General features: G+C 31.2%; 1 protein-coding gene across 4 annotated transcripts; it reads right to left on the bottom strand.

Annotated features, from left to right (window-relative positions):
* Positions 1-8,920: 8,920 nt before the first annotated feature.
* Positions 8,921-385,621, bottom strand: LOC129984594 (cardioacceleratory peptide receptor-like). Of its 4 annotated transcripts, none has more exons than XM_056094516.1 (8): positions 384,872-385,621; positions 128,011-128,146; positions 92,210-92,313; positions 71,504-71,597; positions 59,480-59,773; positions 32,853-32,981; positions 16,262-16,442; positions 8,921-10,059 (listed from the first exon to the last, which is right to left on the bottom strand). In XM_056094516.1, the coding sequence occupies exons 1-8, from the start codon at positions 384,992-384,994 to the stop codon at positions 9,768-9,770; spliced, it is 1,353 nt and encodes a 450-aa protein (XP_055950491.1). In that variant the 5' UTR covers positions 384,995-385,621; the 3' UTR covers positions 8,921-9,767. The 4 variants fall into 4 exon arrangements, with proteins under 4 accessions (XP_055950491.1, XP_055950492.1, XP_055950493.1 ...); XM_056094517.1 differs by lacking the exon at positions 384,872-385,621 and adding an exon at positions 366,482-366,651; XM_056094518.1 differs by lacking the exon at positions 384,872-385,621 and adding an exon at positions 302,296-302,352.
* Positions 385,622-478,928: the final 93,307 nt, after the last annotated feature.

Below are 478,928 nucleotides of genomic sequence, written 5' to 3'. Positions count from 1 at the left end.
AAAAAAAGCAAACTGGATTGTCTTTTCTGAAGGAAGAAGCTTCATTGGGCAGGAACGGAAAAGAATTATGGAATTTAGATTCGTGCTTTAATGCAAAATTCTTATTGGAATATGTGATACTTTTATACTTCCCGGAGTTCGAAAAAGACAATTTTAGAAAATGTCCATCTGTCTGCCTGTGACAATGATAACTCAAAAACATCGTGAGCTAGACGGTTGAAATTTGGTATGCAAAAAATTGATACATGGTCCTTACACCAAATTTGTAGATTTCTATCAAATTTTGAGTAAAATCTGTTTAAAGGAAGTCCGTTGTCCGGTTGTTCGAATAAAAGTTAACTCGATAAATCAAAATGAAGAGAGCCAGATAGAAAAATTTCGGTACGCAGATTTATCATCTGTAGTGTAGGCAGGAATCAAATCCAAGAAGGAGTTGATTATCTTTTGATCTGTACCTTCAGAAACGTGTAAACGCGACAACTCCAAAACGCAATTTGCAGTTGTACAGTTTGAATTGTCACTGAAGATAGTAATTTGTAAACAATCAGTCAACATATTTATTTTTATTCACTGACAAACATGCACGTGATACATATGATAAATACATCCATTTGAAAATGGGTTTACATACAATGTACAAGGGGAATAAATAGCAGATCGCGACTGTTACAGGAGCCGTAGAAGATCTGCATCTGGAAATGGAAAGCAATTCATTTGAGCAAAGAAAACAAATGAAACCAATGACACCTTCTAGTTTTTTTGCTTCATTTCATACTTGCACATGAAGTATTTTTTTTTTTTTTTTAATTATCCAAAGGTTTTTCAAAAGACATTTTTACTTTTCACAAAGTGATATCATTCATTGAAAGTATATAAAAGTGTACCCATAACTTTGTATTATAATAAAAATGACTTGACAAATTTACTTGAAGATGTTATTTATTATTAAAACAATGCATGAACATGTTTTTGAATGCTTACATGCATGCGTTTACTTCTAGTACCTGAAGGATGATCTAATTATTAATGATGCATGTGCTTTATGCATATTAAAGTAGCTATTTTCGGAATATTCGTAGAGAAAATTTATGGAAGCTCTTTCAATACATATTCTTTTGATATAATTATAATTGCAACTATTTTTAAATTAACAAATGTGTCATACTATGTAAAAATAAATGTATATATAATATTAAAAATAAAAATATTGTTCAATAAAATAAAAGTTTAAATTTAAGAACAAAAATTCCTAATAATATTTCCTGAAAATTAGTGAAATACTTTAACATTTTTGCTGGTTCTAAATACCTTATTTTCAGGACAACAATAAGTCGATTCCAAAAATCACGAGTTAAAAAAACACACGTAGAAATCTAATTAATACTCATATGCTGTTCTCAATTATTTTATGAAATATATTTTTTTATTTCATTTTTCATATAGATTAATTATCATTTGGAATATATAATTCTGTCTAGTATATTATTTACGGATGAAAATGAGTGATTTATATGCAATAATATTTAAAATAACTTATTTTATGATTATAATTGCGATTTTTGTAACATGAATAATACAAAAAGAAATAAAAAAAATCTACTTAATTCCTCAAAAGTTTTTATTTCATAAGTTTCTGATATGCAGCCCCTTAAATATTATTTTGATAACTAAAATTGTAAAAATTATTTTTGCGGGAAAAATGTTGCTGCATCTTGGATTAGATGTAACAGTATGGTGCTGTCCCATCGCCAAGTTAACGCTCCAATCATTACTATTTTATATTAGCCGAGTAAAAAGTTAAACTTTGATGGTTGTACCGTATGTTTTTAAGTCTAACCAATTTTTTATTTATTTCTCAAAATGTTGATCGCTTCAATATCCGAGGGAATTTTAAAGCAATTATTTATAAATAGTAATATTTTTTTTTTTTTAATTATTCGAGATCAAGACAATAGTCAGAAATAAAATGAATGTAAAAAACTAATATTGGTTTGAAAAGTAAACATGATAGATGAACATTTTATAAACTACAGAATTAATTTGAAAATAATATTAAATAAAGGAAAACTACAATAAAAGACTAAACTAGCTTTATAATGATCAAAGTGTAGTCAAATAAAGTTAAAATTGGCAGTAAATTAATGCAAAAAGCAAAATACAATATTTTAATTCGATTGTTTAATGCAATTAAAAAATGCTCGAAATTCTTGAAAACAATTAATTGTTCTCTTTTTTTTTTTTTTTTTTTTTTTGCATTCTTCAGTTTTATAAGATTGAAAATTTAATTAATGTCTCTAAAATCGCGCACTTTTTAGAGCTATTTTCAAATCAAAATGTTTTTTAATCAGTTAAAATATAGCAAAAAAAAAAAAAAAAGCTAATGTCATTTTAATGAATAGCTATGACATCTTGTATTTTATTTCTTAACAGGATTTGAAGAAGGAATTAAAAAAGTATATAAATTTTCAGTGCATCCGGCGCCGTGCATAGAAGCCATCTATGCAGGCAGAGCACGAAATAAAATTTTTAGTCCTCTTCAACAATTTCTCCAAAAAAACCACTGGCTCATTTGGGGTGATAATATTTAATTCATTTTTTTTTCTTACTCCCATTTTTCGCACATTGGACACACATCTGTATAAACTTAGAAAAGATAACTCAAAAGCGGTCAAAGCGCGGCTATTTCTGATAAATTCTATACTTAAAGGACAAATGGATTCTGGAGTTTGCTTGCCTGCAGAATTTCTAAAATGCTCGTCCTATCACTATGAATTTTGTTCAGTTACATTTATACGAAGAGAATCAAAAGCATTATGAAATATACTTCCTTACTTATAACTTTTAAGGAAATATTTTAAAATTATATTTTAACAACTTAAAAGGCAAATCAAACACATCAGCATAAGATATTGCATGATTTTCAGGTTATATTCATTGAACTAATACTTCTTTACAAAAGTTGGTTAGTTTTAAAAAACTCTGAGACCAAGGGAAACCCATGTTTGACAATTTTTTTTATTTATATATTCACAATGCTTTAAATTATTATACTGTTTTTGAGATTGATATTTAGGAAGGAACAAGCATTATGCAATTGTGGTTAAAACTAATATTGCAAGCATTAGTTACTTCATAAACAGCCGCACGTTGACTGCATTCGAATTGCTTTTCCTTTTCTCCCGAGCTCGTGTCTTATTCATTATGACAAAATCTTATCATCAGTTATTCACCCACTTTCTATAAGGTAGATTTTGTCGCTTGTGCATTCTTAATACATTGTTGAAACCTTCAAAACTGAAATATCAATTAATAGAATTATTTGACTAAATTTTGATTTAATGCGAGAGGCGCCATCTAATGATGAATTTTGAGGAAAAATTATTTAAAATTTAAAAAATATTTACAACAAGCAATTTTCCTCAAATTTTAGGGCACCATGTATAGTGAATGACTAAAAAGTAGGAAAGAGCTTTTTTAAAACTTTTTAACACAGTAATAAAAGCATGTTTACAAAAACTGTTTAGATCCATATAATTTATGTATACATTTTTAAGTTACCATTCTAAAAAAAGGAGTTGTAGATTAATTATATCACTCTTTGGTTTATCTGAAAGGTGCTGAATCTTCATTTTTAAGAAATTAATTTAAAAATCACTTCAAAGTATTTTTAAATCCATATAACACATCTGAAATCTTTTGCTACAAAATAGCGATTTCACAGAAGTTCTAAAATATTGTAAACCTCAATAGGATAGGAGAAAGCGAACGGAAACTTGAATACCACATGATATTTTGATACAAATAATAAGACATATAAAATGCGTTATGTTAATCACGCAATGTTAATACAATGGAAGTGCGCAACGTTAATTACAAAGACAATTGAAACATGGGCATGAAGACTAGTTGAAAGATATTTTGAGGAAACACACTTATTATAGCTGACTTCAATTCAGAATGAATAAGAAAAACATCAAATATCAAGAAATATGTAATAAAAGTAAATGTTCATAAAGTGTCCAAGTAGGAAATCTCGAAGTGAATACTTTTGCATTTGGCTTCGTGGTTCTAATTCGGGTGTGAAAGCTATGACTCAAAAAAGCAAGTTTTCCGGGAAATCGAATAGAAAATGACTGGGGCATCTGAGTACATTGCCACTTAAAAATTTCCTTAATTTTGTGTAAATTTATGATAAAAAAAAGGTTAAATTATATCTTAATTAATCACAAAATATTGCTTTTTATTAAGATTTTTTTTATGAAAGTTTTTTTTTCTAAGCTTCCGTCAGTTGCAGAATCTATTTTGTACAGTGCATCTTTTCTAGCAATTTCGTAGATTAGTAAATGAATCCACAAAATTTCCATTGCTACGAAAAAATTCTTTTGGGGCAAAAATTTCTGTTTCGACCGGTTTCCAGGATGCAGCCATTCGACCAGTGTTGAACGAGTTAGACGCCAATACCACAAACGTGATTTCAATTTTGATTAACTGTTGTGACAAAAGGTGGGTTAAATATTTTCTTTAGATGGATTAAAAATATATGTGTATATTTACATACACATAAATGCATGTGTTGATAATAAAAATAGAGTTAAAATAGAGTTATATATATAATTTGAAATTTAAAAACAATTTAAATTCAAGCTTAAAACCTATTTTTAATTCTGAATATTGTTTTCAAGCCTTTCAGCATCTAATTTATTTAACTTTAATTTTTCAACTTGGAGCTCTGCATCACATGAAAACCAGATGCTTAAAAGAAATATGGGATCAATTCATTTTCAGAAAAAGTTCCATCTCGAACTATATAAATTATAAATACTTTTTTCATATGCAAATATTTTTTTTTCTGTCTTTTGAATCATTATAGATGGAATATCGCTCGATTTCCTAGTTTAACAAAGGAGCTGTACAATCTACTAAAAAATGAATGTCTGTTGTCTATTTATTAAATCAAAAGATAAAAATGTGCATTAGAAGACTAATTCTTTCTGTTATTATAAGGCAACATTATTTATATGCAGGATGATGATAATAAAAGAAAATGATACGCCCATAGTGAGCATATTGTTTGAAAGAACGTAATAAAATTTTGAATGTAGATGTTTTAGGGTATGCACTCAGGAACGATGAGTATACCCTTTTATTTCATGAAGATATGATCCTAATAATAATAAAAAAATCGACTCGAAATGGAATTCGTACGGTATTTTGACGCGAAAAATGGTGGTCCTAAATAGAGACAAAAAAAAAAAAAAAAGTTGTTATAAGTCCATTTTCTCAATCCAATTCTTTGGGGATCTTTCATCAGCTGCATTCTTTTATGTCCTCTTTCACCCTCTTATTCTGTTTATAAAAACCATATGCGAATTGGGTGTTCAGCTCCCTTAAAGATAGTATTTGCACAAATTAAATAGTCGTGAGTGCAACGGTTTCCACGGTGCCAGAGCATCTGCATTCAACAGGTGAAAAGAAAAGTGAATAATTTCGCAAGTCATCCGAGATAACTCTACTCGGCACTTTTTCAACATTTAACGGTCATCTATACACTTATAATTCATACCGACACAAAAATTCTTTACAATCATTTCGTACATGAGAGGTGCTGTATTATGTTACAACCATTAAAGAACAGTAACAACCAACAATGACGATGGGATATGCGAACATCACATGGCACTGGACAGCACAAGGATACTACAAGATCTGCAAGCACTGGACAGAGAAAAATATCTTGAAACGCTTCGGTCTGTGCGTTCATTGCATCCACTGGTAATGTATTTCAACAGTTAGAGAACTGAATAAAGAAAGGGGGGGGGGAGATTAGATTTTCGACGTAGTTTGAGTTTACCTTTATCAAAAGGTAAGTCAGTTTGAGTAACTTGTCTCAAACCCAGCAAATTAGCAGCAAAGCTTATTTAAATTAATAAGTATTCGCAACATCTATAAATATTAGTGCAGTAAACTCCCGATAATCCGTGGAATTGCGTGGCATGGCAATCATGGTAATCCCCAAAATGGCACAAATCAACATAGTGTTTTTGTAAAATTTTTATTTACAGTAAGGACCTACACATGCAATCAAAATTTATGATCCATAGGATTTTTTCTGCTAACAAGTAGTTGGTTTCTTAAAAAACAAAAATAAATCCTTTTTTTTTGTCATAATATTTCATTTCTTGCGATAGAGGTTTTTAACAGCATTTTGGGATTAACAGTCTTGCATAAACGACCTGTAGATAATCGAGAGTTTATTGAGTTATATATACTAACTAAATGACAGAATTTTTTTCTTCCAGACCTGAGGTCACTTTCTTCCAGACCTGAGGTCACTACACACTTTGTAGTACGTCACCAAAGTCCAAAAGAGTGACGTGCGGCGCGCAAGAGTCTCTCTTATCCAAATCTGCCGCAACAGCTGCTTTACTATTTATGCGGAATACGTTTGCTATTAATCGAATAACCAGACAAAAGCTGTTTTTAAACATTTTTATATAACTTCATATATGTAAAGATGGAATTTTATAACTGAATTTCCAATCACCTCTTTTATACATTGAGGTATTTTGAATAACAGTTCGATATTTAAAAATTTTTAGAAATTAATTGATAATCATTAAATAAATTAAATTTTGATTTCATGCCAGTGATGTCATTAATAGGGAAATTATAAAATTATTAAATTTCTCTTGTCTAATGAAATTTAAAAAAATTAGATTGCTATTTTTGTTTTTTTTAACGAGTTAAATAATTTACCGTTTCACTTTTCTTTAGAAAAATTTCAGAATTGGGTTGTTTTAAACTTCGAAATTTTATTCACAAGCAGAAGTGCAAACAATATTTTTCGCATTCGTGTATATTTGAATCAAGCTATTATTTTCGGATACTTGATCCTGATTTTTCATTTGGAATCGTATGACGGATCTTGAAACAAAGAAGCAAGTTTAGGAGCTTAGCTCTCTCCAGCACAATGCTTAGTTTAGAACCGTAAGTACTGCATTATTCCGTTGCTGAATGCTCATAGGATGTTGCAGTAACAGTTGTCCAATGTTTTTCATATTAATGTATTATTTTACATGATTTTTAGCATCCGATATTGATAAAAGATTTTTAGAATGTTTGCTCAATATCATTTTTGAAAATTCGAAAGCATCATTTTGGATATAATAGACCACTTATTTGAATTCTATGACCTTTTGTCTTAATTAATACCAAATTATTAATAGTTATAAGGTTTTTATAGCCTTCTGTTCCAATTAAAAATATGCTAATTAAAAAAGGAATTGTCTTGATTGTACCTTTGATGCGTTCTAATGTTAGTCCATCCGCTTTACTATTAACCACGCCGCCCAGGCATGAGAAAAGACATTAAAAAAAAAAGAGAGTATTTTATATCATACTTATCCATGAACTTATATTATTATTATCTTGAGCCTACCTGCAATTCTGAAGTCAAGCAAAAAAAAAAAGTTTGTTTTACTGTAATATAATTATTATATAAAAAGTGAATTATTATATATAATTATTATAATAAAAAACTGCATGTTTAGATTTATAATATAATTTCATTAGGAAATCTTCAAACACCTTCCGCTCAATGTCGATATGTCTCCAAGACTTTCATATTTTAAAAATCAATGAAAAGTCAAAGTCTGTCAAAGTTCTGGCATTCGAAGCTGCAGAATATAAAGGAAAACTGAATCCATCAACAACCCAGGAGTTTATATATGAAGTCATCTGCTCTCCTGCAAATGCGGGAAAGGGAGTGTCCAGGATTAGAGCGTTAATATCAATTATTTGTAGTTTTCATGCTGCACATGAATTACAATGCGAATATTTCTTAATTAAGGCATTCTTTAGATATGAATGTAATCGGTTGCAGACATTTTTTTTTTTTTTTTTTTTTTTTTTTTTTTGCATACGCTCCATCTAAGTATGGAAGATGAATTTGACATGTGCCATATGGAGCTAAATTGACAGTTTTAAGTGCCTTTGCCAAAACGAGTATATTTTGAGGATTTCAAGAATGGATCAACTTCGCATGTTGATATAAAAAATTCAGAATTTAAAAATTGTGTTAAAACTGCTAAACACTCCCAAATGATGAACAAATACATTTCGCGCCCTGTGTTGCTACTTAGAGATACTTAAGCAGAAACTCACACTGCTTAAGGATATAGGATAATTTTTTTAATTCAACTTTTTTGGATTTCGTTCAAAACCCGCCACTCTCTGTGCTCCTCTGGGAGAAGAAAAGTCAAATCAAATATATTTCATAAGATATTTTACAAATACTACCGACTTCGCGCTTTCAGCTGCACTGTGGGCCTTCTCGTGTAAAATAGAATTCGATTGTATCATGTACTGGCTACATTTTCCTCATTTCAATATCTTGAAAAGTCTTTATAGAACAATTCCTGGATAGCATATGAATGAGAAACAGAAGTGAATAGATGTTTTATTTCTAGAAATATATCATTTGCATATAATTCAGTTTGTTATTAATTTGACGAATAATTCAATTTCATTCATTGAATGTTCATTTTAAATGAATCTAAAGAATTTATTTTATATGAACATTCACAATTTTAATTTCACATTCTTGTTTTTTTTTTCATTCTATTAGTTATTTTTCATATTTTATAAGCAATTTTTATTTTAATTTCAATTAAAAAATTTTTTTTCCAGCGATACAAAAATAGGCAAAATTTTTTTTGAGAGCACAACTTTTAAAAAAAAAATTCTTAAGGACTTTAGAAACAGAAATTTCTCAATCTCCATGAAAATAAGGAAGTAAAATCATCGAATGAAAAAATAAAATTATTCTCGAATGTCTTAACAGTATTTATTGAAAAAATTATTATTATTATTCAAAATTTTTTGTAGAAAAAGAAAATTATTATTTGCTTCCATTGTAAAATAAAAAAAATGGCAATGATTGAATTTTAAGGCTGAATGCCTTGCAAATTGATAATTACAAAAGACATCCATTAGGATTTTTTAAATAACATTTTTTTTCAAACATAAATCAGTTTCTTCTTCCCATTCTGCATCCAAGACAGGATAAACCCTGTTGTAATGTCATAGTTTCACAATCACCAGCTAGATATCACAAATAGAAAATATAAAAGACATGCTCTGGAAGCAACCGGTTTAAACTGCAGGGATTTCGTAATGTTGGCGATCGTAATTCCACGCATCTAATCGAAAATTTGCAGAACTGTAAAACAAAAATCATTCCAGGGTATATATTTGTGCATCCAAAGCAGAGCCTACAGATTTAGCAAAAGAGAAAATTCAAAAAGCTTATTATGATTAAGATGTAGGTTAATATATTTCACTATAATAAACACACTTAAGATTGCACTAATGGAATATTTCGGGAATATCTATTAAAACTTCATAAAAAGCATGGCCAAGCTGTAGAGAGATTTTTTTTAAAAAGGAAACAATTTTATATCTTAAATATTTCTATTAGAGCTAGCAACTTAAATAATTCATAGAGTTGCGACCGCCACAGTTCTAAAAGGTCGAACTATTTATTATTTATTGCATCGCAATTTGATTCCAGTGATGCTGAGAAGAAAATAACAAGAAAAAAAATGTATATCAGCATCGTCCATTTACACTTCCATTTCTGATAAAGATGGCGATTCTGGAGTTAAAACCGCCAAATATTTCACGCATTTTAAATTATACTGCAAAGCTGGTGTAAAACAAAATTATTTTCATATCATTGATAGTGCATTGTGCCATTCTCCTGCAGATTACAGCTTGGAATTCCTGGCGCAGCTGGCGACGGTGACATCGCCAAAAACAACTCCTTTGCGATGGTCTTCAGAATTCGCCGAAGATTGCTTCAGAAGCGGCTTGCAAGACTTTCCGGCCATGGTCATCTGGTGGTGCTGCTGGTGGAAAGTGGAATTCCTGTGGGTAGTCGACATGGTCTCGGTCATGGTGTTGTACTCGGAAGCTCGGGAAGTTCCATCGGATAGTGGTCGTTGCAGGGAGGGGAAGCAAAAGCACAGTTTTTGGGCAATCCAATTGCAGAAGGGAAGCCTTCTGGGAAGAAATACGAAAATGCATTGTCATCACCCTCAATGAACCACTCTATAAGGAGAAGATCTGAACATATTAAAGCTTTGAAATAACTTAGAAAGTTCATTTTACAAAACGAATATGGTTTAAAACTAAAAAATAAAATAATAGAAAATAAAATAAAAAAAAAGAATGCATGAATATAAAAGACCATTAGTGTTCCTTGAGGTCAATGAAAATTGTTTGTTCTTATAGAAAACTCTTTATTCTTTAAAAAAGACAGTTGCAGTCTTTAACAAATTCGGTTATAAATAAATTTAAAAAGATATTAAATTTGAATATTAAGTGTTAAGTCGAACACGGTTAGGTTTAACACTGAATATGTATGTTTAATGTTTCAAACTCATCCTTATTTTCCATCAGGAACATCATCTTATCCGGATCATAAAATGGTGTGTTCGGATGACATTCGTGGCCTCGCCCGTGTTGATGATATCTTGTTGGAATTAGGCATTAATACCTATTACGCGTATTGAAAAGGAAATTTGTTACGATATTGAGGCACTTATATTTTTTTGTCCAAAAACATTTTATTTATTATATAATTACTAACAGACATAATTTCGACGGACATAGAAAAAACATTCTTTAATAATACATCATATAATCAGGTAGATTTTATTTTTTAAAAAAAGAATAAGAACAGAATGATTATCTTTTTCCATTAGAGAACACAACACAGGTATATAAACAGTTTTATGAAACCTTTAGAAGCCGAAAGGCGGATAAGAATTACAAATAACAAGCTTAAGCCATGAAATTAGCCCAGAATTTCTTCCTTAATGGAATTCAGTAATTCTCATGTCCAGATTAGTTAAATTTTTCATTCGAGTATTTTGCAATAATTTTGAGGAAAATTAGCACGACTTTATATCTCCGCGTAAGGCTAATACGTTTGCCGTAGTTAGATGATTATAAAAGCTATTTCGTTTGTCATGTGACTGTGATATCATCCAATTTGCAACACATCCTTTTTTTATATACCGTTACTATTTTCATTCAAACTCTATTTCATGGTAATACTCATGTTTCATGGCAAGTGTTAAGGGAAAATTAGCATTTCTTTACGGCTCTAGGTAAGAACAACATAGATTCCTACAATGAAGTGCAGATTATAATGGAAATGTTATAATTTAAATTTCATAAAATTAATTTTAATCAAGATAGTTTTCTTAATAGTCTGCTGATGAAAATTATCGATCCACTGATCAATTTAAAAATGCCCTATATACAACAAAATATAACTAAAAGACTGTAAAATTGATATTTCTTTAAAAAAGAAATAATTGACTATTATTCTTAAATTTTGAAAATAACTTTAAGTTGAATTCACAAATGACGAATGAAAGTAATAAACGCTATAAGAGGCTAAAATAAGAATGTTTAGAAGATTATTCGATCCACCGGAAGGCATCTCTTTGCTTGCCCACTTTGTTCCCTTTGCTTGCACCACTTGATTTGACCCACTTAGAGAACTACCAGACAATTTTCACGTTTACCATAATATAAAGCATTGCGATTTGACACTTCAACATGAAAAGGATTTTCGAAATTCTTTGAGACTTACTTCGTTTAATGTTTTTGGTAATTAAATTAGCCCAATAATAAAAACCAAAAAATGAAATGAGATTTGGTGATAAAATATACATAAAAAATTACTCTATTACAGAAAACGATGCGAAATGTGTCTGTGTTTCGTTGAGCGCAATTTCTTGCATTGTATTGAAATGAAGTGAAATATTCCTGATTCTGAAAGTCTGTAATGTCTTTTTCATTTGCATCTAATTTTAGAACAACTGATACATTCTTAGAATATAACAGGTGTTATTAAATTAGGGATGGGTTACATCGTTTACTAACATTATTGAGAAATGAGAATGACACCGACCAAAATTCTATAAAATAATGCATACAATCAGCAGAGAAGCCAAAGAAAAATTGAAACCACAAAATCGTCACACTTGGGAAATTCACCCTCCACTTACACAAAATTTTACACCACAAATCTAAATTGATTTGATTTATGTTTGTAAAGAAGGAATCTTGTAATCGATTTTTCTTTTATTTCTGGTGTATTAAAGTTTTGTACACTAGTTTATTCTCAACCGCAATGAGGTTCTTTTAATATTCTTGTAACTTACTTAACTGATAAATTAAATTTAATCTTAAAATAGCAGCTTAGTTGCGAATTTGTGAAAAACTGATTTATTCCATAGTATTATTATAATAGGAAATTAAAGATCCACAATTAGATAACGAATTAAAACGCATAGAAAAATTACATTTGCAAGAGAATGAGTTTACGAAATCAAGTATTTAAGAGATCATATAGGATTAGAAAGGCTTTTAAATGATGGTATAAAGTGAAAAAACAAGAGATTAAATGAGAAAAAGCATATGGAATTTTGCTTTTCAAGCTCATGTGAAATAGGAAAGTCCCAATGCCCACGGAAGATGAGTGCGAAAGACTTAGCATTCGAGTGATGCTCCACAGAATGATCAATAACAAACAAACATTGCAGTTAAATGCAAGAGATTTCATCTTTTTCGATAATTAATTAAATCTCAATTCCTCGAAACAAGATCATTCATGACAGCGCCCTCTGTCTGAATAACTGTTTATCACTATGAGTAATTATTAGTTTTAAGAGAACTGGAAATATTTCTATCCCGAAAAAAAAAATTAAATTTTCCATTTTAGTCTAATAAAATTATCACTGATTTTAGAAATGCGTCATTGGCATAGATTTTAAAAGCCGCAGTTTTATAAATTATCCTTGAGCGATGAATCTAACAGGACTCCTAGGAATTTTACTTTTTTTCTTCAAACCTTTTCTTCAAATTTCAGTACGCATACAATGCAATCTATTCATTAAAATCGTATAAATTTTTTTGCAACAATATTTACAAATACTATGCATCTTTAAACTTATTTTTTTTTCTGTGCAATAGTATGCATCCTTATTTATCATGCAAGCAAAATATAATACACTTTTTTTATTTGCATATTTAAAAGAAAATATGCTAATAATAATATTGTAGATAAATGTTATGTAGATAAATTCACTGTAATTACTAAACCTATTCTCACATATTATGCCCATTTTGGAGTGATTTTTTTCAGATTTTTTTTCTGAATGTGACGATTTGTGGTTATGAACTAGAAAGCTATTACATCACAGTGCATATTCGATTTGTCTATAAAAAGTAAATAATTTAAGAAACATATATTTTTTTACTGCTTCATAACTAAAATAAATCATTCTTTCTATATGTCAAAAATGTGCTATCACATATCAGATTTTACTTGCCGAAAAATCCCCTTTATTTACAAATGAAATTTCGGCGGTTTTCACTGTCAAGAACGTCCCAGTTCCCTTAATGATAAATTAATGCAAAATTATTAAATTCCTGTTTCCGTTTGTTAGAAGTTTAAATTTTATTTTATTTATTTAAAATCAATAATAAATTCCACAAATGCAATTGAATTAATTTGGATCATTGGACATTTAGTATTACTCCTTGACTTTGGTAGTAGTAATGGTGCACGTTAAATCTGTCCTCCCGCTGGTGTAGTGTGGAAATTTGGAGAGGGGGGGATGCCAATTCAGATGTCGCCCTTGTCATCTGACCAAGATTAAAAATTAAGGGATTCCTTCCAAATTAGCCCTAATGTTGCTTTGAAACGAGGCGTTAATATAACTAAGCTAAACTAAATTTTATAACAGTAACTTCTTTTAGAGAAGGGATGGTTGGAGGTGAAGAGTGTATGACAGTTCTGTATACTCCCCTAGTAGCACACAAATATTGTATGACGTTGACCAGTATTTGCAATATTTTATAATATTGATTAATCCTTTAAAGGGCCATTTTTTTCTAGCCATATTATGTTAAAATATTTTTAGGCTTGAAGTTAGAATAAGAAAAGGGATTCATTTAACTTATTAGATAAATTTAATTTGATTAATTAATTAATAGGTTCATTAATAATTAAGTAACAAATCAAGACACATCATTTTGTGTAAGATAAAGAACTGAAGCCTCTAAGTTTCTGTCTTTCTAAAAAAATTTGTCAGAACTGATGCCAACCTACATAAATTCATACAAAGATTGATACATTTGGTGGGCCTAGAAAGCCATGCTTCCCACGGCCCTAGAAAGGGTTAATATCATATAATATCGAACAATATTGTATTATATTGCTTAACAGGCTTTGCTATTTGGGTCAGAAACAAAAAAGGACTAATAATCGTAAGGAGGAAATAAAGTTTGCGGATAGATAACATAAATATATTAAAATCCACTTATTCGGTAATAAAGAAAGATTCTCCTCTCTAAGAAAAACGGACCTCGGCCAGCTGTCGCATTTCAGCCAGGCCAGAAAAAGATCACTCCTCTGGCGGATCAGGATATTAGATCTGATCCCAGATGTTGCCGGTTCTTTTCGTGATAACGAGAAAAGGAGCATAAATGTCCGGGGAGCGACAAACCAGAGCATTCTTGTAGATAATTTATTGCTTCAGCTGTCAATGCTTTTGTTTGTATCGACGCAGTAAGAAGAGAGGAAACCCGATTCGCATTTCATCAGCTTTTTGATACATTATGAGTATTAGGGGAGGCAAGCTGCTAATTGCAACAATTTTTGGAAAAATGTGCATATTTTAAATGTTGTAGTGATTCCTTAATCAAAGCTCTTTTTATTATAGCTTAACTATGCATTGATAACGTGCACAAAAATGCACATTTTTGTTGATTTTAGTACCAGAAATATTTTTTTACAAAACTTACCAATTCTTACAAGTTGATATGGAGTAGGTCGTAACAATAAAAATAGGGATATTTAAAATTATTTTCTCTTTACCGTTCTTTTATTAATTGATGTACAAAAGGCAAAGTAAGAAAATGTAAAAGTACTAAGAGGAATGCAAAATTGCTTTATCACAAGGTAGAGTCGATAAAAAATTCTTTTATATTTGTAGTAAAATAGCATATGGGACGAAAGTCCCTTTTTCTTTGTATTAAAATAACAAATGGAGTCCAAAATAAAAAAGGTTAGTCCAGAATAAGTGACAAACTAGGATAAATGACTATTCCATTTGGAAAATCCTGCTTCCTCTGTGATGCAGAAAATATAAGATGGCTTGAACTTCTAAAGTCAATTTTTTATTTGACAGAATTTGGGAAATATTTTGTTGAGGTTTAATAAATTTTCTCAAATGATGAACAATAGGGCAATGGAAAATGTCACGCGGAATGTCATCATAATCATTATCAATCTATGACCACAGTTCCTCAAAGTCCATATTTGTAGTTGATTGGACTAAATATTTACTATCAATACATTTATTTCTTTTTACCTGAAAAAAAGATACTGAAAGATATTCCCGTAAGATAACCGTCTAACAAGTTTATGACATCTATGCAAAAAAACTAAAATCATCGCCGACGCTATCAAGGTAATCTTCTAAATGATTGTTAAGCTTATTCGTATTTAGTCTAAAATAAATTATTTTGTTATTATATAGAAAGTTGATAACACATAAAATCAATTACTACACACACACACACAGCACGAATGATAGCATCCAAAGTATCGAGGCACATACTACGCATACTCCTAGGGTTTGACGGTTTTTAAAAGTTAATTTGTTACGTTTGAAAACCGGTTTTTAAATTAAGAAAACTGGTTTTCCGGAACGCCTGGATATTCCTCTTTTTCAATAAAAACAAACAAATATTTTGAATTTTATCGTTTGGGACCGTTTCGTCTAGCAGCGGAAGGCTTAGGGCGACGAAATGCCAATTTATTAATAAGTGAAGGTATATTTAAATTTCTGTTAAATGAACTAAAAATTTTAAACACTGAAATAAGTTTGAAATTATTATACGTTTTAGAAGAACGAATTTAAAAAAGAAGACAAGTAGAATGAGCAACTCTGTTGCTGCATTTGCAAAATCCACAAAACATTCCTAGTTCAGCGAAGAAATCTAGTGCACTTCAAAAACCGAAACTTGAGTAATGCATCACGAATGTAGATCATTATTCTATCCTAATGGGGTAGAAAAGAATAAAGGTTATATCGTCGACTTTACAATGGAAGCAAAAAGAAATCGCTACGATTTAGTATGACGTATGAAGGAGAATATATTAAAAATTTCTTGCCTAAAGTTGCGGCAGATGTGCGTGGAGAAGAGACAGTAAATCATAGGGTTGGCCGCACTGTTAAGGGGAGCTAGGCTCTGAATGAAAGTGGAGACAGCATAAGAAGTCTGGCTTTCCGGAATCTGGCCGTACACCTGGAGGAGATCGTACACGAAGTAAGGGCTCCAGCACAGGATGAACACTGCAAAATAAAACAGTTTCAACATTCTTGCATGCAATCAAATATTTATAATAAAAAAAAATCACTCATTCACTTCGTTCTTAGTCACGTACCGCGATGCAAAGCCATTTCGGTAGAAAACAGATCGAAAATAGGATCGTTTCCCTGTAGTCAAAAATGACATTTTATTTAAAAACGCACAACATAAGCACCAATGCATTAACGTGTTCTCTGTCAATAATCACACCTGGTATTCGAACTGTCTAATGAATGAGACGATCTCTTCTTTGCTATCTCTTAACTTAGTGGAAAAGAAGTCATCTGATTAGATAAATGATTCGATGCCATTAGATAGTAAGTGCGAATCTGAGGCAGTCGGCGTGTGAAGAGTTGTGAGTATGCGAGGATAGACTTTACTTTTTACTCACGCAGTCAGTATGGTTAACATGTCATATGTGAAATATGAATTGTATGTGGCCACACTCTGATCAGCTGTCACTCAAAATGACGTTGAAGTTTTTCATGAAGTGTTAATATACAAGGGAATCGGTAAAATCTTTTCATTTAAAATGGTGCCTCATATAGCCAATTATTATTGTAAACCTACGCCTACAGTAAAACAATTATATTCACTCTATTGGGACAGCTTACAGCACCCCTAGCGGAGAAATAAAGTAGTTACAGAAATAACTAAAAAAAATGAAAGAAACGAGCTCGACTGAAAAATTCCGAAAGAAAAATGCACACTGTATTACAATAAAACCGCAGAAAAAATTGCATGGATTTATCTGTGAAATTGGTAGAGATATTTGTGATTAAATTTAAGAAATTTTTGTGACATGGGAGGAAAAAAGTTTCTTCCGGAAAACGAGAAATGTATTCTCCAGTATTCACCTCTCCAATGCATTTTTCAGACTTTTTTTAATATTATTTTTGTTGCTTTCTGTACTGCTTAAATTTTTCTTCGCCAGTGTTTAACTAGGAAAATCTGTATGATAATACCGGAGAATACATTTGAGTAATTTGGGTACATAATGAGACTAATACTAGCTGCCAGCTTGTTCGCCCAATGAACGCTTTGGATTGTTAATTACAGAAGTGATAATTTATTTTTTAAATATTCACTTTTTATTTGATAAGATCGAAAAACATAAATTTAACTGAAAAATTTAAAACAAATTGTAGAGCATGCAAATTAATATATATATATATATATATATACTACAAAATAAAAAAAGTGATGGGAAAATTTCTTTTCGCAGTTAATGGTCAAAGCAGGCATTTTTTTAAGTCTCAATTTTAGCATTGACAAAAGCAAGATATCAGAGTATGATAAAGTTTTAGGCTTGATTCGTCCATCTTTATTTGATTTTTCACGAAATATAAGCTCACACACACATAATTTAAATAACAAGAATTAAAAATTCCCAATCAAACATTTTCAGGACACTATTTATAGGGTTTAACTTGTATGAGGCTAAGAGAAATTATTTCATACATTTTAGTAAATATTAATTTAGTACAATTAGTATATTAATTATTTTATTTAAATAATTATTTTCTGCTTTTTATTCTCGATTGTGTGCGAAATTTAGAAATCTATTTTAAATGAACGCCCTGATGAAACTAATGAACATCTGTTGGTAATGAAACTTTTTAATAGACTGAACAATCTGTACCGATTGGATAAAGAAACAGACAGACAAAACAGTGAGATAATATTGCATTATCATCCAGTTCAGAGCTAATTTTAAAGTTTCAAGTCTCTTGTTGATCGCGAAGTAAGTTTAAAATCAATTGCAAAATCTGTACAAAACAGTGAAATAGTCAGACAGGTAAACGAGTTAACAAAAATGTGTTAAAAATGTATTTAATATCATTGCAACGCAAATAATTATTTTCTGCTTTTTATTCTCGATTGTGTGCGAAATTTAGAAATCTATTTTAAATGAACGCCCTGATGAAACTAATGAACATCTGTTGGTAATGAAACTTTTTAATAGACTGAACAATCTGTACCGATTGGATAAAGAAACAGACAGACAAAACAGTGAGATAATATTGCATTATCATCCAGTTCAGAGCTAATTTTAAAGTTTCAAGTCTCTTGTTGATCGCGAAGTAAGTTTAAAATCAATTGCAAAATCTGTACAAAACAGTGAAATAGTCAGACAGGTAAACGAGTTAACAAAAATGTGTTAAAAATGTATTTAATATCATTGCAACGCAAATAATTATTTTCTGCTTTTTATTCTCGAGTGTGTGCGAAATTTAGAAATCTATTTTAAACGAACGCCCTGATGAAACTAATGAACATCTGTTGGTAATGAAACTTTTTAATAGACTGAACAATCTGTATCGATTGGATAAAGAAACAGACAGACAAAACAGTGAGATAATATTGCATTATCATCCAGTTCAGAGCTAATTTTAAAGTTTCAAGTCTCTTGTTGATCGCGAAGTAAGTTTAAAATCAATTGCAAAATCTGTACAAAACAGTGAAATAGTCAGACAGGTAAACGAGTTAACAAAAATGTGTTAAAAATGTATTTAATATCATTGCAACGCAAATAATTATTTTCTGCTTTTTATTCTCGAGTGTGTGCGAAATTTAGAAATCTATTTTAAATGAACGCCCTGATGAAACTAATGAACATCTGTTGGTAATGAAACTTTTTAATAGACTGAACAATCTGTATCGATTGGATAAAGAAACAGACAGACAAAACAGTGAGATAATATTGCATTATCATCCAGTTCAGAGCTAATTTTAAAGTTTCAAGTCTCTTGTTGATCGCGAAGTAAGTTTAAAATCAATTGCAAAATCTGTACAAAACAGTGAAATAGTCAGACAGGTAAACGAGTTAACAAAAATGTGTTAAAAATGTATTTAATATCATTGCAACGCATATTGATATAATACCGTAAAGAAACATTATTGAGCAATGTGGAAAACTCATTCAAATTAGAAAAAAGTTAATATAAAATTGATATCATTGAAATACTTATTTTTGTAATTTAAATTGCAAAAATGGATTCCAAGTCAATGAGGATATAAAATAAAATTTTAATTCTTAGTTAAAAATCTCATTAAATTTTGAAAAACTCTTTCTTTATGAGTGTCAATTGTAGTAGATGCCACTCCAACGGTCTTCCATTACCATAGCGTTTTGAAAGCTTTTTCCATCATGCCTACCATGTTTCAACTGTCATGATTTTCAGACACCATACTCACCCACAAACAACAAATCTCTCTTCAACCAGTCATTATTTTAGTTGGGAAAATGTGGTACCCACTACAGAAATAATGTGCAGGATCAATAAAATGGCTTTGGATAGACGATTTCTGAGGGAAACTCGGTGCCGTACACTGCAATTTGTGTCTATTTTCCGTAATAATTACCGCCATATTGTGGATGAGACGAGATTGTTCATAATAACCGCGCTTGTGCATGGCCAATACTGACACATTGAAGGAAAGCGCTCATCCATTCTGGGAGGGGCCGACCGGAGTAAGTGAATGAGACATTTCTTAATTTTCCTTTCACAGAATGATAGCTGGTGTCAATGGAGTAAACGTGGCAGTGAATTGGATAGTTTGAACCCTTTTCATCGTCTCAAACACTGAGCCATTTTCATTGGCTCAGTATTTGGTGGTGGTGATGCTGGGAAGACGCCGACTTTCCCCATTGGTTTTAATACTTTAAGCGTCAAGGTTTTAACAAATGAAATGTGTCAGTGATTCTAAACTTTCCGTTTGGGCCGTGGCAATCACTGGCTGATATTGAATTTTCCGTAAAGACCACGACAGTCAGTATAAAATAGATATAAAACAAAAAAAACATTAATTATGTAATACATACATAAATTAAATACATAATAAAATTAAATTTAATAAATGAGCCTAAATTTTCTTATCAAAATATTTTAATGGGTTTTATTAAAGCACGGTAAACATTTTCTGTGTGAGATGAATCGAGAACTTCTGCGGGAACGGGAAGGATGGCAAAACCGGCGCGGCGCTTTTTGAGTTAATCGCTTTCTAATCGAGGTCTATTCAATTTTAGTTCTTATTCAATTGTAATCGCTCATTCAAGTCTTTCCATATAAATGTTGGAATTGAAGCTTTATAAGGGATAATGTTATAATAAACAAAAAAATATATTACATCAAATATTGTTTGTGGAATTGTGATTAATATAATTACATTTGGCGATTTAGTTTTTCTGAAGATGAATTATTTCAATTGTTACTTTCACTTTTTCTAGACAGAGTGAGTTATATGTTTCATAAGATAGCATTATTTAATTTTTGAGTAAAAGCTGATACAGCAATTAATTTGTTATTCGATTGCACGTTATGTTTTGTTGAAATATAATTTTCGTTGTTTATTGAAAAATAATATGATTTTGCTATATATTGTGCAATTATTTCAATTTAAAATTTTTTAATTATGCTTCATTAATATGACAAATAATCTTAATTAATCTCATCATTGTAAAGAAGTCATTGCATAACGCTTTTTTAACAGTTAAATTTAAAGGTCAAAATCATGAACCTCATTAGTTGCAATACCTGTAAAACATTTTCATTCTGTTTAAATACCAAAATTAAATTTAAATATTATTGTATTTTTGAGGTATTGGAGGTATTGTTTTTCATTTTTTTTAAATGTTTGTTTTAGAATTTCTTTCTTGCCTACTCATAACAATTAATGTTTTCAGCATATCATTAAATCAGAGATTGTTGATATTACAAAGGCAAACAAAACCATATTAATGCAGAAATATTTTACTTATATTATTATCTAACGATCATTTGAATTTTATATAACTGCCATTTTGCTCGCTTTCGTAAAGTTTCCGCAGCAATTTGTTGGCTGTAGTTAAAAAAAATGTGGGTGAAAATTGTTTCATATTTGTCCTGAGTGTCATTTTACGAAAAAAAAAAAAAATTCTGCGTAAATTAACGTTTTGGCTAAATGAAATCGATGGGAATGCCCCTTCCCCCCACACACAGTGGCGAATTTCTGTCTTACGATTCTACTACAGCGGAGAAAACTGAGCGTGAATTTCGATACATTTTTTTCACCTTTGACACTAAAATTTGATACAGGTTTACAATATTTGTGACAAGACTACATATTTAATTTTCTTTTTTTGTTTTGTCTGACCAAATAACTCTTCAGATTTGGAGAAGAGAAGTTTCTATTACGGTGATTGGTTCTTGCCATCCTGTGGAGTACATGAATGGCATGGGTTTAGCTACACCCTACCGAAAGCGGGACGTACCTCCTAAGGGAATGGTTGCACCGTAGCCGTGATGCCCCTTAGGGTTCGGCCATCGTTCCGATCATTCAGATTCCTCAGTGTGCCTTTGGAGGGGTTGGAATAGCCATTTATGGTTTCTTTGTTTGTTGCATTTACGGGTTAACATCGCATTCAAATACATCCAAAAATGCTGAAACGGCACTCAATAAACTCTTTGAAGGACCGGTTTCGTAATTCGATACTATTCCATTGATACATTTGTATGCTTAGTTTCATATCTCTTCATTATGTGCGTGTTTGAAGATATTACTTTCATATGGAAAAGAGCGATCGAAAAGTTACTTCTTATTCGTGAGTTTCATCCAAAATTTCAAAGAGAACTGCACATTTCGTGGAAAGACTACACTTTAAATTTCATAACTGAAACTGGTTTCTTCCTTTTTAGGTGCTGTTATCACACACATACATGAATCCAGAAAGGCTTCGTTCAGATTCAAGAACGTCGAAATTCATGCGAATTTACACATCAAATTTTATATTAGTTATAATACATTCTCTTCGTATGCCAAAAGATAAAAATTTAGAATATAATTTAATGATTCGTATTGGTGTCGAGAGTCGCTATATCTTCGCTTAAGTCATGAAATTCATAAATACGTTTCATAAATTGGCGGCTTTGAACTAATCATCCATAGCGACGGATTTTAATTAGTTTGCTAATGCCCTCTCCCTGAACAGCACGATAATGCATCCCTAATGAAGGCTTTTGGTGTTCATAAATCAATTACAAATGCCGCGATGGCGATTTAATTGGCCCTATTTATTTTAGCTACGAAGAGAAAGTTAGTCGCTTCATGGCATACAGCGCGTTTTCGTTCTCTCCATTGATTGGTTAATTTCGATACTATGGGGAAATATTTTAGCTGAATTTTTATAAAATCTCTTTTATCTACCCTATGTTTTGTTACTATTTCCCTTTTTTGGCACTTTTGCAGGGATTGAAGACTGCGAATCATTCCTGAAAGGTCCGCCGTGTATGTGGATCCAGAATGATGCCGAGCGACTTTTAAATGTCTTTGATGCAGAGATTTGGAGACCTCTTCAAGCAGCATTCTCATCAATGGACTCAAGTTCTGAAAATACCGAGGAAATTCTGGAGTTGTCAACTCGTTTTATTTTCTCATGTAGAGAAAATATTGTAGTCGTCAAAAAATTCGAACGCGAGCTTTTGATGAATTGACACATTTTAGACCTCTCTGATTTCGAAAGGCACATTTTTAGAAAATGTCTATCTGTCTGAAATAAAGATAATTCAAAAACGTTTTTGAGAGCTAGACGGATAAAATTCGATAAACGATCTTTATATCCGATTTGTGGGATTTACACCAAATTTTAAGCGAAATCCATTCAGAGGAAGTCTATGTGTCTGGCTGATGGAATATAAAGTTAACGCGATAGTTATAAATCGAAGATCTGATTTTCTCATTGGTGCACTTGAGTTCCTTTTCACCGAATAGCTTCTCAGCAATGCTTTCTCAGTGGTCTCCAGATGATCGTGAGAATGCTTGTTAATAATTCATCTTTGTAATTGACCCTTCCCGAACAAATGTAAATTATATTCAGTTCACCGCTAACACCGGCTAAAGTCCATCTCATTTTGAAACTTAATGGTAACGGTTGCTAGTGATGGATCGTTTCTTGAAGATTCGTTAAGTACCTTCATAATGGAAAAAAAGTTTAAGATCTGGATCTTTTGACGATCTTCTCCCTTGAAGACGTGATAGATCTATTGAAAACATCGAAACTAACATCTGTGGCCCTTTATCTCGATGCAACAAATGACCAGTCACACGGACTCTACTAGTAAAGAGGATCCCCCACTGATGGTCCGTAATATGTGTGGGGAGAAAGGGTGACGTTATATCTGGCCGCAATGCCAATTGCCAAGTGAGGAAAAAGGGAAAACGATACAATATCTAGACTCCTCATTACACAACTTATTCTTGCAGTTCCAAGAATTCATCAAGAGATAAATTATAAATTTTTCTTTTTTAAAAATCGGAACTCATGTTCCACTGTTCATGTATATCGAATGCTGTTACATGCTTTTATTCCAAACGATTTTTCTGAAAATCTAGGGAAACGTCTGTAATAGGAATACTAAGAATACGTAAAGAAAAAGGCAAATTATTCATTAAAAAAATTGAAATCAATGAGTACGCTACAGAGACTTGTCGATTTTATTCAAGTTTCCCTCACAAATATTATGAAGGAAAGAGAACATTTTACTGGAAAATTCCAGACAGTTAATAAAATGGCACATTTTTTTTTATTGATCAAAAACTTTTATTCATAAAAAAAAAGATTATTTGTTTTTCAATATGATTATCTTTAATGGATAAACCTATTACAGATATTTTAAACCATGTCATCTCTTCTCTTCTTAATTGTCACTCAACATATTTAATCAAACTTTGTATCATTTTTAGAAACTATTAATAATTAAATTAAGGAGGGAAATTGAACTTTTGTAAGATTTCAAAAGGAGAAATGTGATGAGCGTTTTGTATTGATATTTTTATTTTAAAAAGAAATAATTATTTTCATTAAAAAGTAATATTTTATATGAATTTTAAATTTATATAAATATTTATTTTGCATGAAATTAATTGAAACATTCTTTTATATAAAAGTATTTTTTATATTAAAAATATCATAAATTTAAAAAAAAATGCCATGAAAATATTTTCATTCTAAAGAAAGTCAAATATTACCTAGTGTGTAAATATTTGATAATGTGTTCTTCATTACAATTGATTCTTTCTGCCGTTTGAAACAGTTTTCTTAAATAATAGTTCATAGATGGCGCCACAGTCCATTGAAAGTAACCAAAATATATAATTGACTGCACGCTATCTCCGTTTCTACATAATATTTAAGAAAACTCTCGGTGTTTATAAATATTGCAGTAAAGAAGTGAACTTCTGGAAAAAGATATGGTTTATTATTAACTAATATTACTAACAAGATGTTAAAGTTTTTATAACGTTTTATAGTACACAAAATGCATATTTTTATAAATATATTTATTTGGCAATTAGTTCAAAAACGTGCAATCGACCTGATTACGACGGCCAGCGGCAACATTAAGAAATCCACCACTTTCACAGCTAGAACAATTTGACACTCCATCAGTATCGTTATTAGGAATAAGAGGCCTTTGATCCAACGAAAATAGTTATCTAATAACATAAATGAGTAGGGAAAAAAACTCATTGTGTTAAAAAAAAAAAAAAAAAAAAAAAAAAACCTCGCTGTGAATAAATAACGATCACAAAAACCAAGCATCGTGAAACACGGTGAAAAATTATGACACCGAAAATAAATCGTTTCCTTTCCTTTTTACGTATACGACATTTTTAACGAGAAAGAATATACTTGCATATTTAAAATGCAGAAATATATTTTACGACGAAATGACTCCTTTCTTACCCCTTAATATCACCCAGTATACAGCATTAGTTTACAAACACACCAAAGGATTGCATTAAATTTCGGGAAGACGCTCCATTGTCGACACCGCACTGCGAGATGCAGAAATCCTCATATTGAAAGTGAGCATTGGAAAAAGTCGAAGTCCCGTAGGTTTCGAATTTGCCCCCTTTCTCTTCGTCTGGGGAATGCCATGAGAAAGACGCAACTAATTGCAACTCTGAAACTTGATAAATAGGTAAATCAAAGTTTTTTTTTGTTACAAATCACGTTATGTACGAAATACATCAAATAATAGAAGACTGTCAGTTCCGGAGTGAATGCTGTAGCTAAGATTAGATGGATGAATTCTCGCATATGGTAGAATTATAGAAGAGTATCACATTTTCAGCATCGCCTATCAAAGGGTGGAGTATCTGCCCATCTGTGTGTCTTAATATGAGAATCTGCTAATTCAAAATTGCCACAAATTCGACAAATGAGATTTTATTTAATTTGGTGATATACTAAATTTCATAAGCATTCGCGTTTTTGTATTATCGTTACACACATGCCAATATACAAATCGATACTTTTGACTTATACCATAAATGTCTTCCATTTTGATTCTGAAACCGCCTATCACATTTCATTCCATGTTTCAACAGAAGTTTCTTCTGTGTTCATTTGCAGGCTTTTTTAAACAAACACAAGAACGTAGGCGAAATTTTTAATTCATTTTTAGCAAACTGAAAGAAGGAAGTACCCTCTCTTTCTACTCCCGAAACATATTTAAATCTCGCCTATGTCCCAATTTAGGATACAGGCAGGGTTTGCCATATCGGCTAAAGTTTATTCATATGTTTTATATTAATAAAAGCATGAAGGTTCTTTCCGACATATTTGTAAAAGAAGTATAAAGGATTCAAAGATGACATAGAATTTGGGGCAGGGAAATGAGTTAAATAAAATCAATAACATCAAAATGAAGAACGAGACATTTTTTGCTTCTTTCATTTTTTCTTAATGATGTTCGGCTATTTCTTATGAGTCTGGAACTCTTTTGTGCACATTTTAAATGAATTTAAAAATAATATAATATATGCACACATTATTTTTGATTTCTGAACTTGTCTTCCATTCATTTAGACATTCCTTATTCGTTGGCTTATAAAAGAATACGCTGTAAGAAGCTACTTATTAATTTTTGGAAAAATCAACTTACAGAATAATAATTTTTACTTTATCCAAGCAATAAAATTAATTTTGTATTCAGTGAATAATTATGCATCTGATTTTTTCCCCTGGAGCAGAGAGTTGATGAATGCTCCTAATTTAAATTTCTCGAATCCTTAAAAAGGTCTTACATTTATGTGGAAACTATTTCCGCTTTTAGTTTCAAGTTGGCTTTTAATGACTTCATTCAACGAAGGTTCTAAAAAGTAAATTTTCGTTCCAGAGTCAATTTCTCTGAAGAATTTCTTGGAGAGAAAAATCGAGAACCTGCTTTAAAAGAAGACATTTTAGAAGGCCGGTTTGTCTTGTTCACTATCAAAACGTCCGGCGGGTTCATCTTAAAAGCAGACATAATCACTCCAGCTCAGGAGTTAAAACTAAAAGTTTCGTGTAGAACTTTCCAGAAAGGAAAACGATTCGAAGACTTAGAAAGCGTAGGCCATGGAAAAAAAGAAAGAAAACAACATATATATCTGGATTAAAAGGGAAACTCACGGGTAATTCTTTCGTAACTGAGCGAGCCATTAGGTAGAGCAAGCTGCCTAAGAAAATACATTGATAGAAATAATTTTTTTCAGGACGCATTATTTCGGCTACCAAAGATTAGAAGCGCTGTAAATACTAGTGTTTGCTTTTCACTTTCTTATATGCCAAGTATACAAAGCGAATCGACAGCGAAATTTGAGTGAATCTTTCGTTTTAACCTTTTTTAATCCGAAATTAATTCCCAATTTTTATTTTAATTTAACCCATATAAACTTCATTCTAAAATGTTCTCTTCTTTCAGTAATGCAATCCCGATTTTTTTTATTTAAATAATTCTACACGCGCTCTATAAAATGACGGTCTCAGCATTTCTCATTCTCAGAGTGAAGGGATAAAAATCCTTAAGGCTTACCACATTATTTTAAAGATACCTAAAATACCTCGTTTAAATCGACACGTGCCACAGAAACCCCTATCAAAATCTCATTGTAAAATAATTGAAGGGAAAAGTTTCTGTCTTTCTATCGTACTTCTTACCATTTTCTCTTTGTACGTACATTATGCCTATCGCAGGGAAATAAATCGAAGTTTTAAAATTTCAAAAGTTTTTTCCATTCAGCCACGCAACTGCTAAAATTCTTTGCACACACACACACATTTTAAGTTTTCACTTCCAGCCACGATAACTTACATGAAAGCGAATGAGTGAACCGCGCTTTTCTGTATTGGAAAGAAAAAAAAAGCAATCTGGCCCGTGAACATGATAGAAGTTAAACGAAGAAAACAAATACAAATCTTTATCACCCTGTCTTTGGAATTGAGTTGTAATATGCAAGTAAAACGCAACCTATTTTTGTGTCATTTCCTAGAATATCTAAAAGATGAAATGAGACAAAAAAGTTTCAAATGACTGATTTTTATTTGATGTAAATGATTTTTCTTTTTAAACAGTGATATTTAGATAAATTACATATTTTTATTAGTGACCATTACTATTGACATTATGTGTATTCAGTTGAATTATTTATTTTAGTTCCCAAATTCCCTTCTAATATTTACTCAAATATCTTTCTGTTATTACAAAATTTTAATTTTAAAAATGGACGTTTTAATTTTTAGTAACTGGTGAAAAATTAGCCATATTTTATGCAATTTCAGATAATTTATTTTATTAGTAGTAATTAATGTACTTATGATTCCGTTTGCTAGTGGTAGCCGCATGGCGAAAGAGCGGAGCAACTCGGGATCACGTGGGGATCTTAAAAGAGTTTCACGATACTTGGGATTAGCGAGCATACCACCTTGGTTATTTTTATAAAATATGAATCCTAATGGCATCGTTTGCAATAAACTTTCTATGTCTCGCGTTTTTTTTTCCAGAGAATATTTATTTTCAAGCATTTATTCCAATTTTTTTCGCCAAAAGTTCACCAAACAATATTATTATCATGAAAAAAAAAAACCACATAAAGTCATTAATATTTTTTTTTACTTCGTGCTTATAGCTTTATTTTATGTTAGGCTGCTTTTATTTTCACTGAAATCCATTATGTCAAAGTAACGCCATACTGGTTCTGTTAGTTTACCAAGAATTACAAAATTTACTCGAATGTATTTAACGTCATATGCACCATGTTTGATTGAAGAATTTTGTGAAGATTTTCTTCTCACTTTCTTATGTATTAAGAATATTCAAATGATGCAAACTAATGCAATTTCGATGATCGTATATTATCTACATACAAGTATTTTAACAATTTTATAATCAATTATTCAAATTTTGAATCAATTATTTAACTAACAATTAATTAAATTTTGATTCCCTACGAATGACGCCACTTTATAGTTAATTTAAAAAAAAACTGAAAACAAGATTTTATAATATTTATAATATTGAATTATAAATGAACCCTTTGACGTTAAAAAAATGGAATTCGATGTGTTCGAAATGTGCTATTTAATTGGGTCCATTTGAACTGTTATGTGCCAACTTAGACACAGAATATCTTATAATGAAATTCGCATTGCATTTAATCATTATATATAATGTTTATGGAAAACAATTAAGTAGTATCATAAAATAATGAATAAGTCATTCTGCAAAGTAAGAAACATTTTGGAATATATCAAGGAACTAAACATTTTATACACTGCCAAATTGTTTTGCTCCTTGCTAGTTTTTACGCATACATAGCATCTTTATGAATAACGTTTCCTTTTATTAATCAAAGGTATATGTTGAGAAAGGGGCGGAGCATGGAGCATTAAAAACAAAACAGGATCGACGCATGATTCACGGCATCCGCAGGTCACAGTTTTTGGCGGTTCGGGGGCTTCAAAGTCTGCAATGGCACACAAAATGAATGACATCTTCCACACGTCATTGTATGTCAAGCAGTTAAGATATATAAACTAAATAAAGAATCTAAATAAAATAAAAAAAATTTAATAATAAGAAAATGAAATAATTCAAATTTTTATTACTTTAATAAAAAGCCTGCTTTTAACATTTACTTATTTTAAAAAGAAACTTTTCTAGATGAAAATAGAAAGTGATGTTGACCCATTTAAATTCATAGACTTTGATGCATCGATCCGTTTAAAGGAATTTATCACGAAGCCGAAAGCAAATTTTATGGAAATTCTAAGACATTCTTCTGCTAAAAAGCATTTAATAAATCTTTACAGCAAACAACCATTTTTTTTTCTGAAATATTTCACGAAATATTTTTTTAACAAAAGATATTCGGGTAAAAATTTTTTTATTAGTGTTAGATCATTTTTTTTTAAAAAAAAAAGGCATGGATCGTTTTCCATATTCAATACCAAAATCACGAATATTTAAAGATTTTCTGCATTAGCTCAAACATGAAAGGGATTTTCTTACTCGCAGCCGAGTTCGTTTCTGCCTGCAGCTCATAGAAAATGTGCCCATGGAAAACACATCAAATAGACCAGACCTCCAAAGTCAACACATTCTCATCCAAACCCGCTCTTCGGATTCTGTCCCTTCTCGGTGCATTCCGACTGTGTGGCATTTGTTCTCTTCCGCTCGAGATACTTCTCGGTTTTTAACCATGTGAGCAAACTCATTTTTATTTATTTATGCAAAATTCGAGGTATAAATACCATTTCTTGGAACGAAACGAGGAGAAGGCGGATGTGAAGAAGGATTTCTATAGTACTCTCTGTTTCTTGTTGTTAAATGAATTTTTGATTCCCCTTCTTGATCTTAAATAAAATACACGTCATTGAATAATGCTATTAAACTACCAAGTTTTTTAAATAAGCATTCATAAGGAATAAAATCCGTGGGAGGGTAATATTTTTTTCTCGCTTGTAACACAACAGGGCATGCTCACAATGCAGCAATATTCCGAATGAGTTGAATTCACTTAAATGACAACTTAGCACTGCATATAAATACATGCAAATTTGAATATTTTTATCACTTCATTTAATTTGTATCAAGTACAAGCGAATTTTTTTATTATTTATATGATAAAAATAATATTTAGCATAAAATGTAAGCTAAGAATAGATAGTAATAATTTAATATATACATGTAATGATATCCTTTAATCTTATTTAAGTCCTAATGAATTTCGTATTGCTTATTTTAAATGAGAACATAATATTACTTTATTCTAAAATTTTCTTTTATTTCCTGATAGAAATCTCACTTTTTATTTAGTTATTTCTAACAAGCGCTCTGAAAAAGGGATGACTATTCTTATGCTCCGAAAGAAGGAATAAAAATTTCTAATGCCTACATATACCTTTCAAAGATATTTAAGGTTCAGTTACCTAAATATACAAGTGTCAAAGAAATTCCTATAAGAATGACTTAGTAACAGCCGATGCGAACAGACACGTCCCATCGCTTCTCCCGCATACAAATCATGCTCCCCCGTGGAAAAAAAAATTAAAAATTTCGAATTTTACTTCTATTTGGCAATGCATCTTGAAAACTATGTTATATATATGCTACGATTTATGTGCAGAAAATCACCCTACAGTCCCGATCTTGCTGTCAGTGAGTTCCACACGTTCTCACACCTGAAGAAATATCTGTCCGGGTATCACTTTCCCGCGTGAAGAATGGCAGACAACTATAAAACGCTGGCTTCATTCCCAGGCGGAGAGGTTTATGAAGCTTGAATAAAAACTTATGCCGAGGTATTAGAAATATTACAATTCTGGGGGTTCTTATGTTGAGAAATAACTAATGTATTGCTCTATCTTTTACAATACATTTTTCTATGCTATTGCGTTTTGTTTCTTTTTAAGGGCAGTGAAAAACTTCTTTTCAGGATGATTCTCGCATTTTTATTATTCGTATTTATTGTCTACATTTCAGACAAAAAAAAATTTTTTTTTTTAAACAAAGATTATTTTTGTTTTTTACTTTTCCGCTCAGTAGGCTTTTTATTTTAAAATGTCCTTTATAAATTTTCTGAAAACAATATATTAAAATTATCGGAATGAATTATAATGTTATGTTAAGGATTTTGAAGATTGGTTCAATTTCATTGTCTCAAACCGAAAATATGAGTGGACTGTGTATGATCTTAAGGAAAATTGTCATAAATTGCTCTCTTTAAAAATTATTTTTAATCAATCATATAAGATGCAGATTTTTTATTTTTAAATATGAAAAAAAAAAAGAACGATTTTATTTTTTAGGAAATTTTCAGTTTATAGTTATGTCTAATTTCGAAGAAGATTTCATCATTCATACAGCTCGAAAGATTATTCATATAATGAAAGCATGCGCTACCATCGTAATTAAGAGAATATTGATTGGGGAGATTAACATAGTTAAAAGTAATTTTAAAGGCAGAAAGGGTAATAAAGCTGAAGATTATTATTGAAGATTATTTTAAATTTCTTCAACCTTCCTGTTTTAATTTTTTTTTTTTTTTGTATTTTATAACCTAATTTTAGTACTGTAAAATGTTCTCAAATAAAACTCTGCTTCTACTTCTACCGAAATTTTATCTTTTATTGCACATACAGCCTTTTTTAAATAAGTGGAATGTTAAAAATATTCCAGTGACTCCCATGAATATATTATATGAATACTTATGGCAAGCGTATCGTTTATTGTAATTCGTATTTTAAAAGGACTTACAGCTGATTTAATTTGAGGACGTAAAAAAGTACAAACTTGCTGTTAAAAATATTTATATATAGAAATTTATTAGAAAATATTCTCCCAAAATACATTATAATCAAGCAATTTGGTTATTGATAGCTTAGTTTTTATTTAGGAAACGTAATTTTATTTTAAATAGGCATTTATTTATTTTTCCAAAAATAACAATAAACAACTATAATTGATATTTGTGAACAATCCAAATTTCACTTGAAAAAGTTCTTAATATTGAAGTTGATTCATTTCATTTCACATAGTATCCAACAAAACTATTTTACATAAAACAAGTTTAATTCTGATAGTATAGAAACGCGATAATTTAATAATCATCTTTGTTTGCTTCAGCCATTATCTAATTTTGTTATAAAATTGAAATATGGCGAAAATTTATTTCAATATCTATGCGGTTCATTTAATTAAATATTATATTACTGATTCTTCAGATTTTTTTTTTTTTTACTATTCTTCGCCGTTTGGACATAAAATTCTTATTTCTCGACACCATTTAAAGGATTAATTACAACAAATAATTATTCAATATAATCAAATTAAATATTAAATACTTAACTACTTTAATATTAACATTACATAAGTTATTGAATATTATTTTGCAGTGAAATTAGAGAAATTTTGCTTACCAACTGTGTTATATCTTGCCCCCCCCCCCCATCGACTCATGTCAACCGCTTTTGTAAAAAGTTTGATATGTTGTTTATATATATATATATATATATATATATATATATATATATATATATATATATATATATATATATATATATATATATATATATAACCCAACGAACTTACCGAAGACAATGACGAGAGTCATCTTGACAGTCTTGATTTTCGCTCTGGGAATGATTCCTCGGGAGCTGGCCCTTTTCCGGTCAACTTCGTTATCGGAGCTGCTGCCACTGCGGTTCTTGTTAACGCAGCCTAAAAGAAGAAATAAAAAAGATAAATGTTGAATGACTTAAATATAAAATCTTCGGAGTTTAGTTTGATTTGGTTCAGTTATATTAATGACCTGTTTTTTAAAACAATACTGGGGATAGTTTGGAACGGACTTCCGTAATTTTGAACATCGTTCAGATAATGAGGACAGCACCTCAGCTGGCACCCCCCTGTCCAAACTTCCGCAACAAACCAGCGGGAGGACGTTTCACCCCGACGGATTTAGCGTGCGCCTGACCCGCTTACACGGTGGTTCTTCGGTGGAATCGGTTTTCGAGTCTGAAACCTTCCCATTCCGAGACTTCCCACCAGGCCACCACGGCCCATTCGGAAAAGAGAGAGACAACCATTTAAAATATCTCATTGACTACTCTTTTTACCCGTAGTAATTTGTTTTCTCTCTCCAATACGAAGTATGGAATAAGTATTGTAGTAGTCAGAAGATTCGAACTCCAGATATTGACGAATCTGTACCCTCTAACTTCGAAAAACACATTTTTAGCATTATGTCTGCTGTTCGGTTTGGCAACAGATGCGCGTCTGTGACATACATAGCTCAAGAAAATGCCTTGAGTTAGAAATGAAATTTGGTATAAAGTCGTTACACCAAACTTATAGATTTCTATTAAATTTTGTCCTTAACTAGAAGCCTGTCTGTGTGGTTTTCGAATGTAATGTAACACAATAATTAAAAGCAAGGACTTGCTGGAAGGATAAAATTCGGTAAGCAGATCTAAGATCTATAATGTAGATATCTATCAAATTCTGAGCTAAAATTAACTGGGAGTTGTCCATCTATCTGCTTCCACTTTTAGAAACAAAAGAATGCGGTAACTCAAAAAATGCGATGACATAAATATAACAAATTTAGTTTGTGATTTTGTAACTACAAATGTAGCTTTGTTTCTAAAACACAAATCCGATTTTCGGATTCTATTAACTGATTGCAAGGATTAATCCCCAAAAAATATGTCATAGATGACACGATAGATTCATTAAAAATACTGATTCGCGCCAAAGTTTAATAGTTCGTAATTATTGTACACCAATGCCACGCAAGGTGTTTTTTGGGACATCTTGCTTCTTATGGATCCTAGACCTTTATTAGAGAATGCGCGAGAAAGTTTTGATGAGAGCACTCCTGCTGGTTTGAAACTGTTAAAGTCAAATTATGAGTTTCTATCTCCATTTAAGACAATGAAAATAAATATACAGCTCTAAAAAATCGATTTATTTTATTTCGACCATCAGTGAATGAAAAACATTTTGCAAACACATTTTGATTTAGTTTATCAGAAGCAAACTTTTTAAATAGGCAATCTACTAGGAAGTTAATTCACTTCGATGAGTGAAATGAAACCAACTCTTCCTAACTACAACCCCGACTCTTGGCGGTGTTGGGGGGAGCAATTCATCCTCGTCTTCATCCAGAGACGGGTGTTATTGAATGACATTTTGTATTAATTACGCCACCTTTAAAGTTCCGACAACCGCCCCTTTGAGCCAGCGAACGCAGTGATTACGGGGAGGGACGATCCTCTGCATGCATCGAAGAACGTCTTGCGCGAGAAGTCATTTGATCCCTCGTCACCTTTGATCTGACCGTTAAAGCAAAGACGTCCTGTCACTGGGCTAGGTGCATTGAAGTTGGTTTTTGAAGGGAAACATTCTAGGACGAAGAGATATAGCGGCAGAGTTCGCTTTTCCCCTATACATGTCTTCCGTTAACGGAGTTGAAAATATTGGCATTCTGAAAAGCTCTATTATTCCGTTTTGGCGCCAACGTTACCAAATCTTAGCGATAATTCGCCGATCCAATACATATTTTAAGCATAAGTATACACAAATAAAGTCAATGTTAATTGCGTTCCTCACTATTACTTACTATTTTATATTTGCTAACTTCATGCATTAGAGCAGATTAACTGCAGTATTACTATTGTTTCTTTTCTTTAAAAATTCCTATTCTCTTGACACTGAAATCTGTTCATTCTTTTATACATATAACTCGCTACATTTCGTGTCTCTAAAGAATTGTCATTTGATATCGTTTCATTTTTACTCATTTTCTCATACGCTAGAACTTCATACACTTGTATAAAAATAGTAATTTGATTCAGAATAAACATTTCAAAATAACCAATTACTGGATAAATTAAATTAAATTAGAAATAGAAAAATCATAAATATTAATTTTAGAATTTTATAATAGCTATGATAATCAATTACAGATTTAAATCTAAAAAAAAAAAATCCTTTTCAGTACCAAAAAAGTATGTTTTCAAAATGAGTTTTTATTCATTTAATTAATTTTAGTTTTGTTTGATAAACATTTCATTTTGAAACAATATTAGATTTATTTTGTAAGGAAATATGTAGTTCTGAGCCATGGTTAAATGACGAAGATGACATATGAGCTGGTACCCCTTCAGAGCTGATGCTCCATATTTAAAATTTATTTTAATGAATGAACGTGATTATAGATAGAAAATGACTCGCTACTCGACAGCCATCTCCATTACCCCTTCTAAAAGCACTTTTCAAATTGCTAAATCATTTTTGAATCAATTACAATTTTCATAATGATTATGTAATTATAATTTCAATCTTATTAAAAATCAATTGCATATAACTATTTAACCCATTTTAAACACGGTTACAATTCATTAATACTTTTATAAACTATGAAAATAGACAAAAGATTTATTGAGCCGATTGGATACGGAAGTGTCACACTTAAAATTAATACAATGTGCATATCTAAAAGCAGATTTTTGATCCAGAAAGATAAAACAAAATGAAAATAGTTAAGGATTCATTTAAAGTGCACCATCATTTCAAAGCATTAACATTGTAGACCAGGCAATACGGTTTATAAATTTGAATACCGCAGAGTTCATGTCATTTTACATCACAGCGAAGGTGACATTCTCGAATGTGTTAACAACTTCAAGTATAGATAAAGAAGAAGCATACATTGAAAGACAGAGTGTAACAGCAGTAATATCTTCATTGATATCAGGCGTTTTTTAAATTGGAATGGATACAGAATACCGTCTCATATCCATAAACCTGTAATTATTATGGTTACTAAACAGTTGCATGAGTAGAAAAATACCCCCCCCCCTCCCTTATTAAGAATCGCACCTTCCCTCTTCCCCAGCTGGAGTGGTTTCTCCAAAACTTTCTCGCATACCCTCTAATAAATGTGCTATCCAAGACAACGTCCTCCATGGCACTGGCGTAGAATAGTTACGAAACATTAACCTTTGGCATGAATCCAACCTTTTTGCTGAATTTATCGTATGATCCTTGGCGAGTTTTTTGGCGATTCATCTCTTGCATACGGTTTATAGTCCCCGAAAATCGTATTTCTGTTTTTGACGCGTTTTACTCGACTGATTGGAATATGAATTTTGACACAGAACTGCACTTGTAGTCACAAAATTACATAACAATTTTGACGTATTTAAGCCATTACGCCTTTTAAGTTATCGCGCTTACGTGTTTCTGAAAGTACAGATTGACAGACAGTAAACCCCATGTTGGATTTATCTCAAAATTTGATAAGTGTCTACACTACAGATGTTAATCTGTGGACTGAATTTTATCTATCTAGTTTTCTTCGTTTCGTAATCATTTTGTTAACTTATATCCGAACAGTCGACCAGATAGACTTTCTCTGAATAGATTTTGCCCAAAATTTCATTAAATAGACTTCAAATTTGGTGATAAGATTGTATACCAAAGTTTATTGATCTAACTCAAAGCATTTTTGAATTATCTTTGCCCCGTACAGACAGGCAGACATAATGGTAAAAATGTGTTTTTCGAATTGAAGAAAATTTAAAACGAGGAGATTCGTCAAAATCTCGAGATTAAATTTTTGACGATTACAATTTTTTTTTGTATACTACACATACGAGAAAGTAAAAATGAATGACAGAAAAAATTATTAAAAACAACTTCACTGACAAGAAATAATTACTATTAATATTAATAAAACCATTATTGAATTAAAACTGTCACCAAAGTTTGCTCGAAACTGGTTGGGTTGAAGCGTCATTGGAGATATATCGTTAAAACAAAGAGCCGTTTAATGAAAAAATGGCATTCGGACTCTTCTCAGCAGGTCATTTACTAATATGAGATAAAATTAAGTGCATATGAAAGCTTCAGATCATTATGTGACTTTGTAAAATAAGACAGGCAAAAATCTAGATTTTCCGTCATGAATTTCTGGCCTCTCTCCCAAATGCCCCCCGAGACCGAATTTTCATGCTTCAGTGTGAATTCAAACGAAGAGAATTTGTTGCGCCCTTTGACAAATTCGGTAAAATGCTTGTATCTGAAAGTATTCGGATGCTTTTGTTCTGCTTTTAAGTTCAGCAGATGACGAATTGCCACTTTCAAAGAGAGACACTTGATTTTCTTTAGTTCTGAATATTCAGCTATGGGAAAATTACAATTTATGTACTTTTTGAAGATTTTGATTTTGCAAGTAGATACTTTGGAAGTAGATAGCATGTTTTTAATGGAGCAGTAAATATTAGAATATTTTTTATCTGCATTATTTTCTACTTTGGTTTTTAAATTCTAATTCTTCATTATTCATTCATTCTTCATTTCATTCAACATTAAAAACCTTGAAATCAAGCTGTTCTCAAATTCAAGTAGTACCAATCGAATAAAATGAAAATTTAATTAAATAAATCGTTTAACTGATCATAATTCAGAATGATTGAAATTCTGTTTTCCATTGAGACCTATAAGGGCTTAAAGTTTCAGAATGTAAGCACAACAGAAAGTGAGTGAACAATTCGGTTTTAAAGTTCAGCTTTATAAGCCTTAAGCATGTCAAGTTAAATAAATCAGAGTAAAAGTTTTCACTTTTTAAAATATAATTCTAAGATAAAATTTGTTTCCATTTCGCCAGTCTGTTTGGTTACATGTCCATCTATTTCTTTTGAGCAATACATACATTTATTGAGCAGAGGATAAACAAATAAGGCAACTATCTATAGAATGATTATACAAACTGTAGATACGAATGGAATAAAAAATAACTGTCAGTCACAACTATTTTGTCCCTGGATTAGCTGAAATTTTCAGAACAGAACAATTTAGAAATGTTTCAGTGTAACGGGAGCTATAAGGTTGGTCATTTACGTTCACGGACATAATGTGTTAGCATTCCATCTTTTTATCTCATTCATTTAATAGGAACACTGCCGTCCAGGCCACGCCTATTTCATTCCAAAATCTTCTAGGAATGCCTTTTTAGTGTATGTCAAGATCTACTCTAACAAATCTCTACAAATAACTACTCCCGTATACAGTATTTCCCCATTCCCGCTTTCCCGTTACAAATGGCAATAAAACATGGAAAAAGTATATTTAATCTTATATTAACATTTTGGCCTGAGTGACCACATATAAATAGATAAGAAATACATTGCTACCACTAATTATCGATCCAATGTTAATTTATTGGTCCTGAACTTCAAATTAATCTTAATAATTATAACTCTGTTACTTTAATCCACATTTTATTTCAAAAAAATCTTTAGTGCAGTTCTTAATAACCATATGGTATTGATACTTTTTTTTAACAACAAAACTTACTATCTTTCCGTTGCCATTTCAAAAACAACAAATAATAAATAAAATGATATGAACTGTTATTTTAAAGTTCCAGATACAACCAATTGAATGTGAGCATTATATACATCTCCGATAGTCACATGGGTGTCGCTACTAAATCTCTTAACAGTAGACCTATCTTAAAATATTCACCGGTGATGGTAAGATTCGTCTGTTGCTTTGTAAGAGCTGGACATCCATTCAATTGTTATGCACATGACTTTCATACGACTGGCTTTATGATCTTTAATTGCTATAAATATCGTCAGAAATGTTATGAACATTCTGAATATCATTACGGCTGAGTTATATCCGTTCACTTGATTGTCGATCAACTGTTTCTATAAATCATTGGCTCTTTCTCCAAGGTCAAAATTGTGTTGACATAGCTTTAGCAGTAAAAGTCTTGTTGACGTTTCCCTGTTTTACTGACCTCCACATTCTCTGAATGTCGTAACGTTTGCAGGATATCATGGAACATTCTAGAAACTTCAGGAACTACCAGTGTCCATCCATAATCTAAGTCGGCCAACTGACTTGAAAGCTTTTGAGCTGAAAAACGAACCACTATCATTTAATTTACATGAATTGGCGAATTTGTATTTGAGGCGAATTTTGTAGAATCGCAGAAATTTATGAAGTGTATAATCGCACGTACCGAAGCTATGGTGCGAGATAAAGAAGGATTCACAAACTTTAAATAAGCGGTCGTAACATTTTAGCTCTTCAATGCACGTTAGTCAAACAGGATATCATTAAAAATGACAAAAGGTCAAAGGACCCAGATTCATGATACACACTTATTTTTCAGACAACTCTTCTAGCTCAAACGAGTGGCATAAAAACTGTAATATCAGACGAATCTATTTCGTTAGGAGAAGGAAGTGAGTTGCCCATATCCATTAACTCGTTTATAACGCCAAATTTGCCGACAACTGTCAGTAGGCAAGCGGAAAAATAATTTATTCAGCAAAAATATAAATTGCAGTGGCAAATATACATTATAAAGCACTATAAAACAAGTTAAATTATTAAGGAAAAAAACGTAACCATGAGCAGCTACACCGATCCGGCCTAACGCACACAGAAAAATCTGAATGACTGGGTGCCGCAACGACGCTGGGAGAAATTAAAGTTGAGTTCGAAGGCTCACCACCTACCATGGTACAGCCCCACTCACAAGGAGCATGCTCCGTCATTGGTAGAGTTAGTTGATCTCACAATTATCCACCAGGGCGGTGAGGATGAAAATCATACCGGAAACTTCTCATCCTCGTATATGAGGTGCTCCCAGCAAGGAAAAAGTAAAAATAACGAATATATCTTATAAAGTGTTCGGTTCAATTGTATTTATTAGAATACTATTCATCCGATCTTTAAATTTTTTTTCAGCAAATGCATTAGCCTGTTTAATACAGAATGTTAATCCGCAGTTCATCAGAGTTAATGCTTATCATAAATAGGTTTACTTCAAAAAATATTTTCGTAAATATGTATCATGTCGGCATCAATAAGATAATATGTATTACAGAGATGTTATTTTATGCTAAGGAATCTGAAAGTAGGAGAAGTTATTTAACCATTTCACATAAATTTATTGATTAGTTTGCTGACCATAAAATGAAATTAAGGATCATAAAGATTTACTTCTTCCTTTTTAAAAGAAATCGTTCACTTCTCAAATACAAGGGCTCAAAAACTGACAAAGGAGCTTAGAAAACATTTAAGAGATTATATACAATTTTTTACATATTTTTTTTATGTTTATCGTAAAATCATATCTCGCAGTTAAAAAATGTTTAACTTTTTATCTTGTGGAGATATTTCTAACCATAATAAAAAAAATCCCTAATGGTCGTTAAAAGAATCATAAATCGTGTTTGGAGGAATTTTATGGGTTTTTGATGAGCCTTTTGTATGACCTTGGTTTTTTTAAGGGCCATTCCATTACTTTATAACTTGTCGTCCCTTTCTTTAATTTAAATGCTCAAATTCTCCAATTTTTCGCTATTAGAATATTTTTAATTTAGATTTCAGTTTTTCTTGAAAATTTAAAGAGGGACTAAAAAAAAATGTGGTAACGAAATTAGAATATAATTTTTTTTTTTGCACTTAAAAAGAAATTTTAAGACGAAAGGATACTGACTTTCATGCAATGAAAGGTAAATGATAAGAAATGAATCTAAGAAAAAAAAAATTCGTTGAAACAAAATCAGTAATAAGGTATAAAATAAATTTGAGCATGATTAAGATCAAGCTGTCAATCTCTCTCTTGCAACCACGTTTATTCTCAGTGCCATGCACTTTTACAACAACTACAGATAACCTAAATAAAATTACTTCAACTATAGATAACCTAAATTATACCTAACAGATTACATAAATTATCTCCATCTCGATGCCAAATGCATCAAGATGGAGAGGAAATAGCATGGATGTCGGATCACCTACAGCTTTCATCAGCCTCGATGTTTGGAGATATGCTCTGGCCATTCATTCATTTCCGACTCCTTGTATTCTTTATGTCTTCTTTTCTGCTTTCTTTTGCTGTAGAGGCAGTGGGTGATTGAAAAAGCCCCGCACTTTCTCCTACTGAGGATGGTTCACGCGAATATGGCTTACGCTACCCAGCCCCTGTCTACTTAGGAGCAATGGAATCTCCTCGTTAGTCCGAGGGGATGGGAGGAAGGTCTCCGCCAAGGATGTGGCGTTGAAGAGTTTCTGGATTCAATTCCAACTCTGATTCATCCGTTGCTCTTCCCGCATCTCTGGGTGGCCAGATCTCGGGGGCAAGTGTGGGTTCCGGTTCAGTATAGCGCTGGCCGGAAACTGAAACCGGTACTCTTAAAGGTTTGCGGAGGTGGCCAGCGTGGTTTGAACCCTCTTTCCTTCTTTGGACTGACTACTTATTTAGTGCACAGTAGAGCACAAAGTATGTGTTGGCCTTCTCAAGCGTTCGCAGTATTCGGTAGGATTTACTCTTAGGGAGCACTTGGTCACCCTGGAATTGGGACTATCATCGATTTTCCGATTTGTAAGAGTCTGATCCCTAGGGATCTGTCTTCTAGAGAATGATGACTTTGGGTCTAAAAAGCTCAGGCTTGCTGGATATATGTTGTTCTTCACGAGTGTACATTGCCAGCTGATTTAGTCGGGCCCATAAGAACGGTTGTGATGCTGCTGATTGCCTACATTGAAGCGGGCCTCCCTCCGTATTGTGTAAACCCTAATGTTTGGGCCGATGGGAATGTTCCAGGTACATCTGATTCCTTTCTCTTGCCTTGCATTGGAGCGTGGATATCTCAGCGCTCTCTAAAACTGGCGGAGGCGGAATTACATTTCATTTGGTTCCATCAATTTTTCCTACTACCAACTAATTAAATGCCTTCCTTAATATTCGTGGCCAATTCAAGATTGATAATTTGGACAGGAGCTAACACAATGATCTGGTGGCTGGCCACGTCTTCGAATATGAAAGATCGTTTATTTGAGACCCAATTCCAATAGATAGAAGCACATGAGGTAAGTGCACATCAAATCTACCATTATGGGCCACATTTCCTCATATTGTTGTGTTTGGAGAAAGAGTACCGATAAGGTTCTCATAGATTAATGAGTATCCAGATACTATAATTCGAATTAAATTACTTTGTGTCATTAAATCAAATTGCGGATTCAATCATTAAAATTCTGCCAATTTCGAATTTTTCTACTCTATAATGAATTTTTCCTGTTATACTCATAAACCTCTGCGATTTTAGAAAAAGCTTCATGAAATTACGAGATGAATCATTACTTTTGTGTATTTCAACAATTTTAGATCACTTTTTGTCGATCCCGCCTACTTAAACTTATTAAAATATAAGCAAGTCATTAAAAAGATAGACAGGGTGCATAGGAAAGTCCTTTTAACCTGAAAATACTTGCGAATGTAGAGAGCTACATATATTCAAGTGAGGTAAGGGGTATATTAAAGAGACTGCGCTCAACCTAATGCGGCGAAGAACAACAGCGCACTTAGTGGCACATTTTGAAAGATAGCCATTTCAAATCGAAAACGAAAAGAGACTGAGCAAAATTAACAGTTACAAAATTTTAGATCATCTTAGAGAGAAATGACATTTGGTTCATACGGATAAGATAAATTGTCGCCTGTATACTCCAAATTGTCCGAAATCGATGTACTTCATTTTGTGTAAACGTTTGAAAGAAATATGCACAATTTATTGCAGAAATATGCATATATACATTTTGATGTATACGAAATGCATTTTGATAACATCTCCTCACTCCAAAAGACAAACTGTCTTACAGAGATAAAAAGTTAATGTTGAGTATGTCCGAAAAGTTCGCCATTGCTCACGATACATATTTGCATTCATGAGAGTAACTCTACATGCGCATCTCTCAGCATGGAAGGTGTCACACTATTGCAAGCATCTATAATAAGATGACGCAGATTCTGTAGATTTGTAAGTGGAGTTGTATAAATCTTTTATGTAACCTCACAAGAAGAAATTCAATAAAGTGAAGGCCCTTCAACATTTCCATCATACCCGATAATTGTTGCCCAAACAATCTTTGAGAAAGATAACTTGTGTGCAGTGGCACCATCATGTTGGAACCACAAGTCCCGTAATGCAAACAAGGGAAAAATAATCTAACAAGTCAGGTCTGATATCCTGTTATAGTTGGAGGTACCTCCGTCCATTTAATGTGCCTTTGTAGAACACGGGTCCTAGTAAGAGATCCTACCAGAGACCGCACCACACATAAATGGACCAATGCACTTGGTTTACAGTGGATTGTATCGGTTTAATACTCCGGTACGTTGAAACAGTGCCTCGTGCGATCAAACAACGTAGTATAAAAATTCTGAGATAACTTCAACATTAATCACCGCCTAGTTGTACCAATCAAATCGACGCTCATTATTCTGTGGCAATAGTGCTTGCTGCAATGTGACACGATAGGGATGTGCACGTTGCCCATGCAGTATTTGCCATATTCGGACCCGTGTAAAGCCACAAGTCATGCTGATCTCTCTTGTACTGTTATGCATATGCCAAAATACTCTCTGGCATTATATGCATACTTGAACCAACTGGTCAACAAGAACGCGGACGACTTCTAATACTTCCTGTCTCTCTGAAACACACACTACACTTGATATGGTAATTGCACTTGGATGTAGCCCAGCTGGAAAATGAAGGGCACATTCCTATGCAGCATTCGTATTAAATAAGCACCATCTCGCAACATTGGAAGTCAGTGAAGCTCGCCATTCTCGCACAACTCCACAATTCTAACTTCAAACTCCAAGGGAAGATTATTTTTAGCACACTTCTTTAAGAAATGTACCTTTTGTAAGATCTCATTCATTTAGAGTCATTCAAACTTCTATTAGTTTGTCACTCTTAAAAGAGAACACGTAGTTTCAACTCGTCGCTAGGCAACAATTGAAATTGACACAACACGGAAATTAAAAGTTTTAAAATAAAAGCACTGGCACATTTGGAATAAAATTATCGTCTGCCATCGATAATTTTATACTATGAGATTATGTTGCTTGTATCAAGAAAACGCCAACAGCTTTCAAACTAAAAAATTTAAATACATTGGAAATTAAAACTGTACAGATGTTATACAAAACGTCACATTCTGCAATAGCACCCTGTTACATTTCCGAAAAGTGGATATGTAGAATAGAATCACCGCGCAACGATTTCGGACATTTTTCGATAAGCAGGCGAAAATTTATCCTATCCCTGGAAACCGAACACGTCGTTTCATACTAATTAATTGATGCTTTAAAACTTTCCGATTGGAAATTTTGCTCTATCGATTTCCGTTTGCAATGGCTATCTTTCAAACTTCGCCACTAGGGGCGCGCTTGCCATTTGCATTAAGTCGGCGTTACCTCAATTGCATAGCTGTCGCTCTTACAGTTCGCAAGTATTTTCAGTTTAAAGGGACTTTCTTATGCACCGCATTATTGCAATAAATGATATGCTACAAGGTGGACATTATTTAATTTCATCATAGATTTATTTTTCGAAATTTGAAACAAAATTTTAACTTTTTAGAGGTTTCAAAACTAAAAAGAATAGAAATTATTTTGCGGTAAATTTTTTATTAAATAGGCTTTAAAAAAGCAGCTTCTTAAAACATAAAAACAATTTATTTATTAAGCCAGATATAATCTTAAATTACCTAATGTTCATTTCGGTTTTAATCTTATTGCCGAATAAAGATTTCATTTTCATGTTAATATTACATTTTCTTAATAAATGTGCTACACACATTATTTTTCATTGATTCTGTAAAAAATTAGCGATATACTGCATCAAAAATAATTTCAGATTCTTTATTTTGATGCCAATGAAAGTAATTTCCATTTCTGAAAGTAACTGAATAACATTCATTTCTGAATCGAACAGATATTACCTCAAAATTCTTTCCAAAAAATATTTCTTGCCAATGTACTTATGTTTTTGTATATCCTTCGAGCGAAAACGGAAATTAGAATTGAATTTTCAATAAAGATAATGTAAAACCATTTCTTAATTGAAAAGATTCTGAGATGCAAAATATTGAAAAAAATTACGAAAACGACATGAAATAAAGCTTTTTTTAATCAACTGATTGTTGCATAAAAATTCTATTTCCGATTCCCCCACCATTTTTTTCCTGTGAAAAATGATTAAAAATAAGAATTTCACTTTCTATTGCAAGCAATTCATGTGAAACTTAAAAGACTTTGATAAAAATATTGTCTAGAGTTTTTGAATTTTGATATTCTAATTCCGATTAAAGAAAAAGGACTTTGATATTGCCTAAAAAAGACTTTATCAACCAAAAAAATGGTAATTTTTTAATGATGCATGCTAAAATGTATATAACAAATAAATAAATTAGCTGTAGAATTTGATGTACTTTCTGAGAGCAGCTTTCTTCGCTTAGCAACTGGAATGCTCGCAAATTTAACTTCTCTAGCTGTTTAATTTATTAATAAAGAATACATAACTAGATAGTGTTAAGCATTTCTCACTTCATAAGACTGAAAATATAATTTAATAAAAATTGAGGTTTATGCGAAATAGGTTTACCTATTTCTAAGAAGACTTTTAAATAAAGCATTTTAATACTAACTGCAATGAGCTGCAAATCATTTATTTAAGTAAGAAATAATAAAATACGCAACATCAAAAACATAACATTTCAAATTTTAAGAAAGTGAAAAAAAAAAGGAAATAACATTTCAAGAAGTTATCGCGGGAAATTTTGCTTAATTTTAAATAATTTAAAATCTAAGAAACAAAAATCACCTCCTACATGTTCAGTCCTATGCTTCAAAGTATGCTTAAGCCGAATCGATGGACAATGTGCTCTGTAAGCGAACGATAACAGACAGACAAACACAAACGTATTAGATTTTATTATGAGCACAGAGATGAAAGATTTATAAATATTACCCAAATAAAATTGATATCATAGATAGTTGTATTGCGAAAACAGACCCCTCCCCCCTTCTCTGTACACTCAAAAACTCATATACAATCGTCTACTGCTGTCTGTAAAGCTGGGGGAGTTAAAAATACTACACTCTTTTGGTTTGCATCACTATCGGGAGTGAAACCCCAACTTCCGCCTTCCTCGTATAAAAAGAAATAACAGAATATGTCATGCGTGTTGTTCATTTCTTTTAGTGTGTGTAGTAGATGAGAAAGTTGACAGGATAACACAAATTATAGTTGCCATTATCCTAGCATTATTCGCATTGATCAAGAATCAGGGTTTAATGAAAACCATAGAATAACCGATAATTATCAAAATTTTGAAATACTGCATTCTTATCTAGAACACACAACTGTACAAAATTTCAAAACTCAAGCGCATTAGAAAGTTAGTAAAAAATTTATTATAAAATGACGTCTTTGCAAACAGTACAAGATAAATGGAAGTGAGAAACTACGGTTTATTTTGTCATTTTATTAAAAGTTCGAAAACTGAATCAACTTGGGAAAATAAAAACTGAAAGCTGACAAAATCAATTCATGCTCAAATCCCGAAACCAGATTAATCTGGAATTACTTCAGGAAGAAAAGAGACAAATACAGAAAGTAAAATGCGCAGTTGTTTATGTCTTGCAAATGGATTCCATTTTCCAAGTTGCTTTTGAGCGATAATAATATACATTGCAATTTACAGCACAATTAGGTGTAAAACTCGATGTATTTAAAACTATTTTCCATTTTATTTGGATTACGAAAGCGATAAACAAAAAAGCGGTGGCTTGTATAAATGGCGAAATAATTGTACTTTTGTTTTGCTGATTTGGAAGGTGAGTGGAGTTCTTGAATTTGAAGTTCTTAACTTCCGGAAATCGTCCTTTTAAAAGGAGAAATACTAAATTGCAGCAGTTATGTGTTAAATAAGGAATACAAAAAAAATGGATAAAAATTATATAACAGTAAAAGTAGAACTTTGAATAAGGAGAGACAAAGAAAAGGAGAGGAAGGAAAGAGAGAGAGAGAGAGAGAGCATGAAGTTACAATATAAAAATTGTCAGCAAAATCAGGCAGACGGCAATGTCATGTGTAGCTGTAGAAGAGAAATGAAGTCCGAAACGGACATGAAGGACACACACTTAGTGGTGGGAGCCAATCAGAAAACAAATAAGAGTGAACTGGCGTGACTTACTGATTGAGGATATTTTCAGCATTCGCTGTGTTTTCAGCAAGATTTGATGATTTTGAGTCCGGAAAATTCTTGGAAAATTCCTTGATTTCATTAAGAGTGTCTGTAATTTTTTAAAGTTCATTCAGGTCTTGAGAGGTTAGAACTTCAATCTAGGTGGGAGTTTTGATTGATTGATTTTTTTTCTGTAGAGTTCTTGAGAAGGGAATTCTTTCACGTTTGTGCAAAGGTCTTTTGTGGTTGCTGAGGGAGGTGGAGGCTAAATGTGAGATAACCTTAAAGCTACGGCAGGTTGCTAGGTACTCAGTTTCTTTGCAGTGTATTTTACTCAAAAAAGATTTTAGCCGTTGCATTCGATTCATTGCTGATTGCATTGACAGCTCCTCGCACCGTGGAAGAATATGGCCCATTGTAACAGATCATTCTTTGTTTTCCATATGGTGGTTTGAAATTCTGACTTTGAAATGGCAGAGAGATTTGATGTAAAAAAGGCTTTTTTAGCAATGATCCGTATAAATTTCAATTAGGGAAATGTGGTATAGATTGTTCTGTCAAAAATTTCTGAATTGAAATATCCGGGAGACATTGAAGTCAAAGGACTGGATCTTCAGAGCGTGTTCCTCTTTGTTTTGGTTAAGTGGAAGTCATTTAATAATTAATAGTTTACTTGGTATAGAATCAAGAATTTCCGAAAGAAAAAATTCTTTGCTAGTCTTCTGGAGAAGTTCTATGCTATTTTTTAAGAAAGAAAAACCTTTTTCAATATTGATGGGGATAATCTTGATATATTCTTTGGTGAGAAGTGTTGCAAGTTTTGGAAAAACTTATTTCTGGGAGAGTGAGAGTGTTATCGATAGTCATTTTTTAAGTTGATAGAGGTTTTGGTTAGTTTTTTTCCTCTCACAGATAGGATGGTTAGAGATTGAAGGATTTGAGGTTTATTATAGATCGATCATTTCAAAGTTTAAATAAAGTTTTCTTCTTTTAACAGCATTATAATGTTTTATAAATTAAAACCTTAAATTTCCATGTAATCCTTAGGTTATTTACATGCGGCTTGACAATAATCCGAGGCCGAGAAGGTGGGACCACTGATATTTCTAGTAGGCTTAGAAATTCATACAAGATCTCGGGGAGTGACTGTCTGCTTTCAAGACTTGTCCGGGTTGCTCGCTTTTTGCATACATTTTATACAACTAGAATCATTTCGTGGCTAATTTCATGACACCAAAATGGAAAGATGAAAATTTTATCAATTAAATCAAAAGCAGTTAATATTTTAAATAGTTAATAATTTCGAATACATATAAAGTGTCTATTTATGTCACGAACACTATTTCTAACTCCAGAAAGGTGACAACTATGGTCATAAAAGGATTTAGGTAGAATCAATCTGGAATCAAGGTAAGTGATCGCGTAATGTATAACTACTTTTTTCTATCTAGACGTCATCTACATTATCATAACTATTACCATTCTGGAGTTAAACAGGCCACAATTCTTCAATGGGCACTCTATATATGTATCTACTTTCAAAAATGGTGTTTTATTTTTGTAATAATAAAACGTTTCCTGTTTATTTTCACTTTTTCGGATTCTCTAAAGGAGATAGTTATTTATGCTAAGAATCCTTGTCCAAATATGATATTATGCAGATCACGAAAATTTATTACATTCGCTATTATGCAAAATTATTTTTTTATATCCCTGTCATAAAAACTTTCATTTAAAAGTATCCGATTCCCTGTATTAAAATTCAGTCAGAGAGAAATAGCTGACAAGTGAAAAAATAATTATAAAAAAATTAATTCCAAAATTCAATTTTATATCTGAATGAAATAAATGAATGTCACCTCTTATAGACGTCATTATCAGTTTCAAATGGAAAACGTTTATTGGCAGATATTTAAAAGCAGTCGGAATCTAATTTCCTTTCTGCAAGATCTAATTTAAGTTGTGCAAAATTGAATGAAAAGAAAACGTAAATGAATTTCAGGTGTGCTATGTTTGCTATGTTTTGAAGGGAATTTATCATATTTTACTAAACGAATCAACTGAGACAATGAATTCTACATATAAATGAAGAATGGAAAGATTTTGGGCTCATCTTTTTTTTCTTGCACATGGTATGTGAGAATGGGAGTTTCAATTTAAATTCCCTCGCATTCAAATTTTTTTAAAAAAGAAAATAATAATTGATTATTTTTTACATAGAAATAAATAATTCTGAGAAATGATTTATAATCATTCTTTTCTCTAGTAATTTTAAATTCCTTTTCGTTCCTATTTATCAGTGTTTTGTTGACATCAGTTTCCCACTTCATTAGTAAAGGTATTAGTAATTCATTAAGTTTTAAAATAAAAGGTCACTAAGAAGAAAACAACAAATATAACATTTCTTCAAAAATGGCCAATAAAAAAGAAATTAGCATCTTCAAACAGATTGAAAGCTTTTGGCAAATAATGATGAAAACTTATGAGAAATCAAATCAGTAAATAACAATCATTAACACCTTAAAACTATTCGTTTATCTGAAACCCCAAACTTAAATCACATCTCCAGTAAGGATAAAGAAGATATGAAAGTGGAATCCAAAATTTTATTTTCTAAGCATTGAAAAGTATCTAATGCTGAAAATTTTAAATTAAGAGTTCACAAACCAAAATAAAAAATTTCTTATTTACCTTTGCTAATTTCTCGAGTAAATATGGGGAAGGGTAATTATTTAAAGCTTTATTTTAGTGAATTGTAAGATGAACAGAAAAGTAAATGCCGCCACAAAAGTTTGTTCATTAAAAGTATCCATAAAAGATAATGTAAAGTGATTGAAAGAGTTCGAGATGCATTTCAAACACATATTATGAAAGCAACAGTTCTTCAAGCTGCGCACATATGAATTAAACAAGTATGCTGGTACAGATGCATTTGAAAGAAATTTATTATTAAATGAGACGCTAAACAATTAAGAAGTTGTGTGGGTTTTGATAAAAGAAAATCAAGAGCATTAGGACTTCATCAAGAGGCGATTTGTCTGATACTTTTAAAAGTAAGTATTTTAGAAAGAACAATTTATTTTGTATTCCAGGTCTTTTTCAAAGTACTTTGCATCATACGCATTGCGTTTATTATTTTCATTATCTTGCATTTATCTTTTTTCTTTCAGTTTTCGTACATATGCTGAAAACTATTTTTTGACATGTCCTTCAAAATCGTCGCTACCATTTTCGCCATTGTTTCTGACGATGAGAAACATTTATCCCCGAAATATTTTTTTTCACATTTGGGAAAAGAAAAAAAAAATCACATGGCACCAAATCAGAGCTATACGGAGGACGATCACATATGACTTTGATTTTTGAAAGATAATGATGAGCAATTTGCACATAAAGACATGCATTGTGCAGTTTTTCTGCAAGAACGTGATAATGGTGCCAAATGAAATGTTCAGTCTTTCTGATAGGTCTCTCAATGCTATTCTTCAATATCCCTTTACAATCACAATAACGATGTTGATGCCTACTTCCGTTTGAGCTGTCACCGGAGAGCCGAATCCACCTTCTTCGAAATCAATTTCCTTCCTTTTTTTTAAAAACATTTTCAAAAACTATTAGTTTTGTTTTAGGTTAAGAAAGACTAGCCAAATGTTTTCTTCGGTCTCCCGGCTTTTTATAATTTTCGAAGGAAGGCACAGAAACCTGAAGGATCACAATAATTTGTATCTTAATGGAACTTAATGGTCACAAAAAATTACTCACTTCCTGTTAATTCAGGAATTTTCCATTTTTTTTTGTACACACCGGAGATTTTTAATTCGGCATCCATTCAGCATCCATAATAGCTCTCCGTAAAACTGTCTTTCTTGCGGTGGAACTCATTCCACCAGGAAGCAACAATACAAATCCGTAACAATATTTTAGCCTGCAACGCTTCGTTAATGTTATGCAAGGGTGGACAGACTTCTTCAGGGTACGAGTTTTCAGGGTACCTGTATTAATTTTTTCAAAGTATTGCAGTCCACACAGTGGTGTAGGTCTACAATACTTATTATAACCTAATAACAAATACAGAATATGTACTTACCTACATAACTACAAACATACTAATAATAATCACAAATATAATGATATCAAATGAAGCAGTTAATATCAAACAATTGATTCAAAATACATTAAAAAATAAAGCATTTTCATCTTAAGTTAGTTCTTGTAGTTAGTAGAAATCTTCGGCTACATACTGTCCACCAATATCTCGGCATAAAATTACTAACTGCTAATCTAACATTGAATTCTATGTTGTAGCCTGTAAGACGGGAACGATATGTTGTCTTAATTATATCCATTGTTAAAATGCAGATTCACACATGTAGGTAGAACCAAACAAAGATGTTAAATGATATAAAACTTTTTAAAAAAATTAGAGTACGTCCATTAGATTCCAAAAGCTACTTTTAAGTTCTGAACAACGTGAATTTAAAATCATGTCATTTTGAATGAGAAAAACTTCGTTTTCCTCAAGAAATAAAGAGAAAAGAATGTTCCATTAATATATTTCTTTCATAATCTTAGGTTTTAGTAAAGGCGATCACCCTACAATGTCTTTGTGGTCCACCGGTCGATCGCGATCGACTTAATGCCCAACCCTGATGTTATGAACATTAAAATTTGAGATCTATCCTTGACAATTAACTGCCCAACAATGTGTATCAAAACTAAGCTATTTAAGAGGGGATTTTCCTTTCAAAAAAATAAAACACAAATTTGCTGTGGACGAAGCCATATATTTGAACAAGAATCTGTTCTGTTTTTCGATGCGATCATATCAGCTCCAAATCGCTCCCAGGTGAGGAAAATACAAAATGCCACTTTCGGATAATGCCATGAATTCTACCGAGACAAAAAACGAAATCAATAATTTTTTAAAAAAAATACTTGGAGAAACAAAACTTTTTATATCGAAACTTTCTATCTAAAGAAGAAATAATTTTGAACCGTCTCTTGTCACTCATACAAAGTGCGTCTTCGGAACGATCTTTTACGAGTTCTATAATTTTGGCGCAAAGAATACATAACAAATCTCATTCTTCTATCTCTGATGCATTTTATTACATATTATCGTGCATGAACATACATAAAACTAAAAACTGTTCATCCAGTCTTGGTAAAGTCTTAAAATATAATGATTCATCAATGTTCGTGGGTCGGTGGCAATGCTTCCTCTTTTTATAAGAGAAAAGAAATAAAAAAGCTATGTACTTCCAAAGCAAAACGAAAAAAGCATTTATGCTTTATCAATAATTTATAACAGTTTGTAGCCAGTGAGTTTGAGTTATTTGCCCAATTTTTGCTTCATAGTCTTCTTTTCCTCGATTACTGAAACAAAACAGAAAAAACGTTTCATCCATAAAAAAAAAAAAAAAGGTTTCTTTGATTTTTGTAACTCCAGAAGAAATCCGAATTTCAATTTTCTTTTGAGTTCTTCCCTAAAACTTTAATCCTTAATTGCAGAAGAAAAAAGAGGAGCCAGATGGTAGCTCTCCAGAGACTTAAATGGCTAAAGCTTAGTTCACAGAACACAGGAGATCAAACGGCTCAAAGAATTTATTTTCAGAGTGGAGAAAGTGATGTTCCGAAGATTTCTTTGAAAAATTGTGAGTTGATTTCATTTCTAGAGGATATCGTAGGATTTAGTGGTGTCGTTGTCATCCAAAATTGCACATCCATTAAATGTATCACTGCCTGACAAAGCTATTCGATCAAAAGACCCCATAAATTTTAAAATAATTGAGAACACAGTGAAATCTAGTTTAATGAGTGATTCGCAAAGAGCAAAACAAAATGAGAAAAAAATGACCGCTTAATGAACGATGTTTAGCAGAACGAGTAGCGAGGAGACACCGTGACGCCACATGCTGGATGGGCCGGTGTTTGGCCGGATAGTGTTGCTCAATATGACTCCGATGGGTTTGAGCAAGTATCTGTTAAACCTTAATTGAGGAGATTGTGTGTCTGGCCAAGATTATAGGACTAGCGATGGATAGCAATGACGCAGAGAACTTGTGGTAGAACATAGCAGTTATTATTTAAGAATTTAGGACGCTCATCCTGTGTCACCGCAGAAAGCTGAGGAGGAAATTTGGTCAAGTGAGGAAGAAATAACAGTTTTAACTTAAAATAACCTTCCAGTAAAATAAGGGAGATTCTGAAAACGGGGAAAAATAATTTCATCTTATATTGAGAAAGATCACTCTAATAAAGCAGTAGTTCTATGCGCACTATAAATTCAAAGATGATGTTTGGTGTCTCCACATTTAGAAACATAACCAAAGACAAATGTCTTTAGATAATTTTCTTATAAAAATATACATTATAAATAATAAATTACATTATTATATATTTTTCTGAGTATTTTTTTCAGAATGGTACGCTACATACTATGGTCTTATTTATATGAAAATAAGACCATAAGAAATAAGAGTGAAAAAATAAGCTTGTCTCTGTGTTTTTAATAAATCCAAGTCTGTGCTAATGTACGGCCTTCACGAAAAATAATCATCGTTGTAAAATTATAGAAAACTGTTTTTCTCATTTCTTTTCACATAAATGAGAAAATATCGAACAGTTCACGAAATCATTTCCTTTCGAAATACAAAGTAATAGAAAGCACATATATTAATTTATTGAAAAGCTCCCAAATTTATTCATCGTCATTTCTTCGACCGGCGTTCATTCGAATACTTTCAGCTGAAGGTCTTTTGGTTTCATTCGAATGAAACCTCGAGAACGAGGCCCTTCAGAATTTTTCATTCCTTTCATTACGGCCACCAGTCGGGAGCAGCGTTCAAAGAATTGTAATTGCATTTATAATGTCCATATTAAACGCCAAACGAAATGGAACACTTGACGCGAATCGATTCTTTTGCGAATAGTAATTGCAATTATACGATGGAGTGGAAGCTCAGTCGTGCGTGGGACTCCCACTCCTTCTGTTAGTGCGACGCTCTATCGTGCCATAATCAATCACGCTTTGCCGGCGATAATTATCACGGCGCAGGAGATGGGAAAGTTGTCATCCCTCGCTTTAAGTGAATTTAAAAACTGAACGCCGCGTAGAAAGTTATATGGAGTCCCAGATTGCCTAATCATTTCAAATAGGATTACGGAATACTCAAACACAGGCGGTCTATTTTGTGAAACATTTCGAGACACTCAACATTAATAAATTCTATCTTTCTCTGACGAATATTTTACGAAAAAGTGTCATTAGCCACTAAATGTTATAGTCTGTTATCAAAAAATAGACATTGTATCTCTATGCAAATCTCAGTTCGGCACAGCCCTTCAAGTATATATTGAATTCCAGGCCATGTGAATAGAGCACGGAAACTGGGAATATAAATTCTAAGAGTTATCAAATGTTACGGTAGTATAACTTCTGGAGGTATGTGCCGTCATCTGAATGGCGGTCACCAGATTCCAAATCCCAACAAAATATCCATGAGAAGCTAAAATCCTCTTACTTATACGAAGACCTGCCATCTATGTATTCGAGATGTCCTGCCCCCCCCCCCCTCGAGAGACAGTATGAAGTATGGGCAGAAATGTCACATATATTAATTTCGATTGCATAAAAAGACATCAGATAATCATATCCTTTAAGTAGAACGAGGATAGTAAGAACTGATACGAAGTTCATCACTACCTCCTATTTCCTTTCGTGGATGCGTGATAGGCGCACTCAACGAATTTTATTCTGTCTTCCAAACATTTCAATCAGAGTCTATAATTGAAGATCTTCTTCTCGTCCAATTTAAGTCCTTTTTAAAGTGTGTGGACGATTCTTGCTGGTTCTATTAACAGCGAGCTCAACAATTTTTTAGAGCGCATATTAGAAATAATTAAAGAAATGTTGGGATCAGGAAATAAGAGAAAGCGTTAAAATAAATTAATAAAGGCTAATTTAAGATAAAAAATACAAAAATAATTAGGATTTAAATTAGATTAAGGGATACCATTAAATATATTTGCGTGTATGTGATAGCTATTACACAAATACATTTGGAAAATAGAATTTGATATGAGACCATGACTGCATGTTTAAAAAAATTGGATCCAATCTATGGGAAAAAACGTATTCAAAGTACATTGCAGCATTTTCCCTCTAAATTACAAATCGTACATAATCCCTTATAAATATTTAATACTTCCAGTTAAGAGAAATTTATAATTAGTTTCTTCGCTCTTCTGATAGAAAAAAAAATTTCAAAAAAAAAAAAAAAAAAAACGTAAGGCGGATAATTTTGAAAATAAAAAAAAAATACCTGAGACATAGAAGCGAACTTTAAAATGAATAAAAACTAATATTCCAATGAAGTAGTTAAAAATAGAGCTCCCACTACAAGCAGAATGCTAAATCTCATATTCATTTCATTTTTCTTCGAGATTTATGTTGCCTGCAAGAAACCCACTTAAGATAGTACCTGGAATCCTCTGACTACTAATATAATTAACCACCAAAATAAACTTTTACTTAATCAAATCTTTCCGAACTTTTCACCCAACGTCAACTCGATCAATCCTTTAGACATAAAACATAATGGGTATTCATTCTGGTACTTGCAACATAATGAATAAAAAATTATACATCTGTTGAAATCATCCATGGATGAATCGAGTGAAGTTACTTCTTTTATCTCCACAACCAACCACTATCTCTGGCAACTTTCTTATTAAAAGAAGCCAGAGTCACCATTTTCAGATTTCTCCGTCAGCATCGATATTTTTTCTTCTTAAACATCAGTTTTTTGTCTTTTCTCTCTATATCAAGTCAAAAACTTTCATATGTAATATGTATGTAGATTCCTTGTTACATATTTTTTAAATAACAATTCTTAATTAAATATGAAATAATAAACATTATTGGCAAGCATGTTCCTAGATTTATTATTACTTCCTGTCGTATAATAAATTATTCCAAATGCATGAAAAATTGTTTTTTATTACATTAAAATATCTGTCCCCAGTTACCTCAAAATAAAAATTATCCCAATTAATTGAGAACAAGATGAGTTTTTCTGGATTAAATCCCAGAAAGGAAAATGAATTTTTCTCGTAGCTTTTACAGCTTAGATTAAAAAAATATAAAAATTAGCAATTTACCTAGAAAGTGACTGACCTAAAGAACAACAATACTATTAAGAAAAGTTTAATTTCATTTTTTTAAACACGATGACAACTAAAGTAAACAAGGTAATGGAACATATTCCCAATTACTTTTGTTGTTTTCAATTTCAAAAATGTATTTTAAGAACAGAGAAAGGTAATTGAAAATATGGTTTACAATTATATTTCTAAAACATCAACGATTATTTTGTAGTTTTTGAAACTGAGAATTCTTTTATATCTATTTTATTAAATGAAAGGTAATTATGCAATCCCTACATTTCTATCCAATTACATTTCTACATAACAACTATTAATAAAATGGATTTGGTTTAAAGGGTATTCATTTTTAAAGTACTGCATTTCACTTGAAACAAAGAAGCGAGAGAACCAAGTAACGGATTTTGTTCACAATTAGAGTGGCTGATCTCGAGGGAAATTTTAGCGAGGAGGAAAGTAACCAAACTAACGAAGCGGTTTGCTTTTGACAAACAAATGCTGAAATTTCGAGAAAAGACCCATTTGTTCCTTTCTTAAATAAATAACTAAATCAGGAACAATAGTTGGAAAATAGAATCCATTTGTCTAGCATATAAGAAATATTTTTCAATTTAGAGTCAAAAGAATAAATTAAGCCAAAACAACTTTTAAAATTATGTAATAGTAGACATTTGCTTTAATTATTTTTTGTGTATAAAATTCATTCAGGTTATTAAACTTGAAATAAATTATTTCTTAAATACTGCCCTTCGAATCCGAAAATTCGAAATAAAAGAATTTCAAACATATAGACATATATATATTCATACTTCCTCAGAATGGAATCTACTAAGAATGTGATAGGAATCTACAAATTTGTTGTAAAAAAATTGCAACTGTCTGGCTCAAAACGGTTTTGTGTTCTTTTTTGTCAGAGACTTTTTCCCTTTAAAATTTAAGAAAAGAACATAATGAATTGTTGGAAAACTCGAGTTAGATGGTCATGTTCTTGCATATTCCGAATAGGTGTAACTATGTAGGCAAAAAATGGCGGAGAGAAAATATCGATAGCTCGAATATAAAATACTTATATTTCTCAAACGTTGCATACTAATCTGTGGAAATGTATTAAAAGACTTATAAAATTTCATTTATACAAATATGAGACAAACCATATAACCAATATTCTGTGAACACATCATAAAAATAGGCGAAGAAAGATTAAAAAAAAAAAAAAAACTCTATGAATCTTAAACTAGCGTAAACAGCTTAAATCTTGAAAAAAAATAATCTACCCCTCCCTCCATAATTTATCTTTAAGATTCAATTTTACTGTCTATTTGATAGGGTGTACATTCCTTTAATCTGATATGTGAGAATAAACAAATAATTTACAAACTCCAATGCTTAGCTATGCTTTCGCTCATTAGGCTAAAAACTTTTGAATTTCTTAAACTCAGAGTGAGGCATGGACTGACCACAGTATCAAAGGACGAAGAAAAGTTTATAGCATCTTTCTAGTAAAATAAGAGTTGAAATATAATGTAGAATAAAGGAAGAAGAGCACATCAATGTAAATCACGAGCTTGATGAGCAATATGTCGGCCATATCATACCAGTGAATGGTATTGGTAATGAAATATTAATATTCAAATAATGTAGCTTAAAGATAATGATATTGACATTAATAACTAAAAAGGGTTAATTGTAATGATACAACCAAAACACGTAATGGGAAATAGTATCATCAGCATTGTCTGACACCAATTATCAATAGTATCAGCAATATCACAGGCGAGCATTTAATTTTCATTACAGAGATGCCTTTTCATATTTCCCTTCAATGAGCGTAAGATCTCGCTGAAAATACACTGGTGTCTAAAATGAAGGTCACAAACACGTTTTTCACAGTAATTCAAAATTGTTATCAGAAATTGATAAAATTTGAATTATTCATATTTTGAAGAACTGCTTACACAATTTTAGCATCTAATTTTAAATAAACGATGTTTATAGTTAGTGTTCTAGTAGAAGGTGAAAACTGACTGTCGGTGCATTTGAGTATTTGGACAGCAATGTTATGAATATTGTGTTAAAACACAAAAGTTTGACTGACTAATGAAGAATGACTGACTTTGTGAGAATGAATTCCCATAATCGTTTAGATGATTCAATGAAATGAAGGCAAGTTGGAATCTGGGCAGACATTGCTGGAAGTAGTTTGATGGTTACAAGAGGCAACAAAAATGGTATTCGGGTTATCGAATCCATTACAAAAAAAAAATGACAATATAAACAGAAGACACAGCTAAGCTTGTCCAAGAAAGCAGAAACAGCATGGAAAGGATATTTGGCATAAAGTGCAAGATGACATTGGCAGGCAACTGCAACAAAAATTTTCGTGACCTTGTTGCTCCGTCTGAAAAAAAATTCTATGTAAACTGTACACAGACGCTTAGTAAAGAATGCCTTTTAATGTCCAACTCCCAATACAGTGTCTGCTTCTGAATTAATTCCTTTATCGTGGAGCCGAACTTACCATTCTTGGACTATCAAGAATGGGAACATATTGTTTACACTGATGAGTGGTGATTTTACACACAAAATGATTCTTGATAATTTTTCCATTGGAAAAACTGAGAACTCGCTATCATCTCCCCACTGCAAGGGAAATCCATTATTTGGATGGGACAGGAATCACTAATATTTGATTGACTGTGAATGAAACGTTAGGACATCTTTATGGAAAAACGACGAAAATAAAAAAAAGTTATTAGTGTTATTTAGTGCATATTTATGTGTAATTTTATAATAAGTAAAACAACTGCTTGAAACTACTCCATATTTCTCACTTTGCAGCATTTCAACATATTAACTCTTTTTCATTTTATAGATAATATTTTGAAAATCTAAAAAAAAAAAAATGTCTTGTCACTTGCGGAAAATTTATTAAAACAACATACATTTTTAAAAAGTTGAGGTCATCAAATATAGCTTACTCTTCTTGCTGTCGGCAATGGAGGACTTGGAGAGCTTCGGGTAGCTCATGAGCCTGCTCTTGGTCCAGATGGTGTAGACGATGACCGTATAACAGGCTGCGATGATAAGCGCAGGCAAGAAGAACAGGGAGGCAGCCACCAGTGTGATATACAGCTGCCACTGCCAAGGGTCCAGATCAATCCAGCACTGCGACATGCCCCTTACTTCCTCCTTCGAGCTGAGGAAGATGGAGGGGATGGAGAAGACGGCTGACACACCCCACGCAGACGCCACCAACCACCGAGCCTTGCGCCCTGTCAAAACAAGTACATATTCAATAAGCAGAAGTACAGTAATACATACGTATCTGCGCTTTCGGAAGGCTGACAGACAGAAAAGGGAACGTCCCGGCACGCTCTCATGAAGCAAATAGAATGATAGTTTTTGATAATTTGTGACCTTTTTGTCTCTAATTTACAATTCACTATAGTGGGTATTTTGCAATCTGGAAATCATTGTTTCTTCAAACTCTTTATCAGATCGTGCTCTGTGTGTGGTATCAAAACTAAATAAAATGGGCCTAGAGTTAAATCTTGGAGAAATCAGCTTTTAAAATGAATACTGACAATTAAATTTAACATGGTTACAAATATTTGAAATCAATTATTCCATCTGTGAAATTTTACAAGAAAGTTGCAATAAATCTATAAATGTATCCAAATTCTATGTTGCAACTTCCATTTACTCTGGAGTGAGTTAAACATATGAATGACTTAATGATATGAAATTTATTTACATGTGCATTGACTTAAATATATATAATTTAGTAAGTAACTTTGTGCCTAAAATTATGATTCTGTGTCAAATTTTGATTTCAGTGGATTGGGAAAAAACGCGTCTAAAGCGCAAATCCTCCTTTATTAAATTGTATGCGTAAAAATTTTAGATAGACCCCTCCCATTAATATTCCAATTAAAAATTTACAGATATTTGAAGTTGTGTTTCGTAATAGGACAGAGGAGGTGAATTTACACCGGTGAGCTAATTTCTTTTCGACAAAGTATTCGGTTTTTAAAACAGGCAACTTGTGTCACAACGATATAAATGTGGTTTCTAGTTATTTTTTATACAAAGCACTACAAGTTTGTACTAGAAAATAATTGTTTGCTAATAATTAACATACATTCAAAGACAATAGTTATTTTGCTGTTTTAAAGTAAATAACAACGTCTTCCTTTATACCTTTAGAGAAGAAATGGTTCTGATCATTTAATTAAAATAGTTAAAAAGTTAAGGGGAGAGTCCTTTTTCTTATTTTCGTACAATTATTCATTAGATTAGACCAAAGACTTTTACCGTCAATTTATTAATCAAAACAATGGGACCATTCTCTCGAACTATAGCCAAAGTCCTGAAAGCAGCTATAAATACGAACCCCTACTAGCACAAAATGTCCAACAACATTCTAATGATATCTTCACGATGTTAACCGGCATTCAAAATATCAAATAACATCGTAGAGATATCAAAAAATATCTTTAACTCATAAAGACAGCCTTTTTTCAAAAAATTGGAATGGAAACAAGTCAAAGTAAAATAAATGAATAGAAGACAAGAGATGACGAAAACTTGTAACTTAGTTCTGGAGATCATACGAGAAAATAAAGGAAGTGAAAAAAGTTTATTTTTGAATTCGTACTTAGTGCAATACAATGAATTTAAAAATAAAGGGAAAACATCTTTAATTATGTTGAATGAAACTGGTGGTCCAATTTGGAAAATCATTTTTACATTTTGTAAAAAAATTAATTAAAAATTAATTAATTATTTTGAAAGTAAATATTTTTTTTAATTAAAATTACTTTTTTACTGTAGTATATTAAAAAAAATAGTGGGACACATTTCTTTGATTCCTAAAGGAAAATATGATTCGAATAAATTATATATAACTGCGCATGCGTCTTCTTTCTCCAATAAACTGTTTAGAAGTGCCGAATGTCATATAGAGATATAAAAATGGCCTATGCATCATTTTTCTCCAAAAAATCTCACAGATAGAAGTTTCTTAATAGATTTATGTTGGTTCAAGACATTTCAATGAAACCTAATTTACTGGCTCTTTTCAGCGCAAAATATGAATCATTCGTATTCTAATTCGGCTTTTCGAACGCACAGCTCAGGCACTTTATTTCCCAAGAGTTCAGCATCACAAATGCATCATTCATTTTGCATTATATTCTGTTTACACAACTGCTAACAGGAAAGGAACTCTAATCTGTATTATCAGAATAGAAAATGTGCAATCCTTTTCTCAATTTTAAGTAGCAAAGAATAAAAAGAATTTTGTCAAATCAGATGAAGTCAGTCTCGTGACAAAAAGGATGAAATAATTTCAACATAAATAGTGTTTTTTAAACTCATTTTTATCAATGCATAAAAATAAAGGGTCATTTTTATTTCAGTTCATTTATTTTATCTGAGCTTTATTTTATTATTTATTGTAATAAACCTTATGAAATTTTGAAACAAAATTTTTGTGATAGTCACTATCAAGTTGCGCCAATGGAAGTTGGAATCCACATTTTAATTAAATTAATAAAGCAAGACAATCTGATAGTTAAGTTACTAAAATATTTAATAATACTATTCTGAACCAGTAATTTCAGAATGCAACCTAGGGAGAAAGTGAAAAATCGATTATAAATTCCATCTTTATATGCATGAAACAAATCGAGTTGTATACAATGCTTGGTATAGGACGTTTCTGAATTTGCTTGTCTGTCTCTACGAAAAAACGACATTGGATACATTCTGGAAATAATATCACACGAAAATATTTTAAAAAAAATTATTTGTAAGATATTAATTAATTTGTAGTACAGTTTTTTTTTACATTCTGGTATGCGGAGTAAAGAGAAATAAATGTAATTATCAAAAAAAATAAAAAAATCGAAATTGAGATTTTGAAAAATATCCATCTTTTACACCACCCTGAGTTCGAAAAATATATTTTTGGAAAATGTCTATTTGTCCGTGACAAAGATAACTATAAAATGGTTTGAAATAGATCATTCGATCATTAGTAGATTTCTATCAAATTTTCAAGAAAATACATTCAGGGGAAGTCTGCACGGCTTTTCCAATATAAGTAAATACTATAACTACAAATCAAAGAGACCTAGATGGATAAAATTCGGTATACAAATTCAACATGTATATTGTAGACACGTTTTAAATTTAAAAACCAAATATAATCCGTCGGCATAAGCAGATGAATGTGACAATTAAAAAAACTCGGCGATTTAAATATATCAAATTTAGTACTATTTTGTAAAATTTTCAAATGTTCTATTTCGTTAAAAAATTGTCCAGAGAATTTTAATTTTACACAGATAGTCCTGAAAAGTTAACGAATGTTTAAATTACTGCTTCTGGCGACGAATTTATTCGCTGCGAATATTGATGGAGTTTAAATTTTTGCGCATAATTTAATATTCATGGCATTGCAAATTGTTTGAGACTTTGAAACCGAGCCACTGACTGCCCTAAAGGAGTCAAATCATATAGCAGACATCGAACTGAAAGGTATCTTCAGTTTCTTATTCCTTAATCCAAATATGCAATTAATTATAATAATTAATTATGAAACTCTTTTATAAAATTATAAAACTTTTTAACTTAATCAAAATATGCAATTTTATAATAATTAATTATAAAATAATGCGCCGCATTTTACGCTCAAAAGCACGCTAGCTGGATTAAAACCCGCCAACAAAAATAATAAAAAAATAGCGATTCATTTAGATTAAATGATAATGTTTCATAATATACTTACTTACTTTAGAAGATTTTAATGACAAATTCTCCAAAAAATTTGACGAAAAAAAAAGTAAAATTTATTGCATGATTTTTAAAATAATATGAAAAATTAAGCAAAATCTTCACTTCATATTTTTAAAAAATGGATAAAAACTACGAAATTAAATATTTGATGAAAAAATAAAAGTGACTTGAAATGGAAAAAAACTGCCGCAAATTATATATAAAAATATTTTTATTAAATTGTTAAAAATTGGGGGAAATTCATGCATAGCTAAATTAATATTATTGAAAAAGTAATTTTTGAATTTTAACAAGCCGTGAAATCTGTTTTTATAAAATAATAGTTTCGGAAATTACTGATCAAAATTACCTAATTCTAAATTAATTAAATAACTAATGTCATTTTGAGGTTCATATTTGAAATTTCAATATTTGGACCGTATTTGATAGTTCTGTATTAAACAAAGTGTTCTGTTGATTGTACCGGTATTCGCTTTTATTTTTAAAATCATTGAATGTTAAATCCCCCTTTGTCACTTTCCAACAGAACAGAAATACAAAACATGTCAATTTATTTACTTTCTTCTTAGAAGAGTTTTATTTTTTATTTACTTTGGAAATAAATCATTCTTTATTTCAAAAAAATTTCTAATATATCAACGTCCAGAAATATTTTCTTTTTTCTTTGAAAATGCCGCAAGGTTCATGCAAAAGAACTTGAAGAAGATTTTTTTTTTCTGCTTTCTTACTGTCAAAAATTACGGCTCCGTGTTTTAACTCTTTGAATCATGATAAATAATAATTTTTACCCTCAGATGGCTGCCATTGCATGGCGAAATCTCTTTGCTAACGAATTCTCTTTATCTTATTTTCATTTTTTAAAAAAAATGTAATTCTAGTAAAACGCAGAAAAAAATCGAGATGCAATGGTTTTTTTTTTCTCTTTGAAGCCTAAAGAAGATAATTTTACCCGAAAGAGCAAGCAAATATCAGCTTTTGGTTGAAACTGACACCTTGCTTCACAATTTTATTCAGCGTTTTATTGCTAAAAATGTAAAAGACAAAAACATTGAATGGATAGTAGTTTAAAAAAATGCTTTATAATGAAAAAATAATATATTGAAGAAAAAATTTGCTTGTAATTTCATATTTTAATTTCTGTATTGTGTTTTGAGGGGATAAATATCGGACAGGAAAGCACAACATTCTTGACATTTTAGTTGATGATATACTACCTGCATCGTGATTTCGGTAATACACTAACAACACAAGACAGTAAAATGAGGAGAAAGAAAAGTGATTTAAAATGTGAGGAACGTACGTAAAATGCAGTGTGAAAATGTAATAGTTACGATGAAAGAATCGGTTTAAGAATTAAAAAGCAGCAGCAGGAAAAAATATTCCTCCAAAGAAAGGAGCAATAATGTTTGAATTCCTGTTTTCTTTTTGTTCTAATAATCGAAAACGAATTGTAGAATTAAAACTATGAATGAAAATACTAAAGCATCTTTCTTTTACTTTCTCACGCACCGTGTTATAAAAAGGATAATAATTATCAAAAAGAAATTTGACGTCGAGAAGTGAAAGAATTTCTTTTTATATTTTTTCGAGTCTAAAAAATGGAATTTTGTATACACGAAGTGTATGATCATTAAAAAACGCAACAAACTAAATAAATGATACTTTAGATCTAATTTTGTCATCATGTTGCATTGTGTGGGCTGAGTTCTCCGAAGGAATGGCTGAATGAAAAGGGTGATCTAAAAACACACCAACTAGATATATGACACTCTCGCCTTCCATATTGCAGATGAGAATTAAACAACCAAATTTAAACCTTAATTTTTTTTCTTTCCTGCATTTAGAAGCATAAAACGCACTATAGTGTGTATATGGGTTAAAAGGCGAAAGATGAATGTTATTTTTACATGCTTTCTAGAAAATTACCCGTTTTCTTAAGCTTCAAACTATAGCTTGCAGAGCATCTTAAATTCTTAAAAACTAAAATAATACTCCAAACATTTTAGAATTCCATCGGCTTGTTTATTCTTTCAACTTAACAGCATATATGTTAAAAAAACCATTGCCAGATTCCAAAAGGTTTACTATTATACAATAAATAAACGAAAAAATATTAATAAAATATGCGTATGAAAGAAAAATCATTTGCTTTTACATTTTAACTGAAAGAAAAATAGAGTCAGTTATAAAATGTCTGAAAAGGAATCGTCTGCTAAATGTCTATTAACAGATTTAAATTATGATATTTACCGAACAGTTATCCGTCTTATTAAATACATCGAACGAGAGTATTTAACCGGAGGGATTGAATCAGAATAGTAACGTTTCCCCCTTTTCCTCACATGGTAATTGGCATTCCGGCCAGATGTAACGTCACCTGAGGGGACACAGATGTGTGTTTCGTCGTTTCAAATAGATCCATCACATCTTCAAGCAACGAACATCAAGACATCCAGATGAAAACCTTTTTTCTCTTATGAAGAGACTCCTTAAATCATCAAAAAACGATCCATCACCATCAGCCGTTGTCATTAAGTGTCGAATCCGTGTGGCTTCAGCCGGTGTTAGCCGTTAATTGATTATAATTAACATGTGTTCGAGAGGGGTCGGCCACAAAGAGGGATCCTTAACAGAAACTCTCACGATCGAGTGGAGACCATTGAGGAAGCATTGCTGAGCAACTATTGAGTGATAGGAACTCAAGTTCACTGATGAGAAAATCGGAGGCGGATATTTGACGGAAATAAAGTGCGGTATTTTTTGGATAGAGAGAGAAAGGCTTCGAATTGGAATTCGGAGAAACGTCGGTTTCCAGACAAGCTGTTCCTGAATTTTTGAGAAAGCTGCGCGTGATTCGGACTTCTGTGTTAGGATCCACCTGATAAAGATCGGTGGATTTCTGAAACGGCCCAGATGTAGCCGTTTAGAGCTAACAGCCTATTTGCGGCCTTTTTTGATGACTTATTCTCCGATTTGGTCGAGGAACTATTCCGTGATTGAACTGTTATTTGGTATTTGTAAATAATATTAACCTAGATGACAATGAGCTGATTTTAGTATATTTATAATGCTGTAAATAAAAGAATTGTTTTGTTACGCTACTCTTTTATTTCATCAGTCTGAATCAAGATATTACAAAATTATCGTAATGAGAAGAAGTTTAAGATTTTTATCAAACTAATGATAATTATTTTTATCTAATGCTCATTTGCAACTAACTCTAAATATGAAAATAATTACAAACCTAAACAGTTATTTCTAATTAGGCTTCTTAAAATTTTCCGAATATAGTACAGCTATAATTAACATCGAAGCATTGAAATATGATGACTTTTCTTTGACCATTCGGGGTTTGTCATGAACCCGATGTAGAAACATTCCGCCATTATATGTCAAAAAGGCAAAGTAAGAGATTTTTTTGGAGCCATGTCGACAGCTCTCGGGGAAACCTAACGGCGTAGAAAAGATTGAAATCAAATAACCGGTATTTCTGAAGTTCAAACAAATGCGCCGCTCTGCAAAGTATCCGTTGGCTATTTCCTGCATCAAATATCACTTGAAAAGACAGAAACTTACCAATCTCATTTTATTTGGTGGGGGGAAAGATAGCTCACGTAGTCGGACAAAAATGTTCCTTTTTGTTTCCGAAGAAAAAAGTTGTAAGCATCAAAAAATCCGCACTCGAAATTTTGATGCATCTCCTCTTTCTAGATGCCTTTGAAAAAAAAAAAACTGCTTTTGAATTATTTCTATTTGTCTGTCTTGTAAAGGATAATTAGAAGAAGGCATGAATAAGAGGGATGGAATATGGTACAGGATTTTAAAGCAAAATTAAAAAAAAATTTGAATTTTTGTTGAAGTTTGTCACTAGGGAGTTCGAACTATCCGTGTGCTTGATAACACGATGATTATAAAATGGAACCAGAGGGAGTAGTGTACCCAATTTTTTTCAAGCTTTCTTTAATAAACTTATTATCCCTCGAAAAAAATTATGAATCTTGGGTAATGCTTGAGAACGTTTGGCATTGGGGTTCATCATTACGAAATATTAACCTTCGGCATTTTTACTGAATCTACCGTGAGATACTTGTTGAATGTATTGGCGATGAATGCCTGACATACAGTTAATAGTATTTAAAAACCGAATTTATGTTTTAAACCCATTTTTCGCAATTCATTAAAATCAAACTTTGGCACAGAAATACAACTGAAGTCACAAAATCAGATAACAAATTTGATATAAATCATTGAGTTTTTAAGTTATGGCGCTTACATGCTTCTGAAAGTAGAGATCGAAAGACGGCGGTCAACCGTTTGTTGGATTTGGCTGAAAATTTGGTAGATTTCTACACTATAGATGGTGAATCCATGCACTAAATTTTATCTACATAGTTTACTTCGTTTTGTAGTAACTTATATTCTTATGATAAACTTATAACTTAACTAACATGGTAACTTGTATTCGAACAATTGGGTAGATAATCTTACTCCGAACAGATTTTGGTCAAAATTTGATAGAAACCAATAAATTTGGTGTAAAGACCCTATACAAAATTTCATCCGTTTAGATCAAAGTGTTTTTGAGTCTTTTTTGTTACGGACATAATACCAAAATTGAGTTTTTCGAGGTCAAGGATGGATAGGACGTGCAGATTCGTCAGAATCTCGAGTTCGAATTTTTTGACGATTGCAATACTTTCCCTACACTTTATATTGAAGAAAGTAAAAAGCTAAATGAATCGAAGTTTGCCTTCAGATTCATCCTCATGTTTGTAAATCTATTACTAAGTTTGAAGAAATTCGACGTCAGTCAGTTTGTGTGTTCAATTGTGGTCCTTGCCACTTCTTAATGATAAAGAGAAGCGCGGTCTATTTTGAAAATCGAGGGGTAATTCTTCCGCTAATTACTCTCCCAGGTTTGAAGTAAACTTTAAATGTTTACACATTTCACTTGGAGACGATGCTAAGATTCAGAACTCCTGAAGTCTGAAAGATATAATATATATATACAAGCTGGTGGTCAGCTTAAGACAAATTTGAGTTGCTACAATAAATGTTTTTCATTGGTATTTGGTGTGTTGCTATTTACTGTTTGCAGTTGTTTATTAGTTGTTTATTCTTTAGCAGTTGTTATAGCAGTTGTTTATTCTTTTTCCACTTATTATGCGCTTGCAGCGCCAGAATTTCCCCTATCGGTGATTTTTGGTACTAATTTTTTTCTTGATAAATCAAACCGCATACTTTAATGTGTATGGTGGCTAAATTTTGTTATATTTCGTCCACTACATAACACGCTACAGGGCTCCAAACACCTCCTGTTATTTCTCGATCACCCTGTATATATCGACAATTCGATATTTAACTTGTTCATCACTCAAACAATTAAATGCACATTTTTTCTCGTATAAAGCCTTTAGATCTTAACCTTCAACAAGTGATATGGCTTCTATGACACTAAAAGTATCTAGAAGACTTCAATTTTGCTCACAAAGACTGAAACACAATATTGATTTTAGTGAAGGTTTAAAAACAATTTATTATACAGCTAATTTTCTTACAGAATAAAGATGCGAAATAATTTCAGTTCGAATTATTAAGTAGTATAAAAAATTATTTTAACGTGTTTTTTTTATTTGAAACTGAAATTATCACGTTTCAGATTTAAAATTATAATAGTTATTCGATAGATTTTATGCAAGTTCTTAATTCTTGTTATTGGTGAATCCTTAAAAATGCGAAAAAACTCCCATTTCATGAACAGCCAAGGGATTAGAGTTTTGTGTGGAAATCAGTCCCTTGAAGCGATGGGCTAAAGGTTATCTTTAAAGTCAAATTATATTCCAAGAATTAAAGGTAAAGAGTTTTTTTACTTAGAAGGAACAAAACTGATTCCGTTTCACTGAAAACGAAAATTGATGAGATTTTTCTTTTTTCCTTTTTAAAAACTAATGCTAAAAATACCATTATTTTCTAAACAACCATTAATATTTCGTAAATAACTGTGCAGAAATAAAACTTTGCAAAAAGAAAAAAAAATGCATTATAATAAGTTGTGCACTGTAACTCTTAACATCAGAAGGTGCACATCTTAAATTTTGGTTCGTTGAATTATTTAAAATAGTAAGTGAATAAAAATTTATTAATTAAATAATTGATTAGACGCGTACAATATCGTAAGAATAATTTGATCAGCAATTGTTAGCTTTTTAAATTAATTTTAATTAAAAACTTAACTTCGAAATAAATTTTTCTATCACTATGCTTTTCCGCTTTCGAATGGAGCAGAAGTGTAAATTAGGAAGAACTAAAGACTTCATTTAAATTTAATCTAACGGAGCGATAAAAATAATGTATTTGGCGGGAACATAAAGGAGGGTGACATAATAACTCTCGTTCATAAAGAACAACAATTGAGTAATAAAAAAAAATCACAAAGTGTATGGATAAATTAAACATAGGAATCGGAAGCTCATATTTATTCAAGAAATGTGTTTAATTTTTTTTTAAATTTCTTAACTGTTATTATTTGGATTTCATTTTCAAACTCACGTCAAAGTAAAAAAGAAAGTTTATGGTTTTATTTCTAGCATCTCCGGAAACATTTCATTCATTTAAAGATTTCAACCAGTTCCTTTAAATCGTGTGATGACAAAAACTGCACATGCGTAGCAGAAGAGAAAAGGAAGTAAGGAGAAATGCAGTATTTAGGGAAGATTTTTTATATATTGTTTATCTCGCTTTTGCTATGACTAGTATGTAGTTACTGAAAGTAAAAATGGGTTAAATAGTTGATGTATTTAAATATTGCATGTAAACAAAAAAGGTAATTATGAATTGGTGCGCTAGAAAATGCCAGGGCTGTTGTATTTTCTAGACACGAGCAGCCCCTGTATATTAATATTGATGCAATACATATCCCTAGCAATTTTGAACAAAAAGAATTTATACAAAGGCAAAAACCTACAAATGAATACCAAAAGAGGAAAATAATATTAGATTCTAAGCAAATTCCATGAGCAATGATTTAGAAAAACGTGAAAAATGCATGTCAAGAAGTGCAAAAGATCGCATAAAGAGGTCGTTAATGCAAAACATTTCGCTCATGGCACAGCGCTTAGCAGTTTCATTAATCAAATATTTTTAAAGCGCATTTTAGAACCTGTTGAATTTAACCCTCCTTCGCATGACGATGGAAATTTCCATCATAACACTTAAGTTAACAAAAAATTGTATTCAAAATAAGTGTTTTGAATACAATTTGAATACAGGCAACTTTTTCACGACTATTGCGTAATAAGGAACGTAGCTGTCAATAAATAAATAAAACGTCGCAATCCTTATAACGGGTTTGAACTCGTCATTCTGCTGTTTGTTGCGGTTGGAAGAAACGTGCGATTCCTTGAACATTTTTTAATAACTAATCTGAGATTTGTTTGCTAATAAAAGCTACAATGAGTGGAGAAGACTAGGACACTGAAGATTTTGTACTGAGCTTAACATGTAAATTTGCATGATGATGGATATTTCAATCATACTGTTTTTTTATTATATTATATATTTATACTAATATTTTTTTAACATTTTTCCTTTAATCTAGAGCATAAACTATATAATTATGATTTATTTCACAAAAAAATCATGCAAAGAAGGGTTAAAAAAGTATATTAATTTTTTTATAAACATTTTAACATGTGTGATAAAAGTGAATGCGTCTAAAATTAAAGCAAAAATGATTAATGGTTTGCGATCCATCATGATTTCAAAGTGACGCTAGGTATAAATTCTATTTCCTTAACGAAAACAATATCGTTCACGAAAAAAAAAAGCATACAAGTATTTCTAAAGTGTTGAATATTAATTTTTATCTATCTTAGGCAGAAAGTTTTTGACAAGTTATCCGATGACACTGAAAGAGGTACATTTTGCAAAAAGTACAGCTACTTTGTAAAATGAGTGTTAACCCTTCAGCGGTTACAAGCTAGCCGTTTTATCTTATTAATTTAGTCTCCATCTCTAGTTAGCAAACTAGTAATTGCATTCTATCGTTCGAAAAAAATGAGTGGACAGCAAGTCATTAAGCCAATGACAAACCCGCAGATACTCGAGGGAGCAGATGAGGCCTTTCTTTTTTTCTTTTCCCTTCGATTTTATTGATCGCAGGTTTGTTGAGAAACCGTTTAGAGAAAAAATTCTTCACTTACAGCTGGTGGAGAAATTCATAGGATGTGCGATGGCATCATAACGATCAACGCTCAGCGCCACCAGCACGTAGGTCGATGAGTAGGTTACCAGGGCCTGAAAAAGAAAAGTAAAAATAGAAAAGGAAGGCTTAAAAGAAGAATATTTTGGAAACTCTTAATCTCAGGTAATTTATTTTAAAATTTGTAGAGGTATTTGGAGAGAATAAGAAGTTAAAGAAAGGTGTATCTACCCCCCCCAAATAAGTAATCTTTAGAAGAGATAAAATGAATTTTTTTTAATGGAATGTTTAGTTACTTAAGAATAAGAAAGAAAAACAAATTTCGCATTTTAGCATGATCATACTTTACGATATAGTTTGTCGAAAGCAACTTTTATCTATGAAAAGTAATGATCTAAGTTAGTTTTAATGAAAAGGAAAGCGGTTCAAGATAATAACGATATCTTCTCAAGAACTTTCTTTTGCATTCATTTTAAGAGCAGTTTCATTCATGGCTGATCGAAATGGATGACTAAAAGTTTATAAAATTATATCAGAAATTAATAAAAGGTACTTTTTTTTTCTTGTTAATCAACAACATCGAAAGCAGCAAGAAATGCATTGTTTATTGATATAAAATGCATGATGTGGGGGAAATTAAAAATAAGGCTATTGCATTTCTAAAACAACTGCATCCTTTTTTATACTAACTATTATCTTGGTTTTAGTTAAATTTAATGTATGTTTTTTCTAATACATCAACAGTTTTTTAAAGATGTAGGATCTCACAAAATATTATCTTGTCAATTTTTTTTTTACAGAATTGTATAAAGATATTCTAGAACGAAACAAGTTTGTAGGAATAAAACGAATTTGAAACTATGAAAGACTGTTTTGTCGACTGAACTGCAAGTTAACTTTCAAAACTGCTTTTTTGTAAAAACGTTTAATTTAATACAGAATATGTAAAAAGTAATTTAATTTTATAAATGTTAACTATTTTTGAACTTTATGGAAGTAATATAGTAGAATCTCAAGTGCCAGAACGCGTCCCCGTCGATGCATAATAATTGTCTATAACTCTCCAGTACACACTTTTGTTTCTGTACATAGTTATTTTCGTTTTTTCTTCTGTAAATATTTTCGTATTTAATAAAATCCCCGTAACATGCCCATCAAACCGTTCAGTGACCAGAATGGCTATGGGTGCGAGGGTATGAGACGGTGTTCTATTCTGTACACCAGCGATTCTCAACCTGTGGGGCGCGCCCCCCACGGGGGGCGCGAGCACACTAGAGGTGGGGCGCGAGTATATCCAAGAGAAAATATTATTTTAAAAATTGATTAACTGACTGAATGGGAAGCACACATACACACAGAAAACAAAATACATTTCGACATAATTAATAACTTATTAAAGTAAAACAACTTACAAAATCAAAACTTACTTAATCAAAACATACTAAATCAAAACATACTAAATCAAAACATACTAAATTAAAAACAAATTTAATAATTATTAGTGACTTTCTTGGGCCTGTATTGCAGAGCAAAGTTTTTCGAAGGAAGCCTTAATATTAGAAATAACCACTCTCAGTTCTGTTTCTATATTTTGTCTTCAAAGAAGCCACAGCAGAAAATCTAGTTTCACAAAAGTTGGATGTTGAAAATGGTAATAGAATGTGAAATGCCCTTGTTTTTGGGGCAGAAAAATCTTCCTTACTCCTGCCCAAAATTCAAATAGCGATTTATTACTAAATTGTCTTTTAGTTTCGCCACTTGTCATGAAGTCTAGGAATTTTTCTTCCTCAAGTGAGAGTCCTTCGGGAGTCTTATGAAATGGATCCCTAACTCACTCGTAACTTGCTATCAGTTTGATGTCAGTAAGAAAATACTTTTTTAAAACTCTTTACCAGCATGGCTAAAAGATTTTCAATGGTTACAAAACTTTTACTTGCTCTTCTTCAACCTTGTAAGTTTCAGTACAATCATCCACATTTGCAAACATTGTTAGGTTTTTTGCTTTAAATTTCTGCTTTACAATTCCAATTTTCTACAAAAAGCATTAACTTTATCACTCGTATCCAACATATGTGTATTTGCTCCTTGGAGTTGAAGATTCAAGTTATTTAATTTCACGAATATGTCGACCAGGTACCTCAGTTTCATCAAAAATAAACCATCGAGGAAATTCTCGGCCTCCGGTCGGTTTTCTTCTAGGAAAATGGCGATTTCTTCTCTTTATTCATAAACACGTTGCAAAAATTTCCCACGTGATTACCATCTTGCCTCGCAATAAAATGGTAATGTTGAATGTACTGAACACCATGTCTTTACAAAGTGCGGAAAAGATTCTCGATTTCAGGGTTCTCATTTTTATATAATTTACTACAGTTATAATCATAGTTAACACAATATTCAGACTAGGACTCATTGCTTTCGAAGCCAAAGCTTCTCAGTATCACGCAACTTCGAGAAAAACTGACACTGTACATCTTTGGCTATATCGCCAATTCGACGAGCAACAGTATCATTTGAAAGAGGTATGGACTGCAATTGTTTTGAAAAATTATCTCCAAACATAGTTTCTACAATCTCAATTGCTGCTGGCAAAATAAGCTCTTCACCAATGGTGAGGTTTTTTACATCTGGCTATTTTATATGAACTTTGTAAGATGCAATTAAAGCCTTTTTATTCACAGACAAAGTTTCTTTAAAAATGATATTTGCTTTTTATATGATTTTAATTTTAATTCGAAGAATTCTCTGGGTTTGTTGACATACTCACTATGAAGAGTTTCCAAATGTCATTTAAGTTTATTAGGTTTCATGTTGTCTGCGGCCAACATTTTTGAGCAAATGACACATAAGGGCCTTCTTCATTTACTTCAGCACTGGTAAACCCAAAATTCAAATATTCTTGAGAATATTTTCTTGATTTTATTTTCGGAACCACGCTCGTCTGTGTACTTGTTGATGCTTGACTATCGTCTAATGCTTGCTTACTTCCGCTTAAAAATTTATCCATGAGTCTGCATAAATCTACTGCGATGAATATTTAATATGGTGAATTGCAATTAACACGAAAACATATATAACATACACATTCACTATAGATTCGATAGCATTAAAAAGACCGACTCGAATGAGATCGGCTGGAATTGAAACTTGCGTTATCGAACATTTTCTTTCTTCCTATGAGAAGACATTTTCACCGCGTATGCTCGAGACGCCATAGATCGTGTGGATTTCCTTCCACAAACACTGCTTATTTCTTCACTTTTGTTTAGTTATGCTATGTTTTATTCTTTTGTTTAGTTATGCTATGTTTTATTCTTTTGTTTAGTTATGCTATGTTTTATTTCTTTTATTATTCGAAAAAAGGTATTCCCAGTTTCTAAATTTAGCTCACCCCGTCTAGGTTAACTTTCATTAACGAAATTTTTGACTTTCATATTCTTTTAACGTTATCTCCCTGTTTGGCTTTCATTTCAGATATAATATTTAAATTTTCCCCGCTTTCATTCGCTTCATCTGTTTACCGCCGGCTTGTCCAAGATGCAAGATGTGGTTTCTCGCCGACGTTGGCTCGGTTTTACTCTTGTTTTGGCAGTTAGTTAAAAATAATTTTAAAACAGAATCCAAAATACTCAATATACATTATTTTTGTATACATTTTATTGTAAGTGGGGGGGGGGGGCGATGAAAATTATGATTGAAAACTGGGCCGCAAATACTGAAAGGTTGAGAAACGCTGCTGTACACGCTTTTGTAATATCTGTAGAAATGACAGCATATGAAGACAGCAAGAAATGTTTTCCGTTGTTCACACTCATTATTTAAAATTAAAAATACGCATATAATTTATATTTCAGAAAAAGAGCATAAAACATCATTTTCAAATTACTTTATTTGAAATGAGCAATCTCGTAAAGAACAACGTCACCTCTGGCGGGAATCCACGAACTCCAGACAATTCAATCAGAGATGTGATGTAAATAGGCTGATGTGTCACACAGTAAATTAAAATTTCTTTTTTAATTTAAGTAAATTTATATCTTTCGCGTGCATATTTCGCTTATTGTGGATGTAATAAACTTAAATCATTTTGAGCTAGCGGAAGTAGTCTCCCACCTAAAAAAACTTTCTGGCATACCCTCGCATAAAAATGAATTTGTGTTTTAGATACGTTTTTTCCAACTGAAAAACGAAATCAGCTGTTCGTTTTTTAGTTGGAAAAACAAATGCTGTCGAAAATACATAAATCAAACATGCTGTCATTTCTGATTAATATCTAAATGTAAAAAACAATCTAAAATTATAACCGCAAAATCACATATAAATTTGAAATATTTAGGTCATTGCGTTTTTGAGTTATAGAGTTTATGTGTTTCTGAAAATACAGACGGATAGACGGTCAACTTTTTGTAGAACACGGCTTAAATTTGATAGGTGATTACTATATATATGTGTATTGAATTTTATCCATCTAGCTCTCTTTGTCTCTAAACGGATTTTGCTCAAAATTTAATAGAAATCCACAAATATACAAATGCATAAAGATTGTATACCAAACTTCATCTGCCAAGCTTACAGCAGTTTGGACTTATCTTTGTCACAGAAAAACGGACTTAAAGTCAAAAATGTGTTTTTCGATCTGAGGGAAGTTTAAAAAGTGGTCGAAATCTCGAGTTGCCGACTACAGAACATTCGATTTTGACGATTACACTACGTACTCTATATTTCGAGTTTGAGAAAGTAAAAATTAATCTACGGTCATTACCTAGAATTTATGATGGTCGTCATATGAAATTAAAAAAGATTGCTAATCAGAAAATTCAGGACGAAGATTAAATTTCAACATGAACTTGCTATAAACGCATGATCATTGAGAATCGTATTATTTTGTAGAAAAATAATTAAAAAAATTGACACATTCAATAAAATTGTCCGTCTGTTCGCACACTTGAATTTTAATTTTTCATTCCTAACAAATTTAATCTGCACATACACAGGAATTATATTCAATTCAGCTTATTTTGCCACTCCTTTTAAATCTATACAAGAATGTGATGAGACAACTTCATGGCTTTGAAAAGTTGTAAAACAACAGATACAACATGCAGTAACCCCACGCACAGAGCGGACTTTCAAATGAGTCGGATTCCGAATCAATGTCGTAGGTCCACATGGCCCCACTGATTCAATACAAATAGCGGCTCTTCCTTTGCATTTAAGATCCCACATTCTTTTGCAAAAAAATGACTTGTCTCTATATGCCTAGCCTCTCTTTACAATTTTTCCCATGATCTCGAAAGCTCATTGCAGGTTTATTTTTTATATTTATTATATTTATTGTGCGCTTTAAAGATATGTGTCACTTCCCCATTGAGCGTTTTCATTTTGTTTTGCCTTTTGTCATGAATTAAAAAAAAATTCATTCAATGATCCAGTTATGTAAATTAAAAGCACAACATGAGCAAAGCATTCAATTGTTAAGACTGAAGGAGTATATATTATACTTTTAATATATATTTTTTAAATTTTTCGACGTAATGAACTTTATTTACTGAATTTTTTTTATCTCGTTTTCCATTTTATAGGTACATTTAAACATACTATAAAGATTTTTTTAACGTAATCGGTGATTTTAAGACATTATACAAATTACCTAATAATAAGAAATACATATTGTTATGGATCTGGTGTTCTTTCGATTTGTTAATAGAGGAAGAAACACAATCAACAGGCCTCTGTAGCAAAAGACCACGATTTTAACGAACTCGATGACAAGAATACGAAGACGGCAAATGCACAGCATACAACACACAAGCATACGTACACAAGCAGCGCATAACAGCACACTGCAACAGACAATAGCCCACAAGTAGTAATCGGTAATAATAACAACCATAGCGATCCCCCGGAACAGACAGAATTCAGCAGGAGGAGGGAATCTGCGTATCTGCGCTCCACGGTCTCTCCAAACGCCTGTATCCAACTGCCTACTCACTACTACACGACTGGAGGCTGATTCTACATGAATTCTACAATTCGGCACTCAACTCAATTCACGAAACGCTTGAGTTCCTCACAACGCTTGCGCTTCGCTGGACTAGTATAGCTATTAGCCGTTGACTCGCTATGCGACTCTAAATCTCTCGACGACTCTTTCCAAGACTGTCTTCAACTTAGACTGCCAGCCTTTTATTGTTCCCGTAGCCGGGCAGAGAAGGTTTTAGAACAATCAGACATATATAGTTTGTTGTCAAGCACTGGGATAATTGATTCGGCACCCGATCAGCATCCAGCAGAGCTGATCGTAAAATGGTCTTTCCAGTGACTGAACTAACCGTACTGGAAAACAACATTACAGATTTGTAACAATATGTATCGCCTAACATAAGTAACATTTATCTTTAAATAGTAGTTTAAAAATATATGTGTAATCAATACGTAATGTAAAAAATAAACCTAATATAGAAGGCTATAAAAGATTCAACTTTAACAAATAATTTCTTTTAATAAGCAATCAAGTTTACCCACAACATATGAAACGTTCAACACAGTTTGTCTCTATCAATAAATATTTAAACTTCCTTAGCTTACACATGCAAATGTGACTTAAATAAATTTGAAGTTGCCTGAAAGTTTGCAGAACGCATTGCTTACTTAGGACATGACTGCGCAACAAATGTTTATTGTTCTAGACCCAAATGTTCGTTATTTATTCAACACCTTTTCGGCAGAAGGGAACAACATGCAAATGAGATAGGAAAGAAGAAGAAGAAAAAAATCAATATTTATTTTGGAGTTCGTAAGTTTTATGATCTGTCACCCCAGCATAAAATTTAAATCAAATACATTTATTAAAGTCATTCGTATGAATTTCTCTCGTACCAGTTTCAAAACAGCAAGCGAAAAAGACATGACTAAAAATTTATTCTTTAAATTACAAACGAAACAAGACACGGTGCACCAACAATACCTTATTTAAAATAAAAGCTCATGCAAAAGTTTCGGTGGTTTCTTTTTCTCTTACTAACAGAGCTTCTCTTTCATAAATCTATTGGCTCATTTTTTTCTGAAAGTTGTAGAGGCTAAAATTCAAATTTTCAATTCGTATGGACAGGAAAGAGAAATAACATTCGCCTCGAAAAATGAATAAGATCATACTTCAAAAGAGCGACCTTTTTCAACGGCAATAAACAGATTCAGACAAAAAACGACTTCTTTTAAAGTATATTTTACGAAATGAATAAACTTTTAATGTCTAAAACATTTCGAGCTTCTATAAAATAAGTAGGATGCTTTTCATTTTAAAAAAGTATAATATATTCTGTAATGGGTTCCATTTTAAAATATTCTATAAAATGAGACTTCTGTTTTTGTGTTGATAATCTCCTCACTTTTCAACAAAAAGTTGTTTCTTCGTATTTTTGGTAGCAGTAGGTTGATAATTGGATACAGAAAAAAATTCAATATTACAATAAAATAGAGGATACTGCTTTCAATTTTGCATTTTGAAGTAGTCATTCAGCCATCAAATATGTCTATTATGGCAAGTTATACAGTGTTAAAATAAGAAAAAATATATCAGTGGATAAATATTTTTCTTCATTATTAAAATTAAAAAAAAAAGTTTTTATGTCTGGGAATAATATATGCATTTTTGAATGCTTAGCATTGTTTCGGAATTTTCCTTTCTTTACTTTTATTTAACTTCACTTGCTTCAAGCTTTTGAAGGTGGAATGTTGGAATCAACTTTTCACTCGAAAGTTGATGTCCTAGAAGCTTAATTTTCCTACACTTGCCTATTCAAGATGACAATAAAATATTTTAATATTATAATGTCAGTTAACTTAATTAACACTCTATCAATTAATTTCTAAAAATTTCGATTCCACAGAAGTAAAACTCTCAAATAATGAACTGGGAAACAAATGATTTCTAAATTCCATTATGCTTACGATAACGAAATTGAAATGAATGACCGAAAACTTGAAAATAATTCTTTAAAAAAAATCCACACTTTAGCACATTAAGGAATGTATGCTTTATGAAACTTTTTAAAAATTTATTAAAATTACAAATGAAACTATACAAAAAGAATCTTTTCCTTCACAATCTCTATCGAAAGTGAATGTAAATTAATATGAAAACACCAAAGGATGCTGTAGATACTCTCTCATAAATATCTTTAGACACATCCGACATTAGCATTTTGTTTACTGAATTTAGGGGAATATGAAATTTCTTGAAATACAAGGATCTCGCAAACGAAAAAAAAATAAATAATTTTGAAAAATTTAAAAGATACAGTAAAATTATTTTTAAAAATACACATTTATTATTTGGCTAAAGAGTAGATTTTCCTTATTTCTTCCTTTCTAATCTTTTATTTATACTTCATTATTAAAAAAAAGTGAGTCATGGACTCAACTGTTTCGTAGTTTCTCTAACAGATATCTCCACTCATGTGAAATCAAAATTTAATTTAATATATCGATGAGCTGATCCTAAAATACTGCGAATATTAAAATAATATCTTTTTTCCTAGCGTAGCGTAAAACATTTGAAAATATAAACGTAAAATATTTCAAACTGCAGGATATCAGAAAACGAATGAAAAATCGATCCCAAAAATCCATCATTACGAATATGAAATGAATCAAATGAATTAAAAGTATGTAAGCAATAATAAATTAGTATCTAACAGTTGAATGTGTATTTCATCCGTCGGCCTCGGCTTAGAGGAGTGACTTGATTGTCGACTCAAAATGGACTCGACTATATCACTGGCTACTCAGCGCTCGACTCAATGCTGCCTCAATATTTGACTTCAAGATTCGGTACGCGATTCAATACTTGATGCACTAATCGCTTGAGACCACTCAGCTGACTCAATCCAACTCGATCCCTCGAAGTTTTAATCGTTCCGAAGCAAGGCAAAGGAACTCTTAGAAGGATTGAAATAATTCGAGTTTTAATGATTATCAAACTGCCTGTGAATTTCTAGAGATTTCTATTTTCTAGCCAAAAATGTAAAATTCTCTATCAAATCGCCAAGTTTGTCGCCAAGCCCGGAAGTAATTGATTCAGTATCCATCGGAAGTGTCTTCCTTATGAAGGAATGAACTGCGCTGGAAAGGTATATTACATATTAATATACAGCGTGGTTATAATTAAACTTCCCCTGTAAACAGCATCCTACAACACAAATGGGTGAACGGATTGCAATGAAATTTGGTTTATAAACTATACACAAGATGCGCTCACGGAATTTCGAAAAATTTTTTAGTTCCATAATGTCTACCAGAGGGCACCTTTTCCGGAAAAACATTAAATTTAACACAACAAACGACAAAACGGAATACAGAAACAGTATTAACATTTATTAATTAGTTTCTGATCACCTTGTCTTCGAGTCCCATTAAGTAATAGTATGCTGTTTGAGGAAAAAAAACAAACCCCAACTCAGTTTGCAGAAACAAGAACAGACTAGGATGAAATTGCACAAGAGGAGCAGTTGTTGTAGATGTAGGGAAAGTTGTGCCATGCGCCCACCCTCATTCACCTGTAAAATTTCAAGTCGATGGACAGTGTGTTCAACAGCAGATTGTAACTGATCAGTTGTGATGCTTCGCACATGAAGTATTATGGAGTTCTTTAAGTCATTCAACGTTCCAATACCTCAACGACACACCAGACTTTATAAGTAAACTAAACTTTTTTTTTACTGATATTTTTTCCTTACCTTTACATAATGTGGTTTGATGACAAGGTGATCAGAAACTAGTCAATAAATGTTAATATTGTTTCTGTATTCCCTTTTGGTTGTTTATTGTGTTAAATTTAATGTTTTTCCGGAAAAGGCGCCCTCTGGTAGACATTATGGAACTATTTTTTTCTTCTTTGAAATTCCGTGAGCGCATCTCGTGTATAATCTATATACCAAATACACGTGTATAGTCTAGATATCAAATTTCGTTTTAATCCGTTCACCCATTTCCTTGTAGGATGCTGATTATAGGGGAAGTTCAATTATAACCATCCTGTACATTGTTACAAATCTGTAATGTTGCTTCCCAGCACGATCATTTCAATCAGCTCGATCAGCTCTTTTGAATGCTGATCGGATGCCGAATCAGTGATCCCGGGGCTTCGCATCAAACTTGACAACCATTTGGCATCTTGGCGAAGAATTTGGAAACTTTGACGACAAAATAAATAATACTGGATTTTTTTCTAGAATTTTGGTTAGAGAGCCAATAGGAACCGAGATATACTTGACTGTTCAAGAACCATCTCTGCCGTGTCTCGGGAACTATAAAAGGCCGTGCGACCGAGCTGGAGGCAGTGTTTTGAGTTCAACTCTGGTAAATAGTTGAATGAACTCTCTCCCAGAATGCTTAGAGTTGCTTATCATTTGCTGTTGCTAGAAGTGTTGCTGTGCATTGCTTGTGTGCGTTTCGGTGACTCCATGTTAATAAAGTCGTCGTTTGTTATCGATGCTTGTTGATGGCGCTTCTCCATTCACCCTCTACAAGCGATCCCGTTAACTTTACGGACTTAGTGGAAGAACAATATATTACAATATATATTGGTAAGGAATGCGTGATAAAATAACCGTTTGGTGAAATCGGAACAAGGAAATACGTTTTATCACAAGACTGGAAAATATTTTGTGATTGTTCTGTGACCTGTCATGCTCCTTCCGCAGGTACTGAAGGAAAGTGAGCTTAAGTCAAATGCTACTCCTAAAAAGTCAGATTTCATTATCACAGGAATGGAGGCATTCCGAATATGAATTGAAATGAATATCCCTTTAAAAGTTAACATACAGCGACTTTTCTCAGGCGATGAGCTAGACTGGTGGAATTTGTTGCCCATTCCTCTATTCATACATATCTATTTATCTATATGCATAATTAATAAATACAAAAGGCAAGATGGATGAAATGTAGCAAATGCTTTTATCAACATAGATGCACATGAGTATCAGTTCTTGAGCTTTAACCATTAAATTGACAATAGGCATTACCGATTTGGCTATTTGCAGGCATAGGAGTATGGTGATTCAAAAACGTAACCAGATAGATAAATGAAAGTTAGCATGTAATCTTGCTATTATAATTGGAAACAAGTCAAATTTATTGTAGATCCCAAAGACGCATTCGTATCTCGTTCCCAGGCACAAAACATGCTACAACACAGGGAAGGCAGTGTTTTTATTTCTGCAAGATAATTTTTATGTCGGAATCATGCAACAAGTGTGGTGGAAATCTTTCTATAAAGTAGATTGTTGGACCAAATTTATTTTTTAATTGACTTTTGGAAAGCATGTGCTCATTAAGAAATGTCTTTGAATTTTGATAAGATTTATACTTAAAAATTAATAAACATTTAATATTCGGCTTCTGTATATTCGGAGCATATCATTCCATAAAAATCATTTTTACACCAATTTAAAATTCAAAAATAAGTGCATCAGTATCATCTATCTTATATCAGTGAAATAGTTTTCTCATTTTAATAAATTTTTAATCATATTTTAGTGCAAAAAGTTTCATTGTTTTAGTTAGTGGATTCATACTTGCACACAATAGACATGATATTAAATAAATTTTTTTGTGTTAATGTAATCGCTGTTATAAAAGTAGAATAAAATTTTAAAAAATAAAATAAAGACAGGTTAATCAAGCCTACAATATTATCACACTACGATGCCTCCAACTACAGGTTCGAATCTTTTTTTTAAATTTATTGCAAACAAACTCCTACAAACAACGATATTACAAATAAAATTATGCATTTATTTGGTACAAATAAAGAACAAAATTAAGACCTGGCATAGCATTTATATTTGTCTCTAAACTTTGATTAAAATCAAAAATGCCAAATCGCCCAACTTGAAATGAGCACTTCGAGCTTTCGAATAGTCGAAAGAAGAAGGCAGAAAATAAACGTCCTTGCCAGGTGAAAATAAATTTTATTGCTCATATTTGCAACACATTTTTAATTAGTGTATTAAAAATGCGGATTTTTTATTTTAATTATTTTAGTTTTTACACTTTTATTTACCAATTCATTATTATAAATACTTTGAAGTCAGAAAATCAGTTTTTCTCATATTCTCTAACATGTGACACCATTCTTTTGGAATCAAAATTTATTTAAATCATTATGTGTGTTTAACTTATATATTAGTCATGGATATATTTAAATAGTGTATTGTCATCCAGAACAAAACAATGCATAAAATAAAATATGGACCAATAGATCAGAAGGTGAGTGTGAAATCAATCATGGAACGCCACCTTCGCAAACACGACAGAATAGTCAAATGGTACTGTCTAAAAACTAAAGAAATCCCTTTGTTCCTTTCCTACAAGTGGTATGCAAATGCCATCGCTCCTGACAACTGATCCCACCAAAGAATTTTGATTCCTCTTGAATTTGTTTTAATGTGTCGCGTTTCCATGGCAGCAATCGACAAACTCTGGGTCCGAGTAATTGAATTTTCGGGAGATGGGTTGATTATAATTCGTTGGCACACATTTGATGTTCAAATCCCCAAATGTAATAATTCAATTTCATGCAAATGAATAAAATTTCATGTTGATAGTTAAAAACGACTTTATGTTTTCTCTCTCGAAGTCCAGCCCATTAGAACGATATTTCAATAGCATGTTAGAGCCTCAGAGGTGCTCTTGTCGTACCCAAAACAATAAATGAATTAAGTTTTTTCATCAGCCTGTGGTAGATATGCTATCCTTTATTGAAGTCTTAAAAGCTTCCCGTCTTCTTCTAAGCTATAAAGGTTTCAATTACTTCATTTTATAAAACCAGATTTGTAAAACAAGAGTCTCTGAAAAAGGGATATCGCTTAAATGAATGCAGATTTCACATTTACGTTCTAATATGGTGAGAAATAATACGGAAAAGTTCAATTCATAGTTTTAAATGATATGCAAATCTAGCTAAGGAAATAAATTCAGAAGTAGAATATAGGATAAATTATTTCAATTTCAAATTTTATTCAAATCTGAATTTTAGAATTGAAAAATATCCATTACTTGAAAGAGATGGAAAATCAAACCATAGCATAATATATTAACAAGTGGGAATGGTCTCTCAAAAACTTTCTTGCAATTCTATAATAAAGGTATTATCTCGGGAAACAACTTGGACGACAGTGATGTGCAATTGTTGCGAAATATTAACTTTGACGTGAATTTCGCCCTTTTTCGGAATCTATTGCGTGACTCTTGGAGAGTTATTTAGAGATTCATCTCTGGCGTGCAGTGAAGGATATATTTTGTAGATAGAATATAAGAAGTTATTTTGAGCTTATATTTTTCCATTTTTACTGCATCCGATTCAGTTACATAACTTCATAAGAATAAAGTGAACACCATGCTTCTTTTCAGCTAGAAAATAGGACATAATGAGGTTTGTGTTTCATGGTAATTTATGAATGTGAATGATATTGTCTATGGCAAATGCCATAAGCAACAACAACAGACGTTTGGGTCTTCCAAATGTTAAAAACTGTTCTTTTGTTTAATCGATAGACTTTCGGATCTCACTGTCTCGTTTTATGTTTTCTTAATTCCAAAAGGACAGAGCTTTCACTTTGATGCTCACATTCCCTTGTTGGATATATAAGTGTATAATTAGTGTATCTCATTAGGTTCATGAATCCTCTTCATGGTCCAATAGGCCAAAGAAACATTTCAAATTTTGTTTGAAGCACCGAAGTTAAATGCCGTCCATGGAGAAATACAGTCAAATGTTTGCGCAATAATCGATATGCAAGTAGACTGTTGAAAAAAATTATTAGACTGCCAACTAATATTTTACACATTTTATTATAGAAAATAAATAATTTTTATTTATATTTCAAATGTATTAATTTTATTATAAATTGAACTTTATTCATCAGAAAAGCTTTGAAAAATTTTACCAAAGGATGCGAATATTTCAGATAATTTGAAATAATGCTTTATTTAAAATGATTCAAATGCTCAAAAACTCACAATAAAAATGAAATAAAAGCTTTTTAAAAATTAAATAGCAAGTATTACTAAGATCCCAAACTTGTATTTAACAAAGTTTTCTCAGGAATCTCTGATTTAGCCTTTGATTAGTTTCTGCGTTGTCTCTTAGTAGATGCGGCGCCACTCATTTCTATCCAAAACGCTGATATTTATTTTTTTCGTTTTCCTTTTCACAATTTCTATTACCTTACATATTTGTGTGGGATTACGACATGAAGAGTTTGTGATGGCCCCTCCAGCACCTTAATCTTGTTTTTTACAAGTGTTCTAAATCATTATTTCGCTCAAAGATACTATTGGTTGATAAGTACATCTGTGGTGAATTTCTCTAGATTTTAGAATAAGATAACATCCATACCTCCAGTCACTTACTGTAAATCATCATTGTACTATTCATATTTTTACAGAAAAAATGTCTCCACATAATTCAATTTCTTCCTTCATGTTTTACGATCTGCAGGATATTCATTTGCAGAAGCACTGGACCTGATCATATAAGTGAATTCCATGGAGAGTTAATACAATAAATTTCAAGACTTCCTTATCTCTCCTTGGATATATAGTTCTTGATTCTGAGACCATCCTTCGCGCATAGTCTTCCCTTACACCTGTCTTCGGTTTCTTGCCTCGTGCTCATTTGTTTTTGTTTGATTTTGTCATCGTACGGCTCTTTCACAGACAGTAGATATCCAACTTCGACACGTTTTTCTTTTTTTCTAGATTTTCACGATTACCCATTTCTTTCGATCTTTAATAATGTTGTGTCGAAGATTTCTTTATATTTTTGGACATTACTGTAGGCTGGAATGTTACGCAGATCAATAAAAATCAAACAACTTAATCCAAACTTCTTGAAATTTACCAAAATATTAACAAATAAATAAATATAATTCGAATTCACTCAAACGTAGCTCTTGACTCCAGTTGTTCGAATAAATTTAAAAGTTAAAAAATGCTGTTTAAAATAATATTCTTTTCTAAACAAAAGTCATATTTTCAGAAATAATTCAAGATCATATATATTGTGGAGAATGAAATAAGGTTCGGAGAAATCATAACTAAAAAAATAAAATATTCATTTTTAAAACTTCAGGAACAAGGGATGAGATTTTTTGAGTTCTCTCTAATAATTATAAATGACCATAGATGCATGAATATATTACTTCAAAATAGGAATGTAAAAGGAAATATTCCTAAAGTCTAGTTTGGCCCAATCTAGGATACATCTTAACCATTTCGGGGTAAGTGTCTTATGCCTTTAAATGAACAATTCTTGTATATATTTATCTCGGAAAGGGCTCTAAATGGAATTTTAGGGAATAAGGGTTTGTTTTTTTTCTCTCTACAGGCGTCTTTCTTGAAAGAAATGCGTTTTTACGCACACACACTATTAGAATAAGTTGAATCAACTTCCGATTCGCCGTGTGGTGAGAACAAACTAGCTAGTGCGTGTGCTGCGGGCTCGAGTTGTCCCTTTTGCATTATTTTTTTACTTATGAATTTATATTTAATATTTTTGCTTTTTAAGTTTATCTATATAGATGTCTTTCCTTCAGAAACGCGATTTTACACACACACACATTTTTTATAACTAACTATTAGAGCCTTTTGCTCTCATGCTGGCAATGTCATATAGCGCCATCTCGGATCCGATTTCATCATGGCAAAACTGTGTATAAGTTGAAAAAATATAAATAATGATAGATAAACTGTAAAATGAATACTGTAATATGACAGAATGTTTCGAATAACATGTTAAATTAAGTGCATTCATGATTTTTTTCATTTAAATCACCAGTTCATATGTAGGTAAGATTGAAAAGTACTTATATGTGATCAGTATGTGATTCGTATCTAAACACTTTCTCCGTAAAAACAGGATTTTGAGAAAAAAAAAAAAAGCAAGCAAACAAACCAAAACTGTCGTGCTTAGTTTGGTCTCCCTGGTACTCAGCCCTTCATTTTGATATCCGCTTACATTAAAATTTTTGTTGTGCTTATTTCTTGCCTGTAGCTTGATTATTGATTTGATTGAATTTATGTTTAAATAGTGAATGGTCTGTGAGCTACGAATAGTTAAAATTCTGAGATTACTGCGAAATTTACTTCGAAGATTGAAATGTTTAGGATCAAAGTTTGTGCTTTTAACAGCAGGTGCCTTTAATACTCAGACATAATAATTTTCACTAAATCACACATAAATGCCGTGAGGATAAATTTGATTTCCATTCTTGAACAATAAAAGTTATTACCTGGACATTATGAGTCGTGAATATTTAAATGTTATAAAAGAAATCATCCGCAGAAAGCGACATACAGTGTCTTTGTCAAAAATGCAGATGGCTAACAATTTAGCACAAAATCCGTTAAAGACTGGATCTTATATTTTATTGATATAATAGCAGATTTACTTCCTCTTTTGAAGCTGCACAAGCATACATTTTGAACATTAGTTTTTTTAAAAAAAATTAATATCACAACCTACATATCCCCGACCCCATACGCAGCATCAAATCAAGATATTATCATCATCTTTGCAGGCAGGTGTCTAAACAAGAAAGATTTTGTATTTAATAGGCCCATGTGCTCGATGAATCTTCAATGGAGCCGAGCATCCAACCTACAAACCTGTGATCTCGAAGCTTAGATGCGCCCATTTTTACAACCCTTTAGTTTATTCATTGCAGTTCCTTCAAGATTCGAAACAGGTTGATCCACTGTGATTGCCGAGTCAATGTAAGTTAAAATATTATGCAAGTTAAAGAAATAAGTTATGTCCTATCAATATTATTTGTTGATCCACTATCATGTAAGCGTTAAACTCTTTTAAAAGTGTTTTTTTTTTTAATTTCTATAAAATTTAGTTGTATTTTAGCAATTTTATTAAGCATAAATACAAGCAATTATATTTTCCCAAATATTTCATGTCCATCGATAGTGAACATCGTGTCATCTAATAAAAAATAATACAGTATGAACAATCTTTAAAAATAAGTACATTAAAATTGAGATTATTTAGAAAATGGCTGCCATCTTGAAATTTGGTTCCATTTCTTTTTGGCGCAAGGAGTATTCGGTGTCATTAAAAATGGAAATGTGTTTTGGGCGCTTATGGATAGCTCCTAAAACATTCCATTCCTAAGATATTACATACGGATGACATGAAAAAGCGCATAAAAACAATAAGTGGGCAAGTGTTCGTGAAGAAGTATAACTATGTAATAAAACGAATGCAGTAACCCAAGCCAAGAATAAAACTGCTAGACGACAGCAGCTTTAAATGCGAGAAATTCGCAGGACAACCCGCCTTCCATAAAACATCCATAAAGATCTCGCGTAGGCCGGGAAAATGTTGCCGGAAGGTACATGAAGAAGAAAACGTGCTCCCCGTGCCTGGCTGCTACATAATCCCATCTTCAGGGGACACCATGAATGGACTCATCCAGCGTCGCATTTCTCAAACAGAGTTGTTATTAATGACGCGAAAAGTCAAGCATTCCCCAGACATTGCTTAGCTCTACTCGGGGAGCTATGGTAAAGAAAATGCATTTTAAACTAAAAGCAGAAACTATATTTTAGAGGTGAACTGTTTTGATGCATGAGCAATGACGGTTCATGCACTATAGCCGAATTCTACAGTAGATCTTTGCATTACTGAAACATTACCGCAATAGAACTCCAATTATACTAATCAATTCTGGGAGAAAAACATATGTAAATTATAAATTAAAATAATAATAATTTATTTGCTAATGTAATTAACATTTATCTAAAATTTAATTTGTGAATTTTTCAATATAAATTTCACAGCTATTACTTAATGTAATTTTATATAACTATATTTTAGAAATAAACATTTGCATTGTAGAGAAATTTTATAATTCTAATATATTGCAATAGAACTCCAATTATACAAATCAAATGGGAGAAAATATTTTTAATTAATTTAATAAACATTCAGCGAAATTTAATATTTTTTTGAATAAATTGTACAATTCTACTCTAAGTACATTAATTTCGTTTATTAAAGTTACGATTTTTATACTTCTGATGACACTTTTAATTAACATCTGAGCTTTGATCATCCGAATTTTCGCATCTCACCGATTTGAAGTGATATTTTTCGGCATGACTTAAATTTTATCTTTTTTAACTTATTTCGAATAATTCAATTAGGAGCTATGAATAATGTAATAATCAGATTTATTCACTTGATTTAGGTAGATTTGAACAAGAAACTGTAACTGAACAACAGTTATTTGTTGTTGTTGTTGTTTTGGTTCAATTTCAATTGAAAATTGAATTTAAAAAGAGTTTTTCATTGCACATAGTCCCTTTTTCTATATATGGAAAATGATGCAACTGCCGTTGAACAACGAAAACAATCAAATGCATGCAAGGTTAGAATGCGTAAAATGAATGTTATTTTCAATCTTATTTAAGAGAAAAATTTCATAAAAGAATTTCTTAGTTATATCATTAATTGTCGTTCATTTTCTTATTGATTTTGAAATTTAAGCAAATTGTTGAATTGTTTAGACAGACTTCTATATAAAATAAGTGTTTTAAAAATTCTGGTTCTGCTCTTTCCACCCTCTTTTTAATCCATGTAGTAGTAGAAACAAAAAAAAAAAAAAAAAAAAAAAAAACGTTTTGCTACTGCATGTGTTTACCTGCAAGATTTCAATGCTGAGGAAGTTTTCTCCTTCTACAAACAGAGGTATACGTTTTATTTCTTTCCTACAAAGATTGAAAACTCTATTACGGAAAAGCGGCTTCTACTGGGAATGGACTTCAATATTAATTACACAATTAGATAATTTAGTTTGCATGCTGGGAAAAAGTTAGTAGATGTTGCAGTTACTAACCAATGCTGTTTTTGTAGAGCTAGAGCTAGAGCTCTAAAAGAAGGAGAAATTCCTTAATCGGCGCATGAATTTAGAAAAGAAAATCTGCAATCCTCTCTACAGCACATTTAATATCATTATATTTACAAGTCTACTTAAAACGGTCTTTTTATAAGTCTTGATTCATTTGGGGCACACTCATGAGTGTAAGCCAGTGAAATGAGAACTTTTCAATTTCCTGGTACACACTTCATACCCCATCATTTCGATGCTTAGCTGCCGATCGTTCGAGTTCGAGCAACTCCCTACTCCCTAGTCGAGGTAATTTTTTATGCATGCTTTGTTATAATACTTACAAAATGAACAATCATAATTAAATTCCTTTAATTATGCTTTTAAGAAATTGAACAATAAATATTCCACGCTATCTTAACTATACAGTTATTATCTTCATGCACATGTAAGCTGTTACTCATAATTTCAGGCAAAACAACCCTTCAATATACTAAGAATCTCTATAGGGGAGAGATTATTATGAAAAAGCAACGTATCTTAAAAAACAAGATTGAAATCAATTAATTAAAAATAAAAAAATAATTAATGCATTAAGCAAGAAAAATATTTTTTATTTTAACTAATTTCTAGTATTTTATCTTGAGACTTTTCATTTCACAAAATGAATACTTCTATGGGAAAGGAATTAAAATATAATTTGATTACAGATGATGTGATCATTTTATTTTGAAAACATTTCAGCAAAAATATAAAAGTCTATAAATTTCAAAACTCTAACACTGGAAGAATAAAAAATCGATCGCCAAATTTTTTACTTTTAAAAATTCGAAACATGTCAGATTAAACGAAAGTATTTAAAATGTATGCGTTGCTTTTTTGTTTCAGAAACGGTCTGATAGTTAACAATTGTTTCCACTGCCATTCTTTTAATGCCCCTCCCCCCTTTTTATCCACTCGCTTCTGCATGGTGTTCGTTGTAATCGATTTTTTTTCCATCGAATTTCAGGAATCGTATTGGGCCCCAACAAATCGTCATCATCAGTTCCATATGATCCAAATAATTAAAAGAGATTTCCGATGAAAATTCAATAAATATTTTAGGACACAGAAAATGAGTAGAAAATTCATCTTGAATGAAAGTAATATTATGAAAAATGAAATAAAATGCAAGAAATTTATTTTTTGGTTTTAATTACATTGAAATGTTAGTATTCAATAAAAAAAGTAAATAAATATTAATTTGCTGATAATAAACAAAGAAATACAGTGGACTTCCGCGAAACGCGTTTTGTATGTCCTACTTAAAAAGAAATGCCAGTAAACTGTAGCTGCTTATATAGTTCATGGGATGTTATTTTTTAAAATTATTTATAAGCTTTATTGTACACATATAAGCAACATGTATGTAAATGGACACTCATTTGCTTTTTTAAATAAATCAAAAACTGCAAACACATTAAATTTATTTTGTGCGTATTATGGGAGATATTGAGTTATTATACAAGTTGTAATAAGAATGGCAGTTTTTGTTTTATTACTCGGGTTCTCAATATATTACATCTTTTTTTACATTCACTGCTTCATGCTTGTATTTAGATTCTCGTAAATTCGATAAAAATGGTTCTGATGTAAATAAGTTTCAGGGAAACCTAACAGAGTATAAAAATTTATTATCTACAAAATCAAGTGTTTTGGCATTAATACGTTTCAAGATAAAATTTTATAATGTACAAAATCTGCTGCTTTGATTCGACCATCTATTCATTCATTCCTCGAAATCAAATCGATGCCAGATCGCATACCTGCAAGTATTTGATAAGTTTGCAAGCGATATTATCGGCGTAGAAAGCGACTGTTGTTCTCCATATGATGTCCGTGAGCACGTTGATCACTCCAACAGTCAGATCTGCAATGAGAAAGAAGATATATAAATAAAAGGTAAAATTCATAAAAGTTCTTTCAAACAGAAATCAAAATGACACAGCAGATTTTCTTCCCATTTCGCTCTTAAACGCAATGAAATACAAGAAAAATTTTAGTGGCAGTTTTTTAACGATGAATGAAATAGGTATTTTATTAATTAAATAAAAATACTTCAAAACATTTTAATCATATGCCTGTCAGAAGCAAATCGTAATGTTTAATTACATTTTGTACCTTTCCTTAAACATTTAATAACTTATGGAAAAATTCGGTTTTTTTTTCTTTTTTTGAAAGTCTACTATTTTTCCAAGAGCTTCAAAAATTTTAAATTTATTTGAAGCAGCTGGCATTCTTATTAGGATTAAGGTTCAGGCAATAAAGAGAGTTTTGTAGAATATTAGATTTTATATTTAAATATATTCTCAATAAAGTTACATTCATTTTATCATGTTTGTAAAATTATTTATACTTTAATGAGTTTAATTTAGCTGGACTTCTAAATGGTGCATATTTTGATCTTTCTGATTTCTGTCACTTTAACGGTCCAAAATTCAGTTGCAATATCACGTGAAAAACACACGACACGCTGCTTATTCAACTAGATTGAAGGAAAAATTCCCTTTTGAAACTGTATGAGCTTTGCTTATATTTTTCTACTTACTAACTAGTAGCTATGAGAGCGCCGTTTTCCTAGTCTTCAATTTAAAAAAAGAAATTTCAGTAGCTGTTAAAATAGCTGTTGTATGAAGAAGAAGAATAAAACTATCATTTAAAGAAAATTCTGTAGCGTAATCTTAAATATGTATCATTTTTTCTGCTGGTCCATTACATTTACACCACCTATTTGTCGACTGATTGCTATGTGATACGTGATGGCTATAAACTTCATTGCAATATCTTCTTCAAATCTTGCTCAAAACAGTAAAGCGAAGGGAGGTAAAGTTTTCGTGACAGTTAATTCAATGTTATAAATGCTTTTTTTTTCAAGTGATTGCTCTCAATCGACCACTATTTATACCGATTCATTATAAAAATAAAACACTTTAGAAAACTAAAAGCAAAATCTGTTACGAAGATGGATTTTCCACTTAAAGGCGTCACATAAAATATTAGGTACGTTTTCAAAACCTTCAGCTGAAATATGATGATACATTTTACAACTGTCGGCATAATAAAACATCTGAGATGGATACACAAAAAACGAGAATCGAAAAATGTTTTTCCTCTTTATCTCGTTTGATTCATAGGGGTGGGGAAGTACGATCTCATCTGTGCTTGGTAAAGAAAGCCACCTAGAAATGCTGATGCATCTTATCGTTTTAGACGTCATCGATGTTTTTATTTATAGCAGTATTTTTTAGTATAGCGGATATCTGACTGTTAGTGTATAAGATAACAAAACAGAACAGGTAAAAATTGGCATGTGGATTTTTGAAGATGGTTAATTGGCAACATGTGTGCCGGCTGGACCACGCACATCTGAATGAAATAATTCAAAAGTATATTCTCTGGTAGGGTGAAATCGAGCATTTCATTTTAGTATAAGAATTGCGAAAGCGTATGAAATCTGGAGCTAAATCCTCAAAGTATTAATATTCTGTCGGCATGTCAAGGAATATGTGGAAACGCAACGACTCGGATATTTGGAGTGTGAGTGTTTTTACTGGATGTGTATCAAGTTCTGAACCTAATTGATGTGAATGAAGGTATGTAAGGTAGAGGTGTTGTTCACTGTTCTAGGAAGCGCAAAAATAAGATAAAGTCGAGGGGAGAACACTCCCGCTGGTTTTAGATTTTTGGATCAATTTTCATGTACACAAGCTAAAATTCATAATAAAAGTATATATATTCGAAAAATAGTCTTTCCATCTGAATGCAGCAGTTAAGCTTCATTTAAAATTGTACAGACTACTCCCGAAATAATTCGTCTTTCTAAGAATTAGTATTCATTATAAGAACAATTAATTCTGTATTTACTGCATGACTCTCGGAATAATTCATAACTCTCTATGAACTAGTATTCATTATGAGAGCAATTAAAACAGTACAGACTGCATGACCCTCGGAATAGTTCACAACTTTCTAAGAAACAGCATTCATTATGATAGTAATTAATTCTGTACAGACTGCATGACTTCGGAGTCATTCATAAATTTCTAAGACAAAGTATTCATCATGAGAGCAATTAATTTTGTGTTAAATGTAGTGTTCATTTTGTAAAAGATCATGAAAAGAAAACCTCCGTTTGAGTAAAATGAGCCTTCGGATATTAAACGAAAAGTGCTTAAAAAACAAATATATACAACTCTAAAAACTATTTAATGTTTATTATTTAGCAACGTTTCAATGCTTAACTCATCAAGCATGTTTGAATTAATAACTTATGAAATATCGAATAAATTTTGTAGGGTATGAATTCATGTGCAGTGAATGAATGAATGTATGAATTCATGTGCAGTGAATTATTAAATATTGCTTTCGAATTTTAACCATGTAAACGAGACTACTAAATAATGAAAGAGCTAGAGAGATAAAATTTGGTAGAAAATTTTATTTTTATCAGCATTATAGATTTGTTTCCAATTTAGGATACTACCTATCAATGGACTGACCCTATGCCCTCTCTATATATGAGTGCACGAAAAAGCGATTATACAAAATTTATGGTAAATGAAATTTTGTAAGTTGTCTTCTCTTCAAAACTGCAGATCATATTTAATTCCAATCTGTAAAGAAAATCGAAACGCAAACCCGTTTTCCTTCAGTGTCCCCAAAACATCTTAACACAATGAAAATAGTAACAGCATTTTGTATCCGATAGTCGGATCATATATCCAGATGCAATGATGCTTTCAATATTAAAACATTGATATTTTCAAGAACAGATGAAAAACGACGAAATAGAATACCACTAATTAGGTGGATGGATAGTAAAATGGAAAAGGATCTGAAGCAGATTGGAGTGAGAGGGCTGTTGCGTCTGGAGAGTTGGAGAAACAGCCTTGACTTGTGACAGACTGTAGTGATTCAGAGGAGGAAAGCCCTCTACTGCTTTTTAACCTAAACACGTGATACCACCAGATACATTCTCTTCTACACGATTTACACTCTAAGTCTTGTGAAATTACAGGGGGAAGCGGATATAAGGAATTCAACGATTTTCGTCCGTTAAGAATTTTTAATTTAATTATATTAACATACAGCTTCAAGGGCTTATTCTGGGACTTTGAATACTAAATACGAAGACTTACTCTGGGGCAGATTTCGTATTTTCAGCCTGTAGTCAGATACGGCCGACATTTCATTTGCAAAATTTAAAAATCAAAGCAATGTAAGGATATTTGAGCTACGACAATGGAAGCAACACTCCCCATGCCTTCAGAATTGTTATATGGCCACTCATATCTTCATATTCTATTCTTTACGTACAAATTACTGCAACCTTTAAACGATTTTACCATCGGAGGGTTTCAGTTTCGAAATCCGAATCCAAAAATGGTATGCCGTGGGTTGCGATTTTGAATTCCTGCCCACATATACAAGAATATCCGAACCAACCAATCAAACAATAGCGAAGTCCGTAGTTTCAATTTGATGCAGAAATGCAACTCAAATGCATGGCAAATTGAGTCCCTCTGACTTCTTGCGTTTCCCATTCGTGATCTCCATATCAACTTGGAAACACATTTTAAATATATTTCTTTCAAAATTTTAGATTTTTGGTAGAAATGAACTGTCATTTCAACCAACCAGTTAGCACTGTTTTCAAGTTAAAGACTAACATGTGGCACGACCAATGATCATAGGTTCGAGATGGGATCCCATAAAAAATTGGCTTGTATCTTAAATATAAGAGATTCAAGTCTTTCCTTTCTGGCGCTAGTTTGACGAGAGGATACCTGCTTACGTTCGTTATCGTCTGAACATAAATCAAATTAAGAAGTTTTTAGCCAAGACAGCCGCCCTTGTTTTGCTCCAAAATGGGGCAAAAATATAAATAAACTAACTGCGACCTTTTTGCAGGTGCACACTTATTGCTTGATTATATTTGAATTAATTATATTTGAAAGATATTATATTTGAATATGTTTTCGTAAAATAAAATTTAAAGAATAAAAGAGAGAGGGAGAGAGAATTTTTAACCAAGATTTTCTAATATCTGATTTTAAAACCATTTTTTTCATGGTATTTGATAGCTGACTTAAAAAATCACAGAGCGAAAAAAATGAGTACATCTTTAAATAAGATTTTTTTTGGAGATTGGCATTCGTATGAAAAATATCCCTTTATTAAAAAATCTGACATTTATCTATCTACAAATAAGTCATATACTTAAAATCACGCTAATTTAGTTTGACATTTTCATTTTCTTTTGTCGCTTTGATTCTCATTCACGAGAAAAAAGTGTCCTCCTTTTTGCTAATTAAGAAGCATTTATGATCAAAGAAAATAATTTTTTAAAATCAAAGGAAATAATTTTTTTTAACATGGAGATTAAATATCAAAAGCGAAAAAAAGACCCAGAAATTTAAGTTTTATTGTAAGAGACGCTCTGAAAACTATTTCCAGTAACTATTCTCAGACATCTCATTCAATTTCATGATTCTTTTTTCTTTCTTCCTTAAGGAAGAAAATTAAATGAGGGTTTTAAATAAAATTACATCATCAAAATATAATAAAACGAGGAGTCAAAACTATGAATGAAATTAACTCATTTAAATGTATATATATATATATATATATATATTAAATATTGAACCTAGACATGGTTTTTGTTTGTTTCTTATGGCACTTGCCACTGACAAGCCCGCTGTTACGAAGACTGCTGTTTAAGCCTGAGGGGGAACGTCTCTTATTTTTTATAGCAGCGCCAACTAGGGCCAAGAGTACGACTTTGCCACTCACGCATCATTCATTCGCTTGCACAACCCCTTTTTACAGGAGGGCACATTCACACATAGAACAACAGAAGAACAACCATGCCCAAACCGGGACTCGAACCCGGGACGCCCAGATCACGGGGAAGACGCGCTACCCCTATGCCAGGACGCCGGCAGAGGTGGTTTTTAAAAGTGCTTTCTGTCTTAGGCTATTTAAGACAGAATAAAATGTTGTTAAACAATTTTTTTTTCATTTTATATTTCTGTCTATAAATTAATAAATATTATTGATAAAATTTCAAGAAATTTTTTTTGCTTTATGAACACATCTGTCAGCTTTTCAATAAAAGGATTTAGTTGGCTATTTTCTAAATTTCCTTCTCTTCTCAATGAATTTGTAATAATTATGATTTTTGTTTTCTTGTCTGGAGTGCACAAAGACTGGGCTTATCGAATTTTGATGCTTCAGACATCCCCAAGGTTGAAAAGTATATTGGAATTGTGAAAACGCAACAACGCAATAACTCAAACACTCAGCAGGAGAGATGGGTGAACCATCATATGCAGTTCTTATATGTAGGCAGTAATTGCAGATTTCTAGCAAATTTTACATAAATGACATTTATCTACAGAAAGACCGTCTATCTGACACAGAAATTTCGGACATTTCGTATCATTTTGTTAAAACTCTGCGTGTTATAAAAAACAAACAAACAAAAAACAAAATAAAACACGTGAAAAACTTTGAGAATTTTAAAAATTTAGATTTTTTCGAAATACATTTTAATTTTAGAAAAATACATATAAGTGCTGATTACAAATCACTTAACTTTTATGAATCTTGAAAAGCATTCTGCTTTCTATAACACGGAGTGAGAGGAAAAAAACAGGTGAAAACCTGAAAGAGCAAAATATGCAAATCCAAAAGTAACCGGATCATGCAGATGAAAAATTCAGTTGCACAAAATACGATAATCCACGTTCGATATTACTATACTTCCTTTTCATAGCGAATCGACACAGATGAAATGCCAATCAACAGTATATTTTCGGAGAGAGGAAGAAGAAAAGAAAAATGACGTCATTGTGACTGCATTTTTGGCACTTAGTGAAGTACCTACCTCAACAACTAGGTAAAGAACATTTTAATGCTAAATCTAAGAGACATAGAAAGCTTTTAAAAACAAACAACACATAACAAAAAACTCATGTATTTTGTTTTGATAATAACTAAATAATATAAAAGTTAACAACAATGTATTTTGTATTTTTTTTCCATTTTTGAAAATTCTTAACCTCTTATTAAGAGCCCAAAATAAGTTTGAATTGATTTAAATTTAGTTAATATTAAAGGGATTCATTATTTTTAACAGTCATTTTATTTTGCAATTTTATCTTTTGTTATTTTATTTTTATGAATAGGATAAAATTCAATGACGATAATCAAGTTGAAAAATATTATTCATATTTTATTTAACATATGAACGAACATATCATGTTTGATTTTTGCATTTTACGAAGCATGTACAGTATTTCTTTATTACAAAGCAGTTTATGGCAACGTTTTAATTCTTTTTTACTTCAATTTCATCTTATTAATAGAGTATTAAAAATATGCCATTTTTAGAGATTGATTTTCTCAATAGATAGTCTCTTTCTGATGATAATGTACCGAAAATTAGTCTTCAAACAATACTACAAATTTGATGATATTTTTTTTTTCTTCTTATTTTGGTCTGGTAACTCGGAGTGCACGGAAATAGAAAAAAAAAAGCGACTGAGTGTTCGATGTTTATTGGTGATCTGCAATTCGAAATAAAGTCATATCGTAAGATGATATCTTATATAAATGATCTTATATAATGATCTTATCAACAGAATTTTCTTTCACTAGAGAATTTGACAGATTTCAACATTTCAAAAATATAAGAAACTTTGATAGCCGTATACCTAGATTTTTCCCCCATTCTTTGTGATAAAATAATTTTTTTAAATAGTTAAAAACACTGTCCCAAAAGAAGCAGTATTTTTTAATAGAAAAATAACTAAAGATCAAAAAAGAAGACCGTCAGGCAAAGACGTTTCCAAATTGGTTCAAAAATACTTAATAAATATTCATGCCTGATTTTGATAAATGTCTTTGAAACATTATTGTGCCGTGCGCTAAAGATTAAAAATAGTCTTTCATTCACAATGGATTCAGTAATGCTGGTTTAATATGCCATGAGTCTCAGATCTTATATAGGAGCTTTGAAAGGCTATTGAAGGCTATTTTTCTTCTTCTCTCCTTAAAATTTTGTCAAATTGTCAAATTTCATCAACATTATTGTATTCCTTCATCAACAGCACAGACATTGAATTTGAACCATCGACATATTTCTATTTATAATTGTCCCTGACTTCCACTCACCTTCATCAGCAAATGATGAATAAGAAATTAAAAATTGCCATATGGGCTCTAATGCTACAAGAAATGTTTAAGTAATAGAATTTTGTCAAGAAAAGGTATATTTATGCTCTTGTGCAGAGTAGTGAACAAAATTGTAAAAAAAAGTGCAGTGTAGAGACTTGTAGTGTCACTTACAGCACATACATAAAGTATTTTCATATATAATTTTTACTTTCTCGTGTACGAAGAAAGTATAGTAATTGTCAAGAAATTCGAAATTCTACACAAATGACACCTCTAGACAAAGTAGACGCAGCCATTTCTAGACAACCCTGAGTTCGAAAAATACATATCTAACATTGTATTTGTCTGGCTGTGACAAAGATAACTCAAAAACGCGTTGGCCTAGATAGCGTACCGTCTTTACACTATATATTTCTAAAACTTTTGGGAAAAATCAGTTCAGATGAAGTCTGTGTGCCCTACTGTTCGAAACTCGATAAATAAAAAACTAAGAAAGCTAAAATTCGGTACACAAATTTAACTTCTATAGAGTATAAACATATCAAATTTTGAGCCAAAATCAACAAGTGGTCTGTACTTTTATAAACATGCAATAAGTGTGAGTTTTGTGATAACAAATGTTGTTATGGATCATTTTCATTCAATAGATTGGGAAAACCGCATCTAAACACAAATTCTATTTTCGGATACTATTAGCCGTACGTCAGAGAATAATCGTCAAAAAACTCACCATGGGTGTGCCTTTGAATACTAAGACGTTAGTGCCAGCCAAGACGTTTTCTAGGACATCTAACATCTACATCTATCTGAGACACATAACATCTTTATTAGGGAGAAGGCGAGAAAGTTTTGGGGAACCGCTCTTGCTGATTCATTTTAATTATTATTTGAAAAGCATTTTTTAAAACATTTTTAAATTGCTACTTTTAACTGCTTAATAAATTTTATATTGCCGTCTAAATTTGGCGCTGATATATAGTAGTGATTGATCACAAAGAGAATTTTTACAATAAAGGAAAAACTTTTGGAAACCTTTTCGATTTTATTAAGATTTGGATTGTTGCCAGACCTTTACAACAATGAGATAGGATTGCTTCTTCTTACAATGGCAACATGACATAAAGTTGAATTCTGTCGAAACATAAATTCTTCATTAATTGGAAAAAGATGATCCGAAAAGCAGCAGTTTTGGAAAGAATATTTTATTCATATATTTTTGGGCATTTATATTCCCATCGATTACTTTTTCCTTCGTCTGTAAGTTATTTTTGCTTCCTCAAACAAGTGCCATATTTTACCAAAAAAGGGGAAAAAACCCAGAGATAATCTGGCCACTAGCACTCTCGAAACCGGATGAAAAAACAGAACAGCTCGGCACGAATTTTTCTGATTCTGCTTCAAAAATGCGAAAGGAAATATGTTTGAAAAAATGCTTTCCTATTCAAAACACGGTCAGCTAGGGAAAAAAAAGAAATCATAACTTTTCAGGAGCAAGTCCAATCTTGTACCAATAACAAAAATTCATGAAATGAAGACTCTTTTTCTTTCGCTTTTTTATAAGAAACAAATCTTTCCACAAGAGTTTCCTTATTTTCGAATTCAAGGAGAGTTATTTTATTCCCTGGTGGTTCGACGTTTCAGAGCTGGTGCATATTGTATTCTCGGAGTAAACATGTGACTGACGAGAAGTTATGGCGAAAGAGTCCATGCGAAAATGTATATCCTGCGAAATGTACTTTTCTATTGATGTAGAAAAGTAGAGAATATATCAGCTTACTCTCATTTGACAAGCAGTTTTGCTCATCTTCTTTACGTTCCCCACGAAAAATATTTTTCTCCACTTTTCCCCAAGAAAAATATTTGACGGAAGAAAATCGACGCCGAGACACTGATGGACTTCAGACCACCTCGTTAGAAAAAATGGATCGTGGAAATTATGTCTTTCAGCGAACACAATAACAAAAAATACTTTCAGCTAGATGCCTAAAATTTAGAATATTATCATTACGTCAAAACTGCTGATTTCTAACGAATTTCCATTGAAATTCGGTATAAAAACGCTATCTGCTTATTCCATGTTAATGTAAACGCAGTAATTTGGAAAAAAAATTATTAGGAGTACCAAGTTTTGTATATAGAAAACTGCACTTGTGTAGATAGAATTATTGTATTAACTAGCGGGAGTGGCATTATACAAACTTTCTCGAACGCTCTCTCATAAAGGTGAACTTGTGCTTTAGACTTGTTTTTGTCCAACGGCTTGAAAATGAAATTTGACCAAGAACTACAATTGCAGCCACAACATCACACACCTATTGGATATTTTTAAATATCTGGGTTTATATTATGGTTATATTTCCGTTTTTGAATGACATGCCTCTGAAAGCACAAACCAACTGATGTTGGATTTCAGTGAAAATTTGATAGGTTTCTATACTATCGATGTTATATCTGTGTACTGAATAATATTACTCTATCTCTCCTTGTTATATAGTTATTTGAAACTATTAGTTATTATTGTCTATTTAGAACTCGGGCTGTTCTTAACTGATATTGGAACAGCCAGATACACAAATTTTCTCTAAATAGATTTTGCTTCAAATCTGATCGACATCTAAAAATTTGATATAAAGACAGTGTATATTAAATTTCAACCAACTAGTTCAAAGCCTATTTCAGTTATTTTTGTCACAGACAGACAGGCATCTTCGAAGAATGTGTTATTTAGAACTCGGGGTGTTCTTAAACGGAGAGATTTGTCGAAATCTCGAGTTGATCGAATTTTTTGATCTTTATAATACTTTCTCTCTGCTCCGGTTACAGTTATGTAAAAATTTTCAATATAGTAAAAGAAAGAAAAAAAGAAATGAATAAAATACCTAATTAGCAGTGATATTGCAATTTAGAGAAGTTATACATGAATGAGGGGATCCATTTAGGAAGGCATCGAGAGGGTGGGCAGTTTGAATGAAACCCGATATCTGAAATTCCGCGGAATCTATATTTTAAAAATAAATTATCAAGATCGAAAGCCACATGGTTACGGAGAAATAATAGATTTTTGGTTCACATTCTAAGTGCAACATACATTACTGAAATTTGAATGGCGTGAAATAAATGACGATAGGTATTTTCAAACTGCTGCTTATGGACATCATTCACAATCTATAAAAAAGTAAAAACTATTTCCAAATCTGCATCAGTTGTATTGCTGATGTGACAACCATTCGTGTCACGAGATCAGCCGGTTTCGCTTCAGAAGCGGGAGATTTATTTAGGAGCGCGAGATTTGCCCTCGTAAGCGAACAGGCTGAACGTTACGTCTACAGAAGTGGGAGTTTCATGGAGATCTGAAAGGTCAGGTGTATCAGTTGCTTATGTAAGAGAAGGCGCTGAACGTTCAGTTGGCAGCGGCCTCTTTGTACACCGGCGTATGATCATGCAGATGAGTATGCGCGACAGAGTTCCGTTGTCCGTGGTTATTCTGCTGATTATCAAGAAACGAGGTCATTTTCTAAGGCTTCACGTTTACGATGAACCTAACTCCCAGCACATAGGTTTTGGTTAGCACTATGATAAGACCGAAGATGGAAATGCCAGAGTTGGTAGCTGCTATATATCGGTAAGCAACTTAGTAGTTGGTGATATCGGGTTTGAATCTCTAAGAAATGTTATATGGGGAAATATAGAATTTGTCCCTTAAGTGGACAACAAATCTCACCAAACTCTCCAACCAAATCAATTTTCCTCCTTTATATTTATTATGAAAAAGAAATTCAGGTAAAGATGATACATTACATTACATCCACAAGTTGGAAAAGGTTCTTAATCTCTAACCACTGTTGTTTCTTCAGTGGGAAACAAAATATTTCACACTTTCCTAAAGTTCTATTTTTTTATTATTAAATACATAGGTTCGAACAAGAAGCTTCTCATTATATTACATAATTTTTAATTGAAAAATCTATGTCTATACATTTGATGAAGTAAAATCCATTGCAATTTACATCAAGGAAATTACTTGTCAAAGTCGCATTTCAAAATAAAAGATGCATCTCCTTGTTCGCAACATGTTTTTGATAATAACAGAAATAAATATTTACAATATTTATTTCTGTTGCTCTTCACAAAGTTCTAAATTAGTGTAATTATGTAATCAACTGTAAATAAATGTACTATAGAAAAAAATTCACTGGAAAACTTGCGAGTCAAGGAGTGAGACATGTACGGCATATTAAAATGAGAAGAGAAGAATAATTTTTAAACACGAAACATCTTGCAATAATTTTTAGAACATTTGTTAGAATATATTAAAGCACGCTATATGCATCTCTTTGTTCGACTTTAAATACTCAACCAATTTCGATGCTTTAAGTACAAGTTGCTACGGAATTCTCAAAATGACATACAACACAAACATGCGCCTATTATGCAGAAGTTGTCACGAAAGAACCGGATGTTCCGTTAAGGTTTAGTTTAGCTTTATTACCGTCCCGTTTTAAATTAACACTAGAGTTATATTGGGAAGGAACTTGTAATTTTGAACTGCGGTCAGACGTTGAGGACGACCCTGAGATGGGTTCGTTTGGCCCACTTCGGATTTGACGAGCAACAGACCCACTTACACGACGGTTGTTCAGTGAAATCGGGTCTCGAGCTGAAACCCCTCCAGTTCCGAAGCCAAGACCTTATCACCAGGCCACCATGGCCATCTTCTTTTAAAGAGAAATACATCGATAATAAAGGTGTACGTATTTAATTTCCCCAAAATTGCTTAGTTTGGAAATTTGAAAAGAAAAGTCATAGCAGCAAAAGTTTAAAAAACCCACATACAGGGGCCCGGAAACTAGTTAAATCTAAAATACCTCCCTAGGTGATCTAAGCCACACTTCCATAGCTCAGACCAAATTGAAATAGATGTAATCTCCAGGCAACCTGAAAGGTTCTGTTGCTTTAAGAAAAGCAGTGAATTTTTCAAAAATCACCTAGTTTCTTACCTACTGCCTCTGCAACACAAATTCAAAAATATGATTCCATGAAGACTTGGGGTGTTAAGTCAGTTTCCTAGAATTTGCGCAGTTAAAAAATAGCAAATTTAAAATAAAGTAGGCAAAAAGCCAATCTACATCAAATTATAAGATTAATTTAATACAGAAATCTCCAAGTTTAGGAAAAAACATTTTTGTAGGGAATTTTCAATTTTTGATATTACGCGGGTCGGTAGAGCTTCTCATTCAATAGAAGCAGCAAAAGGCCTCAAAAATATTAAATGGAAACTTATAATAATGTGTAAATGCCGGGTCTGAATGTACGTCAATAAATGGTATTTCCAGTAATAAAACTAAAAATAAACTTGAATCAACTACAATTTGAGAAGTCATAATATACGATTCGAATGAAATCGTTAAGAAAAGGTCTCTTCTTGTTGAAGAGCAATATTCCCCTTCAAGCTACACTTCATCGGACAAATTACCTCAAACAGAAATTATAAAAACAATTTTAAAAAGGAATTCATTTGAAACCAGAATTGTATTTTTTTTATATATTTTATCTCTAATTGGAATTTTTTTTTTTACTTTGATTCTGATTGACTTTTCCCAGAACACTTTTGGAACAATATGTTTTCCGATTTTTTAATTATACTTTATGATAATTTTGTAAATATTTATTATCATTAGTTTTTAATGATTTATTGATTTTATAAGGAGGGTGTATCGTTTTTAATTCTTATCACAAAAGTTTTGGATTTTAACAATTTGATATGCTACAGGGTACTTGTATGTCCATTATATATTTTGAATAGCAATAATAGCACATGTATAGACAAACGTGCTCTTGCGCCAATATCGAATATTTAGTTGCAAAAATATATTTTGTTAAAAACCTCTTGAAATCTCTTTAAGCGCTCTTTAAAAACGGAATAATTAAATGAATGGACATTTTGAGTTCTTTTTTAAAAGAATCATTCGCAAAGCAGATAATTGTTTTTGGAATACTTTATAATTAATGCACTAAAAGAAGGATGTTTCAATATATAATTCAGTACAATTAGATTTTTTGAAAAGTATTATGAAATATTAAAAGTAATTTTTCTTTTTATTAGTTTTCAAGTTCGTTACCAGAAGACACTATTTGTATGGAATCAAAATTTAACTAATGATTGAGAATTAAATTCTGAAGAAATGGAAACATTTAGTGTACTCAAATGCATAAAGCTTAAAAACTTGCTTGAAGAAACAAGGAAAAGGTCGTTTTACAAACATGAAACAAATCGAATGAAATGAAAGAGCGCGATAAACTTCATATACAAACATAAAATGAATAAATATTATAATAGAAGCTTGATTAAAAGAAAGTTTCATAATATACAAAATTTGTCCTTCTGTTCTATTGCAACAAAACTTTTAAAAATTAAAGATTTACAAATTGTTCAATATCTTAAAGAACCATTAACTTTCTTGAAATCACCGAATATTAGACAGATAAGTAAAGCTGCAAGATCTCTAAATATTTATTGTACCAAAATTTGTAACAATTTCAAATTCAGGTGCATGGAACTGTCCATATATTTGAATATCACTTTCAAAATAAAATGTTTTTTCCCTCCAAGAATCACATTTAATTTAAGTTTTCTTACTAAATTCCCATGCATATAATTCCATACTTCGAATAACTTTTTAACATACAAGTAAAAACTAAAATAAGAATCATAAGTTGTCTAAACATGTATTAAGATATTTTTAAGATAAGATAAGATGTAGTGGTGCAAAACCTCTGCATAATGAATTTAATTCTAAATTTAAACATTTAGGGATAAATTAAATTTTTTAAAAATAAGTTGTACGAAATTCAACATTGAGAAAGGGAGCTAAATATTTTATTTCTCCCCTATCTGCATTAAAAATGCCCTTTATTTAAGCGGTCACTCATGGTAAATGATATTAATGCGTAAATCATTAATTATCTTATTTATTTATTTGGTCAAAGCATAACGAATAGAAAGAAATTTGTACTTCATTTTTTTATCTTATCATCTACGAAGTATGGGGGGGAAGGAGGGTATGGGTTATTGTGTTCATTTGCATGTCCATAGTAATTCTAATTCAACTTTGAAGATTTAATAAGTGTTTGCAAGTAATTTATAAAAAAATATAATTTAAAAATTGAAAGCTAACAATAAAAGAGTACGACATGAAACTAATATTTAAAAAGCAAATATATTTTAAATTTAAAAAAATTAAACTTAATATATTATTTTGTAAGCAAATTTGAGTCTTCTTCCTTTGCGTTTGAAATTTGCTTCTGCTCTTGAAAACTTTGGAATTTCGAAATGCTTTACAAAATGGTATTGAAGAAATCCATAATTGTTCAGAAATTTCCAGCCCAGAAGCAAAATATAAAAATATGGAAACGTCAAACTTTAGTCAAAGGACAAAAACGAAACGTTCTTCAAACATTCGAAACAGAAAAGTTTTTCAGAACAGATTGTTTTGTCTGAAAGAAAAATTTGAACAGGCAAAAATAGATTGAATCCAAGCATCTTATTCATGACGTTGAAAGCTAGGTCTGTGTCTTTCCAACTTTCTCAAAATTTGCATTCTCGGTACAATACTCCATTTTCTTTGGATTTTGAAAATGAAACAGCATATTGTTGAGTTTGCTTCGCTATTTGAGGAAAAAAATTCTACACTTCTCAAATGCGCAGAGCAACTGAAATAAGAGTGGACACAGAAAAAAAATTTCTTTGGATAAGAATTAGATTAAAATACCTTCAAAAAGAGTATTTTTTAAAACCGTTTTCATATACTTATGGAGTAAATGTTAAAATTTTTTTACACTTTTTTTATATGTACAGGTCCGTAACTCCGTCTTTTGGCCAGATGCAGATATTCTACATTATCTGAAAGAATAATACGACTGAATTCCAAGAGAAAGCTTCGAACATTAGTACTGCATAAAACAGAAGAAATTCTAATTATTGTAAGCATTAAGACACAATTGCGGCTGTATAAATTCCCACATGTCGCACTTTGTGATTGCCTGGCATAGATTTTTCAGTCACTTTTTTGATATGAAATAATGTGAAATAAACCTTTATAAACCATTATTTGTTTATAAAAATGATATTTAGTTATCGATACCTAACATATTCTTATGGTCTACAGTCCTGACCATTTTTTAAATGATGCATTCGCGATCCCACTACAGTATTTTCATAGTTTCAGGACAAAATAAATCATTTATTTGAGAAATTTGAACCAGTTAGATATTAATTCGTCGAAAGAGGATATCCATGCCTTGAATGTGAGAAGACGTTATTTCAAGAATCTATAATATTTGCAGTGATGAGGAATCATAAATTAATAAAGAAAAGTAAACTAAAAAAAATTGAAACAAAAAAAAACATTTAGCTATTGACTAAAAAGTGTTTTTGCAGCAGTTTTCTTATAGTCTATTTTCTTTACAGTCCGGAGAAACGAGATTTAATATCATCTATTAACACGGAAATTTTAAGGGGATTAAAAATCCTCTCCGTCTTTTTCGGTTCACCATCATGTAAGACCTGCGATCTCTTTTGATCATTTGCAATGTGTTGCCTATTAACAATGTACTTATTCACCCCTTATACCGCGGTACGAAAGAGAAAATCTATTTACAAAATGATCAACCGATTAGCGCAGCAGGAGTAATAAAACTGACGGTTTAGTTTCAAAACACATGAACCATCCCGTAAGCAGTGGGAGTGTTCTTTTCTGGACATTTTCGTATACTTAAGCTTGTATTTCGTGCTTCGCAATTCGATAGAGGCGGGGGAGGGAAGTACAGTTTGCATTTTCTACGTATAGTATAAAGTAGTAAACGTACAATACATATTTTCTATTTTACTACCTTATACTAAAATTTTAGGGATATATAAAATTATAGCATAAAGTCTGCATACAAATTTAAAATTCGGTAAGTAGTAGCCTTTCTGAATTTTGAAATTTTACGCACCGAACTACGGCCAATCAGTCTGGAAGATTTAATACACATCAATACTTCGCTGATGATAAATCTACACAAGTTGAAAAGATATGCTTAGTTTCTGCTATTTAGTTATTTACTTTTTAAAGATATCGTTTTTGAGAACTCGTCAGGCTGGCATATATACTTTATAAAGATGGATTTCATCTGAAAATTCACCGAAATCTACATTTTTAATGCACAAGCCATACACAGAATTTCACCCACCTAGCTCATGTTATTGTTTTCCTATACATGAGAATAGTAAAGATTTCGTGCCAAATTTGATATAGGAAATATCGGGAATTCAGATCATTCAAATAGGTATCGAATTTCATGCATCTGGGTTATCATGTTCACATGCATGCGTATGGACAGTCAGACAGTTTCTTCGAACATGGATTAAAAAAATTAATATTGATTTAAAGATTTTATACCTAATTCCATCTTTCTTTCAGGCATTTTTTACTTTCTTGTACACAAAGTACTGCAATCGTCAAAAAATTTGAACTCTAGACTTTGAGGAATCTCCTCGCTTTATACTTCCCTGAGTTCGTAAAACACATTTTTTTGGAAATGCCGATGTGTCTGCGACAAAGAGCGCTGAAAACGCTTTGATCTAAAAGGATGACATTTTGCATTGGGTCTTTATTTGTAGATTTATATCAAATTTTCAACAAATTCCATTCAGAGGAAGTTTGTCTGTTCGGCTTTTCTAATATAAGTAAACACTATAGCAACGAAACAAATAAAGCTAAATGGATAAAAATAGGTATGAAAATTTAACATCTATACTATAGACACTTGTGAAAATTTCAGTCAAATCTAATGAAGGGTTGACCATCTATCGGTGCAAAGCATGCAAATGCGATAACTCAATAAAGTAGGCAATGATTTAAATATATCGAATTTGTTATCTGATTTTGTGACTGCAGTTGTTATTCTGTTCCAAATTTTGTTTTGTCGGTTGGTAAAAAAATTGCCTAACAAATTCACTTTTATTCTAAAGTGTGCAAAATTGTTTTATGGAGACTACTCTTGCTGGTTAAATGATGAGTTCACGGAACAAATGACAAGAATTTATGTCTAAATATATATATATATATATATATATATTTTCTCTTTCGAAATGAAAAGTGGTGACTCATGAAAATCTTGAAATCAAATTTTTTGACGCCAACGCGACTTTCTCTTTGTAATATGAATGTCACAAGCGACCTTAACGCCAAAAGACACTGTCCGCCCTAATCTCCCGGGGAAATAATTCAACAGTTTAGCAGCTGTCTCGGCGGGATAATGACTCCGTCGAAAGCATGATTATTGAAGCGCAACAGGACCTTTATCAGGACGGAGCAGGGATTTCTGGAGGTCTTAACCCAAATGCTTAATTTCACGTCGGAAGCTAATCATGAAATATCGGAATATTTTGAGAGCCAGTTTTCCGGGATTCTGACCTGATGGTATTTGTTAATCATCCATTGCGGTGTGTTCAAGTGGAAATTTCAGTTTCGGTGTTATATTAGCCCTCTCATTGGAGGATTTTTCAAATAATTATTCAGATGCTTTCAAAGCCTGTAAACAGATCAAAACACTCAAATTCAAACTTGTCGCTCATTTGCTATAGGCAAAATGCCAGTAAGATATTACTTAAAAAAAAAACTGGTTTTCAGTATTTCTTATGAACAAGAGAAAAATGTATACATTTGCTTTGCCATTCAAGATAATATATAAAAAACTAGCCGTCTTTGCGGACTTGCTTGTTCGATGAGATTATTGACTTTTTATATAACTTGTTAAATATCAATGAAGAATGTATATGTATATATAAATATATATTAATTTCACCTCGTGAAATTGAAAATGAATGGAAAAAGGAAAAACATAAATTTGATAGAATAAATGAAACCAAATTATAACACCTGCAATTTAAAAAAGTGCAAATATTATAAAATAGATGCGGAAGATTGAAAATTCTACTTTAGAATTAATATCCAAAGAAAATATATTTTTATCTGAATTTAAACATTGGCCAAAGCAAGAGGCTGAATGTTTTGATGTAGGAGTTTGAATTTCCAAACATTAAAAGCTAATTGTTACAAATTGTGTACTGCAATTAAAAAATTATTAAAAGTTAAAAAAACATACAAATGAAATTGGATAATTAAAAATGTATTCCTTGAATTTTAAAATAAAGTAATTAGCGATTCTGGGGGATAATAGTTTGGGTAGATACGTTCATGAATTTTCATGAGCAAATCACAGCGATTACTCAGCTAACAGTCATTCAGCCTATTTTCGCGCTCTGTCAAGTTATTTGAGACCTATTTATTTTCATTTTTAGTATCTTATTTCTTCTGATTGAATAAAGTTTTTGATGAACTCTGTTCAGAGTATTTGTAATAATATTTTTGGTTTTCATTAATGAACGAATCATTGAACTAAATGCAGTTGTTCAATGTTCTGAAGTGCAGTGGTTTGAAACGTTCGTAGAATAATTTTTTTACATTTGTGTTGCCAATTGGCAATAAATAATAAGAGCGATTTCTGCGCCATGTACATTAGTATTTTATACTTATTATATCTACATTTTTATTACGTTGCATGAAGACTGAACATAGTTTTTTGCTCGTTGTACGAAATCATATTAGAAAGCAGGCGCTTGTGCTTTCGATTTCTTAAGGTGTGAGAAAAGGCACGCGACCTTATTAGAAGCATGCAATGTAAGCATCCGGGCAACTAAAAAAAATCCCTCTTAGAATTTCCTCTCCGGAGCCGAAAATTCCGCAGCCTTGACAGGCAACCTCTCACGAAATCATCAATTTTATCGACTCGAGAAAGTTTGGAGCTGCTCAATATTCATTAAGGTTTTTTTTCTTCCTTCATTTTTGTTGAAAGAGGTCTCGAGAGAATCCATCATCTAAAAATAGAAAATTTCAGACCTCAACCCTTTTTTTTCAGTATGCAAAAATGCCTCTTTTTTAATCATCTTAAATTTCTTTGGACCTTCTCAGGCCTTTTTGTTTTTGCTTCCTTTTCTTTAGAATCGAGACCAAAATCAATTAAGAAATAGAGTGAGTGCTTAACGTGCAAAAAAGAGTAAATACACGAAATAAATAAAGCCACACCTTAAAAAAATAAAATAAACAATGAAATTAGTGCGAACTTTCTTTGTGGAACTGATGAAAAAGCAAATGGAATGGTAACCTTCTTCGGGATAAAAAAAAATTGACTTTTTATTAGAGGTTAATACAATTAGTAACTACAGTATAAAGTTTTTACTGACAATAAAATTTGATGTTTTTTATAGGCTCTTTATTTTAAGGATTTTTTCCCCATAAAGTTATTTTTTTAAGATGTTTTATACCAATATTTACAGTCACTCCGAAAGTTTAAGTGCTAACGCAGCTATTTGTGCAATTCTGATGAGCCTAAAACAGTGCTATAAAGTGGAAATGAAAGAAAATCACTAATAAATGCATTAATGAATTCAAGTTTCACAATCATTTATGGTGTTGTGATTTAGCAAGTCTAAAACTAGCTGGAGTGTTCTCTTTTCTTTTGTTAAATGAGTTCACGAAAACTGGAAGTCTCTTAATATTCATTTCAAATGAAATTTCGGAATTCAGAGAGACAAAACTTAGAAACCTCAGCAATACTCATTTAGATTAATGCTAGAAATAATCCGTTGAAAGTGATCGCTTTAATTTGACTAAATTTCAGGCAATTTTTTCATGACGAGAAGAGGACAGTGTTTGAGAATTGGAAAAAGAATCCATATTCGACCGGAACTCGCCTCATAGCGAAAGTAGAAAAGTATAAAAATTTAAATTCTCCGCAGACAAGTTTTAGAGCAGGTTTATGTCAGGATTCGAAGGAACTGGAGTGAAGTCAAAGAGGATTTTATATTTTATTCTATTATTTCCAGTGGAAAGAAAAGACACACGACATATATGCCAGATGTCAGTGGAATTTTAGATTTGTTCACTGACGTTTTTATTTAAGAGAAAGACACTTAGCTTAAAAGTAATATTAGATTGGATGGATATTTTTATTTCATTTTTTTTTCAGCATCTCAGTCGAAAAGTTGTCGCACTGTAGCTTAAAAGGAAATGTCTGCATATGCATTTACTGAAAGTACTCATCATACAATAGAAAAATATGTTAAGAAAGCTTCACTCATAAGCTTATGAAAGAAGTAAAAACTAAAACTAAGAGCAAACAATTTATATCAGATATGGATTGAAATCTAAACAATCGTCTATCTTCGCAGAAGTAATAGTTATTGGTCGGCTCATAGGAATGATTTCTGTCATAAATGATGGAGGTGTATTCATGGTATGTGGCTACGTTAGGGAAAAGTTTTTTTGAAAAATGTTCGCTTCCAATATTTGCATAAAAAAGATTGAAAAAAAAACATCTATGAAATTAAAATATACCATTTAAGTGGCAATAGTTTTTTGAAAATTGGAAAAAAGGGCCTTTTTGCTTAAAAAGATATATGAAAACAAAAATCATCTAGTTTTGAGGTTTATCAAATTATTTGTTTAAACTTTTGCAGATAGCTTAAAAAATATATTATCTAGTTCTTGAATTAAAAAATAAGCTGTATTTCTATCCATTCTTTAAATATTCGGATTCAATTGATAAATAACACAAAATTTTCAACATTGTGAATCACTAAAAAGCTATAAAATATTTTTAAATGAATAAACTACTTATTCTCTATTTCAGGAACTACAAAATATATGGAGAAATTACTATACCAAGTTTGTGCAAAAAATATACCATATATTTTATTTTATGTTTTTAGTAAAAAAACTTCTATCATAATTTTAAATTTGAGAAAATAACAAATAAAAAATAAGATTTTATCAAAAATTAAGAACAAAAAGTTGTAAAATAGCATTGAAATGTATATAAATACAAATACAAAGGTCAGTGTAACTTCCCAAACAAATGAATTTAGAAACAAAATTCAAACGGGTTTATAAAGAAATCTTCTGAAATATTAAGAATATTGAATAAAAAAAGCATAATTTCAGAAAGAAAAAAAAAGATCGACTTTTCAACACAGTCACCTATTTTAAAGTCAAAAACGGTAATTTAAAAATTTTTATTCAAAATAGAACAACACTTAAAAGCTAGTTTAGATGATGATAGAACTTAAAAATAGAAAACCATTATACACGTAATGCAGTATTTTCTAATACAAATTTTAAAAAGAAAAAATGACTCTAAGTTTTCTGACAACCTTTGAGCGATTTTGGCATCATCGAACCCTTACCATCGCGGTTAAATGAAAAAAATATATATATACTTTTCATATATACTCATTTCATACATAGACTTTTAAGGTAAGTCCAAGTTTCTGGATTTTCAACCAATGTAGGAAAGATCTGCTACAAAGCCATGAGCGCGGTAAAATACATTCAAATTTGCTAAGGGATACTGGTATTGATTCGATACTAATAAAGCAATCATTCTTCAGATTTCAAATGCTTGCCAGTGACTGTGCTATATTTACAAAACATAAACGGTGGACAATGAATAGTTCAAGTCCAAACCTTGAATGGAGCAAATGAATGCGTGGCTCGGTAAATGGTGAGATAAATGAGTTTTTCTCAATAATTCAAAAAAAGTGAACAGCTAGATGGATGAGCTTTTGCATATGAAAAATTGCAGGTTTGTGATCGTGCTAACTTGAATATAGAAGTTTTAAGATAAATAAAATTTGGGTTGATGTGTTGCTACTCATAGTATTGATCTACATGATTTATTGAATGGAACATACTGAAAATACACATACGATTTTCTTCGCTACACTAATAAACACGAAATACACCCTATTGTGTTAGAATATGAGAAAGCCGAGGAGTGAACACTTCCTTTAATTTAATAAGTTGGCAATTTCTTTTTATACGTTAGCATAAATCATTCCAAGAAAGGGTCTGCTGTGATGAGTGTATAAAAGAATAGTTTACTTTCTGCATTACAACAAAACAACAAAGATTTAATCCTTTCTAAAAGCACAAAATAACTCAAATAATACTGCGAAATTCTATTCTCAGATGGCTAAATTTGTAAGCAACTTTTCCCGTAAAAGTTGCGTTTTTTTTTGTTTTTTTTTGTAGTACGAGTCTTGTTTATTCATATTTAAAAGACGCCAAAATACATTTTACCTTAGACCAAAATTCCTTCAGCCTTTCTCTTTCAGTTTGCATTTCAAGGATAAATTGTAACAAGCCACAGAATCCCACACAATCAACATTTCGTTTACAATTTGTCACCTTGAAATGCCGATCTTTTAAGTTTCCAGATGGAAAAATGTAATACAACGGGTAAAGACAAAGACTGAAAGAAATATTTTATGAACTTGAAGGAATAGGAATGTTTGTCCTTCTTCATGACGAATATATTACTCAGGATATGAAACGATAAGAAAGTGGGTACTTATCCGTCGGTATAGTACCCATTTTTTAAGCATTCACACATTTTGACCCCAAATTTTCAAGCGATTGATCCTTATTTTATTGGTTGGTTGTATAAAAATAAAATAGGATCAGTTCATGTGAATATTTTTACATTCAAATATGTTCTATTTCAGACAATAATGCGATTTGTAATAAGAAAAAATAACCAACAATGAAGTTTTCTGATATTTTTTCTATATTCATTTCCTTTTCTCCCATTTATTCGTATAAAAATTACTATTTTCAAAGTAAGTAGTTTTTTTCTCTAAAAAATATTGAAAGAATGAAAAAAAAACCCCATACGAAATATTTTGGAAAAAATATGCTCGAATATACACCTTTGAAATTCATAACAGTTTGTCTTTCATTTTTATATGCATACTTAAACAACAATTTTATCATTTATAATTCAGAATAAAATGAATATTTATCATATATTTCAGAACAGTTTATTCATATTATAAAAAGACTTCATTTTATATAAGAATTTGTTAGTTTTTTTAAGGCTAGAAAATCTGATTGGAAGTATTCAGAATCTGCGTTTTGTTCCGATTCCATACCATGATCATTTTCTAAAGTTTCATTATCATCAGACGAAGCTGAATGATCATCATTCTCCCTATAAGCAGGGATAAGCAGGGAAGATTTCAAAATCTCTCTGCTGCTTACGTCCGTACGCCGTCATAGCCATTGCATTAAAAGAATCTGAAACGCCAGCACAAAATATAATGGTGCTTGATTCGAAGCTACTACTATCAAGTCCGTACTCATCGACTGGCATTTATTACTCTAGTCAAGCTACTATTTATTTACAATATTTCTGAAGGTTAAAGAAACACACTGTTTCATGCAGCACTGGAGGTCATGGACCAGGGATTAAAAAAAATAATGATGTTCCTGACATTCAACGATATGGGTGTAGTGGCCAAAATAGAGGCACTCTCTTTGAAATAAAGCTGAGCTAAGCAATGCTGAAGAAAACTTCGATTTAGGTGATAAACATAGATGGCCAAGAAATTGGATGTTTCTTGAAGAACTTACATCCAGCCATTAAATCTTCTATTAGGGAAATTTTGCAAAAGCTCTTATCTTTAGTTCTCTCCTAATGTAAAAAGTTAACTTATATTTAATGTATTTTATGCCTTTTCAATGTTTCACAATTTAATATTTAATGTAAAATGAAATGTTTTTTCTATTCTTTTTTCTGTACCAATATGAGTTTTCCCTAGAGGGTTCTTTGTTGCTTCCAAGTATCCAATATCATCAAGTGTCGTTTGTTCCTTCTCGCTCGGTGAAGTTGCTCTTCGGCGTCCTCATCATGTTTCCCGTATGGATTCTGGATAGATCGGGGTATCTCTTGCATGTATGCGAGTCCAAAGTACCCTTTAGATTCTCTCACAAAATTTCGTACAAGGTGTAAAAATAAAGTGCCTGCCATTTTGCGTCAGTGTTTCAGATCACGAAATTTAAATATACTCTCGAATAATCAGAATATTTTCAGATTAATAGAATTCAGAACTACTTTCTATGCTTGATGAAAGCAGTTTACATTTAGTGAGTTACCTGTGCGCCAGGAATGACGTCGGAGGCCGCATAACGATTGGAAATGAAACCACGTGATGCAGAGTAAAATTGCATTCTTTGTTCTATTGTTCCGTTTAATAAATAAATGATTTGACTTAGTCAGCCTTTAAAATCTTCTGCTAACTTTCTAAGTAAATATTATTTAAAAACATAAAGATAATGCTTTAGAAAACTCCTTGAAAAGCAATAGGTGGCAATAAGTCAGGGAAATCCCGAGAAATAGTTGTTATTATCTACATTAAAATGATATTTTCTATATCTAGGATATTTCGTATACCTTTTTTTAAACTCTGGCACTAAGTTTATTCATATAAAACAGTCAATGTTTTTATGTCATAATTATACGTAAAGTTTATCACGTATAAATAATACCATACCATTTAATACCGTTTTAGTATACAATTTCCATTTTCATATCCAAGATATCATTACCCTTTTAGTCTCCAAGCACAGATATGAATGCTTTCTACACACAGCTTCTCTTTTCTGAAAGCATCTTTCCTGTTCAGTAGAATATTTTGCTCATTTTCAAAGCTGATCTCAGAAGAAATTCCATAATTCTGGGTAAAAGCAGTTAATTTACACGAATAACAATTAATTTCACCAAAAGAAATTTTTTATCATCTGCAACACATCACTCAATTAACTGCAGAACCCTCTAGTGGAAGAAACGGCAAACTTTCTGATCAATAAATATAGATATTGACAAATAAACTTCATTTTTATCTCTAACTTTTTTTGCGCAAAGGGCATATTAATGTATTCATTTTTATGCAAATTGTTGATTTTTAAAGTTACCTCGTATTTATGAAATTTCTAAACTTCCTTTTTTCCCGAAGACAACTTTTCTTGCCTTTCTGCGTATCTTTACAATTCGTTGAATGTAATACCTCAAAATATGATAACCACTGGTTTAATGAATTTCCAATGCAAATATTTTCAAGAAGTGCACTCTACGTTTAAAATGATCTATTTTAAATTCTTATTTCTTGATGCAGGAGGGTACTTTTATAATCGTATAGGCATGTGAAATTCCTTACCCACCCTGAAAAATTTCATTTTCTGGAAACAATGACGGAAAAATGCTCACATTCACCTGCACTCGTCGACGCAATTTTCATGCTAAACATTTACTTAGACATATATATTAAATGCTTATCCTCCAAGGTTTTTAACTTCGCAAAATTACATACAGAGAAGTAAGTTTAGTTTCTTACTTCAGCGGAGTTTTAAAAGCTACTTTCAAAAGGAGAACCATCAAATATTTATAAGACGTGTTTTGGCTGTTTAGTTTTTAACTTCCTTCTCCTAGGTTGGTAATATCTTTTTTATTTCTGGTTTTTCCGCGTTTTTAATTAGATTCTTTTGTATCTGTCGTAGTATGAAAGAACTTTAATTTACAATGCAGATCAACAAGATTTACCTCATTACTTTTTCATAAAATAACTTATGAGTGGATTTTCTTTAAAAGAGTTCTCAGAAAATTGCGAAGGTTTAATTCTTGAAATAATTGAAACAAGTTCTTTGGAGCATTTTGAATGCGTTTGAAGCTAAAGCCTAAGCTAATATAACTCAGTGATAAATTAAATATTTGAAAACTTCTCTTATATCAATGTATATGAAAAATCTTTTATTTCTTGTTCTTTAAAAAAAATTAAGAAAAAGGAATCTTAAAGTTGAAATGTTTACATAAATTTTGCTGAAATATGATTTTACTCTAAGAGCCGATTTGCAGAATAGTATTAATAATGGATGCGACTTATTTTCCATCCAATTGTTGAATTTAATATATTCTTTTTCTTTACAATTGTTCGATTTAAAAATAAAAATGTTTTAAAGTTAACTACTACTATATTTAATTAAGAATTTCTTTACCATAGGAGAATTTAAAGACATCAATCAGTTATTTTTTGGCATTTATTTAATAGAAATCACCTTATGTTTCAATAGCTTGCAGCATTTTAAATCTAAATCTTCGCTACCCTTTTTAATACTAGAAAGTTTTGGTATGGCGCATTTGAATGCGTGTTGCCAATTTCCTTGTCTCGGTTATTATTTTCTCAGACAAATATGGTTTTACGGCACTGAAGTGTTCTCAGATATGAAGAAGCATCATTTTTGAAGATTGCAGTACTCTCTCTTTGTTCATTTCATTTACTGGTCTCAGCCTTCATTGAACCAAATGCCGCGAAGTAAGACGAATTCATGTTTCGCAGTATTTGATTAAGAGAGCATATTTTAAACTTTAATGAATGAATGAAATTTATTTTCAATCAGTTTAAACTGTAAAAAAAATTCAGATGACTAAAAAAAAGCGAACAACAGAAGTTTTCTAGAATGTGTTGCCGTTTAGATTAGGTTTCTCCCTCGCTTGATGCCCTATCCTTTAGAGTGCATGGGCATTTGGGAGAACAAATAAACGGTTACTTGCAAATGACTGAGGGTCTTACGTTAAGTTTGTTTAGTTTAGTTATATTAACGTCCGGTTTTAAATCAATCAACACTGGCACTATCGCAGGACGGATCCTGTCATTTTGAACCGCGGCTAGATGACGAGGACGACACCTGAGCTGGAACTTCCTCTCCAACCTTCTACACCACAACACAGCAGCGAAAGGACGTTTAACCTTGACAGATTTAATTCATTGTTTTGCTGCTTACACGACAGTTCTTCACTGGAATCGAGGCTCGAACCTGAAACCTTCCGGCTCAGGAGCCGAGACTTTACCACCAGGCCACAGCGGCCTGCGTATGTTACGGAAAACGTGGGATCGAATATTAATTGAATAGTAAATGAACACAATTAAACATCTTAAAAGTAACTTATCAGCTTCGTGTAATAAGCACATTGGGATTTCCCGATGAAATCACAGGGAAAGATTTTATTAAACATTTTACTTTAGTTTACCTTAATAAAATTTTATTACTTTTCTGAATCCAATATTTGAATTATTTAAAAATTCTTCACTGTTTTAATCTTTGAGATAAGAACATTAAAACTATATTCAACTTTGATACACAATTCCATTAAAGGCAAATGTTGAGAAATTGTCTTTATCATTTCAAATTAATTAAACACACGAAAGATTCTTTCTAAAGTGTTGGGAGTTCAACAAGTCTCGTTAAATTCCGAAACAACTTTTCTACAAACAGATAATTGAAATGTTTTCGCTAATATATCGCGTTACGCCTTACTTTCGCGAATGCTCGGTTATTTTTAATTTTTGTAGGAATGAGTGATGAAACCATTCAAAACTTTACATGGATTATTGGCAGATAAATCAATATTTAGTACACAGTTTCATTATTCGAAAACCAGCAGAAAAATAGCATTCGCAATATTCCTTTTAAAGAGAATTTGTAGGAAGAAAAGCATTATTCAGAATTGAAAAAGTCCCCATTTCATTTTGAAAATAATCAAAATGATAGCAATGAAATAGTAAAGTTTTTTTGTTATAAATTCAAATTTCTAGAAAAGTAACCAATGATTGTAGCTAAGAACATAGAATAAATGTTGCTATTAGAACAGAAACTTCATAAAATGCGAAAAACATTACTATGAAATTTTTCAAAGTATAGAAGTAAACTTGAATTGAAACAAATAAGAAGAAAATAAAGAAAATCTTCAAAATTAATTATCGTTTACATAAGTATTTTTAATTCATTGGAATTAAAAAGGGAACTTAACCACTTTTTGTGAAGGCACGTGAAAGAATATCATTTTTACTTGCAACCATAAAAATATAAAGATTGGTTCATTTGTTTCCTTTGAAAGTGAAATTATCTGCAATTCGAATGCACTTCTTGGCATTCTGGCTTTCGTCTGAAAACAATTGGAAAGACATTTTCTATTTTGATGGAGGTAGTTATATTGATCTTTTAAAAGTCAAATTTAGGAAATTTTGTATTTTTAAAAAAGCATTTGGTTTTCGAAATATTCGTCTCGTATTAAATTATTTTTGTTTTATTACATTTTTAGAGCTTTAGACACGCTTTAATCATACTACATTCTGCAATGATCATTTCAAGTACATTGGATGTGGCTTCACCAACCTCGTTTGCCGAAAATGTTAGATTTGCATAAGAACAGAGTAAGAGCTCATTTTTATTGCTATAATCTCTTTTTTTTCCTATTGAATTCTTGCAGAAACAATTGATAACCATGGTAAAATATGCACGCGTATATGTGTATATTTGAATGCCGGATTGGAGATTATAATTTTCTACGTTTAATGGAAAGTGCAGGACACGGATTTAATAAAATGCTAGATTCAACAATTCAGCGGAAAGTGTTAAAACAAGGATATTAATCATAATGATAAAAACGATAATTGATAATGATGCGAAATATTTGATTATCCATGTATAAGACTAAAAAGAAACTTTCAGAAAGAATAAACAAATTCGAAAGCAGCATTCTGAAAGAGAATACTTGAAATTATTACAGTGATTCATTTAATCATGAATTCAGAATCCATTTTATTGGTATTAAATAGTTTGTTATTTTGAAAATTCATTATCATTTATTACAAATGTAAAATTATTTTTATATACTATTTTATATGCTTTTACATCATTAAACATTATTATTTTACTTGATTAAATAATAACTCAATGAATGTGTAAATAATGTACTAAGAATAATTTTTTTAAATGAGAAAAAAAATACTTTATTTTTTTTTTCTCTTTGTGAATGGCCGGCTCTTATTTCATAGCATTCTATGAAATAATTATAAATTTAAGATAGCAAATATTTTTTGGATTAATTGCATTATTTACTTAAACAAATCTAATAAGGTAAAATTGTATGAAATAAAATATGATCCAATAATAATTTAATAAAAGATAAGTGATAAATTAAAATGTAGCCTCCTTTAGCTTATTTTTTAAGTAAGCTTGCAAAGTTAGATCTCTTAAACCTTCTTTGGCACGCGTTTTAAAAATAATTGTATTTATTAAAAAAATGCAGAGATTTTATTTCAGTTCTCTTCAAAAAGAACAACTTTTTAACTTTTCCGGGTCCGAAAAAACGAAATTCAGGGCATCTTCAAAGTAACAACTGCCTGAAAATTGAAAACCAATGTGCTTAATCATTGGCTGCCTTGTGTATCTGACTGCGATATTACTTTAAAAAGCATGATTTTAGATAAATGAAATTTGGTGCAGGGTCTTTCCTTGAATTTTGTAGATTTGCATCAAACTTTGGATCCAGAGATTCAAATGAAAGAATGTTCGAAAGGAATTCTGACTTTCCTTTTAAAGCTTATTGGGAGAGTCCACATGAAGAGGGTGCTTATTATTATGATGTGCAATTGGATTTCAGCGCGATCTTCAAAGAGAAGTACAATAAGTATTGAGGTTAATAAGGAACATTTAGTTGGATACAGATTAAGGTATTAAGATCTCTTTATAAAAAATATTACTTGCACAATTTCACCCAAATTTCGTGATAGAGAGAAAAAGAAAAATTCATTAAGTGCCCTAAATGCAAACTTATAGAGTAAAAAGGAATATGTCATAACTTTATTTCCAACAAATTAAGTCAACATCTAAAACGAGATACTACTACGCTTAATACCCCCCCCCCAAAAAAAAAACGAAAAAAAAAAAAAAAAAAAAACGAAAATTCTGGATCAAGTCGGTAAATAAGATATGCATAACGTAGTGTTTTTATTTTACAAGTCATAAACTAGCACATTCCAGATTGTTTCCATCAAAAAAGGGTAATAAATGAAACAAATTGTGCGATAAATATTTAAAAAACTTACATGCAAACTCCATACAGCGTATTTTTATCCAAAAAGAAAATAAAACGCCGTATTAAAAAATGTTCAAATTAATTTTTAAAATTTTTACATACATAAGCTTTATATTTAAATATAACGCTTATGTAATAAACGTACATACATAATAATAAATAAGTTTTATATTTCGATATTTACCGTCATTTTTCAATTCTATCACGTTAATTTTATTAAAACAATTTTTATTTATAACAGAGCAGGGTTTAAATTTTCGCATACAGGAAATAAAGGTCTGAATTTCTTCTACCTTGCAATTAATATTTCTCAAAAGTATAATTTATTACATAAAGAATTTTTAATAAAGAAAGTAATAAATTTATTATAAAAACTCATTTAGTAACAATATAGCGTTTCCTGCCATTTCGGAGAAATAGATCATTTCTTGGATAGATTTATCACTTTAAATATTGATAAAAGGGAGTAAAAAAATGAATTTTTAATTTTATTTTAGAAAATAGAATGAAAGTAATTCGAAAATTTAAAAATTTCTTTCATCCCATCCGAATCTGGAATCCCATCCTATTCGAATTTGGAAGAAACTCGTGGAGAAGAAGTCGATCCATCCTCCGAGTACATGACTTGGAACGATGACTTGACAAATTTGATCTGTGGGCGGCTTCGCAACACATTCATAAAAGCTTTGATTGTCTCTCGGTTTCTCTTTTCGTGCTTATATGAATGCGGTGATTCAAACCAGAATGACTCAATTTAGTTGTGTTCACAATCTGACCAGACAGATCAACGGATCAGAATGTGGTTTAATACTTAACTATTTTCACTATATTACCGCCTTTGGCGACCCAGATTATTGATTTTCTAAGCTGTTAATTTTAAAAAGTGCATTTCATTAAAAAACATTTCACCTTGTTATTTCAGACGACTCTAAACGTGAGTATTATGAAATAAAAGTGAAAGTGAAAATCCTATTGCAGAATGAATGACTGGAAAAATGCGTGAGTGAACGCGTTGATGAATGAATCTGAATTCCTTCACAACCTTCAAAATCAGTTTTACATATAGGTATCAAATAAAATTAAAAATAATGTAATTAAGGAGGACGCTCTACGGAAGTGAAACTAATAACAATAAAAGGGCAACTTTCTAAATCTTTAATAATACCAAGACTATTTTTGTAAGGTAATTGATTTAAAGATATGAAAATCCATTTTCATAAATAAACAAGCCATAACTATTATGACTATTATCTCTCTGGCGACGATACATTTATTTTTGAACTCGATTATACTTTCAGTTTGTTCCCAAATTTTTTTATTTATTTTATATCTTTCTTCCACTGACTGAATGTCATTTTTGGTGACACAGCCAACCCTATCCAGAGTATATCTAAAAATAATTTGCAGCTCTATTCATGAGCGAAGCTTTGCATTCAATGCAGCTGTAAAAACATTCAATGAAACAGTCCGAAATGCGTATGATTATTTGTTTACATTTCCTTGTTACCATTCGACAATCGGCAATAGGAGCAATTTCTGTGCCACGCATATATATATATATATATATATATATATATATATATATATATAGATAGATAGATAGATAGATAGATAGAAAGAGAGAGATGGCAATGCTAAGTTTACTATCGAAATATACAAGAGAATCGAGAAGAGAAAACTCTTGAGGTTTCTTGAAAGGAATCAAATCTAATGATCACGAAATAAGTAATTTAAATGAATATTTAACTGATGAATGTAAAAGCGCATTCATTGGGAATTCCGAAAAAAATGGAAAAGGATATCAATGAATAAGTTATCTACTCCAAAATCAAACATAAATTAATTTAAAAATTTCAGTGCATAAGTTATTTGCAGTTTAATTGCAAATCAAACAAACTTTTCAAATGAAGCAATTCATTGGAACTGACTAGTCAGAAAAGATAAAAGCGCTTGATTAATGGATGTATGAACTAAGAACTCGTCTTACTGAATCATCAGTCACTGTGATTTATTTAAGAAGTTGTGAAATACATTTAAGTGTTGAAATCTTTCATTTTTTCATTTGATTAAATGATTTCATTAAAGCAATTTCATTTGATGACGAAAAAAAGAATTTTCAACGAGAAAATTCATTCATTAAGTCGATAAAATATGGCTTTGATCTTTTTTTCTCGATCCTTTTGAAGAAGAATTTTTTTATTTTAAAGGATGTCTTTTATCAAAGATGATACCAGAATGATAAGAATCGCAAAAATAGAAATGAAGAAGAATTAAAAATTAAAAATTGTTTTCCATTTAAAAAGGAAAGCCCTTGAATCCAAGATAGAATTTTCCATGATTTAATTAGGAGAAAGCATTTTCCAAGACGTGGAACAAAAATAATTTAATATGGAAAAGTGTAAAGTTCAAAGCAAGACACATCATTTGGTTAAAATATTAAGAATTTCTGTTCAGTAGAATTCAAATAACTTGCCAATAGATCTCAATTCTGCAAGGGAGTCATGTAACCATTCATCTCTGGCATGCGGTTAATAATAAATGGAAACTGAATTTGTGCTTAGACGTATTTTCCCCAACCGATTGAAAAAATAAAAGGCAGAGAATTATACTTAAAATCAAAAAATCACATACCAAATTTGATATATTTAAGTCAGTGCGTTTTTGAGCTACTGCGTTAACATGTTTCTGAATGTATAGGACTCTGTGATCCTCTTTGCATTTGGTTCAATATTTATTAGAAATCACCAAATTTGGTGTAAAGATCATATACCAAATTTTATCCATCAAATTTAAAACGGTTTTGAGTTATCCTTTTTTATAGACAGACCGACATAATTTCAAAAAATGTGCTGTCCGAAGTGGGAAGGAGGGGGGGGGGGGTCCTAAAACGTGGATATTCGTCAAAATCGTGAGTTCGAATTTTTGACGATTACTAATTTTTTTTAAACTTCGTATATGAGAAAGTTAAAGAAGAATGTGAAAGAAGAATATTTTTTCAAACTACTTGAGTTTGACTCGATTTTGAATGATGAGAGATGGTAAGCGAGGATACAATCATTTTGAACTATTACCAGAAGATCAGTGCAATGTGTGATTTTTCGGACAGTATAAAATAACTCGTAAAACATTGGCATCCAAATTGACGTTAATATAGCTGAGACTAAAATTGTAGTAAGTGATCAGTGAGATTGAGAATTCTTAAAAAAGCTACGAGCGATATGAATGGAATGTGACTATCTGCGCGTCTCAGGGAAATAAAGATAGTTCCATGACGTTTATGAATTTTCATTTAAAATAATTTTATTAAACGAAATATTGATAATCCAAGCTAAAATCAGAATCAATTCGAAATCCTTTCAAACTAAGAAATTTCAAAAGAGTAGCTGGCGTGAATCAAAACTTTAATAAAAAGTAATTAATTAAAAAAAGCATGATTTTAGAATATTTGTGATTTGAATCATCTTCGGAAAATGTTTTTGTTTTTATAACAGCTACTGCATTACACGATAAAAAATGAATGCGTTTTAGAGATTTGACGATGAAATACCTCACATTTTAATTCCAAAACTATGTTTTAAATTTCTTGCTGTTTCTATTTTTTTTAATGAATCGTTCTTTTATTTTTTTGATGGATGATTAAGGAGGTTGGCAGCTCCGGGAAGAGAAATTTCAATTGCGAACATTCTGTTTTATCAATATCTATTAACACTATAATATTACATTCTACTTCAAGTTTTTGCCGTACTGCTAATTTGAGATGTCATTAAGTATAGTAATAAAATTGAATGTGAAGAATTGGATCCCTACTAAGGTTTTTTTACTGATTATTTTTTTCTATTTGAAAGCAAAGAAACTACCATTTTACAACAGGACTTTTAAAACGCTGCAATGATATTCAAATTCTAGGTTGGTTCTAGATACTGAAATGTAGAATGATTCTGTTCTGAATTACGGAAAAAGATATTCAATCTTTAACATTTAAATAATAGTAAAGGAAGTAAATAATTACAAGTTTTTGAACATATATTTTCCTTCCTATTCCTTTCTGTTTCTAAGTACACCTTTAATCACTCTGAAAAAAAAAAATGTTTTTGTTGTGCTTTACTTTTTTTTGGATCCCTCCTCTCCGCTTTAACGGTTGAAAATCCTCCGCTATGTGTAGCAGGCACCAAAAGTTAAAAATTAATTTTAAAGGATTTTCTGTTAAGGAATAGCGAGTGTTAAATCACATGGATATTCTTAAAAAAAACCGTGAAAGTAATCATAAGCCTAGTGAAGAGAAAGAGGGGGAAAATTGAAATTCATTTTGGAAAACAGCATCGTATTACTAGGTATAAGAAAATGCAAATGAAACTCCTATCGTTTGATTTATTTTCAAATCTATACGGAGTTAATTCAAAGTGGGAAAGTAAAAATGCTTTTATGCAATAGAGATGGCATTTCTTTTTCCAAGATTTATGAAAATCATTTACTGAATCGGAATCTGTTATTAGGTTTTCAAAATATTTCTAGGATGTTTATATAATTCATTTTGAACGTTATGGAGAAGATTTTAAAGCAAATAAAAATAATGAGATACATTTCCCTTATAATTTTACGTTTTTTTTGAAAAAATACTTTCCTTTCTTTTCAGTCTTCTATTTTCAAAAATTATATTCGTTAAAAAAAAAGCATGACTTTGTAATAACATTGTAATAAAACATGGCATTTTTTGTAATAGATACAAAATTAAATATCAATTGCAATACAGTAAGGATTTTCAATAAACATTTTTTCGTTTACATTAATGCTTTTAAATTTGCAGATTAAATTTCATTATAAAAGATTTTGAAAGCAAATCAGTTTGCAAACAGATATAATTGAAAATGGCAACATACTGATATTCATATTAATTTCAAGAATTTAAATAATATTTCAAATACTTAAGAAACTTTGAGTTTTTATTGACAATTTTGTAAAAATGATTAATGAGAAATTTTATTTTAATCGTTTTTTATTTTCCTAAATTTATAATTTATTCATTATTATAATATAAATAAATTCCTGGTATCAATTTTTATCAAATTCGCCAGAAAAAAGCTCCATTCGAATAGAATCAAAATTTAACTAAATAAAATTAATATTTAAGCATTGAAAAATTGATGTATTTCCGCCACAAGCACATTATTTTACGTCATTTCAAATCTTTAGCATACAAAAAAAAAAAAAAAAAAATGAAGAATTGATTATAAAAGCCCTCTTTAGAGGCTCGAAACAAATTAAATAAAAATCTATTACATGAAAAGTATCTTAAAATTGAAATCTTAATAAAGCTAAAAGAATTCTTTCGGTGTTAAAGCAAATGCACCTTTTGTGCTTTTAGGAATTCTTAAAATGAGAGAACACGGGAAAGGCTGCGAAAGTTTTGTAACTCGATATATGCCAAGGCATTCACCAGAAAGACATAAACAATAACTTATAAAATTTACACAATTTATACATATAAATACAATTTTTCTCTTTTTTTTTAACATTGAATAGAAATTTCCATTTCTACCTCTCGAAGGAGAAAAATAAATGAAGACGAACTCACCTGCAATGGCCAGGTGCATGATGAAGAAGTTCATCCTCGATTTCCTGTTCTTGGACAGCATGAGGGCGACCAGAACGGCGCTGTTGCCCGCCACGATCATGATGAACAGAACCCAGAGGAACGTCAGCTGTTCTGTCTGAAAGAAAGAAACGTGTCACCATTTCAGATACGATCTTCGTCGCAAAGTTAAAACCCATGAAGGTAGTTCATTACATTTCTACATAAGACCCTATAATGGTTAAATAGGTTTCTGACAAACGGTGTTGGAGTGAATGGATAATGCACTCCACCGCTAGGCATTTCAATAAATTGAATGATTGGAATGCCCCAACAGCATAGACGGGAATTAGGGTTGAATTCTAAGGGCCATTTCTACCATTATAGGATTCCTCCCATTGGAGGCACATTCCATCATCAGTAAGGGATAGCCGACTCTATGCCATTTCTGTACTTACCTGGATACTGAGAACTAACCACTATTCAAGAACTTTTCATCCTCATATCTGAGGTACCATTCCGGGCAAGGGGTGTGCGTGTGAGGAGGATTTGACCAACAGAATGATACTTTATTTTCCAAAATAAGTCTTTGAAAGGAAAAGGAATTCAACAAAGAGGAAAAAAATTTCGTTGTGAAAATTGTAACACTATTACATTATTTTATACTTAGAAATTCTTAAATGTATTTATTTCAAGTTGTTATTCTATAAAAATATTAATAATAATTGAATTGCACCAGCAATTGAATAGAGTTTTAATTTAATAGAATTTAATTACACCAGCAATTTTCCTAATACAAATTTTATAAACGTTTTAATAAACCTCGTTTAAGCTCTCGCTTTTGTCATTTGATATTTTTAAGGCTAAATGTTTTTCTCTCCATAAATGATTGTTTTCGCTCATTTATTTGATGCTTATATTGTTCCCTGATTTATAAATATATTCTTTATCTTGTTCATAACTTTTTATTTATAAGCATTTCGTGCATTATCACTTATTTTGTTATATGGCTCTGTGACCGGATATTTCTGTACAGTTACATTAAAAAATAAATAAATCACATTAACAAAATTCAACCATACACCCATACAGGAAACGGAGTAAAGAGTAAAACAATGCATGAAAAGCCACAAATATAGATATAACACAGAATGGAAGGAAATATAATGAGTATTAATCTTTAAGAAAATAAAATATTTAAGAATACTTCACATTTATTCGGTTTTTATTCAAGATAGAAACACGGAAGATTTAAGATATTTTAATATCATCTCCCTCTCCCTCTCCAAAATCTGAGACTAAAATTACAAATATTCAACGAAAATGAAGGACTGATTCTAAATATACACCATTTCGTATATTTTCTGCCTTATAACGACGTGCAATTTTTTTTCGATTCACCGTAGTGTATAGGCAAAGTTAAATTGCAAACGTTCTTAATTATTTACATTGCATCCATTTCTGCAAGGCGATACAAACAATGAAACATTTTTTTTCAACAGTCATGTAGTCTTTAAGGTAAAACTTTCTAATATTTTCGAAAGAGGCAAAACAATACAGATGGAGAATAGGTTTAAACTAAATTTTAATAATGCTAACAAATATCAGCCGAGTAGTTTTATTACAGAATGATTTCTTCATGAATTGATGATTCTCAACATATACACAAACACATATATATGTGTAACACACACACACACACACACACACACACACACACACACACACACACACACACACACACACACACACACACACACACACACACACACACACAATGTGTGTGTGTTCATGTGCGTGCCCGTGTGTATGTATAGAGATTAATCTTGTCATGATTAATTTAACTGCATTAATCATATGTCATGTAAACAGTGGAGTACGGAGCTACAGCATTTCAAAGTAAACAAAACGTTGGCTTTATTTATGCAAAAAAGTATTTTACTGCCTCTTCACAAACGATTTATACTGACGTGTAGAAGCAATCAAGCAGAAAATGTCACCTTTTTAGCTTTGCAAAAATTGCAGCGCTTTGCTACTGCAAAAAGAATTATTCCTCATCATATTATATTACCGAGATTTATATTTTAAAAATATCAGATAATCACTAACCGGATTGCCAAGTCTATTGTTCTTTCCTAAAAATTATACAAAGATAATTTTATGCTGTATGACATTAAAGAAAGATTTATTTTCATGTCATTTTTAATGCCTTATTTTAGAATTTAATCAGACATTTTAATGCATCAAAAATAAGAGGGAAAGTTTAAATTTCTCTTTCTTCCAAAAAGTACAAATTTTGCGTCACTCTCTGCTTCTATTAGTAAAATCTAAATGATTATTTAACGATGAATAAGATGCGACACATCAGATAAAAAGCCGCATCCAGACTCAATCAGGCTAATACTAAATATTTGTTTAATGAATCCCAAAGCATGTGATTTTTTTTCTCCGATGCTCTTTTCAGAAACATCGTCAAATGCTTCTATGGAGCAGCGGCTGGCGATAAAAATGACTGCATTTTTAAATGAAATGAATGTTCAATTCAGCGTTACTTTTTACAGCATTTTAAATGTGCTAATGCCACAGGTTAATGGGGTTACATTTATTCCCAATTTTACGTAAGGACCCTCGAGATTTAAATTGCTTTTAACAGAATGTAGTCACCGAAGGGCTCTGTTTCAAACGAAAAAAAGAATTTAAATAGTCGCATTAAATGGGAATAGAGTTATTGATTCCGAAGTGCATTAAAATATTTAAAAATCAACATATTTTTGAGCTTTTATTAGAGAATTTTTAGTCAATGGTTCTTTTGGAAAATAATCAAACATGTTTCAGCCTTTGAAAATTAGATAATGATAATAATCAGAGTTATTACAAAAAGTTAATCTTAGCTTTATTATTTATTGGTAAATAAATACGTTTAAATAGAAATTTTTATTTGAAACACATTTCTGTTGCGATTTTTATTTTAATAATTCAGAATTCAAAAGTTACAAACATAATTTATTTCCACGCTATTTATGATAAACGTTTTGGAATCTTAAATTGAAAGTTAATTTTTAACAAAAATGTTGAAGAATACAGCCGTCACTAAGTGGGAAAGGTTAGACAGCGTGTGATTTGAAGAAGTTAAGCATCTTTAGATTTCAAGAGATTGAAAATCAAAGGCAAAGTAAGTAATTGTCTTGAAGACCAAGGTCAATGTTTTGAATGTTTGCCATTTAGGTATTTAGCAGCAGGTGAATGTGCTTTTTTAAGTGAATGGTTTAGCTCTCATTAGAGAAATGTTCTGCGCATGTTCCTCTCTCCTGAAAAGCTCTTATAAATTTCTTCATGGAAACTTCCTTACACAGTTTCGGAGGCTCATTAAACCCGAGTATGAGTTGATTACCGGTTGGACAATTTTGATGCTTGCCTCGTATGGCTGTGTTCGTAGATTGAACTCTCGAGGATGAAGCATGGTTGGCCTGAGATATTATAGTTCGGAGTAACATCAAGTGGTAAGCACCGTTAGAGAAAACCAGCATAAGTTTTGTAAACTTCCGTGTCCTCGATGGCGATACTCTATTTTAATATATTTAGAATTTAATTATCAATTATCCGTAAATTTTAAATTATATTTTTTTATTTGTACAAATGATGTTACCTGTAAGTAAATTAAAAAAAAAGACTTCATAAAGTATGCAATAATATATTAAAAAGAAAGAGCAAGGTCTCCTCGATACACCCGCTTATCCACTAATAAAGATTTTATAATTCTTCCCTTCGAGCTGTTCAAATTAAGCAAGTTCGTGAATGCCACATCTCACAGGTCCACGTGCTCAGATTTTTATTTTCGAAGTTCCTCATTTGAAAATTCTGTTCTTCGTTGTAAGGAAGAAAATAATATATATTTTAGATACCTTTTATTTGACCGATAGAAACTTAACTTTGACATAGAACTATAATTTTAATAACAAAATTACATTATTTAATTTAATTTTTTAAAGTCTTTTGCTTTGCTTTTGAATTATTGTTCTTGAACGAGTACGAAAGTACAGAATAATATATTTATTTCAAAAATTGAAATGCAAAATCACTTTAGATGCTAAATGTGTGCATCAAATTTTATTTTTCTAGCCCTTTACATTTAACAACTTTGTTTAAAAAACTAATTCTACCCACTCAACGCCTTTTTGAGTTAAATTCCAAATTCCATAATTCCAAAAAGGAGTTTTTCTTAAACAATGTGATCAGAAACATGAATATGCATAAACAAATGTCGAGTTCAAATTTTTTTGACAGTTACAATACTTTCATTTTATATAATTCTTGTACTAGAAAATAGTTAAGGGCTAAAAAGCATATAATAATAAAAATTGAAATTCTACATTTCCTTTAACTAATTTATATATACTTTTAAGAAATTTTATATACCGGTGTATTTTTTTTTAATTCTTCGTTCTAAAATGTTTCTATATTTTTCGATACTAAACACGACTTATGGAACGGTAAATTACCTAATAAGGTTAAAATAAGAACAATTAAGACAGTCTTGAATATGGCTTATAAGCGACATTTTTCATATTGCTCGAATAACGCAGAAATCTTTGTTTTTATGGACATAACAATGAGAAACTTTATAAATACATATTGGTTGAAACTCTCCTAGTTCAATTTTATAAACTAGATTTAAAATCTATAATAAAGTTGATTTATTTCAAACTATTTAACTCTTATTGTTTTCTTGTAGTAGGAAAAAATGTGTAAGTAGATCAAACATTTTCGCCGTGAGCTGTTGAAGAATCACCTCATTTTAAATGTTCCACAATGTACGAATTTTTTTTTTTCAATTCCGTCTTTTAATCTACAGTTTATGAATATTGTTGATTGTTTATGCTGCTGTAGTTGAAAATAACAAATAAATGATAGCATGTTATTCGATGCAAATTACTCTGGAAGCTATTGTATATGTGGTAAAATCCAATGAATGTAATACAGCTTGATTTTAAAATTCTTTGATATTGTGACATTTGAAGCCTATTTACAGAATTCTTGAAAAATACTTATAATTCGTAAAAGTGCAATTATAAAATATACAAAAAATCGTTAAAAAATGCGTGCATATTACAAGAATGCGATAGAAAAGTTTAAAATCATCAAACGTTATTTTCGTGATCTTTTGTGGCGCAAGATCAATTAATTGAAAATAAGGAACTAAAAGGCAAATTAGTAGCCTATGTGATTAATTAAAAGTAAAAAGATAAAAGATAAGGTAGCAGCCCCATTTGGTGGTGAGATTCCTTCATAGAAACACCGAATATATGCGATGATTTAGAAACACACGAAGCTAGCAGTGTGAAATTTGTATGTGACTTTATCTCCAAAAATCGCATTTCTATCCACTGTTGGATGCAATCAGTCAATGGGTTTGGTTTCGGTTTGGTTTGGTTATATTAACATCCCGTTTGAAGCAACACTAGGGCTATTTAGGGACGGACCTCGTAATTTTGAACCTCGGTCAGATGACGAGGACGACACCTGAGTTGGCACCCCCCTCTCCACACCACACCATACCAGCGGGAGGACGTTTGGTCGTGATGGATTTAACGTGAAACAGACCCCCTTACACGACTGTTCTTCGGTGGAATCGGGTCACGAAACTGAAACCCTCCGGTTCCGAAGCCGAGACCTTACCACCAGGCCACCGAGGCCCATTGGTCAATGGGAAGTGTGTCTATACTTCCATCCGAGATCATATATAGAGCTGTTCTGAATTTCGAATCCAATCTGTTGAAGGAATGATCACCTATTGGTCCACAATAATCCCCTACTGATATCGACGCATCAAGTGAAAAGTATGATGAGATCTTGTTACCAAAAGTGCTGATAGTTTTGCGTTGGAAAGATGCCCAAAATCTATACTCCGTTTTATTCATTATAAATTACGAGCTACAAAATGCGAATACTTCAATTAGTGTACGCATCTTTAGCAAATTAGGAAATATGTTTAAAAATCCATACAAAATGTCTTTTTAAAAAATAAACTTCAATTAAAATAAAGTTACATAATAAAATAAATGCCTATAAAACTCTATCCCGTCTCCCTAAATTCTTATCTCTCCTTTTATGTTAAAATTAACATATAAGGCAAACTATCGTTTTCGGGTCATTTTTATGACATGAGTTCGAATTAAACTGAAGAAAGGTCTCATTTGACACTGCACATCTGTAGGGGGATTTCATTCTTTTTTTGGATCACTCTCGGGAAAATCGTCTCACATCATCTCAAAACGACATCCGGGCTTATTTTATAGCACTCTCTTCATACATATGGATGACTCAAATTTTCATACCACTCAGCGATGTATAAAAAGTACGAGCAGATGTAATGGCTTCTGTATGCTAACGCTGCGCCATTTGGAGCTCCCATTTGCATTGTTTTCGGTAAGAAGCAGCTGCACCGGAGAATATATTCGGCGAAAGCTTTGTGTTTTGACTCAGCATGGACAGAGAGTTTGGATAAGGAAAATTTGTTATTTAATTAGAAGATGTCTACAAAAAAGAAACTATTTCCGATTATCTTGACTAAGACCGTTGCATTTCATTTATTGTCAATTTTCTTCCTACAGTTTTATTTTCTAGTATAGGAAGTATAGAGAAAGTACTGCAATAGTTAAAAAATATAGAACGCGAGATTTTGTCGAATCTTCATGCTTCAGACGTCTTTGAGTTCGAAATACAAATTTTTGGCATTATGCCTGTCTGAAACAAAAATAACTCAAAAACGCTTTGAGCCAGAATGAAATGAGGAATATGGCCTTTGCATCAAATTTGTTTCCTATCACATTTTGAGCAAAGTTTATTCAGAGTAGTTTAATTTAGTTTAGCTATATTAACGTCCCGTTTATAGCAACTCTAGGGCTATTTGGGCCTCGTCATTTTGAACCGCGGTCAGATGACGAGGACGACGCCTGAGCTGGCAACCCCTTCTCCAACGGGAGGGCATTTGGCCCTGGAGGATTTATCGTGCAACAGATCCCCTTACACGGCGGTTCTTCGGTGGAATGGGGTATCGAACCTGAAACCTTACGCCTCAGAAGTCGAGACCTTACCACCAGGCCAACACGGCCCAAAAGTCTTTCAAAGGAAGTCTATATCCGGCTGCACAATAACTACAAAAGGGAGAAAGATAGATAAACAATATTCGGTACACTGATTTAACATCTTTATTGCAGATACCTATAAAAGTTTTGAGTAAAATCCAACAAGATGTCGGGTTTCTATCGGTATGTATTTTCAGAAGCATGTAAACACGGTAACTCGGAAAAGCAGTGATTTAAATATATCACATTTGGTATGTGATTTTGTGACTGTAATTGTTGTTCTATGTGAAATTTTGGCTTCAATCTGTTGGATTATCTTTAGAACTTGACAGAAATATGATAGCTTCCTTAAAAGGCCACTTAGCGAACTTCATGCTAGTAGATTATTACGTTTTTGTTCGTGTTCACAGACAAAAGGATATAATTTCAAAAATATGTTTATCGGACTCAAGAACGTCTGAAACATGGAAATTCACTCAAAAAGTTGGTTCAGGAAATTCACGGAGGTAAAATTTGCAAGAGATCACAATATTTTCTTTTGTATGTTTAAGTGAAAGTGAAATTACAACGAGTTTGAGGGATGGAGTTAAACATGTCATCTTGCTTCTAAATCTTTGTTAAATTTTTGGCTAAACCATCGGTCTCTCGGTCAGTGTATTCGCGTGCATACACATACATGATGTCTCTTAAATTGAAAGAATGAAGTTTGGTATGCAATACTTGCATCAAAATTGTAGATGTGTAGAATTGTAGACGCATGCCATTTTATTTTCTTCACTATGCAGCGAAACACTAAACAAGCATAATCTTGTTATTATTTGGCTAAAGTTGATGAGAGAATACACCCCCGCTGGTTATGAAGGAAATGGCGAAAGACATATTTTATGAAACATCACCAGTGCATTGAGTCCAGACAAATTATTCTCAATGCCACAGGCTTCTCTGTTTGCAAAAAGTTTTGATGATTGAGTTTTTGGAATAACATTTGTGATCGGAATTTTTTTATATGTAAATGGCGCAGTCGTTATCGCAATGAGGCAACAAATAATGCTCTCCAATGGGAGTTTTCCCACCATTTTTCCCCTTCGTCCAAATGAATGCGGCAGAAATCCGCAGAGGAATAATGCGTCAAGGGATTTCTCATTGCAAAGAGACGATGAAGGGAAAAAGAAGTGTTTTGAGTTCCCGTCATCAAATATTGACTGAAAAATTCATGAACGAGAAGAAAAGTATCCTAATTTTAAACGCGTGGGAGAAGAATACTCAATTTTTTGTCTGATCCAGAAGTGTTTTTTTCTTTCTCGTACACAAACGATAAAATAAGTATTGTAATCGTCAAAAATAAAAAATCGAACGCGAGATTTTGGCGAATCTCCCCGTTTTACACCTCCTTTTGTTCGAAAAATAATATTTTCGGCATTGCATCTGTCACTCTATCTATAAAATGTTTTGAGTTATATGGATGCAATTTGGTATGTGGTCTTCAGACAAAATGTGCAGATTTCTGTCAAAATGTGAGCAAAATCTATTCTGAATAAGTCTATCTGTCCGGCTTTTCGAACAGAAGTTAACACGATAATTATAAAATGAAGAGAGCTAGATGAATAAAATTCGGTGCACAGAATTAGGATCTATAGTTGTGACGCCTATCAAAGTTCGAACCCTATCCAACGAAGGGTTGACCCTATATCAGTTTGTCCTTCTAGAAGTATGGAAACACAGTAACTCATAAACGCAATAAGTATATCAAATTTGATACGGGATTTGATTACAATTGAAGTTTTGTCGTACAAACAAATTAGATTTTAGGGCACTTGTAATGGCATGCCAGACTTTAATCGCCATAAAACTCGTCGTCATACGATACATTCAATAAAAATGCTAAATTCATATCAAAGTTTCATATATCGTATCTGTAGTACACCAATGCTATCGAAGGCGTGCCTTATTCAAAGGCCACAATCGCTGGCGTTTTTTTTCCTATGAAAAAGTAGCGATATGAATCCAACTTTGATTATCAGTGCTGTCTATGCTATGCCTCATTCGATTTGCATTCTCGATGAACGTCAACAAATCATATGTTGGATACTCACGAGTCGGGCAGCCAAGAAATTTATTTGCTTTTGATATAGACAGAAAAAAAATACTACCCTAAAGCACTCGAATAATAAAGTCAAAAAATAGATAAGTATTATTTATACTTCTCCTTTATATATCTTTCAATTTCAATGAACGTATTCACTGTCGACAAGAAAATAAATATAATTATTTTTCTCGTTCCTCATTAAACAAGATAGTTATTTCAAATTTCAAATGATACTTCGAAGATTATATGTTCTGCGGCAGCAACGCGCCGGATATCAGCTAGTATAGTATAAAAACCAGTGAGGATAAAAAGGTTTGCTATTTGACTTTGGAAAATGGGGTTTTAAAATCGCAGGAAAGTGGTAATGATAGAAGTGATTCATTTTGTAGATGTATTTTGTTAAACAAGTAAAGATATAAAGCAAATAAAGATATGAAAGCAAAGAAAAAAAAGGAAAATCATTTAGATATCAAGACGTTGCTAATTAAAAATTTTTTGTCTTTGTTTAATGAAATGAATTTGATGATTTTCAATTTTTTTTTTAATTTTTTGAAAGGCGTTGTTGTTTCCAGAATCAATTTATACTTAACAGATTTTATAGAGCTTTTGGATAAAAAACCCCCCAAATATTTCGATAAAAACAAATATTTTGCGTAGAACAGTTACTAATGTAGCAAGCAGTAAATTTAAATTCACACGTTTCCAAGCAGAAATAGTTAACACAGCGTAAAGTACTCCAATTCCTTTGCAACTACTGCACAGAATGAAAACACTTCTTTATCTCCCACCCCATCCATTTGTACTTTACAAATTTCGACTTCTGCCCCCCCTCCCCCGGGTGAAAATGCAGATACAATTGATCTCAGAGAAAGTTGCTTCACTCGTGTAGTGCGCTTTCGCCCGAAATTGCAGGATGGAAATATTCTGAAAGAACATTAAAATTCGCTTTTATGTAGAAATCATTGTTTCTTGAATGTCACATCGATGAGGAGAAGTTTCTTTTGAATCTTCGAACAGCGAGTCGAAAAAATAAAATAAGAAGGTGTGAACTCGGCATTTTTTCCTTTTTTATTTAAGAATAGTAGCGATTCAATAACTGCGTTGTGTAATTCCTTTATCAATGAGAATCATGCAAGGTATGATAGCAACATTATTTACTTCAGCACGTCGAATTAGGTTTTGGGTGTAGACATTAAATGAATACAGATTTTCCTTTAATATTGATAAATATTTTAATTCATCGAAAAAACACAGGCCTATTTCTATACATTTAATATGGCTTAATTAAAAATTAAAAATGAAATGAAATAAAATAAAAGGAAGGACATTTTTTTGTTCATCTCCGGACAGTTCTTTTCATTAACATTCTCTAGCTGAATTTTTTATGCAGTCTTTTACAAAAATTCAATACTAATTTGCCATCATACGGGTATTCCATTGGCTCTGGCATTGGACTAACATTGTACTGATGAAATTGTTTCCTTTGGTTTTCGCTACTATTGTCAAACATTTAAGAAAACTAATTAAATGGTTGTGAAAGTAATAAATAGATAATATCACTTATCTATTTTATCATATCATTGTATGAATCAATAAGCCATTGTATGAAAGGTAAATCATTGCTCACGTCACAACCAATGCCTCTAAGATTTTATCCATGTTGACAATCAAATCAAAATATTTTTCAATGTTGTGGTTGTCCAGAAAGTTCTTGTAAGCATAGCCAAATGAGATCCAAGATTTTCACTCTATTTCATTCATGGACTCAATGAAGTGAAGATTGCTTATATAGCTATCTGAAGGGCATAAAAAATTGCGGCATGCGGTTTTACGGTACTAAGTATTCTACGAACTTTAGAGCCTATGTATTCAAAGCAAGTGCACTATCCGCATCAGGAATTTTTACGGAATCACTTCAAAAATCCTAGCAACGCCAAAAATTCACGAAGGGCGTTTCTTTCTCCAGCAGGCATCTTCTCTCTCGTAGGTCACTTACCATTCTGTCAGTCATTATATGATTTCCAGTGTAAGAATAGATAAGCAATATTTTTTCTTTTTAAATGCTTCATTTATCCAAATAATATCTTGTTCACCAAACTTTTAAAATTTTCATAATTTAACAACAATTTTAAAATGCAGATCTGATAGAGAAATATAATAAATCTAGACAAAATCGGCTAGAAGTATACCAAAAAATATTATAAAAAAATACTATAGAATCCGATGGCTCGTATGTTCCAACCTATACCAAAGAAAGATTAGCATGCGTTTGAAACTGGAGGGCTAAAATGCATTTGTCAGATATTAATAAATTCATAGCAATGCAGATGATTGAATGGGCAGGACACTTCATTAGACTAATTGACAATCGGGCCGCTGCAAAGATATTTTTGGCAAAATCATTTGGCATCCGAAAAGGGGGGGGGGGATCAAAACATGTGGCTTAACCGATTGGAGAGAAACTCAAGGTGACAAACTGGGAAACCTTAGCGAAGAATAGGACGATATGGAATAGAACTCTGACGAAGGCTAGGGCCCATACGGAGCTGTCGCGGTAAAAGGGAGAGAAAAAATATTCTCTTGTCGAATTAAAGATTTATTTCTAGTAGAAGAATAAATTTAAATAAAAAAACAAGATTTTTCCAAATGGAAAGTTTATGAAAAATAACATCTAACAGTTAAAAAATTTCATTCTCTAAGAAATAAAAATCTTCTAAAAGGAGGGAAAAATCAAAAGTACTCTTCTATGGTTCAACAATAACAACTTTCTCCACGATTTTGAATACCATTTAATGAGATATGTCTGGAGTGACCTACGCTCACTTTGATTGCAATGATAATCTCGGTTTAATCGGCGAATAGAGCATTATATTGTCTTCTTTTTCGGCAGAATCATTCGCCGACTATCTCTGTTATGTAACTGCTTTCTGCAGTGTGCCCATTTGTCTTGTCGGCCGCTCTTTATTAAAATGGGGAAGAAAAGGCCTCTGAGGCCGTTGCTATAAGGCCCTCCCTTGCGATGCATAGCCTTCATCTAAATTGGATTTGCACTATCTGATGCTACATTAAACAGACCATCTCCTTTTAAAAATGCTTTTAGCCTATAATCATTATTATCTTATTGTATACAAAGAATAGAGAAAGAATTGTAATCGTCCATTGAGATTGCGATTTCAACTCGAGATTTTAGCGAATCTCCAAGTTTTAGACTTCGCTGAGAGGCAAATCTGCATTGTGTCTTTTTATTATGACTTTTATTATTACATTTATGTCTTTTTGTGATAATGATAACTCAAAAACGCTTTGAGTGAGACGGATGAAACTTGGTTCATGATCTTTACAATAAATGTGTAGATTTCTGTCAAATGTTGAACAAAATCCATTCAGAGGAAGTCTGCCGATCCAGTTGGACGAATATAAGTGAACATGATAACGACAAAACGAAGACAGCTAGACGTAGAAAATTCGGTACACGGATTTAACGTCTATAGTGTAGACACTTATGAAATGGTGAGTCAAATGGAACAAAGGGTTGATTGTCTGTGCTTTCAGAAGCATGTAAACGTTGTAACTCAAAAACGAAAGGGCTTAAATCTATCAAATATGATATGAGATTTTGAGACTGCAAATGCAGTTTTGTGACAAATTTTTGTTTCAATGGATTGAGAAAAACATGTCTAAAACAAAAATTCGGTTTTGGGATACCATTAATGTATAATTATTAATCGCTAAATTAATCGGATTAATCGCTAAATAAATATAGAATCAGTAAAAATGCTAAATTCACGCCAAGGGTCCATATTTCGTAATGATTGCACTCGAATGCCATGCAATAGTATACAAAATGATAAATATTATCTACCAAACTACAGGTATCATTTCCCCGAAGCCTTGTCCATATTCTCTAACAAATGTACTTATATATTATCATCTGCATGCCATTAATGCCATTATAAGAAAACCCTATTAGAACAGATGTTTGCTGATTTTTTTTCGATACATCCCTGAGACGAGAGATTAAAATCAAAATTTGACTAAGAGTCATGAAACAACCATAATCCTCCGAATTTCATAGGCGTAAGTCATTGCATTCACACTTGTCGGAAACATAAATCGATGACTGATGGATTTGGTTCCAAATTTGATGCATATGTTAAATCTGTGTACCAAATTTTATCCACGTGACTCTTTACGGTTTTTAGTTATTCTGTTCGTTTGTGTTCGGACATCTAGACAGATAGATTATCTTTCAATGGATTTGATAGAAATATACAAACTTGGAGTGAATGCCATATACCAAATGACACCCATCAATCTCGATGCATTTTTAAGTTATCGGATTCACAAACGAGCGGACAGACAGACACAATGCCAAAAATGTATTGATATATAAATATTTGGATTCAAGAAAGTCTGAAATCTCGAATTCGATGTTTACACGACTATCTCCTTGTATATTTGGTATGAAAACGTAAAAAAATTATTAATTAATAAAAATTTAAGACCTTTCATGATTGGTTTAAAAAATTCTGATGCATAGAATTTTCAATTTATAATTTTTGAATAAAATCTTTATTTTTCCTTTTTAGGTGTTTTGAATGCCTATTTAACGCTCATCAAAGTTTGGAAAACAAATATCAATAATCTTATAACGTTACTATCAGTAATCTTGCAGTCTTATGATATAATCGATTTCTTAAAAATTTTGATACGTAATTAGAATGGTAATAATATTTGGTAATAAATTCATCCAACTTTTAGAAACCATTCGTAATAATGTATTGAAAACGAAGATTTATTTTAATTTTTTTCATTTTATATTAATGATTATAAATATGACGATATCTGGCATTTAACTTTATTTCAAATTCATAAAAGTTTCCCGCTGGTGCGAAATCAAAATTTGACTAAATGAATCGAATGCTTTATCATTAAGCTCAGAAAAGTACATAAATGGTCTTCGAGATCACATGAATACAAATATTTTGAAAATTCTAACACGAGTGAAAAAAAAAAATGCAAAATACCATTTTTACAAACATGGGAAACGTAAAGTAAAATAAAAAACTGTGTTAAAATATTTTAATACAAAATTAATTCATATATAGAAAATTAGTATAAAATTTATATATATATATATATATATCTTTTATGTATAACTTTAGGTATAATGATAATATCACGCGAGAAATGTTTTGAACAAAGAATATTTTGACAAATGATCGTCTCAAAATTATAGATTTTTGTAGCAAAAATTAAATAGAACAATTAGTATTACAGTAATAATGTTCGAAATAGAAAAGATGCAAGATGAGATCATTGTTTTGATATGTAATCTACAGAAATAATATTTTCTAATTTGTCTGACGATTGCTGAACTTTGTTGAATAGATACCGAATATTATTTGAAATAAAATGATTTATATTTACATATATTTTTTGAAAGTAACAGAAGAAATTCAACGATGATTTTCTTTCAAAATCATTTCTGCTTAAATATAATTACTGGATTTATTGCTTTATATTGCTATTTTCAAATAGCTTTAAAATATTAGAATTAAATAAATATCAAATCCTTTGAGAAGGGGTTATTATTGTTCCTTCTCATCTTCTTCGCGTCCATTTAATCTCTGGGAAAATATACGGCGGCATATATATCAGAGGTCCGAAACAAATGTAAATAATCATTCTTATTAACAAAGGGAAGTGAAGAGAAAAAGCAAACGATAATAGAGTCTTCCCTCAAGAAGTAGTTCGGATTAAGAAATAACTCGGAATTCCCTCAGGGTATGCATTGTTGCTTTGTTGACTCTGCCAATTAGAAGAAGTAATCGTGTTCGACAGGAAAAGGTGTCTACGAAATCCCCGAAGGAGTCACGTCACTTAGGGAGAGATAGGAAAAAAGTTTTTTTTTTTTTATCCAAATGTAATATTAGAATCTAAGCAAGAATTTCCTACATTCATTCCTTAATGCAACATTTGCATAAATGAATCTTATGCATTTTATTCTTCTAACAGTTTATTTGTTGTTAAGTATTCGCATTTTATCTACATCGTAGGGTTTATTCGTAAACAAAATTGCTAAAATAAAAATCATATCTCGAACGAATCAAAATGCAAATAATGAGAAGTCCATACAAGAATAATGATGATCCTAAAGTTTTAACATTTTATCCTTTTTGACAATTTTATTTCCAATAGATTTGTGCTGCACAACCAAGATAATCCTTTTTTTAAAAATATTATGTAATAGATTCGAAGTGATTCAATTATAAAGAAATTTTTCATGCGAATATTAATAATGGCTTGAGGGAGGCTGGGGAAACTTGTAAACATTTTTGGGAAAATGCTTTCTTTAATTATATAAATGATTCTTTGATTATAACAGCTTTCCAAACAGTCTAATTATGCATCCATAATATGCATTAAAAATATTCAAATATTTCGTTCATTACAACTTGCAACTTGATGACAACTTGCTAAAAATTGCAATAGTCGAAATTTGTATATTAATTCACAATCCTTTTTTTCATACTTTTTTTTTCTTATTAATTTCATAATTTTTTTCTTAAACTTTTCATTTTCTCTTATCCTTTTTCTTAGTTTCTATTTCTTATAAATTATGTTAGTTTGGTCTTTTTTTCCCCATTAATGGAGTCTTGATGAAGAATCTAAAAGATTCTTTGTGAAACAATTGACGGCCGTGATGGCCTGGTGGTAAGATCTCGGCCTTAAAACCAGAGGGCTTCAGGTTCGAGACCCGATTCTACCGAAGAATCATCTTGCAAGCGGAGCTGATGAGCGTTAAATCTACTGCGGTAAATCTATGAGTTAAATCTACTGATGAGCGTCCTCCTACTGGTGTAGATTGGGAAAGGGGGTTTAAAATGACGAGGTCCGTCACAAGATAGGCCTAGTGTTGCTTTAAAACGGACGTTATTATAACTAAATCCTCAATCATAACAAATTATGTTATTGAATGCTTCGTAAGTGTCGTGCTTTTAATTCACATAATTGCGTCATTTAAGGAATTTCTTTTAAATGAGATGTTGGTATAACTAAGCTAAACGAAACTATTCCGAGGTAACTGCTTCGGGAGAGATCTTGTCTTTGAGAGTGCGCTTTAAATGTTTAAGTAGAATAAATCAAACATAGCTGAAGATGAATCTCGCAAGTTGTAATATATTACAACTTATTCCTCTGGGACATTTTTGTTGATTTATAAAAAAGTATTGCGAATAGGAAAAAAATGGAAGCCGTTTCTTAAAAACTTGATGCATATCAAAATAAATAGCTAAAACAATTTCTGAAAATATCAACTAGTCTAATCAAAGTATAGGAGAAATTTTCCCCCATTAACTATTTAAGACGGATGACATGTTTGCAACCAACCAGTTTTGATTGACCATTAACTATGCTGATGCAATAGAATTTGCCGTAAGAATTATATTTGGGGAAAATTCTAATTAAAAGAATGGAAAAATCTCTGCATAGAGTTCATATTACAATTTATTTCGGTCTATCCTACTGTTCTTTGACAGAACAGAGAAAATTAAACAATGCTGATATATAGAATTACATACATGAAGAATTAATAGAATTACATACATTAGAAGCATCAGATGGATGATGTAAAAGATATTAAATATTAAAAAAATATAAGCTTCTAACTTTGCTTTAAATATCTTTTTAAAATAATTTAAAATAAAATCTTGATTTCATTCCGATCTTGTATTGTAACTCACGCATCTGAATAATTTCAAGTATTCCTTTTGTACATCAAACACTTTAACATTGTCCCCCGATAGTTTTTTCTTTGAAATTGCGCCAAATATTATCGCAAATCACTATGCTCCAATGAAACCCTTACCAAGGTTTAAATTTAAAAATTAAAATTCAAAGACATTAAAAATTTGAATTGATTAAAATTTTGTGATGAAATCCTTCAATAAACTGGACCTACGCAAATACAAATTTCTAACAAGTCACTAAATTAAATGGATTCCAAATTTTAAATTTAATGTTGGAGGTTTGCAATATCTATTCTTTGTACGAAAATAGTCTTAGTTTTTCAGTTTTTAAAGTTTAAAGATAATATCTGCATTTTAACAGAAAATAAAAACAACATCCTAATTATCAATCCTTTTAAATGACAGGTAGAATACAATAAAAAAAAAACCCTTCCTGATTACGGCTTTCAATACAAAATTATAACGGTAATGACCCATGCCATAACGGTTCAGATATTTCTCCATAAAAATTAATTACTCATAACATTTTTTTTTTCAAGAGCTTCAGTGCTAATGTTTTATTTTACAGTGCGTTTACATTTGAGGAAGATACCTTAATTACAACACGATCATCATGATAAACCCGAACTAATCCATTAACATCACCTTCGCATTCATCAGCTCCTGGCAAGATTAATAGAGCTTTAAATGTCGACACTGAAAAATAAGATACCCTTGACAGGAAGTAAAAGAGAGGGAGGAAAAAAAAATGGAATGCGAAAAAAGTGCACTTCAGGAAGAATCACTTCGAGGTAATTAAACCAACTTTTCTTCCTCTCATTCGATTAACTTTTTTTTTTCTTTCCGCTAATCTGCCGCCTGTGGGGACTTCTTCAATAATTTTAAGCCCGTTGCTCTCATCCCGTCCTTACAGCGTCGGTCACAGTTTTGTCGTTAGCACGTTTAGAAGTTGGGGACCTAGAAGAGGAAAGTTGAAATTTCGTTACGAGTTGAAGCAGATATAATCAAGTCACATCTGAAAGTTACGATCGAAGTTACGGAAGAGAAACTAAATAAACGAAATATTTCTCCAGGTGGGTTTTTTTCCAGTTCTCTAGAAAGTTGTTTATTTACTTGAGTTCTCCACATTCTTTCAGCTTGTAACATTTCTAATTATAAATGCTGACTTATCTGATGCAATGGATGATATTCAAGCTCACACTGTAACCAAGTTGGTTGGATGGAAATCATTTGATTTTGCGCAAACAAAGAAGAATTTTAATTTAAAAATATTATCTATGCGGTGTTTGGCAAACACAAGATTTGTTCCATAAACGCAAGCAATGATTTTCTAGTCTAGTTACCATATAGACACGAATATTAAAATGAAGCACGGATGAGAAAAATCGATGAACTCACAGAATTCTAGGACAACACCCGAGTTTCACGGCAGAAATTTAAAAAAAAATGATTCTTCAAGGAACAAATATTAGACATTGAATTTTTGAAAATATTGGATTGTGTGAAACTTTAACTGAACTCTTTATTTTATAACTTTAAAAAAAGACTTTAATAATAATGGAATTAATACTGTGAGATATTCTCTACAGACTCAAAGAATTTTTATAATGAATACTTTATATTCTAATCTGACGACTTATTTGCAAACATTATTATTCTCATCAGAAATCCAGTGGAGCTGTTATATTCCTGTAGAATGACGTAACAGTCGTTAGATGCCTAAAAATATGCATTAAACATGCCAAATTCATTAACTGGAGTATCTTGAGTTAAATTATTTATCGTCAATTTATAAAAAAATTAATCTTTCAAAGTTATTTCAGAGATCAGAATTATTTTATTGCAATTCATTTAATGAATTGAGTTTTATTTTTTGCAAATTTATTCTCCTCTTCTAAATTTCAGATAAATTACATATTTTCTCCTAAATTCTCGAATGATTTATATTTTGGTGCTTGTGATTTATTTTAACAGATTATATATATGTATATTTCATGTGCTGAAACAAATATGACAAGATCGTTATTTAAATAGGTTAGGTGTATAAACTTCTTCTAAAAGGTATATAAACCTTTTTTAAGATAAATTATAAAGTATTTCAATTTATTAAAAAATACTGCATATCTGCTAAAGAGCAAAAGAAAAAAATGAATTTGTCCCATACTAAAATCAAATGCCGATTTTAATGACTGCACAAATAATGAAATTTATGCTCGTATTGCTATTAAGTTTTCTGAAACTGTTAAGAATTCTACAAACTAAATCAAGATTAACAGAGATTCAGGAATCTCTTGACAACAAGAGCAGATGATTTATGCTTTCTGTCCGTCTCATTTATAGAATCCACGAACTGAGTCTGCTTACAAGCAAACCGATTTCACCAGGAGTATTGAATTCCCAGCTTGAAGCACTGTGCTTAAGTATCGAACATCGCACAGGGAACATCAAAAATTCTAGATTTCGCCTCTTATGCCAAGAATTTTTGTCTACTAAGAGGTTGCGTTAATCAAAGGCTTTCATCAACTGCTTCATTACCTGCAGCTTTATATAGCGGAGGCCAAGATGAGTCTATCTCATACGATTCATGAAATTTTTCTCCAGTTACCATAGTTTTCTCCACCGGCGGTTCTCTCCATGTTCTCAACTTTTTTGTTTAGCTCATTCAGATTTCTTTTTTTCAAGTCGGCATTGTTTCGTTCAAATATTTCATAGCTACGAGAAACGAAGATATTTTTCGCCTTTTCATTCTTGACCGAAGAGGAAGCTAAACCTCTTTACAGACACAAATTCCTAGCATCTGACTTAAGCATGACCAAGCGATGGCATCATTGTTTTTGCTTTCCTTTTCATATATCTCATTCGTTCGAGAAATAACATGTTCCCTAAAATTGTTAGTAATTTAGCTGCAAGAAATCTCAAAAAGCAGAGTTGATAGGAAAAGGATAGGATTGCTTTCATACTTGAAACCAATCAAAACCAATAAAATAAAATTATAAGCACAGAAATAAAACACAGTTTCTTTTATTGTTAAAAAATTCTAAGAATTACTCGATCTGCAGTAGTTACTTCCTATGCGTTCACGGAAGATTTATATGTAGGAAATTAAAATAGGAGAAACAGTTATTTTTGACTCGAGGTCGGAGGGCAGATATATATCATGAATGCCTGATTATATGTTCAGTTGACTATAAAAAACAAGAACTACAGAGCAAATTATAATTATTAATTTGATTAATAATAGGTTTCATATTGATAGAAAGGACAAAAAAAAAAAAAAAAAAAGAGACACATTAAATCTTCCTTCTATTTATTGAAAATCCTTTTTGTATATGAAATTGAACAATTTAACTAATGAGTAACAAAGAAATATTCATGTATTGAGAGCTCTGTATACCAAATAATAACGAAAAAGAGTATTTAATGATGGTATAATGCGCGGTCTAATGTTCCCACAGGTGTTTCAAAAACGAGTGTCGGGTTAAATATGCATAGGAATTTGTTTCTTTCTAATCTAATAAATTTATTCAAAAATATTTTCAAACACACTTTTATTAATGTAATAATGTGAAATGTAAAAGTGAAGTGTATGTAGAGGTGTTTAATGTAGAAAAGTGTTCTTTTTTTCATTTTTTTTTTATTGTTGAAAACAACTGCTCCTCCCACTGCCTATCAGCTGATACTACTAATATAAGATAAAATTCCAATTAAAATTATTTCGATTAATTCGCCAGTAAGTTTTGGAAATATTAAAATAGTGTTCTTTCATCGATTATACACATAAAAATGTACAATATTTCAAAACCATCACATTAGGAACCGACTACAAAATATTTGCAAATTTTCTATTTTTAGAAGCATGAAACAAGTCAAATTAAATAAAGAAACATATAAATTAGTCACACAATTATTAAACAAGTCACCGAATTAAATGAATTAATTTAATTACTTCACACATTGTTTATTTACAAAACAAACGCTTTCATCTTCAATTAGCAATTGCGAAAATCTGTTTTACTTCAAAAGAAAATCCCATCGCTACGAATGTTTTTCATCGTGAATTTCTTGCAGAGGCAAGAAGTCCTTGCTTTTCTTTAAAATAAAACACTAATCCAAAAAACACTCTTCTCCTTTATATATTCGTAACACCTTCTTAAAGTTTTAGAAAAAGTTTAAAGTAGAAATTGCAGCTTTTGTTTGAATATTGTAAGCATGAAAGGTTAAAATTATTTTATTTTTCTACCAAAACAATGGAAAAGAAAAATCTTTAAATATTCAGGCACAAAAGAAATCTAAACTCTAAAAAGTTCTAGTCATAAACATGACGTTTTTCTGACATTGTAAAATCTTTTTTAATTAAATTGAAAAGATTTCTGATAAATTTCATAAGTCGAAATTTCAATGATTTCTTTTGGATTTTTCGAAATTATTTCATAATAAAAGAACGAACTTCATGAATGCTACTATATTTATTTCATGCTTCAAGCAATCATACATCTTCAATTCAATGTGTTTCTAAAACTATAGGATAAACCTTTATGCTACACACGAGTCACATTTCCAATAGAAATGAGGTCGAAAACACAAAGGTTGTGCCTCTACTATAGCTCTTTGCCAGGGGATTAACTTAAGGAAAAGAATACATAAGATTAGAAGTAAAACTCAATTTTACACTAGTGTTCAAACCTGGGAGAACTTTCATCTTTGGTCGACTATCTTCATAAACATTGAACACATTTCAATGAAATTTTATATGTATATATGTTGATAAGTGAGTCGAGCAAATAACAGAGATGGTCCGCACACTTGATTGTACGTGCAAGATGTTATCAGCACCGGGAAGTGTAAAAAATAGATTACAGGATGAGAAAAATAGAGATATACATCTTTTCCTAACACATTTGCCACTGTGAATTCAAGCTGAAGGAAAGCGAGTTACAAACACTCTCCTAAGAGCGTTTCAGGCGTGCGTATGGAATTAAAGCCTGGAAATTTGGCAGGGCAATCAATACACCGAGCACCTTCCATTTCCCGTAAATCGTCGGATAGAATGTGAAAAAGCAGACCCAACTACACAACGAAGTGTAACTCGCTTTGTAACCTCCCCCCCTCATTCCCCTAACTGTCTAAAACTTGAAAACAACATTGCTGAAAAGTGGGCGCAGGGACTAATAAACTGCCCAATTTCCAGCATGAATTCATGTTTGAAAACCTTATTATTGTGAGAGGTAACGCATATCCTCTATCAACTCATCCTTTGACCCCATCTTGTAAAGTGTGTCATACATTCACCTGCACGTATTATCTTTACGCACGATCGTGCATGGAGACCAAAACTGTTGTGTGATATTTCTTTTTTGTATTATATCAAATTATTAAAATATTTTTAAATATAAAATATTGTACTATATTAAATGTATTGAAATATGAAAATGTTATTTTTGAATGAGTCCAAATTTCATTAAGATCCGATCGCTGCTTCTGGAATGAATCAATCGAATATTAGCCTTCAATGAACATTTAACATCAATGCAATTGAATAGATATTTGCAGAAACATAATACAGGTGCGCGAATCGCATCAAATGTCAAATCTTTTGAACATTTACCCTAAGTACTCCGAACGGTTGCAATAAACCTTTGGATTCATTAGTCTGAATACCGTGTACATTATTTATAATATTGTTATTCAGGGAACGACATGTCATGATATTGCAAATATCTATTGCATTAAATCAGATATCTGAAATATACTTTTTATTTACATAAATGACTGAAAAAGAGTTCCCATAGCACTCCCCTTTGCATTGATGACCCTATTTCTGTGCTCTTGGCCTGTTTTTGTCCTACAATTTTAGAAACACCCTGTATTTTTCATATTCAGTCGGTGAAAAATTTTACAGTTTAAGGTTTTCGTTTTAGAAATCGGAATTTCAATTCCAAAGATTTTTCCAACTTAAAAAAAATATATATTTCACTCGAACAAAGTAGAAGATCGTCTTTTCTTTTTCATTTTAACTGAAGCAGAAATATCACGCTTTATTATCAATACAGGGATTGCGATTCCAGCCCAGATCGTCAAATCTGTTGTAAAAAAAAAGAAGCAAACAAAGCAAGAAACTTTATTGCTTTTAAAGCTGCTCCGTATCATTTTGTGACGCCTCGCCTTTCCCATGTTGTTTTTCCAGTTTATTCAGAATAAACTTCTTTGCTTCTTTAGAGAAATTTACCATTTCTATAAAAGGCCTAGAAAAAAGTGCGTTTTCCGTTCCGGAAAATTCAATTTTGATGTGCTCAAATCTTAAATCCTTCCTCTTTTGCATTATCAGTTTTTAAAAGATTTTTATATTTCCACCCTTCTTTTCTCAGGGTTTTATCTGAGATCCTTTTATACATACAGCATTCTAAAAATGCAACAAGCAGAGGAGTGAGTACCAGCGGCATTCAGCAGCAAAGAGAGGAGCTGAGTGACAATCTCTCTTTTTTAGCAATACTGAATTACTTTAATAAACAAAAATAATGACAACTATTTAGTTTCTAAACTGATAATGAGCCCCCACATTTCAGACCGTCTGGAATGCTTGTGAACAAGATAATTTAAAAACGCGCATTAAGAGAACTGGAACGTACTCGACATCGAAAAGTGTCAAAATGTCACTTGTAAATAAAGAGCAAGTAAAATTTATATTCAATAAAATAATTTAAAGCATCCAAAGAGAGCGTTTTGTTTTAATTATAAAATAATGGAAAAAAATTGTTTCTTAAAGATGCTTTTTAATGGTAATTCGAATATGATTTATGATGCAATAAGTTTCAAGTTCATAACCGCAAATCGATAGATCGATAAAAAAAAATCATAATAGTAAAAATTTTGATTAAAACCACTAAAAAAGTCATATAATATGTGAGCATAGGTACATACATAGGTAAATACATTGAACTTATTTTATTTTAAATATGCTAATAACAAAAATTTCGAAAAAATAATGAATGTTATGTAGTTTACAAATCTAAGAAAATGCATGATAAAGCGTGATAAATAATCTCCAAAGATTAATACTATTGCGCAGAAAAAGTAAAAATAAGTTTAACAAAGGCGTAGTGTTTATAAATGTTAAACAAATCGCATGCTTAAACAAAAGGCAAAAACCTGTAACTTTATATCATACGAATGGGCACTCGGCAAGTTATAAGACGGCCAGTAAGACAACGCAACTTTTCGACAATACTTTCTTTATACTTTGTATTGAAGAAACTAAAAATACCGATAGAAAATTAAAATTTCAATTAATTTATCTCTCTGGAATCGATACTCCTGCAAATGGTGAAATATTAAAAAATACACAAGAGTTTATCCATTCTGTTCTGGTTAAGAACGGCACATTTAAAACTGAACTATAGAAGGCTTATCTTTTTCTAACCATATTCGTTCAATTTCTCTCACTTATTCATTTGGCAATTTAAAATAAATAATTTTAAAGTACCTTTAGCTCATTCAAGGATAGAGATCTCATTGGAATTAAGAAGTACTTATAAAATACTGAAAAGTAGAGTTTCTTACAAAAGATCTAAACTTTATTGATGCTCCTCTCATTTCAAGCATTTAATGCTCAATAATTTTTAATCATTGATAATTTGTTTATTGAGAGATATTTAATCACCCAAGTTCAGTCTCAAATTTGATAAATGCCATCATTTTCATGATGGAACTAGATATTTGTATATCTAGGTAAATGCACTTTCGAGTTACAGCGTTTACAAAAACAACAACGTAAGCATTTATCATGCATAAATTTCATTCAAAATTTGACAGTCATTTGCAAATCAGGAATATGACATACCGATGCCGTATCCAATTTCATTTATTATGCGAGTTTCGTTCTTTGGTTAATATATTCACTTAAAGAGAAAATTCTAGAAATGTGCTTCTGGTTACTCAGGGAGGCATGCAAAGGGGAATTTCAACAGAATCTCTAAATCGAATTTTAGTGATCGCAATAAGACCTCTTCGTATATGGTGATCCCTTTGAAATCAGGCATTTCGCCAAAATGGCTCATTCATCTACCCGGCCTTGACACGAAAGACATTGGGAAGTGGAATAAGAATCTGGCAGCTAAAGGGGGCAGAACTGCCCCCTTTAGCTGTCCGATGTTTTCAGTTTAGTTTAGTTATGTGAACGTCCCATTTTAAGCAACACTAGGGCTATTTTGGGACGGACCTCGTAGTTTTGAATCGCTGTCAGAGAACGAGGATGACATTTGAGCTGGTACCCCTCTTTCCAATCTTCCGCACCACATCAGCGGAAGGACGTTTGGCACCGACGGATTTACTTGGAATCCTCCGGTACTGAAGACGAGACCTTACCCCTAGGCCACTGCGGTTTTACCGGTGTTTTCAGAAGGGACATTGGAAGGAAAGCATGTTGCAGCGTACCGATGTCAGTGAGTGACCTTGGCTTGAATTGGCTGAATTACAATATTTTCTACTCGCAATGAGTTCCCGCACAAAGCTGAGAATAGGAAAATGCATTGCATGGGGCGTGCAACATCGGAAGAATTTAAGAAGGTCCAAAAATGCCCCCGAGTTGTAACAATGCACATTGCTTGTTAGATGACACTTAAGGGAAAAAAAACCTTTACAATGCCACAAATCACATATTTGCTTTTCTAATCAAGAAAACAAAAGAATCAAAATGACGACAATACAAACGCCTTCAAACGAAATTGTTTACAAAATACTAAATTTATCTTACGTCTTCATACGAAATTGTTAACAAAATACTAAATTTATAGCCTTCATACGAAACTAAAACGCCGTAAAAGTAGTCACACATTTTTCATCCTATCATACAAATGCACGTTACAAGGAACACCCTTCGCTTGGTACAATTCTGTGTAATGGAATAGGGCCCGCTATTAAAAGGAATTCTTCAGTCTGAGAATCTGCATGCTTCATATTTATTGAAATGATGGCCATCAAAAGCAGCGTGGCTCGTTTCACCGGGATCTACGGCGGCGTTTCGGTGCGCCTCAGCGCCTCTCAGCCAATCTGGGTCGCCGTCTCTCGCTGAGCTACATGTGCACTGGAGGTCGGGGACCTCGGCTAGGTAGGAAGAAAACTCAAGTTCCGAATAAATGCGAAAGCGGAAATTGAGGCGGAAAGTTGATAAAACACAAAAGTGTTTTTTTCTTTCTTATTTTTTTTTTTTTTTCTATTTCTCTAAAAATGAAATTTTTTCTCCCTTCTCGTTTAAAGTGAGAGATGTTATTTAGATAAGAATAAACGTGCACGAGATGTCCAAAACAAAAAAAAAAGGCAATTTTTATTTCATTTTATGCTTTGTTGATCAATAATTAAATGCGGCTTTTATTTTTTTTTTCCACTTTTAAATAAGCTTTCTTTATTTAGCTTTACCGATATTCGCTCGACATAATTTTGAAATTTTATGTTTGAAATTTTTTTTTTGGACATATAACCCAATTATACTACTTGTTTTACACATGGTAATGAGCGGCGTAAAATAAACGCGTTATTGCTTTCTCAAATGCGAAATATGTAAAAAACGCGGTTTGTCAAACAATCCGACCTCGATATCATGAAGACCTCGAAGCTTCACAAATCATGTTTGAAACCACTTTTCCGTTATCCGAGCTATCGTGTTCCGTCCAAATAAACACAGTAGCTCGGAAACATACCGAGGCAGGACTTAAGATCAAAGTGGATGACACTCATCAAATTTCGAATGAAAGTTTTTAATGGAAATCCCTGTGTGTTTGCATATCTGCGTCCTTGTGGAAAAAGCCCCAAAATGTTAAAGGCCGATAAGACATATAAGATAACAGGCATTACTGCTTTCTCTTTATATAAAAGAAAAAAAAATGTTAGGATTTACAAACCGCATAACCAATGATGCATCTAAGCCACCGATTGCAAGTAAAACAGCACTGCATGTGACAAATCGCTCTCCCATTCGTGTTACCCAGCGTAGAAAATAACACTGGAATGCTTCCATGAAGGGAAATAAGCGCTCTCTTGAGTTGTCAATGTTTTGTGATAGATATGATAGATAAACACTATAACCATATCTCTATATTGTTACAGTAAGTAATAGAAAGTATCAACCATTTGTCATTCACGGCAATTTTCCAGATCACAAGCTGTTTTTTTTCTTTTATACAAAGAATATTTTATTTTATTTTTACAGTATCTAAAATCTATTTATTTGCTTTACACTTATTATTTCATTTCCACAATGTTACAGATGCAGTCCTTAGATTACTTCAAATTGTTTTCACCGCAAACTCCCAACATTTTAAGGAGTCATGTGAAACTATGAAAACACACACACACACGCACGCACGCACGCACGCACACACACACACACACACACACACACACACACACACACACACACACACACACACACACACACACACACACACACACACATGAATAGTCTGAGTAGAAGGACAAAAGAACAGAGGACGTTGACAGCTCAAATCATTTTGCACTTCATCAAATTGCAGGTTTTCTGCTGCAATTCGTTCATTAAATATTTTTATTGAAGGGCATTCAGACTTCTTTTTTACTCCACGATGACTTTAAAATGGATATCGCTTGGTAATGCTCGCTAATAAAGGAATAATAAGCATTCAAAACCTTTGGAGAAATTTGTATTGCTTTACTTTTTTGAATTTTTAAATTCCATTGACTTTCTTTTCCACAAAATCGAGATGACCCATGATGTGATAGAAATTTAGACAAAAAAAATAAATAAATATTACATGAAATTATAAGTAAATGTTATCATAAATATGAATTCAATATGTGCCATAAACCCTATTTTGGAAAGTGACATGGCATTCTAATACAATATTTACGGCTTTCGTTCAATTATTTATTTTGTCAGGTTGACTCATTTAATTACATTTTCTGACTCGTTACATTTCTCAGACGCATTTTCATTTTCTGTCGGTATTTTTATTACAATTAGCATACGTGCTTTAACATCTTACGACAACATTTTAGTTCTCTTCATCAATATTTGCGCAACTAATTAAATCAACTAATAATACTGAGTGGGCAAAGCATCAGTTCTTTTTAGGATTTCGCTCTTTCTGTGCAATACAAAGATCGCATGCTTAAAGCAATTAACTATAAGAGCATTTGACGACACAAAAGACCCAGATTGAACTACTGACTACGGAAGAGGCCTTTTCGTATGTTAATACAAATATACGCACATTTGAATACTATCATGTGAGTTTTAAATATTTTCCATCCATCGGACGAAAGTAAACTGATCTTACTACAAGATTAAAGATATTTACTTGATGTCCACCATTCATCAAGAAGGGCGTATCTAATTGCATGACTATTCATTAGTTTTGAAATATACAAGAAACTAAAGAAGAAAATACAAACCATGAATTTAAAATATCCTATGAAATGAACTTATAAAGAAAATATTTTCTAATTGCGTCTATTTGCAATAAACTCAATCCTGATGATATTATCAAAGAATGTGCTATAGGACCTGCTAGAAGATGAAATAAAAATCAATTTATATATCAAGTTATATTTTATATGTTTATGAAGCAATCCTTTCTACTTTTAAATGAAATATTTTTTTTTATATTGAAGTGGTAACTATATAAAAATAACATAGATATTTATTATTTTTGAAGCCCTTCTTCAACTAATTTGTAAATGATAAATTGCGAAGTAAAACAAATTATTGTTTTCTGTGAAATTTATTTCAAGGCTCCCTCAAATCTATTATGCACCAAATCTGTATTTTGTGATGTAGAAACAGAAACAGAAAAAATAATCTCCCCCAACACATAAATAATTATTCGAGAGAACAAAATGCGAGAAAGATTGAAAATAAGAACTTACGTTATTCCGAACTAACATATGTTTTGAAAAATTCATTTTAAATTTTCGTGGACACTTTAAAAAATTAAGTTAATTTTTCATTTTAAGTAAGTTTTTAAAATTTAAAAAATTTAATCTTCAGTGGACACTTTAAAAATTATTTTTAAACTGTTCCCTAGATTCTAAAACTCAATTTATAGCAGGAGATATATTTGGAAAATGCTTTAAAGTAAAATTGAAAGCTATATTTATGTACAATGAGTCAGCAAATGTCTTTAGAAATAATTAAGAGATCTAAATTTGTATATAGTTCCACCACCCCACTCAGGTTCCATTATTCAGTTTTAGCAAAACATTCTTTACGCACAAACATTTTGCTACGAAGCATTTTGCTTTTTCACTACTTCTTGCCACGAAAGAAGTTTTTCTCTCTTTTACGAACAAAGCTGGCCGTGTTACGAAACTTTGAATATCATTATATTTTGGATTACTTTAGTGATCTCATGGATGAAGATCCGCCTGTAAACGGGTAGCCTTTGCTCGAGGCGGTCGTTGATTGGTGCATCTCAATTCAAAGCATCATAGCTGCATGAATTTTAATCCTTGACGAGTGATTTTTTTTATTCAACATATTGGTGGGTGAAGAATAATTTACAAAATATCACTGTAAGGATTTGGGCATTTTATGAACATTCCGTCACATTTATTAATACATGCTATACAAAATATATTTCTTTGTATCATTTAAAATATTTTCTCAGTTTGGACCTATATACCTGCATTCCATCATTCAGAAATTAGTTGTTGGGGTAATGGACCACAGTAAAATCTTGCGTAAGTCAGATCGAGTCAATCAATAAATCTACTGATAAGAACACGAAAAATTCAAAATCCAGATTGACACCCTCATTAAATCTAGTGATAAAAGCTCGAAAAATTCGAATGTTTTTCCAAGATTTAAAAAAAAAAGATTTTTTTTCCTACATCTCGTGACATTTTAATACCCAAATCCTCTCGAATGTTTAAAACAAACACGTCCCACTCCATTTGCGGTCACAACAATTCATTTTCGAAGAGCCAAACTAAATATTTTAGTCAAACATTTTGCCACGGACAGAAGCAAAGTTTCCTCCTTATCTGACTCCGCAGTCCGGTAACGAATTTGTTAAGTTAAACAGTTTATAAATGGATAAGTTAACGCTCGGGTTGGCGACAACCATCCTTTCCTAACTTTTCAATAGCACTGTCATCCTACCCGCCGCTCTCGAGGAATTTAAATAAGGAATTTCACGCTTGGTCCTATGCAAATAAGCACCGCCTTCATTCCCACAGGAGAAGAGCGCAAAAAAGTTAATTTGAATCTACTTCATTACTGGGGGTTTACAGCGAATTCTAGTTAAAATTTTTTTTGTGTTTATTTTCATCACGACTTCATTTACGGCGTACTTTTTGGGAATAGATAATTATTTTGATTAAATGAGCAGTTTAATAGCTCATTCATAGAAATGTCTCAAAAATAAATATGGAGTAAGATAATGAATACATAAGTCAACAATTCAAAATTATCTTTAAAGTGGTAATAATGATCAATTTTTTCTTTTTCCTAATGTCATTGTCAAAAAATTCGAACTCGATATTTTGATGCATCTATACATTTTAGGTCTTCCTGAGTTCGAAAAATACATTTTTTTGAAAATATCCGTCTGTCTGTTACAGAGATGACCCCAAAATACTCTGAGCTAGAAGGATGAAATTTGATGCACGCTTTCAACACCGAAGTTGTGGATTTCTATAAAATGTTGAGCCAAATTCATTCAAAAGAAATATGTTTCTCCAGCTGGCTGAATATAAGTTCCCATAATAATCACAAAACGAAGGGAGATAGATAGATAAAATTCAGTACACAGATTTAATAGCTATTTGGTACCATCTATCAAATTTCGAGCAAATCCGATAATGGTTGAGAAGTGTTCTCAGAAGCATGCAAACGCGATCGCTCAAAAGCACAATGATGTAAATATATCAAATATGGTTTGCGATTGTGTGCCTGAAATCGTAGTTCTGTGCCAAATTTTGGTTCCAGAGAAAACGCATCGTATTAAGTTAAATTTGGCACAGTTTTCAGCATAATCACACTGTGATTGAAATCCTTGTCAAAGATTGGTACCCATGTAACCGTTTTACCAACTCAGATCAGTTTTAATTTGCCTCTAATCAGCCAACTTCCCATCATCACCAACATTCCATTTACCTGTCAAAGTCGTCTTAAATAAGGATTTTGAGCAATTCATTGTTTAACAAAAATCTCTACTTTGAATGAGCTTACAGTTCCTCTATTACCAAACTATTCCACAAGCTCAAATAATTCAATACATTCAATAAACACCACCACGCTGCTTCCGCAGATTGAAATGTTTCCGCCAGAGAAATGTATTCTATTCTTTCACTCAGTTACAGAAGTCTCGCATGTGCTGATGAGCTGCAGTTCGGGAATCTCATGGAAGAAGAACAATTGCCGAGAAAATTGAAACTGGACTTACCTATAGAGAAAAAAGGGGAGATAATAGAATAGGGATGAGTTTCCGCCTTACACACTGGCGAATAATATTGTTTCGTTTTTGGAACCTATGACTATTTTCTTTGATTCTTGCAATCTTTAGAGAACGGCATTTTTTAAATGGGGAAAAAATAACTAAGAAACTTAAAATTTCCTGTTTTCATAAAAAATTTTGAATTTCCCGGTTTTTTTAAGAAGATTTTTAATTTCTCTATATTTTCCTGGTTACAGTGGTTACACACCTGGTTACACAGTTTCGTGGCAACCCTGAATAGTTAAGGAATATTCATCTTTGGCATGAAGTTCGCATTTTGACTGAGTCTAACTATCATCATTGATGAGTATTTTGCTGAACAACCTCTGAGATGCGGTTAATAGTATTCGAAAATAGAATTCTATATTCTATTTTCTATAGAATAGAAAATAGAATTTTAGATGCGTTTTCCTCAAACGATTGAAACAAAAATTTCATACAGAATGGCATAAAGAATTTGATATATTTAAGCCATTGCGTTTTCGAATGATCATGTTTACGTGTTTCTGAAAGTACAGATCCATAGACAGCCATTCTTTCGTGGAATAGGACTCAAAATTTGAAGCGACTTCAGTATAGATGTTTATTAAGTGAACAGAATTTTTTCTATCCACTTCTCTTCGTTTATCAGTAATCGTATTCATTTGTATTCAAACAGCTGGATAGACGGCCTTCCTCTGAACAGATTTTGCTCTAACAATGACAAAAAAATCTACACATTTGGTGCATGGACCGCATTCCAAATTCCATCCGCCTAATTTATAGTGTGTTTGAATAATCTTTGTCACGCATTGAAATCTTTATGTGTTAAATGAATTTCGAATTCTAAAATGAATGCACTTTTCTAAATTTGTAAAAAAACATATCTTTGCAAATTTTGAAGACAGAAGCGTGACACGTTGGGTGCGCATAGGTGACTGTCAGTAGAACATTTCTGTCAGATTAAAACTTCAGTACCCTTGCAAAAATACCAAAAATATTTTGTTTCGCCTTTCCAAATTTGCGTCTTTCTAAAAAGTGCTGTTTTAAGGCCGCAGTTTAAAGAAGGCGAAGGACAGAGTAACGCAGAAAATGCACGCAATCACGAGGCAATAAATCTTGCCACATCTGCATACCAACTGCATTTATTCAAAAGTTTCGAGCCTTAATTACGATGATAACTAATGGTGAGTTGTGATAAATAAGGCACATGAGATGGGCATCGTATAGTTACGAGTGGAAAAAGTCATTATTCGTAAAAGCAAGAATGATTTGGCAGCACGCTCAGCTGTAATTGTTTCCGCAAGAAGCACGGAATCCTTTCGCAGGAGACCATCCTGTCCTCTGCTTTACTCTTTTGTACATGTCAATGCTTTCTTTAATTATTGTTTCACAAAATCTTCGTGCCGCAAATGAGATGTAGTGGCGTCATTAGACAATACGTGATCCCTCGCAATTGTTTAGAGCAGGGTCCAAAAGAAAGTTCCAATTATAAAAGTATACATCTTTCGGGATGTTTAATTACTATTTATTATATTATTAGTTGATTTTAAATATCTTATGGAAAAGAATTCCCGAAGTTCTGAGATAGGGAGACGGAATAGCGCATGAGTTGAGTTCCAATTTTACATACGTATTTCGGTTAATATGCGAAAAATATATCAATTAAAATATGTATTCTGAGTAATTTTTGAATGCGGAATCTATACATGACATCAATACATCGCCTTAGCACAATTTACCATTTGTAATGAAACAACTACAAATCCTTTCCTACGAAATGTACTTTGAACAGACGAATGCTCTTTCAATCGAGTGTGTGTGCGTATGTGTAGTTACATTAACGTCCCGTTTTTAAAGCAACACTATGGCTATTCTGGACAGACCTCGTGATTTTGAACCGCGGTTAGATGATAAGGATGGCACCTGAGCTGGCACCCCATTCCCAGGCTTCCACACCGTACCAGAGGGAAGACGTTTGGCAACGACGGATTTGACGTGCACCAGACCCGCTTGACGTGCACCAGACCCGTTCTTTTGTGGGATCTGTTATCGAATTTGAAACGGCTCTGATTCTGAAGCCTATATCTTACGAACAGGCAACGGCGATCTTTCAATCGAGATATAAAAATTAAAATTTAAAGTGATCACTTTTGGAGCATTAAAAATCCATTCTTCGTACTAAAAATCCATCACCAATGGCAATTTTTTCTAAGCGTGTAACATGCGCAAATACTCCGAAAAAATGTTACCTCTTGTAAGTGTTCAAAACGTTCATTTTGAGCACATTTTTAAGCACTTCAATCCATGTATCATCTGATTGTTTTTTAAAATTTAATGAAAGTTAGTAAATGCCTCATTATTTTCTGATTCTGCTTTTTTTAATATCTTTTTTCGATATTCAATGTATCCCTAAGAATTAGAACAAATTTCTCGCTCAAAACAGATCAGACGTAGAGAAAAATTATTTAACAGACAAATCTTTCTTTTAACATTTCAGCAAATTTGACAGACAGAAGAAAAGAAATATCTTCAAAGATGAGTGTAAGAAAAAAAAATACACACTGACACTTTTTCATTATGGGGGCGGACTAAGCATTCTTAGTAACTGATCTTATTTATGTAGTTATAGTCTAACTGTGTTTACTGAATCTTTTTATACCTTGAAAGTATCTGCAGTTACAAACGCGAATTTATAAAATGTTTATGTTTTAAGAAATTACTCGATTCTAATTATATCAATATTGTAACGAAACTTGTTCTAACTTGGCACGGACTGGATGGCTTAATGGTAGACTGCTATGAACTGAAAGCGATAATTCGCAAGTTTATTTCTCGTTTGTTCTAGAATATTCTTATAATTTCTGTATCTTTCTAAATCTGGTTCTGACGAATGATCTCGGAAGATTCGAATCATTTCGTCTTGTGGATAAAAAGAGATGTAAGGTTTCGTTCCTTGAATAAAGTCTCGAGTTGAGATTAGCGAGTGTTATCTTTGACTTTAATTCACACACAGTTTATCTACGCAACAATATATATATATATATATATATATATATATATCTTAAAAAAGATATTCTTTTTTTGTACCTACATGCTATATTTCTCATTTTTTAGCTTCAGTACTACTAAGCAATTTTTAGTGTTTTATTTCATTGTAAGAAATTCACATATTTCATCAACTTAATAATATGATTTTCTTTCTATCGAAATTTCAATAGATTTCCGGCTTTTTGCAAGCTATTCATGCCCAGCAACTGAAAATTCTGATACTTTATTCGGCTTCGAAAATCCTTCGAATAGTTAGATAAGCCTTTTTGAAGGGTCCTCAAAAGACTTTATTTCAAGAACTTTCGAATTAAATACTTGCAGTGAGTTAAAAAAAAGTACCGCTCGATGTAAAAATATTTTTTCCCAGTTTACTCAAGCAGCAATAAAAGTATTCATGACCTAATAAACACCAGAGTGAACTAACAAACGAACCATTGTTAGAAACTGCAAAGATAATTACATTCGCGTAAGGAAAAAGAATTCCAAAGGCAAAAAACAATTTTCCATTTCAAAAGAAATGATGTCACATATCATCAGAATTTAAGCTGGGATTTTTCGAGTCGGGTTTAGTGAACAGCAAGCAGCTGATGATCATGGAGCGAAAAAATAAATGCCCCGAGAGTATTTTAAAATCGTTCTCACATTCAAAGCATTTTATTTTAGAAGGAATTTCTGCCGAGTATTTTTATAGCGGAAAAACTAAAATAATCTCCAGTGTCCATGTATGTTCACCTATATATATATTTATATATAGAGAGAGGGATTACATGGAAAATTTATAAAAGCCTTGTTTTGTTTTATAAAGGATTCCTTGCTTTTAGTATTCTGAACAGCAGTCGTTCAGGGCATTGCTGCTTAAAAAAATGGGGAGATGAAGGAAATTTGAAAAGCCAATTTTGGTAAAGCAGTTTGTATGTGTTTAAAATAACTTCATTTAGCAAATGGAGAAAATGGCTTCTTCGACACATTTCACCTGTTTTCTTAACAGAAAAAGAAAGTTGAAACTTTACAAATATAATAATTTTTTTAATCATAATGACATGCAATAATGTCATCACTTGCAAAGTATTAAATTGCCTCTTGATTATCGATATATATCCCCCCCCACCTCTCAAACCGTTTCTTCTCAGATAGAAATTTTTATTAATAAAGATAAAGGCTTAGCGAAGAAACTTGAAGGGATTTAAAAGTGCAGAGACTTGCATTAGCTCAAATACATTCGTATGATTTATTTTACATTTTATATTGTATTCCATTTTTATAATAATATCAGTTCCAAGTTATAATAAACAAAAATAAAATTCAAATAATTTATTTTTTGATGAAAGAAAACATTTGCTTGTCGCGATACTGGACTTTTAAGCGGAAGACAATTTCTATGTGACCCCTGATCTTGCTGTATGGAACTGAGTTTTATGAAATGATGTTCGAAGGAAGAAAATATGATCTGATGCAAAAAGATTCACCCAGTTTCTAGCAGGAGATCATATTGTATTTTTTATAATTGATTTGCGCATTTATTAGTAAAAGTATTATACGTAAAATGAGTATGTTGACATGTTCTGTGCATGTGAGAGGTACAGAATATGCTATTGCTTTAACAGCTTTCACTTCTCGATCAAATCTGAAGAAATAAACCGTTTCCAGCGTCTCTCTTCCAACCTCTTCCTCTTCTTTTTTTATTTCATGTTTCCTGCCATTAACGATTTTTCTTTCGGGTTCACCTAAACAAATAAATGAGAGGATTGATAACTTTCACCCAATGTTTGACAGAGATCTGAATATTTAGAAGAAGAACTATATACTAATTTTCATGCTTGTTGACCGTCTCCAATTGTGCTGATACACTAGACAGACAAAAATTTCAAACTGTTCTCGGAATCGGGGAAGTCTGAGGCGTGGATATTCATAAAATGCGGTTGAGGAAAAAGAGAATAGCATAAATTATTTTAAATTCATGTTATCTATCCACTTTTTTTCAATAATTATAAATATTTTTTGGAAATGTGCCAACAAAATGAGATAACAGAGTGAAAAAAAGTAATCATATCTGCCAAAGTTATTTTTAATACTCCAGTATATTTTACATAGTAAAAATCCTGAAAGAAGCAAACATATAGAGGTTCCATGGAGAAAATTTTTCCATATTATTTTGGCTGATTAATTATAATAAATAGTTATTTAAAAATATCTGCATTTATTGAAAAAAATTCTTTACATTTCTAGCATCTTCTCTGAAACATTGAAGAATGACAATGATTCAGACATGATTCATATGTTTTCTCCCATTTCGCATGATTGCATCAACAAATGAATTTCATGACGACTAATTTTTACATTACACAGACCACAGAAAAAATGACATTGCGTACCGCTCACGAATTTTCTCGCGTTTAACGCGCCATCTCCTAAAGACATTTTGGTTTTGTTTACTAATGTGGATTATAATCTTCAGTTAAGATGATTTAAATAATGTGCTGTTTGCACCGAAACGTGCATTCCCTGGTATGTGTCTCAGATATTTCTTTTGTTTGCCAACAGATTCTAAAACCCTCCGCGCTTTTGCGCATGCGTTAGGGTGGATTTAATTCTGCAAAATAGGGGCGAGAGGAATGAGAAAAAGAGTTATTTACATTTAATAATAAAGTAAATTCCGGAAATGCACTCATTTTTCCGCGTGTCACCCCTTAATGAGATAGAATTTTTGAAATGTGGTGGTCTCAGAATACTGAAACGATTAGTATGTGGTACGCAATATGTTAAAACAATTATGTTGATAAAAAGGAAGATAAAAATTCTGCTTTATAATTGATGTTCTAAAAAAGAATATAGTAAAATAATAACTTTAAAAGCATGCAAGTGAAAGATTTCATCAAACAATAAAGTTGGTTTGAGTTTTATTACACTAATAAAGAACAAATATTACAAATTGTGAGTAAAATTAAATTTGAAAAATTATTAAAAGTAATTAAAATCTTTTACGAAAATTTAATTCTGAACACTGAATGTTTTGAGTTTTAAAGTTGTGTAAAACTGTTTTTGTGCGATAATATACTCCAAGCTATTGGGGAAATCGCTAAAGTAATCCTAATTTTTAATCAAAATTTTGGAAAAACTTTTCTCAATGGGCAGTACTCCTCATGTCCAAAAAGTTTCATTTTGAATGACTCTATTGCGAAATGACGTATGGTATGCAGTATTGCCGTCTGCATTTCCCAAATTTGTTTCTTCACGATTTTTGCATCGCTTAATTTATAGAACAGATGCAACCTATTACCATGATGTTTTTAAAAAGCATCCACCCTTTCATTAAACTAATTGCATATCTGTTCTTAAAATGAGTTTGGCTACATCTGAAGAAAGCAATCTGTTGCGTCAATCAAGTCCTGAGTTCCTAGAATTCGGAATGGGTTTGTGCAGAAACGTTGCCTGATTTATTTTGGAGGGACGCAAATGAGCGCACTTGTTTCTTCGTTAGCTTCAAAAGTAGTTTCGTTTCACAGCAGATTTACTGTTTTCAAGGAATCGTCCCATAAAACACGCGCTATCTCTGATCAATGGCTTTTCCGTGATCATTAGAGTGAAATGGCTGCCTTGATCCGCAAGATTCCGTTTTATTTTTCGAAATAGAAATTGGAATGAAGTTTCCAATAGGTTTGAGGTTGCATTTAAGTGGCTTGTTTGACAAGACGATGAATCAGGAATTAAAGCGTGAGATTAAAGAAATGTTTCTTTTTGAGAGAAAAGCTAATTACGTGGCCTTGACGGAATAAACTTTCCTCCGAGATGTTGCTGCTGTGCAAACTTGAAAGCTCCACTTTTTTTCCGTTGCTTGTGAATATCATGACTGATTTGATATTAAAAATCTTTTTAAAATACCATTTCATTAACGTACTATTTAGAAGAAAGACTTGAAATAAAAATATAAATGTCAAAAGAAAGCCCCGAAAGTGTGAAAGGCTGATAAATCTACTCTATATTAGAAAAATACACTGTGAAAGTGCTATAAATTAGAATTTTAAGGTCATTTAAAAGCACTCTTTGTAATTACTGATATTTTTCCAAAAAGTTCAGCTTCTTTCTTTCTTTTTTTTCTTTCTTTCTTACTTTTTTTTGTTGCTTTTTTACATTTTTTTTCTTTTCTTTTTATTTTTCCCTTTCTTTTTTATTTCTTTCATTCTTTCTTTCCTTTTTTTATTTCATTCTTTCTTGTTTCCTTTTTTATTTTTTTCCCTTTCTTTTTTGATTTCTATCTTTCTTTTTTATTTCTTTCATTCTTTCTTTCCTTTTTTTATTTCATTCTTTCTTGTTTCCTTTTTTATTTTTTTCCCTTTCTTTTTTGATTTCTATCTTTCTTTTTTCTTTTCTTTATTTGATTTCTTTCTTTCTATTTTTCTCTTTGGTTGTGTACAAATTAAGCTTGTCCTTCTTGCTCAGGTATGATTTATGTGTGAAGAATCACATCTTGTAAAATCATTTTTGAGTTTATTTATCGTGCGTGCTTGTTTGGTTGTATAATAGATCTATATACAGACAGCGCTAATATAAATTGCACAAAAATCGCTCTTATTTTTCTATTCTCAAATGGTATTGTCGATAGCTAAGAAACTGTCATATGAATTTCAATGTGCTACTTGAACGTTTATGCAGCGCATGGGATTGAACCCCTCGCTTAATTAATGGAAGTGCAACATGTAGTCAGAAGCGTTCTGGGGAGTTTCCACAGTATGACAAAAAAAAAATCTCTTTAAGTAGAAGGAAGAAGATATAAAAGAAATAAAAAATAGAATTGATACATCAAGTTTAATCCAGATGAAAATAGGCTTCAATATTGTCTAATGGTTTATCGTCCTGAGGTGCCTATGGAAATTGCCACTCACATTTTCGAAAGCAATTTTTTTTTGCAAAAATAGTCTTCGTATTACCTTAAAACTCAAAAATTTTTCTTCCTAATGATATTACTTCTACCACTCCACAATTTTTCTTTAATTTTAATATAATATTTTTTAATTCAAAGTGTTATTCAATATAAACAATGCTTTAAATGTATGATAAAATTCAAATTTATTCATTAAAACATTCACTCCGCGCTTGTAACTTCATATTAAGGTTTTCACATGTCCTTTTATTTCGTAATAAATGCGCTTTTTTTTAATTTGGAGTAAACTGGTTTAATTGAATTTGTTTTTCTGTCGTATCGATTAACGAGATGAAATTTTAAAAGGTGTATTCCATATTAATTATTTGACTTTCTAAAAACTTAAGAATTTGTGCGAAAAAGAGGGTCTGAAAATGGGACTAGTTACAAATAAAGAGCAAAAGCCAGACACTAAGGTAGGCAAACAATTCAATTTACTTTTCATGCAACACGGTATATTATCATTATAATGGTTTTCTGTGAATCGCCTGCCGCAGTTTAGTTTAGTTATATTAACGTCCCATTTTCAAGGCAACACTAGGACTATTTTGGGATGTACCTCATTATTTTGAAAAGCAGTCAGATGACGAGGACGAAACCTGAGTTGGCACTCCCTCTTCAAACTTCCACACCACACCAGAGGCCCCGACGGATTGAACGTACACCAGATCCGCTTACACGGCGGTTCTTCGTTGGAATGGGGTCTAGAATCTGAAACCCTCAGCGTGACGTATAAGAAAAAAGTTTAACAAAGAACTTTAAGCCTAACATGGAAATGAACGAATGGCGAACCAGTTATTATTTTCGTCAATCTCATGATTCAGAAATCGAAACACACACAGAATACACCTGCTGGTGCATTGAAGTGAGACGATGGAAATATACATACAATCAATCAAAGATCATTATCATACTTCAGTGTTTCGGACTAAATGTTCACATTCTTTTCTTTCTTTCCTTAAAATTATGCAGTATTTACTTAAAGCGAATTTTTAACAGAAACCTGATTGAAATATGCGTTGAGTTTCGATGAAATTAAAGATGCGAGAAAATTTTTATTTGGGCAGGAAGGTTTAGTTCAATATTTTTCTGAAGCACCGCCGTAAGGAGACTCATTCATTCTAATCCGATACTTCAAAACCACTGAATTTTGAATGCATTTAAATAGCGCTGAATTATGAAGCACCGAAACTGGATTGGGTAAGAAAGACTCACTTAGAGACACTAAGATTGGGACGAAAGATGAATGACGACCCCTTTTTATTTATCTCCAGCAGGGATCTTCTTTCTCAGAATTCTCTCTGGAATTTTGGAAAGAGGCTTTCTTCTCGTCTTCAGGATTATTCTCGAATTAAAAAAAGAAAAAAAAATGAGTGCTGTAACATTTGCAAGAAATTAAGGTACTTTCGATAGGTAAAAAGTTCATTTTATGTTGACAAAGATCATACAAACTTCGATAGAATTTTATTTTTTAGGGTTTCAAATTCAGGGAAGAAATGACGATTCAATGTTTCTAAAAACGACTCAATGAAAACAATTTAACCTTTATAAAAACAATTAAAAATATTGTTTGCAAATGACACAAAGAAATATCTTTTAAAACTTGTCAAAAATTTTTTTAAAAATACGACAGCTAAATTAATTAGTATGACTGAAAACATATAATTTGAAATTTTAAGGTGGCATAAACCTCTTTTGTAATATTTTAATTTCGGAAATAATCGATGGAAAGTACCAGAATTTTATTTCATTAAACTTTCAAATTAAATAACTGCAAGGCGCTCATTCCCACCAACTAAAGTATGGAAGATAAAATAGTCTGCCATATAGAGGTTAAAGAGACAAATGCATTTCGCTTTTTGTTGTTTGTAAAGATAAAATAAATAAATTGCTATTGGATTTGGTGCAGCTGTTTAAAAGTAGGACAATTTAGAGCAAAAATTACTTAAACAATATCCGATAGAGCAATTTAGTGATATTGTTTTCATTCTTTTAAGAAGAAACTTAGGAATGTATTTGATTAAAAGTAAAAATGAAAGGCAGAGAAAATGAAAATCTTGGCTACATTTGAAACTTTTTCTAGTTTTGCTACTTCAGCTTATCTTAATTGTTTCGCACCTCAGCTAGGCTAAAAAACGCGCCCATTTGAAGGGCAACTCAGAAATGCCCGACTTCTTTCTATAATTTAATTTTTGTGCTCGTTTTATTTTGCCAACAATCTGATTTATTTTGTATTCTATCACTCTCCGTCAGTCAGACGTCTCATAGGCATACATGCTAGATCATTTTCCACGGGTTTTACTTACAAATAATGCCTTTTTCTTAAAGAATAAATTCTTATTATTACTGAATATCAGATAATAATTATCCATGTACATAAATGAAGAAGTTAAAAGCAATTTATAAAATGAATTTGTTGCTAAATTTTTTTTTCAGAGGAAAGCCAAAATTTATGAGAAAGATGCATTGCATTTAGTGAGCGCAAATGCTTTTGCAGCTGAAAACACGAATCAAATAATCCAAAGTAGAAAAGAACCAAAATTTTTCAAAACTTAAAATGGAATGAAACGTATGCCAAAAGTCATATGATGAATCCGGACTGAAGACTTTGCCAATGGTCACTTACAGGCAGGAATTCAGGCTACGGTTTTTTTTTCTTTGTGGAATCTGAATTTAGTCAAAAATTGAACACTTATGACCCGAAAAATCCTAAAAAATTGAGGGTTTGGGGAGACAAGAATTAGTAAAGTCATTATAAGAAATAAATTAAGAAAGCACATAAAATTGATAACAAAATAAATTTTTTAAAAGAATTTAACTTAACGAGGATCCAATTTGTGGACGATGAGTCAAGTCCTTCATAAAAAAAAAAAAATCCTGATTTTAATACCTTCTTGAAGGTGACCCTTGATAAAGTCTTTAGGTCGGAATCATCATGTGGCGTTCGGTATAAATTTTATTCCATTTCATTTTTAAAGGAAACTGCATGTAGCTGAGGAAATGAATTTTGGTTCATGCTTTTATAATCAAAATTATTTATCTATATTAAACGTTATACTACATGTTTCATAAGATTGTTTATTGTGCATGCGATTTAAAACGGAACTATTTATATAATAAATTCGGATACTTCAAAACGAATGGCTTGCATTTCACTCGGGATCCGAATGCATTGCCGATAGGAGGGATGGATCACGGAGTATTTGAACTCGAAGCTCTTAAACTTCTGATCAAACAAGGTTACTCGGCTTTCTTCGTTCAATTGCGAAACAAGTACGTATTGAATAAGTGGCTTGAGAAAAATAGTAAAAGTGGAAGATATTTTCTTCTAAGAACCAAGATACTTTCTGAATTTTATGTCCCATTAAGTTGTTCTCCTGAAAAACGCCAGACTTTTATTTTGCATTAAACTTTGTCCATACATTCTTTTTCAATCACTGGAATGATTTAATCCTACTCTTAAAGGGTCGCAAAGTATCTCATGAAAGAATACATTCCACGATATGTTAGTATCCATGAGATGCATAGGATAATAATAAAGGAAATGCGTCATTTTACCCAAAATAGAAATGTTCAAACGATTGTAATGTTCAGATGCAACTTAAACACAAGCATTAGAATACAGCACTGTAGACATACTTCTTCACTGAATAGAAACCCTTTAAACTGTTTTAAATAAAATAATCTCTATTATAAAATTGTTTTCTAGTTCTGAAAATGTGTTTCCCATTTCTTAAAAACTCATTTCCAAATATAAAAATCATTTCCACAATAAAAAGATTTCAAAATAAATATTGTCATTTATTTGGTTATACTCTTACTATTATAATGAATCCCAAAACGAAAGATGACATCCAAGATAAAGCACAGCTTTGAATGAATAAAATGAATTCATTTACTTGTCAGATTTTAAAAGCTGTTTTAATGTATGCACCACATTTGAGAATATGTATTACCTTATTAATTTTAAAGAACATGAAACATTAAAAGCTCATGACACTCGAAGTAAGAATGATATTTTTTAGGTGTTCCACCGATCATTTTCTTAAACTTTAGAAGAATTTTAATTCTTTTCTTACGTTTAAAAAATGAAAAAGTTTAAAACTCGTATTTACAAAGAAAAACGAGTGATACAGATTCCGCATTGCAGAAATGTTTTGCAGAAATTGCTAAACGCAATTCAATGAGAAAAAGAAAATTTACATACATTTATTTTTCGTTACACTCGAAATGCATTCCAGATTTGTGTTATTAAAATACATAAAACCGTTTTCTCCACTGGACGTTTTGTGTTCTCTACTAATTTATAAATATGCATTTATGTAAAAATGACTTGAGTTTTATGTAGGATTTTGCTAGTTTTAAAACTTATGCATATTCAAGTGACGTTATTATAATATCTCTCGCTCTCTCTTTCAATTCTCGTTATTAAACAACCATTTTTGGTGTAATGAAATTCCATTTATCTTATAATGATATTTCTTGTACTATTTCTTTTTTGTTGTTTTAGCTTTTTTAGAAAATAGATTCCTTTACAAAAAGCAGCAGGCGCATTTGCATCTTGAGATTATTGTATTCTTTTACAATAAAGAGCATTTTACATTTAAATTCTTTGTATAAAAAGTAAAATCTTGCCTTCCTTCAAGTCTGCCAATTGGGCCAAATTTGGAAGCAGGTAACAATTTCAATGTCAAGACTAATTTTTTTTTTCTTTTTGTACTTTCTCGTACACAAAGTGTAAAGAAAATACTGTAACATTCACAAAATATGAATTCGAGATTTTGGAAAATGTACACATTTCATATTTCCCTATTTTCGAAAAATACAATTTTGGAAAATGTCTGTCTCTCTGTGACAAATATATCAAACAAATGCTTTGAGCTCGAAGGATGTTGGCTTTGACATTAAGACTGTTTATTTTGGTTTGAAGACTATATACCAAATTTAGTATGCAATCTTTACACCAAATTTGTAGATTTCTATCCAATTGTGAGCCAGATCCGCCCAGATGTTTGAATGTATGTTAACGCAACAAGCAGAAAAAGAAGAGAGCTAGAAGGGTAACTACAGAACGAAGAGAACTGGATGGATGAAATTCGGTATATAGATTTAACACCCATTTTGTAGACGCTTGTCAAATTTTGAGCAACAACAGACTGACCGCCAGTCGGTCTGCACTTTAAGAAGCATGTAGACGCGATCATTTAAAAACGCAGTGACTTAAAGGATTGAAATCTGGTACGTATCAAATCATTATTTCCATTGGTTGGGGAAAACGCGCCTGTATACTATATTTCAGACACTATTAACCGCATGCCAGAATTTATGGCCAACCTTGCCAAGGATCACGCGTTAGATTATAAAATGCTAAATTCAAGCCCAAAGTTAATAATTTGAAACTATTGTACGCCAATCTCATGGAAGGCGTTCTCTAGGATAAATTCTTTAATAGAGAGTTTGCGAGAAAGTTTGTGAAGACCACTTTTACTAGTTAAAAAAAACTGAAGTGAAGTGAAATTTCATCGTGGTTCAATTTATAGTATACCGTACTGAGAGACGAATTGCCCCCTTTCATTCTAAAATGCATTTGAGCAAAGAAGCCGTTTCTTTCTTCCGAGGACCGGGAAATAAAAGAAACGGCGCCGTTCGCGTGCGCCGAGCGTTTAAGAGAGAAGTTCTAGTAGAAGCATTTATGTTCTTGAGTTGCTCTTAAAAAGACGCAAGGAGCAAATTGAAAATCGAGTTTATAATGGTTTCTTTTTGAACATATACGCATTTTGATGTTTTCTGCATTACAAGTGACAGAATGAAATAAACCATGCCGTTGTTTTCTCACAGAGTTTACGCATGAATCCGCGGTAGAATTGGAAAACTAATAGGAGATGAAAAAGAGTGCTTTTACTTTGCTACAATTTTGTATAGGAACATAAATATTAAAACACACTTCAACTGAGGTCTTTTTTTGTGCGAAAAAGATAAAGTATACTATATATTCGAATTGTTGCTTCATCTAAATAAATTTATTAAAATTTGTCTCATCCTTTTAAGGAGTAAAATTTTGGATGTAAATTTAATAAAAACTGTTTTTCAAAATCATACTTTTCGTAGTATGCCAATTATTTTCTTTATACTTATATTTCTCCTTGCATATTTCCACTTTTAAATTTTTATTCATTTTTAAATAATTAAAAAATTAAACATTATACAATCGTGAAATTAATTTTCTCTTTCCAAGTCAATACCAGGTGGCGTCAATCACATGGAATTCAAGAAATCCATTAAATGACACTGAATTTTTGAAAATATTAAGATAATATATTTTAATCCAGAAAACAAAAGTATAAAAAAAATCTCAAAACTTTAGCAAATTAGATGTTTTGCTTTATTGTAAGCGAAGCATCGGACTGAAAATTTCATTTTTATAAGCATGAAACAAATCAAACTAAATAAAACACTTCTTTATCTGTTTGAGTGGATGATACTTCGTTTTTTACATAAACAGAATGAACCTAACAAGAACAGATTTTCGCACCTTTTCAAAACTTGTAGCAAAGTTGAGAAAAATCATTTAAAGATTTTCATCCATCAATACTTGCTTTGAATATTACCAGTAAGATTATTTCATGGGCTTGAAATGTTTGAAAATAATTCCAATTTATAATAAAAATGCTAAGTATTTTGTCATTCTTGCATAGCGTACTGGCAACAAAGGCATTTAAAAACTCTTTTTAACTCATTAGCCGCTTGTTTGACTTGTATAATTATTATTTTATTGATTTTTACATTGTTAACTGTATTATTGTGTTTTCACTAAAATATTAGCTTAACTGTGACTGCAATGTAGAACATTTTTACTTTCTCCTTCTATTTGCTCTACTCAGTGCTTTTCGACAATTGATAAAATAAATATTTTGTTAAAGTTATGACAAGGGAAACGCAATTTTCTAAGACAAGTTAGCTCCATATTATGAACTAGATTTTAAGAATCTAATGTTTTCATTTAATATGGAGATCAGAAACACCCAAATTCCATACCTGGAAGCTTAGCTAGTGCCTCCAGGGCTTTGTGATCTGTCCAGTTTCCGAACTCGGAGTATATATATAATTTATGTTTGGGCTTATTATCTCATTTTCCAATTGCCAAGCTGGTGAAATCCGAGAATAAGACGTACGTGTGTCCTTGCAAGTGACACATTTCGATAAATTAAATTGGTTACATAATTCCTAATAACGAATTTTAAATTAAAGACTAGATGTATGGGGGACAAAACAAAAACTTGGAACTTGCTGCACAATAGGGAAACGATAACAATAGATGATAAGCAAGCACGATAAAGAAATTCAGCTACAAACAAACTAGCAAATAAATAAATAATAAAGAAAATTCTTAAATTTTCGCTAAAAATTTTGCATTGTTAGCATTCCAATTTACTCACAACATCTCTATAATAGCTTCAAGCTTTCTATCTTTAGCTCTCACGAAAAATTCTTAACTTAAAAAATTAATAAAGTGTAAAAATGATTAAAAATATTTTGAATTTTTTTTATTATCATGAGCAATATTTCTGTGTTCACGAAATCTATCTTTTTTATTTTATTGCTAGAGTTTGATTTTTTTAAAAAAAATCATCCCTTATTTCTCAGTTAATTTTGAATATCATTATTAATTGAGTAAAAATAAAACCGAACGAACATTAAACTTTAAAAACTAGATACATTTTTGTTTCGCTAAGAAAAGAAATTGAAAAGCATTTATTTCAAAACATCAATGAAGAACATGGGGAAAATTTCTTTCAATGTTGTTAAAATATATTTTTTTATCTAATTTTTTTCCAAGTATTAAAACTTCAAAGAAATAGAGAAGCATTGTTTTCACAAAGTGGAATGATCAATAACTTAGGACCAGAGTTTGTAGCTAGGTATTGACTTTATAAATTCATACAAAAAAGGAATGGCTCCGAAGACTACTTTTTGTGCAATGCTCTTTGTCTTTGATAGATACACATTTCGTTTCAAAGACAAGTAGGTTATTTCCAAACAAAATCAAATTAAATACGGAATGCTAGTATTAGAGGATTTGAAGCGAAATTGTTTTTTGTACTATCGAAAACTCTTTTTTAGAAGGTCCTCGATTTAGAAGAAATTCCCATCACTTACACACACATCACACACACGTAAAAAAAATCGCAAATTTTTATCATTATCGATTAACAAACAACATCAGCGATTCATTTCGAAACTATTTTTTTACGGAATAGATTCAAAGAAATTTTGTTTTAAATTCATAAAATGTAATAAGAAAATTAAAAATACGAAGGAAGACTCAGAAATAAGTATTATATTTTCTATGAGTAAACAAATAAAAAAAAGAGAAAAATTCAAATATTTTCTAATTTTGTTTTATCTTTTTTAGTAAAATGAATGCAGCTCTTTTTTGGAAATAAAATTAATATCCATTCTCCACTTTTTCCTTTATCACACGCAAAGGGACGTGTGATAATGAGTAATATAGAGAAGTAAATGCTCATCGAAAGATTCTTTTCAACCGAAAAGATTTGGAAGCAAAGGGTTCACAGCAGGCATTTCAGAAAATAGGTCGCCATCCCAACGTGATAAACTAAAAATTGTACCAAGCTAAACGAGGAAATGAGGCAAGTGGGTTTAACACATTTACGACGTACAGAGGGAAGGGTCAGTCAAGCCAAAAATATGAAAAGTGTCATAATTATAACATGAAATATATTAATGACACACGCATTCATTTTCAACCACTTTTACTTTCTTGCATATGAAGTATAGTGAAAGCACTGTCATCGTCAAAAAAATGGGAGGCACAGGTTTTGACGATTTTCCACATTTTAGATCACTTTGAATTCGAAAAACATATTTTTGGAAAATACATGTCTGTGACAAAGATCATTCAAAAACGCTTTGAGCTGAATGAATAAAATTGAATATTCGGTCCTAACATCAAATGTGTTGATTTATATCAAATTTAGAGCAAAATCTCTTGAGAGGAACTGCCTTTTTTATAAATAGATAGTTACAAAATGAAGGGAGCTGAATGGATAAAACTCGGTTAACATATGTTGTGTAGACACCTGTCAAATGCTGAGCCAAATCCAACATGGGGTTTACTGTCCGTCGATCTGTATTTTCAAAAATATGCAGACGCGATAACTCAAAAGCGAAATGACTTCAATATATATCAAATTTGGTATGATTTTGTGAATAAAAGTGTAGTTCTGTGTCACACCAAAAAAGTAACTAACCAAGGATCATACGATGGACTCATTAAAAATGTTAAATTTCCGCCAAAGATGACCCCTCAGGGGCTCACTTACTATAGGTGAGTACGGGTGTCCCAATCCCGAGGTACCCAGGGATCTTTACTCCCTTCATGTTCAAACTCCCCTACGCCTTCTGCTATCTGCTGTTTTTTTTTCCTTCCCTCGACGGCAGGCGAGGGAGCTCTCCATGAGAAGCTGTCGCCGCTCTGTTTGCTTCTTGCTTCTCATGGACAGCCAAAACCCCACGTGTTGGCCGTGCGTGGCGACCCATTAGAAAGACGGGTGGTGCACTGTGGTCCCCGGTGTATCAATCGGCTGGTACCTAGTCACCTGAGTGGCTAGTCTGCTAGGGATCAAGCAAAAGGGTTACTCCTTGGGCTTGGCGTTAAGGGTGGTCACTGTCCCCGGGGGTAACTCCGAGCGTATAGGTTCCGGCTAGCACTAGGGTAAGCGCCGAGGCTGGGAATGGCCAGAGCCAGTGGCTGCCTTCCCTTGTTGGGCTCCGTGGTGGGCGGTGCTGTCGGACCTGAATTTAAATCAATGTCGTATGGGTAAAACCAAACGGGCTCCCTTCGATGGGCAACAAATTACTTCCAACACCTCAACAGCAATAAATTTTCCTACTTTTTTTGTAATTAAAAGATCATCGGACACTAATGAAACATTTCATTCTGTTTCTCCGTTTCTGGTGGAAAAGGCTATTACTAGTACTGTTGGTGAAGTCAAAAGCACTAAAAAGCTCAGATGCGGTGATTTACTGGTAGAAGTATGTTCTCGCAAGCAATCTCAACAAATTGTTAAAATGAAAGCACTTTCAAATATCCCGGTCACTGTTTCTCCCCATGCATCTCTGAATTCCTCTAAAGGAGTCATTTCCTGTGGGGAGCTGTTCAATGTTCCGATTGAAGAAATCACTAAAGAATTGCAAATACAGGGGGTGAGCCATGTACGGCGTATATCTATACGGAGAGATGGCCAGCTTCTGAACACTAAGCATTTAATTCTGACGTTTACTTCCTCTAAATTACCAGATCACATAAAAGCCGGTTGTATGCGCCTTGCTGTCAGACCTTATGTTCCCAATCCATTACGTTGTTTCAAGTGCCAACGCTTCGGGCATTCCAAATCTTCTTGCCGCGGGACTTTGACTTGTGCCCGTTGTGCGGAAGTCGGTCACGACAGTACTGATTGTATTGCTCAAGAGAAGTGTGTGAATTGCATAGGGGAGCATACTTCTTTCTCTCGGAACTGTTTTGCCTGGAAGCAGGAAAAAGAAATCATTTCAACTAAAGTAAAAAACCAAATATCTTATCAAGAAGCCCGAAAATTAATAAAATCTAAAACTTCTACCGCTGGAAATGATTATGCTTCTGTCGTCAAAAAATTGTCTACCATATCGACCCAATGGGATCTAAATGATCTAAATTCTGGCATTAATTTGAAACGGTCAGACTCTGCACAATCCAATCCAGTCCAATCAAATAATCTTCTAATACCTTCTCCACGCTCTGTTCCCCCAGTTTGTGAAGTCGTTTCTGCTTCACCTGATTTAACTGGTTTTAAACTTGTTAAGCACACGAAAAAGGTAAAAAGGGCTTCTCCTGTTGAAACAAAAAATGTTAACAAGGCTGAAAAAATTTCAAAATTTTATGTCGTATCGCCTCGTGAAAATCCTAAAATAGCTTCTTCACAAAATACTCCAAATGCTTCTAAAATTTTTTCTCAGCCAACTGGTCATGAATGTGAAACTTATGTCCCATCCAGTGAAATGCCACAGGACCTTCATGAATTTAAAACCCAAGCAGCAAGAGAAGTCGCTAAACGATTGGCCAAGCATCGCAGCCATCTGATATACGCCGCCCGTATTTTGCCAATGTCACCTTTGCATTGGCGCGACATCGGATTTTGACCATATTTTTTTCTGTCGCCTCTGAAGATCGCTTTTTCATCGGGGCGAACTCCTACGGCGACTTAGTGAAAAAGACCGGCTCAAAGCAATCGGCCCATAGTCGCCTCGATGTCGGGAAAGTTGCTTTTCCTAGGTGGCGCTATGCGAACATATTTTAGAAATTTCCCATGAATCACCTGGCGTGTACTGGATTTTGAAATTCAACCAGCAACGCATACTGTCATTTCAAGAAACTTGGTAAGTGTAAAGTTTTTATTATTATATATTTGTAAATAATATATTATTTATTCTAAATAGTGAATAAAAAAGATTATTTTTGTTGAAGCCGTTCGAACTCGTTGCTTAACATGGAGTTGCACGTGATATTATTAGCGTTAGGCGTAAGCGACGATTATCATTTCTTTTCTTGTTTGTATTCTTTTCAAGTGATTTTATTTCCTATCTTCTTTTTTTTTTTGTGTCTGTTCTTAAATTATTGCAGATATTTTTCCATTTCATTTACAATGCCTTTCCTTTTCTTAACAACAATTTCTAATGAAAAAAGTTTTTAAAAAAATATTAAATTGCGTTCTTATGTTTTGGTTTTGCAATAACATTTGTGTTATTATTTTTATTTCGACATAAGGCTAAAAAAATAGATTAGCAGAATATATTTATTGTAAATTTCAAAAAAAAAAAAAAAAATCTTTAAAACTTGCAATTATGTAGTTATATTTGAATACTCTTATGTGAATAGTTTATAATTATTTCACCTTTCATAAAATAGTAACATAAATTTTACACCCATTAGTTGATATTATTTTTCTCTATTGTCCTAAACATTATTATAATATTTGCCTATATAGTTCATTATCAGATTGAAAACATTATCAAGCTTATGAAGTTCTATATATCTATTTTACTCCTTAATTACATATCTCCAATTGTCAACAAATATTTTATTTGTACTTTTAAAAGAAGTGAAAGCTCAATCATTATTCTAATTAAGGAATATGTTTTTTAGGTTCATCAAATCTGCAAAAAGAAGAGTGAACTTGAAGAAAAGTATATGTATAATTCTTTATATGTATTACCAGCAAAATATGAAATCCAGTATTCTATAGAATGGCCAAGCATTGTATATAATGCCTAAAACAAGCCAGTAATGTATGAAACAATTTGTATTTCATACATTTTCTAAGCATTCTATAGAATGCCAAATGACAACCTGTCAAAGTATGAAATACATCTCTCATTCAATGAAATAAAAATTTTGTGCAACCTTTGTTTCAAAACTGAAAATGCAATTAAAGATAAAATAAATTTTAAAATTGATCTATAAATATAAACAAAAAAAAATTTCTCACTATTTGTTTGGAAACTACTGTGCAAGTTTCTATTCCTGACTTCAAAAAAGAGCAAAATATTGGAAGTTACAATTAATGTGACGGAGTATGGTTTCTACCAACTTGGAACATCAGAAGGAAATTTAAAACAATTATATGCGAGACAATTATATGTCCCAATTCACTTACTATCCTAAGAACTTGTTTAGAATTGAAGATATTCCAAATCACAAAATTTCTCTCTGGTCAGTTGCAATTACTCAGAGCAGTGGAAGCAATCAAGGATTTATCAGATGTATGTGTTTAAGTGCCAAAATATGTAATGTCTTTTCGTGAAAAATGTAGTAAAACTTCAAAATGTTGCAATGTGATAGGCTTGAATGACAAGTAGGTAAATTTTAATTTCTGATTTTTTTATCTGAAAACTTATTTGCCTTAATTAGAAAGGCATAAATTTTGTTTTGTACAAATTTTATTTTTCTATATAATTTGAATACATTTTTTTAATGGCAACCTCATTATTTTTTCAGACTGACAATTCAAGTGATTTTAATTCTATTTAGCTTAGTTAAATTTCCTTTTCATTTACAATTTTTCTATGAAAGAAGTTTAATAAAGTATTAAATAACATTTTTATATTTTGGTATTGAAATAACATTTGTGTAATTATTTTTATTTTGATATGAGGCTAAAAAAAAGTTTAGCAGAATGTATTTATTTTAAACTTAAAAAAAAAATCTTTAAAACTTGAGATTATGCAGGCACTTTTGAGTTCTCTTATATATGAATAGTTTCAAAGTATTTCGCATTTCATAAAACAGTAACATAAATTTTACTCCCATTAGTTTGAGTTTTTTTTTTTCTTTATTATCCTAAACATTATTATAAAGTTTGCTTACACAGTCCAGTATCAGAACAAAAATATTATGTTTATGAAGTTCTATAAGACTTTTGCTTGTTAATTACTCATCTCCAATTGTCAACAAATGTTTTATTTGTACTTTTAAATGAAGCGAAATCTCAATTACTATTATAATTGTTTTCTAGGTTCAGCAAAAAGGAAAAATGAAATGTATAAATAAATGTATAATTTTTTATATGTAGCTGAAGATTCAGTTATACATATATATAATATTTATATAAATGTGTGTGGATTTTTAGAAATTTCAAACTCTTCAAGTATTACATAATAAATAAAGTTTAAATAAATTTTTTATAAATTACTTTGTGTCAATATTATTTATTCTTCTAAATTATAAGTCATAGTTTCAGGATTTTGCTTGGGTGTATAAGTCATTACAGAAAATTCAGTAAAAAATTTCAAGTAAATTATTATTTTACTTTGTATTTCTAAAATATTATTTAATGAAGGTCTTTGTAAATAAATTGTTTTGCATAGTTGTTTTTCTTTTCTCCTAAAAATAAAGAGGGGAAAATAATAATTAAAAAAATATTTGTCTAAAGAAATTTTGTATAATTGAAAGTAGTGTTTACATTTTTAGGTATGGAGTTTTTGCGAAATATTCAGAGTTAATCATAGATCAAATTTGGTTCTTGTGCCATGAAACAAAACCAAACTAATCATAGATTTTAAAAAAAATTAGAAATTTGAAGTAAATTGTTAATTTGTGCTTGTAAAATGTTATCAATTGGACATTAGCTAACACTAACATTTGTAATGAGGTATAAAATTTCTACACCATAAAGTAACTTTGTAAGTTAATAATAAATAAGATTTCGTATAAGTGAAAGAAGTGTTGTATTTTTGTGCATGGAATTTTTGTGAAACATATTTTTCAAATATTCAGAGTTAATCATAGATCAAATTTGGTTATTTTGCTACAAATCTAAACCTCACTAAACATAAATTATGAAAATATTAGAAATTTGAAGTAAGTTATTAAATAAGAATTAAGTTTGTGCTTGTAAATTGTTGTTTATTGAATATTAGCTAACACTAACATTTATAATGAGGTTTAAAATTAATGCAATATGAAGTAACTCTGTAAATTAATAGTAAATAAAATTTCCTATAATGGGAAGAAGTGTTCCACGTTTGGGTATGGAATTTTTGTGAAATATTCAGTGTTAATCATTAATTAAATTTGGTTCTTGTGCTACAAAACCAAACAACTAAATATAGATCAAGAAAATATTAGAAATTTGAAGTAAATTATTAATTTGTGCTTGTAAAATGTTGTATGTTGGACATCAACTAACACTAACATTTATAATGTGTAAAATTTCTACAACTTGAAGAAACTTTGCATGTTAATAGTAAATATAAGGAATTTTGTAGAATTGAAAGAAGTGCTGTATTTTTGTGTATGGAATTTTTGAGAAATATTCAGTGTTAATCAAAGATCAAATTTAATTCTTGTGCCATAAAACCAAACTAATCATAGATAATAAAAAAAATATTAGAAATTTGAAGTAAATTATTATTTTGTGCTTGTAAAATATTTTCTATTGAAGAAACATATAATAGGAATTATATAATTTAGTGTTTGAAACTATTTTTAACCAATGCATTAAATTTTAGGGTGTTAAAATAGGAATTTGTGTTTTATTCATTATTCCTTAGGAATTATTTGTTTATTGCTCACAGTGAGCAATATAAAAGTGTGTATAGTAAAAAAAAAAAAAAAAAAAATTAATAAGAATTATATATTTTTCTGTTTCGAATTTTTATAAAATAGCTTTTAAAAACGAATGATATAGGCAATATATATAATACATCTACTTTTAAATTTCTAATATCAGTTAAAATCATACTGATTAATTATATAATTGAAACTATGATTATGTTAACATTTCTTCCCATGCATTAAACAATGAAAATAAATAGGAAATATCAATGAAGGAAATAAATCTTATATGTAAATAGATGTTCTGGGGATCAAATTTAAAATTATTTCAGATATTTTTAACATTTGTTTATTTTTTTTAAAGAGCAGTAAAAAAATGTCATTTAAACATTTTATAGGGTAAGATTGTGGTAAAATCTCTGCTATAACAATAGTTAAAAAAAGTTGGAAGAATTGTTAGAATGACATTTTCCATGAATTTTTATCGAAAACAAGTATTTTATGGAATTTTAAATTTATCAAAATAAATAACAAACACTATTATTAATAGGTAAAAAAGAAAAGTAAACTATACAAAATTTTGAAAGTATGATAGTTTTAAATATTATGACACTAGTTTCTAGAGTTTGAGAAAATTGAATAACCATTAAACTAATATTTCAATTTGACACCAGCAAGTGTTCAGAAATAAATTGCCTATTGATTGGCATTTGGTTGCCCATTGCTAAAATACATGGGGAAATGATTGGTATTGGGTCGCCGATTGTTAAAACACATGGGGAAAGGATTGGTATTTGTCGCCGATTGTTAAAACACATGGGAAAATGATTGGTATTGGGTCGCCGATTGTTAAAACACATCGGGAAATGATTGGTATTGGGTCGCCCATTGATAAAACAGGTCGCGAAATGCTTGGTATAACGTCGCCCGTGATAATAACAAGTCGCCAAAGGATCGGCAAATTCGTCGAAAACAAGTCGGGGCGGCCATCGCGCGGCGAACCGCCGGGGGACATGACCAATGTCGGGGCGAGATCGCCTCCGATCTCGCCCCAATCTCGCTCGTTCCGTGGGGCGATGCTTGGCCAATGGTTGGCCAACGATCTTTTGCTGCTTGGGAACAGTTACATATAAGAAAAAATATAAAGAACACAAGCAAAATTCTGAAAATGTATCCAGTTCTAAATTCTGGAAGACTTTACCTCGAGAAGTCTCCCAATCTATGCCAGTCGCTAATTTTAGCTCTTCGACCATTAAATCCAAATTATATGATAAAATGGATGAAGCCAACTCTGTGATTGAAACTATGTCCACAGATAAACCCAACCAAAACACTGATAGCGAAATAGAATCTGATAATGCAATAATATATAATCCTCATGAAACAATTGATGAAACACCACCTGCTCCGGAACTTTCTACCGATTCCACCACAGTGGACAAAACTGTTTTTAAACAAAGTCTTCAAAAAAGTATGGTTCAATGGGTTGACCCAAAAAAATTTTACAGTCAACCTTCAAATACACCTATTCACAAGAAATACTTGAAGAAACATCGAATAAAAAGGTTACAATGATTTTTTTCACTTGTTTCCGTAATTTATTGTACATGTCTTTTTATTATGAGAGTTGCACTTTTACCTTTTTAAATTTCATTGATATTTTAATCTTTTGACATTTTGGGAAAAATTTCCTTTCTGGGATGTAATTTCCATTTTTAAGACCACTGTTACTATTCATTATTTGTCTTCCATATAATCATATTTCTAATTTTAAATTGTATGACTTAATTGTATTAGACACATTTTTACCATTTGTTTGGCGCAGTATAGCCATTTTTGGCTCTTGTGCCACTAAACCTCAAAATACCATACCATTCCACCAAAGATGAATATTTCGTGACTAGGGTACGCCAATGCTATGCGAGACGATCTCTGGAATAATATCTTTTTTAGAGAGTATGCGAGAAATGTTTGGGGAAATCACTTTAGCTAGTTTTATATAGTTATTGGCTTTATGACTGCTAACATTCGCATGAATGGAACAGCCTTGATGCAAAATTTTGTGATAATAAGCTTCATATAAGCCAACATTTTTTTCTGTAATGTTAGTAAAAATTTAACCCTTTAAGCGGTCAATTATTTTACCAGAAATGCTTCCAAAAAAGGCATATTTTTTATTGCATATAATTAAGTACTATACTTAATAAAATAAGAATATTAAGAATTTTTTTAATTTTTTTTCACTTTTAATGCTTTTACAACATTTTTTATTTTTCATTTACAATGCAACTTTTACAATAAATTTACAATGAACAATAAACATTTACAATGCAACTTTAAAAAAAAGTATTGGAGTGGAATAGATAAGTTATAAACGTTAAAATAATGTTTTAAATTTTCCCATAGCTAAATATATATATATATATATATATATATATATATATATATATATATATATATATATATATATATATATATGCAATGCAGCAAACTCCAGGTTATTCAAGAACCTGAGTTCCAGAACTACCGCAGGGAACTCGCAAAACGGATGCTGAAAAACAAAAATCACCAAAAAATTTTTTGGAACAATTTTTATTGCTAGCAGGAGACTTCTGCATACAATTATAAATGATCAAAGAGTTAAATTCCATACTTATAAAATTTTTGGCTTATTTTCCCGTAAAAATAAATAAATAAAAACAGATCATCATTTTGCAGTTAAAACACTTTTTTAAATTTGTGATTGAAAGGCTTTTTTTAGCATCTTGGAATTTTTCTCCGCAAACGGGGCATTCGAGAATATGTTGTATATCTCAAATTATTTTAGAAATAGAAAATCAATGAAATACTTTTGAGAACTCTAAAAGTGATATTAGAAATTATTCCTATGAATAAATTGCCAGAAAACAAAAGAAAACTATTTAATTCCAACTAAATCCTAAATTTTTAAATAAATTCACACTATCGTGATATTTTAGATTCATAATTAAAAATGTAGCTTTATAAAATTATAAAAAAAGTTTAGAAATTGTAACATAGTTTAGTGGTTTTTGAATTTCGGTTTAATGTCCTTATTACCATCAATTTGTAATTCCACTATGAGATGTTTATAAAATGCACCGCCCGAAGGCGTGCTCAAAAACTTTTGAAAGAAATATAACTAATTGGCATTTCCAAGAATCTAGGCCTTGATCTTTAATCTTAAAATCCAATCACAATCCGTCTTTTCAGAAACTAAGAAAAATCCACAAGTGCTTATTTTTCGGCGCGAAGGCACTTAAGGATTTTTCAAAATAAATTTTTCTCCCTCTTTTATGATTAATGCTCATTCAATCCGTTCGGATACAATGCTCTTGATATTTTTTGGCAATTAAGAAAATATTAATTAAGTACTCGAGTAAGAAATCAAAAATTACGTGTATTCATCAAAATAAAAGTCTTAAAAAACAGTAAGTTCTCCACATTCAGCTGCCTAATTACTGGCAATTTTTCGCGAGCGTCTCCTGTCTCTAATAAATTTCAGATTTTCTTTGTCTTCATATTTTTTTTAATCGAGTTGTTAAACAGGAAGAGAGAGAAACTTAAATCCTAAAACTAATATTTAATTTCTCTCACAGATGGCGCTGGCTACAATTTTGAAAAAGAGATAACACTTATTTAATCAGTTTGTGTAGCTCATGACTCGTTAATAAGCAAAAAGTGCAAGAGAAACTCTAGCAACTTTTTCCTATGAGCATTTTTTCATCGATTATTTGCTCACTTAGTTTCGGTTCTATATTCTTCGCGCTGTTTTTTGTTTTGACTTCTGCCTGATAACTTATTCTCCAGCTCAGTGAATTAATTTTCTCCTAAAACGCTCAATTAGCCTGCAATGGAGTTAATAAACATGAGAAATTAAGAGAAAAAATTTCATTAATCATTTTTTTAATGTTTTAAAAATTTAGAGACTAGAAATTCATTAAAGACGCCAATGGGAGTATACTCCCCTCGACTTTCTTATATATTTACATAATATGATGCTTCAAAGTATGATGAGGACAACAGGGTAAGAAATTCCTTTCTCTCGTTACGAAAAGCAGTTTTTTTTTTTTATAAAACTATAATTTTGGGGACAAGCATACATATAAAAATTTCATTAATATAAGATGTTATATTTCCCAGTTATAGTTTTCATGCACCCACTACCATAGCTAATTTTCATTTAAAATTTGACCGATATTTGTAGTTTAGGTGATACGAATTGTGTTCAGAGTCTGACAATTTTTGCCACACCTCGGCGTCTTCACTTCATTGCTTTTCACTTCTCTTTTGAATTCAAAGATCGATTGTGCGCATTTTAAACACTTTTCCTTCCAATTCCAAAATATGGGATGACGACGAGAGATTCGGCATCCATCTTGCCACTTCATAAAATAGGCAAGAGAGAAGGGTCATTTAGAGTGATCGAATATCATTGCTACATATATCTATTGCTTTTTTATATATTACAGCCATTAAGCAGGACTTGAAGTAGACAACTCATGGTATCGCTGTTTTCCATTTAATTAAAAGAGAATTGGTAGCAGGGTAAAAGAGTCATGTCGCATAGCATGAATATTGAGAAAAAGATGCCAGTTTCTAAAAAAAAAAGGGGGGGGGGCACAGACACAAAAAATTTAGCATTTTCAGAGCATGCGCAAAAGAAAGAGACTGAAAAAATACCGTTTCGCTGTTTATCCCCAAATTTGGAAAGTAATCTGAACGACCAAAAACTTTCCCGCATAAATTGTGACAATCATTCCATTGTATAATCACGATTTTATGCTTTTCAAAAGTTAATTTATTATTTTTTAATTTCAAAAGTTTCTTACTTAACCAGTGAAGATGGTCAATCGCGTTTCAATAAAAAAAATTACTTGTTTTATGATTGTGAAAGTTTGGAATTGATTTTTTTCACCCGTTTCTTGAAGTGCTAGAAGTTTAAAATATTGCATAATTAATGAAAATATATTGCATATATTTTCATTTGAATCAACAGATTGATGCTTAAAATTAAACTTAAGCCAGTCGCTGAAATGGAGACAAGGAATGCTAAGATCTGGCAAGCACATGTAATAAACGACAGCAGCTACTACAAGCTTACCAATATCTTGCTTTGTTTCCACTCAAAGCTTTCAACTATATTAGTTTCATTCTTTAATGTCTTCTTCTCATTGTTTTCTAAAATAAAAAAGTCTTAAAAAGTGATTTGTATTTTATATTGTTTATAAAAGCATTTTTGTACTAAAAACATCGCACATCGCACAATCCCTAATTACGTCGGCTGCATAAAGTCGAATATAATTTTCCGCATTTAGGTATAACATAGATTTGGAACAATAAAAGCTGAATTTCACGAAATAATGCCACAACTTAAACACCGTGAAATAAAATAAATACGATTAATTCAATAATAAAATTAAGAGATTTATACAATAAGTGATCAAGATATTGTAAATATTTCAAAATTATTACAAAAAAGAAAATGAATCGATGTCAAGAATAATAAAATTTAATTCTGAAATCTACGATTCTGTGCAAATCTGCATCTTAACATTCTATAGTACACACAATCCAGCCCAGGAGTCTTATTTTTTTTAATCAATGCAAAAACTATCTCTAGATTAATATGATAAATCGGTTCAGTTGCCTCAATTATTTTATTATTGTGAAAATTATAATTTGAAACATTCTGCGAAAAAAGTGGCATATTTAATTCCATCCCGTGAAGAGCTAAAAAATATTGTTTCCATTATTCACTGAAAGGTTAAATAATCTTTCTTCTGGAAATTTTGTGGATCATTCTCGAGAGGGAGAGATTGAAAAATAACGTGGGAGAAACGCAGAGATGATGATTATATCGAATGGGCTTTGGAATTTCCATAATTCTCTGTTGACGATGATAAATACGTTAGAAAAATATGTAAATTGCGACGCATAAAAGAGGCTCATCTAAATCTCATCCATCAAAGCGATTTGTTCAGAAAGTTTTCACTTTCTGGAAAGGGCTTTGTCTTGCGAAAAGACTCAATGGACCGTGAACCGTTTCTCACAAAAGCATCTTAAATAGGCAGATTCTTGTCTCCGTTAAACGATACTAATCAATGAAGACATTATTGTGAGTCGTTTAGTCAGAAAAGTAATCATTGACGAAACATTCTAAAAGATTAAATACTTGCTGAATAGAGAGCAACAAAGTGTGCAGAATCGTTTTTAGATAATTGAGAATATTGAGAATAATCCGTTAACTATATGCTCAATTATGACTGTCATTTCTCCTGTCAGTCACCAGCCGCATTGCTTCACTCTCAATTTTTTGGCATTCTTTGTTTGGAGAGTGGATTTCTTGCGAGTTCTCTCAGAGTGTCTTGTGCTGTTTCAGTTGCTTAGTAAATATTTGCTGTCTGCGTGTATGTTGTTCATTTCTGTTTCTGTTGTTTTTGTATAAACTTTGACCACGGTTCATTACTCTTTTTTTTTTTTTTTTTTTTTTGAAATAAAGCATCGTAAAACGCTATCGAGCATGTTGGATCTTTCGCCAGTTGCCGAATTTTATGAACAGAATATGATGTCCTTAGTGAATAGTAATAATAATGACAAGAATCAAGCATCCGTTTTAGACATCTTTTTTTCAATTGATTGTATCTGAAATGTAATGCAGATGTGTAGTTTTGGCGATAAGCAACGTATCAAAAGGAAGACTAACTGAATTAACTCACTCCATCCGGATCTAAATACGAGTAGAATAACAGTTCAGATTATATGCATGGTCTTCAGAAATCGAACACGGTTCCATTCCTCTCAGTAGCATTGAGCATGATCGACAATGCTACTTTAAATTGCTTTTTCTTCGCTTCTTCTTTGGAGGATAAATTAAGCGGGGCGCCAACCAAAACTTTCTCGATTAACTGGAACTTTCTGAAACCCTGTGAAGCAAGTGACGAGTAATTTATTATTGGATGGTCTTTTACAATGGCTTTACAGTTTCTTTGAGTCGAAAAGAGCAGAAAGCGGATTTCGTTTGGTGTAGTTGCTTCTGACCCATCTGTCTATTAACTGATTCAATGCTTCAAAGAAAGTCTAAATGCGTAAGGTGAAAATACAAAAAGTTCAGAATTATTTTATAGATTATACTTCTGGATCAGTAATTTTATTTAAATTTGTTAAAAGTGGAAATAGAATACAACCTAAGAGTACATTTTGGTGTGATGAATGAACCAAAAATTGTGTTTTTTAAACTTTTTGAATGTTCTATTAATAAACAGATTATCAAAAGTAAAAACAAAGTCAAAAGTCATTTATTAATAAATGAATTGTGGATTGTGAAATATTTTAAATCTTGATTTTTTTCAAAATGAAATTATATGATATTATTCATATTTTAAAATATCCCATACAGTTCCTAACTACAGCACTGCAGATTTTATTTTAATTGTATAAATATAAACTGATATCACTTTCATAAATGAATCAAACATGAATATTATTTCTTTGGTTTCTGGAATCATCCTTGCAATGATTCTTGGGAAATTTTTAAAGAAAAATCATTATTTTACATTTGAATGAAACATCATCATTTCATTGATGTAAAATATACGATATATTATGCGAAATGAATATATCCTTTAAAAAATTAAAGATTTAAATTATATTTTAATGCTTAATTTCTTACCTAAAACATGCAAACGTTATTAATGAATTTTTTATAGCATAATAAAATTGTTATTAAAATTTTAGAGCAATGGCTCAGAATTTGTAAGGCAGGAAGTCATTGTATCCCTAAAATACAAAAGGAGAGGGGGGGAAAAAAGACTGCTTTTGGTTAAAGAAAATCCTACTTTAAACAGATAAAAAAAATCATAGGCTCTTTGTTCCCATTCTCTTTATAGTATTGAAAGCTCCCTTGGTGCATTCACGGAGTTTTATGTATGTAAATACAATAATTATAGTTCTCTAGACAAGAGAGCTGCTTTGCTTTCATAAAAGAATGAATATAGTCATTTCCTTTATGAAGTCCGAAGAAATTTGTCTCGTTTCTTTTGAATGCGCCGTTTTAAATATTATTGCTACATTGGTTCACAAAAAAATATTTCAATAGTAAAGCCCAGAAAAATTTTATCATATAAATCTTGTCAATGGATACTAAAACTAAAAAATTCTACTCATCATAAGATCACAGTTAATAATGAATGGTGGTATTTTGATTTTGGTTGATTTTTCACATTGTCCGCCATTTAACCATCTTTTTAGGTTAGGCATCTTTCACTTACATTTAAAATGGAAATTTCCACCATCTTCGGACGAAGTCGATTTTGGTTCTAATGTTTTTGTTAGAAGAAACTAATCATTTTTTCATAAGTATTAAAAAAATTAAAGAATCAATTAAACGAACAATCATTTTCCAAAATGAATATAGTTCTTTTACTGATATGGATCCTCTATGGAAAGATTATAAAAATATTTTTTATTCGTGATTGTTTTGGATACTTTGAACAAGATGTATTAATAATCTTTAATTTTTAATAAAGGTGACTGCATGTGTGTGTTTGCGCTCTACAAGCTGTACCTTATGACCTAGATCTACAAAACTGGACGCACGCATATACATTGGAGAGTGGAAACAAATACCTTGGAAGTGTTTTTAAATTTAAATTTTAATTAATTAAAAATGAAACAAAATTTTGGCATTTTTCAATGATTTTCCTTCAAGGCTATTACAGTACAAAAAGGAATATTTCATCATCTTAAAATTCAAAAAATTTATCTTTTCAATGGCATCATTTTTTTAAATTTATAAATTTAATTTCGATTTTTAATCAATTTTCAAAAAACAATTATTTTCTCCAATTTATTTTGTACAAAATAAAAATAAAATTTAACCAACACGAGTACATTACTTGTGCATAGGAAAAATAAACTTCTATTAACATATTGCCATGACATAGATAAAATCTCAAATCAAAGGATTAAGTCATTTCTTATTTCAACTAAATCTAGAAAAGTTAAATCTTCAGCGCTTAATTATAAAAAAATTGAAAAAAAAAATATGAAATGTAATGCTTTCTGGAAAGATAAGTAAGTGAAAAGATTTATGTGAACTTTTAAAACAACTAGATTATTAATTTTGGAGTATTTAAAGCAAATAGGGTTTATTTCTAAACAGTTGGTATCAGGTAAAAACATCTAACAGAAGAAACGGTCTGAGTGAATTAAAGAAAAGTTTTATGCAGTTTGAGTTAATAAATTTTCTGTCGAATTACTAAGTTTATATTTTTATGATTATAAGGAAAGGTCACTGATCATATTTAGTAAAACTTTCTTGAGACATTAATATTTTAAACAAAAAGAAAAGTCCACTCTATTGCGAATGAAACGGAGGCCTTCGTGAAAATTTGAATATTACTATCTAATAAAAACACATGATTTCAGACTTCTCCATTGACCACCTCAAAGAATATACGCCGATCAGCATTCGGAGTTTTTCCAAGGTTAATTAATCTAAAATTATGAAATTATTGATTATTTTAAAACAGTAATATTCGAAACTTTATAACTCGATCAAATTTGGTCGCGGAATATAGAAATTTTTTTTAATTTAAAAGTTTGATTATCAAGAATATTTTATAATGGACAATAAAGAATGCATAAAATTTATAATTCATAATTTTTTTCAGAAGTATATTTGTTGAATGGCACAAACTAAAACGTTATTACTTACGTCATTGAAATCCTTTTGAAAGTAAATCTAAAAACTCAATTTTGTGATGGATCAGATAAATTTTTATTGAATGATTCTTTATGAGTTCTGTTGCGCAAGTGACTTCAATGCTGAATGGTTCTGTTTTCTGTACTCATATTTTTTTTAAACACATTTCGTTTCAGCGAAAAAGTTTTTGTTTTAATTGAAATTTAATCACATCAGTTTCAATTTAAAGTTCAAATTTAACGGGAGCTGATGGAAAATTATAGAGATACAAAGTACAAGTTACAGAATAGCGTAAGGTTTCTGTAATAGTATGAATTTGAAGCTTAACGATACTTTGCTGAAACTCGATTTAGAGACCTAGTTACATAATTTAACAAGCATTAATCCCAATAAGCAAGCCCGTAGCCAAGTAGGGGCCGGATAGTATTAAATGCATACAAAACTAATATATGTGGTAATTTTATATATCGACACGATTATAAATTATTGCTATAGAATAGGTAAATTTTATTTCGACTTACCCTACTTGTCAAATAAGATAATGCAATGATTTGATGAATGTAACCATTATTTTTCTTTAAAAGTAGATAATCTATTTTCTTCCAGCTTAAATAATTTTAGATAGGCATGAACATTATTATCTCATGAAACATATGTTAACCTTTAGATCACAAATGACAATGCCTGAAATCACATGTTCTATTTTTATCTTCCTCATATAAATCTAAAATTTCTGTAGTTAACTATTTAAAATATTTTTATTTTCGTAGATATCGTTTTAATTTTACAAATTTCATGCAAGTCGCATTTATCACAAACACTGCACTTTATACAGGCCAAATTTCATCTGTCTAGCTCAAAGCGTTTCTGAGTTATTTTTGCCACTAATAGACAGAAATTTTCCAAAATTTAGTTTTTTGTTCATAGGCAAGTCTAAAACCTCAAAATCTCGAGTTAGGATTTTTTTAATGATAGCAATTCTTTTTTTTATATACTTTTAATACGGGAGTTAATACGCCTGTCACCGAGATAAACACATTAATTATAATTCAAAATCGAAAGAAAAATGTTGTATGCAAAATTTGATCAAATGCTTTATTTTGGGGATTGCAATAAACGGAATTAGAACTTCACTTTTTCAGTAACATTGAAAAAAATAAATATATTCTTCACGGACTATTGGAAAACCAAATTCAATTATATGAATAACGCAAGAAAAAAATTAACGAGTATTGTTTTAGAAGAAAAATCTCCTGTTAACAATGTCTGATAAAAGTTATTGTCTTAAAGGATTTCCTTTCGGTCAGTTCAATATATTTAAATTTGTAAAACTGTTTGAGTGGAAGAAATCGAAGCAGGACGAGAAAATCCCTTAAAGTCCCTAAGATCGCCGTCCACAGCCGAATTACAGACTTAAAATGGTGGGAAAAAAAATGGAACATTTTCTTTGATCGCACTAAATCGTGTTAGTTCTTTTGTTCTTCCCTTTTACTTGGATTCGAATGGCAGCAGATGTTCCACCAATTAGGAATCGAGAATTCACTGGAGTGTTTGGAAGATAAAAGCAAATGAATCGAGCGTAAACAGAAGGACTCATCTCCCTCGATTCTGTTTGCTCGGCGATTTTTTTCCCTTTTCCATTTTTGTAAATAAAACAGTTTATCCTATTTAAAGCTTATTCATTCTAATGAGATAACTGCAATAACGGCAGAAGTTTGTCCATTCTTTCTATTTATTTTAGAAAGAAGTTAAACGAATTAAGAAATCGACACGGTAATGAATTGAATGAAAATAATTCAATTTTCCAAATAATATTTGGGTGAATAATACTTGCCTAAAAACTGTTAATAAATGCTGACTTCCTACAATTTTAAACAAGTTAAGAGTTTTAAGGATATTTAATGTATGCATATTTCGTCTAAAGTTTGAAAAATACTTTCATTAATTCCTGATACGTTGCATATGTTAAATATAATTATAAAACTTAATTTTGTTAGAAGAAAATATAAATGAATCAAATAAGAAAATATAATTAACGCTATCGGTTACAGTTGTAAATGTTCTTAAAAATTAAAAAGAAAGCTGAATTTCTAAGCCAGAAAATTTCAAGTTTCTTATCTGAAAAAGGTGGCGAAGTAATTGAATACGCCCACCATTTTAATCAAAAACCTTCTCATGTGACTTCGAACGTGACTGTTAGTGGAAAAAGATGCTTCGCGCAACCGTCTCATACTGAATGCTCGAAGTCTGCTTTGCCGGCGACCTGGCCTAGGCGTAGCGCGTCTTACCCTTGATCTTCGAGTCCTGGTTCGGGCATGGTTGTTCTTCACTCTGTGAGGTTTGTAAAAGAGGGGTTATGCAAGCGAATGTGTCAGTTCCTCTTCGTATGAGCTAGAAGTCTTCTTAACTCGGGCGCTAAGGGGTCTTTACCCGGAGAAACTACTCCATTTCCGTTGTGACGCGGACACGACATCTTCATCAAGGTCTGCTTTTGATAAGATTTATTATTGAATCTGTGATCATGAATCATTTTCATTTCCTGTTTTATTTTATAATAACATAATTTTGTTGGGCTCAGTTTTCTCCAAAACATCACAGCCAAGAAAATTTCCCAAATTCTTAGCTTATCAGAAGCTAAAGCAAACTCATAATCTTTGACTCCCCAAATTAAAGAATTTTTCAAAGAAAATGCAATATTATAATACAATGAAGTAGACAGCGTCAAGTTTTTGCTAATTATAATAACGTTCCATTTGGAAGCAATTTTAATTTACACTTTGTAACTTTAAGACGCGGTCAAATGTTATTCCGACATCTGAATAGTTCTGGTTTAACAAACTCTGTGTCACATCAATCGGAGAATATTTGACCTCAACAGATCTGATGGACAATATGCCTATTTACGCAGCGGGTATTGGGTTTCAAACCTGAAATCTTACAGCCCCGAAGTTCTGTCTCGAAGAGGATGCAAGTTCGGAGAATTTGTCAGAAATATGGACGGATTATGTTAAAAACAGCAGTCGGCCACAACAAATCCTATCGATACTGCCTCGTTCAATGGTGGCGGGGTGGTCGGCTGTACACATGAAGCCCCGAAGTTGTGACCATATTACTACAACCTTGATTTAGCACCATAGGAAACATATAGAAAATCGCTGCAGTCGCAAAGCAATCGTAATAAACGTACACCTCGCAACATGCTATGCATATAGATAGAAAAAGCTTCAGAAAAAGAATGGCCAATTATTTTCAACTTTCAATTAGATTCAACTTTCAGATTAAAATTGATAAATCCCATTGTGAAATGCTTTTGACTAGGTTTATATTTTTTTCCCTTCCATGCATCTAAATTCATGCACAACATATTTATTTCGGTATTAAGAATTTATTTCACCTTGGACGGAAGAAAAATTGCACCGAGTATAAGCATTTCTGAAAATTCTAGTACTCCATTGTCTTTTCTTTAATCAGTTAATCTTTATTTACTTTGTATACGTGTATACAAAGCATATACATTTGCATATGTATAGCATACAATGCATACTTACATATACATATATACGAATACGTATGCATATGTACAGCATACAATACATACATAAAAATACATATATATATGTATATCATATAATACAAACATACGAATACATGTGCATATGTACAGCATACAATATATATACATAAAAATACATATATATATGTATATCATATAATACAAACATACGAATACATGTGCATATGTACAGCATACAATATATATACATACGAATACATACCCATATGTATTCTCCTAGTATATTTTATATGTATAATTATTTTTTCTATCCTTTTCTGGATATTTGTGAATTACTTGGACAGCTTCTTAGCGTCAAATATCTTTCAAGACGATTGATATTAATTTGAATTATTTACTTATCTTCTGACAGAAGCTATTTATGAGTTCCCCAAGCAGGTAGAATCTTTTTTCGAAATTGTGTTTTGTCTCTTCGTAAATATGATAATTCAAGCAAACAACAAACTGGAAAGATACAATTGGGAATGCAGCGATGGAAAGGTGACTGTCAATTCATCAGATGTCTCTTTACTTACGAAGTATAGAGAAAGCAATGCAATCGTCAAAAAATGTGAACTCGAGATTTTGACGAATCTGCACTTTATACCTTCCTGAATTCGAAAAATACATTTTTGGTAAATGTCCCTCCGTCTGCCTGCCTGTGACAAAGATAACTCGAAACCGGTTTAAGCTAGGTGGGTGAAATTTGACATACTGTCTTTACGTCAAATTTGCAGATTTCTATCTGATTTTGAGTAAAATATGTCCAAAGGAAATCCACCTTCGAATGCAAGTTGACACGATAACTATAAAACGAAGAGGGCTAGATAGATAAGATGTGGTACACAGATTTAACATCTATAATGTAGACGCCTCCCAAATTTTGAACCAAATCCAGATATGGGTTGGTTGTCTGTCGGCCTGTATTTTCAGAAACATGTAAATTCGATATTTCAAAAATGCAATGAATTAAATATATCAAATTTGGTCTGGAGTTTTGTGTCAAATTTTTGTTTTAATCAGTTGAGAAAGATGTATTCGAAACACAGATCCGATTTGTGGATATTATTAATGTAGGCCAGGGATTAATTGCAAGATAACTCTCCCAGGATCATAAGACAGATTCAGTAAAAAGGCTAAATTCATGCCAAAAGTAAAAATTTCGTAACTATTGTACGCCAGTGCCATGTAAGGCGTTCTCTGGTAAGTTCAGTAATGTTCATTAGTATGGGAGAAAATATAAAGGAGACCCACCCCGGCTGGTTTTATTAAAAAATAGTACGGAATTACAAAATGAATATACAACAAACTCAAAACAACAAAGTTGTAAATAGTAAATAGCGAAAGAATCCAAAAGTGTATTATGAACTTAATATGTATATACTCAAAAAAAAATAATGAGAAGAATTTAAAATGAAAAAAAAAAATTAAGAATTTAAGTGTCTTACAATATAAATATTAAAAGCCTTGCAAAAACTTATAAGACGTTTAAAAAATAAATATATTCAGTCTTAAATTCCTAAATACGTATAATTCCGAAAAATAAGCATAGTTACAGAATTATAAATGATATTTTAAATTAAACCCCCTTCATTTGGCACTTTCGTTTACTTGATAGTTCTCTAATCTGAAATCTGCAAGATTGCTGTTTTTTTGCCTCAGGCTTACCAGTAAGATTTTTTTTAACCAGAAAAACTGCATCTAATCACAACTTCATCTTTTGGACTGGAAAAAAAAATGCCTTTCCTTCATCACTAAAATTGTGCTTTTTTTTTTTTTTTTTTTTTGAATTTTGTCATTTGATTTTTCCAATAAAAATTTTTTTGTCTTCGAACAATTCCGTGGGCAAAAAAATTGCGACGCAACGGGCTGAGGTGCGAACAACAATGGCGGCGGAATCGGCGAAGTGGAGTAATTGAAGGAAGCGGCATTCTCGAAAGCGGATTCTTTGAGGAAAGCCATTCAAAAGAAACGAAACAGATAGTTGCTCAGTTGGGGAAAAAGGTTAAAAGGAAAAAAAAAAAAAAAAACAGAGCGGATTAGATAATATACAGAATACGATATCTTTCAATGAGTACTCATGTTCGTGTAAAATGAACTTAAGTGAACTGTTTTGCTTTGAAAATATCTTGAAGGTTCAAACTGAGCTATTTCTCTGAGGTTTTTGGAAGTATTATTATTACATTGTCATCCATTGTTAACGGTGTGATTTTATGGTAAAAAGAAAAAAGTAATATATAAAAAGTCTAATATATAAAAATGATTTTTTGTTTATTCGTATTTTATGCACTTCTGTACCATTCACTCGATTGCAATAAAACGTTGCCAACTTATTGTTTGCACTTGCGCGAAGGATGTAGGCATAGTAAAATTATTAGCCTTTATTTTGAACACAATAACATTTATAAATAAATCGTTTCATATGTTTCTATTATTCAAACTTTGTTTTAAAATTGACAAATATCAAACGACAAAAGACAAGCTATAAACGGCACATGTCATTCAGAGTTAATCACTCATGTATCAAACAAAATAAAATTATTATCATCGATGCCAATCAATGTGAGTGAAATGGAATCGGAAAATACTTAATGCAAGAGCAAATTTTTTTTTTCTTCTTTTCGTCAATGAATAGTCGTCTACACAAGATTTTGTCAATCAATGGACACACTATTTTGGTTACGTCGTATTATTATCAATGCCGATTAAGGTAAGTTATATATAAAGGACATTTTCCAATGCAAACAGTAATTTTTCTATTTATTTAGTGAATTGACATACGATACTTAGTACCATATTACTACCAGAGTAGTACGTAGAAATAAGCGAATTCGAGCTTTCCAAGTAAACCAGGAACGAAAAGCGAACAAGGAAGCAGATCGTTTACGAATTGCAAATTCACTTGTTTCAGAATCTCAAGATCAACCAACATACAGCAAGATTCGAAAGGCAACGTTTATGTGCTAACCGTTCACGCGCATCAGAATCGGAAAACGAAACATGCGGCAAAAATTGAGGCAACTATTCTTTATGGAATGTTAAATGGAGAAGATGTGCGCATTCCACGCATTCCCATTATTCCCACCGACATGTCTTTTGATTTCAAACGAATGCAGTTCCCCATTCGACTTGCATTCTCGATGACCATCAATAAAGGCGTAAGGTCAATCATTTCGAGTGCGGATTGAACCTAAAAAATCCATGTTTTTCACAAGACCAGTTGTATGTTAGATGTTTACGAGAAGGATAGCCAAGAATTTAATTTGCTTTTGCTGTAGACGTTGAAACAAGAAATATTGTATACCCTAATGCACTTGAATTATAAAGTAAAAAAAAAAGAATAAATATTATTTATGATTTTCCTTTACATATAATTCGACTTCATTAAATATATTCTTTGTCGACAAGAAAATAAAAATCAGTCTTTCTATAATTCCTAATTAAACAAGATGGCTATTTTAAATTTCAATCGATATTTGCAAAATGATTTCTTTCGCTGTAGCAATGCGTTGGGTACCAGCTACTAATGTTATCTTTTACACTTTCCATGCGTATTAAAATAGGATGAAATATTTATTTTTCCTGATTTTTATTAAATAGATATTGGAATTTTATATAATTTTTTACATCATTGCAGCAACAATCTTAACTTAAATCTGGAATTTCTTGATTTTCCACAAAAAATTTGCAAAATTAATCCTTATAGAAGAAAAATAAAACTCCAAAAAATAACAAAATTGAAAATTTTGCAGATGCAAAGAAAACACATATAAAGAAAAGAAGAAGGAAAGAGGAAATTTTTTTAAAAAAACTACATAATAGAAATTCGGCAAAATCCGCCCATAGAAGGAATCATAACTGGCAAAGAAAAGAGACGGATGTAGATTTATATATTGTCCAAGTAAATAGTCAATTAGAGAGCTAGAAGAAGGAGGCGCGTGACTTAATGGGTTAAATCTGAGCGAATGCAAATTCGATTTATTATATAAGAGGCTACTAATACATTTAAGAAATATGTAGAAGCAATTAATTCCTGCTCATCAAGGAAAAGTAACAAAAACATTCACAAAATCTTTTACAGAAACTGATTTACCTCGAATTTTTTATTTTTGAGACAAGTTCATGAATACAATCAGTTTATTCATAGTTATATCCTTAATTATCAAAAAATAATTTTCATTTTGAAGTTAAGTAAAATTATTATAAGTCCCGAAGAAAATCTGAGCATTTTTTACAGTCCAGTTCATTAGCTTTTGTTTTGATGGAATTATGAAAAGAGAAATTATTTACATCAATAAATTAAGCATTTTCCACATTTCTAAAAAAAAGTGCATTATAACTCAATAAACCTATGAAAGAAATAATTTCTCCACAATTTAGATTAATAATTATTCCATTATTATCTAAGGGGAGAATAATCCGAAAAAACAATATTGTTTAACTTATCGTCTTTGTAACGTTAGTTATCCATTTGCATTTACTGCTTCATTAATTACTGTTAATGACTCTTTTGGCAATTAATGAAGCATTAGTATGTGAAACCATTTGCTATTTATTCCTCGTAAATTTCCCAAATATATTTAACAAATACTAATTTTTTCGCTGCCATACCAGATTTATCGTTCAATCTTCGTCATTTAAAGTCTCAGGGAGATTAATATTTTTCTTTTCAAATTAATCACAGATACATAATCTAAATGGAGATAGGTTAATTGAGAAAGACTTATACTCTGTCAGTTATTATCAATTCTATTCATTCCTAAGTGAATTTATAACTTTATTGGGGGGTTTTCAGAGTAAGGAGAAAAATGCATTTTTAAGAAAGGAAAATTTCATCTTTCACTTAATTAAACTCACTATGTAAGATTTAATTTTTTTTTCGAATTTTATATCACACTAAAAAAAAGTAAAATCCATCTATTTGAAAAAAGAAATCATTGAAAGCATAATAGAAAAAGCATAGAAAGCAAAGTGTAGAGTATTTCACTGATTTGATATGAACTTCATATGATCATTTTTCAATCTGAAATAAAAATTGACGAAATCGGCATAACTCTTCTGGACGGAAGGGGGGGGGGAGCGGTCCTTTGATTTTGCTTTTCCAAAAATATAGATAGCGCGTGGGCAGCTGGTCACCAGAAACGGTTAATAGATATAATTATATAATGAATACTAAATACAGACGGCTTTTTTCATCTAAAAAGAATCCTAATGATTTGTCATAAAAATATTTTTAGCAAGTATTAAAATCAATTCTGAAGTTTTTAATAAAATTTTGTTACTCTTGTTCAGAAAATGTCTAATATATTAATAGTTTAAACTATTAAAAGAGATTCAAATAAAAAATTCGAGCAGTTATTAGAGTGAAAATTTTGATATATTAGAAGAGGGAAAATATACATCGTTTGCATTGGCCCCTAGGGACCCTCAGGTTACTGAGGGTCCCTATTGATAATGTTCTTGGAATGCCTCCTTTGAAATATAATCACATATAATGTACAATTCGATTTCTAATCATTGCATTTTAAAATGTAATTCCAATTCTTTTACATATTTTAATTATGTTCTTGTTGCCGGCGTGTAGGCATAGGGGTAGCGCGTCTCCCCCGTGGTCGGGGCATCTCGGGTTCGAGTCGATGTTCGGACATGGTTATTCTTCTTCTGTGTGTGAAGTGGGCTCTCTAAAAAGGGGTTGTCCACCTGATTGTGACGCATGAAGTAGCTAAGTCGTAATGTTGGCCCTAGTGGGCGGTATTAAAGAAACAAGAGACTCTCACTCAGCTTAAAAGATCTGTCATGGGCTTGTAAAGTGTCCGAAGTAACAACAGCAACATATTTTTGTTAATAAATGTCTTTGTAAATGCTATGTACTAAATTTTCCTAAATAATTTCATAAATCAGTTTGAACAATTAAGATTTGCCAATCAGTTGGTAGGTCCTATTAGTTCCAACTTGCTTTATAATTTTTTTACTATAAACTCCCATCTCTGGCATAATGCTTTCTGGCGGCGACTGTGAGGATTGAAATTAAAAAAAATATTGGAGGAGCGTTGTTTTGATGTTTATCTTGGATGTCATTTTACATAAATAAGTTTCAGAAGAAAGATCTCTTATTCCCGAATATGGGAATAAACTTAGAAGAAGAAAATATATGTGGAAATTGTAATCCCAATTTATTTACGTTTAAATAAAAGGCATTTATTTGAGAAGAAAAGTTTAGATTCAAATTTGAAATTCCTACCATTAGTAACAACAATTTAATAAGAAATAAAAATTGGCGAAAATTGGTGCAGTGTTTCTGGATGGAGGAATGGTTTCTCCTTTTGCCAATTATTTTTTAAATATAGAAAGTTGGCGAACAGTTAGTCATTAAAATACCTTTAATAATGCCTAAAGCTGCCTAAGATTATGATAGCGGGATTAAGTACACTGAAAAAACATGTAAACTAAAAAAATATATATACATTTTCTTTTTACATAGAAGAAAATAAATAACAAATACGCGTAACAAATGCTGCATAGAAGAAAATAACTAACAAATATGCGTTATATTTATTTTTTGAAAAATTCGACTTCGTTTGAAATAAACAGGATAGTCTAAAAATATTATAAGAAATTCTTTATCAATCGGAATTCGTTGTTTGAAAAATGATCCTATTCTAAAAATCATATTCTTCTATTTCTGAAGGTAATATAATGGTTATGTTTCAAGAAAAATATGATAAAAAAATTTATATAAGAAATATTTACGTTTAGATTTTTTTTATAATAATTCGAATAAGCTCTATAGCAAATTTCATTTATTTGCTTCAAGATGTTTGGCGAGCATTTAACGATTGGCGAATGCTCGAGATTGGTAATGAAAAAGTAGTGTAAGTCTAACATATGATTGAGACTAATGATAGCTATATTAATCTCTTGAGCACTTCCTTCGTGCACAAAAACAAAAGAAAAAAAACATTTTGTCATGTTTATCTCTTAACTTAGTGATATTTTCTTTTGTACGAAAGAATCAATGTCAAGCCATTAATAGCGATAAAACGAAGTTAATGATCCAAAAGTGAGACACACTAGTTACTTGATCGCCTCGTAAATTCATTTACAGTAAGATAATAAAAAGAACAGCAAACCCTCCCTTCAGTACAGGATAGGAAGCGAACAAATGTAACTTGGAACGAACATGGGAAAACTGAGCTGTTAAGTCTTAGTACCAAAGGGACCTAACTCTTGGATACCGACTATCTACCGGTAACTACTTGGACACCACAGTACCGGTTTACTTTTCCCATATAATGAAAGTTTACATTTTTCATGCTAATTACCGTATAAATAAAATTATTGTGAAATTAAGAGAAACTGTGCATATAAAAGCGTCTCCAAGTAAAGACATCGAAACCATTGACTCACCGATATGTTTAAGCAGATATTTGTAAATTGACAGAATACAAATGATGAGCAAATTTACATAGTCAACAATCTAAATATTTTTACTGTTAATTATTAATTCATTTCTATCGCACACACCACAAAACATTAATTGAAGAATATTAAATATATTATTCAGTTAACATAACATAACATAAAATTTAGAGGTCATCATTTGAATCCAGTTATTTAAAAAAAATTAAAGTCAATATTCTAAATGCAATTTAATATGTTAACATAAGTAACATTGCCATTATATCTTACCAATAAAGTCATATTTTTTAACACATGAAGTACATACAAGATCAATTTCAAAAAATTTCCGGAACCAAAATGTATGTTGCCATTTGATATTTCCTTGTCTCTTACAACTAGCGGCTTCGATTTTCTCTTACATATCGAAAAATACCGAGTTTGAATTTTGAGTGTTTTCCTTTTCACAGACTGGATCCTACATTTCATACAGAACAATAATGTTTGCTATAAGATAATTTTCATTTGTTTTTTTTCGAATTACGACGTTCATATGTACATAAATATATAGAACCATGGGCGCTCGGTACTTTAACAAATGTTGTACAATATCTAATACGCATCTACAGCGCTAATGATAAATCTGTATACTAAATTTCATCGATCCAGCTTGCATTTTAGAGCTCTCCTGTTCAAACGGATATGAACGGACGAATACAGACTTCTTACTGAAGGAGTTCGTCCAAAGTTGGATAAAAACATGTGAATTTGATGAAAAATATGTATCACACTTGATACTTGTACCTCAGACAGACATCATTCCAAAATTGTTTTTCACGTTCAGGAAAAACGGAAAAAGCAAGGTCTCGAGGCTCAAGGCTTTCTCTTTTTATGCTGTCTACACAGGATAATAAATGCGAATCCATTTCTAAATCTTTAAAGTAATAAAAAAATAATATGTAGATAAACAGATCAAGTTTTAGGGGGGTGGAGTGACTTAAGAAAAGGAAAAAGATATAGCAAACGCATCTTCTAGTTTGTTGCCAATTTATGTTTAAAGAATAAATTATTTCGAAGATACGATAGATCGTACTGTACAAAGCAGACAAGAATGGCAAGTGCTTTACATCTAATTAGTAAAATACCATTATCATGAGCATGACTGCAAAAACTAATATATAACCTCGCACCGATATCCTAGTAACGTTTTATAAAGTATTCTTAAAGAGCCATTAATTTTGCTTACGCTTCAATAATTGCTGTAAAGGAGAATTTAACACTAGTCACTTACATTCTGCACTTCAGAATGCTTTTTAGTAAATCTCTTTTACAACAAACAACAAAGTAAGAGGGCAAACAAACAAAACACGAAATCAATGTGCGGAGGAGGGTATAAGATGACGAAAAGCAGTTGTGTTTTTTTCCTTGGAAACTTTTGACGAATTTTCTGGAATTATTAACTGATGAATATTAAAACATCGTAATAGCCATAGATTTCATGGACTTGAAAAAGAAATTAAGACTCTAAAGTGGCGAATCATTTTGGCATGCAAATATCTTAAATGAATTCGATGAGTTAATAAATCATTCATTCAGGAAAATCGAAATCGAATTCCAGAAAAATGTGATAGAATTACTACAATTTTTCTTCTGTCACTTTTGAAATAATTTATTTTACGAAAATGAAGTTTATATCTCCTTCGAAGCTTTAAATAATATTCGAATTATTAATGATTTGCAATGAAGATTAACACTATTTTTCTGAATTATGAAAGGATGTTTCCATTCCTTTATTATATATATATATATATATATATATATATATATATATATATATATATATATATATATATATATATTAAGGGGAGAGTACTTAAAGAATTAAAATTATTATTTTCAATACGTTTAAATTACATCGCAATGCATTTTTATCATAGCTTGTGGTGGAGTGCTTGATAAAAATCTTATCACAGCTTGTGTGAAAGATCATTATGATCCGTGCAGTGGAAGCCAGAAGACGCATGTTTTCGGTAAAATTTCTTTAATGATCACATTTTACACAAAACAAACACAAAGCACGAAGACAAGACATTCACACGCGCACACCTCAACAGAATAGCAACACATCTCCTTATCATTTCGATCGCAATGCACTGTGCCTGCTTGCCTAATCAGGCATCGCCGTCTATTATCCAAAAGAGAAGATAGAATAATGCAACAGATACAAGCTCATTTTTTGCACTCAAATGAATAAAGTATTTTAAACACGTTTTCTTCGCATTCATTACAAACAAAACAATTCATCCGATTTTCATGCAGGGAAAAAAGTGTCATCCAAAAATGGATCTTTTAAAAATGACCAGAAATCAATGACGACGAAAGCAATGGTTTCGAATGAGCAGGAAATATGAATGGCTATTTTTCAAGCTGCGTGAAGCGATGTTTTCCCAACTCATCTGTTTCGTGAAATTATCCCATTAGGGTAGCAGAGAAGATGGATTCTGTTCCGATTTTCTTATCTGCTGTCCGTGACCTGAATCCTAATGACTTGTTAATGAGCGCGTCTCCGATCTCAGCATGTGAAGATTGTATAATTAGGAAGCTCATTCACTCAAAAGCATAAAAATGTTAAAAGAATTTTTTTTTCTTTCTAAAATGAAACAACACTTGTAAATTGATTATGTATTGCTTTATCAGTTTTTACTTGTTCGATCCAATGACTAAGCAAGTGGATGAATAATTACATAATAGTAGATAGAAAATGAACAAGACGTTGATTGTTAGTTACAATAAAGAGAATGCAGTACTAACGATATGAATCGATCACTAATGAAAATGATTACTTATTCCTTTTTAATCTTTTATTAGCTCTAGACTATTAGATTTACTCGATGAGATTATTAACAAAGCAATTTAATGATATTATTTGATAATAGGTCAAAGAATATAGCCGTTAAGTGCTAGATCGTTGTAACTAGAATGCAGCACTAATGAAAAGTTCTACAGAAAATGAGTCCTGCTAGTAAAACCGCTTTTACTAGCAGACTTAACCCTGCTAGTTAAAACCATTGATTCTTTGCAAATATGAATGATTCTATAATCCATAAATTCACTTCACTTCAATTATGTTTGTTTCCAAGGCACAGAAAATCTCTGCAAATCTTAATATACCAATTTTTCGTACCTCTGTCATTTAGAAACTACTTCAAAACGACTAGTCTGTGAAATAGAAATCGGATGGTGCTAGCTCGAGATGACTTGAGAATTGGGAGACCAATGACTATCACATTTGGCCTATCATACGAGCAGCAATGTGTAGAACGCAATCCTGCTATTGCTTATAAACAAGGTAAGAGACATGACATTTTATCCAAAAGAAAGCAATAACATTCTTTGGCCTGGTTATTCAGCATTGAAGAAAGATGATGAAGATCAGAAAATTACATCCCCGTGGTTCCAAATTAATGTCCTGATGATGTCCGCTTTCACTATTAATGGCTAATGAGTTCTGCCACGACGAGTCATGATTCTTTGGACGCAGCCAAAAGGAAGTCGATCACTGTCAATGAGTACATTAATTTTTCTGGATGGGTTATCAGTTGCAAGAGGAAAGGCCGTTCACAAAATATGCTAAACGACAAACATTATAACGATAGTTTGGTCAATATTATAAGGCTTGAAGGCCATTCTAGACAGTCATTTTCATTCATTTGAAAATAGCACTAAAGCAAAATAAACTAATTCGACATTATAATTCAAAGAAGAAACGAGCAGCATTAAGCATCTTCTTTTGATTTATTTATTTGTCTAGTAATGCAAACGAAAAGAAAAAAGAAAACTGTAAATCAATTTTTAACTTTTCATCATGAAAGAACGTGATGCTCAAATCTAAAGAAACTAGTTTACGTTATCAGTTTTATACAAGAACATGATATTTATAATTTTTATGTTTATAATATAAGTGATGTTTATAATTTAAGTGTTTAGTTTTAACATTTAATATTTGTATTACTTTCTAAGAAATGGTTAAACTAAATCATGATGGATTACGTTCTGTTCCTTCATCATTTCTGATAGATCTGTAATATATAAACGGCTTTCAATCAAGCTTTCAAAAGAAATTCTAAAATTTTAGAAATAAGGTTTATTTTGACGAAAAAGACCTCTATAAAACTGAATTTTATATTGTCAAATCTTTTAAGAAAATTGGAATAGCTGAAACAAGCAAGTTTAGAGCCGAACAAATAAAATCATTCCCTGCCAATTGCGTCTTCTAATTTTAATCCGTCATTTCTTTTCTTCTAGAGTGCGGTTTCAGTTAGCCACCGGAAGAAATGAACAAGAAAAATGCCTTTAATTATTCATACAAGCAGCGCCTCTAATTAATTAACGCCAGGCGCTCAGTGAAAGAAAAATGCCGTAACTCTTGGGAAAGGTATTACAATTCTTCCACTTTCAGACAAGTTTTCGAAAGATTTAAGGAGTCTCCTTATTAAAAAGAAGAGGCGAGAACAATGATACGTCTTCATTTTGACAACAAGTGCCCGAGGTTTCAGATATGTTAAATGTCCATCAGTCGCTAATTGAAACCTGACACGTTAAAGCTAATTGGGCAGCAGAGCACCGCTCAGCCGTGCCATTTAGCTCACCTAAGACCGAGATTTTTTTTTTTTTTTTTTTTTTTTAAATGAAACGAGGATTTAAATAGAAGGCGACAAGCAGATGCGTCCGGCGATAACAACAAGCTCCTTTATCTTTAAAGTTGTAAGCCTGTTTTTATGTTCATTTCTTGCGGGTTTTTTATTTTGTTGTATTTTGGCTCGTCTACTATCAACAGTTTTTTTTATCTGCTCATATCTTTTCGCGTGCTTCTATTTTCTTACAAAACAGTGCCATACTTTGTTATGGAGTTACTTTTTTGCGGTTTGTTTCTTAATATTCGCTGTAGAAGCATGCGATGTAGAATAAACGGAACACAGCCTTCCATTTTTGGTCAAAGCGAACCCTTTTTTTCTATAGCATTTTACTGCAGAAGTTCCAAACTTGCTGGTGTGCCGACTCCTGGGCTTACACCGCGTAACAATTGAGCAAATGCGAAAGTAATATAGGAAATACGAAAAAAAAACCTTTCTCTATATCTAAATATCGTCTATTCTCTCAACACCAAAATTCACTTCATTTAGCAAAATGCACATAAATATAAAAAGTCAACATCGTAAGGTTTCAATCTCACAATGAATTAACTTTTCCTAAATATGAAAGATTTTAATGGGAGGATCTCTACTATTAAAAAAGAGGAAAGTTTGTATATGTGCATTCTAGCTCTCTACAGGCCAGACCGTTTGATTTAGAGCTGCCGAATTTGGCACATATAAACTTTGGAGGATGAAAATGTGCACTTTTTTTGCACAATTTTTTGTAATTTTATTTAGAGGTTTAATGAATTAAAAAAATAAGCAAATCCTTAGCTCTTTTCCGCGGTAACATTCAAAAAGATTATTGCAAGAAAATAAATTTTACATTATTTCATAACTGAAAAAAAAAATGAAAAACTCAATTATCTTTACAGTGATACTAATTTAATGCTCGTGCAAGTTTCTTCTTAATTTCGGCAATTTAAAAAAAAAAAAAATTTCTCGAACTTGCAACAATAGATTGCATTTTTGTCTTAAAGTCCAAACTATTTCTTCAATTGCTGAAAGCTAAACAAGAAGGATTCTGTACGGTACTCTGTAGTTTTTGCAATATCGCAGAATTTAGGAGATTGCTGAAATGGATATTTACATTAGCTCTATGATGCTATGGGACTGCCTCCATTAGAAAGGTTCATGTACACATCAAATAAAACATAAATAAAACCCTTAAAGTGAAAAGACATTACTATCAGGCAATTTGACGAAATCATGGACATGAAGTTATATCCAAGCATTTTTGTCTGAAATCAAACATAACCAATATTCCAGGAGAACCAGCTGGCAACCTAAAGTAAATAATTAAAGAAAGTAAATGAGTGCGTCTTTTGAAAATTTGAAGAATGCAACCCTTCTACCACGGAGCCCTCACCAAGCCAAATTGAAATGATTTAATTTTCATTATTGCGACCTTGATATTGATGATAAAAAGAATTTGTTCACCCTGTCCCTATGATAAGAAAAAGGTGATATCTCCAAAAAATGAGAAAGAAAATTATCCCCATTTCATAAATTTAATAATTGCTTGAAACTTTGCCGAAATCTATGTTATTCATTAACTCAAAAGTATTTCTCTCTTTTCTGAATGAGAAAGTCTAAATCATCTAATCATCTTATCGTCTAATCATCTAAAATTGCATTTGTCTTTCGGCTAAGGAACTGAAGTGTCACCATGAAATAGCCTTTTGGATAGTTCTCTGGGGACCTCCGATTCCTCGATATTTTGATTTTTACGATATTTTCCTAATTCTTCAATTTGTACATTCATTTCATTTCCAAGGACCATGTAATTGATTATATATGAAAGATTTATGAAATGAGTTGCATGTTTTCAAACTGCGGATCACTGTGGTCCATTTCATTGTGGAAATGGATGATCGATTCGCAGATCAGCTTCCCTGGGCAACTCACGTATTAGTTCTGCATTAGAAGTATATGAAAGAAGTGATAATATAATCATCAAAAAAATCGAGCTAAGATTTTGAAGAATGTTTTACCTTTTCGATTACCAGTGTCCGAAAAACACTTTTTCACATTTAATTTAGTTATATTAACGTGCCGTTTTAAAGCAACACTACTGACTATTTTGGGACGGACCTCGTCATTTTGAACCGGTAATGGACTAGGTAAAGAGAATGGCATCTGAGTGGATACCCCCTCTCCAAACTTCCACACCACACCAGCGGGAAGAAATATTTTCAGAATAATGACTTTTGATCTCTAAACTCAAAAGCTCCAAAGATTTAAGAGGAGGGGGGATTTTATTTCTTAATCTAATTCTACACCATACAATAGTTCATAACTGTGTCATCAACATTTAAATTTAAATAATTTAATCACGCATTTATTAAATTACTAACCGCTATTAGTGAACAAGTGGTTCGCAGGGAATTTTCAGTTAAAAATTTTATATAACCTGGTCTCTTAATAGCTTCTTCTACAAAATATTTTTAAGCCCAAATTTTGATAGTCATACATTATACTATTATTCCAGTAGTCTCACGCTATTCTGATCTCTGTACAACTAGGTATCTCTCTTATTTTCCGTCAGCTTTCGTAAAATTCGAACCTTAAATTGAAGCGGAGGTGACACTATAACTTAAAAAAACGTTTCATGCTCTGTGACAAACTCTGACCACTTGATCATCAATATTTTAGAAGAATCAACAGTTCCATAATAACTGCCGCTGGAATATTTTATGAAGTACCTTATTAGAGACGGTCAATGGAGTGGTCTAAAGATAAGATAGCAATGTTTATATTTTCATAACTCCTTCAATTTTAGTCATAGCAGGTTGGAATTTTAAAAAAAATTAAAATGTTAATAACTAAAAAATATTTCATTAAATATGATTTATAGGACGGAGGGTCTGTATAAAGACATAAAATTCATTATTCATTAGCATATTTATTGACTCAAATTTCACAAAATAGTCTTCATTTAAACCATTTTTCTTAGTAGATGAATGTGCCTAATACTAAATGTTTAGAAATTATCTTTTGGATCCGATTCGAGTAGATATATCCTGTGTACATATGTTAATGCCTTAGATGCTTGAGTTATTACATTAATAATATAAATGTTTTAAGAGTTCACAGAAATCGTACAGTCTTTATATTCAACACATAAAAAGTTAAAACTTCTACTCCCTAATTAATTATTACTCAAAAGTATCCAGATAAAAACATTTCGTTCAGTGTTTGACCAATACATGCAAATGTTTCAGTTCTTCTCTAGATTTACCTACATATAATTGACTGTGGCAGAAACATGGATTCTTTCAGATTCATAGTGGGGTTTTTAATATATTAAATTTGAAATTAAAAGATTAACAATGTCAAGACAAGGCAACCTAAAGGGGTGTTTGGTTTGAGATAAGAGTCCTTTTTGTAATGCACCAATTGATTGGCCTCTCTTTAGCAAAAAACGCTGTCATTCCCATATGCCAAAAAATCAAAATTAAAATACATCGAAAATTTGTAGAGATCAAAAAGAATTTGCGAATGGAACTCTCTAAAAATTCAGTTCTAAGTTCTAAAAAAAAGATTTTTGCAAAATTTATGAAAGGTTGTATTGATTGATGAATAAGATAAAACCTGTTCAAATTTCTTATATGAGTTGATTACTTTAGAATTATTACTGAAGTACCAATTACTTCAGAATAGGAATGTCAATGAAAATAAATAAGAAATAATAATGACATTTTTTGTTTGTTTATCGAAGGGCATAAGGGTTGTCATAAATTCTAGATTTATTTAATAGGATCGAAATTAACCATCAGATAATTAGGTTTGTTGTTAATATGCCCCTTCCTTTATTTTTTAGCTATGAAATATGGCAAAAAAGAAAAAAAAATCTCTTAGCGTTTCTTCGCACTTGTTATTTCAGTAAGTTTGGGATATAATATGGAACGAACTTTTCTGATAATATGTGATGCTGTTCTTAACGGTTTAGTTTTCAAAAAACAGGTTCGACTTTGTTGAAGATTGTTGTGAGCGAGGATAGAACCTGGGACCTTGCGGTTCGCAGCCGAGTAACAAGACCACAAGTCAGAAATAATTATTCGCATCTCATAGCTGTTATCTGGTTTATAATAAGCTTCACCACAGTACTCTCCTTCCAGTGAATCGAAGGTGAGACGAACGATATGGCTGTTGAGTGGTGATGTATTAGCTGTTGAGTCTAATGCCCGTGCCCATTTGAGCAGCGCCACGCGTTATGGCGAGCGTATGTGGGTGAGTGGTTGCTGTTGCGTCAAGTGAATCTGACGACTTTCGGTTGCTGTGGGTAGATGACATCACAACAGCTGTATGAAGGTTGAAGGTTCATCGTCGGAGGTCACCAATGTAGAGGATAGAACCTGGGACCTTGTGGTTCGCAGCCGAGTAACAAGACCACAAGACAAAAGTAATTACTCGTACCCCGTAGTTGTTATCTTATAAGCTTATAAGCTTTCACCACAACTCCATGATCGCTTTTGTGCAGCCTTTTCATTCCAATAAATATTTGAATGTCCTGGATTACAAACCAATATGAACTTTTTTGGCTATTCTGTGAATAAGATTGGATAATATGAAAGATAATCTTTTCAAGAGTTGAAGTATACATGAACTGACTGTCAGGAAAATTACGATTTTCCCCCCTAGAACTGAAAGGTCATCAATGGCTTGGGGCGGAAAAGATGGCATTCATTAAATGAATTCCTTAAGCGAAGGGTTATAGTGAAAAGGCGTTTTGAACAGAATACCAGCAATTACAAAATTTAGATATTCCGCAAGTAAATAATTCTCAAAGAATAAATACAATAGAAGCGTTAGGAATGCTATCCTTTATTTAAAAATATTTTTGTCTCGATTTATTGTGAAATTTTTAAAAATGTATTATTGTTTATTGAATATTTTATTATCCGCATTCACATACATTTAGGAACTTTCATAAAGTCATAATTGGGGGCATTAAAATTTTAAAAGTACCTACTAAGATAAAAGAGTCATTAGGTCTAACAACTAAATAAATTGCAATAGTTTTTAAAGACAACATTTCAGGAAGAAATATTGCAAGCGCGTATCAATAGAAACATTGTAACAAATTTAACGCAAATTAACTACATAGCAAAGTGAAACTAAAAACACAGGCAGAATTCATTATTTGCAAAAGCGCGCGAGTTATTAAACAATGAAAAAGGCTTAGTATTTTAATGAAAAGAAGCCTTATTCTTTTTTTAAAAAAACGGCAAAAACTGGAAGAAAGAAAATCTTAAGTCACTGAACAGAAAATTTTTGAAATGTTAAGATAGTTTAAAAATAAATTTTGTGCAGGGATTTGTTTCGACGTTATGATGAGAAAATGTAAAACTTTTCAACTTCATTCCCTCCTTCAGGGAATTTGTAGAAAACTTTTTACTAGCGCAGTGAATTTTTCTGAGTACTAAGGAACATGTGTACCAAATTTCACTTGAAGCACATGGAAACGAAATAAAATTCAAGTACATAAATTTAAAAAAAAAAGAAGCGAATGGAATTTCGATTATGGATGTGTATATACAGGGTGTCTCAAAAACCTTGACCGCGACTTTTATTCCTTACATATTGATCATAGAAATATACTGTAAATTACAAAGTTGTGTAAAAAAAAGTACAAATTATTCTGAAATTGATTAGCATTTTCAGGGGATTAAACTTTTAAAAATACAATATTTAAATTTTTATACGGGCCCCGTACAAAAAAATTCCCAGTGAGTAAAATGTGCCCCATTTTCTAATAAGGTCATGTACAAAGTTTCATTAATTTATCACAAAAAGTCTCAAAGATGTGAAACTGCATAAATATTGACTTAAACCACTTTTCGATGCCTGGATATGAGTTCGCAAAGAGGAAAAATCATGTCGGATGTTCGTGTTTTAAGGGTCATACACAAATTAACAAAGAAAGTAATGATTGAATAAATACATAATAATTTTGCTATTTATTACTGCTCTATTTTTAAGTTATATTATGTAATTCATGATATAAAATTTTAAAATAATTTTCAGGAAGTATAGATTTTAAAATGTGTAAAACAAAACTAAAGATATGAAGCATATTTTATTTCCTTATGATGGATTCCTGCGTCGCGTCATCTGCATTGAAGCTGTAAACATTTACATTTTAATTTGTGATTGACCCGTCACCAACTTTGCTTTAAAATATCTTTGAGAGTTTCCATGATAAAATTCTGAAATTTTGTGCATGACCTTATTAAAGTATGGGACACATTTTACTCATTGGGATTTTTTTTTGTACGGGATACGTATAAAAATTTAAATTTTGTATTTTTTAAAGTTTAATCCCCTGAAAATTTTAATCGATTTCATAACATTTTGCATCTTTTTTTTTTTTACACAACTTTGTAATTTAAAGTATATGTCTATGATCAATATTTAAGGAATTAAAACCGCGGTCAAGGTTTTTGAGACACCCTGTATAGATAGATAGCACTGTGTTTCGTATTCGTATACATATGTTGTTTGGATTGATACATTGAATAGCATTTGTTATTTTCTCAAACAATGTTTAACCTCAATGAAAAAAAATCAAAATCTTATATGAATAATTTTTAATGGTTGAAGAAATACAAAAAAGCTCAATTAGATGGTATATCAATTAAAAGATATTAAATTCTTATTAATTCTTCATTTTCAGTTTAACTAATTTGCATACATTTATTATTTTTAGGAATTTTATTATAGTTTATTTTTATGTTAGAAAAGTGATTACATTTAGCTACTGCCAATTAAAAAATAAAACTGTTTTTTCTTCACACCCAGATTTCGATTTTAAAGAGTCATTCGGCAAAAGTTTTATAGCTAAAATTCGATCTGCTCGGGACTTTCCCCTGAAGCTTTTAAAATTCGAAAATTTCAAATCTCAATTTAGTGTAATTGTTTTGATTCATTCACTGATGTTTAAATAATTATTCCCTTTTATTTTATTTAATTTTTTTATGTTTGCAAAGATGGCATTTTGTAATATATTATTCACTTTCTCTGATGTGTCGAATTTTTTACACTTTTATGTTCTCAATGACAATACACTCTTTAAATATTTTCTGAACATATTTTTCAGTTATTAGATATATTCAATTTAATTATTAGTCCGTACAGATTGAACCACCTGATAATGAATCTGAAAAAGAAAAAAAAATGATTTTCAAGATTTCCAAATAATGCATTTTAAATTTAAAATTATTGTAAATAAAGAATATTCACCATTTTATTATTATAATAAAATGGAAATTTTACAAGGCATTTTATATTAAATAATCTTTGTAACTCATTATGAGCCCAAAATTCATAAAATGTTAATTTTAAACTTTCGACAAATAACTTGTTTAGCGGGGAGGAAAATGGTTGCCGGCAGCGGTTTGACGCGCGAGACTTGCCTTATTACACCTAACGGATTTTGCTGTGAGGTTATTTTTGGCCAGACTCTTTAAAGAGAGGAAGAAAATATCCTCTCCAGATGATAAAAATAAAATTAATTGAGCAGATTGTTTCGGCAGCCAGGAAGGTATTAGGTAGCTTGCTGAGTCGCGCCTTTTGCAACTTATTACTTTTTCCAACTTCTGTTTGTTGGGACTCTTACCACTTGGGTGGCGCAGATTATGAAGAAGTTTTTAAAGAATGGCAGCAACGGCTTGACATCGCGAAACGAACCACCCCTGCCCCTCAGCAGACGTCCTGAATAAACTCTGGCAGCACAACAAAATTATTTGCATTAACATGTCCAATGACTGTCACTCAAGGCGTAGAGTGTAAAAGGATTTTTTTAATCTTGTTGTAATTCCAACTGAAAGATAATAAACAATAGCTTTTACTAAAGATTTTAAATAGTTAATGACATCATATCCGTTTTAGCTACTTTTACATTCATTAGTTCGACTTGTTTCCTAATGTGGTAGGAGAACCTCTAAACATTTGTGTGTTTTAAATTAAATGACTCTATTTTAAAACATTTGAAGCTGTTTCAGTTGAGAATCGATTATTTTAACTAAATTTTGCTTTCATATGGGGCAGACTTAAAATTTCTAAAAAATTTCATTATATTTATAATAATAACTAAAACAGATAACACTAAAGATTAAAATAGATAATAACTAAAATAATAATCTATCCTCTGGAACATTTATAAAAATATACTCTGAATTATTATTTTTATATAAATAATTTCTTTATTAATATCTCAACAGCAAAAAAATATCTTTTGCTATCATCAATATTGTTTCATGACATTTAAATACAGTTTCAATATATTCATGGACACTATGGTTATAACAGCCAAATATTTATCCGTACATAAATACAACTAACGGCGATTTCCGTCAATCAAAAAAATTAAGAAAATGCGTTTTTTTAGTTGTCACATCTACTGGGACATTGTTTTATAAATGTTTCGAAAAAAAGTCATTTTTAACCAGAAGAAAAAAGTATAACATTGCTCGTTATACCCACATTATAAAGCGATCCGTAAATGTATTTATAGCACAATTAGCGTATGCTGACATTTAAAGAAAATTTTAATTAGGCTTAGTTTTTTAAAAAGTTGAAATCTAATGCATTCTTCCAACTTTCACTATTTATCATAGAAGTTTACTCTAATTTGTCTTATGCGAGTAAATAAACCTGAAGACAAACAGTAAATAGTAATCGAAATTTTTTTTAAACTATAAGTTTCCCCATCTCAGCCAACTTTTAAAACTATTTTAAATAATCGGCTATAATATTATTTCTGAAATATTTTATTTACTTATTTTGATTTTTTGTCTCATAGTCTGCGATCCCCTTCCCTTTTCTCAGTAAGCATACCAAGATTGAGAAACTTCCAGGATCGAAGTTCAGCAAATCTTGTCTATTTGATTTATAACATTCTACTGTTTAAACCTTAAAAAATCCAGTCTTTGACCCGGTAGTGGAAATCAAACCAATTTATATGTTTTTCTTTCAATGTTCGTTGAATACCACTTGTGCTTGTCTGTCGAAGCAGTGTCCGTCTTGAGAAAAATCAAGAGTAAACATTTATATCTTAAGAAAACATTTTACAAATATCATTAACTGATCAAAAACATATGAAGTGTTTCGATTATATGCTTGTTTAAAGATTCTAAATGGCATACAAAAGATTCTTTTACAATTTCTGTAACTCTTTAAGTATTTTCTCATTGCTGACAAAGTGTAGATTCTTTAAAATAGATGAAATTAGTAACAGATAAATCATTGTTTAGCTACGGTGCAGTTAATATCCTATTGAGAAAGAAGGCGTCATTGTTCATATGCTTTTCACTTGAAGGGATATTAAATAATTAATCAAATGAAGAACGCTTGCTTTTGAAATAACTTCTTTTTATTTATAGTTCAGAGTCCAGACACAAGAGGGTAGAGTATTTAAAATTAAAGAATTATGTTGTGAAAAATACTAGAGGTCAATTGAACTTAAGTCACGAGAAATGCACCCTCAAATCGGTCACTTAACATATTTATTTCGATTTTCTGTAATATTTGTTTTAATAATTTTCACAATTTAGTAGATTCGAAAATATTTTTTAGTCGAATAGTAGTATTTAAAATTTAAAAGTTTATAGTTTTTACAAATAACATTTGTTTCTTGCAAAGTTTGTATTAATAATTCAGTCAAAGAATTCCAAGCGCATTTTGTTTATTACAATAAGTCATAAAACTTTTTGCTTATGAATGAAATTTTAAAATATCTGAGTAATAATAACTGAGCATCGAGGAGTTTTAAAACACAGGGAAAAAAGTTATGTAATGTAGAAATTGTAACGTACACACTGTAAAGCGCCGCATTCATTTCAAAATATGTTTTTTAAAATTTAATATTCATGTATTTTTTGAAACTGAGGAAACAAAGATACGAATAATCTTTATAAATGAAACTTTAGGCGGTTTCAACTGTGATTCTATAGAAATAGTTTCGAAGGAAATTTATAGTCAGCAATGATGAAATCAAATATTGAAAAAAGAACTTCAAATTAGATATTTTATACATTAGGAATATATATATATATATATATATATATATATATATATATACACAGGGTGTCGCCGAATTCAACCGACAAATTCGGAGAGGTGTTAATAGGCATCAAGAGGATTATAAGAATCATCACACAATATAGGGTCCCAAAAACGACGCTTAGTAGGTGAAAATCGCAAAATATAGGTACTCCGAAAATAGTTAAAAATTGTAAAATATTAAAAAAATAAAATAACAAATGATGTTTGAACTGTGAATTTTCTTTTAAGTGAAAGCACATTCGTAAGAGTTTTTTTTCATGCTGGTAGAATGCGGATTTGATGACTTAGGGGGTCATAAATTACTGAAAACGAAAAAAATTGTTTAGAACCTTTAATAGCAAATGTATTAAAACTTGAAGAAAAATAAAAGCTTGAAAATGTAAGGAATTGCATACTCTTTAATTTGATATAAACATTATAAAAATTGAGGAGGTTTTAAGATATTCAAGAAAAACTAAAATTTGCACAAGAAAACATCACTGCAACATCGGTACCGAAGTTTGCAAAGGTTGTTGTCAAATTCAAAAGATAAATTCAGAGAAGTGATAGTAAGCATTAATGAGATGAGAAATGACACAAAGCATACGGTCACTGGTGACGCTTATTCGTTGAAAATCGCAAAAACAGACGTCGAAAAGACAATGATCTTGGTGTAGAGAATGGCACTAGGAATGCAAGGTTAGTAACAACATAGAGAAGAATAAAGCCTTTTTCTTATATAAATCTTTCATGCTTTCGAGAAAAACAAAAGCGAGGAGCAAGTATTCGTGAATGAGCATTGCAGAATGGATGGCCGTTAAACTTCATTTACAAACAACATATCAGATTTCACTTATGACGAATATGCGGATATGCATTTAACATACGGCCTAGCGGACGGCAATGGAAGCTTAGCACAAAGAATACACAAAGTACAATATCCAAGGAGGCGTTGTCCGCACTATACCACGTTTTCAAACATCGATCGACAGCTGTGGGAGACGGGATCCTTCAAATAACAAAGCCAAATGCAGGACAAGAAAGCAGTGTGTGCACACCTAATACAGAAAACAGAGTTTTGCAGCGCTTTATCGATACCCCATCAACAAGCACACGATCATTTGCAGCTGAACTAGGTATTCAATTCGAAACGTAATGTTATCCGTGCTGAAAACATGCAACACTCTTATTTGAAGGAAGTCCAACTTCTGTGTAATTGATGATTAACCACTGCGAGTGGAGTTCGCTCGTTGGATGCTTGATGCCACATAGTTAGATGCACATTTTTCTAATAGAATGCTAGAGTTTTAATCTCAGATGAAACTAGCTTTACGAGAGAAGTCATCTTCAATACGCACAATGTGCATATTTGGTCATTCGAAAATCCCCACAGCACTATCTCATCGAATGTACAACACAAATTTAATATTAATATGGGCAAGGTCATTTATTGGGACCGTATCTTCTGTCCTAACGCTTCATTGGCTCAAAGTACCTTGTTTTCTTGGATCACGTCCCTCCTGCAATACCGACAATTGTACCCCAGAATATTTTGTTAATGCGTGATGGGGCAGCAGCATATTTTAGTTGCATTCATGATATCTGATTTTTTGTTTGCGGATGAAGTTTAACGACCATCCATTCTGCAATGCTCATTCACGAATACTTGCTCACTGCTTTTATTTTTCTCGAAATCATGGACAATTTGATACAAGAATGCTTCTTCTTGATTACCTTATTCCTAATCCTCTCATTCATTAGGGCCATTACCAACGCCAGGCTCATTGTCTTTTCGACGTCTGTTTTTGCGATTTTCATCTGCGTCCCTATGTTATATGGTATTTTTTTTATTCTCTTAGCTATCTCTTCTACTATTTCGTCTACTATCTCTCCTCTGAATTTATTTTTTCAAATTTGACAACACCCTCTGCAAACATCGGTACCGATGTTGTAGCGATGATTCCTGGTGCCCATTTTAGTTTTTCTTTAATACCTTAGAGCCTCCACAGTTTTCATATACTTCTTGCTTATATCAAATTAAAGACATTTCCTTACATTTCAAAGACAAAATTCCTTGCATTTTCAAGCTTTTATTTTTCATCAAGTTTTAATATTTTTGCAGATAAGGTCTGTAAACTACCTTTTCGTTTTCGTCATTTACGACCTCATGGATCCTCACATCGCTTTGTTACTTACATGAAAAATAACCTTTAAGAATGTGTTTTACCTTAAAAGAAAATTCATATTCCAAACATCATTTGTTATTTCTTTATTCTTTTTTCACAGTTTCCAACAATTCTTGGAGTCCCTGTATTTTTGTGATTTTTCCCTACTAAACGTCGTTTGGGACCCTATGTTGCATGCTGATTCTTAATCCTCTTGATTCCTATTATCATTTATCTGAATTTGTCGGTTGAATTCGGCAACACCCTGTATATAATTACCCCATATTACTTTATTCTAAAATCTCCCTCTTCAAATCCCCTTTATCTTATTAAATTATTTTTTAAACTTGCTGTAAAAAGTTTATGACCACTATAATTGTCATGCTGCAAGTGAAAGGATAAAAATCTCTAAGCGTACGGCATACCTTTTGAAGATACCAAAAATTTCCCTTCATGAATCGAGGCGTTTTATTTTAATGAATAGGTTGAATTTAACAATATATATATATATATATATATATATATGAAAAATATGAACAGATTTTTTTACAGGAACAAAATATAGCTCTAAATATAATTGTTACTACTCATTCATTCGTTGAAAGCAAAATTTTCATCACATAAAGAGTCATGATTTATGTGTCAAAGAAGTTCGCTCCAAAGTAATTTAATTTCCGCTTTAAGTAAATATGTATATGTTGTGATTTGACGAGAAAATATTAAATTTCCCCTCTGGTTTCTCTTTGGAGAAAACGGCAGGGCTTTTAAAATGTCAGAAATTTGTCAAAATCGCGCGATGTCAGAGAGACGGCTTCAAAGATAAACCACTTTCGACAGATCGGCTTCATCAATTGACTCGATAATGCTTCTCGTTTCCGGTTTCTTGGACGCTGGACTCACGTCAGTGGCCAGATATATGATGATATCGGCTTTGTGACATGGGTAAGACATGTCGGGATGAAGTAACACACTTGGCTTCTATCCTGACCTAATTCTGAAGTCTTGCCATTCTCTTAACCTCACCATCATAAAATGACTCCGCAACAGAATATTTTCTTTTTTTTCTCTGTGTTGTTAAGTTAATGGATTTTTTAATTAGCATTGCTTAAATTAACTCATTTACATATTTACTCGATACGATTATAGCACCCTGTATTTACGCACTATATGCGAGACACAGAAATGTGTGTTTATCGGGTTTCAAATTTTACATAAAATTTTTAATTAGAAATAGATAATAAATAAAGTTTTCAATAAAATTTATGTAAAACAGTCTCTATATTAATAAAATAAAATATATGTTTCTTTGAGCTAAACACAATTCCATGCCCCTTGACGGATTCATATGAACACTGAAAGTTAACTCTGCTATTATTATTGTTGCTCTCGTGTTCATGGATTAGCAGCAAAAAAAAAAAAAAAAAAAAGGACAAACAAAACAGTAGGAAATAATTTTAAAAAAACCAATACACTTTAAAATATATAACTCAATGTACTAAAACATTAAAAACATTCAAAGCAACACTGAACACCTAAAACTTTAAATACACCAAAGAAAAATCTAAAACACAATTTCTTCATCAGACTTCCCCGACGGTTCGAACAACTGCAGCTGGTACCTCAGGGCAGTACAGGATTTCCCGGCTCAAGGAGTGGTACCACTCCGAGTTTTAATATATTTGCAGCGAAAGCCGGCCACTCAAAGATATATTTTAGCATGAACTGGAATTCGGGTCAGTTTTTACTTGTCTTCTCTGAATGAATTTTCATTTACTTATAATCATATGTTTTTAATCTCTATTATTCTAATAATATGTGGATGTTACATTTCTAAATAGGCGAGGATACGTGGATTCTTAAAAGTATGGGTTAAAAGTCTACAACTGAATACTACGTTTATATCTACAAGTGGTATTCGAATATTGGACTGGTCAGGTAACTGGCTTCTTTAGCTAAGAAATCAGCACACTCGCTTCTTTTAATACTTACATGTAAATGTATCCACTGTAGCACACATGACTTTCCCTTGTCGCACGGTCGTTCCAGAGGGGAATTTATAAGTGGGGGATTGTGTCAAGCTGATTTAGAATCAGAAAAGATTACCAAACCCTCCGTGTAGTTCACACCTCCATTCATTATTAACTTTGGTTTTAAATCACTGCCGTGACCCCCTCAAAGAGATATAATGGGAGTTTAAAATATTTTATGTTTCTCCGCCTTATTTCGGAATATATCATCGCAAAAAACTATTTTTACACCTGTTTAAAATTTAAAAAGTAGCTTTTCAGTGTCCTTTTTTTCATTTCGGTTAGTTGAATTGTAATTGTATTTTAGAAATTATTTAAACACATATTGTAACAGCTCCTTTCTTTCTTGGAGTATCGAACTAATTTACTTTAAAATAACATCTATCAATCGCGCAAATTTGCCAATGCCATTTTTTTTCATCCGGGTCTTTTCACTTTTGCTTTCATTTTATAATATTCGCCTCTTTTATTATGATAAAGGCATTTTTTTCTCTAAATCTTATATTTTAAAATTGTTACCATTTATTTTATTGTTTGTTTTCCTTTTTTTACATTTTTAATATGGCCTGTTGGCATATCATAATGTCTTTTTTTATTGATTATCATAAGATATTAATAGAATTTTATTTCATTTGAAAAATTTGTATGTTTTTTATTGAATTATTATAAATTTTATCAAAAAGTCTCAAGTCTTTCTTCCTAAAATATATCAAAGAAGAATTTCTTCTAACTTTGCATTTTCTAACTACAGAAGTTTGGCTTTTCTTATTTCTTTTTAAGATTTAGGCATTTTTTCTTAACATTGGATTTTGAATGTTTGTTACAATATTAAAGAAAATTTATATAAGTTTTTGTTCTTAAAATAGTAGGATATATGTGCACGAAACCAAAACAAATTTTGACCAAAATATCTAACAAAAATATTTTGATTTAAAAAAATATAGTTATTTTCAGGCACGCTGATATTCCATTGAGGGCACGTTGCACTTTGATGCATCAAAATTATTTACTTAAACTTGATCTGATTTTATAATTTTTAGAATTCTGTTTTCAGCAGTAATTGAGTCTACAAATACGTATGTTATTACATCAAATATTAAACTAATTAAGTATTATGAGAACAAAGTCCTTTTGAAGTTATTTTTGATTTGATGGCGTTTACTGATGAATTTACCAAATTTATGGCTTACGCATACCTGCGGCACTTGAGAAGACATCTTAAAGAATTCTTTGGTTAAAATTTTATGCATTAAAATGATTTCTTAATTTCTGAATCTTCTGACGGTATCAGTATTAAGTGCCAACTTTAGCGTAGTAATTAACTTATTATTATTAATAAAAAATGAGAGGTTTGAATACAAGAATTCGAAAGTGAAAGTGCATGCGTTTTGCTTTTTTTACACAAATAAAGAACAAACAAATCTACAGTTTCAGCGGTTCGTGCGCATTAAATTACGGTGCGCAAAATGGAGTATTTCGATGTCGGTTGCTTCATTAAAAATAAAATCAGCTATTCTTCTAATGATTGAGCGACTTTCTTTCTCATATAAAATTGCTTCGAAGCAAGCCTTTCCGATATAATGAGAGTCCATTACCCTAAGAAAAGCATTTTTGCATTCTCGTGTACAAAGTATAGAGAAAGTATTGTAATCCACGAAAAATTCGAACTCGAGATTTTGCGAATCTCCACATTTTAGACCGCCTTGAGTTCGAAAAACACGTTTTTGGTAATATGTCTGTCTTTCTGTCTCTGACAAAGATAACTCAACCAGCTGCAAGGGTCTCTTTCTAAATCTTCCTTTCGTTCATCAAACTATTTGCGCTCTTTGAGTAATCGTATTCGCACAGACATGGACGGACGAACAAACAGATTTCCGATCAACGGATTTCCAACAAAATGTGACAGAAATCTGTCAGTTTTCTGAAAAGTCTACATCGCATCGTGTAGCTTGAACTAAACACATACTTCATTCCAAAAATATCTGTCCCCATCGACATCTCGAAGCGCCAGTTTCCTTTGAAATACTTTTAATCTTATGACACTTCGGATAAGAGAAAATAAAGATCAAATAGAGTATGAGCAAACAGGTATAATTAATAAAATATCAATATTTGTAAGAAATGTTTTCCAAAGAAGAGAAATAATTTATTATTTTTCGCCGGCAGCAGGATTAGGAACTACTTGAATATTTATTTTAAAAAATACGTTTCGCAAATTATAAGAGTGAGCAACAATTTCTTGGTGGGAAGATTTTGTCAGGTTGATTATGCAAAGTAAATGATTTCTTTACTGGTGTCTCTCACTTTAACTAGCAGAAAAAGAAATGTTTTTCTTCAACAATTATAAATTAACGAATAGTTAAGAATGAAAATTATTTATCTTTCATTCCTACTAATTTTTTGAGGAAATAAATAAATAATTGTCTATTTTCTTTGTTTCAGACAAACTAAAATTGTGCTTGATTTTCCACGGCTAATTGTTATAATATTTAAATTCAACTCTGAAAAAACAAAAATTTGGTAATGATAAATTCGTTTTTTTTTAAAAATATATCATTCGTTTTAAAAGGTAAACAGGTTAACTAAGAAGTATGATCCAAAAAAAAACTGATCAATTTGTAAGAAATTCGCTCTGAATAATATTCTGTTTAATAACGGAAAGTGTCAGAAGTTGCTTTTAATTACTTGTACGAATCATATCACGCAAATGAAATGAACTGATTATTTTCATAGGCATCATAATGAACTGATCATTCATAAGCATAATTCATTGTGCAATAAACAAAATTCTTCGATGATGATAGCATTTCTTGGAATTCAATGCTCAAATATTTCACAACTTTTGTTACCTGAAGCAATGAAGCTAACAAAATTATCGTAGGCAACACAGAGGACATCTCTAAAATAATAGGAGCAATTTCATTCCTCTAACAGCTCATTCAGCAATTACCACCCATTGGAAGTTGGATTACTTTCTGCCACATCATAACAGCTAAATGCTTATCTTTTACTACTATAGATTTATGTAATTCTATTATCGGGCAACACGCGATCACTTTGTTTTAAAAATATATAAACTTGTTAGTTGCCATTCCATTGTAATAATGATTTAAACAAAATTAGCAGTCAGACGCTTTTAAGTAGATGAGATGCACAGGAAAAGCAATTTTCGCAATAGGACATAGAGTCGGAAACTCAAAGTAAGATTTCTTTGTTATCGAATTAGAAAACAGATCAACCAATTACATCAATAGCATGCAAAACATATATCTTCCCAGTAATCTGAGCCTGTTCTAATTTAAATCATTGTACAGAGTCCGTCCTAAAATAGCCCTAGTGTTGCCCGGAACGGTAATGTAGCTAACAAATTGAACAGAATGTCCTGCCTTTATGTTTGCCAGCAATATTATTGAAGCAAATGTTTAGTTTTATTAATAGTTTAATAACTAAGTAAATAAAATGAAACAAGCAGTCTGACCAACATAACCTGCATATTTATAAGAAAATATTGAAACCTGTATGAAAACAGCTTAATTTTTTATTTAGAAATGAAAATAAAAATATCCCGTGATAAAAGTAATGGGACAAAAATAAGAAAATAAATAGATAGCAGTAATATAGCGTGCATAATATGTAAATCGGAAGTTCTTTCATTTGTATTCAAGTGATTCATCTGAAAAGGTTTTTGACGTGATGACGGCTGCACGACGTGAATGAACAGACTTTTGGTAGTTGGAGTTAGACGCATGGGACATTCCATTTAGGAAATAGAGAATTAAACATTCCGAGATTCACAGTGTCATGATTGTGCAGAGAATATCTCATTTCTGGTATAACTTCTCATATACACAAGGCATTGGCTGACTATACATTTAATGACCGAGACCAACGACGTCTTCATAGAATTATTAGCGTCTACATAGTCAGTATTAACATACAGGCAACAATAGGTGAAATAACGCAGAAATCAATGTAGAATAGGCGAGTCCGTTAAGCCAGTGCGACAAAATTTGGTTTTAATGGTTTCTGGAAGCAGAAGATCGACTCGAATGCCTTCATTAAAAGTAGCTGGTGGTGGCTCTATAATGCTTTGGACTGTTTTTACATGGAATGGACTGGGTCTGCTGATTCAACTGAACAGATAATTGACCACAAATGATTATGTTAATCTACATGGAGACCACTTAGAGATATTCATGAACTTGAACGTGACCAAACAATAATGGAATTTTTATGGATGTCAATGCCTCATGTCACCTGGCCACAGCTATTCGCGATTGATATGAAGAACACTTAGACAATTCCTGCGAATGTTTTGGGCCCTGTACTGGACGTACTGGAGAGGCCAATCCATCAATTCATATATAAAATCATAAACCTGCAGCACCTTTGAAATTATGGACGTTTATAGAAGCAACATGGCTCAATATTTCTGCAAGGGACTTCCAACGATTTGTTGAGACCATATCATGTCGAGTTGATGTTCTTCGCAAGGCAAAAGGAGATCCGGCACATAATTAGGATATATAGTATGATTTTTTTGTCACCTCATTGTATTATGGATGATAAATTATATGTCATTCATAGAATTTTTTTTAATAAATTTATTTATTCCACTATTAAGAAATTTTTTTCTTGCAGCCACTTCCACTGTACTGCGGGCCCAAGTAGCTGCCTATTTAGAAATCTGGTACTGAACTACTCTGAAATGTTCAGTCGTGGGAAAAAAAACAACAGCCGTCCAGTTTTATTCTGGCATTATTCATCGTACAATCAGAAAGACGGTATCATTTGGAAGGCTTAATGCATTCTTAAAACCTTTTGAAATGAAATTTTGTTTAGTCTTAGGAATTTTTTATGTAATAAAATGTAAAAGAAATTGTTCCATGATACAACGAATCATTTTTCATAGGAAACTAATACTTTTTATTCCTTTCTTTGTCATTAAAATATATTTGAGCTTTAGATCTATTGTTTTCAAAATTTTCACTCATTTTCAGTTAATCCAAGACATTCTTCTTTGCTGGATAGAAGTTAGCTTTTACAGCAGCCCACGTATACTACAAGCTCAGCCTCTCTTTGCTATACTAATGCAACAACTCAATACAATTTTATCCTTAAATTCAAAAAGATATTTAATGCATGGATAGCTGTCAGTTTCTTCTATTATATATATATATATATATATATATATAACCAATCTAAAGTAAGAAAAAGTTTGAAAACGAAACTAAAATGAAAACGAAACAAAACAGTTTCGAAATCGCAACTAAAATTTATTACCTATTTAAACTAAAACCAAAAAGGAACTTCATAGTATTTAGAGAGCGCAATTGCAGCTACTTCTAAAACACAGATGAATTGATACTAAAGTATTAGAATCAAGTTAATAGGAAAAACAAAAATCAAATAAAAATTAAACCAAAAAAATTATTAAAAAAATATTAAAAAAGAATCCGGCCTGAAGACTTTATCAAGGGTCACCCTCAGGCAGGGATTCAAATAAAGGGATTTTTTCTGTGAGGACATACAGACATAAGTCTAATAATGATTCCTCGTGACCCGAAAATCCCCTGAAATTATGCTCAAGAGATATACCATTTTAACAGAAAGGAAATACAAAATAACAAATTAGAAAAAAATAACCACAAAGTAAAAATACAATAAAAACAATAACAATAAAAACAAAAACAGCATTAAAATTAAAATTAAAAACGAAAAGGCCAGAACATACCATCCAACAGTGAAGGAAACTTTAAACAATCGTTTGTGATTTCCTGTTTTAAAAAAAGTTAACGGTAAATTATGTAAACAGAGGTAGGCACCTAGCGCCATCTATTGAGTGATCCAATATGCAAGTAAAGTTCTATTTTTATTTAAGCCAAAAGATTAATCCCAAAGATTAATATATTGAAGCATCAAATATCCTCCTTAAAAATTTAATTAAAAATGATTTTCCTAGAAATTACTGTAATGTCAATTTTTTAATTAAACAAGGTATGGTTTGGGATTAATCTTTTGGCTTAAATAAAAATAGAACTTTACTTGCATATTGGATCACTCAATAGATGGCACTGGGTGCCTACCTCTGTTTACATAATTTGCCGTTAACTTTTTTTAAAACAGGAAATCACAAACGATTGTTTAAAGTTTCCTTCACTGTTGGATGGTATGTTCTGGCCTTTCCGTTTTTAATTTTAATTTTAATTTTAATGCTGTTTTTGTTTTTATTGTTATTGTTTTTATTGTATTTTTACTTTGTGGTTATTTTTTTCTAATTTGTTATTTTGTATTTCCTTTCTGTTAAAATGGTATATCTCTTGAGCATAATTTCAGGGGATTTTCGGGTCACGAGGAATCATTATTAGACTTATGTCTGTATGTCCTCACAGAAAAAATCCCTTTATTTGAATCCCTGCCTGAGGGTGACCCTTGAAAAAGTCTTCAGGCCGGATTCTTTTTTAAGTTTATATATTATTCTAAAATAGAAATATTCGAAACAGTGAGCGAAGAAAAGAGAACGCTTTAATTTTCAGTTACTATAAACCGGCTTATACAATTTTTAAAAAATAATTTCCGAAGTGTTTTTCATTTTTAACCTTCTATTAAGTGTGGACTTTGTAAATAACATCGATATATTTTCTTTCCTACAATGAAATCGAGTAGGAACGGTTTCACGCCAATATGGCTTTCTTCATAAATATTTGAGGGACAGAGATGAGCGATCCACTTTCATCAACTGCAGCCAAAGTTTGGAAAACGCAAGTCAGATCTCTCATATCACCAAAATAGCAACATTTTCCCTTTTATATTTTAAATTTCTATTGACATAAATCAAAATGCGCAGCATTTGAATGTTTAGTATTAAAGAAATTAAATGGAGACAGAATTTTCTTTAGAAATTTAGAATCATTGTGTGACATCGGCGCAATGAATGGCAGGCCTTTTAGTTTCAAGATGACCTCTATAAAGGACAATTTTCGTGATGAGGACAAGAATGTTCGGAAATGCATTTTTTGTAAATAACACGGTGGAGAATTAACATATTTTTGGTATTTAATTAAAAATGGAATCACTTTAAATAAAAAAAAAACAGTTTGTCATCTAGGGGTTCGTCCGCATAAAGAAGAATTTAAGAAGCTTATGATGGTACCTTTTTATTTCATTTCTTCAGAATATCGTAATACTCATTGATAATCAGTATCACACTTCATAATATTCATTTCACTTACCTAAAAAATAAAGAAAATACAAATCAGAAAGACTCAATGCCCAAAATATTCATAAATAGTTAGAATTTTTATGGGAAATAAATAAAATATCTATAAAATATTTTATACGTTTATGAACCAGGAAAATTTCTAAATATGTTTACACATGTGATTATTTGCTTAAAAAATGTAATTATTTTCAATAAAATCTTTTCCATTAAGTTGATAAAATAAAGTAGATATCAATGACTAAATTTGTCAGCAAGACTATATTTCGTTTTATTTAATAACTAAATATAGACATATGTTGCAGATATAGCCAATACTAAAAATGAGTCATTTTTAAGTTAGACTGCATGATGCTATTCTTTTATAAAATATTACGAGGAGGTTTCAATAAGTAAGGTATATAATCGGCATACAGTAATAAGAAATGCAAAGCATGAACGTACAATACCACGTACAAATATTACCAGTTTATTATTTTTCGACATTCAAAGTAGAGGCATTTGTTCTATCGCTACATCAGTTTAAAAACCCGTGTCTCATAGCATAACGTTTGCCTGTTTGAAGCCATCGTCAAGATCACATTTTTGACCGATTTCTTCATGACTCTAAACAGATGAACATTTTAGGCTGTCAAGTCCAGATCTGTGTGGTGGGAGCGCCCAAAGCTTCCCGACAGTTCTTCCAGCATTTTTGCAAGCACGCTCATCCATGAGATCCGTACTTTTCAACTGATCCTGGGCTCGAGCAACAAATGCCTCAACACGAAGGACAGTTTTGTTAAAAATTACAAATTGATAATATTTTCATTTCTGTTTTATATTGTCATTACTGCATTTTTAATTATTATGTACAAAATGATGTGCGCTATTCATTGATACCCACTTCGTAATATTTTGTTTTTGTTCAAGACAGTGTCCAATGGATGAGCGTTTTACAGGCTGATGAAAATTTTGCGGTGGAGTTTATGAACTCAAGACATAACTAACTTCCACGCATTGTCATTGCTGGAATGATGAGGCATTGCAAATTCTGTCATTTATGCTATTTTACGTTTAACAGAAATACATCATTACATTTATGGACCCATTCAATTAGCATTCATAATATGGGCAAAATATTTTTGCAAAGAGCAAATGTGATTTTAAATTATTTAAGTAATGTTGTATATCGGGTATTCACTCTTACTTACAACTTAGTTGTAGTCCCTACAACTTAGGATCATGTCGATGTGGTAGGGTACCGAGTCACTAGATAATGAGAATGAATCACTAATAAATCTTCTTGGTGCGTTTGCTTTCATAGAATTACGCAATGAACCATATTCTACATGATAAATCAAATATTAAACAATCACACATATTTGACCCCACCATCCCTACTTTAAAAAAAAGTTTTACTACCTCTTTTGCTATTTTGTAGTACCACACTTGCCCTTGACATGAATGTTTTTCTTTATGAATCGGGTTTTCTTGGCATGCATTCGTTTAGCGCAATTGCTTTCACTGTACCCGAGATCTAAATAACCATTGATTCATTCATGGTATTCAAATTGTGTCGAGCCAAATGAACTAACAACACACAAGTTCCCCTTTTCTTCATATGAATACTTTATTCATCTTGGTGCGTATGTGCGCAACTATCGGTATTATTATCAAACATCAATGAAAACCAGCGGGTGTGATCTCTTCACAACTTTCTCTCATAGCCTCTCATAAAAGGGCTGCTCCAATAATCCCTTTGCATGGCACTGGCGTGCAGTAGTTACGGAATATTAATCTTTGGCTGATTAATATTTCGGGATTTAGCATTTTCGCTGAATCTGTCGTGTGATTCTTGGCAAGTGTTTTTGACATTCAGTCCCTGGCATGCGATGAATAGCATCCGAAAATCGAACTAAAGTGTTTTAAAGCATTTTTCCAAATCGACTGAAGGAAATCTCAAACCAAATTTGTTATATTTAAGTCATTTCATTTTAAGTTATCGCATTTACATATTTCTGAAAGTACTGACCGACAGACGGTCAACTCTTTGCTACAATTGTCTTGAGATTTTTAATACATTTTAAATATGTGCACCGAATTTTATCTATCTAGTTCTTTTCGTCTTGTAGTTATCATATTAACATATTCGAACAGCCTGGCACACAGACTTCCTCTAAATAGATTTTGAGCAAAATTTGATAGCAATAGATAAATGTGATGCAAGAACAGACACATTTCATTCGTCTAGCTTAAGGAGATTTTCAGTTATCTTTATCAGAGACTGACAGACGGAAGCAGGGACCTGATGTCAGAAATGTTCTTTCGAACTCAAGAATATCTAAAACATGGAGATTCGTCCAAATCTCAAGTTCGAATTTTTTGTACATTATAATAATTTCTCCATATTTCGTACACGAGAATGTAAAAGTTTGTTTCTATTAGAAATTTTTTTAATAATCAACCAATAAATATTATGGCATTTCTTTATTTGAATTAAAGTAATTTTCATGGAGAGTTTATCAAACAAAGGGAAACAACTTAATAATTACTCTTTGATAGTTAAGTAATTAGTAGTGATAAAAAAATATCATTTAGGATTCAGTAACGAAATTTAATTAGTTTGGAATTTCTTGGAAATCAAATTCATTTAGTTACTTGTCGTCGAATGATTAAACGCGCTTTAAAAATGACATTACTTAATTACAAATATTGGCATTATAAAATATAAGAAGGTGGTGAAGAATTCAGACTGAACACGTCATAAAAGCAGAGTTATAATTTTCAGTTAATTACACGAAGCGTTGTATTAATTATTAAAGCATTTAAGTAATGAAATCTGAATGATAAAAAGCATAAGTGATTTTAGAAAAAGTACAAAGGGAATGATGAAAAATATTAATAATGTTGCTCCAAACGAAAAAGTTCGATTAAAAATTATCAAATGATACGAATTAAATTCCGTGATGTTTACTTCTTAGTTTCTATTTAGTTGACTGTTGATTTCCATTTAAAGTAAATATATAAATGAGATATAAAATTAATTTAACAATAAATTTTTGAAAACACAATTTTCTGAATGAATTGCAAATAAGAATTCATTTTAATTATTTTCTGCGTTTTGCTATTTAATTTTTAATTCATCGTTATCAATATTAAAAAAAAAATCAGAATTCTTATCCATCAACAAATACATAACAAACTCAGACATAAAACAAATGAAATTAAATAAAAGTGGACAAATGGTTTTGAAAAAAAAAAAAAATTCTTTTACACAAAACCATTTATTACTAGCAATTATATTAAGGTTCCTTTTAAGTTTTGAAATATGGGTATTAGCGTATGTGGTCCAAGAGAATTCTCTATCTAATCAGAAAACGAAATTGAACAACAGCCCAAGCAAATGAATCTTGATATGGGAAGTTCCCATTTTTTCGATACAAACAAAGGTTGATTCTGAGTAAATTTAGATTAGAAACTTAATATATATTATTGCATAATATTTTAATTATTTTTAATTATATTCGAAAATGTGTGACTAAAAGTTGCAAAATAAGTAGGAGCTCCCAAAATTCTGTATTTGAGCCAGATATGATCAAGCCGCTGTAGAAAGGAAGCTTTAGGATATCAATTATTTTTAAAAAAATGCTGATTGCAAAGAAAAACCCGAAACACTTTGTTGTAAAAATATTCAATAAAATAACAATTTTTGGAAGAAAAATTTTCTTTGTTCTGAAGCAAGCAACAATGTCCATTTCAGAAAATGCAGTGTAAATTTGTTAATGAGAATTCCACGCCTTTCGTACATTTAGCAATTCTTCAAGCGATTTATTTTCAAAAACGGGGAAAATAACAGTAGCATATGCGAATAATCTATTTTTACCCATTGGGATAAAGGGTTTGAACATGGAGTATTAAATTTCATGCCTAGAATTTTATGTCAGCATATCCAAGAATAAGTTCATTTTCATTGCGAGGATGTAAAAAATTAGATTATGCAAAACAGCCATATGCATTAATAAGAACCTTTGAAAACAAAAAAATTAGGCAAAAAGAAAAAGAATACTTCATTCGAACTAAGGGAAAATTTCATTCCTAATCGCATTATATTTTCAATTCGAAATTTCTTTCATGAGATCAGTACAGTTCTTGAGCAAAGGACTATATACGTTTTCAAGTATTCAATACATTTGCTTTTTGAATTTTTCCTGACTGAATTATCTGTAAAAGTCACTGATACACTAATATAAAGATGCTCGTAAAATCGGGAATAAAGTTGAATTTTTAAAATCTTAATCTAAAAATTATGAAGATTCGTGAAGTAATTAATTTATAGGAATTTGTAAAACTTTAAATTCTTTAATAAAATTATTGCAATTTGTTGACGTAATTGAATGCGCTTCATGTTTCCAAGCAGGCGGCTCGAATTTTGCTCCCAGCAAATCGATTCTTGTAACGACAAGAAACGTCAACAAAAAATTAGGTAAAGATTAATTGGCTTTCTGGGGCATCTGTTTTAAAATTAAATTACGGGAACCGCCAATCCCACAGACTCACTCGCTAATGGCATCAAGAATATTGAGTAGACTGAGGAAATGTCTTCCCCTCGATAACTCCGCACATACATACAACATGGTCTTTTTTCTATTAAAATTTGCAGCAAACAGAACAAAATGAAGTATTCAATTGGATTTTGTTCATTTGGCCATGCCAAATGAACGAATTTAAAATCATATTCAAATTTGTACTCGTGATGTCAAGATCATATTCCAAATTGCATTTATTTAGCCTATTTATTTTAGAAATGTTGCATTCACAAATTCCAAATAGGCAGAATGACAGACATCGAAATCAAATTTCGGACCAAATTCGCTAAGCATCAGCGTATTGAAGAAGCACAGCAATTTTTAATTACCACGTACACACACACACACACACACAAAGAGAGAGAAATAAACAAACAGACTAACAATCATTTCAAATTAGCTACGATCTAAAAATTATTTTCCAATTTCTCGAACTTCGTTTTCACCATAATTTTTAAATTGCGTGGGATATTTTTTTCCCTGAATCGACACATTCCTTTCTAAAACTATATAATCGTCAAATATTTTCTAACGGCCTCTCTTTCTTGCTTTATATTTTCCTATTGTTCACTACACGGTTTGGTCAAAATCGTCTTGACTAAAACTAATAACTGGATTATTTCGTAGACGTTATAAAAAAAAAAAAAGTCCTAGGTCTGATTCGTAAAATCATGTTTCATATATATATATATATATATATATATATATATATACATACGCATATCGATAAAAGATTTAACTCTCATATAGAAAGGATCCAAAATGTAATAGATATCTACGATTCCGATATTTAAACCATTTCATCTTTTTGGTTCTTCTCTGATTTTAAGATATCATTTTCAAAAGCGCGCGAATTGACAGATACGCTTCTCACAGGCAGATTTCGACCAAAGTCTGATAAAATTATATCATTCTGGAGTAGACTGGGACGAACTTTCTCTCTTCTGTAATAACTTGATGATGCATAATAACACAGATGTCTGTATTCAGATTTCTGGAACGTGATGCTGAATATTTCACGATTGCAACATTTTCTCTTCTTGCTCACGAGAAGTTAAAAGAAATTGTTAGAAAGTTATATTAGAGCAGAATTTCAAACATAAATGGTAAAAAAAAACACTTGAATTGTAAAATTCCATGAGTATAATCTGCGATAGCTCATTTTTACCCACGTTCTCTTTCGTTTAGCATTAAAATAAAATAGCGGCTGCCAAACGAAAAGCAAGTATATGTATTTCATAATGTAAATATTGAACAATTGAAGTGAGGAAATAAATAATGACCCAGGGGCAAATATTGGAATGGTAGGTTCGCATCGGGTTGGTGTTTGCATTGGAGGTTGCTTTAAATCGAAGCAATCGGAAGCCCAGGACTTTCCTTGAATTGTAATGTAAACATACATAATTTAAACTTGGCGACTGAGCTGCACCCATAGAAATTCAAAATACATTGCTGTTTCTTTTACTTCTTGTGGAGTCTTTCTTGGATTTAGCAGAGTTGGGAAAGTTGGATTGTTAAAATTTCTCTGAAAATCTTGTCTCTCACGTCGGCTTATTTTATTTACTGAATTTCAATGCAATGCTAGTTTTTGAATAAGTAATATTAACGCCCTTAACATTATATTCCGTCAAGAGACTCTTCATTCGAATCCGAAAATAATTCATCGGGTCACTTATCTCCAGCCCCAAATAAACTTGGATTCTTCTTTCATGAATTTCAAATTAGTCGAGCAGGTTAAATATTTATGCCATCTATTTAGAATTCAAAGTCGAGGACTTCGAAGAGACGTTCCAAAATTTCGGTAATGCGCATTTTTGAAATAGTCAAAGAACGTTAATTTTTTTTCCAAGGATTTCAATCAACGAATATTTCCTGATGGAGTGAAATCTAATACAATCTTTTCCGACATCTGTCATGGGAGAATTTTTTTGAAACCTCGAATCAATTTATTGTTTTGCGTTATAATAAACGTATCACAGTGTAAAAGCCATGCATTGTATCAGAAATATTACAGTAAGCTGAATGTCATGAATTATACCGCATTAAAAGTGCAAAGCAGCAGCAAAATAAAATGATTCATTATAATCCCCTGCCCTTGCAATCTTGTATCCGCTTTGAATGGGTCAGGTTTTTATATCATGGATATTACCTCGCTTCAAAATAAAATTTCAACATCTGGTTCTAAATCCTGCAACTTGATTATGGCATCGCATCGTCTGCGTTTTTTTGAAAAAACTATTTGATCAATATTTATTTCCTCCTCCTTATGGTTTTGTTGACCATAAGTTTATAAATTCATTTTATGCATGCAATTTTATTGTGTCAAAATAGTACAAAATGCGAGATATCTGTATTAAATTTGAAACAAATGTATGCAAGTAAATCTTGAAATTTGAATGCATTTTTTCTAAATTAAAGGCTTTAACGTCCACAAAAACAGACATCAGATTTCTGAACATTTCAATAGCAAATGAATGCTAAAAATCTTTAATATAAGAAATACGTAAAAAAAATTATTAAAATTTCCAAGAAAATGGATAACTAGGGATTGCAATACCGGTATATCGGGATACCGAATACCGGTATTTTGAGCCATTTTAAAATTTTGTAATACCGGTATTCACAAGTTTAAATACCGGTTTTTCGGTATTTACTAGAATTTTTTTTAATTGTCTGCACTATATGTTCCAGGATCACTAACGTAGCAAAATAGTATACGTTTTTTTTGTCTCCTAACGGGTTAAATTAATTAACTAATTAATGGCTTAATTAATTACTTAAATCTAAATTAGCGAAACATGGATTATCCGTGAAAGAAGATATTGTATCCATAACAACTAATGGAGCAACAGTTATGAAAAAAGTTGGAAAGTTGATTGGTGCAAATCAGCCATTGTACTATACTCATGGAATTCAATTAGGAGTAACAGATGTATTGAACCAAAAAAATAAAGAACAGAAGAATCCAAATGTTGTGGATATAGAAACTTCGGATTCCGACATTGAAGAGAGTAAGAGTGAGAGTAATATTGATAATGAAGATAAATACAATGTAATTGTTGAAGAAGATATTGCTAATGAGGATGAAATATTAACCCATCAAGAATTGCTTCCTATAATTTATAAAGTTCGAAAAATTGTCAAGATATTTAAACTTTCCCCTACAAAAAATGCCATATTACAAAAATATATACTAAGTGAAAATAAAACAGAATATATGTTAATAATAGATTCTAAGACAGGTTGGAACAGTTTACTCCTAATGATGGAACGATTTTTGAAATTTAGAAATCCTATCGAAAAAGCAATAATCGACTTAAACCTGTAAATTAATTTTTCAGATAGTGAATTCGACTTAATATACAGAACTATATCAGCTCTACTTCCAATAAAACTGAGTGTTGAGGCATTATGTCGGAGAGATTTTAATTTATTAACAGCTAATGCAACAATAAATCTCATGTTGCAGTCATGAAAGAACAGCACACATCACTATCTGAAGAATTATATATGGCATTGAAAAATTGCACAGAAGAAAGGCATACCGAAATAGAAAATGTCTTATTGTATTAACATAATTATAGTGATTTTAAAAATAAAAATGAAAAAGAAGAAAAGAAAATAATCAAATCAAATCTGATTCAGTTTATGGTAAATTTTCTTAAAATTTTTTACCCACAAACCTATTCACGTTCAGAAGAATTCGGTTCAGTTATCGAAGATTATGATGACAATAATATCGATAGTGAAAAGGAATTGTCTCTTGAACAAAAATTAGAATTAGCGATAAATAAAAAAAAAATCAACGAACCAAAATACAATACAGAAATGAGCTATATCCAAAACCATCCGACGAGAAATCGATTTATTTGAAGATGAGGGATTTGGAGGTAAATACTTGGAAAAAATATATCGCGCATTGCTAACAGTACCACCAACTAGCGTGGATGCCGAAAGAGCGTTTTCGACAGCTGGTAATTTTTGCACCAAATTATATTCCAGACTTAATGACAGTACATTAATGCATTATATTTTTCAAGATCACATTTCAAAAATTTGTAATAGTACCACAGACTAAATAGTGATATTTACACTTTTTTTGTGATTTAAATAAATAAGATGTTTCTTTACTTTTTTGTGATTATATACTGTTATAATTTATAAGTTACAAATTATTTTTTGTGATATTTACACTCTAACAAAACTGGCAAATAAAACAAAGAAACTCCTGTGTTTTCTTTCTTTTTCTAAAATTTCTAATACCGGTATTAAAACCGGTATCCCGGTATTAAGGTCTAAAAAATACCGAATACCGGTATTGAAATTTTGGTCCGGTATTGCAATCCCTATGGATAACACTGAAAAGCGGATTTATTTTAAATTTTAAATTGGTGTAAAAGTTTAAGTGACGATATGCTACGAAATGAACTGAAAAGACAAATCTTAGCATTAAGATTAATTTTAGCCAATTGAAAAATCCAGAAAAATCCTTTCTTAAAGAACAAAAGTAGTTCTTAAAGTAGCTTCTTTCCAAATGTATTCAGAGCAAGTTCTATGATCTGCCCTGTTAAGTAATTTAAATCAATTTTGCATCATACAATTTACAAATGGCAAAAACATTAGGATGAAAATTTTCTGTTCTTTTGCTTTGCCTCATTTGATCATTTTTTCTAAAAAAATTGAATAACAGAATTAATTGTTCCATGAATGTTTCTATACAGCTTTCTAATTTTTATGACATTTTAATCTTTTTTCAACTAAAAATATTTTGGAACTGAATAATTTTGGTAAAAAAATATTGATATAAACCATAAAAAACATATTAATAATAACGCATCACAGGCGTAACAACTTAAAAAATTGTTATCTTATGGATACAGATATTTCAAATTTTCGTTGCAATCGGTCGAAAAGAAGTGTCCAAAATACATATTGGTGCGATCGATTCAGGTTCGCAGTTAGATCTACGTCAAAGATCGCTATTTACTAACCATATTTTGCGAGGTATTCGAGCTGTTACCTGAGGCTCTATATTTTATGTAGAGAGAGAGAGAGAGAGAAAGAAGACACAACTTTTATAGCACAATATGCAAGAAAGTTTCTAGAAGATCACTCTCGCTGGCTAGAACATTTTTATAACTTAGCAGCAAAGCGGTATATCATATTATTTTTTGTTTTTATTTTTCAAACTGAAATATAATGGCTCAGATTAAAAAAAGCTTAAATTTTGGACGTTACTTTAAATATGAAGTCTTTCCTAATTGAAAGCTTTACGAATTGTTAAGTCAACTTCTTTTGCCTATATCATATAATTTTATAATTAATTGACATTTTGTAATCGATTATCATTCATATATTTGTAAAACAACATCTTTAACATATTATCATATCTTTTAAAAATGCCCATTAAAATTCTAAGGCGAAAATAGGCAGACATAAAAATACTTTTTCATCTTCCTTCCTTAACAATTATTTTTTTAACATTTTCCAAAAAAATTTAAAAGATGAAAGTTTTTTGTTCATTTTTTAAAAATCATTTTGATGAGTTCAATAAAAATGAATACGTTATGCCAAGAAGAAAATCTGTCAAACCGTGCAATGAAGATTTAGTATATTCAATGATTTAATGGAAACTGCACATTTCTGCCCCACCCTCTCCTCTACTGGTCTGAAAAAATAAATCGAAGCTCACAGAAAAATAGCGCCAGAATAATTTGTAAAAATAACAACTTTTCCTAAGCAATATAATAATATAAAGTCAAAAAATGGAATGGAAATTGACATGGAGCCTCCGTATAGGCAGAAATAGAAACTCACATAAATTCGAACATTTTTGTTGTTCTAGTTATAATATATGCAAAGTATATATATATATATATATATATATATATATATATATATATATATATAGAGAGAGAGAGAGAGAGAGAGAGAGAGAGAGAGAATGATTTGAAATGAAAATCTAACTACTGATTACTTAGAATGAAATTCACTTACATAAATGGAAAGCATTTCTTCAAATACTGTTGTTTCAGAAAACTATATATCATACGATTCCAAAACAGTCATCCTTTCTTCCCACTTTTCATACTCTTCCTTTAGTCTCAAGGTTTATAAAAGCAACCAAAGCAACTCAAAATATTTTTACTTCATTTCCCTAATTCTTTTCCAGGATTTTTTTTCAGCTTCCTACATGTAAGAGCTCTAACCAAATAATAAAGATGTGTGGAGAAAGAAAGCGAAATAAATTCAACAATGAAGATCCGAAGAATAAGAAGATTGCAGCCTAATGTAAACAAATGACAAAAAAAAAGGGAAATGGGGGCTGCAGCCGCGAAGAAAGCGAAGCGAGCACTTAGCATCAACGGCGAGGGAGAGGGGAAAAATATATCGAATAAACCCCGCGGAAACAAGAATTGAAACTTCTTCCTTTCTCTTTCCTTCCAAAATACAGCTTCTTCGTTCTCCCTTGTCAGATGTAATCGAACAGAATGGATGCTTTGGAGGCATCACAATCAACAGGAATTGAATTTCTGCTTATTTCTTCCCATGCGAATGAAGTGTGTCATAATCCACTGGGTCTTTTTTATTTTTAGATCAGTTCGCCTCACCGGATAATGTTAAAATGCAAATTTTTCATTCTTGAATTTATTTCTGACATATAAATAACTTTATGAAAGAAGTCTCAACTCAAAAACGACCCCACTCTTCATCTGATTACTTTAAGTCATCATTTCAGAATGGTTTGGGATTTTTTTCTTCGCTTTTTCTCGTTCAACATTTTTTTTCTCTTTTTCTAAACATGTTTCATTGGTTTGTGGGCCGGAAGTCCAATCCACAAAACACGTTTAATCTGCTGTCTTGGTGGAACGTATTCACGTTTGCGATGAAGATTCCACACAAGTCCTGGAACTGTTGTGGAAGAACATCAGAAGTTTGGAACGATATGAAACTTTACAAAGTTAAAATTTATAAACTGATTTAAATAATGTCTTATATCATGATAAGTGTTTGAGTGTAAACCGTTGAATTTTTTATTAATTTTAATCTTATTTGCTTACCTCTTCATTATGAGAGACTGATAATCAAATAATAATAATAATAATGGCAAAAGAAAATAGAAAACGAACAAATAATCAAAATAAACATTATGGATTGCACATTGAATAGGACAGAAAGGCATCAAATTAGTTCCTTGGATGAATGCAAAATTTGATCATAAGTCATATACTACAGTAAAATTACTTCAGTTATATTAACGCCCCATTTTAAAGCAACGCTTGGATAATTTGTGATGGACCTCCTAACTTCAGGACGGCGCCTGGGCTGATGGTCCCTCTCCAGGTTTCCGCGCCACACCAGCGGGCGGGCATTTTGCCCCGACAGATTTGACGTAACACCAGTCCTGTTTACACAGTGGTTCTTCGGTGGAATCGTGTCTTGAACCTAAAACTCTCCAGTTCTGGAGCCGTGTTCTTACCACCAGGCCACCGCAGCTATTTTTTTTTAGTGAAAGCAGAAATGTAATGTTTCCTTTCCTTATGCTGACTGAATATATTTTCACTTAGAAGGTTGATTTAGTTCGATGGGGCACTTAATCTTGCTTTATCATTATTAAAATTAATAGTAATTTATATGCTGATTGTTTGATTTGTCTGAAATGAATATCTGAATTGTTGGGTTGCTTAAGAGATAAAATTGTTTTTTTTTTAAACTGCTAGTTTCTGAATTCTGGCCCGAACTCATGTTTATTGAATACAAAAGGATCCTTCATCGTGCTGAAAAGGGGATACGTTGTTAATGATGGAGCGGAATTTTTTTTCTTATATTTAATTGCAAATTTTATTAGTGTTCTTCCCGATTAAATTTAAATAGTTACCAGTTTGGTCACTTTCTATAGAAATGTTCAAATCCAGGGCAATTGATTATGAGATAAGAAACATTCCACCTTTCAAAAAATGTAGTTTAGTCTCGCGCTGTTAATTAGTATTAATGATTGCATAGGAGCTTCATGAATATTCACTGAAATAATGAAGTGCCCTGAAATATTTAGGGTGATTAATGAATTTTTATAAGCACAAGAATAAACTTCAAACTCCTGATTAAAATAATTAATGTTAATTAGGGATCTTTCGTAGTTCCATCAATTCTCAGAGCACGGCAGACGATATAACTTGTGAAACTTTGCTTCTGAAAACAAAGAAAACGATTTTTTTTAAAGAATGATGTTGGAATTAATTTTAAAATGTGTATGGAAGCGAAATGTGAATTTTTCTCAAACTAATTGCCATCATGTTTGTAAAAATAAAATTTTGCATTCCATACGAGTGGCATTACTTGAAAGTGAGTACGAAAGAAATTTATTTGAAGATTCTGTAAAATTAAGAATGATTTGTAAATTTAAAAGAACAGAAAAAATAGAACAGAAATTTAGAACAGAAAAAATATAAAAAATCATCAAATAATTATTTTCAGTAAATCAATGAGTATTTTAAAAAAAATTATTTATATACAGAATGATATCTTCTTAGATAGTCGTCTTCATATTTAGATTTGCACGCATTTTTTTTTTTGAAAAAAAACACACTTAATTTCGAATGGATTTCCGAATTTTCCTGATTAAAATAACTTTAATAATTTAATTAAAATTAAAAAATAACTAAATAATGTAATAGAATTTTGTGTGAATAGACGATGAGTTACGAATATTTAAATTTTCAATCCTAATGTCATTTAATTGGGAGTTCTGGTTTCGTCTAAATATTTCAAGGTGAGATGAATCTTGTCATTAAATTCATTAAAGCAATCAATAGAAAAAAAAATTGTTGGCGTAGTTTAATTAAGAATGGTTTTTGCGCCAATAAACTCCATCAAAACATCTAAAAAATGTAAATTTGTTTTTAAATTATTAAATAAACAAAAAAAAATTTAATTAACAAATTAAACAATTTTTTAAAATAGAAACCCACAAAAAATTTCATGCTAATCAAAGGAGAACGACCTGAAACATCACTGTTCCAAATTTCATCTATGTTCGTCAAATAGTTTTCAAAATATACAGCCAATACGCAAAAACTTTCAAAATAGCACTATTTAAACTTCTTCAAGGGGTAAGTCAACTTATCAAAATAATTCGATGTTAAAAATTGATTGTCTTCGATTTTTTTTTTGGGGGGGGGGGTCCTCCAGGCTGTTCTTTGGCATTGACATCGAAATCACAACTGTTAAATCGTTGAAACCAAAACCGAAAATTGGGATATGACGGAGCAGCATCATCATACGTTCTAAAAGTGTCTGATGGGCTTCGGCAGCATATTTCTTCAAATCAAGCGAAAAAAGCAATGAATGCCGAAAATTCAATTTGAAGCGTTCCATCATCGGAAATTTTATACACTGAATAATACTAAATGGAAAACTTTCAAAATGATGACAATAAAGTAATAGTAAATTGGTAAAATCCAAAACCATTGACGTCTATATAGATACTTCACACGTTTACCAATAGATGTCGCTGATTAAAATACATGCCAGCACCTAATATATATATACTATATATATAATTCTAGTTAAATAATTTTTGTTCCGCTGAGTCTTAAAAAAAGTTTCCTTTGTTTAAAAACGCCCTTATTGCATTGACTGATAACATGAAAGATTAAAGAAGAAATTGGAATGTGGTTTTCGATATAATTTCAATAACAGATTCTCTGGCTATATATTACAATTTATACGAGGGCGTTCGGATGACATTGGGTTAAGTGTATTTTTAGCTTCTTTTTCAGATAAATCTCGATGTGGATTCTAAGACTCGAAGAATGACTCCATAACGAAAAGTACTTTATTCGGCAACTCGCACCATCTATATTCCGAATCGAACTCCCGAAATCATCGCCTCTCGGGTTTGTTGACATCTCTTAAGAAGTGAGTGTATCCAGATGAAAAATGAAAGCGAGCGGAAAACGTTATTGGCGGGAAAACACACGCGACACGGAATGGGCAGAAGTACATCCGAATTCCCTCTCCAAATGCGATTTTTAAAGCTATTCCCGTGATGGCAGATCCCTGAGATGGAGGCGTTCGTGATTTTCATATTCATGCGTCGTGGAATGCGAGGGGAATGGATAAGAGGCTCCACCTTTCTGCCAGAGTATTTGGAAGTCAATTTCCGACATCCATTGTAACCTTTTCTGAATGTTTTCTTTTTTTTGTCACTCGAAGGAATTGTGGTATTTTTAATAATTAATATCAAGAAAGAAGCTGTTGTCTTTATGCTGAGTATTTCAAATGGAGACTGGATTCAGATGAGTTGTACCAGGAGTGTAATAAAAATGAATCACTTCTGAATGTTGAAAAATGCGGTATTCTTGGTTATTCTCATAAATCCCAAACTTTTATTTATTCCTATCACATCAACGCCCCTGCTTGAGTTCCCACTGCCGTAATTATTGTTTTTGTAAAAACCCTTTCTTTGGCGAGGGGTTTCTTTTGTATGAGCGGTAGAGACAGTGATCACACCTTTTTAGTCCCAAAATTTTTATTCACAGGTTCATAAGGGACACAGCACAGATTACGACACAAAATTATGAAAATATTACAAGAAACAACATCACGATCTAGCAGAGCGACCTTCCTCTGCTGCCTCTCAGCCAGTTCTCCTTCTTTCTCCTCCCCCACTTCCGTTAGGCAAGCGGGGTTACTCTCAGGGGTGAGAAGGGTTGCCAAAATTGGCATGTCTTACACGCCCCACCTAAGTATAAAATTAGCCCACAGTGGCTGATTTTATTACATTCATGAATAATATATAAATATACAAAAACACTATAACCTACTTACAAAATCAAAAACAAATAAATTCAAAATGATAAAAACTAATATAACATGTATACTGATTTCGTACATATGCAAATATCAAAAATACAGACATAACTTTTTTTTTTTTTTTTTTTTTTTGTACAAGTGATGAATTATTTCAGTCGTGATAGAGCGTCCGCACCTCGATGCTGTACACCAGGTCTATGTGTGATGGAATGATTCCACCTTTGTAGAGCTAGAGCCCAACGGGTTAGCTTTGGACTTTTAGGAGTGGTTTGGTTCAGATATTTAAGAGGATTATGATCAGATATGATCTCCACCTTAGCACCATAAATCCACTTATCGAATTTATTCAGACCATATAGCACTGCCCAAGCCTCTTTCTCAATGCTTGCCCAGTTCTTTTGTGCAGCGTTGAATTTTTGGCTGGCAAAAGCTATTGGTTTGTAAGACCTGTCAGCATCTTGCTGAGTTAAACAGCATCCTACACCATGATCAGACGCATCACAGTGTATCTGGAATGGCAAGTTGGCATCAGGGGTAGCAAGACTAGTAACCTCACAGAGTAATTCTTTCAGTTTCTCAAACGCGTTTTGTTCTTCTTCCCCCCAACTTACCTCGTTTGGCTTATTCTTCTTGGTTAATTCCGTGAGTGGAGTGGATATTTCCGCAAATTTTGGTATATATGTGCGGTAAAATCCCATTAATCCTAATACGGACCTGACCTCTTTTTTAGTGGTAGGTCTAGCTAATTTCTGTATTGCTAGAATTTTGTCTTTATCCGGACCATGTCTACCTCCACCTATAATATGGCCTAAATATTTTATTTGTTTGGTGGCGAAAGTACATTTATCCAGCCGTACAGAAAATCCTAATTCATCTAATTCTGTCAGTATAAGTTTTAAATGAAACAGATGCTCTTTAAAAGATCTAGAATAAATGACTACATCATCCATGTACGCCTGCGCATACTCTGAATGAGATTTCAAGGCACGGTTCATTTCACGTTGAAAAGTACCAGATGCTCCCGCCAGACCGAAAGGCATGGTCTTCCACTGGTACACAGCATTATGCGTAGCAAACGCCGTCAACCGTTTACTTTCCTCGTCCATTTTTATTTGCCAATATCCCTTTAAAAGATCTAAGCTACTTAACCAATGGCCTGACCCTGCAGTGAATATCAGTTCTTGCAAATCTTTCATGGGAAAGACTGGAACTTTGGTGACTGCATTTAATGCTCTAAAATCAATGCACATTCTCATTGAAGAATCCTTTTTAGCAACGCAAACAATCGGATGAGCAATTTCGGATACCGAAGGTTCTATCAAGTCTAATTCTAAAAGTTCTTGAACTTGACGTTCAACTTCCTTTCTGTATGCAATAGGAACACTATAACAATGAGGCTTTTTCTGTACCGTATTGGGCAATAGTTCAATTTTATGAGTGCCAACCGCAGCTGGTTGCACGGGTTTAGTAAAGATGCGTTTAAATTTCACGATTAAATTTTTAAGAGTTTCTGATTGAGAATTGTCTAAATGTTTAATTTCAAGATTATCAAGAATTTCGAAAAATTTAGATTCTTTGGTAGCGGCTGGTAAAGTTTCAACATGCCCGAATTCTTTTTCTTCCTCAAAAATGACATTTATAGAGTTAGAACTAGCTATGTAATGTTTTAACTTATTTTGATGAATGTGCTTGGTAGAACCATCCGACATTTTAACTGAAAAAGAATGGGGATTACGTTTCTCAACGATAGTTGCAGGACCTTGCCATCTGGCAAATAATTTATTAGTCGAATCAGGTATTAATACTATCACCTGATCTCCAACTTTGTACACTCGGTTAGACGATCTTAAATTGTGATAATACGCCGCATTTTGCTGTTGTACTGCTGAAACAAGCTTAGCCTGCTCTGCAGCCTTCTCTAGTTTTGATTTTAAATTTTCCAGGTATTTGGAAACGGAAGTACTATTTAATTGTACATTATTAAATTTTCCTGTCCAAGTAGATTTTAGGATAGACAAAGGACCTTGTGGTGGTCTACCATAGAGTAACTGAAATGGCGACACACCTGTAGTTGAATGAGGTATTTCTCTGTACGCCCACAGCACATAAGGAATTTGTAAATGCCATCCCCTACCTTCTTCCCTGACTACATTATGCAACATGTTTTTTAAAGTTCTATTAAACCTCTCCACCAACCCATTTGATTGTGGATATCCAGGGGTAGAGAATCTTGGACTGCTCCCTATTCGTTTTTCAAACTCTTTAGTCAGTTCGGCCGTGAAGTTGGTCCCGTTATCAGACGCGATAACATTAGGAATACCTGTCCTTGAAAATATACTTAACAAAGCTTCACATGTTGCCTTAGCATTCAGACTAGTCAACGGTATGGCTTCGCCCCACCTAGTATGTTGATCAACCAGACATAATATGTATTTATATCCTTTAGCACTAGGAGGATCAATTGGACCTATCAGGTCTACATTCACTACCTGAAATGGTAATTCAGGCCTCACGACAGGCGTAATTGGCGTTCTGTCACTAGTTTTAACAGTCTGAGTGAGTTGACACTCTTTACATGAGTCGCAAAATTTTTTGACATTTGTCCGCATACCTTCCCAGAAGAAAGAGTACTTGATTCGTTCTAGAGTCTTTTTAGAACCCATATGACAACTAAACACTGAGGTATGAGCAAGTCTGAGTACCTCACCACGTCTACACTTTGGAATTACCAGTTGCCCAATACTCTCCCCAAGTATTTTGTCTCTGTGAAACAGATAACCGTCTACCTCATAGTAGTTACTTTTGCCTTCTTTAGCATGCTTCCAAGCCGTTGCTAATTCGACACACTGTTCCTGCTCAGAGCGAAAAGTATCAGCGACCATGCTTCCCTTAACCGTCTCAGTGGTTACTTTCTCATCCTTATTATTAACCTTTCCCACTTCATTCCCACATGAAGTAATTTCACTTTGAGTTTTCTCAAAGATAATGCTATCCTGTGCTTTCTCCTGCAGATCACCCCTCAATTCCTGAGAGTTCTGAGCCAGTGAATTTCCTTCACTCCGGGCCCCTCCCAACATGTTTAGAATATCCGGTGGAAGCAACACATCCTCCACCAAAACATCTGCTAAAGCACATAAAACTTGCTGATGCACCACATTAACTTGGCCACCAGTAGCAAGACTTAACGGAACATACACTAAAGGACATTTAACCGCCGGACCAAAAATACCCTTCAAATATATTGTAGAAGCACCTTCGACTGAAACTTCAGGAACTAAGTCCCTTTTGACAACTGTAATTTCCGTGCCAGAATCCACTAATGCTTCGGCTAGTTTCCCAGCTACACTGACAGATACCTTTGTCAATTTACAAAGTTTGTATTCAATAGCATGCCTAGGAATTACTTTACCGAGTAAATCCACCCTAGCAGCTACTGTTTCCCCTTTTGATTCTGCTTCTGCACCCTCAGCGGAAACCTTGTTTACCTTAATCTTTTTATAGTCTGCTCCCTTAATTTTCGGACAATCTCGTCTAAAATGTTTATCGGAGCCACAAGTGTAACAAGTTAGCTTTCTAACTTCTGTGATTTTTGATTTTTCAAAATTTTTCTTAGGGCAAAAATTACTATTATCGGTCTTCTTCTCATTGAACTGTTGTTTTCCCCAATTACCCTGAAAACCTCTTTCATCATAATCATTTCTTTTGGCTCTCACTGACCCGTCATAGGATTTACCCTTGGATGCATAGAATACATCACAACGTTTACCCATTTCCTTTGGCTTAAACCAACTTTCCCCCTGTAGCACCCCTATATGGGTTGCCGTTTCGGAATCCAATGTTTGGAACATTTTATCTGCTACAATGAGTTGATTTACAGTCTCAAAATCACTAGCACCCCTTGATTTGCAATAATACACCCACATGGATGTTAACCGAGATGCAAATTGAGAAAATGTTTCATCGTTGTTACGTTTAGCTTTGCGAAAATTTTCTAAACACAATTTCGGTGAAGGTTCGTATTCCTGTAATACTATTTTCTTCAAAGATTCATAATTTTTTTAATTCGCTTTCTTCTATATTAACTAACAAATTAGACACTTTGTCTCCTAATAAACAAAGCAACACTTTTGGTTTAAATTCATCACTAACATTTTCATTTACAAATGCCTTTTCTAAGCTTGAAAAGAAATAGTCCCATCCGTCTGACTTACTAGGAACTTTAACTGTTAAGAGCCTAACCATCCTAACTATTTCATCTAATGATTTTGCACGCACGACTTGATCACTATTTTGAACCAAATTTTGATTGATCCTGGATAATTCCACTTCTAGACGAAGTTTTTCGAGTGCGAACTTTTCCTTTTCCCTCTCTTGTTTTAGTTTATTTTCATTTTCAAGTTTTTGTTCCTGTTCTAACCTTCCAGCTACGATAACTTCTAAATATTCTTTTGCCTCTTCCTCGTTATAATGTTTACTAGCTAAAATTAATTCTTTCAGAATTACTTTAGACATGGTTTCGTCTGGCGACTCACCTAAATCTTCTGCTAGACAGATTAGGTCTGCCTTTTTACTTTTATTTAAGAAAGACATTTTTCAAGCTAAACCTAATGCCAAATTGCCTTACAATAATTCAAATCGAAATTAGATACTAACTAAAAAAAATGAACTAAAATAAAAAAAAATCTTACAGTGAAATTTCTGGAAGATATGTTCTATAGATACTGTTATTAAGAGTTTAGATTTTAAATACTTGAAGAAACTATATGTTTGCAAATAGAAATAACAATATACATAATTTACATACATAAATATATATATCAAAACTAAAAAAAATACCCCTAAACTATGTATAAACAGGCTTAACGAAATTTCATTTACTTTATTTTTAACAAAATAAAAAGGTTTGCATCACACAATTTATCTTTAATCCCAACTTAAGTATTTAAAAGAGAGCAATTATTACTTCTAACCGGAAATGATAGATCCTTAAAATAAAATATTACACTCTTAATCTCATAGAGAACAAGTACAAAGATTAAACGTATCACCGGAAACAAAATAGCACTATTCTGATGTTTTCAAAATCACCTCGTACAACCATCTGCAAAGCAATAAACATATCAAGGGAAACAGAGTGCATCCGTTTCTCCCCTACACGAAATGAAATAAAAAAAAAAAAATGCATCCGCGCCAGCTCAGGGCAGACAGAAACCAGATGTTGTTTGGGCGGGGTGGTCTACTGACCCCCACAACAAAATGTCGCACTGGCCGTCAGCTCAAGACAGGAAGAATCCAAATTTGTCTGGCTTTGCTTTAGTTTTCATTAAAATACATGCATATTACAAATACACAAAATATTTCCAAACCATCAGTATACTATGAAAATTTATATTTCAATACAACGTTTAATTATTTTTTTAGCATTAAAAAAACATGCATATTACAAATACACAAAATATTTCCAAACCATCAGTATACTATGAAAATTTATATTTCAATACAACGTTTAATTATTTTTTTAGCATTAAAAAAACATGCATATTACAAATACACAAAATATTTCCAAACTATCAGTATATTATGAAAATTTATATTTCAATACAACGTTTAATTATTTTTTAGCATTAAAAAATCGAAGCAATAGGGTCTTCTTCAGCACTTGAGATATAATTGCACAAAGGTTTACAGTACTCACGGTTTGTTGTCATTAGAGGTAATAAAATTACTTCCCACACGGATGAACCCAAATAGAACCATTCAGTAGGCCTGATCTTTTTCTGGAGCCAGGTTCTGAACTCTTGAGCACTGAATTCCTGGGCACCAAAACTTGAAAACTCAACAACTCCGCACTGGTGCCGATGACCAAGATGAGAAAGAACTCCATTGCAGACCAAGAATTCCACTGGTTACGACGACCAGGAATTCCATTGATTATGATGGGTATTGAGGGTCACTGTACCGGTCACCTATTCTGTGATTTGTCTCTGCTCACATCCCATGTAGCTGCCACCAATGTAAAAACCCTTTCTTTGGCGAGGGGTTTCTTTTGTATGAGCGGTAGAGACAGTGATCACACCTTTTTAGTCCCAAAATTTTTATTCACAGGTTCATAAGGGACACAGCACAGATTACGACACAAAATTATGAAAATATTACAAGAAACAACATCACGATCTAGCAGAGCGACCTTCCTCTGCTGCCTCTCAGCCAGTTCTCCTTCTTTCTCCTCCCCCACTTCCGTTAGGCAAGCGGGGTTACTCTCAGGGGTGAGAAGGGTTGCCAAAATTGGCATGTCTTATAGTTTTAGGTACAATTTTCGACACAAAACTCAAAGGATATGAACAATGTCATAGGAAAAGCTTGTCAGGAAACCAGAATATTGCTGATTTTCTAATGAGTCACTTTTAAAAATCATCATTTTCCTTTCAAATCCAGAATAGTGCAAAATGAAGGATCTTTGATGTAGTAAGGATCTTGTTTGAGATACAATAACAATGGTGAAAGAATTCTTGAACAAATGTCATTTCGTTGCATGCATACAATCATAATTTTCACATCCCCCACTTCACCACGATACGCACGGACTGAAATTTCGTAAGGATATTTATTTTAAGCCATTTTTCGATAAAGCAATTAATAACACAGTAAATGGATATGAAATACTCGATTAGTTTTGTATTCTCATCTAGAGCTTTAAAATTTTGAGATATTTTATTTCAGAGGGCTTTCATTGAATTTAATTATTTAAAAAATTGTTATTATAGGAATTTTATCATTAAATATTCTGAAGATCTTGATGTCTTTAGCATATTTTTTTAGTATTTCTACTGTTAAAAATCAAAAACTCACAAATGTTGACTTTGTTTTTGGGTTCGATGCCTATTTTGTGATGCATAAATACTTTGTTTTACATAATTTTATGATTCATTGTTCTTGATTTCACATATTTTCAGTATTCGTATGCACTTCGCACAATACCTTGAATTTATGTTGCCATGCTCATTTGTTCGATTATCAATAAAAGTGTGATTTTAAAAGTTGCTTTTTATGCGAATCAATAATAGGAACGAAATGATTTACTTGGGAAAAAAGAAAATAAAAATTTTATGATTGAAAATTTTATTTTGCCAATCAACTATTGCAATGTTTTTTTCGATATCAAACAAGAGTAACATTCCCCTAACGCAATTTGGAATTGAATTTTTTCGAAAACAAGAGCTAGAATCATTCTTCAAGTATGCAGCAAAGCACCTTCCGCTGCATAAAAAGTTTCATCCGCCTGATGGATCAATCAGGAGAGAGATTTGTTATGAAAAAAGAAATTAGTGTGCTTTGGAGTGAGAGAGAAATCGCGATCCCCAGCGAAATAAGAATGTATTTAATTTCCAACTGTTCCTGTGCTTTTTTATAAAAGATATTCGAATAGGCGAAGAATTTTACCTCTCGATGCGGATGAATCCATTCCTTTTCGAACTCCTTTAGTTCAGAAAAACCATTTTTCGAATCATGTTTGTCATCTGCAGACAGGATAACTCAAAAGTTCAATAAGCTAATTAAATAAAATGCAGTTTGTGTTTTTTTATATCAAAATTATGAATTTGTATCATCTTGGAAGCTATCTGTCCATGTCTGCCCGCCCTCTAGCGAACAGCATAAAGCGTAAGGGCCTGAAATGCAAAGAAAGTGTAGTAGAGCTTTGTTTCTTCCAATTGTTGTCAAAAGTGAAAGTTAGCTGAATTCGAACGGCTATTGGGTAGCTTGGAAGAAAAAAAACTAGAAGTCGGTGTAAGGATAAAATTATATTTGATAAGATTCACAAATACAGAACTTGTGTTAGAAATTGCATTTTTTTTTTTTTTTTTTTTTTTGCTCCCGTATTAATATCAAACATGAAAGCTCCAGACATGATATTTTATCTGTCTTCAATTGAAAATACTCAATTTTACAAATCCATGATAGATAGGCATCCCCACGCAATAAGTCGAAGAAGTTTTTCTTTCAACTAAACAGCTGATTATCAAGACGAATAATTGTAAGCTTCCAATCTAAGTTACGGGAACAATGAATTTAGAAATAATTAAAAATGGACGAAAATATGACATTCATGTTTTATTGTTTCATCACCAAAATATATGTTAATATTTCATTAAATTAACATTATAAATTGTATGGCTCAATAAAAAGAATGTTTTAAGGGAATAGAGAAAAGTGCATTTTAATTATTTTTCTCAAGATAATTTTGTAATTATATTTAAATATCTTTGAAATGATCCAGATGTCTTCATTTTTGAAGAAAATAAATAAAACTCATGATTGGGATTTCAGTTAAATATTTAAAGAAAACAGGGTACTCCATTTATACTTCGATTACTTTTAGATAGTTTAAAATCAATTTTAATTCAGAAAATATAAAATTCTCATTTAAATTCTGCACTGTGCATAAAAATACTTCAATAATTAACTTTTAATTGGAATTTTAAATTCGTAATAAATATAATTTTGCAAATGAATTAATATATTAATATATTAAGAAAAAAATAATAGAAAAAATTTAAATTTAAGCCACATGAAATATTTCGAAATCTTTAAAAATTATATATTTCGTTTTAAAGATATTTGATGCATTTATAATTTCATATGTTTGCACAGAAAATTTCATAATCTTCGTAAATAATTCGCAAAAGTGTCCAATGGCGTCCCCCATCCTTCTAATTCGAAATTATTTTAATTACACTTTCACTTGTTTTGGCGTTGAACTAATGCGATTGTCAAAATGGAATAATAAACGTATAGAAAAAAAATTCCTGTACGAATCACATTTTATTAAGTCTAGTAGTTTCGCACCTAGCCCTATAATACTATATATAAAGACTTCTTTAGTCGAAGATATGGTTCCGACCGGAAGGTGAGAATATGACAAAGTGGGGTGTGAAAAAGATTGATCAAGGGTTAAAGAAGGAAATAAAATTTATTTCCGTTTTCAGCGTCTCAGACTGATTAAGATTAAAAGGTCACCTAATGGCAAAGCGAGCAATGAGGAATGAAAAAACTTGTCTAAAATTATTTTGATGCTTTTATTCAGATTAAAATATGTCATCCTGCCAGTCAGAAATACTTAAAACACGACACAAAATAGACACTATTCGCGATGATATATATATAACAGCTACCTGCATCTAAAAGAAACAACTTGTCTCACAGCATCATTAGTTAAACCTTTCCCCCATCTTGTAACATGCTGTGCTAAATCCGATGTTGATGCGATACCGTGCCATTCGTTTCCGAGTTGACACACAACAGAGACAAGCGTTCAAAGAACTGTTCCAAATTTCAATTTGGCTCGCTTGGCGTCTAAATGCATCATCCGCGCACCGACGACTCGCGAACGGGACATTTTCTGGATTCCTGCAAGGGCGACGCATTTGGCATTGCTGGCGAGAAAGTTTCGATTATCAGTGTAAACATCCGAGAGTTCTGTGAACTGGTGGGTGGGTTGGCAAACAATAGCTGGCGGTGTTTTTAGGCTGACACGAACAAAGGAGGCTGTTGATTGCGAAGTTGGTAAATAAGCATCTTCTCTCTTTAAAAGTAATTAATTAAGTGAAGTTACATCTGCGCTGACGTCTAACGGGGAGATTTCCGAGAAGGCGTCGTTGGAGGATTGGAAGTTGGAAATGTCTCTGAGTACACTTAAGAAAGAAAATCGAAGTGTTGAAGAAAGTACAAACGGAATAAGACCATTTTTCATGGATTTTTCATGGAACCTTTTAGATATCCATAAAGAAAATTTTAACAATTGTTTATTCATTTTAAGAATAAGCATAGTGGAAACTAATTACAGTGTAGCTTGACACAGCATACTCTAGAGCAGGGGTGGGCATTAAGTTGGCCGCGATCGATCAGTAGACCACCAATCCATTTTGAGTTGACTACCTTTACTAATACCTGAGATGCCCACACTAAAAGAAGCATATTTATGGTACACGAATGAAAAATGTTTTTAATATTTCTGACGAATTGTTGAAAAAGAAGATACATTAAATAAAGAGAAGTATTAGGATGAAATAATAAAACTTCACTCAGAATTCCGACGGACGTTTTCAAGAATTTTCCAGGCTAAAATCAATTGTTACACTCATGTGTTACGAATTTGGAATGTTGAGTGGAAGAAATAACAGAGAAGATAAATTATATATTATCTTTATTTCTTGAGGAAAATAAAGTTTCCACCCCACCCCCCTTCAAAATGGCATAATTTTAAAAGCGCGTAGTTCAGAAGTTAAGAATAAATTTTGGAATGTAACGGACAAAGTAGAGTGCCTTAATTTAAAAAAAGTTGCATATCATTTAACATCATTTTTTGGCTCTACATACTGTGTGAATCTGCATTTTCAACGATGAATATAATGAAGGCAACATATCGTTCCTGTCTCACAGACGACCCCTTAGAATCCACTGCAAAATGAGTAGTTAGCAATTATATCACGAGATATTCAAGATTGGCTGACAATATGCAAACTAAGTCTTAGTTACAAGAACTAACTTTAGATAAAATAGATTTATTTTCTAATGTATTATGAATTGCTTGATATTAAATGCATCCTTTGATATTATTATATTTGTGGCTATTATTATGGTGTTGGTAAGTACATATTTAGTATTAAGTTAAAATCAATATTGTAGACCCCCTTTTTTTAGCTCAATTTAAAATTAATTTAAAAAAAGTTGCATATCATTTAACATCATTTTTTGGCTCTACATACTGTGTGAATCTGCATTTTCAACGATGAATATAATGAAGGCAACATATCGTTCCTGTCTCACAGACGACCCCTTAGAATCCACTGCAAAATGAGTAGTTAGCAATTATATCACGAGATATTCAAGATTGGCTGACAATATGCAAACTAAGTCTTAGTTACAAGAACTAACTTTAGATAAAATAGATTTATTTTCTAATGTATTATGAATTGCTTGATATTAAATGCATCCTTTGATATTATTATATTTGTGGCTATTATTATTGTGTTGGTAAGTACATATTTAGTATTAAGTTAAAATCAATATTGTAGACCCCCTTTTTTTAGCTCAATATACCTACGCCACAGAGTAGACCGCAACAGATTAAAAAAATGAGAAGTAACCCGCACTCTGGAAACTTCTGTCCACCCTTGCTCTAGAGGTATGTTGCCGATACCTCGCCCGACATTCCATGGTAACTTCAATGCAATTAGTGAAGCAACTGACGAATTTGTTATTTTTTAACACACATATTGCCTTCCTTTGCGTTTGAACCGCGGTTTTGACTAATGTTCTGGATGCTTCGATTTATCTCACACTCAAGATGCATGCTGTGTTTGAATGAAACACATTCAAATATTTTTATAAAAAAATTGGGAAAATTTATTAATTTATTAAGAGAATGTCTTATTTGTTTTATATATTTATTTTATACTGTCACGGTCTGTGCGGAAAATTTAACATTAGTCATTGAAAGTAACTTCGGTCATTTAAGGCAGTCATTTCGGCCCGAAAGAAAAGTTCAATGTTGACTGACATGGTTCTTAACATGTTTACTCTGTATTTCATACATTATCTGGAACATCTCTTTTTTTCACTCGTTTGATGACATAATTGATGTAACGTCCGAATTCGGATTTTTTTTGTCTCGCTTTTTGAGCATCTTTTTAAATGATTAATACATATGTAGAAAAGTTTTGATATAAGTATGTCGGTTAGAAAGATACGCTAGATAAAATAAATACCCCAGTTTTAATAGGATGCAAATACTTGAGTGTTCAACAATACAGTTGTATGAACACTAACATGTTAAGCACATATCACCAGGGGTTTCTTAAGTTCGTGGTACTGAGTAGTAACTTTTCGACTTCGGGGTCGGAGGGTTCCAGAGACGATTCTATCGGAAAAACATCGCGTGAGCGTCTGTGGGAGTTAAATCCACCGAGGCCAGATGTTTTCCTGTTGATGTAGTGAAGAAATTTGGAGACGGGATGTCATCTGAGGTATCGTGCTCGACATCTGATCGCGGTTAAAAATTACAAGGTCCATCCTTAAATTGCTCCAGTGTTACTTTAAAACGAGATGCTACTATAATTTAACTCAGAGATTTGTTGTTTATACTTGCCCTTTGGACATTCAGATTATTCAGCAAGACAGTCCAAATAAATCCTTTCCTTTGATATTGTGAATTTCCAAAATTTGCAATATTAAGGAAATAAATATTTCAGATGATAAATTTATCATTTTTTCTATATTAAATTAACTCGGGAAAAATTCAGCAAATATATCACGTCATTTAAGATGAGAATGTAAAATTTGGATTTAAAAAAGCATAAAAAAGAAATATAAAAATACGATAAATACAAAGAAATCATAAAAAAAAGATAAAAATAAAAGCCTTAAAATATTAAAATATTGTGGAAGAGAAAATAAACATTCTGCCGCAAATCCTCTAAATTTATCTTTCCTTCCAAAATCAACTTCCGAGATTCATTAAATACCAATCTGAAATGGTACAGAAATATGTCAATAAAACAGGCAACCGAAAATTACTTTCTAGCTACGTCTAGAGTTTTTCTTAGCTCCATTAGGTCACGTGCCATAAGATATGAGCTTGACCCCCTCGTTTCTACAGGATTTGAGTCGAATACGAGGGAGTTGAATAATGTACTGCGAATTTGCATTTTTTTCTTTCAAACGCAATGAAGAAAATACGTAAAAATCGACGCTACTTTCGATTTTTAAGAACATGAGAGATGTTCTAATATTCTTCTAACCGATTACATTGAGTGGTATGGGGGAAGAAATAAAATTCTTCGTTACCCATTTCAGATTTTAGGATAGAGATCTCGATGAATATCCAGGCTTTGATTCTCCTCGAGTCTCAATCTATCATAATATATATAAAAAAGTATAATAAGCATGGAATTAGTATTTATACATATCAAAAATATCGGTTTTTCTCACAAAATTTAAACAAAATCAATATAATAGAAATATATCTGCCTTTCCTAAGTCTGCCTTTCCTGCCTAACTAAACAAAGCAACAATCTGAATGAATTAAACTCAGCGAGCGGTTTGAACAAGACAATTACAGATTCGTTTCAAATTTGAACGCAACGGCAATAAAATTTGATAATAGCAAAATTGTAATAAATTTTATTACAATTTTCGCCTTGATTCTGTTAATTGAAGGGATAATTCCCCCTGCAGCCTTCCTTTTTACTTTCCCGAATAAGAAACACAGAGAAGATATTGTAACCGCCAAATCGTTCAATCGTGTAATCACTATTTGAACACAAAATTTTGACAGATCTCCACGTTTTAGACCTCTCTGAGTTCGAAAAAGAAGAAGAAAAAAAAAACAATTTTGGCATTATGTCTGTCTGTTTCCGACAAAATGAAATGATAATCGCTTTCAGCCAGATGGATGATAATTGGTATACTGTCTTTAAACAGCATTTATAGATTTCTATCAAATTGTGTGCAAAATTGCTCAGAGGAAGTCTGTCCGACAGTTCGAATATAAGTTAACGCAATAATTAAGGGGGCTAAATGAATAAAATTGGACATGTAAATAGAAGGATAAAATTTAATAAAAAAGATGGAGGGATAAAATTGAACGTCTCTAGTGTAGACAGTTATCAAATATTGAACCAAATCCAACAACGGTTTGACCGACTGTCGCGGAAACACTAATGAGATTTTCGGATCCCATGAATCGCATATCATGGATGAGTCGCCAAGGGACATAGGAAAGATTCAGTAAAAATGCTGAATTCAAGCCAAAGTTTAATATTTCTAAACTATTGTATGCCAAAGCCAAGTAAGAGTTCTCTCAGATAATACTATTGTTATTAGAGTTTATGCAAGAACATTTTAGAACAGATGACTCCCACTTGTTTTGCAGTTGGTTTAAAATCCATAGGCATTAATATGATGTGGTGCTAAAGAAAATTTACTGCCCTTGGTTTTGCTTATAATCGGCATTACATACAAAAAAAATTGCATAAATGGATTTGGCGAGTTTACGGATTTTGTTGCTTTCATATAAATAAAGGAATGAAGATTTATGTGTTTTACCATGTCCTCATTCGCAGAAGGCCCATTGAATTAGATTTTGCAATACATGCTTCCATTGAAAAAAAGAAAGGAAAGAAGAAAAGAAACTCGAAATTTGAAAAAAAAATTCATTTGTGAAATATTAAATGCTTTTTTTATATATATCTTATTGCTCATGATAATTAAATTATCTTTATAATTTTGCATGCTAGGAAATGTAAATATTTACAAGTAAAAATTTCAAGAAAAACATATTATATGATAAATAAAATGAAAATTCCTTTTTTTAAATATTAAAGTAGTAGGCTTTATTTAGTTAAAACAGCTGTGGCTTGCATTTTAAGTGAAAAAATATAGATGTAATTTAAATTGAACAGTCACAATTAAATTTACAGAAGTAATTTAAACTAACAATTACAATGAATGTAATGTAATTACAATGAATTTTTGTTCAAAATATACAATAGTAGTCAATGAAAGCACGTCACACTTTTTACGAATATAGCATTGAAAATTATATTGCACAAAGAACACTACTGAAAAGATAATAATTTCGATTGATCGAAATAAGAAAGTATAATTGAATGAGTCCTCTTATCCATAACAGCGTCTAAATTAAGATGGCACTATGTCATATAAAATAGAGGCGTGCCTTGTCCTATAGTATGTAATGCATTATTCGGGGTGCCCACTTATATCCGTTACTCTCTTCCCCCCCCTCCCTTAACTACTCAGCGGTGATAGCTTAGGCCATAAAGTTGGTGTTTAGGTATAGTAAAAAGGCTATGTGCCACTCAATTTCTTACAACGTCATTTATTGGCAAATTTTGCAATGAATGGTCTCATTGTAAAAGATAAAATATTGAAGAAAAATATCAATTAGAAAGTTGTAGAGTACTCTCGGTTTAGTACCAAATGAAACGTTGTGCACATTAACACTCAGAACAGTTTGGCCACATTTGGAAAGAGTTGATGAAAGAAACTGAGATACTTCTATATCTCCAGGTATTATTTATTTATGTTGCACGAACCGTTATGTCCGTTAACCGCAACACAGATTTGAACTTTGGATTGGATATCTTGTTGCACATTGTGCAACGTAGCAGAGGTTTCGGAGGCACAAACATCAGTAATGCGTTGTCGAAGTTTCTGAAATGTTGGCGAAGGACGTCGCATATACCTGCTGTTTTATGTACCTCCATAAGAAGAAGCTTTCCCAAATATTGCTTTTAAGAATATACTTCCAATGACAAAGCTTCATTAAATAAAGTGGATGCATTTTTGCTTCTGCGCAGATTGAGGATAAAATTATTTTAAAATGCAATTTTCACATTATTGAAAGTGGCAATTAATAAAATATCCTTTTCTATATTCATATAAATAAACAGACCGTTTCAAGCTTCTAAATAGAAAATTTGCAGAGTTATGCTTGTTTATAAATTTGAGGGACTCACTAAAAATTTAGATGAAAACATTTATTTTAAAAATGTAAATTTATTCAAGAAAGAAAGAAAAATTTATATGCAAATATTTATGTAGTAGTACATCGTCAGTCATCATAAATCACATATGGTGATTAGTCAACAATTGTAATTTCGACTAAATAAAATGGGGAAGAGAAATTTGAGAGTTTAAGGTATCTCAAAAAAGTACTAAAAAGCCGATCAAGAAAATAAATTACTCAACTCGCAGTAATGTGAGTTTTAAAAGGATGACATATTCAATAAGAAGCAATGTAGGAATATGTTAACGATTTATGCTGTAGGTAATCGCATATGTGGCCTACTTGTAAATGAACACAAAAGCCTTTTTCAGAATTCCCGGCATTCATATAAGAAGTGTACTTAAAAAACAATTTAGAAATTACATATGATAGATCCATTCTTCGGAAAGTGACTAGGAAAATGAGGCATTACATTTGAGATAGATGAATTAAGAACTATGCTCATTTCACGAGTTACTCTGATGCTAGTAAACAGTCAGTCAGTCCGAAACTCAACATTCCAAAATTGGCAGTGAAGAAATTATTTCAATACAATAACTGGCAGCCATACAGTGTTTGCAGAGTCTAGGGGCTTTTACAATGGTAGCATGGATAACTAACTACAGAATTGTCGCCTAGAATTTTAGATTTGGACCCTACCTTAGATAAAAGAAAATTCCTCTTTTCTGTAAAATGCAATTTTGGAAGACGAATCTAGCAAAACAGCAAAATTAATCTTCCAGACTAGCACTTTTGCAACGGTAAAAATAAATCCTTCGTATGAGAGGTTCATAATCAGTGGCAATTTTCTATAAGAATGTGGCATGACATTTTCATTTTTAAAACTTTTTGGTTGGTTTCATTTTGTTCGGCCATATATTGAATAGTAACCGATATATTAAGTTAATTCTGATAGGTATTATTTCTCAACTGAAGGACGAATTGGATTGAACAGTACACACTCTCGGTCTCTGCCGATGAATTAAAAAGGCCTGTTTTTAGGTCATAAGAGATGAAATCGATAGCATGTTCGCAAGCATAGTTAGAAGAATGAGACTTTGTTTAAATGTTATAGGTGTTCGTTTTGAACAAGTTTTTAAACGCTACAATTTTGGCAATATCTGGCCTTTTTTTTAAAAAAAAAACTTTAATAATTTCGTTATTATTTTCTGATTCTGCCCTTTTAATAATCGATATGGATAATATTCCAGAACATTACAGCAAAACTGAGGCTCCAAAATCAGTCAAAATGTGGAAATATGATTTAAGCCAGTCATTTGTCTTTTAATATCTCAACAAGTTGTAAAGATACAAGCATAAAGCTTTGTACCCTAATAGACGAGTGTAAGAAAAATATTTTATTCGTCGACACTTTTTCGCTATGGGATCAGTCAAAAATGTTAATTTCTGTCATTTTATTATTATATTTTATACAGAATCGGAAATATTTTCAAGCATTTGGGTACCTAATTTGATGAAACTTCATGGCTGAAAGAATATGTTCAGTTTCAATAATTAAGAAAATAAATGACTGTTCCACGTTTTTTAGGAATTTTGTATATATGGGGAGATGTGAAAATTTAAAAATTAGACATCGCAAGTTTAAATGTTTTAAGATTACAATACGAAATATAAGATGTGAGAACTTTAAAATTACAGCAAGAAATAAATCTTCTAAGATTTTTCATTAAAAATGAACATAAAAGTAAAACAGAGAAAAACATTGCAGTATGAAAGAGAAAAATTCCTAATTATGTGGTTATGGAAAAACCTTTCATTCTTAAAATTGTAAAAGAACTAGTGTTTGTTTTCAGCAATAAACCATTCTGATTAGCATTTTTTTAACCGAACAGAGTAGCTCCACTAAAAAGGATGATCCATTTAGTAATTATTCAGAAATGGTAATCACATTATCCGTGCATTAAACAAGCATTATTCTCAGAAATGTTTGAATAGATGGCCGCGCAGTGACAAAACACATGATTAAAGACAAATCAATATCTGAAACTTTGCTTATCCATGTAGACAAAATGCAATGAAACCCAATACTCTTCAAGTTTTCTAAGAGATGAAACGATGCAACCAGCGTAATCTGATCATTCTTAGGTTGAGATACGATGAATTTCTTCTTTTTTTCTTTGGAAGCAATGAAAATGGCGGCAGAGGCTTTGTTTACCTGTATGCATGGATTTATTGTCAATAATTAGCATCGGCTGTAGCCCGAATCGCCAGTACGATAAGAATGTTTTGTTTCGGGGGGGGAGAGTTGTTTAAGGTACAACGTGTACGGTGTACGTGATTGCGCTCGGGATGAATTTTTTGAAAAACGCTTTAAATTAATTATAATTTTGCATATAAATGTATGAAATCGGTAGGTTGGAAATAATTGGTAAGCTACACTGATTTTTATATTTGTATTGCATATCTTTGAACGCTATTTTATATCTATAAAAGCTATTTCCTCAAATTCTAATCTTCGGTAGAATTTTCTTCTAAATACCTCATAAATTAAAATCTAATGTATATTTTTTGTTTAAATTTGGTATAATAATTTCTCACTATGTCTTGTCGTTTCTGAACAAGAGAATAAGTAATCCATCCATTTAGAAATATTCTACAGTTGCTTTAATGCTTTACAATTCCAATGTTTAACGAGTGGATAGTCATACACCTAAACAGTTATTTCAGGATCTAGGAAATATATTTTTAAAGCTATCTACAAAGATAGATTAAGAAGGAAATCATTTGATAAACCTCTAAATTAAATGATTTTTGCTTTATACTTCTTTTTTAGGTAAAAAAGTCCCTTTTAAAACCTTTTGTCATTTAATTGATATATTTTGATTTCATACAAGTTTTTACAATCTTTTTCATGCGAAAACGAAAAGATACAATTATTCTTGTGCTTTCAGAGAAAAAAAAATCATCCCGAACGTAGTCACATACCTTAAGAAATATAAATGATGGATTAAAGTGGGAGGAAGGGTTCTGTGGCTACATGAAAGGATGGAAAGCAAAACAGGAGGAAACATCGTTGTAAGCAGAAAGGGGAGGGATTCTTGCCTTTTGGCCACAAAATTGAAGGTTAAATTTTTAGAGGTATGACTGGTAACTTTCATTTTATGTTTTTGATAGCTACTCTTTGTTGTTCCTTTAGAGAAATTTAAATACAGCTGTCCTTGTAATGTTGAAAGAAAATATTACACCAAAAACACTATTGCTACAAACGGTACAATATTAAAACATCGCCTTTAATGAGCACCAATTAAATTTTAATTCATTACTCCCTACGTGCAGATCCAAACAAAAATTTATATTCAAACGTAAACCTCTTTTACATTATTTTTCCATGTTCCCAACATCGCAACAGTATCATATAATAAAATATACGAATTCAACGATGGTTAAATCAGAGAAGACACCAAAAAATGAGTTCGATATCTCATTTTGAGGAATGCTAATTCGATTTTTTTCATTATACGACAAGACGAAATTTTTAACCCACCATCATTTGGCAGCACATAAGAAAATCGACGGAAAAACTTCAAAAAAAATTTTTTTTTCTTAAAAATAAATACATTAAAATTTTATTTTTTATTTGCCTTTAATGTTAGCTTCCTCTACTTTCCATGTCACGTATTTCATGTTGAAGCACGATTTTTTTGAAAGATGCAGTTTATTTAAACGTCACACACTGCGCATTATGATTCTGATAACTATCCCAAAGTTCAGCACAGGGTTCTTTCCAAGATTTAAAACGGCAATTAGTATTCCTAAATCAGCTTCTCCTGCTGAAATCAAGTCCCAAGCGCCCAGTGAACATTTTTAAGAGAGGGGCGAAGTGTCTTCACTTCACTTCTCGCATCCATTTAAGAGAAAACTGCTTTTATTTCTCTTTTTGCTCAAGAACTTCGTGAAAGCGACGCAATTAGAGTCTGTTCTGCCTTTATGCTATCCACAAGATATCGGATTGGACTTCTGAACCGTTCACACAACCCACTTCGTGTAGAGGATATCTCCCAAAGCAGAAGGAATGGGTTCATTAGAGATGCGTCCCCACACGAATTCTGTGAGAGAGTCTCGTTTAAAAATTTTAAAACCACAGCTCATCAGAAGACCGAAAAATGCATTTGTATAAATGCTTTTCTGAAATTCGACTATGGGAATTTTGTAACATAAGAAAGAAGAAATAGCTAATATACGATTTTATACAACAGAGTAATAAAAAATGTTATAAATTTTTATAAATTAAAAAAGTATAGCTAATAAAATACTTTTAGAGCAATAAAAATTAGATTTCTTTCTTCCAAATATTGGGAAGTTTGAAAAAAGCCTAAAAAAATGCCCAAAGAAATGTTTTTAAAGGGATAGTGATGCTTTTGACTAAGAAAATCGTTGAAGTTTCAATTAGAAATAAAAGGGAATTTTTCGAAATAAAATTAATATCTAATCGATAATTTAGGACATATAAAGAGAATGATGGATTATATTTATGTAGAAATATATATTATATTTATGTATTTGTTTCGTCATGTAATTGCGTTTTAATGTGAAATCGAATACGCATTGTAATGCAATAATTTCCAAGTTCATAACCGCAAATCGGTATGCCCGGAAAAAAAATCTGAGTAAAAGCATTCCAAAATTAGCATAATATATTAAACATAGGTTTATGATTAAAATGAAAGTTTCATTTAAATACATTAATAATAAAAATTTCAAAAATAAAATGAAAGTCTTGCAATTTGAAAATCGAAAGAAATACATAGTAAATAGGCTCTAAACATTAAAATTATTGCGCCGAAGAAAAATAAAAAATTCTTAACAGAGGGATTATGTTCATAAATATTGCGAATAAAATTTCATACGATTTTAATAAATTAAATGAATTTCTATGTGTACAAATATTTGAATAAAACACACAAAAAAATGACTCTTTCTTTGTACCTATTCATTTTATTGTTAAAGGATAATTTATTGACTTTTAACTTTCTAAACCTATATAAATTATATATTTATGTAATCAGTGAAATTTCTCCAACTTCATAGAGTAAAATTGAAAAATTGCTCTTTTGAAGGTAGAAATGTTCTCTTAAAACTGGGATTTCAACCCTACTCTTCATATATTTTATGTTCGAATGTATATTTACGAATAATTTTTCTTAATATGTTTTGTTTATACCATGGTATCATTTACTAATTGTATTGCTTTCATAGCCTGATTCTTTTATGCTTTATTTTCATATTTAAAAAAATTTACTTTTTCCTTTTTAATACATTATCAGTGATAGTAACCCGATACTAATTACTTGATTGTGGTTGCATCATTTTTACTGAAATGAATTAGCCTTCCACTTGGAAACTTAGAACCACTTACTCAGCTGCCGGACATCATTGTTCCCTTAGTTATCGTACTCATTTGCCTGGAAAACAACTCGTTTTAGCGCAGTGCATTTATCCATCCACCAAGACAGCAAATGCCTACGAACGGAATATACTAAAGCAAAAACGTTTTTGAAAGTTGCTTTATTATTTTCTAGTTGTTTGAGAGCTTAGTATCTATCTTTATATATTACTCTAAATATTACTGGTTCTTGTTTTATTTCTTTCCTTAAATTTATTTAACAAATGGCAATACTTTCTTAGAATAACAATTTGATTCAAATGAATGATTTCAGCACCGATTATGTTTTGGAAATTTTAAAATAATGCAATGCCATCGAGAATATGCTAATTGCGGAACTTCAAAACTTAAGAAAACTTAAGTTCATCAAAAAATTATAGGAAAATTATTTTTAAAATTCTGTCATCACAAAAATAAAGAAAGCAAATAAAAATTATAGCAAAGCAAAAGAAATTATATCAAAAGCGTTGATTTTTGAAACAGCTGTTTTAAATAATTAGCTAATTATTAATTGCAAAAAGGACACTATGGTTACTGTACAAGTAAAATTTATTCTCTGCGAAGGGGTTGATATAATTATATACCGTCAACTCATTATATTTACTACCCTTATACCCTCGCAATAAGGATGAAATGCTTCCGGCATAGTGGTTGGATATCGCCACTCTGGAGGGTACATAAATAGGCGGGGATCTGGCTCCTCCCATCGATGACAGGATGTACTTCCTTCGGGAAGAGTTGCACCGTGGCCGGTGATGTCCCTTAGGACTCAACCACTGTTCCGCCAATATTGCTGTTGCGGCAGTCCGGTCATTCAGTTTTTTTTTTTTTTTTTTTTTTTTTATCCGTGGGTCTTTGAGGTGGGTCGGAGAGTCAGTGATATGACTTACCATGTATAATTACCCACTGTGACTTGTAATCGCTTTGTAAACAATTTCATTCGCTTTCGCTTTCGGATTTTAATAACTATTTCCAAGCACTTCCATTAAATATAACTCGTTTCATGTTTTTTAAGATGTAATTTCAAATATATAATTTGATTTTTCACTCCTTTCTTGAATGGTTAGCATTAAAAATTGGGTACAGTTATTTATTTAAAGAAAATAAGTGGAAGAGCAAAAATTTCGATTTCAAATTGCATGGTACAAGGAATAAAAATTGTATAAAATGAATCTAAAAATTAAAAAAAAATATTTGAACACGTTAGGATCTTAATTAAATTTTAATTCTTTACTTGCCGGCGTCTAGAAATCAGATAGTCAGTTTTATTTAAGATGAAACTGGTTTCAAATTCTAGGAATATTAATGAACTAGAAATCAAAGAATAAAAAGTAAAAAAGTTCAACAAATATATACTTTTTGGGAGATCCATTAAAATGTCCCTTTGGAAACCTCCATCCTAATTTAATATTATTTTTAATGTCAAAAGAAAGCAAGATGCAGGAGCAAAAAATTCATTTGGCCATGGCACACTTTCAGAATTGCTATTCCCTTTTATATAATGAATGAAAGGAATGCTCGGGGCATTCGTGATGAGAAGGAAAGGATAAGATTGATGCAGGAATCGTCATCACGCTCACCTTTCTCAGTCAAAGACACTGATTGAAATTTGCAGGAAGCTATACGCTTAGAACACATTCTGCTAAGTTATTAGCAGTGTAAATTACTCGTTCAGAGACTGATCACCATTCTACAAAACATGATTTTTTAAAACGTTTCATGTCTCTTGGCAATACTCCATTTGCACAAAACTGTAGATTTTTATCAGTTTTACAGCCCAATTCATCCAAAAGAAGTTTGTCCTTCAATGGACTGTTATAATTCAAGAAATGCAAAGGACCTGAAGGATGAGGGTTAATGCATAATCAGGATTGGAGAATATGCAAAATTATGGAACAAATTTTGGCAAGGTGTGTCTATCCACTTATTTGTCCAACTTTTAAAACTATCTTCGCAAATGAAATTTGGTTTATAGTCTTCGCAATTGTAGGTCTGATTCAAATTCTCAGATGAATAGATGACAGAAGATGTCCCACTAAAAAAAGACTCGCACTTAGTTAAGCTTTGAAGTCTGAACTTTTAAAATTTCTTTTACATTTTCTGTACTTTGAGTGAATAGAGTTTTTGGTGATTCTTAACTACATCACTTCTAGTAATATTTCTCATCTTCATTAATTAACAAAAAAGTAAATGAAATGTGGCTATAACAATCTTTAATGAAGTGTCTGAAATGTTCATGCAGTGATTTGCTTACATTTGATTGCTGTCATTCAACATTCTGCATTAGGTACTTGCGTGTATTTTAATCAGCGACATCTATTGGTAAACATGCGAAGTATCTATATAAACGACAATGGTTTTGAGTTTTACCAATTTACTGATATTTTATTGTTATCATTTTGGAAGTATTATTGAATTATTCAGTGTATAAAGACCTCAATAATGAACCGATCCAAATTGCAATTTCGACATTCATTGCTTTTTCTTAGTTGATGTGAAGAAATATGCTGCCGAAGCCTATCATACACTTTTAGAACGTATGATGATGCTGCTCCTTCATATCCCAATTTTCAGTTTTGGTTTCAACGATTTAACAGTTGTGATTTCGATGTCAATGACAAAGAATAGCCTGGAAGACCAAAAAATGGGACTTATTGGACGAAAATTTGAAAAAGTTGTAGAAAATGATGAAAAATATTTTGATTGATATATATTGTTCCAATTTTTCTCAATAAATGCCTTTTTAAAGTGAAAAAATAATCAAAATATATGCAAACACCTAATAATAAGAACCTCATACGTTAGCGTTTTATATATAGAGAGAGAGATAGTTAAATATTTCTAGACTAAATCGATAAAAACAGGCAAACATATTACAGTTTTAAAGGTCGAAATTCCCTTCTGCTGAGAGAGAGTATATATTTCCCCTGTCCTGTTTATTGCCACCTTTCTCAGGATCTGGATGCAGTTTTCGCGATCGTTAAACGGGCTGCAGGTAACCCAATCGTGTGTCTTTAAAAAGTTTCATTTTACAGCATTCGAATCTCGTCTTAATCTGGCCCTGTCAGCAATAAACCGTTGACGATGGATGCAAAAGGTTTTACGTTTTCAACCAGGTGGACAGCTGTAAAGAGACAGCAGGAATGAATGCTTGCAAAGAGTGTGCAATGTGCCACTTTTATGAGTTTGATGGGCTTTTTATAATGCTCTTTCATTCGTCTTTGCCGAAGACATAAATAAACTCATATTTATTTTCTATATCGAAATTTTATAGCAGATACCTTAGAAAGCTGTGAAAAAACTGGTTCTAATTTAATTGAATCGAATGTCCACCAAAATATTCTAGAATAGCTATTTATAAGTAAACATTGCTTTTAAATATTTCTTATCATTCACTTTTGTACTGACATATAAGGGAAAGAAATTCTTCTCCTCTAAGAATCATAATAGTTTCCCATAAGGATTGGAGCTATGAGATCGAAGAGAACCTTACTGGCAGGAGCTTTCAAAAATCACTTCATAACTCATCTAACTTCTAAGCAACTGCTGCGATTGAATTATTCAGCTGAAAAGTCATTATGAAGCGATCATTTGCACATTCTGTCATCAATAACAGGTGAGTAATTGGAAAATACTTCCCACCAACCATCCATGACGGGGCGCGAAAGATTGGTGCTAAGGTTTCGGATTCGGAACCGGAGGGGTTCGAGACCCGATTCCACCAAAGAACAGTCGTGTAAGCGAGTCTGGTGCACGTCATTCCAAACGTCCTCGTGCTGCTGTGGCATGGAAGTTTGGAGAGGGGATGCCAGTTCAGAAGTCGTCCTCGTCATCTGAACGTGGCTCAAAATGACCAAGTCTGTCCCAAAAAACGGAACGTTAATATAACGAAACTAAACAATACCCAACCCTTCATGTTTATAGACGAACTCGGTCGAGACTTTCAGTTTTCGAGACCCTACAACATATTACCTGCCTACTCAAAAACAATTAAATTTTTTCTGGCCAGCTAAGGAAAAGCGTGCACCTAAACTTTTCGGCGAAGGCTGGTTTGAAGATCGTATCGAAGGAACTGTGCAGAAATTTCTCTGATATATGACACAAACAGCATAGCAATGAGTAGTATTCCGACAAAAGGAAATCGAAGACATAAAAATGAAAGGAAGCGTCAAATAGTGTTAATAAGATTTTGAAAACTTACTAAAAGGAAAAATGTACCGACATGAATAAATTAAAAAAAAAAAACATGTTTTCAAAATGCACATATTTATTAGTGATTTAAAAATCAGTTTTTTAAAAAAATATTTTCTACTTTTAAGCCTTTAATTTCTGATTCTATATTATAATTACTATCGGAATACTAATTATAATATTCTTGGATGTTAGGTTTAACCAGTGTAAATGAGTATCGTGCGCGCAAAATAAACCGAATAGCCTTTAATCAGCTTGACCAAGTATGAAGATTGGACCGGTGTCATTCTAGTCATCTAATCTTAGTTCAAAATGATGTGGTTTATCCCTAGCATTGCTTCAAAATAGGAAAATAAAATTACAAAACTAATTTTGCATCAAAGTAACTCCTCATTTTTTGGAAGAAACTTGAATAAAAAAAAAGAATTTTACTTAAAGAATGAAATTCGTATTAAGAGCATGAAAATTTTTTAAACCCAATTTAATTCATCAGCCAAAAAACAGGTCTGTGGGAATTCGTCCGTGCTATTCTGCGTTCTAAGGATTCCCTGCTGTTTCATTTTTCTGAATTTAATTTTTTCATGTTTTTTTTCTTTATATAATTGGTTTGCTGTTCGTTAGTAGTACATAGTTCTTCAAATGGATAAACAGTTTTTCAGATTTTAAAATGGAAAATATTTTCTAATTAAACATAAAAAGAACAGTTTGGAAGTCTTTTTGCTGCAGCTGCAAACATACCTCGGTAGCCAATCATTTTTTAGGTTTTAGAATGCACACAATTTCGGTCCTTTCAATTCATTGACATATGCATAAAAATACTGTATACTTTTAATATTAAAACTAATCACTTAAATAGTACTTAAAAGACAAAAACTTATTATTACACACTTATTTTCTTTGAATTTTGATTAAAATTGTTTTATGACATTAGCATGGAGAATTTCTGACGCTATAAATATGAATTTCATAAAAATGATGGAATACAACGTCAAAGATATGTAGAAATCACCATTTGCAAAAATAAGTACTTAAAATTAATTTTTAAAGCGATTTCTTGAAGTCATACAAACGATGAGCAAAATTGGAGTATTGTAAACAAAAGATATTCGTTCGAAAAAGAAGGACAAATAATAAGTATTATTTTATAAAGGACATGTAGTGTTATAAATTCTGATTCTACGATGTTTTTATAGCGGGAAAACTTCATTCTTTGAAGAGAAAAGTGCATAATACAATTTATCAATATGTATCGAATGTTGTTAAGACCTTAAAAGGCACTCAAGACGCCACAAATAAACTTATATATATTCTTTCACAATAATTTGAACTATTTTACGAATGGCAATATACAAAGTATACAAAGAAAAAGTACTGATATCTTCAGAAAATTCAACCTCGAGATTTTGAAGGATCACTAAGTTGCAAAAAGTCCGGAATGCATAATCTAAAATCACGTTTGGCTGTTGTTGAAAAGACAATCCAAATATGAAAGTCAAACGGCTGAATTTTAGTAAGTGATTTTTACAGTAAATTTCTAAATATCACCGAAACTTGAGACAAGATTCTCCCGCGCAAGTGTGCAGGCAATAAGAAAAGATCTTTTAAAGCTACATGAATCAAATTTCGTACACCCTTTTATCATCAAAATTATTGATCTGTATTACAGACTTAAGTAGTCAAAGAACTGTCTACTTATTGGTTTCGTATAGCAACCTGATAATAAGGGGGGGAAATCAACTGATTTTACGGTAAAATTTAGAAAATTGTCTTCTTATACATGGAACAAAGTTAAGAATGTGTATTTCCTTTTATTCCTCTCTTTCCTTCATAGAAACAATACATTTACAAGAACAGAACATGCCCTGTGGTTTGGTTCATACATTCAGATATTGTTTTGTTTGTTAACTCTTCTCATTGTTTTGGTTTAGTTTTTATTAATGTTCCTTTTTAAAGCAACACTAGGGATACTTTGACACGGACCTTGTACTTCTGAACTGCAGTCAGATGACGAGGATGACACCTGCGATGGAACACCCTTCTTCAAACTTCCACACCACACTAGCAACTTCTCAATGGAAAACGGCTCTTATAAGGCTATCAACAATAAATAATTAACAAAACAGACGCGATTAACATAGTTCACATCGAATCTATAAACACTAAATCATTAAATGAAGTGTTTTTTTAACAACTAATACAAAAACACTATAAGAATGCACAATTTCAAGATGCTGATGAAAATTCTATAAGGATTTAAAAAAGCCAAATGAAAAGGGAAATTCTTTTACATTTTTTCGCGTGAAAGAAGCAATTCTCAAAGATAATTTGATTCAATGATTCTAATTCGAAGAAGGAAAAAACCGAAAGCTTTGGATTGGTCTCTTCTTCGAGAAAGAAATGATAAAAATAAGAGAGAAAAAAAGCCATCTTCATCAAAATTTCATTTTTTTTTATTCGGCTCATTGCTAATGGTTCTGTTCCAAATGATGTTTCCCTCCCCCTTCCTTCTCAGCAAAGAGTTTTAGTAAGTTTTCCATTCATAAAATTGCGGCTGACGTTGCAATGCGTAGCCGTTTCTTAATTTGTAATCTCCGTTAGACGCATTTGGTAGACGTGCATTGCAGGACAACCGCCAGTCAATAATTCTTTTTTAAAGCGATAACTGCCAAATGTGGCATTTCACAAAATTTTAATTTTGACTCTACAAAATAACAATTTCCAAAGTAGATTTTTTTTGTTGTTGTTGTTACTGAAGATGGCAAAAATTTTAATGATTGGCGAATACGTCGCGAGCAAAATATTTCAAAGTTTACGCATTTGTAAATATTTTTAATATATTCCTGAATTTTAACTGCTTTTAATTGTTGGCTTTTTTCCAAATATTAACCTTTTTTCAAACTTTAGCAAATTCAATGAGTGTTACTGCTGTTATTCTTTCTAATGTATGCTTCTGAACCATGTTTTAGAACCAGAACTGATACATGATGCGGCATCAGATCCCGCCACTACTTATCCCCAATTTTAAAAGATTTTATTTTCCAAAAAGTATTTACAAAACAAAAATAGCAAATCTTTTCAAAAAAGCGTTTACACATGCTCTAAGTGTTTAAATATACGAGGGAAACCTAAACTTATTTGATTATTGGGGAATACCTGGTAGGTTGAGATGACCTATTGGTTGCTTTCATGTTTGTAACGGTGAAATCGATTTTTCATTCACCTTTCTCATATGGAAGAGTTCTGAAATTTCCAGCCTGTGTTCTCTATGACGATACATTATTTCAATTTAATGGCGTACTGACATACAGCAATGTGTGGCAAACAGACGGCAGATGGAACTAGCTAATAAAAGTGTTTTGCATTGATAAAATTCTTTGGTAAATTTGATATTTTGATATAATAGTGAACATCATTCCACAACACATATAAGTTATTCTTTGCTTAAGATATTACCGTTTCTATACCCATAAACGGACTTTGATAATATATTACTTCATTCATGGTTAGCCAACTTTCCAGCAGAAAAATCGTTCTCTTAAACAAAAGGTATTCTTTACCACACACATCCATTTAATACTGAATAAGCTAAGACAGAGATGCATTTTTATTCTTATCTTTTGCAGAGAACATAGATCAGCATCTCTTTAGAAAGTAAATGAGATACTGTGGCAGCCCAATCTTCCTTTTCTACCTTTATCGGCCGACATGAATCGAACAAAGCAAGAATACAAACTATTCCATTACAGGGAACCTTTCTATATCTGCTCTGCGATGACTCGGAATTCGCTGATCCACGGCACTCCTCTGCAAACAAGTCGCGCATTATTATTTCAGACGCCACTTCCTGGATGAATGCGAGTTCGGGGAGATGGATGGGACGGAAGGGAAATAGAACCAGAGCACTGATTAAAAAAAAGAAGAAAGGGAGAGCCATGGAACTGTAAGTAGGGACAACAGAAGTCAGTGCAAAGTTCGAATTCAAATTCATTAAAAATTTTAAACGGAAAAGAAACTTCTCATAGCATAACTAAATGTCTTCACAAAAGCGTGGTAATGAAAAAGAATATAAAAGGAAATTATTTAACACCATTTCCATTCTTTCGCAAAATGTTTTCCAAACGATCGAAATAAGCCAAAAGTGGTTAAAAATTGGAATGGATGTGATAAAAACGCAATGTTCTTTCTATACGGGATTTTCAATATTTAGAAATCAACAAAAGTTATAAATAGTGAGAGAGGAATACGAGTTACTATTTATCAATACACAAAATCGTCATTCTAGGGCAATGCATGGATCATCGATTCACATTCAAACCTAAAAACAAAGGAAAACTTGAACGGTTTCCGACAGTTATTTTGTCTTGGTTTCTCAGTTCGAAAACATGACCGATTCAATTTTTGTTCATAAAATTTTCAAGAAATAAACGTTTATATTTCCATCGGCAATGATTTAAAAGTTATTTCTGTTCCAATTTGTAAATTGATAATGCATCAAGCCATTCTCGCAAATCGCATTTAAATAAACTTCAAAGAAAATATTATTAAATCCAAATAAAAAGAATCTTGGGATCTATTTTTACGTAGCAGCTTATATTACATTCTACCTACAAAACTACAAAAAAGCAGCAGTAATTGCCTTCCCCAAACTTTCTGGAACACGCTTTAATACAGGTTATTTTTTGTTTTAGACGCGTTTGTTCCCAACAGATTGGAACCAAAGTTTGACATAGAATTACAATTACAGACACGGTTTTGAGATACCTATTCTACAGTCACACACACAGATATTTTCTGAACTCCAGCAGGTCTAAAACATAAAATCTCCTGTTCGATTTTTTTTTTTTTTTTTATGATTGCAGGGCTTCTCTATATTTCGTAACCAAGAATGTAACAATGAAGACAAGATAGATTTGGCTATTGAATGAATTAATGTATCGGACCACTAACACCGATATGCTATAGATGAAATTAAAAGTCTTAGTTTTTATGAATTTCAGATTGAAATGGAGAGGCCCATATTGCACTGGAACTAAAAGGAAGGTCGCAACGGCGCCGAACGACGTATTCGCCGTAAGGCTCTGTGCTGCATTGGGGATGTCCAAAGAATGTTAAATGAGGCTCAGGAAACTTAACAAAGCCTCAGGAAAGCATTTCCAAGCCAACATTGCCATGCGACATCCAGTTGCAATCTACCTTTACCGGAAGACTGCAGACATGACATTGAGCTCTCCATAAAGACTCAACAATATCTATAAAAATCTTAATACAAAGAGAGGACGGGGGTCGGTATAAGGAGATTTTGTAATGGGAGTGAAAATGCGCGTTTGGGATTGTACTGTTTCAATCAGGGTTCCAATCAGGTTGTTGGCATTAACTGCTGTTCCTTGCTCGGGCTTTGAAAAATGTGCACCACTGTACGACTCCGGAGTCATTAATGTTAAGGCCGCTACTGTACAGAACAATGTCTTAGGTATCACATTCAATTTGGTCTCTTTAATGACAGGTCATACGATATCTTTCTACAAAATATCTTACCGACACTTTTTTTTATTATTTCCAACTATTCTCTATCATGTGATTCCAGTGAGAGTATGTGTCATTTATTTAAAAATTCTGTATATTTATTAAGTATTCGGTTTATTAAACAATCAGTAACTGTTTATGTAGTATTTCAACATAGAAGTGAAATTGTATCTGGCCTTTCAAAGAATTTAATATAATTACTCGAAAATTAAATTTATTAGAATACCAATATATACAATTGATATTCAGCTAACTTTAATGCGTGTGTATTTTTAGACTCTTGGTGGTATTCAATTGGAATTTTTGTATGTACTGCCTTATATACTGACTATAAAAACTACAAAAGGAAAAGATGGAATATAGAGCACCTGAGTAGTTAAAATTAATTTATTAAAAATACTAATATTTCCTCCATTATTTATAAAATTCATTTTAATGTTCTGATAAAACGATTTGATACAATTTTGTTGAAAACTGTACATTCTATAAACAACAAAAAAAAATTGTAAAAAATAGTTTTGTTTTTAATTTTTATATCTTTTCGAATATACATGCCTTTTATATAAAAATACAAATGAGTATTATTCAAATGAACCATTATTGAATGTTTCGATTTGTTATATATTTTTTGTAAAACAGTGAGAATCAAATTTTTTTTCTTCATAAATATCTAGTCGATTCCCTAAATATGTCTGTAGCAAAACTGAGTAGAAGTTCAAAGACAAATCCTCCAAACGTCTTTCCTTGAGAAATTTCTAAAATTCTGTAAATTCGAAAATACCCGAATACTTTTGATCGCATTTCGAATCTATGAAATATAAGATACAAAAGCACCTTCAAAAAATTAATATTCTTTTCTATCCAAAAATTAATTTATTGGAGAGTATTTTGTTAAAATGGCATGTTACTTCAAAAGTTGCAATTTTAATTTTTAATTGGCAAATTTGGTTATATTATCCAGTTTTATAAAACGCAGCTCGAACAGTTCACCGTTGAAATGTTCAAATTAAAAAAGGACAACTGGCATTAAGATTTAACCAGTTCCCCTTTTCTTGTTTAGAAAGTGAAATTAAAGAATAACATCTTCGATGACTCTCTCTAAAATCGGTGGCAGTGAAGATTTCATCATAATTTTAGACCGTTAAGGTTACATTTTGAAAGATTTGGAAGAAAAAAAATTATTGGAGAGGCATGGAAAAATCAAATATTACGCCTTTAATTCAGAAATGCTTTTCAATTCACAGACATATTTTTTCTCATTATTTTTTGATAAATTTGTCATTTTATCTTATCTCCATTTTAAAATCAGAATGCTGTATTCAATTAAAAATGCGTTATAACTTAGTATATTGCAGTAGTGAAGATCTTCGAAAGTAAACAATTTAAAAATATTCAGAACAATAGATATGCATGAAAGAGAGGCAAATGCAGGTCATTATGCAGGAGCGCCATTTCCAACAGAGCAAAAGAGAACGCATATAAATTACGTAATTACTCGCAGGGATAAAAACGAAATAAGAAATAAATTGAATCATTCGCGTTTTAATCTAGCTTCATTCCATTAAGGCTGTACTTCCTAAGAATGGAATACATCTCATTCGTCTCCTTGCTTTTAATTATTACAAAGTTTCTTTCAAAAGAAAAACATTTTTCGCTCAAAAAAACAATCAGTTCCCGAAATAGGTATGGAATGTTTTTAACTGAAGTTTTAGCATTCAGTAAATACTGGTGTGTGAAATCCTAATTTCTCCATTAAATTGCAATATGGTGTGCTTTAAAGCTCTATAACACAGGAAAAAAGGGCGCAAGAGTTTAGTGATTAAATACTGATTTTCGAACGATTTATTATGTATAAATACTGGGGAGTGAAATAATTTCTCCTATAAATACCAATATGGCGCACTTTGATGCTTTATAACACACACACACACAAAAAAAATGGCTCAAGAGTTTAGCTTTTCTTCTCTCCAGCCTGATGGATCCAAATTTAATTTCGGACAAATTTACATTGCGGTTTTAAGAGAACGTCGCAATTTTTATTTTTTTCAGCTCATTCATTGTTGAGTTACCATACTCACGTAGACGGAGAGATAGACAAATTTCCTACAGATAGATTCCGACGAAAATGAAGAATTAGTAATGGTGATTTCAAGATTAAATATCAAATTTCATTTACCTAGCTTGTTGTGTTTATGAGCTACTATGTTAAGACAAAGATAATTCCAAAAATCATTTTTGTCTAAATATCGAAGTGAAATTTTAGAACAATCTTCTCAATAAATAATATAGAGAAAATAAAGTAGTAAATAAATTTCTTAATATTTATCGTTTTAAATTTAAAAATCAGGTACTATTTTTTTTAAAACTATAAGCAAATTGGACAGTAGTAATTAGAAATAAATAATGTAATACCTTTAAATTAAAAATAATTATAAAATAAAGAAAAAAAAGTGAAATTTGGCAGACGAAAATGATTTTTTTTGTGTGTTTGTTTTGAGATATCTTAAGAAAAGAATAAAAACTCTTTTTAGTGAGTCAACTATTTGAAATTTTTACGTTTTCATTTGTAAATATTTGCAAGTGACTTTCATTTCATTTATGGAAGAAAATCATATTAATTCGTTTTAGAAATAAAAGCTGTTTATTAAACGAATATTTTCTTTCCAAAGATTATTTAAGTAAATTTCGTTATATTTATGACCAAATTTACATAACGGTTACTTTGGGGGGTATTTAATAATGTGAACAGCAGTCAAATAGCTAGGCTGACATCTGATTTGTCAACCACCTTTCATATTTCCATACAGCATTATCAGAACATTTAACATTGAGAGTTTTTATGTGCGCTGGGATATACACATGAGCTTTCAGCCGAAGCGGGTTTCGAATCTGGAACTTTCTGGCGCCGAATTCGAGGTCCTATCATCAAGCCTTCACTGGCCCATAAATTTCTATAAGTCAAAGTCCTATTTAACATAAATATACTTATTTTTTTCTTCTTTTTCGTACACGAAGAGAAAATATTACAATCATCGGAAAATTCGTCCAGAAGATGTGTATATTTCCAGTTTTAATCCTTCCAAAGACCGAAAGAGTTATTATTGCAATTCCGCCTGTCTGTGCAAAACCAAGAGCTGGATAGATGAAATTTGCTAAAAGGTTTTATTAATGAATAAATAATTTTCAGTAAGAGTTTTGAAATATTTAAGAAGTTAAAATTAGAGAAACAATTTTGAGCTAAGAAATTTCACGCGAAAATTTATTTATCACTGCATTAGAAATTATTTCTTTTCTCTCTTATAAATTCTAGAACTTTAAACAGGCTACAGAGATTTTGAAAATTAATTATTTAAAATATTAAAGCTAATTGGTAATTAGAGGGAGCAAAGACATTTCATACAATTGGGATTTGAAAAAAAATTGTTTAGAACCGTATTATGCTAAATTTTTAAAGAATCTGAAATACTCTTTAAAATTTAAAATTTCGATAAGTATCTGCAAAAAAGCGATATGAAATTCAATACCTTTGTACTGATTACTGAGTTATGCACTGTGACCTTTAAATAAAGCGCCTTTTCCCGCAGAATAAATAAGATCATTAATATTAATAAAATCCTCTGAAGACTCTCAACTGACGGATAATTGATTCACTCAAGAGAATAATCTAATTCTTTTTCTTTCCTGAAAAGGTGAGAAGGCGGCCCCTTCTTATTTTACAAGAAAGGACGAGTTCCTGGGTTTGTATAGATTGGATGATCGATCTTTCTTCTCAATTACGCAGCCTTGTAGACAGATTCTCACATTTCATGATTGGCTGGAAATAAATAAGAAACTTCTCCCAACTTTAATAAGATTTTTTTTCCTCTATAGATAATTCTTGAAACCTTTAACACGTCCAATGCTATGCTAGTTTCACTTGACTAGCCCGTCTGGCCAACACGTATTTCTCACTATGTGTTGAATAGTTTGAGAAAATAAAGCATTAAAATAATTAAAGTAAAACATAAACATTAATAATAAGACAATAATAAAGTATAATTAATAAGGCATAATGCATTTTTTTACTGAGATCTCAGATGACCTCCGTGGTCTTTGAAATGTAATTGTTTGTTATGTGCGTATATTCTATATTGAATTAATTTCTTAGACCATTTTACTAACATTGATAATACTGAAAGGTTTTAAAAGATTTAAAAGTTACTCAAATTAAGTGTTTCTAGTAATCTTGGCTTCACCGGTCACTGGTGACCCCGTGATTATCCTGAAAAGTTTTAAAGATTCCTTCACAATCAAATTCGTGAAACTAGTTGCAAACAGCATCTGCATTTTCTATAATACCAAAGCTTGTTGAAAACAACCAGAATATCATTTTGAATTAGTATTTAGCAACCATTGTTCAGGCTTTTCAAAAAATTTATTATCTTGTGCAATAGGGCAAATTTACAAATACATTTAGTCAAAATTAAAACACCCCTACTCTGAGTTCTCTACACAGTGAACTACTCAATGTAAAGGCTCCAAAATTGTTGAGCGTACAATTCAAGACATGGGGAAGCGGATTGTATGAAAAGATGTTCCAGAAACATAGACAGAAGGCGCTGAAAAAAAGAAAATATGCTGAAAAGGCACAAATAATCACAAAAAAAAAACATGCGTTATAGATTTTTTCCTTTCTAATTTCTATTGCAATGGAAATAAAAAAGATAAGAAATGATGAAACTTAAACTGTCATTGTAACTACAATTTAGCACTGTAAACACACAAATTTTCATAAACCCGTGTTTTGCTGTTTCTGTTCTGAGTATACAACGAATATAAAATGAATATAAACGAGTATATACTGAGTATAAAATGTCATTCTTATCAGCGATAGCTTCGCGCTTTGCTTGTGAAGTTCTTTTATGAAAACAAAGGAAATGCTAAAGCTGCGCTTTGAGAATTTCGTTCGACTTGAGAATTTAAGCAAACGATCAGGAGGTACTAAAACATGCTCTAAAATTGCGTTGTACCCCAAGTGCAACAGCGCCAATATCTTGATTCAATTACCTTTATGCAAGATGGACGCCTCCACACACATTGGACTGTTGTGCATCGCCATCTGTCGGTGTTTCCGGAGCTAATTTTTTTTTCGTGCAATCCTTTCCCCCATGTCTTGAATAGTGTGTTCATCAATTTTGGAGCCTTTACACTGAGTAGTTCGCTGTATGGAGAGCTCAGAGTAAGGGGTGTTTTAATTTTGACCACCTTATAGAAGCTGTCCATAAACCACTGATGTAATAATATGATCATTTTAAATTTATTTATGAACCATTCAAACACTGAGTTAAAATTTTTCCGTGATCGCAAGTCCTCGAATATATTTTTCGAACCTCGAAAGAAGGTTATTTTTATCGCCTTCATAAAATTTATTCTAAGACTTCGTCAGACAAAATTAAAAACTAGTTTTTATCGGGACATCTGTTATAAAAATATCCATCATTCGCTAATTTCTCCTGATCACTTCTAATCTTGAAAATCTTCCTAGTATATTATAAATGAGTGCACTTTCTTGCTGCGTGGAAGGACAACACCTGTTGAATATTTTTGATATGAAGATCTCCGATCTTTCAGTTGCAATAAATTGTTTCATTAAAACGGTCTTGTGGAAATATCACACCCAGAGCTGAGCATTTCCTCTATGACGTTCCAATTTCTTTATAGATACTTTGAATTTTCTTCTGAAGATTTTAATAACTTCATTTTCATCTGCTTTGAAAGGAAAAGTTTTATCAGTGACTGTTTGCATATTTTCTATTATGAAATTTTAGCTCACAGGTCACGAAAAAGAGATAGTTTTCAAGATGAAATTTTCCAAAGAACGCTGAGTTATATAATGAGAGCACTTCTCGTTGCTGTGCAAGCCTGCTCATTAATTTGTAAATTCTTTTCAAAGCGTGGATAGAATTGAATTATTTTATGTCGTAATGATTATGATCCAATCCATGTACGCCATGAACACGTGTAGACCTCCAAGTCACTTAACATTTTTAGATTCAAAACATTGAGAAGTATTTCTTTTTAATTTGTTCGTAAAATGGCTGCTTAAAAGTAATAAAACAGATTTTGATGTTTGTTAAAGGTTTCAATTTTCTATTTAGGAGGTCGGTAGCTGTAATCGTGATATCAAATTAAATGGACGGAAGAATATTGAAATATTGTTCGAATGAAAGGTCTATTATTACCCTTGAAATAATTTCATGCGCGGTTTATTCTAAACAATTTAATTTAAAAGATATTCAACAAAAATCGTCTAAAAATAATTAAAGTAAATATTCGAAAACAATCACAATTTTTAGAAAGTCTTTATTTTTATTATTTTTTTAAGAAACAGAAAGGGTTTTTGATTAAATTGTGTTAAATTTACTCTTTTTCAATTTTTTAATTGTAATATTTTGTGTAAAACTGACGGTTTTGCCCTTTATTTTGGAAAAAAATATAGAAAAGATTAAACAAATTACGTTTTTCGACAAAAGATGACGCGGTCGCTATCCAAAGAAGGAAACTTAGATTATCGACAGCAATTGTTAACAAATTAACAAAAATAAATAAATAAATAAATAAAATAAAAAAAAAATCAAAACTACCTGACCTTTAATTACAGCAAACCCTTCTCTTATCTCTTTTTCTAATGGCTTTATTTGTAATTAAAGGAATTAAAGAGAATAAAATGAAAACTAAAGAAGTTATTTAAAACAGTAAGTTTTTCTTATAAAGAAAAAAGTCTTTGTTTTGTTTTTGTCAAATTCAAAGGATCTTTCTTAATTTACACAAAATATTAGACATTTAAAATGCCTCGATAAGAATAAAAACAATATCCCCCCCCCCTCACCTCCCTCAAGAAAAAAAAATCGGATGATGCCATTTCGGAAAAAAATCATTGAAGTCAAACTAATTATTGGCAGAAATATTCTTTAAAATCATTTGTCTTTTTACTTTATCGATATTACACCAGATTTGTCGATGAAATAAAAGTAAGATGCGTTAATGCAATTACTCTAATTAGAAAATTCATTCACAATCCTGCTATTTTTTAAAATTTTTAATCATTTCTTAATCTATTTTTTTTTTGGGGGGGGGGGGTATACTTCCTTTCTTTTTGTCTACTGATTTCAATGTCTCACTCTTTTAACATTCTAGCTTGTAAAAATGATTCTGAGAATTATACATTAATATCATTATGTACAATTCTCAGAATCATTTTTATCATTATTTTCTCTATAATTCTGTATAAGAAAATTATATATTATTAACTGCATGTTTTTAAAAACATTTATTTATTGCATCTGCTTCTGAATCTTTAATGTTTTCACATTGAATGATAATACTTTAGAATCTTGTTACCACTGTTTCCTTAATCCCTAACAACCTACTGTGACAGTTGCAATAAATAATGGACAGATAGTTAAATTATGTATATGTCGAAAATCTCCAACATTTACAGAACAGTCTGTCGAAAAAGTAAGAAAACGTTATCTTCTAGCACACGCAATCTATATATGAGAAATCTTTATGTGCACGCAAACTCAAGCCGAATTTTTTTTATCGTCATTTGTCAACTGTTCACACGTTTGTATTATTTACATGCTTATCCGGTTAAGAAATCGCTAAATAATAAGAAGCAGTTTTCGAATATAAATTGAAATCATTCAAATTGAGAAGACAGGACAAATGAAAGAATTAAAGGATCACTTAATAGAAGATCTAGCTTTAATAAATTTCAGAATTCTGACACATCCAAAAGTGAAGGAAAAAAATGATTTCAAAATGACAAACACTAAATAAAAACATATATAAAGCCTTTCACTTTACATTGATTTTTATCTAGAACTATTTTTATTCCGATCTTAAATTAACCTTGTAAATGTCCAAAGCAATGTCATTGCGCATTATTCTCATCAAAAAGAATCAGGAGAAAATTCAATATCCATGCAAGAACATATTTTATTTTTTCTTTATTGCGCTAAATAAATTTTGCATCTCCGCTTGAGATTCGAGCCTTCGATTCTAAGTGTACTAAAAAAAAATTCAGCTGACATGTTCTCGGCAATAATACTTCTTTTCTAAGATCCTATTCTCAGATTTAATTCCGACGTTCTTCGAAAAGCGATCATACTAAATAACCTGGCGGGGGGGAAAATTGAAATGTAGCAAAATAGAAAATGTATCTAACAGCCAATCGCTTCGGGAAGTTGAGATTTTCGAAGCCTTAAATGTTTCAATAAAGTATTCCCAGCACTCTGAGCGCGGCTGGGGCGAAATTAAATCGGGCACTGATTAAAAAGTGTTCTGACAAGCTCCAGGATATGTCAATATTTGAGTCCCTCAAATTAGTTTCTGCTGCCATTTTTAACAAAGTGTTGTGAACTGAAAGGGCATTTAAAGGCACCTCAGGTTCGAAATGACATCGTGATCAGAGGCAGATAAATAGCTCCTTTGGATGGAAATAGTTTCGAATAGTTAAAGCGCTCTGAAGCATAGATTGCTAATTTGAGATGACAGAATTCGTATTCGTTATGCAAAAGTCTCGTTGCGAAGCCAAATTAACAATGACTACAATCTCCATCGAAGTTCCACTGTTCTTTCATTAAACGGGACAATTTTAGACTCTCTGTGCCAGTTTTTATTAATGTATTTTTTTAAATATGATAATCTGGAAACTAGACTTAAGTTTTTAAAATTTATTAGAGTTGTTAAAGCTTATTTTTTCAATACTTTCCTCTGTTTCTTTAAGTAGAGGAAAGTATTGAAAAATAGGTTGTTAGTTTCAAATTTATGGTTCATTTTTATTATAACTATTGACGCCTTTATTATAACTATTGACGCCTTAACTGTGGCGTCTCTCGTTTAGAATTAAAATTATCAATAAGCTGAGAATAACGTTCGGAAGACATGACAACAGTTTATAGTGATTGAAAACAAACAAGTGAAACTCTATCCGATTAGATGTGGGTGATGAAAATTCCACTTTTATAAATTAGGAAAAAAAAGTCGCAAGTTAAATAACAATGCAGGTTAATAGTAAAAAAATTTCTTCATAGAATAAAATAAGTTACTATGCTTTACGCTCATGTTTCTGAGTCAGATGAAAAAATATTAAAATAATATACAAACAGATAGTTTATACAAAGTGTCCCAAAAAGATTAAGACACGGTTAAATTCTTTGTTTATTAGAGATAAGTGAATATGTAAATTTCAAAATAATTCAAGATAAGGTACGAAATACAATTCTGCCAATAAAAAAAATTCCATTGAATTTTCCAAAAGTTTCACTTTTTTTATTATTTATATGACCCCTTACACAAATTGAGTCAATTAGAAAGCTTTAATTTTTTTATGCAATAGCTCCATATACTCGTATCTTTAAACTTGAGTGAGTTATACTTAACTGAAAATTGAACGCGCTGCATATACCGAAATAGAAATAAAATTTGTTACATACTATAAAATATAAAAATGTTTAATAATATTTTCATTGAAATACATTGAAACATTTTGCCTGTTTAGGACATATTCGGGGCATCATCACATATTCTTAAGGGTATTTTTTATGTTCAATCTGTCATTTTTACTTGTAAAAATTTAAGCACAAAATAAATATATAGAAATAATTTGTCAAATTTATCATAATTTTTCGAAAAAGGTAATTTAACAAATTAACTCACAGATGTTTCATTTAACCGTATTTTAGTTGTTTCAAATATTTATGTTAATCTCTTTTTTGTTATGTCAATGTTTTGTTTATGTTAATGTATTATTTTGTACACTAAAGGCGAAGAAATTAACATTATTGTATATTTTTCTGCCAACCCGCGGACACGCATTCGAAAAGTGAGCAAAGTGTTTGGATTCCCTAGAATCTAAATTGATCATATACTTAGGGTAAATATAATTGTCATCCATTTTGAATCCACGGACTACAAGAAATCCATCCCTCTGATTTGGCATTCTGACCAGCGCTTAGCATTTCGCAAGTGGTTGTTAAGCCGACAAGACACAAATTCGAACTTTCTTAAGCACATTATGTGGACTAATGAATGTTTGTTTTTGCAAAATTGAACCATAAACACATACAGTGATCACTATAGGAATAACGCAATTCTGCTCGTTTGTTTAAAATGTTACAACTTCAAGAATATTTTACTAAATAGGATTGATAGGATCAAAGGACTGCATAAAAAGTTATGTTTCATAATTTTTTCATAAATATATTTATTGACTTTAACAGCATAGGATATAATTTTCCATTATTTAAATTGAGCTATATTGAATTTAAAAAAGTGAATTTTGAAATTGATCTTTGAATTAAAAATATAGATCTGTCTCCAATTGGATCAAATCAATCATAGTATCGACTGTAATGCGGTTTATCCAGTTTATACATAATTGTTTCCGTGACAATAATTGCACAAAAACGCAACACGCCACATAAATGAAATTTCGATAGAATCTTTATGTAAACTAAATATAATAGACGCAATCAAGGAATTTTATGTAATTTTGGGAGAAATGTGATCCCTTTTCCGAGCTAGGATTAATTATCTACATTCTGGAATACCACCGTTTATACAGAATATTTACTTAGTTGTTTCATTTCTTCATGTTTTTTTTCCTAAAAAAGTATTTTTAAATAAATATTTCATGATTTTATGAAAAAATTTATTATTGAAAGTAAAGATAAATAAATTTAATAAAGTTAATTTCTTGTTTGGATTATAATGAAATATCTCCTCTCTCATCGCAACTAACATCTCGGACTGAAGTCTAAAAATCTAGTCGCCACTTTCATACTTTCTGCGCAGAAGGAAAGGAACGCGGTGGCCTGGTGTTAAAGTCTCGGGTTTCGGAACCCGATTCTACTGAAGAATCGTCGTGTAAGCGGGCACGTTAAGTCCGTCGGGGCCAAACATCCTGCCGCTGGTGTGGTGTGGAAGTTTGGAGAGGGGGTTTCCAGCTCAGTTGTCGTCCTCGTCATCAGACGCGGTTCAAAATGACGAGGTCCGTCCCAAAATAGCCCTATTATTACTTTAAAACGGGACGTTAATATAACTAAACTAAACTAAGCTTAATTAAAAAACGCTTAGAAGGAAAAATCCACGATTCCGTCTCTTTGCAACTTAGCGATGACTTTCTCCCCACACCCAACCTTTAAGGGCTTTTGTCTTCCTTCGAACGAATTTCGGAGATTTAAACAATTCATTTTGAAATGCGTATCCAGGCTATTTTAAAATCGTGTGTACCAATTCTTGAGGGTAAGTTCGAATTCTAAGGATCAACAATGTCCCTAAACTGGGAGCATGCTCGGGATTCCAAATGTTTAAAAAACCCAGCAGTCTCAGACACAGAAACTCTTGAAAGATTATAAGGCTAGGTTTCTTTCCTGTATTACCAAGCCTACTAACACGTAAAAAAAAAAGAAGAAATTAAAAAAATTGTAGATACTTGTATTAAAAATAAACAAAGTTATTACAGTACATACATAACAAAGTTATTACAGTACATACATAACAAAGTTATTACAGTACATACATAACAAAGTTATTACAAAGTAATTACAAAGTTATTAAACAGAGTTATTACAAACAAACTTCAAAATGGGAAATGACACGATGAACCATTTACAATATACCGAACTGAACCCATTTCTTTTTATCTTCTACAAATATTTTTATTTTCTTTAAGTTTATATAGTAAATAATTTGATGGGGAGGGTGAATTCATGCTTTGATATTTTGATCTTAATTCTTCATTGAGAAATAACATTCCTGTTGAGTACGAACACTAAGTTTTCATAGCATAAAATAGTAAAAAGGTTCCTCAGAAAAAAGAAATTAAATTAAGAAATAGCACGAAAACGAAAACCACTTATAATTCCATATGAAATAACTTACGTGAGGAATTAAATTTATGGGAGATAAATTTGCTGCAACGAAAACTAGAAAAATAAAGTAATATTATTTTTCCTCCAGTATTAACACTTACATGTTAAAAATAAAGCATTACTTTTTAGATAGGAATAAATGCTATATAGATTCTGTTCTTCTCTTAAAAATTAAAGATATTATTTATTTATTCATTTACTGATGGGGCCTTTCCATATTGGTAACTGAAAAGTCAAAGGACTGTGCTATTCAGAGATCCAAAAGGTCAGAAGTTTTATATCTTCCTTTGGTACAGATTATAATAAGTATTCAGTTAGGGATTGTAACCAACGTTTCTTAAACAAGGGAAGGACTCAGGAAAAAGATATTTCCTGGGCAAGTTTATCCTTATGTTGGAAAAAAAAATTACAAGAAGCTGAAGTATTTAAAATATATTTAGTTTATAATCCTATTTTGGAATGATATTCACTAAACTTGAATCAGAAAACATTATAAAAATGCATACTTCCAAGCAAATTTTTTTAAAATTGTTTGTGCTAATCAGTCACTAAAATAATTAAGATTATATTTGCACATCATATTAATTATATAATCGCGGAAATGGATGCATATTCACTTTGCAGAAAAGTTCTTACAAATTTTAAATTTAAATCCTAAAATCAATATTTTGTTTTATTAAGAAATGTGTCATTTAAATATTGCTTCACAATTCCTATGGTAGCAGAAGGATCGAAAGATAATTTGTTCTATTAAAGTGATTTCACTTGTTCTGTGAATGATGAAAAGCAATTTAACTTTTTATTGTTATTAAGCTCACTTAAATCTTTTTTGGAACAAATTTCTAATCTGGAGGAGAGTTTCATTTTACACCGTCATCATAAAATGGAACATTTAATTCGCTCACTCGGGTAAAGAAGAAATAAAACTCTCTATCTGAGATTGAATTCAGTAAAGTGTTAAATGATCTTCCAAGTTATTGCGTTATAACCGGCTTTACTTTTCCGCATCGCAAGGTTTCATGCCCAGAGAGAGGGCTTTGTGAACGAAATTCCTAAAAATAACCTTTTTAAAAGTGGCTATTTACCGTTGTGAAAAACAAAATGCGATTACATTTTCGATCTTCAGAATGACGTGAGTTTATTTGCAGAGCACTTTAAAATAATATTTGATTAAAAGAATTTGCATAAAGGGACATAAAATCTATTGAATAATCTTTTTTTTTTTGTATGTGTGTGTGTGTCGCACTATTCTATTTTCTGTAAGTCAATACAGAGTACATTTTATCTCATTTAAATGGCAGCATGGATTAGCGTATTTAGATAGTTTATCCATGTATATATATATATATAAATTTTCAGATGTGTGACCGATATGAAGACAAATTTAGAATTTATTTTTCCCCTGGAGGGCATTGTTTGTTTGTGCATAGGGACTAAGGCGGAAAGCTCCTTTCGCAACAGCACGCAAGAGCGAAAATGAGAGATTTCCCTTAGCGCTTCTTTTAAGAGATTCCTATAGGGATTTCTTTGACACGCATTCGATTTAGGAAAGGAAATATCGATGGAAATCATGCCGCGGGCGTTACTGATTTTTATCTCTTCGCCTGTAATGTGAGAATGACAGACTCAGCAGCTTTTAGAGTGCGTGTTAGAAATAATTAAATAAAAAAGCGAGATATGGATTGAGGAATAACAGAAAATTTTAGAATCAAGAAATATGATCTAAATTAAAATAAAAAATTAAGAAATTAAGTACGATTTAAATTAGATTAAGACATATTAAAGACACACACACGCACGAACACACACATATATATAGGATGTTGCTGAATTCGAGAAACAAATTCAGAGGGATGATAGTAGACATTAAGATGATAAAGAATCGCCTTACAACATAGGGTCCCAAATGACATTTAATAGGTGAAAATCGCAAAAATAAAGGGGAACTCTTGCAAACTGTAAAAGATAATTAAAAAATAACAAAAGGTGTTTCAACTACGAATTTTTTTTCAGTGAAAGCACATTCTTAAAAGATTTTTTACATGTAGGTAACATGCCGATTTCATGATCTAGTGGGTCGTAAATGACTGAAAACGAAAAAGTAGTTTAGAATCCTTATTTGCTAGAATATTAAAACTTTAAGAAAAATTAAAGCTTGAAAATGTAAGGAATTTTATACTCTTTAATTTGACATAAGCGTGTAGTGTGAAAACTGGGGAGTTTTAAAGACGTTTAAGAAAAACTAAAATGGGCACAAGAAAACATCACTGCAACATCTGTACCGATGTTTGCAGAAGGTGTTGTCAAATTCGAAAGATAAATTCAGAGCGGAGATAGTAGGCATTAAAAAGATGCACACTTTTTTGCTTGAGTTTTATTCTCAGATGAAGCCCTTTACGAGCCCTCTTCAACACGCACAATGCGCATATTTGGTTATTCAAAAATATCCACATCACTATCTCGTCGAACGTACAACACATGTTTGAAATTAACATCTGAGAAGATTCATCTATTGGGACCGTATCTTTTACCCGAACGTCTCAGCGGCACAAAGTACCTTGTTTTCTTCCAGCACGTTCTTTCAGATTTACTGCAGGGAACACCGACAACTGTCTGTCAGAATATTTGGTTAATGCATGATGGTGCACCAGCACATTTTAATTGCATTCGTGAAATCTGACATGCTGTTTGCGAATGAAGATTAACGACCACCAATTCTGCAATGCGCATTAATAAATATTTGTTCGCTGCTTTTGTTTCCCTCGAATGCATGAAAAATTTATATTTGAAAAAGCCTCTTCTCCTCGACTATCTTATTCCTAATCCTCGCATTCATAAGGCCATTCTCTTCAACAGGCTCATTGTCTTTTCGACATCAGTTTTTGCGATTTTCACTGAATAAACCTTATCTGTGACCCTAAGTTTTCTCGTAATTGTTCATCTCCTTAATTCCCATTATGCTTGCTCTGAATTTAACTTTCGAATTTGATAACGCCCTCTGCAAGCATCGGTACTGACGTTGCAGCGATGTTTTCTTGTGCCCATTTTAGTTTCTCTTGAACATCTTTAAAACACCCCAGTTTACACAGTGCACACTTATATCAAATTTAATATAAAATTTCTTACATTTTCATGTTTTTATTTTTCTTACAGTTTAATATTTTTGAAAATAAGGTTTCTAAACTACTTTTTTGTTTTCAGTCATTTACGACCCACTAGATCATAAAATCGGCATGTTACCTGAATGAAAAAAAATCTTTTAAGAATGTGATTTCACTTTAAAAAATTCATAGTTTAAACAGCGTTTGTTATTTTTTTATTAATTTTTTACAGTGTCCAACAGTTCTCGGACTCCCTATCCCTATGTCCATAATTCGGATTCTTTCTGATCATCGTTTTCCCCTCCTCCCCTGAGTAGGCGCACCCACCAGTTGGCAGATCAGTACATTATGTAAAACGTCTCCTATCTGGTGATGACTCTGGGTAAAAAAAACAGAACTTTCTTCATGATCAATAGCATCCAATGATTGCAGGACTTTTCTCCATTCCAAAGCGAGCATGTTTTGCATGTAAATTGCAACAGACTAAAGTCCGGTTAATCGAATTTCTTCAGCTGGCTCCTCGTTATCAGTCACTCTGCGCAAAAAAAGCACTTCAGGAGCTGAAATAAAATTTCCTTTATGGCCAATTGACTGAAGTTTTAATGAATATTCTGAGATAGCCAAACTGACTTGCTTTTAAAAGGCCACTGGAATTTGCTCAGCTCGTAAAAGTTTTGCAATTCAAAAATATCAGATAATCCGTTATTGAGGAACGCCCCCTGCCACATGTTCAGGGTGGGAAACATCGTTCAACGGTAATGTCGATCGAAAATTGTGGAAAAACTCTTTCATTCAAACGTCACCAGTGACAGATTCGATTGCAGGAAGGCTCGACAATCCATCTTAGGCGGTCCTCGGGGTGCGGTCCGGGAGAAACTTTCTAATTAACCACTTACTTCGTAAACAGAACGCTTGTGGGATGGCTAGGCGCTGCGCCAGATTCCGCAATTTCAAAATATACTTCATCGGACGAAAGGTATACAAAAATAAATCGTTCGTAGAAAAAGATTAACGCCTTCAATATATTCATGATGAAAAATTTTGCTTGAAATAACCATTAAATTTTGTTTAAGAAAACTCACTTAATTTTATAATTCTTATACATTGTTAATTAAAACTAGATTATTTATATGGATATAATTCTAATTCGTAAGTTCATATTCAATACTTCATCGAAAATCTCTACTGATTTCGGATTGGCTCATAGTTTTCGCCTTTACGCCTGTCACTCTCGTAAATTATTCTTATTTCAGACACATTATCAAATCCATTCAGATGATGTGCCTACGACTCCAGAGCATTCACTAAAATCACTTATTAGTCGCTAAGCGCGTTGTCGTCTTCATGGTAATATTTCGCTCTCTTTAGTTCCATGATCAATATCAGGTAAATGTATGCTTATCTCTTCTAATTTTTCTGAATCCCTCCAATAATCTTGACCTTCATAGTCTACGTTACTCTGATTTTCGTTATGGGGTTTATTTCACAGCATGTTCACGCTAAATGTTTATAAGAATGAAATCCACTGACAAACAACAATTCGGTCATAACTTCTACCAGGATAATCTAACGTAAATAATACGTGATAGTAATGTATGATACCAACATAAGTAATAAAAGTGCTGCCGGATTTAGTAAACTAGAAATTTTCAGCCGAATTTATTATTATATTCAGCAGTAACTTCAATTGCATGACGAGTTATACTCGTCATTGTTCAATATGGCATGAAAAATCAATGACGAGCTATACTCGTCATTTTACCGGAAGGGGTTACGATGGAATAAAATTTCCAAACCTTAGCCAATATCACAATAATTTGCTGTTTGTCGAACTTTTGGTTGATTATTTTGCGATGGGTCCAAAAATAATAGTGATTTTCACAAATAGATTTACTATTTTATTTTAAAGAATTTTTGTCCATCATAAGATTTTTTTTTATTTGTAGTTAAATTATCTGATACTTTAAGTTCTGTAAAGGAAGTTAATGCAAGTAGTTTGGAGGAATTATAAAGTTTATGAATTTTTATTGCTTTTAAGCCATCAGATTAATTCAAATTTACAAATTTCACAAGTAAAAAAAATGATAAAGTATTCAAGAAAAATGTACTGAATTGCTAAATCCTTCAAGAGTCTTGTTTATCCACAACAACGGAAGAAGAGACACATTTTTAGTGACACATTAAAAATTACTGGAGCATAGTTGAAAAGTTATATTGTCTCCATAATGAGTTCCAAACGTTGCGCACAATATAGCATAAAACAATATAGCATATTTCTAAAAATGTAATCAATTTCTATCAAGTTTTGGGGAAATTAGTTAAAAAGAATTCTATCTGTTTGCTGACCCTTTTAAAAATCCTTAACCACAGCTAAGAATCGTATACTATATACAAGAAGATGTGTGCATGAGGTAGTTCATTTTAGTAAACGATCCTTACTACAAAACTACACTATCTGCGCCCATTCAAGCAAAGAGGTGCTATTCCAAAATGTATCACTCTTCCGAAATGCAAACTACAGAAGATTTGTGATATCGTATAAGCATACGAGAAAGCAGGGGTGGAAACACTGATGTTGGCTTCATGGCTATGTAGCGCTGCACGTTGTTTGTCTGTTTTATTGTTTCAACGCATTAGTTAAGATTGTGGCAATACGACCTTCTGATATTATAAAAGCTCGCACCAGCATTTTCACGGCACTCCGCAGCACTTGGCTCCTAGAGCACTCTTGTTTTTATTGAGGTGAATTTCTAAGGTTTTATTAATAAACTTGTTGTTTAAACTTTTGGCTTTTCTGTCAGTTGAACACGCTGTAGCCACTTTGCCTTCATTTTCATGCCATAATAGCTATAATAGATTTCTTAAAGACAAAATATTTCATGAATCCACAAGTGTGAGAAATATTTGGCCTGCCACGCAATTTGAAAGTAATAAAAGGATTTTTGATTGGTTCGAAGGACAAGATTATAGGTTTGAATTTAATTCCCTTCTTATCTAGAGTGATTTTTTAAAAAACAAATTGGTACGCATCAAAAAGCACTCACTGGCGTTCATTTGCTTTGATGGATTAAATGAACAGTAGATAAATCAATTAGAAAAACTTAATTCAAAACGGTAACCATAATACATTTACAATTATAGCCCTACGTTGATCTATACGACAAATCTAAAATGATAAGATTGCAACCATTTCTCCAAAATATATTACGATGTGTTTTGAGTTGCTTTTTTTTCTAGAAAACTAAGAAAATGTGACATATATTATTGCTTTGTAATCCGTTCTTTCATCCAAAGTCATTTCGAAAACAGCCTTCATACTTTGTTGACCCGGGCAGTCTTGTTAACTAATGAATAAAGCATTGCGTTGATTGTCAAGTTTAGGGGATGAAGAATTCCTCTACGAAAGAGAAAAGTGCTGAAGACTGCAAAGATTGAGACACTGTTGTGTTCATTGAATGCGATTCGAATGAGTAGATATGTTACTCTCAATGGGAATAATCGGTTATTGTTAATACTAACCCATCATTATTAATACTAATCGGTTTGGTTATTAATAACAATGACAGGTCATTCACATCGAGCGTAACAAATATACAATTCAACATGTTGATCGAAATTATAAACGAGTTAAAATTTATTGGATTTTTTTTTTTTTTTTTTTTTTTTTTTTTTTTTTTTTTTTTACTTTTTCGTTTATTAAGAGTATAACCATTGTCGAAGACTCAAACTCGAAATTCAGAAGAATATCCACATTTCAGACCTCGCAAACATATCATTTTGGAATGATGCTTGCTAAGCTGAGAATACAATTTAAAAACTCAGTCAAACTTTTGAAAAATTTTTCACCCTATATGATTTTCGAGTTTTTGTGACTTCTTTAAAAAAATGGTTGTTTATAATATAATTCAAATCATTCTGTGACGTTGTGCTAAAAAAAGATTATATCATCCGCTCCTTAGCGATATCCGTAACCTGTTATGGACAGTTTTACAATCATCTGCACCTCAGCGATCCATAATCAATAATGGATCTTTTGATTTCAGTTGAAGTTGCACTTCGAGCATGGTTTATGTCTTCCGAAAGTGCTGGAGGCACGGCATGACAAAACAAATGAATTACGTACCAAAAACATTCTATGTAACAATATCATCGATGAGTTTGATTATGTTACTTAATTTAAATTTATGTATTTTGTATTTTTTAAATGCATCATTTTAAACTTAAACCAGCCGAAATGGTCTATCCAAAACTTCCTCATATGCTTTCCAATAAAAGTATTGGCGTATAAAAGTTACAGAATACTTTTCTTTAGTGCGAATTTAGCATTTTTACTGTATCCATCGTATGATAGTTGGCGAGGTTGCCACAGAATTACAATTTTTAGTCACAAAATCACACAATAAATTTGATACATTTAAAGTATTCCGTTTTCCAGTTATCGCGTTTCTGAAAGTACAGATCGATAGGCAGTCGACCCTTTGTCGAATTAGGCTCAAAATTTGATAAGTGTCAGCAAACAAACAAACAAAAAAAAAACCCCTTTAATAAAAAAAAAAAATATTTTTTTTTCAAATTTTAAAATTTAAAAAAGATAGTCTTAATAATATGTTTAAACTTTAATTGCTGCATTTATAATTTAATTGCTGCATTTTACACAATTACGACAATATAAATTGAATTAATAGCAAATTACTTTAATGACACATTTTATAATGCGCATTTATGTAATCAATTATATTTAAAGTTTCTACTGATTTAATTATAAATTAAAATCTTTCTATGCCTTTTATTAGAATAAACAGTTTTTATTATATAACAATAAACTATATTAAAGTGTTTCGTTAGCTAATGTGTTTTGTTTCCAGAGAAATGCGACAACAGAAAATACGAAAAGAACATAATTTTTCGAAGCTACAGTTTGTGCAGAAATACAATACTGCATTGCCACACACCACAAGAATGTAATATAAGAGTTTAATTTTAAGTTTAAACAGGGAAAGGGGTCGCGGTGGTTTGGTGGTAAGGTTACGGTTTCACAGCCGAAAAGTTTTAGGTTCGAGACCAGATTCCACCGACGAATCTTCTCGTACACCTGTCTGGTTAAATACCTCGGGGCCAAACGTCCTTCCGCTAGTGTAGTGTGGAAATTTGGAGAGGGAATTTGAATTTCTAAGAAGGGAACGCGGTAGCGGTGGCTTGGTAGTATAGATTCGGTTTCGGAACCAGAGGGCTTCAAGTTCGAGACCCTATTCGGCCGAAGAACAGTCGTGTACTCTTGTCTGGTGCACGTTAAGTCTCTCGGGCAGAAACGTCCTGCCGCTGGGGCGGTGTGAAGAGTGAGAGGGAGAGGCCAGCTCATGTGTCGTCCTCGTCATCTAACCGCGGTTCAAAATTACGTGCTCCGTTTCAAAACAGCTCTAGTGTTGCTTAAAAATGGGTCGTTAATGAAACTAAACTAACAAATGAAGGGGCGCGTCGGAAAGTTGAGTTTAGGATGAGATTCAGCATAATAAAATTATGTTTAATAGTTCATTTATTGAAATATTAAAGCAGAATAGCCAGCTAATTTCGATAAAATAACCTTCAAACTTTTATCATAGCTTATATAAGAATGACTTGTCCCTCCTATTCTATAGCCCAATAACGGGGTCATTGCGGAAACCACTATGAAAACGGGAGGGCCAAGGACGGCGCCAGAGTAAAATATCATTTAGTTTATTTAATGTATTTCTCATTTTTATGCAAAAGTAGCAGTTTATTCTCCTAGTAATTTGATTAAAAAAATAACTATAAATATAGATATAGTGTTAAAAGTTTAAAAGCTCTTTTTCCTAGAATTGCGCTTCAATATTTTAATGAATGAAAATTATAAAAGCACTGCTATTATTTGAAATCTCATCTCAAATTCAATTTTCCAATCCATGTCCCAAACTTGAAAGCTCTTGAATTCTAAATAGGCTAAAATAAAAATCACATTTTTTTTGACGCAATTCATTATTTATTGATTTTTAAAGGTTAAAAACGAAAACTTTTCGCTTTTTCCAGTTTTTATTTATACATTTCAGCAGAAAAAAATTTCAGAGTTTACAAGAGAATAATCTCCGGAGAAAAAATTATTCCTTCTTTTAAATATCGAAAATGATGCAAAAAATAAATCATAATTCAGTTATAACATTAAACGGTCAGCCAACGAAAACCAGTTGAATAAATGAACTCTTAGAATTCGAGCCAAAGATGAATCTGAAAATGTGGAGTACGGATGGTAGAGGTAGTCTTCTTATTTAATAAAATGTCATTTAAATAAATGTATCTAGGAATTTCCATTATCTAAATATAAATTTTAATGCGTTTGAGCTAATGAATTCTCTAGAACTATATATGATTCCTTTTATCATTCACTTTTTCTTGCGTGTTTGCAGATCAGCGGGATGGAAAACGAATTTTAAACGTCTTCCTTTCTTACCAACTGAAATCAAAATGTGCTGTACATCGATCATTTTGATGTCAAGAAAATCAGTATTGAAATTCAGTATTGACATAATTTGAATTGAATGGATTGAATTTGGGATAATTGACATAATTTTTAACGAAGACTATTTTTTTAAAAAAGTACGTCTGTCTGTCTGTTCATAATTTCAACTTCATAATTTCAAAACGCAAAGACCATGGAAAAACAAAATTTTGTACTCAAATCCAACTTCTAAACCATTAACAAAAGAAAAAAAAATGTTTTTTTCAAAAAATATTTATATAAAATCTATCAAAAGGTTAACCGTATATCGGTCTGTGCTTACACATGCACGTAAATGGAATATCATAAGCACTTAACAAATGAAATGACTTAAACAAATGAAATTCGGTATGTCATCTTGCAATTACAATTGTAGTTCCGAGTCAAATTTTTGTTTCAGTCGCTCGGAAAAAACGTCATCCAAAATATATATTCGCATGATACATTCAGTAAAAATATTGGATACAGGCTAAAGATCTGTATTTCGGAACTATCGTGTCCTCCCACTAACTATTGAGTCCCTGGATATTTAGAGACAAGGATGCCAGCTCATGTATTGTCCTCGTCATCTGACCGCGGTTCAGAATTACAAAGACCGTCCCAAAATAGCCCTAGTGTTGCTTTGAAAAGGGAAGGACACATACAAAGGCCATTCCCAGTTTTACGTAAGGTCTTCAATTTTATGCGGCAGAATAGGGATACAACCTTTAGAAGGAAGTATGCGAAAAAGTTTCCGGAAGACCATTGCCACTGGTATTATTTTTCACTCTATTTATATCTAAGTTCCGTGCAGTTCTATCTTTTGGTATATTCTGGTTTATACACATAGTTGATTAAAATGCTAAAAATTTAGCTGATAACTCAAAATTACTGTGCGATACCCCGACCTAGCCAGAGGCCATGTGGGAAACTTGATAGGGCCGCTGAAGAGCAGCCCCACCTAGCACGAAGGAACAAACTACAAATGATGATATTGGACCCTTGCAAACAATAAAGAACCCTCACGAGTAAATGCATATTCCTACAGGAAAAAGAATAGGGAGGGGGGGGGGAATATTACATTTTACTTTACATATCAAGTTGTAAAACATTAAAAATGCTTAAAATACATTAAACGAGTGTTAAATTTTTATATTATTTTGTAATTCAAGATTCGATAACTCATTTATTTATATTTCGTTTAGAGTGCAAAATATATACTGTCTTATCTCGTCATTTTGATTTCAGAAATTCAATAACGCGATGGAAATGAAGAAAAAGTAAATCCCTCGAAAGTAAATACTATTTAACAATGTCTTCAACCCAAACGAAACTGTACCTAAAAAGCGCAAACATGTCGAGGAAATCAAAATTAGGACTGCTGTAAAGATTAACCGTCTTCCCCCCGAAAATTAATTTCCTGCGCAGTTCCACGCGCCTTGTTTATGACTTTGCTTTTAATTTATGGGCCGGGGCGGGGAGCTGAGGTTTTATCTCTCCGGATTCATTTTGCTTGTCATGTTTCCTCTCCGCTGGCGTCTTTTTCTTTGAAAATGAAATTGAAAAACGATGCAGCGCGCATCCGCGCCGCGGAGGCTAATGGGGGTCAAGATGAGCTTTCGGCGAGATTTATTTTTATTGATCCGACTCCAAAAAATGTGAACGACTGTAAATATCTCATTTATTATCGATGTAAATAAAAGTGAAACATTCATTAATCAGGACTCAAACAATTTTGATTTGGAATTTGAGCACCGGAACTCTGAAGAAGAAGAGTGATTTTGTCGATAACTAATTAAATATTTACATTTTATGAATTAGCAATTGTGTAGGGGACACACTTTTTGAAGCCGGCCTGCATATCATGTTACTCTTGGTTAGGAGGAAACTGCAAAGCCCCAAACATGCATGTTTACTGCACCAAGTATTTACAGAAGTGAACAGCGTACAAGAAACGGTGCGTGATGTGAAAATGATTACATGCAGCGCCACCTACCCCTTAGAGACTGTAGCTCATAACGAATTGTTTCCATGAATAGAAAATATTTTTTGTCTTCAGGGAACAGAATATTACTTCAAATTACTTTATTAATTTATATCTTAGAAGACAATATTGATAACTTATGAAAGGGCTTAACTTACGAACGAATAACTTAAGTTTCGAACGATCTAAATTTTGGAAAAACTAAGAGATTTTAAAATTGTTTGGTGCCTTTGATATTCTCAATTCAATTAAAAATGAAATTGCGAAACATAAAAAGAATAATATAACAATATTTTATTTAAAAGGTATTCCGCACAAAAAAATTATATATATAAACCAAATTTGTTACTTTAGAAGTGCACTGGCATCCAGTGCACCATAGTTTCTAGTCGTAATTTGGAAAAATGAAATATTATGGAACAACTTGTTATGAAATTTTTATTCTATATTAGTTCAACGAAACAAAGTATAATAATTTTTTTTCCCGGAGCACGTATTGCTTTTTTTTAAATTTATTTGCTAATCATTTTTACTTTCTCGTGTACGAAGTATAAAAACGGAATGTAATTGTCAAACAAATTCGAATTTGAAATTTTGACGAATCTTCTTGAATAAAAAAGACACATTCTTAGCATTTCCTCTATTGTAAAGGTAACTGAAAATCACTCTGAGATAGACGGATGGAATTTGGCATGTGGTTTTTATACTAAATTTGTAGATTTCTGTCATATTTTCATAGCAAATTTTTCCAAAAAGATTCCGGTCAAATTTATATCATATTTTACAATTACATTCTTATCATATTTTGAGTCAAGTCCAACAAGCGGTTGAAGTCTGTCGATCTGTAATTTAAAAATAAACTTAATGACTTAAATAAATCAAATTTATTATGTGAGTTTGTGATTACAAATGCAGTTCTGTACTATAACATTTTGATGATGCAAATCTAAAACATAAATTCGATTTTCGATACTTTTAACCGCATGTCAAGGATTAATTGCTAAAAACACTCGGCAAGGCCCACACAATGGACTAAGTAAAAAGGCCAAGTGTTAATATTGCACAATTATTGTATGACAGTGCTATAAAAGAGTTTCTGCCCTAGCCAAAGTCCACCATTTTTTGCGGGAGGGGGAAAGGAATAACACTTTTATGTGAGAGAGGTGTTTGGAGACCATTCTCACTGGTATATCTTATATAATTATAGGACAAAAGGTATAAAACATACTGTAATAACCAAAAAATAAAAACACTGCCTGAAATTTATGAACTAGAATAATAAATATATTTCAAAATTCTCTTTAGACAAGGAATCTCTACCATGATATGCAGTTTCAATTAAAAGAATATCTATAAACAGATTTAATAAATCATACTTAATATATTAAATTTTTAATCTTTTTTATTCATAAAGTTTTTAAACGCATGTAGGGTTTATGGAATCCATTTTTTTCTCTGAATACATAATGTATTATAGAAACACAAGCGAAATAAAATAACTGGTAGGTAGACAGCATTTGTATCTAAATATATCTCTTTATTCTTTACAATTTGAAATGCAGTTCAAAAATTCTGTATTGCTGTTGATAACTGACTTGCAACATGAAAGCGCGAATCGTATCTTTTTGATTGTTGAATTAAATCAAATGTTTCTCCTGAAAAAGAGATTTAGAGCCCACAAAGAATATTTGATTTCCCATTTTCACGAGGGTTTAAAAGAACCTCAGCAGCAATTTCAGCAGCTTTATCAGCAGTTATCTTGAAACATGGCAAATTATTATTTGCAAACACGTCCGTTTTAAATTACGCAATAACTTTAGGAATTTTTAGAATCATTTCACTTGTTGCATTTGCATGTTGATTTTATTAAATTATAAAATATCGACATTAATGGATTGAAAGGACTATAAATCATTAAACTTTTGAAACTGAAGCCTGTAAATTCAGAAACAATAGCTTGCGATGGAAAAAAAGTCTTCTGTTTTCCCGAGTCCCTTTCTTACACATTTTATTTCATTTCATTTTTTTGCAAAAATGAAATCGTATATTTAATTTTTTTAAACTATCGAAATACACAATTTAATATTTTTGAAATTTTCACACATTTTCTTATGTGTTGGAATCCATAAATTTTACAAGTTTTGTGATCTTACTGACAATTAAGTATTTTAGTTTTTAAGAATTTAATTATTAACTACTTGAATTATTTAAATTCATTTTTTCTTTCGTACATGCGATGGCATGTGCTAGTAAAATTCAAAATAATAATAATAATAATTTCATTACTTTCATTAAATAATTTCTATTCATCAGTACAATAATGTATGTAAGTTTGTGAAAATCGCTTTATGAAACGCATTTTGTACTTTGATCATTAGCGAAATTTATAATACACAGTTTTCATAACAATAAGTAAATACACTGACTGAAAAGTATTCCTAGAACGTTGCTTTCCCCCCTAGTGGGAGAAGACAACATTCAAGTACAACATCCACGTGTTTATTTCGGTTAAGTATTTGAAAATTCAGAATGTATTCATTTAATTCGTTTCATTTTATATTAATCATTATAATTATTTAACCATTATAATTATTTAGAAGTTCATAAAACTACCTATAAATGAATCATAAAAGATGCTTAAAATTGTTTAAATATTTCATTCCGACCCACCTACCAATCTTAGATAATGTTTGTGTGCAGAATTTAGAAGAATTTAATCTCCACATTTTCTACTAAAAAGGCTCTTTGTAAGCAATTGAATAAGATAAAGGTATTTCAGGCCTCCAATGCAACTTTGAAAAACGCAATTTCACTTCCTTTACGTAAAACTGCATGTCTTTTTATGTATGTTATGTCACCAAAAATGTAAAGTAATTTAAAAAAATTCATGATTAGCCATTTTTAATAATTAAAATACAAACATGTGCCAAAAGGCTATAAAAGTGCTTTCAATTTAAAAAATTATCAAAATGTTTTACATTTTATTTTTCTTCTTTTCTTTTCTTTTCTTTATAAATATATATATATATATATATATATATATATATATATATATATATATATATATATATATATATATATATATATATATATAAGTATTAGAATCAAGTTAATAGGAAAAACAAAAAATCAAAAAAAATTAAACCAAAAAAATTATAAAAAATATAAAAAAAGAATCCGGCCTGAAGACTTTTTCAAGGGTCACCCTCAGGCAGGGATTCAAAGAAAGGGATTTTTTCTGTGAGGAAAAACAGACATTGTCTAAAAATGATTCCTCGTGACCCGAAAATCCCCTGAAATTATGCTCAAGAGATATACCATTTTAACAGAAAGGAAATATAAAACAACAAATAAGAAGAAATTAACCACAACAAAGTAAAAATACAATAACAAAAATAACAATAAAACAAACAATAGCACTAAAATTAAAAATTAAAAACGAAAAGGCCAGTACATACCATTAACAGTCAAGAAAACTTTAAACTATTGATTGTGATTCCCTGTTTTTAAAAAACTAGCGGTAAATTATGTAAACAGATGTAGGCTCCCAGCGCCATCTATTGAGTAATCCAATATGCAAAGAAAGTTCTATTTTTATTTAAGCCAAAGGATTAATCCCAAACCATACCTTGTTTAATTAAAAAATTGACATTACAGTAATTTCTAGGAAATTCATTTTTAATTAAATTTTTAAGGAGGTTGTTTGATGCTTCAATATAAGAATTTTTATTATTGCCAACCCTTTTGATCCTGTTAACTTGTGAGAAAATTAGATTTTTGAAAATTTTAGAGTTTAGATTGGAATGGTAGTTACATAGTTTTGTTATTTTAAAGTTGAAATCATCCCTTTTATCGTATATACCAACTATTGTTTTATCATTAGCAATTTCGATTTTTAAATCCAGAAAGGTAGCCTCAAGTTGATTTTTATTAGTATCTTTAAGAATTAAATCTTTTGGATAGCAATTAGTAATAATATTAGTATTGTCGAAGTTAATCAAAAGTAGGTCATCAATATATCTCCACCCGTTTATTAAATTATATTTAATTATTTTTTTCTCATAGTAATGCAGGAAAATATTAGCTAAAGCACTTGAGAAAGCTGTTCCCATTGGAATGCCCTTGACTTGTTTATAAAAATTAATACCATTAAACACGTAATTTTCAGTAATATTAAAATTACATAACTGAAGCCAGTTATTTTTAGGAATGATATTTTCATTTAAATATTCGTCATATATAAAAATATTCGTCATATTTATAATACTTTTAATTCGTCATATACATAATACTTATATATATATATATATATATATATATATATATATATATATAACTGTGTGTGTGTGTGTGTGTGTGTGTGTGTGTGTGTGTGTGTGTGTGTGTGTGTGTGTGTGTGTGTGTGTGTGTGTGTGTGTGTGTGTGTGTGTGTGTGTGTGTGTGTGTGTGTGTGTGTGTAAATTTCTATTAAATATATGTTTGACGTTTAAAGAAGAAACTCTTTAACTGAGCAGATTTTCAGATTTTAAAAAAAAAATAAGAAGAACTTTTTTTTTTCGGCTTAAGTTTATGGAAATGATGCCTGAGAATGACAGAAAAATATCGGAAATTAATAAAGGCAGCTGAGAGTAAAACGAGCGTCTCTATGTTACAGTTCTTTCCGGCATATTTTTAATGACAAGAAAATGAGATAAAATTAAAAAAAACAACATTTCGATGCAAAATGGGTCCTTCCAAATCATTTGCGCAATCTTTCCTTTCAAAATAGTCGGGGAAGGCTTTCATGAAAAATATATTTTCATTTTTTCCCCTTGCAAAATTTTATACTTCAATTGCTTTTTATTCTGTCATTTCATTTGTCTTCCAAGATTTATTATTTTATTGATCCTTGCTATTTCTGTTAAAAAGTTGTTTCAGTGAGACGTTCCAAAAAATATCGAAAGAGAAGTTTCTGTCACGTATTGTAACTTTTATTTAAATTATTGACACTATTCTTTAAAAATATTTAAATTCTATTCGTTTACTTAAATTCTAGAATCTTTAAGAAACTTTTGCAAAGCAACTACTTTTTTTCTACTTTTAACTGAAAATTTCTTTTTCCTTCCTTCCAATTGCTTTAAACCTTACTTATGAACAATCTGCAAACAATTATAAACCTTTATTTATTGTTAAAAGTGATTTTATTCTCGTTTCGGTTTAATTCATTTGTTTCATATTTGCAAGATTAAATTTTGAAATCAGCTATTACTGCTTCTTAATATGCGCTAAAAATTTTGTGCACATCTTTGTTCGTGATGACAATTAAATTTTAATATCTTTAGAACTTGTTTATCATTTAACTGATTAATGTAATTAAATTTTGAAGCCAAATGTATGGCGCCATCTAGAATTGAAAGTGAGAAAAATAATTTCTTCATTCCATAAAATTTATAACGATTCTTCAATAAAGGATTCAAAAGTAGAAGATAAATTATTCTAGTATACATAAAGGTAGAATAACTTAACAGATATAAATTCTAACTATTAACTATAACTATATTAACTATAACTATAACTATAACTAATAACTATTATTAACTATAACTATATAATTAGAATTTATAAACATTGTTTACTAATAAAAATGTGTTTGTATTTACGGGGGCTTATGTTGTCATGAAAAGTGGTTGATTTTTTTCATTTAGAACCAGAAGTGCATTTCTCAGCAATATGATAAATTTACCACTATATATGAAATTTCTCATAATTTGTTTAGACAGAACTGCTGACTAATTAGAATTACACTGACCGAAGCTTTCATAATATGTTTTCAACTCAAAAATTAAACTTTCAGATGAAGCATTTTCTCGACCTGGCAATTTTATGGTAGTATAGTTTGCGATTTTATTCTTGGCAAATTTATAATAGTAACAATCACTGAATGGATGCACTAAGACAAATATTCTAAGATGAATACTTTCCAAAATAAAAATATATAATGCTTTCGTTTCTTTTTTTTTTCCAACTAGGAGTTCATTTGTAAAAGCTAAATAAATTGAACATGACATAAATAATGTGATGAAATGAATTGTTCTGTTTGTGGTTGACATGGTGGTTTATTTTCGAATTAAGACAAAAGTTGAAGCACATCTATTACAAAATTATATATCTATCTAAATTCTTATAAAAGGTGCTTTATACAATTCTTATACTAAATTATGCGGTACAAACATTGGGTTCCAGATTCAAAGGTAAATGTCTACCTCGCTCATTGCCAATCAATAAGATATAAGAAAGGATACATAAAGTGAAATGCTTCGTAACACTGGCTTCGTAATGGACAATACTTCAACTGCAAAAGAGCCCGGCTGCATGAGTATCATTGCAAATCATATGAAGCATGCTATACATATGAGAATAATTAAGATACAGTATCATACAGCTACGCATGCTATTTTTCATGCTGCTGTATTGTTTGGCTGTTGTTGATTGAATTCAATTAAGCCCATATATAAGAAAAAGAAAGATAAAAGTGTATTTCTTATTCCATTCAGATCTATCTATATGCATTATTATAGTCTGCTCCTAGTGAGAGATTATGTCGTGATTGGTTTCAATGCTTCACACCGAATATTTATGGCACCGAAGTTGTGCTCTGCATTTGGTAAAACCAGATTATTATGTTACATTATGAACTGTTGAAACCGAGCAAAACTATCTCAAGGGATTGGTACCGAATGCAGTTATTGTGTTTGTGTCGAGCATGAAGGAGAAAGGGTGGCAGCATCAAAAGAAACAAGACAAAATTATTATCCAGCGTAACATTGCTCGCTCACATGTCTCAAGATCGGTCAATAGGTACTTGTAAACAGTAAAATTGGAGTTGTACTCTTCAGGCGTTGTTCCTTTCGACTACCATTTATTTGGATCGATGACTCACGGCTTCTACGATAACATTTCAACTCTTATGAAGAACTCCAAAAATGGAACGACTCATAGATGCTCTCAAAAGATTCACCGTTTTCTCGAAATGGTTCAACCGGGCATTTGCCAAAAAGATAAGGAAAAGTATCCAGCGAAGAAGTAGCACTTTAAATCATGAATATGTAATCACTTTTTAAGAATAAAGCCTCACATTTTGGGAAACCGGCGAAAGCAAAGTTGAACATTGAATATTATAGGTATATGTATGTGGTGAGAAGTACCTCGCTTCTCGCCATTGAGCAGCGCCTCTGGCGGATCAAACGAGAGTTGCTGTCAGTTGACGCCAAGACGGGACGATGTGAAGACGAACTATTACGACGAGTTGCTTAAAGGACGAACTTTTATGTTAGCTCTGAACCTTATTATCGTATTCTCATTCTGTAAATTTGCCATCTTCAATTTGTGCATCATCATTAACGTAACTATATTGTCACTCATTAAATTTTCAGATATCAACTAACTTGAACTCGTTATTGTTTGGCCATCACCCCCTCCCCCACATATATATATAGAATATTTTGCAGATCCATGGCCAAAGCGATGACACGCTTGGAATAAACTTCAATTTATTTTGTCGCAGGAGGCAAGATGGAACGCGCCTGTTTGCACTAGAACGCAAGAGCGAAAATGACAGAAATTTTTTCACTCGGTGATTATATGTACATTAATGTATGTACTTATTATACTACATGTGATTATTATACTCATAATTTTCAGTTATATTAGTTTATAAATATCAGCTATATTTTATAAATTTCAGTTATTCAATATTAAATATTTTACGTCACAATAAATATCGTAAAAAATTTATATCAAATATAAAATGAATAAATAAGCTTTGGAGATGAATCAGGAAAGAAAAAAAAAGTATTTTTTTTCTAAACAAATCTGAAGTTAATGAAATTACTTCCTTTAAAACCTGGATTATTATAGGAAAAATTAATTGTTTCCAAGAATAAATATGAGACAAATAGGATCTTAAATGAAAACATAAAATGCAATCTTTATAAGCGAGCATCAGTGAATTTATTTTTTATTAGTACAAAATACAGTATTTTATCTACTTTTATATTTTTCAAAGGACCAGAGGAATAGTGGCCTAAGTCACTACCATTAAATGAAAATCAAAATCAGGCTGAAGGCAGTGTTGCAAACATAGAGAAGCGATAAAGAGAGAATACAAAAAAAGACATAATATAGCCTATATTGACACCTGTTTCCAGATACTAGTATTAAAATCGATTTCATTAAAAATATTATGCTGATATTCAGGAAATAACGCCTCGTCCTTCTCGTCTCACCTCCTCTCTTCTGTCTTTTGATCTCGCGATATTGATCTATAAATCACACTCGACCTCGATAGGGCCTCAAATTAATATTGAAAATAATGAAGGATGACTTTCTCAACGTGAGCCCAGCAGAATAAATCTGTTTTGTTCGGAAATAATGCGCCGGCTTCGGAGATATTAAATGCGGAAGGACATGTCACGTAGTAAAGCGTGAAAAGTGTATTCATTCTGCATTTGATAAATGAATATTCGTTTATAAATGTGTGTTTAATTTCACAATTTGAGATAGGGAAAATTCCAGTTGACAATGCATATAAAGTTGCGGCGAATCGAATCTTGATAATGACTCATTTTATGCATATTTCTATTTGTTTGTTTCTTATAGCACTTGCCACTGACAAGCCCGCTGTTACGAAGACAGCGATTTAAGCCTGAGGGGGAACGTCTCTTATTTTTTATAGCAGCGCCAACTAGAGCCAAGAGTACGACTTTGCCACTCACGCACCATTCATTCGCTTGCACAACCCCTTTTTACGGGAGGGAACATTCACACATCTCACAGATAGAACAACAGAAGAACAACCATGCCCAAACCGGGACTCGAACCCGGGATGCCCAGATCACGGGGAAGACGCGCTACCCCTATGCCATGACGCCGGCATGCATATTTCTATAACTATTTAAAAGAATTCAACGAAATGAAACATTCATTTTTACCTACAGCAGAACAACATCAAAGTTAAACATTTCTAACTTATCGATAATCGATTTTCTTGCCTTTTGAATTTGGTATTACTATGAAGTTCAAATAGTTTCATTAATCTGAATTTATTTCCATTCGAAATTCAAACTAACAGCATGTATGTATCCCCCCCTACATGTCTTAAGTGGTGGTAAGTGAATAATATTTTTGTGTCCCCATTCATTTGAAAACTCTTCTGCATGAAATCATAAATTCAAAAAAAAAATCATTTAAAAAAAAACTTTTCAGACAATAAAATGTCGAATGGTTTACTTTTAAAAAAATTTTGTGCTGCATACTGTTTTTTTATTAAAGTAACTTATGATATAATTCTTATTTCATAAAATAATAATTTTATCAATATAATTTTAAATAATAATTTTAATTTAATAAAATAATAATTTTAACAATATTTATTCAATAAAATTACTTAATGCTTTTAATTAAAATTAAAATTTTGAAAATGAAATCGACTGGCATTTTTTTTTAAAAAAGCTATCATTTTCATTTTTTGAATGCTCAAGACATATTTCATGACAAATTTCTAAAAAAATTCGGAATCTGTTCCGATACTATAATATTTTGAAAAAAATGACGCAAGTTAGGTGAAACTAATTATCAATAATGCACACATTTTCAAACAAAACATTTCTTCTTCTACTACATGTTTTGCATTAAGATTCAGTCGTAAAAATCACTTACAATTGCCCATTCTATTACTTTCTATAGGAATTCATTACTTAAATGGATCCCTGATGAGTATGGTGAAAGAGATCACAACGGAGCAGTCCACAATATAAAAAGTTATTAGACACCCTCTGAAAAGAGGGACTCTCATCTGGATGATTTATGTGATTTTATATCACCCGAGCCGTTCCATTATTTCAAGTGGAACTGATATGTCACCAGCAGATGAAGACAACATCGAAATTTCCGAGCCTCCCAATCCATGCTTGTATCCAACCGGCGGACATTCCCAAGTGTCACACACTAGAACAAGACAATAAAAAAAAGAGAAAAATTCCAAAAAGGCCGATTTTTTGTTCATTTCCTCATACAGGAAATTAAAAATAACGGAGAAAGTGATTTCTGAAATATAAATACCATAAATTGATGAATTTATTTTAGAGTTCCCAGAGGACGAAAAATTAATTTTCGGAATTTAACCTCTCTGTCTGTGATTAAAATGTTTCGAAAAAGGCGAGAAGCAAAATAAAGAAATTTAGAAAGCAAAGTTATAACAAAATTGCATCTTTCTATGAAATCTCAGATGAGATACATCTTTTAAATGTTATCTATCTCTCTCTCTCTTTCTGCGAGCCGAGATGGCCTAGTGGAAAGGTTTCGGAACCGGGGCGTTTTAGGTTCGAGACCCGATTCCATCCAAGAACCGTCGTGTAAGCGGGTCTGGTGCACTCTAAATACGTCGGGGCCAAACGTTCTCCCGCTGGCATTGTGTGGAAGCTTGGAGAGGGGATGCCAGTTCAGGTGTCACCCTCGTCATTTGACTGCGGTTCAAAATTATGAGGGCGGTCCCAAAATAGCCCTAGTGTAGCTTTAAAACGGGATGTTATTATAACTAAATTCTCTCCTTGTGCGTATAAAGTACCACAACTTAGAAGCCCAAAGGGTAGTACGATGAAACTCAACACATCATTTTATCATCTTAATTGTCAATCCGTATAATTTTTTTCTTATAAAATTAACTGAAACTTCATTATGATACTTTGCTATGCAAAAGAATTGATTAATGAAACTAAATATTATTTCTATCACTGTACTGCATATCAACTATTGGCCCTAATTCATCGATAAATTAGCCATCCGTCAGTCTATCTATTCATGACTTTATCAATTCAATAACTCTTACCACTGAATTCAGAGCAGTTGAGAGAGCAGCTGAATTTTGTAAATAGCCTTGTAACCAATATTGCATATCAGTAATCCAGTTGAACGTCCATATTTATTGTTTTCCTTTCCCTTTAAATTTCACAACGCAAAACATGTCAATAATCTTCACAGAATGGGTTATCGTTGTAGAAAATGTTTTTTCGATCACTTCCGAAAATTCTCAGAAAATTAAAATATGGATGGTGGAACTCGAAATCCTGCTTATGGAACGGGTTGTGCGTAATAAATGATAGCATAATCATGAAGAAGAAATATACCACATGCAACAGTTTAGAAGATGATCTTGATAGAAGAGAAGAATAGATAGAATGCTCAAGTCATCTTTAGACAACCCGGTGAGAGACATAACGGTGACTAGAGTCAAAACAGCAGAGCAGATTACACACTACGTATACCATTGTAGCACGTCAATGAGCAAAAGAAAAGTAATCAATTTTGGCAGAAAACATGATCTTTGAGACATAGCTATCATTTACCGAATCCCTAAGTTTGAGACCTTGTCCGAATAATGACGACTTCAAAAGGATTACAAATGTGTTTCGTTTTTTTTAATTATCTTATATTCCTTATATCAGATTTTCATTTGATCTAAAATGTTTAAATAGGAGAATTCGAGATTTACTGTTAAAAATCATTGTTCGATACTGAAAATTTTAAGATCATAGGTGGTGATTGGAAACAATTTTTGAGAATTATTTTGCTTCAGCCAGCTTGGGAAGCAACATGTGGTTTATTCTTGGACAGAATTCTAAACACATTGGATGCCGCGCGACTCAATTTCGGTTGGAAAATGTCATCTAATTACTTCATACCAATTTTCGAATTAGATTACACCTTCTATAATATATTTTAATGATAGCAAAAAAGATCCATTAATTTCCTTTAGAAACTGAACATTTGTAGCTCCATAAATAAAAGATTACAGCGTATCGAGCTTACTTAAGATAAGACTTAAGATTAAGACAAAGATTAGAACAGATACAATAAAAATAAAATAAATTACTTATTTTCAATGAAAAATATCATTCTTTCCGATTTCCTTTTTATTTGTTGTGCGTTATTGAAACTATTGTGTCTATAGTTCTATTTTACATATATTAAAAACATAGTATGTTTTAGAATCTACGAAGTTTGAACTTTATTTTCAGATCATAAAAAAATTTCAAATTTTTCTGGAAAAAGCATATTTACATCCTGGTCGGATACCTCAATAGATCTGAAACGTGGAAAATTCTCATCATCTCAAATTCATTAATAATCTGTTAATTCTAATACTTTGCTTATGAGAAGGTTACAAACTATTTGTGTGAATATTCTACCAAAAATGAACAATATTTTGCGTTGTTTAAATTTAACCCTTACGTCCAATAAAAGGTAAGGACCTGGTGTGCCAGAATAAATTGGATGTCGCGGGCACTGACGGAAAAGACGCGGGGGAGCTTTAACTCGTCGCGAGAGTGCAAATCTTCTCGAATGGTTCATTATGACCCAGCAGAAAAATCCTCATTTCGGGGAATGGTGACATGACAAATTCAACGCAGGATTCGCCGAAACTTCTCGGGGACAGCATAAAAGCGGCGATTTTTCTTCTCGTTGCGGTCGAACTCTCCGGAGAGTAATATTTTGGTCAAGAAGAGCAACAACATTGGTGCTGCTTGTGGTGGGACGAGAAGCAGTTTTCCTTCCTTTCTGAAGTTTCAGAGACAGGAGGGTGGTAAGATATATCGAAAATGGGCAACAACGAAAGACGAGATTTTTTTCCTTCGCCTTATTATTATTATTTTCTTCCTCTTGTCAGATCTAATTTTTTCTTTCTGTCTTCAAGCTTTAGTTTGTGTTTGAGAGTAGCAGTGATAAAGATTTCCATTTCTAGAAGATGGTCTTTTGGGAAAAATAAAATTTCCGACATTTTAATACAGAAAATGAATGCCGTTGTCCTTTAGGACCTTTTGCTATAGATAGTGTTTAATAGTGCAAAAGTTAACCATAACTTTGCACTATTAAACACTTTGTCCACCCACGTTGCGACAAAGTAAGGTGAAAGATCATTCGTTAAATGCTAAATAAAAGAAAAAATAACATTTGCAAAATAATATTAAAAATTAAGATTTTTTTTTCATAAGTATAACATTTAATATGCAAAATAATTTGACATCTTAGGAGACATAAAGACATTATTTGTTTGTTTTCTAATAAAAGGCCGGTTAGGAATAATGTACATTTCATACTAATATTTGACTTTAAAAATCAGAGAGATTTAAGAAAAATGGAATGTGACCATTTAATTTCATTAAAGTTATAAATTGACGACGAAAACTAAGAGCTGGCTTTAAGTTCAATAAAAAGGTCATTTATGGAATATATTAATAACGGCAAGATATAGTTCCTCCAAAAAGTAAATGTTTACGTAATAAATACAAATGCGATATTTTTCTGGATTCAAAGTGTAAATGTAGCATTCGCTCTCTTTCTAGAATATCAGTCACAATAAAGAACTTCCACAAAAGTTCGATCTTCTTTTACTGGAAAAACTAAAGGTATGCTTCAGAGAACAGAATTTAATAATTCAGAATAATATTGAATCGGAATTAAAATATCTTGCATCAATTAAAAACGGTGATGTTGTTGTTTCTTATGGCACTTTACAAACCCGCTGACGAACTGTCAGCGATTTAAGCCGAGTGTGCAGTATCTGCTTCACTTCCAGAAGTCAGACTTCTAGCTCATATGAAGACGATACTCACACATTCGCTTGCGCAACCCTTTTTTACAGGGGTGCACTTTCACAAACTTGGCAGATAGAACACAGAGAAGAGAACAACCATGCCAAAACCAGAACTCGAACCTGGGACTTCCAGAACACGGGAAAGATGCGCTAGTCCTAGGCCAAGTCATCAGCCGTTAAAAACGTACATTCTATTAAGGTAAATGTAAACCCAAATGAATGATATTCCAGATGGAGGGAAAATATGCGTCCAAATTCTCACTCACTCTAATGAACGGGGTGGCTATAAAATAATTTTTCCTGTTTGGAGGTTTCTACAGCTAAAACAAATGGACGAAATGAAACCACATTTCATATACAAACTGTGAAAGATATGAAAAAATAAATTCCGAAAAAAAAATAGTACTAAAAGTTGACAACAGAAGAAATGTTTGAGCTGCTGTCAGGTACGAACGAAGAAACTTGCATATCGAGATGGATTATGTAAAAGTCCTAGTGCGAGCGTGACAGCAGCGCCATGCATTCCTTGTAAAAAGGGAAGAGCAAACGACCTCTTAGCAGCTCGTTTGTGACTATTTTTCGTGATTGACTTTTGATGTGAGCTTAATATGGGCCCTATCTTACCTCAGCATGCTTTACTGGTAAAATCGTTCTACACTAGATAGTATAATGCCGTGGCTCGCTTGTAGGCAATCCTGCATGTCTTGAAACAGAAAATAAGACGCGTTGTTACGAACATAGAAACTAACAATTCACACGCATCAACGTACCGTACACCGTCATACACCATATGCAATATGTTGTACACAGGAAAGGTCAGAATATTGAAAATGTTGTACGGTGTCCAGGGGACCTTAATATTGATATTTTTTTCTGTGAATTTCATGAATTCATTCATAACTGTACTCCCACAGCGCCAGTATTTCCCCTATCGGCAATGTTTGTTGTTATTATTATTATTACGGCGGAATTCATCTTCCCATGCCTTCCACAGTCTGTATAAGAAATGTGGTTTTATTTCGTTTATTCGTTTTAGCTGTAGAAGCCGTCAGACAGGGAAAGTTATTTTATGTAGTTTGAGAATGCGTTATCAGAACTTCAAGGTGACTTAATGACTTTCTCTGATAATGTTTAAGCAACTTTCACACAAAGGCTGATTTAAGAAATCAGATGAAATTTATTGACATAATTACCTGCAGTTTCCTTATTTATTACAGACCTGATTACGGGCATTCCTCGTTTAAAAGTTATAAAAAGTCTCTCTTTCCAAGATTTGAATTCTGCCAATGAATAGCATTTTTTTTTTAGAAATTGTAATAGGCACAAACCATCCAAAATATAAAATATTAATTTAGTAATGTATCTTCTTAAAATCATTTCTCAACAAATTAAAAAATCATGAGAATTTTGAATTAAAGAAATTCCATGAAATGACCAGTTACCTTCTGCGATATTACATCAACGTCATTACAAATCTATAAATATAGGCATCTTTTCAATATTCGAATAGTGAAAAGCATAATCATTTTTAAATTATTATTAAATACTCGATTCAAAGGAAAAGAAAATGTACAAGAATATTTATTTTGAAATTCTGATTCTGAAAATCGCAAAAGTTTAATCCATTAAAGAAATTTATAAAATCTTTATTTTTTAATAAAAAATTATATATACAATATTATCGTGTTTTTCATCGATAATACAAGAAAAAAAATTCCATTCGAAATGAAGAAAAATATTTTTTAAAAAAAAGTGTGTTTGAAAAAACTAATCATTTAGTAGGATGAAAAGAATGTAATTTTTGAAAGATAATCCCTCAAAACTCAGCGATTAAAGAAAATATGGATAAATGTTTGTAAACGGAAACCTTCGCTGCACTTTAATGGTAGCAAATTTTTAAAAAACGTACATTTTCCTCTGAATTTCAAGCATGCAATAAGGTGCATAATGCATTCAGGAAATAAAAAAATCGTTCCACATTTTTAATGAAGTTAGTAAAACTTTTTTTTTAATTTAGTGAAAAAATTCGATGATTAATTATTATGATAAAGGTTGAAAAACTTGATGTATTGAAAAATGTTTTTTTATGAAAACTAATTTTAACAGGGCTATTATGAACTCATTTTCGATTTTATGCTTCACTTCATAAATGATTTAATTATATCTTTCTAAAACGAAGGTTAAACAGACAGGTCCTTTCTCACAAATGAGTATTTTCGAAAATAAAAAGAGGAGAAATTCATGATCCTCGGGAACAATGTAGAACAATTTTCACGTAAATGAGAGAAAAAAAAGTTTTAAAGAGTATGCTTCTATTTAAGTGTTGAAATATTTTTATGCTGTTAAACATAAAGGTTATCAGTGCTAATATAAATATTCTGCTTTTGAATTTTTATAATATACTTTAAATTTAATGAATATTGAAAGAGTTTTCTTACTTATAATATTAAATGTATTTTTATTACATTACTGTATTGCTTCCAGCGCCGTAAGATTCTTTTGTTTAAACCGCCAGGGTTTTGAATAAAATTTTCTGCTTTTGTGCTCTAATCTTATAATAAAGATAAAGGAATGTATTAGCAGGCCTTCAGACAGTTTCACCCGCAGCTATCGAACTTTCACATGCATATTTTGAAGAGCAGAAATACGCATCTTGGAGCTATTCTTTAAAATTTTTAATTAGAATTTTCATTAATTAGAAATTAAGCGAGACTTTGGCGTCCTTTCGACAATAACTTCCGAGAATATTACAGAACAAAATAACTTTTAAATTATTTTAAAATTCAAAAAATATTTTTTAAATAGTTTGGCTTGTTATATCTTTTAAATAGTTTTAATTTTTTTGGCTCCAAACACCAATATGTAGATCATACTGCGCCAAAAAAGTTGTTGTTTTCAGTCCAAAGCTAAACAGTTTCAATGAAAATTTGATAAAAGTAGACATTGGAAAAGATAATAAAATGCATTATTCTAAACACAAAGAAGTTAGTTCAAATTAATATGTAAAATCGCATGGATTTTAAAAATTCAAATAAATATTATCTTTTCAACGATACCTATTCTTTTACTATATAATTGTTCCAATTTCTAAAAATATTTTAAGCATATTTTCCTACAATATTTCTCACACGGACTAAAATTTCTCTTGCACAAACATATTATGTTGCATGGAAATAAAATTCACTTTTATGAACGAGCTGCGATCTTATGGACAAAAGTTCAAATTAAAAGATTGAGTTTACGCCCACAACAAACTAAATCTATAAAAATGTCATTCATAAGACTTTTCTGTATGAAATAAATTACCTATAAAACATGATAATTTTTTTTTATTTTTTTATTTTCTGACTTTTTAAAATATTTATTTTATTAATTCAATAATTATGTGCTATTTAAGGCAAAAGTGATTTAATATATTTAGGATATCTACTCTCATTAGAATCCACAACTAATATCTAAACTTTTAGTAACAGGTATAGACACCTAGAGAGAGAATGTTCAAATGAACCGAATAATCATATTTTATGCAGTTTAAGTTAATAAATATTCTAATGAATACCAGAATTTTAAATTTTTAAACAAACCCTTAGTCCTATGTGTCATATTTCATAAAATATCGTTGGGACACTAAAAAAAATATTTCTTTTCCGACAATTGGAGTTATGAAGACCTAAATATCACTATTTTATAAAAACGAACTACTTTATGCTGTTCCTTGACCATTTCGGGAAATATACTTTTATAAACTCCGAATCAAAAATTTTTTTCCGAAACTTATTGGCCTAAAGTAATGCTATTCGAAATTTCAGGATTTAGGCAAATTTGTCCTCAAAAGATTGAGTGTTTTTAATTTAAAAGGTGTGGTGTCAGGAATATTTTAACGAATATGATTCAAAGGATTGACGGATTGTATAAAATTGATACTTCATGATGTTTCCAGTAGCACATTCAATGATTGAAATGAAATAGAGTGTTAAGATGTGCGTCATTTGATGTTTTTGAAATGAAAATAAAAATCTGATTTTTGTGATAAATCATAGAAATTTGCATCGAATAATTCTTAGACATATTGCAAAAATTAAAAAAATAATATTTAATAGTTCACATAAGACTTTAATGCTGAAAGATTTTCTTTTCTGTACTCATACTTTTTAAAAACATGTTTTGTTTCAGGAAAAATATTTTTGTATTAATTAAAGTTCAGTCATTAAGGTTCAAATTTAAAGGGAAAAGACAAAAAATTAGGGAAATACATAGAACAATGAATAGAACCAGACTTCCATATTAATATATATGACTATTAACATTATATATGGCTATTAACATTAAAGCTTAAAAATATTTTGCTCAAGTAGTTAGTTACGTTACATAAAATATTTAATTGGAAAAATTTTAATGAAAATGAAAAGCGGATTTTCATGTTAAATCAGAGAAATTTTAACCATATATATTGACGAAAAGGTAGGTGGCCAGTGGGGATAATAAAAGCATATTTTGAGAAATATCAATTTTTCAGTTATAGTTTTTAATTCATTTTTACAGATTTCATGAAATCGTATAAACACTTTTTCTTAAATTCACTACCAAATGTAAACATTCATATAACATAAAAATTTAATAAAAATTAATCTATTAGCTGATAATTAAATTCTGGTAATGTTAAAACAGTGTATAGTTATCCTGAATAAACAAGTATGCAAAGTTTCAAGTCTCTTACTCGTCAAAAAGAAAAAAAAAATCCGCCCTGAAATTCTATTTTAATAAACATATCTCCCGCCACTGAGTAACTCCTCTGGCGAAGGAAACGAGAGACGAGGCGGTGTGAAGACGAACTATTATGATGTTTTGTTTAAAAGACGAACTTTTATGTTAGCATTGAACCTGATTATCGTAGTGTCATTCTGTAAAATTGTCATCTTAAACTGTTCATCACAATATGTGCATCATCATTAACGTAATTGTATTGACACTCATTAAGTTCTCAAATATTCGCCCCACTCACCCCCCACGTTATAATATGTTATATAATACTTTCAAGTCTTAACTATTAGTTCTTTTAATTCAGTGGGTGCTTTAGTAGTAAAGTTAGTCCAAGGCGGGTTTTTTTGGCTATTAAAAGCTATCGCGCACTTAACCTGAAGCGCGCTACTGTGGCGTGGAAGTTTGGGGAATGATCAGGCAGCTCGAATATCGTTATCTGACCGCGTTAAGCGTACAGTTGACTTTGAAATAAGCAAAAAAAGGGACGAAAAGATGAAATGTTATTTTCATCGTTTCATCACCAAAATGTATGTTTATATTTTGTAGTAATATTTTAGTTGAATGTGTCGTTCCATAAAATTAAATATATGAAAGGTCTGGAGGAAAGAGAGTACATCCTAATGACTTTTCAAAAAATGACATTGTACTTAGATTAAAATATCTTTGAAATGTTCCAGGTGTAATTTTTGAAGAAAATAAATGGAATTGATAATAAGGATTTATGTTAAACATTAAAAGAAAACAGGGTATGCATTTTGTATTTCGAGTATTTTTAGATAGTTAAACGTCAATTTCAGTTTCAAAAAACATAAAATTCCTGTGAAAATTCTGTATGTGTGTATAAAAATATTTCTAAAAAAATCAGCATTTAATTTGAATTGCAAAATTAAGCACAGTTTTGATCCAAATAAATCTATATTGGGTAATAAGGAAAAAATAATAGAAGAATAAAAATTAAATTGTCTGGAATATTTTAAAAATAATATATTGAAAATAGTTTTTACGCAATTTAACATATTTATATTTTAATACATATGCATAAAAAATTTCAAAACCCTAAGTGAATAATTCAAAAAGTATTTATTAGAGCCCACTGCCCCCTTAAAATTGCGAGGTGAGTCCAAGAATAACACATATCTTGTTTCAAAACGAGATGTTTATCTAACTAAACCTATCTACACCTTATCTAACTATTTAGTAACATTTCTGGTTAAAAAAAAAATTAATTAAAACCCACAGTAGAAAATAATCTATATTTTGTTCGCTGAAATAAGATTTTATTTAATTCTTTGTTTGTGATGCTAACTTTCTGTAAACCTGAATGAAATAAATCGAGCCTCATCCGAATAGGATGTTCTCTCTGGAATCAGTGAAGCCGTGTTTCCGACACCTGCTTTGCCCCAATTGAAGCCTCGATCGAATGTAATTGGCCTGTGCATCTAATTTTCTATTGAAATAGACTCTCATGAAGCATATTCTGGTTTCGCTCAATTTGTCTCGCGCTCCGTGTGACATGCGGGAATCGATCTGGCCAATCAATTAGCATTGATGGGGCAACAGAGAATTCAACTGGGGAGTTGGGCTGCCTTTTAAGCCGGGCCATACACTCAATATAAACAATACATTGGGTTTCACATGCCTCAAGTCATCAATGAAATAAATTTAATAAATACCCTTTTTGAAAGCACTTTTTTTTTAAATAAAAAAAATCTTCGGTTGTTCTTCGGTTTTTATTTCACAATTCGTCTCTAAAAATAATATAAATTCCATCCTAATTCATTTCCAACAACGTAACACAAAATTTAATTTAATCATCCGATTGATTGATTATTCAATATTTACAATATTAAAATAATATACTCCCATGGAGAAATCTGAATGGCATAAAAGTTCCAGGTTCTAGCCTATCAGGAGGTAAGTAAATATTTATCAAAGAATGAAATAGTTAAATGAAATGAAGCTGTTTAATAAAGCATATGCCTTCCTCATTTGTATTAGATATTTTTAAATTTCATAATAATTATAATATCCCACATTCTTAATGATTTTTTTTTTTAATTTTGCTCTTTCATATTTTTGAGAATTTAAGCCAACAATGACAGATTTTTCTACTTTCAACAAAAGTCGATTTTCTTTGTATAAATTAATCGATAGTTTTCGATTGAACGGTAAATTAAAAACTTTTTAATTAAAGCCAATGATTGTAAATCAAATTCATTGAATGAAAGTTAAAAATAATACCATCATACGTCACAATACAAAGTAAGTTTAATATAATAAATAAATATTAAAAATTTTTTAGAAATTTAAATTATTGTTGGCAACATGTTTTTGAATAGTTTTAATATGTTTAATAACATTTAAATGAAAATGCCTTCCTACATATTTAGTATTTAATGTTGTGTAGTTTCATCGACATCAATGAAACATCAATAGAAATATTTTTTCTCCAAAAAAATCTACAAGTGGTTCCATTAACAGTTCTAAAAAAATACACACATTAAATCTAATACTCCTTAAACGAAATACGTATGTAATAAACTAATTCGAATTATTAGTTATATTTTATTTCCAAAATTGTATTTCTAAGCCAAACGATATAATGCACCTGATGTTTTATTTTTTGTTCGTGAAAATTATCATTAAGTTTAAAAAAAATTTAAATGCGCATATTTAGCTTTAGAACTAAATTAATAAGAATAATTAATTTTGAATTAAATTGTTAGAACTGAAAATTAGAAATTATATGTAACTAAACACTCTCATTTTTTCTCACACAATGAAACAACTTTTAAAATTGGCTGCACAAGTAACAAATAATACAAATTTATTTTCTAATTTTCCTTGCAGTTCTTTCATTCAGTAGCTTAGTTCAACAGGCTTGTGCTATATAAATGTTTCAAGACTTTGTTCGAATTTAATTGAAACAATTGGCAAACTTGAAACATTTTTGTTTTGTCTTGATTTCCTCCATATTAAAGAAAAGCAGATACTTGTTTTAATATTATCATCACTACATATAAATAAATAAATAAACACAAAAATTGTGCAGTAACATGCCCTTATCGCCCATTATCAACTTATTATCAAATGACTATACAATTACGAACAGTTTGATTATACAATATGCATATACGAGATGCAGGTCATTTGAAGAAAGGAGATACATTTCAATCGCTTTATTCATTTCTATTTTAATAACATTTTTTCGATCTAAATAAAGATTCAGACTCTCCAGGTGATCAGGACATTCTTTTCCAATTTAGAAATGAAAGTTTACAATAATTTTAACATTAGTTAAATTTAAAAAAACTTATTTTATCACCCAGTTGAAATATAATGACAAAATTAGTTTTGCTTCCTTGAGCAATTCTCATCCCTGATCAATTTATATATAAAAAATGAAACTATCATCCTGTTTTGGCAACACTGAAACAACACATTTTTTATCATTCGCCTATCTCATTAAAGCCTAAATTATGATAAAACGCATTCTCATGATTTCACTATTCTTGTATTATTTGACAAAATACTGAACATATGCCACAGTCAAGATCTAAATCCGTGGGATGTTTATTTTTTTACCTATTTGAAATTGGAACTTTTAGTCACAGATCTGACTCATCAATGAATATCTAAAAGACGACAGCTCCAATGAAAATGCCAAAAGATAGTTCCATCACGCATTCCAGAAATGGCATACACTTGGGACAAGTATATATAAGTCAAAGGCGTAAGTTTCAAGAAAATCCACAAAGAATTGGATTTTACATAGGGACGGATCCAGCATAAGCACTCTAGCAGTAGTCCCAGCGTTTTCCAATGCATAAATATAGTCACTCATTTATTTAATTTTGCGCTCGATATCTAAGCTTATCAACAACCTAACGAAACTTTTTATTAATGTAAAGTGAAAAAAAACGATGCGGCACTTTTCGAAGAAGAGAATTTATCAAAACTCTGCGTTTTAACTTAGTAGCAATTTCCAAAACAAAGCACACTCGATCCGTTGTACAAGAAAGGCGAGGGAAAAAAGGCCTATCGGATTTTCAGTGGATAAAAAAATTTCAAGACGTGAAATTTGAAAATAAATTTTTCAAATGAAAAATAATTAATAGCAAATGAAAATTAATTTAAAAACATTCCTAAAAGTGTTTTATAACTCTACCGACGTTGCCATTTCTTTTTATTATTTTTTTTAGAAACGAAAATAAAAAAGGCAAAATAAAAAATAATAATTTCAAAGTTTAATTTTTAATTAAATTAATTACAAATTATTAATATCTTTGTTGCAATTTTTTTTTGTCAAACTTAAGTTCAGTATCTTATAGGATCACGAATGCACTAAATTCACTCAAAACGGATTCAAGGATGGCCCATAACCACCGCTCAGTAAACATAATTGTATGTAACAAAAGTTTTGAGGAAAGAAAATGAAAACATAACACATATTCCAAGACGTCAGATTAACAAATCAAGTTAAGGGAAAATGTACTGTATATATTAAATCCCTACAAATTCTGTATCGTAATTTTAAATTATTTTCTTGATAAATAAGAACGTGCTGGAGGCATTTGGGATCCAATGCTACTCAGATTTGAAATAATGTTAGATTTCCTGACGTTTCGCAGTTCAGTTTGAAAATACTTGAAAGTTGAAGTATATGATCTTTCTTGATGTGTGGAAATATTTATTGGTGCGAGCAATTATATGAGATTCAAAGTTCTTGATATCCCCCTTGGATCAGTTTTGAAAGTATGGCAGACTTTCGGTCATGTGCACTAAACCAATCTGGTTATTGTTGTTAAAGGAGGAGTATTAAACGGAAATTTACTTCATCCATATTTCAGTGGTGTAGCCGCGATGAAAAAAGTAAGAATTTCAATTATGTAGCGCAATAATTTTAAATATTGTACATTTTGCATGATAAACATAGTTTTGATATTAAATAGTGATTTTTTTTTACAAATTAACCAGTCTATACTATAAAATCCGCCAATTCTGTGCTCTGATATCAGGCAGATTAGTAGGGGTAGTATAATCTCTGTGGAGACATATCCCACAAAGTTGAAAAAATTTAGAAGAGAACAGATGCTAATTTTTAATTTAAAAAAAACGTTATCACTGTTTTGCTGTATATTCTAAGTAATCCTATGTTTCTGAGGGGTTTTGCATCGCCTTCTAAGCTTAGAACTTGTTTAATAGACCATTTGAATTCGAATTTTTCCCCAAACGTTCGACTCCGAAAGAATTGAGTTAGTTACTTGCACAACTTGAACCAGAATTCATCTGATCCGACATTTAAAAGCAAACATTATTTAAAGAGAAAATTAGATTGAATGAAAAGGAAAAAGAGCGAGGCTCTTTTAATGCCGAATAACGAGTAACACTTCAACGCGGTCAATAATTCTGTGAAAGAAAGTTATTGATGATTTCTTCGAGAGTTATTGAAAGATCTCCTACCTGGATCCGGGCGAAAAGAACTGGGATAATGTTGTACAATAAACTCCGTTTCTAAGATTTTGCATCTGTAAAAATGGTTTTTCGATAAAGTGCGTCGGTTGTGAGGTCGATAAAATTTTACACTCTTAAGATGGGAGTGCCTGATTTATTGCCCGCAGCAGAGAATTAATCTACCCTATTTCGAGAAGTGTCATTTGTTCGGAAATGACGTATGTCAATTTCATGCTTCAAGTCCTTTTGCAAAAATATAAGCGAAGAAGGAAAATGTTATTAGAATTTTTTACTTTTAGCATACTTATTGCTGAAACAAAAGATATTTGCCCTCGCACTGATAAAACTTTTTTCCAGTTTAATACGAATTTTATTCCTGCTTCGCCTTATATCTCGTATATTATGCGCAGAATATATACTTTGTTTTTTCTTTTGGCATCTGAATATATTTTAGAAGATTACAATTTGTGGTTGTCTGAATAAATGCATTTTTGTTCTTTTTTCCCCTAAAATTCAATGCCTAAAAGAACATCATTTTTTTAGAAATATGTATTATATTCTCCGTTAAGATTGTGATTCAAATTTCATAATTTTTATTTATATAGCAATTTTCGCAATATATTACCATAGCAGCAGAAAGATTTAAAAAATTATTTAGGCGCAGAATCTTGAACGAAAAAGTTTATCAGCATGATTTGGCAACTACTTTTACCGCGAAAATTTTCATTGGTGTCAGATTATTTTAAGAGAACAGCATAATAAAAATACAAAGGAACCTAGCTACTTCGACCCTGATGAGACTACAATAAAAATTCGATTTATTCGCATTCAGTGTAAAGCTTATTTATATAAAGGTACTATGAACGCCAAAATGAATATTCTAAAAGAAAAATAGTAATGACAGTAAATATTTGTTTTTATTTTACATCGGCTATCATAATTAATGCTTAATAAATAAATATTTTATTATTAACATTTTATAATTTTAAAATTATAATATCAATAAATAATCTAAATAAACAGTATATGGTCTTTAAATAAAATTGCTTAGTAAAATTTCAATGTAAAGCGTATAACTCCCAAGTACTATCTTTAAAATTTAAAACAAAGCTGAGAATTCTAATTTTAAAACTTTTTATTTGAGTATATTGCCATGGAAAATAAAAACGACTTTATACTATAACGACGACAGGATACTTACTATAAGCACTGAATACATTCTGGGAGCGCCATTGCAACACGGTCGTCGCGGAATTTACTATAATGGTTTTATGTTAATCGTGAATAAAAAAAAAATCGATGTCATTTGGACATTCTATACTGTCATCAAGCTAAATTTTTTTGAGAATTTGATGCATAAAAATATGAAAAAATTAGCTAATTAAGACTAAACAAAATTGTTGAAAAATTTACTCTAAATGAATGCCATAAAAATGTATAAATTAGGATGAACGTACTTATATTGACCATTAAATGTAAAAGTATTAAATAACAATGCAAAAAAAGGCACTGTATATATCATGTAAATAGCGTTATACTAATTTATAAAATGCATTACCTTATTAAATAATTGTTTTATTTATATAACTCTTTCCTCATACAATAAATTAAAGTTCATAATTATTTTTACATCAAGCGAATAAATAATTTTGACATTTAAATAAAGTTTTTAAATATATTCAATGTTATAATTTCGTTTATATATATATTAAATACATCATATTTTTGGATTAATATAGAAAAAAATAAATACATATATTTTTATAATGTAATAAATCAATGAAGAGGGGGGGGATCTGGAAGTTGTCTTGCAAAACCGCTTGCGATTTGCGAAATTGTACGATACTAGTTAAAAAACAAATAACTTTGGATTTCATCCAGAATCATTTTGTTTGAAAAATAATTTGTTTGGGTCATTACCATTCAATTTACTATTCAGAATTCTGAAGTAACCCTCATTTACTTCAGCCCAGAAGCTCAAATCTGTCAAGACAGCTCGGATATTGACTGTAAAAACTAGCAAAAACGTCTATAAATAATAAAAATTTTTACAATTTATAATTTCGACGTTGACGTGATAATAATGAATTAGGATGATATTTTAAAAAACTCGAAGTGCTAATTTTTTTAAAAAATGGAATTATCGACGAAATCAAACTAAGAAGTTTCGATTATATCATTTCTATCGTATTACAGAAACCGCATTTTCATTTGCTGAAGCTATTTATTTATTTTGCCCACAAGTTTGTCAGAGGAATCTGTTTTTCCGTAAGTCTTATTGGAATATCAAGTTATGAGATTAGAGCTAGAAAATCCTGTTACAAGCCTTCCTCCACCATCCATCGCAGATTAACCCAACATCGAATGCTAATCTGATTTTCGTAGCAGAGCTAAGGAGGTAAATACGTAGGTTTCTTTATCTGTGAAAAGTGCTCGACTCCTTCAAACGAGAATACGTCTAAGATTTTAACTTGAGACGAAAGAAGGAATCAAGTGGATTGCATTAATTTAGAAACACTGAACACTATCATTGATATGTTGATAATGTATTTGCCCTACGAGGAAATTAAGTTCATATCAAATAACATTCATATAAAAAAATTAATTTTCCGTCCCAGAAATATGTTTTGTATTGCAACGGACACTTTTATAGATGAACATTTAAATCATTTTCTTCTGCTCCATTTGTTATTATGTTTATAAAATTATACATAATTTTAAATTGTATCTCTCGTTTTTTTTTCATTATGTATATTACCATAAATGGCAAAAAGTTCTAATTTTTATTTTTGCATGTTGTAATTAAACTTCGTTCATTTTCGTTTATAAAAAAGAGAAAAAATCGTAATTGATTTGTCGCTCACTTCTAATAGAGTTTTGAAGATTTATAGAAATGTTTGTTTCATGTCTCATGTGTGATTTTAACATTTTCACTTCTTAAGTATAACAACTAATAAATTAATTTTATTTCATTTTGACATCATATGAATATCATAATCTGACAGTTGATTAAAAAAATTGATTTGAAAATTCCAAAATATTTATGACGATGATCTAAAAGAACTAGTGGCCTAGGGATAATGTCTCGGCTTAGCGACCGGATGACATCTTGCTCGAAACCTAGTTTAAATGGAAATCTGTCGCATACGTGATGCATGCTAAATATAAACATGGCATTGTGAACCAAATTTTTCGTGTTGGTGTGGTGCACAAGTCTGGAGAGGAGAGTGCTAGTTCAGAAGCCATTCTCGTCTTCTGACTATAATTTAAAATTTCAAAGTCTGTCCCAATATATCTCTAGTGTTACTTCCAAACGAAAGATAATATAAATAAACTAAAAATATTGAATTATAACTTGAAAACAAAAAATTAATAGTTAAGAGAACAGAATCTAATCTAAAATACTTTTTGTAAAACTCTATTTTTTTCAAATCTGTTTATAATTTTCTGGAGGCAATGAGATTCATTTCTATTGAAATAGAATGTTTCAGTGTTGAAATAAGAACAGTAAAAAAAATTGATAAGAGATTCTTGTAGTTTTATCGATATGTTCTCCACCGATCATTCTCTTCGAAATCTCGTCAATGGCTTTTGTGAAAACAAAATTCAAAGAAATCAATTATTAACATTCCTTTTCAATTATTCAGAAATGTTCTTGCTTATTTTATCTCAAATTTCATGAAATTTTTTAACCTATGCGATTGATTCATTCAACGAAACTGCTTTTGAGTCTGTAATGAAAAATGTAACTTGATAAGTTGTTTCGTTTCCGTCCTACGAAACGCACGGTTCATTCTGAAAATTAACTTAGCATGGATCATGGACGTTATTGCCTGAACATAAATGGATAAGACAGTAAAGGTCATTCATGCGTCCAGTGATGCATAAGCTTAAAGAACATCAAATGTCTCTTCGTCAATCTCTGCGCCTTACCTTCTCTTTTACGAATCGAGACAATCGAATAATTTGCTCTCGGGTTGATGAAGATGTTTCAACATTTAAGGCTCCACCTGTGAAAAACGATCGCTTAGAAAAAAAAAGAAAGATTGATGAATAAAATTTTATGTCGAGTTTTTGCATCAAAATTGCTGATTTTTCGGCATATTTTGAAAGAAAGTTATGAAATAGAAGTTTCTACACTTGTGCATGGGAACATAACAATAAAATACAAAGTAACAGATAAACGCAATAGTTTTATTATCAGGGTTATGATTATGTCAAAAATTTAAAAAGTCAGTGTCAAACATTTTAAAAATAATCGTCAAAGAACTGTCGATGTGCTCGCAAAAGTTTGGGTTATAAGAATGCGATATCTTAAAAATGCCGCATCTTGAATAAATAAAAAAATTTATCGTGCATCGTGAGAAAAAAGTGTAAATCTGCATCACTTTTTCATTCCAATCGTTCGAAGAAAAGATGTACAAAATGCATACCGGTTGTTTTTTTACCACCTTTCGAAGCACAAAATATGCTATAGCGTTCAAGAAGATCAAGGAGAATGCATGACGAAAAAAAAGAATTTAGGTGAAAGAATGTTTTTTATTCGAACTATTCATTGTAAAAAACGTTCGCTTCTTTCCTGTTGTCTTAGTCACACACGAAGAGATAAACAAGCATAATGGTAAAAATGTATTTTTAGAGGGAAGTCTAAAACCGATTCTTCAAAATGCAATTGAGATATATGCATATAATAGAAAATTATTTTGATTGATATTTAACAATAAAAAATACCATGTGGAAATGGAAAATTTGCTGCACAAAACAAAACAAAACGGCAACCGTTATCCTATGTATTGAAATCTTGTTTTTAGCAAAAAAAATACTTACGCGTCGATGCCACTTACCAAAAATTCGGAAAACATTTATCACATGAGAAATAAAAAGCTGATGAAAAAAGTAGAAGAGGAAGACTGTCAGCGAGCGACGCGTCCCTGACAGTGTGACATGACGTCGGGGCGACTGAGACAAATTAAAGTCAACGAATTGAAAAAGGGAAAGGGGTTGTAGGAATGCTCCTGTTCACTTGAGATGAGGGAATAGAGAGGAACACGGAAGTTTACAGTCATCCATCTCATGCCAAAATTGTTGATGTATCGATTTTTTCCCCCACACTTGCAGTAGTTACAGGTCATTCGATTACCTTCAGTGTGTTTAACTTTTCTTTCACCGAAATTTTAGTTAGTTTATTACACACTTTCCTTGAATATGATTTTTTTTTATGATTGTGAAGATGGGATTTGAAAATGAATTCTTCACCTACTTCATGGTGAACTGGAGATTTCAAATTTTGTGTTCTTAATGGCAATATACTATATTGTCATTAATTAAAATAACTGTGAATTAATCAAAATTAAAATAACTGTGAATTAATTTTGATTAAATTTTTATTCCATATGAGAACCGCCACTTAGTGGTCAGGAAACCCTCACACTCGCTAGAATGTCTTTGATAGAAAAGAGTCTTTAATAATCCGTCTTCCAAAAAAGAATCATAACATGATTAGATTCCTAATGGATCGTGGAGAACTATTACAATTATAAAAACTCTATCAATTTTTAGGGAACCATTTAATACACCTTGCATTTCATTCATAATATATCCTTAAGCCCCCTCTAGTAACTAATTTTTAAAGTTCTTTTATATTTTCACTCATGCCATACATTATTGTGTTCATTCATCCAGTTTTATTGTACTCCAGAAATTTTTTATTCTAGTTTTTATCATTTTTTGTTATGTAATATGTATTTACATTTTGTCATTTGTTTGTTCCTTTCAAATGGATTGCTGTGTATTTTTTTAAATAAAGTCCATCTACATTTATACCAAACTGGAAAGAGACTGCATGCACTCTAGAAACGGAGGTGTGGTGTTAAGTGTTAATGGTTAGCGGAAGAAATTATCACAGGATTTCAAAACATTTATTAATTATGACTTACGCAAAAAATCGAGGACTAAAAAAATAAAATAAAAGGATTTCATAGAACGCTTTTGTTACCGTACAGAAATCTAGCAGCATTTTTTTATATCGAAATGTGTGGTTCAAACAACAATGTAAACGCATAAGGAAGTGTAAAAATTTTGAAAACTGTATTAAAATACAGTGAATATCATCAAAAAGAAAATTCATATAAAAATTAAAATATTTAATAAATTTGATGAACATACCAATTTACTTGGATCATTTCGATTGTCATTTCATGATTGTAGAATTCCAGGATGAAATTTATTTGAAAATTAATCTGTAAGACTAATTCAAGTAAATTTGAAAAGGAAACTGATTTTAAAAACGCTTTACACCACATTAAAATTCACAATTTAAGCAATAATTTTTTCAACACTTTAAAAATGATTGGTAAATTTAAAATATTAACTAAATTTTTCTTAACCCGTTCAGGACTATGATCACATATACGTAATCACGCTATTCTCCCATCACGGTATTGTATATGAGACGAGCCTTTCCTACTCCAGGAGCCCATGATAACGTAAATATGATTTCGATTTGGAACGTTTTATTTAAATTTTTAAATGCATTAAATGGCGGTTGAAGTCCGTTTATAATTTTGAAGTATATCTCTTACAGTGTGTTGATTTTCAATATACGCTTACGGTTCTGAGCTTTTTTTCTTTTTTCTTGATTCGGGGTATTTAAACGTGTAAGCAACTGCACGTGTTTGGCTCTTCCGAGAGGATTGGGCAGTTATAGGGCCATGATGTATTTTGCTCTGGGTTTTTGTTTATATTTTGACTGAGTGAGGAAAGGATGGAATGCTTATTAATTTATGTAGGAGGAATAGATTTGTCGTTTGTAGTTTCGGAATCGCTGCATAGAATTTTGTATGCTTTCAATCAATTCTAATTTGACTTCTTATTACGAAAAGAGTAAAACACTTAACAGTCTAATTGTATGGCATTTGACCTTCGTATGGGGGAAAACATTAGTTTTCTCTTTCGTTTTTCTAGATTTGATAGAATTATTGGTTTAAACAAACGGCTCTCTAAAAGTGCACGTATTTTAATGGGGCTCTTGTTTATTGCTTTGATTTCTTTTTTTCTGTGGGGAAAGAAACAACAAATGTCTATTGCTGGGGGTGAGAGTGTAATATTATACAATTTTTATATTTATAGCTTTGTTTCCACGAGTATAGTATTTGTTTTCGTGGGTATAGTTAAAACTTAAGTGTTAAGTTAAAATTAAGCTATTAACGTCGTAGTCTTTATATCAAGGCATATTAAGTGGTAGTACATTACAAACGTTACTTGTGAAATTGAAGTCATTGCATTAAAATGATGATTTGATTTGGATTTTTTTTTTGTAAAATTATGCTTAATAACTGCGAAAATTGCGTGGGCACATGGTGACGCTCCGCTTCGGAACGCTAGGGTCTGTGAGAGCGCTTCGTTTTCCACCCGCTGGTCCTGAAGGGGTTAAAATGAAGTCGATATTTTTTATAATAAGTAAATAACCGAGTTTTCGATGAAATTTAAAAAATAATGCGAATCAGTTTTTTCAAATTAACGAAAATATTATTGCTCTTAAACAATATTAAAATAATCATGAATTTTATTCAGTAAGTTAGGGAAATGGAAGAAGTTAAATAATTTGGTTAAAAGATTGATAGTGAAAAGTTTTCGGCGTCGCATCATGTTTAAATACATTTATAACAAAATAAAAAAATGGATATATTTTGAATACTAATTAAATCCTACGGTATTTAAAATTTTTTCATCAGGTTAAATAAATGTGAATTTCCGCGTAAAATTATATTATTCCATTGTCTTTCGATGCACTTTTTTTATGAATATTAATATTAACGTACTTATTTTGACCACTTTTTACTTTCTCATAAAGAAGTATGGAGAAAATAATATAATCGTTAAACAATTCGAACTCGAAATTTTGACTCATCTCGTAGAGATTAGATCAGATCTTCCTGTGCTCAAAAAGTCCATTATGACTGTCTGTCTATCTGTGACGAAACTGGCTCGAAAATTCTTTGAACTAGAAGGATAAAATTTCGTACACTGTCTTTACATTAAATTAGAACGTCGATACGCCCCCGTATCCGTAATCATTCTGGTCACTGAACGATTTGATGGGCATGTTGCAGAAATTTTATTAAATACCAAAATATTTACAGTACAAAAACAAAAATAACAATGCAAAGAATTTACAGACATAAAAAAATGATATCATTTGCGAAGATTTTCTACTTTGAAAAATTATAGAAAAATTACTTGGAATAATAATATGCTGAAAGATATTATGTATGGAAAAAAAACTTGAATTTTGTGTTTACTTGTTATCATGACATAGTAGGTGAGGATGCAATTATAAAAATCAATTAAAAATCATTTGATTAATGGAACAAAGAAAATCTCTGTTTGGCAGATATTTATCAATGCAAATGTATCTGAAGAAACTATGGTGCTTTTTCCCCCCTTAGTCCTTGAGAGCATGACACTTGATGTTGAAAGTTAGGCAAGAAAAGATTTCTATTTTCACTGGTAAATTTAATTATCCTATGGATTTTTTTTGTCTGGAGAGGAAGTTGCTGGCGACTCTTTTTAGCCATTCTTGTTCATGGCTTGGTGTTTGCTTTTTCAAATGCCAAGAAATCGAACGAATATATTTCAAATCAATTTATCTTGTTAAGTATGTAAAATAAATCTACAACTTGGAGGCAAACGTTTTATGCAAAATTTCTTTTATCCAGCTGTTTATAATATTTTAGTTATTTTTTTGAAGTTGAGGCAAAGAATTATGATGTGTTTATTAGTGTTTATTTCATGCAACAGAAAAATAAAAAGGGAAGTAGATTTAAAAGAAAAGTAAAAATTACGAAGCGTATCAAGCGACATTTTTCTTCTAAAGTAGAATATCATTTAGTGATTCATGCATTCAAATTCTACCCCCACCACCACCACCAGTCGAAAAACCGCTAGCTGCACTATTGAAGTTAAGTACATAGTGAAATTTGCCAAACTTGATATTTCTTTCAATTAATTTTGAAAAATTGAATAAATGTAATGAGCGTTGAGCTTTCTTGATGTCAAACAGCGTGTTTTAACGTAACAGTAAGTATGTCATGGCAAAAACTGTAGGCAGATTCTATACACTGATACATCGCGTATTCATCATTAGAAGATTTGTAAAAAAAATGGCAATTTTGACTACTGACATGATAGGTAATATCATAAATGAATCATTTAATGCATTTTTATAATTATTTCGTTTAAGAAAAAAATCTTTACAAAATAAAAGTGAACATATGAAACTACAATCAATAAAACGAATAGTCATGAGTTATTTTCTAGTGAGTAAATTCCTACGCCCTAAATCACCTCATTTATATAAATTATTTGCAGCTCAAAAATATTTCACTCATGACTGAAATGTTTTGAAACAAATGAGGTGACAGAAATAACCGTTCCTCGTTTCTTACCAAATGATAATCCTGCACCAAACAACTGTCAATGCGCTCTCTTTCTGAGCAGTTAACGCACACATTCGGCGGTGAATTTTTTCCAAAGCATGTTGTTAAAAAGTGCTTTTCATTCTCGGAAGATAACGGAGCTTTATTTGGAAAAAGCGAAATAGTAATCCTCTTAGCAGAGAGATAGCTGAAGTTCGCGCCTTTTTTATTTTCCGTTCGAATTCTGCTCCAATTTTATGTCCTTTGTGAAAAAATGTCTTCAAATTGGAGTTCCGAAATAAGAGAGATTTTAGTATGTAATTGAAAAAAAGTGAAATCGTGTAGTCTTCACTCTCAGGAATTTCTTTTATAAGTAAGCACGCTTTTGCTTCATTTCAGTTCTATATTTATTTTCTATCAAGAAACGGGAAAAAAAGAATTTTTTAGTCCAGAACTTTTTGAAGGAGTTTTGGTATAAGACACTTTATCTAAAATAATTGGTTTTAAGAAATGGAATTTTAAACTGCTTCCTTCCTAGCTGAAAACAAAAATATTGTCAAAATTTTGAATGTTCTTCAAAAATAAAGCTTTAAAACCATTTTCATCGATATTTTTTGAAGTCATAATGATTTCTGAGAAGACTTTATGACTTTTGAAATATGAAATGCATTCGCTTAATAAAGAAACTCGAAATATTTTTTATAAAAATATATTCTAAGCTTCTTTCAAACAATAGATTTCATTTCAATAGAATAGAAAGGGACGATTCCTAGGAAGTTATTTTTTACTATTGAAATGACATTCATCAATTTTATCAAAATTAAATTGGGATTTTGAATATTTTTATATGTTAAAGAATATCATGTGACTTTTAAAAACTGCATAAAGTTATTTTCTATTAAAAAGTGATTTTCGAGAAATGGGCCGAAAAAGAATGAAAAATTGCGAGTGGCAATTTAGATATTTGTTTTCCACATGGAATACGAATGCAGTGAATTTCAACTTGCATCCACCTCTAAAGGCAACCAATTAAATTCTAATCAAATTTTAAGCAACAGAAAATCTTAAAGCAATTTTTAAGAAATGCTTTTGAGTGTAAATATGGAAAAATAAATGGGATTTTCGTTCCATTTCCTATAAATACCGTTTATTAAATCTTATGCATCGTCATGTTGCTAACTGGAATGACATGCACAAAGGAAATGCAATTTTCAATTAAAAACTAACTAATTAATACAGAGTCGTTAAAAGCTTCTTCCTGCTCCATAGTATCTGAAAGAAAAATTTTAAAGCTATCTAATCAATAGTTTGGATTTTAATAAGAAATAACAAAAATGGTGTTTCAGTTTCATTTTTATAGATTTATTTTAAAAACATTTTACATCAAACAAGCAAAATTCTTAATGGATCATTTATAAACGAATACTGCGTCAAAAGTAAATTTTTCATCAATAAATAAAGATACTTTTAGAAATACATCCATAATAATAATAAAAAAATTAATGAATAGACAGTAGGACCCAGAACTAACATACTTAACAAATTTAATAATCGACGAAGAAACTGGAGTCATTCCCCCTAAACTTTAATTAAAATTTAAACTACTTTGAAGGTAAGGAAAATATAACTTTTGCTATTATTTTTTAATTTCCAATAAGCGAATGAGGCAAAGAAAAAGTACGGTAATATTTTTTTAAATCGATTTCTGGATACTAATGAATCTCCGATTTTTGAATCAGTCATGCCTGATCCCTTCCTAACATATCCTAAATTCTCCACCTCCCACTTGCATTCAATGAACATCTACTCTAAATAGCGCCACAAATACTGTATTCATAAAATATTTTGAGAGAAAATTCGATGTCCAATTTTCTAGTCCACGCAGTGTTTTTGTTTTTGACCATGGGTATTTTTTTAATAATGCCACCCTCTGTTGTCGTGGCGTTGAGTGAATGTGAGTACACAATTATGCAGCTATCTGAGAGCTAAAAGCACATTTTCGTTATTCAGCTGTAATAATGAAAAATCTACAAATGCAAAAAGTTATATGGTATTACATATGGTATGGGTTTTTGCACAAAAAATTAAATATTTATATCAAATGCGTGGTCTTTTGAGCAAGTGTAGAAATATGCATTTGGACGCAATCTATCGAAATACACCACATTGTGTTAGTATACGCGAAAACAGCAAGGAGAACACTCCAGATGATGATAACCATTCACACACGCGTCTTCTCTGCACGGCTTATTTGTGGGTTTCAGCGCAATGATGATGAGAGTGCGTAAATTCACGATAAAATCGTCCTCCTGCTATTTTCAATAATAACTTCAGAAACAATTATTAAGCAAAAGTGACAATTAAAGTGCGAAGGATTTTTTGGCGAGAATTATTAGATTAAATAATTACCATTATCTGTCTACTTTTTACAAAGCCATCAGGATCTGTATAACTATCGTTTATTGAAACAAATGAAGTCTTTTCAGATATCGCATTTATTCCAAGCTCAGAGCGCTTAACACCTCCACAAAAAAAGGCAAGAAATACTTGGATTGGAAGTCTCATCATTGGTAACATCCTCTCAGTTCATTTTTATCATGTCATTTGGACTGAGAATCCGCTAGTTGCAAAGCATTCACCGAAGGAATGGGAGGAATGGGAGTGCAATTCTTTTTGATCAGATTAAATGGAAAGGTAAAGAAAATGGGATGTCATCCCACCATTGGCATGGTACTTAATGGTTGTGAATGTTTGGCTGCCATCGTTCAGTCGAAAAGGCGTCCAAAATACATATTTGCACAATAGTTATTCAATAAAAATATTAAATTTATGCCAAATATCTATATTTCTTTACTATTTTTCACTAGTACCATGCCAAGCATTTACGGTCTTATCCGAAGTTCACAATTGTATACGGGTGGTAGGGATTAAGACTAAAGTGCATGAGTATGCTGGGAAGTTTTGGGGAGGCCACTGTACTGGTTGAGAGATAGAATGCGATGAGGATTAGCCCAGATTGTATTATTAAAATAAACAAATATGTCCATCTTTGCAAACCAATAATATAAATGTTATCGTTCTTCTCAAAAAAGTGTCCACTTTTTCAAAATAAAAAATCACAGCAAGCAAATATTGTGTTTCATGCTGGCATGTTAAGAGAATAATATTTGATAATACGAAATCGTTCTAAAAAGAAAAAAGAAATGTCTAAATTAGAAATAAAAATAATTTGAACAGTAACGTCTCTGGCACCCAGAAGTTATTTCAGGAACTTTTATCTTTTCCTTATTGATTCCAATTTGCTAAATTTTAATATTTTATTATATCATGCATAATTTATTAGTGAGTCAAATTGTTTCCTGAGTATCTGTTTTTGCTTCCATACTATTTTTTTCATTTTTTCCTTTATATATTATCTATATAAAGGCAAATATTTTTTTTAATATCATCAGCATAATTTCTTTCTGAAGTGTCATACACTGGCGTGTGTTCCAGTGTAATAACTTCTGTGAAACGAATTTTGTAATCAAAGAAATCATTTGTGATGACCCTTTATTTTTGTAAAACAAGCATTATTCGGATCAAAGTTTGAAAAGATGATCCATGAGGTACAGCTCTGATCTCAAAGTTCAAACAATTTGTCTTAGTGCGTAAAATGTGTCAAGTAAATATACACCCTGATAGCACAATGGATGCAATTCCCATTTGAAAAAAAGAGCCCCGAAAAAAAAAAGTCTGGCGCACCTCTTTCAAACACAAATTTTCATCGAAAACACTGAAAAGAGTAATAAATGATTCACTGTGACAGAACAAACAGAAGTCAAAATAAACAAATGGTTGTTGTTTGGAAAATCATGTATTTCGGAACGACAATGGATGCCAAAAAACAAATAAATAACTATTACATTCATTTTTCGGGAGAGGGAGGGGCATATTTTTCAAAGAAGAAAATGCCCTTCTGCATGGAGATAAATGAAAGGACTATAAGCAACATTTTCAAAGCAAAAGTTAAAAGGCCCTTGTGGAGACTTTCTACTTTTTCTTGTATAATGTATATATACTAAAGCCCAAAAGTTAAGCAATAGATAGAGCCGACGTACTTATGCCAAATTCTAATTTTGCATATAAATACATTCAAAAACAAATTCCTTGGAGGCAAGGCTAGAAAACAGCCTTTGTTGAGTAAGACTTTTATAAACATTGGATTTATATAAAACAATATAAATCAAAATAAATGTCAGTATAAGTGGAATCGTTTTGTTGTAGAACCATCTTAAAATCTAAAACATTTATAAAGATTTTTCTCTTGGCATATTTTTTTCAAAACAAAATAACATATATATTTGTTATTCCTTGCCTTGTAACCAGAATATTTTCTCCGTTGTTGTTGTTAAAAAAGTTTCAAATTTTCAAACCGAAAGAGTAATTTACTATTTACAAAAGAACCAGAGTTTCAATATCTGAATAGCAAAATAAAACCTGAAAACACCCTCTAAGTCTTGACTTATTGTTGTTTAAAGTATTCATTTTTTGCTAGATTAACATTTTAAAAGGGGTACCATTCATGAAAAGGAATATTAATCACCTTATAGATAGACATATTAAATTTTCTCTAAATTGTCATTTGAAAGGACAATCTTTCATGAAAAAGAATCTCACTCTACTGACCTTTAAATGGCTTCACCATGCAATGTAGGCACCCAAATGATATTTAGTAGACGAAAATCGCAAAAATATAGTACCTCCGAAAATTTTTGGAAACGGTGACAAATTAATTAAAAAATAACAATTTTTTATTAATTTATTACAATTGGAACATACATTTCAACTATAATTCTTATTAAGTGAAAGTATATTCTTAAAAGAATTTTTTTTCAAGCAAGTAACGTGCCGATTTGATGATCCAGGTATTCGTAAATGAATCATTACCTGCAAAAATATTAAAATTTGAAGAAAAATAAAAGCATGAAAACGTAAGGAATTTTACAGTTTTTAATGCGTTATAGTGTGAAAACAGAACAGCTTTTAAGATATTGAAAAAAAATGAAATGGGTATAGAAAATACGAAATGGTGTCTGCTGATCGGTAGCAACATCGTTACCAATGTTTGTAGAGGGTGTTGCCAAATTCTAAAGATAAATTCAGAGTTGATAGTAAGCATTAAGGAGAGAGAAAATTACCAAAAAAACTTGGAGTCGCAGGTGACGTTTATTCGGTGAAAGTCGCCAAAAAAAGACTTCGAAAAGCCAATGAGCCTGGCGATGAGAATGGCCCTATGAATGCGAGGATTAGGAACAAAATAGTCGAGAAGAAGAAGCCTGCTCGTATGTAAATATTCTACGTTAGAGAGAAATAAAAGCAGCTAGCAAGTATTCATTAATGAGCATTGCAAAATCGATGGTCGTTAAACTTCTTTTGCAAACAAGAACAATAATAATATATCCACCATTAATTTTCATTTTCATTTTCGCTTTGGTTTTCGGTTAGTAATTATTTTTGTTGCTCTTCATTGTTTTTCAGATTCATACTTCATTTTTGTTAATATTTCTATAAATACAGCCATATTATAATATATAAAAATACTTGTTCTAAGCATTCATTTTGGAACAAACTGTGTTCTATTCCCTAACAGAATGATACCATCCATAAATTCATATTTAAATATAATAAAAGAATGATGGTATCTTTTATTTTCATTTATATTTACAATTGAAGTAAATTTTTTATGCTTTATTCATTCTAAACAGGCGAAATAGTTTTCAGAAATAATAATAAAGCTGTTCTGTAATATTTTTTGATATCTTTGTGAATTAAATTTAAAAACTCCTAAAAATAATTAAACTATGATAATAAAACACAGATGCTAAAAGTTATTCAATAAAAAATTAACTTACAAAATTTATCCAAATGATGACCATTAGGAATCTTAAAAATTCTAACTCTTTTCAAAAAAGTTTGCTCGATAGGTCTTGATCAAACTTTCTCTACTTATTGAATTTCCGATACTTATAAAATTTTCGATATGAGTCGAATTTTCATGACTCAAGATAAACGATCCTGGTAATGTTTTAAGAATTTTCTTTTTGAATTTCTAGGTATTGTTTTGCACATCGGTTGGAAAATATGTGTTATTCTTCTTTTCTTTTCTTTTAGATCCTTTAAGCTTTTATATTTCTAAAAGCATATAATATTTTATTTTTTGTTTTATACCTTTAAAAAATGCTCTTTTTCAATTTCATATTATATTTTTTATTGCAATATTTTATTTTTTTTATTTAAGATAAAGATTATTTTTAATGTATAAATTTTATTATTCCGCTTTTTTTCACTTTATGTAAATTGTTTATATGCCTCGCCTTTTTCAAATTTTCACGCAGTTTTCTTTCCCTTTTTATTTTCTCGTATACGTAGCATAGAGAAAGTATAGTAATCGTCAAAAAATTCGAAATCGAGATTTTTGACGAATTTCCACGTTTTAGATCTTCTTGTGTTCGAAAAACACATTTTTGGAAACTGTCCGTCTGTCTGTGACTAAGATATCTTAGAAACACTTTGAGTTACACAACTGAAATTTGGTACAAGGTCTTTAAATTTAGATTCCTGCCAAATTTTGAGTAAAATCTGTACATAGCAAGTGCCTCTGTCCAGCTGTTCGAATATAAATTAACACAATAATCAGAAAACGAAGAGAGCTAGATAGATAAAAATCGTTACATATATTTAATGTCTATAGTTAGACACTTATCAATTTTTGAGCCAAATCTAACTACGGGTTGCCTGTCTGTCGGTCTTTATTTTCAGAAACATGTAAACGAGATAATTCAAAAAAGCAGTGACGTAAGTATATCGAATTTTGTATAAGGTTTTGTGAATACAAGTGCTATTTTGTATTAAATTTTGTTTTCAATTGGATGAGAAAAACTTTTCTGAAACACAAATTCGATTTTTTTCATTATTATTAACTTATACAAGAGATTAAACGCCAAATAACTCGCCAAGGATGACACGATAGATTCAATAAAAATGCTGAATTCACACCAAAAGTTAATATTTCATAACTATTGAACACTAGTGCATGTCAGGCGTTCTCTGGCATGGCAAGTTAAAAAGAGATTTCGCCAGAACAGTTTTGGGAACTCATTCCCTCTGGTTACTCATTCAAGGTTTTTTTTTAATATACAGTATTTGGAATTGACTTAAAAATTCCTGCACAAAACTGACTTAAGAAATTTTTTGTGAAATCATTATTTTATTGTTTTTAATGTAAAGATATTTTGGTGGTAACTTTTTAGCTGTTTTTTCATATAATCTTTCTTTATTTCATCTTCCCACATTTTAATTTTTCATATTTTATTTAGTTTTAACTTTTTTTTATTTTATTTGAATTTCATAAAATTCCAAAATATTGATAGAATTAATGGAATTTATAGATATGAAGCTAGAATTTTTATAATCAGAAAGCGTTGTCCTTGAATGTTAGTTATTTTTTCATTGATTTTATATTAATGATGATGATGTCATTATATCATATTTATATTATGATGATATATACTGGCATTAATGGTCTTCATTTGATCAAGACATAAAATTTTTAATGCATTACATCATTCGTCCCTAAATAAATTTACCCTCCATAATATTTATTAATAATGCTCTACTCATTTCGGAATCTCTGTTTTTCGTTTCTTTTTGAATATTAAAATAGTGTATTGAATGATTCATTTTAGTTATCTAATATACCTAAATTTTAATGCATGTTTAAATTAAAGCTGCCAATAATATTATTAAATTAAGAATAAAAGTGTATGAAATTAATTTTTCAAGGCATCAAATTCCGAATTCGGTTTTTCATTAAAACTATTTAATTTTACTTGTTAAAGACATTATTATGATTTATTTCCTTTTAAAAAAAAATGGAGAATGAAAGAAGCTAAAGTTTGTTTGTTTTTTAAACAGCAGTAAAAAAGATAACGTTTTACAATTATTATTGAAAAAATGCAATATGATAAATTGTAATATACAAACATTGCTTTCGCATTGATACATTTTATTGAAGGATTTTAATACAGTTATTATATATATATTTATATATAACATAGAACTTCCTTTTATTTAAAATCATGCTGAGTAGTCAGTGTGTTAAAAGATGATATTTATAATTTATAATAGCTAATCGTAAAATATCGATCTGGTTGGACGATATATTGCAATGTTGAAGTCGCCCAGTCCTAGTTTTGGCATACCTCGTTATTGGAAATGGGAAAAATCTTTTTAATCCTTTGACATTGTATAACTTATAAAAAACTTACATATAGGTGCATCATTTCATAGTGCATGATTCAGATCTTGCTATTACTCCTTTATTTGTTCACAAAAAATGATATTACGAATTGTTTACAAACATTTCTATAGTGTGAACTCAGATCCAGCACACTAATTACCTAAACGAGTGGAGTTTTTAAAGAATGGGAGATGTCTCTTCTATGAATTTCATTACGGCAGAAAACAAATGATTCTCGAAAAATTATTCCATTCTTGCTGCTTCCGCCTTGCCTCCAAGTTGTTGGTGGGATCTTTAAACAGACATTATGTCTGTTTGTAATGTCTGAAAGGCCATTAAAAGGTTCCCGAACCGGAACACTTCCATTTTATTTCTGACTGGTTAAGTAGAAGGCGATACGTGACGAGAATCCGGACGGTGCCAAATCTGTCACGGAAACGACATAAAATCTGGTTTTGGCGCTCTGTCCAAATCAGCTACTGCTTGCGTGTTCAGCTCAAGGTAGCGCGATGGAAGGGAGGGGGAGGCAGTTCAACAATCTTTTTCAGAGTTAAAAAAAAATCTTGATTCTGCAAATCTTCACTTAGTTGAGTTTCCTATTACTGCTACGAAAGTGTACCTTTCAAATGATTTATCAGCTTTCCACTCTATATATTCTGCCTCCTTTGTGTAAATTCACTGCACTGAGGTACATTCAATGTACTTTTCCTAAAGAATTACCTATTAGTATAAAGGTTTTTACGTTGCCTCTATGTTCAGTATATTTTTCTTGCTCTACAAATTTTGTATGACTTTTCTAGTCATTAAAACCAACAGCAAACGATTTTTTTATACAAAATAATTTACATCCTCGACAGTAAGCATTTTGTTTCGAATTCTAATACGTCCATCCTACTTTTTATAACTCTTCAGCATAGGTATACATATTTGTAAATCTGTACTTATATTAAAGCTCAGTGTGTGTGTGTGTGTTTTGGCACTCTACAGACCAGATCATTTGACCTACAGCTACCAAATTTCGTATATGTATACCTTGGAGGTCGGGAATGTGAACCTGGGGTGACTTTTTTTGAATTTTTAATTAAAAACTGATTTTCCCGCCAAATCTTCATTTCCCCACCGCCAAATGAGTAAGGCTTCAGTTTTTTTTTCCCACGCTAATGAGGTTAGACTTAACATTTTTTGACCGATTATTTCAAAATGATTCTGTTCCTTTTCTTAATATTTGATGCTTTTATCGGTCTTTCAGATTTATTCCAAAGTGCTTTTGAATTAAAATAAAACAGAATAAATTAAATTAAAAGTTTCTTATCTCTATAGCGTTACCCCAACTGGCGTAGAAAAATTCATGCATTTGCGTTACCATAACTGGCGTAGAAAAATTCATGCATTTGCGTTACCATAACTGGCTTTGAAAATTCATGCATGCGCATTGTGTTCGGATTGTTGATAACTATTTTCAATGGATGCGGACTTGATTTAAATTATTTTTAGGTTCGTTGTATACTTTTGTAATTAAACTGTATTTATGTTATATATTTTTTGTATATACTTATATTTATAAGTGCATCGTTTTTAAGTAATTTTTTTAACCTGATTTCAACCGATTATTTTTAACGATTCTGTTTATTTTCTTAGTGTTTGATGCATTTCAAATTAAACATTATTAATTAATCAATCTGCTGAATCTGAGAAAATTTTGTTGGCAAATTCTTGAGATATTACATAAATTAAGAAAGATATTCTTTAGTGCCCATAAGGTTTAAATACTCAGTGACTCTGTTCTCAGTAATCATATTATAAAAAAAATGCTCCAAGTTTGAACGAAAGCCTGTGTCTTTTCAGGGTAACCGGCATAGAATACAGGCGATTTGTTTTCCGAATAATGATCTCGACTTCCTTTCTATAGATGCCGGAATATTACTTTATCAGTTGAGACAAAGAGTTGAGTTCTTTGTCTTTCCATTTAATAATAGTTTTCCTATAATCTCTAATAACTGAATGGGTAAATTATATTTAAAAAATTTACTTAATTTAACTCATGAAAATTTTATTATTTTTTACATATTTAAAGCAGTTTTATCAGGACATTTGCCAACATGAATTGAATTCGAAAAAATTACCCACTTTATTACCACCCTAAATTTTTTTCTTTATACATTTATTTACAAATTTTTAAAAACTGAATTTCAAATTATCGTCAATCACTGTCGATCACTGTCAATGAAGAATCTTATTGTGTTTCTGTTCTAGATGCAAAAATGAATCGCCGAGGTCAAAAACTTGTGTTAGCAGACTAAATTGTCTTGTTTTTATCGCAGTTGGAAATGCAATGGAACCTCGCTAAACGAGGCACAATTCATTTCCGAATCTTACTCGTAATGCGAAAAGTAATCGTTAAGGTAAACAATTCTTTCGTATGGTAGTTCGTAACAAATTTTTCCACCTAGATAGATACCCGAAAGATTCGTCCATGCAGAAATAAGGATTCTCTTCAACCAAAGGCTCAACCTAGATCGATACCCGAAAGCTTAGTCCATGCAAAAATAAGGATTATCTTCAAACAAAAGCTTAACCTAGACCATACCCGAAAGCTTCGTTCATACAGAAATAAGGATTCTCTTCAACCAAAGGCTCAACCTAGATCGGTACCCGAAAGCTTCGTCCATGCAGAAATAAGGATTCTCTTCAAACAAAAGCTCAACCTAGATCGATAACCGAAAGATTCGCCCATTTAGAAATAAGAATTATCTTCTAATAAGTACTCAAAATAGCTGATATCCTGAATGCCAATTCTGCATTTGAGGCCACGATGTCACCTCGTCACTCGTTTTGCGAAGCATCCATCGCTTACTAAGCGAATCAATTTTTTATACTTTGCTTTGCTCGTTATGGGAAGTGCTCGTTAAGCACGGACAGGAAATGTAAATGAAAATTCAATCGACTGTGAATCTGAAAATATCATTAAAAACTACCAATCTTTTATTGCTGATGTCCAATATAAAGCATTCCATATATTTTTAAAATGTGGATACTCTTCATCACAATTTTCTTTTATTTCTGGTTTAGTAGCTAAAATTAATAAATCAAAAATAATAATAAAAAGTTGCTCCTTTGGCACCTCTAAATATCTCTAGCGATTACACATAGAAAGTGAGTAAATTAGCAAATGATTTTTCGATAAATAAAAAATAAAATGCATAATTGCTGTAATGAAGAAAATTATCTTCCTTAATTTTTCCAGTATATATTTTCTGGTTAAAAAATTCAAACTATATGCATAAATAACAATATTTAACACTAGTTAAAAAGCTCAAAAATGATATTTATTCTGACTGCTCCCTAAAATATGTATCTTTATGTAGCATCCTTATTTAAATTGAAAAATGCATGGAGAATTATCTGCATGACAACTGTGAAGGTCGCGAATGAATTCTCAGTTTCCTTTGTATCATTTTTATTCTCAATTCTTTCAGGGATTTTTTAAATCATTGAGGGAGAGTAACATGTATTCGAATATTTCCAAGAAAAGACTTTTGAGAAATTGAATTCTCGTATTGCATTTAGAATACCATGGCAATTTAAAGTATAGGAATTGGTTTTCTTTCACTTTCTAGCCCTCGAGAAACTTCAATATTTAACCACGAAAAAATATATTGTTAAGGAAATACTTATGAGCTTATATGTAAGAGAGTAACCATCAGATTATAATAAAATTTAACATATCGCATTTTTAAGCTATTTCTTCCAGTGAGAAAAATATCTGTTTGAATTAACTTCTTCGTTTTTTGTAACAGTTTAGTCTATCAAAAAACAATGAACCTGCATTATGAAAGCTATTTTAAATCTAGATACATTAAACTGAATATTGAATCAAAGCAAATTTCAAGGTTTTTGAAACTTTTAATTTCGGTGCTACAATACAGAAAGATCTTAGTAGAAACTACATTATTTGTATAATTTTAAGACTAAGAATATAAATGAAAAAGATTTTTTTAATGATTCATTGTTTATAATTGAATTCAAGTGCAAAAGGACGAAGGTGAATCCAATTTCAGTAGCCTGATTTTCAATTGAGCAATATTCAGTTAAAGAAACAAAAACGATTTTATAATTGAAAATTCTGACTCATTTTATTGAAGATTCAAAAGAATTTCATTGGACACCCATGTGAGGGAAATTTATTCTCCTCCAATGAACGATAATATATAAATTAGTCACATCAATTTTCCTTATTGGAGAAATGACACATTCTCTCCGTTATTAAAAGAAGGCAGAGCTTTAAGTAAGCAACGGCCGGCATTTTCAGAGATATTTTCAGGGGCATTTACGGAGTAATTTAATTTCGCATTTCTATTTTTTATGCATGATCCACCTTACTCAAATTAAAATCAAGTCTTAAATTTATATGTTTCAAATTACCGTCCCTTTTTTTTTTTTGTCTTTTTTTCGTCGTATATATTTCGTCGTGTTCTTTGAATTTCCGTTTAACAGCGAGAGGAAGACAGGCAAAATCAATCCATCGAAATAATATTCGGAAAAACCAATGGAACTAACACTATCAAGGCCATAAAGGAACGTGGTGGAATGATGGTAAAGTTTCGCCTTCGGGACAAGAGGGTTTCAGCTTCGAAACCCGATTCCATCGAAGAGCCGCTGTGTATGTGTGTTTGGTGCACGTTAAATCCATTAGGACCAAATGATCTTCTATTTGTACAGTCCGAAAATTTGAAGAGGGGAACACCAGCTCAGGTGTCCTCCTCGTCAGCTGATTCAGACAAAATTAAAAGGTCCGCTCCAAAATATCCCCATTGTAGCTTTAAAAGGATCGTCGGTATAACTAAAACTAAGCCATTGGTATAGACAACACATTGGGCGTTTGTTATCAATATTCCTATTTTAAAAAATCGATGTTTTTTTACTCTCCTATACGAAGTAAAGAAATTGCAAACTTCAAAATATTTAAACTTTTTGTTTTGCATTACATTTCAGTATCCATAAATTCCCGAATTTCTGGCGTTAAGCTTTGAAATATATTATTACAAAAACAGAAATGGAAAAAATTATAATTAATCAAAGTAAATTAAGTAATAATCAAAATGGAGAAATTAAATAACTTCATCGAATATTTCAAATGGAAAATAGTTTTCTGTTTCCTCAAGTATCCTGTGATAGTAAACATTCATCTTTTTGATAGGAAGCAGCTGTGTCAAGAAATTCTATCCTTTCCAGCAATTGTTCATGGTGTACCCTGATATTCTCAACCTGAGAAAATTTAATATCACAAATATAAGCAAAAGAACGTCATTTGCTGGATCTTGTGACGCTTTCTCGAAGCCTGGCACTAAAATTCAATGGCAAGCATTTAAAAGCGTTCATGAATCGAAATATTAGATCTCAACGATTATCTCAATTGATTTCAAATCAAAATGAGTAGAATAATTCGAAATTCATAACAATCTGTATCATTAATTACAATTCTGATAAAGTGTTTTATATTTTTAATTATATACTGGAAACGACATGAAATCTTAAAATTAAATATTCAATAGCTTTTTTTGAAAAAGAATTGCTTCTTTATCCGTTATAAAAATAAATTAAAGAATGGCAGTTTTAATATGAAAATATTTCAAAAGCTTTTTAACTATAAATGTAAAATTAAATGCCTAGAGCTCTTTATTTTTAAAAACCTTTGCAATATTTATCCTTATTTATTGGACTTGCTTATGAAAATCGCATCTGGATAAGAAGTTAAAGCGCTGTGTTAAAATTCAATCAGTCAACAATGCAAGAATCAACAATTATTGAAAACATGAGAATTTCAAAGATTGTCCTAAAATCCAGCAAAATAACTGGCTTCACAAAAGAATCCAGGAGTGATGAGTATTATTATTTAAAATATTACATAAACATTTAATTGGCTCCTAATGTTTTTTGGATGATACTCCGCAAAGAGGTCATAGAAACGAGTTAGAAAAGAGATTTTCCCGGAGTTTTTCATTAGGTACATTTTTCTGTTATCTACTCATTTGTGATATTAAAATTCATCCATTTTTCTCTTCGAACTGTAAAATTTTATTTAAAATTAAAACTCAATTCAAATTTCTAAAGTGTTCATATCATTTACGTAAAAAAATACGTCATCAATTTCTACTCTCATCTCAATTTTAATTTGTTGAGATCTAAAACGACTCAATCCAGCGAAACAGGCGCGGAGAGTTTACCGCATTTGAAAATAGAGAGAATGACATTATGATATATATATATATAAAAAAATGACTTTGTTTTTAAAATATATCCTTATAAGAATATTTAACAATACAGAACTATTTAATGTTTAATATTTTTGACCATCCATGCCATTTATATTTACTTAATTGTCAAAATTTTTATCAATATTTGATAAAGTAAAGTAACATCTTAAAATCCATTAATAAGCATTTATAACAGTAAATTTAAAAAAAGAGAAATTACTTAAACATGATTATAAATAAGAAAAGGACGAAGAAATTATGGTAGAATTCTCCGTTTTTATCAATATTTGTTAAATTATTCTGATAGCAAAGTCAGACTTGACTGTATTAAAACAAAGTGATTTACAAAGTTAAAATCCACTACAGATACCAAATGTTATTTACACAACAAACCATACTATGCGATACCCCGACCAAGCCAGAAGCCATACGGGGAAGAAAAGTAAATGAAAGTAAGTAGTCTAATTTTATCTTAAAAAACAAGCACCTTTAAAGAAAAAATAAAAACGAGCATTAATGTAATAGTTTTGATTATAGAACTCTGTGTTACGATGAAATTCTTAAAGGTGGGCAAGATTTCTATACAAATATAAAAACAAAATGCTACTAATATTATTCTTAAACTTCACATTTTCTAATTGAATTATTTTTCACGAACTTTCAATTAAAGTCATTTAAAATATTTTTTCTGTTATTTTCTTACGAAAAATTTTATTAAAGTATTATTTTTGCTTACCTAAAATTATTTTATTACACTACAATTTGCGATATTAAGGAGAAAAAGCATTAAACCGCCACCTCAATTCATATCAATCCCTTGAAAGAAAAAAGATTAAAAGCCTATGTCAATAAATCTAGATTACAAAAATCGGTACATTTTACTAACTATATGAACAAAGTTTTGTTTCTATTTAGAAAATGTGCTGTCTAACTTTTTCGTTTGCTCATTTTCTCAGTTTTAAAGTAGCGTTTGCAATTTATCAGATTTTGTTCGAAAGGAAAAATCTCTAGCTTTCTTTTCTTTATGTCCTTGGCTGCAATTTCTTCAGCCCTCAGTTCCTTCAAAAATAAATGATATTTTGAATAATAAATGCTACTGATATATTCACTTCTTTAGTAATATTTATTGCTTTATTTTAATTTTTACACATCTTCCACCACCATTATATTTACTTTTGGAAGTTTACATAAAATTAAATACACATTTTACCCAGCATATTGTAAAAAAAAAAGTAGTAAACTTTTTGGAGAATTGCTACTTACAAAATGAATACTTAAAATATTCGCTAATAATCATGTTGAAATATAAAAAAATTATTAGTAAAGTAAAAAGCAACCACGGACAGGATAACGAAATGAGCTGAAGCCACTTTAAAATAAACTTCCATCATTTTCTACAATACATAAAATACTCATTGAAAAGAGGTGATTTTTTCCTTATCTAGACAAACAAAAGTTGATGAAAGGAGAATCAAATGAATGGAGGCCAGATCGTTTCCTCATTCCATCAATATTTCCCTAAATAGGGGAAAACGTTTTTATTCTGACATTCGGAAGCACTTTTCGTTGAAAAATAAAAGATCAGACAACACAAAGAAAAAACTCATTCATGTAATTTGGCAGATCTAGCGTGAGAAAAATTGCTTTTTTATTTTTCCAAAAAAAAATCACCTGGATTTTTTTTTTAAATAAAGGCACTTAGTTAAGTATTTTTTTTAAATGCAAATTTTAATGACGCCTTTCACCCTGTTTAAGTATACATAAGATCATAATCAAGACACTTTATGCTTTCAAAAGATATCTAAAATGATGAATCAAAAATTTACATATCAGTTAAATGCAGGTGAGATTGGTAAAAATGATCTAAATGAGATCTTTATGATAATGGCTTCCTATATAGAACTAGATACTAGTCCAAATTTACTTTAAACATATTTGAAATAGAAAAGTCCTTCTAAAAAAATAGGACTTTAAAAGTCTTTGATGATATTTAGCGAAATATAATAATAAACATATTATATTAATATGTTGGATTTAATAAAGTCTTTACCAACAATTCTTTTATACTCTAATTATTTCAGAGAAGTATTTAGATTTTATTAATTACAGTTTTAGAACTATATCATAAAACAATTAAAGACTATATTTTGAATAAATCATTATGGATAGTTTTGAATTACTAAATATTATTTCACCAAATGGAACATTTAAAAAGCTATATTTAAAATAATTTTCTAAAATCACTTTTCAAAACAAATTTATACTGTCCACTTGCAAAGATAAAAAGACTCCGCACTTTTCTGCATGCGCCATTCGACGTTGATTCTCCAAAATAGGAACGAGATGAATTATCGGGGGGGGGGGGGGGTCTTTTTTTCGAGCTATGTATAGAAGCATTTTATTTTGATTTAATAATTTGGTGGAAATTTGGAAATTCTTAGTATTATAAATCTTTTTTGGTATGGTGTGTCCACGAATTGAGGACAATTATTAGGAACATATAAGGCGATAAGCTATAGGGTTCGGATCATTGTCCTGATAAAATTGCTTGTTGTTGCCAAGAGAAAGTTTCTAGACACATTGTGGCAAATTTGTCTTTAAAATATCTAGGTATACACTCAGATCTTTTCTCCTATCAATAAAATGCAAAGTTCCTAGGGCCAGTGGATGAAACAGAGCTCCAGATCATTACTGATCCGCCAGCATGCTTCGCAGTTGCTTTCAAATTTTTATGCGCAATTCCTTGTTCAATTTTCTCCAGATGTAAGGATTGGCATCGGATCCAAAAATGTCGAGGAAAAATCCGTGTTTTCATGTTCTTTGCGAATTTAATTTCTTGTTTAGCGATCTGATTTCACTTACTTACGAAAGGCTTTTATTTGGCTTTTTTACGTCTTATAGAGCGCATTTATTATTGTTATCGATGAGCTGATTTTATTTCCTAATTCCTTTTCAACAATACCTAGTACCCAGCTTTAGTGCAATAAGGAACGGATTTGCTTTTATTTATTTCTTATTTTTATAGGTTTTTTTCAGCGTTTTATGATATTATGAATTGTTGAATGATTTCTGTCAACAAGCTCTGATATTTCTGGTACAGACTTTCTATCTTCAGCATGCTTAATAATCAATTTTTTAACTCAATGTTCGTTTGGCCCCTCTGCCTTAACATTTTACTTAAATTAGTGTTTGCTTCCAGAGTAAATTAAAATAATACAATTGGGACATTTTCAAGAGCAATTACAACATTAACCATAAAATTGGGAGTAATTTTTACCCAGAGTAGTAATTATTTGGTGCTTAATTGTGGGATGTCCTAGTTTGGTTTACAGGCTCTCTTTCACAGATTTTACTTTTATGTTTAAATTTTTAATTATAACTTATGAATTAGAGGTATTTGGTTTTTTTTAGCTGTACAATAAATTCACTCTTAAAAAAACTTTTTCCGTTTTTTTTAAGTCATTTAGTTAAAATATTTTGGCAGAACAACTTGTTTTCCTTGTTTCCAACAAGTTTGGCTTATGGCGACGGTATACAGGAAATATTTCATAAATTTAAGTAGTCATGCATAAAAATGCCTAATAAAGTCCGCTGTCTCATTAACAAATGTTCTATTTTTTACAGCTTGCAGTTTTTTAACCAATTTTAGTAAACTTCTTCGCAGTTGTCAAATAATCACACGAATAAGATAAAGACAATAACAAAGAGTTAAAAAAATGCAAAAAGAGGGTGCAGATGCTTTGAAGATGCACATTTTATAATAGAAAGTAAACAATGCATGTGATAGTATATTTTTATATGCATCATGATGAATAATTAAAATTATGGCTGAGTACTTTTTTTCATTAATTATATTTGTCATGAATACAAAATGTTTTTACTAAAGCGGATATGAGCCAAATTAAAGGGCAAATCATTATTACACGTACATTTTTGTGAAGGAAAAAAAACATTTCTAATTACGTTTTCCTGCAGTTTGTCAGACATAATTTTTTTCCGTGATAAAAAAAAAAAAAAAAAAAAAAAAAAAAAAATCCGACTTCATTCAAATTACAATTTTTCTCCTTAACAAAAAAAATGGCTTATTTTTTATGATGCGGTTCATTGTTGAAACATCTGCTCCCAAACATCTGTACTTATAATTTAGAACAAAATATCGTCTGTTGGATTGCAGAATGCTCGCTGAAAGCAAATATTTACCCAAAGAAAGAACCCTGCACACTGTGACCGATTGCCATTCGACACCGTAAAGTGCTGTGTTATGCTGCGCCCAAAAGAATCCAGATAATAAAAGAGTCGAAACTTCCGCCGTAACGCTAATCACAACTCTCGACCTCAACCTCTCGCAAACTGAACATAAATACGAAAGAACGGCTTCATAATTCTCGTTAGACCCGGCAGACTACACCAGGCGGATGGGTATCTTCAAAACAATTGTTTCAGAAGAGGTCCTTGGATTGTTTTCTTTTTTCTCGTTTTAGGTTGCAATGCAATTAGTTTTGAGTCGTTCTCGAAGCACGGAAAAAAAAGATAAAGAAATGGGGTGTGTCAGACGCACGATTACTAAATTAAATTTGTCTTCTGTGTTTGATGGCTACGCATTTTCATACCCATGACTGAACACCATTCTGTCATAATTTGGCTCAGAGAAATCTTAGAAATGACAATTTATGAAATATTCAATGAAACAATGGCAGATTTCAATGTATTAAAATCATTGAAAAGGGTCTTTATACTTCTTCTGTTTTTTGATGCAATGAATTAGACACTGCCATTTAGAACTCTGTAAGTTTGTACAGATAAAAAATGTTTTAACAACTCAATAAATTCATTTACTTTTTTAATTCTCCGCGTGTACTATGCTCATGCGTGTACTATGCTTTGTGCAATATAATGCATATAATATTTCGCCGCTGCTCATTGTATGTAATAAATGCGATTATTGGATGTCCTGTATTTGCTGGAAAGTTCCGATTTTTTTTTTTTATTATTATCCAAGATTTATTGCGAAATAGAGTTCTAGATTGTCGAGTCATATTTCGCGAATTTGAATTCTAAACTGCATACCTTTTACTTAAAAGATTGCTTTCTTCTCCAACTTATGGTCTCATGATAGTTTGTCTTCCTATGTTTACATTAAGATAGTCGTATTTTGATTTTCAAAAGAAAATAAGAAAAAGTCTTTGACATACATGTACAATCTGTGAAAAGTGAATATTTGTACAAGAACCTTCAGTAATAGCAGTTTTCCCAAGTTTTCGTAATCTCCAAAATGGAACAATTTTACTGATTTCATCTTTGTACAAGTAACTTTCATTGCGGCTAACTAAAATAATTAATTCGGTCATATTGAATAGGTTCGACTTCAGCGCCTCCCGCTAATAAAACTTATATTAATTAAATTCATTTTAAAAAATTGATGGAACTTTGCAAATTTTTTTTTACAATATCTCACTATACAAAGTTTCTGATGACATGCGGCATATAGACATTGTGTGTGTGTGTGTGTGTGTGTGTGTGTGTGCGTGTGCGTGTGTGTGTGTGTGTAATGATATTTCTTATCCTAAATTAAATTTTAATTAATTTCATAATGTTTATCTTAAATCAGCCCATATTACTTCATTCTAAAATTTATTCCCTTATCCAAATTCCATTTTTTTATTTAATTTCTTCTAATACGCCCTCTAAAACCCATTGATGATTACTGCAGTTTTTCACACTCCGAAAGAAAGGATAAAAATTCTTAAAAGACACGAATTCTTTTCTAAGATACTTAAGATTCTCTTTCCTAAATTGACATATGTGAAAGAAATGCCTAAAAAATCTCTTGGTAAAATCATGCAGAGTACTTTCACTTTACTCTTCTGTCACGATGTAGATGTGTGTGTGTAATGTTATTTTAAAGTCTAATTTTTATTTTATTAATTTTCAGAGTTTTATCTTAATTTAGCCCATAGTAACTTTATTCTAAAATATTCTCTTATTTCCTGATCCAATTCCACTTTCTCTACTTAATTAATTCAAGGGAAGCTTTGTAAAATTGCTGAATCTGCTAAACACCGACACTTTCACACGCTCTGCGTGAAGGGACAAAATACTTCTGTCATTACAAATTCGTCTAAAAGATCCCTGTGTGTCCCTTGCTTTTTGATTGACATGCGATGGGAATCCCTATTAAAACATCACAGTATATAAGACCAGGGATAAAAGATTTATGGGCTTTTCCCTCATTTCTTTCTGTGTCGTTCTGTGTTGTGCGTGTGCTCGTAGCTCCTGCTTGTACATAATGCGTGATGAAACATAATCCGAGATGAAATAAAACGACGCCAAGAAATCGAAAGTCTCTTCACTGTCTTCGAAATCTGCTTTAAAAAAATATTACGTTTTATATATATATATATATATATATATATATATATATATAACAAAAGTATTAGAATCAAGTTAATAGAAAAATCAAAAAATTAAATAAAAATTAAACCAAAAAAATTATAAAAAATATAAAAAAGAATCCGGCCTGAAGACTTTTTCAAGGGTCACCCTCAGGCAGGGATTCAAAGAAAGGGATTTTTTCTGTGAGGAAATGCAGACATTTGTCTAATAAAGATTCCTCGTGACCCGAAAATCCCCTGAAATTATGCCCAAGAGATATACCATTTTAACAGAAAAGAAAATACAAAACAACAAATTAGAAGAAAATAACCACTACAAAGTAAAAATACAATAACAAACATAACAATAAAAACAAAAAATAGTACTAAAGGAAAAAACGAAAAGGCCAGAACATACCTTCAACAGTCCAGGAAATTTTAAGCTATCGATTGTGATTTCCGCTTTTTAAAATACTAACGGTGGGAAAATATTTTAAGAACGTTCTTAAACTTTACCGGATTTCAATTCGAGTATATGGCCAATTTAATATTTTATCCCGCCTTTGGACAACGAAATTAATGAAAATTGTATGCTCTCGTCCAACTTCTGTCATACAAATAAATTTGATTAAAACCGGCAAACCTGTATGTCTGTTAACGTCAGTTTTAGCAGCTGAAGTAATAATGATAAAATTGTTGAGAAGCAGGTTTCAAAGCGTTTGATTATTTTTATTCCTGTGCTGTAAAATGAATAATAATTAAAAAATTATTATCCACATAAACGTAGAATTATGAAAATAATAACAGAAGTGGGGGATTTTAACCTAATTGATAGAAGATTTAAAATTTTCTAAGAGGCTTCATCATGCATTTCTTATTTTTTAGGGGGGAGATCTTAAAATGAAACTTAGATGTAGAGGGTCTTCAAACAGACAAAAAACGTGGCCCAGTGGAAGTAACCATTCCTCTATACCTTAGACTATCACTTAACATTGATGTTATTGTTTATTGTTTGCGAAAATATTATTTAATGCGCTTCACCTATCTTTTCTGTTTTGCCAAGATATAACATAAAGTATCTCATAATGTACATTACATAATATATCCATAAAGCTTATATTATTCCGGATGAATTATTAATTATTTCTTGAACCTTTATCTGTTTCTTTCAGCAGCATGAAACAATCACATTACATAAATAAAACAACGATACAACTTCTGAGTCGAATGCGAACTGAATTTTATAGCATTACGAATAAATTATTTTTTATTTAAGCAATTTCTGTTAAATAAACTAAACTTTAATATTATACTGCTACTGTTCCAAGACACTTATTAGAAATAAAAATAATATATAAGTATTTATAATATATAAATATTTATGTTCTAATGTGATGAATTCTCTTTTCTTAAAGAATGTAAAGAACTTAAATATACCATTATGACTAGTAAAATAGTTTTTAAACGTAAAAAGTAATATCAAAATAGGAATAAATTTTAAAAATACGATTGAGCTCTTTTCAGTCGACGATAAATTGTCCGTCTTTTTATTTTAATATTCTAAAATCTATTTGATTATTATGCGTACCTATTAAGAAAATAATACATAAAATGATATAAATAAGTAAGAAAAACAAGTCAAAGAGAAGAAAATTTCTAGATGACAATCTGTTGTAGAAGTTCAGAACAACAATTTTTTTAAACACATTTGTCAAAAGAAAATGTTTTGAGCTTTATAGTCCTTTGGTGCTTGGAAACTCAACAAACATTAATATATTACCAAGGATTTTAACTGTTTTTTTTATATCACTTTGGAAAATAGGAGCACTTTGGTAGCACAAACAACCTGAAACAAAAAAAATACAAGTTGCAAGTCGTTTCTCCCGCGATAAATTACCCGAATAACACAGATAACTAAATCGCATTTGTCACTCCATAACCAAGGGGACGGAAGGGTTTTTTTCTCCCTTTTCGTCTTAATAACGCTGACTATTATAAGAAATGAGTATTTTTTTTTTCTTCAAAAAGCTTGTTTTTACTTGTGGCTTTATCCTTCTGGAATAATAGCTTGACTGAAAAATATCTTGGCTGAGTTTCAGATCTGCGTCACAAAAGGGATTCTTTCAAAAAGAGGAGAATTTGTGTGAGCATCGATGCATTTCACGGACGCCGAAACTTCTTGCGAACTGGGTTAAGCGAAGAATTATATAAGAATTGGCGTTCGTAGCACATTCCGTATCCATCACTCATCAACTTTCAAAGTTTCTGTCTTGCTGCAGCACGTTTCAGAAAAGAAAAGGTACATTTTTATTTTGAAAAACAGGAATTTACTGAAAGTATTAACTCCGAAAAAATGTATCTCGTTGAATGCAATGTTTCACTCTTTTTTTTAGCGTTTTACTGCCCATGTTCTATTTATATGACAATTTCTGTGGCTTAAATCCCTCGTTTCTCTATTGCTTTGTCTAAGACAATATGCATTCCTAAATTTCCAAGTAGTTTTCGCAGGTATATACTTACTGAAGAGGTTTAGAATATCTTTCATTAACGAGTGTCAATTCGAAATTACATTATTCCTTTCGATTTATTTTCGAGGTAATGTAAGAAACTAATAGAACGTAATAATTTATTGTGAGATTTTTTTTATTTTAAATGTATATTTGCAAATATATAAAAACATTTACTGAGTCTTTGATCATTTTAAATAATAAATAAAACTGTCACTAATTAAACTATCACTGAATTAAATTTCACTTCACAGTCATCTTATACCAGTTATTTATTACAGAATTTAACTGAAAAAAATTTACTGATATCTCTGCTTTAAATTAAGTTGGGTATGAGCGATATCAAAAGGATGCAGTTCCTTTCATAATAAACTAAATAAATGAGTATTGAAATATTATTTTAATACTTTTTCTCGTTTTAATAATTTACTTAAAATAAGTTGATATATTTTTTACAACCTAGAAAGTTCATTATACTCTTTTCAGATAATAATGGTATCATTTGTAAGTAGCTGGAAAAACGATGAAATTGATAGTGATATTTTTGAATCGCATAATATGAATCATGGAATCTTTTTACGTAGATTTTCTTCTTAATTGCGATTCTAATTAAACACCGTATAATTAAGTAAAAGCATCACCTGAATTATTTGATAAAAACAAACTGCACGCATTAGTTTAATCAGAATTTATTTTAAATTAATACTATTTAATTCATTTCTGAGACAATTATTTCACAATTTAAACAGCGCATTTTTTTTTCTTCTCATTTTTCCTGTATCATCGATGAATCTGGAAGCAATGCTTAGGAAGTATTCGATTCGTTGAAAATAAGAGATTCATTTATAAACATTTTTAATATGAAAAAACTACTCTAGTATCAAATTCAACGAATTTCTCATAAAATTCCTTTTGCTGGAATTATTCCTCATTTGGCTTAAACGATAATTTCTAAGAATATGAATACGTTATGGTAATACTATTAATGTGAAATACAATTAGAAGGCCTCTTTTTGAGTACAATTTTCTTTTCTTGAAAATTTAAAAAAGGATTTAAATTTAAATATTATCCGAAGAAATAATCTCAAGGATAAAAATAGCGTACTTCATTCAAAATACAAAAATACTTTTTTCTTTTAAGTTTTGATTTTATCACAATTCCTAAAGAGTGTGACAAAAAATATTAAAAGATTAAAATAGAAAAAATTCAGAGAAATCTATATAAAATAAGCTCTATTTTTTTCAGCTAAAGCACAAAGAGCTTTAATACCAAACAGGGTTGATGAAAGTTAGCTCAACCCTTTTTGACTCATGCACCCATTTTCGGGGTGTTAAAAGAAGCGAATAGTCATTTTGATCTAAACTAGTTAGGTGTTTACTCCGTATTTTATTTACTTTTTGAACAAGAAAAAATGGTTGCTCTTAATATACGAAATTGAGTTATATTTCTGATCCAAGGAAATTGCACGCCGACGTCCTGGCCTACGGGTAGCGCGTCTTTCCCGTGATCTAGGCGTTCCGGGTTCTGGTTCGTGCGGTGGTTGTTCTCTTCCTTGTGTTCTCTCTGTGAGGTGCGTGAATGAGCCCCCCTGTTAAAAGGGGTTGTGCGAGCGAGTGTGTGTGTGCTATCTTCAGCTATGTGAGCTAGAAGTCAGACTTCCTCCCTCGGGTGCTCAGGGGTCTTTACCCTCAGAAGCTACACGACACGACACACGACAAAAAAAAAAAAAAAAAAGAAAAAAAAAAAAGGAAATTGCTTTTATTCCTATTGAAAACTGAACTTATGTCATACTTTCTGCATTCGTTCCTGTTTGTGTATAAACATCAAAATATAAATAAAATTTATATTGAAAATGAAATATTACAAATTTATAAATTAAATATGTAATATTTCAGCAAATCGACTTTTTTAAAAGTGAAATTTTAATATTTAACTAAAGTCTTCTTCTATTGTTGTCACGTAAAACCAGTCTGAAAAGCTGACATATGGAGAGTAAATCTGACCCAAAGCACTAGTCAAGACACTTAAGAGTTTTCTCCCCAGGATTTCTTACCTGATCTCTATTGAGTTGCTATTCTCCTCATTTTCGCATTAAAAGTTTAGGCGTTGAACCAAGGATATAAATGAGCTTTTTGTGCTGCTTAAAAATAAAAATACATATGCATCTTTATTTTTGACCGACTGAAACCAAAATTTGATTACATTTACAGTCTGCCTCATTTCATTTATCGAAATCATTGCCTTGTTGAGTTGAGCTTATATGTATGCAAGTGTGCAGATTTACAGTCAGTTAACCTATAGACGGGTATGTTTCAAAATTTGATGCAGATACACTTTATATGCAAAAGATATGTGCAACTTTTATCTATCTTGATCTCTATGTTTTGTAGTTATGGTGAGAAAACGTTTTTGAGTTATCGTGTTCAGAGACAAGCAGACATAATTCACAAAATGTGTTTTTCATTTTCAAGGATTACTGAAACTTGAAAATTTGTCGAAATCTCGATTTCAGATTTTTTTGACGATTACTCTTTGTACTTTCTCTTTGTATGCGATTAAGTAAATGGTGACAAGTTTTTTGTCTCTTCTGTTCAAATGCAGTTTAAGCTCCCTTTTTCTAGCAAAATTAGGATTTGACTCGATATTGAAGGAAGAAAGGTTTAAAAAAATTACTTATAATTTATTCATTTATTGACTAAGGAAATTAATAATCTTAGGGTGGTTTTTTTTTTATTATTTATATCCTTGTATCAGTATGAAAATATCACCGCTCTTACTCATCCATCAAAGGTGGTTGTATTCGTTCTGTAAGATTCTGTTTATAGATTTCTTTTCCTCTCATCACTGGCGATCAGGAACTTGAACCGGATCGCATAACTTGAGTTTTTCATTCTAGTTCACCCACAAAAGGACAGGAAGTAACAAGTGCAGATTTTAAAAAATTTCTAGACAAGCGTTTCGACAGAAAAAAACATCCTGATATTAGTCCAAGTATGTGATTTCAAGTTGTATTGGATGAGATTATAAAAAAAATGTATTGAATTATCTCAAAGTAACTCATCTCAATATTAAAAGTTACAGTTCTCTCCGTTCGTCTTGTAGATTGTACCCGTCCCCGCAACCCCTTCAGCCACCCTGCCACTCCCTTTAGCCAGACTTCAGCGACATAAAACCCTAAACGCTACTCAAGCTCGGTATCCGTTCTTCGTTACGAGGTAATTTAACTTCTGTGTTACCGACAACTGCTTTGACTTTATGTTTGTTTGCGCAAGAAAGTTGGCCGCCTGCAATTCAGGCATAACAGGAGAAAGATCCTCTCGAACTTAACCAGCGAAAATTGAAACTGACAAGCGGGTGATGTGCTCTCGCCCATCTGTTGACGTTGGCAGAGCTCCATCTTTCGTCGTTTCGAGTGAATCGAGGGAGTTCGGCTGTCCTACAATATCACGAGCAGTGCTCTCGGACGTTCGGGTTGAGATAATGTTGTGTGGAGATGGTATATGCTTGCCATATCATATCAATTTTATGGCCAGAATACTTACAGAGAATGTTCTTTTAATAACTCGAAAAACCACTAAAATAAACAAAACCAGACCATCTTTAGAATTTCTTGCATACGCTTTAATAAAAGTGATATGCCACCATCATTTGCAAGAAATTGTGGACCTTGAATAAATCAGAAAATGCCTTGCATGCCAATATTTAAGAAATATTAAGGTTTGGCGTGAATTTAGCCTTTTCAATGAACCGATTGTGTCGCCCTTGGTGAATTTCGGAAATTAATCCCTAGCATGCGATTAATAATATTCGAAAATCGAATTCATATTTTAGACGAGTTTTTCTCAACCAATTGAAATAATAATTTGATCCAGAGTTAGAATTGTAGTCTCAAAAGCAGGCACCCAATTTGAATCGTCATTGCATTTTAAGTTATCGCTCTTTCATGCTTTCCGAAAGTAAATACCAATAGATGTTCAATCCCTTGTTAGATTTGATTTAAAATTTGATAGGTGTCTACAATACAGCTATATTAAATCCAAATTTTATCCATGTAGTTCTCTCCGTTTTGTAGTTACCATGCTAGATTATATGTGAACAGGCTGACTTCCTCTGAAAGATCTGTTAATCGTCGTTTGGAAACAGATCGCCAGTTTGAATTATATATGATTTTGAATTCATGGAAATCTGGAAAATGTTTTTAATTAGAAAAGTTGTAAAAATTTGTTTAACTAACACAGTTTCAAATATACATTAATTTAATACAAGGGTGCATTAATATGTTAATTGTAAAATTTAGTTTTGACAAAAGGTCTGTGCAAAGGAACTAGCTAAAACTGAAAGCAAAAGCAACATAATATCATACAATCAAAAAAAATTTGCTCTGCAATACCAAGCATATCTCGTATGAGAAAGACAGTGGGGCAGTAATATTATATCTGGAGTTCAAAAGAATTTAAATGAAACGATGAATTTCTGAATCGGCACTATGGCGGTTGGAAATTTAGTCGAATGTTTTTCTAAACTGAAAATGTAAAGTCGAGTTTTTTCGATTTCTCTGGAAAATGGAGAGTAATGAGCAGTAGATTAACAATAATGAATGTCTAGAAGTCGTGAGCATTCGTATGAAATTGAACTTTTTGAAATCGGTTGGTTCTCGGTTGGCTGAAATCTAGAGGTTGGAGTTGGTGAATTTTGTCTTGGGCTTCATTAAAAAGCAAATGAAATGATTTTATAATTCGTTTTGATGGCTTTATTTTCTGGTTTTGATTTCGTTGATATTCGTTATATCATTTGTAACGCTGTGAGGGCACTGTTAGTACTACAAGTTACAACTTGACATAGTATAATATCCATGTAGACTGAGTAGCCCTGATGGAAAAGTTCTATATTCATCATCAAAGCATTAATTATATCAAAATTTTTCTAGTACTTTTGATAAAAATATTTTATAAAATATATATAAAATTATATAAAATTATTCATAAAAGTAATTTATTTCAAATGAAGACTGAAATTTCTTTATACATTAAATAATTTATAAAGGTGTGGTGAATTTTTGTGAAAAGAATATCCAAGCTTTAAAATTTTGTATTTATTATTAATACTTAATTTTAAAAGAAGAATGAATTTTCAATAAAGGAACCCTCATGCATCAATCACTCTTTTATCAGAACAAGAAATGTGCATTTTCTATAGTCCTTTTAAGTGATCATTATTTTTTTTTCTGACAAAGGTGATTAAGCACTAGTGAGCTTGTAATGTGAGTGAAAATGACACTAGTTAATAATGAATACAAACGCGAACTGAGAACATCTCCATGTAACTCTTCTCTGTACTGAACTGACAAGTTTTCCAATGATGCAATTCAAGAAAAAAGAAAGGATTTTGGGCCCCAAACATAAATACGAATAGGAACTTCCAGCAAATAAATTTAATTTTTAATTCCCGTAAAAAAGTATATAAAATATTTGTTCCTCCTTAAATTGTAATGCTTGGCTTCATTACTATCGAACAAATTAAAAGCGAAATTAATTAATATAACCTAATTTTTCATTTACAATAAATGCAATTATTATTATATGAACGATCCGTTATTCCTGAATCCTTTCAGTTACAGAAAATTATTTTTTATTAATACATTAAGTGAAAGAGAACACTTGTTAGTAGGAAAAGAAATCAATGAATGCACCACTTTGCATAGATGGAAAAATTCAAATGATCATACATAGAACGCACAGTTTTTCTTAATGAAGTGTTTTGATTCCTTCACGATTTTCGATAGTAGCGACTACAGTATATTACTGTTCCTTTTCTGTCCAAGTGTTTTTAGTGAGGTAGGAAAACGCATCAAATAAATTTGACAGGATATTATAATCTAGCAGTTTCTAATCTACGCCTACATCGACCAAACTTGGTCACATTTATTTTTTACAATTTATTAATGATTAGAATATAATATGGATTTATAGCAACATCTTTCACAATTTGTTGAAGATTTAAAACAAAATGTTTCCAGCACTTTTTTTTAGCAAATAACAAAAATTTCACTAATTATATATTCATCATAAATATCTTGCCTAATCTGTACCATAAATATTTATTTAATATACCTTAATATACTATTATATATTTATATAAATATTTTCATACCATGAGTGGGAGCAGTTTAGTCGAAGATGATTTTTTGCCATAAAAAACAATCTCAAATCATGCTTAAAATTATTTATGAAAGTACAAGATTTCAAATTTTATAAATACATACGTTTTAATCAAGCAACTTAATAATAATATAGGTATTGTATTATTTTAATCTCTACATGAAATATTTAATTTTTAAAATAAATTTGATAATGATTATTGCGGTCATATTTACAGTAGTGTTATTTGAATATTTCCCTAATTTTAAAAATAAAAGCGAATCTAATTCAACTGATTTCATCTTCCCTCGAAACACTTATTTTCAAAATTCCTAATATTTATTTATTAAATATCGGTTTTTCTAATTCGTCAAGGAAACGACAACAAATTGTTTTGTTAGAAAGAAAGAGAGAAAGAACCCTGGGAAAAGATTCAAATCCACTAACAAATTTCAAAAATATTACGTCAAAAACAATTAATCATATCATAAAGATTAAGTACATGATGTTAGAAATGTAATATTTTTGTGGCTGCATTAGAAAATTTCAATCCTAGTTGTAAGAAAAATCAACTTATACTTGCTTAAGTATTTAAAAATGAATGACATTTTTTGCATTTATTATTGATATTAATTCTTGAAATATTTCTATGCTCGTTAGAACTAATTTATATCATGAATATGAAATTCGGTGATAATCACATTTGCTTGAAACTCGAAAAGATTTAAATATTAAAGGAATCAAGAAAGAGAAAACCCGGACAAATTCGGGAAAGAGGAGGAAGAATATTTAAATATTTAATTTATAAAAAGTTTTGTCAATATTTATTAAATTGTTAACTTAAAGTATTTACCTGCTTATAAGCAAAACACGAGATTATTCATACATTACATTAAAAAATGTAGATATTTTTCGAAGAGGTGACAGAAATCAGAATTTCTGGACAATTTAAGTAAAAATAACATTTATATCTTTAGATGCTACAATTTTAAAAAAAATCAAGAAAAGTGAATTAATTAATTTTAACTTACAAAATAAAGCAAATTCTAATTGTAAATTACAATTTTAACTCTCTCAAATTTTTATTTAACTGTTTCATATTTGGAAAAATAGAATTTCGTAATTGATCCTTATTCATTTCCTGACGAGCTACGTTTTTCACATTTTGTATGCCCGTATATTCTCGATGACAATATACAATCCCAATAATTTCAAATTTTACTTATCTGTTAATGAAATAATTTAATAGCATTTATATTCCATACAATTAGCCTCATCAGGTCTCAAGTTGTTTCCAGTGTTCAATAATATTTATTGTAACAAATTATTAATTAAACTGTAGAAAGTAATTGAAATAAATATTGCATATTTTAATAGAATATAAAGAAAAAATGAACTTAGTTTTCTTACAGTGTGAATAAGTTGTTCCGAAATATATGCAAGATAAATTTCATGTTTTTATACTTTTTTCTCTCTTTTTTTTATTTCTTATAAAGCAATTGTATGCACTTGTGTAGTTGCTGATATAAGAAACTTGAAGTTGAAGAAATAATACATCACAAAGAATTTGTGTAGCTACAAATAGCAGATATATTTGGACTCGCCTAAATTCTTGCGATAGCGCAAATCTCAAGTCACAGGACTTCCTATTACATGGAAAATATTTCAGTATTACACGAGAGTCAACCATATACTAATTGAAACGTGTGTACAGAAAATGTCTTACCGGAAATGATTACAGCTCAAATTTAAATTGGATAATAGAAAACATATTTTAATTATAAACCAGAAAGAAATAAAATTTATTATTCTTATACTGAGTATTGTGAACATGAAATGAGAGCTATGCAACATCAAAAAGGAGTGTTGCCTCAAAATGCAATCATTTGCTGCACGAGTCGAGAGCGTTTACGAGGCTGGGAGGAACAATTGCCGGCGTCGCGAAGTATCAAAACATACGCAATCTTTGGCATCTGGTTATTTTGCAACGCATGCGTGGTCCGATTTAGAAATGCTTGGGAAACGAATTAAATATTTCACTTTTTAATACTGAAGTTTGGTGGAAGTCAGTGGTGATAAGTCTAAAATGAAGCGAAATTGAAAGGAAAATTTCCACTGCTTCTGGTAATTTCTTCTCCTTTTTAAATTGCATAGCATTAAATTTTTAAAAAACTTAAGCAAAATGAATAATAAAATTTTAGAATTTGTTTTTTTAAAATAAAATTGATTGATTTTTTTAAACACAAACATAAAATAATAAAATAAATAAATTCTCTGACGGTAAGATATAATATTAAAGCACATACAAAGAATTAAATCATTCTGAAGAGATAAATAATTATAATATGCATGTCTATATATTCTTAATTTTTTTCAATAGACTCATGCATTTTTATAGATCATAAGGACAATATCATAGCCTACACCTATAAAATTAGAAATGGATAACTATATTTGAAGATTTAAAACGAAACTTTTTATTAATCAACGCGTAAAAAAAAACAGAGGTAATTTGAAGTTGAAATAACACTTTTTCCGATGAAAATGGAGTAACGAACAGGGAAAGATCACAAATTTTTAATATGTATGATGTTTAAAATTTATTCATAAGAATGTTATATTCTTTTCAGCACACTGAATTTTCCATGGGAGTATATTTTAATCTAAGCGGTTCCTTTGTATAAAGTGGGAACTGGGGAAGTATTGTAATCATAAAAAATTATTAGAAATTGTTGGATGACTCCAAATCTTACATTATCCTGAATCTGGAGAAGATTTCTTTGAAACTGAGATTGTTTTTAACACGATAACTACAAAGCAGAGAAAATTATAATGATACAAAAGATTAAATATGGGAAATTTGTTCTTAGTTTTCGAAAGAAAATTATATATATTCTTTTAAATTTGGATGGGAAGCCGCTCTGCCTGTCTGTCCGTGAACATATTAACATATGTCTGAACGACACCACAAGCACTATAGATTAAATCTGGCATCAGGAGTCTGCTGGACTTGAATAGAATTTGGGGCTAAATCTGCGGAAGGAACGGCTATTGAACCTGTGTATTCGTGCGTACATGAATACGATAATTCTAAAGCCCCACACGCTACAGAAAGGAAATTCAGATTTAGGTTTCGATTTAATTGAAATCTCGGGTGCAGCTGGCCAGGGGGGGAGAGCACAAACTGCTTACTTCTGTTTTCTTTACTTTGCAGCTGCAACCGAGGGAGAACCCTCCGAAGATCAAAGATAAATAAACGCATTTCTCTCTCCAGTTGTATCCCTCCATTCTTGTCCTGGGAAAGAAAGGACATCTCACTTTTCAAACCGTAGACATTTCGATCCATGTAAAAGGGTTCTTTCTTCTTTAGCCATGATAAGCATTCTACTAAAAAAACCACTCACCAATGAAAGTTTTAAAACGATCCAACCCCCTGCACCATTAATATCACCTTTTTTATTTTATTAAAAGAAGGGGAGATTTTACTCTCATTCGAAGCTGCTGCAATTCAATGAAAGCGATTTTTAAAAAGCTTTTTATGGAAATTGCATGTCGGCGACTTTTTTTTCAGGGCAAGTGCTTTTTTCCTAGAAGATCTCGAATTTATAAGCATAATTTATCAAGATCATTCGAGCTAACAATAGCGCTTTTGAGAGTCTCTTCATTAGAAGTTCCGACTTTTTAAAGTAAATCAGCGGAAAAATATTACATGTCAATTTTTGTCATATTAAAATAATATCTTTAAAAACATACGAGTGATCCTCCTGAATTTTTGTTGAATTTTAAACCATATTTGGTGACCAGCTGTCCAATGGAATGTTGGATTGTGTTTAATTTCAATTAAATTCGCTTTTGCATAATTTGATATTCGTGGTTTTCTCAACATAGCATTTTTATACATCGAATTGTTATAAACATTTAAACCGCATCATTTATCTCTATTGTTTATTGTGTACTTGAACCTCCCTGATGGAGTTAAATCACACGACGTATCACTTTCGTCATCTAACTGTACATTGTCTAACGTGATAAGTTCATTTTTTCCCATTTTTTCTTTAGAAGAGGACACGAGACAGCATATCAGGTTATGCCAATAAGAAAATTATATTAGCTTTTATTTTATAATTCATATATAAAAAAATTAATATAATTTTGTCGTACAAGAATCACCAATATTTCAGCGTAGTATGTTCGAAGATTTTATTAGAGGTTTAGTAGCGAATCTAGTCTATTTTCAGTTTTAGGTAGAGCAGATATGAGACTTCCATTTTTAATAACTGATCAGTATATAAATGGAGATGGAATATTATGAAATAAATGACTAAAGTAATAAAAACTAGAAAAATAAACCACAGTTATTTGTTATAGATTTCTTTACTCAAAAATAAAAGCAATTTTATTTTTGTGATAAATTATAACGAACTAATAGACTTCAAACTAATATAACATAAGTTTAAATATCTGTTAACAGTTATAAGAATAATTAACTGATTAATAATTTTTAATAATTCAATGTAAACACGTACTGCTGTCTAATATTTTGTAATTCATGAGATTTCGGGGTTTTAAAATCATTTATTTGGAATCATCAGGTAATAAAATATTTGTTATTCTGATACTCATTTCTTATGCTAACGGTATGAGACGATTCATTGTAAGAATCAATCTTGAAATACTGAGACACCTGGTTGATATTATTCTGAGTTCGAACTTATAAATGAAAGATAAAGTAACTGGTAGCAACGCCCAACTCGGAATATCTATTTAAACTGTAAAATTCACCGGCCTGAATTCGCATAACATTACTAAATGACATTTTAAAATTATCTTACCTCTTCTAAATTGTCTTCATCGACTTCAGATACAGAATCAGCCAAATACATCCCATTGAAAAGTTTAAAATTCCTTAGCAATAAAATGCTTCTAATGATGGATAGATGCATGGCGACCAGATTGGAACTCCACAAATGCAAGACCGCAATTTTTTACATGCTTTAGTTGTCTATTTTCCCAGATGAATTCGTTCCATTCCACAGCAACATTCTACAACAATCCGCTGACGCAATCGTGTTCTCAAGCAGACGATTTATTTTCCAGGTTTAGAATGATTTGTTCGAAAGTTTGAAGTTGAACATCTGCTCTGCAACGCAAAACATAGAAAATGACGCGGTGAATATCAAATAGACCATCGGTCGCATGCGTCATCCAAGCTATAGCATAGTCTTATCGAAAGTAATTTTTATGCGTTTATCTTTTTTTCTCTCTCTCTTAGCCTTCATTAAATCCTCTTTCTTCCAAACAGACTGAAAGTGTACATTATGATTCATGTACATCTCAATGGCTTTTTTGTTGTTATTTTTCTTTTCTACGCCGAACAGTATGAAACTGAGCTTATGTTTTAAAACAAGAAATTTAATTAGGAAAGCAAATATACAAGCGATGTGGTATGTTTGTAGTATTTTTGCAATCCAAAAGTCGAATGTTTACATAATTGAGAAATTCAATTTTTTTGTAGTTATAATGGTATACTCAATTAGTTCAGATTATTTAATGTTAAATGGAAGTAAAAAATTTCATATGAATGAAGCTGTTCAAACTGTTATTATTATAGATTCCTGTTTTAACTCAAACGTCCCGATCGTCGTGCTCTTTTTTAACATTTAAACAAATAGTTTATAGTCACGTTTAGAGACATGAATTCTGACTAGTTTTTCCTTCTCAGTTGTTAGTGTGCACGAAATAAATTAACTATATTTATTGGATAACCGTATTTCTACATTGTTATCCCCTTTAATATCAGCATGTGTAAGTTCATGTTATCATTTTTGTAAAGCACATTATCTGTCCTTGCACCTCTAATTTTATACTCTTCTTTAATCCCTAATTGAATTGCTTAATAAGTCTGGTCTCTTTTTTAAGAGAAAAATTTTTTAGAATATAAAACCTTTTTTTTATTAAAAAAAAGCAAGATATCAAAAATTGCATTAAATGTGTATAAAAAATGATTATGACTTCGAACAAAAGAGCGTTTTTTTACAGAGTATCTACCTCTTCGTATGTAGACTTTTATTAAATTTTGTTGCTTTGAAAGATACTTTTTAGAAACAGCTGCTTTATATTACATAAAATGATTGATTAAGCGTGCAACTTGTGCGTATTGCAGCACTAGGCTGTACACATTATATGGCCACTTTTTTCACAATTGGTCAGTGTAGTTCCGTATTTCGAAATATTTTTTGCTTAATTATTTTTGTTTCATTATTACATTTGAGATAGTAATCAATAGCCAATTCTTTAGCATCACACCAATGGGAGAATGTTTAACCCGCGAGTCAAATTTCATTTGAATCTTTTCGGAACTGTCTGTCTCTTGAACCGACACCTTCTCACTAAACCACCGCATTCTATTTCGCATATCTAAATCAATACAGATAGTTTGTACTACTAATAAATAAATAGTTTTTAAAAAAATTAATTATAAGGCGAAAGAAGAAATTTTAATATAGTTATGAAATCTCTCCCTCCCATCAGCATATTTGAAATGTTATGTTTTTTCTTCAACGATAGTTTCAACAATTTTGTGAAATCATCAGTACAAAATAATTGTAAACTCTTCGCTATTCCTCCTATAAACGAAGTAAGAATTAACATTGCACTGGAAGCTTGATTAAAAGTTGTGCACATAGATACACAAGTAGACAGCAGTTAGATTAATGAATGAATGATAATTTATTTTAAAAAATATTAGTATTGTTTTCCATGTTGTATCTTGCCAATGACTGATTAAAATACATGTTATAAAATTGAAATTGATATATATATATATATATATATATATATATATATATATTTGAACTGAACCGTTCCGTAACTGAGCAATAAGTTACATTTCTCATTTGAAGAAATTCTTAAAAAATTAACCCTAATTATTAATTAATTATTTCTTCCCAATATAAACATTTATTTACCATGAAATATTATTAAAAAAATGATAACTTTCAAACAAAAAAAATTATTATTTAAGAGAATCTGTGAAGTGAAATGTAACATAATAAAATGCTGAATAATTAATATTTCGATATGTTACAAAAAGTAATTGCTTTAATAACGATTTAGATATTAATGAGTGCACACATTTAAGTCCAAATATTTTATAATCAAGTTTTTTAATTAATTGTATAATAAAAAATTTCATTTCTCACAAATTTAATTTTTTTGAGAAATAAACTATTAACATTTTCCATCTATCCATTCAGTCTTGTGACTCTAGGCAGATGCATAGTCGAAAATCCGTCTCTGACAACATTCCACAAAAATCTGGCATAGCGAAATAAAGAAAAAGTACATTACGGTAAAAAAAACATCTAAAAAACACAGTGCTCATTTCTTACATTTCAACAAGAGAGGAGAAACGATGAGATTAAATACTCCTGTGAACAATAGAAAGGTATAAATTTCCTTGCAGGAATGAAAAGTATTGTTGCAAATTGCATACAAAAATAATTAAAAATTGCTAAAATTCAGAAAAAAAACTGTACAGCAATTAAGTTAGTATAATTTTAAAAAATAATTTTTGTATTTTTGGATGATGTAAAACATTTTTTGCGTGATTATATGTCAAAGGTAAAAGTTAAATTCAATGTTACGCTGACGTTAAAATATATTCTTTATTGTTAATCAGAACTGGTACGTTTTTGTACAATTCTTTTTTGTTTGAAACTCTCCTGCTGAGCCATTCGAACCAACAGAGGTGAGTACCTATAGGTATTCTGTGGAAACAGTTCAGCAAATTTTTGCTATATGTGAGAATACAATTCAATGAATTTGCAAAAATTTTTAATTTATTAAAATAATGATTAATAAATTTTATTATTGAAATAAATATTATTAAAATATTGTCTATATCAAATTTTGGCGCCATACAGAATCAAATATTCTATAGTTTTTAAGTATAATTTTTCTTTGTTGTTATTTCGGGTTTTATATCATAAGTGACTCTCTCGTATACTTCATCAGTTTATTTTGTTATTTATTCATCTTCCCCTTCAATTTATCAAGATGTATATTTTAAATGAATCTTTAGCTCATTAGCAATCCAAGTAATGAAATATTCTTTCATAGTTAATCGATATCTCATTTATTCTAATCCTTAATATATGAGTTAATTTCTTACATGGAAACATTATAAATTTTGATTTTGAAAGTGTTATCCACTAATCAAACTTTCCATACCATTCTTTTGTTTGTGTCAGGGTTTTTTAAGCCAATTATTAAAACTATATAAGGCAATTCCTTGTGCTAAAAAATTTTATCCACAAAAGTTTATCACCTTAACATCTAGTCAAGTATATACGTTACAAAATTATCCAGTATCATTAGGGCTCCTCTTTCCTTTCGAAAACGAATTCGGCTTTGACTCAACTTGTTTGTTCATAATTCGTATATTAAATGCAATTGTGCAGTTATCTTGTAGAATATTTTATTACATAAGGGAAAAGGCAAATTAGTTGATAAGAATCCGGATCTCTTAATTCTTTGTCATTTTGGGGGATCAATCTGATTCTGTTTCCAGATTCATGAAAAATTATCTTTTAATAAGCAGTTTTTAAAAGTCGATTTCACCAATCGCATTAGTATGAAGAAGCTTTCTAATACTAACTAATATTAATCCATCTGCTCCTTATTTGGATTCAGATTACCAATGGCTGTCTTTATTTCTAAAACAATTTCTAAGGAGCACATATCTATTTACTATATTGCATGACACTAAACAATATTCGAAATATTGTATAATTTTGCTGAATGTTTAATAATCTAATATGTAATATTGCACAATATTGTACAATACCCTATTCCAGTGGTGTTATGAGCGGGAGGTTAAAATTCAAATCCTGCTAGATTATTTTTAGAATCAAATTAAAATATTGTTTTGAATTTGAGGTAATTATATTCTGAGATCATCGGGGGACCATATATAAAGTATTGAATGAGTTCTCCACTTTCCTTTTTTATTTCTTGCGTTTCAGTCTTAAGGTAAAAACTGTTCTTCACAAACTTCTAAAAAGACTAGAATGTGTTTATTCTAAAATACTGTGAAGAAAGTCTCTAAAACAGTTTGTTTTTGTTTCTGTGATACTAGTCGTATAAATAACAATTCTATATATATATATATATATATATATATATATATATATATATATAATTTTGTATTTATTTATATTTATAGAAGATTTAAACAAAAATATATAACATTTTTAGTTTTAGCGTTTTTTTTTCTACAAAAGTGCCGCGGCTACTGAAAGTTACTCAGTCTAAAGCAATGTTCCCGGTTTCTTCAATAACCGCTGGAGGGATATAAACGACACATAAAATCGAAATTTTGTTTCCAAATTTCTTAGCTGAATAAATAATATCTACTGGGAAATATTACCCAGATGATATTTTTCTAAGGTGAACCTCGAAGAAAAGAATTTTCCTTGCCTTTAGATAGAGATATGCTTTTCTTTGCCTTTTTGTATCACGATATCTAAAACTTTAAGACTTCCATTAGCTTATTAAAGTTTGATAACCTCATTACATTAACACTTTGTGGTTCAAAACAACCATTTTCCGATAACACTTTAACAAATCAGCACATTTTCGAAGAAATAAAATAAAAGTTGTTGAAAATTCGATAAATGATAATCGACAGTTCCTTAATTATTTTTGGCTCAAGATCTTTATCCAGAGAAACGTGTAACAATAAGTGATCCGTTATTTTCTTCCTGGATATTTATTTATTTTCTTTTCTATTCTTTATTTAGATAAAAGTATTAAAACGCAGATTCTTGGTGAAAGATAAAATATGATAAATTCACGATTATCTGAGGGTATGAATTTTGTAATATTGCTAAAGAAACTTCAAATAATAAAAAAACTATATGAATGAAAAATTAAAATCAAAGGCCTAATAGTGGTTTACTTTATCATAAAAAAGTAAATAAATTAACAACATATTTTAACATAGAAGTCTACGATTTATTAAATAGTTATATATGCACATTCTTTTCTGTAAATACAAACAGTTCAAAAGCATTTTGAAGGTAAATTGTATCCTATTTCGATCATTCGGATTATTTAATGGCGCAGACGATAGAGAATTTACTGTGTTATTAAATTTACGCTGAATCTTCTTACACGTTAAATATGATAGGTTCTATAGCCCTGCCGAAACTAAACAAACACTAAAATAAATTTCCATTGCGCCAAAAACAGTCTGGCGTTTGTTTCGGGTTTGTCTACTGATAAAATAATCTGAATGATGAAGTAATTTGTTATGATTCTATCAATTTTATTTCAAAAATGTTTCATCGCGTTATATGTCAGACATATTATTATTAGTATTTATAGATATAGACTTTCCACCCTCTTTAGCCGCCGAATTTAGAAACGGGTTGGCTCAAATACAAAACGTTTAAAACCTCCTCCTTCTGTAAAATTAACATCGATATATAATATATGTGTTTAAGAGAACGCATATTTATTGGATTTTTTTTTTATTTTAAAGTTAATTATATGTCAGTTATTTAGAAATATATGTCACTGCATGTTTAGCGCATTCACTGTGCTGGCTTATATTTTTCCGTCATTTTTATTTAATTTAATCATTTTATGACAAAAAAGATTGCTAAAACATGTAATTTTAATAATGTCGAGATATGATAAAAATTTAGATATGACGTTTGGGAGGAAATGACTGCTGGTCGAAGTTTTTGAAACGAATAAAACTCAAGAGTAAATGCGAAAGGGTAGCGAGTCGCCTACAAGTGATGCCCTGAATCTCCTAATCTAACAGGTATATTTAAATCTTTTTTACGTCTTACGTCTTTATTTTTAATGTTTTCTACTTTATAGTGTTTGATACATCACGTAATTCATTATAAATATTAAGCTATACTATAATAATATGATATCAGATTCTTCATCCATTCACACCATTTTTATGGAATGAAAATTAAACTATCAGAAAATAGATGAATTAAGTTCTGAAAATATTAAAGTATTGTATTGTCACCAAGAATCCATAGTCTGTACAGATTTCACAATTTTAACACATCTGGAAGATGGCGAAAAATATACGGTACTCAGTATCTTTACAAATCATAAGACAAATATAATTTACTTAAATGTGCAATGATAAATAAAAGCAGATTTTAAAATTCCTTTCTAAAATTCCTCAATTAAAAGGTGAAATTTTGTATTTTATTTTCTACTTTTCGAATCGTGAAATTATGACTCTATATTATAAATATCATAAAATTCTTTCTATCATTTCGTTTCAGTTTTACTTCTAGGTGAAGAAGTCACTCGTACAAAATAAAATTGAATTAAATCAGTAGTTTAAATGATAATCAAGAAAATATCCAAAAAATGTACCAACATAGAGAAAGCACAAAATTTCAGAAATTCTCTCAAGTAAAGAAGCGAGAAATCATTATTAAATTTTTTTAAAATGTTATTATTTAATCCTGTTTCTAACTAATAACCTCGTTCCACTGCAGTTTTATTCAGGAGATGAAAAAGAAGCAGCCGTTCGAACAACTCAAACATTTCTCCTGAGAACTTTTATTGTTCCTCTAGACACACTAGTTTAGTTTAGTTATATTAATGTCCCGTTTTTTAAAGCAACACTAGGTTTATTTTGGGACGGACTTCATAATTTTGAACTGCTGTGCGATGAAGAAGACGATACCTGAGCTGGCACTCCCTCTCCAAACTTTCACACCACACAATACCAGCGGAAGGACGTTTGGTCCCGACAGATTTAGCGTGGGAAAAAAAGTCCGTCGTTTTATTGTATTTTGTTCAGATGCAACAGAGAATGTAATTGATAATTTCCAACTTGCGAACCACTGAATTCCTGTAAATTTAAATTGTATGTTTTAAGAACAATTTTAAAAACAATTTTTCATATTAATAGAAAAATAGAAAAATATCAATTCGATTTAAGATTTGTCGATTGGAACGAAAGTTTTTCGAAAGTCATAATTTATTGAATTATAAGATTTTATAAATACTGTTCTCCCACACCAGATATTTCCAAAATCAACTATACACAATCACAACCCCCCTCTCCCTTGAATTTGAGTTGAAAACTAGATATCTTTTCAAATCACCATAACTAACCAGGTACTTTTTCAAATACCTTTCGAATCCATAAGTGTAACTTAACTCGATAGCTTTCGGCTTGACAGTCTTGGATGTAGTTTTCAAAAAATCAGAAAACAAACATACCTACAATTCGTTGAAATATCCTGAGACGATCACTTTTCAGCAGTTCTATCTCACTAAGGGGTGAAAAGCGGAAAGATGTGAGCATTTCTAGAGTTTACTTCATTGTTAAATGTAAACATCTCCTCCTTTCATCTTTCCTCTCACCCCTATTTTATTGAGTTAAACCCATCCTAACACATGCGCAAAAGCGCGGAGGATTTTAGAATCCGTTGCCAACCAATATTGTCTTATTTTAGATTACGTAACTTTGCACATCTGGCGACCAACTTGTTCACCCGGAATGTTGGTTTTCCAGATTACACAATATGAACAGGGAATGCACTTTTTAAATGCAGTCTATATTATTTGAACAAATATATCTATTATTATAATATAAAATTATGTAAAGAAATTGAAAAATATTTATGATATCATATTAATAATTATTCTAGTTTTGTTGAATAAATAATACGGTGATTTTAGGAAGGAAAAATTAAACAACCTGAAAATGAAAATAAATTAAAAAGAGGTTATCAAAAAAAATAATTAAGATATTGTTACAAACGTGTAATTTTGCTTTCCAGCACGCATAGTGTCATCATAAGAAAGATCGTTTTACAGTCATCTGAAATAGATGCTGTCGGATGCCGAGTCAGTGATCCCAGAGCTTAGTGACAAACTTGGGGACCATTTGGCAACTTGGCGACGAAATTGCCGACAAAATGGATAATGCTCGAAACTTCGAGAATTTAGTCGATTCGTCCATTAGAAACCGAGATCCGTCTGATTGATCTAGAAGATTCTAGGCCCACCTCCCGTTAACTATAAAAGGCCAGCACTCTCATGCTGTGTCGTCGAGAGTCGGAGTCGCCGACAAGTAACGAGTCTTCTACAGAATAGCGAAGAAACAGCGGAGTGCCAGCGTTGTGTGGAACGAGTGCTGAGCTGAGCTGTGAGCATCGAGTCCTGTTGTCTGCTATGGGGACAGCGTCGTATATTGTGTGTAGTATCCAGTTGTGCAAAGTAGTGAGCCTGCAGCTAAAGCGAGAAGAGATAGTGAGTAGTTCAGCCATGGAGCGAAACTCCGAGGAACCCCTCTCCTGCTGGATTCTGTCTGGCCGCTTTGTGTGCTGTGGGCGATTACTTCTTGTGGGCTACTGTCGTCTGTAGTGTGCTATTGTGTCCTATACTGTCCTGTGTTCGTCTCTGCTCTAAATATTTGTCATCTGTGTACTCGTCGTCTTTGTATTAGTATCTTCGTGTAAATAAACGTCGTTGTTTTTTACTGGGGCCTGCTTATTGTGTTTTCACATCATACACCCACTATCAAAAGAACCTGGCGATGAGGAAAATCCGTAATAATATCATTTAAAAAGAACTGGTTATCAGAATTTTCCGAATAATTGATAAATTAAAACAAAATTAAAAAAATTGCACTTGACAAACGATATATATTTAAAAGCTTCAATCTAATGGCAGAAAATATCTCATTATCCAAACTGCATTACATGAAAAAAATTTCATCACATAAGACTGAGTGAAAAAGAATATTTGAAGTAGGCTAACTCATGAAACTGTTGGGAAGTGAAAGGCTACTTCGAAGTTAATTCGCCAAAGAAGGCAAACTTTGCTAACCATTGTTTTAATAACGGAAAAATATGATGAAACGATTTAATGGAACAAAGTGATTACTTTAAATTTTCGCTGTAACAACAAAATTTCCAATGCAAAGCGTGAAGTAAATCTTTAAAAAATTATTAAATTTAACTAAAAATTGTACACAATTTAATTATAATTAAAACATTCTTTTTTGAATTTAAAAATAATATACAAATTATTTTTCCGGGATAATATTTTTGGAAAATACTGTTAAAAACGCCAAAATATTGACTGATTTTTTTTTATTCAATAAAACTTAAAATAGAATTTTGAAGGAAAAAAATACGCCGAGATGCATATTTGCATCATTCAAAGTATATAAAGCAAATTAGAATATTCTAAGCATAGCTGGCCGCCTTGTATAGAGCCAATGTACAAACAGATACGTATTTATTTATTTATTATGAATAAAAAATTTCCTTAAGTCATTATTGGCAACGGAACGTTTTCCAAAATATAAAGAAACTTAAATAATGATAGGATATTTTATAGCCACATACGATGTCTTGTTTAATATCAAAGGTCAAGTGCTGATTCTCTTTATTTTCAATTGAATCCCCTATCCATCGTGGTTCTTTTAAAAGAGAGATATTAAGCTTCAAATATTGATGAATAATTCAAAGCGGTTTTTTTTTTCAGAAGTCTTGAGCCCGTTCTGTCTACAGAAATGTTCTTAATTTAATCGAGTATGGATCTATATAAATGAAAATTTATTAAGATTACATTAAAATTGAATAGTTAAAATGATTTCAGTTAAAAATCAAGCTTTTCAATGTTTAGATGGTGTAAGAATTATTTTTGTGAAGCGATATCATATTGCAGGAAATACGAATACTTCGCTTAAATTTTAATTCAAATTCTTATTAGAATGTTGTAAAAAATCTCCCCTAAATATGCATTCCGATTCTACAAAGCACATCAGTGCTTAATGTGCTAGTCCTAATTATCTGTTCTATATTGCCGGCGTCCTGGGATAAGGATAACGCGTCTTCCTCATCCTAGATACGAGTCCCGGTTCGAGCATGGTTGTTCTTCATCTGTTCTATCTGTGAGACGTGTGAATGTGCCCCCCTGTAAAAAAGGGTTGTGCAAGCGAATGGGATGCGTGAGTAGCAAATTCGTACTCTTGTCCCTAGTTGCCGCTATTAATACAAGAGATGCGCTCTCTCGGCTTAAAATCGCTGACTTCGTTCAGCGGGCTTGTCCAAGGCAAGTACCATTATAAACAACAACACTAGCAGAGATTTATTTATACATCTGTAACAATTCTCTCCACCTTCAGAATGATGTCATTTTTATTAGTGAAAATGAATATTCCACCTTTCACTTTACAGTTTAGATGAGCATATCTTAAATTTTATGTCAGAGTCATCAGAACCTTTTTCATGTTGTTCATTTGGATTTCGAATGGGACATTCTACTTGTGATATGATGTTAGGTTGCGACATCCGTTCCTAGAGAGGATTGCGGAATGTGATAATAGAAAGATTAATTCTTTGTCATTGGCCTTCTATCTGTTGGCGTTTTACGAATTTCACAGATTCTTGATTTCACAATGGCTGCCGTAACCGATATCATGCTCTTCCTTTTCATAACAATGTGAAAAAGCATTGAAACTTTTTCTCTGCGAAAACTAAAATTCACCCAAGCAAATTCGAAAGCCTGATTTCTTAAAATTACATTCACACTAATTTTTAGTGGAATGCATCTTATTATTATTTTATTTACCCATGTGAATTTTGTTTCGGTTTTTTTCTACTCAATCCTTTTTTTAATAATTCCCTTTTAACAATCAAAGATATTTCGAGAATGCTAGCATTCTTTATTTCAATCGATGACATCGAATAATTAATTTAATTAAATCCAAATGCAGTGGATAAAGTAGGGACAACGTTCCGTATAATACGTATAATAAATGATACATCATCGGACATGTCTCTAATTCTTCACTCCAGACATTGCTTGCAAAATGTTACTTTTACTTTTCATTTACTAGCTTCGTTGTTCATATGATATCTGTATACATTTGTTTTTCAAATAAAAAAATTAAAAAACAGAGCTATTAAAAAACAAAAACTATGAGAATGCTGAAATTAACTTTCACGTTAAATAAGAGCATTTATCTGGCTAAATGAAGGGTCGCAACTTTTCGACTGCTTCATAACAGACATTACTCTTAATGAGAATTCAATTTATACGCGAAAGCCTTTATAGGAGTACGCTGCAATTCCCAAATGTATCATTTATGCACAACTCTATGTTCTGCCTCCCCTCAAGCAATGAAATTTTAAAGTACTTCTTATCAATTTATTACATTTGACCTACAAACGCTGCCCCCCCCCACGTCTGTTAAATCAAGCAACAGATATATTCAAGAGGAAATGCGTTCCGAAGCTTTTAATTCCCTTTTTTATTAATATTGTACTCCATAACATACATACATATTCAAAAAATAATAAGCGCTAAAAACGAAGCAGAAAATTGAAAAATAAAAGACTTGAAAGAATACTTAAAACAAATAGAGTATTGTCAATTTACACATGTACAGTACATTTCTTCTTTTGCAGGTTTAATACATTATTATTTTTCTATTCAAATATGTGTAGAATATGAGTAAAGAGAATGTAACCATTTCGTAATCCCGTCTGGGAGGATGCCGTAATAGCCTCATTGTTTCAAAAAGCGCGTATTCAAATGTGAATTGGAATCTGAATGATTGTCTTTTGCAAACAGGGTTGAGCTGTTGCAACAAAAATGTTTATGCGACGTTTTGTAATTGTACTCATAGAAATTGAAGAAATTTTGAAATCGACATCTAATAATACGACACTCCTTAGTTTTCCGGAAATTTTGTAGGAAGGCAATGTAGGAAGGCAAATTCCTTTTGATTGGAAATATATTGAAAAAAAATTCCAACTCTCTCCATTCACCATTTTTTTACCTAATTTTGAAAAAGATAGGAGCTTTGAAGATTAAAAAGGATGGGCGAGAATGTTGATAGCTTTCTAAAACGTTCAAAATGCATAAGTTAAAATATATTCAAAGTTAAATGTCGAAAAGCGCTTTTCAGTTCATAGCTTTTAAGTAACTGCAGATGTCGGAACCTTTAATGAAGTAATTGTATGTTATTATAAGTCAACAATTTGATGAACTTAAATTATCTTTTCATCTACAACCGTAAGGGAGTCCGATCGTTTTCTCCGTACAAAATATCTTTCGCCAGTTCAAGTTCCGTCAAAATTAGTATGGCTGTCATGTTCATCCGAGGAGGGTACTTTTAAAGGGGGGGGGGTCTGATGTGCTACTGGAGACCATTAGAGACTAATTTGGCAAGATTTTTTTTCCAATGTTGTATCATGAGAACCGAAACAAACGAATCCATCTAAAATGCTATCTTACTCATAAAGTTACTTTAATATTGCTATTTAATCATCATTTTTTAATATTAAACTTTGGATTAATTTTATCACAGAGAATGATCATGAGATTAGAATGAAAAGGCCCTACAAACGAATTTCCTAAATGCTGAAATACGCGAAATTAATTAAGAGAATAGAATTAATTAATGTATTAGCGTTATCATCGCATCTTGTGTTCGGTTTCATCTTATAAGAAAGAGAATCAAGCCCCGGATATGCTCTCTTTTCCTGGTGATATCCATAGTTTAGACATGACAGTTTACAGTGATGCCTCATGATAATATATCCATTTAAACAAATATATACATTTATATAAACTAATATGCGTTTTAGAAATGTATTTTTGTATCAAACTTAGTCACAAAGCCAAGATTTTGCCAAGAACGCATGTCGAATTCGATTCGTTCAGATTTTGTGTTAAGTTCATATATGTACGAATAGATTGATCGACAGACAGTCGATAGTATACGGATTTGATTCGATAACATAATTTTAGAAATAAAAGTAGATACCTAATTTCATCTATTTAGATAATTCTGTTCTGAATTTTTCCTGTTCACTTTTATGGGATGGAACATCCATTGTTATCTTTTACGTTCAAAAATTAACAGAAATCAGTAATTTTGATGAAAAGACCATAATCAGATTTATGATACGAGTTCTACGTTTTAAGAGGTAGCTATTATATGTTCTCAGGTTATATTGTGCTCAAAAATATAATACCACAAACAATTTCTCGAATTCAGGAATATCAAAAATATCACATTCCATCAAGAACTTGAGGTAGAATTCTTTTAACTTTCTTATCAGAATGTGAAAAAAGTTTAAACCGTTTTTAGAAGCTATGTTTACGGATTTGCATTTCCATTCGATTGAAATGAGTTGTGTTAAAATAACAATATTATTCGCACAAATAGGCCTAGAAATCTTTTCCGCTTAGAAAATGATTTATAAACATAGTCTTATGCCTTTATACACTGTAAGAGGTAGTTTAAAGCAAACTTCTTTATTTGCAAACAACATTAAATCAGGTAAAAACTACATTTGCTTACTTAACTAATCTGTTGGAACTACTTTCCGTTTTTTATTTAATTACTTGAGATTTACTCATTTTTAAAGCATATTCTATTGAAAAATTGATGTCTAATGTATTTGAATGGTGGTTTTCCATGCAACAATTCAAGAAATGAAATAGATCATTGTAAATGAAATGCAGTTACAATTTAAGACATTAGCTTTACTCATGCAGGGTCAGTACGCGAGCATTAAATCAGGCAGGGGGAGTTTTTATAATGCATACAATTATTTCTATCAAATTCAAATTAAATATTTTAATTTTCTGCACTGTCTTTGAAAAATCTTAAAATTTAACTGCTTGTCCTAGATCCCAGTTTACTCAAGAGTAAAGTCAAGGAATGATATTAGAAGAGAAAAGAATTTTCCTAGTTCTATATATATATAAATTTCCTCTACCAAATATAAATAGAATTTCCACCCGAGGAAAGAAACACATAGGATTTGTCTGCATTAACTAATTTTATTTATTACAGATTTTATCCACAAAATATATAATAATACATTTTATTACAAGCAAAATAAAGTATGAAAAAATTTTGTCGTCAAGACGGAAACCGAAAGTGTATTTCTTTTGTCCAAATCATGTCTTGCAGTTATTTAGTTGAACTAGCCGTAACTACCATGTTATTTAGCTGGCATAATTATCGGGAATTTTAAAGCACTCTTAATATTATTACGCTTATTCAATTTTATTGAAAAACAAGCAAAATAAGTAAAAAGAATTTTATCACCTAAAACGATTTCCGAAAAAGATTTTTCTCTAATTTTCGTTCTTGCATTTCATTATAATATTTTAATGAAGTTAAAATTGCAAAGGCTTAATAAATCATTCATAGAATGATATTTTTGAAAGTTTTATCCCGTTTGTAATTTAATATTTTCAAAACTTGCTAAAATATTTTTAGACAGATAATTTCAAGTGCCTCTTACTGTTAGTTAAAATTCCTCAGTTCTAAAATATGGTATATATTTTTAAAATATAAGATCAAAGGATAAAACAAGAAACTTACTAATTCAAAAAGATTTGTTTGGAAAGAATTGTAACTATTAAATAATGTGAAACTAAGCAATTCCATTAAATCAGACAATTTGAATTAGAAAAAAAAATTCACAAAATAAAATTATACCTACTGCGTTTACAAAATAGAAAAATTTAGTTAATAGTGTTGTATTTCAGAGAAAAAGAGACAAATCAAAGAAATTAATTGGTATTTCTATGTCATATAAATAAAGCATTGTCGTCAATTTTCGAATAAATTCTATTTCAAATAAAATTCCATTCCACATTGCGATTTTTATAGTACAAGTTAACATGCTCACTTTAGCAAAAATTGCAGTTATTTCTAAATGATTACAAAAATTAGCTCAAAATATATATAATGTGTCTTTTACGAGTTTGAAACCGAAAGCAGAAAGCAATAGAGTTATGTTGTGATGAATACGACGTCATAGGCACTTTTCTTAAATTTCCAGATGTTAGTACACAGTATGGCCAGCTTTCTAATTTACGAATGTTTCCATCTAGTAGCTTAATATTTGCACTTGATAATTCAATTTCTGATAAAACTATTGTATTTTTATACGTATCTATAAAAATTATATCTTTACTGAAACATTTCCAAGAAACTCCAAAATGAAAAGAATATTTCATATTTACTTCGAAATGAGTGGTATATGTTTAGAATATACTCATTTTAAAAAATAGGAAGGGATCGGGGACTGATTGTGTCGATTTTCTTTGAATCTTTAAATCAAATCTGTTTAGTCACAGACAAGTTACTTTTGTAAGAAAAGAAAGGATAAAAGATTAATAATTTGAATGCAATGCTAGGAAATTGAAATTTTCAAACATTAAATAAGTTTTTGTAATTCCGGATAAAAATGATAGCTTAAAGACAAGGGATAAGCAATTGAAAATTCACATTCCCCCTTCGTTGCAGTACTTATCAACAATAGAATGAACTCACGAATATTCAGCAGAACTGAAAGGAACGGCATGGCCTTTTCATTCGCATAATAGTTGAAAAAGGACAATCAGCACGGAAATCATTTGAATCAATTTGATTTATATTTAAGAAACAACGCATTCGACTTGTGAATTATTTGACAACAGATTTATTCTTAAAAGGCAGTTAGTAAACTTTCTTTCCAAAATAAATAAATAAAAAATTTATACAAAACATCTTTTTAAACTTATAAGTTTTTCAACAACATCTTGAGATGAATCTCGAAAATCGAGAATTAACTATATGGTTTCTGTATGCAAATGTCGATTCACGCATGCATACTACATCACAGAAAATAGTATCCGTTTTGATACGCAGCTGACAAAGAAATGAAAAGCAATCGCACTTATATGCGTAAATTTATAGCAAATACTTTGTCAACATTTTAAAATGTGTCATGGAAAAATCTTAGATAAATCTAATATTTTCAGTTTTAGGGTTGAAATATTCAGGAGAATCATCTTGCATATATATTTTTGATGCGATTTGTTGTACTTTAAAAAGAGGAACACACTACATTTAAATATTTCTGCTTTAGAAAAATGATACAATACAATGCCATTTTAAAGAAGTAATTATGTGAAAATGAATATAAAATCTGAATAATGAATATAGAATGTTTTAAAAATAATCATTTTTTAATTGATTAAAACTAAAACTTTTTTATGAAACCACCAAATGTTTTTTTAATATCAATTTCAAACTGTAGCATAAATGAACGAAAAGAGTAGACATTTCTCAGAGTTCAAAATTGTTTTGTTTTACGCATCTCCTTTTTTTAAAAAAATTAATTTGTGGAAGGCAGATACTGAGAAATACATCTTCGTATTTTTAACCGAATACACTACACTATTTAAATGAATCAGACCGTCTCATTTATAAAGCCTTTATATGCTTTGATAAAAATTATAATGTTATAGAATTCAAACATGCAATGTCACTCTTTCTAAGATGAACAATAGTGTTTCATTGAATTATAACTCAAAATCATGTATAAAGTTTTTCCTGCCAAAATCAAATTGGAGAAAGTGGGTTGGAAAAACAAATTAGAAAATTCGATAGATGTTCATTTGCTTTTAAATAAACAAAAGAATATCAGTTTCAATAAGAGTTTTTGACACTTTTTTACTCTTTTTTTCCATCTCCTTTACGGTCAGCAAGAAAAGTTTTGTGACCACAAAAACTTGAAATTAAAATAAAAAGCACGATATAATTAATGATATATTAAACCAAATGTTGTTAAAAATTATTATTCAGCAAATCTTTTGTGAAATATTTTAAATTAAGATGATTTTTTTTAAATATTGAAGAACTTAACATAAAGAAGCACAATAGATATAGATATTTCAAGACTATTCTAAGCGATATTCTAATATAGATATTCAATTTAAAATTTCCGTCCACCCGCAAAAGATATTTTAGTATGAAAATCATTGAATTTTGAATGTTTCTTTCCTTTTAACATCCAAAATTGCGTTTAAGCTTCTCACGACAATCAGAACGGAATTAAAAGAATGAAGTAGAAATGAACAGCTGAAAATTGAGTTTCAAAGGATACGATAAATATTTTTCATTGATTTAATTCCTTTTGTCCAATATTTTATGCTTACTTTTGCTTCAAATAATTTTTATACAATATAATTATTTAATATTTCAAATATTCAAATTAAAAATATCTCAAAGCAATATTTATGTTATTTACGACTTTGTGACAAATCGTGCTAATATTGAATTTTTATAGTATCTTGAGTTTTTCTTATTGTCGTAACTTTTGAAAACAAACGCATGGAAACTATTATAAAGGGTACTTAGAGTACATTAAAATCTCTAAAAGTACGTTGGAAAGTTCATTGGAATACAGATTATAAAGATGCAATAGGTCGAAGCATTCATTGTGTTCGATTAAATAATTTTATGTAACATCTAATTTAAAAATATTTCAGGAATTTAAATATTTCTGGGCATATGCTACAATATCCAATATAATATTAAAATAAATTGTTTTGAAACCTTTCTCTAGATTCTTTAAATTATTTTTTTATTTTAAATTTCCAAGGGAAAAAAAATAAAAATTCATTTAAACAAAAACGATTTTTTTAAAACTTGCTTAATGCTTTAAACTATTCATAAATAAATCGTCTTTCATTGACCATGAGTCATTGCTTCAGTTTTGAATTTATTTTCTAACTTAGGGATTACGACAAAATGTTTTTTACTAATATGTAGTCTCGAAAAATGCCTTTATGCACTTAAGTGATGTGTATAGACGAACATTTCCTTCCTGTGTTAAAATGAAAGAGAGGGTCTAATGTTTTCTTAAAAGGTTGCAAATAAAAAAAGGTTTTTTAGTCCAGATTTGTGTTTATCCTTCAAATTCGGGAAATCAAATTTAGGAAAAGTCGGTTTAGATCATTGGATTCTTATCTTTTAACTTATGTATGCCCAACAGGGACGTTTCATAACTAAAAACAGCAAATTAAATACTCATATTCGGTTTTGTTTTCTAGTCTATTTATAGGTATGAAAAGTAAATAATGCAAGTAAAGTTCGGTAAGGTAAGTTCGCAAATAATGTAGGGCTGAAGGGAAAAAAACCCACTCACTTGGAAGTAAACAGCTGACTTTTTTTTATGAACATTTATGCAGTAAGGATGATGAATATCAATGAATGAATGATCGCAATCGTATGGATTCCATTAAATGAACAATGAGTCTCATAATTGTTTTAAAATCTGACATGTAATCAAACCGAACCACTAAAGTTGGTTCATAGAAAGTGAATGTAATAACAGATTATTGAGAGCTCTTACCTGATAGAAGTAATAAAACTGAATTCCATCTTCGTAGAATGTGTCATTCACTGCGGAGAAGTTCGTAAAATCACTGTCATTCTCTCGAACGTATTCGAAGGTTTTGTCTAAAAAGTTATCCATGGTGATATGTTATGTCAGAGCAATAAGAAATGTCAATGAAGCCAAGATTTTTCACAGTTTGTTGGAAAAAAGTAGAATTCTTTTACGAATCGTTTCTTGGGGGAAAAGTTTCAAATTCTTTTACGAGCAGTTCATTCTTTGTTACTTTTCAATAAAGTTGTCGTAAAGTATATTCTTCGTTATTAACTAAAATGAGCATTCATTTCTTTCTTTTAAAGAGAACATAAAACATCAAAAAAATGGAATTTTCCTTATAGTTTTCATAGAGTTCGGGATCTGTATCTACGAATTCTAGCAATTCAATATGTAAAATTATTCATATTGAAGGAATCAAAATTCTTTTACGAATAGTTTCTTGGAAAATCTTCAAATTCTTTTACGAGAAGTTCATTCTTTGTTACCTTTCTGTAAAGTTCTCGTAAAGTATATTCTTCGTTATTAATTAAAATGCGCACTCATTTCTTTGTTTTTAAAGGGAACATAGCATATCAAAAAATGGAACTTTCCATATAGTTTTCGTAGAGTTCGGGACCTTTATTTACGAATTCTAACAATTCAATCTGTGAAATTATTCATATCAAACGAATAAAATTTTTCAGAACTGAAGATCATTTAATGAAGCTTGATATATATATATATATATATTCATAGATACACAAACAGTTTTTTTACAGTTTTTAAGTAAAATTCATTATCTACATCGGAACAAAGCATGATTCCAGACGAAATTACAATGATATTAAGCTAATAATGTAAATCAAATGGAAGGGAAGAGAATGATGCTGTTAATAAACGCGATTCGCTCAATTAAAGTTCACCGCAGATCATAAATTCGTCAATGTTTAGTAGATAAATCGTCAATGTTCCAGTACACTTATCCATGTTACTGCTAAATCCGTTGTATTCCGAATTTACATATCGTCAAAAATAAATTTAATTATAAACTTAATAGTGAGAGGTTTTGTATATATTAATAGTAGGAAAAATAAAAATTTCGTTACCTGTGAACACAAATTAAATTAAAGTTTACTCCACACAAATTATCTTAGTTCTTTTCTAATTATTTTCTAGATTATTTTATAAACCAGTGTAAAATTAAAACATTATGAAAATCGTAAAATTATATCGAAAAAAAATCGCGCACCAAATGAAAGTTCTGACTTTTCCAAAACTTTTCAGCCGGCTCGAGGAACAAGTCTAACTCCACAGAATTCAGTTCGCAAGAGAACTGAGCGGGCTCGCGCCTTCTCGGATGCTTTTGGATGGGAGATGATGTAACCATGGAAACCGCGAATGTTGTCACAGAGCCCGAGGCATTCTATTCGCTGCTGTGGTACCGCCTCTCTCTGACGTCTAGGGTGTCACGTGAGTTTTGTTTCCTGCGAACTATTTTTTTTAAAATTCAGAATGTTTTTGTTTCTGACACAGATGAAAAACTCTTTCCTCCTCCTTGCAAAACCGTTCTGAAAAGAATTCGCATTCGAATGATGGCTGTTGCATGAAGAGATTGTTTGATTTTCGACTCTGAAAAAGTAAAATATCAATATAACTTGAAAAAAAAATCGTTTAATTTTGAAATAATCAAGTTACTCCTGGGTTATTAAACAACAAAAAACGAATATCGGCCAAATAGATTATAATACTTGCTATGTTGGTTATCTTCCTTTCTTAATTAGAAAAAAATCACAGGACCTAGTTGGAGAAATTAGTTTGAAATATTTTATTTATATTAAAAATTTTATTTAAAACTATTATTTATTGATTTATTTGTTAAAAATTCTTTTCCAATAAATTAAAATTTATTTGCCTGAAAAAAAAACGATAATTTTAAATATTGCCAAATGAAAAAATAGCAGTTCATTCAATGAAAAACGAATTTTTTTGTTATATGGCTATAAGTCAAATCATTTATAAAAGACTCGATTTCATAAAAATAATCCAAGCCCATCGAAACAATTTTAATTTCCTTGGTGGAGCTAAATTTGATATTCGATTCTAAAAAGCTACTGAAATAGAAATAGATTTTAAGAAAGATTAGACATTAGATTTAGAAATAGATTAGTTAAGAAATAGATTTTTCCTACAAAACCTATTTCTTAACGTGTCTTGATTTTTATTTGCTTTTCACTTTCATTCTTTTTTGATATTCTATTTTTCAAAATTTGTATTGAAAAATATTTCTTTTCTTAATATACCTTAATATACCGACTACATAAACGATTGCGTAGATTTTATGATATTGATCTGAATTATCAGTGCTTCTAACTCTCTGAAATTATTTTTGAAAATTATCTTTTCGTTTCGTATAATCTATGAAATCGTTTTCGTTAAAAATTACCTGCTATGGACTGTTATAAAAATTGCATACACAATTATGCGATCAACATTTAAAATTTTACAACTGGGCCTTAAGTAATGTAAACTCAAATCCTTCTTTCAGGGGACAGGCAAATGTAGCTTTAATCTAGACTGAAACATTAATCTTCAAAACTATCACTTTGGGATTAGTTTAAAATTATTTTCTCGTAATGACAATTTTCTAAAACTAGTTGGTACGGAATTTTTAAAAACTCTTTGATTGATTCAATTTTGTACAGTAGTATGTTGAACAATGACTCATATAATCAATAAGTTTTCATTGTCATTATGTTTGAAATAAAGAATGAATTGACTTTGACAGCACACATTCTGCAGACCTTTGCCAATGAATTTAAAAAGTTTGTCTGTAAGGTAGTTTGTCATTAACCGATGCAAGTACAGGGTAATATTGATTCAATTTTTACACATTCAAAATGCTGTAAAAAAGCACTGGCCGAGATGACTTCAAAATTGAAATGAATATACTTGAAGAAGGGAGAAACGGTATAGCATAAGAAAAAAAGTTTCAAAGTGTATTAATAGATGGGGTGTAAGCGGCATGATGAAATTGTATTCGGCTACAAGTGATATTTTCAATCGAAATACGACGGCTTTGGTATGAGTTGCACATTAAACCTCCTATACTGTTCAGTGGGCATGATTGTTATGGTTTCTTTATTGTCAGGCAAATGACTTTCAAGTCATTAAGCAACCGTGGCATTGTGAGGCGAAAGCTCATCTACCACGGCAAGGGCGTAACACAATGGATGGGTAAAATCATTTTTTAATTATCCTTAAGCCAAACCCGCATAAAATTGACTCACATAATGATTCGGTTTTTAACTGATCTTAGGCCAAAAGCCGCATGGAAATCTCATAACGATTTGATTTTTAACTGTCCTTATGCAAAAAAACAGCATTAAAAGCAACAATGGAAACTCCTGTTAATTATCCTTAAACTTGGACAAGACAGGTTCAGTATGCTATCCATCATTTCTGCCACAAGTTTAAACCGATAAACAACATGTTCCACAACAGACCAGAGTGTCTCAGGGGTCACGTTGTGAATGTGCTGCTTATCCATGCCTTCAATTCAGCTAAATTTGCAATCGGGCCACTGAATAGAACATTTTTTAAAACAAACCTATCTCCAGAAGTCATAAGAATTCAGTTCCGGTAATCTTTTATTAAATAAAAAAATAATCAAACGATACATTAATTGAAGTATTTCAAATCTTGTTCAAAATGTAGAACTTCGACAACTATACAAAGTTGCATTCTTTTAGCAATACAAGGTGATTGTAATTAAAGTTCCACTTTCAAAATACTTCTTCATTAAAAGAACCGGTCAGATATTGGGAAGATGACGGCAGATAATTCTATCCTTTCAAAAATGCCTCTTGAACAGCAGTGTCACTGGCTTTGCAATGTGTGGAGGAGAACTATCTTGATGAAAAGGATTCTATCCAGACATGCACGCTTTTGAAGTGTTGGAATGAACTGATTGTGAAAAGACTCTCATGCCGTTTACCCTTGAAGGTACATGTATTGGAATATGCAGTACCCATCTCCTCGAAAAAAATTGTTTTACAATAAATGATACCCTTTAAACTGCACCGCATAATCACCTTCGCGGAATGAAGCGGTATTGGTGCATGTACGACTGGATTTTGTCCATAACCTGCCATTTTGTTTGGCCTTGAAGATAAAAACGGACTTAGCCCATCCAAAAAATGGCCATTCATTGCCCACTTCTATACGAGCAAGAAATTCTTGAGTAAAATTGCATCTTACGTGCTAGTCGCTGGAAACAATGGGTAGTCGCGTATGGATAGCAATTCAGGATTTGAGTGACATTTTATAGGCCGTACTTTCGGGTATGTCTAAATAACCGACAATTACTCAAGCACTGCACGTTTGTACACGACTTCTCGTTCCTTCTTGTAATGCTGTGGCCATATCTCTTACTGGCGTCGAAGCAATTCATTTCCTACTTTTGCTAGATTTCACTTCAAAAGAGCCTCTCTCCTCGAATTTTCTTATCACTTTCTTCAAATCCTCGGTGTAATCTGTCAACATCTATTTTTCATACCTTTTAATCATCGGAATTTCTTTAAGGCTGCTAGTGCACGGCCGCTGTTCTTGCAAAAGAGCTTCACAAGCAGAGCATTGAGAGACTCATGACAAGCTGTTCAGATGCAGTATGAGGAAAATGTCACGTATCTCGTGTTTTTATAATAAATGCAATGTGCAGTGCCTACTCATGAGTGGCTTTTAATTTGCATAGTAGGCCGCTTACGATGCCATCTATTAATACACTTTGTAACATTTCTTTTTCATACTGTTTCTCCATTCTTCAAGTATATTCATTTCAAATTTGAATTCATTCTGACCAGTGGCTCTTTTAATGAAGCATTTTGAAAGTGGAACTTTAATTATAATCACCTTGTATTGCTAAAAGAATGCAACTTTGTATAATTGTCGAAGTTGTACATTTTGAACAAGATTTGAAACACTTCAATAAATGTATCATTTGATTATATTTTTTATTTAATGAAAGTTAAGAAACTGTCTATCAGAAATATAAAAAAATGGTCTAATAGCAAGCTATAAACATAAAATCTTATTTCTTTAAGGAAAGTATTTTACTCATTTATACTTTTTCGCTATAGTGGCAGCATAAAAATTTTATTTTTGTAATTTTTTTATTATCCACCTCTTAGAAGCTAAATCATTTTCATACATTTAGGTACTTTATTTGATAAAATTTTGCAATTGAAAGTTGGCGTCTAAAAGTAACTAAAGGAATAAATGCTCTTTCCGCATTTTTGGGATACCCTGTATAATATAAATTATGTTGTTGAAATTTTTTCCCATTTTCAGGTAACCACGTTAATTCGATTACATTACTGGATTTACTACACTTGAAAAAACAAAGTTACATAATAAAATAACACAAATGCTCATTTTGGCGCACTTTTCTTAAATTGTTCTAAAATAAAAAATAAAATAAAATATCAAATTATGTTCTTTAAAGATAAGAGAATCCCCAGTTTTTCAAGAATTTAAAATGACAAAAATAGTAAAGTAAACTTTAAGTTTAGACAAAGTTGAACATAAAATCCGAAGTGCAGGATTGTTATAATTTATATTCGTCTACATAAGAAGGCAAACTAGCATTATATAAGAGATGTTGTCTGCAGAACTAGCATGAAATTTCGATTAAACTAGCACATAATACAAGTTAAACGCTCTGCGAAAATAAAAATAAAAGAATTTTTTTAATAAGATTTTTGTCGATTTTAGGTGTTGCATCAATATTTTAAGGCGACGTTAGCAGATTTTTTGTAAAAAGCGAAAATAAAGAAAAATGTATCTCATTAATGGTAAAATTAAATTTCATTAATTCAGAAAGCTATATAGCTAGATCTATGTCTCCAAATAATACACATAAAGGAGATGTGATGCGATCTGGGTAAACAAAATAAAACCTGACAGAGCATAAAACATTCTCTCGGCAGCGGCGAAATAAAGAAAAACAGCAATTCACATGCTCATTTTTTTTTTCACTCTTGCATTCCATTCTCAGAACTGTGTTTTCTACTCCATAGCGTAAAGCCGTCTGTGGCATTAAGCAGATGTGAAGTTTAACACCGTTCTTCAGATCAGAGATCATCTGACATCTTTTAAGCGCTGTAATATCTTGATCCAGACTGATATAATAAGAAAGCAGCGTAACAAAACAATTCTTTTATTTATAGCCTTATATATGTACAAAAAAACTTGTTCTCATCTAGGTTAATATTATTTACAAATATCAAAAAACAGTCCAATCAGGAAATAATTTCTCGGTCAAATCGAGAATAAGTCACCAAAAAAAAGCGCTAACAGACTATTAGCTCTAAACGGCTAATCCAGGGGCCGCTTTAGAAATCCACCGATCTTTATAGATGTATCCTAACACGGAAACCCAAATCATACGGAATTTCTCAAAAAAAATCAGGAATAACTTCTCCGTACACCGACGTCTCTCCGAATTCCAATTCAAAGCCTCTCACTGCTTTCCTCTCTGACTCTCTCTGACCCAAAAGAAACAAAAATACCGCATTTTATTTACGTCAGATATCCACCTCCGATTTTCTCATTGGTCAACTTCAGTTCCTATCACCCAATAGCTGCTCAGCAATGCTACCTCAATGGTCTCCATTCCGTCGTGGGAGTGTCTGTTGAGCATCCATCTTTGTAACTGACCCCCTCTGGAGCACATGTTAATTATAATCAATTCACAGCTAACACCGGCTGAAGTCCACCTGGTTATGGAACTTAATGACAACGGTTGCAGGTAATTGATGATTGATCGTTTCTTGATGATTTAAGGAATCTCTTCCTAAGGGAAAAACAGTTTAGTATCTGGATATATTGACGTTCCTCTCCCTTGAAGACATCATGGATCTGTTTGAAGCGACTAGATACACTTATGTGTCTCTTCACCTGGACATTACAAATGACCAGACACAAAGATGGCCAAATGAAAATGATCAAAGGTCTCTACTAATGAAAAAGATCCACATCTATTTGTCCATCTGCACTCTAACTATGCGTGGAAAAACTGGTGACACTACAGCTGGGCGGAATGCCAATTACCATATGAGGAAAAAGGGGAAACGCTACAACGCAGAGTCTTTCCAAATATCCTCAGAGCCAAAAATCGCATGGTATAAGATCAGGCGATAATGATGGTCAATAACGACTAATCACACAGTCAATATCATTGAAAATAAAGACTCATTACACAGTCTTGTGTGAAATAGCGTTGTAAGAAAATCCGAACTGCTCGAGTAATGTGTCAGTGCACCGCCTTGCATAAAAACGGTATTTTAAATGCAGCTTCGCTGTTGCAACTTGAAAATTAAGAAACGTGACAACATGTTGAGATATCTTCTCCTATTTATGGGATATATAAAGGGTTCTGTGGGTATTGATTTCTAAAAAAAAAAGATATGGGCCTGTCATAAACGTTGTGCACCACAGTGTCATTTTAGCTGTATACATTGCAACTTCTTGAATAACATTAGGATTCTCTTTCGTTCAAATTCTACAATTGCGTGTTTACACTTCTCCGTTTAAATTAAAATGCGCTTCATCACTCTACAGAATATTCCAAAGTCAAGAATCATCCATTTTCATTCATGCGAAAAAATGTAGTGGAATTCTTTTTCGACTTTCTGTATCCCCCAGTCTAAGCTGTCGAACTTTCTGAATCTTGTGTGGATAGCAGCTCGAAATTAGACGCATGACTCTTCTCACTGTGGAAATAGCTGCCTTGCAATAGCTGCCATATTTGCATTACCATATGGAAAACGGTTTGCTAAATCCATGGCAATATCTTCAACTCTAGAAATGTCCACTTATTTTCGTACTCGTCCAAGAAGAATGTCGAGTCTGTCTGTTGCCTCATATTTTTTAATCATTTAATCCGACATTGGTCCATGTCTAACATTTTTTTTTTGTTTGTTTCCGAAACTCTCGAACAGCTGCAACTGCGTTGCTGTTATTTCGATAAAATAATTTAACGAGAAGAGCCTCTTTTTTTGAAGTTACCATTTTCCACTAGCGTAGTACCTAATGCATTTCAAAAACAATAAACTCTGCCAGTATCAAAGGAATCACAAGCACAAAATGTTAGCTTGTTTTAAATCGTCTGGTGATTTGAAGCTTATTTCAAAGTTTCAAAATTGTGACATCATTGCCATTTCTATGCAGAGTCTTCCTAGATTTCAATAAAAAGTGATCTTCTTCAAACATTTTTTTGAAATTTTTAATTTTGTGTATTTTATCTGCATTGATCAAAATTGACAGAATTAATTAGGAAAAATTTATTTTTACCAAGTGTAAAATAAATGTTCCTTTTTTTTTTACAAAAGAATATGTAAAATTAGCCTTATATATTGGTGCAGCTCCACCAATTGACAAACTTGACAAACATTTGAACTATTTTTTTTTATTATTATTTTCATAGAGTGCATCATTTCAGTTGAATACGCGGAAATACATACGCGGAAAGACTTATTAAGAGAAAAATAAAGGTTTAAGTTGACATTCAGTACGCGAAATATCAATTCGTATTGAAAGAATAATGCCAAATAAAAAATTTATCTGAAAATATTATTTACGTTGAGAAAATCTAAAAAAAGATCATCTTGTTGACAAAATAACAAATTTGACAATTGCTATTTGTTTTCTGTAGACTATTCGGTTTACCATCTGTTCATTTTACCCTACCTTATTTATGTTTAGATATTGAGTATAATCGAGATGACTAGGCGAAAATAGAAGTGTAAGAAAGCAGGGAGGCTCTGTTGAATTATTATTTCAAAATTCACATCATTTTCTATTGATGAAATTACAAGAAACATATATATAATATATTGGTTGAATGTTTGTTTATATGACCGCACACCTGAAATGGAACTATTTAAAATGTGGCTTTAAATTAAAAATTTTATTAGACCATTACATTTGTACAAAATATTTTTTAAATGGAATATATTGATACATATATTTACAACACTGCTCATTTTCGAAAAGAAGAAAAGAATAAAATGAATGAAGTTCAGATATTCGGAAGGCATAGAGGGATTAAAATACTGTCATTTGGATGTGAATAAAAAAATTTCGAGTATAATTCTTCTTATTTCTTAGAATGCTGTAGCAGTTCTTTTTAATCTCCAGTTACTGAGTGGAAAAAATGTAACCACCATAAAAATCCCTCATTTTTATATTTTAATACATATCCCATTCAAGTAGATTTATGCTGATATTATTTGCGAATTCTTCCTTGGATTTACACTTATCTATAAAGGAAGAGTAATTAGGATCAACTGTGCATTTTTCCTTTAGGAGATTTAACATTTAAAAGACGTTCCGTTTATATATACACTCTTGCCTTTCACTCTTATTAATATATGTTAAGGTAGTATGTATACCTAATCGTGCAGCGACCTGAAAATTAATCTTCAGAATCCATCTACGGATCTCTCGCATTTAATTAATTATTCTGAAGCACACGAAGATGCAAACAGAAATTCAGCCAGAGAATATGTAATTTACTTGAATGAGATTTCGGCCTGTAAACAAATAGAAATAGCGTACGTCTTGCAATTCGCCTGGAGGGAAGACAGTATCGCTAAGTTCATTAATGTGGCGAGAAAGGCTCCGTTGAGTAAAATAAATCATCGATCACCCAATCAATCGGTGATTATGCAAATCACATTGCAAAAGAATGTAATCTACAGCTACATATGCACATCGTATGATAAACCAACATGCCACTTTTATTACAAAGGATAAAGGATTACTTAGGACATAACTAAGACTATTATATCGTATTATTAGAAGTGTTATGTAGCATTATTAGAAGAATATATATAATATAATATAAAATAATAGAATATTACATGGAATATAATAATATAGAATAGAATAGAATAGAATATAGATGAATATATCGAAGAAAAAAATAGAATATAGTATTATTAGAAGACTATTATATAGCATTTATGAAAGATTTTTTGATAGAATGATAGCTATCCATTGAATCCTTTGATAGCTATTTGAGGTATCCGAACACATTGAAAAGGTCGATTTTCGCTAAAAATGGCATTTTTTAAAAAAATTATTGGATAGATCTTAATTTTAATTATTATTTAATTATTATTATTATTAATTTAATTATTAATTATTATTATTATTAATTATTATTATTATTATTATTAATATTAATTTTAATTATTATTTAGTTATTAGTATTATTAATATTAATTTTAATTATTATTTAATTATTATTAATAATAATATTAATTTTAATTATTATTTAATTATTATTAATAATAATATTAATTTTAATTATTATTTAATTATTATTATTATTAATTATTATTTTAATTATTGGTTAGGTCTTTGAGTCAAGATATAAATATTTTCATAATGATCGGCAAACCGGAAGTGGACATTTAAATAACCGGAAGCACCTATTCAAAGGGCCAAAAACATGTTAAAAATGTATATGAACACAAATTTAGTTTTAAATACAGAACATTTTTTGCATGGAAAAACGCAAAATGCCAATGAGAATTTCAACGGCGTTTTATAGAAATTTCTTACAAATTTCTAATATGTCTTTGTTATGCTCATCAGATTAGGGACATTTATGTCTGCCATTCTAACGAATGTTTTATAGAATTACTGAATATCTTTAAAGTTATTGGAATGTATCCTTGTGCAAATGCAGTTAGAACACTTGCTGAGCTCGAAAAAGACAGGAAATAATGAATCTAGGCGACATTCACTGCCAAATGCAAAAATTTCCAGAAAAAAAAATGATTAAAAAAAAGTAAAATTATTAAATACTGGGGAGAAAAAAGGTATAATCTATAAATATGATGAATTTTAAGTATGTACACACATCATTTGTTATTAAAACACATCACTGTATACTTTAAATGCATTTTTCTCAAAATTCATTTTTATTTTATTTTTTTGCTTACTTCAAATCAAATAACACAAAATATAATTATCATATTACTATGAAATTTGGTGGACTTTGTCTTTATACTATTTTCTAGGAAGTGAATTAAAAGAATTTAGATTGAGTGAATGCTTTTTTTTTAATTTACAGCCTATTGTTTGAATAATAACGTCATAAATTTATTAAAAATGTCATGATAAACCTTCGAATGGTTCAAAAAATTTATTTATTATTATAACCATACGCTTGTAATTCATTCCCGAGAGAAAACTAAGGAGTTTATTCTAGTATAAGTTTTGTTTGGATGAGAGTAATAGTTTTTGGTTTAGCCAATTTGAAGTTTTTAAAAATTTGCTTAAATTTATGTCATTAAATACCAATATTCAAAAATTATTACTGTTTATTTCAAACATTGACATTCTATTGCTAATCTTTAATAGTCTTGAAATATAGAATAAATACAGAATGAAATATAGAATCTTTAATAGTCTTAACTATAGAAATATAGTTAAAGTATGTCTGCATCATGTTTTTTCTAAAAAAAGTGCTCTGAATGTGTTCGGGTACCTTAAATTCTTTTTATTTTAATTATGAGCTTTTTACCGATGTAACACCACTTTTTGCACCCACCTAATCATCATCAGAATGTAGCATAATTATCAATAACTGAGATGCGATACGATTCTAGGTGAATTAAGTAATATATACATATAAAACTGATTGTCTCTTCGTTTGTTTCTTTGAAGCATACAAAATTCCACATACCTTGACAAAATAGCTCAAACGTTTATACACACATTCCTTCCCTCTACAAAGATTATCCCCCACTGTTAAAAAATTTCTACGGCTCCCTAAATGAAGGGGATCATAAACTGACTGACTAATCCGACCCTACCAAAGGCCCATGGGAAAACTTGAATGACCGGACCGCCGCAACAGCATCGCTGGCGGGAACTGTGGTTGAGTCGTAAGGGTCATCACCGGCCACGGTACAACCCATCCCTAAGGAAGTACATTATCGGTGGGAGGTAGCCACTCCCACCCGTTCGTGTACCTTCAAGGGTTGCGAGAATCAATCACCATACCGGAAGCTTCTTATTCTCAATTACGAGGTGCCCCCCCCGGGCAACGGGGGTAGAATGATTTTACATTTATTCTTCATTACTCGTTCAAGCGGAAGTGGAAATTCTACTGCAAGTGGAATTCTAGTGATTGGCAAAAGCATGCATTGGAATATTTTTATGGACAAGTTTTAATTCCATCATAACATTTCAAAACATTGTATCAGATCAATTTGCATTCAGACGGATTAAAAAATATTAGTAAAATTAAGGGAAAAAATAGTATAGATATGAAATTTATATCCTCAAAACGAATATTTTGTGAATCTTAAGTTAATACAATTTTGTAAAATAATTGTTTTGGAAGGTATGGGTATCAGTTTCTGTAGGCAAGTGTGAACGATTATCCGTCTGCGGCGGTTATACTTACTTTTACCCTCGATTAAGCTTCCTGTTTGAAACGTGTTTGCTGATTTCTTTTATATCTTCTTTCTTCTAACTGAATGAATCTTTCGGTGACATGGGGAGTATTCTTTAGAGCATTTCTAATAATTTTTTGCAGCTTCATTCATCTCCTAAGCGAATCGTTTAATTCACTGCGGCTGTAAAAATGTTCATTGAAGCAGTCTGAAGTTCGCATGATGGTTTCTTGACGTTTAACTATCGCCATTTGATAAGTTGTAAGAGAGATTTCTGTGCCACTTTCACTAGCGTCTTATATCTATATATACATAGTTTCTGCTTTTACATCCATATATACAGAATAAATAAACACAGATGGAACAAAATGCACAACTGCTATTTTTAAAATACGGAAAGGCCCGAAGGAGAAATTTCATGTATTTTGAAAGTTCATACTTTCTAGCGCATACCAGAGGGAGTATGGCACACTTTCGATTATCTACAGATAGATTATTCACTTCGCGTATTATTCTGGGCTGTTAAATCCAAAATGTTCTTTAAAAAATCAATCGCAAAGGGAAAAAACGCATAAAAATATCTTTTTTTTAAACCAAATATAAAATGAATAAACGAAATTAGATTATCTCTTATTTATAAGAGCATAGCATAAGTAGACCTTCTACTTTAAATAAAATTTGATTCAAATGCGTTTTCTTATTCCATTTCGTCCTTTTTCGACAATTTTGTCGATATTCGCTTATCTAAGACGCCCTAGAATCCCTAAACGGCTATTTTTGTCATCGTGTCTGATTGAGAATACCATAACTCGAAAGCTCAGCAAGCTGAATGAATAAAATATGGGTTGCTGTCTTCAACATAATATTGTAAATTTATTTGAGGTCCGCCAATCAATTAACAACGAAAAGTCTGCTTCTTCGCGGGTCTTCGTGCGAGTGCAGTGGGTCTGAAATGCAAAGAGACGTTTAAATGAAACTTTTACGAGCACGTGGTTTCGTCATTAAATATGCATGCAATTTTGGATTGCTCAGTAATGGATGAACCTGAGTTCGAACATATTTAATTGTATATTAGACTATAATTTAAATGCGGCGAGGCACAGATAAATGAGATTTGAAATATTGTGATCTCATCAAAAATGTGGACATGTATTACATTTTGGTTCTCCCATTTTTACATACTCATATTCGAAATATATAGACAAGTATGTGTAAAAGTTAATTCAAAACTTCTTTCAGCCAGGCAGATTAAATTTGGTACATCTCCTTTTCAACAAATTTGTAGGTTTCTAATAAATTTTGTGTCAAATATATTGAGAGGAACTCTGTCTTTCCAGATGTTTGAATATGATAATTACAAAAAGAAGACAATGAAGAAATTCGATGAATAGATTGATTCATAGCAAATGAATTATTCTACTATGAATAAATTTCGATTCATAGATTGAATATCTATTTTGTAAATACCTAGTCAATTTTGAACTAAAACCACCAAGGGGCTGAACGTCTATCGGATAGTATCTCCAGAAGCACCTAAACGCGATAACTCAAAAGCGCATTGACTTAAATATATCACATGTGGAATGCGATTTTGTGAATACAATTGTAATTCTGTGTTAAAAATTGGTTTCAATCGGTTTTTAATAAATGCGCCTAAGCGCAAATTCCATTTCCCGATCGGCATACCAGGGACTAATCGACAAAAAAACTCGATCACATGATAAGATTCTGTAAAAATGCTGAATTTCTGCCCATGTTAATATTTCGTAAATATCGTTCGCTACTACCATGTAAGGAGTTTTCTGCCTTACCCAAGGTCCACAATTTTTTGCGTGGGTTGGGGGAGGGGGGTTATTGGAGAGTATGCGAGAAAGTTTTGGAGATACCACCCCCTCTGGATCTACTATAAAATCGAATCTTTTGTGTGGCCGCAATGATCAGATCACAAAAAAGCATAAAATGCTTGAAAGTGTTTTTTTTTTATTATTACGACAAACTTTAAAACAGCATTTACTTCTTAAGGTCCTTTCATATCTATCGAAACGTGGCTTTAAATCGATGAGGAAATAGACAGATCTTTGGGATTGTTTTGTTATGTGATTCAGTGATTTTCTGTCATTTCGTAGTAAAAACTCATCTTAATATTTTCATTCTTTGGATAAAACATTCTTTATTAATTTCAGTGTAGATTTCCTCACAACCATTGTACTCATCAAAGTCTGGAATTTTTTGGATTTTGGATGATGATTTTTTTTTATATTATACTAAAGATATTCCATTAATTAAAGACTTTTTTTTTGAGGATGAACAAGAAAACGTCTGTCCAGTTACTTGTACCAAAAACACTCCATCAATTAAGGACTGGAATATTCAGATTAAGAATAAGAAAGCGTCTTTCGAGTTATTTGTACCAAAGACATTCCTCCAATTAAAGACAGGGTGTTTTTAATGATAACATGAAAAAGCCTTTAGTACTGCCGCATTCTATATAATCCTCATATTATTTCATTACTAATAAATGAGTACAGATTGAGTAATTTTGTACAATCGGAATAATAGTCTTGCACTTTTGTATTTTGAGCTAGTACTAATTTGAGGGAGAACTCACAAGGGATGAGATCATGGCTGACTGTGGAAGAGTTGCAATCTGATGTGCCGACAAATAATTTTGTACTATGAGTAATTTGAGAATTGGCATATTATCTTAATGCACCATCCATGACTTGACCTGGCCTCCTTTCGACGAGAAGTTTTGAGTGCCTGTAATGATGAGATAGGTACCGGCATACTCTCTATATATTTTAAACGAATTGAAACTATTTTCGGCTAGTCGAATCACAAGCAATGAATTCATTAACATTTAAAAATAATTCTAATGACTTAAAATTTTTTGAATGTTGTCATATGTTTTCTATCTTTCTTTTTTTTTTGAGTTAAAAATTTATTTTCAAGAAGGATGTTATATCCGACGTTGTTCAAAATCAAAGCATTTCTTATTTACTTATTTTAAGATGAATGTACACTACAGCTTTTATTAAATTGTTGAATGAACTAAATGAACGTAAATCAAACAAAATTTTTAAATGTAAGCAAGAAACCTTAAAAACATTGAAAGACAAAATACGAATTTGCAAATACTTAATCTTAAAAATATTAAAGTTATAGATACAATATTAAAAATATTAAAGTTATGGATACAATATTAAAAATATTAAAGGGCGTATTAAAAACATCAAGGATTCGGCAATTTTATAATAATGTAAAAAATGTATAGAAAAATTATCAATGTAATTAATTTTAAGAGGCATACTCACAAAGGATCTTTATGGCTAAAAATTCTGTTAGCATAAAGCAGGAATTTCAAACTAAAGGAAGCGAAAATTTCTGAAGATTGTGATTGCTATCTTGTAAACCAAAATTGTTGGCTTTGAAATAAAAAGAATGTAGGAATTTTGTTGATATTTGCTCTGTAATTCTGCTTTTAGTTCTATTGTATGAATCCTAAATAAAATTGCAATGTCCAAGATCTGAGAGAATAATATTAAACACTGAAAGCTTCCGCATTAGCTAAAGCTTTGAAAATTCCTAGGATTTTAATGATTTTGATATCATTAAATTATTGTGAAAATTGAAGTTTCGTGTAAAAACAATACCTAGATGAGTAATTGCGTCAAAGAGGAAGAGGTTATGGTTGTTGATTCGATAAAAGGGAATTAAAAGCTGAGATTCATTGAGAATAGTAATAAATGCCACTAATCTGCTCTCATACATTTCATGAAAATGACCAAGCTCCTTCTGCAAAACAGCAGCTTCCCTTTTACTACTTTTTCTGTCGCATGGGAAGCATGCAAAGAAAATATATTGTAATCGTCAAAAAATCCGAACTCGAGATTTTAACGAATCTTCATGTTTCAGACCTCTCTAAGTCCGAAAAAAACATTTTTTGAAATTATGCCTAATGGTATATATACATATATACATTTTTTTCTGTGTGTATATATTATTTTCTGTGTGTGTATATATATATATATATATATATATATATATATATATATATATATATATATGAGGAAAAATATAAAAAAATAAATTATATATATATATATATATATAAAATTTATTTTTTTATATTTTTCCTCATTTTTGACAGCTTTGTAATGTTAATATGTTTCTTCATTATTATTTTCAGAATTTTGTTAAGGCCAATAGAATGCATGCCCATTTCTGAAGAACAGCTACCCGTTTCTGTATATTTCAGTTTCCCATTGATAGCCTTCTTACAAAATGACTGCCATATTTCATTGGAAAGTTAATCAGTTCGTTGGTCTGGATTAGGGATTGCAATACCGGACCAAAATTTCAATACCGGTATTCGGTATTTTTTAGATCTTAATTATTAGAAATTTTAGAAAAAGAAAGAAAACACAGGTGTTTCTTTGTTTTATTTACCAGTTTCATAAGAGAGTGTAAATATCACAAATAATAATTTGTAACTTATAAATTATAACAGTATATAAAGAATTACAAAAAAGTAAAAGAACAACCTATTTATTTAAATCACAAAAAAAGTGTAAATATCACTATTCAGTCTGTGGTACTATTACAAATTTTTGAAATGTGATCTTAAAAAACATAATCATCAATTGTACTGTCATTAAGTCTGAAAAGTAATTTTGTGCAAAAAATTACCAGCTGTCGAAAACGCACTTTCGGCATCTACGCTAGCTGGTGGTACTGTTAGCAATGCGCGATATACTTTTTCCAAGTATTTACCTCTAAATCCCTCATCTTCAAATAAATCGATTTCTCGTCGGATGGTTTTGAATATAGCTGATTTCTGTATTGTATTTATCGCTAATTCTAATTTTTGTTCAAGAGACAATTCATTTTCATTATCGACATTAGTGTCATCATAATCTTCGATAACTGAACCGAATTCTTCTGAATGTGGATAGGTTTGTTAGTAAAAAATTGTAAGAAAAATTACTATAAACTTAATCAGATTTGAATTGATTATTTTCTTTTCTCCTTTTTCATTTTCATTTTTAAAATCATTATAACTATGTAAATACCATAAGACATATTCTATTTCGGTATGCCTTCTTCTGTGCGATTTTTAAATGTAATATATAATTCTTCAGATAGTGATGTGTGTTGTTCTTTCATGATTGCATCATGAAATTTATTGTTGAATTAGCTGTTAATAAATTAAAATCTCTCCGACACAATGAGTCTATAGTCAGTTTTATTGGAAGTAGAGCTGATATAGTTCTGGCTATTAAGTCGAGTTCACTATCTGAAAAATTAATTTACATGTTTATGTCGATTATTGCTTTTTGGATTGGATTTCTAAATTTCAAAAATCGTTCCATCATTAGGATTAAATTGTTCCAACGTGTCTTAGAATCTATTATTAACATATATTCTGTTTTATTTTCAGTTAGTATATATTTTTGTAATATGGCATTTTTTGTAGGGAAAAGTTTAAATATATTAACAATTTTTCAAACTTTATAAATTATAGGAAGCAATTCTTGATGGGTTAATATTTCATCCTCATTAGCGATATCTTCTTCCACAATTACATTGTCATTATCTTCATTGTCAATATCACTCTCACTCTCTTCAATGTCGGAATCCGAAGTTTCTATATCCACAGTATTTGGATTCTTCTGTTCTTTATTTTTTTGGTATAATATATCAATTACTCCTAATTGAATTCCATGAGCATAGTACAATGGTTTGCACCAAACAACTTTCCAACTTTTTTCATAACCGTTGCTCCATTAGTCGTTATGGATACAATATCTTCTTTCAGGGATAATCCATGTTTTGCTAATTTAGATTTAAGCAATTAATTAAGTCATTAATTAGCTAATGAATTTCGCCCGTTAGGAAGGCATAAAAACAAAACCGTATATTATTTTGTTATGTTGGCAATCCCTGAACATATAGTAAAGACAATTTAAAAAATTTCTAGTAAATACCGAAAAACCGGTATTTAAACTTGTGAATACCGGTATTACAAAATTGTAAAATCGCTCAAAATACCGGTATTCGGTATCCCGGTATACCGATATTGCAATCCCTAGTCTGGATTTTTGTTTGCCAATTGTTGAAATCCCTTATTAAATTTAGTCAATGAATGCCAGATATCGTTCGAATAAGATGATGATCACAGCGATAGATAGTTGAGGAGTAGATTCCGATATCTCCCCGGCGACTACACTCTTTAAATAACCGGAAAATTATAGCTGAAGGAACGTGAAGTAGTGTTAACTTATGTCTGTCTGTGAACACGATATCTCAAGAAAACTTTGTACTAGACAGATGGAATTTGATATACAGACTTTAGACCACATTTTTAGATTTTTCTATCCGGCTGTCTGCATGCAAATATTCACAACAATTACAAAACGTAAAGAGACATAGGGGATTCGGTACACAGATTTAGCATTTGAAATCCTGAATAGAAATCCTTCTCGGAATGAACCGTCTGTCGGCCTGTAGCTTTACATTCAGGTAAACACGATCATTCAAAAGCTTAATAATATAGGTAAATGAAATTTAGATCACAGTTTTAGAATCTAAACCTTATATTCTATAAAGCTGATCTTCTATTCACCAAATATGTCAAAAGACTGAACGTCTGTCGGTCTGTATTTTCGCTTGTTTGTAAATGCGAAAACTCAAAAATTCAGCCACTTAATGGAATAAAAATTGTTATGTCATTTTGTAACATTTGTTTTTCAATTTTGATGCCAATTGGTTAGAAAAAAGTCAAAATACATATTCGATTTTCTGATACTTGTGAATTATCCATCTTTCGTACCTTACTAACACTAATGGCATGCGGTTATTATATAGGACCCTTTCTTTTTAACTGCGCTATGAAGCACATAATTTCGTGTCTGAGGTTCTTAAAAGAAAAACCTGGGCACTCGTGACATCCAGGGCCCTGCCAAGTTTTCCGAGAAGGAGACAACACCTTTGTGACAGAATTTTCTAGAGAGATGAGATCATTCCTGTTGATACTGTTTTTTATCTTTAATCATAGACACAAACACTCATTTTGGTGTGATACAAGTGTTGTATATACTTAAAGATGTTGAAATAAGGAATTCATAGTAATTTAAGTTTGCGAGAATAAAGAACATTGATAAAAATTTAGTACTATTTCTATCTCATTTTTCTCCTTGATTGGCCTTCTATGTTGAGGAATCCAACTAATACACAGCAGGTATGGGATACAAGAAAATGAGAAAAATAACGCTCAGTCTAGACAAATCGGACAAAGGCTTTAATTTTTTACTGATTCCGACAGTATCGAGAAAATAGAAACTACAATTTAAGCAATATAAATGACAATTCGAAAACAATAAATTTTCAGAATATAAAGTACTTGAAATTTAAGAAAATATAAATAAATAAGATACAAGATAATAATAATAATGCATGATAAATAAATAGTAAAAAGATAGTAAAAATAAGTAATAGATCATATAATAATTTTTCCATAGGAAGGTGAAAATAACGAACATCATAAGCTTATAAAAACGCTACGAAAAAATGAACGAAGAAAGTATGCCCCTTTAATGAAAAATACAAAAATATGCATATTTTTGTAATGAAAATTGTGGATTTTACACATAATAAAAATTGATTTATTCAATTTACACGAGAATATTTTCACGGAACGTGTATCAATCAACTTGTAATGAAATTTCACAAGATTCATCAGAGATTTTTTTTTAAATCATTTTCATTTCAACCAAACGTTGTTTGAATTGTTTGTTTAAAAACTACCGAATCACTTGTCTAATTTTATTTTAATTTTAATGAAGTTCCAAAGAAGTTTGATTTTTTTTTTTAGAATAGCAGAGGAGAGAACAAAGAAACTTCCAAGAATGAATAATTGAGAAGAAGAGATGTGCACTGAATTAATTAAAAGAACAGGATTTCTCCTTTAAAATAACTCGGCTAATTGTGCTCCAACAGCGCAATAATTTTCCAACTAATTACATGTTGTGGGGAAAAAAGAATGATCTCTTTGTATAAAATTATTTTCATTTTTCACCTTGTTTCAGAAATTCGAAACTTTTGTGGCATAAAGAAAACTTCTGTTGGTTTGTTTTAAACAAAATGCAAATATGTGGCTTTTTCTTACATCTGTAGATGTTTTTTTTAAATATTTCGACACTTTCAATGGGAATATGCAGTGTAGTTCTAAAATCACAGAAAGCTTGAAACCCATGCGCATAGAATAATGAATTTTTGAAAAAACGGAACTCCAAATGTAAAGTGGGCACTTACAGATGGCTCTTTCAAGTAAATCAAGCAAATAAAAGGATATGTCAAAAAATTTACAACACAGGTACATTGGAATACGAATTCATAAAGGACAAAGAATACAGTTGCTAGAAAAACAACAAAATAAAAGAATATAGGAGAGCGTAGCTACATTTGGAAAGGTAACATGATTTCCACCCCATTAAATATTTAGGAGATAAGATTGCAAATTATGTTTTAATAATGAAAAAATTATATAAAGAATAATTTTTAAGGGAAATCATTACAAGTATACAGTTACATAAACAAAAATTATTAAACTTCGACATCGTCTATAAACATTTAAATAAAATAATAGTTCTTACACTATTTTAAAGTAAGTAGTAAACCATGCTACAATATTTTCATGGAAAAAGCCTTCTTGGATTACAATTGTTATAATAATTTTACTAAATTAAGTTTAAAAAAGGTTACAAAATATATATATTTTTAAATTTTTATCTAAAACCTGCTTAGATTTTACTGTTTAAATCAATGGAATGATTTTTTTGAATGAGAGGAACTGTTGTCTTGAACAAGAGGAGCAGCCCAAAAAACAGTTCAAATTGCAAATTGTCCTTGGAAAATGGAACTGTGGGAAAAAAAGAACATTAGAGATATTAAGCTTTGCTTTAAGAAGAGCAAATCCAAGGGTTACCTATTTTTGTAGCATATAAGAGAAAAAAAAGGTAGAACCAATACAACCTATAAAATGTCACGTTTGTATTTAAAGTTATTCTTAATTGACACCAACTATTTTTGTTTTAATTCAGGTAAAAACGTAAAGTGTAATTCTATCTATGCTTCAAATAATGGGATGGATTTGATTGATAAGTAACATGAAATTTCATTTTTTTTCACATTGTGAATCATTAAAACAATTATAAAATATTTTAAATGAATACATTAAGTATTCTCTAGTTTAGAACTGCAGAATTGAGAAATTTTTGTACCAAATTTGAAAAAAATGGACTAGATTTTAATTTATGGGGATTTTATTAGAAAAATCTACCAAAAATTAGAATTTGAGAAAAAACTTTTAAAAATGAAAAATAATATTAAAATGTATATAAATGCAAGCATAAAAATCATCATAACTTCATCATAAAAATCATCATAATTATTTGCATCATAAAAATCATCATCAAGCAAAATTAAAATGTTTAATAAAGAAATCTGTTAGGAACATTATGAATATTAAGAAAGTCGTATTTTCACAAGAAAACGACTTTGCAACAAAGTTACAAAGTTACCATTATATTTCTTAGAAAGTTAATGAAATTTTTTTCGAGATAAACTGCAAATATTCTACTATTTTTATTCTACTATTCTTATTCTGCTAATTTCTACTTTTTATTAAAATTACTTTTCCATCGCTGTGGATTTTTAAAAAATGCCAAGCGGTTTCACATTCGGTTACTATATTTTACATAAGTGATTATATGTTTCATTTTTTTATTTCTTTTTATCGCGAAATTCTATTACAGAATAAAACATATCAAGCGAAAGGAGAGGTATTTTATACTTTCTTATGTCACTCTTTTGTCGATAAATAAAAAGCCGACACTGAGTCTATTACTTTATGATGCTTAACCAATCGTATTCATAATCCCCATGAGACACGTTCATCGCCATAAAGGAGCGATCGTGTTATCGCTATACATTAACAGGTCTCGAGGTGGCGATATTTGATGGAAGAATTATGGAAAACAAAATTTGCCGCTCCATTTTTGTAATCAGCTGATGGTGTAACACGACAAAAAGAATAGATAAAAACTGATGTTTACACAGATCGAGGGTCGTTTCCCTGTGAAAAAATAAGCCGTGTTAATTGTTGAAATTTTATGTTCGGAACTTGTATTCCAAGTGCAATATTTCAATTAAGTATTATTTCACAGAACATTTTCAAATAACCTTTTCAAAATATCTAAAAGCGTTTTTTACAGGAAGTTTTAGTAAAGTTTTTGAAAACAACGCATACATTTCGAAAAAGTGGAAATTTCAATGATTCGCATCATGAAATTGAATTCATTGATTTGATTAAAAAAGAAATTCAAGTGACTTTTTTTATAAATCTGAAGAGCTCGTAAGTAGAGGCCTCTTATTGAATGATAAACAGAAGATTAGAATTTGACATAAAAGTAAAAGCTACAAAGTTATTGATATACAGTGGTTATACAGAAATTAAAATAAAAATCTATTTTTCTTCGTATTGAAAAATTGGAAATTATTTTTTGAATACATTTATTTAACATAAAACATTTGAATACATTTATTTAACATAACTTCGTATAGCTTTCTGATTAAACTTTCAAAATGAACGAGATTTCTTCCAGCCTTCATTTCCCAAAATGTCAATTTGTTTCTTCCTAGTTGTTATACCCCTGGTAACAAGTCTTGTTTCACAATATTATCCGATATTATAACATTTAATATTCAACATTATTATAGAAAACTGCGAATAATGTTTAATGTCAGACAATATTGCACAATATATGTGTGCTACTAGGGACTAAGTGGCATTCCTTTAACAACCGGCTATCACAGGCATTTCGACAGCGTGCGATACTCTTTCTTTCTTTACACAGCGGATGTGCTTGCATGGTAGAAGTAAAGTAAACTATGATGGCAGAAAATATAAAAATCAAAGGATAAAAATGAAAGAGTTCTGATATTTTTTTTCACAAGCTCGTGCAAGACTTAAAAACTTGAAAACTTATTGGGAGTAGTATATGAAGAGAACAAAGGTCTCAGTGTTAAGGTAATTGCAATTTTCAATTACTCTTACGATCAAAAAACCAGTTCAAAGAAACTACTCATCTTATGCGTATATCAATTAAAAAAATGAATGGATAAAGCTCCTAATTTCATAAAAATCAGTTCCACGAAACACACTCAAAGACAGCATTGAAACTGTTTTTCTGTTTCATTAGTTGATTATCGCGATTATCGCTTTCACCATAAATTCAGGTGAAATTACTTTTTTAGTATTTTCATTTGGAAGAACTTATATTGTTATAAAACAGAGGAGTCGTCTCACATACTCTCTAATAAAGACATTACGCCCCCCCCCCCAATAAAATTGTGGACCTTGAGCAAGCCTGTTCATTTTACGTTGACTTAGATTTTTATTTTCACACAGACAATTACGTGCTTTGTAATGTAGACAAGTACTCGGTGAGCAAAAAACCAGTTAAAAATTCATAAAACCCGTAAAATGAAGCAAAATAGAAAACAGTTTGCAGATATAACATCGATAAGTCACGGGATTTTTTTTAGGCAAGAAAAAAAAATAACTTAAATGACAACCGATAGGTGGCGCTTCGCATATAAGTGAAAGAAAAGACACGCAAAAAGCAAAAATAATATCACCAAACCATTTATTATAGCAATATGTGTTCCATATGTCCACCACCAAAGGTGATAACACATTGCAGATGTGTCACAAATCCATCAACGGCAGAGTGCATCATACCCGGCTGTATATAACACAGCTCTCGGCGCATTACATTTTTTAATTGCGATAGATTGAATAGACGGGATCGATAAACCCGGGATTTCAAATTTCCTCATGGCCAAAAATCTGCTGGTATCAGATCTGGAGACCGAGGAGGTAATGGAAAGTTGGCTTCTGCAAGCTTCCTTTGTATTGCTAGTTCCTTCAGACAATTCTGATGCTTATGTTTTCATTTCGGCTGTAATGCGTGTCGAACGTGTCTACCTTAGACTTCTTCGTCCGGACCTTACATGATCCTCCAGCGATCCAGTTTCGAAAAATCGCTTTATGAGGCCTACCATTGTTAAAGGTTCTTTCACATTCTTCATATTTTTCTGAAGTTCGAATTTACGCAGTGTAACAGTCGCTGATTCCTGGTTCAGGTAAAACAGCTTCACCAACAAAACTTCATTTTTTCATCCTTGTTTACTTTCATGGCATGCAACGGAGAACTGATTCTGGATCAAGAGTGTAAGTATTTATAATCGCCAGTCACATTTGCATATTTCTAGCTAAATCGTTCTTACCAGCGCCAGCTATCGGCTGTCTTTATATATATATATATATATATATATATATATATATATATATATATATATATATATATATATATATATATATTGGCAATGAGGAAATTTGATTTATCGATGTTAAATTTGCAAACCGTTTTTTATTTTGCTTAATTTTGCGGTTTTTATGAAATTTTAAAGTTTTTAAAGGACTTTTTGCCCACCCTGTATTTGTGCATTAACGATATATCTTCGAAGGACTATGGTTAAACAAGATCGATCTTTGGCAAGAATCTACTCTTTTACTAAATCTAAAACGCGATCTTCAGCGATTAACGCTGACATATGGAAAATACAAAAATACCAGAAAATCACGCATGTGTTTTTGATACATTTATTCCCTTATCGATTAAAACCGAAATTATATGTAAAACAATAATTGTAGTCAAAGTTGGCGACCAAATTTCATTTATTTATGTCCTTGCGATTTTTAGTTATCGCGTTTACATGCATGAGAAAATACATATTGACAGATGATTAACCTTTTGACAAGTTTGGTTCCAAATTTGATGTGGACTACATTGCTAATTATCGATGCAAAATTTCTGTACTAAATTTTATATGTCTAACTCTGTATATTTTGCAGTTACAGTGCTGAAAGCTATGAATGTGATGTAAATACCATGTACCAAATTTCATCAGTCTAGCTCAGAGGCGTTATTGATCTATGGAATTCTCGAATAAATAGACAGATTAATTCTAAAAAATTTGTTTTTAATATTCAGGTCTGAAAAGTGTAGATTCGTTAAAAACTCGAGTTCGAACTTTTTGACAATTGCACTCCTTTCTCTTCGTATATAAGGAAGTAAAAATGGAATAAGAAGCAAAATCAAAAACAAATTTTACGAATGTTATAAAGTTAATTCTGCTGTAAAAATAAACGTTAATATAATAAAAAATCTGAAAATAGTAAATCTTAGTAATATAAAGTTAATTTTATTTCAATTAATTAATTCTATAAAAGGTATTAAAATACATTGAATCCCTGGCTTCTTAAAATAACCTAAACCCTAGACATAAATTATAAAAATTTCTTTGGAAGATGGTTGGTTTCGGGAGGGGGGGAGATAGGTTATTATTAATAGTATTGATTATAGACAGATCCAAATTAGTTCAGTCAAAGTCCCATTCATCTAATGAATAGTTATAATAAGCAATGAGAGAAGAGGGATGAATTTATAAAAATTATCAGAAATAGGAATTCATTCGTATTAATACAAAAATATTGAAAATCAAATTATGATTATTTTTTAAATCTGTCGCGAATGATATGACTTGGTATTCAACATGAAAAGGAAATGGATTTCACAGCATTCATTTTAAATTAAAGATTTAAAAATAATTAAAATAACAAAATAAATTTCTAAATCTTAATACATCGATAAAAATATATTCTTACAAATTTTTTCATTAAATATATTTAACAGTACTTTAACATTCCAAATATAAAATTGTTTGTAGATTCTAACGATGCATCTGGGGATTATTTATGTCGTGATAAATAAGTAGTAACCAGTAATTCGACTAAAAGTTTGCTATTTTAGAATCTATTGCGTGCTTTTTAAAGTCCAAAGAACAGAATGTTGCTTTATTTTAAAATTATATTCTGATATTTACAACATTCTTTGAGAAAGCCTTACAATTTGTGAGAATGCTGTTAAAGCCGTAAAAGTGGGATTGTAAAATATACAAAAAGCCGTTAAAGAATATATATAAGAATTGTGCATTATAATTGTGCGATAATTAAGACATAAGAAAATTCTAAAATGTCAAAAGATATTCTGGCGATTCTTTTCTCACAAGATAAAATCATTAAAAATAAGAAATCAAGTGATGAAATAGTTGCCGTATAAAAAGTTCTTAATTAATTAAAAATAAGAAACCAAACGATAAATCTGAAAATCAGGTCAGCTCATAGAAACGAAGAAAGTATCTTTTAAAAAAAATTTTCAACATTGCCATTGAATGCTATTCCAAGTTACGTTCTTTCTAGACGTCAGGCCTGTCACATAAAAATTACTCGTAGTTATAGAAACCAAAATTATCCGAGCACGCAATAGAATACAAATACGATTGGCACTGTGATTTTTCATACAGCGTAAGACCGACTGCTTCATTCCAAGTTGTAAACATGTCAAAAGTAATTGCAAAACAAGCTCCATGTAAATTAAACACGTCAATTCATTCTGCACAAAAATTATGTTACCCAGATAGGTACAGGAGTCTAAAATTATTGTAATGCTCATGAAAATAAATCTGTCTGTATGGAAGCCCCCCAAAAAAGATTCAAAGACTTGGAGAGAAAATTGAGATTTAGAGGGATGGACTAAAAATCTCTCATTGTTAAACAACTTAAACCAGCGAGAGAAGTCTCTCCAAACCTTTCTCGCATACTTGTCTCTCACCATCCGGAAAAAAAATTGCGGACCTTGGGTAAGGCAAAGAAATGCCTTACGTTTCAATGGCGAAAAATATTAAAGAAATGTTAATTTTTAGCATGAATTTAACATTTTTACTTATTCTGTCGAGTGATCCTTGGCGAGTTTTTGGCGATTAATCTGTAGTATTCAATTAATAACTTTAGAAAATCGAGTTTGTGCTTTAGACTTTTTTTCACAACCGATTGAAACAAAATTTGGCACAGAACTGCAGTTGCAGTCACACGATAACATATCAAATTTGATGCATTTCAGTCATCGCGTTTTCATGCTCCTGAAACATCTAACCCCTCTTTGGATCTGGCTCAACATTTGACTGTCTACTCTATTTTTTGGAGGCTTTTATCTATCTAGCTCTCTCCGTTTTGCAGTTATCGTATTAATTTATATTCGAACGGCCGGACAGACGGATTTCTTCTGAATATATTTTGCTCAATATTCGAGAAAATTCTTCAAATTTGGTGGAAAGACATATGCCAAATTTCACTCATTTAGATCAAAAAAATTTTTAACTGTCTTTGTCATCGACAGATAGACAGAAATAGTATAAATGTGTATTTTTTAAACTAAAAAAAATGAAGATTCATCAAAATCTGGAGTTTGACGATTACAATATTTTTTTGACGATTGCAATATTTTCTCTATACATCCTATACGAGAAAATGAAAAAATGATATATTGTTTCCTCATTATTAATGCATTTAAAAATGAATTGTCATTTCGATGGCCTCACTTTTCCTCACTGTAGTAAATGCTATGAAAAACAAGGCAACATAATGTTTTGCTGAAAAATAAGATTTAATTATTGACTGAAAGACGTGGATTCTTTTTGTATTCATCAATTGTAGAATTATTTACAAGGATTACAGCTACCCCCATTCATTTGCCAATGAAATTAGTTCATTTGAATGCGGAAAAATGATAACCGATGTGAACTTCTGAAGAACTATTTTTCAATGGCATGTTTAGCTGGAGTCAAAATTCAGTAAACACTGGCGCATTTTACTTTTTGTGTACAACCTCATGTAAATGTAAAGTTAATTAAAAATGAGCAACAATAAAATTTCAAGAAAGAAACCCATCCATTGCATATTTATTATTCCCCTGAATAAAGACACACTAAAAAAACCACGGGATATTTAGTGAATTTCGAAGAAATAGTTCATTAATGGATCCATCTACAATTGTGTAAAACCCATCAATAAAAGAATAAAAATAATGCAATAAAATGTAATTGTTTCGAATGTTTTTGTCTGGAATTCAAAAATAATTCGAATTCTTCTAAGGTCCCTGGAATGCACGAATACAATATAATATTAAAATAAGTTTATAATTTATTTTGCAAGTTTTGAATTTAATTCTTGAGTCCGGATGAATTAAAAAAAAATATTTTTTACTAATTAAACAATATCAATCTTGTGTTCAGTGAACATAAGCAAAAATGAATACTTTTACGGACCTTCATCGATTTACGAACTTTGAAGTTCAAATTATCAATTCAGCTAGTTAAATCATTTGACTTTTATAAATTAAAAAGTTTCAGTTGATGCTCATTGTATTGTTTCAATGTTCAAATTTTTTTAAAGTATCAACAATGTTTATTTTCTTAAACCATTAATTTATTAATTAAAATCACATTTTAAAATTATTAAAAAAATTTTAACATAATTATTGTGAATGTTTATTAGAAATAACTACTATTTATTCATTATATATATTACTTATTGAGAAGGATAACTGTCAGAAAGTAGCCCTTTCATCCAATTTAATTTTGCAAATAATCGTTTTTTTTCTATTCAATCAACAATTTTTTTACAGTATAGTTTTAATATTATTATTATTAATGTTTATTAAAAATAGCTACTATTTATTAATTATATATTACTTACTGAGAAATCCTTATATCCAATTTCATTTTACAAATAATCGTTTTTGTTTTTCTTTTTTCTATTCAATCTACAATTTTTTTTTCTATTCAAACAACTGTTTCTATCCAGTTAATCTCAATTTGAATTTTTTTTTCATAGTCCCATCAGTTTCGAATTATTTAGAAGTTCTGCAGTGATAATAAGAACTATAAGAAGAAAAATACGAAATCAAACAGTTATTTCAACAGAAACAAAAGGCTTTCTTCATTTTATTATAATTTTTTGATTTACGGAACAAATGGTATTTTTCCGTAAGTCCATGGCCAGAAAAGGCGCAACACTAAAAAAAAAAAAAATATTAACGTTAGAGTAAACATTCTTTTTATCTAATTCTTTGTTTCAAGGCGATCATAAATTCACGTTAAAATAGCCAGAAAGGAAGAAAAGAAAGATCGGATAGAAGTTGCTTGGTCAAGAGGAAGGAAGGTCTCTTCGCAGAAGTGAAGAGAGCCATTTGATGAAAGGTTACACATACATCTTTCCTCAGAGAAGAGGCGAATACTTTATGGCGGCTTCAATTATTTTCAGACTCATTTGCCGAAGACCGTGATCTATCTTAAGTGTCTTTTCAAGCAGAAGATATGCGCAAAAGTTCTTTTTTTGCCACTTGAATGAATGGAAATAGACAATTCTTTGCACGCAATGCTAGTCTGATAAAAGACTCACATAAGGTAAAGTGCCAACCATTTTACAAAATAACAGCCATTACAGTAGCAATTTTTGAAATTGGTTTCAAAAAGAAGTTACGCATCATCATGGTCCAAACATGATATTTTTGAAGACTTATTTATTCTTAAGTACAATTGAATCTGCGAAAGATTAAAACCAAACTACTGCCACCAGATGCTGCTATTGAAGAAAATAAAAGTCACAGAAATTAATTTTTACACTGTATTCACAACATTGAAAAGTATATTGATACACCAAGATTTTCAAAATAATTATTTACATGAGAATAAAATAAGGAATTAATGAAATTAAATTTTTACTAAATAATTCTGAATAAATCTTCGGCCTCTAAAAGTTTTGTCGGTAGAACAATATGCTTACAATTAGAATTTTCGGGCAATCAATCACGTTATTTATGATTTGACAGAAGAATAACGCACATTAGATGTTTCTGCTGGATTTCAAATTATGAGTATTGCAAACTGGGCGAGTGTATGTAGAAGTATATTGAGGTGACGAAATTCACGGGATCCTCTTAATAACGTGTCGGACTGCCTTTTACTCAGCGAATAGAGACGGTATGGAATAAATAATTGTCAGAAGTCCCTTTCAGAAATATTGAGCCATGCTACCTCTATAGACGTCCATAACTAGAAAAGGTTATTAGCCCAGCTCTTTATTAGGAATATCTCTTTCATTTCTGCCAGCTATTTATTTTCTGCTTTCTATTAGGAATATCTCATATAAATATTAGTTGGGTTTCATGTCGGACCATTTAGGTGGCCAAATCATTCTTTGGAATTGTCCAGAAAGTTCTTCAAATCAATCACGAACAATTGTGGCCCAGTTATATTGTGCATTGCCATCCTTGCAAAATGTCGTCCTTGTTTGGGAACATGAACTCCATGAATGACACCAAGTCGATAAATATAACCATTTCCAGTCAATGATCGGTTCAGCTGAACCAGAAGACCCAGCCCATTCTATGTAAAAACAGCCCAAAGCATTATGGAGCCACCATCACAACAGTATCTTGTTAACTACTTCGGTACACACCTTCGTGGGATCTGTGCCGCGCTCGAATTCTTTCATCCATTCTGACCAACTGAAATAGTGACTCATCAGACCAAGCTACGGTTTTCCAGTCATCAAGCGTCCAACTGATCTGGTCATAAGCCTAAGAGAAGCACTGCAGACGATTTCATGCTATTAGTAAAGGCTCTCAAGTCGATGTTCTGCATCCATAAACCATGAAAGCAAAATTTTGTCCCACTGTCTTAACGGACACGTCCGTCATACGTTACACGTTGATTATGCGAATATTTCACGCACTGTTGCTTGTCTGTAACACTGACGATTCTCCCCAGTGGTCATGGATATAAAATGCAGGAGGTCGGTCACTGCTTTGTCCATAGTGGGAGTATATAGGTGTCCTCATTCAGAGTCTTTTAATTCCATCTTGCAGTCGTAATTACGTCAGAAACCTTTTCACATAAATGACTTGAATGAAAATGAAAGACCTGCCAATACACTGACCATTTATACATTTTATGCTACTATCTGTTATTTGCATATTTCTATTCTATGTCTTTTGTCCCGTCAGTGTATTCCAAGGAAAATAATTATAAAACAAATGACCTATAAAAGAAATAATGCAAGAATTTATCTTTCACTTTTGCGAGAATTCCTCAGCGTGTTTTACGTATCCCAAATAAGATGTCAATATTATAAAATTGATATGGGAATACTGAAATATAAAATCTTTCAGAAAAAGCAGTGATTTTTTGCTTAAGGAATACGATTGCTTTATACTATTTTGAAATTCACGGTAATCCTACTGTGACGTTAACAAAAACGAACTATTGAGTTGATAGGAAGGGGTTAAAATCTCAAATTTGTGAGAATAACTAAAAATGGTACATTTATCACTTTTGGGAGCAATTTTTGATTAGTCTTTGCTGCATATTATCGAGATCCTATTGCAAAACAACAGCATTTATATAAATCCAAACGAAAATAAATCATCAATCAATAAAAAATATTCTCAGAACACTTATATATAAAAATGATGAACAAAATAAAGTAATAAGAGAGTACATTTTTGTGTGGCGATTAATTAGCTAAATTGATATAAGAATGAAGATACTTCATTTTTTTAAAGAAAGATCAAAATTGATTTAGTAAATGATATTAGAAATACATATGTAAATCAAGTTTTGATATCAAATTGATTAAGGAAATGATCTTTCAAACATTAGATACCTCTGGCATAAATGTACGCTGAGGTGATAAAATCAAGTTTTTTACCTGACGAGTAAGCGTTTTATTAATTATCATTTCAAATACTTTGAAATTTCGATAAATATATAATCTTTAATCTAATATTACTCTTTCTTTTTCTTAGAAAGGATTCATTCTAGTTTCCTTCGAAACGTCAGGAAAGGTGTCAGATTTCATAGAAAGATTAAATATAATAAGCTGAGTCTAAGGCAATAAACCTGCCGGTCTCCTCATAATAAAAGAGGTTATTTGATCAATACCCACAGTTAAAAAGAATTTTATTGTCGAAGTCAGCAAAGACATCACATTTTTCGTGAGATAATTTATTGTGGACCATTTTATATGACCGGAGATTAGATGAAATTTCATACTCACCAAATATTTTGTAATTAGAGAGCAGGCAACTTGTGGATTTTGTAAGTTGGCAAATACATATAAGAAAATTAAATTTAACTAAAAGCGAAAAGAAAGAATCACTTCAATGAAAATTTTTTGTTTGTCTTGTTTAGTCCTAAATTCTTTCTTGTCATGATCATAATTGATTGATTCCCAAAATCGGAAAATAATAATGAATTCTCTCTCATTAGTAACTGCATATTCTTACAATTGTATGAAGTTCTATATTTTGAGTTTTATTCTTGCAAGTAAAATACAGTGTTAGCAGGAAATAAGTTTTCCACTTCTGAAAGCCATAGAATGCATTATATTGATCCAATGAAATAAAATTTGAACTGCTGATAAATAAAAATAATTAGTACAAGATTTCGCCAATAAGTGGCGCTGTATTACACATATTATAAATGTTGAATAACATAAAAAAGGCGCCATTACAACTGTTCAGTATGTATCTCTTCATGTCCAACAATACAATCTGTACCAGAGTACGTCTGCTGGAATAATTAGCTTTCATTTCACCAAGAGATGAAAGATAAAGCAAGCGAATGTTTACTTTCTGCTAAGCAATACACAGAAACTTTTGATTTTCATTTATTTTCATATATTTAGGATTGTTTTGAAATATTATTTGCTGGCCACTTTTTGCTATCGACTTCATCCAGATTATTGACTGCTAAATATTTTAGAAGCTTCTGTACGCATTTTTCTTAATATTTGATAGTTTACGTTATTATACTATCTGATAGTTATAATTGTCTTAAAGAAATTTTTAATAAAATTTCCTCTGCTTCAAAGGATTTCAAAGTACTTCAATGAGATATCAATTTTCATTATTTTAAACATTTAATATTTTAAAAATATTTTACACATTTAATTATTGTAAGCCCTTTTAACATATATTCTTTTACAGCATTTAAAGCATTTTCATTTTTAAAACAGGAAAAAAGAGCAATGAAAAATGAACAAACTTAATTTTTTTTTATCATTGCATACTTTTGAAACTACATGCTAACTGTAAATACAACAAAATATCAAAAATATTATTAAAAGCATACTTTAAACTGAAACTTGTCAAAATCGGAAAAAATAATCCGTCATATTTTCTAGTCAACAAAGGAAAGCGAGTAGAATGAAATATCTGAGGAAACAATGACAGAGATTTGAGTTTCCTTACGACAATGAAATGTGTTATTATAATATATTCTTAAAATGTTTATAAATGAATCAAAATTAAACAGAAAAATTTTACATCTCTAAATTTGTGTGGCGCAAAATATAATTAAAAAAAAAGAAATTTCAAGGTAGTTTAAAACTTTTTAACATTGAAGATAGTATTTTTCTGCTGTAATATTTTCCATAATTATGACAGTAACTGTCAAAATTTAGTTCAATTATTAACTTATCAGTATACTAATTGAAATTTCAAAAAATCTCCGATGTACATATTTCCATCTTGTCCAGTTGAATGTAATTTTAGAGATTTTAATTGAATCTGTTTTATATTTACCAGTTCCAAGATAATTAGCAGGCGCTGACTCCTTATCTTATTGGCTATTCGTATGAAAATAAAATATGATTGAATTGACAGGTTTCAGTTTAAAAAATGCTTTTAATAACATTTTTGATATTTTGTTATATTTGCAATTAACGTTTAGTTTCAAAAGTAAAAAATAATGAAAATTTTTAAAGTTCCTTCATTTTAGAATATCTGAATACTTTTCAGTACAAATAAGCTCGATTAAAAACACAAATGCGATTTTTAATAAGAAAATCAAAAATGGAATTTAACCTTTTTCGTACCTTTTCTGTATTCTTTACCTTACCTTAATCCCCATTCCACTCATATAAACCTTATATTTTTTGAGAAATTTCTTATATGCTTATTCGAAAAATACTTTCATCATTCCTCATTCAGAATAAAATGTCTTATTTTAAGATAAATTTCAAGACAATTTATTCATGTCATAAAATAATGCATTTTGTATTTGTATTTTTTTTAAAGAAGTAGGGAAGATTTTAGATCAGAATATTGATTATCTGCATTTGTCCCGATTCTGTGTCATGTTCACTATCCAAAATTTCATCAATATCTGACAAATCTGAGTGTTATCATTTTCAATATTAGTAGGAACATTTTTGAGATCTCTGCTTCTCCAGTTCGTCATGCCCATAACATAAAAAGAATCTCAAACGTTAGTGCATATAGGGTTTAATTCGACACCATAATCTTCTTTGAGTTCCCCCAAGAACGTATAGAAAGTAATAGAATTTATATGCAAAAGGGAAAGGATGGAATCAAAAAGACCCCGCTCGTCTTGACGGATTAATTTCAATCAACTGGCTGTTTCAGTTTTGATTACTTGGACATGAATGAACTAACAGAATTTATTTCCAGTACACAAATTTTATCGAAATTTTGACATAACATAATAACTTTGTGAAAAGGCTACAAAAATTTGGTTACAGACATTTCTGAGTCATTATATTCTTAGACAGATAGTTTAATATTATTCCAAAAAAGCATTTTTTTTTAATTTCTAGAAATGAGAAATTAAAATATCACATACGAGAAAGTGAAATGGAACGTAATTTCACATTTATTCATAAGTTTTTTTTAAATAATTGTGAAGCATAATTTTAGGAACTTGATTACATTGAAGTACATATGTGTATAAATTATACCCCATTGAAGTAACTGCAACTGTGGAAGAATTTTATCTGAGTTAATCCATGAAGGAAACAACAATAACGGCATAAACAGAGGAAACGGCAGTTAAAATGTTTTCAACAGCTTGTATCTAATAAATTTTGAAAATTATAATGAGTGTAATGTTTAAAATTACATGTAGTGTACTGTTAATGGGTTCTTAATCTTCATTCAGCTATAAACAACTTCATTATACCATAATTACAACGTTCGTTTGATTAATAAGTTTTTTGTAAGCATAATTTTTAATTAAACAATTTGCTGAAATTATGTTATAGTAGAAATTTTTGAGACAAATTATATGCGATATAAAGGCTTCGTTGAAAAAAAAAATTATTCTCATCTTGAAAAAAAATTCACTGATAAAATTAAAATGCAATTATTCTTATCACTAAATAATAGCAGCCAATATTTCCAGAAGATAATTAAATCATAAAACGAGATAGATAAACACAATAATGAGAAGGAAGTGGTAAACACATTACTAGTATTTTAGATAATCCTTTAATTTTTTCAGAAATTAACAAAAAGGAATTTTTTAAAACGGGGAATACTGTTTACCTTCCACTTCAAAACAAGCGTATTCTTAATTATCTTTTTAAGATGGATTTTTGGAATTCTTTCCATTGTTTGTGTTTGTTCTTTTAAGAGTTATGACAGGAAAACTTTTCGAACCTAATCATTTGCCTTTTTATAGTAAGATAATCAATACATTTTGCTTGATATAGTTGTCATAAAATAGTAATGTTTCGAGTTATGCGTTTGCTCACGCCTAGACGCTTTCCAATTTTGAATATTTCCCGTTTTAAAATATGGCGAAAATAGAAAATGCAAAAGAAAAAGAAAAAGTAGCTTTTTTTTTCTCTCACTCTTTCAATATTGAGCCACAAATAATCAAATTTCTTATGTAATAAAAAAAGTTGCTGACCTCTTCGTTTTGGAAGTTGATATTGATGAGCTGTTTCCCATAAGTGGCAAAGAGCTGGAAATTGATAAGGTTACATTTCTTAAAAATTAATATCACTGTATCCCCCTGAACGTAGAATCGTAAAGACCACCAAGCATTGGATACTGAAAAACTTGGGAGGAAAAGTGAATCTTCCTGTGTGAAAATGGGTCATGTCGTTTTGAATGCTATTTTCCTCTGTCAGAGCGTGGATAGTTGTTTCTTTGAGGTATTAGAGTTACGAGGGAAGAATTTAAACTGATTTTGATAAGTGATTTTCTAAAATTAGATTGGATTTGCATACATGCGATTTATGCGTTTTTTGTAAATCCCGGCTATCCCGAAATATTAGAATTCTTATGGTAACTCATAATCCAATCATTATTCGCAAAACGAACCAACCTTTTAACAATAGTCTTCTGCCAAAAGAATTGCTATTCAGATTATTTTAACATAATATTTAAGGTATGACAAACTCTCTAATGATGATGGCAAATATTATGAAAAAAAAATCACTTAGAATGCTGTATTGAGAAAGCATATTTGGCATATAACTACTCCTTGATAGTAATGTACACTCAGAAAGGGTTTTAGAAATTTAGCTTGATTTAAATAAAAAAATTAATTAAAATTTTAATATTTTCCTTAATAACTTCGGTAGATATTACTTCATAAAAATAATTACAACACTGTTTCAGAATTTAAAAAAAATAAGTTTTCAATATTATTTTCATTCATTTTTATAAATATTTTTAAATATATTCTATAACATCTAATTACTATAATAAACTCAAGCGTTATATGCTGATATTAGATACATTATTTTTGTGCACGTTATCGCTGCTATCTGTTGAAATGCAAATTTTAAAATTTAAACGGAAATAGATGAGTCTACCTTAAAACATCATCATTATGTGATATTCAGGATTGAAGATTAAGACTTCATCTTTTTTATTTGTTTATTTAGTAATGAAAATTGTCTCATTAAAGATCTACTGCTTTAAAATAAATCCAATTTAATATGATAGTTTCGTGAAAATTTATTCTACTTTAAATGCATTTTTTCTTCAATATTTCTCTTCTAAATTCTATTTAAGATTACATGTAATATATCTAACCCACAAACAGACAGACAAAACATATTATTTCTATGATAAAAGGCCAACAATAAAATGGAAACAAAAATCAAAAATATTTGCAATGTATGGGAGAGAAAATTTTGCTGTCACACCCTAAATTGTTTGTTTGGAAATGTTTAGCATTAGCTGTATAAAAAAAGAATATATTCTTCACTTAAAACCTTCGACTGAAATGAGCTATATAATTTTATATATTATAGCTATATAATTTATATATTATATATAATTAGCTCGATTCCTAATACGAGCAACATGCTAGGACATTTTACAACTGACCAAAAAGTGTAAAACACACCCATTTTATCAAAAATTGATTTTGGAAATAAATTGTTATCAAATAAAAATAACACTGGAAAAATTAAAAACTAAGTTTTCGAAATTTAAGATGATTTAAAAAATAACATTTGTTCGATAATATGTTCCTCAGCTACAGAGGAAAAATGTAATATATTCATTTCATTTTTAATTGAATAAAACTAGATTTGAAATTTTGGAAATTTTTTTCTTATTGAATATTTAATATTTATGAAGTATCTATGTGCGATTAGGTTAGTTTTATGCTCAACACAACCTTCAGTCGTCTGCATGAGATTCTTGGATCACGCACAGAATACAAATAGTACCAACTTAAATTTATTATGTAAAAAAGTAGTAAAAATTTTATTTATCATTTTATGGCATAATTAATTTTAAATAAAAGCTCATTGATCCTGGTTCTTTTGCATATCGAGAGCCTTCACACAATATTGGTTATTAGCTTGACAATTTTAATAAGTTCATCTGCAGTAGAAAAGTGAGTTGCAGTTAAAATCATTCACTTCTATTTTAAGTACGAGGTGAAGTGGCGTAAATGAACATTCAAATGCTTCACTGCCAAATGAAGTCGCATTAAATACAGAGAACGCGATTATTCTCCAACTTACGTACCATCAATACAAAGGCATCCTTTTGCACATTTTCATCTGGGTTACATGTAAAATAATTGTTCATTGCATAAGACGCTTGTGTTCGGACCATCATGAATCAGGGGGCGGCATTGTTTAAGAAAGATGAATTCAATCTCTTCATCCGAAAAAAAATTATATTTAGACGAATCAGCATGCCATTCTTGCTACTCAATAAAGACTTTGATTGCCATTTGGTTCACTGACCTTCAATATGATATGACGCAAGTTTAGAATTTCAAAGACAATCCATTTATAAATAGGATTTTTTTTTTATTTCCCACATCGATCAAGCCTTCCAGGTAATAAATATGTTTGTAAAGCAGGCTGTTCAGAGACGCTAACAGAAACAAATGGAATGGAAATGTGTAAGTTGATCTTGAATGGAGGAATTTTCATGACATATACTCAAAGCGAATAATTGTCACACTCATCAATGGTCAATGAATAATGGCTTACATTGAAAAATGTTTTGACTTGCTTGGAATCTAGAGAGAGCACAGATCAGTTTAAAGTTCCTCTGACTCCTTTGAATTTCCATGTTTCCATTGTAAGATCGAAGTAGTTCATTATAGGGCATACTGTGAGACTTTCCTAGATCCGGATGATCACGTGTCTCTCAATAACGATGGGTCACGCTGATATCTTTAAACGATGCCTTTCACCAAAACAATATTATATACCTTCAGAAAATCGTTTGAACCCTTAAAAAAATACTTGAATATTCCAAAATAAAAATAAATAGATATTTAAAAGCATAAAATTTAAACTAACATTCAAGAGTCACATGGGATAATCTATATGACATTAAATTTTATACAATGTCTTGTCGTGAAGGTATACAACGGCTATTTCGGGACTAATTGTTCATTTTAAACTATCGAATACGGGGAAGATTTCTAGACCCCACGATTTGTTTTGCTCACATGACGTATTTACGCCATCTCCACATCTCTTCCCAAATCCTTTGAAATACATAATTTTTCCATTTGAAATACATCTGTTTTTTCTGTACAAGATTCACTATCTAAGAAAAACAATATATATATATATATATATATATATATATATATATATATATATATATATATATATATATATATATATATATATATATATATATATTCCTTTTGAAATACATATGTTTTTATAAAGGATTCACCATCTGCGAGAAACAAAAAAATTATTTTTTCCATTTTGGAGTTAACATGTTCAAATGATCATCGGTTGAGGAATATTTTCTCCAAAATTTGATAGAAGTTTCAAAATTTAGGAAACAGCTACATACAAAATGCCATTCCCTGTAAGTAGTACTTCATTTATCGTTTTCTTAATCTGGCAAATATAATACTAAAATTGTGGGGTTTTCTTCGGATTAAAAGAAGTGGGAAACGAAGACGTTCATGGACATCTCGACATCGAATTTTTTAATGGTTATAATGTTATCCCTTTATTTACTTCGTTTTCCAAGAAATAAAATAAGAGTTTGTAGCCTCGTCCTTAAAAGTTATTTCAGTGCAAAGTGGTATTACGACACCCTCTCTTCATTGCTGGACATCCATTTCCCCTGTGTACCGATCCAGTTCGGCAGAGCCCCATTAACGGCAGTCGTACGGGTAACTTGCGAAATAGAACTTCAGCCGCCGAGATGGAATATTAACTGGCAAAGCAGCATCTTTGACGAGTCTTTGCGACGAAGCTTAAATACTCTCGTGCCGGGCGTTCCAGCATTACAGAGATTAAAAGGTAAGTTTGAAAAGCGAAGGATTGAAATTCGCCCATCCGACCCATTACAGAGCTAGAAATGGCATCCGAAGAGGTAAAATGACGCGGCACCAGAGCATTTGCATCTCGACGCAAGAGTTTATGACCAAATGATCTGTATACCTAACATGGGTTGAAAATCCATCGTGGCGTTTTCAGTTGGAACCGCCGAGTACATAAGGATGGTTTTCAAATAAATAATTGTTTAGAATCAAAATCAGCTTCATATTGCTTTATTGAACTTAACTTGCCCCTCGGTAAAGAGATAATTTTTAAAGCTATTTCTACAGGTGACTATTTCGACCAAGAAGTGTCTTTTGATACCTTTGAGGACCGAATTATTTTCCGTACATTTCACAATGTATTTCATAAAATTATAATCAAATACTAAATAAACTTTATTTTATCTAACATAAAATAAAGTTTTTTTTTATGTTTTGAAAATGAATAGAGAATGGCATAGAGAAGGTTTCTGAAAATGGCATAGAGAAGTGGCCGATTAGAGAGCAAATTGCTTCGATCTGCCTAAAGTCTTTCTCCTAACCTGCAGAGTCTTAAATTATGTTGTATAGTGGTAAAATGCAATTGCACATTTCACCCTATTCAAACCATTCCCCATACTTCAATACCATTGAAATTTGTGATCTAAATGAGAAAAATTTATTAGGAAAACATCATTTAGTAAAAAGGAATGCTAAAGGAATGCGAATGAAGAATGAATAAAAATAATTCCTCAAGTAGTAAAAAAACAAATGAAATGAATTATATTGTTTATAATTTTTTTTAAGTGGAAGAATATGCAAATATGGGATCATGCTATTTTTCTTAGCCAGTTGTTATTTATATATTCAATTTTCTGACTAAAGGTTTAAAAATTTTGTTATTAAAAATACTTTAAATTCTTCATATATTTTAGTGTGTCTTAGTTTTTTTTATTACTCTTTCAGTTCTTAAGCTTAAACGCGAACTTAATATGACATTTGTAAACTTTTAGTAAAGAAAGATAGAATAGTGTGTACACACTCAATCTGAGAGCCAGTGCTCGTCTGTCTTCCATAAGATGGCTTAAAGACGTCTTCAAACTAGCCTTAAGTAGCTTGGAATCGCTCAATACGAATGTGAAATCGTTTGAAAGGGTGAAGAGAATTTTTGCACTTCACCGAGGGTATGAAAATGAGAGATAAATCCCTTTTAGAAATATTTTTCCGATCAAAAGGAAATTCTGCAAAAAAAGCACGGGAAGTGTCATGAGGAAAATTTAAAATTCAAGTTCTGTAAAAAGATTTCACATCTATCCTTTAATGGTTAAAAAAGTAGTTCAGTATCAAAATATATTCAACCAAACTCCAATTATTCTCTCATGAATCCTTTTTAGTATGGATTGTTCTTGCACTTTCATTTAATATTACGAAATGATTTTTTTTTTGCTCACATCTTGCCGCATCAGAGTTTTGAAACTTCGTAAACTTGTGTTTTCTGAATAAAAATATGATATTTTTCTTTTCTAATATTTATTCAAACAATTTAGTTCAGCTCGAGCAGCTCCACGTAGAAGTGAATTTAAAAAGTAATGATTCCCAGATTCAACGCATGTTTGTAGAAATGAATTATAAAATAAAAACTCCGAAATAATTAGATTAAACAAATTCTACATTTATAGTACGATAATAAAAGTTACTGGAACATAAATGAAGAAAATTTGGAATAAATTTATTTTCTTCTCCATATAAGTGTTGTATCAGATATCTTACAATTAAACCATTAGGGTTTCAACTTTCAACCTACAGCAACTTCTCGTACCTACAGCAAAAATGATTTGCTTTTGCAATCTTTTTTTAATTTTTTAAATTTTTTTATTAATTAATTTATTTATTGCTTTATGGAGAATGACCAATAGTCTGTTAAAAAAAGAATCACATTATATATATTTAATTGTAAAAATAAAAGATATTGTTCATAAAAATAAGCATGTTACTTTATAGATCGTCACGCTTAATATGAATTATGTAACAGCGTGCCTGACTTAGAATGAAATAAACAGCAACACTTTTAACTTCGCAAATAAACATTTCTCAGCTAAGGAAAAAATTGAATACACTCTTTCAATGGTTGAAGAAACGTTTTGCTACGAGTGTTTTTTCATTACATCCGTATCGCCTCTAAATACGACGGTATGACAAACTAAAAGGATTTCCGCAGCGTTGAATTTTATTATCGCGACCTTTGAACAACCACTCAGGTGAATTTTATACCGTTTTTCAGCCGGATCACTTTGAGCTGTCCCAGAAAAATGTTTTTGAAAGGGCGCACACAAATGATTACTTTTTGGGAAGAAAAAATAAGCAGCTAAATATATGAAAGAGTTTTTACAGACTGACTACTGGACCCCTTTCATCTTTTCATACTTCACACGACACAGAGCAGAAAATCCATCCGAATTTAACGGTAGAGATGTATTTATATTTTGTATGTGACGGTATTTTTCTTTTTCGCTCTGCTAATACAGGGGAATTTCTGCTCAAAAGGTTCTTCTCGAATCCCCTCTGAAACGAGAAGAAAGGCAATAAAGGGTCGGTGCACCGCTTTGAAAAGGAGCTACAGTCGAGTCGAATTCACTTCTTCAATTTTAAGCTAAAGGCGAATGGCTCATCTTTTTCTCGAACAAATGCCGTAAAAAATCACTAATGTTTTGTAGAAGTGTTTCGTTGTGGTTTCAACTCAAAAAGACAGGAAAAAAACGAAAAAAAAAAGTTATGAAATAAAAAATATGTAGTTCCCAGTAGTTGAAAATACTTAAAAATAAGTGATTACGTTCAGGTTGAATTTTTGCCAACAATGAACAATGCCATTATATTATATTTTTCAATTCCATAAAAATATTCTACGACATAAAAAATTTTCAATTAAAATCCAAATATATTTAAAATTATGAAACTATACATACACATATGTAGGAAGTAATATTAACTGTAAACTTGTTTCAAGGATAATAATGAATTAAAATGTTTAGTTCATTTCGATTGTAAGAAATGACGACTCCAATCATATCAAATCAGATCTAGCTGAATTTTAACAACCTGTTAAATTCACCCAAAGAAATGATTATTTGCATTTGAAAAATTTATACAAAAGTAGCTTTTACATTAAAAATATTAGATATGGAAGTATTTTAATTCGAGCGAATATATTCCCTAGCATGTAGCCCCTCGCCAGTGGGAAGAGAAGCTTCCAGAATGGTGATCGGTTCTTGCCGTCCTGGTGGATATAGAAATGTGGTGGGGTCGGCTACCCTCTATTGATGATAGGACGTGCCTACTTCGAGAGAGATTACACCTTGTCCTGTAAAGGCCCTTAAGATATAGCTATAGTTCCTGCCTATTTTTCCACGACGTCCGGTCATTCATATTGTTATGGATTCGGGGTTCTTTCGATTTGTTAGTCGATGAAGAAGCAGTCTTTAGTAACGAACGGCGACTTTATTAACACGAAGACACTAATACAAAGACAACAAATACACGGCCGAGACATACACAGCAGCACACTATAACAAATAGTAGCCCACAAGTAGTAATCGGTAGTAATAACAACCACAGCACACAAAGCGGCCTGACAGAATTCAGCAGGAGGAGGAAATCTACGTAGCTATTCTCTCCGGTCTCTCCAAACGCCTGCAACTCTCCACTGTCTCTTAGTTTTAGTTGTAAATAACTGCTAGTCGCGTAGTAGTGAATACTCCACATACGACTCGATGCTGCTTCTGTAATAAACACCAGGATTCGGCACACAGTTCAATTCAGCAATCACTTGAGCTCCAAACAACGCCCGTTCTTCGCTGGACTGATCCAACTATTCCGCCGTTGACTCGCTATATAGTTCTAAATCTCTCAACGACTCAATACACGACTGTCTCCGGCTTGAGAGTGCTGGCCTTTTATAGTTCCCAGAGGCTGGTATAAAAGGTTCTGGAACAATCAGGCATATCTCGGTTACAATTGGCTCTATAGCCAAAACTCTTGAAGATTCCAGTATTATCTTTTCTTGCAGCCGAAGTTGCCAAATTCGTCGCTAAATTATCAAATGGTCGTCAAGCTCTGGGTTCACTGATTCGGCACCCGATCAGCATCCAACAGAGCTGATTGAACTAACCGTGCTGAGAAGCAACATTGCAGATTTGTAACATTATTTTCCCGTCTGCCTTAAGACAGGTCGGAATAATCTATTGTAATCACTTGGTATATAATAAATTTTACAAAAAAATGCAAAATTGGGCAGCAATTAATTATTTACTGCTAGATCAGATCACTAATAAGGATATGTCTTAACTCATTTCTTCTAATATCTCTGAAAGCATAAGAATTGCAGTGACAAAGCAGAAGAAGTAAGATTACAAGAATTTTAATCGAAGTTTTTGCGCCTTTATGCAAAATGTAAAATCATTTATTTATCAAATAAATGATATGCCTTTTTAATCTGTCCATACCCTTTTAAATTGAACTGGTATATCTCAAGAAATTGCACCTCCATCGCGCTTATTGTCTGACATTAAAGCTACATGTTGGCTTATCCTGCGCTGTTGGATTATGTATCTTCCCCCTGCGTAGAATTAAAGACGGTTCCATTTTTTCATAGCGACCCGCCTTGCCCTTTCATTGACTGTTGCATATTTAAATGCACACATTCGCATGATGATAGTACCCAATGCCTGTCATTTTCATTTCAAGGGATGATGCCTTTAGTAATAGAAAAAAAAGAAAGCCCCAGTCGTTGGCTTCTGAAATTATGATTGTTTCAGAAAAAAAATAGAAATTGTATAACTAAGCAAAAGGCTGAAATTTTGTTTATATACGAGTCATTGTGGCAGAAACTTATTTTCGGCAGCTTCTTTGCCTTTAGTAAACACTCCAAACGAGGTCTAAATTTCTCATACACTTAAATTTCTTATTTAAATTTAGAGCTTCAACAGTGCCGAAATTTTGATTCTACAGCTGGCTGAGTGCCCATTATAGGAATTTCCTTTGAACTAAGAAAGATCATTCGACCCATCGGCATATATATACAGTTGCACAGAGAAAGGTCTAATGAAAAAAAATCGTTACATTTTGTTAATTTATTTTAAGGTTACAATGAAGTGTTTAACTTCACAAAAAGAAAAAAAAAGATTTTCCCAATAATTTTTTATTTCCATTTGGAATCTCAGTAATTCTTATGCATTATACCATATTTAATACTACAGTTATAAATGAGGTCAAACACGTGTTACAAATACATATTGAATGTATGATTTTTTTTTTTTTTTTTTTTTTTTTTTTTGCGATTTATAATGCATGGGTTCAAAAATTCATGGTTTCTTTTTCTTCTGATTAGCTCAAGCGTGGAAATCAAAGGACCAAATAGAAATTTTGTGTGTTGGGCCATCACCCCTAGGCGACTGCTTAACGTCGCTTACAAGCGCTGTGTCGATAAGACATTCTACTGGGTCGAACGCTTTCTCTTTAACGTTTAGAAACGCGATAGTCCTAAGCTTCGAACCTTGAGAAGAAGCGAAACAAGAAACTTCGAAATTTCCCCCATTCCTGAACCCGGGAAATGGAAAGGAAAATTGTCAGGGAAAAAAGATCGCCCGTGGGGTAGAGTGCGTCGGAAACTAATCGTGTTTGATCTGCGAGCTGAATTCACCATTCGATTGAGATTCGCATTTTCAGAAGTCCATCTACTATCGATTCGGGGAGAAACGTGTTTGCAAATGGAGGCGAAGCTGTATGCGAGTACGTTTAGTAAGCAACCGTTAAGAGGACTCTATAACTCCCCACCCCACCTTTTTTTCCTACTAATATTTTCAATAAAATCTGTTTTGCTTTGCTGCAGTTAGATGAAAACTGTTAAGAAATTTAGATTTTTAAAGCTTTTTCCTGTTTCGGTACATAAAACTTTAAAAAAAATTCTTACCTATTTTTTTTAAAAAAATGCTTCTTTTTTATTCGACTTTCAATATTTGCTGACATTTTTTTTTTTTTTTGAAGAATCCTTTTAATGAACTTAATGGAATTTGCCATCCAGTTTTGGATATTTAAATTAGGTTTGGAAAAAAAAATGTTGATTCAAAAACTTTTGTGATTTTTTAGGGGGAAAAATATCCTTTTTTTTTTTTTTTTTTTTTTTTACTTTTGCTATTTTTAAATAAAAAATTTAAATCGATATTTTTAAGAAATTCCTGACTAATTCTATTAAATGCTTTATTCCGTGTTTACATAAAAGATGTCAAGAAGTTTTAATAAAATGTGTTTGGCTTATAGCATTTTGTAGTAGAAAAAAATGAGTTTAAATATTCAAACCCAATAATATCATAAATAAATCATCTCATATTTTTAAAAAATATTTTTCACAATAGTAAAAAATATTTTAAAACGAAAAAAATAAAATTTTATAAAATTTAGTCAATAATTATTTTAGTTTAACAATTATAATTAGAAAAAATAATGAAAAATTCCAAAATAAATATTTGTTATTTATTTTAATGCTTTTACATTCAATATATTTAGGAAATAGGCCCATTTTTTTTCTTCAAATGTATGTTAATGCTTAATGATAATTGTAAACTATTAAAATAAACCATAATTTCAAAAATCCACTTGAATCGAGTAAAGTTTCTATAAAAAAGAAATAATTAGAAATGGATTTAAACACGTCTTTACAACATTTTTAATCGCTATTCTTTACTTGAAATAAAACTAGAATGAGGAAAGCGGATGTGAATTTTGCCTTGTCGAAATTATATTATTTTAGTAAACATACACAAATACATTACTTTCAGTTTCACTAATGAATTGAACAACCAAATATCAAAATTGTTTTTTGAAACTTTTTTTATTTGGGAAATCTGATTTAGGAGCTCTAAACTTCTTACTATTAAAAATAAAATGACGTAACTTTTGTAGGCTCACGACATTTCCGAATCAGAAACAAAATAAGCGATTAAGTACGTCGCAATTTAAAAAAGCTGCTTTTCTTTTCAAAAATGGTCAAACCTTGGTCTGGAGATATTAACACATAATAAAGGCTCGTGAAATTATCAAAGTTACAAATAAACATTAAATAAATGAGTTTTTTAGAAAAATGTTTTACTTTAAAGCAAAACGTTGGGGAATTTCTAGTAAAAACATAAAATAAAACAGTGAAAGAGGACGTGGTCCATAAAATCGAGTCTGTCGAAATGACTTCGTATATCGCAAATGTTTTCCCGATCTTTTTGAAATTTTCTGAGAATTTAGACACATGCCTAGAGATAAATTTAAACACAAAATTCAAAAATCGGCATTTTTGTCGATTTTAGGATACCAAACTTTCTTATATATATATTCTTGTCCGGCATTCAAAAAGTTTGAAGTAAATTTTAACCTACTCTCCGAAACATTTAAGATTTGATCCATCTGTTTTTGTTTCTAAAGACAGAAGGAACGATAGCGTGCACACGCACGAAAAACTGATATCTTCGTGAGCGATTTAAATACACTTTTTTAATAACTTGATGTATGAAATGAATCATGCAGATTTTTTATTCATTCTGAAGATCTGAATCCAATTCCGAATCTAATCCGTCCGTTAGTCTGTTTGTATTTCCAAAACTCTTGTCATGATCTCTCGAAAGCAGAGAGGCTTCAATATTGTCTTTCTCTTGGTCAGATTTCGAATTCAATCTGTAGGAAGAAAGATTTTCGGTAAAACAATAACCCCACTGTCTACTCTCAAACCTTTCGAACATAAATGTCTCCCAATGATGTGAATCCCACCTGCATTTCCAATGTCATTCCACTCGCCAATGCAACTCTTACCAGGGGTCACCTCAGACATGGGGATGAAAAGCTTCTGATATCATAGTTGGTCTTGCTATCCTGGTGGACATGTAAAAGTTGTGAGGCCAGTACTGATGACGGGGCGTGTCTCCTACGGGAAAGGTTTAACCGTGGCTAGTGATGACCGTTAAGATTCAAACTTAGTTCCCGCCAATTCTGTCGTGGCGTCCGGTCATTTAGATTTTTCTGTGTATCTTCGGAGGGGTTGGAGTAGCTATCTGTGGTTACCTCGGTCATAAAAACAGAAAATTTTCTTTGGTATCATGCTGCTCGTACAATTTTTCTTTACTTTTTTACTTTTTTTTTCTTTTAATCTTTCTTGTCTATTTCGAATCTTTTAATTATGTTTGATTGAAAATAATAATGTTAATTAATAGTTAATGACACTATTTGAATATAATTTATGATAATTCAAATATATTTCTAAGCAGTTAATGATTTAAAATTGAAGAACATTGAATGTCTATGATAAAGAAAAAAAAATAAACTACCCAAAATGTAATTGCTGTTCTGATTTTTTAATGCAATCTATTATTTCTGAAATTTTTTTTCTCGTATCTTTTATGAAAATACAGAATATATTTGAATTTTTTAATTATGATAACATATCAAAAACATATTTGGTCAAAAACAGTGGTGAATTTTCATGCACTCAGAATACGCAGAACATCGCACCATACAATTATATACTATAGAACACTTCAAAGCCCAAATATGTCTCTAATGAGTTGTCTTGCATATTGTCGGCGAGTTGTTACTTTCTTTAAACCTGAGAGTTTAAATATTCACTTATAAACATCAGGTAAGTGAATACATCCACTTTTCTAAATAAACAAAAAAATATTAAAATTTATGTGAGAAATATTATATTTCTTTCACACGTAATTTGGGACTGTTTCTAGATTATGATTTCTAATTGCAATTCTTTCAACATTTCATATGAATTCAAGTGAGTATGTCCTAAGCATTAGATTTTAAAAGATACAAGGAAGAATTTATAATGTGACTTGAAACGTGTCTAAAAACTTCTTTTCTAACAGGAGGATTTCGAATGAAAATTAACAATAATGAAAGTAGAAAAATAAAAAGTAGTAATGATAGACTAAGTAATGATAAAAATAAAAGTTAAATGCAAAAGTATGGTAGTGAATCCGTTTATTTTGATTCAGTGGTTTTATGGTAGAGTTTACCATGGGTAAAATATTTAATAGTAATTTTATCACAATAAAATGTGGAGTTGCTCTTCCGGAAATGAGCCTCTGCGCTTGCTTCCGGATATCGAACTGGGTAAAGAGGGGAATAAAACTAAAGCATTGGTTTTTCGTCTTTAACCAGAAAGGTAATAATCTAAGGAAAAAAATTGAAAATGAAGTCATATCTAATGAAAACATCGATTTACTGAACTTTAAGAGTGAACTTTAAGTATTGGGTGAGAAGTAAATTTTTAAAAACTGCAAAATGGCATGATATTTTTAATCTGAGCGAAATTTTTAGAATTCCATTTAAGTGCATGCTATAGAAAAAAAAAAAAAAGAAAAATGCGGTAAAAATTTGGATTGCTACATGCTCTGCTTTTCAAATAATTCAATTCTATTAAAATGAAAAAAAAAAGGTCATAGTAAAATGTTTATAAATACTCTTCTATTTATCCGAATTCGCGGATTGAAAAAAATATATATTCTGAAAGTGTTTTATGAGTTCAAAAAGTATTATAATGGTCGATTCATCAGAAAAAAAATTAAGAAAATTAAATTTGAAAAAACAAATCTTATTTTGGGTTTGGGTGTTCCTAAAAACATTAAACAGCGCAGCGGTGCATGATGTTGGCTACCAGAATACGCGTTCAAGGTTAAATATTAGAGGCAAAATTTAATTTCAAATGGAATTTCCACCATAGAAAAATAGGTAATAAACTGTACGGTGAATTTTTTAAATTTCAAAATGTTGTAAAATTTATTTATTTTTTTGTTTATTATATTTTGGCAAGAATAGTGGAAGGACGTCAAAAATTATTTTAACCATGATTAATTGAAATTGTAATTAAAATTTTACGAAGAAATTGGTCTGGCGCCCATATTTCTATCTAATCCAAATTTCTTTCTAATGCAGTTATGACCTAATCTGACAGTCTATTTTATAGACTGTCAGATTAGATCAAGTTTCAAGCAAAAATACATACATGTTCTACTTTATTAGTAGTATACATTTGCAATCCTGATGGTAAAGTCATATACCAAATCTCATTTATCTTACTTGTTGCATTTTACAATTATAGCATTTTCATATCCGAGAAATAGCAGACACACAATCAACTCTTTGATGAATTAGACCGTAACACTACAATTTTTGTAAAAACAACAAAAAACAAATTACACCCTTCCGATTCGAATCTAGTTGCGTTTTTAAAATATCATTTTCATAAAGCAGATCATCACAAATGCAAAAATGTTTTTTTCTAGAATGTCGAACAAGAATAAATATCTTGAGATCGAACTTTTTGACAGTTAAAGTACTCTTGCTTTCTATTTTGCATTTGAGAATATAAAATGATGTCAACTTATGTTAAAGTTATTCACTTTTCAAGATGTCAACTTATGTTAATTTTTCAAAATGTCATCTTATTTATCATACACTATGTTAGAATCCTTTAAAGTATTTCTTTTTTTTCCTATATATGTCTCGATAATACTCATTAACTTGCTGGGAATCTAATACGAAAATAATCGGCAATCTTTAATTTCTCATTGTTTTTCCTCGTTCCAAAAAGAACAATTCGCTTCTGCCAGAGATCGGATTCCTCGCGCAAAAAGAATGTTTATCATCACGATAGGAAGCGAGCGAGATTCGTTTTGTTATCCGACTCTTTCGTTGTTTTCGTAAGATGACCCGCTCTATTATTGTGTCTCTCTTGGCCATATATCAAATCACGAAGGACCCGTGAAAGCCAGCACAGTAACGCGATACCCGGTGGCCAGGAAGCAAAACGATGACATCAAGTGTCATTTTTTTTTCCATGGCCAGTAGGAGAAAAATGTTTCTACTGTGACGAATGACGTCACATCGCAATTTCTTGGTAATTACAGCTCATATCTTTAACTTAAAACGTGAACACAATATCTTAGAACGTTATAACTCGATACAAAAAGAATGCACAATCCATCGAAATTTGAAATACTCCATAAACATTGAAGTGGATTCATATCAAAACGCATGATAAAGAGTGTCAGATAATTTGACAAATAAAACATTTGAGTTTACAGGGTTTAAAAGACAATTTTACGCTTGTACGAAAAAGTAAGAAAGATTCCATTTTAACGAGTTTTGCTTTTCAGTCTTCAAATTGTAAATCATTACTTTAAATATAATAGAATTTTGTAAACAGTTTTTTTTTTCAAAGATGGCAACCCAATGGCGGTTCTGGTATGCAGTCGAAACTTAATTAAATATATCGATTAATAGAAAAGTTTTGAAAATATTACAGCAGTGTAACGTCATCAATAATACATAATTGTACAAAATTCCAAAACTACAGCATATCAGGAAATGATTGGTAAATCGATAATAAAATTCCATTTTTATTCCTGTAAATATTTGATTCGAAGTTAGGTTCTTATCTTTGTTATTAAATCGATTCAACTTTCGATAAATCGGATTTTTTGAAAAGATGTAATGATAATTTCATTTATTTGATGGTACTTTTAAAAGCATTCACAGCATTTCAGTATCGAAGATTTATTCTTATGACTGATTAGTCACGTGCAGCGGGTAACATGTTATATTGTCAATTCATCTCGGTTCCAGTCGAACAAACTCCAAACTACTAAGACTGACGACTTCCATAACACCAGGAGGATAGATCAATATGCCCTAGTGGAACAACTATATTTACATATCAGCTGAGGTTATCGTACAGACAATGTCAATTACGATTCTGATTATAATTAGATGCCAAGTGAAATGATTAGTTCAAAGTAATGAAGGATTACGGAGATATATTTACATTCCTACATCTGACAAATGAACGCTGCCTATTACATAGAGAGTATGAGACAATACGAATTTGAAAATGAAAGTAAGTTATTTCATAACTTAATTGCCAACATTCCTAACATTTATAAACATGAAGCAAAGTTAAATAGAAGTGTGTAAAACCCTGTTTGAAATAAATATCTAAATAATCATTTAAGGAATGACAGTATTATCTGGAAGTTAGCTTTATAATCTAGCTTCACATTTCCTTGGTTAAGATATGTAGGCGTCAATCATGTTATAACCTTTTGGCTTTATGATTTTCAATAGAATAATTTGAAGCTAACCAATTTTTAAATTTATATTTCTTACCAAATCAGAAAATGACCCAGGAGTTAGCTGCACATTTTTATAACATATGAATATTATCACAAAATTCAGTTCGAAAATTGAGAAACATAAATTTACCAAGTTAACAATTAAAAGGAAATTTGGGAGAAATGATGGATTCAAATCCTTGAATAAAGTCTTTGACAATACTTACAGTTTTCGGTCACAAACAGAAGTATGCGACTTTGGATTCCAACCCGAGAAATGTTTTTATTTATTAGCCCGCAAGTAAGTGCAGAAAACAAAGAAGCTGCTCCAAGAACTTTCAAAATCTCCCCATCTTAGTACAACTGTGTAGACGTTCTTGATAATATTGGAAAAACGGAACCCTCTCTGCGAAAACCGAACACTGCGCAAATATGTTCCCTCTTCTCCCCTCGAGTGGATTCGCCACCAAAAAGCTGTTTGTCAGGGAGGATCTCTTGCAGGGGATTTCCTTCGGTGCATTAGAATAGTCCGCTTAAGGATCGGTCAAACAGAAACATTCTTTAAGAACATTTTGTAAGCCCCGGGGAAGATGCTTTCAAATCCGGCGTCAGAGGAATCTCCTCAACAATTTCCGCCTCACTCTTTCCCAACGCATCTAACACTGAAAGTAGCAAATAGAACGGAATTATTTTCAACGCATATTCTCACTGCCTCTTTAAATATCTTAAGGAAAAGGCATTGTTTACTTTCTCGTATTGCAAACATGCAAAGAGAGAGTACTGTAACCGTCCCTATCTTCATGTTTCAGAATATTCGAATAAGGAGATGAAGAAGAAAGAAATTGTGTTTGTCAATATGTAAACTCATAAAAATTCAAAGAGCTACAAACATGGAATTTAGTAAGTAGCCATTTCACTAAATATGCAGATTTCTAACGAAATTTGCCAGTTTGTTTTGTAAGCGGGTTAAGAGTTTTTTTTTAAAAATTTTTACATAAAGTGGTTTTAAGATAGTGTGCATTCCGACCACCCTGCCACCACTGAACGAAGCAGTATCGACAGATTTCGAGATAGTATAGTGTAATATATTTATCCAGACCGATCAAATAAGAGAGTAACGTAACAAAACAATTATTTTATTTACAGCCTTATGTACGTACAAAAAACAACTTGTTCTCATCTAAGTTAATATTATTTACAAATATCGAATAACAGTCCAATCATGAAATAATTTCTCGATCAAACCGGAGAATAAGTCACCAAAAAAACCCTGGCTGTTAGCTATAAACGGCTATTTCAGGGCCGGCCGCTGAAGATATTCACCGATCTTTATCGGGCTTGTCCTTACCCTAACACAGAAGCCCGAATGACACGGAATTTCTCAAACAGGAATAGCTTTTCCCGACAACGATGTCTCTCCGAATTCCAATTCAAAGTCATTCACTGCTAAAACCAAACAAAAATACCGCGTTTTATTTCTGTCAAATCTCCGCCTCCGAGTTTCTCATTGATGAACTTGAGTACTCTATGATCTAATAAATGCTCAATGCTTTCTCAATGGCCTCCACTCGATAGTGGGAGTGTCTGTTAAGGATCCATCTTTGTAGCTGACCTTTCTCGAACACATGTTAATTATAATCAATTCACAGCTAACACCGGCTGAAGTCCACCTGGATTCGACATTTAGTTTCAATGGTTGTTTGTGATTGATCTTTTCTTGATGATTTGAGGAGTCTCTTCATAAAGGAAAAAAGTTTAACATCTGGAGGCCTTGACGTTCTTCTCCCTTGAAGACATGATAGGTCTCTTTGAAACGACGAGAAACACATCAGTATCCCCTCATCTGAATATAATAGATGATCAGACACAATGATTCTACTAGTAAAAAAGGATCCACATCTGGTTGCCCGTAGGCACTTAACTATGTATGGGAAAACGGGTGACTTTACATCTGGCCGGAATGCCAATTACCATGTGAGGAAAAAAGGGGAAACGTTACAAAAGAGAGAAGGAGCAATCGGGACCCTTCCCCTTTGACTTCCGTGTGAAGTGACGCATTTGGAGCGTTTTATGCATCGTAATGTGATGGAGAAAACTGAGAATGGATTTGGGCGTCCCCCCCCCCTACAAATGGACCAAAATTCGACACAGATCTATAATTTCAACCACATGTGAAATTTTATTTACCTAAGACTTTGCAATCTTTCATTCAAAAACGCACGAACATACACATAAAAACATTGATCCTCGCTTTGAAAGATTTGGTTCTAAATTTAAAATAATAACATTAATCAATTCTTTTGATAAACCTGTATGCCAAATTTCATCTATGTAAGTTATCTCATTTTTATGTTATCGTATTTCACATGCATAAGGATAGATGGAGTTCCCTTCCATAGATTGCGTCCAAATTTTGAAAAAAAAAAAAAAAAATCTGCAAATTTTCTCTTCAGACTACATGCCAAATTTCATCCGTCTAGCTTAATACGTTTTAGAGTTTCCGCATTCAAATACAGATAGACAGATGCAATTCCAAAAATGTGTTTATCAAACTTGAGGAGATTCGAAATTTTGACGATTTCTTTATTTTCTTGTAGTTATACCTTATGAAAGAGAAAGTAAAAAGGAACATCCGAAAATTTTGATTAAAAAATTAAAACGAATTAAGAATATAATTAAAGTACTAATTTACTTCGATTATTTCTACCGTTCCTCATGCTTTTGCAATTTTATTTTGACTTTCATATTTTTGGTTAAAAATTATTTTCCACTTTTTTATACATCTCTAAAATTGTGCTTTCAAAACCTTTTCTATGAGTTCCTTTTTTTTTTTTTTTTTTGCGAAATGTATTTTTTAATTGTCTTTGAATCCTTAATAATTACCAGTTTTCTCACAGATTCCAAAAAGTTTTTGCATTTATTGGTTAGTTATTAATTCGAAAGGACAAGCATGGGATTTACCTTTTAGTATGCAAGTGAATGTTATTTAAATATGCTATTTGTCGAAAGATTAGGAATGAGTTTCCTAATTTTTCTCCCATTGAAAAATTCCCCCTTCTGTGGACAACAGGCATTCTTTTGTTCGCCGACAGCATGATTTAAAGACGGAAGTAGGGAATCTATAAGAATTCTGCAGCATGGAATTTTGAAACATGAATCAAACATTCGGCTCGGCTCGGGTGAAAATATTTAAAACCGAGTACAAAGTAGACGACAACGACGAAAGCGTTTTCTTTATTGAATGACGCGGCAGACGGAAGTTCATTGTTACCTCTCAGGATTTTAAAAAATACATTCCAACAACGTTTAGTTTAGTTCAGTTATATATTATCGTCCTGTTTTAAAGCAACACTAGAGCCATTTTTGGGAAGGACGTCGTAAATTTAGGCCGTGATCAGATGACGAAGACGACACCTGAGATGACACTCCCCTCTCCAAACTTCCACACCACACCAGCGGGCGGACGTTTGCCCTCGACGGATTTAGCGTAGACCAGACCCTCTTACACGACGGTTCTTTGATAGAATTGGTATCTGAAGCTCTTCAGTTCCGACCCTGGTGACGAGATGGAGGATTATGAATTTTGATATAAGAGATATAAAATTAGAAACAGATGTATTATTTCTCTCTCCTCAGTATTGAGATATCTCTTCACAAATATAGAGAATGAGTGACAAGTTATTGAAAGAAAGATAAGAATATTTTTTTAATCAAAATACATTTTTATTGTTGTTTTAAATGAAAAATTTTCCCATTTTATATAGTTTTTGTTTCCTAGTGCTTCTTTAGAAATATATATTTACTTTAAATACTTCTAAGAAATAACAAGAACTAATAAACTTTGACTTTTTTAATTTATCAATAATTAAACTTTGTATAGTTATTACACATGAGTAATTGTAGTCACATGGGGGAAATAATATGCGTTATTTATCCTCGATGTGCGATTTCTTTTATTATTCTAAAACTCTATTCCTTCGAATTAAAACCCATCGCCTTGACAGCAAAAAAGAACTTTTTTCTCAGGAAAAGAGGTGTATCTCGAACCTTCGGAGATAGCGCCATTTCATCTATTCCAATTGAACAACAAAGTTGCAGAAGATGGGCGAAGAAAAAAAGAGAGGGAGCGGGCAAAAAAGCCAATTCTAATATCCGGAGTTTCGGCGAGCCTCTTGGGAACTGTCAGGCGCAGGAAACGCGCTTCAAGAAATTTTTGTCGAAGAAAATGGAATGAGGACGGATATTCCTCCCTACGAGACACTTCATTGACAAAAATGTTATTATACTGCAGGAAGTCAAATAATTTTCTGGAGTGTTCCCCGCGTTTAAGAAACATCAACAGCAGGCATTCTTGTCCTTATTCAACTGTGGACGCCGAGAACCTGATACAATCCATGTTTCAGGTAGGTTTCTTTTCGGAAGACCGTCCAATGCAAATGATTCTCTGGTCAGAGTAACGCTTCATATCTTTCCCAATTATGATCCCTGGAATCCAAAGTAATCCTTTGTTCAAATCATTACGCACAAGGAGGCTCTAAAATTATAGAGAAGGTGAGGCATACATTCTTTTAATAACGATTAAAGAATTTTAACCACATGATTGAAAAGACGCATATGAAGCCCTCGATCAAACAAGACGAAACCTTGAAAGACATAGAAAATGTGTGGAACGTAATAACAATTTTTGGTTTTCTGTGTCCTTATTGATTGTTTTCATATTTTTCTTAGTCTCTGCCTTTGATAGGCGTTAATCGTATCTACGTCATACCATATAGAGTTATTTATGGTTTCTACCTATAACGAAGATTACGTTCGAATAAAACCAACCGAGGCGTTGCCTTTTGAATTTTTGTTCCTGAAATCTTTGTTGTAAAAGCGGATCTGTTCCTTTTCACATCAATATCTTAAAATACCTGTAATCAAAATTTTATTCCGTACGCTTAAATGTTATAATCATCAGAATTCATATATTAGAAAAGTGTTTTTATAACAGCTCTATAGTTCACTGATAAGGGGCCTTTGTGTCGATCGTTCTTTGCATTTTCTATTAAAACTGCTCTTCTCTGCATGCCTGACCCTATCTAAAAAATGATTCCCCGTTTATATAAACACTCTGTATTTTCTACAGCATTTCTTTTAGACGAACGCCATCAAGAGCCCATAGACGAGAATCCGACGGTCTAGTGGCGTCATTCTCGCTTGATTGCGGGGCAGAGCAATGTTGTCAGGTCGAATTTCCTCCATTTTAACGATAGGACGGTGGGGCGATGGGTTGTGTCCCTTTACTTTACTTAGAATCCCGAACTTATTTTGATATTTTCTGTTGTCGCAACACGGCAATTCTGTTAAACCAAAAATACCTAGGTATGTCGTGGACTAGTCCACTATGATATGTCGATGATTTACTCCAGCCTTGATTTGCCTTCCAGATTTTAAAGTTTTTCCATCATTTGCAATTGTGTTATTCTCTGTTTACCATATAAGTGATTTTCTGTCATTTACCTAATGTACTTACTAGGGTTTGACGGTTTTCAAACCTGGTTTTAAAAAACCGGTTTTTTAAAGTAAATTTGTCACATTCGAAAACCGGTTTTTAAATTAAGAAAAACGGTTTTAGGAATTCATATTATTATGTAAAAATTAATTTTGAACTTTTTGATTTGCTATTCATTCTATGCAACGGGCAGCAAACACATTTTTTCAAAGTTGCAAGTTGCGTTGGCCAGTGCTTGTGCACTGCACAGTTGTGCCCCGAATTCTTCAATTTATGTTTTTCATGAACATCCCTTTTCACATTTTTTTCTAGGTGAAACAAAAGTTTCATAAAATTCATCTCTTGCTTCTCGTCGGATGTTTTGCCTATCGGTATTGAATAGGTGCTAATAGAAACGTCAACAATTTGACTGGCTCGTTTCGAAGAACGTGTGAAAAGAATAAATAATTCCCCGTTTTCTGCTTCTTGATCCTAGTTGATATCATATAAAATTTTCTTCGTACCACTCCTGAAAGCTTTTTTACATCACTTGAACTAGCCATATCAACACGAAATATTCAGTTAAAATAAAATGCTGTCAGAAATGACATAAAATTCACATACACGTGAAAAAAAAAAGAACTAAAAAAGTATCTAATGCGAGAAATCCAAGGTCAAATGTGCTCATCGTTCCGCGTCTCACCCTTTAATGAAATGGAATTGTCAAATGTGGTCTCAGAATCCGACCCGTCTCGAGTCACGACAGGTTTGCTTAATATTGTGAAGGTGAAAACTGGAAACAAAAATATAAAGTTGTTATATTCGGTAAAAATAACGTAAGTATTAAGTATGTTTAATTTTTATGTTTAATTTTTATGTTTATATTTTCTATTTTATATTTTCAAATTTAAGTTTTATTATATAAATTTCTTTTATTAAAAATTAGTGTAAAATAAGAAGTTCTGACTTCTGTTTAATGGAATTTTAAATAAAACACAGGGTGTTAAAATATTCCATATTTTCTTTCGCAACGTTTTAACTTAAATTATGTCTTTAGCAAATATCGGAATTAGATTAAGAAGTGTTTTTTTTTTCAAAATTCCTGTGTAGAATATATTATTTTAAATTGCATTAATATTAATAGTTAAAATAATAAAATTGTAAAATAAACGTCAAAGATATTTATTCAATAACTTTAATTTCATTTTTAGATAAAAATGAGTAAGTCGGAAATTTGGGATAGTTTCAAAAAGTTCGGGATAGACAAGGCAATCTGAAATCATTGTAATAAAATGTTGAGCTGAAAAGGATCATCTACGAGCAATCTACATAATCATTTGAAAGCAGTTCATAAAATAACTATCGGAAATAATATAATTGTTTAGTTTCTTGAAGACCCTGAAGAAAAACTTACAAATCCAAAGACACTGAAAGCTGAATTTCCATTATTTGAACAAACGAATAAAAGAACAAAAAACTTAGATTTGTAATTTGATGCCAAATTCAGTAACTAGTGAACGAGTATTTTCAATTTCAGGCAATATTGTGTCCAAAATAAGAACGAGACTTAGCCACCGTTCAGTGGATATTTTATGTTTTTTTAAATCCTATTTTCTTAGGAGAAATTAAAATTAGTGAAAGTAATATAAATATTAGTTGAAATTTTTGTTTGAGTTTTCGTTATTTTGTAAGTAATATGTATATGTAATCTTTAATTTTGTTTTTTATATTTTGACTTTGATATTGATTCCGATTGATTGATATATAAAAAATATATAGATATTGATTGATATATAAAAAAATAAAATAAAAAAAATTGAATAGGGAAAAATATTATATTTTTCCTTATTCAATTTTTTTTTTTTGACAAAAATTCGAAAACCGGCTGAAACCGGTTTTTTGGGGAATATCGAATTCGAAAAACGGTTTTTCAAAAAGTCGGTTTTTGTATAAACCCTAGTACTTACCTCCCCCCAGTTATACCACTATTCCTCTGTTCTGGAAATATGTAAAAGGGGGAGATGTTATGCTCTATTCATATACGCGCATTTGCTTTATTCGTGTGATCAAAATACGAATCATTTTGACCAAATCCTAAGGGGCGGAAATGATGCTGCAAGAAGGATGATGGACGCGCTCGCCGATGGATCAAAGGCGAAGAAAATAGCCGGGATTTAACGTCTTCTTTCATTTTTAACCTGTAGTTATTAAAGATGGAAAGGTTATTTAAATTAGCTGTATAATTGCCTCGTCATGATGAACATCTTTTGAATTAAACGTTTCCCAATATATCCCATTCCTTAGAATTTTAGAACGTCATTTAGTTCTAACTAACTCCTTAGCACGTTGATTCTCGCATGACTCACTTGTGCTTCAATCTAATTATACTGAATTAGTTATCTAATTAGATGACCCTTTCTCTTTCATAATTAAGAGATAGTAAAGAAGGCCCATCTAATGAGTGATGGACCATTATTTGTGGCGGTAATCATGTTAAAATTATGATCCTTCACGTCGATAGGAACGACACAAAGTTTGAGGACCTCTTGAAATGCTGAAAAAATCCGGTTTTCACAATATATCTGTTAATAGAATAGCTGGAAATACTATTAATGTTCAAAAACATAAGCGTTTTGTTTTTACATTTGTTATGTTTACAATGAATTTTTATTAACCATGATGTATTTGGAAGCATTTTTTCTTTTATTTGCTTATATATTCTAATTCCCGCAGAACTGAACACTTTTCCAAAACTTAAAACGCAATGCAATGCTCTTTCATAAATGCACTTATAATCTATAATACTTAATATTCATATACATTTCTAATTTCGGAAATTTTATGTTAATGCTTCTATACATGTCGAGTTTTATCCTCAAACGAAATTCAGTTTCTAATTGTATATTTAAATAAATCTGACTATTTTTAAAAGAAAAATTTATTTCATTCATATGTTGATTTAACTTTTCATGTCATTAGATTTTAGACTTCGAATTCGCGATTCATCAAAATGACTTATTTTAGTATGTGGGAGACATAAAGGCTTTGAGTGAGCGCGTGTCTACACGAAGAATGAAAGGAACGGAAATTTCTTGAATTAGCCTTAAAAGGAGGTCACTTTTAAATATTTTCTATTTTTGAAGAAATAAAACATTATGAGATATTGAGAAATGCAAACATAGATCAAATAAATTGTTATTGTAATAATCTTTGTTTAAATGATTTTAATATCATTATATTTTAGTTTTTTATTCTTTATAAATATATTTAAAATAATTATACTTATTTTCTTTTATTTTTTAAGGGAAAATACGAATATTTTTAATCTTATAAATGAAAATTAGTAAGGTGAATGAAAGTTCCCTTTATTTGGAAAAGTTCTAATGGATCATTATATTAAGACAGATTATTTATAATTTATTATTGCAATAAATAAATAAGAAGAACGCGATATATCGAGAATCATCGATTTATCTTGAGCGATACATCGCGGCTCTTGTCCAGCTCTATTACTAACCACTTTAGATTCTATTTTTCTGCATAATATTACGTAATCGCTAAAATGTGATTCAACAGTCACACTTTTTATTAATATTATAGAAAATTAATTAACACTGTCTGTTTCATTTCCTGTTCTCCGTTATTTCTTCTAAAATCTATTCTTCCGAAGCTTGACTTTTTATCGCATTACACAAAACGATATTTTACACTATTAAAAGCCTGCTTGTCAGACTCTTTTATTTTTATTGCATTAGATATCAGATAAAGTCATAACTTTTCAGTCTAGGCATCTAGAAATATTATCTGAACATTTATTGTCATTACCCCCTTCCCTACACTGCACAAATGATTAAGATTTTCACATCATCGATGATTAGTCCGTAATGCTTCTACCCCCCCCCCCCCCTCCCATGAGAATAAATGCTGCTCACCGTAACGAATGCCCTTTCGAAACAAATGTTCGAAAGTTCCGGCTAGTTAAATACGGGCGGTTGTTCTCTCGCATGCGTATCCACAGATCATGTTTCGGGGAAAAGATAAATGCTGCGGCACTTCATTCGATAACCAGAAATTAAATGCGACCTTTACTCAAATGAACATTTATTAGCAGTGGCAGGAAGAGTGGCTAGTGGAAGTGCTTTTAAGGAAAATCGAAATTTAGAATTAGTATTTTAAGTCTCAAATTTCCGATAATGTATCTCAAATCTAAAATGTAAAATCACAGAACATTTTTGAAGATATTGTTGAGTAGTTTGGAATACTTTCCGGTGAGTTGCAAAATTATGTGTTTTAAACGACAATGTAATGTTTTAAGAGTTTTTTAGACATTAATTATCAATAATTAATGTTTAGTTTAGTTATATTAATGTCCTATTTTAAAACAACACTAGGGCTATTTTGGGACGTACCTCGTAATGTTGAAACACGGTCAGATGACCTGAAATCCTCCGGTTCCGAAGCCGAGACCTTACCACTGGCAATTAATATACTAATAATGTGTTATCCGCTATGGTTTGGTATTGTTTCTTTATCTTGAACTTCTGATAGTGAATGCCACTTTCAATGAAAACGGTTATGATAATAAATTATGAAATAGATTTAAAATTGGAAATGGAAAAATAAATTGAAAAGAAGAGATTTCAAAAACAAGCTCATCCATATGATTGTAGTCCTTATTTAAAAAATTGTTTACTTTCCAATACATAATAAAAAAGCTTTAAAATTTCGGTGGATTGCTGATTCTCCAGGAGTATTGTGTCTCTACTGTTAAAGAATTTATAAAAAAACTATTCAAATTATAACTATTTCAAATTTCATCTTTGAAAAAACTGGATAGAACTTACAGGAAAATAAAATGTATGCGAAAAGGAAATTTTTCTCTGCGCCTGCTTTGGAAATAAAGCACACAAATAACGATTAGATCTGAACAGTAATAAATATCGAATGCTAAATCTTGGCAACTTATGGCTTGAATTCAGATTTGGCGATATTAACATTTTTCTAACTAAACTATGATTTTTAAAATGTTAACTAACAAAATTTTGTAATAATAAATTTTCTAAAGTGCAAACGCTTATTTTCATTTTTCATGGTCAGAATTAGTAAAAACGAAATCGGATTTGTCGTAATTGCGGAATTATTAAATGTCATTCTAATGCATTAAAAATTTGTAATTAGAAAGCAAAGTAAAAATGTAATTCTTTAATCGCACTATGAAAAATATCAATGTGGAACTGTTCTAAATATATTTCACAATAAAAAAAAAAAATTGATCAAAGGAAACAGAAAATATTTTGTTCCATGGTTTGAGTGGAACGACAAATTTTAAAAATTGATAAGCATGAGTAAAAAAAAATATCGAGCAGCACATTAAACGCCAAGATAATTTTGGCATCCTTTCCATCGAGCCTGCGAAAACCGCTTTCTCTGAGAGGTTGAAAACTAGAGAATAATAGAGCGTTGAGATAAGACTGTGCGCATTTAAGAGCATTATTTCGCGATCTGCAGATTATAATTTACGAAGAGAAGAACGTTGATAAATTTAAACAAAATACTCCAATAAGTATATTTAAAAAATGTAATTAATAAGTATATTAAACTTAATGGAATATTTCTATAGAAATTGTGCATTTGTAATAAAATTTCAGATTGCCTACTGGTCCGTCTGTCGCATGGGTGCCCGATTATTTAAATAAAAATGTAACGATTCAGAAAATATAAATTAAATACGAGATATGATCTTGAAATTTATAGAGCTGTGTCAATATCGTATCTCATAATTTCTCACCGAAATTATAAAATTGTATCCAATGCTGGACGGTTAAACAGAGGATGCATTACGCTACCACGATTATATGAACTGAAACATACTGTGCAGGCAAAAATTACATTTCGTACGTAATAACTTCTCACCGAAATTCTAAATCTGTATCAAATGTTGGTCTACTATGCTACGAAGAAATATTTTGTGCATGCATAAGCGAAAATCGAAGCAGGGGGGGGGGCCTCTGTTCAGTTTATTTAGTTCATATACCAATGATAAATATATCAGATTATGAAAGGATTTATGATAAATTTTAAAACATAGTAAATTTTTCTCTTCGACAACAGAAACATGCTGTTGAGATAGCCAGAACCCACATTCGAAACATTTCCGGCAAGCATCAGATTTTAAAACCAGATCACCAGTGTTTGTTTCCAATTTTCGTTCATTCTAGTCGATAATACTTTAAAAAAACATTTGTAACTGAAGAGATCCATGCATAATTAATTTATTTTGGATCAAGTTAAATCTTTATTGGGTCAGCGATAATGCTTCTTTCCGTTTCTCATGACGCAGCTGAAGATAAATGATCCGAACACACGTTTCACCACAAAGTAAAGGCGATTTCGGTCTGAAAGTGTGAAACCTTTTCGAAGTCATAATAATTTATGGTCTCATAAAATGGATTATGGCTTACGTTATTTTGTTGAAAGCGATTTTAATTTGATTATCTATCTATACTTATAATAAAGCTCAATGTGTGTGTGTGTGTATTGGCGCTCTACAGGCCAGGTCATTTGACATACAGCTACCAAATTTGGTACATGTATACCTTAGAAGTCGGGAATGTGCACCTGGGGTCCCATTTTTTGAAATTTTAATTAGAATTTTAATTATTAATTAAAAACTAACTTTCCCGCCAAAAATATCTTCCATTTTCCCCACCGCCAAATGAGTAAGGCTTTAGTTGTTTTTTTTTCTCCCAACAGTAATAAGGCTAGGGTTAACATTTTACGGCGGATTATTTCAAACGATTCTGTTTATTTTCTTAATGTTTTATGCATTTAAAATTAAACATTGTTAATTAATCCATGTTTCAGATTCATTCTGAAGTACTTTTGAATTAAAATAACACAGAATAAAGGAAATTAAAAATGTATAATCTGCATAGCGTTACCCCAACTGGCGTAGAAAAATTCACGTATTTGCGTTACCGTAAAAGGCGAAGAAAATTCACGCATGCGCACTGTGTTCTGATTGTTGGCATGGCAACCATTATCAACGGACGATTTAAATTACTTTTAGGTTAGTTGTATGCTTTTGTAAGTAAATTGTATTTATGTTAGTTATATATTTTTTGTATATGCTTATAGTTTTAAGTACATCGTTTTTTAAGTAGTTTTTTTTTAACCTCTTTTCAATGATTTAAATTATTTTTAGGTTAGTTTCATGCTTTTGTAATTAAATTGTATTTATGTTAGTTATATATTTTTTTATATATGCTTATAGTTTTAAGTACATCGTTTTTTAAGTAGTTTTTTTAAACCTGTTTTCGACCGATTATTTTAAACGATTCATTTTATTTTCTTAGTGTTTGATGCATTTAAAATGAAACATTGTTAATGAATCGATCCGTTCATGATGAATCTGAGAAAATTTTGTTGACAAATTCTTGAGATATTACATAAATTAAGAAAGATATTCTTTAGTGCCCATAAAGTTTAAACGCTCAGTGACTCTATTATCAGTAATCATATTATTAAAAAAAATGCTTTGTTTCAGTAAAAAATATTATTATATTAATTGCAGATTAATCCTTTACACTTTAATTTAAAGCATAAATTCTACGAGGGGTGACAGAAAATTAGAGAGATACATTTCACGTTATGACTGAAGGCCTTTATAATATTATGAGTGAATTATATGACTATCAAAATTTGAAGTTTTAAAATATTTTGTTGAAGAATCTATTAAAGTTGGAATTGCATAAAATATTTAATTATTAAATATTTAAATATTTAATAATTTTAACGAACATTAAGATTGGCGAACCGGCTGGTCGCCAAAGGCGGCTAGTACTTATAATAAAGCTCAATGTGTGTGTGTGTGTGTGTGTGTGTGTGTGTGTGTGTGTGTGTGTGTGTGTGTGTGTGTGTGTGTGTGTGTGTTGGCGCTCTACAGGCCAGGTCATTTGATATACAGCTACCAAATTTGGTACATGTATACCTTAGAGGTCGGGAATGTGCACCTGGGGTCCCTTTTTTTGAAATTTTAATTAGAATTTTAATTATTAATTAAAAACTAACTTTCCCGCCAAAAAAATCTTCCATTTTCACCACCGCCAAATGAGTAAGTCTTTAGTTGTTGTTTTTTTCTCCCAACAGTAATAAGGCTAGGGTTAACATTTTACGGCGGATTATTTCAAACGATTCTGTTTATTTTCTTAATGTTTTATGCATTTAAAATTAAACATTGTTAATTAATCCATGTTTCAGATTCATTCTGAAGTACTTTTGAATTAAAATAACACAGAATAAAGGAAATTAAAAATGTATAATCTGCATAGCGTTACCCCAACTGGCGTAGAAAAATTCACGCATTTGCGTTACCGTAAAAGGCGAAGAAAATTCACGCATGCGCACTGTGTTCTGATTGTTGGCATGGCAACCATTAGCAACGGACGATTTAAATTACTTTTAGGTTAGTTGTATGCTTTTGTAAGTAAATTGTATTTATGTTAGTTATATATTTTTTTGTATATTCTTATAGTTTTAAGTACATCGTTTTTTAAGTAGTTTTTTTTAACCTCTTTTCAATGATTTAAATTATTTTTAGGCTAGTTGCATGCTTTTGTAATTAAATTGTATTTATGTTAGTTATATATTTTTTGATATATGCTTATAGTTTTAAGTACGTCGTTTTTTAAGTAGTTTTTTTAAACCTGTTTTCGACCGATTATTTTAAACGATTCTGTTTATTTTCTTAGTGTTTGATGCATTTAAAATGAAACATTGTTAATGAATCGATCCGTTCATGATGAATCTGAGAAAATTTTGTTGGCAAATTCTTGAGATATTATATAAATTAAGAAAGATATTCTTTAGTGCCCATAAAGTTTAAACGCTCAGTGACTCTATTATCAGTAATCATATTATTAAAAAAATGCTTTGTTTCAGTAAAAAATATTATTATATTAATTGCAGATTAATCCTTTACACTTTAATTTAAAGCATAAATTCTACGAGGGGTAACAGAAAATTAGAGAGATACATATCACGTTATGACTGAAGGCCTTTATAATATAATGAGTGAATTATATGATTATCAAAATTTGAAGTTTTAAAATATTTTGCTGAAGAATCTATTAAAGTTGGAATTGCATAAAATATTTAATTATTAAAATTTTAACGAACATTAAGATTGGCGAACCGGCTGGTCACCAAAGGCGGCTAGTTGTTATATAATAATAATAATAATAACCTTAGAACAGAAACCATCGAGTCCTACATTTTATCTATTAACGTCTTTCGAAACTTGCGTTATTTACCAAAAAGAAATAAATTCTAGCCCGAAATATTATATATTGATAATGTTTTCAGCTTGATTTGACGTATTTCAATCCATCAACCACTGCATTTGAGCCAGCCGAGGTCGTCTGGTGGTAAAATCTCGGCTTCTCGAACCTGAACCGGATTGCTTCAGGTTCGAGATCCGATCCCACCGAAGACCGTCGTGTAAGCGGGTCTGGTACACGTTAACCAAATATCCTCCCCTGATCTGGTATAGAAATTTAGAGATAAGGGTGCCAGCTGAGGTATCGTCCTCGTCATCTGACCGCGGTTCAAAGTTACGAGGTTTGTCCCAAAATAACCCTAGTGTTGCTTTAAATCGGGACCTTAATATAATTGAACTCAGCTGCATTTGTGCTCAACTGGTTTTATATCACACAATTTACAGAAAGCCTAATAAATTGTCAAAATATTTAAAAAGTAAGTAAAATTATTACGTTGATATTTATGTCCAAACAAAGCAAATTTTAAAAACATACCGTTATTAGATGTGATTAAATAATAATAAAATTGGTTTGAATTGCATGACAACAGTAAAAAGCATTATTAAACGGTGAATTTAATATTAATATTTGAGAATTATAAAAACTGGAGGATTATTTGCATGAAAATGAAAATGCATATAAGACACTTTTTCCCTCGACGTTATTGAGATAAAACGCTAAAATTACAGTTAAGTTTCAATTGAAAATCTAGTTAAAATCTTATATCTTACTCAAGAAGTAACCACGCGCGCAATATTGTGGCTTTAGGCTCAATAGAAAATTTGTAGAGTGTGTCGCAGTTACTTTCTCTGCGAATACAACATCACGCATTTCACATAATAGGTTAAGAATATTTTACTACATCAAATTAAAGTTTTGAATAAATGGTGAGAAAATTCGAATTTTTTTCATCCACTAGTTGTAGAGAATATTTAATACAATAGTCGAACTATAGATTACAACGAAACAAACCATTTAACTATTCAAGAATACATGGTTCAAGAGGAATGGCCTGATTCAATGTCTGGCGAATTTCAAAATCTGAAATTTTCTCACATACATGTTTATATGTTGAATTTCTACATCTTAAAATAAATATAAATAAAATGTAGTCTATATCTATCTATACTTATAATAAAGCTCAATGTGTGTGTGTGTGTGTTGGCGCTCTACAGGCCAGGTCATTTGACATACAGCTATCAAATTTGGTACATGTATACCTTAGAGGTCGGGAATGTGCACCTGGGGTCCCTTTTTTTGAAATTTTAATTAGAATTTTAATTATTAATTAAAAACTAACTTTCCCGCCAAAAAATTCTTCCATTTTCCCCAACGCCAACTTTTCCGCCAAAAAAATCTTCCATTTTCGCCACCGCCAAATGAGTAAGACTTCCGGGTTTTTTTTCTCCCAACAGTAATGAGGCTAGGGTTAGTATTTTTCAGCGGATTATTTCAAACGATTCTGTTTATTTTCTTAATGTTTGATGCATTTAAAATTAAACATTGTTAATGAATCGATCGTTCAGATTCATTCTGAAGTACTTTTGAATTAAAATAAAACAGAATAAAGGAAATTAAAAATTTCTAATCCGCATAGCGTTACCCCAACTGGCGTAGAAAAAAAATCACGTATTTGCGTTACGTAACCGGCGTTGAAAATTCACGCATGCGCTTTGTGTTCTGAATTCCGCATTGTGTTGACGAATTACTATCAACGGATGCGGACTGGATTTAAATTTTGTTTAGGTTCGTTGCATGTTTTTGTAATTAAAATGTATTTATGTTATTTATATATTTTTTGTATATGCTTATAGTTTTAAGTGCATCGTTTTTTAAGTAGTTTTTTTAAAACCTGTTTTAAACCGTCTATTTTAAACGATTCGTTTCATTTTCTTAGTGTTTGATGCATTTAAAAGTAAACATTGTTAATTAATCGATCTGCTCATGATGAATCTGAGAAAATTTTGTTGACAAATTCTTGAGATAATACGTAAATTGAAAAAGATATTCTTTAGTGCCCGTAAGGTTTAAACGCTGAGTGACTCTATTTTCATTAATCAGATTATAAAAAAATTCTTTGTTTCAGTAAAAAATATTATTATATTAATTGCAGATTAATTCTTTCCACTTTAATTTAAAACATAAATTCTACGGGTGCTAACAGAAAATTAGAGAGTTACATATTACGTTATGACTGAAGGCCTTTATAATATTATGAGTGAATTATATGACTATCAAAATTTGAAGTTTTAAAATATTTTGATGAAGAAGCTATTAAAGTAGGAATTGCATAAAATATTTAAATATAAAAATTTTAACGAACATTAAGATTGGCGAACTGGTTTGTCGACAAATTGTTGAGATATTACATAAATTAAGAAAGATATTTTTTAGTTCCCATAAGGTTTAAATGCTCAGTGACTCTGTTTTCGTTAATCATGTTATTTAAAAAATAACATTTACTGACGAACACGAACACACTGATATTCACCGTTACTCTGATTTGATGTTATAAAATCTGAATAGATAAACATAAACGTGTAAACAGCTGTGCGCCGGTTTCTATGGCAACACAGCTGGAAAGGGAAAAGAAGTTTCCGAAGAAAATTCACGCATGCGCATTGTTCTGATTGTTGTCATGACAACCACTTTCAACAGATGATTTAAATTATTTTTAGGTTAGTTGCATGCTTTTGTAAGTAAATTGTATTTATGTTAGTTATATATTTTTTGTATATTCTTATAGTTTTAAGTACATCGTTTTTTAAGTATTTTTTTTAAAACCTGTTTTCAATGATTTAAATTATTTTTAGGTTAGTTGCATGCTTTTGTAATTAAATTGTATTTATGTTAGTTATATATTTTTTTGTATATGCTTATAGTTTTAAATACATCATTTTTTAAGTAGTTTTTTTAAACCTGTTTTAGACCGATTATTTTAAACGATTCATTTTATTTTCTTAGTGTTTGATGCATTTAAAATGAAACATTGTTCATTAATCGATCTGTTCATGATGAATCTGAGAAAATTTTGTTGACAAATTCTTGAGATATTACATAAATTAAGAAAGATATTCTTTAGTGCCCATAAAGTTTAAATGCTCAGCGACTCTATTATCAGTAATAATATTATTAAAAAAAATGCTTTGTTTCAGTAAAATATATTATTATATTAATTGCAGATGAACCATTTACACTTTAATTTAAAGCATAAATTCTATGAGGGGTAACAGAAAATTAGAGAGATACATATCACTTTATGATTGAAGGCCTTTATAATATTATGAGTGAATTATATGACTATCAAAATTTGAAGTTTTAAAATATTTTGCTGAAGAATCTATTAAAGTTGGAATTGCATAAAATATTTAATTATTAAAATTTTAATAACATTAAGATTGGCGAACCGGCTGGTCGCCAAAGGCGGCTAGTAAATATAATAAATATGTAGTTTTTTTTTTCACACATCGTGAGGCTTGAAATTTTGAGATTTCTCGACATCCTGAGAGGGACATTTTTGAGACTTAAATATTCTTTTGTATTTCGTATACTAGAAAGAAAAACAAATTAGTATTATTTATGTTACTTTATTTAGAGTGGTGTTAGAATTTTGCATACATCTTCATTATCTTATTTCCAATTATTTGTCTTTCTCCCCTCATTTTTTCCCCCGTTTTAGACTACAGATGTTTTTTTCGATGGAAAAGCAATGAAGTATTGTTTGAAAGGAGGCTCATTAAAGAAAACAAGTGAAAACCAAAATCTGTAATCTCTTGAGATCATTATCTGATGCAGCATGTTTCTTTTTTCGATGCCCCTCTCCCCTATTGTTCCTAAATATTAGCGCATCGATCCACTTCTGCTTTTAAAATTAACTTTTAGAAAAATAGCCTCACTCCGAGTAATGAACTTTTCTATTCTTGAACAGATTTGTGCCAAACACAAAAATCGAACCTTTCAGAATGGTCAACATATTTGGTTATAAACTTGTTTGTGTTCAAATGTTAAAGTGTCTTCTTTCTTTTAGAATAAAAATTTGTTTTAATAATCGAAATAAAGTTGTTTTGGTTGACAATACAGTGGAAAAAAACGAAAATGAAAATAGGATGTACAGAAAATGAAAAGAGAACAAATTTATTTCATATCTTTCATTTCTACAAGGTACAAACATCAAACAATTAAATAAACATATTTAAATTTCTACTATAGCGCTTATCTTTTTTAATTATTGCTATACATATGATAGTTTGTATCATGAAAGAAATACTTTAAAAAATTCGAAATTTAAGTGAAATTAGTATTACAATTTCACATTTAATTAAGGCCAATAAAAAAATATTTTTCATTAAATAAGGGAAAAGAAAAATCCAAAACGTGTTTTGGGGAAATGCATTTTTCATTTTAAGTAGAATTTAATACAACTACAAAAATTTTTTAAATAGTTTACCACCTTCATTCTCCCAGACTTAAAAATTCATTTTTTTTTCAAAATATATACATTTTTAATCTGAAACATGTTGGAATATAACTACATAATTTGTAGTTATTGATACACGTTAGAAAAATCAACTTTTCAATGAAAAGAAAATATTTTAAAAAGTCAATGCTCTACACTGTATGTAAATATTATCTTCTTTGTATACGAGTTTTCTTTTTTAATTTTATAATTTCGACCAAATATCGATGAAATAAAAATATCTACCAAAGTAAATATTTTTCTACTAATAATGCCTCAGGGCTGAATATTTAACTTAAAGCTCCCAAATGAGGTACAAATATACTTTGAAGGGAGGGATTGTGCATCTTTGATTGATTTATTTCAGATTTTAATTGATTAAAAATGGAACGAGACGTTGACGTTTTTCTTCAAAACTTTTGAGAATATTAATGAAGAACAATAATTTTTTAAATATTAAAAAAGGTTTCTTTTTAGTAATGCGTATTTTACTGCCAAATTTTTTTAACCTAATTTTGAAAAATAGATACAATTTACAACATAATTTATTTTATATATAGTTTACAACAAAACTTTATTATAGCAATAAAATTCCGATCTGCACATCTAAATTAAATATTTAAATGTCTATATGCCCATTTGAAAAATTAATTTCTTTTGTGAATTTTTTTTTTCAAATGCAAAATTTAAAAGCCAAGAAAAGATAATTTTATTGATACTCTCATGTTCTTTGACAATGTCTGATTGCAGTTCTGCTGTCTGATTTTATTTTATACAAATTTTATGGGATCTATAAACACAGGCTATTAAAATTTTTATACTCAGAAATAAACTCAGTATGCTAAATAACTAACATAAAATGACACCCATGATAAGCATAAAAACTTTGTTTTGTAATTACATTCCGTAAATACCCTTTTTAAATGTTCATAAAAGGGATCACTAAAATTTAAACTGAAATTAAAATTAATAACAATATGTAAAACATTTTTGTGCGAATACCATTTGCTGGCTACAAAGAAACCACCTTCTGTGATCAGCTGATTCAGCCATTCATTTAATTGTGATAATTTCATAATAACGACGAAACTTAATTTAGTTATTGAGTTTACTTAATTTTTGTTAAATTAAAAGCAGCATTTGCGACAAACAATTAAGAAATAAATTTGAAAATACGAAAAAAAAATAGCAAAGCATTTTATCACTATTTGAACTAAATTTTGATGCAAAGCCCGAAGATATGCTAAATGAGTTATGATTTATTAAATTAAGGATTGCATTCTCTAATTTAATTAATACAAAAATGAGATATAGAGTGTCTTTCTTAAAAAACATGAGATTAAGTTAAGAGCTTTTATCATTTAAGGAATGTATCAATTTAATTCAAATTTCGAAATTGGATATACTTAGATAATTATGAGATTTATTTAAACAAACAGTAAAACATAATTGAACAATTTTAATTTTTCTTTATGATTTTACTCTGAGAGTAAGTAAAATTAAGATTGCAATAAATTAAGATTGTAAGCAAAGTTAAGACTGGTTTCACCTTTATTATTGACTAGCCGCCTTTGGCGACCAGCCGGTTCGCCAATCTTAATGTTCTTTAAAATTTTAATAATTAAATATTTTATGCAATTTCTACTTTAATAGCTTCTTCATCAAAATATTTTAAAACTTCAAATTTTGATTATCATATAATTCATTCATAATATTATAAAGGCCTTCAGTCATAACGTAATATGTATCTCTCTCATTTTCTGTTAGCACCCGTAGAATTTATGCTTTAAATTAAAGTGGAAAGAATTTATTCAATTAATATAATAATATTTTTTACTGACACAAAGCATTTTTTTATAATCTGATTACTGAAAATAGAGTCACTCAGCGTTTAAACTTTATGGGCGCTAAAGAATATCTTTTTAAATTTATGTAATATCTCAAGAGTTGGTCAACAAAATTTTTTTAAATTCATTATGAGCAGATCGATTCATTAACAATGTTTAAATTTAAATGCATCAAACACTAAGAAAATAAAACGAATCGTTTAAAATAAACGGTTGAAAACAGGTTTTAAAAAAACTACTTAAAAAACGATGTACTTAAAACTATAAGCATATACAAAAAAAATATAACTAACATAAATACAATTTACTTACAAAAGCATGCAACTAACCCAAAAATAATTTAAATCATCCATTGATAACGTTGCCATGGCAACAATCAGAACAGAATGCGCATGCGTGAATTTTCTTCGCCGGTTACGTAACGCAAGTACGTGATTTTTTCTACGCCAGTTGGGGTAACGCTATGCGGATTACAAATTTTTAATTTCCTTTCTTCTGTTTTATTTTAATTCAAAAGTACTTTAGAATGAATCTGAAAGATTAATTCATTAACAATGTTTAATTTTAAATGCATCAAACATTAAGAAAATAAACAGAACCGATTGAAATAATCCGCCGAAAAATTTTAACCCTAGCCTCATTACTGTTGGGAGAAAAAAAAACTGAAGCCTTTCTCGTTTGGCGCTGGGGATAATGGAAGATTTTTTTGGCGGAAAAGTTGGCGGTGGGGAAAATGGAAGATTTTTTTGGCGGGAAAGTTAGTTTTAATTAATAATTAAAATTCTAATTAAAAATTCGAAAAAAGAAACCCCAGGTGCACATTCCCAACGTCCAAGGTATGCATGTACCAAATTTGGTAGCTGTATGTCAAACGGTCTGGCCTGTAGAGCGCCAACACACACACACACACACACACACACACATTGAGCTTTATTATAAGTATAGATATAGATTTATGATTTATTTACATTGTATTCCTCGAATCGCAGCTTTTTGTTCATTCGCATCGCCTACGTTTTATATTTTCTCCTTTGCTTAATCACATATTAAGACACTTTTATACCCCGTTGTTTATTTTCAGTTTTCACTTTCATTTTAATTTCCATAGCTGGAATTTTACCTTCATTTTCTCCTACGTTTGCTTTTCAATGTATCCGCATTTTTAAAAATAACTATTTTAACTCACTTGAATTCAAATTTCATTTAAATTTTCATTTCTGATTGCACTGGGTTTTCTATACTGCCGCTGCTTCAGAATAATCACGTGCCGAAATCTCACTCTCCTTCTGTTATCTCAGCTTTATTCTCTTCTGAAGATCTTCTGAAGATAAGATCTAGATATTTTCTGCCGGAGTCCTGGCATAGGGGTAGCGCGTCTTCCCCGTGATCTGGGCGTCCCGGGTTCGAGTCCCGGTTTGGGCATGGTTGTTCTTCTGTTGTTCTATCTGTGAGATGTGTGAATGTTCCCTCCCGTAAAAAGGGGTTGTGCAAGCGAATGAATGATGCGTGAGTGGCAAAGTCGTACTCTTGGCCCTAGTTAGCGCTGCTATAAAAAATAAGAGACGTTCCCCCTCAGGCTTAAATCGCTGTCTTCGTAACAGCGGGCTTGTCAGTGGCAAGTGCCATAAGAAACAAACAAACAAACAACAAACAGATATTTTCTCTACCTTTCTTCGTGTGACCCTGCCGCCATATACATTTGCACCATAATCACTCTAGTACGTAATTATTTATTTACATCTTAAAGTTTTAAATGAAAGATCCAAAGATAGAAGCCCGTATTTCATCGGTCGGAAGATTATCATTTAAATCAAATGAATTGATTTGAGTTTATATCGATGCACATTAGTTTTTTATGAGTTGATTTATAATAATGCGTTTGTAAATTTTGTAAGTGATATTAGAGTGGAAAAAATACATCTATTAATCTTCAATTTGAATTTAGTCCTTTTGTAACAAAAATCATTTTTAAAGTTTTTCTGTCTCTCAATAATTAGATCTAAAAATATTGTGGGATGTTTTCAATGACTGATTTTATTTATTTCTTGTTAGTCTGGATCAATACTTTCATCAAGAGAGTTGAAATCTTCGATGTTGAATATAATGAAATCATCGATATATCTGAAGGCGAAGTTAATATTTAAAACATGAGACATTTTTAAAAGGGATAAAATTGGTTGCCAATAGTGTAAAATAATTTGTTCCTTGTGGAAGACCTTTCATTTATTGGGAGATATTTTTTCCCGTTCAAACTAAAGTTTCTTTGAATGCAGGAGGCACTACGGTCTTTCCAGTATGTTAGAAGGATACTGAATAAACTTTAACGGTCCTAGAAATATCTTATTAAACTGCTTGTAGTGTATCTAAGCAGTACTAATAAAAAGATTTTGGAAATCATAGGTTTCCATTAAGTTCTTTTTTTTTTTTGAGGAACTTGATAACAATTACTGTTTTTATTATCGGAAATTACAATCTAAATCGTATCGCTTATGCGAAAAATATTTTACTCTTTGCCGACGTGAGTTACCCATTAGAACTCATTTGGGACTAATGTCTAAAAGTCTACACACATTTCATCTTCCGGAACACTAAAATAGGAAGGACAAACATCGACGGGCTGTGTGCTGTCATCCCCAAAGGCAAACCGGGAAATGTCGTTAGAAGTTGAGTTCTGTGTGAAGGGGAGGAAAATTTACACTCCGCGGTCACGAATTTTACCAAAATGTTTCAGATAATCCGGGATTCTGACAAATTTCAGGAATGTTTGTGTCAGAGAAAAGTTACATTGAGTCTTTGGTGACGATCACAAGTGAAATATTATGTTTTGTTATTCGTTTAGAGCTATTTTATTTAAAAAATTAAAAGTTGATTTTGAGATAATTTTAAATATTATTTTCAATTAAATAGTGAACTCGAAATAAGATGAAATAAATAAAAATGTTTTTATTATAAAAATCAAGCATAATAAGATGAAAGTAAAAAATAAGATTTAGCGGCTTAAAATTATGGGTGAATGTAAAAGGATAGCAAGTAACATGCATTTCTGTATGCAATTCACAATGTGTATCCGAAAACAGGTATTTTGGAACTTAATTTTTTTAATATTTGAATCTTCTTAGAGAAAAAAAACCCATTTCAGTGAATTGAATATTCAAGAATTCCTGCTTTTCTCTTCTGCGCATACTCAAAAACAATGCGATATTTTTGCTTTATAAACATGATTTGATGCTGAAAGAGAAAAAGGATTGACCTAGTGATGTTATAAATGATTATTAAATATTTTTCTATCCAAAAAATGGTCTTAAATATTTTAACGAATCAAAAATTTAAATATAAAATAATGACAGATAGTTATTAATAATAAATAAATAATCTATTTTAAAATATCGTTTGGCCTATTTTTTTTTTTAAAAAATAACATTTCTAAATGTGTATATCTTTTAACCTTGTACTTCATTACTTTTTATCATAATTCCTTAAATCTTCGTAAACAAGAATACAGACTGTAGGAAAAATAATTGTAAAAATTTATTTTGCAATTTCTAATTAAATTTTATAGAAAACAAGTAATAGTTACTAAGTTAAAATTTCGCTCTCGAAAATTTACCTGCTTTAATTAGTAATATTCACTAACTGATTGCTAAATTGTGCAAAGTCACTTTAAAAAAAAGGACCGTTTGAAATCTGCAAAAATGTATCATTGCTCTATATACACTTCAGAATTGTTTGATTATAGTTTGCGAAACGCAATTAATAGTATCCTTATCCTTATCTTTTTTTAATTGCTATGAATTCAACTCGAAAGATTCGAAACGCAGTCTTAACGTGAGATTCTTTTTCTTGTCTCTATTAATAATAAAGATGAATGAGTGCGTATGTGTGTGTTTTGGAGCTTTACATGCTACACCGTTTGTCTAGAAAGAACAAATTTGGTCTAAATATATTTTGGAAGGTGGGAATTTTCACCTCGGAGTGTTTTTTTAATTTTGATTAATTAATAAATAAGCTAGATTTGGATTTTTTCTTCCTCCATAACTTTGAAAATATTTCCTTCACAAAATTGATTTTTACATTTTTTTTTTTTTTTTTTTTTTTTTTTGCCTAAAAGAAATTGTTTTTTCCAATAATACTTTATTTTAGATATAATTAACTTTTAATCATACTTTAAGTATATGTCAACAATATTTTTACTGCTGTGAAGAAACCGAGATTACTTTCATTGTGTCATCAATTTTCCTCTTCAGATAATGTTTTGTCCTAAAATATTGAGTCATGAAGAAATTGCTTAGCCAGCATCCAGTATGCTTGCTAGGGCTTTATTTGAAGAGTATTCGAATACTTTGAATAGTTGCTAATTCCAATTTTCCTCCTATGAAGAGTCAACATTTAGTCGAATAGCTTTCGGAGGAGGGTAATGGAAGTGTAGAATTCTGAAAAAGCAAATCATTTTGAATTCCTAGATTTTTGCAAAATCTGCTGATAGCAAATTGCTATCTGCTATTGCTTTGAAAAGTGACACTGGAAAATTTTTTCTGGGTGGAGAAATCTGAAGTTTTTTATGGATAGATAAGTTATTATGCTTAAAATTATTTGGTTTCCAATGTTAATAACTCTTTGCATTAGAGATTAAAATTTTTACTAGGATCAAGACTTTCATTTTTTTTTTGATACTTTTTTTCAAAAATCTTTATTAACTTTGAAGCCGCTATCTTTATTTTGTGAAGTTCTTGGAAGGAATTACAAAAAGATGTACAATACACTCCCTAGAATCCGGTTTGAGACAATCCGGCTTAGTTTTCTTTCATCTTAAGTAAATGAGGAAGGTAAGGCCTCTATTAAGTCATGCATTAAAGACTTTTTCAAAACCTAAAAACTAAGTTTTGACTCTTATCTTAGGGTTACTTCTTCATATTTGTGTAATCTTTTATCAGTGAAAAATAAAAACCAGTTTGAGATAATTTTCTTAAAAATTAGGCCTACGATTAATGTTTATATTTTGTTTATGTTTCCCGCATTTAAGTTGAGCGCTACTGAATTTATGTTAAAATATGAACGGTATATATCTCTTAACTTACTCTTTCTATAATAAATTCTTGAAACATGCAATGCAGTATATAAGCATATATAAATCTTTAGTATAAAACAGAGTCTTCTATTTTGATTCGACGCGGCAACCTTCTATGATTCACCAGTCTGTGGCTGCGTTCACATTGAGATAAATACAGAACTTAGTACTCAATAAGAAGTGAGAAAACAGTCAGTTTTGTATTATAACAGTGAGTTTTGGATAAAAACTTTGTCTTCTGGTATTGGTGAGCAAAGAAATGAATTCAAGAGAACTCCGCCCTATTCGCCTTTTTTTGTTATCCGGCCAGTCCTTCCGCCACATTAGGCTGAATATTCGGGAATGTACTGTGGTGGAAATAAATAGTAAAGACTACTATTAACTCTACTAATACCATGGGCGTCAATAATTCTAGTTACCTTCTCAAATTATTTTTATAGAAGTAATCATTAATATCTCACCAATTATTTAAAGCTTGGAGCGAGAAATACGCTCACTCTTTCTAGAGTAATATATTTTTCTGATATGAAACATGTTAGTTTTTAATTTTGTCACAATTATTTAGATAAATAATACAGATTAGATATTTTATTATATCATTTTTCTTATAGTCCGTAATTTAAAAAAAAGAACCAAGAAATTTTTAGCTATACAGGATTGCTCAGAAAGAAAGAGCAGTTTAAAATTATTATTTCTAATTAACAATAATCGATAAAGATATATACAATACATCTCTGCGTAGAGGGACTTAATGCATTCGAATCATTCTTGTGACATAGCGTTGTTGTTTGTTTAAAATTAAAGATGGGGCCTCAGGAAAAGTTGTTTAGAGTATTGCAGTACGCTAAGTGCGGGAAAGTCATTATTGCTTTAATGTTTGTTAAGTAGGGTTTTATGGCGCAAGAGCCACAGCTGGCTCAACTGGCTAAAACCATTGTTGCAGTGCAGCGTGTATTTCGTTGCAAGTTCAAAAAAGAGCCATCCCTCACGAACAGATATATAGCTGATGAAGGAATTCTTAGAAAAGGATTGCATACGCAAAGGGAAAATCACTTGTCATCATCGCAGGTCAAGTGAAAACGTTGAGTGTATCCGAACTACTTTCGAACGTAACTTAATGAAACGTTGCCTTCATTAAGGGGTATATAAAAGACAGTTGTATGCAGCATTTATTCCTGCTACTATTCAAGAACTGAGACTCAAATTGTTACAAAGTCAGCTCTATAACTAGGGGTCAATCACTTCATATATGACGAAAAATAAACTTCCAATTATTTTTCTTTTTTTTTTTTTTTTTTTTGCATAAAAAAATAGAGTTTATGTTGAATCTATAAAATAAAAACTTTGTTCAATATAACATACGGATCTCATTTTATTATCGTTCATTAGAAATACATGTTTAAAAGCTTCTCCGTCTTTTTTACCAACCCTTATACTTGCGAGTCTGTATGTACATGCTCGTGTGCGGTGTCCAAATAATAAAATAATCTATCTACTTTTAGACATGAAATTAGGCACACAGATAGTCGTAATGGTGGTTCAATGTACCTTGAAGCTCGAGTTTTAAAAACTTAATGAAGAAAAATATTATATATATAAATTCTTTCTATTGATAATACTTTATAATGATTTTTCGCATTATTTACCCGTGAAATGGATTCTAATGATGGTAGAAAAAGATTTTACACCATAAAAAAAGCAAACAATTGCCTTTCTGATAACATTTCTTTCGCCCATCTTATAGAATTATTTTAGGATAGTTAAAAATATTTTTATTGCTGAAATGGAAGTTGGAAGTCATTAAAGATTATAAAATGTATTTAAAATATGTATTTTATTGTTATTTTTCAAAATCGTCATCAAACGCATGCGTGCAATTTTGCTCCCAAGAGGATCGATATCTTTTATTCTCAAATTTATTGAATGCACTAAAATGAAGGCAACTAAAATTTTTAAATATATGAAAATCGTGTATACTAAGCGCTCAATTAGGTAGCGGTAAAATTTAATGCTAAAAATAATTATTTTTAATTTAAATATTTGTGAAGCTAAGCTTTTGAAAATGTATCAACATCAAACACAGATTATAAGTTTGTGTGTATGTATGTGTCATTCAAGAGAAGCCTGCGATGTGGGAAAGCTAACCCTTCCATTTTACAGGCCACACATCTATTTTCCTGTCAATATTTTCCCATCAAACAGAGATTCGTGCTATTGACAATCTTAAAAAATATTTACGAACTACTGGTACCCCTTTGATCCCATATGATAAGGTGACATTTAATCGCATCGCGAATATCTTTTCTTTGAAATATATTGATTCTTTCATAAGGTCGAAGTGCATGTATTTATATGAAACGTTATTTATTTACAATGTATTGAAATAAAGTAGTGTTTATATTAGTAATAGATGGAATACTGGCGGCTCCACCTGTGTTTATTTGTTCTATTTGTTTGCATGGAACCGAAAAAAAAATATTTTTAATTTCTAACAGTTTTTGTATCTTTATTCGATCTACTGAACTTTTTAAGATTTTTTACTCTAATTAATAATAATTAATTAGTTAGTACTCTAAAGTGTTGATATAGTTTTAGTTTCTCGTTTGGCACATAATAGTGTCAATTTTAGCAAACTCATCGAATGAACTGATATTTTAATCAGTGAATTTGTTTACAAACAATAAAGACAGATGATACACCAATTGAATGCATTAAAAATTTTAAAAATACTAAGATATGACATAAAAAAACTAGATCAAATGGTTAAAGAATTTACAGTAATTTTAAACGATAATATTTAATTACACATGTATTAAAAATTTTGCTTTTTCTCTGCATGTTAAAAGTGAAATAAAAGTATCTGTACAAAACAATTTAACCTTAACGCTACAAAGCATGAATTTTTATTATCTTTTTCTTACAAAAATATATATTTGTTTTGAATAGCTGCATGCAATTCAAGAATATTTTTTTAAAATTGTAAAGCAATTTTTTCCCCTTGAATTTTTTTAAAAAATTGAAATGTGCCAGATGGTTACATTATAAATGAAACAATTTCCCCGTGACATAAATCACATTATAACAATTCTGTAATAAAAATAAAAGTCCCTTTTTATCAATATATATTTTTACGAAGCAAAAAAGTATTTTGATTGTATTTTTAATGGTAGAATTATTCATAAAGCAGCCGTCCTGGCCTTTTTCCAGTTTAAATCTAATTCTAGTGCCGCTATTATAGGCCATCAATCTTTTCTATAAATTTTTATGAAAACTCATTTAAAAAAAGATTTCCAAACCTTCATTGTTAATTTTTGGAATAATCAAATGAAATTTATAAATGAAAATAAAAACATGCTGTCAAATGGCTACACGACTCGCTGAAGAGTTAACACTGGCAGCAAGCGAACGATATATGCAATTCAAAAAATGAAACATGACGACTCAAAAATACAGTTGATAAAAATTATATTTCAATTAATTTTTGAAAAATGGTTAAAAATTAAAAAAAACTAGTACGGCACTGAAATGCATGCCATCTATAATGCTAATGTTCTGAGTATTTAAATAGTGTTTTGTGTAGTTCTTTGTTTAAAAATTATGGCGGTAGATCGCATAAGCTTTCATCCTCCATTTTCATCCCTTTAGATCCTCCCATTCCCCCATTTTAATCATAGAAACTTTTTAACATAGTTAGTTAAGCCTTCTAGGTTCTAAGGAACATGAGTGTTAAATTTCGCTCGAATTTCTCAAGAGGTATGAAAAGTTTCATATATATATATATATATATATATATATATATATATATATATATATATATATATATATATATAATATGCACAGTTTGTAATTGAATTGGCTTATTTTATAACCCACATATTGAATTGGATGGCAGTTTTGATGCCTGTTCAGCATCTCTCCTTTATGATTAATGTGCTAAACTTGTATTTGTAAAACTTGCATTGATAATGTTGTACTTACGGCATATTCTAAAATTTCTACCACTTCATTAGATTTTAGAGCCTCCTATGGTTTCCGATTCACTAAATTGAAATGGCGGAAGTGCGAAAATGAAAGTCCAACTCGAACATCGTACACATCCCACAGAATTAGCATTCTCATGACCCGAGCTTTGTTCTGTTTACATTCAGCAAAGTTCTCACATATTAAAATGAGGATCAGAGTATCGTTTTGAGCTATGGAGACGCGTCTTGATTGGCTGTAGTATTCATTATCTGGGGTTTCGATTGAACGATGCTTTGAGGTGGAACGATTTTTCGAAATATCTTTGATCAGACGTATTGAGAGGGGAAGAAGAAGGGATAAGATTGAAAATGCTTTTATTGCATTCATTTTATATTATTGATGCCAATAATTCAATTATCTTACATGGCGTCCTCGCCAAACTTTATTGAAATGTGGGCAAAAAATTTTATCTTATCATAATTACTAATTATTCCTAGGGGCTTTATCACTTTTTATAATACTGTTAATTGATTTTAAAGTATCTAATACTTTAAGAGGCAAATAAAAATTCAGTATTCGTTTTCATATCTATGTGACATAACTTTTTCATGTTTTGGTTTGTAAATTGATATTAAAGTGCACTGATATACAAATATGGGATATATTCCTTGTTACGTGAAATCACATTTCATGGGACGAGCAATATCGAAAGAATTTATAAAAGTTCATATCTGTCAATGAAGAATTTGTTTTGAGAAGTGTCGATAGAAATGAATTATTTAAACTAAAAACAATGGATCCTGACGCAGTGAATGAAAAGAATTTTAAACTATATGAAAAAAGTAAATTTATCATAAGGAAACTCGGATGTATGAGGACTATGTGGAGTGTAAAGTGGCCCTGTATGACTATTTATTTGCAATTTTTTGTCGATACATACGAATATGTATTATATGAAGCGAGAAGAAGAAATATATAATTACATATTACTTCTTCATAATACAAAGTTCGGGCCATGGAATCCTTTTGAAAACAAAAGAATTCTTCCAGATTTTAATCAACAATTTTAGAAACAATTTCAGATTTCAATTGAACCGGCGTAAAAATGAAATTATGTATTTTTCCGCTTTCATCTTGCGCCGCTGAATTATCGGCACATGTTTAAAGGTAAGCACGCGTGCTGAGAGATAGGCTTTATCAGAAGTTTAAGAAGGCCGGGATAGCCTGGTTGGTAGGGCGTTGGATTCGCGTCCCTTGGGTTGCGAATTCGAACCCCACCGGCCGAAGACTCCCCGCGTGTGTGGTGGCTGACGCTCGTATGAATCTGTTGTGGTCATAAAGTCCTCCATGTCGAGAGTAATACCACTGGGGGTACTGGATCAGGGGTGATCGTTCTCTGATTCAGGTCTAAATTACGATCTGTTGACGAGAGAATGAAATGCATGAATGAAGTTCGCCCTGTAAAAAGGATTGTGACGTGTATGAAGCTAAATCAAGAACCATTAGAAACAATAACAACAACAAGGTTAAGACAAAATGAATTTAAAATATCAAAGTATATAGGACGATTCTTTTAATTTAAAAACTAAAAATAGAAAAGATAATTTAATCTAATTTTTAAATACTACTAAAAGCGGTGATGAAATTCTGCTAATATGGATGATATACTGCTAAAAGTGTATTTTTAAAAGCTGTTTTTTTTTATACTTATTTCATGCTCTCTTATTTGTATTTATGATTAAATTTTCGTAACATAATTTTGAATTAGAAACTATAAATAATTCTCCTGCAGAGTCTACTGTATTTTAAAGTTAGTAGCCTCTACTGATCTTCTAAATAGGAGCATATTCATTAATATATTTAAGGAACTTTAACACACTAACTAAGAGAAATTCTCTCCTAGACAGTTTTTATTATTTTTTTATTATTATTATTTCTCGTATCCAAATGCGCGTGCGTGTTTTGCTTATACACTTCGAGCATCCGGCTTACAACTGTTGATTAGTTGTAAACCGAAGCCGAGTTAAGGTTTACTGTAGACGATAATTGCTACCTTCACCTAGGAAGGGAGGCGAGGGTTACGCTAATGATTTAATGGGCCGATTTGATCATCTAAGCGGTGTTACAGCGACACCTTGCTGATGGATTTATTTTATTTCGTTTTGAAATATAAATAATGTCCCACTTTTTAAATTCCCGTGATGTGTTCCATGCGCGTGTTTGCTCATTATTAATTGGCAGTTTAATTGGGCATCCGCTGTTTTCGCTATTAGCGGACGGTTTCCACCCGACGAAAGGATGATTAAAGGAGTCGAAGAAAACACTTCAGGTGTTTAAATGGCGACTGTTCATTCTTTCCATGTTATTGATCGAAATCGTTTTGCTCTGAATACTAGGAAATGCATTTCTGTCGTTGCAATTCAAATAATATTTAATCCCGAATAAATGATCAAATTGTCTGGTGGATTAATCAACTGGCTGGGCTTTTTTCCAAACAATTAAAGTGTATTTACACAGCCAATTAATGTTCCTTTCAGTGGATGTCAGTCGAACTAATTTAAAATGACTCTCAGGAAAATTATTAATTAAATTCAACACCAATGGAAGAAGATCAAATCAATTCATTCTATAAGCATCTATTTATCTAATTTAAAAGAGCTGTTAGGAAATTCTATCTGCGTGAAAGATTTGATCCATTAGCTCTAACACTATCCATACCGGGACTATTAGAGCGTTTCCTGCAGTTAATTATATTACACGTTTCCATTTCCCCAAATGTCTTTTTCTCATTTGTTTCATGAGACCCGTTTTTCTGAGTCACGATGTGGAGCACTCATACGAGGATTTTCTATTTGCAAATATTATTTAGCGTTAATTACACTTTATCGGATAAGTGTTTCAAAAATACATTGCAAATAGCTTCACGAAATGAAATCATTGTCAACAAATTAGAACTATTATCTAGTTGAAACTGCCTCTCATTTACATTAAATATCTCTTTAAAATGATAGAAAAGAAAGTAACTAACATCACGTTTAGCAAGAAGCATTCAAAATTGAACTCATTGTTTAACTAATAATTAAATTCTAAAACATCAAAGAAGTGCATTGCCACTGATTACAATCAAGCGAATGAAATTGAAGAATTCGAGCATCAAAATTTGTAATCCATTTTTTTTTCTTGAGTTAAGAAATTAGTTACAAATTTCTATCATAATAAATTATGTATCATTATAATTTATATCTAAAACGTATAATTAAATATTTGGTTATGAAACTTACTTTATAATGCAAACTACTCAACGAATAAATATATTTAATTAATAAAATAAAATGAAAAAATATTAATTCATTTAAAAATGATCGTATAAAATTCTTTTGAAGTAACTTTTAAAAAAGAAAATAAAAATAATATCAGTTAAATAAAGTGTAGACACTTGGTGTAAATTTTCATCTAATTATGAATATTTCATTAATGGGTAATAATATTAAATGGAAAGTAATTTTCTTACAAAATTATACATTTTGATGTTAAATTACTTTCTGTGTAGTTACTAAATCTGGCTCTTCAAATGTTCTATGAATGAATTTTATAAAATTTAATTGCATAAAATTTCTTATGAAATTAAAAAAAAAATTCTTTGATAATTTTTTTGTACATGCTACATTAATTTTACGTGAATAATAATTGTAAATGTTATTCATTTGTTATAACAAATATTTTTATGATAATTGTAATTAATTTTTCATAAAAATATATATTTTAAAAGAGAAAATATTGTCTTGTTAAATATTTAAAGATAAAATGACTTTCATATAAAGAATGCAAAATACACTTCAACAGCTTGCTCTCAAGAATGACAGTAGCGGTTACGGATTTAAGTTGATGAAATGTAATAATGTAAATGCATATACAATAACAACACAAGTTTTGAGTTAATATTATTTAAATAAATATAAATTAAAACTGCAACCTCTATTTCTGGGGGAAAAACAATTTTAGTTCCATAGAATATAAATTAGAAACAAACCCATTCAAGTATCCTCCCTTGGACTTTCTCGTATGTGTACACAATATCTAGCGTTTTTGTTAAGCTTCGTAGAACATACAGAGAACGTAGAAGAGAATAGTTAAATCTTTGATGAATTGAGTAAAAAAAATGTTTCATATCTACAATTTTAGCGACAAAATTGTATTCCAGATTTCTTCCATTTAGTTTTTTGGGGTTTTAAGTTTTCGTGTGATCATCCAATTGGCTGGTCAGTAACACAGATATCTTGTTAACAGATTTCGCTCAAAATTTTCAGAATGCTCATGTCCACATGAGCATTTATAGACAGAAATAATTCTTGATGACGAATTTCTTTCAAAATTTGATAAACAGTTACAATTTTAGATTAAAAAAGTGCATACCAAATTCCAACTATTTAACATCTTGCGTTTTTCAACTACAACGTTCACAGATAGACGTAATTACAAAAATTATTTTTATGCGCTTTGTTTATATAAGTCAATGAATCAAATTTTGAAAAGAATTTATTATTGATTAGATTAGTTTTTCCTGTATGTTTAGAAAAAAAATGCAGAAAGTGTTAAAAACTTCAAATCGAATACAAGTTTATTTTGATGAAAAAAATTGTCTATTAAGAAATATAAAGACTATTATAAAAATATAATCGTCAAACTTGCTTGCGTCTGAGCAATTTATTTACTTATTAAATTCGAGTGCCAGAATCAACGGAAGAGTCAGCAATACAGTGAGTGGCTTCGTTAATAAAATTCAGAACTTTAAATTTGCAATTCATTACTTTCTAGAATAGTCAAAAATGAAGTTTTCTATTAAGACTTCGTGGGATGGGTAGAGTCGCAATAATTTCATGTTTTCAAGAAGGAAATGATCAATAAACTCTTCATTTCAACCTCATCAAAACACTTATGTCCAAGAAAAGCAATTACACGAAAGCCGTCCTGCAATTTTTCTCGACTTGAAGTAAACACTTTAGCGTCCTTTCGTGCTCTTTATTTATTCTTTTAATTAGAAAAGACCCTTCCTCAAACTCATCTTTGAAGGGTTTCCCTAATGAACGTTTCATTTCAATGCCATTCAAACAAATTGCTTTCCCGTCCGTCGTTTTTAATCACTTTCACACATTTCGGTTTGAATCTAGCATTAATTATATCGTTACGTCACCGCTACGTCATGTTCCGTCATTTCAGCCCTCCAATCACAGTCTGCGGTCTGTGTATCACAAAGATATTTTCTGTTTTTCTCGAGTCTTCCGGGGCTAATGAGTTTTGTTTGGCGGGTCTCGAGGACTCGTATTGGATGGGGAAAGGATTATGAAAGATTGGCTCATAGGCAGTGAAAGATGGACTGCTTCACTTCCCAGAGGGTTTCTCAATGAATGTCTATCTCTCAGTGAGAGTCAGAGCTCTGAAAGAAATCCTTTTCTTCGACAAAAATGATATCGTATCTGGAAATCCATGTCAAAAACAAGGGAAATTTGATGCATCATGTTTTCTGAAATATGAAAAGAAGGTATAGGAAAGATCCTATCAAATGTTTTTGATAAATCTCAATGTTTAAGTCCTCCATGAGTTCGAAATATAAAATTTTGGAATTATGTCTATGGGATATGATATTTCAAAATCATGCTGAATTGGATGAACCAAACTGAAATGACGGTAATATCTCATTTTTTGTGAATCTCTTTAAAGTTGAAATGAAATCCGGTAAAGAGATGACTTTTTCTATTAACGAAATGACTTCAAAAACAAAGTGACTTTGGTAAATTTGATGTACGGTCTTATGAAAATTGAAACCATTATCAAATTTTGGTTTCCTTTCGGTCAAACAGAAAAACGTCCAAAATTCCCAAGATTTTTTTCACTGCAAAAAATGCCATTTTCCACTACAAAACATGCCATATTTTGCTTTATAAGAAAATTTATTACGAATAACACCATCCTTGTTTCTCTTTCCTTTTACATTAAAAAAAGCATTCTCCATTTTATATGTGCCAGTTATTACGCAAAAATCTATATAAAAAGAAAAAGTTTGCTCCATACTTTACTTTTGCATTCTAATAAGCGACCGAATTTCAAACAAACATTGAAAGTCTCTTTTCAAGCTTAAAAAATTGATTCTTGCAGTTAATGCTTATATTTATTACCCAAGTTTTTAGAAACTATAATCAGTAAGTTAGTCTCTGCTACGAATAAAGGAGAACCATGTATGTGTGTATATGTGTTGGCCTATTATAAGACAGATCATGAGGCTTCGAGTGACCGATTTTGGCTCAGATATAGTTTGGAGGATGGAAATGTTTACTTTCGAGCGATATCTTCTTTCCCTTGATTTTTAAATATTTTAAAAGTTAATGTTTTGAATGTTTTTCCATGATAACTTTCAAAAATATTATTCACAAAACTGATTTTTACATAATTTTAAATTTAAAAAATATACCTTTTTGATGATACAAATTTAATTGCTTCATGGTGTTTTGTTCTAATCTAATTCATTTTTAAAAACGTTTTACAACTTATTTTGCAATATATATTTTACCATTGTAAAGAAACTCGAACTCTTTTCATTGTTGCTTCAAATATTCGATGCTGGATTTTATTTTGATGACGAAGGTTTGAAGGTGTGGCTTATTCTTCCATAACGAGTAGATTTCTGTGCAGAGGAAAAACATTTTGTGATTAACATATCGAATACTTGCAATTAAATTCTAGCATTGCAACTGAGCAATGAGGATTTTTTTTAGAGTGTATCACGTTTAAACATGTTTTGACAAGAAATCTTTTTCATTTTGTTGAAGTGTAATCGTTTTCTTTCCAAATCAAAATTTAAATTTTCGATGGGGAATTAGAGACATGCATAAAAATAAAATCTTGATAATCTGTACATCAGAACGATATAAGACTTCTAAAATAATACTTGTTACCTACTTATAAAAATATTTAGATTAAAAATGCTTTGCTGGGGAATTCTTTAAGAATAAGCTAAAATATTATATTAAATATTCAAGCAATCCCGGTAAAACAGCTGATCTCCAAATGCGGTTAGTTAAAACATATTCATGAGAATAACGTTGTAAATAACACTGCAGTAATATAGTTTATACAAATGAGAAAATTTATAAGACAACGAAAAGAAATAATCGCATTATTGAATAGAGTGGCAAGACTAACAAAGTAATCTTAAAAGAGATACAAGAGAAGTATTTTTGATTATTTATTATTTAAAAGTATTTTAAGTATAAATGCATTATTTTAAAATATAAATTAGTACTATTCTTCAACGGATTCTGAGACGACCACATTTCGACGACTCCATCTCATTAAGGGTTGAACGTGAGTGCATTTCCGGTATTCCCTTTGACCTTGGATTTCCCTTATTAGATACTAATAAATGTAAACATCCCCTCCTTTCATCTTTCCTTTCCCCCTATTTTGGCGGATTAAATCCACCCTAACGCACGCGCAAAAGCGCGGAGGGTTTTACAATCCGTTGCTGAACAGTATATTATATTTAAACTTTAGGTAGATTCCTTCCTCCTTCAATTTTAGGAAAACTACCTATTGCAGTTGTTCACATTGGGAAAATTCCTGATATATCCTTTTACAAACATGCAATGTTGATTTCCAGCACGGTCAGTGGCAAGACCATTTTACGATCATCTCTGTTGGGTGATGATCGGGTGCCTCGTCAGTAATCTCAGAGTTTGTCTACAAACTTGACGACTTTGGCGAAAAATAGATATTACTGGAAACTTCCAGAATTTTAGCAATTGAGCCAATAGGAATCGAGATACGCCTGATTTGTCCATAATCTTCTCTGCTTACCTCCCGGGTCCTCCTCTACTTACCTACTATAAAAGGCCGACAGTCTCAAGCTGCAGTCAGTTTTCATTCATTCCATTTTCATTCCGTCCTCAGCCATGGAAGAGGACAGTTGTAGTGAGAGCGGACGGTCAAGTAGTAGCTCATAAGTTTCAGACCCATAATGACAGCGAATCCTCAACACAGCTTTTCCTAAAACAGATTGGCACCAAAGATCGATAGATAGAATCCTTGATGTCAAAAACTACGATTGGCAGGCAGAAAAGAATCAAATTCCAACTAACCCTAAAAATGAAGTCGAGATGGAAACGGAACAGCCCTTTCAAACAGTTGACAAGAAACACGTAGCAAAAAGAAGAAATTCAATAGATACAGCCAACAAATTTCAGATCCTGGAAGACGAGACACAACAATCAACAAACGAATCTCCCCCTATCCACCTAAAACTAACTGAAGACTACAATCTAATCCTACAAGAGATCTGCAGAAAATATCCTGGTACAGATAATAAGCTCACTAATGGATTCATCAAGATAACTACAACTTCAGAGTTGGACAGACTAGGCATCATAGAAATCCTCAATAAAAGGAAAAAAGAATATATAATCTCCGAAGATCCCACCAATAGACCAATTAAAGTTATCATCAAAGGGCTACCAGGAAACCACAGCAAAGATGAACTCAAAAGGGAACTAGAAGAACTTAATTTCTCAGTAGTACGAATCTCGCAACTAAAAAACTTTAGAACCCAGACCTTTCACCCCATATTCCTGACTGAGATAAAAAAAAGTAGGAAACTACAATAATATTTACAACATAAACCACCTGTCCTACATGAGGGTTAGGATTGAAACCTATAGGAAACCAGCCAAAGCCACGATGTGTTTTAGATGTTCTGGCTTTCATCACAGCGCAGGTGCAATCCGAGCTGCCTTAAATGCAATGGAAACCACACTTGACGGCGTACTGCAGCATTGAAGGAAGAATTCCGGAGCCAGTATGCATAAATTGCAAAGGGATAGGACATCTAGCTTCTTGGAAAGGGTGTCCTGCCTACCCATCTACAACAACAGGAACCAGAAGATCATATGCTGAGACCCTCAGAAAAAGAATCCCAGAAAGTAATCCCGAAATAACTCAAACCCAATCTACATCCCAGCATTGGCCCAGGAACCAAAGAAAACCATCCGAGTTCAATCCAACAACAGCAGCCCATACCACCATCCCGGATGTCTCAGAAATCCACAGTATAATAGAAGCATTTAAAGAAATCGAGAAACTAATAATAGAATTCCCAGACCTCCTGACAATAGCAGCCAAATTAAAGGAATCGAAGTCCAAAGAAGAACAGAAACTCATCTTCCTCAATGCACTCTAGAATAAGCCCCAATTCTCCCGCCCACCTGCACTTAGCAAGCTCCTGATTCGTTGATCTCGTACAATAAATAATCCACCACCTGACCCTTGGAACCCGGAAAATCCAGAAAACCTCACCCACTCCTACTCCACAGACTTGCTACTTTCCCATTTGTCAAGAGAACTCACCCCCTTTCCCACTCCCAGTCTCTGCTTCCCGGTCACTGCGAAAAACCATCTCGACCTCGGTTTGTCACCAGTTCAAGGCATTCTAAGAAGCAAGGTCTTAACTGTTGTAAGGAAGGAGATAGCCTCGCTTCGCGAGGCGGGTGCTCCATAATCGCCAAATCTCGCTGCAGTCAGTAGCAGTCGTGAAACGCGCCGCCGTGTACTCAATCGTGTAAAGAGTATACGGCGAATAGTTGGATCAGTCCAGCGAAGAGCTCAAGCGTTTGCTGAATTAAGCTGTGTGCCGAGTCCTCGTGTTTATTGTGGAAGCAGCATCTAGAGATTTTTGTGCTCCATTAGAGTCTGCCATTTCGTTCCCTGAGATGCCCACGTGACCCGGAACCCAACAAAATATGACATTGAAACCTCTATTGTGTAGGAGTCGCAAGATCAACAAAATTTGAATAGCAACTGGATGAATCCCATTATGATAATGAGAGAGTGTCTTCAATGCACTCATACTGTCAGTATAGATTATGAATTTACGCTGAGTTGAGAGCGAGATTTTCTGAAAAGCACAGAAAATCGCAGTTAACTCAGCTGTAAATATGGAGCAAGTTTTGTGCAGACGATAGCTCAGAGTATCAGATGGAAAAACGATTCCATAACCGACATGTCCATCCAATGGGAAGGAAGATAACTAGATTCGGTTGGTATGGCAAAGACTAAGTATTCGTTGTTGACTTTAATCGGTTCTTTTATCCATATACGATAATCTTTTAGAAATGAAATTTTACTTCAATTGTTTGAATTTGGATTGCACAAAATGAATGTACATTTTGTATATGATTAAACTTTATGGAATTTTCTACTATATATCTTGTAATAATTACAATAATCAAAACGTATAAAGTTTTAAAGAATCAAATGATAATATAAATATTTGTTCTTATCATTTTTATTCAGTGTTTGCATAGCGAGTTTTTGAATTATTGATTCATACTGTGCACCTTTCTTTAACTTTCTAAATCATTAGTTTACGCTAAATTATCTTACATAATGTGTGCAATCAACACGCCATGAAACATATAATTCCACTCTCAGCAAAGGATTCATTATTACTCGAGTGACACTGAGCGATTATTTCGAAAGACCGCATTCGTTACACAAAAGTTCTGGAACAATTCGAGAAATTTTTCTTGCTGTCAGTCTGTCTGGTGCCTTAGTAAAGCAGAAACTCAAAGAATTTCGAGTGGTTTTCGCCATTATGACTTTATATCCCAAAAAGAGGTTGTTGCACTTCTGCAGTGAAGGATTTGATTGAAAAATGATGCTTCTCCTCTAGAATGAAAGGGAGGCAGGTTTTCATAAATTTCTCCTCGCTGCCATTGTGCCTTTAAATATTTTTATCATCCAACATAATTTACGAGGATTCTTTCCTGGAAATGAATTTAAAACAAATTCACCATAAATTTCTTAAAAATGAAATACCATCACCTCGAAAACGGTCATTTTAGTCTCACCTCTATGCCTTTATTTGGCATTTTACTTTGAGGAAAAGGTAGAGTTTCTCAAGACAATTGCACAAAATACAATGAATTATAACTTTCTCATGCATAACGGTAAAGTAATTTAAGCTTGATACAGAAGAAAGATGTTTTATTTGCCCTGTGTGCCATATACCCACCCCCTTTGGTACAGCCGTAGAATAAAACGAAAGAAGACGATAGTTCGAAACAGGCGTTATTTTGAGAATCTGCCGAGATTCCAACCCATTTAGATGTGAACGGATGACGGAACGTGAACTCATTCATCTCCCCCCAGCATTGAATGTGTGAAGAAGCTCCAAAATTTGAAGATTCGATGTTGAATGTTAATTTAACTAGTAATTTCAACAATGTTTTGATAAACAAGATGTTCTCTCTAATCATGACCAATTTAAATCTTTGAGATAGACATATGGTTCAATTTTGAAAATCACAGAAGAATTGATAAAATGCCCTCAATATTCTAAATAATTATATGGTTACATTAATTATGTTGTCTGGATCAACGCTTGTGATAAAAAAAAAATATTTTTACAATTCCCCGGTTTTATTAATCATACTTAATAAATAGTTTTGTCACACTACGAGGACCGCGTGGTAAGGTCTCGGATACGGAACCGATGGCTTCAGGCTAGAAATCCGATTCCACTGAAGAACCGTCATGTAAACACGTTAAATCCATCGGGATGAAACATCCTCCCTTTGGTGTGGTGCAGAAGTTTGGAGTGGGAAATGCTAACTCCGGTGTCGTCATCGTCATCTGACTGCGATTCAAAATGACGAGGTTCA

Source organism: Argiope bruennichi, chromosome 9 (genome assembly GCF_947563725.1).
Source record: "Argiope bruennichi chromosome 9, qqArgBrue1.1, whole genome shotgun sequence".
In the NCBI taxonomy this organism is placed as follows: domain Eukaryota; kingdom Metazoa; phylum Arthropoda; class Arachnida; order Araneae; family Araneidae; genus Argiope; species Argiope bruennichi.
This window is presented reverse-complemented; position numbering and strand designations above follow the sequence as displayed.

Coding starts and splice junctions, on each gene's coding strand:
- LOC129984594 (XM_056094516.1), bottom strand. CDS start 384,994: ATGGATAACTTTTTAGACAAAACCTTCGAATACGTTCGAGAGAATGAC. Junction 92,314..128,010: donor CATGCACCTGGCCATTGCAG/GTGAGTTCGTCT, acceptor TTCTCATTGCAG/ATCTGACTGTTGGAGTGATC. Junction 59,774..71,503: donor TATGAATTTCTCCACCAGCT/GTAAGTGAAGAA, acceptor TTGTTTTGACAG/GGCGCAAGGCTCGGTGGTTG.